This window comes from Miniopterus schreibersii, assembly GCF_964146895.1.
Source record: "Miniopterus schreibersii genome assembly, chromosome: 11".
Lineage (NCBI taxonomy): Eukaryota > Metazoa > Chordata > Mammalia > Chiroptera > Miniopteridae > Miniopterus > Miniopterus schreibersii.
In genome coordinates, this window is record NC_138111.1 from 24,315,832 (window position 1) to 24,832,079 (window position 516,248).

At 46.5% G+C, this 516,248-nt stretch overlaps 5 protein-coding genes across 10 annotated transcripts; 4 read left to right on the top strand and 1 right to left on the bottom strand.

Moving 5' to 3' along the window:
• Window positions 1–5,631: 5,631 nt before the first annotated feature.
• On the bottom strand, window positions 5,632–34,002 carry GALNT12 (polypeptide N-acetylgalactosaminyltransferase 12). 2 transcript variants are annotated; one of them, XM_081150567.1, is made up of 10 exons: window positions 33,580–34,002; window positions 26,729–26,898; window positions 23,899–24,088; window positions 20,505–20,690; window positions 17,724–17,841; window positions 16,198–16,374; window positions 13,969–14,100; window positions 11,750–11,863; window positions 9,749–9,895; window positions 5,632–7,398 (listed from the first exon to the last, which is right to left on the bottom strand). In XM_081150567.1, the coding sequence occupies exons 1-10, from the start codon at window positions 33,951–33,953 to the stop codon at window positions 7,258–7,260; spliced, it is 1,749 nt and encodes a 582-aa protein (XP_081006693.1). In that variant the 5' UTR covers window positions 33,954–34,002; the 3' UTR covers window positions 5,632–7,257. The 2 variants fall into 2 exon arrangements, with proteins under 2 accessions (XP_081006693.1, XP_081006694.1); XM_081150568.1 differs by lacking the exon at window positions 20,505–20,690 and having other exon boundaries at window positions 33,580–33,997.
• Window positions 34,003–47,467: 13,465 nt separating this feature from the next.
• ANKS6 (ankyrin repeat and sterile alpha motif domain containing 6) lies at window positions 47,468–90,596 on the top strand (the record flags this gene model as incomplete). Of its 3 annotated transcripts, XM_081151359.1 has the most annotated exons (16): window positions 47,468–47,817; window positions 54,461–54,963; window positions 58,521–58,565; window positions 59,254–59,458; window positions 60,491–60,597; window positions 61,055–61,203; window positions 62,524–62,722; window positions 63,470–63,519; window positions 66,543–66,746; window positions 67,892–68,045; window positions 69,937–70,106; window positions 76,740–76,923; window positions 78,036–78,103; window positions 80,364–80,480; window positions 85,220–85,316; window positions 89,481–90,596. In XM_081151359.1, coding segments are annotated over 16 exons (2,604 nt in total). In that variant the 3' UTR covers window positions 89,483–90,596. The 3 variants fall into 3 exon arrangements, with proteins under 3 accessions (XP_081007485.1, XP_081007484.1, XP_081007486.1); XM_081151358.1 differs by lacking the exon at window positions 89,481–90,596 and having other exon boundaries at window positions 85,220–87,706; XM_081151360.1 differs by lacking the exons at window positions 80,364–80,480; window positions 85,220–85,316; window positions 89,481–90,596 and adding an exon at window positions 80,134–80,236.
• A 17,929-nt stretch (window positions 90,597–108,525) lies between these two features.
• On the top strand, window positions 108,526–409,035 carry GABBR2 (gamma-aminobutyric acid type B receptor subunit 2; the record flags this gene model as incomplete). The annotated part of the gene is made up of 19 exons (XM_081151173.1): window positions 108,526–108,849; window positions 197,818–197,955; window positions 226,206–226,376; window positions 259,631–259,732; window positions 271,046–271,111; window positions 276,878–277,078; window positions 291,030–291,266; window positions 321,915–321,975; window positions 334,011–334,091; window positions 337,597–337,747; window positions 340,373–340,505; window positions 355,336–355,443; window positions 364,388–364,510; window positions 391,329–391,439; window positions 395,385–395,609; window positions 397,525–397,707; window positions 399,530–399,659; window positions 403,690–403,807; window positions 406,439–409,035. 19 exons carry the CDS (start codon window positions 108,526–108,528, stop codon window positions 406,602–406,604), a joined length of 2,829 nt encoding a protein of 942 aa, XP_081007299.1. The 3' UTR covers window positions 406,605–409,035.
• Window positions 409,036–418,864: 9,829 nt separating this feature from the next.
• Window positions 418,865–462,649, top strand: TBC1D2 (TBC1 domain family member 2). 3 transcript variants are annotated; one of them, XM_081152161.1, is made up of 13 exons: window positions 418,865–419,401; window positions 421,434–421,575; window positions 428,091–428,238; window positions 436,881–437,014; window positions 440,219–440,415; window positions 446,544–446,939; window positions 451,965–452,075; window positions 452,849–453,036; window positions 454,102–454,578; window positions 458,111–458,231; window positions 460,546–460,698; window positions 461,480–461,601; window positions 461,930–462,464. In XM_081152161.1, the coding sequence occupies exons 1-13, from the start codon at window positions 419,027–419,029 to the stop codon at window positions 462,135–462,137; spliced, it is 2,772 nt and encodes a 923-aa protein (XP_081008287.1). In that variant the 5' UTR covers window positions 418,865–419,026; the 3' UTR covers window positions 462,138–462,464. The 3 variants fall into 3 exon arrangements, with proteins under 3 accessions (XP_081008287.1, XP_081008289.1, XP_081008288.1); XM_081152163.1 differs by having other exon boundaries at window positions 460,546–460,731; window positions 461,982–462,458; XM_081152162.1 differs by having other exon boundaries at window positions 418,885–419,401; window positions 460,546–460,731; window positions 461,930–462,649.
• Window positions 462,650–466,888: 4,239 nt separating this feature from the next.
• CORO2A (coronin 2A) lies at window positions 466,889–513,649 on the top strand. The gene is made up of 12 exons (XM_081151536.1): window positions 466,889–466,982; window positions 491,465–491,665; window positions 501,595–501,711; window positions 503,265–503,414; window positions 504,595–504,774; window positions 505,408–505,524; window positions 506,250–506,354; window positions 507,128–507,224; window positions 508,005–508,117; window positions 508,475–508,565; window positions 509,479–509,753; window positions 510,776–513,649. The coding sequence occupies exons 2-12, from the start codon at window positions 491,465–491,467 to the stop codon at window positions 510,905–510,907; spliced, it is 1,578 nt and encodes a 525-aa protein (XP_081007662.1). The 5' UTR covers window positions 466,889–466,982; the 3' UTR covers window positions 510,908–513,649.
• The last annotated feature ends 2,599 nt before the right edge of the window (window positions 513,650–516,248 follow it).

Here is a 516,248-nt window from a genome sequence, read left to right on the forward strand (position 1 = left end):
TCTGGCACATGTATGGGGCCAGTAGCCTTGGCAAGTTATCATGGACTGGTGACAGTAGGCCTTACCTGAAGCTCTCAGGACTGGGAGAACTCACAGGCATCTTCAGGTCCACACCCTGCCCCTTCCAGGCCCACAGAGCTGCTATCGAGCCCTCAGGAAGGAAGCAGAACAATCAGCAGAGAAGCTGAGGGCTTTCTTCCCTTCTCTGGAGCCTCCCAGAGGGCAGCTGCTTCCTTTCTCTCGTTTTAGAACAAGAAGACGCAATTGTGACCAAATTTAGAAAACAACCAAAAATTAAAATAAAATACAACCCATATTTTAAAATCCATTTTGACAGCTCCACCCGCTTTAAGGAATGTCTCTTCTGAGCATCATGGCTGAGGGGCCAGCAGCAGAAGTAGCAGTAAGGCCAGCTGCGATGTCACGGGTTTGGAAGCTGATGGGGGAGGGGGGTTCTCACCAAACACAGCCAGACCTGCCACACCAGCAAAGGGTGGAAGGTGATAATGAGGCCCCAGGGAAGGGCAGGGCCAGGCATGGGGCAGATGAACTCAGATTCGAGGAGACATCTACTTGGTTTCTTGTTTCTGCCAATAGCTGGAGGGGAAGGATGCTTTTGAAAGCCACCTCAGCGACCAACCACCCTGGATGGGCCCCTCCTTAGCACCATGCTACTTTTAGCACATTGTTCCGCTGTGTTCTGTGGGAAACAGAGGGAAACCCTGGGAACCAGACAAACAGTGTCACCCACCTTATATAATAATAGCAACCAGGTACTGGGTGAGTACTATGTGCCAGGATCCGTGCTAGCAGGGACTTTTTTTTTTTTTTTTTTGGTAATAGTGTCAGGAATTCTACATGAGTCATGTTGTCTCAGAGAGATTATCATAAGGGGGGAGGGGGTGTTTTTGTGAGCCAGAGTGAAGGAAAGGAATTTGTTAGGAAGGATGTAAAGTCTTGCTTTGCAAGTATGGCATTCAAGAGGCAGTTCTAGTAAGGCTGTCAGGAAAGCTACTGTGTCCTTTGGCTGCATTAACAGATACAGAGGCTAGATTAAAGGTGACGAACTCACTGGACTCAGTTCCCATCAGCCCAAATGGGACCCATTTTCACTGAGCCTCAGCTTCTTCCCCTATAAACTGGAGCTGGAAAATACTTCTTTCATAATGTTATTGCAAAGATTAAACAAGGTAATGTATAAAAACCTATTAGGTTCAGTGCCAAATAAGTAGTGCGCTCTTAAAAAAAAGCAGTGATCATCACTGCAGTTTAAACTTTGGCTTTTAAAATGGAGTTGAGGTTTCCTCCCAGAGTTGGGAAAAGTCTGGGGATGCCTGTTGTCTTCATGTGTTTGGACCCCTGTTACAGGCAAAGGAAGGAGACTAATTCTTCATTCCCCTAAAGGACAGAACCATGCTCACCCAGCAAAAGCCAACACTGAGCCAATTTCAGGCAAGTAAAAGAAACTGTGATTTAAAAAACTGGAAAGAAATACAGTTGACTCTTAAGCAATATGGGGGTTAGAGGTTCCAACCCCTTCACACCCTGCATAGTCCAAAATTTGTGTTTAACTTCTGACTCCCCAAAGTTAACTACTAATAGCCTACTGTTGACCAAAAGCCTTACTGATAACAATCGATTGACACATATTTTGCATGTTATATACTGCATTCTTACAATAAAGTATGCTAGAGAAGAGAAAATGTTATTAAGAAAATCATAAGGAAAACACATTTACAGTATTGTGTTTATTGAAAAAAATCCACACTATTAGTGGACCTGTGCAGTTCAAACCCATATTGGTCAAAGGCCAACTGTACTTCCAAATGGTGCTATCTTTGGGTATTGAGAACTTAAGTGATTTCTTTATATTCTTGTGTAGGTTCTAAATTTTCAGCTGAGCATATACTTTTGAACAATTAGGAAAATATAAAATGTTAAAGAGAAAAAAAGTCATGTGTCAGGAATGTTGTAGTAGGAATGGGAGATCACCAAATGCGAATCTCATTTTCAAAACTCTAAAAACTGAAATCCATTCCCAACAGAGGTAATGCAGCTGTCCTCTCTTGGACCACCCCTGGCTTCACCCTCCGAGGACAGAGAACAGGCACCTGACAAAGTACCACTGAGTCTGGTTCTGAGAGCACATGGACCAGTTGCTCCAATGGAAGATGTCGCCAAGTGTCTCAGAAGCCCATGAGGCGGGGAGAGAGTTTTTCAGCCCAGCATTAGGGTCAGCCAGGCCTCCCTCTCTGGGCAACTTACCATCAGTTAAGCCTTCCCTCAGCTTTTAATTTAGAAAACAGCCTTGAGTTGGATTTGAAAAGGCAGAAATGAGCAGCCAAGGTAGGTGATGGGACAGACATTAGAACTGGCAGCAGCAGATGTAGGATCTGGTCCCAGCCTCGTCTCCCTGGCTGTGTGACGCTGGGTAAGCCCCTTCCCTCTCTGAGCCTCAGGGTCCCTTTCTGTAGTTTCAAAAGGTTGGGTCGAATGAGTTAGTTCTAAGCTATTCTTCAGCTCAGAATCAGCAGCTGAAAGCCACAGGCCCTTGGCCATACTTTCTCAGTCTCCATGGCCCAGTGAGCCTCAGAAGCCTTTCAACCCCATTGTTCCACCCCTGCCTTTAATGAAGCCACATCTGGAGTGTATCTTCTCTGATCCCTGTTTTGTACAGTTCTTCACAGCTGGGTCCCCATAAATCAATTAGTTCTGCAGACAAGTTCCCAGAATTGTCCAGAATCTTACCCAGAAAAGGCAGTTTTATTTCCCTTCAACTTCTGGTTCCAAAAGGAGTGAGCCGAGCCCAGTCCATTTCAGGACAAACTCCCTGCATCCTCAGAATCCTGTGGCCACCAGGGTTTTGCAGGGCGGCAGAGGCTCATGCTTCTGTGTCCTACCTGTAGGCCCAGAGGATGGACAGGCCTAGGGGTCCCCTTCCCCCACAGAGAAAAGATTGAACTGAAATGACCCTCAAAACTTCTTGTAGTTCTTGCACTCAAAGTTTTCCCAGGGATGAATTAATTCTGAGAGGACAGTTGACAAGTTAACTTGCCTGCAGAGGGAGGGTTGGGGAACCTTCTAGAACTTCCTTTGTTCACTTGTTCTACCCTAGGCAGCACACAGCACAGAATCCAGGACATACCCTTGCTGTTTCTGACAGCTCTTCTGGTCCCCAGGATATCACTGGGATGGAGCAACTCAGACTCTTTGGTCAGTAAATGATCTCTGAGCACCCCTTCTGGCTGGACGGTCTGTGCTCCCAGCTTTGCCCACCTCATCTCATTGAATCCTCACCACCCCTTCACTTAGGTACTAGCATGGCCTCTATTTTACACACAAGAAGTTGTGGCTCAGAGGGGTTAAGTAACTTGCCCAAAGTCACACAGCTAGCCAGTGACCCAAGGGAATTTATATCCAGGGCTGTCCTTCCATAAATCCCAACCTCTTTTAAATCTATCCTGACAAGCCAAATCTAGGTCCTTAATTATTTTCCTACTAACAAGAGTTTGTACTCAGACTCCATTTAGGAGAATTTTTAACAATAATTTTTACCAAATGTACTGAGTTTAAGTTCATGTACTTAGCTCAAAAAGCCTAATAATTCTCAAGATTTAAAACAAAACCAGCATTCTCATGACCCACCCTCACTCGTATCTGGCTCCCAAGAAGCCTCTACTCTCAACATTTCCAGCTAGTTCTTCCAGAATTTGCCTCCGTATTTCAAACAGCATTAGCCCTGCTTCTCATATGTCCGTTTTATACCAATGTTATTGACTTCTTATTATGGAAAATGAAGTTTCTCTTACACTCTTGCTGTATACACACACACACACACACACACACACACACAGCCCCTCCCCACCCCACAGCCTACTAATGTCATTTTACTGCTCTCAGAGCATCTGGGGTAACCTGAGCTAGCCTAGACTCTCTGCAGGGATGGAGAAGAGAGTCTTGACCTTTGGTTAAATGCAGCAGATTTAATGCAAACATCTATCTCATATTCCCTCCCTGAACTCTAGTGAAAACCACATCCCATAAGGATGAAGAACCGAGTGCTGGCTAGTTTGGAGCAGAGAGAACTCAATGCAGAACCTCCCTCGTTGATTCTCTGAGGGGCAGAGAGAACAAACATGCTAGTTGTTCCAGAATTTGCCTCCGTATTTCAAATAGCATTAGCCCTACTTTCTCATGATATTTCAGTTTTAGACCATTATTACTGACTTCCTATTATGGAAAGTGAAGGTTCTCTTATACCATCTCACTCCGAGGTGGCCCAAGGGGGATCCAGAACAATAAGGGAAGCTCTAGGTAGACAGTGTTGAGCTTTGTACAAAGCCATCCAAGAATAGAACAGGACAGGAAGGCCTGGGAAGGGAGGAGCAGCCCCCACTAGCAGTGGACAAGCCAGGGGCAGTCTAGCAAGTATTGGGGACAAGGAGGGTCTCCCGCATGAGGAGAGAGTTGAATACATGACTTCTAAAGTCCCTCAACATTCTGGAACCCAGTAATTTGCTTCCTTTTATAACAGTTGGCAATTAGAATGCAGTGGTGCTTTGCAATCACTCCTGAGTTAATAACTGGAGCTGCCCCCTAGGCACACCCATCAGGCAATTTCTTTTTAGGATGCTGAAATAACCAGCTCAACTTTCTGATGAGCAATCAGTTCCACTGACCCTTGCCTTGCAAAAGAAGGTTCGAGATGATTCACAGAGGAATCATGATGTGGCAGATGGGATAGCACTCAGTCCCAAGGGGCTGAAGCACTCTGAAGACGAGTAAGCCCTGGATGGAGCAACTGCAGTGGATGTGGCCACAGACTGTGAGTTTCCTTGGCTTCGCAGCAAGAATCTCCAAAGGGAAACTGGAGAAATACCCTCTAAGTTATGCCTCCCCCATCCTGCCCCATTTGAAAGAGAAAGAGGGCAGAGTGTGGGCATGGGGAAAACGAAATTGTACCCGAACAACTGCACCTAAAGGAGCAGCTCGGAACCCCCAAGGGCTGTCCCTGTACTGCTCCGGACTTGGCACTTCTGAAAGAAATGTGCTTGCTCAGAGATGTGAATCCGCTGGGACCTCCTGGGCTCTCCAAGCAGGAGAGGCTCATTACTTCTCATACCATAACTGGCAGCGTGGGGTAGCTGGACTAAGAATGAGGGGAGGGGCCAGGGTCAAGATATATGAGCTGGGTGACTTGGGCTGGTCATCTGCCCTCCAGTAAGCTCTGGAATAAGACTATCTGGGTTCACATCCCAGCACTGCCACTAATTAGCTGTGACCCTACCGTCTCTGAGCTTCGGTGTCTTCACCTTTGAGAATAAAGTCACTGCATTTGAGAATTAAATTGGCTTATTTATATGAAGTGCTTAGAGCAGTGCCCAACTCATGGAATGATTAGGATTAGGATTATGGGCAGCTGCAAACAGAACACAGCAATCCTCACCCTGTTGACCTTATAGTATCAAACGACACCCTTGGAAACGAAACTCTAAAGTTGCATATAAGTGTGAGAAATTTGGTGTGTAGCGCATTAAATCTCACAAATGTTAGGAGCCTATAAGAGGCCAGTGTCTCTAACCCCACTTGGTAAGTAAAAATTGTGGTAACAAGCCACGTGGCATAGTCTTTAGAACTTTTTATTAAAAGAGGTAACTAATTTTATTTGATAATTTATTATGATATAACAAAGTCAATTTTTGAAGAGCCCATTTTTAAAAAGAGTACTAATTTAACACTTTAAGAAAAATATCACACCCAGGCCCAATTTAGAACACTGATTACTAAGTGGAATGATAGGTATCATCACAGAACGTGTCCCTAACTTGCTGTGGGATCTCCGGCAAACCCCCTTCCTTACCAGCCTCAGTTCCCTCAGCTACACTGGACACAGGGTGATCTCTGGGGGACTTCCAGGTCTGCTCCCTGTGGACCTGTGATTTGGAGAATCTTTTAGACTAAACAGACTTGGCCTCAACTACAGTATTGTCATGTTTCCCGAGGGGACAACACCATCTGGTGTGTGTGTGAGAGTAAGACGCTAGCAATCAGCCAATTGCAATGCTCTCATCCATTTGTTAAATCACTCACATTGACAAGATCTCAGAAGTGGATCTGGGGTCTTTCACAAACCAGAATTACTGAGAAACTTCCACAGATGCTGCTGCAGCTCAAAATGATTTAAATGAGCAAATATTATTAATGAATAAACTTGAAAGTGGAATTTCATAGAGAACATTAAATTTCTCCCTGACACTAATGTGTAATAAACATTAAAAATGTTATAAATATGCCCAGCCGGGCGTGGCTCAGCAGTTGAGCATCGACCGAGAATCCAGGTGATCGCGGTTCGATTCCCAGTCAGGGCACATGCCTGGGTTGTGGGCTTGATCCCCAATCGGGGGCATGCAGGAGGGAGCCGATCAATGACTCTCTCATCACTGATGTTTCTATCTCTCTCTCTCCCTCTCCTTTCCTCTCTCTGAAATCAATAAAGATATATGAAAAAAATGTTATAAATATGATTTAAAGTCCTAGTGGTAATTGCTAAGGGTAGCCAGCCATAAAGCAGCTAAGCATTGTGGAAGTTCACCCTATGTGGTGGAAGTTTTTATCAAATCATTCCTTTGAGATTTCAGCTTTGGTTAGTCTTCTTTGCCTAACATAAATTTTAACTGGAGGTTTGACTATGGCAGCAACACTTAATCAAATAGCATTCTTTATTAAATAAACCTAAATTATCTCAATGACCTGAAGGAATCAGTGCAATGTTCCCACTGTCCATCTGCCCACAGTGAGAAAACTCTAAACCAACGTTTTAAGTATTATCAATTTATGCAAAGTATGTTGCATGAGTCTAATTTCAACACGTGCAAACATTTTCATACCTGGGAATCCTTTCAAATAACAAAATAAAACATTTACTTTTTTGCTAAGGGGAATAAAAAGGCACGACAGTAGAATATATATCTTGATAGAAAAATATTTAAAAGTTTTTAATTCTCTGACTACCAAGAGTTAACATTTTATGATTACCCATTGAAAATAGGGTATTTGGGAACAATTTTAACATTTTAAAATCAGTACAAAGCTTATTCACATTCTTACCACATTGCTTTCACAAATTGCACAGTGATTTCCTTATAAAAATAGAGCAGCCACGTTTTTGGTGGGTCTGTCACTATACTTAGTGAAGTCTCTGTTGGGCTCAGTCCAGGGGCCCCCGTCCCCCATTGCTGGTCTTGGTGCAGTGACACTTTATGGCAAGCGTTCTTTAAAGAACCATCTCTGATGTTCCGAGTTGGTGCAGTCTCGTAAGAGTGGTACGAAACTGTTGCTGAGATCCTTCCTCTCAGCCTGAACACATTTCTTGGATTGTATGTGAAATAAAGAACCATCCTACAAAAGATAATAGACATTGGATGTTCAAGAGAATTACAAGCAATTCCTCAGAAAGTATCTTTTTCCTTAAAATGTGCTCTTAAGTGCTCAGGGTGACTTTTATCATTTCAGAAATATTTACTGAGCAGTAAGCGTCTGCAAATGCAAAGGCAATCCAGGCCTGTCCGTGCATAGAGAGGGCCAGGCATGTAGAGCCATGTGTCATTCAAGCCTTTCACAGGAGCGTTCACAAGTCCCAGACTCCACTGTCAGGGCCAATGGTGCCACCTGCTGGCTACTTTGAGGATCCGTCAGACCCCATTTTCATCCTTACTGCTTTGCTTTTCCTTCAGGGAAATTAGGACCAAAGATCCTTTATGAATCTCTTCCACTTAGGTCAAGTAACTCCATCCCTGGAGATCTCTTCCTCTTATGTATTTAAATGGAGAGTCTGAAAACTTGGCTTTAGCCTCAGCTCAGCTACAGACCAGCTGAGGGAGGGGGCAAGTCACCAGAGAGGAAGTGGGTTCTACAGACCCTGCCAATTCCCAAACTCCCAAAGACATGATCCTCTTTAATGCCTCCCCCTTCTCTTCTTTTTATAAACTGTTGCTGAGTTAACTCAGCAAATCTCTCCCCCAGTCCTGGAGTTTCTCTTTTCCCCACACCTCTCTGTTGTAAGCTGTAAGCCCCCCCAAGGAACTTAATCATGGCCTAGCGACAAACGGGCAGAAGAGTGACATAAAGGCTGTTTCAGGGCAAAAGCAGCCTTAGAAATAAAATCAGATGCAAAAGAATCTCAAAAATATTAACCCTGAAAACCTTTAAAAGTGCTCATAAGTTGCCTTTAGAATAACATGAAAGTAAACACAAGCCTATCTCGTATGATTATGCTTCACTTTACTGCCCTTTGCAGATAATGCGTTTTTTACAAATTGAAGGTAAGACCCTCCACCAGCAAAAAGATTATAACTTGCTGAGGGCTCAGATGATAGCATCTATTAGCAACAAAGTATTTTTTAATTATGGTATGGAAATGGTTTTTTAGATATATGCTATTGCACACTTAGTAGACTGCAGTACAATGTAAATATAACTTTTATATACACTGGGAAATCAAAAAATTAATGTGACTTGCTTTATTGCAGGACTTGCTTCATTGCAGTGGTCTGGGACAGAGCCCACAATATCTCTGAGATATGCCTGTAATTAAGTAAAGTACCCCTCCCCCCACCCTTCTGAAGAGACTTTTCTTTAAATGGTCACTAAAATTTAAGATAAAATTTTAATAACATTTCAAACCAATTTTATAGTCTCTCTCTCTTGCATTACTATTCTTTGAGAGCTTACAATGGCTTCCAGCTGAAAGACAGGAGAGAAGGGGTAGGGCATCACAGAGGGTCACAGACTTTTGGGGTTTGCAGAAATATTTTCCCTCATTTTTTATATCAGATAGACAATACTATAGTGCCTGGCTTTTCCAAGGAGCCTACAAATTACATTGCTAGTCAACATTTTCTACAGGAAAACATACTCCAACTTCTAATCATACTTGGAATTATCCTATTTATAAGCAGTCTAGAGGACTCTTTCCATTCCTGGGGTCAGCCTGGGAATGACAGCTTCCCATAGGGATCAAACAGAACTAATTTTTTCTTTTGAATTATTTTCTTTGGTTTTATTCCCTCGAGTGCTTTTCTGTGAGTCAAAGGATATGACTGATTTATGAGTCGCATCACGGACTTGCTGCAAATATGGTGGAGCCAGTGCCCTTCATGCCTGAAGTAATAGCCAGTTTCAACTCAAGGACTATTTTGATGGAGAGCCAACTCCCTCAGAGAAATCTTTTCTTGGTTATTATACTGCAAGCAACAACTAATCTCAAAAGAGCTCCCCAGTTTCCAAAGAATATTCCTGGCCATACATCTGATCCTCACTAGAGTTAAGACGAGGCTGCTATGACTACCCCCACTTTAGGGCTGGAAAAAAGGAGGCTTAGAGAAGTGGAGTGACTTATACCTGGGTCTAACCTCCCATCCTTACACTTCAGCAATTTGTTTCACTTGTTTAAACCCCATTTCCTTCTAATGCATCTGCGGCAGGGCCTCTTCCCATTTCTGCCTGCTGCAGCTCAAGGTGGAAGGCGGATGGAAAGACTGAGAGGAGCTAATAGTGAGGGAAGAAGGAAAACGAGGCGGACACTGGGACTCCAGCAGTGCGGCCAAGGGTTCAGGGCTACAGTGACTCTCCTATACACAGTGGCATCCCTGAGACCCTCCAGGACTGCCCCAGAGAGCCTGCTGTACCTCCATGCTCCCCTCTACAGCCCACAGGCAGCAGCAAGGAAGGAATGAGACAGCGCACTCACCTCCTGCAGGATGAACTTCTGGTTCTCTGGGGCCGTTTCCTTGCAGAGATGCATCATGAGAAGATCTGTTCCTTCCTCCACAGCTATGCAGGCCTCTGGCTGGCGGGTGTTATAGCGAATTTCATTCTGGGACGTGTATTCGAAAAACTAAAAACGGAGAAGCCAACAGGCATCAGTTATCCTCTGACGTGGAAAGAGGGAAACTGCTGGATGAGAACTGGGAATCATGAGAGCGTGAGAGTCAGGGTCCCTTGCTCTCCCCTCATTCGCTGACACTAGCGTGTCTGATCAGTCAGCCTCCTGAGTATCTCCCCAGCACTCCAGCACCCTGGGGTGGTGCATAAGAAGTGTGAATGGAGGGGCCCTTTCTCATGTCCCCTTGCTTGCTAGACAGTGAGTGCAGGGCTGGTGCCAGGGCTCCTCACACCCGCTGTGCCTAACCCTGTCCCATGCTGATATGGAACAGCAGGAAAGAAAATGGATTGGTCCCAGTACCAGCAGCTGGGGCTCTGTGGCCTTGACCAGCCATTTCTTCTCCGTTTCCTCAGTCCTTCCATACCCCTCCCTCGGAAATACGACGAGTACAGCAGTGCCTTGGAAACTATAAAGTGCTGTGGACAGCAGACAATATGATTGCTAACGGGAGGACTTGGTTCTTCCACAGCAATGGTTTTCCTCCTCTAGTGTACCTGGGGAAAATACTGAGTCTAGCCCCATCCCAGAGAGGGAATAAGGCTTCCTTCAGTCTGAGGTGGGGCCTAGGAAGCTGCATTTTTATATTTTTAACAAGACATTCAGCCACCCACCCACTCTGCCCCACTCTCTCCCTTCCAGGAGATTCTGACACAGGTGGCTATTCTTAAGGCACGTGGAGCAATGCCTCTCAAAGGAATCTCCCAGAAAGCTGGTTAAAACAAGAGGCTGGGGTCCTAGAGAGACAGGATGGGTCTGTGAATTTGCATTTCTAAGCTCTCGGGTGATACTGCTGGTGCCAGTCAGAGGAGCACCTTTGAGGAACTTTTTTAGGAAGTGTTGGGAGGACCTCAAGAGCTTAAGGTTGTAGGGGTCTGAATTATGAAAGTTTACCGTTGACCATAAGGGGGCTTGATATTCAAATAGAATTGCAGGAACTCCAGGTTGGAAGAAAACCTGAATCCCCACACCTTTTCATCTCGTGTCTGACACTTCTTAGGACAATAAGACTTTGAAGGTCTCCTCCTGCCTCCTCCACTGGCCCGACTCTGATGGGTCCATCTGCTTCCTGAGCTGGGGTCCTGTTCTGGACCTTAGACCCTCCAGGACTTGTTCCCCTGCCCAGCCTGAAGGACACATTAACTCAAACAGATCTGCCCAGGCCCCGAGCTGAGGTGACTGCCGTAAACACTGCTTTGCAGGGTGACCCTCTGCATCAAAACCTGTCTTCCACCTAAGAATTAATTCTAACAAGTCATTCAAAATGCAGATCTGCTCTTTTTTTCCCTTCTTTTTTTTTCTGGACAAAGATGTTAGTGGCAGGGTTATTTACAATTGGAAATTACAATTGCAGGGAATCAGTTACTAAACAGTAATACAGCCAGACAAAGGGATAGCAAGAGGCCCTTAGGAGCGATAGTTTCAAAAGATGTCTAATAATACAAGCATGATGAAGTAAATGGAAATACGGAATGGAAAACAGATAGACATGAAAACAACTATTTAAAACACATATGCAAAGGCCGTGCATGAAAAAAAGATGGGAAGCAAATATGTCTTAATTATAATGGTGGTTACTCTGGGTACTATCATTCACTGTTCGCTTCTACTTTTTACATTTCTCAAATTTCTGTAATAAGCATATATTACTTTGATAATGAAAAAAATAGCAAAATTTTAATTTTTAAAAAACATAGATTTCCCCTCATTTTCCTCTTTAGAGGCCCACAGCAATGACCCCTTGAGCACAGAGCCTCCCTCTGTCCTCCCTCTACCTGAGACTGTCAAGTTACAGAGAAGAGCACACACCTGGTTCTGGCCCATCCCGTGACAGATGTACAGGAGGACCTGGTGTCCTGTGGGGTCATGTTCGCTGGGAGGGTTATAGTCGAAGCAGTAGTCTTCTAGTCCTTTGCTCTGGAGCTAAACAAAACATAAAGGTGGCATTTTGGTGCAGATTTATACAGATTCCACCCAAGGCTCTGAGGGAAGGTAAGCAGAGTGGGAGAAGTAACTGCCTCAAGAACTGGACTCGATGGTAAGAGCCCCTTACATTTCTAGGTTCGGAAGTGCTTTCTCATTCCACACTATAGGCAGGAATCATAACCCCCATTTTGAGATGATAAACCTGAGGATCAGTGACATTAACTTTTTATGGCCTGAAAGCCCATACCTCTTCATTTCTCATTAGTGTAGCCTTATTACTGCACTAGTCCAAAGATAGCTGGGTTGGTGCCTCACAAATATACCAAGGAGCTCCTGCTATTACGCATCAGCAAAGGACACCCCAAGACTCAGCATTCCCCAGATAACAAGTCCATTATTCTGGACTATAGGAACAGCATAATACAAAGAGCCAGTGACTTGCCCAAGGTACCCCAACAAGTAAGTGGAGATACCTGAGTCTTGAATCCAGGACCTCTGACTCCAAGTCCAGTGCTCTCTCTATCACTCAACATTGTCTTACCTAATGTCACCTCTGAGATACCTCTTGGCTCGAAAACCCTTTAATCACTCTAAGAGCAAAAAACCATGGGAGGTTCCATGCTCCCTCTTCCCAGGATCTTCCAGAGGAAAACTCAAGTACTTTCCTGGAGAGTTCAAAGAACCCTCAGTAGCTCCTCCTGAACCCCACTGCTGCCCTGACGCTTGTCCACCCTTGACTAGCCTGATGACAAGACTCAGCCATATAGAAAGAAGAATTCCACAACCCACTAGCTCGTAAAGCACAGCCCACCACGTTCTTGAGATCCCTTTGCATGAAGGAACCTGGGAACAGGACACATCCTGGTGACTCTCCATGAATCCAGGATCAATCTTATCACTAACTGCAGGAGGACCAGGCATGATATGCTCCCTCTACAATATGATATGAATGCAAAGCACACCTGTGAGGTGTCCTTGCCAAAAAGATTGATCTAATTCCAATCACACCTTTAGACCTCATTTCCATTGTAAAGAATATGGGGGAGAGAGGCACAATTTAAAAGTCACTACAAAGAGACAATTAGATAATTCCAAGGGTGATGCACTCTACAGGGCAACTAATACTGTAGCAAAAGAGGGAAATAAAGACGGAAAAGGACTGCCTTAGATTAGAGAGACTTAGGAGAAAGAATGCAGGGACCACACGCAACGTGTAGACCTTGTTTGGATCCCACAGGGAAATCGCCAAATACCCTAAGAGAAATTTGAAAACCTAGAGGAATCTCAATAAGGGCTGGGTATTAAATGACACCCAGAAATTACTGTTCATTTGATTAGGGGTAGTAATGGTCTGTGGTTTTGTAAGATGATGTCCATATTTTGCTGAGATAATGCTGAAGTATACAGGAGTAAAATGACACCATGTTCTTTTTTGAAAAAAGAACGTGAGAGGGTGGAGCAGAGGAGAGGGAAAGCAAGAGAGGCAAAACCTTGATGATTGTAGAATCTTGGGGACAGGGTTCATTATACCATTCTCTCTAAGTTTCTGTACATATGAACGTTTTTATAATGAAAACAAGTTTAATGCATGAATATCCTGCTTGGTATTTATCAAAGACTTCTAGGGGGCACCAGCACTTCTGATCAACACGGTCCAGGAGATGTCCCTTGCTAACTCGGTGCAATTCCTAGCAAAAGCCAAAGGCGCCAGACATTTCAGCTGGCCTCATCCCAGAAACATTTCTTTTAGGTTTTTTGAGATAACAGAAGGGACTCTCCTTTCCCCACCACTGCCTTTGCAGATCCAAGTTCGTAATTAAATGGTCCAGCCATGGAGATGTGATGTTATAAGATGTTAGTGAAAACTAGGACATGGAAACACCAAGTGAGCCTCTGTTTCCTCATCTATAAAATGGGAGGTTTATACTCGCCAATTTCGAGATGGTTCCCAGGACTGACATTCTGGGCCTGAGCCCCAAACACTCACGGGGAGAAGGAAGAACAGTGGATGAAAAGGGAGAGGAGTCTGGGGTTGGGGAGGCCCATGGTCCCCACAAAGGGGCCAAGGGAACTCCCTCCCACCAAGGGGCCGCCTCGCTCACCATCCCGAAGAAGCCAGGCCTGTCCTCAGGAACATGCAGTTCTGGATACACGGTCTCCAGGAACCACTTGAAGTCCTTACACTGAAGCTTAGCACGGAGCTGCTTCCTCTCTGTCACATCCCCAAAGGGCTCCTGAGAAAACAAAACAGTGAGCCGCTGAAGGTCAAGGCACTTCCTATCAAAGCCCCGCTCTCCACTGTTGTTCACTCATTCTATAAGCTTTTATTGAGCACCTAACGTGTGCCAGGCCTGGTGCAGGGCACAGAGTATAAAACACAGGCTCAGACTTAGTGACAGCACTCTAGTATGAGCAACTGTCACACAATTACATTCCCAGGTGCTCCCACTACAGGGTGGTGCAACCAGGTGCACGAGGGAAGGACACAAAGCTCTTGCTGAAGGAATGAGGGAGCCAAATCCTGGGGCTCACTCGACCCCTGGACCCACACATCATGGACGAACACATGATCACAGACTAGCAAAACGTCAGCAGCACAGATATACAACAACATTCTGATTTACTACTGATATTTGACATTCACTTTCAAACACAGGTAAGTATTCTAGATATAATCATGAATGAAAACCTTATGTGCTCAGTCTTTTGAAGTCTAAATATATACTTACGATGGTAAGAGCAAAATGCTGCAATAAATACTAATGGAAGTTTAGTGCTCTGGATAAAACCACTGATTAAGAACTTTCAAATAATTCAATAAAGCAAGCATTAGTTCGCATGCAAATGTGCAGCCACATCAGCAGTACAGAGTACAGAGATATTACTGTCCCTGCAGATATGATGTTGACTATTAAAATTTGATGTTAAATATTTAATAAAATGGTAATGATAAGTAAAAACATTTGAATAGAATTTGATATTTCTGCTTATTTTCCTGAAGTTCATTTTTTGATGAGAGTTGTTGTACCCTCATCTTCAACCAAATGTCCATTTCTAGGCCACTGGACATTTAGACAAAGGTGTATGCATTGCCTCTCTAACATATTATTCTTTGGGAATTCTCAGGGAGAGAGAACTGGGGTTTCCAGACTAGGTGACAGGGGAGAGCAGATGTTTCTGCCCTGTAGCCTCCAGTGAGACAGAGGAAGCAATGACCCTGGAGCCCAGAGGCAGAGAGAAGCCGAGGGAGGTGAGGGGGCGGGTCCACAGGGCTCTGCAGAGCACAGAGAAAGGTCCACTGGAGTGTGCACACCCCAGGCCCAGTTCTGCATGCATCAGCTATGAGACCTGAGGCAAGTTCCTTAGCTCACCCTCTCTCTGAGGTTAGTTTTCTCATCTATAAAATGAAAATTTCAGAGCTAGCCTGAAGGGCTGCTGTAAGGAATCAGGAGAGATTTTCATCAAGAAGCTGGGAAAGAGGTCTCAGAGCAGACCTTCCTGTCCTGCCAAGCAGCTCTCTTAGTTACAGGAATGCAGGTCAGTGGGCGCCTGTCCTGGAGCATGCAGACCTGGCCTGTGCAGGGGCAGTGGACCTATTTGTTAAAATTTGTTTGTAACCCTAAAATCAACACTTGTTCTCACTCTTCCTGTCATTTGAGGACATGTGCAGGATGGCGAAAAATTTGAGTCACCCAATGTGCATATTCTCAGCTGAGGTCCTGTCTCAGCTTTCACACTGTAAACAAGTGTCCTTCTTGTGATCTATTTAGTGTCACATCTTTCAGATTTCTGTGCCTTGTGTTGGGGGTTTCACTGTTTTAAATGGCCCCAAGCACAGTGCTGAAGTGCCGTGTAGGGCTCCTCAGTGCAAGAAGGCTGTGATGTATCCAATGGGGGAATTTTGTGTATTTGATAAGCTCCTTTCGGGCATGAGTAACAGTACTGTTGACTGTGAGTCCAATGTAATGAACCAACAATATATTAAAGAAGGTGTGTTTAAACAGAAACATACATAAAACAAGGTTATGTATTGATCTGCTGACAAAAGTCAACCTCCCAGAGGCTTGCAGGAACCTAACCCTATATTTCCCCTAAGAGGAATGATTCAGTATTCCCAAATTCAGTATTTGCAGTGGCTATATAGAAAATAACTGCAAATAATGAGAATCAACTATAAATTAAAAGTGAAAGAATACAATTTTCCCATACTGTGTCACGAGCACCCAATTTATTTTCTATTTCTGGAACCAAGTCTCCTATGGTACAGAGGCCAGAATTAGCTGCTTTTGTTCAGAGGAGGCTACACTTTGTGTAGGGGGTCAGGAACTCACCAAGCGGGCATGGGGATTGCGATGGTAGTAGAGCTCTTTAAATTCATCCATCCACACTTCAGCTGCACGGATGCTGTTGGCCAGAGCCTCTTTGCGGGAGTAGGGAGCTTGCTTGGGGAAAACGTGGCCCACGTGAGAACATGGGTGTGTCTCCAGGGTCCCGCCACACTGCCAGATCTGTACACAGAGCAGAGGAGAGGCTGGGGTAGGTAAACAGGGAAGGAGGTGCTGGTCCACAATGCCTGCAGCCAGGAGCCCTGGCACAGAAGTCATGTGGAACACTGCCATACCCTCACCCTCCATGGGACAGGAGGCCACACCTCCAGCACACTTACAACACAGAATGCAAGCAGAGCAAGAAAGGAGCCTGGAAGACAAACTAGCCCTGGAACCAAGACCCCAAGTCCATGCACTAAAGTTCATGCACTTGATTCGTGGCAGTACCCATAGCTGACCTTGCTGGAATCCACTTACTCAGTATGTAAAATACAGGCTGATTACCTGATCTCCTAGCCACAGAAGATAGGAAAGCAGCAAGTAAGGAGAGAGGTTTGGAAGGGGGAAAGGAAGAACTTCTAGAGGCAGGCAGAGCAGCCTGATACCTAGGGAAAAGGTAGAAAAACCATTAAAAGTACACTCTATAACTCAACAGTCTGACTCATCCGGGCCATTTCCTACTGGGGCAAATGACCACAGACACTCCACTGTCCACAAGAGGTATGACCAAGGACAGCATCTGGTACTTATGATGGGGGTGTGAGTCCTCAGTGGAAGGCCAAATTCTTGTTTATTAAATAACTAATTTTAAGCAGGAAACCATATAAAATATTATTAAAATTTTATATTTTCTATTGAAAAACACTAATATTGACAAAAAGTTTTGATACTTAAAATGCAAGGCTCAGTTGACTGGAAAACCCACCAAAATGCTCAGGGCTTCTCAAAGGGGTGTCATCCATGAGTCACGTACAGAAGAATTGGAAGGTGGGCTTATTAGAGAAGGCAGGTTCCTAGTTCCCACCGTAAACCCATCAAATCTGACTTTCTGGAGACTGTGCCTGTAAATCTGCCTTTTTAACAAGTTTCCCCAACAATTCTACACGTACCCAAGTTTGAAAGTCCCTGTGCTAACTAAAGAGGCCACTTCATAAGTAGTTATGCAAATCAAGTCTCCAGAAGATGGGATCAGGAGGTAGGGACCTGAATTTTAGTCTAGTCTCTGTAACTCACTCCTTGAGCAAGTCACTTCCCCTCTCTGAGCCTCAGTTTCTCACTGCTATAGTGACAGAAAAGAACTAGGTGACCTGCAGGGCCCTTTCCTGCCCCGAATCTATTTAAAAGTAGGTATTTTTAAAAGCTCAAACAAGAAGACAAGCATGTTTATAAGATGCTCATGCCATTATCGCCTTTTAGGATTGCTGGATAAATTGCCAATACCAGGCTCTCATAAAATCCCATTATTCCCAAAGAGAGAAAGGAAAAAAACCAGGTTAAGAATGAGTCCAAAAAGAAGACTGAATACTCACCCTAAAGGAGAATTCGAGGTTTTCTCCGCCCCAAACTTCCATTCCTGTGTCATAAGACCCCAGATATTCAAAATATTTCTTACTCACAGCAAACAGCCCACCAGCCATTGTTGGAGACCTAGAAGCGTATGAGACCCAAATTGCAATACAAACAGCAGGAAAATATCAGTTAGGTGAACTCTCTTCCCACCACAAGCCCTCGGTCCAATCATCCATCTCTAAAGAGTACCCTGAGCTCACTCTGCCCAGCACTAAGCTAGGCCTTGAGGCAAGTGCACAGAAATCTCGACAGGCAGGTACAGAACTCTGTGTATGATAAATGTGTTGACTAAGGTCACCCTGAGCCTGCGTCAACACAGAAGAGGGCATGGGGGGAGGGGGTCAGTTTCCTGGAAGAGGCACAGAACAAAGGGAGTTAGCCAAGAAAAGAAACAAAACAGTTCTCCAAGAAGACACCAGCAGGAGTAAAGGCCTAAGGTTAAGAGAAACCCTGTAGTTTTAGAAGCATAGACAACCAGGAGAGAACAGGAGATAAGACCAAGTTCCCCCAGAGGCTGTGGCAGCCGTGGTCACCCAGTCATAGCACAGGCACACACAGAGGCCCTCAAGAGGCCAGTGAGTAGAAGATCATAATACGCAATGGGCATCTTAAATCCCCAAGGGCCTGTTCCTCTCCAGCTCTAGTGGTCTCCTGTCCAGGATCCAGACACTGGCTCTGTTTCCTCGGCTGGCCCTGTTTTCTCCCTACCAGGTTCCTCTAGAAGCCAGCAGTGGCTTCAGAAATAGCCCAAGACTTCTATCCTACCACAGCAGAAAGCTGTAAGATCAACACTCCACAGACAAGCAGATAAAAGGAATAAATTCGGAAATGGGGAAATATGTAATACTAAGAAACCAGGTTTAAAGTTTTTAGATCCTCCAGCAGCACATCTGAGCCCTGACAAAGTATCCACTTTCCCTTCCACAAGGAATCTAGGCCAACTGAGAAAAGGACAGCAAGATTCCTTGTGGAAGGGAAGGTTCTAGATTACAAAGCACTTTCACGTGTGTTCATCCTCACAGTCTAGGAAACAGGTAGGGTGGAGATGCTCGTACCTATTTCACAGGTGAGGAAACTGAGGCCCAGAGTATGACAGGAGGGGGAGGATAGCTGGCCACAACATCCCTAACTAAGCATGTGTATGGGGTAATGAGAGTTCATGTCAGCATCACAGGCTGGATATGTGACCCTGTATAAGATCCTTCTTATTCTGTGCCTCAGTTTCCAAATCTGTTCAATGAGAGGTTAGGCAAGATGCTCCCTAAGGGTTCCTCCAGAAGCCTGGGAGTCACCTTTGATTCCTCCGTGCCCCATTCCCATTCAATTTCTCCCAATTCTTCCACCACAACATCTCTGGAGTGCACCATTTCCCCCTATCTTCTCCTGCACCATCTTCTCCTGCCCTGGAAGACCGCAGTGCCTCCCAATGATGTCCCTGCCTGCAGCCCTGCCCCCTCCAGGCCCCTCACCACATGGAATCCAGTACAATCTGTAAAGAATTTAACAGGCAAAGGTCACTTCCAGCTTAAATCCCTTCAGTGGCTTCTACCCTCTCAGGGTAGAGCCCAAACCTTTTCCTTGGCCTTCAAAACTGGGCATGACTTGGCCCCATTGACCTCGCTGGCCCCATCTCTCAATACTGTCTCCATACTCGTTCTACTTCAGACAGCAGTGGGTCATGTCAAGGTCAGAATCAGGTGGAAGGATTCATAAGCCCAAATGCCAAACATGGGTGCCGATCTAAGACACCATTTCTGGCTCAATACCCCAGCAATAAAGCTGAAGTCCGATCTGCCTGACCCTTATATCTGTCTCCTAACTGGTCCTGAGCTTGGAAGGAGAGGAACAAGCCAGTCTATTACTTCCACACCTCAAGAATGAGAACTGAGCCTTCCTTGAGCCCACTCTACTCAGACTCAGGCTAACCCACTGGCCAAAGCTGGCTCCTCCACCCCGAGGTCCACTCGCCTCCCCCGTTCAAAAGGAGCCTGACAGTATGTCCTCAAAATGTTAAATGTGGACTTACCATATAACCCAGTAATTCCACTCCTAGGTATATACCCCAAAGAACTGAAAACAGGGACTCAAACAGATAATAGTACATCAGTGTTCACAGCAGCATTATTTACAATAACCAAATGGTGGAAACAACCCAAGTGTCCGTCAACAAATGAACAGATACAACAAAATGTGAATGTATACACAGTGGAATACTATTCAGCCATGAAAAAGAATACAACTCTAGAGGAACCCTGCAAACATATTAAATAAAAGACGCCAGACACACACACAAAAAACAAATATTGTATGATTCCACTTACATGAGTTATCTAGAACAGGGAAATTCACAGAGACAGAAAGTTAAAGAGAAGTGACCAGGGGTAGAGGAAGGAAAGAAGGGGAGTCATTGCTTAATGGGTATAGAGTTTCTGCACAGGATGATGAAAGAGTTCTGAAAATACAGAGAGGTAATGGTTGCTCAATACTGCGAACGTACTTGATGTCACTGAGTTGTACACTTAAAAATGGTTAAAATGGTAAATTTTACCACGATTTTTAAAATAAATAACACACACACAGCCTGATATAAAATCCATATGTGCAGCAAAGATTTTTTTAAAAAATAGACAAATGCTCTAGAGAAAGGTGGGGGGCCCAACAGCTAACTATCCCTCCCAAGAGCCTTCACTGATGTGTTAGCCAGATGCAAAGAGGCTCGCTCAAAGAAGTCAACCCCTGACCTGATGACATCGACGGGGGACCGCATCCGCATCCTCTCCCTCTCGGGAACCACGTGCCACGTGAACACCAGCCTCCAGTCGAAACCGCCAATCTGGGGTTCGCCAGAGTTCCCCATGTACTCGAAGGTGTTCCAATCGATCACATCAATCACAGGACACACCACTGCCGACTCCTCTTCATGGATCCTGCAAACACCCAGGATACCCCATGTCTCCAATGTGGACTGGTGCAGGAGGACCATTAGGAAATTTGGGAATGAGCTCGCCTCACCCTTCTGCTAGGAAAGAGGAACACCTGTGTGAGGAAGACCTGCTTCTCTTATTCCTGACATGGTCTGTAGCCATGTCAGGCAGCTGACCATCTTGGGGGATTCTTGAGGGAAAGCAAGGAGCAAGGATTCTGACCTTAATATGAAATGTCCCACAGCTTTAATATTCTGATTCTATCTACGGATACTCCAGCTAACCGTGACTCCCTCTATGAAAGTCAAGACGTGTAAAAAATCAAAGGCAACTTTTAAAAGAGAAAGCAGATTTTCAATTTCTCAAGATTGCAAAAGGTTCCTTCATTTAATCACAAAGAATCATAAAAAGTCAAGAAATAATTATCTCCCTGTGCAAAGGTGCCCTCAGACCAAAGGGCCAGCTTTGGAGTTAGAATATAAATTCTAATCCTGCCCCTTATTTGCTGTGTGACATTAGTTGAGTCATCTGACCTCTCAGGCCTATTGCCTTATGGGTAAAACTGGAACAGGGTGGGGCAAAAGTTTACAGTTGTTTGTATGGAAAACACTACAATAATTAATAAATAATAATATAAGAATAAACTGTGTTTTGAGTACTCATGACTGTAAACATGCTTTTGCTCCACCCTGTATATATGCATAGGGTTAGCATGAGGATTCCCTGGGAATGTCTGTAAGAGGGTTGGCAGAGAACCTGGAACTACTGCTATTCTCTTCTTTTAATCTTTATTATTGTGAAATATTACACCTAGTGGGAGACGCTATGATTTTCTGTTGCAGGCATCAGCCTGTGTGTATGCTTTAGCTAGTCTCTCCACAATCATAATTACAAGCCCAACCATCCTTCAGCGTGCTTCCAGACTGTGTTTTTTTTTTTTTTTTGCATTTGACAGCACACCAAGAAAGATGAACTGAGACTGGACTATGTGTGAACACTAGAGTTCTCTGGGTTACATTCTAGGGGCTTTTATCTGGAATTTGACACCTAAAAATCATAAGAGTCACACAAAACAATGGTGAGATCAGCGAAATTTGAGCTATAAGTGTTTTCAGAATAACACCAGTAAGTTAGAGGGGACATTATGAATATGACACTGAGGTAAGAATTATAATTTTAGGGGAAACTGCACTGTTCAGGATAGATTATGTGAGACAGAGAATCAAACTTCTGACTTCACTAAATTCAGGAAGTTGCAGAGTGAATATCTAGCCATGCCCAATTCTTTAAAGAGATTAAGAGCATTATTAAAAAGGGTGAGAGGGACAATGGCAGACCTGCTGGGCAGGTTCAAAGATGCTGCATGGCCCCTAGCAAAAACACCAAGAACTTGTGACTTGTAATCTAGCTGGTTTGAACCATGGGTAGCCTTATTTTTACAAGAAAGGGAAAACTGGGGAGCCAGCACTGGAATAGAGGACTCTGAATCATGGTTTCAGAATGTGCAGGCCAAGCAGCAGCGTGCCCCATGAAGGCACTCCTGGCATCTGGGGCAGAACCATTCTTTGCTGTGCATCCTTGGTCCCTGGCTCACAAAATGCCAGGAGCACTACCCACTGGACATGAACATCTATTTCCAAAAGTCCATGGAAGGATGGGGTTACTGTTCCTGGTTGGGACCACCTCAGTGACAGAGTCCAGTGTGTCTCAACTCTGGTGCAAACCTAAGTTCCTGGGGAGTTTTTGAAACATCTAGAAGCCCAGACCCCACCACCAGATATTCAGATTTCAATAGATCTGATCCCTGCCATAGGCCCAGGGGTTGGCATGTTTAAAAAGTTCCCCACCTGTTTCTAATGGACAACCAGGGTAGAGAATCCCTTTGTCTACAGGTATGGAGCAAGGTATGGAGCAAGGAATGTTTATGGGGAGGGCTACCTCACTTTCTCCAAAGGGTGGGCTGGAGTAGAATTCTAGGTGGCTTCAGACCAGCCTAGAGGTGGCCACCTGAATGCACAGTGTGGGGGGGAGTAAAGGGTGAACCCACTGGTCCAGACTCCAGAGGAAGCACTCAGCTGTCACCATGTTCTACATAATCTCAGACTCCATCACAGGCCTGAGCAACCCTGAGTCCTCAATGCTGGTGAAGCTCATCAGAGTTGAAGAGGAGAAAGAGGCCACCATGGCATCCATAGGGGACAAGAACCCAGGACAGCAGGAAGTAGCAGAGGAGAGGACAGCTTGGTCTCACCCAGGAAGGGAGGCAAGTGGGTCCCAGCTTTTCCAAACAGACCCTGGCAACCAAAGTGCTGGAGGCCGTGGGAAAGCACTTTGCCAACTGCAGAGATCCTGGTGCCCCAGCCTTTGACCGGCTCTATACAGGGGGACCAAACAGAGACACACCCCCAACCCAGACCTGGGTTTGCTGGCCGAGCCCCTGACTGCTATGATGCACAATCAGAACAGAGAGAGAGGGGGAAGAGAGGAGCACAAAAGTCAGGGCCTAGTAACGGTGGTTTTGGGGGAGGGGAAGGTTGGGAGGGTTAGCATAAGAGGCCGCAAGATAGCAGGAAAACTGGCCTTGAAGACAGGGCCGAATTATGACTTTTCATGACTCCATAAAAGTATATATATATTAAAAACTACAGGCCCTGGCCAGGTAGCTCAGTTGGTTAGAGCATCGTCCCAATATGCCAAGGTTGCAGGTTCAATCCCCAGCCAGGGCACATACAAGAATCAAACAATGAATAAATAAATGGGTGGAACAACAAATCCATGCTTTTTCTATCAAATCAATTTTTAAAAATCCTGTATTTTACAACTATATTGGTATAAAGACAAACACAACCTAGGCCAGACTCACTGTCATACAGTCATTATTATGATATTCATTCTACCTGATGGTCATTTTTCTTGGCTGATCATTCTTCCTAAGTTTTCCACAAGAAAAGCGTATAGTAAGTGGCAATAAAGCGAACACTCATACAGGGCCTCCAACATGCTAGCATGCGTTAAGAACTATACATGTATTAAATCATTTAATGGCCTCCAAAGCCCAATGGGGCAGGAACTGTTAACACACCCAGGGACAAAGGACTTGCCCACGGAGCCTCTGAACCCAGGCATCCCATGGCCTCTCACAGGGTAGTGATCAGTCTGTTTTTGCTTCTGTGTAGTGTTGGGACCCTCCCCATGTGGATGGCTCACGCACCTCTGCAGAAGCGGCTCCAGCCACCCTTCGTGGCACTCGCAGTGGCAGTCCAGGAAGGTCAGTACGTCGCCCTTGGCCGCTGAAGCCCCCAGCAGCCGGGCTCGCACCAGACCCTCCCTCTTGTTGGCCCGGATCAGGCGCACCTTGGGCAGCCCCGACAGCTCATTGGCCAGGCGTTCCTTCAGGTGCTCTGGGGAGGCAAGAGGGGCAATGAGGGGCACCACCACATATCCCAAGCCGGGTCCTTCCAGGGCCTCCCTGTCCCAAAAAGAAGACTAAACAGACAGGAGCCTCCTTTGCTCTGCCACCTGGGACATGCTCACCTCACCCAGAACCAAGGCTGGAAGCATCCCGAAAGTCAGGGGAAGCTGGGGGTGGGGGGAGGAATTCCAGAATCACCAAATGCCTGAAATGGGCGATATGGTATTTGGATATATCTCAATAAAATTGTTACACCCACCCCCCACCAAAGTACATTACACCTTGACTTGTGAACATTTAAAAATAAAAAGCACAAGAACTACCCAAACACAATTTTTCTGAAAAATTGTGTTAATGTAAATTTGATAATTTATGTTAATTAACTATGCAATATGTTATAAATTTTTAATTTATATGGAATTATGTTAACGTAATTTTACACTATTATAGTGATGTTAATGTAAATTTTCTCAAGAGCACATTTCAGTTGGCACAGCAATAGTAGTCTAACAATGGCAGCTAGCATGAGAGAATCTACTGTGCTCATTGCTGTCTAAGTGATTTATATATAATTCACATGATTCTTATAACAATCCTATAAGGTAAATACCACTACTACTCCCATTTTATAGATGAGAACACTAAGGCCAGAGAGGCTAAGTAATTTGTCAAGGTCAAGGTCACAGAGCAAGTGAGCTGAGGACCCATGATTTAAACCCAGGGGTCTGCCTCCTTGAGTCCACAGGCTTAGCACTGCCTCCCAGAGCTTTCTTGAGCACCTTCTCATCCTTGTTAAACAAATCCAGAACTTTTCAGGAGAACATCCTATTTTGCAGAAGAGGAAATGAGTCCTTAAAAGATGAAAAGACAAGCCCACAGCTAGGGCTGGCCCCAGGACTCCCACCTCCACACACAGGCTCCAGGACTAGAGGCCCCCATTCACACCCCTAATTGGTCAAGGTGGGGACTGGTGGGCACCCTTTAGGCAAAATAAAAATGAATTTCCCCACATCAACACGGGCTTTGTCTCAAAGTCTTCAATCATCAGGGAAGGGGAACATTTTATAAAACGTTCCTGGTTGCTTCATAAGTTTGTAAAAATATTTCTCTAAATATTCTTGCCACTGGAAACAAAGAAAACGTTCATCAACCTAAATATAACTGCAAGTAAGCTGATGGTGGGAGTAAGATAGATGAGTTCCCAGGCAAAGGTAACTTACTGCGGTGCCCCATGAATGCCCATCAAAGTGCACCTGTGGCCTCCCTGCACTCATTATGGATTTGCTCAGCATTTAACCTTCTGTCTTATAGCCTGAACTGTCTTCCCACGCCCTTGAGGGGCTGACATCCCTTCTTGGAGCTCAGACTGACAGTGCAGAAAGGGAGGGAGGAAGCAGGCAGGACTCTCACCTCCATTACAGGTTGAGCAGGGCATCTCACCTGCTTTATGGGTTACCACCATGGGGACAGAGGGGGAGCCGTGGCCCACAGCACATTTATGAGGGAACTGAGCTGTGCTGGAAGGGGTTCATGCCATGTTCCTGCCTGCCCCAGAATCCCATAAATCCTGTTTAAAGCCCTAAAGATAAGTTTTTAAATATGATATTTGCTTCTGAATGAAGACATTGCTGAAATATTCCCAGCACTTTATAGTTAATATTTCATAAAAATAGAAGTTATCATTTAACAAGTGTTAACACTATGCCAGGTACTGACCTTGCTTTATCTTATTTAATCCAACAACCCTACAAGGTAGGAACTACTATTATTTCATTGCATTTATGTTAATTGTATTAATAGATTATAAAACAGGCTGAAGCCAAGGTTGAAAGTTCCTTGCTCAAGCCTGCATAGCTGTGAAGTGTTGGAATGGATTCAAGCCCAAGTGGTATGACCCAAAGCAGTGTCCACACAGGTTTAAAACAGCCCTGGGAGGAAAGGACAAAAGGAAACGGAGATGAGTGCCTACTACGTGCTGCTGCTACTTGAGGTTCTATCCTGTATGTGTATATGTGTATGTATACATGATCTCATTTATTCCTTACCACAACTCTGAGGTAGGTGTGGATAAACCCATTCACAAGTGAAAAACAGGCTCAGAGAAGATAAGTGGACAGGGATTTGTCTTGCTCCCCACAAAATCCCCAGTGCCTAGAACAGTGCTCAGCACACCAAAGAAACTCACAAACTGTTCACTGAGTAATAAAGGCCCAGCCCCAGCCTGCATGTGAATTGCTGGATCCCAGACCACTGGTCAGGCCTGCAAGGACGCTGACCACCCTCTCAATGGAATACCTCTCCCTGGCTTCAGTTCTTTTGTCTGGGCTGCCCCTTTTGATCTCCTCTCAAACTCAATATATCCACAACCAAACACCATCCCATCCTGAGCACTCAGGCAGAGTGAGTCCCTCTCCTCTGTTTCCAGTAATGCTATGTGGTAGAACCCTCTGTCATTACATCTGTGTCTCTCCACCAGGCTCTGAGCTCTGTAAGAGCAGGAGCAGACACAGGCGGATGCAGGAGGCCCATCCTTACCAGGCCTATTGCACATGTCCCATGTCACACTCTCACCTCCCAGGCACTCCCACAGAAAGCCAGCCTCCCCCAAGAGCCCATGCCAGGGGCTTACCTCTATCACTGTAGTCATCTACAAGGATAACTTCTTCCAGCAGGATGTCTGGGGATGTCTCGAGGACACTGTAAACTGTCCGAAGGAGAGTTGACCAGGCTTCATTATAAAACGCTATGATAACAGATGTCGTTGGCAAATGATCATAATCGTACTTCTTTTCTTTGCACCTGCAAATACAACACAACTTCAGGAATCGAGAACCTACTGTTGACTGTGTGTGTACCTGGCCTAGGCGGATGCTGTAGATGATGAGAAGGGCACAAAGGTCAGGACCAGGTCATGGGACACTGAGGTTTCCTTATCGATCGATCCCTTCCACGGACCATCTACTCTGAGGAAAGCCAGCCACCGAGCAGTGAGGACACTCAAGTAGCCTAAGGAGAGGTCTACAGGGTGGGGGACTGCGGCCTCCCACCTACAGCGAGTGCAAGCTTTCCAGCACGGGGCGTGCCTTCTCCTTTTTCTTACTCTTCACCAAGGATAAGTTTTTGTCAATTTCAGAGAGAGGGGCAGGGAGAGAGAGTGAGGTTTCTGAAACCGAAGTCAGTTCAATTTAAAGAACCGTCCTTTAGTCTGTAATCACATCCCTACTGTCTGGATTAAAATTTATTTCTTTTCATAATAGTAAGTAGAGGGCAGAAAAAGCTCTGCTTGACCAAATAGAGTTGGGACCAAATGTCAGCCCCTCCTCCGTGTTCTCGTTTATGTGTTTCCCCTGGTCTGTGACAACCTAGAGCCCAAGGCCCCTTTTCTCAAATGTCTAGGTGGGTTCTCTATTCGAGTCCCCTTAAATCTCAACAGCACTGTGTACCACTTTGGCAACACATACTCAGAGCTTTTAAATGGCCCTCTTCTCTTTGATCTCATATTACTATATCTAAGAACTTCTCACCTAAGGCAATAATCAAAGATATCCTGAAGGAGGCTTGGGGTAAACATTTTTCTTTGCAATCTTATTTATAATAGCAAAAATCTGTCAACAATTTCAATGTCCAACAAGAAATGATTAAGTAAAGCATAGCATGGCTGCATGAAAAAATGCTACATGGCCAGCCAAAACCACATTTTCAGAGGATATTTAACAATAAAAGACAACGACCACATTATAATGTTAAATCAAAAAAGCAGGGTAAAAACCTATACAGCATAATGCCAGTTCTTTACACAACAATGTGTGTGTGCATGCACTCACACACAAACAATAAACAAGAGAAAGAAATATGCCAAAATGTTAACAATAGTGACCTCTGAGCAGTGGATTATTGCTGATTCTTATTTAATTCTCTGTATTTTTCTGCTTTCTAAAATTGTCCTACAATGAATATGCACCATTTTTATAATCACAAAGAAATATTATTTTTTAAAAGCTGGATATGTCTTTAGCTCCCCATAGCAAATGCCTTCATTGAACAATAATTTAATACTCTGGCCTCTCCTTTTTTTCTTGGCCTTGGAGTTTCTCCTTCTTTTTAAAACATCCCCTATAGGCATTCTCCTTCGGGACTGTTCAATGTATTCCTCTGGAATGTTTTCCCTTTTCCTGCCTGATGAAAAGCTGTGCGTCCTTCAATTAGTTGAGCGCAGCTATGCTTCACTCAGGGTTCCACTTTTGCCTAGGGCACAAAATGAAGTTCAGAGCCAAATTCACTGGTGATCATAGTAAGCCATCCTTTCCTTAACTTTCTGGTATAACCATGTGCTTTGTGAGGGCAGGGGTTGAGCTGTGTTTTTCTCTGGATATTCATCAGGCCTTGTACTGTACCTGAGAACAACAGTAACATGTACTGGGTGCTTACTACATGACAGGCAGCGTGCCACACATTTTACATGCATAATTCCATTTAACCTTCATGATACCCCACTGGGTGGGGACTACTCTAAAGCCTCCTCTGATACAATACACATCTATGTAGTGTACGGATATGAATGAAATGGGTGCAGTAAATGTCTCCGGAACTTTTATCTTTGTATGCAGGTTATCATGTTGAAAATTCCTATCCTTTGTAGAACAGGCCAGGGAGGTCACAACATCCACTGGTGTGTTTTATCTGCCCAGACTCCTTTCTCCTTTCTTCACCAGACTGCACCGAGATTTCTCTTTCAGAAACCATGCCCCCTGGACTCTCGCCTCTGTGTGGTTTGTTCAGGGCAAATGCACACACACACACACATACACATGTGAATACGTATGTGTATATTTACATACCCACAGCCCTCTGGAAGGTCAAATGCCCCAGGCCTGATCAGTCAACATTTTCTGATGACATCAGTTGAATCCCTGAATCCAGGTCCCAAAATAATCTGAACCCAGTTCTCATCCCAGACTTTTCTGCGATAGAAGTCAATATATTTTCTTTTATATTTAAGTCAGTTTCCATTGGGTTTTCCATCACTTTCAACCAAAAGAACCCTGACTAAGAGAGAAAAAGCATAACAAATAGAAAGCATAAATTAAGATGGCACCATTAAATCCTGAAGTCTCAATAAGCACAATAAATATAAATGAACATAACTATCTAGTTAAAGTCAAAGACTGTCAGTCTGGACTTTTAAAAGACTAACACAAAGTCCAACATGCTAGAGACACACCTAAAACATAAGGACACAGCATGAGTGGGAAAGGGTATGATGAAAATACTAACAAAACTAAACATGTTCTAAACTTAAAGAGCTGATTTAAAGAAAGAATGCCACTCTGATGGCCACATGATGAGTCTAATAAGAATAAAATATCTTGCAGTTTACAGCCTTGTTAGAGTCTAATCTCCACACCATGTGTGATATTTTTCCAAAGATAATGTTATCACAACAGCCAAGGAGGCTACCTCTCTGAGAAAAAAGTAATTCTAACCAACTCCCTCCTGCCAGCCCCTGCAAGGCGCACACACTTTTGCTAAATTACCTATTCAGAGCTATGCTGAGATTGCCATCCCAGCACCCAAGTTCTGATCCCTGAACTTACATACATTGGCAGTTATAGCATTAATAAGGCTAAAACCAGAGCAAGCATGTAAGAAATGCAAATACCTGTGTATTATGTGCACTTTCCTACCCAGTGGTTCACGACTCCTCTGCTATGGCAGAGAATGGCTGGTGTTCACATGTGTGGCATTCTCATCCATGTGCCCATGGAAATGCACGGCTACTCCTCCTTTCTTTCCAGCTAAATAAGTCAGAGTGCAAATGAGAATGACATTTTAGTGATTCTCTCAGGCTTCTCTGATGTAGGAAAACTAGAACTTTTTTGCAAATATTGGTAGTGCAAAATTGTTAGCAACCACTTACTTGTGACACACCTTACAAATGACTGTGATGTCATGTCATCACTTGTTTCAACTGCACTTGGTCTGTTTTTAATCCCCACTTTGGCTAATTCTGGTATTTTCCCACACCCTTAAAAGCACTCACCCTTAATCTTCTGAGTGAGAAATCCTCAGGCTCTCAGCCAGTAGCTTTCAACCCTAGTTGACACTGGCCTTAGCCTATGCTCTACCCATAGAAAATCCTATTTAATTGTGCTGGGGAAGGTCTCTGGCATCAATATTTTTAAGTCTCCAAAGGCCACAAACTCAGCTATCCAGCTCCCCACTCTGACCTGCTGCCATCTCAGGGTGACAGTTCCCTCTCCTTGCTAGGCTCAAATGAGATGGTATTTGTTAAAGAGTTTTGCAAACCCTGTACTTACTGTATCACCATCCAAGGATTCCTTGTCATCCTCTGCCTCTTCCTCTTTGATTCAGTGCTATAACTAACAGAAATAAAGCTGTGCTCTCACTCACTGGCATGTAAAGTATTAGACTCAGAAAGGCTGGGGTCTACACTAAATTTTAGGGAATTAGAATCAACACTCTTAAGTTTCTCTATTAGTCTGGCTCTGTCCAAGAGAGCAGACACGGTACCAAGGCTCGCAGATGCCAGGAAGAGCCAAGCCAAACAATCCCTTGGGAGTTCCCAACTCCCTTCCTATGGTAACAGGTTTATCCACTGCAAAGCAAGCCCTCACTTAACATCTATAGGTTCTTTAATTTTAAGCGAAACGAACATATAACGAAACCAATTTTATCATAGGTTAATGGATATAAACAGAAGCTAAATTCCTATGGCATCTCACCAATGTTATAACAAAGCAACTTTGAATGGAAGGATGCTACTCAAGGACCTGCTGTAGTGTAAAGACTTTGGTCAAAAATGTATATGGGCCTATGTACATACCCATATTTGAATATGTTCTCATCCATGTACCCATATGTATATTTTTCAAAATCTATTTCTATACTTGAAAAAGTCTAGAAAGATAACAGCAAAATGTTATCAGTGGTTCTCCCTGGGGTCGTAGGTTTATGGGTGATTATTTTTTTATTTTTTGCTTCTCTGTATGTACTAAAATTTCTAGAGTGAACACGTATTGTTTTTATAATTAAAATAGATAAATAATTGCCTCCACCCCCAAAGGGAGGAGGAAAAAAATAGATCTGGGTTCTAGATCAGCTCTGCCCAGATCTACATGTTACTTTGGCTTTTGCTCTTAGTTAAGACTGGATGCTGCCTCAAGGCCTTCCCTGCTGTGACATTCAAGGATCTTAACCACTCCTCTGCTTATTAATTAGATTTCCAAAGGACCACCCCTCCCATCACAACCTGGAACTCATAATCTGCTATTCCTTCAGGCTAAATCTCAAGAGCCTGATTAGGTCCTCACACCAGTAGGAACTATAATAAAAGTGAGTCTCCATGAAAGGCCCTGACACTACTGGCCACACCAAAGTAATGCCTTAAGTCCTGGCTGGACTGAGCCCAACAAATAAGCATACATTTTTCTCCAGCTAGGCAAGAATAACCCAACAAGCCTTGCTGCAGGAATTAAAGGCAGGAGGCATTGACACTCCTTATCATGCTGGGTTTGGATTAACTTCCCTGGGTCAAGGCCACAGCAGGATCTATAAGTAAATCCTGATAGGACACGAGGCAGCTGCGTCACCATGGAGACAGATACCATAGGCCCATAGGTCATCCACAGTGTTTCAAAGCGATTTCATAACCTGAGACAATAAAGGAGGTTGGAATCCAGAAAAGAAAAAATTTATGACCAATCCCTAGATGACTTTTGGAAGTGACCTCCTGAGTAAATTGTTAGCAACAGGGAAGAGAGGAAAATTAATAAGAATTGAGTATGCAGTGTGTTTCCAGGTGTTACATGCTTTATTAATTCCTAGGTTGGTTATTTCTACTCATCCCCTATTTTTAATTTTTTTTTTTTTTTGGTTAATCCTCACCCCAGGATATATTTTCCATTGATTTCAGAAAGAGTGGGGGGAGGGGGGGGAGAAAGCAGGAGAGAAACATCAATGTAAGAGAGACATATCAACTGGTTGCCTCCTGCACATGCCGCAACCAGGCCAGGTATTGATATTGAACCTTCAACCAAGGTACATGCCCTTAGGAATTGAACTTCATGACCCTCTGATGCAATCAGGGCTACTTATTCCCTATTTTGCAGATAAGGAAACAGGCTGAGAGGCTAGATAGCTTTCGTAAGATCACAGAACTGATGAGCAAAAGAGCAAGAATTTTATCTCACATGGCTGGTTTGAACCCTGGGTCTGACTTGAAAGCTTTCCCTAGACTCACTCAGTGAGCACCCTTGGAGATAAACACGCATTCAGCCATTTGGCTGAAGTGGGGGGAACTACTAGCAATTCCAACAAACTTCTCAAAAAGATTAACAGTGAAAATGCCTTGTGCAAAAGCACAAGGCTAGAGATGAGCAGATCCCAAAAAATTAGGACGTGCAAGTTCATCTAAACTTTGCAGAGGCAGGGCCACCTCATGCAGACATTCATGCTCTCTCTGGCCAAGGATCCAGAGAGCATGTCCCTTAAATCCTGCAATCAGCACAGTGCCAAGGGAACCATGAGAATCACAGTCCCCCCACAAGTAACACCACTTTCTAGGTGTCACGTGTCTCTCAGAGCCTATCTCCATACTTGTAAATTATGAAAGACAAGGATCGGGGAGGGGTAGCAGGTGCCGGATACACACAGCAGGCTGCACAACTAGATCCTCCCAGAGACCCCCTCTATGAGCTCTCTTTTCCTCCAAGTCTTTAAGAAGGGGCTCAAGCAGGAACCTCGAAGATTCCCACCAACGGAGGAAAGGAGAAACAAGGCCAGAAGGGTGGTCCTCCTCCAATAGCAATTAGGCCTTTGACCACACTGCTCCGGGTCTGCGCCACCCACAGGAGTGAAGTGGGCTAGACTACAGCCAGAAGGAAGCCTTCCCACCGGCCACTCCTATTTGCCTTCCTCCGCCTAAGGCTCAGGTGAGAGAGAAGGTGGCTTGCTGCCTCTGACGTGGTCTTCCAGCCACCTTCTACCTCTTCCGTCCAGGGTGCGCACCCCTCTGGTTCATTCATTGGCCCAGGCGCACACAGAAGTGAATGGAAACTGTCTGGAACCCCAGGAGTCCTTGGCTTTGGAGACACCGACAGAGCTGGACTGAGGGTGCTGTGGGACCCAGGAAGGGCACCCAAACGCGGACTCATCTTAAACCTGTCTGCCTAGCCCCGACCACCACTTTCGTGGACCGAATGACAGACCTTCTCAGGGGGAGGGAGCGAAGAGACCACATAGGAACAGATTACTCAATTTCTCACATTTTCCTATTTTCATTTGTTAAAACTTTGTTGTGCGCCTCCCCCCTATGAACCCTTCCACTAACTCCCGAGACTCAGTAAGGCGCGTGATCCCCAGGTGTTCTGAGATCCCACTGCCACCCCGCCACTTCCCAGAGGCGGAAACCGGGGTCCGCGACCCGCGGGCAGGGCTGCTCCGAGCCACCTGCGGACTCACAGCGGGTTCCAGCGCTCCGGCAGGCGGCGGTGCAGCGAGATGCGGTCGCTGAGGTAGCTGTTGATCTGATGCAGCCGCACGCTCTCCTCCTGCAGCCGCAGCTCCTCGCCCTCCAGCTGCAGCTGCACAGCCTCGCCACGCGCGCCCAAAGCGTCCTCCGGCACCGGCGGCCGCTGCAGTACCGGGTCGCGCCGGCCCGAGCGCGGGGTGCGCGGGGGTCCCGGCTCGGCCGCCCTGGCCCCGCGATGCGCCCGCAGCACGGAGCCCAGCCGGACCAGCCCGAGCAGCGCCAGGAGCGCCAGCAGCGCCAGCAGCGCCTCCCGGCCGCGCCTCAGGCCCCGTGGGCAGCGCCGCCGCGCCGCGCGCCCCCACATGCGCCCGCCTCCAGCTGCCAGCGCTCGGCGCGCCCCGAGGCCGCGGCGCAACCTGGGACCCGGATCCCGGAACAGCGGCGCCGCTGGCCCCGCCCCCGCCGGCGGCCCGCCCCACCTGCGCACCTCCCCTTCCCTCCCAGCCCGCCCCCCGCCCGCCAGCCCCGGAGCGCGACCCCCAAACGGAGCGGATGGCTCTTCTGTTGGTTTGTTTGTTTTTGTTTTTGTTCAGAATATTACAGATGTCCCTTTTTCTCCCCAATGACCCGTTCCACCCCGTCCCATTACCCTCCCCAGTCCCTCCCCACACCCTTGTCCGTGTCCTTGGGTTGTGCGTCTATGCTTATAAATTCTTTGGTTACTCTCTCCCCCTCCACCCACCCGCCCTCCTCAGTCTCTCTGAGATTCGTCAGTCTGATCCATGCTTCCATGTGACTGAATCTGTTCTGTTCATCAGTTTATTAAGTTCTTTAGATTCCACATATAAGTGAGATCATGTGATGTTTGTCTTTCTCTGACTGGCTTATTTAACTTGGCATAATCTCAGGTCCATCCATACTGTCCCAAACGGTATGAGATCCTTCTTTACAGCTGCGTAGTATTCCATGTGTGAATGTCCCACAGCTTTTTTATCCACTCCTCTACTGATGGGCACTTGGGCTGTTTCCAGATCTTAGCTATTGTAAATGGTGCTGCTGTGAACATAGGGGTGCATAAGTTCTTTCTGATTAGTGTTTCGGGATTCTTGGGATATATTCCTAGAAGTGGGATCACTGGGTCAAAAGGCAGCTCCATTTTTAATTTTTTGAGGACCCTCCATACTGTTTTCCATAGTGGCTGCACCAGTCTGCATTCCCACCAGCAGTGTACTAGGGTCCCCTTTCCCCACATCCTCGGGATGGCTATTCTTCACGGGGTCTCTGACGTAGGCTTGCTGAGACTTGCACCTTGCTGGTTGGCCTGTGTATATTATTTAAAAGGTAACGGCGTAAAACCTTTAGCTCAATGCCTGGCACATTGCAAGCACTCAATAAATGTGGCTGCAGGGTGCTAAGAATTATACTGCTGTTATCATATCTGACCCTTATACAGTCCAGTAAGAGAGTACTAAGATTATAAGCTCCATGCTATAGATGAGGAGACTGAGGCACAGCAAAGCTAAGTGACACCAGACTGTCCACTGAGGCCCACAGGTCCCACCTAAGACATACTGTTCAGATTCCTTGAATAACAAACCCTTCTCTGGTTCTCTCCTAGTGGGTATAGGTGTTTCTTACCTTCACTTTACAGGTGCTTCCAAGAAGCTGATCAAAGCAATGAACTATCCACTCAGAAAAACACACACATACACACCAATAACATGATTGCACACACTGCAAGGTCATCCATTTATGTTAAATATCTCGGGCCTTGGCTTCAGGTTTCATTTGGGGGCATTGAGGGAATAAGGGAGCCCCTGGAATGGTGGAAATAATTAACTGGTCAAGACTAAAATGAGACATGACGATCTCTCTCAGGTGCAAAATTTAAGAGTGGGCCAAAAAAACTCAGTAATCAAAATAAATAATATTTTTCAAAACCAAAATAAATGCAAAAAAATCCATGGTGAAACAAAATATCAAAATTTTAAATAAAGACAGAATCTGACCCTATGCTTATATGGTTCACCTCATTCATCTCACTTATACCTAATCCAAGCCCTGACTGTATATCTTTATTTTGCTGGGGATCACATGGATATATACATATGTAAAAAATTCATCAAGTTCTTTAAAACACATGAACTTATGAAAGTTATATCTCAATTAAAAAATCAAAAAATCAAAAATAAATAAAAAGACAGAATGAAGAAGAATTTTTTCTTTTTTTAAAGAGAACCACTGGCCTCCAGGACAAGCACTAAAGCCCTCAACTTGACAGGAGAGGACCTCAGAATGTGACTCCAAATTCTGCAGAGCCTATCTCCAGCCATGGGGGGGGAGGGGACTTCACCACTGCAGGTCTTTGCACATGCTGTTCCCTCTGCTAACAATGCCCTTCTCCACCTGGTAAACCCCTATTCATACTTCAAGTCCCTGCCAAAAGCCAATTTCTCTGTGAAACCTTCAGCAATTCCATGGCCTTTTAGGCAAATGTATTTCAAGACTGCATCATCCTGCCCAGCCAGGCATGGATCAGCAGTTGAACGTCTACCTATAATCCAGGGGATCTCAGTTTGGTTCCCAGTCAGGGTATGTGCCTGGGGTTGCGGGCTCAGTCCCCAGTGCAGGGCGTTTGGGAGGCAGCCCATCAATGACTCTCTCATCACTGATGTTTCTGTCTCTCTCTCTTCCTCTCCCTTCCTCTCTCTGAAATCAGTAAAGATATATTAAAAAAAAAAAAAAAAAAGATTGCATCGTCCTTTTGTGTATTAGTCAGGGTTCTACTGGAGAAATAGAACCAGTAAGAGATACATTAAGAGATTTATTGCAAGGAATTGGCTTATACTTCTTGTGGGGGCTGGATAAGCAAACCCAAAATCTGTAAGGCAGCCAACAGGAAGGGCAGGCTGGCACAAACTAAAGTCATAGTTCACAGGCAGAATTTCTTATTTTCTAGGACAACCGCAGTTCTGCTTTTAAGGCTTTTTGACTGATTAAGTCAGGCCCACCTTTACTTAAAGTCAACTGGTTGTAAATGTTTATCACATCCACAAAGTATCTTTATAGCAACATTTAGATTAGTGTTTGAGTGAATAACTTGGGATTAAAGCCTAGCAAGCTGTCACATCAAACTGACCATCTCTGCTAGTTTCCTAGGGTTGTCATAGCAAACTACCACCTATGCTGTGTGGCTGGAAAACAGCATGAATTTATTCCCTCACAGTTCTGAGGCTAGAGGTTCAATATTAATCAGTCCCTTCAGCAAGGCCATATTCTCTCTGAGGACTCCAGGGGACAATGTTCCATACCTTTCTCTTAGTTTCTGAGGTTGCTGGCAGTTCTTAGCATTCCTGGCTTGCAGATGCCTCACTCTGATCTCTGCGTCCGCCATCGTGTGGCATTCTTCTGGTGTGTGTCTGTATCCCTTTCTACTCTTCTTCTAAGAAAACCAGTCATATTGGATTTGGGCCTACTCTAATGACCTTGATTACATCTGTAAAGACCCTATTTCCAAATAAAGTCACATTCATGGGTACCAAGGACTAGTACTTCAACATATCTTTAGCGGGGAGGCACAGTTCAGTCCATAAAACTATCATACAGCATTTGATACATTGGATTGCGTTGAAATCAGCCCTGGTTTTGTAACAACAACAAAAAAAAAGTAAGGGATTTAAGAGTATGAGCTTGGTCACTTTATGTTCTCAGAGCTTGGTACAGTGTCAGACACAGTGAATGGTCAATTAATGGCAGGCTTTGTGTCTCACACTCACTTTTATAGGCATCCGCTTGAACTCACTGGAGAGGTATGTAATAGAGGGCACAACCTCGTTAAGGGCAGAGAGAGGTTACTCCAAAAATGTAACAAACATGAATTCTTCAGGTCTCTTAGCTGGAAGGGCTTCAGTGATCATCTAATCTGTGAGTTTTCAAAGTCTGCTCCCAGAAACTCCAGGAGACCACCCAGGAAAGTAAAAAGGAGGCTTAGTGGGTAGGGCTCCAGTTCTCCCTAAAACCAAAAGCATTGACACATTTATCTGCTTAATACTTTGAACTGTTAAGATTGCAGCACCCTCCTCCCTAATTACCAGAGGAACTAGTAACAAGAACAAAGGAAGTGTGTTGTCCAGGCCCACAGCTAGTCAGTGACAGAACAGGAAATAGAATGGAATACAAAGGTGTGGCAGAAACTGCTGGATGTCTGCAAGTGTCCATTCTCTTCTTCTTACTTAACAGTAGAACCATTATTTTTTCATTTGTTTGTTTTTGTGGGCCCGTGGTCTTCCAGCTAAACATAGATGGCCATGTGACTAAGCGAGCTGTCAATGAGCTGTAAGTGATGGTGTCAGACGGAGCTTCTGAGTAATGTCCTTAAAAGAAGCTTCCTTACCCTTCCTTCTTCCTGCTGGGTGTATTTGGATATGAAGGCTGGAGCTCAAGCAACTACTTTGGGTCATGAGATAAAGGTCATGCACTGAATATGGTGAAACAACATAGCAGAAGGAGCCCAGTTCCCTAACATGGTGGACACCTTCCAGGCTTTATTTCTGTGAGAGAGATAAACTATCTCACTTAAGCCACTATTTCTATGGGCTTTCTGTCCTATGCAGCCAAATTTAATCCTCACTGATACAAAGAATTAATTGCAAGAGAATTCTTCCCAAACCTTCCTCGGATAGTGTGGTGGTTTGAAAACAAGGCTACAAATCCCTTGATAACTCCCTCCCCTGAATCAAGGCAGATTTATAACTGCTTCAACCAATAAAATATGGTGAAAGTGAAGCTCTGTGACTTCTCAGGCTAGATTTAAAAGTCTGTGAAGCTTCCACCTTGTTCAAAGGGTCACTGTTTTTGGAAACCTGAGCTACCAAGGAAGAAACCCTACTATTCTGGTACCATCATGCTGGAGAGGCCACAGGTAGACACCCAGTCAAGAGTGCCAGCTGAGCCCAAACTTCAGCCAGCCCAGCCAGCCCAGGCACCAGACAGGTGAGTGAAGAAGCCACGTTGGAAGTGGCTCCTCCCTATTCATTCAAGTCACCCCAGCCATTCAAGTCATCTCAATGGTGGCTCAGATGTCATCGGAAAGAAAAAAGAGATGATACCCTTTTCAAATTCCTGACCTACAGAATCAATGAACATAATTTGGACACTAGTTAAAGTGGTAAGGACAGATTTTAATCAGGAATATATGATTGCCATAGGAAAGAGTCCAGCATGAGCTGATTCAGCTTTGATTTGTACAGAGGTGACTGGGCCTTTTATCTACCACACAAGTCAACAGTTACTTAGGGTTGGACAGTGTATATGCTGATTAGGCCAGCTGTGTCTGTTGCTGGCAGCAATCAAAGTTAGGCTTCTACCCTCCCACAGCGACTGGAAGACAGAGACCCTTTCCTTCCTGATGATTGTATTTTAAGGTAATGGCTCTCAGGTCCTAGTTGTAGGAGAAACATACACTTCTCGAAGGGACAGAGAAAGGATTCATGATTATAAGCCATGGTTTTATTTAGTTATTTATTTGTTTATAATCTTTACCCGAGGATATACTCTTATTGATTTTTGAGAGAGAGAGAGAGAGAGAAACATCGATTGGTTGCCTCCAATACGCACCCTGACTGGGGATCAAGCCCGCAACCCGGCATGTGCCCTGACTGGGAATCGAACCCCGACTGCCTGGATCCTAGGTCTATGCTCAGCCGCTGAGCCACGCCCAGCCTGGCAGTAAGCACTTTTTAGTAAGCCCTGTAGGAAAGGGTGGCTGGGGCCTGTGGTCAGGTGTTAGCTAGACCTGGGAATTCTTCGGGTAGCTCCCAGCTCCTCAGGCAGGCACCTGAGGGGGGCTAGTGTCATCCTAGAGATGCAGGCTTATGTTAGTGTTTAAGTCTTTGAATGTGAGGGGAGGTGGGAGGATGAGGTCATTTGTGTTGAGAGTCTGGAGTTTTTATCGGCCAAGGTTGAGGCCTAGTTGAGAAGACTCCGAGGAGCCTGGCCAGAGTTTGGTCAAGGGGAGAATCTTTGTCACAAAACAGAGATGGTTGACATCATGGTACTGAGAGAATAATGGAATAGGCAGACATTAAAAAGATACCTTATTAGAGTGTGGTAAGTGTTTTTAAAGAATTATACGGTACTAAAAGAGCTTATAATAATAGAACTTGGTCAGTTAGGGGTGTAGGAAGGTTTCTCTGAGGAAGTAATGTTTACACGAATACCTGAATGTTAAAGTCCTATCAGATTTGAAATTATATTTTAGGTTAATCTGGAACGCCCTCTGCTGGTGCTCAGAGCAGGGTGGAGTGGGGTATAGCTCCTGTAGGATAGAGTGTGTAAGCTGTTTTTGTCAGGTTTTTTTTTAAAGCTTTTTATCAAATATGCTCTATTCTCATGGGGACCAGAGCCAAAAAAGTTAAGAATCACAAATTTGGTCTGATTCTTTCATTTTACAGATGGAGAGTCTGAGTCCCAGAGCAGACAGAGGGTCTCAAACAGGCTGGTGGCTCAGGTAGAAGTAGGATCTAACTTGCCATCCTTATCAATTCACAGCCTCCTGTTACTGAGTCCCCTGGAGGAAAGGGGACTTCTGTGAGCATCTCCCACAGGCTCCAAGAGGGGGATAGGGTTTGGGGTGAACCATGCAAAGCAGCTCCCACTTAGGACAACCTGGTGCTGCTACCAGACTAGTAGGAGGTGACTCCACTGACAGAACACAGTCTGCTAATTGGTGCCAGAAGACAGGAGTGATAGGAAAAACCTGGAGCTGTGCATTTTGGCCTCTGTCCAGACACCAGATGTATTTAAGATCTTCAGTCAGATTAGAAAACAGACAAGGATTACAACTCATAGTGCTTTGGATCAGCTTACCAAATTGGAAGGCTTCCTGATAGAGGTGCTGTTGCAGAGAAAAGAGTGATGGAAGGCCTTACAAGACATGGGCTCAAGTCCCAGGTAATGGATAAAAGTTGTCATTTATTGAGCACCTATATGTGCCATAAACTGCTAGACTTTATTTTTCACCTACCATTTTATTTCACCCTCATGACAACCTTGCAAGGTAGACAGATAAGAAAACAGGCTGAGAGAATGAACTGACTTATCCAAGGTCACACAACATGCAAGTGGCACAGCAAGGATTTGAGTTCAGATCTCCTCACATCTAGTTCAGGATTTTCCACCACACAAGTCTCTCTCTGTCAGGCTGCTGTGACACCGAAAGACAGCTTAGCTTAGTGGGTGGGAGCACAGACTTAGAGCGCACTCGCCTGAGCTTAAACCCCAGTCCCATCACAGACTACTGTGTGGGCTTAGATAACTTACTTACTCTCTTGTGACTCCATTTGCTTATCCGTAAAATGGTGGTGACAGTAATAGTACTTCCTGAGTAGGGTTTTTTGGAGGTTTCAGTGATACTGTCCACATAGAGAGCTTCTCTGGGCACAAAGCAGGATGGGAAGCAGAGGGAAATGGAAGATGTCCAGCACCTTGCTGCTGGAAGTGTGGCCCTGGGACCAGCAGCACTGGCACTGCCTGTGAGCCATCAGAAACAACAGCTTGTTAATAGCGGTAAGACACTAAGAATGGTCCCAGCCCAGGGTGAGCACTGTATAAAAGTTAATGATGACAAGTTGGCATCCACAGAGGACAAATCTAGCTGGAACCTTAATTCTTTTCATACCTCTTCCCAAATTGAGTACCTTGTCCTTTCCTTGGGTTTGTTATTAGTTTGGTGGGATGCTTATTTGTGCTTTGACCACATCATCTCATCTCACCTCATCAGCTGCTTGACAAACAAACAGATTTCTCTAGAAGGCACTTTTGATTTGTTGTGTTAGCTCCCTTCGTGGGGGTCATTACATCCCTTTTAGAGCATAAGATAATATATGGTAGATGAGGTATTTCAAACAGTGGGGAAAGTCTAGATGGCTGATTAAATAAGTGATGGGGGCAACTTGATAACCATTTGGAAAAAATAGAATTAAATCCCAACTTACCACCAAAATAAGTTCCAAATTATCAAAAGATGTCAAAGTAAAAAAATAAAAATAAAAAATCCAGAGATGAAAGTATTAGATGAAAAAACCCAAAGACCATTATAGAAAAGATTAATAAGTTTAATTACTAGATAAATTTTTTAAAATTCTGTAAGGCCCAAAATATTATAAACTCAAAGGACAAAAGACAAATCAGAAAGAGATATTTGTAGATGATATTTACCCAGTATGTAAATTAACGGGAAAAACAACAACAAACAGAAATAAAAATGGCCAGAGGATTTGAATAGACAGTTCCCCCACAAAAGAGATAATAAAATCTCTATTTAAAATGCATGCAAATCAAATTTACTCTGAAAGATTTTTTACCTGTCAGACTGACAAATATTAAAAAGATGATTCATTCCAGTGTTATCAAGGATGTGAATAAACTCTCTCATACACTGTTGGTAGGAACGCAAACTAGTACAACCTTCGGGAAAACAATTAGGCAATATTTATTAGAAATGTTAATATTCACCTCCTTTTGATTCTGCAGTCTCACATCTAGGAATTTATCCAACAGAAATATGTTCACAAGTACTCAAGAGATGAACATACAGGAAGCTTATTGTAGTATTGTTTTTAAAAGTAAAAGGTTGGAAACAACCCAATGTCCATGAATAGGAGATTATAAAATAAAGTATTGCACATCCATGCACTAATATACCACAGTGTTATTAACAAGAATTACACTAATTGTAGATGTTTAACATACAAATGTGCTTAAGATGCATTGTTAAGTTAAGAAAAGCAAGTTGTAGAGCTGTATGGATATAGCATGATCCTATTTTGGTAAAGTATGTTAACATACCCAAAAGAAAAAACTCTGCAGGAATATTCACCAAACCATTAACTGTATGATACTTACTTCTGACATGTGAGATTTGGTAGCCCTTTCGTTTTCATTCAATTTATTAATTTTTTTCAACAAATATTTATTGATCACCTACTACTTGGCAGGCAGTGTGCTAGATTCTGAGGATATGGTGGTAAACACCCAAAGCCATTGATATCAAGGAGCTAGCATTCTATATTTTCACAATACTGGGATTCTTTACAACAAACATTAGTATCCTGTTAGGAAAAAAAGTTAGACATTTAAAAGTAAATAAAGAGATTATTTTATGTCCTAGCAAGCCTTCCTTACCTCCTTTCAAATCCATTGCATCAGTCTCTGGTCTATCTCCCTCCTCTCTCTTTCCAATCTGTTTCCTCTCTTTTCTTACAACTACCCAGACCCTGCCCAATCTTTGGGCCCAACTTACGGCCAAGCTCTCCCATGAAGCCATCAGCGATACCCCCCAAACTGTGGTACCTTCCTTTGAATTGACAACAAAAGTGCACAGATGACCCTGTGCTGCAACAATGTGTGATTCCCTAGAAGCCCGGGGCTGTGACCCTATCACCCAACACACATAATGCCTGGCGTAGAGAAGACACTCAAAATGAATGTTGGTTGAATGGGGATTGTGTTGGTAATTGGAGGCACACTGCTCAGGTCACCTTTCAAGAGAACCTGGTGGTGAGTAAGTTGGCTGAGAGCCTCCAGCGGCCATGCCTTCAGATCCTCTCTGGAACTCTTGCTGAGGCTCTGCTCCCCTTGGTTTCTCCCGGTCAGTGACTGAGCATGGTGGGAGCCCCAGAGCCCAGTCATTTCTGTGTGAAGCAGTATGTCTTAGCAGGCCACTTTTGCTCATAGTTGCCCCATTGGCCTGGCTGCAGGGCAGAGCTGCAGGGCAGTCTAAAGCTCTTCCTGCCCAAGCTCCTCCCTGCCCACTCCTCTTCCCCAGTTGTCAGACCTGCGTCATGGTCTGAAGATTCTCCTTCCCTTTTCCTCCTCCTTCCCCCTTTATCCTACAGAAAGAAACATTTCTCCCAGACAGACACCATCTTGGCATTTGATATTCAGAGGACCCAAACCAACATAGGAATCAATGAAAAAAATACTGGAAGACAGTTCATAAATAATTTATGTACAAAGATGAGCTGGATCCACGCTTCAAAAACTCTGTGCACAGGAATCACCTGGGATCGTGTTGAAATGCAGATTCTGGTTCAGTAGGTCCGGGGTGGACCCCAGATGCTGCGTTTCTAAGAAGCTTCCAGTTGGTGCCAATGCTGCTGGTCCAAGAACCCCACGCAGCAAGATACTAGAATCTTTACTTGCCTGCCACGTCTCTCTCACCGCCCTGCTCTGAACCCTGGGAGGCCCACTGTGAGGACTCCGACAGCAGGCTCTGAACCTCTGGTTAAAAGTTGGGCTTGGCCAATGAGCAAGAGATCAGAGGGCAGGAGGAGGTTGAGGTCAGAGGTTTTTATTCCCATGGGTCTCACTCTGTTGGGTTGCTATGGGTTGGCTGTGTCCCTCTGCCAAAGGTCATAGCTCCTATCAGACAGACCCTCTAGTTTTCTCTCTTGCAGAATTCCAGTAACTGCTCTCTTCTCTCCCCTCTTCTGGCCTGGGGTGGTTAATGGCTCCCTACTGTTGCCAGCCTTGGAGTGTGGCACCAACTCTTGTGGCTCTTAGTAAACCTGGCCCACACTTCTGGAATTAATCCTTCAGTAAATGTTCCTCATTTCCTCAGCCAAGTGTGCCATCTGTCTCCTGCTGGGACCTCGAATGCTACAAGCATTGTTCAACGCAGAATTTTTTATAATAGCAGAAAACTGGAAACAAGCTAATTGTGCCTCATTAAAAATGATTAAATTATAGTACATCTGCTTAATGGTGTTACGTGCAACCATTAAAGAGGATGCAGCAGATCTCTATTCACCTGCGTGGAAAGATGCTCAAACCATTTGCTACATGGAAACAAAGACGACAATAACAAAAAACCCTACAAAATTTAGGACAGAATGCACAGAATGAACCCATTCATTTAAAAAGTAAAATATACATTTGTTAAGGCTTGGATTGCAAGTGACTTACGAAGACCCTGTTCAAAACAAAAAAAAAGAGTGACGGGGTGGAATTTCTGGCTGTCTCTTCCTATCACTTGCCTCTGTTTTCTTGAGTGGTGGCTTCCCTCTGAGGCCGGCTGTCTTCAAGAGGTGGCAGAGCAAGCACCAGCTTGGCCCTTCACCAGCATCCCCCAACATCCCAACAGCTGACAACCTCAGCAGAGAGGGCCTTATTCCCAGTTGCTTTAACAAAAGACCTGGGCTGAAGCAATCAGGATGGGTTGGGACATACGTTAACCACTGAACCACAGGAAATGAGAGTGGGGGAGGGAGGGTCCCCAAAAGAAAGAGGGTGACCCTTCCCAGAGAAAGAGGGGCAAGGCAGGTGTAAGAACAGATGCCCACTTGAGGGAGTATTTGTAGTGGACATTTGTTATCCTTTTTGGCTGCCCAGCCTCTGAACCCCTTTCCTATACTGGAGAGTCTTCTACCTTCTGGGGCACCTATACTGGAGCCTACCTCCCCCTACAGATGCTGAATATGCCAGAAACACATTTCCCAGCCTCCTTTTCTGCCAGGCAAAACATATGACCCAGGCCATTTAGACACTCTGACCTCAGGTCTGACTCTGCGGCTGGTGGCACCAAAAAGGGCCTATACAGATGCCACCCTGATATAGGGTGCAGCTGTGGCATGATTTGGGACATTGTTCCTGGCTGAGAAACCTCCGAGACTGGCTCTCTGGCTCTTGTGGGATTTGTGAGCTATGAAGAAACCTTATATTAAATCTTCTTTCTGCTTAAATTCTCCAGAGAGTTGATTTCTGCTACTTGCAATCAAGCTTCTTGATTGATGCCTATTTGAATATGTGCATTTTTGGAAAGATAAACTAAATGTGAATATTGGCTACCTACGGGGAGTAGAACTGAGAGTGGGGGAGGGGGAAGGGACTTTTGCTTTTGTTTTATGCTCTTTTGTACTGGTGAAATTTATTTTTTTTTACCATGTATATTATTTTTATAACGGGACAACTAGTTAGTAAAAATATAAGGAAAGACACTGAATAAATAGAATAAGACAAGGATACAATTACTCAGGATTTTCATGGAAGCAAAAGTCTTCATTAGACCTTCAAAAGGAAGCCGTTCTCACCTCTACTGTGGTGAATGGATCCAAATCTGGAAAGGAGTGACAGTGCATCACCCCTGACACTGGGCCTAAGTGATTTGCTCTATCCTGTAACTCACCTGCTCAAACACTGTCCATGGCTCTCCATTACTCACAGAACAAATCCCACTGTCTTTAACCTGGCACCGGAGTGTTTTGCAATTTGAGTCTTGTGTACTTTTGAGACTTTTCCTTATCTTTACACTTCACCTAGACCTATTCTTCCAGCCCTACTCGCCCAGATCCTAAGGGCATTTTCATTTTTGATCTGCCAATGCCATGACTCTTATTCCTTCCTCACGTCCTCATTAACTTTTGTTCTGTATTATAACTCTACTTATATGAGACTTAATCATTTAACAGTCAGGTACTGAGCACCTGCTGTACGCCTGGCCTTTTGCTAGGCTTTGGGGCCACAGCTCACAATCTATGGGAATCAATTTCCCCCTATCAGAAGTTAATGTTATCACGATGAGCAGATGGCATCAGCAATTTACAGGCAGGGCTGCTCTTGTTAGAATCTTTCTTTCCCTCTGCCTGGATTGCACTCTCCCCAAATGTCAGCCTAGCTCGATTTCTCAATTCCTTCCTGTCTCTGCAAATGTCACATTCTCAGTGACCCCTTCTTTGCCTTATTATAAAACAACACCTCATCCTCTGTCCTATTGACTTTGATTTGTTATGTTCTACTTATTGTTGAAATAGCGCTCATCACTTGAATCTGTTCCTTGCTTGTTTGTGTACTTACAGCCTCTCTTTCCACTGTCAGGTCCAGGAAGGCAGGGAGTTTATTTTGTTCCCTACACCTTTTCCAACACCTAAACAGTACCTGGCACGCAGTAGGTTCTCAATTAATATTTGTTGGGAATAGAAAGAGAATTGGACTAGATACCAGAAGACCTGGGTTCTAGTCACAGCTCTCCTGCAGGAGAATCATGTGGCCTTTAGCAAGGTACAACCTCTTTAAGCCTCAGCTGCCTCCTCTGTAAATTGGAGGTGATCATCGATCTGGCGGCTGACAGGGCTGCTGTGAGGATCATTCAGTACACAGACCCAGACCATACAGAGCTTCAAACTTTATTGTGCATCAGACTCACCTGGAGGGCTTCTTAAAACACAGTTGCGGGAAGAGAGCTCCACACTCAGTTTCTGGTTCAGCAGATCTGGGGTGAGGTCAGAAAATCTGCATTTGTATAATGTCCCCAGTGGTGCTCATTCTAGAACCACTGAAGAGAAGGGTACAGGCGCGCTTGTAGCCCTAACGGCCCTGCCCAGCCAAGGGCTGGCACCAAGGGCCCCGCGGGACATTCTGTGGGCACAGAGCGGGCCCATCCGCTCTGTAATTCATCAACAGCTGTTTAGGAAGCGCCGCCGGCAGGCCCGCGCGGCCCTGGGCTCGGACCAGGCCTGGCGGCCCCGCGCTCGCAGCGCCGGGGAGGCCGGGCACCCGCTCCGACCCCCGCACGGGGCAGGCGGTGTCCAGGGCCGCGGAGGCCGGGCACCCGCTCCGACCCCCGCACGGGGCAGGCCGTGTCCAGGGCCGCGGGAGGCGCGGAGCGGGAGCGGGGAAGGCGAGGGCGCACCCCGAGCCCAGCCCGGAGCGGCTCGGAGCCTCCCGGAGCGCGGTCAGCCGGCCGCCGCGGCCACGCGACCTCGCCCCGGGCGCGCGCCCGCACACAGTAGGCGCGCAGGCGGGCGAAAGGGGGCGCCCGCGCGCGGCATCCGGGGGCGGAGCCGGGCCGCCGCTGGCCGACGGGCGCGGGCCGGGGCCGCGATGGGCGAAGGCGGGCTGCCCCCGGCCTTCCAGCTGCTGCTGCGCGCCTGCGACCAAGGCGACACGGAGACGGCGCGGCGGCTTCTGGAGCCGGGGGCGGCGGAACCGGCGGAGCGCGGAGCGGAGCCCGAGGCGGGCGCGGAGCCGGCGGGCGCCGAGGCGGCCGGGCCCGGGGCGGCGGCGGCCGGGGCGCCGGTGCCCGTGGACTGCTCGGACGAGGCGGGCAACACGGCGCTGCAGTTCGCCGCGGCCGGGGGCCACGAGCCGCTGGTGCGCTTCCTGCTGCGCCGCGGCGCCTCGGTCAACAGCCGCAACCACCACGGCTGGAGCGCGCTCATGCAGGCGGCCAGGTGAGGGCCGGGGCCGGGGCCGGGGGCCGGGGGCCGGGGTGGCGCCCGCGGGCCGGGCGGCCGGCCGGACCTGCCCCTGCACCCCAGACGCCCGGGAGGGAAGGAGTCAAGGACCCGCTCCAGAGTCGGGATGGTAAACTTTAAGCAGCGTTGGGCTGCGACGGGAAGGGGAAGCGCTTTTTAGTAACATGAAATCAGTCTTAGAAGCACTGGCCTTTCAAAACGGAATCTGGACGCTGCGAGTGGACTCTCGGAGATTCAGGCTTAGAGATATTCATTCATTCCTTCTTGCAGCAAGGGTTTCCTAAGAACCCACCTGCCCGCCCCAGCTTGATGACGGGGACACGGCGGGACCCAGGTAAAGCCCACACTGGGAGCGGCTCACAAGGCAGCGGGCTTGACGGAAAGTTCAGGGAGTCGGGAGCAGCAGACCCAGTCTGGGGAGGTGGGGGGAGGTCTCTGGTAAGGGTGATGTATGTATTCAAGCGAAGCCCCGACGGTGTCTAAGAATTAACCAGGACAGCAGTGAGAGGTGAGAACCGGGTGGTAGGAGACCCAGGCAAACGTTTGGAAGCAAAAGGGAACGTGAAGCATCGGTAGCATCGTTGGAAAGATGTGATGGCTGGGAGGGGGCTGGGAGGAGTGGGAGATGAGCTCTGCTGGAGAGAAGAGGGCAGATGCCAGGTGGCAGGGCTGAGAAACGTTGGCTATCCTAAGGGCACTGGGGAGTAATGGAAGGTTCGAGCGGGTGAGTGACCGAATCAGACTGTTTTGGAAAACCACTTTCAAAGCAGTGTGAGGACAGATTGGAGAGGTGGGCTAGAATTAGAAAGGCTGGTTAGGAGGCAATTGCAGAGGCCTAGGAAGAGGTGATGGTGTCCTAGACAGAGCAGAGAGAACGGTGGGAGAGCAAAGAGATGAGTTTGAGATGTACTCAGGAAGCAGAATAAACAGGACTTGAAACCCTCCTATAAACAGACTCTGGTGTACAGGGAAGTCTCTTACCCCTGTCAGCCATCTATTTAGATCCCACTCACCCCTCAGTTTCTTGCAGAAGTTCCCCAAGGAGGGAATGCAGGTCATTTGTCATTTTGGTGGATATTGCCAAATTGCTTCCCATACAGGTGTATTAGTTTCTTATGGCTGCTGTAACAACTTTCCATAAAGTCAGCAGCTTCTGTCCTCACATCTTCTGACTCCGACTTTTCCGCCCCCCTCTTCCACATTTAAAGGACCCTTGTGATTCCATTGGGCCCACATAGATAATTTAGGATACTCCCCCATATCAAGAACAGCTGATTAGCAACCTTAATGATTAATAATTCTATCTGCAACCTTAATTTCTCCTTTGCCATGAAACCTAACATAGGTTTTGGAGATTAGGGTGTGAACATCTTTGGGAGCCTACTGTTCTGCTGCCCGGAGCAGTCACACCAGTTTACCCTCTCAGCATCCGTGTATATGACAGCTTGTTTTTCTGCAGCCTCGCCAACTTATGTTAGCAAACTTTTGGGTTTTTGTGTCTGATGGGTGAAAAATCTTAGTGTAGCTGTGATTTGCATTTGTTAAATTGTGAGTGAAGTAAAGCATCTTTCCATATGTATGAGCCATTTGTTTTTCTAAAAGGCATTGAAAACAACATTCTTAGTCATAATGCTGGTAATATTTTATTTCTTAAAGTTCTTTTGCAAGTGTTACACAGTTCTAATTAGTGTGTGTTGCTGGAAAAATTTTATTCTGCATTATTTTCAAATATATTGTTTTAAACTGCTGTGTCATAGTCTATCCATGGGACAGTACTGTGGTTTGCTTAACCATTCCCCAGCCCTTGGGCATTTATTTCAGTCAGTCTATAAACACACTTTGGGAACACATCCCAGTTAGGGAATGCATGCCTGTTCCCATGGGCAGTGCACTGTTTTATGTTCTTACCTGCATATTGGGACCCTTTGTCTTAAGACACCTGATTTCTTGCCCAGAGCAGTCTGGGGTGAGCTGAAAGCCTTTGGGGCTATCCACCTTTCTCCTGAGATTCCCTGTTTTAGGCTTTCTTCCAGGCTTTAAAGTACCAGGTAAATCCAGGGTGTGGTACCTGTCTGTGCCGTGGCCAAGTCTGCTCATCTGTCTCTGCCATAACCTCTCTTGAATCCACACCCTCTCTCCTTCCCCTCTGCCTTACTCTGGGCCACACTTTGTAGGGGCCTTCCACTGCTCTCCCTTCCTTCAGGTGTGCCCTTTCTAATCCACCCTCTACAGAGCTTCCAGATCTTTCTGAAATGAATGTTTGGTGTGCCTCTCCTGTAATAGCTCCCCTGGTAAGAGCCTTCAACAGGGCATTTGAGACTCTCACCTTTAGACCCCTCCCCAATTCTCGCTTCTCCTGTCCCCCTGGCTTCCTAAACTAAGCTCAGTTTAGGATCTAAACAAAACTAAACCGAAACTCAGGCCATGATGATTTCATCTAGACTTTCTTTGTGTCTCCCTGTGGTATCTTTTTTTAGGGAGAGGGATGTTAACATTTATCGAGCATTTACTATGTGCCAAGCATATTATGGCCACTTTACAGATGAGAATCTGAGATTACCAAATTTGCTCATGAGCATACAGCTAGTCAGCATATTTGGGAAATCTAACTACAGAGCTCTCACCATAACCACATACAGGAAGCCTCTTCTACCCTAAATGAAGCCCCCCCCCCCCCCCAGCTTAGCTGCTTCTGGGAAGCCTGCTGTGACATATCCCCTGGTATCTGGTCTCTCAGCACCATGAGGGCCCCTTCAGTAGTGCCCGCCTCCCCATGTTATATAGCTGGCCCTCTTCCTCAGTGGCACCTAAACCTGCCATACATCAGAATCACCGAGATGCTTTCCCAAATCAGATTCCTGAGTTCTCTCTTTGGGGATTGTGATTCAGAAGACCTGGTGGGGAGGGAGGGAAGGTCAGGGACTCTGTGTGAGAAGAGGCTCCCCAGCGATTCTGTCACACAACAGGTTTGGGAGCCATCAATGTGTACCTCATCTCTGACCTCCCATCCAGTACAGAGGGGGCCCTTAGTGAGCCCCTGGATGCAGTGCTGAGCGAAATTTGTGATTGCAGTACCTGGCACGCTTCAGGGTGTCTCAAAGACCTCTTTTCGCCAGTTTTCACTATTAACCAACTTCTTCAGGATGGTCAAAGTCATCTGATTAATTTCATCAAATTTCTATTAATCTTGATGGAGCAGGAGACTTGGAAGAATTAACCTAAATTTTGTTAACTGATAATTTAACATTTTTAGAGAACTTTCCTTCTTCTCTACAATGTGGCACTGTTTGCTGGAATTTGTGGTCCAAGTATCCTGATTCTGTCCCTTGCAAATTAAGAGGCTCTAGGTTAGTTACATTCTTCTTTATTCCTTCATATATCTTACTGGTGCTGCTTCGGGAGCATTAGCTATGACAGACTCTCTTATTTACTCCTACCAGACTATGATAGACTATGACAATCCTATGAGAGGATTAGCATTGACCTAGACAGGGCCTGGGTACTTTAAAAGATACTGTCCTTCAGTTGGTGATACGGACCGTCTGGACTCAGGTATCACCTCTGTTCATGTTGGGTTGTGCCCTAGCTTTGTGCTGCCTACTTTGTATGCTGAGGAATAATATGTGTGGGAAACTTTCTGAAGATTATATGGTCTGTCTGTCCCTCAGATCAGGATGGGCAAATGCATGGCCATATGCCAACATGTTCCAGTCTGTGCTCATCCTCCTTGGATCTAGATACACCTTAGAGTACTTCAAGACAGTGCTCCCGGCAGCCACCACTTTTGGTGGAAGAGAGCATCTGTTTATCAGATTTTTATGTTCCAAAGCTCATCATTGGATCAGGCCAGGCTATCAGAGGCCCTGTGCCTCGACTGCAGTTTGGTCTCTTGTGGATGCTTTGATATCAGAAATGGTTTAAGAATGGTTTTTCCCCCCATTCTTAAAATGATAACCTTTACTGAGAACTTACATTGTGTCAAGAACTGTGCTAAGTACTTTAAATGAATTAACTAATTCAACTCACACAAAACCTGTTACCCCCATTTCACAGATGAGGAATTGAGGCTCAGAGAAGTTAAGTAACTTGCTCAAGACCACACAGCTAGTAAGTGGTGGAGTCAGACTCACACCCTGGCAGTTGCTCCCAGCCTCTGCTCTCAGCCATAAAACCTATAATTGACTTTTCTTTTTGGTGTTGGCCACAGAAAGCTACTCACCAAATTTACCTGATGCTAAAGGGATAGGTTGGCTTCTTTCCTTTCCTTTCCTTTTCCTGCCCTTCATTTCTCCTCCTGCCAATGTGGCAGAGCTGGACTCTCTACCCAGTGCTTTGAGTGATGGGAGTATGTGGCAGGTCTTTAAGCACAGGTGTTAACTGCAGAAAATAATTGGTAATCGTAGCAGCTGTTCAGAAAGCTCCAGCTTCCCTATCTTCAGTAATTATCTAGTAGAAATTTAGCATCCACAAAATTATCTCAGCCTTTGTTGACTCCTTTTATGTTTTCAGCTTGATTGAATGACCTCTTGGGCTACCCCATGAGTTCAGAAAGCATTCCAAATGTCAGCATTTCTGCTGAAATTCAGCCCTCTTCCTCTGTGAAAATTTGTTACACCAGAAAAACAGGGTTTGGGACTTCAGGTCTAAGTTCAAGTTTTGACTCTGTCACTTTCAAATTTCTGGATTATTGCTTTCCATTCTAATCTTGATTTCTTCATCTGTGAAATGGGTGGTTTATCTTGGGGTTTATTAAGATCAGATGAGATAAAAATTTGACAGTACCTTGTAATCTGCTGTTAGGAATTATACTAGATTTTATCTCATGCTTGATAACTAAATAGTGTAATCTTTTAAATTCTCTACTGCAATGGAGGATATACCAGTTCTTCAGTCATTTCCATTGCTCGTCTCTGGACCATCCTCTGTGTGATTTTGCCAATCAATCAGTCATTCACTCATTTATTTGACAAAATTTACTGAGCTTCACTGTGGGTCAGCCACCCAGCCCTGTCTTTGAAGAGTCTAATAATTGGTGAGTTTAGATGAGCATGGCTGGAGGGTACCATGTGGGAGTTGGGAGGAGACGAGGTTGACAGTTGGCAGGCCTTTGGGTAGTGGGAAGTAGCCATCAGATTTAGGGTTTGGGAATATCATTTTCGGTTTGGGGACTATCATGGAGGATGGGCAGGAAGGAAGCAGGGAGACAGGTTGGGGTTGCATCTTTCTGCCTTTGAGTTTATTTCAGCCTGACTTGCCCTCTCCCTGCTCTTGCAGAAGAGGACAGGCCCAGTCCCCCTGTAGCTGCAGGAGCCAGTTCACCAAGCTCTTCCCTCCGTGGGCAGCACTCTGTAGGCTGAGGTGACCTGGTGCTGTTATGGTTCATGTCCCAGAAGGTATTTGTAAGTTCAAACCAGAGTTCAGCCTTGGCCCTGCCTCCACGGGGAGGGGGGAGGCCCTGGGTTTAGCTGAGCTACAAAACCCGCTTCCGGAAAGGAGTGCGCAACAGGAGATTCAAAAAGCTGCCTTGTAGATGCAGGCGTTATGCAGGCATTATGGTTTTGTAAAACCTGGCGAAGCCAGCCCCTGTCTCCTTGTCATTCTTTCCTTGTTAGTCCAGGCTTCTTCCAGCTTTGACACACACAGCTCTGAGCCCAGAAAGAGTATGCCGGCCAAAAGTGCTGTAAAACAGAACTTTTCTGCCCTCTGGCGGTAAAGGAAGGGAGAGATTAGAGAGTCGGTGGGTGCTTGTTTGTCTCCCCAATGTCCCAGCAGGGCCTTAGCTCAAGCTTTGCTGAGGGAGTCTGGCCCAAAGCCCAGATTTAAGCCTAGAGCAGTGGACATTCTTGCCAGCAGGTGGCAGCAGGCCTCTGGCGAGACATTAGAGCCTATTTCTGCTGACCACGGCCTTGCCACACCTCTTGGCATGGGCTTTGGTGTGCTCCTCTAGAAGGACCTTCCCTCTGTGTGCATTTTGAGAGGAGGAAGGGTAGACATGAGTCAGACATGGGCCCTGCCCATGGGGAGATCAGCATTGGCAGAGAGACATTACCAGGCTGCAAAACAGAATAAAATGACCTTTCCAAGATGTAGGAGGCAGCATGGTGTAGGGGAAAGAGGGAGGGCAGCAGGATTCAGATAGACCTGGGTTCTGACCCTGATGCAGCTTCTTACCAGCTGGGTAACCTTGCCATGTTGCATCATGTAAAACGATTACAGTGATAATAGCTAACATTTATGTGCTGCTTCCTTTGACCAAGCACTGTTCTAGGTGCTTTAATAATTATACATTTAGGTATGTTAACTCAATCCTTAACATTCCCTTGCAGTTGATAGAATTACATCTCATTTTACAGATGAGGAAATGAAAGCACAAAGAAGTTAAAGTTCTTTCTCAAGGTCATGCAGCTAGTGGATGGCAGAACTGGATTCAAACCTAGCGGGGTAGTTGCCCACCTTTGTGGCAGAGCATATACAGGGCTAGCACCTGAAGTGCCTGGCACCAGAAGAAGTCCTTTTATTATAAGCAGCTCTTAGGATTTAACGACAAACGAGCATTAAGTAAGTGTTTCCTTATCAGTGCTCCATGTTTAGTGTCACTGATTCTCCATCTTCCTGGCAGATTTGGGCACGTGAGCGTGGCACACCTGCTTTTGGATCATGGGGCTGATGTCAATGCCCAGAACCGGCTGGGGGCCAGTGTGCTCACTGTGGCCTCTCGGGGTGGCCACCTGGGTGTGGTGAAGCTGCTCCTGGAAGCTGGTGCCTTCGTGGACCATCACAACCCCTCAGGCGAGCAGCTGGGGGCAGGGGACAGCAGGAATGAGCTGCTGGACATCACAGCCCTGATGGCTGCTATCCAGCACGGACATGAGGCTGTGGTGCGTCTGCTGCTGGAGTGCGGTGCGGACCCCAACTGTGCGGCACGGACGGTGGGCTGGAGTCCGCTGATGCTGGCAGCACTCATTGGAAGGCTTGGGGTAGCCCAGCAGCTGGTGGAGAAGGGGGCCAACCCCGACCACCTCAGCGTGCTGGAGAAGACTGCCTTCGAGGTTGCGCTGGACCGTAAGCACAGGGACCTTGCAGATTACCTGGACCCGCTGACCACCGTCAGGCCCAAGACAGGTCAGGCTGCTTCTCCTCACCCCTGCCTCCCACCTTGGCTTTACAGAGGTCCCCAAATTGTGTTTAAATGGCTCAAACTGAGGATTGCCCAACTGACAGGTATGCAGAAATCAGAGTCCAGCCTGCAGAGTAGTGGGACTTAAGATGTACTGTGTGTAAAATTCAGTTGGGAGTGCCTGTTACATGCAAGGTTCCTGGCCCACCCTCCAGAGAAAGATTTGGTGACTCTGGGAAGAGCCTGGAAACCTGCATAGCAAGGCCCCCTCCTCCCTAACAGGTGATTCTGATGCAGGTGATTCTGGGATCCTTTTAGAACAGGGTCAGCAAACTTTTCTGTAAAGAACCAGATGTCCTAACCACTCAGTTCTGCTAACATGAAAGGTTCCATACATGATATGTAAATAAGGGATGTGGCTATGTTCCAATAAAACTATAATTACAGAAACAGGCAGCAGGTTTGACCCTGCTCTAGAACAATGTGCTTGACCTCATCTGTGATCAGTCTCCAAAGACTAATTCATATAAAATTCAGCCCACTTTTGAGGTTTTCAACACCTAGTAATGTGTCCTGTTTCTTTTTTTCTTTTTTTTTGCCATCTTTCTGGCATTTAAAGAGCTGTCTGAACAATCCTTAGCAAATCTGCCACAGGACACATTACATTTCAAAACTTCTGGTTCATCGTGTGCATTAGGACTGTGAAATGCCATGTCATACACAGCCTCAGTACCCTCTTTCAGTGATGGGTCTGACTTCAGTGAGAGGCAGCCAAGGCTGTAATAGCGGGCTGCAGTGTATAAGCGTCTAGGACTGAAAGATGAAAATCTGAAGAGAAGGTCAACTGAGGGACCTTGGACAGGTTGCCTGAATTCACCAAGCTTCTGTTTTGTCATCCATAAATGGGGGACAGGAGTAGCACAGCCTCACAAGACTGCTATGAGGATTGAGTGAGGTCACCTTGGGCCACAGGGAGTGCTTGAGAGGTATTAGCAGCTGCCATTCCCCCTGTTACTGTTACTTGTGTCATATTTGACAGGCTGGGGTCATGACTGTGAGCACAGACTTCTCTGTCTAGCACACCCGGGTTTGAGGCTAGTTCTTCGCTTTGTGGGTGGGTGGCCTTGGGCATGTTCATTGTCCCTTGAGGACTTCAGTGTCCTCTTTCCTAAAACAGTCATCATAAGTGCACTTACCTTATAAGGTTCTGTGAGCAATAGTAAGATAGTGCCTGTAAAAGGTGTATCCAGCGCCTGGCACATAGCTAGCACTCAGTAAATGGAAGCTATTATAATAGGTTTTAATTGACCATTTGTCCATTTAGTTATTCTACAAATATTTATTGAATGCCTGCAATGTACCAGGCACTGCTCTCAGTACATGAGACATGTCAGTGAGCAAATCAGATCCAGTCCCTGCTCTTGGGAACTTTGGCAATGAACAGGAAATAGCCTATTAAATAAAATAAGAAGGTGTAAGTGTCGTGGAGGGCAAAGTAAAGGGTTTGGAGTGGCAGAGTGGGGGCGATGCAGGGTGGAGGTTAGATGGCCTCCTTGAGGAGGGGAGATTTAAGCTGACTCTCAGGAGCTGGGGAACTGTGCCATGCGGGCTCTCAGGAGTCTTCAGTAGGACAGCAGTAAGGACCAAGGCTGTGTTATTAATAATGGCAGGTTATTAAAGAAATAATAATAACCACTAGCTCCTTTTGTGAGATGCAATGAAATTCACCCTACTTGGGACTTAGGAACTCTTAGGTCTCTCCTTCGAATTAGCTATCGCAGGCTACCTTGGAAGTTATAACTGTCATTGTGACACCCTCTCCACCCCACTGTGGTTGTTTCTTGGGCTGGGGGCAGGGTCCCCAGCGCTGCTCTGATATTGATGCAAAAACTGCACCCCAGAGTAAGGAAGGGACCAGCCCAGGGTTACTTGACATCAGGGCCACCGCTGCCACAGACTCCTGGGGTCAGGCTAGACTGTCAGTGATTCATTTGTACCAGATGGTTGCTTAGCAACCAACACTAAGGCCAGGTGACACACTCTTTTCTGTCAAAGGGTCTTGGCATGAGCGGGTGCCAGCCCACAGCAAATTAGACTCTGAAACACTTAAAGGAATGTGACATATTTATTAAAACTAACATGTAGATTCATTTCATAATAGTATTTTACAGGCAAAATCAGATACTTGGTTCCATGTCTGTACTTCCTTTAACAACCCTGGAGTTAAGTAGTTACCCTTGCTGGGGTGGGGGTGGTCCCTAGTAAAGGTAACAAAAATTGCTCTTTGAATAGGACCTAACCATTTCTGAAGCATTTCCCACCTGTTTTATTGATTCCCGCAATCACCGTGTGGCCCCCACATTAACACGTTATCCCTATTTTAGTGATGAGGAGATAGTTTACTCTAGAAACATGCACTCATTCTGATACACTGACTGGACTCTGTGCCCCCTGGGTCATGCTCTAGCTTCCTTCCAGCTGCTCTGGGGGCTGATCTTCACCAGAGATTCAACCCAGAGCCTCAGGTTTCCTCCTGCCGTTGCTCCATACCTGGTGCTAGTCAAAGGCGGCAGGAAGCCCTGCCTTTTACCACCAGTGAGGGGACCAGTCATGACGATGTCTGCTTTCTGACAGGAGCACGGTCCCCACTAGTCAGGCTTGGAGAAGGTGACAGATGAGCATATGAGGGAGGGGCTGGCATTGGGTGGGTACAGCAAGGCCCAGCTTTGAGGGTAGGTAGGGGTCCTGCACCAGTCAAGGTGTGAGCTGTGTCTGCAGGTCTGGGGCAGGGGCGACTCTCAGAATCATATCCAGATTGCTTCTTATTTGGGAAGGAAACAAAAATTAACATTGGCTCTTCTGGAGGCCATGTCCATAACCCTTCCCTGGGCTTAGCTGTTTAGCATCTCAGGGTCTTCGGCTCTGGGTTACAGCAAGGCCCAGCTTTGAGGGTAGGTAGGGGTCCTGCACCAGTCAAGGTGTGAGCTGTGTCTGCAGGTCTGGGGCAGGGGCGACTCTCAGAATCATATCCAGATTGCTTCTTATTTGGGAAGGAAACAAAAATTAACATTGGCTCTTCTGGAGGCCATGTCCATAACCCTTCCCTGGGCTTAGCTGTTTAGCATCTCAGGGTCTTCGGCTCTGGAATTATCTCATGATTGTCCATTTTGTTTTTAGGAAAAAAGAATCATTGTTTCTTTTTAAAATTTTCATAGGAATTCAGATTTTTCCAAGACTATGTTTTTCTATTATATGTAAGACAGGATATCCCAAAGTTTGGAACGAAAACTTTATGAGTGTGAGATCAGGAAATAGTCCACTGCTCATTCATGTCATTTTGGCCAGACAACCTCCCAACATCTGTCTCTGAAGCATTTTTGGACACTCTTGGATAATAACCCTTCCAGAGGGCTGCTGGATTCATCCGTTACTTAGGTCTCCAATTAGATCGCTTTTGAAAAGTAGATAATTTTAAAAGCTAGGCTGTGTTGTTACACCCTTGTGACTTTCCTGTTATATTAAACCTTTCAGTACTTAACTTTTAAAATCTTTGTTTACCTAGATGAGGAGAAAAGGCGGCCTGATATTTTCCATGCATTGAAAATGGGTAAGTGCTTTAAAAAATCTTTTTGGATATTTAAGTATTCAGTGCCACATTCTCCCAACCTAATATTTGTAGTCCTCGTCAAGGCCACCCAGAGTCTTTGAGAAAGAAACAGGCATTTCGTTGTTCCTTGACTCTGTAGTTTCTCCCAGGAAGGTTCAGACCCTGGAGGCTGATAGTTATTATGTCACTTTCAGATTCCAGCCTGCCCTCCCAGGCTCCTCCTCCACCTCGCCAGACAAACCCTGCGGTTCGGTCCTGGCTTTCCCCTACCTCTGAAATGCCTGGCTGCCCACCTACCCACTTCAGTCTCTTTGTGATGAAAGACTATTTAGCCTGAAATTTCCTCTTCTGATATAGACCCCCACCTCTTGGAAGAACCTCCCTGATTCTCAATCCCTAGCCATACGTGACTTCTCCTGCATGGGCATTGCCCTTTCTCTGTTTCCTTCATCTGTCCTCTTAAGACACCAACACTTCTGTCTTTTAGTAATGCTATTTGTATGGTTGTCTCTGTCCTTTGTAGGCTGAGGGATTCGAGAGTGGGGGGCTACCTCCAACTCATTTTTGAAGCCCCTACAGTGCCCAGCAGCCCAGTGCAGAGGCAGGCTCAGCAAGTGTTTGTTAAATGAACCCACTGGATACATAAGCCTGCGGTGCCAAACTCATGGATCGTTGCTTCTGTTTATAGGAAACTTCCAGCTGGTCAAAGAGATTGCTGACGAAGACCCCAACCACGTGAATCTGGTCAATGGGGACGGGGCAACCCCCCTGATGCTGGCAGCCGTCATGGGACAGCTGCCTCTGGTGCAGCTGCTGGTGGAGAGGCATGCTGAAGTTGACAAGCAGGACAGCGTGCATGGCTGGACAGCCCTCATGCAGGCCACCTACCATGGGTCAGTGCCAGCCCCACTTGCTCAGTGGCAAGGCTGCTAGGATGCTCAGTCTGGGATAGGGTTCCTGATGGGGGTTTCTGGTCCTGAGACCTACAGATAAACCCTAGGGCTGTGAAGAGGTTGAGGCATGCAAAAAAGATTAAAGAAGTGCAGGCTCATTCTTTCTTGCATTTCTGCCCTTCTGTGTCCAGATTTCCTGTGACCTCATCACTGAACTTCACCAGTGGCCATGCAAAACCATGCAGCAGAAATATTTTATGCAGAAAGAGAAGTTTCCGTAGGTTGATTTGAGTAGAGTGGTTGGTTCGTTTAGGGTTTTCATGTTGATATATAGCAGCCTCCTTAAGTTGCCCCTATTGGAAATGAACACTGGCCATTTACACCACTGATTTCTCAGAGGCATCCAATAGTGACACTTGTTCTAACCTCCTTTTGGACAAAGGGCAGCATTGGCTGGTGCTCCGGAATCCCTTCTCACCTGTCATCCTGTTGCACCCTCCTCCTGCCCCCCCAACTTCCTCCTGGGGGAAGCTGACTGAAAGGCAGGGATCTGCACACAGTCTTACAGCTGCAAGTGGTTGATTCCATATTAGGGGCTCCTTCTGTGCCCCATTTCAGGTGATCATAGCATTTTCCTGAGTCATCTCCAAGTTGTTTGTTTTCTTATTTGACAAGCCTCAGACTTCCACCTCAAACACCTTGGCCTGTGGGAGGCTTCGCAGTGCAGGGGTCCTGATCTGGGTGGGGGGAGCGGGCCTACGTGTAGTCTTGGCGGCCAAATGGTTTTGGGGCAGAGCCCTTGGTGTTCATTTTGTCAATGGAAGGAGCACTGAGGCTTTGATTTCCATCACATTCGTGTCTGACCTGCCCAAGGGGTAGGATACGAGGCATGCGAGACTGAGTGCAGCTCTCCACACCCTTCTTACACACTCAGAGATGGGCACGGAGTTAACAGCACGTCTTGTTGCTCAGGAGCAAAGCCATGCTTTCGCTCTCAGTGGGTCTAACTCTGGCTCTTTCTTTCCTCTCTAGGAATAAGGAAATTGTCAAATATCTGCTAAACCAAGGGGCTGATGTCACTCTTCGAGCAAAAAATGGGTACACGGCCTTTGACCTAGTGATGCTGCTGAGTGATCCTGGTGGGTTGTTTCAGGAAAAGGGTTGTGAACCTGCTCACCTTTCTCAGGCTGGGAATCTAGATAATCACTTGTGTTTTAAGCACTTTATTATTCAAGGGGGAAGCCATTCTCAAGCCCCAAGAGCTCACCACATAGCCTTAGGCAAGTTGCTCCTTCCCAGCAAGGGCTGGGCTCGCACCAAGCAGTCCCTGAAGCCTCTCCCAGCACCAGCCTCTGGGAGTCTTGAGGAGGTTAGGCCAGCAAACCTCTGCCTTCCTGAGGGAAGAGAGCTTCTGTTTTTTTCTTTCTGGTTAAGTGGGTTCAGTGCTGCTGGCCTTTTTGCCACCTTGATCCTGGAATAGCACAGACTCTGGAGCTGCAGGGTTGAGTTCTAAGGCTGACGGGGGTCATCTTGGGCGCAGTCCCCATAGCCCAACAGACATCTTTGCAGGTAAAACGCTGCCTTTTGTGCCCATAGACACGGAACTTGTTCGACTGCTGGCATCTGTCTGCATGCAGGTGAATAAAGACAAAGGCCGGCCCAGCCACCCGCCACCCCCACCCTACTCAAAGGTTCGACAGCCCTGGAGCGTCCCAGTGCTGCCTGATGACAAAGGCGGGCTTAAGGTTTGCCTTTTCCTGTCTTAAAGGGCTTCAGAGAGCCAGGTAGATGGAGTGGGGGATGCCTTCCACTTCCTGTTAACCCAGGGCTGGTTTAGGCTGGAGTGGGGGGCATGAGCTGGCAGGTGTGGGAAGTGAGATGGGGATTACAGTAGGGAATGGTGGGGACTGGGGAAAACTGGGGTGATCACAACCACTTACTGGCATAAGTGGCTGCTTTACAAGAATGTGGGTCCATGTTGCCAGATCTCCACCTCCCTTTTTTCCCCCCAGAATAAACTAGAAATCCAGATTTTGATGTGGAAACTCAATTTATAAATGTAGGGAATTTTAAAAATTTCTGCATGATGTAGTACTGAGCTAGCCAAAGTGAACACCTCTGCTCCCACCCAGGCCATCTGTGTACAGCCTCTGGTTTAGTGTGCAGAACATTTGCTGGTTGTGCCATTCTGGGATCTCCCTGCAGTCCGCAGGCCACCATTGGCTTCTTCCTAGAAACACCAAAACCACGCTCCAGTTGCTTATTTCTGACTGAAAGCCTGGTATTTTTCTTTGAATTTCTCATCCTTCCCATCTGCTCTACTTATTTGAAATCAAACTTATCCCCCCTACCCCCACCCCACCCCTACCATTCTGTTTGAGGTTCTCATGCCTCCTCAGACCTGCAGACTTGGCACTCCTTTTGTGTGGTGGTTCACTCAAGGCCCCAGATTCTTCCTCACAGGGCTGCTTGCATAGATCCCTTTGTCCCTGCCCTCGCTGTCATCTCTGTAGGTCACGCACTCTCAGCCTTCCTTTAGGCTGTGCTGGTAACCTCTGAGCTGTCATAGGGGTGTAAGCATAGCCTGAGAGATAGCAAGTGTCCTCTTTCTAGGTGGGGATCCATCATCTACAGTGGCAGATGGCCAGGCCTTAGTATGGACCCCCTGACACCTCTCACATTGTCACTGGGATGGGGGAAGAGGTTATGCCACGATAGATGCTAAGCTGTTTGGTGTTGCCTCTGTGTCCATCTCTCTGTTCTTGACTCGCTATAAGACTTTGAGCAAGGAGCACCCCTATCTTGGTCTCAGTCTGTACAATGAGGAGATTGACTAGATAAAGGGTGGCAATTAGGGTTCACTGCCACCTCCAGCCTGGCTCCTAAGGGCAGGGCCAGGAAGGATTTAGAGAACTAGGGTTTAGTGTGAAAGGATGCTGTCTGTAGTTGATTGGTAATGCCTGCCATGGGCCCAGGAGAGGGGAGGGGAAGCAAGTGTGAAGTAGTTACTATCCCTGGGCTGGGTGTTCTTGGTGCATGACCTCTGCTCTGCATTTGCTTGGCAGTCCTGGTGGAACCGAATGTCCAATCGGTTTCGGAAGCTCAAACTGATGCAGACTCTGCCCCGTGGGCTGTCCAGCAACCAGCCGTTGCCTTTCTGTGATGAGCCAGAGCCAGCACTGGACTCCACAATGCGGCCATCCCCCCAGGACAAGACAGGACGCTCTGGGCTCCCTGATGTGGCCCCCACAATGAAAGACAATGGTAAGAAAAAGCTACAAGTGTGGTAGAATTTCCAGAATGGTCAGACCCAAATCCTCTGCCCTATGTCCTACCTCCTAGGCTGATGTCAAAGGTAAGATGGTGTTGGAATGTGACAGTGGAGCAGAATGACTGGTCTGGCAAAGAAGAGACTTAGGCAGGGACACAAGTGCTGTCAGCATGGTAGAATGGGAAGCTAGTGGCAAGAGCTCTGGTTTCCTGTTCTACATACCCTGCTGAGGGACCTGAGGGCATTGAGGTGATTTTCCCACTTATCAAATGTGATGGTTCTCTGGCACTGGAAGTGTTTTGAAATAGAACAAGTTACTTGTGGGGAGGATAGGTAATGAGCTCCCCTACACTGGAGGTATTCAATAGATTGGATGACTTTGCTAGGGTGCTGAAGGAGATTCCTGCACTGATGGGGAAATTATTTAGATCAGGTCCCTTCTAACAGACTTCCCATACCCAGACTAGCTCCGTTGGCACCACTGTTTGAGACAGACTATTGAACTGGGTGTGCCACTGTCTGACCCAGCACAGTAGTGATTTATGGAAAAGCTGAAAACACACTCTGAGATACATTTTTAATGCTTTCCTTCTATTCAAATATTGAATACCAATTATTATTAAATATTTAATCTCCCAGGAGAGTTGGTTTACCAGGATGAAGGCCAACCTGGTCACTCATTCTCATGCGCAAACTTGATGAAGGGGGGTCATTTCAGGAAACTTGCATTTGTCTCTCAGGTCCCGGGAGCACGAGAGGAGAAAAGGAAGATGTGTTATTGACAACCATGGTGAGTATGGGGCTTTTCTAAAAGCATTTCGGGTCTCTACCAATCATTAGTTGATTGATTTACAAGGAGGGATGTGAACATTTGTTTTTCTTTGTGGTGGTCACAGATGGGGTTGCTGTTACAATGTATAACAGTGGGTACAGCTCTGGCACTGAGGAGTCAGAACAGATGCTAGCCCAAAACCACACAGGTGAGGCTGTGCTGGTGCTTAGTGGCCAGATGTAAGCCTTGATCATATTCTCAGGGACGCAGTCCTGAGGACAGGGCATTGAAGGATAGGAGTTAATGGGCGACATTGAACATTTGGTTGTGGAGAGGCAGGGACAGAGGACTCACAGAGGATTTTTCGGCCTGAGAGAGGCCTCAGTTACCTCATCCAGGGATATATCAGGATCGAGTTCTGCTATAAGTAATAGAAAGTCCCCAAATAACAGTGGCATAAATAAGATAGTTTATTTCTCCCAAGTAAGTGAATTTCAGGACTGGTACAGTGTTGCATGGACTTAGGGACCTAGGTTCCTCTACCTGTTGGTCTCCTAGGCATGGCTTCTGTTACCAAGGTCACCTCTTAGTTAAGGTGGCTTCCAGAGCTCTGGGCATTACTGCCTCATTCCAGCCAGCAGGAAAGAAGAGGTGGCCATGGGTACATGCGAGGTATCTTTCAAGAGTTTTCCTGAAAACTCACACATCACTTCTGCTTACATCAAATTGGTCAGAATTTAGTCACATGGCCACATCACACTGCACAGAAGGTTGGGAAATGAAATCTTTGTTCCTGGTTTTGTGTGCCCAGCTAAATATCAGGGGTATCTACTAAGGAGGGGTGGAAGATGGATACTGGGGGAGAGCTAGCAGTCTCTGACTTAGGAATGCTCTCTCTCACGGTTGTGGTTTTTAAATAAGATCATCCACAGGAAGATCTTAGCATAGTGCCTGGCTCACAATGACCTCTGTTATCTGCTCTGTGACCTTAGACATGTATCGTATCTCTCTGAGCTTCATGTTCCTCTGCTCTGAAATGAGAGCCTCCTGGTTGGGGTGGGCCTCAAGTCCATAAGGCTCTGAGACCCTAATCTGGAGGCTGGCCAGGAGAGGGCAGTGTTGGAGAGGAGAAGGGAGGTGAGGAGCTCCCTTAGAAGTCCTGCGCTGTCAGGACCTGCCCAGCAGTGCTGGGTCTTGACCTGGATCTGTCTGCTATCCACCATGCAATGAGTGTAAATCGGTGTCTCTACACACTGACTGTGGGAGCTTGTACCACCTGAGATTTGATAAACAGCAATAAGAACTTTCATTGGAAGATGCTGTAAAATATAAAGAAGAAAAATAAAATCACCCTTGATTACACATATCTTCATGATTGACATTTTGTGGTATATATTATTTGAGCATTTGTCCTATCATTTTTAGCATCTATGAATATGATAGAATGCTATATATAATAATAGCAGATACTTAGCATAGCATTTACTAAGTACCAGCTGCTATTCACAGCACTGTACATACATTCACTCATTTAACCTCCTGACAACTGTGCAGAGTAGGCACTGTTATCTTCCCCATATTGTGCTGAGCCTGATTTGTTAACAGGTTTTCATTTTTTCTACATCACTGAACACTCACTGTCCGCATCGCATCTAAGGGCTGCGTGACACCACATTCCATCGTGGGAGTGTGCCTGAGTGACAGTGAAGTCTGACCTTTGGACTTTGTGGTTTCTAGTTTTTTGTTGTTTTAACAGTGCTGATGAATATCCTTATGCCTCATTTCCCCCCACTAGCCTGATTACTTCCTCAGGATAAATATCTAGAAATGGAATCCCTGGGTGTGAACATCATTATCTTGCAGAAAATGTGCAACAATTTAGACTCGCACCTGAAGGAGTGAAAATGTCCATCTGTGGTGGGTTTGCGGCTGTGAGTTTCCTTAGTCATCTTCCAGTGCAACCCCCCATTTGCTGGATGAAATTGCTGAGGTCCAGAGGGAGCAGCACTTGTTCACAGACTCTCAGAAAAGCTCCGAACAGCCCTGGTGGGAACCGGGGATGCCCATTCTGCCTTGGAACTCTACTGTCCCTCCTCTTCATGCCCTGTAGGGGGCAGCAGTGTGCCCACCTGCCCCTTGGCAGATGGAAGCTGGCCAGGGAGCCCTGCTGAGTGGGCGTTTGCAGCCATCCTTGTGGAGATGCCCAGCTTGGAGGCAGGTTTAGCTGTGGGATGCCCTTCCCTGCAAAGCACCATCTGGCACGAAGTTCACTGTCTTTCCTTAATTAAAGTTAGTTTGGACTGTGTGAATGCTTTTCCTTGACAGTCCACCAGTCCTCATTGTGTGGATTTTATACTGACCCCAAATCACATTTTCAAAATTTCAAATTCAGTTACAGTTAAAAATGTCAGTAGTGGGAGGTGTGGCTGGAGGGTAGGTGGGTGTGGTGGGATGGGGAAGGGAGTGTTTGCTGGGCTCACAGAGAACTAGCCCATGCCTCCCAGTTCCCTCATCTCCTGCCCCTTTGTCCTGAAACCCCTAGCTGTGATCATACAAGTCTCCTTGCAGTTCTGCATGTGTCCTGCTTCTCTCCACGTCTTTCCACATTCTGTTCCCTCCATCTGCAGTGCCCTTTTCTGCGTCCTCACTGGGCCAGCTTGCATTGGCCTTTAGGCTCAGGTGCCCCTCCTCCAGAATTCCGTCTACCTGCAGCAAGGAGCCTCCCCTTGCTCTCCCAGCTCCCCTGTCCCCCTCACAGCACACTCAGCATCACTTGGCTTCACCTCGGCTCTCCATCCTTCTGTCCTGGTTCTAATCTTGCTGCTGTGGATGGATCCAGGAGAAGCCAGGAGCTAGAGCAGAGCAGATGTGGGTATTGCTCAGTTACTGGGAAGAGAGCTGAGGACACCATTGTGGGTTTTTGGCTTGAGTCAAGGGGTAGACCGTGCAATTCTCTGAGAAGCAGAAAAAACCTGGAGTCTTTCTCTCAGAGCTGAGAGCCATCTCGGGCCGTTGTCTAACCCACAGTCTGTCTTTTTCAGCTTCGAAACGGAGCCCCCTTCACCAGACTCCCAAGTGACAAGCTGAAGGCAGTCATCCCCCCTTTCTTACCCCCTTCCAGTTTTGAGCTGTGGAGCTCGGACCGGTCCCGGACATGTCACAGTGGAAAGGCAGACCCCATGAAGACGGTGCTGCCCCAGAGAGCCAGCAGGGGTCACCCCGTGGGTAGCGGGAGCACAGACACTGTAAGTCGCCCATCTGACGGCTTTGATCCATCACTCACCACTCCTTGAAATCATGATGTGTTGCAAGCATAAGGTCCTCAGACCCACTAATCCAGAGGGGTTAAAGCTTTTTATTTTATTTTTTAAAATCAGTGACACCTTTTGTCTAATGAAATCCTATAAAGAACTTAATATGTTACAGATTACAGTGTCAGAGCAAAGGGAATGAAAGCAGGAGCCCCTCTTCATTGTCCTCTCTCTGGAACCCTGAGGCTCCAAGGAACAGTTTGAAGACCTGAGCTAATTCAACCTTCCCTTTAGTACATGAGGACCCTGGGACCCAGAGAGGGGAAGTAATGTTCTGAAGATCACCCAGGTGGGGTAGGCCTGAGACCAACAACCACATTCTTGGTTTTTAATCAAGTTCCACACTACATTGTTGCTTAGATCCTAGGTCCATGACCAAGAGCAAACACCAGGAGGCAACTGTGTGCACTACTGGTATTTTCTTGTACTCAGAAGGAGTGTGACTTCCATCCTCTGGACCACAGTGATTTTTGTCTTTGTGGCCCTTGGTGTCTCTGTAACATACCGAGGTATCCCTCTTGAGGTAGGAGGTTATCTCCATGTGTGTAGACTATCTACACCGTGGATGCAGTAAATAGGCAAACCAAAGATGAGGATTTTGGACCTGACCTGCTGTTCTATTCTCAGCGATTGAAGAAACTCAAGGCCTCCATCTCTGATATAAAATAGGGCTGACCCCTGTGCTTGCTGCTGCCTCCCTGAGCTTTTGTCATATTAAATCTCTTCAGGGAGCCCAAGAGCCTGGCCCCCGGAGATGCTCAGAATGGGCATGGCAAGTTTGCATTTGGTCCGCCATGTGGGAGGAGTTGAGTAATCCTGAAAGCGGGGTGACCCATGGGTATTGATGTCATGGGGGCTCAGCCTGAGCTAATGATCAGGTTGTTAGCAGCTAGAAGTGAACTCCCGTCCCTTAGGGGCCTCCTACCAGGCTGAGCACGGGTCAGCAAGGATGTACAGGGCACATGCAGACATTGGCTGCCATGGGCCAGCTGAACTCCAGGTCTCTCCCCACAGAGATTCTGGGTGTCCAAAGGAAGTAACAGCAAGCCCTAACCCTAACACCTACCTTATACTTGCAGACTCCTGTCAGGCCGGTTAAATTTCCATCTCTCTCCAGAAGCCCAGCCTCTCCTGCCAACTCTGGAAACTTCAACCACTCGCCTCATTCCTCAGGTGGCTCCAGTGGGGTAGGGGGCATGAGTAGGCACGGCGGGGAGCTGCATAACCGCTCAGGTGGGCACCTGGGCAGCCCGCTCGGGGAGGTGGGAAGATCCCTTGGGGCTGAGGGTGTGAACCACCCCCTGCGCTCACTCTGCAGACAGTCCCAGAAATAACTGCACACTCCTTGTCTTCTTGATGTGGCCAAGGGATTTTTCAGTGAATTCACAATTCTGGGTTTCTTCTCCACGTTTTCTTGGGGGCAGGAATGGAGACAGAGGAAATAAAGCCTATAATGCTTTAATTTCTTGAAAAATTTTACAAGAAATTAGAAAATGCATGATGTTTTCATGGTGTTTAAAATTCTTGAAGATAAAACCTTTTCATTGAACAGATGAGGAAAGTGAAGATCAGAGTGAGCAAGAGGTTTGCTCAGGGATATACAGCAAGTTGGTGATTATTAGGACTCAAACCGGAGTGCCCCGTAGTTATTTTGACCTTACAGCACACTTTCTTATCCTTTCCAAGGATATCCAGGATTAACCAAAGCCAGCTGTGCAGGAAGGGCACTCCTGCTTTATGCCATTACAAGGAATGCATGTGTCATGTAGAAAACCTTTAAGATCAGATAAACTAGAAGATAATGATAATAATAACAATAATAAAAGGTATAATCTCACCCACTAGAGATAATCATTAACACTTTGATATATGTCTTTGCAAAGTACTTCTATGCATATTGTATTTATGAAAGCAGAATAATTTATAGAGCACTTAATATGTGCCAGGCATAGTGTCAAACCCTTTAAATGGATTATCTCTTTCAGTCCCCCAGCAACCTGCTAGGGTATTTGCTCCATTTCACAGATGAGGGAACTGGGCCTCAGGAAAGCTGAATTACACGGCCACGGTCATTCAGCCGTGAAGCGGCAGAGCAGGACTTGAACCCAGGCAGGCTGACTTCAGAGTATAGCCTGCTTTGTAGCCCTTTTCCCCTTTGCACACACCACCGTACTGTGAACGCCTGTTTATGTCCCTGCATCTGTATCTACAGCATCTTTTTAATAACCAAAGAACAGTCCATTCATATGAGGTATCACACTTTTATATAACCAGTTCCCTCTTGTTGAACACTGAGGCTGTTCTGGATTTTTGCGCTTGTAGATAATACCACACTAAGTAATGCCTTCCTGCCTCCACATGTGCATTCTTGGTCAGTGATTTGCTTAACATAAGTTCCCTCAAATCAGGGTGGTGGGGTCAATGGGTTTGCCTGTTTTCAAGGCTTTTGATAGATTTTACCTTCCAGAATGGCTCTATTCATGTAAAATATTTACCACAGTAGCCGGCACATAGTAAATGCCCTGGAAATGGTAGTTATCAGTGTTCTTCTGGTCCTGGGCATTTTCACTTTCCTTTTTCTTTCATAATAGTTCAGGGTTGCCAGTAGATTTGAGGAAACAGACACGGAATGAGGCAATCAGGGTTCAGTCAGGGAAGCTGACATCTCCACGTGTTATGGAATGAGGAAGTTAGAGCTGGGGACGTAAAGGTCAAAGTGAGGAGACAGGTCAAGGGAGGAGCTCTGGTGTGGCTGGACAGGTGGAAGGCGCTGCACAGGGGCTGCAGTGGGAATTCAGGGCAGGGCAGGCAGGCGCATCTGTGCCTGATGGAGGCTGGCTGAGCTGGCCGTGATGCAGGGGAAAAGCGAGGATGAGCTGATCTTGCCAGCACTGCATCTTTCACCGCACTTACTGTGATGCCTTCCTCACATGATGGCCACTGCATCCCAGCCACTTCTGGCTCTCAGGCGAGTCATCACGGGGTCAGCACTGACCCAGAATCACATGGGGTAGGGTTCTGGGAAATGTAGCTCTGGCTCATCCAGGTCAGCACAGGAAGTTCACTGCACCTGTGTTGCAGTCCTCTGGACCCATGGCAGTCATTCCCATTTCTCTTTCCTCAGGAGGCAGCATAGACAGTGTCCTGTCCCAGATCGCTGCCCAGAGGAAAAAAGCAGCTGGACTAACTGAACAGAAGCCCAGCCATCGGTCAAGTCCTGTTGGACCAGCACCTGGGTCCAGCCCTTCTGAGCAACTGGTCTCCCCTGCAGGTGGTGGTGGTCTCAGTGGCAAGGTACTTACGTTGTTTCTGTCTCTTCTGTTACACTCATAGATTCTGTCCTAACATAGCCCACATGCTGGGGAACATGGTTGGTGACACAGTCCTGGAACAGGACTAAAGACAGGCCCCTTACAGCAGCTGCTCCTAGGTTTTCTGAGAAGAGCTGGATCCTGTGGGCACTCACTGAGATCATACCCTGTGCCGTCAGTCCCCTGCACACATGGTCACCTCTCTCCTGATCTCTAGGGCACCAGCAGGTGTCTCTTGCAGCCTCACATTGCACATGTTTGTTCATTGATTAAAGCAAAAGGGTTCAGAGTGTGGATTCAGGAGCATACTGCCAGGGTTCAAATATCAGCCCCACACTTTAGCATTTAGGATGGGGCCTGGCCCGGCCCCTGGTGAACCTGTATGTCTGCTGTATTGACATTTTTAGCACTACCCTATTCGTTCATTGTATGCATTTTTGGAGCTTCTGCTCTGTGCCTGGCACTGCTAACAGTGAAGATCCAGCAGTGAGTTGGGGCTTTGTGACCACTCTCAGGGTATCACTATGACACCAGCAGTCTCACATCAGTGTGGTAGGGGCTGTCCTGGAAAAGGGAGGATGCCCTACTGGGCTTCAGGGCATCAGTGACATCTAAATGGGGACCTGAAAGATGAGGAGTCAGATGGAAGGAGCAGGGTGTGAGACTGTTCCGGGGCGAGGGGATAGCATTCCCAGCACTCCAGAGGCCAGGGTGGCAATGGGAGGGGCTGAAAGAAGGTTGGCTAGCAGGAAAGAGCCAGGGCCTCAACTCCCTGATTTGATACCATTCCTTCAATGATGCAACCCAAAAGCATCACCATACTGTTTGTATCTATGGAGTTTGCAGTGGATGAGAAACCTTAAATGGTTCTCTGGAATGGGAAGGCTTTCATTGTCTTTACAATGCCCCCTCCATCTCCTGAGCCCCTCTTCTTGGGTTGATTAATGGAGGGAGCCCCCAGAGTGTGGGTTCCTAGTCATGAGTGAACTGGCTCCTCCCCCAGGTGGCCCTCTGTGTGCCCCTCCCCTCAGTGGTGCAATGAAGCCCATTTCCTCATCTGAGAGGATCCCAAATCTAGGCACAGCCCCATTCTTTAACATATTTTTTAGATCTTAAGTTTAAAGTTAGATCACCTGAGAGCCACACTCTTGGACCTTTGCCCAGCAGTGCCTCCAGAGATTGATGTTTTAATGGATGAATGAGAAATAGTCTTTATTTCCTGCCCAACCACTGTTGGTTCCACAATTCTTTTTGTTATTCAAAGTCCCTTTTACAATTGGACCTGCATAATTAGGTTCCTTTTACAAAATGGCTCCAGAAAAAGTTTCTCTGTCCCTATGCATTATAAGCATATTTTCCATTATATGGAAAATTACTTGTATAATAGGATCTATGTAATTAAGTTCCTTTTAGAATTTGGCTCTAGGAAAAAAATGTCTACTGATACCCAGATACGTTTTCTTTCCTCAAAGAGTAAGAATTATATACTTACTGTATTACTCTTTTTGTCTTTGCTGCTAGGAAACTCAGAGCTACTCATTAAAGTAAATTTGCTAGCCTGGGCTTTGATATAGTTGTCCTTTGTTGCCTAAAATTTCCTGTTTCTAGTTGATGATCTCATTAGATGTGTTAGATATTATTAACTTCCTTTAATTGCTGTTAGAAGTAGGTAGACATCTAAGTTATAAATTATATTAACTATTATCTCACTTGAACACATCTATCATATATCATCTATCTGCATATGTATTCTGATGAAAGGAAATTGTGTTAAAACATGCAATCAGGAAACAATAAACTGGGGAAATGATCCAGTTCAGTGATCACCTGATGTTCTTAACATAATAATATGCTGTAACCTTCAGGTTTCTGGGTTCCACCTAGCATAACTGAATGAAACTCTCAAGACAGGGTCTGGGGAATCTGTTTTTTCCCCAGAGAGTGTTACAGCCAGCCCAGCTCAGAGCTCTTAGAAACCACTGGCCTAAATCAAAGGACACTAGGAGTGGGCTTTCTGTCAATGGCTCCAGCAGCAAAGTGGAGACATGAAGTGCTTTTCAAAGACTCCCTCAGGAAGAATTAGAAATTAGTATTCACAATATGAGCCTCCTGAATCTGGTTTTTGTACTTTGCTTAAAACAAGCTCTACTGTAATAATGGAATATTCACAAGGCATGGCTTCTAGTTTGTTTGTGAATCAGCATGAAGTGAGCCTTAGGAGGCATAGAATGGGGGGTTCATAGCATTTTTCTATACTTCCCAGATCTCTGAAAGCCTAAAGTCCCACTGTGTATATCAACTTTCTGTTCCTACCTTAAGTCTCAATGGTTTAAAACAAAAAGCATTTCTTTAGCTTATGAATGTGGGTTGACGGTGTACTCTGGACTTAACTAGGCAGTTCTGGTCTGGAGGGATCACTTGCATGTCTGGCTATTGGCTGAATTAACCAGGACAACTGGGCCATGTGTGTCCACAGGCTTGGACATTTCTGGTGGCAATGGCTAAAGCCATGATTTGAAAAACAATCAAGTACACCCTATGCAGGAGAACATAAAGAATTATGTAACAAAGGGTATGGACCCAGGGAGGAGTGGAGATGAGGTCATTAATACAATTAATCTCCTGCACTGAGGACATAGAAATAGTTCAGATATTTCAGAGCACCCCAAATCTTACATTTATCTGCCCTCTTCCCAGTAATATTGCCACAAGTCCAGAGTATCATGCTTCTTTGCTTTTGGCTGGGGTAGATCTGTTTTATAGAGATACTAATTCTTGCTTAATTAGGACCTTTATTATTGAATATCTTTATAGAAAAAGAAGAAGGCAGAATTTATTAATAATATAGACAACTAATTGATACAGTCTTTTAAAAGTTAAGAAAGGGACTTCTTTTTATACTCTGGGATGTAGTTAGTTAGAAGTGGCTTAGAAGGAGAGGTGTGCCCATTTCCAGGCATAAAAATCTTAGTTTCTGCTATTGTACTTTTAAGATGTTCAATTTTTAGCAAAAATCACAAGATATATGAAAAACTACACTCCCAAGAAAAAAAGCAATCAGAAGACTCTCACTTAGCTATAACTCAGGTGTTAGAATTATCTAACAGAATTTTAAAAAAACTATCATTATGTTAAAGGCTCTAATGGAAAATTTGAACAACATGCAAAATCATATGAGTATTTCAGCAGAGAGATGGAAACTATAAGAAAGTCAAGTGGAAATGCTAGAAATCAAAAACATGTAACAGAGATGAGGAATGCCTTTGATGGGCTCCTCAGTAGACTTGACACAGTCAAAGAAAGAATCATTGAACTTGAAGATAGAGCAATAGAAATTACCCAAACTGAAACACAAAAAGAGAAGTTAAGGCAAAAATAAGGACAGCAACAAAAACCCCAGAGCGTCTGAAAGTTGTGGGATAATATCATATGCTCTCACATTTGGGTGATTGGAATCCCTGAAGGAAAAGAGAGAGAGAGAGAATGGCAGGGCAGAAGAAATATTTTTAAATAATCTTTGAGAATTTCCCCAAATTAATGATAGAGACTAAACCACAGATCTAGGAAGTTCAGAAAACACTAAGTGGGATAAATATCAAAATGAATATACCTATCCATCATATAAACTACAGAATAAAGAACTCTCAAAACTCAACAATAAGAAAACAACCAACAAATTAAAAAATGGGCAAAATATCTGAATAGATACTTAATCAAAGATATACAAATGGCGCATAAACATATGAAAAGATGTTGGACATCATTAGGTATTACGGAAATGCAAATTAAAACCACAATGAGATAGAACTATACACCTATTAGAATGGCTAAAATTTAAAAATAAATACTTAAGGATGGAAGTGGGGATGAGAATGTGGAGCTACTGGAACTTTCATTCGGTGCTGGTAGGAATGCAAAATGGTACACCCACCTTGGAAACGTTTGGCAGTTTCTTATAAAACTAAACATATACTTACCGTATGAGCTGGCTATCTTACTCCTAGGTATTTACCCAAGTGAATTTTTAAAAAACTTCTGTTCATACAAAAATCTGTTGTTGAATGTTTGTAGCAGTTTCTCCGTTATCACCTCAAACTGGAAACATCTCATCAACAGGTGGATGGATGTGGTACATCCATGCATGGACTACTTCTCAGCAATGGAAAGGAACACACTATTGATAACATGCAATAGCTTGATTGGATTTTAAAAGGCATTATGTTGGGCCAGACCCAAAAGTCTGCATATTGTATCATTCCATTTATAAGGCATTCTGGAAAAGACAATACTATAGAGATGGAAAATAAATCAGTTATTTTCATGGATTGGGGTGGAGGGAAGGATTGACTAGACAGGGATAGCACAGGGAACCTGGGGGATGATAAAACTGTTCTGTATGGTACTCTGTTGTCAGGTACACAGCTGCATTTATCAAAACCCATAGAATTGTAAACAACAGAGTTATTTCTCCTATATGCAAATTTAAAAACCAAAATCAACCAGGAACCAAAGATGGAAGGTGGACTATGACAGCAGACCTAACTATTACAGATGAGTGACATAGCCACACTGTAGAAGATGGGGAAAACCCATATGTCAAGTGGGTATGGTAAGGCTAAAGTAGAGACAGAAAGAACCATACGCAAGCACTGGAATGTAGGTGAAAAATTGAAAAATTTTTTCTTACAGGAATATAGGTTAAATTCCAAAACCACTTTACATACATATACTTTTTGCATATATATGTGCTTGATGTATATAATAAGGTTAAACAAATAAGTAAATATAATAAGCCCAGTTTTTAACTGTCAGAGAATGAATTAAAGGAGAAATCCTAGAACAAACCCTGTGGATATTGGATTGAAGTCAGAAGTATCAGTATTGAATCATTATGAATGCATGCTTATAAATATAAATACACACATACATACATACACACAGGTTGATAAAGAAATAAATGTGGCTAAGTAGTATACATGGGCTAGTATACTTCATATATTTTCTTGCTCTGTTTACTGAGAGGACCTAGAAGCAGTGACATCCCAGTAGCAATGAGCAGTCTAGTACCCAGATTTTGGTTTCTAAATACCATTCTCCAATAAAAGGGACCAGGGTCTTGGAGAAGTGGTTTATTCCAGTAGTGGGTCAGTGAAAATACAGGATGAGCCTGAAGCTTTTTGTGGTGTCAGAAAGTAAGGAAATGCTTTTAAAAACAAAGAAAGAAATGAAAAAGGTGGGCATGTCAAAAGGACACCTGAAAGGTCTCAGTGACCAAAGCTGGAACAAGTTCAGCAACTATAAATAACGATAGTATTGGATTATGGGCCAAAGAATAAAATAAATGTCCATGAGCTCATATTGATATGAAAAAATAACTGAATAAATGGGGGAGAAGGAACAATTCTTCCTTACAGAAAAATTCCAAGTATGTGGAAGAATAAAGGAAATAGCAAATCGCCATTGGAACACCACATTCGTAATTGCTCCACACAAGATCCACCCTAAAAATGCTAAAATTAGGGGTTAAACTTTAAGGAAAAACAAGATACTTAGCTCAAAATACCTTCCCCCCAAATATTTCTCTCTTATAAAGGGAAAAATAATAACTTCACAATGGAGAAACCTGACAGACATTGCCTTAACTAGGTGATGAAGGTTAACGTCAGTAATAAGATACTGATACTTCGTGTCTCCTTGTATGACGTGCTAAGAATGGCACATTACCTCTGTGGTCGTTCACCCAAAAGCCCATAAGCAAATCTAATTATGAGAAAATATACGAGAAACCCAATTTGAGAGATACTCCATAAATACCTGACCAGGACTCTTCAAAAGTGTCAAGGTCATGAAAGACAAGGCAAAACTGAGGTACTGTCTGTCACACATTGGAGGAGACTAAGATGTGACAAGTCAATGCAATGTGGGGAACCTGGACCAGATCCTGGATCAGAATGAGGGTGCTAGTGGAACAACCCATGAAATCTGAGTCAAGTCTATAGTTTAGCTAACAGTATGTCCCAGTGTTCATTTCTTTGTTTCGATAATTGTACTATGGTTATGTAAGATGTTAACATCAGGGAAAGCTGGCTGAGGGATACATAGGAACTCTCTGTTCTTTGTAATTCTTCTGTAAATCTAAGAATGTTTCCAAATTAAAAAATCTTTTTAAAACTAAGTTATACACACACACACACACACACAGAGAGAGAGAGAGAGAGAGAGAGGACACAATATGTCCTTTGGTGAAAGGTTGGAAGCAACTGGTTTAGATGACAGAACATCAAGAGGAGAAAGGAACTTTGTGTATATATAAGCCACGCTTCCATCTTAGAGCTGGGTTAACTGAGAGGTAAGGGGATTGGCCAAGGACACAATGCTAGTAGGGGCAGAACTAGTCCCCACATTTCCTGACTTTTTCCATCCCACCCGCTGCTCAGCTCCAGGGGAGGATGCTCCTGTAACTCTCTGATGATGCTGTTTCTGCTTTGCACGTGTTTTTAAAGTAGGTCTCATAGTCCTGTTGAGACGTCTTGTGGAGTGTTCTCTGTTAGGTGTCTGTGTGATCGTTCCTACCTTCCGGGCCACAGCCATGTATTTGTCTGATTCTTTTGTGCAGAAACTGGAGACGAGCAAAAGGCCCCCCTCTGGAACCTCCACTACCTCCAAGAGCACCTCCCCCACCCTCACGCCATCCCCTTCACCCAAAGGCCATGCGGCCGAGTCCTCGGTGTCTTCCTCCTCATCGCACCGGCAGTCCAAGAGCAGTGGGGGCTCCAGCAGCGGCACCATCACCGATGAGGGTGAGCCCGTGGCGTCCTGAAACCCCCCCTTTTCTCTTCACTGTGTAACCTGGCAGGTGCCTTTGATTGCTGCAGCCATCCTAGGGCAGGTTTGCTACAAACACCACCACTGGCTCCTCCCCTTCCCTGATTCTACCTTGTATTTTTGACTTTATTGTGCTTAAGTTACGGTCAGCTGCCTCACATAGCTGCTTGGGTTTTTTTTTTTGTGTTTATCTTCACCCAAGGATATTTTTTCCATCGCTTTTCAGAGAGAGTGGAAGAGTGGGGGGAGAGAGAGAAAGAGAGAGAGAGAAACATCGATATGAGAGAGACACATCAATTGGTTGCTCCCTGCAATCATCTGGGGACCCGGGGATCCAGCCTGCAACCGAGGTACGTGCCCTTGGCTAGAATCGAACCCAGGAACCTTTAGTTCACCGGCCGATGCTCTAACCACTGAGCCAAACCAGCTAGGGCTCAATAAATATTTCTGCAAGCCCTCAGATGCTGGTCTTGTTTTCTTTCTCTATTCTCCCTATTTTGATATCTTGATACACAAAATATTCTGTTTTCCTCTGGTCTCTGCCCCTCTGGCTCTGCTGCTCCACTGAGATGTGACCTTCCTTCTGTAAGCCTACAGCCTCTGTACACTTGAGCCAAATCCTGACTCTGGTCTCAACCACACCTGCCTCTTCCCTTACGTTCTTTCTCTGACTAGCTGAACACTTGCTGGCATTAGCATTTACTGCAGGTGCAGAGACCAGCAGTCAAGAAATCATAATTAAAAACTGTTCTCAGACAGAAGGCAGAGTTTTAGGCCCACAGCTAGAATGCCAAGAACTTGGTGGTTGCAGCCGTTAGAGTCAGCCTGGCCATGAACAACTGTCTTCTCTCTTCACAGCCCAATTTGGGGCTTCGTTTGATGCCCAAGGCCTGCCCTGAGGGGAGGAATGTGGCCTCCAGCTTCATACCCAGGCAAGCAGCTTAGATCTGCTTTCTGTCATGGGCTTTCCTATAGAATTTCATTTGAAAAGAGATTACTGCTGCTTTATGAAAGTTTGAAGATCACTCTTTTGATACATTTCATCAAATTCTAAAATGGTGTTTTTCTACATCTTTCCCTCTTGAAGATGAACTGACTGGAATCCTTAAGAAATTGTCACTTGAGAAATACCAGCCCATTTTTGAGGAGCAAGAGGTAAGGATGTTCTTTTTGATTGTCAGTTTAAATCTTGCTGTTAAAAAAAATTGTCTAAATATGTGGGTTTTTATTCTGCCAGCTTAGATTGATCTTTTTCACTAAGACAGCTGAGGACATAGAATTCGTGTGCAGCACATTTAGTTCAGTTTATTACAGTGAAATCCTGGGGACCTTATGGCTTGCTTTGTTGTAATAAAATTTTGTAATTTTGAGCACTGCTCTCTCTCATAAAGTTTGAATCTGTCCTGCATACAGTTATCAAAGGGATTGACTGATAGGCGTTTAGGTTTAAAGTGAGTCAGAAGCAAATCCTGATGAATTGTGCTAAGTGTCTGGATGTAGTCTGTGTTAATCTGAGAGAGTTTCTATTTGCTTGAAAACTCTCACATATTTTAAATATTACTGTACTGCAGCTTGGCAGTTTCTCAAAATGTTAAACATAGGGTTATTGTCTGACCCAGCAATCCCACTCCTAGGTATACACCCAAGGGAAATGAAAACATGTGTCCACTCAAAAACTTGTACACAAACATCCATAGCAGCATTATCATAGTAGCTAAAAAGTGGAAATAGCCCAAATGCACATTAATTGGTGAATGGATAAATAAAATGTGTTAATGCTATACAATGAAATACAACTTGGTCATAAAAAAGGAATGAAGCACTTACTGACACATGCTACAACATGGATGAACCTTGAAAACATGATGCTAAGTGAAAGAAGCCAATCACAAAAGGCTACATGTTGTATGATTCCATTTATGTGAAATGTCTAGAATAGGCAAATCTGTAGAGAGAGAAAGATGAGTGGTTGCCAGGGAATACGGGGAGGAGAGAATGGGCAGTGATTTCTAACGGGGATGAAAATGTTCTAAAATTGAATGTGGTGATGGTTACACAACTCTGTACTAAAAGTCTTTGAATTGTACACTTTAAATGGCAGAATTGTGTCGTAGATGAATTATATCTCAATAAGCTGTTGAAACATTTCCTGTTTTGGTCAAGTAAAATTCCTCTGTGGCCCACAAGCCACCAGAGTGTAATCACTGGTTTAGAGCATTCTGGTGCCCAGTTTAAAACAGGAAACTTGCAAATACAGTAGCAATCATGAGAATCAGTCCTTGTCCCTAATAAGCTCGAGATGCAATTGAGGAGTTTGTATTTTGTCTCAAGAAACAGACTGGGGCGCTGTGGCTTTCTCCCTCAGTTTGCTTTTCTGCCCTATCCAGTCTGTTTTTCCTGCCTCCCTGACTATTTAAATTCGAGCCGTGATTTTTCTCGTCATCAAGAAAATCTTTCCTGTTTGCTGATGGCTGCCTACCTGTTTTATGTATTCCGTGCCTCCTGAGGAGCTGGCCATAGGGACTGGATGTGGGGTCTCTGCCGCAGGTCTGGGATGGTGGGGGAGCAGTGTGTCCTGAGGGGCCAGAGGTCTTTCATTCAGCCCCTCAGCACCTTGTGAGCTGTAAATTCCCAGAGGAGCTAATTGTTGTCAGAGAGATGGGAGATGCCTGCATCTCAGAGAGATCTAGGGAGTGGGTAAGGAAGCAGACCCTTTCCTACTCACTCAAACCTAGTTCAAGATTGTTTTTTAACCCAGGCAATTAAAGTGACTGTTAAAAGAGAGAAGGAAAGATGGGGTGGAAGGTATTTCTCCTGGAGCTGAGGCATAGGGAGGGATGACAGAAATGTTAGGATTTTTCCGGTAAAAACACCAAGGATTATATGGCTTTGAGATGCCTTTACTCTGAGCCCTTCTCCACCTCCGTTCTCCGCGGCCCTTCTTTCTTTATTGCTTCTGCTTGTTTATTTTCTCACTCTGTCTTTCCACAGTCTGCATCTCTCTTGTCCTCTGGGGGTAAACGTGGTGAGTACTTCCATATACCCACATTTTCTGTGCAGTAGCCAATGTTGTTAAAAGTTCCGTAGAACTGGAATTTACTTTCTAACTGCAGGGCTTGGATATTTACCACTCTAGCCACCCAGGTTACTGCCTCGGAGGCTTTTCTTACTTGTTTCATTTTCAGGGTCTTTCCAGAGTACACCTATCCTGAAAATCTCAGGGCTAGAGCTGAGTTACTGCTTACTGATATTTCCAACTAAACTTTCAGCATAAAGTGAGGAATTGGAAATAGTAAGTCATACTTAATTCACTATAATAAGCACTAATAGCTCATACTTATGATATTTCTGTTGTGGTTGGGAAAAGAGGTATGGCACCAAGCAGCTGGCAGCGAATCTGCTTCTTTCTCCCCAGGTGGATATGGAAGCGTTCCTTACCCTTACTGACGGCGACTTAAAGGAGCTGGGTATTAAGACAGATGGATCCAGGCAGCAGATTCTGGCAGCAATTTCTGAACTGAACGCTGGCAAGGTATTGTTCTCAATCTTCTTTATTTTTTTCCTGTTTCAAGCAGCTCAGAGCTTTACTAGGATTCTAGGCCCTCCGTGTTCCCAAGGACCTTCAGGGTCTAATTTTATGTCCTGGAATATTGGGCAGAAACTGGCTCTGCTTGCATGGTTCTCATGACCAGGTGCTCACTGCCTCCCAGTGTGGCCTCTTCCTTTTCCAGATTTCTCTTCCCATAAGGTCGTTTCTCCTGAGATTCAGCTAAAATACTCCCTCTAGTAATTTCAACACACAGGGCTGGGTATTGTCCTCCAGAGCTCAGTGGAAGCAGAGACTTTGGTTAAGACATGCCCTGGGGTTAAGCTGACCTGTGTTTGAATCACAACACCTCTACTTACTCCCTCTGTTACCCTGGGCAAGTCAGATACCTCTCTGAGCCCAGCTTTCCTTGTCTGAAGGGGGAGGGTGGTGACATTGATGCCAGGACTAAAATGCTTAGCAGAGCCCCTGGCATACAGAGACCCATCAGTCACTGTTGGTATTGTTGGCATCCTGTTTTTTTGTCTAATGTTAAATTTCTATCTTATCAGCTTTAAAGCTAAAGATTAGCATTGCCTCCCTCCCACCCAAAGGGACACATGTGCAAAACACAATCAAATAAAAAACATGAAAAGCAGAAATGACAGCTATTGGTGGTTGTCTTAGTTTGGATTGTAAACTACAGAAATTTATTTCTCACAGTATGAGGGCTGGAAGTCCAAGACCAGGGTGCCAGCATGGTGAGCTCTGGTGTTGGCTTCTACCAGCTGCACACTGCCGACTTCTCATGTCCCTCACGTGGAGGAGGGCAGAAACAAGCAAGCTCTCTCCTGTCTCTTCTTATAGGGGCACAGATCCCATCATGGGAGCCATACCCTCATGACCTCATCTAAGCATAATTACCTCCCAAACACCATCACATTGGGGGGTAGGGTTTCAGCATATGAATTTTGGGAGAGGACACAAACATTCAGCCCATGACAGTGGTCTTCCTTGGGGGCACCCACCAGCTGACCAGCTCCCAACCAGGAGACCCAGGTGCTTCTGACATGCCAGGCCCCGGGGACCACTTAATCCCACCCATGTCCTTTTTTCTAAAAAAAAATATCTTTATTGATTTCAGAGAAAGGAAGGGAGAGGGAGAGAGAGAGACAGAAACATCAATGATGAGAGAGTCACCGATCGGCTGCCTCCTGCGCACCCGACACTGGGGATTGAGCCCAAAACCTGGGCATGTGCCCTAACCGGGAATCGAACCTCGATCTCCTGGATCATAGGTGGATGCTCAACCACCAAGCCACGCCAACCAGACCCACCCATGTCTTTACAGGTAGCATCCACCCTGCAAAGTAGGGTGATTCCACACAGAGATAGAAGCAAGGGGAAGGAATAGATCAGAGCTAATTACTGGAGAAAGAAAGGCTCTCTCATTCTAGGGTAAATAGTACCAGACAAAGTTATGGAAGTAAGGACTATGTATCATAGTGCGTTGTAGAGCAAAGGTGTGACTGGGAGAAGCTTAATATTCCAAAAGCAAGTTTACCTTCACTACGCCAGCTTACCATTGCAGCTCCGTCCAGGTTCTTAGAAAGAGCTAAGAAGTCCTCAGGCTGAGGGCGGCTTCCAAGAGCCCTTTGGCTATTCTCGGCTGGACCTACCTGACCCCCTCCTTCAGGGGCTCCTGACTATTTCTTGATTGCTACTGGGCATCAACTTCCACTTCGAATATTTATACTGTCCTTCTGCAACCCAGCCTTGGCCAACAAGAGATTACCCATTATAGCTCAGATGTTCTGGACCCAGACCCTAACCACAGTGTCTTTCTAGCTGTGGTCTACGGCATGCTGGAGGGTTGTGGAACCAATTTAGTGGTTCATAAGCAGCACTACAAACAGAGTAGAGGAGAAAATATCAACATTCTTTGTAGCAGTGGTAAAATTCGTTTCAGTTATATATATATCTACGTGTAACAGGGTTGTGATATAAAATATATTTTTTACACAGTCAAAACTTTTTGAACATTTTAGCCTACATTAAAAAAAAAAGAATATTAACTAAAAACCTGGCTCAGCCATAAAAAAAATCAGCAAAGCACTGTGGGCCCTCATCCTGCAAGCCATGTGATTTCTGCATAAACCCACTCCAGTGTTCAGGTTGTGCCATGTATGTGAGTCTGCTTATTAGTTAGTTTCAAGCAGTTTATATATTGGAGAAGGTTACCCAGAAATGATGAGTTTCACCTTTAGTTGGTCCTAAGCCATTGATTGCTTTTTTTATTCTCACTTTTTGTGATTATCAAAGCAGTGCATATTCATTTTACTAAATTTGCACAGTACCAAAAAGGTGAATTTTTAAAGAAATCATGATCCATCTTCCCAGAGGCCAAGACTGTTCACATTTGTGAAGATCATTTTGCAGTGTTTTGTGCCAAATGTTTTTCTTCATGTGGCTGAGATGCATATTCTTTTTACATCCTACTTTCTTCATTTAACATTGACTATATGCAGTTACCCATGTCATTAAGAATTCTTTTTAATATAATAAATTTGCATGGATGTACTAAAATTTTTTTTAAAAAGTTCCTACTGGTTGGATATGTAGATATCCAGACTTTCTCTAATAGTGTTGCAGTGGGCAACTTTGTGTATAAGACCTTCTAATTATCTGCTCAGAACAGATGTCTAAAAGTGGAATTAGTCAAAGGGTGTAATTCAAAGTATATGGTACCTTTTCTTGAATTACTTTCCAGAAAGAGCCAGTGAACATTACCACCAGCTGTGGGTATGAGAGTTTGGTGTGTTTTTTAATGTTTATTAATTTGATAAGCCAAAAAGTATACCTTGTTTTAATTTGAATTTCCTTAACTACTAGATAGACCAAACACTTTTTTCTACTTTTAATGGCTATTTGCTTTTTTTCTTTTGAGAATTATCAGGTAGGTCCTTTGAAACTCGAGGATTTTGAAGGGTAGTTATCGTCATCAGCTTTAATCAGCTGTGGATGCGGGAGCGATTATGGTTTTAACCACGGCTCCCTCCTAGGGTTAGGGACAGAGTGTGCTGGAACCCTGGCTCACCCTGACCTCATTTCTCAGGCAGTTAAGGCTGAGGTGGTGTTTAATAATGGCATCGCTGTCACCCCTCCTATTTTTTCACCTTCTGCAGTTTGCATAGTGTCACCTCATTCATGATCTCAGGTTGAGCCTCATCACAGCCCAAGCATGCGGCATTATCCCTTTTTACAGGCATGGACACTCAGCAGAAGGGATGCCCCCCACTAGTAGCGACAGAGTGGAGACTCAGGGCCCTCTGACCCCACATCCGTGTCTTTATTCTCTGCCTTGTATTGCGTTGATGGGATCCTGATGGCATTTTCCCAGCTTATTTAAAATGACCTGAAAGAACCAACTGAGGGCTCTCACTGCCCTCTCAGGTGTCTGGGGGGCCACATCAGTGCTGGAAAGCTCCACCTGGGAACCTGGAGAGGGACCCCCTCTGAGTGTGGGGAGCTCATGAAATGAGAGAAAGTTTGAAGTCTGGGCTTACTCAATGAACTTTTTATTCTTAGCAGAGAACAGTCTGCCAGAGATTATTCATTTTTTTTTAATTTGCTTTACATTTCAGCTACATTTATTTGTTTTTGGTTTTTTTTAAATATATCTTTATTGATTTCAGAGAGAGGAAAGGAGAGGGAGAGAGAGAGATAGAAACACCCATGATGAGTCACTGATCGGCTGCCTCCTGCACGCCCCCTACTGGGGACTGAGCCCTCAACCCGGGCATGTGCCCTGACCGGGAATCGAACCCTGATCGCCTGGATCCTAGGTCGACTTTCAACCGCTGAGCCACGCCCGGTCGGGCTACTTGTTAGTTGTAAAAATTGTTTAAGCTGTGCTGCTGCCTTCTGAGGACAAGAACTCTAGGCCTCTTGCTGTTTATGCAGGATCAGGCACCAGCAGCAACCATTTAAGGTACTCTAATTATCCCCATTTTATGAATGAGGAAACCAAGGCCCGGAGAGACAGAGTGCTTTGCTCAGAGTCCCACAGCTAGTAAATGGAGAGATGGGATTTGAACCCAAGCCGTTTGATTCCAGTCTCTAGGCTTAACCTCTGTGTATCCCTGCCTCTCAGTCAGGAAATCAGTGAAGATGTTCTCTAGGTTTAAAGAAATATTCACCACCACCCGCTTTTCTGTCTCAGAACGTGCGTGCAAGGGGACAGGAGGGGGAGATCTTGCAGGGATGGGATGACAAGTGAATCACTGTGAATAGCAATCTGACATCTTCTGGGCAAGGAGTAAGGCTGTTCAAACTCTCACACTGGAGCAGCAAGAAGTCTGGCTCCCACTGAATTCCCTAGAAATCGGAGGGCTGGAGGGATGCACAGAGCAAAGCAGGGGAGAAGGCCTCCCTTCCACGCCGTGTGACCCCGGGGCGAGGCAGTCCTGCTTCCTGGGCTGTGCTGTCCATCCGCATCCGGGGGATTGGACCCCTGTATCTCGGGGCCTTTCCAGCCTTTGGCATGCTGTGATCGTAGGTGCTGGGGGAGAGTCTGACTCAGAGTGTTTTTATTAAACTTGGTACTCTGTCAATTAGGTAATTTATTTCCCCCAGGACGCCCATGGGTTCTTCAAGTATGAGTTGAGCATTAACAACACTGTCAATTGAATTAACGGTTAAAAGATTTAACAAGACTTTCTGTCTGTTTTCAATTTCCTCCACAGGGACGTGAAAGACAGATTTTACAGGAAACCATTCACAACTTCCACTCTTCCTTTGAGAGCAGTGCCAGCAACACCAGGGCCCCTGGAAATAATCCCTGTACGTGATCCTCCTTCCTGTGGTCACCAGCGTGAGCTTTCTGAATCTCAGTGCAGCCTCCACACAGCCAGTGCGCCAACCACCTTCAGCTCCCCCCATTCCCTGAAACGCACGGTGCCTTGTCACACTGCTGTGCCTTAGTCACATTGTCCCCTCTGCCCGGATCACCCATTTCCCTTCCCTGCTGTGGTAGTTGGTGATGCTTGTTGCTGTAACAAACTCCGAGCACATGAGAGACTTATTCCCATGTAAAGTGCAGTACGGCTGCCTCTGCTTGGCAGGCAGTTTCATACAGTGATTCGGGGGCCTGGCTCCTTTCGCCTGTGGCTGTGCCATTCCCAGGGGCCTCAGAGTCTTCGCTTCTGGCTGGCAGCACGGGAAAGGGATGGTGAAGGTGAAGAAGGCGCAGCCTTTCTTACTGCCTTGCTTTTAACTGCTCACAGTCCATTGGTCCCTCCAGCTCCCATTCACCAGTAGTCACCAGTGGTCACCAGTAGTCATGTGACCATACCTGCATGCAAAGGACACTGGGAAATGTAGTCCTTGTTCAGGTAGTGGTTTCACAGCAACAGCTCTATCCTTAGATGGGGAAGTGCATGTTCTTGGCAGAAGATTAGCTTTTTCTGCTACATCTTCCCTTAAAACTTCTAACTTGTCCCTCACAGTCTGAGTCACCTATCAAATGAAGCCCATTCTAATCCCTCTAGCCACCAGGGATCCCTTACTGCTGTGTACATAACTCTGCTCCAGCCCTTCACTGCACCTACTGCATACAGCATGCAACAGGATGTGTATGTTGAATGCAGTTCTTTATTGCAAAGGCAGCCTTTTATGTAGGCAAAAGGAGGAGGCTCATTGTATGATCTTGTGAGAGCCTTTCTCCTTTCTGGCCTTCAGTTTCCTTATCTGTGGTCAGGCGAGATTATGTTCGGATACTCCATCCACACTACTCACCCCAGGTCACTGTAGGGCTTTCTGCACTTCAGATGGGAGCAGAAGACCCTAACATATACATTGTGGAAGGACTTTGGTGCCTCCATCTTCTAGGCAAAGAAGTGGAGAATTTGGAATCTTTTCTAGACTGTTAATGTTATGTTCCTCAGAAGGGAATTGGCTCATGTAGTTTTCTACCATGTTATATTTTATTAGAAGGGCTCTGATTTTTAAATCCAGTAGCTTTCTGGAGTGTTTTCAAGTGAGTAATTCATTCAGCCAACACTTGCAGCATTTCTGTCATTTGCTGGGTGCTGGGGATACAGAGACGAACCAAAACCAGTCCCCACCCTTGAGGACCTCAACAGTCAAGAGATGTGAATGGATGATCCAACCTTAAGGGGCAGCACAGTGGGGTGGAAAGAGCTTGTGCTCTAGACTAAGCTCTGAGCTCACATCCAGCCTTGTGGGTAGCCAGCTATGTAGCCAGGGATGTGTTCCTTAGCTTCTTAATCGGAGCTTAGAGGCAGAGTGCATAAAGTACTTGGTTGAGGGATGTACGCAATAGATGGCAGCCTTCACAGAATTCTGATCTTTACCATGAGCGCCGAGGCCACATGCTGGCTCCTTGGGAGGTCCCTCATCTCTCCCTGCCCTGGCCACGAATGCCCATTTCTGCCCCACTGGCTTTCAGAGGCGGCCGTTACCGCATTGCTCAGGGCCTGGTCATGCTCTCCCTCTGCCTGTCAGTCCGCTGGGTGCTGTTCCTCCTTTGTTCTTCCATCGTCCCACCTGCTGGAGCAACTTTCCACATGGCTGGAGAGAAAGGGTTTCATTTTAGCCATCAGTGACAGACGTCTTTATAATTGTTCCTCAAGTGCCAGCCTTCTTTAAGGAGACACAGTCATTGGGCACCTGTGTGTGCAGCAGCTTGACCTCAGTGTCACTCGTCCTCACTGTCACCTTGGAAGCTGGCATAGTTTAACCCCATTCTGCACAGTGGGGAAATAGGCATGGAGAAGTGAAGCTGCATGCCTGTCACACACCCAGAAGGAGCAGACTGGCTTAGAACTGAACTGGTGGGCTTCCGAGCCTGTGCTTTCTCCATTGACTCCCACAGGCTCCTGGTGCTCTAGGCACAGGGATTCTTGCTGACTTAATGTACTCACATCTTCAGGTTATATGGACAGGCCTATGGCTGTTTGCCCGTGAAATTTATGGCCTCTAAGTTATGTGCCTTGAGGTTCTGTGCCAGCTTTTCGCTGTTTTACTGTCCTTTTCATAAGCCCGTTATTTGTGCAACTTCTGCTCAGGTAAGTTTGATTGAACTCCCACAATACACAAGAGCTATGCTGGGCATCAGCTTCCCACAAATGCAGACCTCCACAATCTCGTCTGCTGGTGAAGGTCATCTTGCAAGGGAAACACTGTGGAGGGGAACAGCCTCCTGGGGGAAGGTACATGTGGGGTGAGACCCCAGACAGCAGGGTTGATTATTTCCATTTTGCAGATGGGAAAACTGAGGCTCAGAATGGATGCTTCTCTTGTCTTTTTCACTGGACTCAAGTGGTTCTAAGGCTTTTTCTCCCAGGAAGTTTCAGTGTTGGTTGGTGAGAGATCCCTGGCACCCTTTCTGAGCCATGACCCCCTTTCTAACCACCCTTCTCACCCCATGTGTCCCTTCCCCCAGGAGGCTGTTCCCCTTCAAAGTGTTTCTCTTGCTTGATGACCTTCACCAGCATTTCCCCAAGTGTGTTTCCTGGAAGACTAGTTTCATAGGATGTTAATAGGGCTTTTCATAAAGAAAAACAGAGTGGTGTATATGTGAAAGTGGGGTGAGGCTCTGTGATCAGACACTGGGTTGCAACCCAATTACATGATGATCTTTGTTGTAGGACATCCCAGAACTTTGAGAACACCTGTGTTTGTCTTGAAGGGGGCCAGGTAGTTTGTACCGTTTCCCACACATGTGATCATAGAATGCTCCTTCATGGTGCTCTTGCAAGACGGGTGCCTTGAACGCAGGCAGGGAGACCCTGCTTTGACTGGGACAGTGGCAACCGTGAAACCCCACAGCCCCTAGGAACAGGCTGAGGGGGCATTCAAGGGCTTCAGTTGTCTTTGGTAATGGCCTCTTCTCTCCCCCAGTGGCTCTCTGCAGGGAGACTGTCCCCAGCTTTGAGATGGCTGGGGCCCTGCTGAGAGGGCTTTCCATCCTGTAGGGGAGAGGGCACTGTTTCCTAGTAGCTGTACAGTGTCCTGCCTGATGTGTGCGGGGTGTCCAGTCCCTGCCTCCCGATGGCCAGGGGAAGGCTCCCACCACCTTGGTTTAATGCAGACCATTATATGGAGGCTGGCTCGTTGTGTAAGGAAAATGTGTACTTTTTCATTCAGTAAACATTGACTGAGCATCTACCCTGTGCCCGCCCCATGCTGGTGTTTTGAATCCAGAGATGAAAAACCCATTTCTGCCCTCAGGGAACCCACAGTATCTTAGAGGAGACAGCCCATCAATAAAACATTGCAGTGCTGTGTGTGGAGTCTTGTCATAAAGGAGTGTTCTAGGTCCACAGCTTGGACGATATCAGTGATGGCTCAGGTTCGGCAGGACAGGAATGACCAAAGCTGGAGCCAGTCTGAAAGAGGGAGACTATACAGTGGGGAAGAGAAAGGACACCCCAGATGTGGGGACAGTGTGTTTGAAGGTAGGCAGCATATTGTATTTGTGGGTTAAACATTGTCAAGAGGTAAGTTAGATACCTGTTTTTCCTATTTCTGATTCTTCAAAATGCATAGAAGCCATTTGTAACCTTGGGAAGAGCACGATTCCAGAACCTAGCACAGGGGGCTTTGGCTCAGCCACTTTTTATTGGGTAACATCAGGCATGTTTCTTTCACCCCTGAAGCCTCAGTTTCTTTTTATCTTGGGGATAGCGCTCCCCAGGTACCGAGTATCAGATGAAGGTGAGAAAGCCCTTTTACACTGTGTGGAGTTTGCAGATATGAGAAATCTCCACAATGGTTGCCTATTTGAAATCCCCTCTCCCCTCTCCCTCCTGCCTGGCTGTAGCGATGGCCAAATGGGTGAGGCCAGAAGAAGCTGCCTCTAGTCAGAGGTAGCAGCAGCTTCGGTGGCTCTGCTAGCAAAGGAGCCCTGAGGTTGCCAGAGTTGGCGGTGGATCCCTGCCCTCCTTCTGTACCTGACTCTGGGTGTGTCACTGGGATTCCCAGAAAGGTGGACAGAAAGAAGCCGGAAGGCTTTTCCAGCCAGTCTCAGGAGCTGGTCCAGGAGACAGGAAGCAGGAAAGCCTTCCAGTTTGCTCTTGCCTTAGAGCTGCCCAAGACACCGCCACGCAGACCTGGACAAGGCTCGACAGCTGTGACGTCCACACTGACCTGTGCTGCCAAGAAGGCACCTCCTGCAGACAGGGACCCATCCTGGAAAGATTCCACAGCCCAGACTGAAGATGTGCAGCACCATCCATGCCTGTCTATCCTAGTCCATTTCGTGCAAGACAATCGCGTCTTATTAACCAATAGATCCTGTTAAACATGAAAAGTGAATGCTGATGATTTCCCTGATAAGGCCAATACCAAATTCTCCAGGACCAGCCACAAAGCAGATAATGAATGTACTTCCTGGGGAGGTGGGTAGTGAGTCATCCCCCCTGGGGTGGAGGTTCTTGAATTCTGGATGGGTTGCCAGGTTCCCCGATGGCCTAAGGGGGTCTTTTCTTCCATCACGTGCAGCCTAAGGGGATTAGCCCTGCCTTAAATTTCAGCCTTTTGGCTGAGAAGCCAATCTGTGGACAGTGAGTCACCTAAGCTCAGGGATGACAGAAGGGAAATAAACACAGTCACCAATAGTGAGAGAGCAAAAAGCCCAGTTGATTTCAACTTCCAAAGCAGAGACTACGTCTCCCTACCACCCAGGGCGCTCTCCTGGGGGTCTTCCCTGGTGGGGTGAACCAACTCCCATCAGTGTAATATCCCTCCCAGGTTCCCAGTTCCTGTTAGAGCCACCTCCTTAGGGCTCACAGACACAGGGCATGGCTGTACTCTTCAGGGAGACCTGTCCCTGCCCTTCAGGTGCCTGGGGTACCATTTGAACTTGCCCTAAGGCCTCAGCAGGGCCACTGGGTCCTTTGGTAAGACCAGGATGCCGTTTTGTTTCAGCTCTGCAGAGAGGATTCCATGTTTCTTAGCACCACACTTTACTATTATCTTATTGTTATTTCCATAGAGGGAATTGATTTCTTTGAAGGGGTTTCCCCCCAAAATGTATACTAAATAATGGTGAATTTGTCTTCTCACTTTGATTTTGCTCATGAAGGTATAACATGCTTAGATTTCTTCCAGTGATAATTGTTACAGAGCAAGCACCTGTGTTGTGCCAGGTGCTTCTATAAGTGGCCTTGCTTCCTTCAAAACAACCCTGTGAGGCCTTAAAATTCCCTTTCTACCAATTTGATGACTGTGACCCAGATGTTAACGAACCTCACCAGAGTCACCCAATTAACAAGGGACAGTTTGAATGCAGGTCTCACCTCTCACTCTCATGGAGAACACATTTTTCTCCATGCTATCTTGCTGCTGCTCACTACACAGAGAAATGTGCAATTGGTATAAGCTCAGCAAATCACGGCAAAAAAACCCAAAACCTTGTTTAGTCTGTACGGCTTGTTTACAAAATTTTTATGGGGGGTGGGGAGGCACTTATACTACAGATCGCTTGGAGATTCTCTCATTTCTTCAAAAAATTTTTACAAGTCAGGGGAATGCCTCATCACCTCTCTTGGAATCAGGATTTCACACTGGTGTGCTCAGCCCTATAGAGCATTCAGGAAACAAAGGTGGGGTGGGTCCCAGTCCTGAAGAAGGTGAACGATGCCAAGTCTTTGGGGCCCCAGAGGGTGGAGCAGAGATACTGAGACCCTGGAAGGAGGATCAGCTTTCCAGGAGGAAGAACATTCCAGGGACCAAGGTTACCTAGAAGGGGGGGGGGCATCCCCCAGATAAGCCCCCAGAGGCTGGTGACGCCCAGGGCAGCTGGAGAGGGGGATTCAGACTTTGGATGAGGATTGGGCCAGGCGAGTGCTTCCCAAACGATCCAGCGTCGGAGGCGATAGAAGAGCAAGTACAAGGCAATGAGCTTACCTAACAATATATTTTACGGGGTTGAACTTGATGGTGACAAAAGTCCCTGCTCCTTTTGGGGGAGGGGGCGGTGACGATGGTAATTTTAGTTTTACTGATGTGTGAAATCCAGGAGTCTGAGAAACTGTTCGAAGTCACTTCTGAGATCCCTTTTAGTCCAGCGAGTCCAGGAGCACCTATGAAAAGAAGGGGGAGCAGTTCCTCAAGTTAAAACAATTACGTAGGACCCAGCAATCTCCTAGACAGACATCCAAAAGAATTAAAAATAGGTATTCAAACAACTTGGACTGAAGCATTCAGAGCAGCACTCCTGGCAGCGCCACCGGGTAACCACCCGGCGACCTCAGCGGCCAGGCGATAAACGCGGTGCCCGCCCAGTGTGACGTCACAGCCGCGGGCGGACTTGGACGGCTGCGACGTGAAGGCGCCGGCGCGGGCCAGCGCGCGGTGTGCGGCTCCGCCGTGTGAGGGAGCAGCGCGGGCAGGGACGGGGTGCAGCGCCGGGATGCGCAGCCCGCTGCCCAGCGGGCGGGTTTCCTTTCGGGGAGGTGGAAAGGCTCGCGAGCCAGAGGACGGTGGGGCTGCGCAACGCCGCGAACGCACGAACGGCACCGAGTTGTGCACTTGACAGGGGTTGAAACGGCGCGTTTCGCTCTAGATTATACTTCTAAAGGAGGAAGAGGCGTCTCCAGCCCTGCCCAGGCGCCCGCCCGTTCCTCTTCGGGGCCTTGCCCTCAGTGAGACACGTATCTGTCCTCTCCGCTGCCTCCCGCGCACGTGCACGCGCGCCTTGGCGCCCCTCGCCACGGGAGTCTAGGCTGACCGAGGCTTTCAGGGCAGGGCTCCAGGTTCCCGCCCAGAAAACCCTTCGTGAGCTCGCGGGGCTGCCTTGTCCCTGGCTCCGTGAGGGCGAACCAGGCGGAAGGCGGGAACTGCCCCTGGGGCAGCCGGAAGCCTTCAGGCCTCGCCATCTTGCCGCTCCTCCGGCTCTCACTTCCTGTGTCCACGGCCCCGCCATCTTTCCGCTCCTCAGTCTCACTTCCTGTGTCCACGGCCCCGCCATCTTGCCGCTCCTCAGTCTCACTTCCTGTGTCCACGGTCCCGCCATCTTGCCGCTCCTCTGGCTCTCACTTTGTGTGTCCACGGCCTCGCCATCTTGCCGTTCCCGCTCCTCAGTCTCACTTCCTGTGTCCACGGCCCCGCCATCTTGCCGTTCCCGCTCCTCAGTCTCACTTCCTGTGTCCACGGCCTCGCCATCTTGCCGTTCCTCCGGCTCTCAATTCCTGTGCCCACGGCCCCGCCATCTTGCCGCTCCTCAGACTCACTGTGTGTGTCCACGGCCCCGCCATGTTGTTGCTGCTCATTCTCACTTCCTGTCTCCAGAGGCCTCGCAGTTTTTCCACTTCACTTGCTTGAGGCTATTTCAGCAAAACAATTGTCTCCACTTTCATCACAGTAAAAAACTCCCTTTGAGTTGCAGGTGAGCGTTTTCAGAAGCGCTTCCGTGCGGACACCTGCTGCCCGCACTTCAGCTGTTGATGTTTGAGGGGTCCCAGCCCCATGGACTCCCACTTAACCCGCCTCCGCCACCAGCCTCCCCCTGCTCAGTTCCACTGTCCCCATCTCTGCCACAGGGGTCCACCCAGAGACCTGTGTCTAAACCACGTGCTGCAGGCCAATCTCCACAGTCTGTTCCTGGGAACCCAGCCTGTGAACAGGGGCTTTATAAATGATCAAGCTGCGCGTGTATGGAGGGGAATCCAGCCATAAAGAAGGATCTAGAGCTGGAGGCTGCACACCAATGTTGCAGCTTCTGTGGATTAGCTTCGCTGGCGAGGAGGCCTCAGAGCAAACCGCTTTTGCTAACTCCTCACTCGGGACACGGGTCGAGATCATGAGTCACGTGGACCCCTCTGAGGGAATGCCGACTGGGCCCTCTGGAGCCACAGACGTGCGGGAGGCTGCGTGGCGGGGACAGCTTTCTCAGGTAAGGGAACTCTCTTTTCCCCTTGCGAGAACGAGGGGTTGACCCCCTCATTCAATAGATGCTGATGGAGCACCATCGTAGGCACTGGGGATGCACCAGGGAACAAAACAAGCCCCCGCCTTCTTGGAGCTATGACCCACTGGGGCGATGGCAATCCCTCCCACAGGGTAGTGTGAGCGTTAATTGAGCACGCAAGGCAAGTGCTCAGCACGGTGCTTGACACCGAGTGGGTGCTCATGGGGCACAGCTGCTTTTAATAGCTCACTTTCCCTCTCCATTCCTGGGGGTCAGGGCCATTAGCTCTTTGTCAACAGCTGCAGTGAAGGGAACCTTGTGCTCTGCCAGGTGCAAATCTGCACAGCTGCATTAACGAACCTGAGCTGGTAGCAATCAGGAGCTAGGTTATAGACAGGCAACCAGGGCAGGGATGACCAGCCAAATGAATCGCAAGAATGAACGGGAAATATTTATTTATTGCATAGCAATGCACTTACACATAATTCCGTTTACAACCCGCAGTTATATAAAGGAAGAACAGAGAGCAGAGAAAGAATTGGGCAAAAGAAGCACAAGGTGCAGACTGTGTTCTTTAGACCCATGTGCCAGCCCTGTTTTGATCCACTTTCTATCATGCGCTTGGACATAGATCACTTAGCATTCCTGGGTCACATGGACTTTTTTAATTTAAAAAGTTTGTTTTTATTTTTAAGGAATTGTAGAAGTCATTATCAGAGAGTATATTTTGATGTAATATGTTGATGTTTTTACATCCTCTGTTGAGAGCCCCAATATTAGGTTATCTTGCACCAGAGCTCTGTGGGGGTTCCAGGAAGCCCAGAGCCTGGGGCAGGGAGGCCTAAGGGGCCCTTCTCCTGACAGAAATTTCCCACTTGGAAAAACCCTTCAAATAGGTCCCTGTTGACACTCTCAGTGAGCTTCCCAAACTTCTTGAGCTTTTGACTGAGCTTGTAATTGGAGGCCTGTGGGCATGGCACTCTTCATGATTGATCATTGATAGCGCTTGAATGGTGCTTTCCTAGCTACAGCCTTGGTCCTCGGAGTGTGGTCCACGGACCAGCAGCTTTGGCATCCCCTGGATGCCATGTGTAAGAAATGCACACATGCCCACATTCCTGAGCCAGAATCTGCATCTTTCCCACGGGATGTGTGTGCACAGTGCATTGTGAGTGAGGGTGCTGTCCTAGGATATTCCGTGCATTCATCTCATCACTCATAACAACCATCTGAGCATCATGATGCTGTCACCTAGAAGGAGAAACAGGCTGCAACAAACCAAATGGCCCACCCAAGCTCACAGGATGGTTAAAGTAGAACTGAGATTTGCTGAGGCAAGTCATTTCTTCCTTCAAATCCATTGCGCACTGTGGTTTTACACGTATACTAACTTAATTCTTTTGTCCACCTGGAGGTACCATTATTACTATCCATTTGACAGATGAGGAAGGTGAGGCACAGAGAAGTTAAGTAACTTGCCTTTTGATGTCACACCATGATTTGGACCCAATACATGTGTAGAATTGATCACTTAGGAATTGTTAGCAAATAGATGGTCTGCAGAGCAGGGCATTCATAATGATCCTAGCATAGTGGACCCCGCATGTGGTCCAACATCGTAAAACCTGGGTTTGGGTCCTGCTGACAGCACTGAAGGCTAAGAAGGCAGATCACCTCACCTCTGAGGCTTTGGTTTTCCCATCTGAAAAATGAGGGAATAGCAGATGCTATCTGGCAAGGCTGTGGTGAGGAGTAAATGAGGTAATAAATACTGGAATGTTATAAACTGTAAAGTGCTGTGCACATGCTAGTGGGTTTATTCTCCAGGGACCTTGGCACAATGATAGAAGAGGAAGAAGCTCAGAGAACAGGGAAGTTGCAGTAGGTGGAACTTTGGGGTTGTCATGGGAACCAAAGCTCTGAGGCTAATCAAGGCAGGAAATACCATCTGGTTTTAAACATCAAAAAGCTTCAACTCACACTGGACTTATTTCTGTAAACAGCAGAATTCACATCATCTTGTAGCAGCAATGTCAGCCCAGAGCAATCTGGAGATTGTCTTTCCCTTGATTTCCCTGGTCAAATCTGGACAAAGTACCTTAGGCACTCTGTGACCACCAGCTGTCACTTCCAGAGAAATGTGGTCAAGTCACTTAGTAAATCTGAGTTTAAATGGAAAGAAAACACGGCCGAGAGGCATCCTTTCACCCCCTCCCTGGATTGCAAGCACAGAAGGATGGCTGGAGGTGGTGTCCAGGGGCAGTTTGAGGGAGGCCTGGGACCCCAGTCAGAACTGACACAGGAATGGCATTTAGAGAGCATCTTACTGTCTTTCCTCCAAATTATGGGTGATAAAACAGGCCCAGAATGGGACAGTGCCTGCTTAAGGTCACACAGCAAATCAGTGACAAAATTGAAACTTGTACCTAAGTCTCCCAACTTTGAAGTCACTGTTTCGATGCTTTACCAATCACATCTTCCTTTGATATTTGTTCCAGCACCGTAGTGTTGCTCCCCGGGAAACATTAGGCTTGGGATTTCTGTGGCTCCCCAGGCCTCTGTGAGATGAGAAGCAGAATGTTTCTGGATTCCTGCACCTCACAGGAATTTGACACAGGAAGCCATCATTTCGTTGTTGTTTCCATGGGAGAAACAAGATTTCTGTAAACTATATGAGCCCAAATGAATCAAGGTGAAATTGTTAAAACAAAGGCTATGCCTTTTGAGTTTTCAAAATCTGGAGGAATATCCAGGTTTCATTATAGCCCCCAAACCAATAGAGGTCTCCTGGGGATGAGGACTTTCATCAGGGGGGCTGCTAGAAATCATTTGAGCAGGGAGCACCACTGGGATTGTAGGACTAGAGTGGCTGCCCTGTACTGTGCAGCTTGGCTTGCCCTCTAAATCTGTTTTCCCATGTGTACCGTAACACAGGTTTCGTGTGACCTTCCAGCTGTGACATTCTGTGACTTGATGCCCATTTTCTGACAGAGGAAAGGAGATCCATTGCTCCTAGAGTCACCCTCGTGCCTTGTTCATCACTGACACCTACCTGAGTTGAGAAGCATCAGAACTGGCTCTTTAGCTCCTTGCTGGCTGTGTCCAGGGAGTTTCTTGTGAGTAGGGCTTAGAGGGAAACAGTTTCTATTCAGTTCCAAGGGAAGGGGGCATTTGAGACCATTGTCCCCAGTCACAGCTTGAGGACCCTTAGCCTAAGCTGGCAGGTGGCACCCAAAAGTAGCAATGACAGAGCTCACGTCCATTGTGTGTTTACTCCAACTCACCCACTACACCCTCGGACACCCAGACTCTGCCCTCAGGCTCCTTGATCCTGTTTCCACCTTCTGGGTTGTAGGCAGCTTCATTCTCTGGGAGTGGAGTGGGGGCAGTGGAGAGCTGGAAAAATTTCCTGGCCCCACAGAAGGGAAGCCTCGCTCCTGGGGAGTGATCCTGGCTGTTTCTGGGTCCTGTTGTGTTGATGGGGGCTCTCACTCACCTTCCGTCCCTTAGGGTAGGCAGGGTCCTCCCATCCCTTTTCCATTTGCTCAGAGCTGTAGAACCACTTCATTGCTATCTCAAGGGAGCCCTCAAGTCTCAGCAGCCAGGTCTGGGGATCCCTGGGGCAGCCAGGGCTATAAGAGCGTCTAAGCTGTGGAGAGGGAAGACCTGGACAGCACCATTGGCAATTTGTTTCCAACCTGGTTCCCAGGGCAGGAAAATGAGATTGTGGGCCCTTCACATTTCCCAGGAGTTAGTGTTTCAGTTTGAAAGAACTTGAGAAATACCTAATAGAAGAGCTAAAGTTCCCATACCAAATAACTCCATGTTTCCAGTCTAACTAAAGGCAGGGGTATAGCAATCCTGGCTGTTTAAGCCTGGGAACTGACTTAATCTTTCTGTCTTCCCATTTGTAAAATGGGGATAAAAAATTTCTCTTCCTGTAGTGGTTGTGAGAGTTAAATGAGAAAAAGTAACCTTAGAGCCTAGGACACAGTAGGTGCTTAAAAATCTGTTAAAGTTGCAAAGCACTTTCATTTATATTCTCCAGTTGAAGTGTCTTAGGAAAGGTGTGCATAGTAAATCTGCTTTTACAGGGGAGGGCAAAACTGCAGCTCAAAGAAGTGTGGTGACTTATGAAAAACCACAAGTCATCTGCATGTTAGTCTGGGGTCTAACATCTGAATCCAAAGCTCTTTCTGTTTCTCTACAACCACAAAATATATCACTTTCTGAACCCTTCAAAGAACTTATGGGAATGAAAGTGAACTTGACACATGTATGTTTCTTTGAGACATGACACCTGAGGAAAGTGAGAGCTGAGAAATTCCAATTTTCAACTTTTTATTCACTTCCTTTTCTTGCAGTTTCCTTGAAGGGACCTGGTTTGGAAACCAGTTTTGTTACATGCATCTTTCCTTCAGGTTCTGCCTTGCTACTTCCAATTGTGGTATCATTTGTGAAGACAATGTCTAGTATGTTCTCTGGGAAGTTAACATCTCAGAAAACAAAGCCTTCTTTAGTAGTGAATATTCAGCTAGGGGAATAGAGCAGAGACCATCTCCCTAAAACAATAATTTGAAATTGGGTCACAGAAAATCTTGAGACAAGACCAAGTTTCTTCCTCTCTTTCTACAGTTAAAGGTTTACAGAAATGGAATACAGGAAACCAAGGGGACATGAGCTGCCCGAGGTCACAGAGCTAGTAAGTAGGGACAGACTTTTTAATAAGAATACAAAAAGCAGAGTCCTAAGGCTAATAGTAAAAATAATTTATTTGTCTACAGGAAAGTTAAAGATTTCTTTTTAAATTAAGGTCATAATGTTAACAGATAGGGAGAAAATATTTGCAGTATCTAAATCTTACAAGGGATTTATAAGGGACTAATTGATAGATATACAAGAAATATTTGCAAACCAAGAAGAGGCAGTTTCAGAAAGGCAGAAACTTGGCTGGTTGACAAGTATATGAAGAAATGCTCAGCAGCCTCATCAGTAATTGAGAGGAATGCAAATTACAACAACAAGATTCAACTTTATGCCCATCAATAAAAAATTAGAAAGTTGGATAATGCTAAGTGTTGGCAACATGTGGGCTATGTTAAACTGGCATAGCCATCCAGAAAGCAGTCTGGCAGTTTTTAGTGATGTTGGGTATGTGCCTGCTGAGGTGCCAACTGCAGGTTTGTGTGCTGAGATCCTTTTCTCGCCTCTCTCCTCCTCCGCTCTGTATCATGGGGATCTGGTACCTGCAGGTTGTATTTTCCAAGTTTCTTACCTGATCTCCATAGAGAGGCACTAACAGGAAGTTGGAGGGTGAAAGGAAGGGGGAAGCCAGGGTATTTATTTTCCTCCCTCTCAGCCTCAGATAGCATCTCTGAGCAGCAGCTGCACCTCCTCCAGGGGCTCAGCTCTGGCTGGATAAGTCAATTATGATTTCAGTTTTACCAGGTAATCCCTTTTCTCTCACTAGGGAAGGTTGAAGTTTACCTTTGTTGCTAATTTCTCACTGCCTCACCGTCACCAAGTAGCTTGTAAGCCCTTTCATTCCCTAAGTAACAGTTCTCTGCATTCAAGACCCTCTGTTAAATACTCAAGCAGTTTCTGTTTCCTGGTCAGACTGATTCACGTTGCTGTGATCCATCAGTCCCAATCCTAGATGTATACTGTAGAGTGACTTACTTGGAGATGGCTCAGGAGGGCTGTACAAGGACATCTAGGGAGTGTTGTTGAAGTGGAGGGAGCATGCACACCCATTGCCAGAAGAACAGATATTTTACAAGAATGGATAATATATGACATGTATCAGGTACATTGGAGGAGTGACCATGTTGGAGGTTGAGGGAGGAATGGGGCTTAGGGATGAAGGGAAAAAATATAGAGAGGAGCAGGGACTGGCCCAAGGTCACACCATAGTAAAACTTGTCCAGAGCCATGGTGTCCAGACCCCTACTTGAGGACTTTTCTTTCTTCTCCACTAAGCTCTCACTCTGTGTTAGGCACTGTGCTGGCTCTGGGGACACAGCCCCTGCCCTCAAGGAGCTCCATGGGGGGGGGGCAGACACAGAGTCAAATAGCCCTGATGTGTGGTGTGGTAGTTTGTGGCACTGGTGGCCCCACTGAACTATGACTCCTGGTATCCATGACACTTTGATCTCTCCCCTTGCATTTAGGCTTACTCTGTGACTTGCTTTCCAAATGAACATGATGAATGTGAGACTGTGCCAGTTTTAGGCCTAAATCTTAAGGCCTGGGCTTTTGCTTTTGCCTCTTGGAGACTTGAGCTGCAACTTAAAATCTCTTCAACCCTGCTGCAGAGAATACATGGAGAGACCACATTAAGAGGCCACATGGAAAGGGAGCAACTCCAAGACTAACTAGAGACATAGAGAATCCTAAATGTCCCAGCCAACTTGCCAACTGAATGTCGCCACATGAGTGATCACCAGCAAGACCAGCAGAACTGCCCAGCTGAGCCCAGTGAGGATGAGAGTGATAAGCAAACAGATCAGCTGCAGTTTTGAGCCACAGAACCTTAGAGTGGTTTGTTAAGTCAGGTAAATAGATTACCAAAACGTGGTATCAAGTGAAGAGTGAAATAAAATGGAGAAGGACAGTACACGGAGGGCCAGGAGGAGCGAGACTGGATCTGACTCTGAGGATCTGAGAGCTGACCAGAGAATAGGAGGCATGATGAAAGGGGCAGAAGACAAGTCTTGGGCACCACGAATGTGTTTCAACAAATGTCTCTCTGAGGACCTACTATGTGCCAGGACCCGGATGGAGGCTGAAGAGGAGACAGAAGGATAGGCACGGCCTGTGGAGAGACAGCCCTGAGCATCACAGTAATAGTGTGAGGTTGGAGGTACTGGGTGGGCAGAGCATTCAGAAGACAGAGTAGTCTCCTTGGAGGGACAACCAGGGAAGCCTTCACAGAGAAGGTGAATTTTATTTGGTCCCTGAAAACTGGGTGTAGTTTAGAGTTGGAGGGAAAAGCTCTCCAGGTGGAGGGTTTCTTGTGTACATAGGCACAAAGTTGGGGTGTTTGGGCTGTTAGGGAGCCTGAAGTGGCCAGTATGAAAGTGGATCAGATCACCAACAATGAGAGATGGTAGTCCTACTCTCTGTCTTAGTAAATCCCCACACACATATGTGCACAGATATTTTAAAATTAAAGCAAGCCCTAGTAACACTCTGGCTATGTGAGTTAGGGAGAAAATGAACCCAAAGTGAGTGAGATTTCTTCCAAAGTCATTCACGTTATCATCATGGATTGAGAGACAAATAAATGACTAAAAATAGACACAGACCATTAATTTTTCATTGATCATAATATCATTTTCATGAACATTAAAAATGTAGACTTTTGGCAAGAAATACTTTTTACCAAAAGAGAGAGAAGAGGTATTTGGAAGGGTGTGGCATCCCTTTTTATTTTCCTTTGATTTTCTGCCAATCATTTAGGGAGGGTGGGCCACTTAGGTACCATAGTAAGGGGTAACAGGGTATAGGGTAATAGGGTAGAAGGCCCTGGAGGTTTTCATATCCAGGTTAGAATCCCAGCTCTGCTCCTTTCTAGTTTAAAGTGCTAAGCCCAGGGTCAGGCACATGGTAAATGCTCAACACATTTTTAAAAATTAAAATTGCTCACAATCAACATTCACTCCATTTTAAAAAGAGGAAACTGAAGCCAAGGGGCTTCCCAAGTGCACCCCACCACCCTTCTTTACCCCTAGAGGTTGTGCTGTCACATGCCTGAGGTGCTGAGGTCAGGAAGATTGAATTCCAGGCCCTATGACTCCTTTCTGGATTGCCCCTTGAGGACCTTCAGAGTGCCCCCCTTTGAGACTCATACCCAGCATAAGATGATATCTGGAGAAGAACATGCAAGCCACAGGGGACCTTGCCAAGAGTAACAGCAAGAAACAACACGAGGCATTTGGTACTCATATTAACAAAGGGGACAAAACAATATTAGGAGCTAGAAAATCAGTAATTCACTTAACCTGGAAGCTGTGATGTGATGGAAAAGACAGGTTGGCCCCTTAGGTCCAGATATATAGCCCCAAGTTTGTCACTTTCCCTGTGCTGTCTTGGGCAAATCATTCAACCTGTGTAAGTCCTCATTTTCTCTTCTGTAAAATGGGCATAAGAACACTTCACAGAATAATTAATGAGATAATATCTGCAAAGGGCATTTACACACTAGGTTATAGTGAATAGATATGCAGGGGTACAACCCCTGAAGCTATGTCTGCTCCTTCCTCTGCAGAGGGGTCTGTTGCTCCTCAGATTTAATTAAGGGTCCCTAACTTCCTCCAAATAAGTTTGTTTTTTAAGATATAAATGTTTTATTTGGTTTCTATTATAAGATTAAATCTAATATTGAAAAAATCAGAGCATAGATAAAAAGAAAATTGAAAAAGAAAAGCAATAGTAAACAATAGAAACCAAAATGTAGGTTTTTAAAAAATCTTTTTGTTGTTTTGTTGTTGGGCTTTTTTAATGAACTGAATAATCTTCTGGCTAAAATTCTCAAAATGAAAATATAAGAGGCAGAAAAATAAAACCAAAAGCAGTAAGAAAACAGAGCAAAATAATAGAAGAAATATATTCTTTTAAATAATAGGAATGCATGTTCATGGAAAAAAATTCAAACATAACAGAAGGATATAAGATAAAAAATAAATCTGTTTTCACCCCCTCTATTTCCTCTCACCCCTGGTCTTATTAGCCAGAATTCACTGCTCCTGACATCAAGAAAGTTTTTATTTGCTGTTTTCACATTGTGAGTGATTGCATCCGCTGTCTTTTAAAGGAGATGATGGAATTTAGAAAATTCCCAGAGGCATCTAATTTGCTAAAAGATAATGAACATTGTATAAAAGAATTAAGTGCTTTCCTAGATCCTGACAAAATAAAGATATCAATCAAAGAAACTCCCCAAAGAATGACCAGATGGCTGTGCAGTTGAACTTTATCATGCCTGGCAGTCTCCATGCCCTTGAAATACCCAGGAAAACCAGCCAGTGGAAAGCAACACCTGATACCTATAGTGAATTCTTCAGCAAACTGACCTAAAACTGGAGAAAATCCTGGAAAATTGTTACCTTGTTCAGGATCCCTATTGAACACAGGAGCAAACATCCATCCAAACTAATCCTTTAAACATAGACACAGATCCATCCAAAGTCAGGGGGTTCTATGCCCACCTGTATGGGGGTAGTGCAATATCAGGAAAAGACTATCGTTAATCACATAAAGTGGGTAATTCAAAAGCATTTGACAATATATGTTGTATTTCCCAATTTTAGAAGCATGAAAAGCTGGAAGAACATGCTGGATTTTACTAAAATCACTTATGAAATTTGAATGGCTGGAATATTAAGAAATTGGCAAAGAGCAACTAAAATATCATTAAAGTCAGATGCCAACCTCAGTGTCTTTTGTTATATAATATAGAGCTGAGTTGAAGGGCAGAGGGAATACTGATTTCATTAGAAAAAAGCAAATGAAAAGACACTGTTATTCAAAGTGGGAGGCTTAGAACAAGATTGGCTGGTTAGGATGTACTTCTTCCTGTCACAGTGTGCTCCTGAAAACCAGGCCATAAATCAGACCCTTGAAAAGCAACCACAGGGAAAGGAGACCTTTGTGGCTGACTCCACACCTCCCCCCACTGTCACCTGGTGCTTGCTACCTCTTGAGGAAAGAGTAATCCTCTTCCCCTTGTGAGGAGCCTCATGGAGAGCCACACCGAGAGACCTTTCCAGTGCCACCTCCTCTCCCCACGGTAGAAACGTGCAGATGTCCCGGTAATAACGCATACCTATTTATTCAACAAACACACAGTGCGTGCTTATGGTCTCACACATGGACAGGGACCCAGAGATAACAAACTAACCATACATTGCAGTGTAATTCAGAGTTCTAGAATGTGCTGAGATAATGAAATACTGTTATCAAATCTAAGACACCATTATTTTGTGTATTACCAAGAAAGAAAAAAATATTGCCAATTATAAGATGCCATCAGTGGCAAGGGTGCATCCAGATTTCAGAGAGGAATAAAAATATGTCTTAGAATTGGTGAAATGTGGTAATTAACTTTTAAAGAAGTGATAAGTGATGTCTCTCAGCATGAGCCAAGCTTTATTATGGGAGCTGAGAGAGAAGGTAACAGTTATTTCTTCTGGAGTGACTAGAGGAGGTATCACATGGGGAAGTGACATTTGATCTGGGTCTTGAAGGATTTTGCCAGTGGGAGAAAGAGTGGGAGTAACATTCCAGTTTCAAGGAATAGCACCAGCAAAGGTATGGAAGCAGAAAAGGGTAGGTTTGTTTATGGACCAGCTAATATATTCTAAGTAGTTAGAACACAGAAGGTGTGGGGAGGGAGAAGAGCTTGCTGCTGAATCTGGAAACATTGAAGCCAGATTGTAAATAGTTTGTAGTCCCAGTTTTGGGAGTTTTCCATGGATAACAGGGAGCCATAGAATGTTTTGAGTAGGGAACGACTTGATTAGAGCTAAGCTCTGGAAAGGTTAGTCTGGCAGAGTAGATGAAGCGTAGATTGGAGAAGAGAATAGAGGCAGGGATACGAGTTAAGACTAACAGCCAGGTTGGGTGTGGGTGGAGAGAAAACCAAGTAGTTTTACCTCTTTCTTGCATAGACCCTCAGCAGCATTCTTTACTTCTTTAGGACTATTTCCTCCCCAGTCACATTCGGGCATCTTCAAGGAGAGGCATGTGGAGTAGAGGCACATGCAGGAGTTTGGGGTCAGACAGGCTGGGTTTGGGCCCCGCTATTGTCTCTGCCGAGTGTCATTAGGCACATTATTTCATCCATCTGGACCTCAGTCTCATAAGCTGGGTATCATTAGGCACATCATTTAATCCATCTGGACCTTAGTCTCATAATTTGCAAAACTGGGATTCTAACACCTATTTTTCAGGTAGTCATGAAGATTAAGATGATGCATACCAAAGTGTCTGGCACAGAGGAAGTAGGTGTTTAATAAGTGGTAGCTATTATTATTACTTGAACTATGTCACCAGACCACATTTGATGTCTGAAACTCAATTTTACGGTTTAAAAAACATGCCCTGTGAAAAGGGAAAAGCAACTTAGATTCATTCAACTAATCTTTTTTGGAGCCATCATTCATAACTTATCCATTAAAAAAAAGAAATGAAAACAAACAATGTACTTTAAAAAATCCAGCTGAGCCACTTGGTTGAAAGAAACATTTCAATGTAAACATGAATGAAAAATACATGGGAGATGTTTGCAAAGATGGCTTGTGATTTATTTTTTTAATAAATGGGAGTTAGAAGAGAGGCAGCCATGGGTGACAGGTCAGACTGGGAACAGGTGTTGGAAATTGAACCTAGTCCTGAGAGGAGGCAGCTTTGGGAAGGCAGATCTGAACAGCTGGCATGGGTGGCAAGGGGTTTCCAGCCCAATACGGAAGAACAGACAGCAGGGGTGGCCTGTTTAGCCTCCCACTGTTGGGATCCTGCTCAAAGAGATTGAATTCCTTGTTACAGGCAGTCAGTGGATCATGGTGCCCCCAAATCTCCAGAAACAGAAGAGGCATTATCTCTCAGCCCCATCTCTGAACTGTGGTTTGGAGACTGCCTTCTGGTTCTTATGTGTAGGGAGAAGACATGGGAGAAAGGATTGCTAAGGAGGTAGGGTTTTGGAAGAAGATGAGAATTGAAGCCATACAGACCTGGGGTGATATAACTTTCTAGGGGTGCACCCTGACCATGTTGCTTTCTAAAGCCCTTACTATATCTTGTGCAAAGTAGATGAACTCTTAAGGATCAGTATTTACCACAGCCCTGGGACTTGGCATCTGCCAGTACATTTTATTCCGACTACTATGATGAAGAAAAATATTACCCAAGCCACTTCTCACCACCTCCTCTGCCTGCACCTGGTTCTTGGCTTATTGTAATGACCTCCTAATCTGTTTCCCTGCTTCTGCCCTCCCCCCATACCAGTGATTCTTCACTTGGCAGTCAGAGCGATCCTGTTAAAATATATTAGATCATGTCATGTACCCTCCAGTAGTTCTTAATTCATGTATAATCCAAAGACTTCACAATGCCTAGGGTCCTACCTGATCCCCTCTGCCTTTGACCTTGGGTACTATTGCTTTTCCCCTTGTTCACTCCATCCAGCTGGTTTCCTGACTGTTCCTTGAACATGCCAGGCACAGTCCTGTCTTGGAGCACCTACCCTTGCTGTTCCTTTATCTGGAGCATCATTTGCACGTTTTGCTTGCTTACCTTCTTTTGGCCTTTGCTGAAAAGTCACCTCAGTTGTGTCCTTCTGCAACCTCCTCATTTCAAGTTGTAGCCCCACCCTGTCAGTCTCAATCCTCTTTCTTGCTTTATTGTTGTTCAAAGCACTTTTCATAAACTGACATACCAAAATATCTTATTTTGTTTATTGTCTCTCTCCCACTAGAATGTGAATTTTGTGAGAACAGGATTTTAGTTGTCTTGTTTATTACTGTATCCTCAGCTCCTATAACACTGCCCAGCACATAGTAGACACTGCCAAACATTGGTTGCAGGAATGAATGACTATCATAAAGCAAAAGACTGGACTTTAGTTCTAGAGGAACATGGACTTGAGGCTAGTGACTGAGGCAGGAACTCAGAACTCGGAAGCATGCCAAGGATCCAGTTACTCAAATTGGAACACAGGCCAGGGTAGGATCTGGGATGCCCAGACATCAGAAGTGGGGCATGAGTGGGGCAGGTTGGCCTGAAGCCAGGCTGGTGAGAGTGAGTCTGGCTCCTTGGGTCAGGGCTGGTCTCAGGCCATGTGTCTTGGGGCCAGGACACCCCCATAAGTGGAAACAAAGGGCATGAAAGGCAGGTTGTCTGGCAGGGCCTTCAACCACTTAGTAAATATCAAGCAAAGCTATCCCAGCTTTCAATTTATTCCCAGATGGAGGTATTAACGGATACTCCATATTGGCACAGCTTCCAAGGAAAACACAAATGACTAAGAGAAAAAAGAAGAAAAAAGTGAAAATGCTCATTCAGAAACTTGAGCTGAGGGTTGAGGAATGGCAGATGCCAGAAGCCTATGACTAGAGGATATCTGTGATGTCACGTGAGACACCAACTGTGTGAGCATCTGGGGATTACGCTGTCCTCTGGACCATTTTTTCGGTGGAGATGCTCAGGTGAGCTCTGCCCAGACAAACCTTCCAGCTTGGGTAGAAGAAAACGCTCTACTTAGCCAGTGAGGTGGTGTCTGCAGAAGCAGAGAAAGAAGAATTAGGGCGGGGAGAATTTGGCCAGGTTTCCCCACAGCTGTCCAAGGCACTCACTAGGAGTTGGGCTCAGCCTCCCTTCTCCTTCATGCTTCCTGAGAACCTAGCCTGTGATTCAGGGCTGCCTCTGCCCGCCTCATTCCAGAAGAGCAAGTTTGTGGACATAGTCTGTTCCAACTCCTTCAGCACATGCCTGAGGGAAATGAGGTCCAGAACAATCCAGAGTCAGGGCAGTGTCCCCCCTGACTGCTGGGGAAGCTGTTTCCTGTCCTTTTTCCCACTGCACTGTGTAGAGAGCTCCTGTTGGCTCTGGGTTCCAGTCCTCCCTAGGTAGCTCTGCGTACTTTGACAAACTCTGGAACCTCAGTGTATCCACCTGTAAAGTGGGAATGATAAACACAATACTTAATTCAGAGGGCTGTTGTGAGGGTTACACTGTAAGGCATATAGTAAGTGTCCTGTGAAGGTTAAATACCCAACCTTGTTACAAGGTCGTCAGTTTCACACCCACATTTGGTTCAGGATGAAGGATGTTTTCTGATTTGATGACCTACTGTGTCCCCCTGATTAATCACCCCTTGGGATTTTACATTTTAATGATCACGATTTCTGTTCTTCAAGTATGGGGAGACACAGGGACCAAGGCCCTAGGTCAGATCACAGGACAGCTTTGCTTAAGGTTAGCCAGTGCAGCCAGTGCGACCTGGCCGAGAGAGGACTAAGTCTGGCAGAGCTCAGACCCGGGACTAGCTGTGGCCTAAGGACAGTGCTCCAAGCCCGGGAGAATTTTAGGGCGGAGCCCTTCGGGAGTGGGGACTGGGGGAGGGCAAATGCCTGGAGGGGGCAGTAGCACACGCAAGGTGAGGACTCCAGTCTTGCCTGGGTTTGGCAAAGGGCGGCTTTTCTGTCTGGCGGGGAAGTGGGGGGCCCTCATCCAAGGCCCCAAGGGCCGGTCAGACGCCCGAGCACCAAGGAGGTGTTCCAGCACCAGCAGCGTTTTAGGCTGCCCCTTCGGGCTGGGTCAGTCCCCTTCCCCCCCGCCATCCCCGGGCACCCGCGCAGAGCAGGAGAACATCGGCTGCAGGTGCCTCTAAAACGCCTCCGTGGCGCACTAGCTGCCCAGACCTTCCCAGCCAGACCTCCGAGAAGCGGTCCCAAACCATCGTGCAGGTGCTGCAGGAAGCGCTCGGGAAAGCGGCAGCGGGCAGTCCTCGTTTCCCGATCTCTGTCCTCGGGCGCTGAGGTCCCCCGCGGGCAGCGGCAACCCGGGCGGCGGAGGGTCGGGCGCGTGTGTGCGTGTGCTGGGCAGGCGGCCCTCCCCGCGGCCGCCGCAGCGCCAGCACCTCCCCCTCCCCTGGCGCTCACGGCCCGTCCCCGTCCCCGGAGGCGGCCTTAGCCGCCTCTGAGCAGCCTCGCCTTCGCCTCCCGCGTTTCCTGCCGCCCGCCCTCCCCCGGCCGGGCACCTGGAGCTGCTGCCGAGCGGCTCCCGGCGGGAGAGCGGCTCAGAGCGCGCACGGGGGCGGGCGGAGGCGGCCGGTTCGGGGCGGCCGTGCGGGAGAGGCGCGCGCTGAGACGCCGGCCCCCCTCTCCGCGTTTGCTTGCTTGCTCCCCGCCTCCCGCACTCTGCTCGCTCCCACCCCTTCCCAGCGTGATTGATCCGTCACGGGCGCCGCCGCGGCCGTTCTGAGCCGAGCCGGAGCCCTAGCCTGAGCGGGGGCCGGCGCCATTGCGCGGGCGCCGCGGGGAGAGCTTGGCGCGGGGCGGCGGGCCGGGCCAGGCCATGCGGGCCGAGTGAGCCGGCGCCCGCAGCCCGCGGCGCGGCATGGCTTCCCCGCGGAGCTTCGGACAGCCCGGGCCGCCGCCGCCGCCGCCACCGCCGCCGCCCGCGCGCCTGCTGCTGCTCCTGCTGCTGCCGCTGCTGCTCCCGCTGGCGCCCGGGGCCTGGGGCTGGGCGCGGGGCGCCCCCCGGCCGCCGCCCAGCAGCCCGCCGCTCTCCATCATGGGCCTCATGCCTCTCACCAAGGAGGTGGCCAAGGGCAGCATCGGGCGCGGCGTACTTCCCGCGGTGGAATTGGCCATCGAGCAGATCCGAAATGAGTCGCTCCTGCGCCCCTACTTCCTCGACCTGCGGCTCTACGACACTGAGGTGAGTGTCCGGCTGCCCGCGCCGTCGGGGCTGTAGTGGGCAGTGGTGGTAGGGGGGTGTTGGACAGAGGCAAGCTTCAGTCCTTGGGCATAGACCTGATTGACCCGTCCGTGCCCGCCGAGAGCATCTCGAGCTGGTGCTCAGTGCTCATCCCCGGGGTCCCACCGGGCTTGGCAGGCACAGCTGCTACCAAGATTTGCTGAGCATCTCATTCCTCTGGGATTGTATGTGTGTATGTGTGTGTGTGAGGTGTAGGATAGAACACTAGGGTCTCCTTTAACTAGATAAGGAGTGGAGAAGATGGGAACTGGACTCCCCAAAAGGCCTGCATTGGTGGTTCTTGCCCAGGTCCCGCTGGTGGGCTGTGGAGTGCCGGGTGGGAGGAACTGGCGCATTGACAGCAAACTGGGCCACCTGGGGCTGGAGAGGCCACGGGCCTCCTCGCTGTCCCCCAGGAGAGCTGAGCCGCGCTCTGAGGTCCGGAGGACTCCGGGACCCGAGGGGCCAGCGCGCGCAGCAGGGCTGGGCGCATGGTGCGCGCCGGCCTCTTGGGTCCGCACCCCCGGAGCAGGTGTGGGGCCGCCGTTTCTGCAGCATTGCCGCGGGATATGGACCGCGCTGCCTGTGGCCGGAGCAGTTTTATGAGACCCCCTCGGGTTACTTGTTCAGACAGTGCTCTGCGCAGGTCTTACCCCGGATGCGCGGGGTGTCCAGCTGCGCTGCTGCTGTTGGCCCGGCTGCTACAGGCGCAGCCTCTCCCTGCGCAGACTTAAAGCACGGGCTTGGAGCAGCGGTCTTGCCCTCCCGGCCTCCTTCTCCCAGGGGAGCCAAAGAGCCTAGAGCTTCTCAAGCCCCTTCCTCACGCCCTCGGCATGGGTTCTGACCGAAGCCCCAGCGCGGACTTTCACTGCAGCTCGGGGTCTGAGTGAAGTGCGTAGAGGGGGCTTGGAGGAGCGATCGCCTGCAGCGCGAGGTCGGGTTTGCGAGTTTTTCGGACTAAGGAAGCCCCAACGCTCCGGCCGCAGAGTCTGAGATGCGGCCTGAAGGGGGCAGTGATTTCCTGTGCAGTATGTTCGGTTGGCGCCTCTTCCACCGCGCCAAGCCTGGCAGAGGCGCTGAGCTTGACCCCGGCTTCCCGGGGCTCTCCGGGCGCTTCTGCTAGAGCCCAGGTGCAGACCCCGTTGGAGAGGAGGGTCGCGAAGCTGCGCTGATCGTACAGCATGGGCTCTGCTTCCTTTTCTCTCTCTCACCCCCCCTTTTTTTTTGGTCCCTGGAGAAAGAGCAGAAATCTGAATTGCATCTTTTTCCCCTCCATCCCCCCTTCACGGATGAACCAGCCTGCTCTGCGCTGTAAATAAAAGGTGAATGAACTGGTGACAGTGGTGATGAGAAGGCTGCTGCAAGCCTAGAGGCTTCCTCTGCCCCAGGAGGGTGCAAACTGGTGGGCTGTGCAGAGCTAACCTGGGTGTGGAGTCATTTTTAAATGACATTCCCATCGCCCTCATTTTTGTCCGACGCTTCAAGTTATCTGGGGTACTTGCCCTGGACACATAAATGGAAGGACGATGCAATTACACCTAGGCATGCCTTCTCTGCACTGTTTCTTGGTAGGTTCCATACATATTCTTTTGGAAGGGACACGGGAGAACCGGTTCTTTGGAGACAAAAACATTTGTAGACAGGGCAGCCCTGCTTGCATCATCACCAAATATTGTCAGCTGCATAATGTTTTCATCATCAGTTTATCTCTTCAGAAAGCTTCCCTGAAAGAGATTCCTACTAGCTTGTTTGTGGCAGTGAAGGGATGGGTGCTTGGTTTCAGGGTGTGGGTTGAAGCTTTTAATTTTATTTTTCAAGTGTGTCTTGATGACTTTCCGAGTGAGAGGGCCCAGAGTCAAGAGGATGAGGCAGTCAGAAGGCTCTTCAGTCTGTGGGAATATGTAGGAAGCATTGGGAAGGAGGACAGAGGGTAATATCAGCCTCATGCAAACAGGATGTATCTCTAGCTCTGTGAATGGGCACAGCATGGGCTTTGGGGTGGGTTGGACCTGGGTTCTAGTCAGAAACAGATTATGTCCCCCCTGGGTGACCTTGAGCGAGGTATTTACTCTCTCTAAGCCTAGATTTCTACATATGAAAAAGTGGGACTATTATATATACTCTGCAGGGTGGTGATGTGACGCTTAAGAGAGGTAACCGGCCAGAGTGGAAAATGCCTTGAGCTGGTAGGCTCAGCGGCCAGTGCTCTGTCTGGCATGCTGTAAACACTAAATAAATGTTTCCAGTCTCCCTTCTCTCATTTTCCTCTGGCGAGGATTTACAAGTAAGACGTTGAGTCTTTAGGTGTGATAAAATGGTTACAGCTAAAGATTAAGACTGCTTATTTGTTTTTCTTGCTTTTGAAATCTCAAGAAGAGTCAGTGAAATTATCACCGGAAAAAAAGAATTCTGGCTTACAATCAAATAATTATGTTATCTCCTGCCATGAGGTGTCACATTTGGGAGAATAGAATGCCCAGGTGATATAATACCTAATTTTTTTAAGTGGCCCATCTTTAGAGTAGAGTTACTTTCTCTCTGAGTCAAAGTGAAGGAAGGATCAGTCTGGGTAATTGCAGCAAAATTTACAGTCATCTGAAGGGTGTTTGGGGCCTGTAATAGAGTGTCTGGGGCCTGTTTTATTCAGGTGGGCTCTCTTTGTGGATTGTGTGTACTCCCTAATCACTTGCTGGCTGTGTCACTTGTTGTCTGTAGACTTGAACACAGATGGATGTGGTGAACTGATTTTGGCTGGCTTTGCTGACATTTGCTGTCAGTCAATGGCCAGAGACTGTGGGCAGCCAGGATGGACCTTTGTCCACAGAGCCTTCAAAGAGATGGAGATTTAGCAAGGAATGGGTTAATCTGGTCATTGGGACAGCTTGTCTCAATAAAGAGCCTCCTGCATGAATTTATCCATGGTTGACCCTCTACTGTAATTAGAACAGTGACAGAACTTTTAAAGCCCTATTCAGTGACAGGTGTTTGTAAAAATGAAACATCCCAACAGAGCATCTGCTAGTCAGGACCTCTTTTTTCTGGTGTACCTCAGATCACTTTAGCAAATACTTCCTTATGTATCCCAAGGAAGATTTGAATATATAAAAATATAAGCAAGACAACTAAAAATACAGTTAAAAGGCAGCATCAGAAATCCTTTAGAAGCATGGTAATTGCTGTACCAAGAAACCTGGGCTAGGATGCTTATTGCATTTTTGAGTATTAAATTTTAACTCTGAGCTTCCTGGCAGTCAAGGTAAAAGTAAACATGGTGGATTACATTTCTTACATGTTTGTTTAAAAGATTCTGAGGGACAATGTCTTTTAATTTTTTTAAGTTTTGCAGGAGATTCAGAAATGTTCTTCATGTGGTTGCTTCTCGTTCTTTGGTAGCCACATTCATCAAATAAATAACCAAGAGCATGAAGAAAAATAATAATTTCCCGTAACTCCTTCACAAAGATAATGACATCTAGTAATTAGCATTATTCCCTTCCAGTTGCTGGTATTTACTATTTTATGTTCTTGTGCCTTTTTGTATTTTGTTTCATTCAGTTAATATATCATGGGTATTTCTTCATGTCCTCAAATCATCTTTTTAAAAATGATTTTTTAATAGCTGTATACTATTCTATCATATGGGTGCACAAGTATTAAATCATTCCCTTCTTACTGGATTTATGTTTTCCCACTTGTTCCTATTGTAAATTATTCTGCAATAAACTTAGACAAAGTTCAGGAGCCAAAGGCGCACATTCCACGTGTGCACCTCTACAGAAGTCTACCCAGATGCAAGGAGCCAGCTTAGAAAACCCAGAGAAAACCTAGTGATTGGTGATCACGTCCTTTCCTTGGGTGGCTTTGCCAACTATCTATTCTCTCATTCATTGTGCTTTAGAAAGGACCCAAACAACTGTTGGATGGAGGCCCAACTTTTCAGGGGGGTCTGAGTACAGCTCAGCAGGCATTAATTGAATACCTACTGCAGTTGCTGGTGCTACAGAAAGGAGTAAAACCCAGCCTTAGGCTCAAGAGGGGAGCTGTTGTGTAGGGAAGAACAGAGCAAGCATATATTTGTAATTTCCAATACAGGATAGTGATTGTGGTGATGGTTGTACAGTTTTGTGAATATACTAAATAAAACAATGAATGTTATGGCATAAAAATTATAGTTCAATAGAGCTGTTGTTAGAAATAAAAAGATAGAAAATGACCTCTTCTGTATTGGGCTCACACCTTACAACTCCGCTGCCTATCATGGTACTGGGCCCTTAGTAGGTGTATTGCTTAGGACTCTTCTTGCAAGTGACACAAACCCAACTTTAATTGGTTAGATGACTGAAAAATCCTGGAATAGGCTGTGTTCAGGCATGGCTGAATCCAGGGACTCCAATGATATCTTAAAAATATATCTCTCTATCTCTTAGCTGTGATTTCCTCTGTATTTGGCTTCGCTCTAGGGCAGGCTCTCCCCATGTGGTGGCACAGATGGCTCTTAGCAGCTGCAAGTTTACACATTCCCAGTTTAGAAACTTCAGTAAGAAGAGTGTTTCTCTCCCAACTGTTTCAGCAAAACTCTCAAGATCAGCTCTCATTGGCTTGAATTGGGTCATATGTCCACCCCGGAACCAATCACATGACACTGATGGGCCTGGGTCATCCACCAGGCTTTCATGGAGGTGAAACTGGCAGTTAATAGTAAACATGTTCAGGTGTTAGATCATACAGTCTAGAGATATATGATGGGCTTTAACTTAATGTTTCAGTTATCTTGGTTGTCATGTAGCTTATGGTCAAAGATTAAGAAAATATGTTAGTGACTTACAGCCAAAGATTTAAGTATGGTAGTCATGTCCTAGAGGCCTGCGTATAAAGTAAGTTCTAGGAAAAATGTTTAAAAGTACACTTTGCTTGAGATAATAGAAAAACATAACTAGTTAAACACAAGACAATGATAGCTTAAATCAGTAACTTTCAACTGGTGTGCTGCGGCATACTGGTGTGCTGCAAGAATTTGTAAAACATGCAATATCTGACTATTTAGTCAGAGGCACTGACCTCTTTTCCCTTAGCCTGTCAAATAAAAAAATAATAACAGCCAACCCAATAGCTGTTCAGTGTGAATGAATCAAAATTATACCTGTTTTTTTTGTCAGATTGGCAAAAATATATTTTTTGGTGTGCCACCGAATTTTAGTAATTAGCTTATGTGTGCTAGAAGATGAAAAAGGTTGAAAATCGCTGGCTTAAACAATAATAGTTACAAAACATTTAGTTTCTGCCTTTTGTTTTAAAGATAACATCACTGGTGTACAATCATGAAATATCTTGCAGAATCTTGATTCTTCAAGGCAGTTAGATCACCCAGCCACAGTGATGGAGGCACCAGACAAGGTGACATTAGGAACTGAATTAATCAGACTAAAGAAGACCACTGAAGCTTACGCCAGTCAGCTTTGCTCATGACCCCTTAACCCCTAACCCTCAATCTTTGCCTTTAAAAACCCTTGAATAAAAACAATTGGGGAGTTCAGATTTTGAATACTAGGCTTGCTGTTCTCCTGTCTTGATGCCCTGCCAATATACTGCCTTAATTTCTCCACTGCAAAACTCAGTGTCCAGTGTTTGGCTCTGCTGTGTGTCAAGTGGGCAGACCCTCTCCAGTTGGTAACAGGGAAAAGGAGGTAAGGTCAACCCCACCCCACTATATGAATATAGAGTGGAGAAGAGGTGATTCCTCGAAGGACATCTGAAGCTGTTCAAGGGGTGTGGATGCCAGGTGGGTCTGATCAGATATCCACAAAGGCAGATGCTTGGGAAATGCTGAAATCAAGAATGAAACAATAGATGCCTGGGCATTCAGAGAAAGGGAAGAGCATGTCTAGGTCAAGAGCCTCCTGGGTGAGAAGTAAAGTTAGGCCTGGAAGATGAATGTAATGTTGATACAGAAAGGTAGGAGCTCAGGGAATTGGAGATGGGATCTCAGGAAGGATCCCCAAAATCACAGGATAGCTGCAACAGAGTGTGAGGTGTGTTTGGGGAGCACTGACTTGTTATATTTTTATCTGAGTGCAGGATTTGTGGAGGGAAAGGTAGCCTGTTGGTGGGTATGGAAGGCCTTGAATGCCATGTGAGGAAGGTTGGACTTTATTCTAGAACTGTGAGGATCCATGGGAGGTTTTTGAACTTCAATGTGACATGATCAGGGCTGGTAGAAATGTAGAGGCCGGATAGTAGACAGATGAGCCTGGAGACCAAGAATCCAGGAAGCTATTATAGTAGTTGAAGGGAAAGATGCTGAGGCTTGAACTGAGGTGGAGAGGCAGTGAGGGGATGTAGAGGAGATTGGGTAGCACTGACAGGGCAGGAGGGGCAACAGAGAGGGAACCATGGGGGTGGGGGGTATCTGGCAAGCAAGACAGTCCTTGCAATCAGTGCACTTCAGGGGAATGAGGAGAGAGCATTCTGGGCACAGAATGGCCAACTCCCACTCCAGAACCTTCAGCTCCCCTAGCTCCTGGTGCCTGTTGCATGAACTCCTTGTGTCTCTGTTGGGTACCACTTACCTGCTTGGCCACCTTGGGCAAGCCACTTGGCCTCCCTTTCTTCATTTATAAAATGGATCTAATCTACTAACTTGTAAGGTGGGTGGGGAACAAATGAGACCATCCAAGTAAGTCATCAAATCAATGTCTGGTACACTGTGAGTGCTTGGTAAACCTTCACTGCTATATTGTCACCATTGTCGTTATTCCTGTACTACATGGGGTTAATTATGGTGACCTCACAGGGCTGTAATAAGGAATAAATATAATGGATGTAGCATTTCAAGACACGATGTAAATGCAACTCGGTGCTGCTTTCTGTAATCTTGTTTTTCCATCACTGGTTGTCGAGAAGTGTGTTGGAAAAAAAGCTGAGCATGAGATCTTTATTAATGTGTATCTCCCAGAACATCTTCCACTCTGCCATATAGCACAGCCATATTTGTTTCTTTCCCCCCCTTGGAGTGTAGCTCGGTGAGGGCAGGGCCAGTCCCTAGTGTCTTACATGCAGTCGGCATCAGTGAATGTTTGCTAAACTGAACTATAAGTGAATAAATTAGAATCTGCTTCTGAATTATCACCCCATAAAATAAATGGTTTTCTCAGATCTCTTCCCCAGGGTCTTCACCCTCCTCACCCCCATCACCACAGGACTTAGGTGACCCCATATATCAGGGTTAACTTGACTGTCAAAACTGTAGTTACCTTCTGTATATTCCCATCAGCACCAACCCCTGAGTTTCCTTAGTATGAGGGCAATGTCCTTGGTTGTGCCAGTCCCCAACCAGTTCCTGAGACCTAGAGAGGCACCCATGGAGATGGTGGGTGGAACTAACACACTAGGGCCTGTTTAACACTTGGCATTGGCCTAAGAGTTCTGGCTTTCTAACTATCTTTAAGGGGGTCTTCTTCATGTGTTTGGCCTACCCCATTGTGAGCATAGACATACATCTAAAATCTCAGCAGGGAAATGAACACGCTGGAATTGTAAGTAGCGGTGCAAATAGAGGTGCTAAACAAATCATAAACAGGCTATATGCTTTTGTTAGAGTGGACTAGGCTATGCTGCATTAACAAACAAATCCTGAAAGCACTGCTGCCTAACACAGTAAAATTTATATAGTCAGAGGTCCTTCTGGGTGGCTCTCCTTGAAGTGGGAACACAGGAATCCAGGCTGTTTTGTTTTGTGACTCTCCCACCTGTGGCTTCAAGAAGATGGGGGTATGGAGGAATCCATGGGGAAGGCACGTAGGATTTATAACCATCCTTTTTTGGCCGTGACATTTTATTTCTACATTTATTTCGTTGACCAGAAGTAGTCACTGGTCAACCTAACTTCAAAGGGGAGGTTGTGACATGTAGAAGAGCATGTGGATGCAATGGGCACTTGGCAGTTCGGTCCTTTAGGAAGCAGGAGAGTTGGGTGGGAAGAGCTCTCAGAAAGTTGTGGCCAGCCCAGTGGGGAGCACTGGAGCAAAGATTGCCCATTAGATGGTTCCCATATTGTACCAAAAGAGCCAGGCTCTAGAATTCCTGCTCAGTTCCATCATTGGCTGTGGGCTGCCTGGGGAGATTTTATCCTTAGCTTAAATGCTGTAGCAGATCTTGAAGCTACAGCTGAAGGCTGTTAGCTGACTGCACTCTTGTAGGTTCTCTCTTCAAAGAAAGCCTGAGTGGCCCATCCAGATGGCTGCCACAGAGACTACCTGTTTCTGCTCCAACACCCTAATGCTTCATGCTCTGATTGAAAGAACTTTCTGCCAGGCCATGTACTGGGTTCTGGGGTGGATGACACACAGATCCCACCCTTGAGGAGCTCACTGTCTAAAAGGCGGCCATGACGTAAAGCATTACACATAGTATGGTCCAGCCATGGAAGGGGGCAGCAGGGGATGGTGGGAATGCATCCCCCTTCTGGAGGTCACTGCTTGGTCATTCTCCATGTTGTTAGGGAATGAAATGTAAACGACTTTTTATTTTTATTTTTAATATATCTTTATTGATTTCAGAGAGATGAAAGGAGGGGGAGAGAGAGAGATAGAAACATCAATGATGAGAGAGTCATTGATCGAGCCCACAACCTGGGCACGTGCCCTGACCGGGAATCGAACCCCGATTGCCTGGATCCCAAGTCGACGCTCAACCGCTGAGCCACGCCCAGCCGGGCAATAAACGACTTCTTATTGCCTACTTTTCTGGTTATTTATTTTGGTTCTGGGAAGGTGAGGAAATGGAATGGCATAGTTTGCCCAATGAGCATCTGCATTCATCTGCTCATTTATTCTTATTCTCTCTGCCTATGTAATGATGCGCAGTGAGGCTGGTAAGATACCTTTCTCTGCGTACCTTTCTAGGAACAAGCAGGTGTGCTAGGCTGAAACGTGGGAGTGTGAGCCCCATATGGGGTCGGCGGTCTGGGTTCTGGTGCTAGGTTAGTTGCTGAGACCACAGGGAATTCTTTGCTCCCTCCTGTGAATTGCAGCGTGAATTGAGAATCTCTGCTCTGTTGTAAGCACTGAGAGGGCAGGCACTGGGCTCCCTTGTGGCCCCCTCGGCACTATCTCAAGGCCAAGCACAGAGCAGGAGCTCAATAAATATTTATTGAACAAAAAAATAGATCTAAAAGCCTGGAACTTAGCTCTTAGATTCTAAGAGGATTTATGGGCGTAGTTAATGGGTGTCATTTTAACAAACTGAGGAAGTACTTTGTATGCCACGCCACGTGGGGTGAGCTTCCTCCTTGCTCTTTATTTGTTCGTTGGTGTTTTGGGGGAGGTGCCCTGTAGTTGTGGAGTGCAAAAGGGAAAGGGCACTTGTTGGATGTTCCAATAGAAGATTATGTGTAAAGCTGATGTGATGTGAGTCTCCTCTCCCCTGACAAATGCACACAGCATCCTCCAAGACACATGAAAACTGAAGAAAGAAATGCTTTTCAGCATCTGAGAACAATCATGGTTTTAGGAGATCTGTTTATTGGAAAACACTTTAACCAGCAGTTTGTGGACATAGGAATCAGATTCTGACATTCCTCTTCCACCTCCAGGGAGTGTGAGAGCCAACAGGCTGGTTCAGCTCTGATCTTCTGGTCCTAGTAGAAATGATAGGAATAAAGCCAAGTCATCAGCCGTGGTGAGACAGTCATTCTAGAGACAGGTCTGGGCATAGGGAATAAAGAGGCCTTGGCATCCCGTGAACAGCAAAATTTATTCCATTCCCTGCTCTGGGGCTGGAAGCTTCTGCTCTTTATCCTTCCATGGTCAGGACTTACTTACGGACTGGGTAAGCTCAGTCTGGATACAACCTTCCCATTCTGGTTTTAGTTTGGACCCCATATCTGAGAGATAACCGAGTTTATTAGAATCATGTACAAAGTAAGAGTAAATTGGTTAAGAGCTGCAGTTTGAGGGTCTGAGAATTCTTGCTTGAGTAAAGGGCAACATTGTGACACTTGTTGGGGCTGATTGGGGCATTCTTTTGCCAATTTTCTACTTTTCCAGTTTTTTTGTGTATGTGTGTTTTTTTTTAACTGTCTACATTGCTGGAAGGATAAAGTGTCATTGTCATCTAGAAAATTAGTGGTAGATCCAAAGTACTGAGTAAATGGATTCATCTGTCTTCATCAGTGCCCACGTTCCACAGCTGCTGGCTGGAGCAGACCCCTTCTCCTGCCATTTGGCAAGGACATCATCAGTCACTGTTCTGTTAAAATCTAGCCAAGGAGGGACTTTGCGGAATGATATATTATTGCTGCTCTCATGGTGCAGGGTCAGGAGGTGGAAGAGAGAAAATGATATTTTTGTACTCTGCTCATGATCCACTTGACTTTGTTCAGAGGGAACTGATTTTGAAAGCAACAGTCATCCTTATAATACTCACTATATTATCTAAATCGATCTAAATCACTTTGTTTCTAGGACTGCCCATTCATTGAAGCTTTTCTGAGAATGCCCAGAATTCTTTCAGGAATTCTGGCAGACGGGACCTGGAAGTGCACTCCAGGACAGGTGATCAGAGCCATGCTAATGCTCCCACCCAGCCCAGCTCAGAGTGCCTTGACTCTGATGGAAGGAGAATTGGCTCACCCGTCACCCCACAAAGCATCCTCTGGGGCCCAACTGACCCTGCCGAGCTCCTTGCTGGACTCGGGGAGTTCTAGAAATATTGGGAAGCCCTTGGAGAACTTCTAATCTTGTTATAAACAAAGGAAAAGGGAAGGGAAACATTTAGTTGCAAATATATAGGAGAAGGAAAATAGAATATAACAACAGCACGCCACCCTTATCCTGTGCTTAGCATGTGTCCATTCTTATGTCAAGTGCTTTGCATCATCACTCGTTGAATCCTCACAACAGCCTGATGGAGTAGGTACTGTGATTGTCTGCATTTTACAGTTGAGGCTTAGAGAGGTTAAGTGACTTATTTAACATCACCACCAACCAAGTAGTAAGCTGGAATTTTAAACTGGATGGCCAGACTTTGATCTCTACAGCTCAAGCACTAAGTGAAATAGCATCTTCATATAGTTGTCTTGCTCCCATGAAAGAAACTGGCAAGTTTTGTCAGAAGCTGATGCTTTTATTTTTATTTTTGGTGAATTTCATCTAACTGCTTGCCTCTCTTTCTAATTCAGCCCCGTCTTCACCCATTTCCCTGTCCGCCCACTCAGTCACACACAGGCAGCGCTGTACTGTCTCGTCACTTTAGCGTGTCTGTCTACACACCTGGCTCACACAGAGCCGCTCGCTGCCCTCCTTGTACCTGCAGAACTTGTCACCTCCTATAGTGTTTTCTTGGAGTGTTAGTGTTTATGTCTGTGTGTATCTCTCCTGTTAGACTTGGATCATCTCCAGGGCAGCAGTGGTGCTTCCTTTATACATGTAGCTCGTACTTGCTAAGCACCTACTTGGTGCCAGGCCTGGGGGCTGGTTAGGGAGCATGTAGAGATGAGCCCAGAACAGCTGTGCTCTCAAAGGCACATGGGGAGGTTACCCAGGATCGTTACCATGCAGCATGAGAAGTGTGAAGGTGCAGCTTGGAGCAGGTGCAGGGGCTGTCCCCAAGGTACAAAGGACAGTTCGGAACATTAACCCAGTACTCTGGTTAGGTGGCTTCCCTGCCTTATACCCTGCAGGGACTCACCATTCTGGGAATGGAAGCAAAACTGTTCCCGGTGACCTTGGAGGCCCTGCAGAGTCTTCCTTGCCCACTTCCCAGCTTCAGTTCTGAGTCTTCTTTCTCCCTCTGGGCTCAGACAGATGGTCCTTTTAGTTTCTTGGGTGACTGTGCTCCCCCCAACCCTGCACAGGGCCTTTGCACAAACTGTTCCCACTGCCCAGAATGCTTTTGCCATCTCTCTTCATTTTTAGATACCAGCTCAAGTGTGCTTTCTCTAACCTCCCTGATTAGGAAAAATCCCATCATGATTTCTCTAAGAACCATGAACCTTTCCTTTCTGGTGCTTATCACAGTTACAATTTTACATTGTTCGATTGTTTGGTCAGTGTTGTATTCCTCTGTTCCCCAGGGGACTGTGAACTCTGTGAGTACAAGAATAGCTCTGTGTTGGCTCACCATAGTGCCCAGGACAGTTTCTAACACACAGTAGGTGCTCAATAAATATTGTGGAATGACAATGGATGAATGCTGAGGGATTTGAGAGGCTGACCTGGATGTCAGGGAGCCAGCTGGGCACTGTGGAAAGAGAATCACATTTGGAACCAGACGACTTGTGTGTGTGTGCTGGCACTGTTCACCCACCAAGCGTCAGTGTCCTCATCTGTGAAATGGGGATGCTACTTTCTTAGAGGGTTATTTTGAAGGTTGAGATAGAACATGTACTTGAAGTATTGAGCATAGAGAGCCACAGTGAGTAGGCACCCACTACATTTTGCTGTTATCTTATTATAATGTATATGAAAATGTAAAATGCTATGTAGTCACATAAAAACTGGATCTTATTTAAGTGGGGGCTATGTGTTTGAGGCTGACAGGTGTGTGATCTGTGTCTGAGCTTGATTGAAGGGGTTTTTTAAGTTAAGTGGTTGTTTCTAAACCTCATCTATTTCCGGAAGAATCTGAGGTGCACTGAGAGCTCAGTGGTGAATCTCCCTTGGGCCTCACGGCTAGACTCTTATCCCATTGAGGTCCTTATAGCTCTGTGTTGTCACTGCTGGCTATTGTTCACCACTAGGCTGACATGAAGTGCACAGGACAGAGCCTGCAGGCACTCAGTAAGGTCTGTGAGTGAATGAAGGCCCCTGGCACATTGCAAGTGTTAACAAATGAGTGGCGCTAAACTAAACATAAAATATAACAATTTTGGATAAAATCACGACTGAACCTCTAAATGGAGCAGAGGGAGAAGACATTATCAGGCATCTGTGAGAAACAATTGCTCCAGTCGAACACTGGATTTGAAGGCAAGAGAGAGACATCCTGGCGTTCCAAGTGATGAGCTCACTGTGAGTAAAAAAGCAGAGACTACTAAGTCTAAGTCAGCAGACTCTTAAGCCCAGTGTCTTCGGCACTAATCACAGTGCCAGTTATACTCCAGCCTAGCCAGGTGGGGGCTGTGGTCCTGTACTCTTGACTGGGTTCACAGGGATCCAGCCAGAAGCTGGGAGTTATCCATCATGTCTGTTCCCAAAAGCCTTTCCATTAAGCCCCAGAGAGGGTGGAATGGTTATAGATGGCGAGGTATGTATTTAGATGCTATCAGCTTCATGGATGATAAAGTGCTTCCTATTTCATCCTTCTAGACACCTCAGGAAGGACTGCCAGAGGTGGCCATCTGCAGGAAGGAGGCAGGTGCTCAGAGCAGCTGGAAGTTTGGACCAGTATTCATACTGCAGGCCACCCTTTAGCTGGCCACATGGGAGGGGCGACCTCATGCTAGACTTTGAGTTCTATTCAAGAACAAGCATGGAGCATCTGCTTCATGCCAGGCTGTGGGCATTTGAATATGACTCGGACATGACCCCTGCCCTTCGGGGGTTCACAGGACAGTGTTGGCAACTCACAGGAAAGCAAATGACCCTAGCAGAGTGCCTAAGAGGGAGCACTGACTTGAGCAGGACTGCCTGGCAACCACTGTGTTAATTTTGGGCAAGCCACTTTCCCATGCCTCAGTGTTCTCGTCTGTACAGTGGAGTGATGATCATAGGATAATTATAAAAATCAGTTAAAATTTCCTGAAGACTTCATCCACTTCCCAATACTTAGCAAATGCCATTAAAGTGTTTGTCAAATAAAATTAATGGTAAGAGGCCAATTTAAATATACTCTTAAGGGAGGCACAAGTAGCGGCTATAGGAGCATAAAGGGGAGGTGCTGACTTCTCGCTGGGTGCAACTGGGGAGGGCTTTGCCAAGCAGGTGACCTTCTAGCTGGCCTTGAAGGACAAAGGTGGAAGATGTGGGAGGACCCTGTAGGAGGCGGGAACTACACTAGCAAAAGTTGGGAGGTGGGACTTTGAGGGGATAATGTTGAGCCATTTAGGTGAGCACATAGGTGACCGAGTGCAAGAGACACATTGTGGAGAAAGAGCTGAAAGATCTGGGAAAAACATCGTTGGGCCTGCAGTGTCTGAAAGCATATTTTAAAAATCAATCAGTGCTCTCTGAGGGCCTCCTGCAAGGTCCTAACTTCTAGGACTTGCTGTCAGCAACGAGGCTTCCTGTTGCTAAAGCTGGAGGAAACACCCCAGTTCACTTGGGAGCTGGACAAGATCATTTCCAGGGACATCACAAAGACTAGAGCACAAGGGAAGAAGGTAGATTAGGCAGATATGGAGTGAAGTCTTGGCATTGTCACTTCCTGGGGTGTAACTTTGGGCAAGCCCCTAACCCACTGAGCCTGTTTATTCATCTGCACAACTGGGGTGTGGGCATCTGCCTGGCAGGGTGGCTGGGAGACCAGAATGAGAGCGCTTATCCCAGAAAGCCCCAGCTGGAGCTGTGCACACCATGGATGCCCGAGAGCATTTAACAGGAGTATGACCCAGCCTTGTGTGGCACAACTTAGGTTCAGGAGTAGGTTTGCCATGAGACCATTCTAATTTTAACAATTGAAAAATGACTCAGGTTCTGAAGAGGGCCCGGGAGTGATTTCAAAGCTTACTCCAAGTTGGGTCTGTAAGTGGACATAATAGGTGCAATCAGCTTTACGTTTCTCTTAGTGGCTTTCTTGATGAAGGGAAGCAAAGAGCAGCAGTGATTCATGCTGGAATAACTGCTGTAGACCCTCAGCAGCCAGAAGCCAGGTTGGCAGGTCCGGCCATGGGGTCTAAGGGCAGAGGACTGGCACTGATGTCCCCAGGCCTAACTGTCGGCCAGTCTTGCAGCAGAGGTTTCCCTTTTTGGCATGGGGTGAGCCACAGACTGTGCTAGTCCTGGGGGTCCTGTCTCTGAGTGTGGCAAGGTATCTGGCAAGGATTAGGCACACTCTGTATCCCCTGAGACAGAAAAGCTCCTGGGAACCGTTGTCATTTGGATTCCTGTGATTGAGCGGACCAGCTTGAGAGGATCAGACTCTTGCTGCCCAGCTGGGACGCTGAATGGCTTTCCTTTTGAGACCTGCCAGATTCCAGCCCTTTCCCAGCCTGCCACAGCCCACTTCTCTGGGCAGTGACAGAGCCATTCCTAAAACCCATTTGGATGGAAGAGATTTTGAGCAGAGCAATGCAGTGGTTTTCTCACACCCACTGATAAAGAAGGTGATGTATAAAGTCTGAGTTGGATTTTGACTGAAATGGATCTGTTCTGGGTGTTTAAAGAAAGAGAGTTGTCATGGCTTATGGATGCTGAAAGGAAGGAAAAGGGTGTGTTAAGAATACAGGCGTGGATCTTAGAAGGCTCCACCCCAGGGTCTTTCTATGGGAATTGGGTTCTCTGAGCCTCAGTTTCTTTATCTGTAAAGTGGGTAAGGAGCACCTGTTCCGACTCCCCATCCCCCAGGTGATTTTATGCTTAAATCAGATAATGGTGTTGGAAAGCCCTTGATAAAAGTCAAGATAGGAATATCTGAGATTGTTAAGTGTTTCTGTGAGAGAGCTGTACCGTGGCACTTGTCTGAATGCGGGAAAAGGAAATCATGAAAGCTACCGGAAAAGCAGTGTTGTGAAAACAATGGGGACTGAAGTAGGTTTCATTTAGATTTTAAAGAGAAATAGGGCATTAGATGTAAAGATTGAACTATCTATTCTTGTTTTTAAGTCAGAATTTACTTTTCAGGGCAGAAAATGGGCAGTTGGATTCTTTCATTCTATGTAAGTTAGAAGTCAGGAGGTCAGAGGGGATTTAAGGCCACCAGAATAAACAAATAAATATATCCTGAAAAGATTTTCTTATATGGTTTGGATGTGTATAAGGAGCCAGTTTCAAAGCTTTCAGATCTTTGTATGGTATAAATAATCATAATTGACATAATAGTGTTAGGAAGGACACAGCAGGGCCACAAGCCCCTACATCTGGAATAGAGAATATTTTAACGGATGATACTGGTCCGTCTGTTGGCTGTAGCAGTTTGCTTTCTCCAGTCCAGCTCTTCCTGTTTGGAGCTGTATAAGGTCCTCTAGAAACATGGGATGTGAGAATCCTGCTTTATTGTCTAGGTGCCCTGGGAGCAGGCAGGAACTTGCCTAGTCAGACAGCATGACCCACCATCAGCACCATCAGCATCTTCAGAGCAAACACATCCCATGGGCTTAGCCTCTGTTCTGTGTACTTTATGGTAGTAAGTCATCTACTTCTCATCAAGGCCCTATGAGGTAAGCATTTTGTTGTTCCTATTTTTCAAATGAAAAAACTGAAGCACAGAGAGGTTCAATAACCTGAATATGGCTAGTTACATGGCTAGTAATTGACTTATTCAAACCTAGGCAGTCTAATTCTAGGGCTCACATCCCTAAACATTATGCACCACTGTCTTTGTGTCTGACTTCTGAAGGGACCACAAAAGATTAAGTAGTCCAGTTACCAGCCTTCCCATAGATAAACTTATAATTATCCCCATTTTACAGATGAGAAAGCTGAGGCCCCATGTTATAGATTGAATGTTTGTGTCCCCCACAGTATTCATATGTTAAGTTCTGGCTCCCAGTATGTGGGGCCTTTGAGAGGTGAGGTGATTGGGAGCCTTTGGGAGACTCTGCCCTCATGACTGGGATGAGTGCCTTTATAAAAGGGACCCCAAAGAGCTCACTTGCCTCTGTGTCACCACGTGAGGTTATAGCAAAAGACGACTGTCTATGAGCCAGGAAGCAGACCCTCATCAGACAGTGAACCTACTGGTGCCTTCATCTTAGACTTTCCAGCCTCCAGAACTGTGAGAAACTTCTGTTGTTTATAAGCCACTCAATCTATAGCAGACCAAATGGATTAAGCTACCCAGAGAATAAGGGAATCTTGACTTGCTAAGCCCCACAGTGCGACTGCAGGAGAGCCAGAACTAGAACCCAGGTCTCCATTGTCATAGTGACCTCCTCCAGAAGGTTTTGCCCTGCCTTTTGTGTGTCTCTCCTCTCTCCCAGGGAGTGAGAACAATACCAACACCTGGCCCAGACTGAGTTCTTCTTTCTCATCCCCATGATGCTTGGCCCTCTCCCCTTCCAGAGCCAGCATGCCTTCTTCTTGTTGCCAGGCTTACCCAAGTGCTCTTCCTCAGAGGGCTGCACGAGTGTTCCAGGCAGGTTGGGAGGAACCGTCACCAGCTGTGATTCCAATGTGGATGCTTAGAGGGTGGTCTGAATGATTAGGAAAGGAAGTAGTGATCTCTGGGGGTCACTCTGATTTCTACAGTAACGTGACCTGCTGGACTGATCTTGCCTGCTCTGTTGAGAAAGTCACTAGACTGGCTAGGTCAAGGGAGCTGGGAACTTGGCAGATGTGAACTCCCTGAAGGTATTGGACAAAATCTTTTGTAACTTTCCAACCAGGTAGGGAAGATAGTCCATTTAGGTGTACCTGTTATTTGAATCTCAAACCCAAAATGTGTTCATCTGCAAATAATCTGTGGTGGTTGTCAAAAAGGATTTTCTTCTTTGCCTGGGCCTTTAAATTTGTAAAGTAAATATCTTTAAAAGAAGGTATGCATTCTTTCTTTAATCTGTGATTTGAATAAGGCCATAGAAGTCATACTGGTCAAATTTTGCTGATGATGTCAAGCTGGAGGACTAGCAAATATTTTAGATAGCAGAGTCAGAAAACAGATTTCCTCATGTTACATTCACCCCATTGCTCCAGGATTCCAAGATACTGTATTCAGAAAACCAGCTGCTTAAGGACAAGACAAAGTTGATGAGGTATAAAGGGAGTTGGTGTGAAAAAAGACTGAGGCCCTACTAGACCTTGACTCATTATGATCTCTGGAGGGAGGGAGCACCTGGGGTCTGCTGCTCAGCGCATGTGCTGATGTAAATTCAGGTAGGCTGGTGTCCCTGGTTCACTGAGAATGGGCGCTCTTTCAGGGCATGTACTGGGAAAGACAGTGCCAGTGATACTATCTAAGATGTCCATAGACTAGAGAAAACCTCCTATTGGTGACTCTGGCCTTGTCCTAAGTTATCCTCCTCCTTTCCTTTTATAGATGCTTATTAAGTAAGACCGTTGTGTGCCGGGCACTGCAATGGGCCCTGGTGGGCAGTTCCAAACATGGTCCCTGTCTTCATGGAGCTGATGATCCAGTGTCTTTCTGCAACATGTGTGTAGTTGGTGCTAGGGGTCTATGGGATGGGGACATCAGGCTGGTTTTGGGTAAAATCCAGGCATCCTAAAGTAGGTAGCCATGTGGCCAAGAACTGGCAAACACATAGGTGAGACCAAATGGAGGAGCCAGAAGTGGGAGGGAGGGTCGTTCTGTGGAACAGTGCATTCTGCTTTGGGTGAAGCAGTTTGGGGAGGGGTTGGTGATGCAGCAGCCGGCCTTGAGGAAAGCACAAAATTTCATCCTTAGGGCAGGGAACTCAGGCAGAGGCCATTGCATGGGCAAAATACAGATCTACAAGGAGAGCAGCTTTGGACTGGGGTAAAGTTTACCACAGACGTTGTTCTCACTCTGTTTTTGGAAAATGTTATTGTAGAGTATGGCAAAATATATTTAGTTTTGATCTTTGGGGATAGGTCCATTATTTTGGAATCATAAGCTTCCTTTTTCAGAATGAGGACAGATTTACTGAGGATCGATAGATATCATTGAGTACCATGAGCAATTACTGTTAGGGGACTTCAGTCAATATCATGCCAATAGAGTCCGTCTCCACTGTTGGACTTTTTCCAGCTGGGAAGGGAATGCACACTTAGAAGACCATTTGTACCTTTGGAAAAACCATCTTAATGACAAACTTTTATATTTGGAGAGTTTGTGTTAAAAGAAGAAAAGATAACTTGTAGTGTTTTTAGCTTATTATGGACATAATTTATGTTTATGGTAGAAGCATTGAAAAATGCAAATAAAAAGAAGAAAATGAAAATCACTCATAACCCCACTATCTAACATAATCATTGTTGAAAGTGTGTCATGTATCATCACACTTTTTAAGAAATAAAATTCACATTATCTGCTGCTTGTTACTTGTTTTTTCTTTAACTCTATATCATGAAGAGCGCTCCTGGCCATTTCAAAACCTCTACTCCCTGTTTTTAAGTGGCTTCCCAATAGTCTACTAGGTCATAGTTAATTTGGATAATCTTCTGTTATTGAACATGTGGGTTGTTTCCAGTTTTTGTGATTCTAAACAATGCTGTAGCATACAGCACTGAAACAAAATATGTGTGCTTCTCTGATCCAGAGGGTATGTTAAATTTTAGTATTTTAACACTTAGCTCTCTCTGCCATTTCTGAAGAGCTTTCTCTGGACCAGAATCAGGTGCTTTTATATGCATCATCTTATTTAGCTTTCAAAACATAGATAGAAACTATTATTATTCCTCTTTTGAGATAAAACATCTGAGACTGAGAGAGTTTTAGAAACTTGCCCAAGACCTCAGAGCTAGGACATACAAGGGATGAAGCCCATTTAGCCACCTGCCAGGCACCACACTAAAATTCTCAGATAGCAATGGCAGGTGGGGTGGGGGTCCTGGATTACATAACTGGGAGTTATTACTAAATAAAAACAAAAGCTCTGCCAGTTGGGCAGTTGATAAGCTTTTATTTTGCACTTCTTTGTTTATCAGAAAGGTTGAATGTATTTCAGTACTTAATGAGCCCTCTGTTTTAGTGAATTGACTTGTCATATCTGTTGCTTATTTTAATTAAAATACATAGCTCTTTCCTACTGATTTGTGAAACTGCTTTTTTTATATTAAAATTCTTCCCCCTTCCATGCATGTGGCACATATTTTTTTTCTAGTTTTCTCTCTTGCTTTTTAATATGTTTATTTATTAACATAGGGGTTTTTCAAATTTCACATAGATTTATATCTTATGGTTTCTGCTTGTGGTGTCATACTCCATGGCTTTATAAATAACCCACTTAAGTTTTCTTTTGGTTATAATAATGGTTAATTTTAAAATATTTAACTCTTTAATACATTTAGAACTTATTTTTTTATGATGTGAACCTCTAGTATATTTTTCCAAATGGTCAAACCACTGTCCCAATATCTTTTGTTGAATAACTTATTTCTCCACTTACTGGAAATAGTTGCTCTATTTCTGAATTTTCTGTTCTGTCCCATAGGTATGTCTGATGCTTTCTGGGTCAGTGCCCCACTATTTAAATCACCTTAGCTTTATATTATACGTTAATATCCCATAAGACAAGTCTCCATAATAGTACTTCTCTTTTCAAGGATTTTCTTAACTACCCTTACTTGTTTATCCTTATGCTGGAAACTTAGAATCATTTTGTTGAGTTCTAAAAATAATAATAAAAAGTTGATATTTTGGTTGTAACTTGGTGAACTTAGAGATTGATTTGGGGAGAATAAAAATTTTTTACAGTATTAAGTCTTCACATTCAGGAACAGGGCACATCTTTTCTTTTATTCTTACCTGTCATATATCCCTCTGGAAAAACTAATAGTTATTTACTCATCCAATAAATATTTCTTGAGCAGTTCCAGACATTGTAGCCCTTGTCATATAAATCTTACTTGTTTCACTAAGTTAATTACTCAGTGTTTTATATCTTTTTTACTATTGTGAGTGTTATGCTGTTACTTTATAGTAGTTCCCCTACATTACTGTATTTTTAAATTAATTATTGCTGGTATGTAGAAAACTTTGATTTGTGAATATTACTTTCATCGCCAGCCACTTAATTGAATATTCTCTTTGGTTCTAATAGTTTCCTATGGGTTTCCTTGGGTTTTCCAGGTAGACAGTCATATCATTTGCAAGTAACAATACTTGTGCCTCTTCCCAATATTTTTACCTTGCTTTTTTGTTCACGGATTGAATTGTAAACTTTGAGAACAGAACTGGGTAGAAGTCATGAGCATATTCTTGGTCGATGGACTGACTATTTTACTATTTTACTGTTTTGCTATTGCTGGGCATGCTGGTTGTTGTCTATGACAGACTTTGTGTCCTGGAGGTACCTTCTCTCTCACTTACTAAGAGGGTTTTGTTTTATTATTTTAGATCAGAAATGAGTGCTGAATTTAAGTGCGTTTTCAGCATCTCCTGTATGAACAGTTTGCATTTCAAAGAGTCAATTCAGCAGGCTGGAGGATGACTTCATTTCTGCAGCTGGACTGTAAACCCTTAGAGCTGGACTGTAAACCCTTAGAGGGTGGGGACTGCCATCAAGGTCATCCACACTCATTCCTCCCCAGCAAAACTGAGACCCTATGGAGAAACAAAACTAATCCTAGTGCTCCCTCAGTAGGTGCTTGGTCAACATGTGTGTTGGAGCCAATGAATGCATATTTAGTCATGGGCATGAATTTTAGGAGGATGCTAAAGATTGCTCAAGATTTGGAGGTGGGATGGCAGGGGAGCCACACCTCCCCACGTGCACTAATTAGGAGGCCATCAATATAAGGAGGCATTTCATCCAATTTTCCAGATGAGGTTAGTATCATGTTTGCCTCATGGAGGAACTGAATTACAATGCCATAGACATTTAAATTGTGGGCCATAAAGTGCTTGTCAAGTACTAATTGCAGCCTTCCTGAGCTCTGGTATTACCAACCTCATGATTATGCAAACTGCTGGGATGGCAGGCAGGCTTTCCATTCCAGCAAAGCACCTCCAAATAAAGGTGCTGCTGGGATTGGGCAAATTTTGTCTGGGGAATTAGACCTGCTTTCCAAATGAATAAGTGGTTAGGGTGCCGGGTGATGAGCTGGACAGTGGTTGGTAGTGCCCCTAGGACAGTACCAGTTGATTTGGCTGACACCAAGTTGTTCTAAAACTATTTGGTTGAAAACAGTATGATCAGGTGAAAATTAGGTCCAAAGTGATGAGTTGGCAAAAAATGAATGGTCCTTAATACTGAATTTTCACGTAGTGGTAATTTTGGTACACTGTTTATTCAGCAAATATTAACCATCTGCCATGGGCCAGGTATTGTTGTAGGCAGCGGAATATGTTAATGAACAAAACAAAGATCCTCTGCAGACAGCTGGCATGCTAGTGAAGGAGACGGACGAACAATGCATATACAAACATCTTAGCTAGCTGGCCATAAACCATGTCAGGTGGTCATGATACTAGAAAAAGAAGTGAAGCAGAGTAAGGGGATGAGTGATAATGATTTAGGAGCTCTGGTGTCTAGTGAAGTCCTCCGAAGTAGCATATGAGCAGAGACTGAATAGAGGAAGAAAGAGAGCCTATGATGTGAAATCCCGGCAGGTGGAAGAGCAGCTGTGGGGACCCTGAGGCAGCTTGCTTATCGAATTTGAGACCAGCCAGAAGGCTTTTGGGGCTGGAGCAGAGTGATGGAGTGCTACGGATGTCCAGGGGGAAGGGCTAGATCCCCATAGGTTTTATGGCCATGGTACATTCGAGGATTTTGAACTGAGATTTGACTTGTCCTTTAGGGCCATTTTCCAAACTCTGTCTTTAGGCATTTTGGGTTCATTTCTCAAAATTTTTTTGGCAGAGCAGGCATAATTGGCTGAAAACAACAGAGACATAAAAAGAGAAAAAGTAGCCAATAACCACCACAAAAACCAGAGAAGAATTCTGAGAAGTCTGAGAAGTTGGCAACTGCTTGAATATATATATAAGATGTTGTAAACCTGTTTCAGATGCTCTCAGATTATTATTATGGGAAAAGTCAGTGAGTAGGATTCTTCATTTTTGACCAGATTATTATCTGGATCAAGCTTTTATCTGTCCTGGCGCTGGCCAGTATGCAGTTAGCTAGACACCACCCTTTCGTCAGGAGCCTGCGTCCGGCATACATGTGGCTTAGACACATCTTGAAATGAGAAGAACCACTGAAGATGGCAGGACTTGGGCAATGGTAGTACACTTGGGCTTCAGATAGTGCAATAATCCTCTTGGCCATGCGCAACAATTGTTTCATCTTCAGTGTTACTGTTGTTTTATAGGACTGTAAGGAAGGACAGGTTGGATTGAGGGCTTATGTTGAGTGCATGACCATCTGAGGTCCTGGGTCCCAGTGTGGAATTTTTCCCTTTGCTCTATAGGCGTCTCCTGTGTTCCTAAGCACCTTTCCCATCTTTGTTCCTAATAGTGTGATGACCTGTTTCTGGACTGTAAAGCCTCAGGATCCCCCCAGACACTTTGTGAGCTCTAGAAGGCAGGGCGGCTCGGCCAGCTCAGTCTGAGGCCTAGCTCAGGGCCCCACCAGGTGTGAGGGTGTAGCGGTTTGGCTGTTTTGTGCTGCACCGCTGCCTGGTCGCCTCTCTTCTCATCTCGTCTGCCATCTCTTCTCTTTCATCCGTCAGGAGCAATGAGCCTGTACTTAGGGTGAGTGATGTGCCAGGGGCTGTCTCCTGCTCTAGGCTGGACTCCCTGGTACGGATCTTCTTTTGCTCATTTCTGCTTCTTGCCAGCCCCCCAGCCCCATCCTGCTAGCCCAGTTACCCGCTGTCAGGGCCCTTTGACCAGGAGCCCATACTTACAGCAGAAAGGTAAATGCAGGGTGTGTGAAGGATCCTGTGATACCTCCATGTTACCGTGGCTTTCGTGGCTTTCACGAGTGGGTGAGCTCTTCCTCTCAGAGAGAACATCAAGGAAATCCTTGTCATTTGTGTTGATTGTTGATGGATTTAATCAGTTCGTAAAATCAGGTGACATCACTGAATCTGGACTTGGGAATCATGTGGAGGGTTAGCTCTGCTTTCATCAGATGCAAATCATTAGGCTTCTTGTGTGTTCCAGGCACTGTCCGGGACACCAGAGGGGTCTGCTAAGCAGAGTTTATAAAGCTTTCCTTTTCCCTCCCTGGAGGATGATGGAGACCAAAATGACCAAATGGCATGAACTATGCAAGGCCGCAGGCAGGGCCCACAGCCCCCGGAGGAGGAGGGTCTGACTGTTAAGCAAAGTTTATAAACCTTTGCTCTTTCCTGGGAGGATTGATGTAGGGTGAGTGGATGTTATTTGCAATGACTTGTGGGCCCCAAACGAGGCTTTGTCCTTACAAAAACCATTACCATTTATCTCCTCCTCAGCAGGGCTCCTTGTGACCTTCAGAGATAGCAGCTGAAGAATTAGCAGTGAGTGTAGGTCACACAGGGGCTTGTTCTCTGAGTAGTGCTTTATAGCAAAACCAAAGTGATACCGGTGATGACGCAAGGCTTCTATGTACAGTTATGCCTCCTTTATTCAGGATTTCAGGACAGGAATTGCACCAACACAGTTATTTTGGGGGAACTAAGGTTTTCACATTTAAACATCAGAAACTGTTTTCTTTTTAAATATTTCTTTTTAAATATTGGCCATTTTGTGTTTCTAAAATATTTTTATTTCTTTTTTTACCATAACATGTTTCATATGTATGTTCATTGTAGAAAAACACATAAGAAAATACTTATAAGCAATAACAACTTTCTCCCCTAATCTGTTCCTCTCAGAGATAAATACTATTAACATTTCACCTTCTGAGACGTGGGGCTTTTAATTTTCAATCTTTTATTGATGATTCAAGATCTTCATTTCAGTCCTCATTAGCTGTCATCTTCTTCACTTTGGGAAGTTAGGTAACCATCTAACTATGCCCCTGAACTATGATTCTTGAGTATAAAAAGGGCTTGTTATCTATTTTGTTATGTTTTTTCATTCTCTTGATGCCTGCTAACAATTTCTGCTGCTCTGTGTAAACCTTCTTTATATTCCCTTTGCCTCTCTCTCTTCATTTACCGTGTCTTCTTGATTCGAAGAGGCAGATCTTGCCTCGACATTTTAATCCCCTCGATATTTCTGAAACTGGGATGTGTCTCTCCAGCAGGCAAAGGAATAGCTCTGATGAAGATTATCATCGTCTGTGTGTAGTTAGAGTTTCATCTATTTTCCACCTCAGTTGCTATGGTCACTTGTTTCATTAGAGACCTTTCACTCACTTGATTTTTAACTTGCATTTGGATTCTACATTATTGCTTATCATGTGTTCTAAAAGATTACAATATAATGAAGTAATAAAATTATTGTGAATGCAGAAGATTGCCTGTCACCTGCCAGGTGAGATGATTAAAGGCAGCAGAAGTTGCCCAATCTCTCAGAATAGATCATAAAGTTTTCAGATTTAAGGGAGGTAGATGTGACCAACTTTTGTATAATGGAGGAATAACAGGTGCCTAAAATTGTGAAAAGGTTAGGACTGATTTTCAAACAAAACTGTTTAGTTTCCATCAGGAGAAGAAAAAAAAAAGAAAAGAAAACTGCAAGTTAACCAAATAAGTAATTCAGATGAAAGTCCTTTATCCTTTGGATTGAATAAGAATTATTCTGTCAGTTTGAAGATGCTAAAGGGGTCAAGGTCATGAAGTTTGGGTCATGAACAGCAAGGTGTCAGCGTTATGCTATCCATGTCTGGCAAAGGCAAGCACTGAATTAATTGGAAGAACCTTGAGAATCTGAATCTGAAATTGGCTTAGATTAAAAGTTAGAGTATGATATTGAAGATGAAAGTGTTTTAGATAAACCTATGTAAAAAAAATTCTGTAACCTGACTTAAAAAGGAAGGAAACATGTCACATGCTACAACATGGATGGACCTTGAGGACATTATGTTAAGATGAAATAAGACAACCACAAAAAGACAAATACTGTATGAGGTATCTAGAGTAGTCAGATTCATAAAGACTAAGTAGAATGGCAGTTGCCAGGGGCTTGGGAGAGAGGAAATGGGAGGTTATTGTTTAATGGGTACAGAGTTTTAGTTTTGCAAGATGAAAAAGTTCTGAGATTGGTTGTACAACATGTGAAAATACTTAACATTGCTGAACTATGCACTTAAAAATGGTTAAGATGGGAAATTTTATGTTATATGAATTTTACCACAATGTAAAAAAATATTTCTGTGTTCTCTTGGTCAGGGCATCACCCACTATCCAGCCAGTTCTGTGAACTGGTAACCTTTGACCCCTCCCTTGTGCTCGCCATCTAATGATCTCCAGCCCTTATAGATTTTATCTCCTATTTAGCCAACTCTCATCTTCTTGCCATCTCTTCCATCACAGCCCAGGCTACTATTTCAGCTTTCCCAGACTACTGTGATGGCCTCTTAACCATAGTCTCACGGCTTTCTTTCTGTCCTCAGATACTTTTTCCAGAGTAAAGATTCAAAAGTCTGACTGTATCAGACCCTCAGTTAGAAGTCTTCAGTGATGAGGGAAATGCAAATCAAAACCATAATGAGATGCCTTTTCACACCCACTAGGATGGCTAGAATCAACAAGTTAGATAATAACAAGTGTTAGTGAGGTGTGGAGAAATTGAAACCCTCATATACTGCTGATGGGAATGCAAAATGGTGCAGCCACTTTGGAAGCAGTCTGGCAGTTCCTTAAATTATTAAATATAGAGTTACCATGTGATCAGCAATGCCACTCCTAGATATTTTCCCAAGAGAAGTCAAAACTTATCTATACAAAAACTTGTACAAAATGATTATAGCAGCATTATTGAAAATAGTCACTAAGGTGGAAAGAACCCAAATATCCGTCAACTGATGAATGTTGGTAATCAAAATGTGGTATATCCATAAAATCAAATATTATTTGGCCATTAAAAGGGACATACTGATATATGCTACAATATAGGTAAACCTTGAAAATATTGTGATAAGTGAAAGAAGAAGCCAGTTGCAAAAGACCACATTATATGATTCCATTCATATGAAATGTGCAGAATAGGCAAATCTATAGACAGAAAATAGATTAGTGGTTGCTTAGAGCTGAAGAAGTAGTGGGTGATTTCTAAAGAATATGGGGTTTCTTTTTGAGGTGATGAAAATTTTCTAAAATTGATTATGCTAATGGTTGTACATATGTGTGAATATACTAAAAACCATTAAGTTGCATACTTTAAATGGGTGAACTGTATAGTAGATGAATTATATCTCAACAAAGCTGTTTTTTGTTAAAGCCTTAAGTGACCTCCTTATGTTCTCAGGAAACAGTCCAAAATTGGCCCTTGGGGTCTTGCCTTGCCTGGCCTGGGCCTTCTTCCCTGTCCCATCTCAGCTGGGGGCTGCACACCCAGCAAACTGCCCTTGCCTGGAATACAACCCACACCCCTCCCGGTCACTTACTCAGTTCTCCTAGGTGAGTTTTCCTAGTTCTAGCTAGTTGAAATCCCAGATCAAACATAACCTCCTTGAGGAGACCTTTCCTGATGCCTTGTATAGAGTCCCCATGATATACACTTACTGTGTCCTGCATGTCTGGGCTTCATTGATTGTGTGTGCCAGCCTCCCACCCCAGTCTGTTCTGTATGTTCTGTGTCCTCAGGTCCTATCAATCATGCTCCACAAGTATTTGTGGAATGATGAATTAATAACATCTTAGGTATTAAGATCTATGGTTTTAATGTTCTGTCTTATTCCTAAAATGACTCAAGACAGCCTAAAACAAGACAAAGCAAAATTGCAGCTAATAAAATGACTTAATTAAACTATTAATTAAAAATATTAATTTTAAATTAATTAAAAATGAATAAATAAAAAATTAATTAAAATAGTATGTTCTATAACCAAAAAGAGATAGACTGATCAGTGGAACAGAAAATCCAGAAGTGTGCCCAAATAAATACAATTATTTCATATACAGTAAATGTTGTATGTAAAATAATTGAGGAAAGCTGAGTTATTCAAAGGGTGTTGAGAATGACTGGTTAATCGCATTTAAAAAGTTAAAATGTTAAAACAACCTAATTAAAAAATGGGCAAACACAAAGGAAAAGACTTAAATTTGAATACAAAATTTAAAAATATCTGAAAATCAGGACCATCAATATATTAAGTTGGGCGCCCAGGAAAAAGACTCGGAGATGAAGTGCCTGTAGAAGGTTTACTGGGGAGCGCTCCGGGGAGAGCCAGGTGACACTGAGAGGACAGCAGAAGGGGGCAGAGGGAGAGGCAGCAGCACTTCTGCCTCAGTGCCTCGGTGATCCCGTGGGGGCGCGGGGACTGGAATGGCCCTGCAGGGCGCTCCCAGACTGAGGCAGTGGGCCTTCGTCCTTGTTTCCCTGCATCGCCAGTCCCTGGGCATGGGCTGCTCCCTGGGATGAGGCAGTTCCCTGAGGCTGAGGGCAGGTTCCAGTAATGGACTCAGTTATTTATGGCAGCAGATATTCCCAGCGCTTGGGGGACAGGCATATGGACCCAGCATAGGGGAGCCCCATAGGATCCACTACAGCCATCAGCAACAGCCAGGACAAATATTTATAACATAGCCATCTCAAGTCAGATTCCCAGAAACACTGACTCTGAGCAGAGATCTGCACACAGGAAGTTTACATGCAGGGCTGTTCTCTGGAACACACCTGGGAGGGAATGAGGAAGACAGGATGGGGTAGGTGGAGAAGGTGAACTTGTAGGCAGTTGCAGCAGAGGCCTCTGCTGATCCCACAGGGAGCTCTGAAGCTAGGGCAGCCCTCAGATGTGAATCAAGGCAAGGATACAGGGTCTTTATATCCCTGAGTGGAACGGTTACTGGATATCAGCTGTTTCTATGGAAGGGTTGTAAACTTGGGTAAGCTAGGTTACTGTGGCCAAGGGCAGTTACTGAAGAGGGTGCAGTTGTGAGGTGAGCAGCTAGCCCTTCCCATACTAGGGGGAACAGTGTCTGGGTCCTGAAGGGGAGGATCTGGACAGTGCACCACAGCATCCAGCCCATTCACTTGTATTCACTTTCTTTGATTAGTAAGTTCATCCCACCTGGAGCATCTTCTCCAAAAATCTGTGGTCTCTTTTCCTAGGAAATTGCCAGGAGGAAGTTAGGGGGACATACTTCAGACCCCAACACTAGGACTGATTTGGGGGGACACCTGATGCTCATCCTCTTTCTCTTGTTCTGTCCTGGTTCCCCCATCATCTCTGTTGATCTAGGTGGTTTACTAGGTAAGGTGACTCTAAGGGCTCTCGACCCCCGGACACCATGTTCTCAGGCCATGAGCACTGCACTGTCCATTTACTGTCAAAATTGGGCAAAGGACCACTGAAAGGTATCAGTGGATCACTAGGGACATCACCACTGGTGGATCTATGGACCTAATAGACTCATTATGACCTCGACCTGGGTCAGAACTCCTTTTATTGGCTATCCCCCATATAATTCCATTCTAACAGGGGGACCCAATGATCCTTTGGGTCCCCAGATATCAGTATCAACTCAGACCCTGTGTTTAATGATTTTCAAAATGTGTGGGTCTTTCTCTTTCCTAAGTTTATGGTAACCAGAATAAATTCTGAAGGTCCCTCTGGGAAAGACTGAGGGAGTTGTTAGTATATATACTTGTTAGTATATATACTGTGGTGTTAGAGGGTCATTCTGCTTGGCAATCTCTAGCCTCTCCTTCAGATAGAGGTTTTCTAGTCTGAAAATGTCTCAGGTCCATACACTGGGTAAAGGATAAGGATTTGTTTAGTGGGACAGCTACTTATAGCCTCCTGATCTTCCATTTTTGATGTTTTATATTTTGGTTGCATAAATTAAGTGGTACTGTTGTTGGCTGCTAACTTATCTTTCCCCTAGAAACACTGTTCTGTTAACCATCTTCCCAGATCTTTGTGGAGCAGGTCTCTCAGACTGCCCCTCTGACCTTGTCCCTTATTGCTTCTAACAGTTGAGTGCTATAACTGGCCTCTGATTAGTTGGGATCCTGTCATCCCCATTGCTGTCAGGGAGTCCAGTCTATAACAGCATTTTCTGCCATCAGCTCTGGCCTACAGAGGAGAGCCACCACTGACCATCTCACCAATGCTGATCCCTCTGCCAGCCCCACCCCCACCCCAGTTTCCTGGCTTTGGTAGTATATTGGCTCTAGTATGCTCACTTCTCTAAATTCTTTGATCCCTCCTGCTACAGTCTTCATGAGAGTTCTAGCATTTCTGCTTCACTTAGTGTGGGCTAGGAATGCAGGTAGCCTCTAAAAGCTGAAAAAGGTAAGGAAATAGACGCTCCCCTCAGAGCCTCCATAAGGAACCAGCCCTGCTGACACCTTGACTTTAGCCCTGTAAGATTTTAGACTTCTCTGTCCAGGACTATAAGAAAATATATTTGCATTGTTTTAAGCCACAAAGTTTGTGGTGATTTGTTACAGCAGCAATAGGAAACTAATTCAGACCTGAACAGGAAATTCACCAAAGAATAAATACAATGCAAATTCAGTAAAAATATATACCCTAGTTACAAATATATATACTGGCTATCAAAAAATCCAGATTAAAGCAATAATATGCCACTTTAACCTATCATATTGGTAAAGATAATAAATGGTAATTCCCGTTGTTGTTGAGGATTAAATATGTATTCTCATACTGTTGGTAAAGTGTTGTGTAAATTGGTATAGATTTTCTGGAAGGTTATCTGAGAATATTTATAAAATAACTTCACAATATGTGTCTTATTTGATTTAGAAGTTCCATTTCTAGGAGTTTATCCTAAGGTAATGGTTGGAGTATAATCTATGATAGTGGAAAATGGAAAACTCCTAATATTCAAGGGGAGAGGATTGGTTGAATAAATATTGATATATCTAGACAGCATTTTCTGTATCCAGTCTTGACATAAAAAAATATTAATGACCTACTGTTAAGTGAAAAAGGCAGGTCATGAAATATTATGTATGATATAATACAGATTTCATTAAAATATACTTAAAGGATATGCACCATAATTTTAATAGTGGTTATTTCTGGTAAGTTATAGTTTAATTAAATTTTTAATTTATATCAGAAGTCAGCAAACTACAGCACCTGTATTCTTTTGCTAAAGCCCATAAGCTGAGAATTATTTTTACATTTTTTAAAGGATTGTTTACCAAAAAATGTGATAGAGACCATATGGTCTGCAAATACCAAAATATTTACTATCTGGGCCTTTACAGAAAAAGTTTGTTGACACCTGATTTATAGCTTCTAATTTTCTGTGAAATGTTAAAAATGTAAAACAAAAAAGATTTGTAAAAATGTCCATAGAGTAGTGGTTTAAAGTAAACAGATCACTGGTGCATTTTAAAAAATGAAGAAATGAACAAAGTGAATAGAGAGAAATGTTTGCAAAGGTCTTGCACAGTTGCTGAAAGTGAATAAAAATTCTGCTCTGTGCTTCATAAAGCAAGAATATATACATGATCCATAATATCAAAATACCCCAGCTGCTCAAGAAAAGTATAATAGTTTTTCTTGTCTGCGATAATACCACCTCCGAAGCTTTATAAAGCAAATTTTTGGTGTGATCAGATTTGCCCAGAGGGAGAATAAATTGACTTTGAATATATGGAAGAACAATTCTCATGAAGGAAATTATTAAATTTCAAGACGTGACATCCCCTATGGTACACAAAGCCCTTGTCTCCCTTCTTTGTGTTTCCTTTTGGTTTCAGATAAGCGTCTTATGGATGAGTGAGTTGGGGACCCGTAACTGTATAAGTGGCTTGTGATCACTATCAGCCACAGCTGTTACCTCCTAACATTCGTTAGTTCACTTGTTGCCCCTCCACCCATCCCCAAGCCAGATTTTTTTCCCTTCTGCGTGACTTGAACAGAGTGCTCTCTGCACACATAGCCCTGAAGGATACTGTCACTGGTTCCTTGGAAGAGCCATTTTTTAGGATGCCACATTCAAGAAAAAATGGCTCATTGAGAAACAGGTGCTGCTTCTGCCTTTGGAGGATTGAGAGTGATGGACTGGAACAAGCATTTGTCTATAAGTGGAGGGGCTGCTGTAAGGCTGGACCTAGTGACACCATTTAATGGGAGAAAGGTAGCCCATTTTACTTGTGTTAGCTACTTCATTCCAGCATTCATTCATTCAACAATGAGGTGTAAGGCAGTGGTTGTCTCCCCAGGCTGTGCCTGTAGAGCTCCCGGGAGCTTTGCAAATAAATAGCAATGCCTAGACTCCACCCAGACTTGCTGAGTCATAGTCTTCTGGAGGTGGGGCCCCAAGCATATGTATTTCTAAGTATCTCTCTTGGAGATTCTGATGTTCATCTCCAGTAGAAGAACCACTGGTGGTAGACCTTGGGTTTGGTGTTTGAGTCCTGGTTTCCTTCCTTATTCGTTACTTGACCATGGGTGAATGACTTAACCTCTCCAAGTCTCAGATTTTTCATCTGTAAAATGAGTTAAAAGAAATATATGTAAAGTACCTAGTATGGTGCTTAGCACATAGTCAGTGCTTGGTAATGGCTGTTGTGATTATCATGGTCAGAATTATCATTATCGTTGAGTTGGCTGATTTGGCCCTCACCCTGGATCCTTGTTCTAATAACTGAACATCAGTCTTTTTTATGGCCATGTCTTCTTCATATTTTTCCCCCTAAAATTGGGTCTCTTCTTTATAGCTGAATCCCTGGCCTGGAGCCTCAAGCCTTGAGAAGTTGCAAACTCAAGAGCATACAGGGGCCAACAAGCACTGGGCAGATAATATAAACTGATGAAGAGAGCAGGGGTAAGAGAAATTGACAAAGACACACTTTGTGAATTACACCTGTCAGAATAGTTTTTAATTCTGTTCAGAAATACGCTCTCTCTATTTCTCTTGGAAACATACTGTCTTCTTGGTTTATGTTTTGTTTTCCCACTTTTAATAGAGCCATGGGTACAGAGAAATATTTTTTCACCATAGAAAACAACATTGAAAGTGCAGTGATAAATGTCAGCTGACACTGTTGGATAAAGATGGAGAGTCATGGGGATATGGTGGATAGGAGAGCCCTGCCCATCTGAAGGGCAGTGGCTGCTCAGCTTCAGCTGATGGTTACTGTGGGAATGTGGCCCAGTTTGGCCAAATCTACTGATGTTTCAAGAAGCCAGAAATTTGGATTTTTAAAATGTTAGCTCAGTTTTAAAAATAGCACTGTGTGGAGCAAATAAAACATTTTAAAGTTGAATATGGCCCAAGAGCAGTCAGTTTGTAACCTCTGATTCAGAATCAAAGAACAGCTTGCTCTTGCCAATACCCCCTACCCACCTACCTGCTAACAGAGCTCTCGACGTTGATCGATCTTGTGTGGATCTCCCTGCAGTTCATATGTCTGTAATCACTTCCCATTGCTCTGCCCCCCTACTAGGACACCCTCATTCCTAAATGCATTCAGGAAATGTGTGTCTCCTCTGATAGGTTTTGTTAAGAATGGATGAAATGAGTTAAGGCATTACTGGTAATTGGCTCACTGTTCTTTGGCAATAGAAAAATATTCCTTTGCCAATAATTTGTCTCAACACTTTTCAGGCAAAGTCACATATGGGATAATTATTTTTAGATCAGAAATAATTTGGGTGTTATAATGTCAGTGTACCTAAACCTGGTAAGATTATAGGAAAGTTTTAAAATGAGTTTTGAAACTAGTGACATGTAAATTAAATGTTGAAGTACTTGCCCACTTATTACTCAAAAACTTAGCTTGACTGCTTTTATCTTCTTTTTGTAATAAGACAGCAACATGGGCCTGGGCTTAGCCCAGCAATGAAGCCTCTCAGATGTGACTGTGGCACCTTGGCCTTCCTCCCTCGTCCTACATTTCCTTCAGGGTTTCCTTTTCTACTACATGGCATCCATTTGTTCCTGCAACCTGGAGACTAGGGTTCATCCTCCACACCTTTTCTTCTTCCCTATCATATGCATCCTAAATGCTATCTCCTAGATTCAGTTACTTCTCATCTCTGCCACTACCCTGCTCCAGGCCACCATCATCAGCTTTTTGGTAATTGCATTGGCTTTCTGTCTCCTTGTATCTGCTTCGATGCCTTTAGTGCACATCCGCTTTGTGCACTCAGATAAGATTTTCAGAACTGAAATCTTATATATCACCCCCTAGCTTAGGACCCTCCTGGTGGCTCACAATGCCCTTAGAATAAAGACCAATATCCTTGACATCACTCTTAAGCATGGACTGACCCCTGCATACATCACCATTCTTATCTCTTACTTCAGTCCCCTTGCTCTCTGGGCTCCAGCCTCTGCACTTTGTTTCATGTCTTCATACATGCTGTATAGTTCTCTCTTCATGGACCACTCCCCACTGCCCACTGCCCTGTGTCTAGTGAACCCAAACACACCCTTCAGAACTCAGCTCTGACCCCATTTCCTCAAGGAGTCTCCCTTGTCCCTTCAGATCAGGCCCTCCTCTTCTTGTTCTATGTTCTCTAATGTCTTGTGCCTTCCATAGCACTCATCAGCTGATAATTATATGTATATTTGTGTAACTCTAAGACTAATATCTGTTTTCACCACTATTATGTAAGCTCCATATTAGCACACTATTGAGTCCCTGCTATCTGGCACATAGAAAGCACTCAATAAATATTTGTTGAGCGAATGAATAATGGTGAAGAGAATACTTCTTCCCATGATGACCCCTCAAAGGAACTCACGTGTGAGACAGATACTTAAACAGACAACTGTGCTGGGGGTGGAAAAGGCTGTGATGGAGTTGTGCACCAGATGCAGAGGGGCCCAGAACAAGGGCATCTAAACAGTGCTCAGCTCTGTTTCCATGGTGCCTGGAAGAGTGGGCACCAACTGATATTCATGAGCACCCCTACTAGGGCTCCACAGGTCTGCATTCCTCAGTGACTGTAGCTCTGTGTCTGTAAACATTTTGTGTGGGCATGTAAAAGGGATAGTTATGGCTGTAATTGAAAGACTACTGCATTTAGAGTCTGAAAACCAGATTATACATCTCAGGACAGCCACTGATGAGCATTGTGACCTTGGGCAAGTGTCTTAATCTCTGAGCTCCAGTTTCCTCATGGGTGACATGGGAATATGGAGCACATGTGGAGAGTTTGGACAGTACCTGCATACCACATGCATCCAATAATGTTAGAACTGAGTTTCTCTGCAGTGAAAGGAGGGTACTGTGTGTGGATCCTCCCCCCTTCTGCTTAGAAAAATGGATAGTTTAGCTGTGTATGATGCCTAAGACTAGTATCTTCCATAGCCTTAGCCCAGCTATTGAGACAAGGAGAGATTTGAGGTGCGTGCACACGTGTGTGTGTGTGTGTGTGTGTGTGTGTGTGTGTGTGTACGCATGCCTGTACACTGAAAACCTCTGGGGAGTCCTTTTAGGCGTGGAAGGGAGAGATTGTGCTGACAGCCACATCCCAGTGGCTTTTGCATTCATACCCAGAAAGAGAAGTTAGAAGTTTCTCCTTTTAGAGTTATGATAGAAAGAGGGGGAGACAGTTGAAAATACCTAATCTACCTAGGAACCTCAGAAGTTGCATTTCTTTGAATCTTGTTTTAGTTTACTTGGTCTTTTCAACTAATGTTTACTCTGCATTCTATTTGTGTCATGTTTATGCCAATGTTAGTTTTATTTCAGCCATTTATTTTTTTAAAAAATAGATCCCATTTTGTAGGTAAACAAGGCTGACTGATTAGAGAAAAGGATCCCGCTGTCTCTGAGGCTGTATTAGAAACCCTGGCTGCACTTCAGAACAGCTAAGGAGTTAAAAAACAACACATGGCTGGGGCCAGCCCAGACCAATTAGGTCAGCATCTCTGGAGGTGTGGCCTTGATGTTGGTGTTTTTCAGATTTCCCCTGGGGATTTAGATGTGCAACCAGGGTTGAGAACTACTGCTTCCCTTCTGGGAACCAAGATAAAAGCCTGGTGGCTGTTCACATCTCAAGCCACCTGGTGGCCCCCTGGTAAGCCACCTGGTGACAACTCTTCTAACCTGCTGTGCCCCAGAGAGGACCAACAACCTCAAAATGTAAACCTGGGAAAGGAGAGTGAGAATTCCCACTCACCTAGAAAACACGGGAGCAAAGGCTTTAGCCTAAGGGAGACTGATAGGAAGTGGGTTCCAAGGTCCCTTTGAAGGAGAGCAGAGAAGAGGAGGGTGCATGAAAAGGCAAGACTTTCTCTTTGGGACATCAGAAAGGAGGTTGCTTGGAAAAGAGGACAACTCTGTAACCACAGATCCAGGTTTATGTCCTGATTCTGCTGCTTGCTGCATAAGTTGCTAAACTCTCGGGGGTTCAGGTCCTCACCTATAAAATGAGGTTAATTCTGCTGAAAAGGGCTCTACAGCTTTGAGGTTGTTGACTTCTTTAACACCTGGAGTGAGCAATAGGAAGAGCCTGTGTTGGCAGAGGCAGAATCATAGGGAAGATCCATGGCTTTCCATATCCCTTAGGTCTCGGGGACTGGAATTAACTGAAATTAAGCAGATGGAACTAAAGAGTAGTCATTGAACAGCAGTGTTGTGCCAGGAACCTTTCTGGACCATTGAGAACAGAGATAATACACATAATGTGACAATAGCTCATTCTCTAAAATAATAAACTATTTGGCTTTATTTTATGATGGAAACTTACAAACACCTACAGTAGCGGAATAGTATAAGGAACCTCACGTACCATCACCCAACTTCAACAATTATCACCTTGTGGCCAGTCTGGTTTTCTGGTTATCCCTGTCCACTTCTTCCCCTCCCTGATTGTATCGAAGCTAATCTCACATATTAAACCATTTCATTTGTAAATATTTTTGTCTGTATCTGTAAAAAATAAGGACTCTTAAAAACCATTATCACACATTAAAAATCAACATTAATTATTTAATATTATAAAATATCCAATCAGGGTTTAAATTTCTAATTGTTTCATAAATATCATACATTTTTTAGTTTATTTTGAATCAGGTCCATACCTTGTGATTGGTTGATATATCTCTTAATCATCTTTTAAAAAAATTGTGGTAAAATATATATAACATTAAATTTATCATTTTAGCCGTTTTAAGTGTATAGTTCAGAGGCATTAAGTATGTTCACATTGTTGTGCTACTGTCACCACCATCCATCTCTAGAACTTTTCCATCTTCCCAAACTGAACCTCTGTACCCAGTAAACAGTAACTCCCCATGCAACCACCTTTCTGATTTCTGTCTCTATGAGTGTGGCTACTCTAGATACCTTATATAAGTGGAATCACACACTATTTGCCTTTTTGTTTCTGCCTTCTTTTGCTTATCCATGTTGTAGCATGTGTCAGAATTTCATTTCTTTTTAAGACTGAATAATATTCCATTGTATTTTTATACCACATTTTGTTTATTCATGGACGTTTGGGTTGCTTATAAACAGCTTTTGGCTGTTGTGAATAATACTGCTATGAACATGGGTGTATAAATATCTCTTAAGCATCTTTTAATTGATAGGGTCCCCCTTCATTTCCCTTTTTTTCTATTTTCTTTTGGTCCTTACAATTTGCTGATGAAACTGGGTCATTCGTCCTGCAGTGTTCCCCACTATCTGGGATTTTGCTGATGACCTCATTAACTTTTGGGCTGGCGAAGGTATTTTAAAATTTGTTAATTATATTGTACTTATTCTATGTCAGGCACAATTCTAAGAACTTAAAAAATGTAAACTGAGTTAACCCTATGTGGTAAGTACTATTCTTTTAACCTCCATTTTAAAGATAGAGAAATAGGTTAAATAGAGGTTAAATGACTCACCCTCAGTCACCCAGTTAAGTGATGGACAGGATTCTGTCCCAGGCAGTCTGGTTAGATTATGCTGTACTGCTACTCAAGCTTGAGGGTTAGTTAGTTAAAAGGAGGGCATGATTTTGATTCCTGGGGAGACAGGACCTAAACACGGGAAAACTAAGATACACACAGAATGAAAAAATGAGATGGAATTCAAGTCAACAGAGGGAGTGTTACAAGACCACACCTGATTATTTTTCAAATGATCAAGATATACTGTAAATGTCAGGAGAGGGAAATGGAAGGAGAAACCTCGTCATAGCTCTCATGAAGTCAGTGTAAATCCAGACCTATGAATCACCTTGGGGTATTTTGTTAGCATAGCTGTGAATGCTTATTGTTGGAGAAAATATCCAAAATAGGCGGTCATGGTAGTTAGCAGAAATAAAGCAAGCTAAATGGCCTCATCTGTCTTTCTGATAGCCCCTGGATGCTCCCTTTACAAAGAGCTTCATATGTTTTTGTGGTTGTAAAGTTTATACTTATTTTGAAAACAACATAATGCTATTTTGGAAAGTGGAGTAGAAAATCTATTAATCCCGCCGCTCCATAGGTCTATTTTTCCTGTAGACATAACTATATACATATTTTTTAGTTGTTGCAGTGCTTTAAAACTGAGTCTTATTTATAAGTAACTGAAATCTTAGTCTCTGGGCTTGTGAATTGAGAAGAAAGCATTTTCCTTCTTTTGCCACTGTTTGTATCCACTGCTTCATTTAATTTGGGGTAAAAGGAAAACTGAGGCAATGCTGAGGTTCTTCTGTAGCTGTGGGATTCCTAGGAAGGGCCGTGAGTGAACTGAGGTGGAGGCAGTGGGGTGTGGTAGAAAAGGCACTGCCCAGGGGTCTGGAGAGCCATCCTCCTCCTGCCCTGCCCCAAATTCTCAGTGGGATCTTGTAAGGTACTACCTTTCTTGGGCCTTACTTTGTCAAATTGGGTGACCCCTAGGCCTTTCCAGCTTTGACATTCTAGGATGCTTGGATGCTAATAACATCACTTTTTTCTTTTTTTTTTTAAACAAAGAAGAAAGCTACATTTGTCTCTGAGCTGTGAAGGAAGCTTTAAGGTTATATTTTTGGGAAAGAAAAAAAAAAAGGAGCACATCTTTTGTAGGAAAAAAATTGGTCAACTTGAGTCTTCCTGACTGGAAAGTTAAATCAGCTAGATTTAAATCAAATCCACCCAGCCCTGCCCTGTCATCACTGAGAGATGAATCAGGAGAAATCTACTTTTGAAGCTGACCTGGATTCCAAGACATCTATCACTTTTTAATGGATCTTTAGGATGTGGACTTTCCTTTGGGCTCTGTGTTTTCTGTGGATGCATGTGGATAAAGGAAAATGATAGCCAGCACGACCCATTTAAAAAGAGTCATATTTAGTAAAGTAGAAAATAACTTGGACACCTAGGAATTGGGGAATTGATACCAGGTATCAATTCTGAAGGGATCATCCAAAATGTGGAATATCAACCTGGAAGCAATGTAAAGATAGTCTAGTCCAGCTGGCTACATGCTGGACTGGCTGCATCTGAGTGCCCTGGGGGGAAGGGGCTTGTCTTACTAAAATTTCAGGTTTCCAGACCCTACTTTCTAGAAGTAGGTGGGGTGAAGACTGGGAACCTAGATACTGAAAAACTCCCCCATTCATCATGATGTTAATTAAGCTGGGTTTTGTAACCCTTGATCTAGTCCAAACCCATCTCTTTACAAAGGAGGAAACTGAGACCCAGAAAGGGGGTAGGGGAGGAGCTTTCTGGTGGTAGAACTGGGCCTGGAGAGATGCTCTTAAGTACCATTATCTTACCCCCTTAATATGGCAGATATTAAGGTGATATTGAAAAGTGGAGATGCATTTTTAAAGTACTTTCAAATGGTAGACATGTATTTTGCATGATTATAAACATGTAAATAAGGATACAGTGGAGAAGAGGGCTTATGAAATAGTCCTCTATTTGGGTACCATGACTATTGGCTGTTTTCTCTCCTGTTATTGCGAACTTGCTTAGAGAAAAAAAGAAACATTAAAAAATAATTAACATTTCAATTGACAATATAAGAATGATATTTATTCTTACATAAGAGAAGTCACACTTGAATAACGGATCTCCTTCTCAGTGACTAACCCCTATACCTGGCCAGCATCCAAGGTAATGAGGCCAAATATTTGAGCATTATTTGGGTAAAAACTTTTACATTTATTTAACATATGAACAAAAGATAGGATTGGAGACCTTATTACCCTCTTGCATTTCTTCTCAATGTAATTAACCTAGTTCTCCCTTCTGTTAGTGGAGTGAAGAAGGGAAAGTAGGTGGCCTATTCATAAAACTGGCACATCCAGCACACTGGGCATTGAGTAGGGTAGGGCACAATTTTATTACGCTCCTGCCAGGTAACAGGCACAGGGCCAAGTGTGGATTTTATGTAGTCTCCCAGACCCCTGTTATTTATAGATGAGGAACCTAAGAGTCACAGGGCTTACAGCATTTGCCAGAATCCTGAGCTAGTACGGGGTAGAGCTGAGATCAAACTTGGGGCCATCTGTTTCCAAAGCTTACTACACCTCTGTGCTGGGCTTTTCTGGAGGAGAATGGTTGAGCAGAAAGGAAGAGTTGGACAAAGGCTATAGCAGGCCTGAGATGATGCTAGTCTGACATTATCAGATAAACATAAAATAACCTAGTCAAGTGCTAGAAGGCAGGGATTCACAGTAGGCAGCAACCAGCCCCTACTTGGCATTCCTAATGATGGGGAGCTCAGTCCCTTAGATAAAGCCTTCTGTTAGATGTGAGCTCCATAGGAGAGGGATGTCTGATTCTTCTAGCATTCCCAGCACTTTGCCTGTGTTCAGTGCATTTAGAAGCATCCCTATTACATGAAGGGTATTATTCCTTATATTGCAATAAAATGTTCTCCCTGCTCTTTCTACTCATTGTGCTTTTCCCCTTCTGGGACAGCTAATGGGTGGTCCCTGGACGGGAAGTCAGGAGACCTAATTCCTAGTCCTCAAGGTGACACAACCATCCTGAGCCTCAGTTTCCCTGTAAGTAAACAATGTTACTGATATTACTGATGGCCTGTCTCTGATGCCCATGAGTCTGGGACAGTCCTCTTGGAGATATTCCTTTGAGAATCCTGCCAGCCTTGGGACCCTGTGCCAGCCAGTGTGGGATGACTCACTTTAAGATACACTGTAATACCTGAGAGATCATATCATGTCACATAAAAGTAGAGGTCTGAGAAGAATGGCACTAAAGACCAGTTGAGCCATGACTTTCTATAAGGTTCTTTCAGATAATTAGCTTTAGGGCTTTTGAGGATGTGTCAGGCCTCCAAGACCATCCACACGTTCAACAATTCATCCAGGAGGACTCAGAACTCAGCATAGAGTCGTTCTCAAAGCTATGCTTCATTACAGTGAAAAGACAAAAAGAAAAATCAGCAAAGGGAAGAGGCACATGGGGTACAGTCCAGAGGAAAGTCGGCACATGCTTCCAAAAGCCTCTCCCAGTGGAACCACACAGGACACGCTTAATTCTCCAGCCATAGTGACAACACATGTGAAATGTCTGCCATGGAAGCTCCTTGCCCAGGGTTTTTACTAGGGGCTGGTCATCTAGACACCGTCTACCTAGCATATACCAAAATTGCTAAATTCTCAGAAGAGTTTATATGTTTAGTATGAGCCATATTGTTTGCACAGTGTAGGCATATTGAGCCCCTCTTATCGGGGAATGGTGGGAGCCCTCCTGAAATCCGAGCTTCTGGACTCCAGCCAATGGCCAACCTCATGAGCAGGCCTTTCTAAGAATAAGTCTCAGGCCTGCTCCATTCACCCTTCTCTGCACAGAGGAAATGTTGCACAGTGGTCCTCAGCAGGGGACCTGAAGCCAGACTGCCTGGGTTCACATCCTGGCCTGCCATTTGTTGTGTAGGTAGTCTTGGGCCAGTCATTAAACCTTTCTGAGCCTGTGCTTCCTCGTCTATAAGATGACAATAGTATCCACCCCATAGAGTTAGTGTAGGAATTAAATGAGGTAGTCTATGTAAAGCACTTGAATGGCGCCTGGCACATAGGAAGTACTAAGTAGCCCCAGCTTAGCTGCTATTATTATCACTATTGTTGTAATTTAAGGTTCCATGATGCTAAATATATGTGCTTGGTTGCAGTAAAGGAGCTTCCCAAAGGAACTGTACTCATGTTAACTAGAAATATCCTGTCCATGCTGCGCCTGGTTCAAGGCAGGGCTGGGAAATGTGGCTTTTACATGCACAGGGACATTCAGAGCCTTAGGGTGGGGTGGGGACTCAGTTCCTGCTGATCTCCTGAGCATTGGAGAATTTACACTGGAGAAGAACCTCCTGAGGATGGTTGATGGTGGAGGGAAAGGCTGAAGGCTCAGGGTAGCCCTCCAGCAGTCCGACAGCGTGATGGAATAAACTAGACTATCTTCTAGCTTCTTCCCTGTGCCGTGGGAAGAGCACCAACCAGCTTCTAGTCCCAGTGATGTCATCAGCCTGCTGAGTGACCTCAGGCCAGCCCCCACCACTTCTCAGGGCTGGACAAGATGTTCTTGAGTCAGCCAGCTCTGACAAACTGTGTTTCTGGGGGCCTCACTGGAGCTGAATCTGGGTTAATATGCTGGCAAGTTCTGCGGTCCTTGTGTTAGAACCCAGGACTCCTTTTAGACTGACCCAGGTGACCCACACACGCTTCAGTTCCTGGCCTCCTTTTCCACAGTTTCATCCTTTCTGCTCTTTGCTGCCCACACTCTGTGTCCATAACCATCCATTACCTCTGCTTTGGAGGGTCAGTTTTGACCCTGTGTCTATGTCTGCCTGTAGCCAGGAACTGTAATGCCCTGAGAAATGTGTTCAGGTGGCATCCTCACCCCTGTTCCCTCTCTAGACCCCTTCTCTTCCTCACTGAATGCCAGCAGTGTAGAGGTACAGATGGGTGATGTGCTCTGTCCTCCAGGGAATTGACGGGGGACATAAGGCAGGCTGCATTGGATGGGATTTGGGGTTGCCAGTGACAGAAACTCAGTTCAAGCTGACTTCGGGGAAAGAAGGAATCGATTGGGTGGGACTGGAATCACTCAGAGGCTTTGAGGAAGGCCGGCTCCAGGGGCTCAGACAATGCAGGCACAGGACTTGGTCCCCTGCCCCCTTCCCTTTTTGATTCTGTGTTGGCTACATTCTCTTAAAGCTTCTCTCTTCTTGGTGGGAAGATGGCATCCAGCAGCAAAAAAGTGATTCTCTTGCTAATGGGAGACAGAAGTCCCCAGATTGCGCCTAAGTGGACTGCTTGGATTCAATGTCCATCTCTTCCCCTGTCACTGTGGCCACACAGAGGAACACACTAGCTCACATGGGCTGAGGGTGGAGGTGGGTGTTCCCCAAGGAAACTAGGGCCTCTCTCCAGGAGGAAGGATGCACTGGTATTGAGCTGATTTGGCCCTTCCCCTTAAGGAGCTCACAGCCTTGTTGTAGGAAGCAGATACAGAAATATAAAAAGGGCTCCTACTAAAAGGCAGAATGGTCTTTGCTCTATTAAAATCTTTATATCATTGAATTTTAGGAACAAAGATAGAGGAAGGAATGTCCACCACACAACTGGAATATGACAATATGATGACCCTGGGTGTGAGTGAGATAGAGTGTGTGTGTGTGTGTATGTGTGTGTGTAGGATGGGCAGCTCAGAAGGTCAGTTTTCATGTAAGAAATGACCTTTGTCTGTCACTGCTGCTGTCCACCCATAGCCTTTGGGCACTCACTGCCCTCCAGGCTTCCCTGACAACTTCCATCTGCCAGGATCTTGCAACACTGACTGGCAGAAGTTGGTGGGGAACATCCCAGCCCCCGCCCCCCCACCCGAGTCCCCAGCAGATTGAGTCCAGTTGCCCACAGCGGCAGCCTGCTCCACAGAGCACCCTGCATGGTTCCAGTTCCTTTTCTGTTTCCTTTTTCATTTCTTACTGTTACCTTCAGAGTCACTTCCCAAACAAATTTCTCATCCCAGGGTCTGCTTCTGGGGAACCAGCTAAGACAGCCTGGATGAGTGGGTAAGATGTGGATGGATGGAAGTAGTTGGCTGGAGGGGAGGAGGAAACCCAGAAGGAAGGACTCGTGTGAGATGCGTGGAGTTGGTACAGGGAGCACAGAACATGGAAGAGAAGCAGTGAGTTCAGTTTGGCTCAAGCAGCTCTTTTCAAATCTTTTTTACTGTGATTCATGGTAAGATGTGTATTTTACAGTGTGATACGGTACATTCACACCCACACACACTTATATATACACACAATTCTAAAACAGAATTTTCATGAAATGGAAACTTCCTATGCAGTCTGGTATTTCATATTCTGTTCTATTTTATTAAAAATTCCTTGTCAGGACCCGCTCAATTAATTTGATGCCCTACTTATAGGGTGGGATCTGCAGTTAAAAAACACTGGGCTAGAGGGAAGGGTGAAGGAGTCAGAGTATCAAGTGATGAGGGAAAAACTTAGACCAGCCCTCAGAGGAGCTCGACTATTAGGCTGAAATATTTGCCCTTGATTCGGGAGCCATGGAGAGCCATTACAGGCTTTGGAGTAGGGGTGTGGTAAGTTCTTAGCCGTGCTGTAGGAAGATTGCTATGACAGTGTGGGGATGCACTGGAAGAGGCAAGGAGACTGGTGAGAAGCCTGTTGTCATGGTCCAGCTTCGAAGCTATGGGGTCTGCATTAGGGCTGGGGCAGGAGGTTGGAGAGGCGGGAGCAGATGGTGGAGGCAGTGGGCCTTGGTGGCTAATTGGACGTGAAGATTGAGAAAGAAGAGAAAGAGGCTTTCGAGGTGCCAGCTAGCTCACTGGGGGGAGGGTGGGGCCATCACCTTCCTTGATTCCTGAGAACTACTTATCAGGGCATGAAACTTTCATTAATATTACTCCGGTCTGAGAGTCTGGAAATGTCATAAAGAACTTGTTGAGTGGTCAAGCAGCTTGTACTTAATGTGCCCAGGAAGCAGAACTGTTCCCAGGGCTGCCGTAAGTGGGAAGTAGCCGTGCAGGAGGAGGCTTGCTTCTTGATGGATTTCATTCTTCCCACGCCTCACAGAGCCCCTTCTCTCCCCTTGAGTGAGGCCATCGGTGTCCCCTCAGCCCATCAACCTACTTACTGCACGATTAACACCTAGTCAGGCTGAGGGGCTGTGGGATAGTGTTGTGTTCCTTCTCACCTTTCATTCACAAAACACTTACCTGGCCAAGGGCCCACCAGACTCTGAGGATGCTAATTTGATCCCTCCCTGTAAGGGGCTCAGGTGTTGGAAGAAGCAGGCACAGAAACGCATATAGAAACATATAAAAGCAGCTCCAACTAAAATGAAGGTAGAATGGAGTCTCTATTAAGATTGTTGCAGTGATTTTCAGGAGAAAAGATAGAGGAAGGAAAGAACTAATGTTTTGAGCACCAACAATGTGTCAAGTGCTTATTAGTTGCTTTATTTACATTGGATTATTTAAGCCTTACAAGAACTCAGTTGATATTTTATGGATTCATAGACAACCCTCTCATCAAAATTACCTGTGTGCTCTGTGTGTGTGGTATATATGTGCCATGGTGTGAGTGTGTGGTATGTAGAATGTGTGTGTGTGGAGTGTGGTATGTAGAGAGTGTGTGTGTGTGTGTGGTGTGAGTGTGGTATGTAGAGAGTGTATGTGTGTGTGGTATGAGTGTGTGACGTGAATGTGTGGTATGTAGAGTGTGGTGTGAGTGTGGCATGTGTGTGTGTGGTGTGAGTGCGTGGTATGTATGTGTGTGTGGTGTGAATGTGTGGTATGTAGAATGAGTGGTGTGAATGCGTGGTATGTATGTGTGTGTGCTGTGTGTGGTATGTAGAGTGTGTGTGTGTGTGGTGTGAGTGTGTGGTATGTAGTATGTGTGGTGAGAGTGTGTGGTATGTAGAGTCTGTGTGTGTGTGGTGTGAGTGTGTGGTATGTAGAGTGTGTGCATGGTGTGAGTGTGTGGTATGTATGTGTGTGTTACAACACAAATCCTTAGGTCCCATCCCAGACTTACTGATACAGATTCTGTGTTTGTGTGGGGTTAGAGGAATCTGCATTTTGATGAGGCCTTCAGGTTATTCGTATGTGTGGTAAGATATGAGAATCACCAAGGAGGTAGGCCTTATTATCCCCATTTTGAAACTGAGGCTCCAAAAGTGAGGCTCAGTCAAGTTCAGTCGTTAGCAGGTTACTCCAAATCCCATGTGTCAGACTTACTGATCTGCTAGTGGTTCCCCCAGGCACCCTGCCCTATCTCATGATCTCTGAGCCTCTGCATTGTGGTTTCTCTCACCTCCCATAGCCTGCATATCATCCATTCTCCCATTCTGCTCAGATGGAACCTCCCCCAGGAAGTCTTCTAGGATGTCTTCCTGCCTTCCCTGTTCTCTAGTGGGTTGGACTTCTCCCTGCTCTGAGCTCCCAAAGCATAGCTTGCCCAAGTCTAGGATAATCCTTGTCTGTTCATGACACCCATCCCCCAAAGAGAGCATCTCTCACACTCCCTGTATACCAATCTCTGGAACATGGTAGGACTGTTCTGTTAGTGGTCCCTCAGCATCACTCAAGGAGTGATAGATAATGACTGGCAACAAGCAGGGCATCGAGACAGTTTTGTGAAGGAGGGGGTACTTGAGCTGAGCCTTGCAGGGTGAGGAGAAAATGAGGGTAACCTATCTCTTTATGCAGGGGGCAGGATTACTCAGTATTGGGTAGTTAGCAACTGTGCGTAGACAGCAGGGCAAGCTGCATAGTGTCCCTGACTAATAGTGTCTGTGACTATCCCTAGGCTTGCATGAGGTTGGGAGATTAAATTCATTCTAGTGCGCACCACTCAGGCACCCACTGGGTCCTGGAGGTACAGCAGATCCAAAGGTGAACAGGGCCCTGGTCCTGCTGTTAACAGAAGGACTTCTAGCTGTTTTGAGGAAATTACTGTCAAATTGTTTAAATGCTTTGTATATTCTTGGTTAAATTTTCAAAAGTTCAAAACTTTAGAAATTATTTAAGTAAAATGGAAGTCTAGAATGTTGAAATCGGTGGAATTTAGCCAAGAATCCATTTTTAATGCACATGAGGGGACGACCAAGGAAAAGAGGTAAGATTTGAGGGAGCTTGGAGCCAGCTGCAGGTGATGGGCCTGGCCTGACTGCCATCGCAGTGCATCTTTTTCTGGCAGGCAGGGAGGAACTGCATGATGGGAAATGCTGGATTTTCTCCATGACTGGATAGGGCAGGTCCCAGAACAGCAGGACTCTTCTGTAGGCAAGGCTGTTTTGAACAGGACCACGAGGACCCTCAGAGGGAGCAGCTGGCAAGAGAGATGCTGACAGTGTAAGTGGGCAGCTGGATCTCTGGGAATGGACTTTCTGGTGGGCGAGGGGCAAGTGTGAGGCTCTCTAAAGCAGAGTGTGGGAACAGGGTTTTCTTGAACCGTCATAAATGGGTCTTGTGTTTCAAAAGTGTTTTCTCTGTATATGCATGTGTGAGACGAATGGTGGATGATTGATAAGAGACTGAAATTTATGCCAGATTAATTAAGTTATTTTATAGGAAAAGTGTGTCACTGCAAGGTGTGCTGTATCTCCTCTCCTTGGGAGAGGACGAAGGGGGACAGTGCTGGGTCCCTAAAGCCCATTCCAGGGCAATGTCAGTCCCATCACACGTAGGGCAGCTGCCATCTTGGGTGTGATGGTACAGGTAAATCCAAATGTGTAAGGCGGTGACAGGTGTCAGCACACAGGATGGTTAAATTTGCATGAATATGGCCTGTTTCTGTCCTGATTTCTGGGTGTCTAGGAGTGAGAGGTCTTGCCAGAGGAGGACACTGCTTTGAGGCATAGTAGGCACAGGGCTCCAAGCCACCTCTATCACGGTATCTTAGGCAGAGCAACCACTCCTGTTAGTGCCCATGGGCCATCATGGACTCTTCTGGAAGAAGGAAAGGAAGAACAGGGTAAGGGGTGCATAGGAACCAGCATTGGATAGGGAATGGGGCCCTGGCTTCCAGTCCCATTTCTGCCTGGCCTCTCTGTTCCCTTGGGCAAGTCACTTCCCCTCTTTAGGCCTCACTCTCCCCTACTTTAACCCGGAGTGTTTGAACTAGATTATCTCCAGGTATGCTCACAGCTCAGGCATTTTGAGTCTGTGATTAGAACTGAACTATAAGCATTTCTCATTAATCTAGAACACCTTTATAACTGTAGAGTTATTTTGTGTTTTGTCCTGGGTATTTCTTTCCAGGCCTTTTCATCTCTCTGCTCCCATTTTGTAATCTTATTTTTAGCTCCTCATTTTCCTCTCTACCCTTCTTCATAAAGGATTTTGGAGACAGACAGACCTGGGTTTGAATCCAGGTGCCACCACTTTTTTCTTCATGACCCAGGAAAGTCTGAAAGCCTCCATTTACTCATCTGTCAAAACAGGAATGGTAATAATATCTATTCTCTGGTAAGTTATTAAATGAGATATTCATGTACACTATCCAGTGTATCATCTGGCATAGAGTAAGTGTATTAGATTTCTATGGCAACTGTCATAAATCACCCGAAATTTAGTGGCTTAAAACAACACAGATTTATTATCTTACAATTCTAGAGGTCAGAAGTCCAATGTGGGTTTCAGTGGGATAAAATCAAGCTGTCAGCAGGGCTGTGTTCCTTCTGGAGGCTCTAGGAGTGAGTCTGTTTTCTTGCCTTGTAGAAGCTGCCTACAGTCCTTGGTTCATGGTTCCCTTCCGTCTCCAAAGGCAGTAATGACCAGTTCAGTCTTTTTCACAGGGCGTCGCATCACTCTGACACTCTTCCACTTTTAAGGGCCTTTGTGATTACATTGAGTCAACCCTGATATCTAGGATAATCTCATGATTTTCAGGTCAACTGATTAGCAACCTTAATTTCATTTGTAACCTGACTCCCCTTTACCATGTAACCTAATATACTGTATTCACAAGTTCTGGGGATGAGGGGTGTGTGTGTGTGTGTGTGTGTGTGTGTGTGTGTGTGCACATTATTTCTGCTAACCACAGGAAGCATTTAATAAAAAATAATTTTTATTGACATCATTACTCTCACCTTTCCCATAGGAAGAAGGGAACATAAGTGTGCTGTAAAAGTTCTCAAAGTAGTCAAATGGGTCTTAGCTTTTGATATTCAGTATTTGTAGGCTCAGCAAGTCATTACTGTGTGTGGATTTTGCCATCCTACCTATAACAGAAAGATTGGACTTACCCAAGTCAGTGCAAAGGCCGGAAGGTTGGAGCATTTCACACAAAAGGAAATTTTCATTTTAGGGTTAGATGTTTTTAATGGTCACAGCTCTTCAAAGTTGGGATAGGTCACCCTCGAAGGGAAGGAGTGCCCTGTTCTTGGAGTTGCGTAAGCAGAGTGCAAGTGAGCTAGATCATTGTTTCCAAATGTCCCTCACCACCAGAACTGCTGAACCAGTGGAGCACCTGGGACTCTGTATTTATGGCCAACTCTGAGCTAGGTGTTTGAAGGAGATATTTTAGCACCTGTTGGCAGATTGGCCCAAAGGATCTTCCACTCCTGAGATGCTTTGCTCCTGAAATTCTTTTTTTGCTTTCAAAATTCTTTTTGCTTTTCAAAAACAAAATGAAATGTCTGTTTAAATCCCTGAAGCTCCTTTGTGAGGGAATGATTTCTCTGCAACGGTGTGCTTCAATTTTTTGCGAGATCTTGGGGCCAGACCCTGTGCTTACCCTGAAATGACCAGAGGGCCTCTGTTTGCAAGTTACAGGCAACTCTGAGGTTCAGGAAGAAAGCTGGCCAGCCCCACAAGTCATTGCTTTGCCCACAGAGGTAATTTCTGATAAATCTTGGCCTTTCGTTTTCGCTAAGTACCTTGATGGGGAGTTGAAATTGGTTCTTTTTCCCCAGTGCATCTTTTCATATGAACTTAAATTGCCGGTATTTCTGGCATAACCTAATATGTTGTCATGCCACCTGCACCGTTTTTCATAATGAAGGAAGGTGGGAAGCCCTTTCTCAGTGAGGTTTGCCACCTCCTGCCTTGGAGTCATTGCTGGAGCATATTTGTGATGCAGAAAGCCAGCTCAATTCTGACACACAGAATTGGAATGGGGGCACACGATGGGGTGTGGAAGGGAATTAGGGTGCTGGGGCACAGTGTGGCAAGTCTGGGGTCTGCATGTTAAGCACACTGCACAGGTGATTTCTAATGCACATGAAAGTTTAACATAAATGCACCTAAAATTCCTGTCTTAGCTAAAGAGAGGAAACCACCCAGTCTAAGAAAACTATCTTTTATTTCATCTTCTACTCTCATCTCCTCTTGCAAATACACACATACCCCCTCTGTCTCAGCCACACTAGACTTGTTGTCATTCTGTAAACATGGCCTGAAGGTTCACATTGTCTTGCTTTGTTTAGGCAGTTCCTCTGCTTCTGTTCCTTTTATTTTGATTGTCATGTCTGACTTAAAAGCCAGCCTGTAGGCACCTCCTTTTGGAAGCCTGCCCTGATTCTACCACAGGAGGCAGTCACACCTCTTGTATCTGTGTGTGCCTTTCCATTTGTCTAAGCTAGAGTATGACAGTTAATTGATTTAGACTGAGAGTTCTAGGTAGTATTTCTGGCTCTGTCTCCCACATTGTTGTTCTGAGAGTAACTTGCTGGCAGTTACTCTCATTCTCTCCTTCCACAGCCTCCCTGCCCTCACCTCAACCTCCTTATCCCCCTCAACTCCAGGCTTTGGCACTTGGGGGGTCCATCTCTAGATATATGTGGAATGAAGGGACCACTCTTCCGGTTCTCACTCCTAAACTTGGCCTGGTGTGCCCTCCCAGACACAGTGGCTGTCCCAATATGCCCTAGAAGCTCTGGGCGTGCCAGCTCTGTGAATCCCTGATGAAAATAGAGACAGAGCAGTATGCTAATCAGGGAAAGATGGTCTTTATGGAGTATAGCTGATATGATAATTTGCATATTCTGGTTCATTGTTGTATTTCTAGTAAGTTACATTATTCCTTAAAGGAACTGGGGCTGAGTAGCCTGCAGAAAAGAGATTTAGTAGATGTGTCTCAGAAGCAGGCTGGATCCCAGAGAACAAAGCTAGGCTGGAAGCTGGGGAAATCACAGGGAGGCAGATATTTTAGGTTGATGTAAGGAAGGGCTTTGACTCTCAGAGCTGCCAGAAACAAAGAGACTTCCTCTTGAGGTAGTAAGTTCCTCATTACTGGAGTTATTCAAGCAGAAGGTGAATGAATTCTTGCCCAGAAGTTTAATAGGGATGAGAGACATGCCTCTTGTGCTTTTCAGTCCCAAGAGTCACTGATTATCTGGTTAGGATTTTCTCCCTCCAACTCTTTGAGGTCTGTATTTTCGATGGGCACAGAATTATTAGTTTATTATTATTATTATTTTACTAATTTACTATTTTATTTTACTAATACTGTAATAGTTTATTAGCCTTTTAGCTTCCTAGGACCGCCATAACAAATAATCATAGAGTCGCTTTAAAAAACAGAAATTTATTTTCTCACAGTTATGGGGTCTAGAGGCCAAAATTAAGGTATCAGCAGGGCCATGTTCTCTCTGAAGGCCATACAGGGGCGTCCTTCCCTTGCATCATCTGCCACATTCTGGTGGTTCCTGGCTTGTGGCTGCATCACTCCAGTCTCTGCCTCTGTCTTCACATGGCTTTCTTCTCTGTGTGTCTCTTTGTGTCTTCTCAGAAGGATGCCAGTTATTGGATTTAGGGTCCACTCTATATCCAGGATTATGTCACCTCAAGATCCTTAACTAATTACATCTGCAAAGAATCTATCTCCAAATAAGGTCACGTTCTGAGGTTCTACGTGGATATGAATTTTGGAGGGACATTGCTCAACATGCTAAAAATAGGTACAAAACATTCCACCAGGGCCATGTGCCCCTTGGGAAGTTCCATGTTCTTGTTGGGTAGCTCTCCCATGTGTATAGATTGAAGTAGTGGGATTGATGGCTCTACCCAGGGCCCAACACGGGAGGACCCAGTGGGAGGTGAGCTGATACTTTTTGCCCTGACCCACATCCCCTGGGCACCCCTTAGGTCAGCTACAGTCTTGTGCACACTAACAGGGGTCCCCCCTCATGGCCCTAAAGCACTTCTCTGGGTCCTTGTCTCCAGGCCACAGGGCCCCATATGGCAGCTATGAAAATGCACCTCTGCCATCCCCATGATTGACAAGTGTAACTGACCACAGCTGTAGCTGAGGCCTTCTGACATCTATCACCACTTGCAATGCTTCCTGTGGAATGTTCCCAGCCAGTACTGAGCTGAGCAGGGACACTCAGGCAGGCCCATTCCTGGGAGACACAGGACAGCTCTGATGGGTGCTTTGGTCTTGAGAACTTGCCATTGGCCTTGCTGAGCACCTCTAGAAGTGCACTGCAGTCTAAGGCTTTTACACTGACCACCCTACCTGCTTGTCCTCTGTCCTGCACTCAGTGTCAGACCTACATTGCAGTCTCATGCTCTCCCTGCCTCACCAAATGCTAGCCCATTTTCTCTCAGAGGTGCTTCCCCTGTTATCCCTTGCACATCTAATCCTGTCCGGGCACCTGCTTCTCAGAGGAGCTGGAGCAGCACAGGATAGATGCCTTAGCTTCCCTCCTTCAGAGGTACGCTTCTGAGAAACATTCTAGTGGTTCCTCAGTCACCCAGAGCAGTGACCAGCTCAACAGCCTAACCTGTTCCCATTTGTTTTTCTGCCCATCCCACCCTCCTTGCTTGCTCGCTCGATCATCCCTCTGCCCTCAAGCCAGCTTTGCTCTTAGAGAAACCCACACAGTCGCAAGATGGTACATATTATTAGGAAGCCTAGACTTCCCACAAGTCATGCTGTTTTTAAAATATGGACTTGCGCCCGGCCGGGCATGGCTCAGCGGTTGAGCGTCGACTTAGGATCCAGGCGATCGGGGTTCGATTCCCGGTCAGGGCACATGCCCGGGTTGTGGGCTCGATCAGAGACTCTCTCATCACTGATGTTTCTGTCTCTCTCTCTCCCTCCCCTTTCCTCTCTCTGAAATCAATAAAGATATATTTAAAAATAAAATAATAAAATAAAATATGGACTTGTACAAGTTTAGATCTGGACACAGCCTCCTTGCACAGGTGGGACAGTACCGGCTCTGAGGAGACTCAGCCCCTGTCCTAGACATTTTTATTTTACAGGGAAAGGTTGGGGGGGTACATGTCCTTCTATATTCCAGGTTTCTTTTGTTTTGCAGGATTCTAAATTCCCCTCGTTTCTTTTCCTCTTCACTATGTGGCTTCTGAAGGTGCTTCTCTTTTCCATGAACCCTCTTCTCTGCCTCACCCAAGCATCACCTAAGACTGTCTTCCTGCACCATCTTCTTATAAATCCATTCCCTGTAGTGAGTGAGTGGATCCTCACTATTTGTTTCTAGTGCTTTCTTACTTAGGGTGCACTTTTTTTTTTTGCTAGGGTGGTTTTAGATTAGCTTTACACATGCCACTGACTCCTCTCCTCTACACACTTTCCCCAAACTGCTCTTATTCTTGGCATTTGCTCTCATTGAAACTTAAAAAGTTTGTTTTTCTACTTCCAAATAATTTGAGGTTTGGGAGGTCTCTGTCTTCTAGTTGTATTGAAAGTGTGCATTTATTTTTTCTTCTCATTCTTTATCATTTCTTGGAGGTGATATTGGGAGTTTTAGTCTTAAATGGCTGCCATTACCTTGACCACCTGGAATCCCCCTTGCCCCTGACATTTTTGCTGCCTTTTTCATAGCACTTCTCATCTCAGACTGAGTTCCTCTGACAGTTCCTCTGGAGCTGGCTCGTACTGGCTCAAGGGGAGCTGATGTTAAATTCTCAGGGATCTTTCAAGCTGGCTGACTTCACGTTGGTAGCTGGAAATTGACAATGATAGGAGAATTTACACCATGGAAATTGGCCAACGCTACAAGGGAGGGCCTTCTCCCAGCCCGTGGTGTTTATGAAAGATTTACCAATACACCACTAGCTATTTACAGTCATGTTCTCCAATAGCCTGTGCACTTCTTGAGGCTCTCCACACTACACTGCATCACTTAGCACATAGAAGGTCTCAGTGAATGTTGAATGAATGAATGATATCTACTGAGTATTTCTGTTACTTATTGCTCTGTGACAAACCATTCCAAACTTAGTGGTGAAACAACTGCCATTTTATTATGCTCAAGAACTCTGTGGGTCAGGAAATTAGGCCAGAGCAGAGATGGCTTGTACTGCACTATGATTTGGGAACACTTGATGGCCTGGGTTGACTCAAAGGCTGAGCTTAGCTGAGACCATTGACCAGAGGACTGACACACATCCTTTCTATGTGGTCTTGCTTCTTATAGCATGTGGCCATGTTTTGAGAGGGATCATCCTGAAATCCCAAAGAGAATCCCGGTAATAGCTGTATGGTCTTTATCACTTAGTCCTAGGGGTCACATAGCATAACTCCCACCATGCTCTGTTCATCAGAGCAGTCACAAGTCTGCTCATATCCAAGAAGAGGGGACGGACTCCGCTTCTAAGGGAGATATATCTAAGAGTTTTGGGTCCATGTTTTAAAACTACCACAATGAATAAGACAAGCTACATTTATTGAGCACCTAGTATGTGCCAAGATGATTTATATATATTATCTCTAGTTCTTCAAAACTGCTTTGAAGGTAGATATTGTTCTTATTTCCATTTTTTAGAGGAAACAGGTTCAAAGAGGTTAAGAAGCTTACCTAAAGTCACACAGCCATAAATCACTGTGACCTTTCCACCAGGATTTACTTCATTCTTTTATGGAGTGTGCTGTGACTTTTGTTAGGCTGGGGGAGACAAGGCTAAATAAGACTCAGCCTTGTTTCAGAGAACATAAAACAAATTCTGGCATACATGCATCCTTAGGCACCTTAGCATCCAGCCAACCATGGTTGGGTGTAAGCAGTCGCTTCACTGTACCTAAAAGTCAGTCAAGGCCATGTGTACTGAGAGTGCTGAGTAATTGCTCTTGTCCAGGCTAATTCAGCTTCATAACCTCAGGTCTGAAGTCAGCACTTTAAATTAGCTGTAAAATTTCAATCCAGTAGCTAAACTGCCTAAATTATCAAGTTTGCTCATTGCTATTTGAATGCATGCATAATTAATTTTTTCTAAAGCGGCTGAAATCAGATCTTTTTCTTGAGCTAAATTCAGATATCACAGGGAAATTTTTGGTTTTATGATGTAACCCAAAACAGCACACAAGTTTAAAGAATTCTTAGTGGAGATCTATATTTGGGAGGTAGATAAATTAGAGGGCCCAATTCTTTTAAAATTGAAATTGCATTCTTACTAATTGAGAAATATGAATCATAATATTGCCATAACTGTTATAATCAGGATCAATAGCTAACATTTACTAAAATCTTTTAGAATGTAAGCTCCATGAGAGCCGGGGGTATCTGTCTATTCTATTACCTATTTTGTCCTCAGAGTGTAGAATAAATGGTTGCTGGCACATAGTAGACACTTAGTAAATATTAGTTGAATGTTAGCTAATGTGATGATAACAGCACCCCTATAAGATGGAAACTTTTATTATTCTCATTTTAGAAATGAGAAGACTGAGGCTTACTTAGTAAGGTAAGTTTTTTTCCTAGGGTCACATAGCCAGGAAGTGTGAGAGTCAAGGTTTGAATCCAGATTTTTGGACTCCTTGCTCTGTGTCATATTGGGGTTCTGTCCAAGGAACTTTTCATAGTTCATTGGCCCAAACTTTCCCAGCACTTTTCTTTGGGGAAGTTCTTGACTTCCCCCTGCACCCATTGTGATCAAGGAAAATGGACTGAACCACACAATTGGTTTAGATAAATTGCCAGGTTCCCTCACAGTGTGGCTGCTACACTGTGAGAGGGGGGTGAGCCCAGATGAAAATTGGGGCCTCTCAGGGGAGAGGAAGATGAATGCTACATAGGAGACCACCAAAGTCCACTATATCCAGTTTTTAAAATCAGTGGACAGAGGATGTTGAAGCTATTAGATGTATGAGGAAATGGGTGGCCAACCCTTTCAGGTTTGGTTTATATCATCTAGTCTTGAGGGAAATAAAATTGCTTGTAATTTAAGGAGCCCCCATCAGTAAATGTGCTTGCTCAGCTTAGTGATTAGAATCAGCTTAGGTATAAATAAAAGCAAGAAGAAATTTTAGGCTCATCATCTGATCACTTCTAGTTTTTTCTATAAAAATGATTCTTTATTAAAATAATATTATAAACATGAATAATCTCAATTTTCTCTCTATAAATAAAGGCACAATTTTGGAGCACATTTGAGAATATATAAATATCAAGTATAAATGAATTGCCTTGTATATTGAACCTCAACTCAGTCCCTGTTTAGATGAACTCTTGTGTTCAGTACCAGATGTGTATGGGAGTTATTTCTTTCCTTACCCAGAGTAGTTTCTTAGGATCTGAAGCCTTGGGGATCTTACCCTTGGTTCTGACTTAGACTCATTTTCAAATTTGCCAAAAGATATGTTGAAATCTTAACCCCAAGTATCTGTGAATGTGACCTTATTTGGAAATAGGGTAATTTCAGATATAATCAGTTAAGGTGAAGCCAGACTGGAGTAGTATGTTCCCTTAGTCCAATATAACTGGTATCCTTAAAAGAAGAGAAAAAGAGACACACAGAGAGACAGAGACTTCCAAAGGGAGACAGGGATGGCATGTGACTACAGTGAGGTATCCACAGGACAAGGAATGCCAAGGATTGCCAGCTGTCACCAGAAGCTAAGAAAAGGGCATAGGACAGATTCTCCCTGGAGCCTTCTGAAAGAACCTGGCCCTATTGATACCTTCCTTGATTTCAGACTTCTAGCCTCCAGAACTGTGAGGGAATAAATTTATCTTGTCTTAAGTTCCTCGATTATAGTGATCTGTTACAGCAGCCCTGGGAAACTATTACAGCATGTTCGAGGAACAGTGAAAAGGCTAGCATGGCTGAAGAGTAAAGGAGGTGATGTTAGGGAGTATCTAACCAGGGGCAGGTCATGTGGGTTTGGGGACTTTGACTCCAAAAAAGAAGTGGAACCAGGGGAAGTTTTGGGGCCGAGGAGTGCCATGGTCTGATGTATGGTCTGACTCTGAGCATCTTTGTTTCTCTAGCAAGTTGCCCAGACAGTGGCATATAGCTGGCACCCAATAGACATTAATTCCTTCCTTCCATTCACAGGTGGGGGTTCTGGTTTGGTGGTTTCAAAATGTATGTGGTATAGATGGGAGAAGGAAGAGTGACTTGGTTCTGGGACATAGAGGATGCTCTCATAATTGTAATATTTAGATTGATAAAAGAAAACATTTTTTACTTGGGATGTCTGCAGGCATTTTTTAATGGCAAGACAGTTTTTGTCTTAAAACCTATAGTCAGTTGTTTTGTATTTTCATTTTAAAATTGTGCATTTTTAATGAAAGCCCATAAGGTATTGATTTTCAGATTCTTGATGTGGCTGATGTATCCTATAGATAAGCCTCTATTCCTTCTCCATGAGGCTTTCAGCACCGGATATCTGTAGGCACATTATTATGGGGAAGCATTGATTTTTGCCTAGCATAATATGTCTATTCTTTGAGGAAATGAAAATCATGACAAATGAAAAGCCATTTTTCAAAGTGACTTTGATTCTTGTAGTTTATGATTCAAAAATGAGGCCTGGGAGAAGGGACCCTAATTTTCTGTGCTATATATTTGGCTTCACATGTAAAATACCGCATTTCTAGTGAAGCTAGCCCTTAGTGGGCCCACAGAATCTTACTATAACAATGGTGGTTTTCATTCTCTAAAGTGTTCTGTAGTCCACAGCGCTTCTCTGCTTTACACTTCAGAGCACCAGCTGCCTGCTGAGGCAGAGGGTTCATGTTCCATCTCATAGATGGGGAGACAGAGGCTCAGAGAAGCAGAGCCTCTTTCCTGTGGTCACACAGTAGGATGCAAGGTGTGTCCAGATATGCCTGGATGTCCAGTGTACTGAAATAACACAGATGAGCATTCTCAAGGCAGAAATGGATGGAAAGTCGCATGATGCTGATGCTATGGTAACAGAACAAGAGCTCAGAACTGTGGGGCAGAATGAGGGGATGGTCCCTCTGGGTCCTGGTTCTCTTTGTAACCAGCTGGATAACCTCAGTTAACCTGCTAAACCTCTCTGAGCCTCTCTAAACTAGGGGAAATTGTCCCCATGCTGCCACCTCCCCAGACTGCATTCCACAGGAGATACTAGAGAACATGCTTCATAAATTGTGAAGGGCTCTTCATAAGCCAAAGGTAATTGCTGTGAAGATAAGAGCTTTGATTGTAAAGTCCATAACTTCTGGAACATTAATGACTGTAATAGCTTTTTTTTCTTCTTCTTCTTCTTCTTCTACTGAGCCATTACTGAGCGCCTGCTGCTGTGCCTAGTGCTTCACATAAATTATGATGTTTAGTTCTGATTATGACTGTATGAGGTAGGCACTAATGTTTCACACCCATTTTGCAGACGAGGACATGTGAGATAATTTGAGGGTAATCCTGAGGATCACACTACCAGTAAAGCAGAATTCAGATTGTGCTCTGCATGACTTCAAAAGCTGGTGAGCCTCAACTCTCTGCATTGGAGTGATAATGGGGTCCTGACATGGGCTGGTACAAGCCCATGATTACAGATGATGGAAATATCTGTAGGCAGGGAGCATCAGGCCTGAGGTCACCCAGTGCCAGTGGCTCGGAGAGGATTTCAACCCAGTTCTGAGAGTTCCATCTTGGCTTTTCTGTTACCAAATTATTATCTCCTCTTTTGTCCCTGCTTTCCCTGGAGAAAGTCTTTTTTTCCATACCATATAAAAGTCACAGGATAGATTGGCAAAGACAAACTGACAATTTCTGAAATGTAATGTGTGAATTAAAGAAAACCATAAAAGACATTTTTGGGACAATTAGGAAGTTTGAAAACGAATTTTATCTTAAATAATATTATTTAATGAATATTACTTTTCAAACTGTATAGTGGGAATGCTGTTAGGTGGAGTATCCTTATTTTTAAAAGATACATCCCAAAGTATTAGGGCTGATATGGTCTTAGGTTTGCAACCTACACTCAAGTAATTCATGGGCAGAGAGAGAGAGAGAGAGAGAAGGGGGAAGAGAGTGAGGGGGAGAGAGGGAGAAGAAAAGAGGGAGGTGCAAATATGGAAAAATATTAATGATTGGCGAACAGATGAAAGGTATATGGGTGTTAATTTTACTGTTCTTTCAACTTTGCTATAGATTTGAAAAATTTTAAATAAAATGTAACAGTGGAGGGAAAATGAATCACGGGGTTGGAAGAAGATTGCCATTTACTGCCCACCTTTTGTGGGCCAGGCTCCAGGCCAGGCACTGGCTTGAGCTATCTGTTTCTCACAGCTTCTCTATAAGTTAGGTGTTCTCATTATTTGCAAATAACCCAATAAAGGTCAGAGGGTAAGTAGCCTGTGCAAGGTCATGCAGCAGGTGAATGGGGAATTGCAGGTCTACTTGAAGCTTTCTAAGCTTTCGGCTAGACCACAAATGAAAACTCCTTTCTCCCCCACCCATTGACTCTTTCTCTCCAAGCGTTTTCATGAAGGGCAAGCATATAATAGGACTTACTTTTGATGTCCAAACAGGAACCTTAAAGACTCGGTAAAAAATATACCCTACACAGTTTATCTAGGCCCTCAGTCAGAACCAAGAAAAACAGGAACTTCAAGTATCAAAGAGCTTCATTCGCTGACCAGAGTCCACACAGGAAAGAGAGTTCTGGAAAAATAAATGTTGACATTCGACACCAGAGGAGCACCAATTTTAAAAGGCGCTTTCAACCAAAATTGACTTCACAAAAATCAATATTGAAAAATCAGACTTGGATTCCTATGAAATATCAGTCTCTAGATGTTTATTGACTTGGGTAAATGTTGGCATTTTACAGCTCAGAATTAAAATAATAGAACTTTAGAGCTAGACAAGACCTCTGAGATCATCCCGTTACCTGCTAATATCTCTTTCTGGACTCTGGTTAGCTGGGCATTATTTTTATTACATTTAATTATCCCTCTTAAGCTATATTTATGTAATTTTACAAATCTCCCTCAAATCTTAGTCCCATGGGCACAAATTGTAATATGTATTTTATTTTCAAAAAGTAGAGCCAGGCTAGGCTTAAATTAGAGGAGGAAACTCGCTTGATCAGGAGAGTGACTGGTCCGAGGTCGGAGCTCTGGGCCGGGGGCTGGGGTTGAAAGCCTGGGGCACTCACCACCGCCCATGCATCCTCCTCTGTCCCTTTCTCTTCTGGATCCCATCAGTCATGTTGGGTGTAAATGAAGGAGGAGTGGTTGACCACAGCTTGTTCACCAGAAAGTGGTGGTTAGGTGGGAGCCTTGTTAATTGGATGTCAAGTGAGGAAAGAGAAAGAGAGGAGGGGGGGGGGATTCTTTTTCTTTGGATGGAAGCATCTTTCGTCATGGTTTTAGGATAAGACTCAGAACAGGCCTTTAAATTAGAGATACTATTGTTTCATCCTAACGTACTTTTATCTGCTTAATTAAATACCGCACACAAACCCCCAACTATTATAATCAGACAATCCCCACAAAGTCAAGATTACAAAGAGCACACAAGATTGGTAATTATGCTGAGTCTCGCTCCCGTTCTGAGGGCCCCTATTATTGAGCCATTTAGTGGGATCTTGCGTTCATGAGGTCTGAGACTAGAGAGCTGGGGTCACAGGATCTGTTCACCCTGAAGCCCGACCGCTATGGGGGACATGGGTCTCTGATGTGAATAAAAGACACATTTCTTACTAATGGCAAGAATTAGAATAATGGCTACTTTTTTGAGCACTATTTATGTACCAGGCACTGGGATAACATTTTTACGTACATTTTTCTTTCTGTTGTCACAGACAACCTGATGGGATGGGTGTCATCTCATTATATAGCTGAGAAACCAAGGCTGGTAAGGGGACATGCACAGGATCATACAGCCTGCAGGTAGTGGAGCCAAACTGGACACGGGTCTGTCTGGCTATACGTCTAGGTCTCCATGGCGATTATGGCCTCAGTTGCTCTTCAGCTTCACCCTCCCTTCCATGTCTCTCACATTTGCTGGCTTACGGTTTGCCAAGTGTGTTTGGCCTTTAATGCCTCCCTGCTCTTGCCAGCTCTGCTTCTTCAGCCTGGACTCCTAACCAGCCCTTCACCCAGCAGCCCACTCAGGGACGACCCGTGAATGACATAACTCCCATGTTGAGCCTATCCCCGCTATGACTTTAGCACTTGATTTTCTGAAACAAATGATCTAGGTCTTCCATATTCACCAGAGGAGAGGTAAGGATTTCGAGGTAATCCAATCAGAGAATCAAGGCCAAAGAAATCCATTTAGAACCCAAGTTATCTGATTGTCCAGATAATCCAGAAAATCCTATCTTCCTTGTCAGTCCTACTGAAGCATGGTATGTTTGTGTGGGCCCCAGCAGTGTCTAATGCACAGGCTTTCATAATGAGCCCAACAAGCACAAGAATATAACTGGGAGACCAGAAATCTTAGAGGTCCTTAGGGCCCCAAAGCAAGTAGTGTCCCTAGCTCTCCTCAAGTGGTATTTGTACCCCCTCCTACAGACATCCTTCTCACACTGCTTTTTATTTTTATGACCCCCACCTCCTTCAGGGTGCAGCCTGGGTCTTGCTTACCTTGGTACCTACCCCGTCTCCCCGGGGTCCAACCCAGAGCTGTGGCCCTATGTGTGTTTAGTTTTTGGCATAGCTTAGTATTCAGATACACACACATCTGACAGAAACTTGCAACCATCCGTTGTAAAGAGGATTTATTGTGGGGAGTTAGGATGTGGTTTAAATGCAGTGTGGCACCTCATGATGACTCTCGGTCTCACGCCTTCAGAATGTAAATGGAGAGTGGCTGTGAACTGACGTGTGGTACCTGGACATGAAATGTGGGCATTTAAAGTGAAACATGCTGTCAAAGCTCAGCATTTTAAGAGTGGTGAAATTTAAAAATGCCTAAATCAGAAATTTTAGTCTAAAAAGTTAGAAACTATATTCCTACATCAATAACTCACTTTTCAGGGGGCATGGATCCAGCCACCTTGCTTATCCGAACCCAGCCAGGACTCTCCAGGTCTCTGAGCAGCTGGAAAAGAAGACTTTCATTGGGACTCATTTGGTTTATGAATGGGAGCTCTGCTTAGGGTTTACTCTGTGCTTCACTGTACTTGTTTTGTACATTGTTCTCACTGACAGTCTTATATTTGGTGTCCAGTCCACAGCAAGTCAACCAATTAGATGTGGATGTTGGGTTGATGGAGGCAGGGAACTACCAGCAAAAAATGACAGCTTACCATCTGACTCAGAGGGTGAGAGAGGAAAAAAATGTCAGATGAGCATTTGGGAAAATTAAGTCATAGAGCAGAATAAACACCCCACACCCCGTGCCTTCTGGAGCTTCAGGTCCTCCTGACAGGTCCATGGCTTGATTTCATAATCATCTGTTGAATTTGGTAAGTCAGTTAACCTCTTTAGGCCTCTCAGTTTCCTCATCTATAAAGTGGAAATAGTAATTCATTGGGTTTCTGCATGTCAGGAACTGTTCTTAGTCCTTTATGTGTGTCAATATATTTAATTCCCACAACTTATTAGGAAGTATGCACCGTTTTTTGGCACTAAGCAACTGAAGCACAAAACAGAATTAAACCCACCCAAGGCCACAGAGCTCATAAATGGCAGAACCAGGATTTCAAAGCCAGGCGGCCAGGCTCTGGAGTCAGTTCCTGACTACAGCTGTTATTCTGGAAGCAATAATTACCCCTTCCTCACAGAACTGCTTCTAAATCAAATGTGTGAAGACGCCTTGCACAGTTGCGGGCAGACACCAAGTGGTCTGAGTGGGGGCTGTGTACAGCTCTGTTTGTCTAGGAGAACAGGGAGTCCACAGTGATTATTCCTGGAGGGTGAAATTGGAGGGATGGAAAGCACGGAGGAGCTTGCTTTTCCTACTTGATATGTTATTGTATTGTTGGAATTTTCTACAAGCATGTGTTGTTACCTCAGCTATTTTTAAAAAGGTTCTTGGTGGGATAGAGAAAGAATTGTAAACAATAAGAACATGTCTAAAACCTGCAGACATGTGTAAATATGTATTGCATTTTAAAAATGAGTCTATCAGAAATATTTGAAAGTTTTGGCATTTCAAGATATACACTTGAGTTATCTAAAAATTCACTCCTGTGGAACAGTCGATGCTGTCTTCGTGGTTCCACTGTGGATGTTGCCAGCTGCTGCACTGAGATGGGCTTGTAGTCTTCCTGTGTTTCCCCAGTAATTCTCTTACCAGGAGTGACTCTCCATGCCTCTGAGGGCTGTAACTGTCATCCGGTTCATCTGCATGGACATGAATGGTGCGCTGTAGTGTGTCCACACCTGCTTGGGGCTGGCGATTCAGAGGTGAATCCAACAGCATCTCTGCCACAGGATCCATCACATGAGGGAGACAAAGCTGGCCCAGCCAGCAAAGGACTGAACTGAGAAGCCAAGTGATTCATTCTGTGGAAGGGTCAGGGAAGCGGGGTATCAGTTGAGCCTAGAAGAAGGAGAAGAATTTAGATAGGGCTGCAAGTTAGAGAACTGTTCTGGGCTGAGAGAACAACATATGCAAAGGCAGAGAGGAGGCTGATTTACCCAGAAAGTCTTTTTCTGGGCAGTGAAATCACTGAGACCTGTATTAAAAAGAGCCAGCTCTGATGAATTGAGTTTATAGTCTCAATTTTTGGTCACGTTCTCTAATAGGGCTGAACTTAATGTCTTTCCTTCCTCCCTCCCTTCTTTTCTTTTCTTTTCTTTTCTTTTCTTTTCTTTTCTTTTCTTTTCTTTTCTTTTCTTTTCTTTTCTTTTCTTTTCTTTTCTTTTCTTTTCTTTTCTTTCTTTTCCTGTTTTTAGGGTACCAAGGATTGTTTTGAACAGGTATAGGAGACATACAGACATGGAAATAAATGACCGTCATGGTGGAAGGAGGTTATACTCACAGTCCTGTGGAAGCAGGATGCGCAGCACGCCGTGCAGAGCCACATGGGGGTGATCAGGAAGCAGAGGGAGTAGGGAAAACGTGGGCATGAGCCTTTCTGTGTTTCCACGGGAAGGAATAGGCTAGGCATGGTAAATAATTTAGGATTAGCTAATTTGAGTAACTTTAGCAGGTCTGGGGCTTAGGGGCTGGCCCTAGGTGTCTGGTGCCTAGCCCTGGGGTAATTAGGGCAGGTGGATAGTGGTCCAGAGTATGAGAGCCCAAGGAAGTGGTTGGGGGTATGGGCTCTGGATTGGTTTCCCTGTAAAAGACTTACTGGGTAGTTTGTTTGCTATCTCTCAGAACTGGCTAACCCTGGGAGGGGCAATGCTTTCAGAGTCAGCAAGGTCCCAGATGCCAAAGCTTCAGAATACAGAAAATAAAAGGCATGGTTAATCCTCCTTCCTCTGTCTCCTCCTCCTTTCCTTCCGTTCACCTTTAAAACATGTCACAAAATATTTCAAACATACAGTAAGAAAATACAATATAGCTTATACCTACAGCTCAGATTTGAAAAATGTGAATATTTTCCCTCCAGATCTCATTTTTCAAAGAACTAAAGCATTACAAATGCAGCTAAAGCCACCTCTTTACCCTTCCCCAAACCCATTTCCCTCTCTTCTTCCTTCCACGGAAATAACAACTGTATGGAAGTTAGTTTTTTTTTCTCCCATCTCTGTTTTCACACTTTACTACAGATGTCCATGTCCACAAACAATATATAGTATTTCAAAGCTTTATATAAACATCATACTGTATATAACATTCCTCATCTCATTTTGTTATACTCATTTTAGTTTGTTTTTTAATAGGTGGCTTTAATTGGTTTATATTTGTTGTGATTACAGACATATTTTAACCATCTTATTTTGGGTGTTCCTTCTGTCACCCCCCCCCCTTTTTTTCTCTGCTGGCGTAATACCCTTAACGTTTTAGCATACATTCTAAATTATATTCCTTTTTCCTCCTAAAATCTAAGATATTCCATATCTTTCTATTTTACTGAATCTGACAATAATTGTAACAGTGTCAAGCAAACCATTAAATATCTGCTCTGTATTTTTTGTTTCGTAGAATTTTGGTTCCACTAATTAAACAGAATTTATAGTTATTATTTTTGGTTTTTAGTTAGTAATTAAATTTGCCAGCAAGTCTTACCAATGTTCTTGCTCACCATTGTTTTATAGCATCTCATTCCCTTTTCTGGGTTTAATTCTTAAGTTGTATTCAGTGCATATGGTGGGGGTCACGGGTGGTCAACTTTCTTAATATTTGGATGTCTTAAAATGTCTCTTTTTCTCTCACTCTTGAGTAATAGTTTAGCAGAGTATAGAATTCCAGGCAAATAGTTATTTGCCTTCAGAACTTTGTCTTTTGGATCTCTTGTTGTTGATGAAACATCTGCTGTCTATCTGGTTACTGACTCATTATAAACTGTCTTTTTCTGTTAGTTCTTGAGGCCTGTGTCTGGAACCAGCTTACTGTCATTTCTATTGTATTCTACTGGCTAAATCAAGTCAGAAGGCCAGCCCAGATTCAAGAGGTGGGAAAGTAGATTCCACCTTTTATTGGGGGAGCAAGCTGCAAAGTCATATTACAAAGGCTGTGAGTGCAGAAAAGGCTGAATAATTAGGGCCATTTTTGCATTCAATCCGTCACTCTGTTTTGCTTCGTTGTCTTGCCACCCTGAGCGTGCAGCTTTGTGCGGTCTACAGTGCCAGGCAGCAGTTGGTAGAACTTTGTTCCAGCTTTTCTCATGAGTAGTGGAGGCTATTTGCTACCTGCTTTGCTTCCAATAGTGAATTTGGCTCTGGTTCCCCTTTGCACTAAATATGGCTCTGCCCCGGAGTTTTCTTCATCTCCACTTGCCATGTTGTGTGTTTGTTTTTTTCTTGAGAATTTTATCGTATTTTTAAAGTTATGTTATATCTTTAAATTTTCTATTTTTGTATTTTAGCTTTATCATTGCTATGTGTTTGACACAGTGAGGAGGAGGGGACCTCAAAATGTGAATTTCATTTGCAGTACTACCTTGGCTGGGATTTCTGTTTACTGTCTTTGTAAAACTGTGCTTGTCACATTCTTCAGAATAGAGATGAGGTGGTGACAGCTATATTAGAGTGTACAGAATTGTGACAGAACAATAGCTCAGACTATCAGGGTTAGAAGAGCCTTCCAGGGCTTTAATCCTCTCAATACCTATCCTACAAGTGGACATTTAAAGCCTGGTCATCTCCAGGTTTGGCTGGCCTGTCACCGCTTCATCCCCTTTCTGAATAGCCCTGGTTTTTAAAAAGTTGTTCTTTCAGCTGATAAATGCCACCTTATAGTTTCTCTGCCCCTTCATCCACCCCATTCTGGTTCTGGTTTTTCCTTCTGGAATGAAAGAAATCACATCTGTACTCTCTGCTTTTGAGAATCCACCAGAGTGTGGGGGCCACAATTGGGCCCCATGTGAGCTCTTCTCCAGGCTCATCAGCTTCAGGTTCAAAAGCCTGAATGGGTGGATTGAGCACCAACCCTGTAACCAGTTAGCTATAGATCCTCAGGAAAATTACTCTCTCTGAGCTTTTGTTTCCCATTTGTAAAGTGGGTATGATCATGTTTGTCCTGGTGTTACAAATGACTGTGAAAGTAAAAGGGAAATTGTGACACATCTTTGTAAACTAGAAAGGCCATTATATCAGGAATCTTATCACTAGTATTATTACAACTGTAATTGTTGTCAATACTAATATCCAGTTAGCAGTCAATAAATGCATATTTAAGGAACAACATTCCAGTGAGTGGTTCCAAACCATGAAGGTATTGCCAAGTGTAGGGCAATCAACAAGCAATTTCTGAGGGCTTGTCCTGGGCCCAGCCTTATGCACATTGCAGATGGAATAGCGAAGCTTGAAAAACATGGTCTTCTGGAACAAAAGGAAACACGAGGACCTAAAAGGTGGGTGGCTGGTAGCCATTGCAGCAAGGGTAAGGGGAATGTTGGACTATAGACCAAGACTCTGACAACTTTGGAGAGTCTGCAGGCTTTGGGATCTCATAGACCTCGCTGATGTCCTGTCCTGAAGAAATAGTCACTCACTAAAGTAAAAATAAATGTATGTGTATGTGGGAGGGGGTGCTGGAGGGAGGTTGTTGAGTAAAACTCCTTGGCAGAAAAATGAGTTGGCGTCTCAAACTTCAGCGTGCATCTGGATCATCAAGGATGCTAATTAAAAATAGACCAGCCCTAGAGATTTCTGTTTGGTGGTCGGGAATAGAGCTTGGGAAGTGGCATTTTAATGAGCCCCCGAGGTGGTTCTGACACCGAAGTCTTTGAAAAACACTACCCTGTGCCTGGGCGGGCCTCCATGTCCCAGCTTCCAGTTGGCAAAACCCAGCCAAATAGAGCTCCTTAAAAATGCACTGAACGCAATGGGTAAGCACAAATCTGAATCAGAGGTGATATTTTCAAACAGAATGACACATATTTTTATATGTGTCGGTGAGAAGGTTCTTGGGACTTAGTGAACCAGAGTTGAGCCTGTTGTTCCACGATGCTCTAATTATGGTTCCTAAAGCTCTCGGTGGGAAGTAAAAACCTGAATATTCCTTCTGAAGATCTTGTATGCTACCCTGGAAGGTCTGTTTCACAAAATTAATCAGCTTTGGGCCAGTTTCTTACCCTGAACCATTTGGGGTTTCTGAGCTGCAGTTAAAGAAAGCATGGATAGGGGAAATAATTTCTTCTGGTCTTTGTTCCCAGTGCATTGGCTTAGCTTCACCGATGTGCCCAGCACAGGGCTGAGGTGCAAAAATCGCAAACATTATCTTTTCCCTTGAGGGAAGACAAAAAAAGCAAACACAGCTGGCATATGAAAAAGAGGGAAAGACTGTAGTTGGAGAGCTCAGCGGGGGTGCTTGAACGAATAATACCAACCAGGGGAAGCCGGATGAAAAATCAATTACAACATTTCCAGTAGTAAACTACTCCCTAAAAAGTAATTACAAATATTAAATTCCTCCTCTCTCCAGCAGGAATGGACATTGGCTATTGTAGAAAAGTTGTTCCAGACCAAATTCTTTGCTGCAGAAAGTCCACTCGGATCTTGGTTGTAGCAGGCAAGGAGGAAGTTGCTGGAAGATTATTTACAGCCATTGGGGGTCTTGATAATCTCCCTGAAACAGTGAATGCCTTGGCAAATGAAATGAAGTGCGCTGTATGAGACAGGCCAGAGAGATCGGGGGTATTTATTTACAGGAAGCCCATTCTTTCTTAGCGTATACTTATTAGCATTTTTATTAGCAACAACAATAATGATAATTCTAGCAGCAGTCCCTTGCATTTGCTCAGTCCCGGAGTTTCCAGAGCCTGCATCATCCAGTGTCTCAGCTGTCCCTCCCTGCAGCTCTAGGGCAGGTAGAAAAGGAGTCACTGCACTTTATAGGACAGGATGCTGAGTCCCAGAGAGGCCACCCAGCTTCACCCAAGACCCTGCCTGCTCTGACTGGGATCCTGGACTCTCCACTACAGACTGTGGCCCCCACTTTGTTGATCCAGTGGCTGTTTGGGGGTGTTTAAGGAAGGTAGAAACTGTGGCAAGTGCAGGGTAATTTGTTAAGAAAGAAACCAAGCATCTCTATGAGAGATTCAGTTCCCTTTCCTCCTTGTTTCCCCTTTCCCATTGAGTTAATTAACAACGGTGAATTGTTCCCAAGTGCTTGGGCAGGTTTATTTGTATTTTAATATTATTGTAAGGAATGTTTCCTGAGTGATATGAGAAAAAGCAGCTGTTTAAGTAAAGTCTTCTCTAACCAGCTCAGCAGCCTAGCCAGGGGCCTTGCCTAGAGCTGGATCGTTGTACGATAGGGCATTACCAAAAATCACATTCCCAGGCAGCCAGGGGGCAGAGAGGCCCTGTCACCCATTGTCCTGGACAGCCACGCCTGCATGGTTTCCCTCCATGACCATGCTGACAGTCTCACCCCTGGGGGCTCCCAGTCTCCCATGGGACGTGTAGCCCAGGAAATGCTCACAGTGACCAGCCCTGGGCCCATACTGGCCCTGTAGAGCTTTTACAGACCATGGCGACATGAGGAAAATAAGGATGTTTTCCCCTGAGCTAAGGTTGTTTGTTTTAAAGAGCATACTTTGCATTGAGGCAGTGCTCTTCCTTCTCTCCTCCTCTCCCTCCTTCTTCTTCTTAAAAGGACATGTTATCATGTCCTTTTAAAAATTAAATTGTTTGTTAGAAGATGTTAGGATTTGTTTGTTCATTCTGTTTTGTTATTGAATGTCCTTGAAAAAATAAAATTGGACAACCTACAATGGCATTCTGATTTTTTGTTGTTGTTTTGTTTTTTGGAATTGGTGTGTTTTATGGTAGCCAGGAGTCTGGGCACTCACTGCCATTACTGGCGATGTTCCAGAGTGTGTGTGTGGTCTGTGGACACAGGGAAGAAGTGGTCAGTCCTGTTTCCTGGCATCAGGGAAGATTTGGGACAGAAAGGGACATCTGAGCTGAGCCTTGGAAGGCAAGGAGAGAGGAGGGTGCTCACCAGGGCCTGGGCATTCCGAGAAGAGGGGCTGATGAGCAAGGGCAGGCTGAGTGAGATGCTCTGGTCTCCTGGCTGCCACTCTTCTGTTGAGCTACAGAGCCCTCAAACAAAATTTTTAGGTGCCCAATGTGCAAAATCTGCAGAAGGGAACCCTCCTGGTTAAATGGTGGTGGGAGACTAAAGCCTGGCCAGTGGGATCCGCCATGTCAGTGCTTTGAGGGGCCTCCTGAGGAACTGAGTTGGAAATCCCTATGGGGTCCTCACCCTCAAGGCCCCACCCAGGATGAGACACCGTCTCACCACTGATCCAACAACTGAGGGCGCTGTCTTATCTCATGCTTAGTTTGGCAAAGTGATCCAGGGCTCTAGTTCAGAGCCAGGCCCCAAAGAGATGGTCCAGGCATGGTTCTTGTCCTCAGGTATGGCTCACTCCCAGGGGCAGGTGAGCCAGCCATGGCAACAGTGACTGGTTAGTAAAAGACAGAGTGGAACCCATATAGAGGATGTGTGTGTGTGTGTGTGTGTGTGTGTGTGCGTGTGTTCGCGTGCGTGTGAGAAACTCCTGTCCACCCCACAAGGCCTGTGGTGGGCTCTGAGGCTGAGGAGGATCCTGATGCCCTCTCACAGATTAATTGCATTCAAGATCACTGGATGAGCTTTTAGGTCCACATATCCACCAGCCATGTGGAAAAACATTCAAGGCGCTTGAGTATCAGCTGTGTCCACCCCACTGGCTGGGCCCCACCATCACAGCCGAAAATGAAAGTCCACCTCCCCTCCCCGAGGTAGATCTATTACATAGAGACCGATGATGCACAAGTTTGGGGATTTTTTTTCTTTTTCCACATGTGAAGTTTTAGTTTTCCAGTAAACAGTAGTTAAAACTGACATACACAAAGAGACAACAATGCCATGTTTTAATTTATTTATTTCAGCTGACTGCATCTGCCAGCCTCCACGTAAACTTCCTTTGTTATCTTCTATTATGAACCAGTACATCGCCCCTTGTAATTTTACATCCATTCTGTTTCTAGAGAATGTAGAGAATTCAGTGTGGGTGTGGTGTCAGGATGGACTATTGCATATACTTTGTGCCTATAAAATAGGTGATGCATTTCCTGAGCTGTGGAAAATTAAGACAGTCCTGTCTTCCTTCCAGTTCAAAAGCCTCCTCCTCTAAGAAGCCACTTCTAGTGTCTTTAGTTCTGGTCAGTCACCTCCCCTGACTACCCAAGAAACCCTTAAGCAAGGTGGACAGATGATGTAATGAAAAGTGCTTAGTTCAGTGCTTGGCTCTTAGATCTATTTCTGAATGAGCATCCTTTCCTAATCTCCCTCTCATGTGCCTTTCCCCTCTCCTTGCATGGTTTCATTCTTCCTTACTTCTCTGAGCATATTGCTGTGAGTTTCTTTGTCTGTGCCATCAGCCCAGGTGACTCAGGGAAGTGCTGCCACTTCATCCTTGGTGCCCTGAGACCTCATGAGGTCAGGGGTAAGTGCATTGATAGGCTGGCTCCAAACCCAGCTCTTCTTCTGCTGTGTGTCCTTGACTTCGTTATTTAAAACTCTCTGAGCCCGTTTCCAAATCTGTAAGTGGGGATGCCATGAACATTCAGGTACTTGAAATGATGTTTATAAAGAGTTGAGGATTTGCTGGGCATATGAGGAGCCTCAAGAGCTGAGAGCTATTATTATGATTTCCATTGTTGTTATTGCTACCCTAGTGGGCATTCAGTCCATGTGTCTTGTCCCTGAGGTGTTGTTTGTGGTCGAAAAGTTGCTGGTTTAAAAATAAAATTCTGTGTGCTCTCTTGTTATGCAGAAGAAGCCAGCACATTCTGTCATCTTTTTTAGAGCAACAAGAATGGAATCTTGGTGGGTGAGGGAATCCTGGGCTGGTAGGGATGGGGATGGGGTCTGTGTAGTCACAGTAAGCCACCCCACTTGGATTTCCCAATAGTAGAATGCAGCATTCAGCTCAGAGTACCTCTGTGAGCCCTTCCTGACCTGCCTATTCCCAAAGTATGAGTATCTGGGAACTAAGCACGGCAGAGGGATGGGCCCTCATCAGCTCCTGGCTGGGGAAGGCAAGTCAGACCCTGGTTTCCTGGAAAGCCCTCCTTCTGTGCTTCCTTAAGCCTCACATTTGGGCTTTGGGGAGTGGAGCTGCCAGTTCCCCTGTTCCCAATCAGGGAAGCCTGCTGTGATGTCCTGTCTGCTGCTCTTTGGGGAAAGGGTCTTGACCAAATCTGTGAAGATGCCCCTCCATCCAAGGAGGCGGCTAGTAGAGGATGTGCCTGGCAGAACACAAGTGCAAGGATGGAGACTGGGTGCAGGGTCGGGGAGCCTGGTTGTCATGTCAACAGATTGGCCCTAAATATAGAGGGGCTGGTCCCCATATGGTGCCTGTCGTGACCACAGCACCTGCTCCTTCCATAGCAGGGCTGAGGCTGGACCAGGCTTGGAGAGGAGTGAGAGTGGGGGGACTTGTGAGAATTTCCCCCCATGTGGCACTGTCCTGGGGTCTCCACTGCTGTCTGATGTGCAGCCTGAGAAGGGAACTTATAAGCCAGTGCCCACCCCCACGGCTGCTGGACTCCTTTTATTTCCCTAGTGAAGGTGGGGGCGGGGGGTTAGCAAACATTCCCAGATCTTCTCACGCATGCAGGGACAGTAGGGTTCTTGAGGAGGGTAAGCTCAATATCTAACCTTTATCAGATGCTCACTAGGTGCCTGGTGCTCTTCCTAGAGCTTTGAAAATTCATTTAACCCTCACAACAGCTATATGCAGTAGACACTATTATGCCCATTTATGGAGGAGGAAGCAGACACAGAGAGGCTAAAGAATTGGCCCAAGGTCAATCAGCTATTAAGTGGGAGACTTGAACCCAGGCACCTGGCTCCAAGGTCAGACCCTTGGAACTATGCTACAGGGGTACAAGATAAAGCCCTGTTCTTAGAAAGCCACACTCCAGGGCCTGCCCTTGGTCAGTCCACCCCAGAGGGTGCTGGGTTAGCCAAAAGAAAGGACATCTCACTGAGCTAAGGCTTCTAGTAGGAAGCAAGATGCCCTGGGCTTGGCCAGGCACAGAGGGTGTAGATGTCGCTGTCATGGCAGAATCCACATGCGGTCTAAGGAGTTCGGGGCCTGTTGCTAGTTGAGGGGAGCATGGGATCTGGGGCAGAAAGGTCTGCCTCAGCTCACTCAGTGACTTGCTCTGTGCCCTGGGCTACTTCCTTCTCTTCTTTCCACTCCAGTTTCCTCATGAGCAGCGAGCAGAGGGGAACTAGGCCTGGAGGCCTTCAGCCTCCTGACTGCACTGTCTGCCCTCCAGTTAGGAGGCTAATTTGTGCTTCTGTATATTCATTATTTAGTTCCATTTTGATTTCTCTTTAGTTTCTTTATAAAGTGTTGTTGAAAAACTTTCCTGGCCTGGCAAAAAACAAAAGTACAGGTTCTCTCTCCTTACCAAGGCTCAAAGTGTAGGGAAGATGGATTTCTCTCCTATTTTATAGGTTAGGAAATTGAGGCCCAGGAAGGCCATGAAACCTATCCTGGGCAAGATATTATTACCTTCCTGCTTGTTTTTTGTTTTTGTTTTCATATTGTGGTAAATATACATAACATCAAATTGACCACTTTAGCCATTTTTAAGTGTATAGTTTAATAGCATTTAATACATAGACATTGTTGTGAAAACACTGCCATCCATCCATCTCGAGAAGTTTTTCACCTTCCCAAGCTGAAACTCTGCGCCCATTAAAAATAACTATGCCACCTGCCCCTGGAAACCACTATTCTACTTTCTGCCTCTGTGAATTTGACCACTCTAGGTACCTCACTTAAGTGAATCATGCAGTATTTGTCCTTTTTTGTCTGCCTTATTTCACTTCCTGCTTGTTTTTTTCTTCTTCTTAATTTTGAGAAAAAGTGCATTCAAATAATTTTTCAAGGCTCAGGAAGGATCTGTTAAACCTAAAAAGAAAACAAAGTAATAATTTCACAGCAAGGTAGATACTCAGGGAAAAAATAATCATAATATTTTTCTGCATGAAAATTAATAGACCCTGAAAAAGCCTCCTATTCTGTTTGCAGGATTTATGAAGGTAATTTTTCTTTGCCCTCCACCTGGGAAAGGGCCTAGGAGTCTGTGACAGGTGTTTATGGAGCAGAGTCTTGGGGAGGAGGTGGTGTAGAGGACACAGGCACCTTACTTGTACGCTGTGTCTGAGCAGGGGTTCCCTCATGCTTAGTTAGGCCTTCTCAGCATTACCTCGCTGTTTTACAAAGAAGGGAGGTACAGGGATGTGAGTCCCCCACCAGGGTTGGCATGGGCTGCCCTCGAGGGTCTGCATCTCCCCTGACCTTCCAAAGGCTGCTGCTCTTAGAGCTTTGCCAGCCTCATGGTCAAGGGCTCCTGCAAAGGGGTTTTCCTGGAATGGATCATACCCCTAAATGCACTTGGTCCCAGACTGCCCCCAGAAGCTCCACAGGAGCCTCCCCTGGGCCCCACCCCTGAAATGCATCCTCCCCTGGAGCTTCCCCCACCCTCAACCAGCACTTCCTACCAAGGTCCTCAAAAAAAATTCCTTCTTCTGGAGCCTCCTGCTCCCCTCCTAGCACTCGGTCCTATCTGTTTTATGGATTGTCTCTAGCTAGGCTTCAAGCTGAAAGCCCTCTGGCCCATTTTCCAGGCAGGGGAAGCTTCACATCCTTCAGAGTTCAAGGGCAGCCCTAGGCACTGCGATCTGGGTGGTCAGTGCCATGATGGGCTTGGGGACCACCTTACAAGATCTCAGCTGTAGAATGTGGATGGGGGGACAGGCAAGAATTGGGACCTGGGGATACAAACCTGGAAAGGCATGTTAGTACTTCAGACTTGGAGGAGCTGGGGTATGGGAATAGGGTGTTGAGATGGGGACACAGGTAGGCCTAAGGCAGCTAGGACCCCCGAAGTCAGCTTCAAAGTGAGGTCAGTTCTGTGCCTGTGGGGTCACGTGGCCATGGGGATGGGAACTGAGGAAGCAGGCCCATAGGGTTGGGGTGCGGGGAAATCACCTTCTGAAAGGGCCTCTGAAGACAGGTGTTGGCAGCAGCTCGGCTGCGGAGAGTGGGAGGATTTGTGACAGGACTGAGGAATTGGAAGGTCCCCTGAGTAGAATTCCCTAGTCATGGTGATGTGTGACAGCTGCCCACCCCTCATCCATTAGTCAGGGCAGTGACCACTGTGTCCCCAGCTGGAGGACAAGAAAGGCACATAATTAACTCCAGCTGAGCCTCTGCTGAGGGAGGGCGGGCCATCTGAGCAATGAGTGTGGTTTCAGCCATGGCAGTGATGATCTTGGTCTGCAGTCACCCTTCATCTCCAAGCAGGTGCCCAGTGAGTGAGCGCAGGCAGGATCTGTGTCAGCCTACAGACCTCTGGGGGAGCCAGGGAGGCAGCTCTGGCCCGTGTCCCAGGAAGGGCGGCCAGGTTCAGGGATGTGACTCCCTAGGGAAAGTCAGTGGAGTGGGCAGCCAGCCAGTGCCTCTTGGCAGTATCCCCAGGACCCCAAGGCCCCTCCTGACTTCTCTACCTCAGTTTCTGGTGGCCCAGGACTCACAGGGCCCCTAGAGAAAGCTAGGACTCCCATTTCCCTCTGCAGTTTCCCTTCCTCTTATTCCAAATCTGACTGATTCTCTCTGCCCCTCTTTCTGCCCTGCCTTTGGCTCCTTCTGTCTCCTGCCTGGACCCTTGTGCTGATCTCATCACCCATCCCCTTGCCAGCCTCTCTTCCCTCCAATAACATTCTTCAAGTGGTGGCCAGTGTTGTCCATCTCAACCTGATGGTGTCATCACTATCTCAGCTCTGATTTGTCATTAACAAATTTAAGCCCTTTAAAAAATTCCTCAGGGTTTATTATCATTTCTGTTGTAATGATGACAAAGTTGTGGAAATAGTGGTGATGGTTACACAACATTATGAGTGCACTTAATGCCACTGACTTGTACATGGTAAAATGGTTAAAAAACAACCAAACCAAAACAAAAATATCCGAGGGCCCCAGAATAAGGTGTAACCCTTTATACTGGTGCTCAGAGCCCACCAAAGGCTGCCCCCAGCTCCCTTTCCAGCCCCACCTCTCATTTCTCCCATCCACCCATTGGGTGCTCCACCTCAGAAAACCACTTGCTATTCCCAAGACTTACCCCTGCTTTTCCTGTCTCCTTTTCTCTCCTTGTAGAATTTCAGGATTAGAGTCTGTTCCTTTACTCAGTGAAATAATCCTTTCAGCATCGTCCTGCAGGCTTCTGCCCAAATACCTTCAGTGACAGGTGGCCCACTGTGTTACAAGGTGTTTCACCCATCTCTAGACAGCTTGGATTGTAAAAGACAGAGCTAAGGCTTGGAATGTGATAGCCTGGGTGTGAGTCCTGGCTTCTTACTAGTTATGTGACCTTGAGCTTGTCAGTTAAGCTCCCTGAGCTTATATTTCCTCCTCTGTTAAATGAGGAATAATAATAGTATCCATCTCATAGGATCATTGTGAATAATACATTTTGACTAGTAAATGAGATAATGCATGTAAAGAATCTAGCATAGTGCCTGGCATGTAGGTCAGTGCTAAAGAAACATAGCTGATACGTGTAAATTGAACTAAAATCTGGCCTGGAACATACACCAAACCACAGACTGTTAGGGCAGGAAGGGATCTGAGAGATCGACTGTGGCAGTCATTTGTAGGTTCCCTGACACCTAGTTCCCCTCTCCTGCTAGCCAGGTTGCACCTTGGGTCCCTGGTACTTCGGTGGGGCCAAATCTGGACAGTGAGTTCCATTAAATTTCTGGTTGAAACTCTCCAGATGTTTTCCTTCTCCTTTGGCAACCGGCAGCATTCTAGATGACAGTTGTTCCATCAGCTTGGGCCCCTGAGTGACTGCGATGTGTCAAGCCCCTCTTGCTGAGAGAAAAGTCAATTTCTTCCGCAGTGTTCCATTGAGATTTTTTTCCTGCACTAGAACCTAGCCTCTTCTGACTGATAAACCCACAAACTGAACTGTCTTATTTTATAAATGAAGCCCAGGTGAGGAGGAGGTCACAGGACCAGACCTGAGGCCCTTGTTCAGGGCCTATTCTACGCCTAACATAGCTGGCTTTATTATCACTTTGGTATTGGTCTTCCCCATCACTGAGTTTTTATTAAGAAAGCCACTGAGGTGACCCATTTTCTGGGTCCCATTGGCATTATGGGCTGGTCATACCCAAGCCTTAGAGCCTCTTAGTTAATTAGGGCCCCTGAGTGGTGAACTCCACTGTGGACACGTCCTTCCCAGGGTGCTGGGCCAGGTTGTCCATCCAGCCTCACGCCTGGATCATTGCCCTCACCTCTCATCTGGCCGCCTTCTCCATTAGGCCTCCTCTACTACATCAGCTGCCAGAGGCATCTGTAAAGCACAGCTTTCCTCTTGGCACTCCCCTGATCAGCCTTGTGGTGACTCCTGCTGCCTAAAGGAAGGAAACCACTCCTGCCCTGTGTGCAAGTCTCCCCAGGGTGCTGCTCAGGCCTTTCTGACCCCACTGCTTCTTTCTCCAGCCAGGTCTCTTCTCTACCCTGTGCTCCTGCCACAGAAGCAGACATTTCATTTCTCCTGTATGTCCTACACTCTTCACCTCTGAGCCCTTGCTTGTGTTGGCATCTCGGCCTGGTGTGCCCTCCTGTCACTTCGGTCTCTTCCTCATTTCAAGGCTCATCTAGAATGTCACCTCCTCTAGGAAGTCTTGGCAAAATGGCTCAGTGTGAATTGAACATTCCTTCCTTTTTGCATGACTTATATCTCCATGATAGTTCCCACTTTTTTTTTTTTAATATGTCTTTATTGATTTCAGAGAGAGAGTAAGGGAGAGGGGGAGAGAGGGAAACATCAATGATGAGAGAGTCATTGATCATCTGCCTCGTGCACACCCCCCACTGGGGATTGAGCCCACAGCCTGGGCATGTGCCCTGACCGGGAATTGAACCACGATCTCCTGGATCCTAGGTTGATGCTCAACTGCTGAGTCACGCCCAGCCAGGCAATAGTTCCCACTTGTATCCTGCCTTGTGTTATGCTTTTTCTCTTAATCTTCTCTCCCCCAGTGAAATGAGAGCTCCCTGATGTCTAAGACCATATCATATGTAACCTTCCCTGTATCCCCAGCACCTACCCCAGGATCTAGCTTTTAATCACCCTCCTGTGAGTGCTAATGGAACAAATAAGTGTTTTATAACTCCTGATCCAAACCGCGGCTACACTTCCTACTGCATTTTGCTAAATGGTTTCTGTGTCTTTCGTCTCCTAGATGGTAAGTTCCCTGAGGGCAGGAACCACATCTCACCCATCTCATACCCCCATACCTGGCCCAGCCCTTAGCAATGCTGAACCACTGTGCCCCTCAGAATCACATGGCAGGGGCATATGTAGAGTGGAAAGGAGTGGAGATGGCTCCGTGGCACACGCCACAGTGCCGGCCCTCCTCAGCAGGTGACCCTGGCCCTCATGTCCAGGGAAAGGGCCAAAAACTTAGAATATTTGTGCAAAACTATGGAAAGGAGCACCCCTACCACTACCACAGGCAGCATGCATATGCTTTGCATTTGTGACCCTGACTTTTTAAAATGTCACACCTGCATGTGCGGGAGTACTTATGACAGTTAATTAGGAAACGCAGTTTGTATCTACCAGTCTCTGAAAAACATTTTGTAAATTGGGTAATTGGCTTTACCGGTGCAGAGGAGAGATGTGTGGTACAGCTCCATCATCCTCAAATAACAATCTGCAGCCAGCCAAGAATTCAGTGACTGCTTAGGGAGAACACAGAAATGCCAGTTTTACTCAGTATCCAGGATGGACAGTCTGGCTCTCTGGAGACTTTTAGAAGCAGATGGTCTGTCCATCACCCTGGGGAAAGGGTGTAAAAAACTCAAGATGGCTGTAGTTAACAAGCTCTTTGGGACCAAAATACAGATATGACTACTTTTATTTCCGGCTGTATCCACCAGCAGGGATGGTATCCACCAGGCAGCAGTAATTTGTCCAGCCAGCATGTATTGAACACTTGTCTGGAGCCAAGCCCTTTGCTGAACATAGGGGGACAGGAGGGACAGAGGGGACTAAGCCAAGTGCAGCAAATCTAAGTATATCTGGTTATGTCCCTTAAATTTTGGTTTAATGTCAGTGTGTTGAATGATAGGGGGACATTTTTTACATATATAGCATACTTGCCCATAACATTTTTTGTCTCACTTTAAAACTCTTTTCACCTTTCTCTAATGGTTTCCGAGGTGTTTTGATTTCTTATATTTCAAAATTTTTACAGCAGGTAATTAAGAATGTTTATTACTCAATGCAGTCTAATTGCAGTAACAAACACCTTGTATTCCAGTGGTTTAATATACTTAGTCTTTTTCCTTGCTCATGTCATATTCAAGTGCAGATGGGGGAGTGTTGGTTGGGTCCTCTGGGAAGCAGATGCCCGGACAGAGTCAGAGGTTCCCTGGGAGGATTGTCTGTGAAGGAAAAGGAGGAGAGAGAGCAGAGAAAGGCAGAGCAGGTCTTCAGACTGTGAGGTGACACCTGTGAAAGGGGAGGGGCAGGCAGGAGATGTGGATAGGAAAAGACTTAGGCGGTGCAGCTCTGAGAAAGTTTCAGCCAGACTAAAGGGCTCAAAGATTGCCCATGCTTGAGTCTTGTACTGGCCAGAAATGGTGAGCACCTGTGCCACCACCATGCTCAGTCAGGGGTTGGGGTTGCCTGAGAAGAGGGGGGCATATCCCGAAGGCACTGTTCAGGAAGGCTCTCATATAGTGAGGCTGCCCTCCTTGTGACAGTTTCTCTTGAAGCGGTGGTGGCCCTCCCTGATGGCCACAGGGATTTGAGGTTGGGGGAGATCCACCACTTCTAGGTTCTGGAGTCTTCTTCACTCATACAATGGAGGGAAAAGAGAGCACTGAGTGCCCATGGATGGTTTTATAAGTCAGTTCTGGCCATAGTGCACATCACCTTTGCTCATATTCCATTGCTCAGAACTCAGTGGTCACATCTAGTTGCAAGGGAGGCCGGGGGATGTAGTCTCTCTGTTGGCCCAGGGAGAAGAGTACAACACAGATATCATAGAGCATGGATCCTGGAGCCAAACTCTCTGCACCTGAATCCATATTGAGCCCCTGACTCAAATTACTCACCTCTCTAACCCTCAGTTTCTTCATCTGTTAAAATATAGAAAATAGGGTGCCTGGCCGGGCATGGCTCAGTGGTTGAGCATCGACCTAGGATCCAGGAGATCGTGGGTTGCGGGCTCGATCCCCAGTCAGGGGCGTGCAGGAGGCAGCCAGTCACTGACAACTCTCTCATCATTGATGTTTCTATCTCTCTCTCTCCTTCTGCCTTCCTTTCTCTGAAATCAATAGAGATATATTTAGATAGATGATAGATAGATAGATAGATAGATAGATAGATAGATAGATAGATAGATAGATAGATAGATAGATGATAGATAGATAATAGGGTTGTGAGGATTGGGTTAATATACATAAAGAAATTAGAATAGTGCCTGGCGCAAATAAATGCTATTTAGGGGCTTAGTGTGTTGTTATTATTACTCTTCTTGTTTCCAAATTTAATTTGTCAGTAAATATTTCTTGAGTATCTACTTTGTTCAAGGAATTTGTATATGCCATAGGGACCTGTTTCTCCTCTAGCACTTAGTAGATGCCCAGAAGATGTTTGAATGAATTAATCTCAATGGAGAAACAATATAGTGTGTGTTTAATCCAGTTGGCTGGTGTGCTGGGCTAATTTTTAAGATGATTTAACAATAATAAATATAAGGTCCTGCTCTTCTGCTCAGAAAGTCAACCACAGAAAGAGAGAGATAAATGGTTGAGAAAAGCCTACCAGTTTAAAAATGACTTTCTGTTTTTATAAAAGGAATATGTGCTTTAAAACTTTTCAAGTAAAATAAATAGGTACAAAGAAGAGAATGAAAAAAAATCACTCAAATCTCACCATCTCTAACATTAGATGACTCTTATTCCGGATATCTTTCCATGCATGTAAGTAGAGAGATGGACAGAAATAATTTGATAAAATGAGGCTATTACTACATGCTAATTAAAATTAATGTTATATTTTATTTATTTGAATGTAACAGGAAAATAAAGAAAAGTAAAGCAGAAGGAATTGCTCAACATTAAGCAATTTTGCCTTCACTACAGAAAATATTTATTTCTAAAATATCTAAGGGTAATAAAAGATTATGAAAAGCAGTGAGGTTAGAGTCCTGGCTTTTAAACTCCAGTTTTCAATTTTAGATGGTATCGATTAAAGTCCTTCTGTGGAAGAAGAGGAAATTAGCAATTTTACAACTCCTTCCCCCTCCTCTGCCTCCTGAATTTTATGTTACATTATCATCACATTGCCGGTTGTTTCATATTAAATGGGTCCAGTGCTCACAATCACTCCTTTTTATCACAGGCCCTCCATTCCTGAGATCTGCATTTTGATTCATCTTTTGGTTGGCTGAATTTTATCCCCAAGTAGTTTCTTCTTCTCCTTTTCTTAATTCCCGAGAAAGGTTCATAGGTGTTTTGTTACCCAGATTTTATGAGCTGATTTAGTAGTGTTTACTAACAGTAAGCTCTGTGTGAAGTATTGCTGAATAGAAGGACTGCAGTCTGAGGCTACATTAATAGAAGTCTATGCCCAGAATGCAGGAGGTGATCATTTCATTCACTTTAGCACTGTGGCTAGGTGTGCTCCAAACAAACCAATAAGGAAAAGACAAACAACCCAATAGAAAAATGGGCAAAGTCACCAGGTCAAAAGAGTAAACACAAATGGCCTATAAACATGTGAACAGATGGCTCATCCTCCTTAATAATCACAATGTACAAATTGAAGTTACATATCAAATACCCACAAGATTGGCCAAAATTAAAGTTATAAGGATGTGCAGTAATGGGATTGCTCAAACACTGCTGGTGGGAGTATAAATGACTAAAACCACTTTGAGAAAGTGTGGGAAATCCTGTGATTCAACAATTCCATTTCGAGGTTTATACCCTAGAGAAGCTCTGCAGTGTGTGCTGGGAGACGTGGATGGAAATGTTTACCCGTCTGGCTTACAGCAGCAACCAAACAAAGCACAGGAAGCTATCCAAGTGTCCTTCAACAGGGGAATGAACAACAACAGCAACAAAACCGTGGCATATTTATATGATGGAATACTACACAGCTATGAAAACGAAGAACTGCAGCTATATTCAGCAACAAAAATATCACAAACATAATGTGAAGCCATAGAGACAAGTTTTGGGCAAAGCATACAGCATGAAGCATGATTCCACTTATATATGCATTTAAAAACAAGTACAATTAAATGATATAGTGTTTAGGAAACATAATAAAGCAATAAAGAGAAGCAACAGTCTAGGGGTTCCCTCTGGGTGAAGGAGGGATAGGTACAGGGTGGGCACAGATGGACTGCAACATAAGATGGGTGTTGAGTATCCTGTATGTTTATATTACTATTTTTTATACCTTATATAAGTTACATGTAAATGGTAGATTTTTTTCTATGAGGGAAATATTATATAACAATACATTCTTATTTAAAATAAAACAACTCTTTGAAGTGACACTGCCTGGATTGAATCCTTACATCTGTGTGACCTTGGGCAAGTTATTTAACTTCTCTGAACCTGTTTCCTTATCTCTAAAATGGAAATCATAATAGTGCCTACCCTGTGATAATGTGAGGCATGAATAGGATAATTTATGTGAAGTTCTGTGTACCATGACTAACATATAGTGAGTGCACAACACATGTTAATGTTCCTTTTCTGTGCCGGCAGATAGGGGTATTTGGGGGTATGTCCTAGAAATATCTGTCTTTGGAGCCTTTCCAGAGAATAGCGCACAGATGAGAAGGGTGTGAAGCCATATTGTATGGGTATGTTTAGAAAGAAGAGCTCCCCTTAGCTTGGTGAACTGATCATCAGGCAAACAAGACACCTCTTGGAGTCAGGCTGGCTGAGTTGAGGTATCTGAAGGGCTGTCATGGGAATAAAGGATGGTAAGTGTTCTATGAGGTTCTAGAACAGGCATGAGCAAACTGGCCCGTGGCCCAAATCTGGCTGCTGCCTGTTTTTGTAAATAAAATTCTATTGGAATGCAGCCACACTCGTTTGTGTATTGTCTATGGCTGCCTTTGTGCTACAGAAGGTTGAGAGGTTGCAAGGCCCACAAAGCCTGAAATATTTACTGTCTGGCCCGTTATGGGAAAAGTTTGCTCACCTCTTAGCTAAGAATTAGAACAGGGGATGCAAAAGGAAGGGTGATTTCAAGACCAACACAAGAGCTCTCTGAGAAGCTGAGCTGGCCAAGGATGAACTGATGAAGAAGTGAGACCCCTGCCACCCGAGGGATATAAGCAAATACTGACTGCTCCTGGAGTGTGATGCACAGAGGGGACTTGTATCAGGGGCAGGTTGGACACGTTGGCTTTCAAATTCTCCTTCAGTTCTGAAATTCTGCATGGAGTAATTCCCAGTTTCAAATGGGTTGTTATTAACTCTGACATTTTCTTGGCATTTTTACATCTTAACTCTTAGCAACATTTTCTTTGAAATTTTCAAGTAAAAAAAGTCTTCTCATCTTTAAAAATGAGATTTAAATGAAAATAGATTATATTCTGTAGTCCCAATTTTTCATTTAAAAATTGATTTTCATGGCTTTTAGATCTATTCCCATTGATAGGTGCTGAATTTTAAGAGCCAAATGTACCAGTTGTGATTTCTCTGTGACAAGTCCATCCTTCTAGGGAAGGGGAAACCACTGGAAATGAGAAGTGGAAAGGAGTTTGAAGGTAGTGACCATGAGCTACTGTAGATGTGGAGTCAATGAAAGGCCAAGGGGAAAAATACTGGCAAGAGGAAGGGAAGGAGGGGAGGCAACAGTTACTCAGGACCTACCGTGTGCCAGAGTCCATGTCCAAGTGGCATTAAACTGTGAACTATTGCATAAGAATATAAACTGCTGGAATTACCTTGCCAACTGCTAGTTGGTTATGGCCATGCCATCTGTCAGAATTCTTCTAGAGATATTCTGAGAACATGATAAAGCCCATAGCTTTCTTCCAGGACACAAGAACCCCCTTATAGGGGCTCTGAGAGCAATTTATCAAAAGCCAAATCGCTCCAAGGCAACTTGACATAAATAATTTCTCAGAATGATGGTTTTGCCCAGTGAGTTCGCTAAGAGCTGTCTGACAGACACCTTAAATGGGGGTTAGAAATGCTTCTGCATTTCTCTGGCTCAGGCAGTGGTTGGTCCATAAGAGGACGATAATAAACAGGCATTAGGGGGCATCTCCAAGTGCAGCATTTAGGAAGGACTGAAACATAAAATAGAGGGGAGATTGCCTTTCACCTGAGCTGAAAGGACAAATCCTTGTGAAATGGCCATGTGAAGTGTCTATAAGGAATCCCTCGGGAAGCTCCAGCTTAGAGGAATTCCCCAGTGATTTGGTGAATTGACCATCAGGCAAACTGATGTGTAGTGGATTAGCTTTCAGTGAATGGTGGCCTGTCATGTGTGTGCTCAAGTGACTCGCTCAACTAGACTCACCTGCAGGATAGTCATCTGCCCTTCTTTAGGCCAAAGATAAAAATCATACACAGGCAAGAACCTTCGGGGTCATCTCCTTTGTGGTTTTCATTTTTTGCTAGCAATAAAATCCTGTTTTCAAATAAAGTATTCTGTGTAAGCTTGATGCTGTATGAAGAATAGATACAAGGAGAGCTGCTGGCTGAAGGAGCCCATTTCACTGGCCCTAAAACATCTCTGCTGGGTCCTGCCTGGGCAGCATTTTGAAAACCCCCAAGCTGGTCCAGCCACAAAGAATCAACTTTGGCCAGGGAAGTCCAGCTAGTTGGGACACTAATCATGTCAGGTAAGAAGATACAGTATTAGAAATGAGGGTGAGGGAGGTAGCACTGAAGATGGAACAGATCCGTCTCCGTGATTTTTATTTTATTATTCACAGCAGAAGTGCTCTTTGGGGGAGCCAAGGAAGCCTGCTTGGCGCTGAGTAGGTTGTTTTTCCTGCCTCAGGTCAAGTGTGATAAGGAGGCGGCCTGGGCTTGCAGCATTACCCTGGGGAGAATGGTCCTTTCTAGAACGCTGCTAGCTCTAACCTTCCCTTTGCCCATTGAGCTGCATTCTCTAGATTATTGAGAAAGCTCTCCACTGGAAATCCCCAAATCACTCCTCTAATCTTGAAAGGACAGTGGACAAGTCCCTTCACACTGAGAACAAATCTTCAGCATCTGCATCTGAAAGAGAGGGTGCAGGGCTGGCTGGATTAGCAACGCCCACACATGTTTGGATTTCACGGAGCAGCAAAGGCTAAAGGAACAGGGTGGGGGAATGGTCGTCATGGAGCAGAAACTTACATAGGGTGGAAAACTTTTCATTTTGCCACATTAGTACATTAAAAACAAAATCTTCTTACTATCTTTAATTTATAATAGAAAAACATTTCAACACCACACAAACCATGAAGGATCTTATCTATACATTAAAGAGAGCTCTTTATATGGACTACATTGAACTTGAAGGAAGAGATTATTATTTTACTTGCTGTATTAGTTGCCTATGGCTGATGTAACAGATTACCACAGATCTAGTGGTTTAAACCACAACTGCGTATTGTCTCACAGGCCACTGGCCAGAAGTTCAGGCCTGTGTGACCCTGCTGGGTCCTCTGCTCCAGGAACAAGGCCAAAATCAAGGTTGGCTGAGCTGGGTCCTTAGCCAGAGGCGCTACTCATTTAGTTTGTTGGCAGAATTCAGTTGCTTGCAATTGTAGGACGGAGGTTCCCATTTCCTTGCCATGTATCCCCCTTCATCTTCAAGCCAACAAAGGCACATCAAATTGATCTCATGCTTTGAATGTCTGGTTTCCCCTTTGCTACCAGCCAGACAAGATCTCTGCTTTTCAGGGCTTGTGGGATTACATTGGGCCACCTGCATAATACCTTCAGGTCAGCTGATTTGTAACCTTAATTACATCTGCAAAGCCCCTTTTGCCATGTAACATCACGAATTCATGAGAGTAAGACCAAGGGGCAAAGTACATGGGGGCCAGAATTCTGCCTTCTATGCCCAGCCTGGTGAAAACTGAGTCTGATAAACATTTTTGAACATTGGAAGATTCTTCCAGCTCTTATACTGGTTGTCAAGTATTGTCAGGTTTTTGGGTTGACATATTTGGAAGTTGTATATTTGTGAGAAGCCAGGATATTGTTGTTAAAACAGAATCTTGCACAGACTAGGTACTGGGGAAATGTTTCCTGAGCAAACAAGTATTAATTAGTTTATTGTTGCTAATATTATTTTAATGAAACTTTGATTATAAATCGTGTGGTACTATGTTATCATCGTCATTAGCTACAGATTAGAAAACAAGCTAAAATCATTACCAGAATGTATTAAAACGGGAAATGATTCAGTAAATCATGATAGAAACAATTAAAACATGAACTGCTCTGTTCTGTCTGCTTGTGCTTCACTGAGGGTAGGAAGTGTTGCTTTCAGTCAAGGAACAGGGACCATTAATAGAGGGCCCAAGAAGCAGTAACTTAATCTTTCTTCCTCCATCCCTTGCCATGTTTCTCTTCTCTTTCTCTCTTTCTTGACAAAAAATAACTTGGCCAATTTAGGAATTAAATAAAAAATTTTTAATGGAATTCTTCCCTGACTCTGTAGGCTGCAATCCAAACTCCCGAGCCTGGCATTCAGAGCCTTCAGTAGCCTTAGCCCGGGTCACTTCGCCCTCAACACTCAGTCTCAAGTGCTCTGCCCCCAGAGCCCCTCCTGGTTACCCCTGTGGTGCCCATAGCCTGGATCTGCCTGACCCCAGCACTGAGCACTGTCTACCGTGTGACATGGCCACCCACGCCCCTGTCTCACTGCCTGTATCAGACAGTGAGCTCCCCGAGACCAGGAACTATGTTGGACTCATTTTTCTCTCCCTTTTAGCACCCACTGTGAGCCACAGTCTCAAGTCTCTCAGATAAACAAGGAAGGAGCAACAGATACTAACCCACTCTGGTCTCACATTATGGTCACTTACGGGACAGGAGGGGGAACAGGAAGAAAGAGGACAGAGAATGGAGAGGAAGACAAATCAGGAGAGAGACATGGAAGTAGAAGGAGGGAAGAAAGTAGATACAGGGAGACCATCGCAGGGCTCCTGGCATTCAGCTGATTCTTACTGAGCCCTGACAAGGCCCCTGTCCAAGGTCTGGGGAGACAGCAGTGAAAATAATAATAAACATTGTTGCCCTCAGGGGCCTTACATTCCAGTCGAGAGGTCAGCCAATACAGGAAGACCAAGACATAGAAAAGATGATTTCAGATAATTTTAGGAACTAAAATAGGGTGGCCTGTTAGTGAGTGGCTGGGAGTAGGGACCATTTGGGGAAGGGAGGATAGTAACGACTTCACTGAGAAGGGAACAGCTGTGTTGAGACCTGAGTGATGATAAGTTGTGAGCCATGTTGAGAACCAAATGAATATTATTCCTGGAGCAAACAGTAAGTGCAAAGGCCCAGGGGCAGGAAGTAAATTGCTTTCAATTTCAGGGAACAAAAAGGCTGGCGAGGCTGTACTGGGTGAGCAAGGGGGAGAGTGGAGGGAAGTCAGGTGAGAGTGAGAGATAGGGCTGGATCTTGTGGCTTCTTATATCCATTATGATAAGGAAGGTTAAGAATATCATAGCAAAACTTGTAAATAATGCAAAGTAGTTATTATGTAGACGACCTAATAGAACATTTTCCAACAGCCCTGCCTAAGGGTCATCTGACTGGGGGAATTTAAAACTCAGATATCTTATAATTCTCTAAAACAGGTAGACTGTGCTAGTTTTCAATTTTTTTCTATCCCCAAAGGTAATAGTTTTATTGCCCTGTAGGACATGAACCAGTTCTGTATCTAATTTCTTATTTTTCCATTCACTATAAAAATCTGTCTCTTAAGTTTTCTTTTGAATCCACTTTGTCATCCTGCAGGTACAGTTACTCATAAGTTAAATAAAACGGTGACATGTACCCACTATTGATTTTCATGAGAATGTTTTTAACCTTTTGAGACTCATATTCTGATAAGAGTTTGGGTTTTAAGTGCACAGAAAGCAGAAGAGTAAGGAAGACTAATTTATGTTTTATAGACGCCCCTCAAACTGCTAGGTGGTGAATGGGCTTCACTGGGCCCCAGGGGAAGCCAGACACTCAGGAGCCAAAGAGGTGGAGGTGCTGAGGCGGGAAGTGAGCCGTACTGGCTCCTAACATTTGCGGCCGTTGGCCCTCTTTCATTTCCGTGGTCGATCTCCAGGCTCTGCTGTAGTGGTCAGTTTTCTTTCTCGTGTGTGAGCTCCTTGGCAGGGGCTGTGTCTGACTTTTGTTTCCTGAACCTCCAGCTGGGCCGAACACAATGCTGCGCTTGGCAGGTGTTTGCTGGATGAATTCTTCTCTTTAGATTTATCTCCTTCTCTCTTTCCTCCTCCCCCTCCTCCTTTTTTTATTGTGATGAAATATACATAACATAAAATATACCAGCTTAGCCAGTTTTAGGTGCACATACAGTTCGGTGGCATTAAGGGCATTCACATTGTTGTGTTACCATCACCACCATCCATCTGCAGAATGTTTCCATCACCCAGAATGAAACTGTACCCAGTAAACACCAGCTCGCCCTCCCCTCTCTCCCAGCCCCTGACAGCCACCGTTCTACTTTCTGTCTTTGTGAATTTGACTACTCTGCGTACCTCGTGTAAGTGGAATCACACAGGATTTGTCCCTTTGTACCTCGCTTCTTTCATTTAGTGTAATGTCTTCAAGGGTCGTCCATGTTGTAACATATATCTGAATATCCGAATTGCCTTACTTTTTAAGGCCAAATAATAGTTCATTATATGTATATACTACAGTTTGTTTACCTGCTCATGTGTTGATAGAGATTTCAGCTGTTTCCACCTTTTGACTACTGTGAATAATGCTGCTGTGAACACGGGTGTACAAATACCTGTTAGCGTTCTTGCTTTCAATTTTTTTGGGATATATACGTAGAGGTGGAATTCCGGATTATATAGTAATTCTGTTTAACTTTTTTAGGAACTGCCATACTGTTTTCTGCAGCAACTGCCCCGTTTTACATTCCCACCAGCAGTGCACGAAGGTTCTAATTTCTCCACATCCTCGCCAATATTTGTCATTTTCTGCTTTTTTGATAATAACAATCCTAAATATAAATGACTATGGAAGGTGGAGACTGTGAAGCATTTGGGAGCCAGGCTGGGGGGGTGCCAAGATCATACTTCATGGAGCTCACAGCATGGGCTCAAGGCTGGCTTAAAGAGAGGCCCCACCAATGAGAGAACTAAAACTCAGAAGGTTTCCCATGAGGCAGATTTGTTTGTGTGAATCTACTATTGGGCTCTTGCCCCTGGGGAAAGCTGTTTCTAATTTGGGCTTCTCTTTCTGTGTGTTGCTCCCCAGTGTGATAATGCGAAAGGATTGAAAGCCTTCTACGATGCAATAAAATATGGGCCAAACCACTTGATGGTGTTTGGAGGCGTCTGTCCATCTGTTACATCCATCATCGCAGAGTCCCTCCAAGGCTGGAATCTGGTGCAGGTAAGGTTCAAGCTACCTTTGGTTGGGGGACTGTTTTGATTGGCCACCAATCTTTTGCAGGAATGGTTCCTTGCCCAACATGGTTTTTAAGTTGCATGGTTTAGGCCCTGACCCATCCTTTCCTGGTGATTGCACAGCCTCCCACTGCTCCCACCTCCTTGGCCTGACCTTCTGCCCATCCTGACATGGCAACCATAGTGGGTCTCTAAAGGATAGCTCTAATACCACCTGTTTGAAATCTGTCAGTGACTCTCTAGCCTGACTCTCAGGGCCATCAGCATCCAGCCAGTCTGCTTGTCCAGTGTGATCTCCTGTCCCTCCCACATATTCCATGCCTCAGTCCCTCCAGACAACCCACCTTTCCCCAGGCGTACCCTGGACCTTTAGGCGTCAGAGCCCTACTCTCTCTTTTCCCGTAACCAGATGGTCCTTTATCAAACCTCCCTCCCCAACTGAAATTCTCTTATCTACTAAGACTGCCTTTCTCCTCTGTTAAGCCTTTCCTGGGGCTTCCGGCCAATTATTTACTCTTTACACTGGCAAATGTTATGCACTGTTTTAAGTTCCACCAGTGAGTGTGTGGTCTGTTGTAGGCGAAACTCACTGGTGCTAGCTGTTATTTGGAATGCAAGAGAGAAGAGTGTAGAAATATGTGACCACCTGGGATGAGTGGTTGCCCATGTACATGTTTTACTTCTTTGCTTCATCCATTCATCCATCATCCATCCATCCATCCATCTGTTCATCCATCCATCATCTATTACTCCATCATCCATTACTCCATCATCTATCCATCCATCTGACAAATGTAATGGGCAACTTATTGTATGCCTAGAATTTTGGGACACTGGGGGTATAGTGCTAAGCAGGACAGATATTGTCTCTATCCTTTTGGAGCCTACATTCTAAGAGGGAGGCAATAAATAAATAAACAAGTAATAATACTAAGAGCTAACCCTTGTATAATATGCATATTATGTTTACTACATACCAGACACTGTTCTGAGCACTTATATGCATTAACTCATTTAATCCTTATAACTGTTCCATGCTGTAGGTACTATTATTATCCCCACTTTATAGACAAGGAAACTGAAGTACACAAAAACTAAGTAATTTGTCTGAAAACCCACAGCTCATAAGTAATAGAGCCATGAGTTAAACTTAGGCACTCTGGCCCTCGAGGTAAGACTATGGTAAGGAAACTGGGCTAAGACAGAAATAAACAGTGAGGGGATAAATAGGACTGCCTTGTGGCAGTCAGGGAAGTCTTCATGGAGCAGGTGATATTTGACCTGAGACCTGAAGGATGAGAAGGAACTGGTTGAGTGAAGAGCATCCATGGTTATGGGTGGAATAGCCAGCGCAGACCACCTGTGATGGGGAGGAACCTGGTGTGTTCAAGGAACAGAAAAGAGGGCAGTGGGGCTGGAGCATGGTGGGTGGGTTGTCAGGGTGGTGAGAGTGAAAATTAAGAGGCAGGCAGGAGGATCTGATTTCGCTCTGCTTGCTTGAATTAACTGAAGACCTCTCTGAATCTGGCCCTGGGTTGCTGGGGGTAGAGGGGAGGTGGGAGCCAGCCATGGCAGAGGAATGATGAGGCAAGATGAGGCCCCAGGGAAGGGCACCCACTCAGCCCAGGGACAAGCAAGGTTTCTGAGGAAAGGGATGCTGAGCTGGCTGTGAAGGAGGAGAGGGTGTTGGACAGCTGGAGACATTGAGGAAAGTGCTGCTGGCAGAGGAAACTGGGTGTGCAAAAGCGGGAGGTGGGAGTGTGTGGGCTTGGACAGCATGAGTCATGTGCTGTGGCTGGAGCAGGCCACACTGAATGTGGGCTGATGCAGCAGGAGATGAGGCCCGAAAAGCAGCTCTGCATGTGACGGTGCAAACCTAACCAGGTAACTGGAGCCAGCATAGTTCACTGTGCCCTAAGAGCCTGGCTTCTGGCCCTGTGGTACCTATAAGCAGCCATGAGACCCTGGTCAAGTCATTTCCCTTCCTCTCTACTTGAGCTTCCTTTTCTGAATGCCGAGGAGTTCCCTCCACACGCTGCTCATCACTCTGAGCTACCATTCTGAGCCTCAGTCCCTCATCTGCAAAGTCAGGGTAGTAAGAGAACTGATCTCATAGGGCTGCTGTATGGGTTAAATGGTTAATGAGTAATTACAAGTGTGTCTGACACATCATAAGCATTACATGTTCCTAGTTTCATTGTTGTTGTCACCCCTGCCCCATCTTCTGCTCCTCCCCAGGTTGAAAACCCCAATTCTTAGCACTCCTGGCCTTTCCTGCAGCAATGTTCCCACCACCTGAGTTATCCTTTCTCCTCATGTCCAATATGTTAGTCCTACCTATTCTTAGAGGCCCAGCTTAAAATGCTGCCTCTTCCAGGAAGTCTTTCCTCACTGCACTATCTAAAGTAGCCTTTCTAGAAATTTTTTTTCTCACTTCCCGGTTTACTTCTAGTGAGCATGTACAGCACCCTCGCCCCATCCCCAATGCTCCTCTGCCTGTCCCTCTTTTAGGGCTCTGCAGATGTGAGGATATGTTTAGCTGGGCTTTGAGCTCCTTGAGGACGGAACCAGGGCCTGAGTTACTCCTGTTTCTCCTGGTGCCTAACACTTCACAGACCTTATTAGATGCCTGCTGAATGATAAGAGGGTGGAAGGAAGGAGGAAGGGATGGCGGGGCAAAGGATCAGCAAGTAGACATTTTCCCCAGATGAGAGATAAAGCTGTCTGGGAAATCCTCACCCAGAGAGGAATCTAGGGAGGTTACTGGCCCTCTCACAGCCTCACTGGGATGATTTGAAATTCTCCAAGGAGCCACTGTTGGAAACTCCTGGCTTACCAGCCAGAGCTATCTGACCTCAGAATGAACAGGACAGCCTCCAGCCTAGAGGAGTTGACCAGATAGGGAACCGGGATATGAGATGGGGATTGTCTTAGTTATTTATTGCTGACACCCCAAAATTTAGTGGTTAAAACAGCAATAATCATTTATTATTTCTGTGGGTCAGGAATTCAGACCCACAGAATGACTTGTGTCTGCTCCATGATGCTACAGGTTTAGTTGGAAGATTTGAAGGCTGGGAGCTGGCATCATCTGAAGGTTTGGCTGGGGCCTGAGGATCTGCTCCTACTGTGGCTCCTCCACATTGGCTGACAAGTTGGTGCCTCTCCATGTGGGTCTCTCCATAGGGCTGCTTGAATGGCTTCCCCCAAAATGAGTTCAAGGCAGAGGTGGCAGAGTCTTTTAGTACCTAGCTTTAGAAGTCGATGTTATCATTTCTGTCATATTCTATTGATTATACAAATTAACGCGCATTTAGTGTGTGTGGGGTGGTGGTGAAGATCACTAGGGACCATCTTGGAGGCTAGCTACCACTAACATCTGAGAGCAAGGCAGGAGCTCAGATTGCCCAGCAAGGGAGACTTGATGCTGATTCCCCTTTCTGCTTTGCAGAACTCCTGTTTATCCTTCAAAATCCTAGATAGATACCCCCTCCTCTGTGATGCCTTCCCTGATCCCTTTCCTTCTGTGCCTCCCATCCCTAGCCCCCAAAGTGAATTAATTGTTTTTCCCTAAAGAGTGCCTTTTCAATAGACGCCATCTCCCCCAAGGGGGTGTAAATTGGTTCTTGTGGGGAGTAGGCAAAAATATCTTTATATGTATAAAGCACAGGACATACATATAGTACATAAACAGGTATATAATCTATCTGTGGTATTAAAATTTCAAGAGTGGGAAAGGATTAGGAAAAATCAGTCTTCTGGAAGAGTGAGTGAAAAGAAGACTGAGAAACATGGTTCTACATTGCATACGGTATTTACATTTTGTGGAAAACAGTGTATTCTATATCCAGTCTTCCCTACTAGACTGTAAGCTTCTTGGGGGCAGGGGCTCCCATTTTCTTCATCTCCCAGTTGTCAGTGCCTAGCACAGGGCCTGGCACACAGGAGATACTCACTGAGTACTGGACTGAACTGAGCGCTGGGAAGAGGCTGGGATCCTGAACCCTCCACTGCAGTTTCTCACAATGCAGACTTGATCATGGGGAGGTGGAGGACTTGGGAGAAAATATAGGTTCTCAGCCACCTCAACAGAATCCCTCTGCATTGTTGACAGGCTCCTGGATTCTCATGCACAAGCCACCACTACCCTAGGCATCTGCTGACAGACATTGGGGCAGATCAAGGATTATGCATGGGTGGGGACACTGAGGGCCTAGGAACTGGACAGTGCCCAGCAGTTTGAGAGCAGAATCTCAGGATGAGCCCCCTGGGCAAGGGGGATGCAGGAACAAAGATCTGGATCCTGATGGGGAGTAGCCCTGCAGCCTGATTTCTGTCTCCCCCCATTCTCGGGGAACACAGCCCCATTTGTTATGGGCTAAATGCTGGGGACCCTCCCCCCCACTTCTAGGAGGCTGAGTTTGCTTACAGAGATGGTGGAGGGCTGGGTGAGTGGATCTGCTGTCATTCATGGGATTTGATGAATCCCTTAACTTATTCAAAACTGAGCTCTGAAACAGAGTTTCGCAAATGGGAAAATGCATGTAATTTGTGTAATTGAAAAGTAGCTCTGACTTCCCTTTGGGGGAGATGGCCTGGAATACGTAATCGGTTGTTTCAGTTTCCTGGTGCTACAAAAATAGGGATGTGCGACAGGGGTGAAATACACCCTGGTACTGAAATTGGTTAAATTTAACTTGCTTTTGCCGGGCTTCTTGATTCATGGATGCTGCGTCAAGAAGCTAATATTGTTTAAGTCGTGATGTGAGTCCCTTAGCCACTGGGAGTGTCAGCTCCTCCAGCTAGATTCGAGGACCTTCATAGAGGCCAGGGTCTGACCTACAGGCTCTGTTCCTCTCCCATCTGTCAGACTCTGCCCAAGGTGGGGGCTCAGACCTGGGTTTCCCATTGGGAATGACACACAGGGCATAGCCTGGGAGTCATCTGGGAAGGGCTGGGGTGTAGCCATTAGATACAGCATGTTCAGAGACCAGAGAACACATGATGCTGGGGAGGAGGGGGGAGTCTTGGCCTCCAGAGCTGGATGGCCCTTTGAGAGATTTTGCTGCTTCCCTGTGATGTAGATGGGGACAAGTAGGAGCAACAGGTGAAGTTTGGGGGGAGCAGGGTTTGTGCTCGTGGCTGGAGGCATCCAGCATGGCACAGGCTGCCTGGCTGTGAAGCAGTAAGTTCTCTGTTTCCCAAGATTCCCCAAGCATTTCACTCTCTTCCAGATGTGTTGTTGGGGAGATTTAATACATAGAGTAGGCATAGACCAGGATGGTGGCTCTCAAACTATATTGTAAGAGTCACTTATAGGGTCTGGGGATGTGCTCCTGTTATGCACATTCTTGGTTCTGCTCTGAGCCGGTCCAGGTGAGGGGGTTCATCAAATCCCTCAAGGACTGGATATCCCACTCCTTACCCCTGCTGCTGTGTCCATACCAGCAGCTCAGGTGATTAGATGCAATTGGTTTCTGGATACTTGATAAGCCAGGTCATCTCTAAGGCCAGTTCATCTAGAGTCTAGACATTGGGATTTAACAAGTGCTCCTGGTCCAGAGAACTTCAATTCATGCTGCCCTTGTGGAGGAGATAGCAGGGGATGCCGTTGGGGCAAATAGTCTAGCGCTGCCAGGATGAAGCCCACAGTCTGTGGTGTGGCAAGAAGGTGCTCCATTACCTTGCCATTCTCCCCACCCTCTTCTTGCTCCTACATGCATGCAGCCAGCCTACTACAGGCTACTTCCTCTGCCCCTGGCCTCTTCACCTGGCAAGATCATGCGTATCCTTCCTGGTGCAGCTTGCCTGCCCTTCCTCTGTGAAGCTCCCCACCCCTTCCCCTGTGCTCCATTACCCACACACCCCTGTTGTGGTGTTTACTGCCCTGGGCCTGCATGCACCCTGGCCTGGAGCTGGCTAAGGTCAGGGGCTGACCTCATTCACCCCTGACCCTGGGCTTGGTGCGGGCTAGGCTCAGATGCTGAGTGGCACCCAGGCAATGTTTGCCGACAGAGCTCTAGATTCCTGCCTTCAAGGCCTCAGGCTCGTCCCTAATCATGAGGGCAGATCATAGAGCCTGCCAGACCTGGAAGGACCCAGTGGCTCTGCAGCTGCAGCCCCTTGTTAAAGAAAAGCGAAAGGCCTGAAATGGTCTCTACCTCACCTCAGCTCTCACCTCCTATCTCTGGACCTGATACTTTTTAACTGATATGTTTCCTTTGAAAAATTTTTCAGACCCCCTCAGAATCCTGTCCTCAGAGATCTGAAAGTGGCTTGCTTCAGACCCTGCTTTGAATTTTTTGGATCAGTTCCGCAGACCTCCCACCAGACTAGTCTGTCCTTCTTGGGGAAAGGCAGGAGGATTGGGAGCTGAGTGGGGAAGATGGAGGCAGGGCAGCTGGAACAAGAGCGGGAGACAGAGCCCAGCAAAGGTATAAGAGATGTGGCAAGAGGGGCTTTGACCTTAGAGACCAGGAAAAACTTCTTTCTTGGGAGTGAAACGGTGGCCTCCTCAGCTCACAGACAGAAATAGTCTAGCTGATGAAAATAAAGTCAGATTCCTGAAGGGATAAGCGGCTGCTCGCAGGAAAACGCAAACAGTATTTCGTCAAGAACCACATCCCGCAGAGCCTGTCCTTTAAAAGGCAGCCGCAGCAGATTAGTATGAAATTGTAGATGCATTTCTCCTGGCACAGTCCCAAGAGTCCCCTCGGCAGCCCACCCGCCTGCTGCCTGCCTTGGCCCTCCCTCGAGGACCTTCCTGGAAGGGAGCATTTCAGTTTGTGGGATGGGGCTGTATCCTTGGAGAAGCTCATGGGCGGGGGGGGGGGAGGAAAGGAGGGCGTGCAGGAGGAGAACGTTGACTGCGTTTGTAGACATGTTGGCAACTGTGTCCCAGCACATTTGGGACTTGATTTCTGAAAACCCTAAATCATGCTTGGTTTTAACACTTAAAAAAAACAAATCAGTGAAAACCCCCAAATCGGGCCCTTTGCTATTTACAGAATTCCAGCATCACTTAAACTGTTGGTCAATGCCGTTTGCATCATAGGAACAGAAATTTTGTCATCTGACTTAATTTTCCCAAGTGATCATCTTATTAAAGCTATAGGTTGCCTGAAAAATCAAAAGATTGTTTCTTACATAGCTGTGGGTTGTGGAATTTGAGGTAGATTCATAGAAAGGCAAAGCTGGTAAGGGACTCAGTAATCACTGTTCAGTCTCCCCATTATACAGACTGGGAAACAGAGGCCTAAAGTGGGTAGGACTTGCCCAAGTTCTCACAGTAACAGCAGAGCTGGGTCCCATGGCTTGCCCTCCAGTGCTTTGTAATATATACCATTGTCTTAGTCATCTTTCTCAGCCTCACTTTTCTCTCCTGGAAAGTGGGAATAGCAAGCTAGCCCTCCGTGTTTCTTACAATTGTGAGAATCAGCAAAGGCTTTTCTTTTTCTTAAGTAAAAGTACTCCTATAGACTATAAAACAATAGCTGCTGTTACAATGATAAGGTTTCCTCCGCTCGGATCAGACCTTTGATTACAGCGATGGGTGTTTAAAAATCACCCCTTGCTTTGCATCAGCAACAAAAGTTGTTTACTCTAGCACTGCAGACCCTGAAACTAAGGCGCAGGGCAGGATGCAGGCTCTTTAGCAAGACACTTAAAATACACACAGGGTCTGCCTCTCAGAGGCAGCAAGTCAAATCCCAGGGATGTAAAGTATAGCAGAGGGAATATAGCCAATAATACAATGATTTTGTATGGTGACAGGTGGATACTGGACTTTTCGTGGTGATCACTTTATAAGGCATATAAATGTCAAATCACTATGTTGTACACCTGATTAAAAGGAGCTTTACATTCCGGAATGAAAATAAAAATTCCAGCAGGCCAGCGCATGTGATGCCACGCCCTTGCTGTGGAGCAGGTGATAGGGACTGTGGACTGATTGCAAACCATTTAGGAATGGCGGTGTGATTAGGCACCATTGGAAACTTTGCTGTGGCTCCTAAGAAAGAGAATGGAGGCCAATAATCCAGGGCGGGTCAGAGCCATTTCTTGGCGCTGGTCTCCAGAGGGGCCATTTAGCACATTAATAATCTATGAGATGCTTCCACCTTCTAGATTCATAGAAGAAAAAGGGTGGGGGAGGAGGAGAAGTGATATTAAGGGCATGCTCTGTGGGCCAAGTGGAGGGGGCAGGAGAGACCCCAAGGACCAGTCGCTATGGATGGGCCTTCCTGGCCATGTCATTGGATGCCTGGGGCAGTAAAGCCTGGTTTTGAGAGCAGGTGGAATGTCATGTGTGAGGTGAGGAGAGGTTGATAGCTTTTAGTTTAGACACAAATGGGTAGGAGGAAGTATGAGCTCTCAGAAGTGATGCCAGCAGTAGCTGTTGATCTTCTGTGGGGAAGGACAGGCATTCTGTTCTCACTCATTCATTCATTCACTGACTCGTGCTTATATTTATTTATTCATTCCCTCACTCAACAAGTGTTGTGCCTGCTGTATACTCTCACAGGCTTTTCCCAACTAGTGTGAATTCCAGTGCCCAGCGCTGCCACCTTAGGACAGGTGGATGTGGCAGAGAGGCAATTTGGTGCAGTAGTCAGAACAGGGGCCTAGAATCCAGAAATTTTGGGTAATTGTTCCTTCTCTGTCTCTTACTGATAGAACAGGCTTGGACAAATTGGCAACCTCCTGCAGCCTCACTAAACTCATCTGCAAAATGGGCTAGCTAAATCTGCTTCTTCTGGGGCCAATGAGAGGATGAGACAGGACAGGAAAAGTGGAGCAAGTGGAAGCACCATGCAGACTGTAAGACCCTAGAGATATAAGGGTAATATTATTACTACTGATGTTTTGCCATCTGAGACACCATTTTTCTCCAGATTCAAAGTTGTATGGATGAAATGAACTATCACAGACCATGAAGGTGATTCAGAACAGTAAAATTAAAACAGAGAACTTGCAGGAAAGGCAAAATAAGCCCATGGTAGCTGTAAGAGGTGCACATACTCTTTTTTAGTTGAGTGTTCACAGAAGCAGAGGCAAAGAATGGCATGATGCTGTCGAGAGCATGGCCATTCCCAGTCTATTCCTGCCAATGACTCCAACTCATATCTTTCCTGTCCAGCTGGTTAAAGATTCAATTCAAGGTTCTGACCACCCCCACCCATTATTGATTCCAGACCATGGTATCTAAAGTAATACCAGTTCCCAGCATGTAACTCCAACAGCCTCATTGTTATGTATCTTTCACCACCTCAGCCCCTTCTAGATATGTAAAGGGTGTAAATAATTCATTCTAAATAAATAAATCACTCACACTATTCACAATAGAGTGATGCTGCTAGTAAGCAGCATGAGACTGCAGATTACATTGAGCCTATAATTATAAGCTGAGTCCAGAAGGAGCTGGAGAGGGAGTTAGAAGAGTAATTCCCTCCAGGAGGACAAGTGTGTAAAATGGGTATAATAACCAACCACATAGGGTTGTTGTGAGGGGTAGAAGTAATTAATAACTGTGGAGCAGGAAGTGTGGACAAGAAAGTCTCAGGCAAATGGGGACGAGTTGGTTGCCCTCACCAGCCTGTGATCTGCATCTAGGAGCCTGGGCCACTGTGCCCTTGTTAGCACTCCAGGTGATTCTGCTGTACAGAGGTGGGCGGGAACCTCTGCCTTAGCTGATGAGCTGCCCTCAGGTAAAGATTGGGGGCTCAGGGTGGGGATGCTAAGAGGGGATTCAGGCATCAGGTGAGGGATTGTACTAGGCAACATTTCCCAAATGGATCTGATGGTAGGATTCATCAGGTGGGCCACAGTGGGGGCAGGCTATTGGTTTACTGGTTAAAAATCAGGTTCCCAGGTCCACTGATCAGCATCTCCAGGGGAGAAGCCTGGGAAGCTGATTTTTAACAAGTGCCCTGGATAGTCCTTATCATCAGGGACATTTGGGAAACACCAGTCTAGAGATCCTCTAAAGCTGTGGGGTCCATGGACTAGCAGCAGCACCTGGGAGCATGTTAGAAATGCACATGGCTAGGCCCCACCCCAGACCTACTGACCCTGAATCTGAATTTTAACAGGATCCTAGGTGATTCTTGGCCTAACTGCAAGGCTGTTCCCACTATTCTACATGGAACTGCATGCCTAAGTGGTAAGTGGCTTAGGAATAGAAAGGGAACCGGAACCAGGCCTCAGATCATGAGCTTCTAAAGGAGGTAGTTCTCAGCTCTGCTGTCTCTTTCTCTCCACCAGATGGGGAAACTGAGGCACAGAGCTGTTGACTGTCTTGCCAAGGGATTGCCAGGACTAAGTGGCTCCAGGGTCCCTGCTGGCAACCACTAGGCAGGTGCACTGCCTCTCCCACAATCTCATTTAATCCTCAGGGCAATATCATGGGAAAGGGAGAGCAAGCATCAGGCCTGTTTTCAGAATGAGGAAAACAAGATGCAGAGAGCAGAGACTTGCTTCACTGCCTGCTGGGAGCACACCTCAGGGCATAGGAGTGTGTTCTCCAGAGGCCATGGAGGGAGGTTCCCTCCATGGTCTCTGGGGTCCCTCCCCAGCCCACCTCTGCAAGGAACTTCATCCCTGTCAGCAGATGACAACTCAGGCTGGCATGAACTTCTCAGTGCAGGCCTGTGTTGTCCTTGTAAATCATTCATTATACACACACACCACTTTTAAACCTATTACTCATCCAGTTACTTGTTATGTATAAAAAATAAATGGTTCTTTTGAATTCAGAAAATAGATGGACTGGTTGTTGGTGAAAATCAATAATTATGCTAAGTATTTCAAGCATATAGGACTTAAGCGTTTTACTCTGGGAGGTTTTATAATGAATGGGTTGATTTTTTTTTAAATAGATCATAGCCTAATTTTGTTTTGAATTATACAGAAGGTTTTCACTTTGAGTCTGTTTACTAAGAAGATTAAATAATTTATTATTTCTATGATGAAGAGATAGAGCCTTATAAAGCAGAAAGTGTTCAACTTGAGAAAAACAATCCTAGGTTAGACAACTGTTTAGATTATGCCCAAATGCCAATATAAGCATAACTTTCTCAAATTTCCCCCAAGTTCCCACCCAAGCTGTTCCATAGCACTGTCCCAGTTACTTCTAAGATGGTGCATTGGCTTTGTGTGTGCCAGGGACTGGCTCCCTTCTCGTCTTCTGTGTCTTCTGAAACTAGACCCATTGCTAGAGTAATGGGTGCAGACACTTGGCACAGCAAGGCATCTGTGGCCCCATCCAGCAGCCCAGGCTAGCAAAAAGGGATCTGTCCTCAATTCTCAGCTTAAGCATCTCTTTTCTGGGAAGCCTTTCCAGCCAGATTACTGCCTCCAGGAGACACATCTGCCTTGAAGCATCATCACAGGTTCAATTCCCATTCTGTGCCGGGCTTGTCTGGTGACTGTGGCTTCCTCTGTGAGGGCGGGGCCGAATCTCCATTGTTGGCAGTTGGAACCCCAGAATCCAGGCCTGGAATTCAAGAGAGCCTCCAGGAATCTTCATTTTTGTTTTGTTTTGGGGTCCTCCCTTTCTCAGTCTCTCCCTTTGTAAGTAGCATTACGAATTCATGGATCTTTAAAAATATATTAAATAGATGGTATTTCAATCAGTTGCAGACGTTATGTTTTAATGCAGACTGGTTTTGCTGCTCTCCTTATGTTTCTACCTTTCTTCCAGATTTTCTTCCAGTTTTTAAAAATTTCGAACCTGCAAAAAAGTTAAAAGAAAGCACAATGAACACATATTCCCTTTACCTAGATTCACCAGTTGTTTACATTTTGCCATGTTTGTTTTCTTCTCTCTCTTGCCCCCTACCCACCTCTCCACCTGATTTTTTGTTGAAGCCCTTGATAATAATTTGCAGACATAATGACACTTCATCCCTTAATATGTCAGCATGACTCTCCTAAGAACAATTATATTCTCTTATATCACAAGAATATAATTATCACATCTAAAAAATTAATAGTGAAACAGTAACATTACCTAATATGTGGCCCATATTCAAATTTTCCCAATTGTCCCAGAATGTCCTTTTGCCACTTATTTGTGGCATGGGTGGGTAGGAAGGGATCAAGGATCGAAACCAGGAGCATTCATTGTATTTACTGTCATGTGCTCAGTCTCCTTTAATCTAGAATGTTCCTTTTTTTTTTTTTTGCTTTCAGGACATTGATCTTTTTTAAAAGCCCAAGCCAGTTGTAAATAAAATGTCCCACAAATCCCAAATCTGGACTTGATTTTTTTCTTCATAATTAGATTCAGGTTAAACAGTTTAAGCAAGAATGCTACCCTTTTTATCCCACATTTTCCCTGGTGCATCACGTCAGGAGGCCTACATTTGACTATTACTGATGATGCTAAATTTGATCTGGTGGCTAAGGTGGTCTGCTAGGTTTATTGTGAAGATACCTTTCCCTCTCAGTAATTATTAGCTAATCTTTGGGGGGTGAGACCATGTGAGTATCTTGTTTCCCCATAATCTTTTACCCAGTGGTTTTAGCATCAATTGATGGTCCTTGCCTGAGTCACTGTTAATTACTTTGGAGTTGCAAATGGTCATTTCTAATTCTGGTCTTCCTTCTACATTAAAGCTGGCATTCTTCTCTACAAAAGAGTGTCCCTTTTTTTAACACTTTCTTTCTATCCTCCTGCCCCTTTGTCTCCCTTCTTCCCCTCTCTGCCTTTAGTTAGTTTGAGCACTTAATATTTTACCTGCCATGGACTTGATCGGCCATTTCTCCAGTGATCCCTGATTCTTTCTGGTGGGGAATCATATTTAGAAACTAAGATCTGGGTGCTGGTTATGCTCATTGCTACTGGGGCTCACTGCTTCTAGATTTTTTTCAGTGGACTGAGCTAGAAAATATAATATTTAATGTTTTAAACAAAAATGTTTAAACTTTAATCTCACCATGAGGGACAATCAGACAAATATAGGACATTCCACAAGTCACCCAGCCTGGATTCTTCAAAGAAGTTAATGTTGTGGAAAACAATAAAAACAACAGAAAGGTAAGGGACTGTTCTTAGATGAAAAGAGACTAAAAAAATACCAACCAAATGCAAGGCATGAATATTGATTGGATCCTGAATTTTAAAAATGTAAAGGGCATTTTTGGGAAATTGAAGAAATCTGAATGTGGACTGTACAGTAATTCAGCTGATACTGAATTACTGTTCATTTTCATAATGTGATAACAAAGAATGTAATGGTATAGGAAAATGTCATTCTTAGGAGCTTCATCCTGAACTATTTAGGAGTAAAGTATTAAAACATCTATAAGTTAATTTCAAATGCTTTAAAACCAAAACATTATGTGTGTGTGCATGAATGTATGTGTGTATATATGTGAACATATATACATTAAAGGTATATGTGTATTTAGAGAGAGAGCCAGAGAAGAAAGTAGATGTGGAAAATGGTGAGTGGTGAAAGGTATATGGTATTCATGTACTGTTCTTTCAACTTTTTTGTAGGTTTTTCACAATTAAAAAACTGTGAATGTGTGTGTGTGCGCATGCACGTGTATGTTGGGAGGGAGGACTATATCCCTCTTTAATTGGGCAGTAAAGATGTGTCCAAAAATCCCTTTGCAAATTTTTCTGTGTGGCTATATTAGCAACTCCATATAGTCTTAAGTGCCTTCATTGTCATTTGTTTTAAGTTTTTGGGATTGATTTTTCTTATTAATTTTATTTTAAATATATATACAACTTTTATATGATTCTATAGTCAAAGCTATACGACAAGTAGAAAATTCTTGGCTCTGATTCAGCTTGCCTCTGTTCTGTCCCAAGCCACTCCTATATAGATAACCATTTTTATTAGTTTTTTATTTGTCCTTCCAGCGTTTCTTATTGCAGATATGTACTAGTGTGTGTGTGTGTGTGTGTGTATGTATGTCTTTCCTCTTCTTCCTTCTTACACAAAAGGGAGCATACTATATATGCTATGCTGCACCTTGTTTTTTCACTTACTTTTCCCAGAACTCACTGTCTTATTATATGGCATTCCTTATTCTTTTTATGGCTGCATAGCACTTCTTTTTGTGGACATACAGCCAGTCCCCTACTGATGGACATTTGGGTTGTTTCCAAACTGTTGGAATCACCTTGGCTATGTGTCATATTTATGCCAGGGTAAATTGGGGATGAATTCCTAGAAGTAGGATTTCTAGGTCAAGAGGAAACTCATCTAATTTTTCTAGAAAATAAATCTTCATTGAATGAATGAGAAAACTAATGAATGAACTTGATTAAGAAGAGCCAAAAGTAAAAGGCTAATATCCAAGTGGAGACATAAACAATTAGGCTAAATGTCTTTGTGAAAGAGGTTGGTTTAAAACCCTTTTGGTGGTGATGTCTCTAGTCCAGCAATTTTTCTTTTATCACCTAAATAAAGAATTTTTCCTTTGTTTGTAAATTAAGCATAGAATTACAAAATCGTGAAGTTTTAGAGCTGAAATAAAGTGCTACTTAGTGCAATCTCCTACTTTTACCAGGAAGGGACCTACAAAAAGAGGAGGGGACCAATAGAGAGATGAAGAAGAAAACCCAAATTTAGTTCAGTCCCACCCGATTCAATAACAGTAAGTGAAATATCTGCTTCATAATTAAAGCATAGTTGTTTTTCATTTCTACCAAGAGTCAAATATAGAACGGTACTACTGAAAGCTCCTGAGATATTACAGAAAGAGCGCAGTGGTTCAGACCCCTGAGTGCTTTCTGTCACAGTGACATCTTTTTCAACAGAACTCTCTGTAAATGATTTTGTTTCACATTTTTGGTGGTGTTCTGGGCCATTCAAATGTAGTCATGATGATGAATTGGATCAGGTGGAGAGTTTGACTGGCTGTGTGCATTCTGGCCGCTGATGTGGGTGTTCACGTTTGCTGAGGGTCGTCTGAAATTACATAATCATGGAACTGGGAGCGTTCTGTTTTCATCTCAGGCAGGCAGCATGGGGCAGCAAATGAGTTTAGTCCAGCCCAGCTGTGGACTTGGGCTGCGAGCCTGGGCAAGTCCCTTGTCCTCAGAGTGTAAAATGAAGAGTTGGGCAAGCCCAGGATGGTAGATAAATGAATGATGTTGGTGCCATTACTTCCCCTTCCTGTGCTAATTGCAGACATAACTAATTGATCACCACATGCTCTCCACTGACTTAACCCGCTTCTCTCAGCAGCCACTGTCAGCCCCTGTTGACAGTGTCACATTGGCTCAAGTGTATTTACCATCTCTGACTTGAATGGTTACTTAGCGTTCCCAGATAGTATACAGGATGCCCAGCTAAATTTGAATTTCAGATAAATATAAAACAATTTTTTAGTACAAAAACATCCCAAATATTGCTTAACATGGCAACCCCCTTACTTAGGCCATTTCTATTTCTACAGTTATTTCTTTTTTTCTATGTAATGAATTTCTTTTATTTGAGAGATCTACCCTCTTTTTGGTACTTCTGATAGTGCCCATTCTCCAGTGCCCATATGAAAGTCTAGCTTATTCTAGATTGTTCAAATTCATATTAGGACTTAATTTAATGGAAAGTGATAGAGATTGAATAGGTTTTATTTCTGAGGACCTATATTTTTGTAAGACTCCTTACTGTACCTGCAGTTCTGTTTCCCAGACCTCATCATTTGCGTGTCACTTTCTTAATTTTGCCAAACCCATATACCACTTGTATTATTAACTTATTTAATATTTTCTTTTAAGTTGACTTATCCTTTTATTTAGATACTGTGAATGGGAAACTAGTGTCACTTGCTAAGAATATAGTATAAAAGTAAATAAAGAGAAAACATTCCTGTTAAGATATAAAATACTGATCTGGGCTCACTTAAAAATCATTGGATGTGCCACCAACAGTGCCCATAAGACACAATACTGACTAATGCAATCTCCCTGCCCATTTGGGAATCCCCTTCATGACCCTGCTAGATAGACGATTCATGAGCTTCTCCTTGCATACCTCCAGTTATGGGGAACTCAGTACTTTGCAAGGTTTTGATTCATTTTTGAACACCTTATTATTAAATATTTCTGCTTTACGTTGATCTATATCAGCCTCCCAGAAACAGTCAGACATTGACCCTAGTTTTCCCTCTGGGACCCCGCACAATAAGTTTGCTTCATTTGCATTCATTCATGCATTCATTTGTTCAACAAATATTTGATTGCTTCTTTGTGACAGTTTAAGTGCTTATTACCTTGCAGTCTTATTGAGGGAAGTAAGGATGCAATTGTAATACAGTGTGGTAAGGCCTGGATGGAGGTGGGGAGTGTTTAGGAAGGTTTCTTCATAGGCAAACGAGAGAGAGCCACGTATGTTTTGGGAAATACAAGGCTGGAGTGAGAGGGTGAGAAAAGAGCCTGGAGTGGTAGAAAAGGTGGGGTTGAGCAGACCACTTGAGCCTCCTAACCCTCACAGTCCATTAGCACAAAGGCTGACTTCCTATAATATAGTTTCATGTACAAGTTCTCTCTCTCTCTTTTTTTAAAGGGCCCTGGAGAGTTAGGAAAGGACTTATTCTCTCCATTTCACAAGTAAGGAAACTGAAGCTCAATAAATTGCTGGTAGACTTGCAGCTGATACATAAAGGGACTGGGCCATTGTGTTCCATAGCCGCATATCCATTTTCATTTCCTTGTGCCCCTAGCCCAGTCCCACTGGTTTAGGATGACTTCCTCTGCCTCACTGAAGAAAACTTCACATTCTTGGGAAGCATCTTTGAATCTTTTATCTTGATCCAACTTAACTTTCTCAGGGCTAGCCAGGAAACAAACCTCAGAGATCTATTGCCCAGCGATCTGCTGCTCCCTTGTTTATGGAAGGTGTTGGCTCACAAGGGTACACTGAACCTAAGATGACCCCTTCTTTTGGAGCTCTGATGTCCCTGAGATTCAGCCTCCTCACAGCAAGGGGAAGAAATAGTGCTAAGAGAACTGAGGGACAGCAGGGACAGCTCCCTGGAGGAGGTGGCTGTGAGCAGGCTTGGACGGATGAGTAGGAGCTGGCCCTGAAGAGAGGGGAAGACCCCGCAAATAAATATGCGGTGTCCTCTTTCATCGAGCTGGGCCCCAGCACGTTTCCCCATGGATGTTATTTCAACCTATCAACTAATTAAAGGTGCTAAATTGACATGAGGAGACATGATTTTTGCAGTGTGGTAATTAAAAGGCAGTTGGCTTCACAGCTGTGATCACATGCGAGCTCTTCTTACCCCTAAAGACATCAGCTGAAAGCAAAGTGCAAAGGAACTGAGGAAACCAAAGAGGTTTCTAATGTAATTTGTTAATTTCCTGCATTTGTCACCTGCACAGCTGTGAGGGGGAAAATGGAATATTTTACCAGAAGTTTAAGAGAAAATTAAAGACATACATTCTAATTGTACACAGTTAGACAAGCAATATAATCATTATTTTTTTTAAATTAACAAACCATTTCAAAATCACTAGATTCAAATTTAGAAGGCCTAATTTAGAATTATGTCTCTGCCTGGGGGCAGCCATATCTCTACGAGCAAACCCTTTCATTCACTGAGGCGTCTCATCTGTAAAATGGGTATACTCCTCCACTCCTCCTTATAAGGGAAAGGGCCTTATAAGTTAAAAGTCCTTTCATAATTGTAAGAAATCCCATCTATCTAATCTTATAACTTCTAAGTCTGGGAGTTGAGATCTTACATTAGCAATCACTAATTGGTTGCTAATTACTGCTATTTCTGACCTCACAATCACCCTGAGATGGGTGTGTCACTATAGTTTACAGAGGAGAAAGATCCCAAAAGGTGAAGCAGTGTTCCCAGAGTTGCCTAGCTGGCATTCAGACCCAGCTTGTCCAAACTGAAACCCCAAATGCCTATGGACCAAACTGCTCTCTCAGCACTGACTTGTTTTTGCTGTTTCTCTATTTCACTCCCATTTTTTATTGTAAAAAAGAAAAAGAAAGGATTTGAGGAAGTAATATTTGTTTTCCAACCTTCTTTACATGAAATAATGATAGAAATTCTAAAGAGGGAAGTGAAGAAGGAAGCAAAAATCACAGGATGCCACATAACAAAAAAAATTGTATCTTAGAGACCAAAGAATTAAATTATTTTACAATTTACTATTTACAAATAAATAAAAGCCATTTCTTAAGCTAAGTGATAGGCAGTTAGATATTGGTTTTATTACTCCTTTAACTGAACATCCATATTTTATACACTTATATATGTAGTTTGTATTTTATAATAGAAGTTTGAAAAGAAAAATGTGAAGAATTTTCTCTTAAATAAAAAAAAACAAATATACCTATGAGTTTTGTTTCATATAACTGAATTGGATCATTTTGGGGAATCAAAAGCTTAATAAGCCATGGATGCAGTATGATTGTTTTTCTTTTAAGCAAATTTCATTTTTCCTTCTCCCTCCTTTTAAATGCCCGGTAGCTTTCTTAGGTTGTACCCAACTGCCTTCCTAAGCATCAGCCTTGCATATTTGAGAGAGAACTGCATGTCCAGAACAAAAGTCCCAAGTTCAAGCCCTAACCTTGCCACTTGCTAACAAGTGACTTTGAGTAAGTCACTTAACCTCTCTGAGCTTCAGTTTCCTCATCTATTAAATGAGGGTAATAAAGTCTAGTCTACCTATATCATGGGTTGTTATGAAGATGAAAAGTTAGACTAAAGAAGTAAATGTGTTTTGGAAATTGTTATCACAGAGAAGCAGCATAGAAGTCTATGGAATAAGTGAAGGCTTGTGAAGTTAGTCTCCATGCTCTGCCAGTTGCTTGCTGTGTGACCAAATGCAAATGACTTAACCTCTCTGAGCCTCAGTCTCCTTGTCTGAAAAATGCAGATCATAATAGTATCTACCTCATATGGTGGTTTTGCACATTAAATGAGAAAGCTAACGCCAAGCCCTTTGTGCAATGCTTGCCCCGCTGCAGGCGCTCATTCTGCAACAACTTCAAGGAGTCAGAATATCAGAGCTCAGATCCCAGCTTTGTCCCTTATTAGCTGCAGGGCCTCAGGCAAGTCACTGTACCTGCCCAGGCCTCAGTTTCTTCGACAGAAGACAAAGATGATAATGCTTCCCCTACCTCCCTCACAAATGGTTATGCGTTCCCAATAAGAATTTGGCCGTGAGAGTGGGTGGTAAAAGCTGAACTGCTGTGGGCCTCTGAGTGATTAAACACTAAACCTCAGCAAGAGGAAGGAGAGATGTGTTCCCCAAGTGGTTCCAGCTCGACTCTCTCTTACTAAAGAGGTTTCAAGCTTTAGAGCAAGTCTGCACGATGCCCAAACAGGCCTTTTGTGGGAGTAGGGCCCTCAAGAACTCTCACGAATGCCAGGCATTCATTCTCCTTCATTAACTTGGGAGGTGCTTTGCAGCTGCTCCACATCACATTAATCTCACGGGCATCTATGTTGGGGCATTTTGTGTCCAAACAGTGTTTCTCCAAGGCTTGGGCGCAGTGGTGACCTGGCACAGATCTGAAGTGGACCCGAGTTCCCAGTGCACACAGCCCTGTGCTTTTATACACATCCTGGCACTGGCCATAAACAGGGTTTTGTCAGAAGCTTCCTGAGAAAGTTGTGTTCCATTCATCTTGGTTGAAAGGAACCCTAGATGACAAATACCTCCCTCATTTAATTACAGAAACAGTCAGCAAACCCCATGGAAAAAGATTAAACCGAGCAGAGAAAAGAGCAAGCCTCAATCATTTCTCCCCTCTCCCATCTGGCCCGAGTTTCTCACCTAGGATTTAGCAAGTAGGGCTGCTCTTGGCCATACTTGCCACTGAAAAATGGTTTATTTCTGCAGAAAATTTAAACTCAGAGGCCCCAAACCAGGTGAAGAATGAACTGCATTTAAACAACAATTCATCAGTGGCTGGAAAGTTAATCAAGATTCTGAATTTGGGAGGTGTATATACAATTTTTATTCAGGTTTATATCTGCAAAGAGGAGTGAGACACAACAGCAATTATCTGAATAAAATCAGATTAAATGAACACACACCCACACAAAACTAACTCCTTAATCATATTCCTCAGTTGTTGGAGAGAGAAGCATAGAATTTTGTGGCTGCAAGGAACCTTTGAAATCTTTGGTCGAATCCATCATTTTCAGAGATGAGAAAAATAGACCCCTACAGAGGGAAGATGATTTGCCCAGTTCTCACAGTCATAGAGATGCAGTTAAGCCTGGTTTCCCAGCTCCCTGAAGTGGCCTTGTAGTTGCCTCCGCTCCCCACTTCTCTCTGCCCGTGGGCGCTTCATGTTTAACGTGCAGACCCTAAATCCTCAGAAAACGTTTTGTGGCAGGCTCGAGCTTCCCACCCAGAGACAGAGGCTGATGGCTCTCTTCCCATCCCACCTGCTGGTTAAGAGTGTGTCCCCCAGAATCTCCAGAACCAACTGTGCCTGCCATGGAACCTTGCCACGTTGGAGAGACTCTGGAAGTGGTGCAATAAGCCAACTCTTCCCTGTGTCACCGGGTCTCAGCAGGAGGAGCAAGACCTGGATCATCGCCTTAGCTCATCTGGGACGACAGCCCAGAGCTGGTTGAAGAAAGAGAAGTAGGTATGAAGTCAAAGGGCCAGTTCCACGTTTCCCACACTGACCTTGCACAGCTATGTCACCTCTCTGGCCGTGGTCTCTTCAGCTGTAAAATGGATGGTAGTTCCTACCTCAGAGACCCAAGGAGCTCTAAGACTCACTGACATTCCAGAAGTTTGGAAGCTTCACTAATTATAAAGTAGATGGAGCCGGATTGAGAAAGTCCTACCAAACTTTGCCTCCTGGCATTCTGAACCTTGCCTCATAAATAACAGTTGTCCTAAAAATGATAGACAGACTTTTACTTCTTTCCCCCTGCAATCTGTGATAGAGACCCAGGACTTTTACCACCAGAAAACTGGACAACTATGCCTCTACTCACAGTTGCTGATCCTGGAGGCAACCAACATGCTTTTTCTCTTCATTTGCATCTATCTTTCTAAATTTAGACAGAGCTATAAACTCCTAGGGGGAAAAACTGGATAGGAAGAGAACAGGAGGGCACTAGGAGTGCATTGTATCCCAGGAAGCAGAAACCTCCCAAGTAAAGTTTTATGGGCAAGAAAGAAAAACCCTGCAACAGTGTATGATTTGATTTGCTGTGTTGATCCAGAGTACCAGGAAATCAGGCACTGAGGGAAAGACATTACCTCAGTATGTAGAACAGCATAAAATGAGAGCCTCCTGGACACCAGAATCTGTGCTCAGATACTTAGTCTACAGTTGTCTGAGAAGCATACTCACAGTTTAATAAACAGAAAACAGGGCCAGCGGCAATCCACAGAATATGTCTTTTGATAAGCCACGTCTGGAAAGACCTGCTTGCTTTTGAGGATGAATACATTGAAAACACCTAACATTCAGCCTTTGAAAAAGTGCTGCAAAAATAATCAAAGGCACACAGTACCCAGAAGAAGCATAAGAAGAGTCTTCCTCTGAAAATGACCTGTCATGGGATAAAGAAGAAGAGTTTAGGAAGATGTTTGGTATCCTCAATCATATGCAGAAAAAACATGGTCTCCATGAAGTAGCCTGAGATAAAAGGATGGAGTGAAAAGGGATATGATCATAAAAAATTACTGGGAAACCAAAAATGTCAGTAACACAATAAAAATATGTTAGAGACAATAAAGCTTAAAACTGAGGCTGTTGAAAAGCAAATCAGTAAGCCTGCAGAACAAAGAACCTGAATGGCTAACATGTTTATGTACAGCTACTTCACTACATTGCAGTCAAAGGGCTGCAAAGTCGAATGCTAATGAAGTGCCACGTTATTCCTAAAAGATTAGCAAAGGTTAGAAAGTAAGGTAGTACCAAATATTGGCTAGGATGTGATGAGATGAAAACCCCTGTGCCCTGCTACTGGGAATGTAAATGGTATAGCTATTTCACCAGAAGTTAGTGAAACTGAATATGCACATACCCTGTAATAAAAGAGAGAATAAAATAAGATGCTCTTCCAGAATGCAGAGGACAAAGAACAAGAGATGAAATCATGGAAGAAAATATGATGGATATGGATTTGGAGAATGAAGACAACACAGATAATGAGGTGTTCTGGAGGATAGAAAAGAATATGAATATAATGTAAATATATATAATAGTATACTATTATATATTCTATTTAATATATGTTTATATAGTACATATTACATGTAGTATATAGTATATATGTGTGTATATTTTATGAGTTGAAAGACTTGGGTATATAGATTGAAGGACTCCCTGAGTCCCAGATAAGATCAAGAATGCCACAGCAAGATCTATCTTGGCAAATTTTAAGAATAAAGAAAAAAAAATTTCCAGCATTCGGGCAGAGAAAACCAGATACCTACAAATGAACAACAATCAAACTAGCCCCGGTTTCTCCTTTGCATCACTTTGTAATTTCAAAGGGGAAAAGCAGTAGCCCAAGAATTTTATACCCAGCTAAATCCTATCATGTGTCAAGGCAACAGAGGCTCATTCTCAGCAAGTTTTCAATCCCATATTGTTCTTCAGAATATTAGGTGGTACTCCAGAAGGTTGAAACAAGAAGCAAGATTAATATATCCAGAATGGAGAAGAGTATATATATTTAGTCTGAATATCAAAAGGGACAAAGGAAACAAAAAGGAAGCATTAAAAAGAATAAGAGTGCTAACAAGATGATAAATGCAAAACCAAGAATTTATTATGGTAATAAGCATATGTATTTAAAATTGATTCATGTACTCCTTTCAAGAAACATACTTAAATACAGTATTAATAGAATACAAATAGAAGGAGGACCAGCACTATGGCAGGCAAATGCAGGCAAAAATAAAGTAACAGTGTCAATATTAATATCAAGCAAGATATAAAACAAAATAATAAAATGACCAACTATTTTACCTTGAAAAATATTTTAATCCGCAATTTATTCAATGATTATCTGTTAAGTGCTTGGTATTTGTACTAGCAAGGGTATACATTGCTGAAAAATAACAGTGTAATTGTGATAAACATTTATGCTCAAAGCAACATAAAATCAAAGGATGTAAAACAAAAAACGTTGAATTACCAGTGGGGCAAAAGTAGGTATACAGTTGTGAGTATGCAAAACATAGTTTATTTTTGTATTATTAATTAATTATTGTATTATTTTCCATATGAGCAACTGTAAACCTACTTTTGCCCTACTCTCTACATGAAGAAATTGTCAGAGACAATGGAGAAAAATTTAACAAACCTTTCAGTCTTTGATAGGTCAAGTAAATAAAAATACAAAGCATGTGATGATTATAATGGTTAGTTTGATTATATTGCTTATGCATAAGCAGTCTGATAATTTTATAGTTTACAACTAGAGACTCCATCTGCTTTTCCAGCCGCCATAGTACTTTTACAAAAATTGATTGTATAATAGGCCAGAAAGAAAATCTCAATAAACTCCAAAAGCAGATGCTGTACATGCCAAATTCTCAAAACAATGCAATAAAACTAGAAATAACAAAACTATAAAATAAATTTAAAAGTACTCTCTGAAATAAATCCTTGGTTTAGGGATTAACTCAAAGCTTCAATCATCGTGTGTTTGGAAATGAATTTGGTTGTGTGAAATAAGGCAGGAGAGCCCAGAAAGGTTGGGTCTTTTGAGGTAGGGCCCTAATGCAACAGGCCTTGGGTTTCAAGATGCTGAGTGACTGCGCTGGGGAGGAAGGCCTGGCGAGCACAAAGGAGGCGGGTGGCAGCCATCAAGAAGAGAAAGAGCACTGGTGTTAGATTCCTTTAGACCTGCATTTTTTTTTTTTTTAAATATATCTTTATTGATTTCAGAGAGAGGAAAGGAGAGGGGGAGAGAGAGATAGAAACATCAATGATGAGAGAGTCATTGATCCAGCCCACAACCCGGGCATGTGCCCTGACCGGGAATCGAACCCCTATCGCCTGGATCCTAAGTTGATGCTCAACCGCTGAGCCACGCCCGGCCGGGCTAGACCTGGATTTGAGTCCTGCTTCTTTCTCTCTTATTGGCCATTATTGATATCTTATTGGCCACTGTCAGTATATCAATATCTCCCCATTTCTGGGTCTCAGCCTGCTTATTCAAAACTAAAGGTTGACCTATCAGAATGGCTATCATCAATAAATCAAAAACAAGTGTTGGTGAGGATGTGAAGGGAACCTTTGTGCACTGTTGGTGGGAATGCAGATTGGTGTAGCCACTATGGAAAATGTATGTAGTTTACTCAAAAAATTAAAAATGGATCTGCCTTATGACCCAGGGATTCCACTTCTGGGTGTATAGCCAAAGAAACCGAAAACACTAACTCGAAAAAATATATGCACCCCTCTGTTCACTGAAGTGTTATTTACAGCAACCCAGGTGCCTGTCAATAGACTAGTGGATAAAAAAGCTGTGGTACATGTATACAAGGGACTGCTACTTGTCCATAAAAATGATTGAAATCTTACCATTTGTGACAGCGTGGATGGACCTAGAGGGTATTATGCTCAGTGAAATAAGTCAGAGAAAGACAAATACCATATTTCACTTACATGTGGAACCTAAAGGACAAAATTAATGAACAAACAAAATAGGAACAGACTCAGAGACACAGAGAGTGGACTGGTGGTTGCCAGAGGGGAGGGAGGTTGGGGGACTGGGTGAAAGAGGTGACAGGATAAGAAGTACAAATTGGTAGTTACGAAATGGTCACAGGGATGTAAGTAAAGATTGGGGAATATAGTCAATAATGTTGCAATAACTATGTATGGCACCAGTTGGGGGACACTGTGTAAAGTATATGATCGTCTAACCACTAAGCTGTACACCTGAAACCAATGCAAAATAAAATTGAAAGAATAAACCTAAGGGCATTGATTTGTATCAGTGGTTCTCAACCCTCCCTTGGCATCACAATCACCTGGGAAATTTTAAAATAATACTAATTCCTGGCCTCTGTGCCCAGAGATTCTGATTCAGTTGGTTTGGAGTGGGACCAAGTCATTAATATTTCTAAAAATCTCCCCAGGTGATTCCAATGTGCAGCTATGGTAGAGAACCCCTGAGCTAGATGATTTTGCAGGTTCCTCCAGTTCTGCAGTTCAGCAGTGCAAGTAGGCACCTGCAATCTTTGCTCATGGAAGGAAGTTTTAGGGAGTGAAAGCCAGAGGAACAGTGATGCCAAGCTATCTAATCAAAGTGTGCATTATCTCAAATGGTGCAGAAAATGTCAGTGCCAGTTAATATTTTGCACCCAACATGATTTAGACCCGGGGCATATATTGTACTTCAAGCCCATTGTAAACACAATGGACCATTTATTCACTGAACAGTAACCACTGTAATTACCTACAGGGCAAACATATGAGGTTGTTCAAGCAACAATTAATTGTGGACCTGGAACTAATGGGACAATAATGGTAAAGTATCAACCAGAGTGTGATTCAGAAATCACATCAGAAAACCAACATTTTCCAAATTGTATTAGAAAAACATTTTGGGGGATGTGATGGCACATATACTATTGCAGGCCCTGAAATAGTTGCTCCTGATTTTTCTAATAGCTCCTTCTTATACTGGTAACTGTGGGAGGCTTGAAGTGTTGTTTTAATACTGAGAAAAGAATCATGAATACTGGGTTTTAGGGGACTGCAGAGCTTGTTTTTGTTGAGCTAACTATGCGACCTAAATATCACCTGCAAGCTAGAGTGCTGATCTTGTTTGGGTTGTAGGATCCTTTTTGTGAATCTGGTGGAAGCCATGGATCCTCTTTTCAGAAAAATGTGTCTATGTGCACAATGCACCCACACAAGGTTTTTCATACAGTTTTGGGGGAGCTCAGAGACACCTTGAAGCTCCGCTGTGTTCTCTCTAGGTCATGGTTCAGCTTCTGTTTGTATACCTCGAGACACAGGGATCTCACTACTTTTAACAGCAGGCCTTTCACTGCTAGACAACTCTGCATGCAAGTGTTCCTCAATATGTCCAGCTGAGATTTTCCTCTTTGTATGTTCTTCCCATTGGTCCTTACTGTATCCAGAATTTTTTTTAACAGCCATTCTATCCTTGACCTTTATCAGCCTTGGGATGATGTTCCTGTCTCTCCAAGGATCTTAAAAGTTGGATCCTGTAGGGGCTCTTTAGTTCCAGGTGATAGCAGATGATCTGTTTGGTGTGCGTTCAGCTCCAACAGATGGGATCTGTTTAGGCTGCTGAGTGGATGTATGAGATCCAGGGATCCTGGGTAGTGTCTGCCCTCTGAGCCAGACCAGGAAGAGGGACAAGATTTCCACTGTCCCACTCTGCCAGAGTCTTGGGGAGAAAAGGAATGCTTCCTCAGGTGACAAGAGCATCTTCAGCCGGGGCCTGGGGGTGCCAGGATGTTATTTCCTTGGATGATGAAGTTGGACTCTGAAGAGTATTAGATCTGGAGCTGCTGCTGGGACAAGCAAGAGTTTGGGAAGAAAGCCAGTGGCAGCAAAGAGTGAGCTTGCTTCAGCCGTGCCCTTTTTTGGATCAAAGATTTAAGTGAAACAAAAGAAGAAAGGAAGAAAAGGAGGGAGGGAGGGAGGAAGGGAGGGATGACAGACTAGAAGAAACCATGACAGAATTTTTATAATCTCGGAGTGGGAAATGCGACACCAAATCTGAAGACAAAATTTAGAAGTGGATAAATTCAACCACATTAAAAAAACAACCCTGTAAGGCAAAAGACACTATAAGAAATATCAAAAGAAAAGGTATACAAACTGGGGGAGAAACTAGTAACTTATATCACAAAGGGTTAATTTCCTTTATATAAAAGATCGTTTCTACCAACTGATAAGAAAAACGAGTCAAATTGGAAAACAGGCAAAGGATATGAAGTTTCCAGAAAGAACCTGCAAATTGCTCTCAAACATAGGAAGAGATACTCACCCTCACTAATAATAAGATAAATGGAAATTAGAGCTACCAGATACCATTCTCTCACCATCACACTGCAAAGATAAAAAATTTGATAGGCACCTTCTGTGAATTAGGCTGAGGGAAGGGAGATCAGAGATCAGAGGAAGTGTTACGGAAGAGGTGACATTTAAGCTGGGCCTTGTAGGACAGATCATTAAAATCCAATTTAGCAACTTACTGGCACTTGAAAGAAAAAGAAGAAATAATAAAGGGAAAGAGGGCAGATTTGACTACTGAGTGTAAATTAAAATACACACACAAAATGGGAAAGCAAACAAACTGGGATATTACAGCAACTGTAACAGCCTGAGTTTGAATGCTATACATATAAAAGTCTTCATTAAACTCAATAAGAAAAGCATTAGACTACCACTCAAAAAAAGAAACAAAAGACACGAAAAAGCAAATTCCTAAAATAGGATATACTACTAGTTAACGACCACATGGAAAAAGATTAAACATTATGCATAACCAATTACTGCAATGTGATTCTAGTCTTTCAGTATAAATCATTATAAAATTAGAATGTTTTTATTTCCTCTGTTGACAAGAATGGTGAGATTGGCTCTCTAATTATACCTGGGTAGTGGGTATATAAATTGATACAATCCTTTATGACAATAAGGATAAAGTATCCTTTATCTGGGAAATTTTATATGCAGACTTTATCCTATAGAAATAGTCTGAAATTTAGGGGAAAAAAATGCTGTGCACTAGGATGATTGCAGAATAATATGACAATAATGACAAATTAGAAACAATCTAAATGCCTCAAATTAGAGATGATTCAGTAAATTATGGTACTTTCATATACTGAAATATTATGTAGCTATGAAAATGTTTACAAGGAGTTTTGAACAGGATGGCTGAATACTTGTAGGATAATGTTTAGTATGTGTGTGGGGGAACAGTTAAATTATGTATGTGGAATGATCTCAAGAATCTTTTTTTTAAAAATTACTGTGCATGGAAAAAGGACCAGAAGGCAATAGACTACAACATTAATGATGGTTCTTTGGCAAGGAGTAAATTATTGGCCCATTTTTTCCTTCTTTCTCCTTATTTTGCATTTTTAAAATCTTCTCTTCCATTATAATGTATTACTTTTACAATAAAAAGGTTTTAAAATGTCTTGCCCTGTGTGTTTGTTCCCAAGTCAGAACTAAAGGTCCTTTCTGTTCCGAAAGATCCTAGGCTCAGAGCAGTGAGGCCCACCAGTAAAAGTGTTCCCTCTTTTGTGTTTTTCAGCTTTCCTTTGCGGCGACCACACCTGTCCTAGCTGATAAGAAAAAATACCCTTATTTCTTCCGGACTGTCCCATCAGACAATGCGGTGAATCCAGCCATCCTGAAGCTGCTGAAGTACTTCCATTGGAAGCGAGTGGGCACACTAACCCAAGATGTGCAGAGGTTCTCTGAGGTATGCTTTGCTGAGGGGGGACATGCTCTCACCTCTGTTAGCTCCTGTCATCTCTGGGCAAGTGTTCCAGGCAAGGGCATTTTGTCTGAATCAGGAATGGGCACATCACAGGACTTTTAAGCACACTTTTATTAGCAGGACCAAAGGTGTTTTACCATTGACAAAACAGAGCTGGTGGCCAGGGAATTTGATTGTGCGTGGGACAGGTGAAAACCTCCATCCTAGATAGCTCAGCAGGGAACCCTTCCCTTTCATTGTGACTTTGGCTAACTTGTGTGGCGTATTCCCTCATCGCTCCTATAGGTTTATTGTCCTTCTTACTGATGCTGCAGTGACCATCTAAAATCATGATGTGCCACCAACACCACTTCTCCTGTGAGGCAAGTTTTGGGGAGGAGCTGGCTTGGAGCAAAGACTTTAGTGTCACCTGGTCAAGTGGGTGGGTTTTTTGTTTGTTTGTTTTAATGGTTTACAAACACATTATACGTGGTGATTTTTTAAATTTTGGTTTGTTTTTTGCTTTTAAGAAATAAAAAACAAAACAAAAAAGAACCCCAGAATACATATAGTAAAAAAAATAAAAGGTTGCCAATTCCCACATTCTCTCCCAGTTGAACCCCTCTCTCAGTTCAGTGTTCATTCTGCCCAGAACTTTTTCAATATATTTGTGTAAACCCAATGACTTTCTACTGTAAATTTTGCTTTTTTCACTTTACAACAGATCTGAGAAGTCTAGATTGACCTTAGTCTTATTAATGGGCCGTGGTGTTCTGCCAGATGGGTAGATGGTAATTTATTGAACCAGACCCCTATGGATGTTTACAGCTTTTTAACAGCACAGCCAACACCTTCCCACCTAGTAGATTTCTAGAAGTAGAATTACTAGGTCATTTAAAATAATGAAAAAAGTTGATTTCCAGAAAGGCTGTTATAATTTCTAGTCCCACCAATGCATTTGAAAATTCCTATTTTCCTGCATCCTTACAAAGAGTGGATATTATCAAATGTTTAAAAAGTTTCCCACTCAGATGAGTGCAAAATTGCCTCTTGTCTTTCTTCCCATTCTCCTTATAGCTCCTACTTTCCTTTCACCTTCTACATGTGTTCTTGATATTTGGAGCCTCCCAACAAGGCGAGACATTCCAGGTGTGTTTAGCTGCCCAAGAGAAAAACACTGAGCCTTGTGGGGAGGAAATGTGTGAGACAGATGTCCATGCAGACCTCAGCAGGAAGAATTGAAAAGTTCCCACCCCTTCCTGCAGGGAGTGGTGTGGCAAGGAGGTGGGGGACAGAGAGACCCAATTTCCACTCCAACCCTGCACTTACCTTTCTTTTTTTTCTTTTTTTAAAATTTCTTTTATTGTTGAGAGTGTTACAGATGTCCCCCATTTCCCCCCCACCTCCACCTATCTCCCACCCCATCCCAGGCCTTCATCTGTCTATTGTCTGTGTCCATGGGCTATAACTAATTTGTGCTTCTAAATCCCTTCACCTTTTTCACCCCTCCCCCTCCCACCTCTGCATTTACCTTTCTGAGACTCTGCCCATCTCCCCCATGGGAAGGAGAGGCCACTCGGTGCATTGACCTTGGAGAGCTTCAATTTCCTCCCCGATCCCTTCAGTATTCTTGCCAAAATCAGATGAGTCATGGACTTGAAAGAACTTTGTAAACTGTAAAGTTCATGCATAGAGAGGGATGTTTTGGGAGGTGCTTGAAAAGCAGAAGTGTTTGGCCCCACCATCTGTGGTCATCCAAACAAGGCAAGCTTTTCCCAGGCAAGACTGGCCCTCATCTTCCCACCTCTCCGTTTCTCAGTCCTTAGGGAGAGGCACAAAGGGTACTTGACCTCCAGTGGGAGTGATTTCATTGCCAAACACTGAAGAGGCTTTTGCTGGAAGATTGCCCTTTACGGCACTGACAAAGGTTCTGAAATGAGTATGAAACTGGTTGATGGGGAGAGCCAGTCTGTTGCCCCATTAACATGGGACTCTGCAGCAATTTGGAGGGACCTGCTTTTTTCCAACAGTCTTTGGTTGTCAGAACCTGAGGAGCTCTTAGAGACACCTCCCTAAGCCCCTCATTATATAAAAGGAGAAACTGAGACCCAGATAGGGGATGGGAAAAGTTCAGGGTTTCAAAGCATCTCTGAAGTCATGAAAGATTGTTCACAGAAAAGTCAGGACTGAATCCTGGGGTGCAGATTCCCAGTCTAGACTTACCATTGCTCCTTCTTTCCATGCATAACTTCCAGCAGTCATGTGGGAACTACATGTGACCTGGGAGATTTGAAAAACCTGAAAGCCTTGGTCTAAAGAGGTTAAATTTTCAGTCCAGACTTGGTGGAGTGTTTTATGGATTCCCCAGCACTCTCACAGCCAACCGCCCTATAGGGAGGGGTTATGGTTCCCATCTGACAGATGAGGGAACTAAGGCCTGCAGAGGGAGGTTGGTTCTTGCCCTGGGGCACATGCTGGTAAAGAGCCCAGAGGAGGCTGGAAGCCCGACCCTCTGGACTGTTGGTCAGTGTTTTCTCCATTATACCGTCTCCACCCACTGGGGACAGGTATTAACAGTTTGGTAGCACATCTCATCCCTGCACAGCTGTGTGAGGGCCCTCAGCCGAGTTTCAGGGCATCTCAGAGGGAAACCTCCTTTCTGAAGACAGGAAGTTGCTTGGTGGTATTGCTGGCAAGAACCCCTTTTGATTTAAATCTCTCCGCCCAGCTGACTCCTCTCTGTGCCCAAGGGCTTTGGCATCCCTCTCCTGATGTCTGGGCTGCATTGCTGGAGTGCAGGCCCTGGAAACTTGCCAGGGGCTAACAGCTTTTTGTGAGTACAGAGGAAACTGGATTCCTTTTATGAAACTGGTCAATCAGCAGCATCGAGCACTTCTGTTCCGGACTGGTACACTGGAAGGAATGTCAAATGAAAGCAATCCTGAAGTTGGAGGGAGCTGGAGGCGGGGGTGGGGGGTGGGGGGGGTGGACACCTTAATTTCAAGGAGCTCACTACTTTGGGACTGAAAAGCGGGGAGAGCTGAGGGCCATCCCACCTTGGAACCAGATGTTCCTTTCAGCCCAAGATCACTAAGATTTAAGGACACTGAGTGGTGACCCAGAAGTAGCTCAGGTCTTGGGTCAGATATGCCAATCTCTAGGCCCAGCTTTGCCAAGCAATGGCTGTGTGACCCAGACGATTCACTTCACCTAGTTGACTCAGACATATCAGATCTAAAGCTGCTGCTAGAACCAACACCAGTGGCTGACAAGATTGAGCTTGCTTCAGCCCTGCCCTCTCTGGATCAAAGATTTAAATGATATGAGAGAAGAAGGAAGGACTTGGTACCAGATGGGCTGATCTCTAAGCCCAGCTCTGCCAAGCAGTGACTGTGACGCCAGATAATTCAGTTCACCTGAATGAGATCCCAGTTTCCCTCCTGTAAATAAGGAGATTTATTCCCACCTCACAGACACTGGGAGGTGAGAGGGTTAGATGAGAAAACATAAATGAAAGACTTATACATACTTGGTGCTATTAAATGGGCATTCTCTATGCCACTAATTCATGAGACAAACTCTAGGAATGCATATCCATTCACTCAAAAAATAATAATGTGGTCTGTGAGGTGCCAAGGCCCTGAGCTGTCAAGGGCCAGAGAAGAATGAAGTGGCCTTGGAGTCAGTAGCTATCAGGCCTCCTTCCTTGGGAATCTCAACTCTAGCTGCTCATTAGAATCACCAGGGCAGTTTTTTTTAATACCAAACAAAACTTAAATTTCATAAGTTGGGTTTTTCCCTTTTTCTTTTCTATCCACTTTTAACAGCTTAATTGGGATAATTTATATGGCATCCCATTCATTCCATTGTTAGTATACAGTTCAGTTATTTTTAGAAAATTTAATATTGTTGTTCAGCCATCATCACAATCCAGTCTTAGGACTCACCTATCACTCTAAAGTTTCTCTTGCCTATTTTCTCATCAGTCGTATCCCCAGCCCCAGGTTCATTTGCTTGCTCTATAGTTTTGTCTTTTCCGAAAATTTCATATTTTCATATAATTCTATAAATAGAATTATATAACATGTACTTCTTTGTGCTTGACTTCTTTTTAGCACAGTGTTCTCGAGCTTTATCCATGTGCATGTATCAGAAGTTTGTTTCTTTATACAGCTGAGTAGTATTCCCCTGTATGGATAGGGTACATTTTTTTAAACACCAGGGGAGCTTTACAAATCCTGGTGCCCAGGCCACCCCCCAGAACAATTACATTAGATGACCCCAGGATTAGAACCCTTTCAGGCTTTCCAGGTGTTCATTGTGCCACCATTCACAACTGGCTTAGGATTTCAGGGTGGAAATGATGCCCTCTTGTGGTGGGAGCCCTTGTGCTCAGAGTAGCCCAGTCTGCTTGGCCGCATGACTGCCTTCAGCAGGCATGGTGACTGTGGAGCAGGATGGAAAAGGTGGAGAATAGCCTTGACCCAGCACTGGGACCCTGCCAGGTAGAAGACAGAGTGGGAGTGAGAGGTAAAATTGAGGGTACTGCTGAGCAGGTGGTCCATGGGACCCAAGATGGAGGGGGTCAGGCAGGCAGATGGCCTGTGGGCTCATCTCTGGAAGTCTCTTAGAAGCTTGATGACGTGGGGGTGGAGAGAGTGGAAGGATGGGAAGCTGTGGTCAGAGCTAGAGGAGGGATGTAGGGATTAAGGAGTCAGGCTCTGTGTGTGTGTGAATAGCTAAAGCAGAGTGGCCGTAGAGATTACCAGAATGAGGGGCAGAGAGGTCAGAGGCCAGAATGCCGAGTGACACCCACATGGGCACTGCAGGCACAGGATGGAGGCAGGGTTTGGGGTGGTGATGAAAGGCAGTGAGCAGCAGCGCCTGGGACAACCAACAGAGAGTAACGGGTATTTTGCCCCCCCCCCCCCAGTTCCAGGTCCTGTCTTCACCAGGTTATTCTTCTTCACCAGGTTATTCCTCACCAGGTTATTCTTCTGGTTTCCAGTTCTCTGATGCAGTTAATGAACTGTGTACCTTGGGACAAACCATTCAGTCTCTCTGGGACTCAGTTTCCCCCCTGTAAATTAAGGGAGGCAGGCAGTTGACTCTAAGGTCATTCCTAGCTTAAAGAATTTGTGATGAGGGCTTAGAGAGATCTGGTCAGTGACCGTGGTCCTGCCATTCCCAGGGGTGTGGCCATGAGAATTATTTACCTCTTTGGACCTCCATTTCTTCGTCTTGAAAATGAAGATAATAATACTAACTCTTAGGGTTGTCATGAGGATTAAGTGAGCTCAGAAACTGAATGTGCTAAGAGAAATGCCTGGTTAGTAATAAGCACCATGCAAGGGGTAGCTGTTATGTTTATCATCATCTAGAATCTGGTTCCTTAGCCCATGGCTGCCCCCCATTCAGGAGCCCAGCGGCATGGCTGGGTTTTGTGCCTGCCACAAGTATCACTCTTCTCCCTCCCCACCCTCCAAGCAGGCTCGAGACTCCCTGCCCAGTCGCTCATCCTCAGTGATCTCAGGCTTCTGGGGCTGACCTTTCCATACCAGAGACCTCCCCAAGTGTCGGGACCCACTGAGGCCCTTGATCTGTCCAAGACCAAAAGAGCACCATCTACAAGAGCTTCCCCTTCAAAGCACCTGCCCTTTCAGCCTTCCCCAGCCCTTCCTGGCCCTTTGAAATCTTCCCCGATGGCCAAGTCACCATCTGCCCCACCAAAGGGGTCTCTCTGGTCACTTCCTCTAAAGTTACCGCTTATTACTATGGAGCGGTAGCCTGGGGGTGGGGGATCTTGTACTTGCGTCTAATCCAGGAGCCAGCCTTATCAGAGTCACCAGCCTTCCTGCTGCTCTGAGCAGGATTGCGCTCCTCAGCGTGGCTGGAGAGACCCTTCATGGTCCCCTGAGGCCTCCTACTCTGTCTTGCCTTCAGTCACTTTCCCCTTTGTTTCAGCACACCTCCATGCTGGCCCCTCTCTGTGGGAGCATCCTCCCCAACCCGGCTCAGGTGTGCCGGCTGTGTTCCTCCCTATACCAGTTCCTTGCACAGTGCAGTGTAATACACCATCTGCTTTCTCATCGGTCACCCACCACCACGGGCTGACCTCTCTGTCCCCTCACCCTGCGTGCTCCCTGGGCATGTGTGTGTTCAGTAAGGAATATCTGTCCATTAGACCAAGTTCTTAGGGGCAAACACAGTGATTTGCCCTCTGTTGCCTTAGTCAGTCTGCACCTGGGGGCGGGATGGGGGTGCTGAGAAATCCCAGCCCCTGTGCTAAGTCACTGGGGAACCAACGGACAAAGGGAGGGTTGGCCAAGTCAGTAAGTCACACTCCCAAGAACTCAGCTCAGTCTATGCTGCTGTTTCTTAACTGGGTCTTTTTTGGATGTGACATTGTTTAATGGTGGGCACTCTTCTTGAGATCTCAATGGAAAGTTTATTGGAACCAGCAGTCACCAGAAACCTGTCACGTGGTTGCTTCTGGGTGGTGTTGGTGTTGGGCATTGGGAATATACACACTAGTTTGTATCTGAGTAATTTTCCTTGGCTTTGTCGTCCTGGGAGGTTCATTCTGAGTTGTCAACACTTTAGAATCCTCCCTTTGCAGGATCAGGTAATCCCATTCTCTAGAGCGGTGGTTCTCAAAGTATGGTCCCTGGACCGGCAGTATCAGTGTTGTTGTTACCTGGGAACTTGATAGAGAAGCAAATTTGAGGACTCTAACCCCAGACCCCGTGAATCAGAGCCTCTGATGCATTTGAGAACCCCTGTATTGGAGGAGTGGGTGGCCTTCAGCTGAGGCCACTATGCTCCTAAGCCCGCTTTATCTGAGAAAGGAGCCAGGCTCTCTGGAGGGATTGAGCTACCTCTGGTGTCCTTGGCTTCCCTCCAGGCTGCAGGATCACCTGTGCAGCCCACATATCCAAAGATCCTCTAAACATTAGGAGGCAAGAGAGGACTCCTGACTGATCAGATCTTAATCCTAAAGATCCCAGTGTCCCATTCGTGCCCCAAATTTTTTTCTGAAGAACTTGCTAATGCTTTTAGGTGACTCAGCTGTCTGCCCCCAGGCAAGAAACACCCTTTCCTTCTTGGCCTCTTGCCTTCAGCTGTGGGAGAGGCTTGGCCTGGGGGCCAGCCAGCAGGGACTGCTTCATATATATCTATCCTGCCCACACCAAGGCTCTGTCTGTGGCAGCCTCTTTGGCATTGGTGGGGTGGGAGTGGGGCTCCTATTTCCCAGGGTGGTATGTATACATGACATTATTTGTGTACAATTTTAATAGTTATGTATTTATGTTGTTATATACCAGGAGAAAAGATTACTTGCCCATCAAAACTGCAGTTAATGGATGTTATTATTTAGGATGGAACCCTCATTTGAAAAGTGAGACTGTTTAAGCTAGCAAGCACATTGTTGGGGTGCTTATGCAGTGAAATTGCCTCTAATGGGATGTAAGAGAGACTACAGTTTGGGGATCACTGGGATGGATGAAGTACACAGGGCTGCCTGTTCATTTAAGGGATGGACGTAGGTGAGGGGTGGACGGTAGTACTGGCAATAGGTTTTTTCCCTGAAGATAGTCCAATGAAGATATTCAAGGGAGAGACTGAAGGTCAAGGTCAAGAATGGACCCATAGGCCTTCAGCCTTCTGAGGCCCAGGCTCCATGGGGCTGACTCTGGGGTCCATATGAGTACCCCCAGGGAGAGTGTAGCAGGTGCCCTGCCCTACCCATCCCTTCAGAGTGGGAAGATCCCACCTGGGTGAGAAGCACCACCCATCAGGGTCTGCAGTTTCCAGTGCTCCTGCTATCTTGGTGGCATATCTTAGAACACATCCAAGACTTTTTGTCCAGTGGTGGCTCCAGAGGCTAAGCCTTTGAACAAAAAGCAGGCCTCTGAACTGGATGCCTTGTTCTGGCTCAGAGCTTCTGCCCCCAGGGAGAAATGGCCCATTATGTTCCTCCTCCCTCCTCTCCAAACAGGTCGGAGATGACTGCCCCATCCAAAGTGAGGGAGGAAGACCCTAGGGCTTAGTGGATGCTTTCTCCCTAACCCTCCGAACCAGGTCCTCAGAACCCAGCACTCTCCCACCACACACTTAGCAATTCATACCAAGGAGCTGTCCTGACCCTGCTCACAGCAGATGGGGTGCTGGACTGTGGGTCTGTGGCACCAGCACCAGGGCTCATGCAGGACTGGGTGAGTGCCACTCTCAGCTCCCCAGGGCTATGAGATAAGATAAATACACCCAGGCCAATGGGCCCTGGAACATGGGGTGAGTGAGGGCCCAGAAGGCGATCCCGGAGGCCTCAGGGAAGGGGGGGCAGTCCAGGGAATCCATAGTGATCTCAAAGCCCTCACCAGGGACATGTCAGGCCTTCTGCATGGCCCTGGGCCTGGTTCCCAGAGCATGACTCTAACCCCGGGAAGCGCTATTGCACCAGGTAGGGAAATGTAATTATGACATCATCTACTGCCATTTTTGGGATGCCTACTTGTGCAGGTGATAACATTCAGTCACCCAGCATGGTACCGTCGCTGTTTTATAGAGCACTCTCTCAGGAAGGATTAAGTCACCTTGCCAAGGTCTCACAGCCAGGAGGTGGCAGGTGTGGATGTGAGCCCAGGTTTGTGCCTGCCCTTGTGGAGAGGAGGCTGCAGGTCTGAACCAGTATCCCCACCCCCCGACACCACTCCCCACCACGGAAACGAGGAGGTGGATGTACAGACCAACCAACCCATGTCTCAAGGGGACCTTCTCACAGTCCCCTGGAATTTTCACCATGGGATTCTGCATTTAATTTTTACTTTTGTTATTTTTCCAGACCTTGAATCTCGGAGACCTGCACTGTCCCTCCACACCTGCTCCTACCACACTTCCCAGGATATTTGGCTAACGGGACAGTGCATCTTGTAGTGTGTAGGTCCACAGAGCTATTCTGGTCGATTTCTGGCTGCAGTTTTGCCCAAGGCCCATCTGTCAGGTTTGGGTAATGCCAGGCAACATGAGCAAAGGAGTGGAGCTGGAAGGTGTGTGGAGCCTTTAAGAACCAGCAAATAGTGTGTTGGGACTGGATAGCTCAGTGTGCAGGGTGAGAAGTGGGAGAATGGACTGGGAGGAAGGAAGAATGGTGAAGGCCCTGCATGCCTCTGTGTTTGGACTTTACCTATCAGCAGTGGGGAGCAACAGGAGGTTTTTAAATAGGGGGCGAGAGATGGTAGCAATCCTGAGGGCAGAGTGGGACGAGCAGCCTAGAGTCTGGGAAACCAGCCAGGAGGTTACTGCAGTACTTCAAAAGAAAAATAAAACTAGTTACTCTCTTACATAAAATATTTCAAATTCTCTCTGTTTTTATTTTTGCTTCTTTATTTTAAAATACTAATTATTGTTTTCTAACCATAATATTGATATGTACTCAATGCAGAAAACTTGGAAGACATAGAGGAGCACAAAGGAAAATGAAAATTTGGCCATAAACATACCCGCTGAAAGGTCATTGTTAACATCTACAGGCATATGTTTCGACTGTTTCTTCAGTGCATATAAGTGAACATGTATAAACAAAGAGCATAAGAATGGCTTCTTTAATTTAGCAATTGAGTGGGAATGTTTTCTCAGGCCAGCAGATACTCTCCACCACTGTAACTCATCGTGGCCTGTCCACTGTGGGCCTGGTGACCCCCATGAACAGCCCCCACCTGTGTCACAGCGCCCTCTGATGTGTTTTGGGCTATGTTTTCCTCCAGTTTTATTTATCCTACAATCTGTGCCCTTTTTTCCTATATTCCAATACTTCTACAAATATTCTGCTCATTGATGGTCTCTTAATTGTTTTCCAGAACCATTAGAAATTTTTTTTCCTTAAAAAAATCTTTGCCATTTTGAGGAATAGTACAGGAGGTAGATGTATGTTCTCTGTTGCTGTTTTTTCCAATAGCTGTTGAAAATATTCTACCCTATGGTCGTGCCATAATTACTCAAGAAGCTCCATTACATGAAGATAGTTGCCAATTTTTCTGATTACAAAACAACAATGCAATAAACTCATCCTTGTATTTTTATATGAACATCTCTGATTATTTTCAGAGAATAAATTCCTAGAAATAGTGTATGCACACTTTAGAACCTTTTGTACATGTTGCCAAATTGTCCTCCAGAAAGATCATACCAATTTAGAATTTCATAATGTATATGAGAGCACTCATTGCCAACATTGCATATTATTCTTTTTTGAACCTTGGCAATTGCTATTTTAATTTGCATTTCTTTGATTACTACTAAGATTGAATTTCTTTTTTACTAGGAATCTTTTTCATTTCTGTCTCCTTTTGTAAATTGGCTGTTCATGTTATTGGCACATTTTCCTATTGGAGTGTTCTTTTTCTTACTGATTTATAAGAGTTCTTTATAAAATAAGGATATTAACCCTTCATCACATTTGTTACAGATATATCCCCATGTTTCATGTGACATTCAGTTTTTCTTTTTATGTTATTTGGTAATATTGAAAATTTTAATATTTTATATAGTCAAATTTATCAAGGCCATTTTTTCACTTTTAATTCTATGCTTGGCATGCTGTTCCTATCCCAAGAATTTCTGTAAATATTCACGTACATTTTCTTCCAGTTCTTTTATTCATTTTTAAATTTATCTGGCATTTCAACATTTGGCCTCAAATTTCAAACTTTTGTTTCTCCTGCCCCCACAGTCACTCAATAATTCTTCCAGCATTTAATTAATATATATTTTCCTGTTTCACTTAAAATACCTATGCTAAATTTTATCTTTAGAAAATAATATACTACATTTTTAAATAATATTGTAGACCAGTTATGTATAATAGAAATATAATGCAAGCCACATGTGATTTTAAACTTTATAGTAGCCACATTTAAAAAACTGAAAAGATACAGGTAAAATTAATTTTAATGTTATTTTATTTAATGCAATATATCCAAAATACTATCATTCAGCATGTGAAACTAACCATTTCAAATGCTCAGTAACCATATGTGGCTAGTGACCATTCTGTTGGATAGTGTGGCTGTATACTTGTCCTGAGTTTTTAAATTTTGTTCCATTGATCTGTCTGTTCTGGAATTGGCATCCTGGTGTTCTGAATATTATTCCGTGAAGTTGTGAGTCAGGCACAGGTTGGTGTGGTAGACCCCTTCTCAGTTATTCTGGGATTCAAGGTGACCATCTTCAGCATGTGGCTTTAAAGTTCCTCTGTGGGCTGGAAGGGAAACACCCACGGAGGGGTATCACGTGGAGGGTGACTGTGGACTAGGCTGGAAGTGATCACATTACTCACATTCCATCAGCTGTGAATAATAAGCAGCCCTCCCTTCATTATCACACTTGCCTTTATTTTCACCAATTTAATTTTTTTAAGATTCCAAAAGAATGTGGTAGGTGTTTTTATTTGAATTTCAGTAACTCCAGAATTAATTTGGGGGACATATGACAACTTTATAATACCAAGTCTATCCATTTATGAGCATAGAACATCTCTATTCAAAATTTCTCATTGGGTCCTCAGTAAAGTTTTGTCATTTTCTTCATACAGATCCTTTCCATTTCATGTTGGGTTTATTTTAAAGTATTTTTATTGCCTTAGGGAATGGGATCTATTTTCCTTGACATTTTAAAGGTGGTTATTGCTAGAATATAGGAAAGCTATTGATCAGCGTATATACATCTTATGACTGACCATTTTCAATTCTAATTACTTCTGTTAGTTTTTCCTCTCTTAATTCCCTTGGGCTTTCTAGGTAGACAACAAAACCAATGGAGCAAGAATAAATGTGCTTTGTTTTGCAGCATTATAGCATCTTTATCTAAATGATTTCTTATGAGGCAGCACTGCATAGTGCAGAACAGAATGACTGCTTAGGTTCTCATTCCAGCTCAGCTGCTTATCAGCTGGGTGGCCTTGGGCAAATTATTTAACTTTTCTGTGTCCCTGATAATGGGAACATACTCATCTTACCTCAGGTGTTGTGAGTATTAAAATGGTTAGTATATATAAAGCACTCAGGACTTAGAACTGTGCCCAAAGAAACACCCAATATATATTAGCAATTATTATTGTTATTATTGCCTCATTCATTAAACCTCTTGGAGTTATATTTGAAAATACTGATAACAATGAATATTCTTGACTTGTTCTTGACTTTAATGAGAATGTTGTTTGTAAGGTATGATGTCTGTTGGGAGAATAGATATTCTTCTTCATGTTAAGAAACGTTATATTTATTCTGTGTTTGAACCAGATACATATGCTAAAATATCAGATGTCTTTTTAGAATCTATATCAACAGCTATGTGATTTTTTCTTTGCTCTATTAGTGTGACAAATTATAGTCATCAATTTCCTCATAGTCATTCTATAATACATAATATATTCACTCATTTAAAACATACTTACTGAGTGTCCAGCATGTGTGGGCCACTGTTCTAGGTACTGTGGACACATTAGTGAATGAAACAAAGTCCCTGTCCTCCAGGAGCTTGCATTCTAGTGTGGGGGGAGAGATGATGAAGAGCACTCAGCAGATAAATGTATAATACGTCAGAGGATGAGGAGGGCTGGGAGGAAAGTGACATCGGGTAAGGGGAATAGGATGTGCCATGAGGGGTGGGGCAAGGTCAAGGAGAGATTCAAAGACAAGGTGGCATTTGAGCAGACACCTGAAGGCAGTGAGGGGCAAGTCATAGGATATCTGGGAGAAGAGGAGAGGGTTCCAGAAAGAACAGCATGTGCAAAGGTTCTGATGTGGGAGTGGTTCTGGTGGTGCTGGGGCCCCTGAGGGAGATCATTACGGCCGGAACAGAGTGTGTGAGGAAGTGGGTCAGTTGTTGGGGGTGGACATTTCTGGCTCTTACGAGGCATTTGTGAGCACTTTGGATTATACTTTGAGTCATTTGAGAAACTATCGGGGAGTATCATTTTTTGTTTTTGTTGAGAAAAATTCACATAATATGAAATCCACCACTTTAACCATTTTAAAGTATACAATGAAATGGGTTTTGGTATGTACATAATGATATGTAATTCCAGAACATTTTCACCTCCCCAGAAGGAAATCCCTTATCCATTAGCAGTCACTCATTTCCCCATCCCCCACCCCTGACAACCACAAATCTTTTTCTGTCTATGGATTTGCCTATAAAAGACATTTTCATTTAAATGGAATCATAGAGGTGTGAGGTAGGGGAAATGGGTGAAAGTGGTGAAAAGGTATGAACTTCCACTTACAAGATGTGTAAGTTCTAGTTTACTTGTATATATATTCTTTGGAGAAATGCCTATTCAGTTCCTTTGTACAATTTTTAATTGGGTTGTTTTTTTGCTGTTGGGTTATAAGAGTTCTCAATATATTCTGTATACTAGATGCTTATCAGATACATGACTTGCAAGCATTTTCTCTCATTTTGTGGGTTGTCTTTGCACTTTCATAATGGTGTCCTTTGCACAAAAGTTTTTAATTTTGGTTAAGTCCAATTTATCTGTTCATTTTGTTGTTGTTGTTGTTTGTGCTTTTGGTGTCATATTTAAGAAACCATTGTCTAATCTAAGGTCATGAAGACTTAAGCCTGTTTCCTTCTAGGAGTTTTATAGTTTTAGCTCTTATGTTTAGATCTTTGTCCATTTTTATTTGATTTTTGTACATGGTGTAAGGTAAGGGTCCAGCTTCATTTTTTTGTATGAGGTTATTCAGTTGTCCTAGCATCGTTTGTTTAAAAGACTGTTCCTCAGTTAAATGGTCTTGGCATCTTTGCTGAAAATCAGTTGACCATAGTAGTATGAATTTATTTCTGGACCAGTAGAGAATTTTTAAAAGGAAGGAGGATTTGATCTGTCTTACATTTTAAAAGGGCCCGAGTGGAAGGTGGTAACTTGGACTAAATAATTAAAACCAATTAGTTTCTTGATCTGTTTTTACAATAGAGCTGACAAAGTAGATTTCTTGATGGACTGTATGTGTGGAGTGAAAAAGAATGAGGCATCAAGGATGGTACCGAAGGCTTCAGCCTGAGCACCTGGAAGGAATAAGTTACTATTTATTAACTTGAAGAAGAAGGCAGAGGAGCAAGTTTTAGAGAGGGAAGTTAACAGACTATTTAGATACGCCTACTGGAAATCCAGATAGAGATGTTGACTGTGCTCCTGAATAAATGGACCTGGAATTCACCTTTACATTGAGCCATACTAGCATTCTTAAATTTAAACCTATCTTTGTTATGCTGCACTATTCTTTTAATCAATTTAATTACCTAAGATTACCCCCCCCCCCCCCCCCCCGTAAGTACATGTAAGAGGAGCTTATATTTTACTCTGATTGTGCCATCCTTAATCAGGTTTAGTTTTCAGAGTTATTCTAGATTTACAATGTAAATCAAAAAGCTTTCTATCTTTGCAGTTGCCTTTGGAACAGTTTATAGAATATACAAATTAGCTTCTCATTGAAAATAAAAAATGAGTCTGTGAAACCATCAGGGTTTTATGTCCCTCACCCCACCCTTTTTACAAATTCTTTGTGACTTCTTCCATGCGTCTTGATCACTTTAGATTTATACTTTTTGTGTAGATTTTATAAACTTATAGTTTCCAGAGAATAGTTCATTTCCTTGAGATTTAAAATGTATTACCATATATTTGAGTGAAATTTTAAAATTTCTGTCTTTTGTTATATGCTCTTTCTCATTACAGATATGTCCCCCCACATTTTTTCTTGATTACACTAGCTAGTTTGCTTCTTTATTGATGTAACTGGTATTAACATCTTAAATCTAGCATGCAAAAAATGATCACATTTCCTTTTTTATCAAGTTAAATTAAATCTGAATCAAACATTCCACCTGCCACACTTACTTGCGTTAGCATCTCCCTCTCTAAGTGTCACCTTCCTCCAAAATAGCCAACACCAATGGTGGCCTTTCCCTCACCACATGGGAGAGCCTGCGTTCTTTGGCCCTTGCTGCCTACTGCCACTGGTGGTGCTGTTAACACTGGTGGGACTGGTTACCACCGCTGATCCAGGTCCTTGGACACATTTCCTGACATCCTTAAGCTCCTCAGCAGATTCCCAGATGGCAGCCTTCTTCGAATAGCATTTTTGCTTCCATATGGAGCTACTCCCAAGATGAAGGAACACTGTCTGGAGTGATTTGGCCATTTTTCACCCATGGATCTAGAACCTCTGTTGGCTTTTTCTTTTCACTTATTCAAACCCCCAAGAGTCTGAGAGGGTTTCTTTTAGAACCCTACCCCTAAATGGTCCTACTCTATTTTGCCGCAGAGTAAAGCTCATCCTTAAAGCAGACACCTTGGTGGTTTGGAGGGCGGGGGGCTTCACTTACCTTTCCTTTAAATATTACTCCCCCTACCAGAGATAGACAAGTTTTCCAGATATTTATCCTGCTAAAAAAAAAATAGCAAAAATCACAAGTTAAATTTTCAGTGAAATATTGTTGTCTTTGTGTGTGTGTGTGTGTCACTCAGAGAACCAGCACTTGGATTTTTATTGACTCTGCTCTATTACCTACTTTCTAATTTATTTACTTCTGATTTTCTTTTTTAATACCTTCATTCTTTAGTTTTGTTTGTTTTGCCATTCTTTTTCTAACCTCTTGATTTGCCTACTTACTTTTATTCTTTTTTGTTGCTATCAAGTGTATTTAAGCCAGTAAATTTGTGTTTGATTACTGCTTTGACCAAATTCTGTAATTTTAACTAAATAATATGGCATCCTCATTTAATAAGGCTATTGTATAACTGCATTTTCAATTTAAAATACTAGGCTTTTACTTTTCTAAATACCAATACAAAAATGCAAAATCTATTGTTAGCTACAGAAATTAGCATTTATTTACTACCCATCTCTCATCACCTCTAACTTTGTATTATTATCATTTGAGTTTTTATTTAACTTTATTCTTTACATTGTGAATATTTTTCAATTGTTATTTGAGTTACTGATTTTATTTTAAAACTGTATCGTAATTATGATTTGAAGATTCAGATTAAAATTTCTAGGACTTCTATTTCTGTTGGCATATCTTTCATGAATTGTGCCTTTTGCTTTATCTCTTCACAGCATAAGTACATCTTTGAGTAATATTTTTCAGGAAGAGTATATGGGTTTTATATCTACCATGCTGTTACATAGATCACAGCTTTTCTCTATTGCTTCTCCTATGAAGTGTAGCTTTCTGTGGTCATAATAGTCTTTTTCAAACCTCTTTAGACATTACATCAATGTTGTAATGAAATCTGATACAATCTGATTTGATTCCTTTGTAGATAAGCTTTTTTTTTTTTTCTCCCATGTGCTGGATGCTTGTAGGATTCTTTCTTAAGCCTTGGAATTAAAAAAGAAAATACAGCACCTGTTGGATGTTTATCTATTTTGTCTAAAATCTGATTACCATTTTTATTTGAAGAACTGGGTGGTCTGAATACAGTTTTCTTCTATTATATCTTTAATTATTACTCTTTTGTTCTGATATCTTTTTAGAAATACCAGTACATTTGACCCTTAAACAACATGGGTTTGAACTGCATTGGTTCACTTGTACATGGATAGTTTTCAATAAATATTTTATCTTCCTTATGATTTCTTAATGACATTTTCTTTTCTCTAGCTTATTTACTGTGAGATTACAATATATAATACACAAAACATAAAAGTATGTGTTAATTGACTATTTATGTTATCAGTAAGGCTTCCGTTCAATAGTGGGCTATTAGTAAAGTTTTGGGGGGAGTGAAACATTACATGCAGATTTTCAACTGAGCAGAGGGTCGGGGCCCCAACCCCACATTGTTCAAGGGTCAGCTGAAGTTCACAGTGAGTCTCTGTGGTTTATTCTCCATATTATTACTTTCTCTCTGTTCATTTTTACATTAGTTCTCACTCTCCATTCCGAGAGAATATCTCAGCGTTCCTTCATAACATCCATCGGCTTTCCACAATTCAATTCTGCTCTTTAATGTTTCTAATGCTTTTTTAAAGTCTCATAACATTATTCATTTCCTGTCATTATCATCTTAACTCTGCCAGCTTCTTTTAGTTTCAGTATCTTTTATTGCATATTGAATTTCTTAACATCTTAGAGACCAGGTTTTCTTTAATCTCCTCCAAGTACAAAACAGACACAACAATTGACTTCTCATTCCTATCGCAGATCTTTTCAGAGGTGATGCTCTTCTGCATGCATTTCTTGTTTGACTCCTTTATGTTTCAGAAAAATCTCATAGGTTTCATGTACCTTTTAAGTCTTCCTTGACCTGGTATTTGCTTATAGCATGGGTCAGTTATCCTGGGCCCCCCTCATTGTTTTATCTCAATGCTGTTAGATTCTTTACCTCAGATATTAACTTGGAAAACTGGATGATGAAATTTCACATTACTAGTCAGGGACAAGCAAGCCCAAGGCATTGGTGTGGCAGGGATTTCTTCTCTAGTTTGTTGGCACAGCTGCTCCAGATGTGCACTGTTCCTCCTGGCCTTTCCTTTGTTCTCCTGCCTGCTGTGGCTTGGAGCTGCCCCGGCCTGTTCTGGGAAAGTGGGCTTGGATAGGCTTTGCTTGTCCTTGGGTCTAATGGCCCAGCACTCAAGAATGCTGTTGGGCTGCACATGAAAGTTGGGCTCCCCACAATGGGCTCTGCACCCCATCTATGGCCCAGCCTCTCCTCCAGCATTCACTGCATCTGAGGCTGTGAGGTTGGTCCTGTGAGCACATCCGCCCTCCCCACAGCACCACACTGCTTTCCCAGGAAGCAGAGCTGTGAGTCAGGCTTCAATCTGGTTTCACTGGCACTGTACCTAGCAGAAATTCCTCAAAGTTGGTGGCATATTGATGGCACTCTTTCCTATGTTCCCATGCTGAAGCAGACTCCCCCTATTTTTATACTGCCTTGGTCCATGCTGTCACTTTCAGAAGGAGGTAGCTTAGGTGGGAGTTGGACATCTGTGCTCAACTTAACCATCTTCCCCAAAAGTTTCAGAGTTAACATTGTTACCCATACTTTGCACTTGAGTGTACAGAGATATGACAATTTCTGAGCATTTCCTTTTCTGTGGCCCCTTTTTATATTCCTTGTACGTCACGTGTAACCCTTATCATATCTGGTTTTATACTTTTTTTCCTAGGCACTGTTTCTCTCCCATTCAAATTTCAGTCTAGCATCCTGTTGAATAGATGGGTAATGCTCCCTGCAAACATGGTGGTACCAGGCTTGGGGCAGTGAGTGCCATCCCTTGCCAGGGGCTCATCATCTGGTGTTGTAAGCCACATCCTGGCTTTCAGCAATATTAATGGACTTTCCCCACATCCTCCTTTCTTTGCCAGAGTTATGACCTTTGGAAAGTAGAAACAGAGAAGAAACTGTCCCCCTGCCTCCAAGTCCCCAGTCTCCTTCCAAAGCCTTGAGTTTCACTAGAGAGCCATTTCGGATTTCTCCTGGCACACCCAGGCTCTCCCGCGTGAATCAGCAGACGTGGGCAGCAGGCTGTGGGGAGGGGTGCAGAGGCCCCCTATCACTGCTTGGCTGCCTGCCCCAGGAAGACAGCACGTCACAAAATTTGCCATATCAAGTCTGCGAACAGCTGCCTGCCTGCCCTCTGTGGGGAGTCACCAAGCACCACACATCTGCTGCTTCCGGGGATGGTGAAGATTCCTCCCACCACGGGGCTGTGAATTCCCTTCGGGGGTTTCATGGGTGTGGAATAACATTCTTCTGCAGAAAGCCCAAAGCAACCTGCCTTCGTGAGAAGACACACCTATTAGAGTTTAGTTCCAGTGGCACCACCCGCACTTGCCTCCCTACTGCCAGCCTCACGTCATGTTTTCTCCACTTCCCCTCCTTGACTGTGCTGCCTCTGATGATAAACCCTGCCATATATTGAACTTCAGCCATGGTTGACCCTGGGCATGTATTCACTTATTTTATTCTAACAACCTCAAGATAAGTTGTGGCTCTGCCCCGTTTAAAGGTGCAAAAGGCACTCAGAGAGTTGCCTTGCTCCCCTGGGTGGCCCAGCCAATGGGGGCATAGCCAGCATTCCAGTCTAGAACCACCGACTCCAGTTTGTCCTCTTGCCTCTCTCCCACTGCTGGCCTAGAAGGGAAATAGAAACACAGGCTCTTTATTGTGGGTTTAGAGCAGGACCCATGGGCCAAATCTAGCCTCCTGTTTTTGTAAATAAAGTTTTGTTGGAACACAGCCACAGCCATTCATTTGCACATTGTCTGTGGCTGCTTTTGCGATGTAAAGGCAGAGTCTAATGATTGTGACAGAGACTGTATGGCCTGTAAAACCTAAAATATTTATTATTTGGCCCTTTACAGAGACTGACCCCTAGTTTATAGCATGGGCTGTGGAAAACAATAGACCTGAAGTTAAACCCCCAGCTCACTTGTTTCCTAGCTGTGTGACCTTGGGAAACTAACTCAACATCTCTGAATCTCATTTTACTTACCCATGAACTGGTCATAATGATATCTTTTGAGTTTTACCAAAGGTCAAGAGGAGTGAGATGAATGTGTGAGGGGCTTCCATATAAAGGGTGCTCAGTAAACGTGAGTTGTCATTGTTACCTTTCTCACTACCATGGATGTGCAGCCTTCTCCACTTTTGCTCTGTGGCTTCCTTTCTGGAACATTCCATCATTTTTGTCTAAGAACCCTTCATCTTTTCTGACACTCTCTGATACAGGTGAAGCATAGCTGCTTCTCAAGCCTCCTCAGAATGCTGGGCAGCAAGTGTAAGTGATGCTCACCTCAGGCAAATGAATGGGATGTCTGAGGTCTCATTCATTCATTTAGCCAGTGTTGGCTGAACTGGATTCCATTCCATTTTGCTGGAATATGACAGGGACTCAGACAGGGCCTCAGGGCCTCTGGGAGCTCAGGCAGGGGCAGATGGACAGGTTAATAAACCATGACAATAACCACAACCCCAGTACCTCCAGATTCTGATCCTCTTTGGAAAATTCCCCTTGTACTCTGCAGAGTACCTGTTCCCTGGAACCTCTGGATACTGCTCTAAGGAAGATACATTATAAAAACTGCTTAGCTTAGCACAGCTTCAAGCCCTATCCTGTCCTGTCGGCCTACTTAGCACTTTGATGCAGTGTCCACCCCAGGACGTGGCCAGCTCACCTGACCCGCCAGCTCCCTCCCAGGACACACACTCAGCACCTCTACAGGCTGGCTCCACAGGCTTCAGGCCAGGGTAAGGGCAGACTGTCTTTTCTGACCTTGGAGGAGCTATTGACAGCTTAGCTCCTCTCCATCAGTCCATGAGGCCTTGATATTCTCCCCTAGCCACCTGCACTAGGGACAAGGAAACCTCATGCTATGTGCTGTTGTAGGGATGTGGATGACCCAAGGCACTTCCCAGTTCCTCCAGAACAGGGCCAAGAAAGGGGGGTCCTGGGAAGGAGGAGCAGAGAATGCAGGCATCCAGAGGGGTGAGCACAGCTCATAGGAAAATCCAGAGGGCCTTCATGGAGATGGGGTTGTTTGCAGTGAGGCTTACACATGAGCATGACTTGAAGACAGGAGAGCATGGGTCAGGAACTTGAAGTGATTAGTTTTTCTGTGGTTGGTGGTAAAAATCAATTATAAAGGTATATGATAAACTGTGAGCTGAAAAAATTGGGATATAAAATTGTATACACTTTGATGACTTCTGCCTAAAAGACGTATACCTGTTGTATCAATTAAGGTCCTGGCAGGAAACAGATGGCATATCCAGAGAGTTGAAGTGAAGAAAGTTTACTGTAGAGGAAGTATTTTGGGCAAGACCAGGGGTGCCAACCAGGGCTAATGCTGATCAGCTTCTCTGTGCCAGGCGCTGTGCTGGTGCTAGAACATTGAGGACCCAGGTTGGACACTGCCTTCAAGCAGCTCCTATCTTGTTTTGAAGGGATTTAGGAAAAGGTCCTAGAAGGGCTGCAGCTGGTGGCTTTGGGTGGGGGGTCGCTGTTCTGTTGCTGTGAAAGGCACAGCTTTGGGTAGCATCAGTCTGCGAGGCAGGAAACTGGGTTTGACTCCAGCTGTGCCCCTAGTCAGCTGTGTGATTTGGGGTAAGTCTCTACTCTTCTTGGGGCGTCAGTTTCCCCTGCTGTTTAATGAGGGCTGGTGGGTTGGTGTGTAATAGCCTGGGCCTGATGCTCTGAGCTCAGCTTCTCTCTCAGATATGTGCAGAATGGGCCTGAGAGTGGCAGTGCCAACTTTGGCCATTGAACAGAGGGTGCCTTTTGCAGTGACCTCAGGGCCAGGCAGTGAAGTGCATCTCAGGCGTCTGCCCACTTCCTCCTTTTGTCACCTGATCTTAAGCCTGCCCCATCATGTGCCCAGCTCTGCCCTCTTCTATATCCCAAATGCCCTGATTGCTCTATGTCCTGAATCGGTACCCAGAGCCTCAACACATTCCTGACCCTTCAGGCCTCCCAGTCTGGGGGAGGGGAGCACTCAAGTAAACAAGCCCTTTTTGTGTCTATCATTGCAGGAACCTACCCTGGGGTCAAGGCTAGTACTGCCCCCAACCCCCTCCTGTCTTCACCCTCTGCCCAACCCTCCTAGATTCCGGAGGCAGAGAAACACAAGTTTGAATCTCAGCCCTCCGGCTTATCAATGGTAAGACCTTGGGCAAGTCACTTAACCTTTTAGGTCCCTCATCTGTAAAATGGGGGTCGCATTGGCATCTGCTTCATAAGATTGTTGAGAGAATTCAGTGTACTCCAGATTGATCCTGCCATGTCCCCTACGTCCTGCTTGTTCCCTGGGGGCTTGGAGTAAGGGTTGGGAGGAGGCGGTTGAGGAATAGTGGAGGAGGGGAAGAGAGGCTGGCTCTGGGGAGCAGTTTGTACCTATGCCTTCACTTCCTCTGTCCACCCAAACCCAAATCTGCAGTCCTGGAGGAAGAAGGGAGTCAGTGAAGGCAAAGAAGGAGGGCTTTAAGTGCTAGGGCTGTAGGACGTCAGGCAGAACTCCAGCACAGAGGACAGAGAATCGCTTTGGAATGTAGAACTGGATAGGAAGCTGTACCCATAAAGCGCAGTGATGTCCCAGGGTCTCTGAGGAATCCTTTAACTACACCATGAAATGAGAGGTGGACACTTGGATCCAGCTGTTTCTCCAGCTTATGGAGCTGCCTGGAGCTGTCCTGATTCTGCAGATGTGAGAACACCTGGGTGGGCCTCAGCGTCTGTGCCCTCATATCCTGGGAACAGGTTCGAGAATCTGAGCCCTCCCTCAGCTCCAGCAGTCTCTTCTGCCTCTTTGTCTCATGCTTGAATCCCTTCTGTAGCAACTGTGCCTCTGCCTGCACACCGGCAGTGATGAGCCTTTCCATCCATGGATTCCTCTCTTCTTGGAAAGGCCTGTCTCTGAGGCAGTCGGAATTGACTTCCTGGTGGCTCCCCCCACTAGTCCTAGCCCTTTCCTTGAGGCCCAAGTGCCAAGCTGGTGGCCTAGTCTTGGTGACAGCTCCTCTGGAAATGCAGGGGGGGTGTCTCCACAAACCTGGACTTCCCTCAGTTGTTCCTCCGGTGACAAAGAGCAGGGATGGGGCTCTGAAAGCTGGGGAGCAATTTCGCATTCCGCTCCCTTTACTGCTCTCAGGTGTGATTTCTCTAATAGCCCTCCTCTGTTTTGGTGTCAGAGATGCACTTTGCATCTCGTTGATTTCCTATAGAGGTTTATATTCATCATCTTAACTGGATAATATCCCTGTTTTATTAATATCCAAATATTTCTGTAAATATTGGCTTGGTCCCATGAGTCTGCTTCAATTAAAGCAATAGGCACTTTGTCACAGGAAAGCAATGAGGTTCTGATAGCTAATTTAATTCCCTCACAGCTCAGTGTAACCTGACTTCACTCCCTGCCTGCAGAGTGATCTTGAAAAATGTGTGGCAAAGGGAAGACTGCTAGCTGGGGGGCGCAAAGGGAGGTTTTGTGCATTTTCCAAGAAGGGGGTCTGGCCTTGGTCCCATCTCCTCAGGAAAGCCCTGTGCTGGGCTCTGGGGGTCCTAGATGGAGGATGTGCGGACTCTCAGGACAGTCTGGTTAGCCAGCGAGAGTGGCCTTGAGCACAGGTTGTGCAGTTGAGAGGTGGGTCACTGCTCTTGGCCTTATTCTCATCTTCAAAGCCAGCAGTGTGGTTTTTTCAAACAAGTCTCCCTCCATCCCTGCTGCTTTGGTCAAATCTCGCACTGACTCTCCTGCCTCCTTCTTTCCCCTATAAAGACCCCTGTGGTTACACTGGGCCTCCTAGATCATCCAAAATGGTCTTCCCATCTCAAGATACTTCACTTAATCCATCTACAAATTCCCCTTGGCCCTGTAAGTTAACACATCTCAGGGATGAGGGCATGGACTTTTTTTTCGGGAGGGGGAATATTATTCTCTTTATCACACTTAAGATTCTTTGGAACTGCTAAAACTGGAAGACTGGCTGATGGGAAGAGGGATTTGTCAGCCAGGGGCCCTAGCTCCCTTGAGTCACCTGGCCCTCCCTGACGCAGATGGCTCCAGTATGTTCCTGCCCTACAGTGCGGTTCTGGGAGATGGTCCCTGAGGAGCAAGTGGTGGGCCAGAGAAAAGGCTGTCCCTGCAGGCTCTCCCCTCTCCCCTCGGAGGACTGCTGTAATGGGGTAATGGCAGTGAGGGCTGTGAGGGAAGACGGAGATGTCTTGGGTGGGTCCTGGGTGTGGGAGCCTGTCTGTTGCTGGCCATCTCTACCTGTCAGGGTCCCTCTTCCAATCCTGTGGACTGGCCAGAGGTCCACCAGCAGGTAGGAGCTGTCATAAGGGCTTGATGTGAGTGGCTGTACAGGGCTCAGGTCACAGGTCCTCATATCCCTATGCCAGGTAAGAGGGGCAGGGAAATGTCCTCAGGGAACTCCACCCGCCCTCAGGCCTCATGGATCCCTACAGGGATGCACGCAGAGCACTTGTATCAGTGGGCTGTGTCTTCAGGCCAAGGCATACAGCCCAGTCCCTGGGCATCTGCCTCATTCCTACAAGACCAGCTCAAGACTCAACATGAACTCTTCCGGGCTCAGAATATTTACCCCACTGCATCTCAGCCTGGATGGATGCTGTGCATCCTCAGTGTGCCTTTGTTCATTCTCTTCTTCATCTCAGTTTAGAATACCCACTGCATTCCAGGAACAATGCCAGATCCTGGAAATCCAACAAAACCCTTCCCTCAAGGGTCTGCTCTGTATGTTGAGGAATGGATGTAATAGCCCCAGTACTCATGGTCGGCTCTGTGAACCAGATCAAAGTTGCGATCTGGACTCCTGAGCTGTCCACTGAAGCCCATGAGGCTGGCAGGCCTCCACCCAGACTCCCATATCTCATGACACTGCCGCTCTGGTCCTCCACGTGTTTTCCTGCTTTTGGAAACTCTCGCGAAGTCAGAAAACCAGTCAGTTAGAGGGAAGCCAGGGTGCCCTTCAGGAGGCCTCACCTATGATGTGAGGTGTGGACAGGACAGGAAGCCAGGCTTCTCTGAGGGCTCCTGGTTTGGACCAGCAAGCAGCCAGGTCTCAGGAGGCCTCAAGTGTATTCATTTCCTGGGGCTTCCGTAATAAATCACCACAAACTGGGTGGCGTAAAGCAACAGAAATTCATTTTCTTACAGTTCTGGGGGCCAGAGTTCTGAAATCAACATGTTAGTGGGCCATACTCCCTCTGAAGGCTCTAGGGGAGAATCTTCCCAGGCCTCCTACAGCTTCTGGTAGCTCCAGGTGTTCCTTGGCTTATAGCCACATCACTCCAATCTCTACTCTGTCTTCATATGGCCTTTTCCCTCATGGCTCTGTGTCCCAAATCTCCCTCTTCATTTCTCTTGTAAGTATACTTATTATTGGATTTAGGGCCCACCCAGGTCATCCAGGATGATCTCATCTTGAGATCCTTAAATTAATAACATCTGCAAAAAAACGTTTTCCAAATAAGGTCACTTTCACAGATTCTGATGGTTAGGGCTTCAATATACCTTTTGAGGGGTCACAATTCAACGTGCTGGCTTTGTACTGTGAACATGCAAGTGTCACGCTCATATGTGTGGTCTTCACATGGACACAGATGCATATATACCCAGGTACTACTGCCCATGTGCAAGTACCACATATGTGCAATAGATCTAATACATGTTAACTTATGTACTTATCTTTTTTTAAAAAATACATTAAACTTTGATTATAGGTTATTAAGAGCTCAGTTATTTGTAGAAATCTGAAAATGAGATGGCTCCATTGAACTAAAAGGAACAGTTTCTTCAATGAAAGTTCATCAGGTTTGGAAAGGTGGAAATATAAACACACAGATATTTCTACAGGATTTTAAACCCATGCTCCAAGTCTTTGAAAAATCTCAGAGCTGCAGAGGTTTGCTTTAGCACTATAAAATTAGAAAAAGCGAAGAATGAGGGCAGGTGGAATTTTGAAACACTTGTTCTCTTGGAACCACAAGCATTGATGGTGAAAGAATCTCCTCTCAAGCATCCTGACCTATTTGTACCCCTCTGATGACAGGAAGCTCACTATCTACCAAAGCAGCCTTCTCCATCTTTAGAAAGTCCTTTTAGGCTTTGGGCCAAACTCTGCTTTCCTGAATCATCTACCTGTTGTTCCCCCCTCTACCACAGGGGTGCCCAGAATCAGATGCCTTCTCTCCCATATGACAGCCCTTCTGTGTTTGAAGTCGGCCATCATTTCCTGCCTTGGTCTACTCTTCTCCAGGCTAATTTTTCAATTAGCTTATATTAATGGCAGCTTCTGAGGAATTCCAGCCCCAGTAAAAGTGACCTGAATTATTCAAAGATTTGAGTGTTTCAAATGCCTGTTTATCCTCATTAGCATTTAACGACAGTGGTGCCCTCTGCCTCTAATGAGCCACATTTTAACATGTTCCATATTTTAATGGGTTTTACTTGAATGAACTGTTTAATCAAGCAAAGACACATTTCATGAATGAATAGAAGTAAATCTGTAATTATATGCTTTAGTCAGGTAAGAGGAGTGACATTTCAGTACAATCCAGGGCTATATATAGTGAGCACATTTGAATGACAAAGTAGGTTACCTCCACTTCCATAGGAGACCTGGGAATTCGCTTTGCTCTCAAGTTCATTTCCGTAACCTAATTAGAATTTTAAGAGTTGTGAAGTGCATGTGGTGCAGACCCCGTTCTCCCCATCTCTTCCTGGATCTTTGCCTTTCTGGATGATTCCTGAGCTGGGGCAGTGGCCTCACTAGGGAGGGCGTCTGGGGAGCTGCTGGCCACAGAAGCCAGGTGTCCTGGGGTCCCTGATACTGCCCACGGCCTCCACTGTACATTTTACTTGCTCTGTCAGAGCCTTCCCACCTGGGACATGCGGCAGGAACCTGGTAACTTGTAGCTGTAATAATACTCTGCCTCTCTCCTCTCCCTTTCTCATTTTCTCTCTCATGCCCTTCTCCCTCCTTTCCTTCTGCCCATTCTCCCTTCTAACATGGTCAGGCACTGCTTGTGGTGCTGGGGGTCAGGAGCAGAGGATGGATCGATCGGGGATTAAAGATGAGGCATAACTATTGGATGGGGCAGCAGAGGGCAGGGCAGGAGTTCATGCTGTTAAAGGCAGATGGTGCCCTGGACCTGGAGAAGGTGAGGGTAGGTGATGGGGCTTTCAGGCAAGCTTGCAGCCCAGCTGTGAGCCTGGCAGTTCTGTTGCTTTTACCCCTAAAATTTGTGGTTCCCAACTTTAGCTGCACATTGGAATCGCCCAGCTGAGTGGCTCCTACATTCCTGATCCATGGAAATTGTGAAGACAAATTTTTCTTGTTTTAAGCCACTAAATTTTGGGTAATTTCTTGCACAGTAATTGATGACTTATACAGATTATTAGTTGCCCCAGATGTATTTTCAGGCGGGCCACTTCTTGCCACCTCCACCACTGTCTCCTTATTCAGCCTCCAGAATCTCGCACCTGGATGATTCTGTTGCCCCCTCGCTGGCCTTCCTGTTCCCCTCATGCCCTTGGCCTCTCATTGGTCCCACAACAGCCTAAGTCGTTTTAAAACACATTTCTAATCATGCCATCCCTTCTCTGAAACTTTGTAACTGCTTCCCACTGTGCTTAAGCTCAAGACCAGAGTCTCTTATGTGAATTATGAGGCCCTCATGGTCTGCCCCTGCCTCCTCCTCTTTCTCATTTCATGCCAACAACCTTCCCTCTGCCTGGCCCACGCTCTGCTCTAGCCCAGCCCAGCTCTTCTTCTAGTTTCCCCACTAGCTCCCTCCCACCAGGACCTTTATACACGCTGCTTCTCAACCTGGAATCCTTCTTCCTACCTACCCCCTGGCCTGGATCTGGCCTCTCCATGACAGCTTCTCCCAGAAGCATGTGCCTGAACTTGAGTGCCCTTCCTTGTCTTGGTGGGTTCCGGGGTGATCATCTGATTAATGTCTCTTACTTCCACTATATAGAGACCCAGGATAGTAAATGGTTTTGCTCATCAATCAGAGCCCCATTACCACCTCACATGGTGCCTGGAACAGAAGAGATGTCAATATCTTGAATGAATGAATGAGTGAGAGAGAGAGAGAGAGGTGGGCAAGAACAAACAAGGGCCCCATTCTGGAACGACAAGGCACTAGATAGCTGCCCAGAAAGGGACTCAAGCCTAGTGGCCAGGCAGTGACTGGGCATGAGATGGAATTCTAGTCCTGGGAATGAAGCAGGAGCCCAGACTGAGGGCCTGGGGTCTGAGAAGGCCCCTTGATAGGCTGACATGGGGTGAACCCCCAGGGCCCTGACCTCGGGCTTCTTATGTCATTTTTCTGGAGGACAAGGGGTGTCCAGGACTAAGGTAGGAGATCTGTAGAGGCAGAGAGTTCATTGGTCCTACCTGTGGGCGGCAGAAAGTTGCAGGGAACAGGAGCCTAGTAGGACATGCAGATACAGTCCTGGGACCCTGAAGCAGGGAAGGGGTAGGTGGAGAGAACAGACTGACCCACAGGGCATTTATTCAGAGTGAGGCACATAATACAGTTATTTCATAACCCCAGTCACTGGATGATTTCCAGAGAGTGGGCATGCCCAGCATCATCTGGGCAGCTGATGTGTGATCAGTGGAGAGGTGCAAGCTTCACAGCTGGGAGGGGACCTTGCAGGTGGGTTGGCACTGTGGCCTGCTTAGAGCCGGTAACAGGCCTCTCCGATGGAGCAGGGTGGACCACATTACACTAAAAATAGGTCGTATGAACTGAGTTATGCTAAGCCAGAAAATTCTTCTGAATCTGCCCTTTTCCCAGTTTCATTACTTCCCCTCTTTTCCTCTCATCTCCTTTCCTCCTCCAACCTGTCCCCTTCTCCCCCTGCATCTCACAGGAATGGTGAAAACCAGCTGTGTGTGCCCGCTGCCTAGTGTGTGGGTGGAAGTTGTCCGCTCAGTCTGTTGGAGGCCCGAGACCACTGTGATGGCTTTATTGAAGTGACAAGCCCCATGGCCCAGTGAGCCAACTGGGTGGGCAGTTGTGTGCTGACCCACAGGCCCAGCTGTTCAGATGGCTGATCGGACCTGATGATATTTTCGCCCTGCTCACTCTGAGTGGGACTGTCCCCATGGTCTGGGCTTTCCCACAAAGCCATTGATTCTTCCTGGTTCTTGACTTCTGTTAAAATGTTGAATTTCCCTAGAATTTGAAGACTGAGTTCAACTGTTAAAATCCTTGAAGTTGGATCTTTGACTCCCAAGACTGCAGGGGAGGGCTGAGGAGTAATTGGTGTCACTCCGTGTGAACTTTATACTCCCCAACCCCCCATGTCCTGAAGGGCCCTTGGTTCCTGTCCTAGCCACACGTCTCTCCTCTGAGCCTGAGCCACTTTGTCACTGTCCCTGATAAACGCAACCAGAACTGAACTCAGCATTCCAGGTCTGGTCCATTTTTAATTTTTTGAGGATCCTCCATACTGCTTTCCACAGTGGCCATGCCAGTCTGCATTCCCACCATCAGTGCACAGCGGTTCCCTTTTCCCCACATCCTCATCAACACTTATTTTGATTTATTGATGGTGGCCATTCTGACAGGTGTGAAGTGATATCTCATTGCGGTTTTAATTTGCATTTCCCTGATGATTAGTGACGTTGAGCATCTTTTCATATGTCTGCTGGCCATCTGTATGCCCTCTTTAGAGAAGCTATACTATAGTTCTTGAGGGAAAAAAGTCAACAGCTTTTGCCTCCAAGCCCATCCCAAATTATTTATTCCTGGGGCTCTGGCCCACCTGTTCTTTTGTGTGGTGCCAGGTGACTTTGGCTCCTTATGGATTTGCTCCAGTGGCGGGGCCCAGAGTCACTGCTCTGAAAACAAGGGGAGTTCTTCCTTAGGCAACCTCAGCCCTGTGAGCTGGCCCCAGCGCCCTCACTTTTAAGGACTCAACACCTCTCTATCCCCCTTCTATTATCCCTGGGGCCCCAGCTTGTGCCTTCCCTGCAGCACTGGCCATTCTGGCCCTCCCTTCCAGCTGATGGGGCAGCCTTCTTCTCTCTCCCCTCCCTGCCCACCAGTGCCCATCTCTCCTCCCCCCTCCCTTGGTGGCCAGGGCCTTTCAGCAAATCAGATTTTTGGTGGCTCTCTCCCTGGGCCCAGTATGCAGATTAGGCTCCCAGTGGGATCCTGGCAATACCTGAGTGTGTGTGTGTGTGTGTGTGTGTTATTTTCTTGGGAATGAAGGGTTACTCCCTTCCCAGAACATGGTTCTGCTTTTATAATGGAAGTGAATAAGAAAATAGGATTTGCTTTGCAGAAATGCAGTTTATAACAAACTGCCAAAAGACAGTGACTCTGTTAAACAAGACATACCTGCAGTTCCAGAAGGAAAAAAATGGCGATTTTTCAAATTTGCTTAGTAAGTCTTTGCCCAGTGAACTGAATGATCCTTCTATCCACATGTGAGGGTGTGGATAGTTTTTCTTGTGAGGAAGACCATTACATTATTTCTTTTCCATGCTTTGGTTAGTTTAAAATACCATTTATTACTGGTTTCCTCCATTTGCTTTCCCTTAAAAAGTCCATTAGAATAAATACTTGAGCTTAGCACAGACTTCTTGGTGCTGAAATTATGGGCAGTGAGTGCCTGATTGCACCAACCATCTGTTCTGACCTGTCCTGGCTCATCAGGCCTCAGAAACCCTCCACATCTGATAGGATCCAGAAGAGCTAGCCTGGGAGCTTGCAGAGAGCACTGGGGTTGGAGTCACAACTCAGTTTCCTCATTTGTGAAATTAGGGGCAGAATGAGATGACCTCTAGGGTGTTTTGGTTCTGACCACTAAAAAATATTTTATCTGCCATAATTGTATACAGCTTTCAAGCACACACTTATACAAAGAGAGATGCCCCAAGCCATTGACTACCTTGATGCTTTGCCTTAAGCCTGGAAATGATCATTCCAGCTTTTAGCAGTGTAAGAACTTTAGAGTTTACAAAACCATTCTACACCCTCAGCATTTTTACTAGGCCCTGAAACAACCCTGTGAGCTACACACTATATTGCCCCCATTTTAGAGGTGAAAAGACTCGAGAGCTGGAGTAGTTTCTCTAAATTTGGGTAGCATGCAAGTGGAAAGCTGGGCCTGACTGTACAGGCCCAGCAGTGTGTACGTCAAGCTGCACTGCCTTCCAGCAGGGGCGCCTTTGCATATTTTCTGTGTTTAAGCATTGCTGCTGTTGCACAACACCCTCATGACACACAGAACAGATAATGGGACACCCTGCATCCAGAAAGAAATTGAAGCAGCAGAAATAAACGGGAATGGCAAAGTCAAATTTTTTTCATATAACTAGTTCCCACTCTTCCATCAAATGGAGGTAAAAACTAAGGATGGACAAGCTTCACCCTGACTGTGGCAGTTTCATTCTCAGTACAAAACATTTATCACAAAGTACTTCAGGCATTCAGAAAAGCACCGATTAACTACCCTCCCATGGGCTTGCTACCCAGAATTTTACATTTCCCCCTGATGTGTCATATTTCTTTTAAAGAAATACAGCAGTTCCCATTGAAGTCCCTTTGTTCCCCTTCTATAGTGGTGGCTTCCCGTGACCATCCTGTGATACTGAGGGCCAAATTATTCAAAACATTTTCATATATACATTGGAAGAATCTACCAGTTTTTAAAACAAGAAGTGCATTTTTTATTGTAGTAAAATATACATAACATAAAATTTACCATTTTAAGTATGCAGTTCAGTGGTGTTAAGTACATTCACAATGTTGTGCAACCAGTACCACCAGCTGCTTCCAGAGCTTTTTCATCCCAAACAGAAACTACACCCATTAAACAATTACCCTGCAATCCTTCCTCCCCCAGCCCTTAAGAGCCACTGTTCTACCTTCTGTCTCTATGAATTTCACTCCTCTAGGTACCTCATATAAATGGAATAATACTCGTCTTCATGTGCCTGGCTTATTTCATTTCGCATAATATCTTCAGAGTTCATCCATGTTGTAGCATGTGTCAGAATTTCACTCCTTTATTAGGCTGAATAATATTCCATTGTATGTGTATGTACAACATTTTGTTTTTCCATTCATCCCTCGATGGACATTTGGGTTGCTTCCACCTTTTGGGTATTGTGAATAGTGCTGCTGTGAACATGGGCATACAGATATCTCTTTGAGTCCCTGCTTTTATTTCTTTGGGGCCTATACCCAGAAATGGAATTGCTGGATCATATAGTAATTATAGGTTTAATTTTTGAGGAATGACCATGCTGTTTTCTACAGCAGCTGCACCATTTTACATTCCCACCAACACTGCACAAGGGTTTCCATTTCTCTACATCCACACCAATGCTTTCTGTTTTTTAATAATTACCATCTTAATGGGTATGAACAAGAAATGTTTTTAAGGATCACCTTCTCTTAAAGAGGAAGAAACTGAAGACTTGAGAGGGAGAGGCTCACACAGAGAGGCCGAGGCCATAAGCAAGTCAGTGACAGAGCAGGACCTGGACCCTGGGTGCCACACCCTTAACCTGTTTTTTTTCTACTAAAACACACAATCCAGTTTCCATTGCTTTATTTTTTGTTGTTGTTGTTCCTCCTTACCCAAGGATATTTTTTCCATTGTTTTTTTTTAGAGAGAGTGGAAGGGAAAGGGAGAGACAGAGAGAGAGAAACATCGATGTGAAAGAGACACATCGATTGGTTGCCTCCCGCACTCACCTCAACTGGGGCCAGGGATGAAACCTACAACCAAGGCACGTGGCCTTGACCGGAATCGAACCTGAGACCTTGGTCGGCAGCCGACACTCTGACCACTGAGCAACCCGGCTAGGGCAGGTTTCTATTGCTTTATGTCAGGGGCCACATCCACAGCCATGGGCCAGATACAGACTGCAGATTTATTTGACTTGGTTCTAACTTTGTTTTTTGTTTTTTAAATTCAAAATAGTATCAATATTTTAAAATCTGGGGATCTTATATTTTAAAATCTAGATTTCTGATTTCTCACCACAGAATCAGAAGATCTGGTGACTCTGGACTATGTTCTGACATGGCATGATTGGAGCTGCCACCTTAGATAGGGCATGTGGTTGCCAGTTTGCCACAGTCCCTACCACTCTGTAGTATCTTTCCTGGGTGGTCCTGGTGAGCACTGGAGGCCGCAGCCCTCTGCTTTTCAAGCACACAGGTGTTAGCCATTCTTTTTGTCAGCAGACGTGTTGTTATGATAACATTACAGGCTGGTTCCATACACCCCTGCTCTTTCCTCCATTCTGCATTGTCCATTTGAATATCTTGGCTATTCACCCTATAAGTGAAGTAAGATTATAAATAATTAATACAAAACATAAATACTGTTAAGATATATTTGAATACTCTGATTTGGAGACAGTGTGGCCCTGTGGAAAAACACCAACCTGAAAGTCCAGAGACTTGGATGCTCATCTTAATTCTTCCAGGGAATTCCTGGGCAACTTGAGTAAGCCCCTTCCCTGTCTGGCCTCCTTGTGCTCACGTGCCAGCTGTGGGGTAGGGCTGGGGGACCTCCAAGGCCCCACAGGGTGCTCCAGTTTATAATGAAGGTAAACGCCACTCTTATGTTGATGGAGAAAATCACCTCACCCATTGGAACCACTTCCCGAGGACGACCTCTCTGATCCAGCCTTCCTGTGACCACCAGCACACCCAGCCTCTACTTTTTCTTTGTGACAGGTGAGGAATGACCTGACCGGGGTTCTGTATGGTGAGGACATCGAGATTTCAGACACTGAGAGCTTCTCCAATGATCCCTGCACCAGTGTCAAGAAGCTTAAGGTAGGTGCAGCTGGCCACGGCCTGAAGGACAGACTGATACCATGCTCCTGGGGTTCCCAAATTCCCTGACTCTGAAGGAGCCTTGAGTTCAGGCTGTTTTGTTTCATCCTTGGCCCCTCAGACATGAGGAGAAGCTCCCAGGAGCTGGCTTTCCTTGGCTTTCCCTTTGCTTGTTGTCCAGCACTGGCCAGAGGTCTGAGTGCCAGCTGCATGGCCATGAGAGCTTACTTGGTGACTCTGTGTCTGTCAACACAGCTGAGAGGCAAGCAGGGCACAAGTTAGCATCATCTCCAGTGTGAGGAGCTCTCTTGCCCAGACCACAGCAAGGAAGTATATTGTTAGGACTGAAAGCTCAGGCCCCTGACTCTCTCCAGTGACACTCACTCCTGGAACAGAAAAGGTCAACTAGAAGTTTGCCCAGTTGTAAGTGAGTGGTCTCTAACTATCATTTGTCCATTCATTCCGCAAACTCTCTCAAATACCTTGTTTGTGCTAGACCCTCTCCTGGGCTCACAGTTACCATCACACTTGGAATCAGCAGGAATTTCAGGAGGCTAGCATATCAGGTGGGGTCAGGGGAAAGATGCTGAGGCTAGAAGCAGTTTGGAGCCAGTTTCTCTGAGCCTTGAATGCCTAGCAAAGAAGTTTGGTCTTTTATCTTGAGGGCAGTGGGAGTTGCTAGGGGTTTCCAAGCAGGTACAAACATGCTTAGAACTGTCACCTTCCTCTTTTACTCTCTTCCCCTCCTTCATGCCCATATTGAAAGTCATTGTCATGGAGACTCCAGATTCCAACTGCTGACATGTTCTTTCTCTTTTGGGTGGGTCCCAGGCTGCGCTAGTCAAAGCAGGTGGAAGTTTAGAGCTCTCATCTTCCAAAGCCCTCAGTTCACAGATAGCGAACAGAGGCCCAAAAGTGAGGAGCAAGGGAAGCAGAGGACAGTTGTTTGTCCCTGCTTGGAGGCAGTCATTGCACCTGTGTGCGACATTTCAGCCCTGGGAGCCTCTGCAGATAGGGAAACAGTAGCTAGGGAGTGCCTGCTGGCAGCTCAGTGGTTGGGACTGGATCTGCCCAAGCTCTTCCCCAGCAGGCTGTATGGTCTGAGGGCTGAGCTGGGCTGTGTGGGGCCTGGAGTACCCAGAGGGGTGGAGTGCCTGCTCTGCAGGGAGCGAGTACCTGGGGTAGGGTGGGGGGTGGAGGGTGCTGAACTGACAGTCTCCTGCCACACACAGTGTCTCCCCAGGGTGGGCACTTGAAATAGCTCCCTGCGCCTCAGAGGCCCTGCCAAGTTCTGCAGGCTTTAAAGTTTAAAGAGCCTTTGTGTGTGGAGCAGAAGCACTAGTTAAAAGTCTACAGGAAATTGCGATGGAACTGGGTGCTCTGCTCATCAACCAACTATCTCCAACAGAGGCAGGAGTGATGTTGACAATGATGAAATAGCAGCTGACCTTTCCAGCACACTAGCCGAGGGCCAGGTCCTCATGCACAGCCCTTGATCTCTACTCCCTCGTTTAGTCCACCCCAGAACCTTGGACAGAGGAAATTTTGTACCCCCATTTCACAAATGGGAACTTGAGGCCCAAAGAGGTTAAGGAACTCAAACCAAGTCACCCAGGTAGAAAGAGGTGAGTTGGAATTCAAACCTGGATATGGGCAACACCAGGGCCCAGCTTTCCCCTCCACCCACCCAGCTGCGCTTTTGAGAAATGACTCCAGTGTCCTGTAAGCCTGGGAGAGCAGAGCCAAAGCAGCATGCTCAGTCTATGGGCAAAGGACACTCTGCGTGGAGCACTCTTCCCCTAGAACCTGCATGGCCCCTTCTCACCCCTTCTTCTCTTTGCTGAACAGTCCCCTTTTCCCAGACTGTTCCCTTCTCCAGTTGCTTCATTTAAAATTTAAACCTCTGCCCCTCTCACACCCATTCACCCCCCCACTCCCACCGCACCCCCCACCACTGTCTGCTAATTTCTTTCTCCGTTTCACTGATGGCCATCTGTATTAATTTCCTGGGGCTGCCTTAACAAAATACCACGAACTGGGTGGCTTAAAACAACGAAAATTTATTCTCTCACATTCCAGAGGCTGAAAGTCCAAGGTCAAGGTCGTGTTCTCTAAAAGGCTCTGGGGTTCTCCTATGCCTTTCTCTGAGGTTCTGGTGTCACTGGAAATCTTTGGTGTTCCTTGTCTTATAATCTCTGCCTTAAATGGCATTTCCCCCTTCTTCACATCATCTTTGTATTAGAACACTAGTCATGTTGGATTAAGAGCCTGCCCTACTCTAGTATTATCTCATTTTAGCTAATCATATCTGCAGTGACCCTGTTTTGAATTGAGGTCACATTCTGAGGTATTAGGGGGTTAGGATTTCAACATTTCTTTGGGGGACACAGTTCAACCATTAACAGCATCTGTCTCCTCCCACTAGGATGTAAGCTGTAGGAGACAGCAGTTTCTGTCTGTGTGGTCACTATTTTATTCCCTCATCACTGAGAACCAAGTCTAATTTTCTCAGTAAATTTGTTGAGTGTGTATAAGCAAAATACCAAGCCTGGATTGACAAAGCCAACAGGACACAAGGGTAAAATACTCAAGAACAAAGAAATGTAACTTCTGGAAAGCTCTGAGAAAAGGCAAACCTCTGGTTCACTGTGGGGGAAGATAGAGAAGGGAATGCAGAGAACAAGGAAGAAAACTAAAGAGCAAATTATAGAATTAAAATCTTCATTGGAAATAGTAGAGAGCAGAGTTAATGGCAAGGAAAATAAAAATCAATAATATGGAGGACAAACTGGAGATTCAGAGGAAATGGCCAAAAACATCAATCTAATGAGAGGAAAGATAATAGTTATGGATGCTGGAGAAGGGAGAGCCTAAGGGAAAATCAGGACAAAAGAAACAAAACCAAAATAAAAAAATAGGCACCCCAGCATCAGCAAGCACACCTGGCACCCAGATCTTGGTTTCTAATACCATTCTCAAGGAAGAGTAACCAAGGTTCCTTGGAGAAATGGCTGATTCTAGGACTGATTCAGGAACTAGATCCTGGGATGTCTTGTAGTGCCAGAAAATAAGGAGTGCTCCAAACACCACCACACACAGAGGAGTAGAGCAGCCAACTGAAGAGCCTCCCAGTGGCCACAGCTGGGACATTAGAGCAATAAAATAAAAGTAGTGTTGAATTATAACCCAAAGTATAAAATAAATATCCATGAGTCTATATTGATATGAATGATTGAATAAGTAAATGAGATGGAATAGACAAATCTCCTATGCCGAAGAATTCCAAATAATTTATGTAGATATTTCAACTCAAAGAGGTAGAGCAGAACTACCCCCGTGGTAAGTGACTTCCTTTCAAAGAGTACAGTATGAAGGGGTGTGAGGTGTGGGGAGAAAAACTCCACAGTAGAAAACCTGACAAACACTACCTCAGACAGGTGGTCAAGGTCAACATCAGCCTTGGTAAGTCCTATTGATAGAATTTACCATTTAAATGATGTGATGAAAGGGCATTTTACCTCTATGGTCTTCCTCCCCCAAATCCATAACCCCAGTCTAACCATGAGAAAAACATCAGGCAAATTCTATTTGAAGGCTGTTCTACAAAGTACCTCGCCAATACTCCTCAACACTGTCTAGGTCTTTAAAAATAAGGAATGTCTATGTCAAAAGGAACCTATGGAGACATGATGACTAAATGTTCTGTGATATCCTGGGTGAGATTCGGGAGTAGAAAAAGTGCATTAGAGAAGAGAATTAAGGGGTTCTGAATACAGTATGGGCTTTAGCTAATAATAATGAGTCAATATTGGCGCCTTAATTGTAACAAATATACCATACTAACATACGATGTTAAAAATAGGGGAAACTGTGTAAGGGACATATGGGAACTTTCTATACTATCTCTGTGGTTTTTCTGTAAATCTAAAACTGTTCTCAAATAAGAAATTTATTTTTAAAAAATTGGAGACAAACTTAAATGAGCTTAAGAGACCTACTAGATTGGAGCCAACAAAATTGCCGATCTTCCATCATGATGGAACTGCAAAATCAACAGTTCACAAGGGAATGTGCAGACTAGCTGGCCTTTCCACTTTCCAGCAGAAGTGGTGAAAAGAGAGTCATATATAGACGCGTTTTGGCAAAAGTGTTGAAATACAAACATAAAGGGGAAAACCTACAAGTATCTAGGCCAGAAAAAAGCATATTTTCCAGAAAGGTGCAAAATCCAGGCCACCTTGACTCCTCTGCAGCGTTCAGTCCCAGAAACAATGGACCACGGGGAGACATGCTCAGATTCGTGAGGCTCAGGTGATGCATATGCCAGGTGCCCTTCTAGAACTTGGTCCTTGCAGTCCTATGTCAGCCTTCTAGAACCAGGGCAAACTTCATAGCTGAGGTCATGACAGACACGGCTCAGCAGGAACCACCATAACCCATGGAAAGAAAGCTAAGTTTAAGTAATTGTTATAAAAGTGTATACAGATGCAAAAATTCATCTTGAAAGCAAACATACATGTACATATAATGCAAAAATAGATACCGTAATAACAGTAATTGAATGTAAAAGTCTAAAGTCCATTAACAGAGCCAAAGAAGTGGATGAGTTAAAAAAAAAAAAAGGATGCTAAACTCCTAGTCTTACATAGGAGAAGGACTCCAAAAGACCATTTTGCTCATGAGTTTCATAATTAGAGAAATATAAGCTAAAGAAGGCTTACAATAACTTAGTGGTAAATATACTATAATGCAAAAGAAGTTTCTGAAACATGGCAAATAAAAGCAAAGAAAATCTAGTCCATGTATCAAAAAACAGAAAGCAAATGTGAAAACCAGAAAACTGACCAAATATCATCAGCGTGACCATAAATTCAAATAGTTCAAACTCCCTATGAAAAGGCAAAGACTTTCCGATTGTGCTTTGAAGAGTAACTAGCTTTTTACAACAGAGTGACACAGAAAGGTCAAAGGTCAAAGGTTGGGCAAAGGTACAGTATACCAAGCAAACCAAAATGAAACAAGAATCCCAGTGTTCATATTAGAGCAAACAGAATTCAAGGTTCAGGTGTTAGGGAGAGTCATTTTCTATAAATAAGGGTACTATTCACCACGAGAAGAACACACTCACGGACCATTATTGCTCCAAACTGCATCTCACTGAAGTATGTAAAGAAAAGCCCATTAAAAAATACAAAGGGGAATTGACAAAAATACAAAACTATTGGAGCCATAACATGTCTCTCTCCTTCTTGGATAGATCACCCAAGCTAAGATAAGCAAGAACATAGAGGAACTGAATAATGAAATTAATCAGGCTGATTTAGCAGCTGTGAATCTAAAGAAAGCCAGGAAACAAAACCATTTCTGTGTGATGAAGACCCCAGGCGGTTAAGCTCATTCTGGGCCTGTTCCAAACGGGGGCCTTTAGCATTAATGTTGCCAGACCTGACTGGAAGGCCACCCTGTGAAAGGGCTGCCCCTGGGTATTTCCATGGTGTGGCACTGGGCCCTGTGGGGGAGTGTGTCAGGCTTCTGTTCAGTTCAGTTTTGCTTTATCCATCTTCCCCTGAGCAGCCCCAACCCATCATTCAGGATTCAGATTACAGGAGAATGTCCCTATTTTATGAATCAGCTGATTAGCAACTTTAATTCCATCTGCAGTGTTAATTCCCCCTTGCCATGTCACATGGCATTTTCATAGGTTCTGGGAATTAGGACGTGGATGTCTTGGGAGCCCATTATTCTACCTGTCACTAGAAGACCACAAAGAAAGGCCTGAGGTAGCCTGTTCCCCGCTTTGCTCCATGGGAGAGGCCTCGTGGGAATTTCATCCCAATCCTGGAGGCCAGGAACCCAGCCTGACTGCCTGAAACTGCGGCTCATACAAGCACCCCAAGGGGACACAAAACTAGAGTAAATATTGTACATCTTCCCAGCAGGCCAGTTTTGCTCAGAGATATGGAAAGAAAAGGCTTTATTTTTGTCTTAAGATAAACATAGATATGTTATTAGAATGCTAACTATACATGAATTTTTAAGATAAAGAAACTTTAAAGAATTGCCATGCTTTGCCAGTGGGCTGCCATAGACTATTCTCTTTCCACTCTCTCCCTTAAGAGTATATGTCTGCTGCTTCTCTGCCTTTAAGGACATTTTTGGTGAGGGGGAAAAAAAAGTCTAAGAAAGACTAATTTTAGCTAAACAAAAGAGCATGCCCATTCTGGGTGTGGAATCAGTCTGTCAGAGCCAGTAGGGACTTGGGAAAACATCTAGGCTGATTTGGGGGCTTACCCCAGGTCTCATAGTCAGAGAGACCCCTTCCCCAGTGTCCACTGCCCCAGGTCAGGCCACCCCCAGCCTACATCATGGCCAGCCTATAATAGCTCAGCTGCCCTGGGTTCATAACTCCTCATCTCTTTCTACAGCATGCAACACGGTTTGATTGGATTTTTCAGCAGCCCAGTGGGGTAGATTGAGTGGATCTTTGGGGCTGGGGCTCTGAAAACAAGGAAGCTATTAAACATGGGTTGAGAGAGAAGCACAGGCGGCCAACTCACCTGGGGTCGAGACCTGCACTACCACTTTCTACCTGTGTATGTCTAGAAAGAGCCTGAGATTCTTGTGAAAATGATTTACTAAGAGTGCGCTCCGGAGAAGGGGAGAGAAGCAGGATGAGGCTAGAGGGGTGCTAGGCCAGAATGCTGTCTTGATGGAGACGGGTTAGTCTGGCCCTACAGGGTCTCTGGAGCATAGCCTGCACCACAGGGCTGTTATCACCTTTCAGCAAAGGGGCTGGAGTTTTCTACAGGTGTGCTTCGTGTCAGTCACTGGCTGCTGTGGAGCTTGGGGCCTGGCATAGCCTCCTGGGGCCAGGAAGCCCCCCTTAGCTGAGAAGGGAATGAGCTCTTAGCAGCAGCCCACCCTCACCGTAGCTGGGATGGGTGTGCCAGCACCAAGGAGGGAATCCAGCAGGACCAATGGTGTCTACTGCACCTGGGAAAGTCTAGATTTGGGGGGAGGGGCGGGGGGGAGGCTCAGTTTGTTCATGAAACTTTCCAGAGTGGGCATAATAATAACACCTACCTCCTAGACTGAGACTGATGTGCTGCTTAGCACAAGTGCTAGACGGAGCTCAGGAGTTGTCATTTATTTTCTTTGCTAGATCCCCTGCAGACGGGTATTTTTGAATTGGGTCATCCTTCTTAAGTGTCACTTTTGTGTATATGTGTGTGATTTTAGCTCCCTTTAAGGATCTCAGAGACAAAGGGGTTCTAGACCACAGATGATACTGGGCTAGGAATGAGGAAAGAAAATCCATCCTGAGTTTTGGCCTCACATCCTCTCCCCCAGGGCCTCCCAAGCCATGGCCATTTCCTTCCATTTTTGCCCCTTCCCTATGGGTGTTGCTTCTTGAGAGCATGAACATAGGTCTCCATTATGGTCAGCAACCTTAGATCCAGCCATCTGAGAAGAAGTTGTCATTTGTCCAATATTAGGTCATCTACCTGCACTCAGGTGACCCCCTGCAGAGCTAAGAGTTCATGGAAGGGCTGGGACCTCTGTCATGTTCTGGGTTCTCTGTAATGTCACAGCTCTGCTCTGTCACTCTTATCCTCAGGGGCATTTATGGCTTTCCTTCTCTATGTTCCCCTCCCCAAAACTCCTTAAACTATCCCCACGCCCTTTCAACCATGGGGAAAGTGCTTATACCCCTGGCAGGGAGGCGGGGTGCTCGGCCAGAAGCAGAGGCCACTGCCAATGAAAAATTTCTCTTTCCACTCTCTGGACTTTCAGGAAAATATACTAGTTATGCAACATTTAAAAGTGTGATTCTGGGACTTTTGTGAGAATGTACTACCCATGTTAAAAACTTATAAGATCCCCAACATCCAAAACCTTTACCCCATCCCTGAATCTTCCAATAAATTGCTGCTCCAGAAAGAAAAACCAGGTATATCATGCTTTTCATACTCACAGGACCACTCCTCGTGTCCTGGGGATGCACATACCCTACTTTGAGAAGCACCCCATACTCCCTATATGGCTCTCCAGGCCCCCGCTAAGGGTCCCAGTCCAGTTGCATCTCCCCTTGTCCTCTCCCCAACCCTGGGATCCCAGGTCCCAGCTGCACTGGGTACCGGCTTGTCCTGTTTCTTCCCAGACTTTGCAGCACCTTGTTCTCTCTTACTCACCATCTAGAGTTAGAATGGGTATGAATACCTCCCTATATCAGGCACAGCCTGTCTCTGGATAGGATCTTCCCTTAGGGCACTCTGAAGGTCAGGGAGCACCAAGGCAAGAGCACTGGTTTTAGGGTGCTGTGCAGTCTTGGAGGAAGCCCTTTGTCTCTCTGGGAAGAGATTAACTAAGATCACTAATCCCTTGGGCCCCATCCAATCCTAACAGCCTAGGAACAGAGACCAAGCAATCCATGAAACTTGGTTGTCAAGACAACGGAAACACTAAATGATCCACAAATGGCAGAGCTGGTTATTTATCTGTCAGCGGGTGGTCAAGTGGTCAGCCATGAAGCTATGGGTCCCTTGGTCTGTTCAAGAAATGGACATGGTGAACCCAGTCAGTGCCTACGTCCTGGACTAACAGGATATTAGTGCAGTGATGATACCAGCTGCTAAATAACCAGTATGGGCCAGGCTTTGTGCTTGGTGCTTCACATAGTGTTCATTCACTTCATCAAGCATGCAGTGCCTATTTATTGATATGTGTGCTATGCCCTGTGCTGGGAGTTAGGGACCCAGAGATGAGTGAAGTTACCCTCAGTCCAGTGGGGAAGATACAGAAGTAAGTGGTCTTGTGCCATGATAGAGTGCTCTGAGCCCACGGAGGAATAAATGGCCACCAAGACTGATGGGACAGAGATGGCCTCTCAGAGTAGGGGTGCCTGAGCTAAGGCATGAAAGGTGAGTAACAACTATCCAGGCCAAATGAGTGGGGTGGGAGGGAAGGACATTCTGGATGGATGAGCTTGCAGAAAGAAAAAGGGGATAGAATGAGAAAATGAATGAATGAACGAGGAGCAGACTGTGGAGTAGTGAGAAGTGAGGACTAGTGAGAAATGTGATTGAGAAGCGTGCAGGAGTCATTTGGTAAAGAATCTTGAATGCTCTACTGAAGAGCTAAGAGACTGATCTGCAAAGCTTAGGGAGCCATGAATGGATTTTACATGATTACATTTGAACCTTGGAATGATCCCTTCATTTGTTCTTTGGAGACTAGGGTGGATAGGGCAGGCCTAAAGGCAAGGATCTGGGTGGGAGGCTGCTGTGGTTCACCGAGTAGGGAATGATGGTGCCTAACCCGGGCCCTGGGGCTGGAGGGACAGGGATGATTTGGGAGCTAGGAGCAGACAGACCCAATCACCTAAGATAACTGCCAAGTTTCCCACCTGGCAGAGTGGGACGTTGGTCACACCAGTCTCAGTCTCAGAGATGGAGGAGGAAGAGGCTTGTAAGGAAAAATGATGAGCTCAGCTTGGGACCTGTTGAGATTGAGGTGCCTGGGAGAACCAGGAGTGAGCACCACAGAAGCCAGTAGGTGGGTTTCATAGCGTAATCCTACAGCCACCTGCAAGGTAGGCAGCATTATCTGTCTTTCAGAGATAAGGAAATTGAGGCTTCAGGAGAATAAGACCCAGGGTCTTGTAACTGGTCAGTGGTAGAGCTGGGATTTGAACCAAGGTCTCCCTAACTGCAAAATCCAATAAGCTGTTTCTACTATATCATGTTTAGCAACACATGGTTTGGCACAAAGTAGATGTTCCTTAAATGTTTGCTGGATGGATGGATGAAAACTGTTAGCAGCAAGAAATGCTAGAAGATTTCAACAAACAAGCAGAAAGACCCTGGAGTGTGCCTGGGAGCATGTCCATAGAACGGAAGCAGCTTAGAACTTTTTATAGCATTGCAGACATGGTAATGACAAAGGCTGGCCTTCCTTCAACTGCTCTGTTAATGATCTTTTAAAGTCCTTTCAGAGCAAGTTTTTTTTTCTTCTTCTTTCCATTCTTGCTTGCAAACGAAGGATGATTTTAGAATCCAAGCCTTTTTTATTTTGCTAAAGTACATGATGAGTAAAATGGCCTCCCAGTCAGCACTTTCCAATTTTGAAAGATGCTAAAAACTGATACTTAAAAGCATGCTTCACTTTATGCATCAAAGAGCCTTGAGGCCTGTTGGAGAGGACGGGATGAACGGTGGGAAGGTAGCACCACCTGCAAGGCTGAGCCTCACAGCAGAAGGCAGGAAGGGACGGTGGGGAGCAGGCATGCAGGCCGGCACCCAGCTGGCCTCCTGCTGGCTGCCCAGAACACCCTCCAGCCTGTTCTCTATGGGGCAGAGCCCAGCCTGGCCTCTCACCCGCTGGGCAGTAACCAGGGCCCCTTACCCTGACCTGGGAAGGAGCCTCAGACAGACGTGGAGTAAATGTTGAATTAATAAATGAGTCCCAGGAGCTGTTAGACAACTTATACCTATTAAACACATCGAGATAATAAAGTAATAAATAACCTTTTATAGAGCTTTCGAATATAGATTTTCCTTTGAAATGAAAATGGGCCAGGGAAGGTTATAAAATACTAATACTAGCTAGTACTTGTTGGACAGTTACTATGCTCCAGGAACCATGTTAAATGCTTTATGAGGGTTACCTCACTTGGTGCCCCCAGCAACCCTGTAAGGTAGGTACCCGCAGTTTGCAGATCAGGAAACTGAGGCTATGTTGGAACAAAGGAGGCCACCCTTGAAGCTTGTTGGTAGAGCTGATATATGAACTCAAAGAGACTCTGAAACTTAATTGGGAAGTTTTGTGGATTCCAGGAAGGTAGAAAAGTCTAGAATAAGGGGTAGGGACCGGCGTCTGCTGGGTCTCATGTCTCATATCTGTAGACACCTTCCTGGGAATCTAGGAAGCTCCCTTCTCCCCTCTGGCCTCAGTTTCTCTACATATAGAGTGAGGAAGATTAGACATTGTCTCTGTGCAGGGTTTGGAAGAGAGAAGGGGAGAGGCCAAGGCCCCTTAGAGCTGTCAGCTTTAGCCTCCAGCCTGTGCAGACTTATCCCACTGTTTGCCCATGAGAGCACTGACAGCAAGAGCCAAGGGAAAGCTGGCTCCAGAGAAGGCTGGAGACTCTGGGCTGGGCTGGCCTGGGGATGAGGTATTTGCCTGCCTGCCCTGCTCAGGCAGAGCACGTGGCTGGGAGCCTAGGATATACGAACATTCTCTCCCCGTGGCCTTGAGCACTCTAGAGTGTGCCATCGTCCGTTCACCTTTACATACATGTCCTTCTATCCACAGGGCAATGACGTGAGGATCATCCTGGGCCAGTTTGACCAGCATATGGCAGCAAAAGTGTTCTGTTGTGTAAGTACAACTTTAATCATGTCATTTGATTCTTTGGGGAAGTTCATGAAACTTTTTCTTGGACTAATTCTCACTGCCTAGTGAATGAGATCCTATGACTGCAATCTGGAAGCAAAAGTATTATTCTCACTGCTCTTTCTTGTTTTCATGGAGCTAAAACCCCAGGGCTCAGAACAGTGCAGTCGTAGGAGGAACCAGGGACCGTAACTGACCAAATCTACTGCCTAACCTGTTGTCTAAGAACTGTCTGCTAATTCTAAGTCCTCTCGACTCAGCCATGTTCAGTGGAGGCCTGCGATCTGCACTGTGCAGAGGGAGATACCAGACACAGGGGCAAGACATGCGCCTCCGGCCCCTCCCTGCCCTGTAAGCAGGGCTCAGAGTCTTAGCTTTAGAACAAATTGTCAACTATTCAGTGTCTGCCCCTGAATCCTTTACAATTGTCTGGTGCGTGACAGGTGACAAAGTAATTTTCTATACCTTATCTCATTTAATCTTTCCAATAACCATGTGAAGCAACTATCATTATCTCACTTTACAGATAAGGAAATAGAGGCCCAGAGAGCTGAAGGGGCTTTATAACCCTCAGCCAGTTGATGGCAGAGCGAGGTTCATTCCTGTTCAGCTGATTCCCCATCTGATTCTCGTTTTTCCATATGAGGTTCTAACCTAAGTATATATAGGAGTTCTAACACAGGAACTAAGTCTTTCCATATCGATGCCCTGGCTCCCCCTCGTCTGCCCTGGGTCAGGAGAAAGGTCAGCAGAACGAGGACCCACTAGTTATGTGAGTCGTCATCTGCCCAAAACGTTCTTCCTCTTAGACCGAGGTTATTTTGGGAGTAGTCTCTAGTGATGGCCACAGGCCTCTGTTCTCTTTGAACTTTTGTCAGTAACTTGGACAAAATTATAAAAAGCAGGCTGGTAGAAATTTTAGAAGTTGTGATATATGTTGGATGACAGAGTCGGGTGCAAAGAGCCCTAACAGGCTGGAACATTTGATTAAATCCAAGAACGTTAAATCTAATAGTCTTAATAGAAGGTTATATTAGAACACATAATTCCGCCTAAGTCAGAGGTGGTAGAGGCATAACTGAGGAGTACTGTGTGATGAGAGCAAAAAAGACACTGGGGTCTTGGTTGACTTCAAAGTTACTATAGTCACCAGTGTGAGTACAGCTGCCAGGGAGCTGAGATGACTTCAGGCTGCATGTCCACACACAGGGTGGGTGGTCCCTTTGCTCTGTGCTGGACAAACTCTGCCTAGGATGTCCAGCTAATCACCTGGTGCCCTCTTTCAGAAGAGATGCAGGAACTGAAAAGAGACTGGGAGTGAGGAGAAAGCAGTTGCCAGAAGCTACAGTTGCACAGGAATATTTCATCCTAAAAACCCAGGAGGAAAGAGAAAACTGCCTGATCATCTCTTGATTTACCAGGGAGGAGGGAGCAACCAGGAGGCTGACATTTCAGAAGATCCAGAGTGGAGCTGAGAGCTCAGGAGTCTGTCTGCTTGGGCTTGAACCCTTGCTCTGCTGCTTAATTACTGAATTTGGGCCTGTTGTTATCACTTTCTGAGCCTCTGTTTTCTTATATATAAAGTGGGAATAATAATAATACCTATCTTGTGAAGATTAAATGAGCAAAAACACTTTGCACAGCGCCTGGTATATATAGGGAGCCCTCAGGAAATGTCAGGGATCTTTTTTTTTGTCATGGAAGGTCTCAGGTATCTAAAGGACCACCAGTGGGCTGGCAGAGTTTACTAACTAATGGACTTAATAAGGTTGTATTAAGCATCCTGTGTATCAATTAAGGGCTACAAGCGGTCATTTCATATGAAAATCTAAGGGGAACATGAGAAAAAATTTTAAAACAGCAAATTGATTTAATACATTTTACTTCAAAACTCATAAAACCGTATACATTACCATGTAAGGTCCAGAAATGACCCATTTTGAAAAGGAAAATAATTGGAGGATGTGATCTCTTTTAGGGAAAAAGCTGCCCCCCATATTCCCAGGCCTTGCAAACAGCTGGCACATGGTGGGTAATAACTCCAAGAAATATAAGTTAATAAAAGTAATCCATACAGATACCACACTGGGCACTGGCCACTTCCACAGACAAACCTCGTGTCTGATTTATGCCAAATGCAAGCTGGGGCATGGCTGCGATTTCACTGTGTGCCATGCACTGGGATTATTTTCTGAGTAGCATTTCCAGCCGTGGCTTCTGCTTCAGAACAGATGGTGTGGCTGTCTTCCTTTTGACCCAAAGCCTCAGGCTGCCTGCCTCCCACATGGCATGGGACACCACCCTACCTGCTCACCCACTTTTCTCTTTCCTCTTACTGGATTTTTAGTACTTTGAAGTGGGCCTTCCCTTAGAGTCTTTGCTGGCCACTTTGTTCATGCAGGAGTTTCTCAGAGGCCTGGGTTGGGTGTTTATTCCATGTGTCAAACCCTCAGATGGATCTGCCCTCCAGGACCTTCAGTCTTACCTGGTTAGGAAGGAGTTTTTCTGACAAGTCTGGAAGGTCCTGAAGGGAGTCTGCTCGGTGATGGAGGGGCAAGAGGGAGGGGTGCTGCTCAGAACAGAGACCCAAGGAGAGAGACTTCCTGCTCATGTTGGGGTCAACGCACACACCAGTGGAAACATCGTGTCCCTGCCATCCAAATGTCGCAGTGCAAACTTTGCAGCATGTTGCTGTGTTCTTGAGATTGGAACTGCCACCCAGTGGGCGAGCAGACTCCAGCAAATGCAAGGCCTATTTATAGCCCTGTGGCAAAATGTTCGTTTTGGCTCCAGCGCAGTCCAAGCATGGCATGTTGCTTTTGTCTTTTCCTCCCTCCTCGGTGGTCTGGTCTCAATTCTCCAGCACTCTGACATGGGTTCTGGTTTTAGTTCCGCCAGCTGTGTAACCTCTGGCAGGTTCTTTACATCTCTGGTCCCTGCCTGCCACACCTCTACAGTGGAAGCAGTGGTCCCTGTTCCGTCAGCCTCAAGGGGTTGTCTAGAGGCTTAAGTAAGGCCACCGGAGGGAGACCATTTTCCCAAATGTTAAGTGCTCTACTGATGTGAGGGTTTCTCATTGTACTTTAGTGAACTATAATATTACAGGGAAATGTCCTTCTTACATGGGGAGGGAGGAGGCAAAAAGAAAATTAATAAAAGAGGAAATGGGATTTTTAAAATTTTTCTCATCGTGGTTCCCTGTCTACAGCTAATAGAAATTGAAGCAGTTCATGGCACTAAAGAAGGTGAGGTTAGGACCCCGCCACCATGTGGCAGGGCCCATTTGGTGGTAACAAGTCCTGAGACCACGTTTCTACCAGAGGCAGAGAAAATGGAAAACAAGGTGACCAGGTAAACTGGAAATGTGTTCATTCAGTCACTCCACAGCCATTTGTTGGGTGACCTCTGTACACCAGGCACTGTGCTAAAAGTACTGAGGACCCTGGAGGAGCAGACACCACCCTCCAGGAACTCGCTATCTGGCACAGGAGACAGCCAAGCATAGCAGCAGCTACTGAGAGCTCACGTGCCCAACAACCTCAGCTCTTTTGAACCTGGGAGTACGGGAATGGAGTCCCACAGGCTTCTCCGCAGTTGCTTTAGACAGTGGATGATATATTTAAGTCCAGTCTACCTCCCTTTTAGACCCTCACTCAAAACCTGTTTATGTTTGCTCTATACATATGATTCACAGTCCCCGCTTTCCAAGCCCATAGCAGTCTAAAAGCAGCAAATTCTGAGTGAGGAGAGGGACTTGATAGCAGTGAAGTGACTGCCTACATCTGACAGCTAGAAAGGAGACAAAGCCATAAAAAGTGGATCCCAAACTCCAAGTGATACTGTCCAGGGCCATTTGGTATTTGGACCAGTCTTCTTTACCCCCAAGAGTATCACGTGCGTGGCTCATAATAACGACTGATGTTCACAATGAAACTCCGAGTTACCAAAAAGAGAAAGGAACAAGAAGGAGCAGCTAAAACGTCCCTGCGTGTAGCGTTGGGCAGACCTGCTACACATATGATCTCATTTAATTCTTACTCCAACCCAGTGTAAGGGGCTTTGCTTTCCACATGCTGTAGATGAGAAAGGTGAGGCCCAAGGTGTCATGTGCTAGTTACCCAGCTGCTGTGGGGCAGAGAGTCTAGTGCTGCTTGACTGTAAGCTTTTTTTCCCCCAGGTGAGGAGACAGTTTTTTATCTTCATAAAATTGACTAATGTTCTAAACAAAGCGTGTTGTCACTCAAATGGACTAAGCGTGTGTTTTCTGGAAAATTCACTCACAAGGAACAACTTCTAATGGGAAGGTAGTAGGTCAAAGAGCTATCACTGCAGATCCCTGCTAGGCCCCTGACTCCGGCTCAGCGCTGCCTCCCCTCTCAGCTATCACATGGTCTCTGTCCTCAGAGAGGGATGAAAATCTGCCTTGGTGTCTTACTAGCAGACCTCCTCATGTCCCCACTCTCTATTGACTCTTATTTAATGTACATTTCTAATAAGTGGGGCTATCTTCTTGCCTCAACCCATTAAGATTGAGAAAGCTTCCAGAAAGTTTTGTTTTGTTTTGCTAAGAATAGAGGGGAATTTCAAAAAATGAACTTTGAATCTACTTAGAAACTTCATTCTGGGCCAACTTTTGATGGCACATGACATGCCTACATAGTGGAATTTTCTGGGTGCATCTAAGCTATCAAAAAGCATTCTTTTCTTGATATAATATCATCACAATAAGTACCAAAGCCAAATAGAGGTCCAATAGAACAGTCTGATGATTTTCTTTTAATGGAAGGAAGGCAGTGTGGTTTTGCAGCATGATAGTCAGCAGACCTAGGTTCCGGACTGACTTTTCTCCCTGGCTGTGTGACCTTGGAAAGTGACTTTCAGTCTCTGATTTTTTGTTTCCTCGTTTCTAAAATGAGGATAATAAATTCTGCCCTAACTGCCTCAAAGGATGAGCATGAATGACAAATAAGATAAATGTAAAGCATTCAAATGTAAGGGACTTTTTTTAAGATTGGATTTATGCACACCAAGCTTTGGGTAAAGATTCAGAGAGACTGCTCAGTTTGCCAAGAGGCATCTTATATAAATTGCATACTTAGATTAAATTTTCTTGGCCTCTTGCAAAATTGCTTCCCCTGGATTGTATTTTAAGATTACGATCTCAGCTTTTAGTGAAGATCTATACAAAAATAGCCTTATGAAATCTGTTTATTGTAGGAATACCGTTGATACCATGCTCGCTAACATGAAGCATTTTTTTTAGGGTTAAAGCCTAGAAAACATTTTGTTTCCCTGAAGAACTGGTCTGTTTTCTCCTTATTGATAATGAGGGCTAGGCAAATGATCTTGTTGCCCTTTTCTCTTGGGCTGTCAGGAAGTTCCTGGTGAAATATTCAACTTATTATGTATAGTGTTGGAAACTTTGTTTGACTTGTCTATGTTCTGTTCCCTTTACCTCCTGTAAACATACTATAATTTATATTTTTTCAGGTCCTTATGTTTTAATTTTATTATTCTATTATACATGTTATCCACAAACTACCTGGGATCCCTTGAGAGATAACAAGGAGGAGACCAAGCAAGTAATAGAAAAATTATATTAAAAATTTAATAAATTCTCTGCTAAGAGGAAGCCTGAGTCCCCCCTCCCTCCGCCACACACAACATACATATACAGCTCTCTCATAGGGCACAAAGTCTTGAACAAATGTTTAATTCTTGGTACCTTCCTGGTTATCCCATCTGTTGCAGGCATATGAGGAGAACATGTATGGTAGCAAATACCAGTGGATTATCCCGGGCTGGTATGAGCCTTTCTGGTGGGAGCAGGTGCATAAAGAAGCCAACTCATCACGTTGTCTCCGGAAGAATCTGCTTGCTGCCATGGAGGGCTATATCGGCGTGGACTTTGAACCCCTGAGCTCTAAGCAGATCAAAACCATCTCAGGAAAGGTCAGTGCCTTGGTCTGTGTCCTTTTATCACGTTGTCTGATTATGTTGGCAAAAAGTGCCCTTTGCTCTGTATCTTTGAGCAAACTACTTGACCTCTCTGAGCTTCACTTATCTATTAAATGGGAATAGCCAGCCATCCACTGCGTGCCCCTCTAGGAAACTGTGGACGTCAAATGGGGTAAGGGTATTTCGTAAGCTCATAACACAGTGTACATGTAAAGGGTGGAGTTGTGACTTTTGCTGTACCAACGACAAGTTTTGCCTCTGAGATTCTGCTATGGTTTTATCCTGTGCCCCTCAGACTGGGAATATTGTTTCTCAGTCACACTGATGCTCTTGTTAACTCAAAGAAGAAAGACTCAAGTAGACTTGGGGAAACATGTGCTGTAGGCCAGCCAGCCTGGTTTGAATCCCAATTTTGGCACTTAGCAGCTGTGACCTTGAGCTTGAGTTCTCCGAGCCACTGTTCCCTCTTCTGTATAATAGTGGTAAAAGGAGGACTTTTACCTCCTCTGGGGTTACAAGGAGGACTGATAGCAGATTGTGCAAGGTGGCTGACATGGTGCCTGGTACCTTGGTACTGTCACAACTGGGAGGAGAACCTAGGCAAGGTGTTCCTTGGGGCCTCCGGATGTTCATTAGGGATTCCGAACCCCTGCCCTGATTGTCCAGTAGGGCTGTGAGGGAACCAGGCAATATGGCACATGTAAAAGTATTTCAGAAGTACATACACTGTTCTCTAGCAGTGTGAGTGAGTGTTATCAAGAATCAGGTGATGACAGCCCTGGTGAAGATGGTTACATGGCTCAGTTTTTACTGCTAGCCAAAGTTCAGTACATCAGTGCACATAATTCTTTTCTGTCTTCTCAGAGCGTAGATCATTAAATTCTATATCAACTCGAGTTCTTACAGACCCAGTTTCATTTGAAGAATAAACTTCATGTAAAGTAAAATATGTATGTATTATTTTTATCCATTATTTAATCTCAATTGGAGCCAACTCTACAAGAATGGTTTATTGATTTGTCAAATAAATGGCAAATCATTAGGACACATTTTGTAAACAACTCTTTAGATCATGCTGGCACCTGAGAGATCCTAGAAAAACACTCTGGTTAGGAAAGGTTGAAAGAAATATTTTTACACCAAAATCAATGAATATATAAAAAGGTTTTGAGATGTTGAATAATGAGTAGAAACAACTCATTATATTTCAGCAAGTGTTATTATTAAAAGTGTCAAAGTTTGCAGTTTATTAAAAGATACTTGATCCAGGAATACCCTATACTTTAATCTAAAAATAGTATAAAATTTGAGGAACATACAAAAACTTAGGGAAAAAATTCTATACAGGCAGAGAGTACAATAAATAAACTGAGAGACTTAAGGAAGACCAAAGACGTAAATGATTAGACATGAGATCTGTGAAGTAAGTGGGGGTGAGGGCCATAAGATGCCATGGGAAGGGCCTCAACCATCATCCTCAGAAGCGTGGATGTGACCCCAGGCAGGCAAGCACAGATGTGAGCCATGCACAGGAATGCATTCGGGGAAGATCATTTTTTGTAGGGTTCCTTGGAGCAAATATTTTTACTTTATAACAAATTATTTCCCAGGTCACCAACTTTCCTTTTTGATTTTTAATTTTTTTTATTTGGGGCTGGTGAGGAGGTTGAACTTAACCCTGTATTGCTATGCCTGTGAAGGGACACCTTGGGGCTATTCCTGGGTCTGTTCATTTCATCTCACGGAGTGACAACTGACTCCGGGCCTCCCAGGGTGGAGCAGTACTGTGGGAGCAAAGGCAGGCTCTCAGCTTGAGGCAGCTTCCAACATTCCAGGAGACCCAGCCCCTGTCCCCAAAGTCTTTGAGGCAAGAGGCAGCCTTTCTTACATTATACTGAGGTTACACGGTGATTGAAGTTACACAGGGACACCTGCAGCCTTTTGCCTCTTAGAATCAGAGGCCTTAGGGCTCTCCTAGAGATCATGTAGACCAGCCTCTCATCAGATTCTCAGATCCTTCCAGTACCAAAGGACTCACTATTTCTCCCTTAATGTCCCCAACTGGTCCATGTGGGCTCACACAGGTCCTTTTGGCAGTGACCACATCCCTGGAAGCATCTCTAGTCCAAACTAAATAGCATGTCCCTCCAGTTAGAACTCAGATTCCATGTGTGGGACTAAGGGCAAAATCTAAGGGAATGCCAAAAACCTCAGTAATCAAGGTAAAAGATATTTTAATGCAATATTTTTTAAAATTCAAAGTTAATGCAAAACTCCATGATGAACAAAATATCAAAATTTTAATCAAAGACAAGATCCTCAGGACTGGGTTTAGGGTGAGCTAAGTGATTTGAGTCACATGGTTGTAGGATTAGATCTTGTCTTTATTTAAAATTTTAATATTTTGTTCATCATAGACTTTTTGCATTAGTTTTGATTTGTTAAAATATTATTTATCTTGATTACTGAGGGTTTTGGCTCCCTCTTAAATTCTGCACCAGAAGGGAGCTCCTCGCTCGCCGACCCCCTGATCCTGGCCCTGAACAAGTTGTATGTGTCAAGCCCCTTTCTGAGCTCATCTGTCCTTTATACTTGCTCTTATTGAATGCTCTCTCCCCAGGTGTAGGGCCCAGAGTTAACAAAGCATTCCTATTTGTGGTCTGACCATAAGCCAACTTCCCCAACCAGCCTTCAAAAGTCTACGGTCAAAGGAAGTTCTAGAGAGTTGAGAAATGTTTCTTGAATTTGAATTTGCATCTTTCATGACTGCTGGGGATGGTGGTCAGCATGGCTCAGGCTGCTGGGTTGATGCCTGTATTTTGGGGTCCATCAGTGTCCAGGAAGACAAGCAAACATGTGTAGAACCATCCCAAGTCAACAGGTTCTTGCCATCCTCGCTATTTACATATTGGGAAGCTAAGGGGCAGAAGGGACATCCCCAAGATCCCTGTAGTGGGTTGAATAGTGACCCCTGGAAAGATATATCTACATTCTAACCCTTAGAACCTGTGAACGTGACCTTATTTGGGGGAAAAAAAGGTCTTTGAAGATTTAATTAACAATCATGAGATGAAATTATCCATGATTACCTGGGTAGGCCCTAAATCCGATAACAAGTGTCCTCCTACGAGGAAGACAGAGGGAGATTTGCCACAGGGAGAAGGTTACGTGAAGTTGGAGGCAGAGACTGAAGTGAAGCATCTGCAAGATGAAGAGTGCCAAGGATTGCTGGCAGGCACCAGAGCCAGGGGAGGCACGAATGGATTCTCCCCCAGAGCTGCCAGAGGAAACCAACCCCAGCACCACCTTAGTTTCAGACTTCTGGTCTCCAGAACTGTGAGAAAATAAATTTCTGTTGTTTTAAACCACCCGGTTTGTGGAAATTTATTATGGCCGCCCGAGGAAATGGATATCGTTTTCCAGAAGGCCAGGGAGAGATCCAGGACTTGCAGCCAGGACTGCCAGTTTTCCACGCCGTGCACCTTCCTATCTACCATGCTATCCCTCTAGACTTGTGACACACTTAGGAACAGAATGCAACCAAATTGGCCCTTTATGTGACATCCCAGCAGGCCCATGTTAGTAAGTGACCTAGCAGAAGATCAGGAGATCTGGCACAAATCCTGGCATTCCCACCAATTAAACCACCACCTCTCTCTCTCCCCGGGTCTCAATAGCTTCAACTGAAAATGAGATTGGACCTCATAACTGCTGGTGTCCTTTCCAAGCTAAGTTCTCTGACTATGTAAATGTGGTATGAGGTAATTACAGCAAGCTGTGTGACACGATTATAATAATGTTAAACCCTGGAATCCCCAGGATAAAGGTGACTCCTGAGAAAATCACAGAATCAGGTGGAATAGTTTTCCCTCTTGGAATGCGTTCCCCGAGATTCCTTCTTCCATTCGCCTGTCTCCAGCATCAGGCTCTCCCCAGCTCTCTCATTGACACCCAGGAGATTTCTGGTGGGAGGAACAACAAAGGTCATGGTCTCCCTCCAGAGCACATTCATCAGTCCCTTCCTATTGATTTTCCAATGATGGAGCAAGTGCAGACCTTCTGGTTTCCCCAAGCTCATTTAGAGCTCAGTCTTCTAGAAACTTCTTGACAATGGCCTCTGATCACTTGCTTTGGCTCTAATGTCTGGCTTTTTCACCTCATTGAGGTTCCCATCACCACTCTACTCCCTCAAAGTGACCCTGTTGACATTGATGCTTTACAATGTCAGCTTTCACTTTTCAGAGTCCTGTTAGGTTTGTTTCCATGGTTAGCATTTGCAATTTTGGCTGACTTTTTCTGGGGATGGCTCAGCCTTGCTCTTAAGGACATCTTCTCATTATAGTTCCCAGCTAAGACACAGAGCTGGGCCAGGCACCAGATGGAGATGTTCACAGAACCTTGGGCTCAATGGGGACTCCAGAGACGGCCCCAACACTCTATCAAAGGCATAGGCTCATTCTCTTGAAGAGTTTTATAATGTTTTCTGGCAAGAAGCTTCTGCGACCACCTGCAGTTGTTTAATCAACAGAACTGGAGGAAACACAAATCTAGTGGGTCCTCAGCTTAGAGCCAATGACCCATGGAACGCTGCACCCATCTCATTGTCACTGCCATGGGAGCATGTGACAAAGAACATGGAGCTTTTAGAGATGAGATAATACAGAAGAAAGTATCTTACAAAGTTCCAGACACAAAATAGGTGCCCAACAAATTGTAGTTCTTTTCCTTCTTCAGCACAGAAGCCTCAGGGGTAGGAAAAAGGAGAAGTGAGATGGATGATGAGTCCGTAACTCAAAGTTATGTGAGGTGAGAAACAACCGAAGGAATTGGGGTTACTTTTGATTTTTCAAAAGAATTGTTTTTATTTAAATAGAATAACCATGTACCCACCACCCAGGTCAAGAAAATGAAAATTACTAGCATTCTAAAAGCCATCTTTATGCCCTGCCCCATTCAATACCTACAGGCCTTGCCTCTATCATACGACATTATGTTAGTAAGGTTAATTTATGTTGTTCCATGTAGACATTTGTTTATTTTCACTGTTATATAGTATTCTACTGTTTGACTACACATGATTTATTTAAGGGGGCATTTGGTTATTTAGTTTTTGGCTATTATGTACAGTGTTGCTTACAACTCTAGGTAAAGACTTGAAATCCCTTTTCTATAGTAAGTGTTTTGGTCTGTCCAGTTACTTTTTTAGTATCTTCAGATTTAGGGTGGATTCATCTTGCTGGTACTTATTCTACTTCACCCTTAAATGGCTCTTATCTTCTGTTTTCCTCACAGTTTTTTCAGTCTTACATTTGCCACAAGCCTTGCACCACGGCACGAGTAGGGCAAAAGCCTAAGTGATTTCAGTGCTGGAATTTGTTAATTTTTCTCTTTACTCACAGTGACTTTGCAGTTTTGGTATTCCCCATCTTCAGTCATTGGTGAGGGTATGATCTTGTGTAGAATTTTTGCAGTTATAAAGCCAATTAGTATAGTTTGGGGAGGTTAATTAATACATAGCTTGCATTGTCCTCAGCTGCCGAGAAGTCCTCTAAATGGTATTTTTTAATGAACAGAAATTCTTTATTTTAACAAAGCCTACCCCAAGGTCATGAATATATTTTCCTCTCTTGTCATTTAGAAGTGTTATTGTTTTACTTTTCACATTTAGATCTACAGTCAGGCTGGAGTTGATTTTGTGGATGGTGTGAGGTAAGGATCAAGACACCTTTTCTTCCTTTTTTTTGCATACGGATAGCTAATTAATCCATTATCACTTATTGAAAAGTCCATAATTTCCCGCACTGTGCTGCCGTATTACCTTTATCATAAATCAAATGAGTGCAGATAACTTTTTCTCCATTTATTTATTTATTTATTTATTTATTTATTTATTTATGATTTTTAAATATATCTTTATTGATTTCAGAGAGAGGAAAGGAGAGGGAGAGAGAGAGATAGAAACATCAATGATGAGAGAGTCATTGATCGAGCCTGCAACCCGGGCCCTGACCGGAAATCGAACCCCGATCTCCTGGATCCTAGGTTGACGCTCAACCGCTGAGCCACGCCCGGCCGGGCTCTCCTTCTAAACTTTCATTTCTCTTCCATTTGTCTGTTTTTTCACCAAAACACCTTTGCTTTAATTACTATAGCTTTGTGATAAGTCTTGATGACAAGTAATAAGGATTCCCTCCTTTCATAGTTGTTCTTAGCTATTTTTGTCTCTTTGAATTTTTGTATGCAGTTCTAAATCAGGTTATCAGCTTATACTCACATACACACAAACCTGATCTGGTTTTTGTTGGAATTTTATTGAATCTGTAGATCAATTTAGGGAAAACTGATACCTTAATATTTATAGTCTTCCAATTCATGAATTTTGTATACCCTGCATTTACTTAGATCTTCTTTAGTTTCTCTCAAATATGTTTAATAATTTTCTCTGTAGAATTCTTGTACATATTTTGCTTGATTTATTTGTAGGTACTTGATATATTTTGGTGAATATATGTTCAAATGACTATTAGGCGTATACTTAGGGGTGAAATATCTGAGTCTTAAGATCTGCATATGTTCAGCTTTAGTAGATCCTGCCAAACAGATTTCTAAAGTGGTTGCACCAATTTACACACCCACCAGCACTGATTGAGAGTTCCAGTTGGTTCACATGCTCACCAACATTTGGTATTATCAGCTTTTTAATTTTAGCCAGTCTAGTAAGTGTGTAGTGGTATCTCATTTTAGGTTAAACTTATTTCCCTGATAACTGATGAAGTTGGACATCTTTTCATATCTTTATTGGCCATTTTGACTCTATTTGGAGTCTCTCCCTATTTCTTATTGATTTGTAAAAATCCTTTTTATAGTCTGGATATGAATTTTTGGAAGGCTATATGTATTATTTATATCTTCTCCCATTCTGTATTTTATCTTTCCACTCTTTTAATGTTGTATTTTGAACAGAAATTCTTAATTTTAATGTCACCCAGTTTATTAGTCTGCTTTATGATAGTATATTTGTGTCCTGTTTAAGCATCTTTGCCCACCCAAACTCATGGAGATATTTTCCTATCTTTTTTTTTAGAAGTGTGTTCACCTTCCATTTTGAGAGATCTATGAACTAGGTGTAGAATTCTAGATGATCTATTATTTTCTCTCAGCACTTTAGGATGTCATTTCATTGTCTTCTGGCTTCCATTGTTTCTATTAAATCAGCTGTCAGGCTTATTATTGCTCTTTTGAAGGTAATGCAACTCTTTTTCCTTCTGCCTACTATTAAGATTTTTGGTTTTGCTTTGGTCTTCAGCAGTTTTACAATGCTTTGCTGAGGTGAGGGGTTTTGTGTGTGTTTATTTTGATTGGAGTTCCCAAAACTTTATAGAACTTCATGAATCTGTGGGTTGATGTGTGTTGGGGAAATATCTCTTTAAATATTGCTTCTGCCTAGTCTCTCTTTCCTCACATTTCAGGATACCAATTATACACATGCTATACATTTTTAGCTTGTTCCATACATTGCTTATGTTCATTTCTTATTTTCCATTCTTTTCCCTTTCTGTGCTTTAGTCTGAATATTTACTACTAAACTTTTTTCCAGTTCACTAGCCTATTTTCTGCTATGTCTAATATGCTGCTTTATCCATTTATTGCATTCTTAAATTCAGTTATTATATTTGTGACTTTTAGAATTTCCTTTTTTTTCTTTCTTAGCTCCCAGTTTCTCTGGTGATATTCTCTATCTTTTAATTTATTTTTTGAACATATAAATCTTGCTATTTTAAAGTCCATGTCTAATAACTTCAAGATTTGGATCACCTGTGGGTTTGTTTCTATATCCTACTTTTTTCTTCTTTTCCAAATTACTTAACTTACTTCTTTTCTTTTTTCTTATGTGGTCCTATCTCCTAGTATACATGATAAATTTGATTAGTTGACTTGGATATGAACATCTGTAGAGACTACATATGGTGTTATCTTTCTCCAGAAAAGATTTCTTTCTCTTCAAGCAGGCACCAAGGATAGAGGCTGATCACTTTAATCCAATCAGGAATTGAGGTGATTCAGGCTTGATTTTAGTTTTTGTAAGGCCTGCTCTATTTTTGTCTGCCCTCATTTCTGATATTTGTATTTCAGGGTTCTCCCCTGAAATCCTGGGGTGTTTTACTGCCCCTGGATTCCAACTTTTGCCTTCCTGATACTATGAAACTCCAAACACTTCTGCTTCTTTGCTTAGCCCCTCAGCACCACTTTTTGCTTGGCTTCTCAGTCTCTTGCTTTATGTAGCCTCTTGCTTTATGCAGTTATTACCAAATGTTTCAAGTGCAAATGCCAGTCTGAATACTGGGCTCACTTTTTTGTGTTTCCTTTTTCTGAGACCTTGGCACTATAAGCCTTGCTGCTCTGATATTCATAAACTACAGTTTTTTTGTTTTCCCTTCCCTGTGGAACTGCTAAAACTCTGAGCCAATGCTTTCTGTTTCTGCAACTGGCCTTACAAATGATCAGGTGCTTCAAGGAAAAACAGCAAAAAATTTTGGACTCTTCTCAAAGCATTTCTCCTCTCTTCAGAATCTTGGCTCCTCAAGTCCTGGATGTCCTGGTTGCTTTCTGATGCCTTTGAATAACTCTTTTTATATTTTATTCTGCTTTTCTGAACTTTCTTCGTAACAGCTTTGGTCTGACATAAGCTATTTCATCATAGTCAGGGTAGACGTCTGAACTGAGACTGTTTCACTTAAAAGGAGAAGAGTCCATTGGGGATGGGGTAAGCAAGAGGGAGCAGGTGTTTATTGTGGCTTCACAGAGGGATGTAGCGTGCTGAATGTAAGTTACAGGGAGATAGGTGAAAACTGTGCAGCTGGAAGGGCAGTCCCATAGGCATCAGGCATTCTTTCAGTGGAAGGCTCTGCCTGAGAGAGAGTGAGCGTCCCACACTGGAGGGTCTCAGGAGGAGCGCAACAAACACCTGGGAGTTACTACTGAAGAGATCCAATAATCAGTTTATGGGAGGGGCTTAATCAACAGTGACTGATTTGTGTATTTTTGAAATCTTAGAAGATTTTTAAAAATACGAATGTCTAAGTTATCTCACAGACACGCAGAAACAAAATGCAGAGCCCTGGCATCTGCTTTATTATCAAGCTCCCAGGTGATGCACAAGCTGGAGCACAGGAACCAGTAGACTAAGTATCTCCAAGTGTACCTTCCAAATGAGACTGTGTGGTTCCAACATCTTATAAGGAATTCTAGGGAGAAACTGCCAGTCTTACAGCTGGAGGGGGTGGGGGCCAAGGGGTGGCAGTTGGAGATGTGTCTTTGTCCTCTGTTCAGTCCATGAGGCCCCCTCCCCTGAAAGCGAGACTCCACTGGGTTCCATTGGGATGACAGACCCATAAGGCTTAGTCACACTGTGGGGTCAGCAAGCCTGTGTGGGCTAGCTCGGGAACCTAACCACTATTTATAACAGAGTTTCTGTGGGAAAATATGTCCCAAGTTCCATCAACTGCCTTTCAAAAATATGCTGGAGCACAACCTGTCAGTAATTGGGAAAATCTATACAAAGTTATTTTCTCAGAAGCTTTTAGCATCTCATACCCTTGACCTCAGATAATGAGTAATTAACCAGCTTCCAGTGTCTGCTTTACAAGGGAAATGCTTCTGCCCTGAATAATCCGAGGCCTGCTGCAAGAGCCACTGTTACTGTTTCTCAGGCAGTTGTTTCTTCCTGCTGTCATTGTTTTGCCCAAGGGAGATTGGTGCTGGCTTCACCTGGGAAGTGATGAATGGCCCGAGATATAAGGTGGTAGCAAAAACTTCAACTTGGTGCTTGCAAAGACAGGGAGAATGAGGTCACCTTTCAGAGTTCAGCTACACCTATGTCCCATTGCAAGGACTCCGCCCACAGAAATGAGGTAAACAGCCAGGTTTCCAGTGTTCCCTACCCTCCTTCTGCCCTTGTCCTTGGGATGGAGAACAGTTTTTGAGATAGAAAAGATAGGGATTTATAAATACACATGTAAAAAGGATCTATGGGGACTTGCATTGGCCCTGGTTAATTGAATAAACAATATGATCTTGATCCCCCTAGTATCCCCACAAAAAATAACCCCAATAAACTATATCAAGGAAATTTTAAAATGGTACTCATTTCCCTCCTGATGAGACCGCACTCAGGTCTCATCCTGACTTTAAGAAGGTCACAGAAACATTGCAGGGTGCCCCAGTGACATGTTCTGAGTAGGAAAGAAGTCCAGAGATGTCATCTGAAAGCAGTTATTAGGTTGAACAAACAGGACCCAAAGACAGACACCAGCAGCCCTCGGATGCCTCTGCGCACATCAGAAAAAGCTCATAGAAGCAAAGTCGAGGAGGAGAAAAGTCAAAGGGATCTCATTTATTTTATGCCCACAGCAATTAATTACAGAACTACACATTCAAGTCATTTTAATACTTTTAAAACAGCCAGTAGCTGAATTAACTAGAAATCAACCCATATTGCATTTAAACATCAAAGAAATATGTAGCCAAATAGTAAAAGATGGAAAAATAACAAGAATGCATTAAAACAAAACATTAAAGGTGTGACCACTGCCACAGCAATATGGTATTAAAAGGACATGCACCTAGGAAATAAAAATTGTCCATCAAAATTTGAAAGGAACTCGTTCTTAATTGTTAATCAGAGATATGCAAATTAAAATTAAAAGGAGATATACTTTTTTCTTAACCTAACAAACTGACAATGATTTTTAAAATTAAAATATCTGTTGTTGTCAAAGATACAGGTAAATGGGTGCTTTCATACACAGTGGAATTTTAACTTTTCATATTTGAGTAGAATAATTTAGCCCTATCTATATATGCATGAATAATGTTTAAGTTTCATATCCCCTTTCCCTCAGCAATTATATCTTTGAGAATTTATTTTGGGAAAAAAAATTGTCAGTATGTGTTTAGGAAACTTAAATACAAAGATGCTTTTGCCTAAATGCCCAATAATTGGATATTGTTAAGGAAGTATAGGTAGGCTGTCCACACACTAGAGGATGCTGGCCCGTCAGCATGGGCTCTGGCACCGTCTCGGGGTCTGCCAGGCATCCGGGGCAAGCAGCTGTGCTGAATGCCAGCTTGAAGAACCCACGCTCATGTCACGAACCTTTCTTCTTAATAACGGGCTGGCATTTGTGGGCGCCTACCATGCCCTGGACACTGTACCATGCACTTTGCATCCTTCATCTCACTGAACCCTCGTGGCCACCCAACAAGGGAGGACATGCAGACCTGGGGGAGATGGGACCCACCCAGTCACAGTCAGCAAACCACAGAGCTGCTGCTGGATGGCAGGTCGGCCTGCTTCCACATCCTGTGTCCTTGTCACACTGCCAGACTCTTGCCTCTACTCCTGAGAGGTCACTGCTAGATCACTCAGTCCAACCTCCTCATTTTTCGGATGGAGAAACAGACTTAGAAAGGGTCTCTGTAGGTTTTTGTTTGGGGTTCTGGTGATACCTCAGTGATCAAAACAGCATTCCTGACCCCATGGAGCTTAAATCAAGTTGTGGGGAGGGGGGTTGGAACAAGAAACAATAAATCTCAGGACGTAAAGAGTACAATAAAGAAGATAAAAACCAGTGGATAGAGAACGCCTGGGGTGAGGGGATTTTAGAAAGGGCAGATCAGGAAAGCTGTCCCTGAGAAGTGACAAGTGTTGACATTGGGATGCCAAGAATTTCATGGGGAAGAAGCTTTCCAGCAGAGGAAACGGCTAGTGCAGAAGCCCTGAGGTGCAAACAAACTTGACGTGATCGAAGGACCCAAAAAGGTTTGAGGCTGGGAGAGCCTCCTAATGGACTGGTTCTTGCGCCCCGAGGAGTGAGAGGGTGAAGGATGATGGCAGAAAGCCGCCGGGGATGTGGCGGGGGGGCATGATTAACAGTGAGAAGGGGCTGAGCCGGGCTGGAGACGGTGCTGCCTCCTTGAAGAGAGTTTCTGCTGTGCATTCTGAGTGATGAACAGAATGTGATGGCTGGACACGATGCATTTCTGAGGAAAACTGTAAACAGGGATGAAACCTGAGCCATCCAACAGGAGCCGAAACAAAAAAGAAGGAGGTGGTTCCGTTGCTGGGACACCAGCATCCACATTTGTTCCAGCAGAATTCCTCATCTGCACGGTCCACAGTGCCAGGGTCTTGCCCATCCCCAGGCACCTGCGTGAGTGACCCCACTCTGTTAACCCCTTGTGCCACGGGCAAGAGACTTGGGTTCCAGCCATGGGATGATCCAACCTTTAATGGCTCAGCTTCACCACCCTCCTATGCACTAGACCTGGCCCCAAACAACTTGCGGTGGTTTTCAAAGAGCAATTATGCCCTCAAAAGTAAAAAATGAGAGAAGTAACAGAGTTGAAATTAGACCAGTCTGGCTACACATGTGCGCACACATGCTTACACACAAAACATAAGCTGTATGACCTTGGGTAAATCTCTGGACCTCTCTGTGCCTCAGTGGTGGGGCATATATGAACACACCTAAGGGCCCTTCCCAGTATAAACTGACAGTGAATCAATGGTTTCTATGTGTGATTTGTCCCCAAGGATGGTTTTTCCAAAGACTAAGCCATGGGCTCTGATGACGTTTCTGGTAGAGGGGTTCAGAAGTGGTTTGAGAAAAGGCCATGGAGAGGCTGAGGGTAATGGGTTCCCTGGGACAGCACTCATTTGGATGTGTACGCCTCAGAGACTAGAGTCAAAAGGCACTTTCAGTACTTTGTGACCACAATCAGAATATTAATATCACCAAAGAAATTTTTTTATGAAATTCAGTTCAAGGGGAGAAAAGAATTCTGTTTTTTTAAAAAATATGTTTTTATTGACTTTAGAGGGAGAGAAAGAGATAGAAACATCAATGAGAGAGAAACATCAATCATCGATCAGCTGCCTCCTGCACACCCCCTACTGGGGATCAAGCCCACGATCCAGGCATGTGCCCTGACCTGGAATCGAAGATGTTGCTCAATCCACTGAGCCACACTAGCTGAGCAAGATGTTTTTTTAAATGCCGTGTCATTAACAGACCTTGCTATACTATGGAAGAGGAAAGAGGAATGGTGTGATGTAGGGCCAGAACAGCCCTTACACCTGGGCACCTGGGCCCCTGGGCCCCATGCTCTAAGAGAGCCCCACTCAGGCCTTATGGAGCTCAAAGCCCACAAAGCCACAAGGATGTGCCCAGCCAGAGCCTGTACCTCCCTCCTTCTTAGACCACTCCCCAAATTCCCTCCCCAAATGGCTGGATCTGCTTCTGGTCCCTGGGGAGCCCCTTGCCTGGGTCAGCCCTCTTAAGGGTCAACCGTACCTCTGGGGTGGTCAAGGGGCTACTGATGCTAGAAGGAGGAGGTGTGGACTGAGTTTGTCTAGGCTTGGACCACAGAGCACGGCCAGCTTTCCCCGTGCTGCCACATCCAGCCTGATCCCTGAGGAGCCCTAGAATTCTGAATTCACACTTGGCCTTCCAGATCATTAGGAAGGTACATTTATTATGATAGGGAATAAAAAAGATTTTGTTGAACAATTTTTGTTAACATCTAGAATTTACATATTTAGACATAAGGCTGTGGACCTCCACTGGTACTCTAGCCCCAGGCCCTGCAAATATAATGGAGGAGCCCTGGTTAGGATTCATGATTCCTTCACCCTAACCTCCCAAATACCAGGGTTTAAATCTCAGCCCTGCCACTCACTAGCTCTGTGGTGCTAGTCAGGTCAACTTCTCTGAATCAGTTTCCTCACCTGTAAAATGGGGGTGATTATAGTACCTACCATTCAAGGTTTTGGTGAGGATTAAATGAGATAATGCCTGGAGGTTTGGAGAGTCTCAGCGCTCGACACTGTGTGCCTGATGTGCCTGCCGGTTGTAACTTGGTGTCCCCCACCCTTGTTTTCCAGACACCACAGCAGTATGAGAGAGAGTACAACAACAAGCGGTCAGGCGTGGGGCCCAGCAAGTTCCACGGGTATGCTTACGATGGCATCTGGGTCATCGCCAAGACGCTGCAGAGGGCCATGGAGACACTGCACGCCAGCAGCCGGCACCAGCGGATCCAGGACTTCAACTACACAGACCACACGCTGGGCAGGATCATCCTTAACGCCATGAATGAGACCAATTTCTTCGGGGTCACGGTCAGTCCTGAGCCCCTGGGCTCTGCTTTTTTTATGCCCCTTGGAGACGTAAAAGGCCAGGAGGGCTGTGTCACACACCCTCTGGCTCCGGATCCCTTCTCTCAGATCGTTGAAATAACTTCTGTGAGCCATAGGATTTCAGGGCTGCTAAAACGGGAGGTGCAGTGATGCTCTCTGACACGTTGGGAAAATGCTTCTCTGTAACTCATGGATTAGAAAGGCCATTATCAGCTGACTGCACACAAAGCAGGTGGAATTCACTGGGTGGTGGGGTGGGGTAGGTAGCAGAAGCTCTAGACCCAAAGTTAGATTCAAATCCTGGACCTTTACTTTCAAGTTACCTTCTTTAAACAGAGTTTTCATTCCCAAAATGGAAATAATACCTACCCTGTTAAGTGTTATAAAGATTAGCCATTACAGAGTAAAAACTGCTAATATTTGTTGAGCAAGCAACTTGCTCTGAGCCTCAAGTTTTTCATCTGGGAAATGGAGATAAGGATATATGTCTTGCACAGAAGTTAGGAAAATTTGCAATGATAATAATGGCTAATATTTCTTGAATGCTGATTATGTGCCAGATACTGTACTAATAAGCACTTTATGTAGATTAGACTCAATAATGTATGCCCAGTGCTAGGCACATAGTAGGCACTCAATAAATGCTAGCAATTGTTATTGTTAATAATGGCCTCATTGCATCCCTGTGCCATCCATAGGAAGTAGGTCTGTTATTATCCCCATTACAGGTGAGGAGCCTGGAGCTCAGAGCATTTAAGCACTAAATCTAATCAGAGGTAGAGCTGGAATTTGAATTGGGTCTGGCTCTTAATTGTTGTATTACACTACTTTTTTTTTGTTTTTAAAATATATCTTTATTGATTTCAGAGAGAGGAAAGGCGAGGGAGAGAGAGAAATAGAAACATCAATGATGAGAGAGTCATTGATCAAGCCCGCAACCGGGCATGTGCCCTGACCGGGAATTGAACCCCAATCGCCTGGATCCTAGGTTGATGCTCAAGCGCTGAGCCACGCCCGGCCGGGCACACTACCTTCTTATAATGGACCTAAGTGATAGTTATTTCTGTCTCATGATGATGTGTTTGCCATTGACTCTGCTCCCAGAAAATATGAAACATTTGTCTAAAGAATAGGCTGAAATGGCTAAAGTGCTGTCCTGAGTTTTAAAGAGTCATTTATAGAATCAGTCTCTCTTGGCATATTAAGAGGAGTAGATAAGATGGGTTGATTAGTGCATTTCTTAAAAATTCGTATTCCTTCGTGCATGCACTCAGGCTTGCACTGTTGGTCTGGTGGGCCAGGCACTGAGCACCTGTGCAGGTGCTGGGGGTGTAGACAATGGTGTGGACACGACGGTGAGTAAGAGGGTCCAGATGCAGGGTCCAGGCCTGAACACAAATGACAAGAGGTGCTTAGCACCACAGGAGAAACTGTGTGAGCCCAGAAGGGTTTCTGTGACCTTTTGAGAAAAAGTCAGGGAAGTCCTTTGGGAAGAGGCAGCATGTGGGCTGTGCCTTAGACATGCAGAGAGGGGCTGGCAGTCTGGTCAGGTGGAGCACCTGCGTGTGTGCAGGGAGAATTGGAAAGGGGCATGACAAGGCTGGGGAGGTATATTGGAGCCCATTTCTGAGGGAACTGGCCTTTCTCTCAAAAGTCAGAGGTTCTCCAAGTGTACCCGGGACCAGCAGCACCAGTGTGCCTTGGGAGCTGGTTAGAAATGCCAATTCTCCAGCCCCACCCCAGCCCCACTGAATCAGAATCTGCAGGGCGGGGCCCAGTGGCTGTGGTTAACAAATCCTCCAGGTGACTGTAATGCACACCGGAGCTTGAGAACCAGCAAAGTGGGTGTTTATAGCACAGTCTGCATTCAGACTGCAAGGTTTAACAGCTTTCCTCAGAAGAGTGGTTTAAAAAAAATTATTTTTTTTATCCTCAGAACCTCTTGTTATAAAATCTCACATGGTACCTGGTATATCATACAGATGAAAGAGGAGCTTCTCAGTTGAACAGAGGAGGAGTCCGGAGCCCTGTCTGTTCACCCCCTCTTCCCACAGCCCCCTCCTCATCCCACCCAATAGCCCAGAGATCCCTCCCTCCAAAAGGCTCCACAGAGCACCCAGGACCTCTGAGAGCCTTTCTCTTCATGGTGCAAACCCAGACTGAGACTTAGAGAGGGATGGGGTCCCCCAGGGGCCCACCGGTAACACTGTAGCAGAGCTGTCTCAAAACATGGGCACACTTCTTTTCACTCATCGCTTATTTAATAGAATGAATTTGTAGTACCTCAAGTTGAAATGACTGGATAGAGAGCTACAGAATCTAGGAAACATTTTGCTGTCTCTCATAATCCTAGAACTCGGCATTTTGCCTGAGGTGTCTTAGTGGGAGATAATTTATAACTACTTCTAAGTGCTCCCTTTCATCTAAGCCAAATAATTCATAATCCCTACTTGATGAACAATTAGATAAGACTGCCTGAACTGCCTTACAGGGCTTGAAGATGAGTTTCTTTTTAATGGGAAATTCCTTGACACACATTTATGCCTGCTCCGACTTGTGACTCATAACTCAGCGAGCGTCAGAACTGAAAGCGGCCTCATAGATCCTCACACTCAGCCGCCTGGGACTGTAGGTGAGCATCCGGGTTCAGGCAGGGAGCTTTCAGAGTCACGCAGAAAGACTGACGCAGCGAGGCCGGGAGCCCAGATCGCTCCTGCCCCCACGCTCGGTGCCGTCTCCTCCTCTTCGTGCAAGTCCCCCTTCAGTTGGGAAAGAGATTGCAATAGAGAAGCAGTTCTCCACTCCCCCACCCCCACCCCCCATTTCTCCTGTCCTCTTTGTCACATATTAATATGTGCTTGTCACTGGGTTGTAGACAGTTTTCATTAAAATTGTCCCCTGATCAGAGAAAAAAAAGGACGTCTTCTGACAAAATAAAAAGTGTCTCTGTGATCCAAGGAGACCACAGAAGGCCAAGTTCAGTCATAAATAAAGAATTAGAAAGGAAAGGAACAGGGGAAGTAGAAATAAATGGAAGCATTTCCTATTTGCTGAAGGGCTTTCATTATACAGCACACACAGTATCCATTTTTCCCCTCTCAGGCAGACACTTTATCCTGGGTCACCCTCATTCAGCATGTTTACTATACAGAAAATCGTTTAAACACATTAAATTAATTATATCTGTGACTCAATTTCAATTGATTCAGTATGCACACTCTGGGCTGGGAGCTGGGCCTGTGGCTCCTGGTGGGCATGTGGAAGAAGAGAGTTTTGCCATGCAGCCCACACTGGGAATCTGGCTTATCTTGGGGCCCAGCTCTGCTTTATCTTCCTAAGAAGTTCTTCTCCCAGCTACTCTTCTCAGGGAACAACCAGAAATGGGATTCTGTCGCTCCACCTGCACCCCGATGGCCTGGGGATCCTACCCACCTTGGATTCCCTAAGGGCATGGTTCCAGGAACACATTTACTACCAGAGGTACCCTAAATTCACCAACAGAAGGATATATAACCCTTCAAAAACATGCCTGGGAACATGTGCTAAGCATCTAGGTGAAAAATCAAAGTCTTACTTTTCTTTGGGTGATTATTTTTAAATTCTTCTCAGTTTCCAGTCTCTTAATAAAAGAGTGATGTCCTAGATCTCAAAGTGGACAAATCATTTGGGTATGTCAGACTAAGATACAGTGGCCTCACCAGCAGTATACCCCCTTTGGTAAATGTTCCTTCTAATTTGTCTTTTAAAATGGCACTATATTTAGTCTGTGGTGCCTATGACAAAGGCTAAATTAATAAAATCTCTGTACCCTGTTGTGAAAATGTAATATGCATAATATTTTTCCTAGAAAGTTACTGAGGGTGTGTACACCAGGTTTGGGTGGGGCAATGAGGCTTCAAAGAGCATGTGGCCATAGAAAGATTGAAAGAAGCTCCTGGGGAATATTTCTGATTGTGAGGCGAGGGCCCATTTTTACTAAGCTGGTTCCTGTGATTGCTGCCTCATTCCCTGTGGCGGCCTAATGTAGAAGTAATCACAGCTGCAAAACGGGTGACCTGGAAGTTCCTCTAAGGCATAGATCCGTTCTTCACCCTCTGCCCAGCCTCTCTTGGTCAGCTGTGGGTCTGGACATCTCAATTTAACATCTGTCTGGAGAGGCCAGCAGCCTTAGTTTCAGGCATGTCCCTCTGATGGCTGTTATCTTCTAATTGATCTCACCAGGAAGGTGATAAAGAACAGCAGATGACGATTTGCAGAGTTTATTGATCCGTTTGTTGCCGACGAACAAGAATCCAGCCCTTGCCAGTGTGTCCCTTAATCTTCAAGTTTTTATGCAAGATTTTAAAATAATTAAAAATAATTATCTCTACTAAGGCTCAATATTGCTGCTCTCCACCCATGTCAACGTTTTCCCTGAAAAAACAGACATCATAAATTCAGTTTGGTTGGAATCCAGTTACTACTCCAGGTACCAGGAAATCGCACTGTGGGCTGAAACCCGCTGTTACCTTGCCCTGCTGTGACCCTGGAGCTGAAGTTGTGCAGTTGACTTTTTATCCAAACACACACATGTTAAATGTCATCTTGTTAGAGTTGGCCCATCTCTCTTGTCTGTCTAATCTTTTGGGGGTTCTGGTTTTATTCCCCAGTAACAAAAGCTAACCGTTAGCCTTCCCACCAGCCACCTATTTATGACTTACATTTCATCTCACCATCTAGCTTATAGATTTGTTTTTTTAGGTTGAATTTGAGTGAAATAAGAAACAGAGCACTAGGAGCTCCACCAGAAGTGGAGAAAGTCTTCCAGTCCAGGATTTGATCCCTTTGGGGACTGTCCAGTCTACCATCATGACTCCAGCCCCCGGGCTTTCATGATCCCTCCTATTTCTCAATTTTGTACTCAAGGCGATCGCTAGAGAACTTGTCAGACACTTGTCCAAGTGTGACGTGTCTACTGTGTGACCTAGAAATTGGGGTTGTCCAGAGGCCTCATGCTAGCTCCCGATGTCACTCAAGGTTTCCTATTTATTCTAAGGACTTCTTTCATGAGCCTTTCTTGGCTGTTGACGGATTAACAGCAAACCCTTCCAGAACTTCTTCTATACTCCACTTGTTCTCACCCATCCAGCAGCAGATGCTGTTAGAACCCCAGCCAGATCTCCTGTGATCCACTTTAGGGGTCTGGTCAGGTTTGCCCATTCCCCCAAAGGCTTTCAGGTTAGGTTTGCCCATCCCCTCTGCTAATGGCTCACCCCGTGAGCTCCCAGCCTGGAGGTGCCTGGGACTGACACCCAGCCCAGCCAGCAGCAGTGACCAGCCAGTGTGGTGGTACACTGCCAGTGCCCTTCACCCTCCACAGCTCCCCACAGGGTTGGGCTGAGGCTAGGCTCCCCTGCAACCACATCCAAGCTTGGCCTCTTCCCTTTTCCTCTCTTCCTACAGGTTTCTCCTAAGAACACATCCTTCATAAATCACTTGCATATGACTCCCTGTCCTAGAATCTGCTTCTGGGGGACCAAATCTAAGACACCAATGTGTCTTGGTGGGCGATTTAAGCATTTTCAAGAGGGTAACTTAATTCTTATCTATGTATAACTTTAGCACCAAACTGCCCCATCTCCTCTCCCACACCAGGTTTCAGTCTCTTCTCCCTCACACTCCATTGCACTTTGCTTGTCACAGTCAGCCTGTGCGAGAGCCAGATTTGTCTCCTCCAGCGAAATAGCAGCTCTCGGATTTGCAGGGACCACGTCTCATCCCTCTGGTCCCCACAGTACTTCTCCTAGCACTTTACACCTGCCAGAAGCTCGGTAAACACTGGTAACCTTGAGTAAACTTCGTTGGATTGAATCCACATGTGATTGAGAAATTCAGTCCCATTCTACTCGGCTGCCTCCCAGGCTTCTATAAACTAAAAAGCCTTTTTTAACCCAATAAATAATCAGAACTGACAACAGAATTATTAACAGGAATCTGTTCTTGAATCTGCTAATAGTGATTCCCATGTTCTTGCTGTGATAGCTGGCATCACTATTTCACCCTAGTTGTGGAAATCTCCCTGCTGTGTGTGTGTGTGTGTGTGTGTGTGTTTTGGGATGGGGAGGAGGGACTGTCACTGCTTCCTTCCCAAGGCAGGAGAGAAACCTATCCTTTACTCTTCTCTTCCATCAGCATCTCTCTGGGGCTCAAGTCCCAGGGTCTGAGGGGAAGGGACAGTTGCTGACAGGGTTGCTGATGGGCCCTCTGTGACTTGAGGCTGTCAGGAGCCTTCCCTAGAGGTAGTTGCTAGTAATAAACAACAACTCTAATAATAATAGTCCTTGATGTGTGGCTGTCCTGTGCACAGAGTGCATTTATATTCTCTGTCTCCTTTGTTCCTTGACACAATTATATTTATTAATGCAATGCTAATAACAGCTACCAATTACTGAGCTCCTACTGCATCCCAGGCAGCATCCTAAGCACTGTGCACACATTATTAAATATAATGCTCAAGCCCGGCTGGGTGTGGCTCAGCGGTTGAGCATCGACCTAGGATCCAGGAGATCGGGGTTCGATTCCCGGTCAGGGCACATGCCTGGGTTGCGGGCTGAAGCCAATCAATGACTCTCTCATCTCCCCCTCCTTTCCTCTCTCTGAAATCAATAAAGATATGTTTAAAAAAATAAATAAATAAAATAAGTAAATACAATGCTCAAAACAGCTGCAAGGTGAGGGATGTATAATTCCAAGTACCTGGAACACTCCTCCCAGTGAGCTGCAGCTGGTTCTCACCTATGTCACATCTCTGTCCACATGTCACCTCCGTGAGGCCATCCCTGACACCCTATTTAAAATTGCACCACCCACTGCCTTCATTCTTCACAGCTGTTACCCCATCGGATGTGAGGCACGTTTTACTTATTCATTTTCTTGTTCTCTGCTGTATCCCTGAGACTTAGAACCAGATGCCTGGGACAGAGTAGGAATGAAAAATTTAGATAATTAATGACCATGTCGGAGATATGAAAGGAACAGACTAAGCAAAGATAAATGATTTACCCAACATCCTACAGGTGTCGAGTGACAGAGTTTATTCAGAACTGCCCAGTCTGGCTGACTCAGAAGCCCATGTTCTTAACCATTCAGGTATAACCATTACTCCAGCCAGCATCCCCAGTACCTTCCTATAAGCCAGATCTGGGCCAGGCAGGAGTAAGACGTACAGTTTGCCCCCAAGGGCAATTTGCCGAGCAAACAACCATGTGGGGTGCATGGGAGGGAGGGCAAAAACCACTCTCCCCACGTTGGAAGAGTTCGATGTTGTGGCCTCCCGTCTACAGTGGGCTATTGTGTGTTCATCTGCCCTGCCCACTGCACTGTGAGCCCCTTGCTGGGGGCCTTTTATTCTCTCCATACCCCTGGTGCCTTGTATAATACTGGCTTTTAGTCCACAGTATCCATGTTTGTTGATTGAATAAATTAGGACCTTATAGCTCAGTGAGGCTATGAAGTAGCCACTCTGCGGTCCCAGGGTGCATTGGTGGTGAGCCTCATTCAGAGCTGCATCCTCGGTCTTCTGATTCTAAATGCAGGTGTCTCCAAACCTTGTGTTCTGGGCGCTGCTTGGCTGCCCCCCCCCCCATTTATTTAAACACAATTACAAATGACTGCAGACAACATACAGCACAGGAAAGAAACCTACTCCTTCTGCTGTCAGATAAATTTGAAAGATCAAAATAATGTGGTTTAGTAATTTGTTTGAATTGATGCCTAGCCTTCCAAAGCTTGCAAGTTTGACTTCCTCAAGTCAGGGGGAAAATAGCTGTTTCTGTATGAAAAGCAGTGCGGGGGCGTGTATCATCTTATGAGAGCTTCAACAGCAGCCCTATGTACAGACTCTGTCCGGGTCCCTGCAAGAAACAGACAAAGGAAGGAGCCAGCAACATGGTAATCAGAGTGACAGTTACTGACATGACAGTAGAAATGGCTATAGTTTTGAATGCTCACTATAGCTGGGTACTATGTTAAGCCCTTAAATGCACTATGCCACTTAATCCTCATGATAACCCCTGTTATGGGTTGAATAGCGTCTCCCTACAAATCCATATTTGAACTTCTAACCCAGAGTACCTCAGAATATGACCCTATTTGGAAATATGGTTGCTGCAGATGTAATCAGTTAAGATGAGGTCCTGCTGCATTGGGGTGATTCAATATAACGAGTGTCCTTATAAAAAGGGGAAATTTTTTGGAGACAGACACAAACAGGGAGAATGCCAAGTGAAGATGAAGGCAGATGTGAGGTGCTGCTTCTATAAGCCAAAGAGTGCCAGCAATTGCCAGCAAACTACCAAAAGCTGGGAGAGGGGCACGGAACCGTTCCTCCCTCACAGCCCTCAGAAGGAACCAACCCTGCTGACACCTTGATCTTGGACTTGGAAAAACAATTTTGAAGAGCTCCATAATACATCCCATGCATTTCTCTTTGCATGAGTCCAGAATACACCCTACGTGTGTGTCAAGGTGTGTTAGCCTGTGAGCTTGCTAAGCTGGAGGGAAGTCTTCTTCGATTGGGGAGGACAGCTGACATAAATTTTGGCTGACAAGACACATGGCTTTGAACACTGATGGATGCCAGCTCTGCCTGTGCGTGCTCATGCAGAGGTTACTCTCACACACTCGGATGTGACCTTCTGTGCCTGCCTGGCTCATAGCCAGCCCTGCGTGGGGGGAAAGGGGTGGTGGTAAAGAAAGCTGGGAAGATCCATTTTTTCAAGGATTTACAACCTCTCCCTGCTTTCTTATTTTTGAATGGAATTCAAGCATCCTAGAATTCTTGCTTAAACCAGTAATTGGTAAGGCAGAAAAGAGACTGGAGGGGTGTGCCCACCTTTGTCTTCCTAAGACGCAATAGTGTGAAGTGCTTAGGGGCACAGGCTCTGGGGACAGACTTCCTAGGTTCATATCTTGGCTCCACTTACTAATCAGGTAAACTTGGGCAAGAACTTAACTCTGCACCTCAGTTTCCTCATCTGTAAAATGGGGACAATGTCTTAGATGGGGCTCCTTGTAAAGACTTGGAGATAGAGCGTTGTGTGTGGAAGGTTTGTGGGAAAATGAGCTCAGGAAATACAATGTAAGGAAGAGAGGGCTGCAGGGCTGGGGAGAGCAAGAAACTGATCTGAAATGTGGTTGTAGTTACAACTACAGCTGATCCTAGGGGAGCTCTGGAGCCAGGATGGCTCTCAGAGTTGTACAGATTGAGGCGCTGGGCCTGGGCCTTTGTATCTTTTCATCAGCCAGTCACAGGCCATGACTGGGCCCTGGGAAGGGTATATTCTCGGGCGAGGCTATTCTCCATGGTGGAGGGTAATTCTCAGTAAGGGACCCTGCTGGGACCCTCAGTAGCCATTATTCCCAGCACCTGGGGGGGGGGGGGTGTTTTTGCCATTAAGAGGGAACCTGAGCAGGGCCCCTCAGTATCCCATGTGGATAACAGCAAGGCCTGTCTTAAAGGGTTGTGATGATGAAAGGCTTGTAGGGTGGCTGGGATATGGGAAGTGCTAAATTACTGTGAGGATGACACGGAAGGATGATGCATTTGGATACCAGGTGCACACAGACCTGTCAAACACCAGGACTTAATTTTCCAGGAGACACTGGGGTTGATAGGTCCCCATGCACTGCTTCAGTTGTCGTTCTTGCAGCTCCTGCCTTCCTTAGTAATTCACAGCCTCACATTCATAAGCACACAGGTGCACTCACGTGCACTCACGCATGCACATCCGCACACCCCTAAAATGTAATTGATGTGTATTTGTACCCACCGTGTGGAGAGCTACTCATCAGTCTGTTCCACTGCTACTCAGACTTGTTTTTCAAGAGATTTTACATGTAAGTCCAGTGTCATCGTCCCTCATTTAACATGTTCATTAACATTAAAATTACATTTAAAATTACTTTTGTTTTTTCAAATTTGCTCCTTGAAAGATTTTGAAAGATTTTGTTAAACTCTCTTATTTAAAACTTAAAACAAGCAAGTTTCTGCTGTAACAGATGAAGTAAAGCCTTAATGGGGGAACCTGGCCCAAGCCCTCAGGTCAGGCTCGAGGATAGCGGAGGTGGTGGCAGGTCCCCTGGTGGGTCTCAGAGGCAGGAGAGGGAATGGTCTTAGCTGGTATTCAGACCTACACTCTTTTTTTATTGTTGGCTGTATTACAGATGTCCCCATTTCCCCCCCCTTTGCCCCCTCCAGCCACCCCCACCCCACCCCAGGCCTTCCCCACACTATTGTCTGTATGCACGGGCTGTGCATATATGCATATAAGTTCTTTGGTTAATCTCTTCCTGTCCCCCTCAGCCCCCTCCCCTCTGAGACCTGTCAGTCTGTTCCATGTATCTATGCCTCTGGACCTATTTTGTTCGCCAGGTTTTTTTGTTTATTAGATTCCACATAAAAGTGAGTGAGATCATGTGATGTTTGCCTTCCTCTGACTGGCTTATTTCGCTTAGCATAATAATCTCCAGCAGATCTATACTCTTTAATAGTTGTGTTTTATTTTAATGTGTACTACAAAAATATAACTAGCACTTAAGGTAGCGAGATAAGGTTTCTTTTTCAGTCTTCTTTTTTAGAGAGGCAGATATTTAGTAAAGAAAAGCACAGATGGTCTGTGGATGCTGCAAAAATCTTGAAGGTGGTATATGTGTGATGGAGGTTTTGGAAACTGTGACCTCCTTATTGCTTTTTCTTTGCTTTATCTTGAAAGACACTATGGTTGTCCTCTGAAACGGCTAAGAAATGAATCATAAAAGAGTGGGAAGAGAATGAGAGAGAAGGAGAGGAATCAACCGGCAGCAAAATATTGGTTTTCTTGGCCAGCTTGTATAGTTACCAAAGCAACAAACAGTACTGTACTTGTGCACACGAGATTTTTTGTGGTAAGGTTAATAGCCTTTTTATTGAATGCCCTTTCACCACATCCATGTGTTTTTAATAATAAAATATGGCATTAGGCCAAGAAGTGGGTGTCCATCAAACAGACAAGAGCAGAGCTGCTTTGGGTGAAGCTGCCTGTGGTGGCCTTCGAAACATGGCCATCAAACCCGAGCAACCACAATGTGGAAGTCCTTGCATTAGTTTCTCTTGGGCAATTATTTGATTCTCAAGTAGTTGGCCAGTTTTACACAGATACTTCTACTACCAGCTTCTTAAGAGTGGAGTCTGAGATTCACCTCTTTCTGTTTTCACTTGCTAGATCGTGGTCCTCCTATATTTGAGTTTCAACTTATGGTAACCATAAGTGCCTCTGATAAACAAATATATCAGAGATATTTTTTATGACCACTGTAGTCTCCAACCTTTTCAATATCTCCTCAGCACTTTCACATGTAGATATACAGGAAAGACTGATTAGCTGGTTGAATGGATAACAGGATGGACAGAGGGGTGGCGGGTGAGTAGATAGTTGGATGACTGAATGGGGGATGGATATGCGGTGAGTGAATGGACATAGATGAGTGGATGATGGGGGTTGAGGTAGGTAGATAGATGAATGGATGAGTATGTGGGTGGATTAATAGATAGCTATGTGGGTAGGTGGATGGATAGATTGATAGATGGGTAGATGGTAGGTTGGTTGATGGGCAGCTGGGGAGTTAGACAAAGATGAATGAGTGGACGAATTGGTGGGTGGACATGTGGGTGAGGAGTGAGTGAGTGAGTGAACTGCAGGCCTAGAAGACGTAATTGTAATTCACGTGGGTATGCTTTATTCCAATCAAAGCACATTTTTCCAGAGGATCTTCAGAGGTGATGGCCCTGATGCCGTGGCTCCTTTTCTATACAAGTCCTGATCTCTAGAAAGTGTTGGCCACGTTTTCTGACGTGGGACCCATCTTTGTCATCTGACGTATAGAAACACGTTTTGTCGCATGCCTTTGTTCTTCACTCACGCTTCACCCTTTCAGGGATTCAGCCTCATTAAAATCTGTCCCCTACCCGGTTACTGTTTGAGGAAGTTCCTCATTAGGGCATTTTTGCTGTGAAACGTATCACACCAACCCATGTGAGCGCCAACCTGAATACTAAAGACTGTTATTAGCAGATTTAGCCTAGAGATGTTTCAGAGTTGTCAGTTCCAATGTTCATAGGATTATATTTTCAAACATCATCACACGTCCTCTATGACAGACTTGATTACTGTGATGAACTAGTTTTCTTCCTTTGAGAGATGTTCCAGTTGCAGAAATGATTCTGAAATCATTTGAGAAAAATTCTGGGCAAAACTAAAGTGACAGTTTCATTTGGGTGGCTTGTTTAGCTTGCTGCGAGAGAGAGGCAGCTCAGTGTGGCAGAAAGAGCACTGGACATGGAGTCCACAGATCTGGGTTTTCATTCTGCCCCCTACATCTGAGCAATGGTGACCTCGGAGAAGTCTCTAATCTTTGCATTCTCTTCTGCAAAGTGAGACATTGACCAAGGGCCTCCTGCTGGGTTGCTCTCTAAATGAAAAAAGAAGGTGCAGTACAAACTGTAAAGTGATGTGTATGATTGAGGAGAGATCCCTGGTGGAAGAAGAAAGCTATAGCTCATCTATATCATGCATTTTATGGGTGTTTTTGTTTGTTTGTTTTCATTGTTTTGTTTTTTGTGCGTTTTTTTGTTTATACAACAAAAGGAATCAGGTGTACAGTGAAGAAATTAGCTATATGTTCAAGAACCAATCAAACACCCTGGCCCATGGAATTTTATTATCAGTGATGGGAACACAGTGTAAAAACCTGGCCCAAATGAGAGAAGTGGCTGTTTCTCTTTGCTCATTCATTTTCTTCTACAAATATGTGCTACCACCTGTAGTATGAGAAGCCTGGGGAGGGGAATGCTATGGACATAGCATTGAGATAGCTGTGTCCCAGATAGTTCCCAGAAGGAAACAGACAATAAATAGATAACCACCTGAATAGCTATTTAGATTGTAATTGTGAAAAGTGCTCTGAAAGCTACAGCGTGTGTTGAGGGTATATAATATGGAGGCCTAACCAGGCCGGGGATCAGAAAGGACTTCCCTGAGGAGGCTGAGATGGAAGAATGAACAGGAACTAGTAGGCAAAAAGGATAGAAGGGCATCCCTGGGAAAGGGAGGAGCAGATGCCAAGGCCCTGGAATAAGAAGAAGTGTGGCACCTCTGAGAAAGCAAAATAAAGCCAGTGTGGCTGGAGCAGAGAGAGAGGATGGGGTGAGCCTGGGAAGAGGGGCAGGGGTGTCAGTGGAGGCCAGATCAGGTAGCACCTGTTATCCTAAAACCAGTGGGACCCCATGGAAAGATGCTAGCAAAGGAGCAGACTGATGGCTGTTTTTAAGCATTTTTCCCCGGTTGCAATGGAAGAGAACAGATTAGAAGGAAGCAAGGGCAACAGCAGGAGGTTGGTACCAACCACAGCAGTGAGTGTGCAGAGAGAGGAGCAGGAGGATTCAAGGCACATTGCCAGAGAAAAATCATAAGGCCTGGTTTTTGACCAGTTACGATAGAAAGGGGGGTGATCAAGGATATACTTCTAATGCAGTTACTTCCCATTTTGAACTGAATGTTTCTCAAGTTATGTACACTGTGAACATTATTACAGTAAATTAAAGAAATGCATCTATAGACTTTATGGGATTCCGTACAATTTAACATCTGGATAATCTAAAATGTTGCCTGGTGGCCCAGGGAAAACTGGATGGTACAGTCAATCTTCCTAATCCTGCAGAAAAATACTCCACATATGCAGAGGCAAAGATTGGGTCCAGAAAGATGTTTGCCAAATGCTTATTATAAGCAGGAAATACGTGTGTGCAGCACATATCTGATTTGAGCCTTCAGGCATTTACAGTCCATGGGGAGGCAGACTTGATGTATGGCCAGACCCTCTCCAGCCTGTCTAAAAATAAGGTTATAACATTAAGGAAACCTCCTGATGTCTTGCCCCCTACCTGCAGAACAGCATGGCCTCAAGTCCCATCCCACCTCCCACAGTTCTCTTAGTCTTTCCTCTGGAAGGCAGCTCAGAGTCCTCACAAATGGTCCTTGTTTGGCCAAGTGCCATGGGCTCTTGGCGACATCCAGTGCCCACAGGCCACTTGTGGAGGCTTCTCACCACCCTGTTGCCAGATCTTTGTTCCCCAGTGACCCACAATGTATGGGTTCCCCACAGGGCTGCTCTAGTCTCAGTCCTCACTGGGGAGGAAGGCCGCCTGCTCCTCACTGTGTCACACTTGCTTAGCTGGGCCCAGTGCTGTGTTGGAACTGACTTACAGATGACTCTGTACTTGTCTTTCCAACTCCCTGTTCTGTGACAGCACGTTAGCAGTTTGAAATTGGTCGTGATGGGAGTACTTATACCACAGCAATCGGCAAACACTGCAAGTCAGGGCTTCCTCCTTCTCCCGCTAAGAGAGCTTGTTGTTAAGCGTTTCCCAGCACACCACTGATGGGCTCAGAGTTTAACTGCTGTGCCCTGAGCCTCACAGGATTCCCCTTTGAATATAGCCCCTTTAGCTTCCACCTAGCCCCTCCCTCCATAGAGTTCAGACCCAGTCTCTGGGGTCAGACTTGGTGACTGTCACCACTTGTCTTCTTAGCCCCCACCCTCCACATAAACACATCCTGGTACCAACACATTCAACATCTCATGTTCTCGGGGCTGTAGCCCTAACAATCATCAGACAGGGGTAGGCTCTGAGTCCTAGTGTAGGCACAACTGGCACGCCTGTAATGACATAGCTGTGTGTTGGATAGGACTTTGGAGAGACGTCCGAGAAGGAATGTTTCCAGATTCTAAAGAGTCACAGCAGAGAGAATCACTTCCTGCTGGAGACAGGATGAGACCATTAGGAGGGGCATTCATTCTTTCATGACTGACTTCACAGTCATGCCAGGCCCTGTGCTCATAAGAAAACAGGAGGGAGTCCGATGCATCTACATCTGTACTGCTCAGTGTGGTCACCCCAGCCCCATTCAAGAGCACTTCAAATATGGCAGGTCCATAAGTGTAAGTTATACACCTGATTTCAAAGACTTAGTACCAAAAAAAAATGTAAAATAAGTCATTCATAACTTTTGTGTTGACTACAATCGAAATAATAGCTATTTGAGATATATTGAGCTAAATAAAATTTATCATTAACATTAATTTACCTGTTTCTTTTTACTTTTTTAATATGGTGACTGAATTATCTTAACTGACCTATGTTGCTCGTGTTCTGTTAGTCAGTGGTTTAAACTTTGAAGAAGCTCCCAGGCCAGGAGCATAGACTTTTAGTCTAGACAACTTGGCTAGACCTCAAAGGTCAGGTAGGGTTTAGAAACTCAGAAATGAAGAGCAGGGAGGAGGATGTTTTCTAGAAATAAGCACTCAGACTTTTTCATGCCCTATGGCATAAATATTACATCCCATCCCCTTGGATTTAAAAAAAAACTGGACTTCTAGGAAGTTTTCTTCAGGAAGCAATTGTAATATGATTAAGGACATGGCCAGTTAAAGAGTTCATGCCGCCCGCCCGGCCAGGCGTGGCTCAGCAATTGAGCATCAACCTAGGATCCAGGCGATTGGGGTTCGATTCCTGGTCAGGGCACATGCTCAGGTTGCAGGCTCGATCCCCAGTCGGGGGTGTGCAGGAGGCAGCTGATCAGTGACTCTCATCATTGATGTTTCCGTCTCTCTCTCCTTTCCTCTCTCTGAAATCAATAAAGATATATTTAAAAAAAAAAAAAAAAAGTTCATGCCACCATGGTCTGTCATGGTGGGGCAGAGGAAAAACTGGGAATAACTTACATGTCCAGTACCTGGGCTTAGCTAAATAAATTTTGATGGACCTATACAGTGAAATTGTTGGCAGCCAATAAAAAATAGTTGTTATAGAATAATATTTAATGGCATAGAAGATTGTTTATAATACATCATTTAGTGAAAAAAAGGGTAGGTTACAGAGGCTTGTATGGTACATTCCCACTTTTGATTAAAATTTAAAACTATGTAGACTAGAAGAATGCATTCTAAAATGTTAACAGTGGTTGTCTCTGGACAGAATTCTTTCTCATTGCTTATCTCTCCTTTCCAAATGTTCAATGATGAATATGTGTTATTTAGGTCTCAGTTAAAAAACAAAATAAAACAGAAGACTTAAAAATATATTAACTTCAAAAGACCTGGATCTTAATCCAGTCTTGGTGCTTACTAACCAAGAGACTTTAGCTGATAATCCTTTGGCCTTAGTTTCCCCATCTGTACAATAGGATATATTAATACTTTCTTCATATGATTGTCACGAGGATTAACTGACACTTGTCTGTCTGGCACAGTTCCTGGCACATGTGGGCTCTCCCTTTCTGTCTCATTCTTAGATGGACCCTGATTCTCATTTAGAAATGAATGGGCAGGGAAGGGAGACAAGGTTGAAGTAGGTGCCTTTATGTGGGCCTCAGTTTCCAATCTTCTTTCTCCTAATGGCAAAGTTCTACTGATTGGGTCACCACTGGTTGGAGTCCAGTTGACTGAGGGCATAGTATGTAATTTAATCTTGAATATGTAGGATGATGCTGTTGCCTAAGGTTTAAGGCCTTAAGGTGCATTGGATTAATTACTATTGTGATTGATCAGCTCTAGACTGTGACTCTAGTAGATGCTTGGTGTAATTGTATGAAGCATTCAGGGATTTTGTGTGTATATATATATGTATATATATTTACAGATCCACAGTATATAATAAAACAGTGACCTAGATTCTCTCTCAAGCATACAGGATCTTTAGTAAGCCATATGTGGAGATAGTTAATCCCCATAACCACTGTCAATTCCCTTTCAGGAAGTTGGCAGGGCCCCGGCAGTGCATGTGGGCTCTGCAATGCTCTCTGCAGTATACCAAAAAAAATTCCCTGTTCATCTTCAAATCTAGTTATTCTATCAGCTAGCTTATGAAGAGCTGCCTCAGTAATCCATGTTTAATGGCCTGAGCCACCGGACAGCTATCTTCAGAATTAAAGTCTTGTGAACAGAGTATTCTGGGCTCCTAAACTCCAGTGTAAGGGAAACCTGTCCTCTTTCCCTCACCCACCCCCACTGCAATGGAGTTTGGAGCAGATGTTCATCTTGGCATCTTCTCCTTGGGCACATGCTTCTCATCCCAACTTTTATGAGCAGTAGCAGCCGTAACAGGCAGTCAGTGGACCCCCCTTTGGACAGTCAGTGGACCTCAGCTGGGGCTGAGCTTTGTGTAGTCAGAGAAACGACTCAGATGTCTGAGGCCTCCCAAGAGAAAGAGAAAAGGTTTCCAAGATGGGAACCAACACTAATGAAGCTCATTGGGTCCTGAATTTCCTGGGAGCAAGCCCTGACTGTGAGGGAGATGTCATTAGACCAGTTTATAGAAGAGGAAACCAAAGCTCAAGAAGCTGAGTAACCTGCCCAAGTTCATAAGGGGGGAAGAGCGAACTGTCCCCAAGTTCTCAAGGCGGGACATGTTGAGGTCCAGGTTTCAGACCTCTAATGCCCATGTTCTTTTTACACTTCTGCCCACATCCCCACCTCTCTCCACGGAATCCTTTGGAATCTAACTTTGCACTGGCACACCAATGAGAAAAAGGCTGAGAGTGGGGCCTGGTGGAGCTCTGTGTTGGTTTTTCTCTCTCCTCACTGTCCTCCCACAGACCCATTATCTGCCTTTATCTGTGCCCTGAGAGGCTGCTCCTATATCTGACATCACTTGGGATCCATTGTCTTCAGGCTCCTGGTTGTATTTGGCCAGTGGGGAGTCTAGGCAGGAGATTGGAGGCCAAGAGGAGAGAGGCCGGTCACAGTGCAGCCCCGGCCCTGTTTCGGTGCTCCATCTCCTGAAATAGCTGTGCCCCTCCCTCCATGGCTGTCTTCTCCTTTGTGTCTCCCACTCTTATGAAGCTCTGAGGACACTATTTCTTCCTTTGCTCCTTTGCTCTGAGGTATGTAACAGCTCCTGCCACTGCTGATCCCTGGGCACATCACCTTCCCTTATTTGCTCTTATTCTGACCCCACTCTGTAAGTAGTTCTTAAGAATGTCTCTTTCTTTGAACATTGAGGGTGAATTCTGTTTCCTCCAGTGACCCTGTATTCATTTTTTATTACTTCACAACAAATTATCCCAAAGCATAGTATCTTAAAGCGACAATAAATTTTTATTATCTCATATACTTTCTGTGGGTTAGGAATTGAGGAGTGACTTAGCTGGAAGGTTCTGGCCTGAGGGTCTCTCATATACAGGCAGGCAAGATACCAATGGGACTGCAGTCTCCTGAAGCTTACTGGGGCTGGAGATTTGCTTCCAAGTTGGCTTGCCTGGCTGGCAAGTTGATGCTGGCTACTGGCAGAAAGACTCAGTTCTCACCACGTGGACCTCTCCATAGGGCTGCTTGGGTGTCTTCGTGACATGGTGGCTGGCTTCCACCAGCACTATTGATCCAAAGGAAAGCAAGGCTGAAGCTCCAGTGTCTCTGAGTGATCTAGTCTTAGAAATCGCACTCTGCCATGTCTGTGATATCCCACTATTTACACAGCCCAGCCCTATTCAGCATGGGAGAGGACTCTCCAAGGGTGTGATTACCAGTAGGTGAGAATCACTGGGGCCATCTTAGAGTGTGGCTGTCACAGACCCTGACTAACATAATCTCTAAATTAAAATCAGGATTCTGGTTTTATTATCATCCACATGGGGGATCAGTTGCTGAGCAAGAAAAATAAGTGTCCACTATAAAGTAGACAGCTATAAACAAGGTACAAATCCTATAAATATAAGGAATTATGACTTGAATTCACCAGCAAGACCCATCACTTGAACAAGGGTCTTAGAAGGGTGACTGTGGATGGGAGTGAGGACCCCTTGAAGCCCAGGCCAGTGATGGGCTGGGAGAAGAGAGACCCTATCTTACCCAAAGGGGCTCCTGTGTCTATCTCCCTAACTTCGGCTAGTCCCACACCAGCCCTGAAAACAGTTTAAGACGCCCACTCTGTTTGCTTCTACTTGATCGCTGGCATTTCACAGCCTTCACTCTGGTTTCTGCAGCTAGAATCAGCCTGAGACAACCAGTCAGGCTATTAACACGGCAGCCCTTCTCTCCCTTCTGTTTTCTCCTCTGCTAACTCTTGTCTCTTTCCTTCCTAGGAGAATTAATGGAAGATTTTTTAGTTGATGGAAGATTTTTAGGTTTAGCCCAAGTGAATATTCCCAAACCGCCTGTGAGCCATCTGGGTTTCTAGTGGGGGAGCGGAGCCAAAAGGGAGAATGGGTTTTCAATCAGCCTTGCCAGGGACACCTGCCTGCCACCCTGTCCGCTGTTTCCAAGGTGGGAGATGGGAATGGTGAGTCATCAGGACTCAGAGCTGAGGGTCGTTAGGGCTGGGAGGAGCCTGGGAGACTGTCACACATCAGCACTCCTGCCCTTGCCCTGCCACATGCATATGCAATCGTGTGCACACACACCGGCAGATACAAACTCACCCACAAACCACTTTACAGATGGAGAAACCAAGACACAGTCAAGATCTGGAGAGCCTCCCGCCCAACCCTAGCATCTGTGTGTAACCTGATGCCAGCCACTGGGAGCTCGGGAAGGTTGTCAGGAAGCTCTGTTTCTCAGGTCCTCAGTTCTAGGTTGCCCATACAAGCCTCAGGATTCCTTCCCATTCCCAGGGACTCCCACTCTCATGGTCCTGCTTCTGCTGAATTCGTTCAGGATTTGGACCATCATGAAATCTCTTGTTTTCCTTAGCTCTGGGTCACATTGATTACGACAACCATGTAAAAAAACAACAAAAAGACTTCCCCTTTTATGAGGACTTGTGAGGGATTCCACTGAAGGTTTGGGGGACAGGCAGAGGGAAATCTGTACCAGAGAATGTCATTTGAATAACTTCAAGTTGGGCATTACTTACTCCTGATCAAGTTCATCCTTGGCCACCAAGCCCTCTTAAGGGGGTCAGTTCTCCTGTGGTCTCTCCCCACCTCTCACTCCTCCTTCTCTACAGGGAGAAAAAAAACACACCTCCCTCCTATTTTCTCCTCTTACTGCCTTGGCTCCTGCCTGCTCAGGTGTACACAGAGGGTCTTAACTTCCATCCAGGAGACTAGTCAAGGTTCCTTCCTACACAAGATCGTTCTTGGCCTGGCTTTCAGAGAGCATAAACTTAATCTCCTGACACACTAGCAGAGACTGCAACCAAAAAGCTAGGGGATCCCAGGCTCAAACCACAGAGGTCCACCTCCCAACACAGCACCCCTTCTGAGTACCCCTGTGAGTACCCAACTTGGCAATTTCCCCTTTAATATTTCTCTATGCCTTTCTCTGTTTCTGCCTGGCCACTCTGCAGCTGAGCCGCCTGGCCTCACACCTGGACCACTGATTGCTGTACCAGCGGCCTCCTTTGAGCCCTGCCCGCTCCCCTCCCCCCGCTCAATCTGCAGCCCACCCCAGCTTAAAGGGAAGATTCCAGCAGATTGCAAATTGCATATCTCAGACTTTTAGCTGGACTGGTCAGCAATTTGGTTTTCCTGGTGGAGACTAATCTATTTAACAAAAATAGAACATAAAGTAAAGCAAAATTAAATATTTCTAATCATGGGGATGCTTGCATCTGCAAAAGACCAGGAAAGAAAGGAGGTTGGAGGTAGGGGCAGAAAGCCTGGAGGGGGCCTCTTGATGTATAGCTTTAGAGGTACAAGGCTCTCTTGGCTCAGCCACCCACTCAGGAACCTGGGCAAGGACCCCACTCACTGGTCCAGCCAGCTCCCTTTTGCTGACTGTGCAGGTGAGGAATGGCACCACCATCCATCCATCTGCCCAAGCTGGAAAGCCATTCTCCGCTGCTCCACCTTCCTCAGCCCTCACCTTTGGGCTGTTTCTAAGCCCTGTCAGTTTTACCTTCTTCCTATGTTTTGAATCATGGATTCTTCTCCATCCATGTCACCCCCATCTCTCCCTTGGATTCCACAACAGCTTCTAGTTGGCTTCCTTGCCCTTGTACCCATCCATTTTCCATGCACCAGGCAAAGTAGCTTTTATTGTTTTTTAGCTTTATTGAAATATACAAATAGAAATTGTATATATTTAGGGTATACAACTTTGATGATTTGATATGTGCATACATTGTGAAATGATCACCACAATCAAGCTAATTAATACTCCCATTACCTCACAATTTACCATTTTCTTTCTTTCACTTTATTTATTTATTTATATTTTAGGTGAGTACATTTAGCATCTATCCTCTTAGCAAGTTTCAGCTATACAGTGCAGTATTGTTAACTGTAGTCACTATGATGTACATACATTACATCCCCAGAACTTACACATCCTGCATAAGTGGAAGTTTATACCCTTTGGCCAATATCTTCCCATTTCACTCCCACCACCCCAGCCCTGGCAACCACCATTTACTCTCTGCATCTCTGTTTAACTATTGTATAGTTCACATATAAGTGATACCATATAGTATTTGCCTTTCTGCCTCTGGCTAATCTCACTTAGCGTAATGTCCTCCAAGTCCATCCATGTTGTCACAAATGGCAGGATTTCCTTCATTTGAAAGAGCACATTGGACTTGTTACCTCCTGATTTACTACCCTTCTGTGGCCCCCATTTGGATTATAATGTCCAAAGCCCTGTCTGATGTGTCTCCTGCCTTCTTTGCTTCCACCAGCCCCCTGCCCCTTGCGTACCTCCCACCAGCAACCTTACCCTCCCTTCTGGTTCTCCACAGAGCCATCTTGCCTCCAAGCCTTTGCATGTGCTGTTCCCTCTGCCTAGAACATTTCTTCTCCCATCCCCTTTGCCTGGTTAACTCACACTGATCCTTCCTTGTCCCCTCCGAGCCATTTCCTCATGAGAGAGGTGCCCTTCCCCTGTGCTCCCATGACCCTCTGTAACCACCCCCTCCTATCAGTTATCACACTGCCTTGTAATTGTTTTATTTTTAACCTGTTACCTGCATTAGAATGGGAACTCCTAGAAGACAAGGACTTTGGCTTAGTCATTGCAACTCCCCAGGGTCTGGCATAAGCACAACATGTCCCAGGGAAGCTCTCAGCAAATACACTATGTTACACTGCTCACCTCTCAGTCCTTCTCACACCATGCCGCTAACTGAGCATCTGCTCTTGCCTATTGCCCTTTCTCTCTCCCTCTTCTTCTCCTCCATAGCTCTTCCTGAAGGATACTGCTCCACTGTCCTCCCAGAACTAGGGAACCCACTTCATTCAACTGAACTCAATGCAGTTTAACAAATGGTCTGCACTCCTGCTCCTTCCCAGGCCTTAAAGAGGAAAGAGCTCTTTCTTGCCCTAGAGGGTTGCGGGGGGCTCCATTCCAGCAGGAGGCAATTACAATGTGCAGTTCAGGATGAAGGAAGAAGACATAGGCACCCCCTGAGGTGAGGGCAGGGCAGGTACATGCTAGCACCCATCAAGGACGTGAGTGAGGAAGGCCATTTTAATTAGGGCCTGACATGTGGGGCTTGTGCTTGGAAGACCAAGTCCTGTAGGGACACATGGTAGGTAGAGAGGATGGGAGTCCAGTCAGAAAAACAGAAACCTAACTAGGAATTTCAATCAGTGGGGATTTAATATGGGAATTGTTTAATAGGTGTTGGAAGGAGAAAGAAGTATAAAGGGAACGCTGAGGCAGCAGAGATACCAGCTGCTGAAAGAAATAGTTACAAGCCCTAGGACTAGAAGAATGAGAGGAAGCAATGAGCCTTTCAGAAGCAAGGCGCTCAGAGGAGAAGGCCCACCCAGCTAGTATTCAGATACCTGAGGAAGGGCACTGACTGGGGTGTGGCAGGACTGGCACTAGAAGTATGGAAAGAAGCTGGAGGCAGGACCCTGAGAGGAGCAGGAAAACAGGGGCACCCGAGTCCTTCTTTCCTCCTGCATCCCACTCCTTCAGAGTCTCCTATTGGCAGAAGCTAATGGGGAGGGAGTCTGGGAGATGGGACTCTCAGAGTCCCAGCCCCAGCATCCCAGAGCAGACTGGAGAAGGCCATTTGGGGTGCTGAGACAATAGGTAGACAACCAGAACAAGCCCCTTCTCTCCAGCTGTTCCCACTCTGATTTGAAGCCCCCACTTCTGAGAAGAATAAAACTATGCATTCCCCTTCCTATTTCCAATATGGAAGCCAGAAAGGACTGGCTTAGTTACTTGGAGAGCTAGAGCCACGTCCTACATGCTCCTGAGAGCCAACTCAGTTGTTAAATGAACAGGAATTACAGATCCAGTTGTTAAATGGCTGATAGCTTGAAATCTGCCTTGGTGGGAGTATTTACACCAAGGAAATTGACAAACATTACAAATCAGAAATTCCCCTTTTTCCCCCCAAAAAAGCCAGTAGTTACACTTTGGCCAACACATCCCTGACTGGCTACTTTTCCTCCTCTGCCGCCTCTGCCCTTCCCCTTCCCCTCCCCGAGGCTACTTGGGACTGGTTCTTGCAAAGGGGAGCAAGATAGTATGTGTTAGAAGCATGAGCTTGAAGTCAGACAGATTTGGGGTGAGTCCCAGCTCTGCTGCCTCCTAGTTACGCAACCCTAGGCAAATGCCTTAACCTCCCAGACCCTCTATTTCTTCCTCTATAAAATGTAGATGATTATAATACATAGTTCATCACACTGGGGTTGTTGTTGAGAATTTACTAATAAAGAAGAACCCCAGAAAAAAAAATCTTAGATAACATACACAAATGTTTCAGCAGAAATTAAAAATCATGTAAAGAATGTTCTGCAGAGCAAAACCTGAGAACAGAGATGAGAAAGGAATTGCCCCAGGTTCTTCTCCTAGAAAATGGTAGATCGCAGCCCGAACCTACATCCTCAGGCCCCTTTTTCATTGCTCTTTCCATTCTGAGGGGGAAGTGTGCTTATGTTTGCACAGAGCTCTGGCTCTTATTCAGGAAAACTTGAAGCTGTCAATGAAAATTAATCTATTCCAAGAGAGAGTATTATTTTCTTGGTGATGATGTTGCTATTTTTGCCTGTATAAATGTGCCTTCTTATAACATCCTTTCCAAAAAAGTTTTTAATAAAGTTTTCCTGTTATTAAAATAATACGTGCTCATTATAGGATATTGAAAAGTGAAAAGAAGAAAACGCCATAGTCACACAACCCAGGACCTACTTAGTGTTAACATTTCGACTTCATGGGAATGATTTTTACATAATTATGAACATACTGTATATACAATTTTTATCCTGACTTTTTTACGTGCATTATGGTATTAATTAGGATAAATAACGCTAGCTTCTGTAACAGATATCTCAGCATCTCAGTGAATTAGCTCAGCAAAAATTTATTTCTCTTTTGTGCAAAGTCCCAAGTCGTCATTTCTGATTGGTGGAGAGCCTTTCCACATGGTTCGTAGACCCAGGCTCGCTGTCTCGTATCCCCACTGTTCCTTAGGCCTCTGAGCTCTCTGATAGATTCTGTAAATCTAGTTAGCAGCAAATGGGGGACATGAGGGAGTATGAAGAGTCTTGTGGGAGGTTTTCATGGGACAGACCTGAAATACCATATGCCACTTCTACCCACATTTCATTGGCTAGAACTCTCATGTGGAAGCCAGAAAATGCAGACTAACCGTGTTCCCAGGAAGAAAAGGAAATGGATTTGGTGAACAGCTAGCCAGCATCTGGCACAATCACATCATCACTTTTTCAAATCTTTTATAATTTTTATAATATAAAGTTCAGGTCTGTGTAATTTAGATCAAGTCACCCTTAATTTAAAACCTTTCAGTGGCTCGCTCCCTTTACATTCAAAATTAAGCCCGGCATCCTTGATACAGCCCATAAGGCTCTGCATGACCTTGCACCTGTCCACCTTGACAGTCACATTTCGTACTCATTTCCTCCTCAATTACCACTTTTAGCTCCACAGTCATCGCTTCAGCTCCTCCAATTTCCCAATCTCTTTCCTGCCTCAGGACCTTTATACTTGTAATTCCCTCTTCCCAGGATGCTCTCACCCCTCTCTTAACTAATCCTTCAGGTCTCGGTGCAAATGCCACCTCCTCAGAAAAGCCCTCTTGACCCCACCAGTCTAACTTGGGGTCTTGTTATAGTTCTCTCTTATCACCCTATTTTTTCCTTTATATCACTTGTTATAGTTTGTAATTTTTATCTATTGGTTCATTTGTTACTTAATGTCTATATCTCCCATCAGACTGCAAGCTCCATGCAGTCTAGAACCATATTGATTTTGCCCACTCTTTATCTGGAGCCTACCTGGCACATGCCCAGCACATGTTGGATGCTCAACAGTGCTGGTTATGCATGTGTCATAATATTTCATCACTGTTTACTTCACTATTGCCCTATTTCTTGGGCATTTCCTTCATTTCTGATATTTTACTATTCTAAACAAGCCCGACTCTTGTATTATTACTGAAAGAAAAAAGAGGAAGTTGTTCCCGCCACTCTTGGGCCATCCATCCAGCCATTTCCTCTTGGTCCCCACTCCTCTCCACTGCACCCATGCTGATCAGCAGAAGGGTGGCAGTTGGGCAGACCACACTTCCCATCCTGCCCCTTCTCTTAATTCCCTGCAAACCCACTGCTCAAGATTCACTGGGTAGATCAAACTTTTCTCAAAGCTTGGGCCTATCAAAAGAACTTTCTGTGTATGAAAATATTTTAAATAGTATACAAAATATGACTTGTACCTATAGCCCAAGAGGACATGCAGGGAAAAGAATATTTTTCACCTTTGCAGAATATGTGCATGGATGTACCCAATTGTTTGGTATTTCTCTTTTAAGTCCTGTCATCCCTTGGGAAAGAGAGGGCAGCTTCTTCAGGCCCACATGATGAGGATCTCTACCCTTTATGGAAAATATGACCAGTATTCTAGCCCCAATGTTTTCTCAAAGTCCTCGTTTATTCATTTGAGACCAGTCTGGTTCTAGGTAGAGGGCTGGCAGAAGAATGGGCCAAGGTGGACTCGGATCATCCACACAGATAGCGATGTGCTTCCCCATCTGGCGAACCAACAAGGATCCCCCAATGCCCTTCCATTTCCTTAGATATTTTGCTGCCTGAGTGGCATGTCAGGGAGTATCTTGTTTCCCCATTGCATAAATCAAATGCTCAGATGAGCATGCATGCTCACACCTCCTAAAGACAAACACGACTGCCCAGAGATAGAGTGCATTTTGGGTCATGTTAAGGAATGAGATCCTTCCCTAAACAAATGCATGGTGATCTGCAGAGACTGTGTACCCCAGCGCCCAGGGCTCTGCCCTCTGCTGTGAAATTGAAAGAGACCAGCATGGGGCTTGACCCATACAATTCACAAACTGTCATTGGAGTGAAATGTACTCATGCTTAGGTGAAGCATTAAAGATGAACAGTGGAAACAATTTTTCTAAGAGGAACCTGCTGAATCCTACAGGCTCCTGGAATCCTTGGAGTACATTTTACTCTCCACTGATTTTTCTGAGGATTCTGAACGGACATCGGGTAGAGTTTTGCTAACTCAAATTACCTGGAGGAATTATGAGAGTTACCCTTTATTGTGCACCAACCCTGAATTATGCCCTTTTCATAACTGTCTACTTTAATTCTCACAAACAATCCTGAAGAGCAAGTATTATTCTTACTAGTTTTCAAATAGGGGAATTGATGCTCAGAAACACTCAATGACTGTCCAAGGTCACACTGATGCCAATATTTACTCTTGTCTGGCAAATGCTGCAACTTAGTTTTTTTCCACATTACCTTCTGCATTCTGAAGATTTTCTCTGAAAAAGAAATTGTAGCTTTATGGCTCCCACTTCAACCTGAACTGTTAGTTTGGATCGACTTTTATGAAACAGACTGCTTTCCCTGACATTAGCAACATCATTTTCAAGAAAACAAAAATCCTTATAAATTATCCACCTGGGGTTTTACCTCCATTACTTTATTTTCATTCTGAATGAGCTCCGTGGTCATTCTTATAAGCTCCTCGGAAGTTAGAATTCATGATCAATCAGCATGCAGTCAAGAAAATAGAAACCACGTAAGGCATTTTGTAGGGAGATTTAATACAGGGGACTGGTTACAGCTTTGTTGGAAGAGATGGAGGAGCAAAACCAGAGATGAGCATTCACAGAAACGGCCAAGCTTCTTGGGCTGCAAGAACAAAAGTGGCATGGTGTTGCCACCGCCTCCGCAGTGCCTAAAGTGGGTTCTGTTTTCTTGACTGCTCACTGATTGCTAGTGGATCCCAACTTCCGAGGAGTTTACAGCAATGGCCACAGCTATGATTTGGAATGCAAATAAAATAATGGGGACCCAAGTACACTAGTCTATGAGGTTCCTGCAACTACCCTGTCTGCTGTTCTGGGGACCCCCCCCCCCACTGGCCACTGAGCAGGTAGCCAGGAGCGCCCCCACCATGTCAGTGCAGGGCTGCGGGGCCTACAGATGCCTGCGATGACTCAGAGCTCCTGCTGCTGCAACCAAAGCAGGAAAGAAAAAAAAAATAGACTTTCCCTTATGCATACTTTCTAATCTCCCATGAATGCTACTCATTAGCAGAACCTAATGGGAACCAGCTGGCAGGGGATTCTGGGAAACGTGGTTTCCGGGGTTTGGGCCCCTGCAACACAGAGGAGGACACAGAGTGATACGAATTGTGAGCCAGCAGATACCAGCCACCACCCCGTCCAGTTACCAGACTCCATTGCTTTGCATTAACTTAATGCATCGCATGAATTGATCTCGAGTGGATGTGATGATCCTCAGTACAGCCCTGGGATCTCACATGGCAGAAGCTTAAGGAGAGTCACGGCATTTATATATATACATGGAGACCATGTGTGTGGGGAGGAGAGAAAAAAAATCCCTGCTCAGGCTGGGGTTTAAGAAGCCAAAGCCTGCCCAGCTGGCCCGGCTGAACTGCCCAGCACGTGAAGCTGGAGCCGTCTAGTTGCTGCGTGGGCGTCTCTCAGAATCCTTTGCCTCTGTTCCCAGAGCCTCATCACTCAGCTTCCTTCAGGTTGCAAGAAAGACAGAGTCCCAGTGACCTTTGATGGAAAATGTCTTAGGTTGGGTTACCCAGGAAACAGATTCTGAGACAAAGACTAGCCTACAGGAAGTTTATCAGGGAGTGTTCTCAGAAACAGCCTGGGAGGGAGGTGAAGCAGGATCGGCAGAGGGACAAGGTGAAATGTGATGCAGCTGCAGTCGCAGCCTCAGCACCCCATGGGGACCTCTGGAGCCCAGAGTCCTTCACAGTTCTGAGTTGAGCTGTGGGGGCCAGAACCATGTCCCTTCACGTTGGCCACTGATGCAGCTAGCCCCCAGGAAGGAGCATAACCTTACTTGGCATGGCTCCCTTTGGGTGCAGGGCAACTCAGCGGCGGCCAGGATGTCAGCAACTGGGAACATGAGTGCCTCCCTCCATCCTGATGGGGGCATCCGGACAGCACACCAGGGCATCCATGGCTCAGTATGAGAGGAGTAGAGTGAGAGTCCACTGCTGCTCAGGCCACAGTGCTCACCACACAGTGTGGTTCGAGCACTCGGTCACCCGGCGCTGTTGTGTCTGAGAGATGAGGACACCTTGGATAAAGGCCCAACAGTTGACCCTTTTGCGAACTGAAATCACGCATTGTGGAAAATCTCTTCCCAAGGATTGGAAAGCTCCCTGATGCTTAAAAAATCTTTTTCATTTCAGCTCTCTTTGAGTAAACATTTTTAAATAAAAATCACTACGGCCATTTACTGAGAGCCTGTTGCAGGCGAGGTGTTATGATAGGTCTAAACTCAGACGCTGGCTTCCTTCCACTGCATCACCCGAGAAATTAAGGAACTGGGAGGAGCTACTGTTGGTAAAAAAGGATTACTGTTAGTAAAATAAAGTATGACAGGTCTTACTTCAAAGATGGACTAATTAGTTCTGTTTAAAAAGTAGAAGGGGAAAAAACAACAACAGTAAAGGTAGATTCTTTCTCACCCCAAGATTCTTTCTCACCCCCATGCCATGTTCCACTCCTTTCCATCTAAGCTTTGAATACTGTTCCATCTGCTTTTTAGTTTAACTAATAAGGATTCCGCAGACTTTGTCCACATTTTATATCTAGAAGCCTTTGGAATTCTTCAAAGCTTGGCAGGAGGTGGGTGAAATAGTTAGATCACCTTTGTCAAAGAAATGTCCTCCTTGCGGACCACGTCTGCTTCTTTCCCGCCCATGCAAAGTGGTTCATTTGCATAAAAGTGATCCTTTTGGAAGATGTTCTGTGTTTTCCAATCATCCCTAGAAGTAAAATCACAGCTCCTGTCTCACCTTAAGACTGAAGTGTTTTCACACACCAGAGAATTGCTTACCGGCACCTAAATATAGAATTCAGTGGGCATTGGTTTCAGACTGATACTACTCACAGCTGTCTTCAGGATTTCCAAAAGGTGTCAAAGTGGCCTTAGAAGGTGTTTCTTGTTCTGAGAACAGGCTGAGTGATTCTCTCTTTGTGCCAAAAACTACAGGGCCTCAGACTTTGGGTTTCCACCAAGCGAAGATACTTTCTGTCACTTTCAGCTGATAATTGAGCAGGATCTGAACTTGTCTGTGCTATTACCTGATGATGTAAGAGTGTAGCTCTTACATCAGAGTAAAGCAATATACCTTTAAGACATTTCTTTTCCTGATTTCTCATTAGTTGAAAGATAGGAAGGAATTTATTTCTGGATCAGAAACAACATGCTATAGTGAAATAGCATGGACATTAAAATAGAACTCGGATTTGAACTCCAGCAGCCTTCATAAAGGGCATAACCTCCCTCGATCAGTTTCTTGATTTGCAAAATCAGGAGAATCCCCCTTTCCACTCAAGCTTGTCATAAGATTCGTTGATATAATGTGTATCAATTTCCCTTGCATGGTTGCAGAATTTTAGGTGGACCATAAATTGGCAAGGAGAGACCACAGTCCTTCTTCATGTTCCCAGTTTGTTTAGCCCAGGATGTGGAACCCTTGTATCAGTCAGCAGAGCAGATGCGAAGATGCCATTCACTGTCTTTAGCCCCTGGGGTCCCTAACGAGAGGTGCTCAGCTGCCTGTGACACTAGTCATGTCTCTGGCATGTCCATAGCTCTGTTATAATTGGGGCTAATGTCACCACTCAGGAAGAACTTATAAAAACATTCTCTGTCCGTAATACAAAATGCTAACTGACCTCCAACTCTCTTCTGGTCCTCAAGCCAAGTAGCCTTGGCAAAGCCACACATCTTTATGGGTCACAGGAGCAGTCAGGGCCAGGCTCCATGGGCCTCACCTCTGCCTCTGTCTTTCCAGCACCGTGGAAGACCTTGTCCCAGGATAACACAGGACATGTGGATGTTTAATAAATAGCTGTGATGATAATGATGATGCATATCTCGGCTTTAATTCACATGTGTTAGTTCCATTATTGATTTTGTGCTCCTAACCAGATAAAGTCACAGCCAGTTTAAAAACAATTAGTTTAATTTTGCATCTGTGGTCTAGCAGGAGTCTGGTTTTTCTGTAATATTAATAATTGCAGTGTACAGTTAATGACTTTCAGTTGAGATCAGTAGCATCTGAGCTAATATGGCATTTCTCTTTTGTTCTTGTTTGTTCTGTTGTTTTTAGGGTCAAGTTGTGTTCCGGAACGGGGAGAGAATGGGGACCATTAAATTTACTCAATTTCAAGGTAGGCTTTTTGATGCTCCTTCTTTCTAGTTGATGAATTCTGTGTTCAGGGATGTTGTTTTGTGCAATAAAATACATCAAAACAAATGAAAGCATAATGTTCCAGATAAGAGAAATCAAAGTCAATAGAAAACACTTCACTGTGAAAACATTAGTTTCAACTTATTTAGAATATTTCTCCTCTACTGTATTACTTCTCAGGCCAATTCAGTCTTCCCATATGACTCTGAGAAACTCATGAAAGTTGGGGGGCGGGGTAGGTCAGTCCCAATATTCTGAGAAAACTTGCCTTGTTAGTTTTTTATTATAGAAATTTTCAGACTCTGAAGTTGAAAGAATAGCATAGTAAACCCATCACCCAGCCTCAACCATTATCAACATTTTGCCAGTCTTGCTTTATCTTGACTCACCCTATCACCCCTCTGTTTTCACTGTAATGTTTTAAAGCAGTTCCCAGACATTATCTCATTTCAATCTATAAATACTGCAGTATGCATTTCTACTAGATAATGACTTTTGAAAACATAACAATACTATTATCACACCTAAAGCATTTAACAACAATTGTTAATATCCTTTCATTCCCAGTCTATGTTGATTCTCGGATTATCTCAAAAATACCTCTACAGTTGGTTTGTTGGAGAATCCGCACAAGGTCCACTCTTTACATCTTGTTAATGTGTCTCTGTAGTTTCTTTTAATCTATAATCACCCCAAACACATTCTTCACAGGCCATTTGGGTTTTTTTTAGAACCAGGTCGTTTGTTGGACTTTTCTGCTGTCAGAGTTGAAAGGGGCCTCAGAAATCATCCAGACCAAGTTTCTCATGTGATAAGAGGAAACTGGGCCCAGAGGGGCCAACTTGTCAGAGCCCACAGGGCATCCGTGAAGAGTAGGGCTGGGCATTCCTCAAGGCAGACACCTCAGTTCAGCTCAATACAGTCATTAGCAGGGTTGTTAGTCAAAAGCACTAGACAGATCATTCATCAAGGCAGTGTTTTTCAGCATCTGGATGTTTCTGGAAGCCGTGCCTTCTGTGTCAACTCACTTTGAGCGGATCCCAAAGTCATCCAGGGGAAAGCAAGAAATGAAATTGAGTCACTCAGATTCATTCAGACAAATCCCCACCAGATTCAGATCAATCAGGAGAGGTGTCCTTGGGTACTATCGCTCTGTAACGCAATCTTGTAGATTTACCCATTTGTCTTCCCGTGGCAGGTAATTGAAACGCATGTCAGCTCTCTGGAGTGCACAAAAGATGTAATTTTAGGCAAACGTAATTATTTTCCCATTTGTTAAGTCTTACTTCTTCATTGGTTGAACGAAGTAAGCATCTTGGCAAAGATACTTACTTTTTTTTCCTTGAGTGATTGCAACTAAATTCTCTTGTCACATTTCCAGTTCTCAAATTATATCATTCTAGGAGAATATTTTGTAAAATATTGATCGGCCAATCACAGCTACAAGTGCGTGCCAATTTTATTGCCTTTTTTTCCCAATGTTAGGATTAGACACCAACTCCAATGACTGGTTTTAGGCATTTATAAGGAAAGCAGTGTAGCAAATGGTAGTTGAGGTGGGTTTGACCACCTGAGTTCAGGTTGCTGTAGAACATCAGGCAAGTGACTTCACCTCTCTGAGCACTGATGTCCTCATCTGTCAAATAAAAATATAAACCTGCCTATATTCTTAGGATGTGAGAAGAACTAGATGAGATAATACAGAGAAATATGTGCACATGTTTCTTGCTCAGCAAGTAGTAGCAATTATGACTAGCACTTTGTCAAAAATTATGACACTTTTCAGGAGCAAATCCAGATTTCCTTGGTGTGTTGAAACCCCAGTGATGCCTTTTTGTCTGCCCACCCCTGTAGCTGCTACCCACATGTAACGATATGTAGGATGTCAGAAGGGACAGGATCTTAGAGATGATCTTGTCTCCCTACTTCATGGTATAAATGGGGAAACTGAGGCCCAGGGAAGAGAGATGTTTCCCTCCGGGGCACACAGCTGATTAGTGGCAGTGCCAGCCACTGTGTGCTCACATGCACACCTATGCCTGAATGTTCTCCTTTCGCCACACTTGTGTTCAGTTTTTACTGACTATCAGAGCTGGGCCCGGCAGATACCCCTGCTTGCACATTTTTAAAACAGACATTGATCCTGTTGACAGAGGGATGCTGCTCTGGGCATGTTCACATCAGCACAATAGTTGAGTTACCCAAATTCATAGGGTCTCAGAACATAGGGTCTCTCAGACAGGAGAACAGACTTGCTTGGAGTGGGCCCTGACTCACTGTGAGACAGTGATTTCATTCCTTCTCTTCTCCGGGCTCATGCTTCCCCTCCAAGAGGGGCTGGTCCAGGCTCTATCATCTGGCACCTTTCAGGAATTTACCCAGAGGATAAGCCTCCCCGCTTAAGGGGAGGCTACCAGCTCCTAAATTACCTCATGCCATTGACCTTGCATGGGTCACTATTATTTTCTGCCATGCCCATCACACCCTCTCTTCCCGTCCTCTCTTCCTTGCCTCCTGCCCCCTTGTTTAGAGGGGACAGTGGATAGCAGGGCCATGACAGAGCTGACTCGCAAGCAGCCAGCCCCAGCAGTGGGGTCTCCTTTTGCAAAATCTGCTCCTGGGCAAGTCACTTCATTTCCCTAAGCCTCAGTCTTCTCCTCTGGACAATGGGATGGTATTAGTGCCAGCCCTGCCTGCCTCCTGGGGCTGGGTTAAGGGCCACATGAGATTTTCCTCTATAATCTCTAGTTCTGGGAAGCTAGTTACATTACTAGCGTACTGCCTGGCTCCTGCTGGCTCTTGGTAAATGCTTACTGGATTAGTTAGTGATACAGCTTTTGGAAACTTAAGAACATCTTTATTTACTCATAGTTTCCCATGACTTAAGTCAAGACAGAAAGCCTGGTAAACAGCAGTTAGCCTTGACAACAAAAATGTGAACCGAAGCAAATTCATGATGGGAGCCATTGTATTCCAGGCTGGAGAAACTATCTTTTTGCAAACTTACGAGTGCCGGATAAAGAGAACTATTCTAAAATAATGTGCCAGGGTTAACCCCATGGTCCCTGTTGAAACTGAGGCATTTTGAATCCAGAGGGGGTTTCAGAGCCTTCAGAATGATCTTCCTCATCCCCCATTCCCCTCCATTTACTCCATTTCCAAGGGTTCCCAGAGCCATTGCCTCTCATCAGGATAGTCCTGGAGGGTAGGTGTGGTAGATGCCATCCAGTGGCCCACCCATAGCTCTGAGCATCCTTGGTTCCAGAATAAGCATCTTCTTAAGAGCACATGCAGCTCTCACCCTGTGCAAGGAGCAGGTCAGATGTCCAGGGAATTAACGCTTCCAGGGGCAGCCCTGAACCAGGGATGGATGAGAGATGGAGGACAGATCCCCCAGTGTCCTTTCCCCTTGGGTGGAAACTCCCAAGAACTTCAAGGTATGTTTTAGTCTGTCCCCAGATGTCAGCTGAGGACACTCTCAATGGGATTGTCCCTCAGTTGCCTTTCCAGAAACCTGCTCATAATGCACCTTGTGCTGGCTCCCCTCCCTTCGCTGCCTCACCTCCCTGAACCCTTCGCTGTGTCCTAGGATTACCTTCCAAATAAATTACGCGCATTCTTACCCTGGTCTCAGGCACTATCCTGAGGGCGCTCCCCATCACCATAGGCAAGGCTGGTATTATCCTCGCGGCCACACACCAGGGTGTGGTGGGGCTAGCCTGAGCCTTTCAGCTCCAGGTTCCGAGCACCTCCCTCGCGCCGTCGCTGCCTTCCACTAAACCATGTTAGATGAGATGAATGCTGGAGAATTGGCTTTTTTTTTTTTCCTCATGAGAAGGAAGAATTCATGTTACTGCCAAAGTCTAAACATGGCTCAGAATTTGCAGCAGGGAAGGAAGCTGAGTGAAGCCATGATTAGAGCCTTGTTTATGCTGTTCTTCGTGAAGTCTCAGCATCTGCACCCTCACTCACCGTCCCTGCCTTCATTAGGCCTGTTTGTGAGAATCTCGGTGACTGATGATGTGCTTGAATTTCATACTATTTCTGTGTCGCATAAAAGACTCGGAATTTGGCGTTTTATATTTCAGCACCTGATTTGAAGGGTTGGGGTCCTCCATCGCTCTAACAACATAATTGTCGTTCAGAACCTACCTAGTGAAATGCAGGCTTGTCCTCCCCATTTGCAGACATTAATTACCGTTTGGTCTTCGGGTAACAGATACGGTTCTATTCAGTGCAAATTTCCTGAGCATCTGCCAGGCACTTTTACCACATCTTCTAGGGGAAGCCAAGTTGAATAAGAAATGGTCCACGCCCCCCCCCCCCCCCGGGGCTTCATAATCTCTCTGGCTGAGTGCCACTGCCTATGAAAGCAGGAAGATAATTTCCCAGAACCTGCTAGAAAACTTTCAGAGCAAGTTTGACCCCAGTTTGAGACTCTTAAGGCTGGTTTTTAGTATCGTTGTCCTCTGTCGAGGCATGTGTTGTAGCTTTCTGTACCAAGCCATGGTTCTGGAAAGGCTAGTTTGTCAACTGCCACTTGACTTGATACAATTAAGAGTGGAGACATAGTCCATCAAACTGCAGGATACACAGGCAGGGATGTGGGTCAGCAGGAATGGAAAAGCACATGTGAATGTGGTTTCTTTCAGGCTGAAAGCCTGACCCTGACACCACCGAGGCCTCGTGATCCAGGGTTTACCTTTCAGAAAGCCCAAAGAAGTGGTTTGGATGTCAGAATTATTTAGCAGGCCTTGTGTTTCATGAGCCTTAGACTCTCCATGTTGAAGGGAGCACCAACTCTCCTTTATAGAATTAGCTCTGCTTGAATGCCTCCAGTGATGAAGAACTCATCTCCTATCGTGTGGAAAGTATGTGAGCTTGGAAGCAGGCATGTCTGATTGTTAATAGCTAGGCACTGTGCCTTAATTTCTCTGAGCTATCATTTCAGCTTTTATTTAAAAATAGTAAAATAAAAGGTGATCATTTTCCTTGCCTTAAGAGGGATGGTGAAAATTCAATGTCATGAGGGTATGAATGTTCTTGGCTTAGTGACTGTTATAGAGAAGGGCCATGGCAACTGTTGCCTTCCTTCTCCTCTCCTGGGCACTCTTGAAAATGACCCCAGATTTACCCCTTTCCAGAATTTCTTGAGAAAAGTGCAATCTTGGTTCCTTAGGACATACTTCCCACTTTATCACTGGTACGTGAAAAACCCTTGTTTGTTTGTTTATACTCTTATTTCCCTCATTTATTTTCATACTTCATTCCTACTCCCCCCAATGAAAGGCAGATGTTCTAAGTGTTTAATGCATGTGTTGTGTTTGTATCTGTTCTTGCAAAATGTAGTATATTCATGTGTTTTGTGTATGTATTTTGAATTTATGGCAATGCAACTGGATTACATGCCTTTCCTGATTCTTTTTCTTTTCCACTCAGCACTTTGTTTTCTAAGATGCCTCCATGCTCCTGTGTATACACCTAGCCCATGGCTTTCACTGCTCACCCCATGGGGCACCCCCACCCTGTACCCATCCACTCTCCCAGTGACATAGACATCCAGGTCACCTCAACTTTCTGCTCTACAAATAATGAGGGTGTGTGTGCATGTCCACTTATGAACCCAACTGGGCATTTTTAGGACAAATGATGTCCAAAACTGTTGGGTCAGAAGGTGTGTGAACAGTGAATATGCCTAAAATCTGCCAGATGGCTCTTTTAGTGAGTCACCATGCCCATCTCCACTCCCACTGGCATGATGATTATTGTCTCCCTACCTCCCACCAACACTTGGTGTTCTCAGATCTCTCATTTTTTGCCAATCTAAAGGTATAAAATAATATCATATTGTGGTTTTAAATATTATTTCTTTGCTTACTAATGAGTTTGGGCATTTCTTTCTGTGCTTGTTAGACATTTGTTAATTGTCCTGATCTTTTGACTACTTTTCTTTTGAGGGCACTGTATTTTTCTTGTTGATTTACAAGAGTCCCTTATATAATCTAGATATCAATCCCTTGTTGGCTTTAGGCTTTGTAAACATCATCTCCCGTTTGTTCACTTATCTATAAATTTTAAGTCCTTGTTGAACAGAAATTCTCAATTTTGATATGGTTAAATTCTTTTGTTTTTTTTGGTCCTATGGCTTGGGCTTTTGAAGTTGGTTAACAATCATTTCCTTGCACCTGCACGCCAGATGCTGGCTGGGCACAGGGGTTGCTAAGATAGGTAAGATGCAGCCCTTTGCCTCAGGGAGCCCTTGGCCCAGTAGGGAGAAGACACAGGACCCCACCTGGGTGTGATACCTGAGAGCATTTAGAGGAGGGACACTTGGCTTCACCTAGCAGATTCTCAGAAGGCTACCTGAGAGAGGCGGCACCTGAGGTGAATTCTGAAAGACCAGTGAGAGCCAAGAAGAACAGAAAAAGGGTGTTCTAAGTGCAAATAACTGTTGTATTTGTATGCATCCTATATCCCCTCTGGTATTTAACTTTTGCCCCTGGGCCAGTTTGAGTGAGTCAATGGACAGATATGCCCTTGGCAGGGTCATTATACTCCCAAGGCATTTGGCCAGTGTCCACTTGCCCTGTTAAAAATCTCATAACAGAGGTCAATGAAGTTAAGTTGTTAAAATTGTGGCAGCGGCATGTTGTTTGTGAAGACAGAGATGAGTGTGTGAGGATCCCGGCCACCGGAGCTGCTTCCATCTGCTCCCACCCCAGTGAGAGGAGCAGCCCTGTAGGTATCATCCACAGTGACCAGACTGGGGGTGGGGTGGGGTGGGGTGGGCCTCCTAAGGAATTGCTGATCACCCTGGAGAAGGGCAGAGTCAAGGCCTGGAGTCACCATATTCTCATCTCTGAGGAACTGCCAGGAGCAGGAGCTGATGTGATATGCGGTGTGAGGGGAAGCCTCGGGGAACAGCTTTCAGCTGAAAATGAGGAAGCCCCTTCAGAGCAGTTGCAGAATCATCAAACAAGAGCTGGAAGTTACTGAGATCTCCCCAAGCAGCCCACTCGCTTTAGCAAGACCCAGGCATTTAGGATTTTCTTAGGAGGGGCGGGTGTCCTAGAATGGAGTAATTTTATAGCATCTTTGATTGTCATTGAGCCAAGGTCATCTTTTGTTTTAAACCTCAGAGTTATACATTGAGTCTGTATGTTTGCAACAGCAATTAAACTTTAAGGACACATACACCTTCCTCACTTCAGATCTTGAGCCAATGGACATTTAGGGGTGAGGAGAGTAGACCCTCTGGAGCAGGATGTGGGGATCCAGCTAAATCGGAAAGCTGGCAGCCCTCCAACTGGTTCTCCCGCCGGGGTTGGTTGCCATACAGGCAGGAACAGAATCACTCTGTGACTGAAGCTATTTTCCAGCCATCTCGTAGATGTTCTCAGGCCCACGGCCAGTGAATATTTTCAGACTGGACTTTTTTGGGGGACAGTCTAATTTTTACCAGCAGGACCTATCATCCAATTCCAAAATTTGAAATAAAGAATGCACTTTATAAAAGAGAACACTCCTTTTATTCCCCTACAACAAGGAACCAGCACTCTTCTGCAGGAAAGGGAGCTCTTTGTTTCACAGTATTTTTAGCCTCTGAGAACAGTGTCAGCTTGAAGGCCCCTCAGTGTAATCCAGTGGTTCCCAACTCTAGCTATGCATCAGGATCCACTTAGGGGACTTTTAAAAATACTGCTATCCAGGATCCATCCCCAGCTGCTCTAATATAATAGGCCCATGCTGGGACCAGTCATCTATATTTTCTAGAAGTTCCCCAGGTGACCCTAGTGCCTGGCCAGGGCTAAGAACCACTGGAACCCCTGCAGAGCAATTTGCAGATGGAGAAGCTGAGGCCCAGAGGAAGGGAATGCTCTGCCTAGGGTCACACAGTGAGTCAGTGGCAACCTGCACAGAGCTTGTGGGACAGGGTGGTCAGCCCGTACAGACCCAGTGCTGCAACCCCTCTCCCTCTGCTCAATACCCCACCTCCCAGCCCTCAGTGGATCTTTCTGTCTGTCCACAAACCCCCTGGTCCACAGTCTTCAAGGCCAGCCTGTATCTGAATGAGTGGTTAGCATTGTTTGCACAGTGGAGTTACCAAGAGTTGAAAGTGATGGGTGCCTATCATAGCCGCCACCACCTGGGCCGTGGTGAATGGAAGAACACGGCGGGCACCATCCTTCCACCTTAAGACCCCAGAAGGGCCCTGGGCAGGGTGCTGGGCACAGGCCTCTATGCTGCCCAGGACATTAGAAGCAAGACTTCAGGTTCCACTCAGGAACCAACTGGCCAGCAGGAATCACAAGGCCTGGCCACACCTGGGGCACTGCTCCAGCATAAAGGGCTGTCACCGAGTGCCCCGAGCTCACAGCAAATGGGGTGCTGGGAGAGGAGGAGCAGTACTCTGGGAAGGCTTCCTGGAAGAGGTGCATAAAGTTTGGACATGTTGGTTTGGTAGAGGGAGGGGAAAGCCCCTTTCCAAGCAGAAGGACCATTGTGGGGAACCAAGGGCAGTTAAAAAACAGCGGGTATTTAGGGACCTAGCAAATGGCTCAGTTACTTTTATCAAGACTCAAGTAACTACAATTTATTGAACACTTACTGTGAAGTAGGCCCCAAGCCAGAAATTGCCTAACTCTCTAACTCTCATAGCCACTCTGAAAGTTCCCATTTTACAGTTATAGCCACCTGCTCACAGGGTGCAAGCTGGAAGGGAAATGCTGTCCGCAGATGGGAAAAATTTTTATCTCCCTGTAGGGCTGGGTGAGGCTACGGGCAGTAAACTACAAGGCCAGAGATTATGAAGTTTTCTTCATCTTTATATCTCCAGCCTCCAGCACAGATGCCCAAGGCCCCCTTGGTCGAGCATAAGGAAATACCCTAATTTTCCACCGCCTGCGCTGTGTTTTTGAGGGGTTCTTTATTATGAAAAACCTCAGGCTGCTACTGGTATGCAATAGGCACTCAATAAATGTGGGCTGAATGATGGAAGCCCATCTCAGTATGGGTGGTGAAGGTGCTCTGCATTCAGAACTGGGGACCCAAGTTCAGGCGTGCACTTAACCTCTTCGAGGCTCCTCCCTCATCTATACATGGGTGAGTTATGTCCAACTCATGGTTTGCTGTGAACATTAAATGCAAGAAGGTGTGAAGTGCCGGTGAGCCTCCAGGCACTGCCCCCAGGGAGAGATTATGGTGATTACGGTCACAGTGGGAAGCTGAGTGTTATTTTGGTGCCAGGGGAAGTACAGCAGGGCCTGAGTCAGAGGGGTGGGCTGTGGCTGGGGGCCCTGAGGGGGGCAGCCACACTGCTTCCCGGCTCCTGATGATTTATTCCGATCAGCCTGCATATTTCATGCGCTGCCTCCCCACGCCAAATAAATAAATCAGGGCCTCCTTTTCTGAGGGGCAGGAGCTGATTGGGGCTGAGACTTCTAAAGGCCTGAGGAAGGATGCTGGAGCTCCCAGCAGAGTCTGCTAATGCGACATTTAGGAGCCGGGTGATCCAGGTACACGACAGCCGCCTGCACAGTGTGACACCTTCCAAATGGTGAGGAGACCTTTGCGGGGAGAAGGAAGTGTCTTTTACAGGCCTATTTTCCACCCCACTGTCAAAGAAACACAGGCAGAAGTGTGGCCGGCCTATGGAATTCCCTGTTCCATTTCCTGAATGTTTTTAAGGGACCAGCAGTGCACCTACATTCATGCAAAGAAATTCACTTGGGGCCAGGGCCACGGCAGGCAGATTCTGGGTGCACACTTGGAATTCCTGCTACCACATTGCTTTTTAACCTCTGGGCATTTTGAGGACCAGGGTCTACAGCTCTGGGGACCCTCCTGCCCAGCAGGTGAGCAAGCATTCCTCTCTGCAGGAGGCAAGGTGGCCCATGGAGTGGTCAGCTCTGCATGGAGCTGTCACCTCTCAGGCAGCCCAGTGTGAGGGAAGAGCATGGGCTGTGGGAATAGGTTTGAAACTGGACTCTGCTCATGGTATCAGTGGGACCCTGGGCAAAGCTACAACCTGCCCATGCCTCGGTTTCCTCATCTATACAGTGGAACTGAAACCATATACTCCACTCAACTGTGAGAACTGAAAAAATGGCACATGAAATTCCCAGCATAGATCCAGGCACACTGTGGGGCTTGGTTAATCTCAGCCCCTCCCTGCCCACTCTCCAACTCTGCTCTGCCCTGGGGCTCCTTTCTCTACTCCCACACTCATTCCCGTTGGTACTCTGCCTCTAACCCCACCTTTCCCTGCACTTGTTTTATCTGTGGTCACCAATGTCCCCCGCACACCAAATCTGCTGACCCCCTACTCAAGGGGCTTGTTGTCCCAGCCTCTCGGTGGCATGTGACATTGCTGGCCAGCTCCATGGTGAAATTGTCACTTTCCTTGGCTTCTAAAATGCCCACTCTTTCCTGGCATCCTGCTCCTGGCATCCTGGCCACTCCTTCCCAGTCTCCTTGCAGTGTCCTTGCTCTGCCTGCCCCCAGAGGTTGGCGTTCTCCAGGATTCTGCCCCTGGCCCTCTTCACTTCTCATTCAGCACTGTCCCTCAGGGTGTCCTCCCTGCCCGCTGCTCCAGTCCCAGCTTACATGCTGATGGCTCCAACTCCCTCTCCCCAGCCCTGACCTCTCCCCCAGCTCCAGAGCGAAGGACATCTTTACCCTGACAGGCACCTCAGGCTGAGCACATTGAACGGGGAATTTATCATCTTTTCCCCTTCTTTGATCCCCTCCTGGGTTCCCCACTCAGGAAGTGGCACCTGAGCCCCCCAGTCAGTTCCTTCACTTCCCTGTTCCCCATCTTCCCCACCCATTGATCACCCAGTTGTCCAGATTTTACCTGGAAAAAAAGAAACTTTGTCAAATCTAATTACGACTCTCCATTCCCCCTGCCACCACCGTAGTCCAGTTGTCATTATCATTATCCCTGGCAATGACTAAAACAATGACCTAGAGCATCGATTTTCAACCTTTTCATCCCTTGGTGCATAAACTAATTACTAAAATTCTGTGGCACACCAAAAATATATATTTTTTGCCAATCTGACAAAAAATAGGTATAATTTTGATTCATTCACACCTGACGGCTATTGTTGTGTTGGCTGTTGTCATTTTTTTATTTGACTATCTAAGGGAAAAGAGGTCAGTGCCCTTGACTAAATAGTGAGCTATTGCATGTCTTAAAAACTCTTGCAGCGCACCAGTTGAAAATCACCGACCTAAACCCCCCAACAGAATATTATCTAAGATGAAGTAAATTCAAATGTATCAGTTAGGTCTGAAAAGATACCTGAACAAGTGCATGTGAAGGAAACTCTGTACTAAATGTGACACAGTAGAGCAGTGTGTCCTCCAAAAGATTCTAATTCCACCTCAGAATGCATCAATGGAAATATAATGTGCAGAGTGAAGGAGGGGATGGTCCCCTCTATTTGCTGCTGACCAGATCATGCCTAAAGTACATTGGTCAGTCCTTGGGTCTGCACTCTATCAGACGGACAGTGACATTGTGGAGTGTGGTCCATGGAGGGGCCTGGGTGGAGTGGGGAGTAGAAATGATGTTTAGTAAGGTGGGATGGGGGATAGTGTCAGGGGATGATCTCTCTTTGTCTTCAATCTCCAGGACTGCCTGGGGCAGAGGGAGCAGAGGTCGTCTGTGTGGTCAGAGAGGGCAAAGTCAGATGACATGGGGAAGTTACAGAGAGACCATTTAGCTCAGTGACCAGGAAGGACTTGGTAATAGGCAGAAAACCCAGTTACAGGGGAGTAGGCTCCCCTTCTACACATGTACAGCAAAGGATAAATGACAAGTTGAGGAGACAGTGTGAGAGTGTTTGTTCCAGTCTAGATCAGGTTGGAAGTTTTGTGATTCTACCTGGGGAAAGGAAAAGCCTGCAAGACTATAGCCAGGGCCTGTGGGGAGAGCAAGAGCTGGGAGAGGGGCACCCGGACACAAGCACAGGACTCAGATCTAACCAACCACTCTCTTGCTCCCCACAGACAGCAGGGAGGTGAAGGTGGGAGAATACAATGCTGTGGCTGACACACTGGAGATCATCAATGACACCATTAGGTTCCAAGGTAAGGCAAGAGGGCTTCTTGGAGGAGGGAGCCTGCTCATTTTCTCCGAAACCTGGATATTATCTGAGGATCCGGGACAAGCTCAGAGTCCTTGGCTTTGTGGGGAAGAGGAAACATCCTCTCCTCTCAACACATGCACTCACTCACTGAGCACAAGGTCCTCATCACTCATGTGGGAGCTGGATTCCAGCTCCTGGGATGGGTCACTGGAATCTGTATGAGTGCTGGCTTTTTAACCAAGGCATCTGTGTTTAAACCAGAGGATGGCCAGGAGTAATTCTTTTTCAGTGTGGCCCAGCTAAATCTAACTCTCTTTTCCTCTGGGAAAGGACTTGGTTGGGTTGATAATAAGGCCTCTCCACATGCTGCTCTTCCTGGAAAACCATTCCCTCTTTTTTTCTACTGGAGAACTCCTCAGCTTCTAGAACCAGATCACATAACACCTATTCTGTGCAGCCTTCCCCGATTGCCTCCAACTGGGCTAATGGCTCCCTTCTCTTGGCTTTCACAGTTTTTTGTCTCTGCCTTTACCATGGCCACTATCACTTTGTATTGAAATTTCTAGATTGTTGGACCATGAGCTCCCTGACTGGATCCTATTTGGTTTTAATTACTGGCACCAGCCAAGGTGTGGCACATAACACACCTTGAGAGTCGGTGATTATGTTATGAAAAAATGGATACATGATTGAGCAAGTGAGTGGATGAGTCAGTGGATGAATAAATGAATGAACAGGTGGACATATGAGTCGCTGAAGTAGTGGTTGGATGGATGAATGAGTGAATGGATAGGTGGGTAGGTGGATGGATGGATGGATGGATGGATGGATGGATGGATGGATGGATGGATGGATGGGTCGGTGGGCGAGTGGGTGGGTGGATGGGCTTAACTAGTCTTAACCCCCTCAAGTCCATTTTGCCCTTAACAGCCAAAGTGCCCTTGCCATCATGTCTTGCTAAAGATGTCCCACCTCTGCTCAAAGCACTTCACAGTCCCTATTCCTCACAGCAAGGGGCCTCACTCCCTGGTATGGCCCCCAAGGCCTCCATGAAGCAACCCCTCCTCATTTCTCTGCCTTCTCTTTTCAGATCTCCCCAACCAAACTGCTTACAGTTCCTCAAATATGCCAAACACCACCATGCCTTTGTCTCTGCCAGGTTCTCTGCCCAGAATGCCCTTTCCCCTTGCCTTCCTGGTGAACAGCCAATTATCTTCCTTTCTGTAGCCTTTCTTGATTGCATCAGGCAGAACTATACTCTGCTTCCTGCTTCCTGCTAGGGTCTCCCTGTGCCTGTTATTATCAACCACCTAGACACTGCCATTGGAGGCAGTTTACATAGTCTTAGAGTACAGGCTTCAGGGTTAGGCAGATCTGGGTTCAAATCCTGCCAACTTCATCATTTACTAGCTATAAAAGCCACTCACCACCTAGAAAACTGTTGCCGACCCCCCTCCACTCACCAAAATAGGAATAATCTTTTCTACTCAGGAGATTGTTAAGTGGATCAAATGAGAAAATCTCCGTAAAGTGCTTAGCACATGATGTACACTCAATAAATGTTATTGCTTATCGCCTTTTCCTTCTTAAATGGCTAATGCGTAAGTTCCTTTAGGATAGGGACTTTGTCTTGTTTATCTTTGAATCACTGGTACCCAGCACTGGGCCTGATAGCTGGAAGGTGATTATTGATGATGCTGACCGTCATTAATGATGATGAAGGAAGGAATAGTGATGGATGAAGGAATGGTGAAAAGTGGATGAATAATAAATGCATAGACCAGTTGAGGAGCAAGAAAGAAAACTCAGGGCTGCTGCTGTTAGAAACACTTCTGACAGGTCATTACCATTTGGCTTCCGTAATGTCTTAGTTAGGATGCACTGTGGGGAGGCACCATTTGGGGGGAAGGGAGGGTGGAGTAAGGAGGAGGAGCTGTTGTCAATTTTCTGAAGTTATTTCTATAGCACTAGTGGTGATAGTCATCATATAACATTTGATCCAAACCTCACCCCCTTTCTCAGTGCCCAGAGAGAGGCTTGTTTCCAGCCAGGAACTCATGGGCGCCTCCAGGATGGCGCTTGTGTTTGGGAGCCAGAAGTCACTTGAGCCAGCCTAATGCTGTCCAGGCTACAGGTGGGGAGTGGGGGAGGAAGTTTCCAGATACTGAGCTTTCACTGGAAGCAAGAAATGGTGTTACCTCTGTCACCTTGTGGCTGCTTTTGCCCTGACTTTTAGTCCTTGAAGCCACTCATAAAAATCTCTTTACTTGGAATTGCTTAACACTTTGCATTAACCATGCCAGCAGGTCCCTAGCTGCTTTCTAACCTGGCAGCTTCCCTAGACTTTTTAGATGGTTCAAAAGCCTCTTATCCGCTGAATGTTTCCAAACACATTTGAACTTGCTAGCAGAGTGTTTGAAACACAGATGTTTGGGGGAGCTCTCAACCCCTGCAGCAACATCTGCCCATCCTCTGCTTGTCTCCTGGGAAGGGAGGCATAAGAGAGGCTGGCACCCATGTACAGCCGTGTGGTGGGGGGTTCATCACAACCCCTAGTGGGTCTCCCCAGGCTCTGCCACTCCCAGGCACCTGGCTGATTCCACACATTCCTACTGGAGGGAAAAGCCCAACTTTTCACAGTTCTACAGCAGAAACCTGACCTGAAACAGCGGCTGAGAAAGAGGATTGGCAAGAAGTGGGTTGGGGGTTGGGGTGTCCCTGCATTTGTCCTCCCAAGCCACCCTGTACCTGGTAAAACTAAAACAGGACAATTGCGCCAGCTTCTATAAAGATGAGTCGTCTGCGTCCCTCGGGGCTCCCAGGTTCCCCGTGCCCTTGAAGAATGGGCAGGAGCAGTTCCGCCGGCACAGAGACCCGGAGTCCCACAGCTTCCACCCAGTCCTGGCACAGCAGGGAGGGGAAGGCATGCAGGCAGCATCTGCCTCCCACGGTTAGCGCGTCCTATGAAAATGGAAAACCAGAAAGAGCTTTTGTAACATAATGACCTTGAGTCAGAAAATCCACAGCCAGAGCACATACACATCTCCAAGGAACTGACAGGCAAGGCGCCCGCCCTGTTGGGGGATGGACATTGTCATGTGTTGGCACAGAGTCCTTGAAAGCCAAAGCCAAGTTTCTCACCCCCAGTGACACCCAATGGTTCCATTCACAGTACCCAGCCCTGCATTTTCTGAGCTGCTGTTACCTTTGGGGATAAATGGCAACGGTTTTTCAACAGGGTAATTAGACCAAATCAAATTCTAGTCTTCTAATGGCTATTAAATGCATCACAAATTCCTTATTGATTCTTTTTAGAGAGGGGAAATAAGTCCTGGCTAAGGCTCCCTGCTGGGCAGGCTGGCCAACCACCAGAGCCCACACACCCGGTAGACGTATCCCGCATAGAGTTTGTGCACGGATGGCAGATGTCAGGGACATCCAGGCAGAGGTGCTCTCAGGCACTTACTGCACTAGGCTCAGCTGATATCTTTTCCTTGGCCTTCTAGGATCCGAACCTCCCAAAGACAAGACCATCATCCTGGAGCAGCTCCGGAAGATCTCCCTACCTCTCTACAGCATCCTCTCTGCCCTCACTATCCTGGGGATGATCATGGCCAGCGCTTTTCTCTTTTTCAACATCAAGAACCGGAATCAGAAGTAAGTCTCTGATGCCCTCCTCTTGGATCATGCTTTCTGAATTGACAAACCTCATGGACAAAGTGTAGGAGCATCACATGACGGATTCTGCAGGGCCACAGAAGATTTTAGGGCAGTTTCCTAGAGTGTGCCGCTCAGTCACCAGGATGTTATTAGATGTTTTATAAGCATGTGTGCACACTCACACGCATGCACATACACACACGCACACAGAGGCAGGGCTCTCGTTACACAGGAGCCTCTGGTCAGATAAGTGTAGGGCAGGTGGGGTTAAATGAAACTGAAGGATCTAAGTCCATAGGCCTTCTCAGAGCTTTGTCTATGCTCGTATACTTTCTGGTGGTTCAGGAGGAGAAATCTAGAGGACAGCATTCCCCAGTGTCTTTGCCCCACCCCCAGCATCTTGGGGAAGCACTGCCAGTGGGATTCACTGAGTTCAAGGCTGGGCATTTGCCATTGGGTTCAGCGCATTGCAGTCCAGGAGGCCCCTCCTCGGATTACAGATGAGAGCAGTGATGGGCCACTGTCCAAGGCCACGCTGCTGCATGTGGCAGCATCCATCCCCTTGGTTTCAGGTCTTGCTTGATTTCTGTTTCCTCACACATGCCCTTCATTCTCCAGAGGAGAGCAGCTCACCTTCTGAGTTATTCTGCTCAGTTGGGGGTAGAAAAGGCCACCACCCCAGGTGGTGGTGTTTACCAAGCATATGCAGCTTCTTTGGTTTCCAGTTCCCTACCTTGTCGTGGTAGAGGCGGAGCAGGGACTCAGAGCAGGACCTTCTCAGTCACAGGCCCAGTGCCCACCCATGGGCAGCACGGCTCTGCCATCATGCCCAGAAGCCACACTGCATGACCTCCAGGGCTGCCAAGAACAAGCCAGATTCCAGAACAGTTGTTTTTCTTCTCTGTGTTTGCAAAGGAGAAGCCTCCAAGCTGTTGTTTTGGGGGGGGAGGGGTAGCAACTGCTCAGGCCAAATCTATTTCCTGAAGAACAAAAAAGAGTTTTATTTGCCTGTTTTATTTTCTTTATCACCAATAACACATACCCTGCCACACAAAAAATTAAAGCAACTTTTGTCTACTCCATACACACCTTAAATGATTAGCATTTGGCACAAGGCTTGGGCACATAGATCTTAATTAACATTAGATTCCCTTCCTACAAGCTTCAAGAATTCCCATCATAGTGGTAAGTTGCCCCTAAAATGAGACTAAACTCCTTTAATTCCTTAACTACACCATCTTGGCCTCCTGGGGAATATTATCATTACTCTTTCCAATAGGCTGCCATCCATGTGAATTTTTTGACTGGCTTTGCAGATTTAAAAATCTACAGAGATAGGAAAATTTATGTCACTACAGTTCCAAATCTTCCTCACTTCTGTCTTCCCAAATGCTACCTATTCGTTAAGGTCCCTTCCTCCAGGAAACCTGCCCAACTCCTGGCCTCTCCCCTCCCTAGCTCCCTGTAATAATAAGAATGAAGTTGCCATAGCAGTTCATGGTTTGCAAAAGGACCTCCTGGAACCCAGTCTCATCTCAGCTTCACATATGCCCTAGGCAGTGTGATCTGTGCTTTTTCAGGTGAGGAAATTCAGCCAGCTAATTGCCTTGCCAATGGTGCACCTCTGTGGGTGGCAAGGACCACACGCTGGACCCATTGCTCGCACCTTGAAAGATCGTGTAAATGGTCCACAATTTACAGCAAGCTTTTTCTCTCTCTACCTTGATACCCCATAACATTTTTTAAATGTGGAAGAATTAATAGACATACATAATGCAAAGGAAAATGTTCAGGGAACAATTGACCATACAGTCTGTAAAAGAAAACCTGGAACATGGGGCACCTGAAAACCCAAGACGTTCTGAGTGGATCATGCCGGGGGATCGAGGCACCTCTGAGGGTGAACTGCAGCTGGTTGTTGCTGGGCAGCTGGGAGTCACAGCAGGTTCCTGAAGGGCGTGAGAGAGAAGATTGTAAAGTTTGAGGGTACAAAACTGCCCCCGGCAGCAGCCTGATGCAGACGGGTAGGGGGTAGGGACAAGGACTCTGTGGTCCACCTCCATTACCTGATGATCAGGGGAGATGCTCCTACCCACGTGTGTGGGCCTCTTTGTGCACAGGACAGTGTGAGCTTCAGGCAGCCAAAGTAGATGCTCACTCACCACTGGTGACCACAATTCCTGAGCAAACCTGAATTCTCACATGTAGACCTCCTAGACCTGGTCCACTCAACACGGGGGGATTGTGGTAGGGCCATCTTCCCCCTCACTGTGGATGGTTGCTGAATGGAAATGTAGAATTCTCTTTCCAGCCTGAGCTACAAGCTATCCCCTAGAGAAGTGGTAGGTGAAGTTGACCAAGGAGGCAGAAAAATCAACTAGAAGTTGATAGCTGTCCAAGGTCCTTTAGTGATGGGGAAACAGCCCCTAATAAGCGGCACAGTCTTGGGGAGGGGGCGGTGGAGGAGACCAGGGCTTACATGTTTCTCTCTCCCTCTAGCCTTCACAGCAGTATACACAGTCAAAGTGTTTGTTGAAGGAATATATACACAGTCAAAGTGTTTGTTGAAGGAATAACTCCATTACCAGTTCTGTTAACTGTAGTATCTCCTTGTCTTGTCAGGCTGATAAAGATGTCGAGTCCATACATGAACAACCTCATCATCCTGGGAGGAATGCTCTCCTATGCATCCATCTTTCTCTTTGGCCTTGACGGATCCTTTGTCTCTGAAAAGACCTTCGAAACACTTTGCACTGTAAGTCATTCTGCTTGTTCCAATGGAACGTGATCTAAGGTTTTCTTGGTGACCTCAACCATCAAAAACACACATGCAAACCCAGAAATGCATGAAAATACAGGAACAGGCAGAAGACAGCCCATTCAGCTGTTCACACAATTCAACAGGGAAGTAGGTTGTTGCTTTCAGACCAGATTAGACTTAAGTATTGCCTGTAAAATTAAGATAACGGACTTGACAGGCCACCGCTAGAAGATAGCCCGCTGAGGAATGACTGGATAACCTAGAAAAGCGAGTGAGCCCTGGCGGTTTGGCTCAGTGGTTAGAGCGTCAGCCCATGGACTGAGGGGTCTCGGGTTTGATTCCCTGTCAAGGGCACAAAACTTGGTTGCAGGCTCGATCCCGGCGCCAGTCTGGGCACGTGCAGGAAGCAGCCAGTAGATGTGTCTCTCTCACATCAATGTTTCTCTTTCTGTTTCTTCTCTTCCCTTCCACTCTCTAAAAATTCAATGGAAAAAAATACCCTCCCGTGAGGATTAAAACAAAAAACAAAGAAAAGAAAAGCAAGGGAGAAAAATTATCACCCAGGAAAGCATCCATACCTGGGCTCAGGGTCAGGGCCATTTAAGAAGAAACAAGTCCGCCCATTTACCCCAATAACGATCACAGAATACAAGGAGAGACGTCTGTATGGGTAACACTGAGTGAGACAGCAGAGAGCTAGTGGCTAGTCTCTACTTTAGTGTTTCTCAGCCATTGTTTCCTCTTGCCCGCCCTAAGGAGCCATTTTAGACATTTCCCCTAATCGTCCCCTCATGAAAATTTAATACCAAAGACATATGTACCATATGTATATCTTTAGTTTCTACATAAAAGAGTAATATTTTTTGCCTAGCTGGAGTGGCTTCGTTGGTTGCGCCCCGTCCCGTGCACCAAAAGGCTGCTAGTTTGAGCCCAGTCAGGGCACATACCTGGGCTGTGGGTTTGATCCCCAGTGGGGGATTGTACGGAAGGCATTGATAGATGCTTCTCCCTCACGTCGATCTCTCTCTTTCTCGCTCCTTCCTCTCTCTAAGCCTGTCCTCAAGTGAATATAAAAAAAAAAGTAGTATTTTTTCACATTCAAAACCCAGTGTTGGCCCCCTTGGGAACTATATCACCGCCTATGAAAATGCATATACTTAAGGAAGCCAAACAGTGTAACTTATCTACTATATTTTAGAAATATCATTTTGAAAATTAATTAACATGTTTTAAATTGTTGTTGCCTTGTAGTTGTTGTTATTATTTTAAGGAGTTTATACATTTGCAGATGGCAATTGTGTAACACTGACTCTCGTTGGAAAGTATCACCAGCTTACTTTTTAAGATGAGGATGACCAGTTGAGATTTGTTTTTGGACTTTGACTACTGTGATCTCTCCAAAACTGGGTTAGCCATTTGGGCCTCTCTCTGTTGTTCCAAATGCAATAAGTCATCTAATTGTCTTCCTGGAAGATCAGAGCTAGAAGGGATGGTCAAAGGATTGCTGTTGATGAAATTAATCCAGAAGCAGCTTTTTTGTTGTTGGGAACAAGATAGGCCCCTTTTTGTGAAGCAGACTCTTTTAGATTGTAGTTGCTGCTCTAAAGTCTCAGTGTCGCCCACTGCTGGGCAACGATGGATTGAAAGTTGGCAGGGAGGGGAGAGCAAGCAGAGGACCCCTCATACTTGCTGCAGGTCGCCACTACCACCTTTGGGCTTTCTGGGCTGCATCGGATATGTATGCCCTGAGACAGCAGGTGGAAAGGAGGGAAGCCCCTGGGATCTTACGTTGTACATGATGATGCTCCCCTGATTCCTGCAGATTTTTAGATTGGACTGACTCTCAGCAGAGTCAAGAAGTTGTTAATGTTACCAGTAACTTCAGTGTGAATTCTTTAGCAATTAAGATGGAACCTTTCAAACACGGTTCCATTTGAGAAGTGGGTGGTCATGTCCCCAGTACCCCAGTCAGTGGGGTACTCAGGCATCCATCCTTTCTGAGTGGACATGGAGGGCAGTCAAACCCCAAGTCCTGCAGGGCTCACTCAGTTCAAGCTTCCTATTCCAAGTTTTTTATTCCAAGCCCAGCAAGCCCCTTCTACTTTACTCCGCCTTTCTGGTAGTTAAGAAGGTGAATTCAGGAGTCACAGGTCCCCCATGTTCTTGACATCGGGGTGCCTAGAGTCAGCTTCCGAAGAAGCTGAGCTGCTCAGAGGTCTGTGTGGCTATGAACTAGTGATTTTTCCCCCTCAGGAGGGTGACCCTGTGGCCCAGGATGGTGACTTCAGTAGTAGGAGGTCTTTTAGGGAAGGTGTAAAGCCCATGAAGTCTCCTACATTTCTGCATGATTGTTGTGCCCTGGGGTGCCTTGCAGTTTCCTAGGTGCCATGTGTGTCTAAGGGCAGCTTTCCTGGGCACCAGTGAGGCCTGAGCAAGGGGCTGCTCCTGAGGCACCCTGAAGAAGCTAAGTGAGAAGAACAAGGATTTCCTCTTTCCTCTGTGTTTGGGGACACCCTCCCCAAGCTTGAGGAGACCATAATGAAAGTGCTACCAGGGGCTAGTTTGGTGCCTTCTAATTTACACAGTGCTCTGATCCCTCTGTGCATCTCCGAGAGCTGGGGGACCCACCTCAGTCTCCCAGCTGAGAATAAGGGCAGCAGAGCTCTGCCCTGTTCCTCCCAGCCCCTGTGCCTGGCTCCCTATCATTCACTGCCTGCCAGCTGGGAACACATTCACTGGCCTGAGTGTGAGTGTTTGGTGCAGAGACTTGAAGCCCGGCCCTTGGAGAGCCTCTCCCTCCTGGAAAGGAGCTCCTGACATCCCTCCCTGCTCACAAGCACAGGCGCTTCCCAGGGTTTGACCCAAATCCCTCAAACACTGGGTGCAGGCTAGGGAACAAAAAAGGGACATCCCCCACACCTGGGTTTTTTCTCTTAATGAAGCCTGACATTCTATTCTGGGAGTCGCGCTCATTTGTGCAAGGGAAGGTTGTCCTGGGAAGCCTGGCAAGGCGGTATGAATAAACCATAAAGTGCTTCACAAATCAGCATTAGCTCCGCACACGAGGGCTCCGGGAGGACGGCAGGGCCGGCTCTCACCACCCCTGAGGATTCATTCATCTGCAGTCAGGGCTGCTTCAGAGGCTCTGCAGAGGGGAGCCACATTCATGACTGTGGGGAAAAGGCATCGATTAATGACTCTGGATTGAATTGGGTCAGCACAGATGTGTGCATGAGTCGTTTCTTTAATTCCCAGTATTGCCCAGGAAGGGGAACAGAAAGCTCTTGAGTTTAGAGCCCAAACATCAGGACCCAATGGGTGCAATTTGGGCTGTGCTCCACCTGCTATTCCAGGGGTTGGCTCCTTTATTTCACTTGCTGCCTTGGTCTCTGTTCTCTCCAGGCCCCGAAGGCTGCCCCAGTGAACTCCCACCAAGGGGGAGAAAGAGGTAGACGCAGGGCCACCTGGTGCAGGGAGCACAGATTGCAAACAACAGCCCTGTGTCACTCCCGCCTCCTGCACGGATTAGCTCTAACCATGGCAAGCGATGAGGCATCTCTGCACCTCAGTGTTGTTATCTGTAAAATGAGTGTGAGAACACAGGATCGTCTCATGGTTAAAATGAGCTGATTCAGACAAGCTACGTAAACATGGGGTGACTGAGGGAGTGGGGAGGGGGAGGGGAAGAGGGGTGGGCATCTTTCTCCCCATCACAGTACAATTCCTGGAGCCCCACTTTGTGCTCTGTGGGAAATCTTATAGGACAAGGACCACGAAGCCAGCTCCAGATGTGGAGCAGTGTAAGACCGTTCAGCCTGTCCTGCTGCTGCATGCATGCCACCTTTTTTGTTGTTAGCGTTCAGTATAGAAACTAAATACAAAGATAAACCATGAACATCACCTCAGGAGGAAACCTATGGCAGTCACAAGTCGATGCCCCTCTAGAGGCTGTGCCTCTGCTCGGAAGGGCCATTGTAACTTGGACAGGGGGTGGGTGATGTGTGAGCGTGCAAGCTGCACACGCACACACAGCTGCTGCTGGGGAAGCAGTTAGACTTCGTTCCCATCCCCCGCTCCTTCTGACCCTTTCCGGAATCTTCCCAGCCTGGTTTCAGCAAGTCTTGGAAATAGCTCCAGCTACACGGTGCTGTCTCCCTGGACACTGTGTGGGTAGTGGAATCACCATAGCAACGTGGCCCCTGTGGGCACGGAGCTGCCTGTGAGGACAGTGCTGGGTGTGAGCCAGAGTCTGGGTGCCAGGGGGGTGAGAAGGCCCCATCCAGCTTACACACTGACCTGGCTCAGGAATCCCAGCTTCTGGCAGCCCAGCGAGGGAGCAAGGTGGGCAGAGAAGGGGAAAGACACCTTCCCTCCTTTTAGAATCATAGGCAGAAACCCCAGCATGAGCGTGGAGGGTGAGGAGGGGCTGCAGTGAGGATGCGGAGACTCAGGTGGGCCTTGGGCTCCAGCAAGCACAGGTCTCAGCAGCTTCAGGCACTCTCAGAACATTCCTGGTGGTGGTGCCATGTTAATGCCCCAAGCCTGTGACCTCATGGAATTCAATATTCTTTACCAAGGCCAGCTTGCCGCCAGGCGCAGCCTTTCCTTCAAATCCCCACAGCTGCCTGACAAGGCCAGGTTCACTGTCCCGTTTATAGGAGAGAAAACCAGAACTCTGTCACCCATGGCCAAGTGGCAGGATTGAAGCTTGGAACTAGCTCTGTGGAACTACAAAGACATCTGAGATGTTACATTCATCTTTTTTAAAGAAATATATATATATATATTTTTTTTTTAAATTGGTTTAACCAGGAGAAACAGATCGGCTAAATTCTTAGGGTTGTGGTCAACATATATCCCAACCAAAACTTTTGTCCATTCAGATTTTTAAAAATTGAGGTATACCTAATTCATATACCATAAAAATTTACCCTTTTAAGGTGCACAATTCAGGGGTTTTAGTGTATTTATTGATTCATTTTTTGTTGCATCCCCAAAGTATATCATAGTGGCTCGCACATAAGAGAGTTGCAGTCGGACTGCTTGTGATCAAATCCCAACTGCACTACTTCCCAGCTGTGTGTTGAAGTTACTTAACGTCTCTGGACCTTAGTTTACTCCTCTCTAAAGGGGGGTGATAATAGGGTTGTGAGGGTTAAATGAGATAGTGTATGGAAAGCACTTAGTGTCTGCCACATAGTAAGAGTCAGTAAATGCTAGCCATTGTCACATACATGGAAGGAAGGAAGGAAGGAAGGAAGGAAGGAAGGAAGGAAGGAAGGAAGGAAGGAAGGAAGGAAGGAAGGAAGGAAGGAAGGAAGGAAGGAAGGAAGGAAGGAAGGAAGGAGTGAATGATGGGACTATGTCTGGGTAATTATGTTCACCTCTGGCCATCGCTAAGAGAAACACTGAGAAAGCAGAGTAAATTTGGGATGAAGAAGAAGCTGGACAGTGGGGTTGGTGCTGGTCGACTGGGTGTAGGTACAGCCATGGAGACTTCTGGCCTCAGGTGGCCTTCTCTGCTAGGATGGTCAGGGACAGACTCAGGACCTGCCTAAGTCACAGCCACGCTGCCCTGCCTCTGCTGCCTTGAGTGCTGAAAGGGGCCTCAGGACAGGCTGTGAGGGAGGTAAGAGTGACACAGAGGGACCTCTGAGTGCACTCAGACAGTTCCCCAGGCATTGGACTCTGGCGTAAGAGCTAGGGGAAGCCAGGCCAGCCCAGGGCTGCTCTAGAGGCAGCTCAGAGAGGAGCATGGCTCAGCTGTAGATCTCCCAGCTGCCTCCTCTGGTTGACACTCCTGACTTATTTATTTTGTTACTTTTTATTAAAGTAAAGATATATACACGTAAGTTATAGCTTAATGAGTTTTCACAAACTCAACTCAACTGTGAATCCAGACCAACTGTGAATCATGAACAGACCATTACTAGCTCCCAAAAGTCCTTCCTGTCCCTTCCAGTGACTGTCCTTACACCCCTAAAGGGAGACCAGCCCACCTTTTACCTGCACAGATAGTGTTTCTCAGTGTGCACATGCATCTCCTGGGTATCTCAGTGCGTGTACGTTCTGGCTCCGTCGATCTGGGGTGGGCCTGAGAGGCCACATCTCTAACAAGCTCCCAGGTGATCCTGAGGCTGCATCCACAGACCACAGAGTAGCAAGGTCTAGGCTAGAACCTGTGCTTTATCCCTGTGTTTGTCTCTTGGAGACTGTCATGTAAGAGAAATGAAAGCACCAAAACTTTGTCCCGTGAGGAGCAACTAGGGGAAGAGAGGGGTTCCTGGGCCTCCGCCTGGAATCTTGGGATACAGGGCTGTCCCCTCACCAGAGGTAGGGTTAGATTCTGGGTCCTGAGCATGCCCTCAGCCTTCCACCTGCTCATGAGAGATGAATGAATGGGCTCAGGTGGGTAGCAGCTGGGAAGGCATGGGGCAGCAGGGGCTCAGGCACTGGGCCCTCCAGAGGATGCTCGGATTGTCTAACTCACAAGGTAAAGGCTCTCTGGGAATCCCAATTGGTTTCCAAGTAAATTCAAGCCTAGTAGGAATTCATGATGTTTTCAGTTAAAAGGCCATAAGTATCTGCGATATTTTTTCCCTTGGGGATTTTTTGGGGGGGCGTTGAAAAATAACCTAATACAATCATGTGGTGTGGGGCTGTTTCAGCATGTGATACCATGCTTTTGTGGCTGGCTGTGGTAAAGTGCTTTGTGATTTCAGAAGGTGGTCGGAAGGCTGAGCCAGGAGAGGCCCACACAGTTTGATGAGGGTCTTGCCTGATAGGTTCAGACCAACTGAGGGACGCAGCCCCAGGGATTGGCTCTGACAGTGCCTGCTTGGACCAACTGGAGTGCCGGACAGGCTGCAGCTCCCTTCTTGACAGCTGTGGCCTCCCCCCCCCACCTCTTCTGTCCCTAGCCATCCGCAGCCTTCCGTTGTGAAGGGCTCCCTCGGCCCTCTGGCTTCCAAAGGAGGGCACCAGGGGTTCCCCAGACTCTCCAGCCAATGGACGGATGATGTCCACCTATCCCGCACACCTTCAGTTAAGCCACTCCTGGCCCCTGTCTTACAATTCATTCATTTATATGATAACATTTCCAAGGCACCACTGTAGCCAGGGCCTGCAGGCACAGAGCTGGACCGTGTAGATCGCAGCCCCCCGAGAGCTGGCAGCGTAGACAGGAAGCTGTAGGTCAACAAGTAACTCCCATTCATTATGTTGCATGCCCTGATAGAGACAGGCCTAGGGGAGGGAGGGAGTCCAAAGTACAGGGACACATTGGGGAACTTAAAATAGGGGACACCTCAGAAGGAGCTACAGTCGTTTCTGGAAGTCCTAAAAGATGCCTCTTACTTGCCCACAAATTTCACAGCAACTGCTGCAGTCACCATGGTACACCCACCCTCTCCTTCCTCTCTTGCCCTGGCACCCACTCATCCACGTCTTTAGTCCAGAGAACTGCCTGGAGACACATGTCAGCCCCTCCCCAGCACAGCCCACACCTGCTGCCACCGCCCATGTTGAGAATGTCACACTTCCAGAAAACTCCCCAGCCTCCAGTGGGCAAGACACCTGCTGGGGTCATGAGGGGAAGAAGAAAGGCCTCTCCTCTCACTCTGTGTTGTTCTGTCACCTGAGCCAAGGCCATTGAGTGCAGCTGTGCGTTTTGTGCACTGCACAAGAGTGTTGGCAGCAGGGGTGCTGGGAGCTGAATTTCAGCCTGTGACCTGATATGTTCTTTGGCTGGGAAGGCCTGAAAGAGAGGGTTCTTTCCAAAAGCGTCCCAAGGGAGTGCCTCTCAGACATTCCTCCTCCCAAAAGGGTGGCCTTTCTTTGATAGGCCCCAAAGTTCCTAAGATGCCCCATTGGCCCTGACTGGGGTCCCAGAACACCCCTGTTTGTGCCTGGAATATCCTATGGCTCCCTGAATTGCTAAAGGGCATTTTCTGTGCAGATCTTACTTAAAGGACCCTGGGCAAGACAGAGCCCCTAAAGCTATTTATAGAGTGTGTTCTTCAGAGATTTACTGCGTTGGGGCACATGCCAAATCTCTCCACCACCACCTGCCCCAGGAAGACAAGGCAGGCCCTGGAGACCCCAGGCTGAAGCCAGGTCTTTCAGCTCCAGGGTACGTGCCTTCCCCTTGTGTATAAGGGAGGTCGGGGGCTTGCTTTTGGACAGTCTGGGTCTTCCTTGCCCTCTCACTAGTGATTGCCTGGGGCGAGCAGTCAGAATGAAACAAAAGACCCTTTTCAGAACCTTGGAAAGCAGGAAAGCTTCTTGCCCCCCAGCATCCTGCCAGCCACTAAGTCTTCATCCCCCACTGTCTGACTTCCCAGCCTGGGGCCTGCAGGAGGCCCAGAGCATAGCAGCCCCAGTGGTCTGTCAGAACAGACCTACTGGAGTGGCTGTGTGTCCATTTTCCTGCTTATCCCCAAAAGAGCAGTGAAAGCCCTTCTCTCTGCCAGGCAGCCCTTCCCAAAATCAATTGAACAAGCAGCTGAGCTGAACTGTTCTGGGCATAGATTTTTCCTTCCATTTGGAGATTTGCTCTAATTGTTTTTGTTTTTCTTTTTCCTTTTTCATAGTTGAGACTGAGATGGCATTGCCTGCGACAAGTTCTTCACCCCCACCCCATGGATGTTTGTGTTCGAGGCAGTGTGCAGAGGGGCCCAAGTGCTTTATGGGCGAGGAAAGAAAAGGAACGATGTTAACATCAGAAGAGGAAATATGTTTAAGACTTTGGGAGAAAAAAAGTAGCTGTTTGTTTTGTGCAGATGAATCAGGAGAGACTTGTAGCAGAGGCAACATATTGGAAACAGAATCATTAGGGCCCTTAGAATCTTCTGCTTTATTTGGAATCATAGAGCTACACATAAAGGAGACACCTGGGACTTCACCAAATAAAACCTCCCTCAGTGCAGGAAATGCCCCTTTAGCACCCCGATAGGGGGTCCTCCAAGCTCTGCTTAAATATGTGGAGTGACAGGGAGCTCAATACCTCACAGATAACATGTTTCATTTGGGTGGAAGGGACCACTGAGGCCATGAACTCAGCTTCTTTTGCTATTTAATGCTCCAGTTCCCTCTGTGGTCTTCCTGCATGTGCTTGCTCATCTCAACTTGCATATTTCTGGTGACAAAGAGTTCATTTCTTCTTTATCTGGGCCACCCAGCCTGATCACCCCTCAGTGCTGGCTCTAAAGATCTGAAGGTGGGCAAAGCAGGCTCTGCCTGCCAGTAGCACTGTCTCCTGGGAGTGGCAGACAGGTGATCATGTAGATGTCGTCTAAGCATGACCAGCACAGCAGAAACGTGTGAGGGTAGGAGTCACAAGGAGGCAGCCATAACCTCCCTAACATCTGGGACGGCTTCTCACAGGAGGTGGCCCATGATTTAGATTTTAGAGGACAAATGAGAACATGTGAAGGAGATAAAAAGAGGAATGGCATTCTGGGTGGAAGAAATAGCTGATGCCAGGCCCAGCAGCATGAGCCTGTGAGGTGTGTGGGGAATACTTTTGCTGCGCAGAATTGCTGGGGTGTGAAGTGCCGTGTGGGGAACGGCAGGAGGTATCAGGTGATGGGGGCTGCACCCTGCTAAGAATATGGAGTTTAACCTGAAGGCTTTCTGGGCAGTGAAGGGCTTAATCCTGGAGAGACCTGCTTAGATTTCCATTGGATAGATGAGCAGGAGGTGAGGCAAAGGCGGGAGACCGCTAGCTGTAGGCTCCTGCGTGGTCCAGTGAGTGGTGGTAAGGAACACAAGAGCAAAAATCAGACATTGATGACGATGCGCCTTCTTTCATCTAACCCTTGCAACCACTCTATGAAGTCAGAGACTTACTGTTAGCCCCACTCCACAGATGAGGAAATGGAGGCTCCAGGAGGTTACAGGACCTGCCCAGGTTCACACAGATAGCAAGTGATAAAGCCAGGACTTGAACCCATGTCAGTCTGTCTCCAGAGCCCTGCTCATGATGACTAATGTGGATAGCGCCGTGGGAACAGAGAGGAGAGGTACTAACAAGAGACGGGAGAGTAAGGTGGCAAAGCCCCAGCAGAAGACAGAGGCCACCCGCTGCTTCACACAAAGAGAGATGTGGGTGGGGTTAAGGAAGCAAAGGGGTGTGGAGGCCCCCAGAGACCAGCAACTGCGGGAAGACTCACCACTCCTGGGTCTGAAAGGGTAAAGAGAGGACTGGAGCCATGTGAGGAGCCAGCTACGGCCAGAGAAACGGCAGGAACGCAGTGGCAGGAGCACCTTCCAGTCCCCCCATGGGGCCTTCCAGATCCAGCCAGAACCAGAGGGCAGGGGGCCCAGGAGTGGCTGACATGGGGCCCTACCCCTGAGAGCACAGAGGACAAAGGACAGGCCTGGGGTGGGGGAGAAGGAGATGGGCTTGGGCATTGGCTAGGAGAGTGAGTCAGAGGATTCCCGGGGGACTTCCAGGTCCCTAACGTGGGTCCCTAACAGGTGCCCAGTGGCGCCCCTCCCTGAGCTGGGAAGAAGTGGAGCTGCTCAGGGGAAGCTGATGGGCTCAGCTTTGGCTGTGGAGTGTGAAGGTTTTATGGGACACCTACGTGTCACCTAAATCTCCAGTGACGGGCATATGCAGGTCTGGAGCTCAGAAGAAAGATAGGAACTGGGAAAGAGATAAGGGAGTTGTCAGCACAAAAGAAATGGTTGAAGCCTGAAAATGGGAGGTGATAACCCAGGGAGAGCCCTTAAATCGACAGGATTGAGCCCTAGAGTCCACTTCTATCTTCAAGAGATGGCGGAGGAGTGGAGAGGGAAATAACACATCCCTTTTGCAGAGCCCTAACCCGGTGCTGACCCTGAGCAGCGCCAGTCTTGGGTGGGCGGCTCTGTGGGGGTCCCACTGACCTGCTTTCAGTCTTTCCTCTGGCGTGGTTTCCTCACTGTCCGAAGAGCTGTCTCCAAATGGGTCATGACCCCACTGGGATCATCTTGTGGAAGAATATATTACAGCTTTTATTTACTTTTTATGTAGAAAAAATGAAAGCAATTAAGCTTTACTGATATTTAACACTTGGACTCACCCTGGGGCCCGGGCTGGTGGTCTTTATGCAGGAACCCTCCCGGGAGCGGAGTGTTGGTCAATCCGTTACATCAGAGAGTGATGGGGCGTTGCGTTGAGACTCCCCAAGACTATCCCGGCTCCATAATTCACAGGGAGGATTCAGCGTTAGTTGTACTCATAGCCATGATTTATTACATTGAAAGAATATAAAGAAAAATCAGCAAAGGGAAGAGGTTCAGGGGGCGAAGACCAGGGAAAACCAGGTGCAAGCTTCCAAGAGCCTCTCCCGGTGGAGTCCCACAGGATGTTCTTAATTCTCCAGCAACGAATTGTGACAACACGTGCGAAATGCTGTCTACCAGGGAAGCTTGCTACACATTCAGCGCCCCTCAGGGTTATCGGGGGTGGGTCACAGGCCCCCTCTGCCTAGCACAGACCAAAATTCCAGACCCCCAGAAGGAAAGCAGGTGTGTAATATTAACCATGCTGTTTGCACAAACAGTTCGGGCACAGGGTCACCCATGGAGGGAATGATGGGAACCCCCCCAGTCTAGGTTCCCAGACAGTAGCTTCAGGGCTAACCTTGCCAGCAGGCCCATCTGAAAACAGTCTACTATGCCTGCAACTCTTTCTGCCCAGGAAATCCTTCAGCCGTTCTTTGCTTTCAGTATGTGGCAAGACACTCCAGATGCCAGGTTCAATTTATATTATTGAGTTTTAGCTAACCTAAGTCATTTATATCATTGAGTCATAATGAATTTAGCCCTCACAAAATAGACAAGTGGCCTGAAAATGACTACTTAAAAAAAAAAAGTCAAAGCAAATATAGTAATGCTAAGCACATTGGAATGACACTTCTACCCAAAATAAGAGATCTTTGTCAGCCGCGTGATGAGGTAAAAATGATACTATTTCACCCTTTACCATCCTTTTAAAATTTCCATGCTCTGTGTATGTTCCTGTTGAAAATTGTTTTCTGGTAGGAGAACATGGTCAACGTGCATGAAAGCCATTGGTCTTAACAGTCGTGGCAGCCCATTCACTTGGACAGTGTGCTGAGATCACCCAGGAGAGTGTCCCCAGGCCGTCAGCCACCCCCGTGTGTCCTGTCCCTTTGGCAGCTGACTCCTGAGCGTGGATGAACCTGGTTTGGGTTAAGGAGACTCCGTGTGAGGAGGAGGGAGCGTGGCGTGGGGGAGACAGGGCTGGACTGGGACAAGGCGCCGAGTGCCAGGCTCAGCCCTGGCCGGAGCCGTGTGACATTGTTGAGAAAAACATCCTAAATGCTGAGCCTCAGCTGCTTCACCTGCAAAGTGGTTTTCTCACTCAGTGATGGCTCCAAAAACATCACCCTGGTTTTTGTTGTTTTGTTTGTTTGTTTTTAATCATATGTACCTTCGCCTCTGGCCTAATAATACAATCTCCGACTTATACTGGTTTGGACTTAGGGGTTTTCAACTTTACGATGGTATAAAAGTGATCCACATTCAATAGAGACCTACTCCAAATTTTGGATTTCATCTTTTTCTGGGCTGAGGATATGTGGTACAATATCTCTCATGATGCTGGGCAGCAGCAGCAAGATAATTTTACCCAACCATAGGCTAATGGAAGTGTTCTGAGCACATTTAAGGTAGGTAAGCTAAACTGTGATGTTCAGTAGATTAGGTGTATTAAATGTATTTTCAGCTTATGATATTTTCAACTTACAATGGGTTTATTGGGACATAACCCCATTGCATAAGTGGAGGAGCACCTATACTTACTGAATGAACATAAGAAGGAATGAACAAATGAATGAATGAGATGATCCATAAGGTCCTGTGCAACCCTAACAGACTAGGAATGTATGAGCTGGTCATTGAATGAACTCAGGCCTAAATTTGCAATAATTGGCTCCTTCCAATGTTGCAGCTATTGTAAACAGTTTACTTTTCTTGCATACTCGTATTATAATGTGGGTAATAGTGGCCATCCTATGCCCTCTCTAAAGGACTGTGATTCATTCTTGCCTGTCTGATTTCTCCTTGTTTTTAAAATTGAAAAAAAAGGGCTAAGTGCTCACCTATACATTGTCAGCATCCACGCCTCACAGGTCCATGTTTCTGAAAAATAACTGTAATGCTGTCATCCTTTCTGGATTAGAGGGGTCAGCCTGCGGTCTACCCAGCCAGTTCCTGTTTTCACAAATAAAGTAGGAAGAGGACATGCTTTGTCTCTGAAAAGCTGGAGCGCCAAATTTCTGGAAAGGCAGAGTGAAGGGACTCGGAAGGAACATTTCATGTGCTGACAGCAAACCTGCTGCATCCAACTCCACTGGACACCAAGGGCCTGCCCTGTCTGCTCCAACCCAGCTGCCTTTCTCTCTTACCACATCCACCTTCTTGCTGTGCTCAGCTGAGGGACGTGGGGACTTCTGAGAGGAGATTTAGCTCAACAGAGCTGAGGAAAGGCAGAGGAAAAACCAAAGCCTGGAACAAGAGTTCACAGAGCACATGGCTTTTTTGTCCCAGTGAGCAGGAGGCCCCAGTGGCACATAGCCCAGGGCTGGGCCATGATGTGGGGCCCAGCCTGGAGCTAGGCGATTGTCCTGGCTATTGGAGGGTGTCCAGTCCAGCTGGTGAGGGTGAAGTCTGGAGAGGTGGGGCCTGGCCATGATGACAGTGCAGGCAGGGAATGGGCATCCAGGAGGCTCCCAAACCTAACAGATGGTGACTGGCCTTTCCCAGCCTTCAGGGATCCAGGCTGTTGGTGCCTATCAAAGCTGGCAGTTCCCATCAGCCACCAGCCCAGGGCTGGGGATCAGGGCACATCTTTGGCCTGGGGAATAAGCAGCAGCCAGACAGGGCCTTAGTCCTGAGCAGAGACCTGTGGGGCCAGGCTGTCCTAGCACTGAGTAACCAGACTCCTGAGGCTGCACAGTGCAGTAGGAGCCAAGCGGCCTAACCATGGCAGGGGGGCAGGGGAGGGCGCATTGCTGAGCAGCAGAATCTGGGTAGCATCAGCTCCTTTCTTTCTCCAAATGCCTGAGGAAATAGGCCCTGGTGGGGAGTGGGAAGGGCAAAACGCTTTTCCTCTGGCCTTCCTCCCTAACTGAGCAGCCCCTCATGATGGCTGGAACTGGTCTGGTGCAGCTGCCAATCAGGTGTACCCCCCAGGACCAGCTCTGGCCAAGTCCTGCCCTGCTCTGCCAGAGTGGCAGGTTTGCTGAGCACTGGAGAAGACCCATAAGCAGGCTCGTCCACTTGTCCAGTCTCAGCCCCTGTGGCTTACTGACTTCCTCTATCCCTTGCCCAAAGCACGGGACCCATAGAAGAGGTTCCTGGGACCGCCTGGTCTCCTGCAGACTCAGGTGAAAAGACAGAGAAGTCAGCGATTATGTTCCCCTCTGCAGGTCTCTCCCCACATGGAAGGCACTCAAGGAAGGAATGAAAGAGGGAAAGTCAGAGGGCTGTTCTGTTGCTCTCACTGATCCCTTAGTAGTCCTGGAGCCCTCCATGCCTCTCTCTATGGCTGGCTTCCTTGGGGGACCAACGAAGGCAGGATTTGAATCTCAAATGCCCTCTGTGCCCAGGGCCCTGGGTCTTGGCAAGTGGCTGATAGAACTAAATGTCTATCAAATTGGAAGGTGACTGAAAGACTGTGGATACTAGTAAAACTCTGTGATATGTAGAGCATCTGTCCCCATCATCTAGAGTTCTGTTGGGAAACTCACAACATTGAGGAGGCTGGCCCACCTAGGAGATGCTAATGCATGTGTTTTCTCATGGCCTCTAGGTCAGGACCTGGATTCTCACCGTGGGCTACACAACCGCCTTCGGGGCAATGTTTGCAAAGACATGGAGGGTCCACGCCATCTTCAAAAATGTAAAGATGAAGAAGAAGGTAATCACTCCTGCTTCAGGGTGCCTGCAGTGTCCTCTTAGCATTTATTTAACAGATATTTATTAAGCACCTACTATGTGCCAGGCACTGGGCTGTTTGCTGGGGATTCAAGATAAACACAATCCCTGCCCCGCCCCGCCCCACCCCCTCTACACCTCAGTAACCTGGGGAAATCGGTTAACAAAGGGTTTCCCATGCACGGTGATAAGGCCTCTGTGGGGATATATGGAGGTGCTGGGGTGTGAGCACTCAGGGAAGGCTTCATGTAGGAAGTGTCACTTTGCTGAGTCCAGAGGGTGAGTGGGGATTAGCCAGGCAGAGGCTGGGGAGTTTTCGAGCCTTGTAGAAAGAACCATGTGCAGAGGCCAGGGGAGAGAAGGGGTATGTTCTTATTGCTGAAAGAGGCTCAGTGTAGCTGGGCCACAGGGTTCATGGGGATGGTGCACGAGGAGGCTCCAGGGGAAGGCAGGAGTCATGGTAAGGAATCTGAACTTTTAACTTTTGGGCACTGGGAGCCCTTGAAAGCAGGGAGTGACACAGGGCAGGGACCTGATTTAATCATTCCATGTTCAAAGAGGCTCGTGGAAGACAGGAGTTCTGTCTGCATGTGGGTGGAAAGCATTTGTCACCAATGTGGTTGAGTGTAACCAGCATGCTGACTAAGTTTGACTCTTAGGATGTCAGAGAAAAACTTTCTCCATCACTGTCCTTTTCACTCTTTCAGTGGTGGTGTTCTTCCCTCGTTCCTAGATGAAATTTGGGGCAAGTCTCATGACTTTTGAAGGTCCTCTGGTCAGCAGCTAATATGTGGAGTCCATCATAATATCCAAAACTTCAAACTGCATTCAAAGGCACAGCTTCTCCCTCCCCCAGCTCAGGCCTGTGGCACGCCTGCCACCTACCCTGGAAGAGGGGGTGCAAGTGGGCTGTTTCTCTCTTTTGCCAGCCTGAGTTTGTTCCCCATCATCCCATTCCCAATGTTTCTGAACCCTCCAGAGTTGGAGCTTGGGGTAGTGGAAGGGGCAGGAATGACCTTACTTGCCAGTAGCTGACATCAGGCTTGCTGGGCCTGGCAGGGGTTAAGCAGGCCCTTTAGACTCACCTGGGTGTCTTCATGGGTTTTTCAAAGCCCCCATTACTTTCTCTTCAGCAGTGTCCTTGACATGGGTGAGCTACTGTGCCACTTGGCCATTTGTGGCTTCTTCCTCTGCCCGAGCATCTGCAGTTCCCCCACTCCTGTGCTCAGCTCACCCTCCAGCTTGTCTTGCTCAGGGCCACACAGCCCCCCCTTGCCCTATGGGCCACTTCTGCTGTGCAGGAGGCACTCATGCATCCTTCACTTCTACAATCTTAAGGATTTGGGGTTGATCCCGCTATAGCAGCCGCCCCTTTTTTTTGCCCCCTCCCCCACCTCAAGGGCTCCTGGCCAGCCTGTCACCCCCTCATAGGCTTCTCAGACAATAGTCAGGCATCCGTTCATTGGGTCCCCTAGGCTGCAGGGACCCCTGTCAACCAAGCCCCCGAGTGTTCTCCTTAAAGCTTCTCTCTTGATTTGAGGTTAAGGAGGAACCTTCCCCCCACCCCCATCCTCTCATCTTGAGGGCGGGGTCTCGTAACCTCATGACACCTCTTTCCAAAAACCCTCTTTTTTTCTTTTTATCAAATACTACACTTTTTTATTAATTTATTGATTTGAGAGAGAGAGAAAAAAAGACATTGTTTTGTTGTTTGACTTACTTATGTATTCATTGGTTGATTCTTGTATGTGCCCTGACCGGGGTCAAACCTGCAGCCTTGGCGTATCAGGACGATGCTCCAGCCCACTGAGCAACCAGGCCAGGGTCCAAAAATCCTCTTCTTGATTCAACCTCCCCAAACCCCCCCTCCCACACATACATTTACTTTTTAAACCCCTGATGTGGGTATAACCTGTTTACAGACATCTCCTCTGCAGACCCTGCATTGTGGTCTCATCCCACTTTGGAGCGTGGTACCTGTTGTTCCGACTCTTCACCCCAAACTTGCATGTGCCATCCGGTTAACGAGTTATGAGCCCCATCCCTGTGGCAGACAGCAGGTGTGCCCAAGACCGTGAGGGGCCAGCAGGCGGAGCAGGAGAGCAGGCATCTACTCCCTGCTTCCCCTCTGACCTGCCATGGGAGTTCCCGCAAACCTCTTTACCTTTCAGGGCCTCTGTTTCCCTATCTATAAAGTGGGGACATATTGAAATGGTGGTGTTTCCTGCGCTGATTCTGCCTGGCGCCCAGCGGCACCTCTCGCTCCTCATCTTCACCACCTGCCTCTTCCACTGCAAGGGCTGCTTTAGGAGCTGCTCCCCAGAGTGGAGGGGGGCATATCCGCCCTTCTCTGCCCCCTGCACCACACTAGGCTGCCTTGAGAAAACTGCAGGCTGCATTTAGAGAGAGGAAAGGGCCCCGCTTGGCCACCCGCTCCCCATGCTCACTTGTAGGGCCCCTTCCCTCACTGGGCCTCAGCAGCACTGGTGACAGCTTCCTTCTGTCTGCAAGATGAGAAGCCTGGTGGGCCACCCTTCCCAGCCCTGGCTGCACGGTGCAGTCAAGTGGAAACTGTTGAAAACTACAAGAGGTAAACCAGCCCAGACCAGCTGAAACCAAACTCTGAGGCTGGGGCTGAGCATCAGGAGTTTTTGGACTTTCCCAGGTGGTACCAACAGCCAGGTGGGAGAGCTCTGGTCCAGATCATGGCAACACAGTGAGGTCTGGACCAGCCGCAGCAGCAGCAGTGGCACCATCTAGGAGCTTGTTAGAAATGCAGATCCTCAGCTCCCACTCTCTACCCCACCACAGCCCTAAGAATCCTGGTTGGAGCCCAGGAAAATGTTTCTCACCAGCCCTTCCCTGCGATGCTGACGCAGCCAAAGTTTGAGAGGCACCAAGGGACTTCTGGGCCCTCCTGCTCCGCGGCTCTGGTTAGAGAGAGGCGCTGCCACTATGACAGCTCCATCCTGGCTTTGAAGAGTCGCAGTGTCGATTCCTCTGTGCCAATATGTGATTCATCCATATTGTGATCTGTAATAAAGAACCAGCCTTTATGTTCCATTACTCATATGATCAGTGAGCAAGAACACTGATTGTCTGGTAACAATTGACAAAACATGTCAAGGAGACTGTAGGAGTTCAGTTGTCTGAAAGCTCCCCAGAAGAGGAACTGTGATGTGGCCACACCCTGCTGCACCCCTGGGAGGCTGAGCAACTGAGAGCGCAGGCTGGTGGTGGGCCCAGGCGTCCAGGGAAGGGTCTTATCTGAGAAATTGCCAAAGGCTCTCAGTACAGATTTGGTGACCAGTTTTGTCTGTTGTGAAAACGATTAAGGCCAGATGAACACACCATTCCAGCATGAGAAACCTTTTGCTCTAGGCTTTCTAGTTATTTCAGGGGCAAGTTTGCATTTATCAACCAAATTAGAGGAGGTTAAAGGTATAGAAGAGAAATGTATCTTATACACATATCAGAACCTCAGGCCTGGGAATCAGATTGTTTTGAAAGGGTTGTGGTAGTTGCAGGGCAAGACTGGGATTGGATTATCCGTGATTTTCTTTTATATAGCCAAGATTGGTTTTTATTGTTTTATTTTATTGGGTTTTTTCATTTCTATTTTTAATTTTTTAAAAATATGTTTTTATTGATTTCAGAGAGAGGAAGTGAGAGAGAGAGAAACGTCAACGATCGGAGTCGTTGATTGGCTGCCTCCCACAGGTCCCCCACTGGGATCATACCATGACCTCCTGGTTCATAGGTTGATGCCCAACCACCGAGCCACACTGGCTGGGCTGGGTTTTTTGTTTTGTTTTGTTTTGTTTAAATATATCTTTATTGATTTCAGAGAGAGGAAAGGAGAGGGAGAGAGAGAGATTCATCATTGATCCACTGCCTCCTGCACGCCCCCGACTGGGGATCGAGCCCACAACCCGGGCATGTGCCCTGACCGGGAATCGAACCTCGATCGCCTGCATCCTAGGTCGACGCTCAGCCGCTGAGACACGCCTGGCTGGGCTGGTTTTTTTAAGTTTAGACTTTTTTATTGAAGTGGACCCCTTAATTTTTTTACTGACACACGCACTGGATGCATAAGCCCGTGAGTGCAATCACGCGTTCTTCTCATATGGTCTTTTTACCCTTTTCTTCCTTCCCTGGCCCCCTTCCTCTTCCCTCCACCCGCCATGGCCTTCCCTCCCCAAATGCACATACACAAGCTCCACCCATATGGGCACATCTTTAAAGACATTAAAGGAAAAGAAGCCTGTTCACACATGGTAACTTGATGATCCCAAATTCAGTATTTTGATAGCATATTACCCTTTTTTCTAAGGGCCAATCACAAGATCTTGGATTGAGAAGCCTCACTGCCATCTTTATTCTGCCTCTTACTAGGACCGAATTGAAACATTGAGTTGAGAGCAGTAACTCAGAGATGGGACCTTCTCCTGTGGGGCAGATGGGTTTTTCTGAGGACAGAGGAAGCTCACTACAAATATGATTTGATTCTGTTGCAGACAGTAACAACAATGGGAAGTGACATTTAATAATAATATCTGACATCTGTTGAACAGTAATTGTAAGCCAGGCTCTGGTAATCTAATGTGGTTTGTGAAGTTATCGCCCCCATTTTGTAGATGAGGAAACTGGCTCATTTCCAAAGCCTGACACTTGACCAGTGTTTGTGACTGAATGGGTTTAAACTACATTTCATTTATTAATTGCAGAAAAACTTATTGAGTGCCTACTCTGAGTGAGGTTCTATTTTAGGCACGGGATATGGACAGAACATAAATATCCTGCCCTGATATTTGGAGTATGCATGATAGTGAGGGAGACTAATTGTGAATAATTAAATAAATACCCATGCATATACACAACACAAGATCAAGGAGAGGTGATTTAAAATAGCCTTTTTAAAAGAGATCTAAAACTTAAATTAAAATATAGCACTGACCTGACTGTACAAATTCTGGGCTCCAAAGAATCCTCACATTAGGCAAGGCCAGCTCTCAAGTTTCACCTCACCTTCTCTGACTTCCTTATTTTTCAGCTTTCTCTTCAAAACTCCTCTGTGCTACATCACTGCACATTGATGCCATCACACTTTATTCTCTCTCTGAGGCTAGGAGGTTACTAGTGCTCCATCCTCACTGAGTGAGAGTTGAGGCAAAGGCACCCAGGAATGAGTAAGCACCGGGTTCTGGAATCAGATCTGAGTTTGCATCTTACGACTAGTTATATAATCTTGGGTGCCCAAAGGAAATTAAATACATCCTTGCCTCTTATTCTCAGAATCTTCCTACCATGGATCCATCAGTGTGATAATTCGTCCTGGATCTAGTAGAGCTGAGGTGCAGTATCACATTTTGCCCCTAGATGTCACTGTCAGGCGCATAAACAGAATCTCTAATTGTCAAAACCCAAGTAATGGTAAACAAATAGCTACCATTTGTTGAGCATCTTCTCTGTGCCAGACACTGTAGCTAGGTGCTCTCCATATTTCTTATTTTACTCTTATATGAACTCTGCAGCTTAGGGCTCAGTGGTCCCAGTTTTAGAGGTGGAAATGAGCCTCACGATGTGCAGCGTGCCCAAGATCACATTTGTCAAGAGCTGGGATTAGAATGAGGTCTTCTAAATCCAAAACCCATGCTCTTCCCTTGACACCATACTTAGAGATGATACATGAGCCTCCCTGCTCCCTGTGTCCCCCTGCTCCTTGCCATTTTATAAATGAGAAATGCAGAATGAGAGAGGAAGTGATTTGCCCAGGATCACACAGGTAGCAAGAGATACAGCGAGGACTCCAGCCAGGTCCACATAATCCCAAATTCTGTCTTTCCACTGTCTTTCCAAAGCCTCAGATTTAAGGCTTTCTAATTTTAGTAAAGCCTTAAAATTAGAAAGACTTTACTATCACATTTACCAAAGGTAAGTTCTGGTGCCCATCTTTTAAGGCCAGCTGTGCCACATGGGTGCCTTCCCATTCAGGCAGCAGCAGAAGAGGGGCTGCACCCACTCAGAAGGGAGATCTCTTCCCCTTTCAGGTGGCTCCCTGAGTGTGGCCCACCCCGTGTTTCTCAGCTCCTTCCCTTCAATGTGCCACTTCTTGTCCAATGTAGACTGTTCAATCCCAACAGACCCAAGGTTTTGTGTGCTGGAGTGTAAGGTGTTCCACACTCCTGCACCTCATGAGCTCTCGGGAGGGAACCAGGAAAAATTGGCACTGCTGAGCAAGTTCAAGGTCACTGTCTCCTGGAAGTAAGACTATGGGAAGAGCAGTCGCCTTTAGTCACATGGGAAAGCTGTGGCAGCGACAACAGGGTCTGGAGGTGCTGGCACTTACCGGTGGGGGAAGTGTGGGGAGGGGGAAAGGGCTGAGAGGCTGAAACTGGCTGGACAGGAGGATGCCCAGTGTTTGTGGCTCCGGCATCCTCCTGTCCATCCTGGTAGTCACTGCTCTGCATCCAGCCTCCCCCTTGCTCACCAGGACAACTGCCGTAGCTTCTAACTAGTCTCCTACCACAGGTTCCCGCCTCGGGTCCACCCCTCAGTGCTGCAGATTGCTCCCATCACACCAATGCTGAAAGATGCTCAGACCTCCAGCGGATCCTCCTGAGGTCCCATTATGTCACAGAAGCTGTCCCCCTCCAGCTAGCTCTGTCTCCCACCACCCCCAACCCACCCCACTCACACCCAGCCACACACAAAGCCTCTCACAGAAACTACAGGGGTTTCAGACAAAAGAACCAGCACCTACAAAGGCCTGAGGGTGAAAAACACAACTCCGTCACACAGTAGGGAGGGGTCAAGCATCAGTGCAGTGCAGGTGTTTGGAGAGTGTTCGGACAAAGCTTGGGAAAGGCTTGAATGCCAAGCAGAAGAGCTCGGCTGGATTTGTCTGTGGGTGATGGGGAGTCACAGGAGACTGGACCGGGGGTGACATGATGTAGTCCCTCCCTCACTGCCACCCAGGAAGCTCTCCCAGCTCCGTGATGTTGCAATGCTGCCTCCTCTCCCTTCTGCCCAGCCCCCAGTGGCCTCCAGCTCCTCCCGTGAAGCCACTTCCTCTCTTCCAGCACCGTCTTGTAATCATCCGTGACAGGTCTGTCTCCCGTGCCGACCCTGGAGGGCAGCGCCAGGGTCTGTCCCCCTCTGTGTTGCCAGTGCCCAGCACGGGGCCTGGCACCGAGTGAGTGCTCGGGCATGTTTTCTTAGAGCATCACCATCGGCCAGTGCGTACTGAGTGCTTTTTCTGTGCCGGCCTCAGACAGGTGTTAAGAATAGGGCCATTAGCAAAAACCAAGCGGCACGGAGCTCACAGTGTAGCAGGGTGGCAGACATGAGTCAGATTATCACGGATACAGTATGAAGTGGCTACTCATAGGGACTTCAGGGTAGGAGGGTGCCAGCAGAAAGGTTGGGGAAAGACCTTCCAGGGGTCAGGCGCAGCGTGGGCAAATGCCTGGGGGCTCAAACCGCACTGGGTGAGCATCACCCTGCCAGCCTGTCCTCGGAGTCCCAAGCCCCTCGGGCATTTCTTTCTTTTTCCCCAACTTCTCAAGGCTGGCATGGTGTTGCTTAGCTCCCCAGAGGACAAAGATTAGCTGGGTTTATGCAAAAGCATCAGCCATTCACTAGATGCTTCTGGAAAATCTTAAGGAGAAGGCTTTGCCAACCAAGGCTCGCCCCCAGGTAAAGTGGTTTTGGTGGATTGGATCTCTTCAGCAATAACTCAGAGATACTTTCTTCCTGTTTCTTTTCGTGGCTCAGCTGCAGAGAGGCCCCTTGAGTTTCTATTTCTCCTTTAAAAATGGCTTTAATCATTAAAAGCCAGACCTGGTGATATTTCTTAAGCTTCTGCCTCAGCTTTGTTTCTTTTTCTATAATCTTTTCTAGAACTGCTTCATCACATTAGCTTTTATTGGGGGTGGGGGATGGCACATAAACATGCAGTGAGTGAAACACAAGTTAGCTTTGGCACTGACAGCGTTTGTCCCCAGGCCAGTCCCTGTCAAACGGACAAAAAGTGGGGTGGGAATTTCAGTGTAATAAAGATACCACAGGCTGCAAAGACGGATGGAAGTTATATTTCTTCTTTTTATATTCCTTCATCTCAGTTCAATCCATCAAACTCCCTACTGCGTGCCAAGCCCTGCTAGGTACTGAGGGTGCACAAATAAATGTTTACTGTGGAGGGCAGACGTGTATACAACCTAATATAATGTCGGGTTGGTGCTGTAAATATTGTAGGGTATGGACTCTGGAGATAAAAGGAACATGGTTCAAATCTGGGCTTCACCTCTTAGTAGAGTATTAAACTGCGCAAGTTCTTTAACCCTGCACTAGCCTCAGTTTCTTCATCCATAAAATGGGAAAGATAATATGTGTCTTTATATATGAGGTAACGTATGTAAAGCAGTCAACCTAGAGGTGGGCACGGAGTAAGTGCTCATTAAATGCTAGCTATTCTTCCTTTTGTTCTTACTACTATTACTACTCCTGATAAGTATGTGAACAGTGCTGTAGATTAATTAGCTCTGCTGTGGGAGTGAGAGGGGACTTCATAGAGGAAGGGATAATGAATCTGAGTCTTTAAGAATTATTAGGAGTTTGCCAGACCAAAAGAAAAGTGTTTCAGACAAAAGAACCAGCCCCTAAAAAGGAGTGGGAGGTGAAAATCACAGCAGGGCCACAGACTAGGAGTTGCCAGGCTTAACGAAGTGCCACGTGTGTAAGGAGCAACCAGGCCAAGCTTAGGAAAGACCTTGAATGTCAAGCAGAGGAGCTTGGCTGATTTGTCCTATAGATGATGGAGACTCAGGAGATTCTCAAACTGAAGGTGCCTCCGCTGGCCTGGCCCCTCAGCTTGTACCTGGGAAGCTGTCTCTCACAACCATGTATTCTGCTCTTGCCCTCTGCAGATAATCAAGGACCAGAAACTGCTTGTGATCGTCGGGGGCATGCTGCTGATTGACCTGTGCATCCTGATTTGCTGGCAGGCTGTGGACCCCCTGAGAAGGACGGTGGAGAGATACAGCATGGAGGTAAGTGCCGGGCACCAACAGGAGGGAGGCCTGCGGGGTGCTGCTCCCAGACACATGGGCTGCCCAAGGTGCACTTCCTGAGAAGAAATCAAGGTGGTTGTGGGGAAATCACCACAGGTCCACATGGGCCCACATTCTCTATCAGGAACACCTCATTATTTCTGTTTCCTTGCATTTGAGACACACATTATTTCAGGAAGGCCAGGTATAAGGTCGTCACCCCTGGGGGAGGAAATGGTGAAAGAACTTGTCTAGGTATATTGATATATGCAGAATTTAGCAGAAATGTTGGGCCACTTAAATGAGTATATTTTCTGCACATTGTAGAAATCTCTGTTTATATAATCTGTCTGTCCAGAAACTACATTGCATTGTTATTTTCTTCTTTAAAATAAGTTCCCTAACGAGTGCTACTAGGGATTAAGCAGGCTGAGAGCTCCTTTGAGTTATTGTATGATTTTCAAAGTGATAATAGATTTCTTTTTACACATTTGATATCAGAAATTTGTTGTTAAAATACAGAACCTTACATAAAAGTGCTGTTAAACATATATTGGAATAGTCTTGCATTCGGCCTTGCCCTTCACTCAGTGGACTTCCTAGGATGCTCCAGATTAGCGAAGTTCAAGATTAGGGAGGTGTGTTTTTGTTGATTTTCTTTGAGAAACAGTTAAAGACGCACTTGTTGGAGTGAGCTGGCTGCTTGGGTTGTGCTGTATGCTACGATTTCCCTATGGCGTAGCAAATTCTGTTGAGAAAACTGGAATTTTCTCCAGTTCTCCCTCTGCATGGTTAGGGAAATCTTTTTGTGGCTTTCAGTGTGAATTCTTAAACTAACCTGGAAATGGTCGTTCTATGCATTGGGGACAGAAGTGTTTATCCTTCTGAAGAAGGTTTTCTAGCAAATAAGGTACCCAGCCCCGTTTGTCTGGAGACAGACAGGGTTTACTCAGCCCAGTGAGAAATTCTGCAGTCGGAGCGGTGGTGAGGATGCCGTCCTGACGGCGTGGATTTAGGAGGGAGATTTAGGGCTGTGCAGCTCTGTCTCCTCGCCTTAGGCGTACACCCTGGGAGGAAACAGACCCAGACAGACCCAGCACTGACCGTGCCATGGATCGGGGGGCAGGAGCTCAGCTGAGGTCATATGGGTAGACAGGCTGTTTCCAGAAGGGAGGTGATTTCTGGTCACCATTCATCTGAACAGGTGGCAAAGGAGCAGTCCTGCCCCCCAATCACCCTGAGGGAATTCCTCACCCACCACCAGGATTTGGAAATGAAGACAGAATGTCTGCACCAGGAAGAGCTGCCATGGGTTACCTGGGCCCCGGGCTAGTGCGGTGATGATAGTCACCACGGTGATGCTAATAGGGGTGTGATGATGATGACAATGATAGCTAACTGTGTGTTAACTCATTGTGTCCTCAGTAACTGTGGAATAGTTGTAATCCCATTCAAATGATGAGGAAACGGAAACCCAGCGAGGTTATATAACTTACCCAAGCTTACCCAGCAGTTTAGTGGCAACACCGCTGACTGCCCTCTCACCCCCTACCCTGCCCATGCCTTTCAACACGTCATAGCGCTTTGCAGTTTTTAGGGCTATTCATAGGCCTTTGGTCCTTGGCCACATCTGTGAAGCTGGTGGAGCAGGGAAGTGTCTCCACATTATACAGATGAGGACTGGAATTGCAGTCACGGCTGACTGAGGGCCCCGGATGTAGAGAGGGAAGGGAGGCTAAACAGAGCCCGTGGGAAGACCTGGAGCAGGGCAGATGGACAGAAACCGGACCCAGCTGGCTTGATGCTGAGCCCAAGGGCAGGTGAGGACACGGACGCTGTGGCTCCACTCAAGGTTAAGGTTGGGGCCGAGTACTCACTAGGGGTTCCCCAGGCTCCAGCTGTTGGTGGGGAGAGGATGTATATGGAGTCAGCTTGAGTCAGCAGCCTCCAGAAATGGATCTAGGAAGCCTGTCCCCCTGGACCTTTTAAAGGAGATCAGCCTTGTGCAGTCTGATCCCTATAAGTGATGGTTTGCTATCACCCATTGTATCTTTCTTCCGTCCTTTCTGTAATAAGTACTGCTGCTCTGGAGCTCTGTGCATAGAACGCTAGCCCTTGCCATGCCTTCCAGGGCAATGGTTCTCAAACTGAGGAGCTGCGGGCTGCCACAGAAATGCTTCTCTGTGGAGGTGAGAAAACTGAGTCTGAGATGGTGGAGGCTCCTGCCCGGGGCATCCAGACCTTCCCTGGTGGGGCTGGAGGAGAGCCTGCTCTGGCTCTCAACCCACATGCTCTGTCTCTGTATTTCCCTCCAGGTATCTACTGAGATTTCTCTCTGAACCTTTTCTGGTCTGTTCCTCTTTTTCTCTTATTTTAGGGTTGCCCTGTCACTCTGTTGCCATGGTAGCAGAACCCTTTGATTTGTCGACCCACAGGCCTGTCGGTTTATTGTTGGTTTATTGTCTTTTTTCCACCAAACAGCACTAAGCTGTCAGTTGTTTTCTGTCAGACACAGTGTGATGGTTGAATGGCGTACCCAGGGGATGAGGTGTCCTAAATTCTCTTCCAGGGACTGTTTTTTCTAGGACCCCCAGCAAGAGAGAAAGTCTACTCTTGGAGGAGAGGTGATCAGAGATTTTTGTGTTCTGTTCTCTCTTCCTCTCACCTGCCTCAGATGCCTTAGATTGCTCTGGATACTCTGAACATGTCTGGATTCCATTCACAGCCCTTGCTCTGTGTTTCATTTTTAAGCCAATGTTCATGCTTCCCCCCTTCTGGAACCTTCTCTGACAAGTAAATGGACTTCAGTACCAGGCCCCTGTGTTACCTCTATGTGGATGTGTCCCTGAGTTCCTTGAATCTATCAGATTTACAAGCCTGCCCTTCCCTACTCCCTTCCCTAGCATCCTGAACATTCCTCTGTGGGGACACTTAGCATGCTGTTCATCTGTGTTGAATGCACCCCTTGCCCACCTCACCCACTCCCAGTGGACTGCCAGCTTCTCCAGGACAGGGTGATGGCTGAGCAATAGCCCTCACTGCCCAGCCCAGCACTCCCACATGCATCTTCCATCTTCCACTAGGGAGATAGAGGTGAGCGCTGCAGCCATGGCCTTTGATTTCATGGCACCCACAGTTTAGTGGAGGCTGATAGACATGCAGATAAATAAGCATAATTATTTTAGATCACATAGATTTTGATAAATAAACAGGATGAAGGGTTTGAGAATAACAGGAAGGATAAATGGAGGTGGTCGCCCAGTGAGAGTAATGCAAGTGTCCAGGGGATGAAAATCGGATTCTGAAGTCCCACTGGAGGCATCCCAGTGCCACATCCTCACTCACTGTCATATAATAAATATTTACATAGCTTCTGTCATGTGCCAGGTATATTTCCTCTCAGACTATATCTTGTCTTTTTATTCTCTCAACATTGTCTTTTGCAGAGCATAATTTTTTTATTTTTAATAAAGTCCAACTTCTCAACTATTTCTTTCATGCATCATGCTTTTGGTGCTGCATCTAAAAATTCATTGCCAAACCCAAGGTCACCTAGATTTTCTCTTATTAGCTTCTAGAAGTTTTATAGTTTTTCATTTTACATTTAGGTCTCTAATTCATTTTGAGGTAATTTTTTGAAAGATGCAAGGTCAGTGTCTAGATTCATTTTTATGCACATAAATGCCTAGTTGCTTGAGCACTATTTGTCGAAAATAGTCTTTCTCCATCGGATTGCCTTTGCATCTTTGTCATAAGTCAATTGACTAATATTTGTGTGGGTCTCTTTCTGGGCTCTTTATTCTGTTTCATTGACCTATTTGTCTGTTCTTTCACTAATACCACACTGTCTTGATTATTATGGTTTTATAGTAAGTCTTAAATAGTATCAGAGTTCTCTGACTTTGTTCTTCAATATTGTGTTCGCTATTCTAGGTCTTTTGCCCCTCCATCTAAACTTTAGAATCAATGTGTTGATATCCACAAAGTGACTTGCTTTTGATTGGGATTGCATCGAATCTCAATAGACCAAGCTGGGAAGAACAGACATCTTAACAGTATTGAGTCTTCCTATCCATGAACATGGATACCCTTCCATTTATATAGATCTACTTTGATTTCTTTCATCAGAGTTTTATAGATTTCCTCATATAGATCTTATACCTATTATCTGTTTTGTTAGATTTATACCTAAGTAATTTTGGTTTTGGTGCTAACATAAATAGTATTGTGTTTTTAAGTTCAAATTCCAATTGCTCGTTTCTGGTATATAGCAAAGCAGTTGACTTTTGTATATTAAGCTAGTGTTCTACAACCTTGTTGTAATTGCTTATTAGTTCCAGGAAGGTTTTTTGTTGATTCCTTGGGACTTTCTACAGAGACAGTCATGTCATCTGCAAACAATTTTATTTTTTCCTTCCCAATCTGTATACCTTTTATTTCCTATCTTGTCTTATTTTTGTATTAGCTAGGACTCCCAGTACAATGTTGAATAGAAGTGGTGAGAGAGGGCATCCTTGCCTTGTTCCCAATTTTAGGGAAGGCATCTAATTTCTCACTATTAAGCATGAAGTTAGGGTATCTTTTTTTTTGCTTAAAGATTTTATATATATAAAAATTAGCTCTGCTGGCTAAAGCCAAGGGTGCCTTTGGGGAGGTGACAGGAAGGGCAAATGATGATGCAGGCAAAGCTGGGTTGTTAGGCACCTTGTGTGATAAGCAGAGAAGTTAAACCTTCAAAATTAAAGACAATTAATCAGGAAGGAGACATGATCAAATTTGCCCTGCCTGCAGGGTGAGAACAAATGGGAGGGTGAGGCTAGAGGCCCAAGATGGCTCAGAGATGCTTTTTGCTATAATCCAGGCAGGAGCTGATGGCAACTTAAAGCAGGACAGTTGCAACAGGAACAAAGAAAAGTAAGTGGATTTGAGAGATGTTAAGTAAGGGTTGGTGATTGATTAACTCCAAGGGGTGGGGACAGGGAGGCAGCAAGGACAATGCCCAGATCTCTGGCTGGTTGGTGGATGGTGGATCTCTTCACGGAGGCAGGGTACAGCATGAGGAAATGGGTTTGGGAGGGAACATGAGGGGTTCATTTCTGAGCAAAAGGGTTTGGATGATTGGATGCAGGGTCCTAGGGCACAAGGGAGCAGTTTGCCCAGTAGATAGAGACTTGGTGGGAGAGTCAGCACATTGAGGGTGGTTGCTGAAGGAATGAGTGTGGTCACCCAGAGAGTGGTACAGTAAGAAGTGAAGATGTTATCACTAGAGCCCCAGGAACCGCTAAACAGTGATTGGAACAGGAGGAGAACCAGGGAAGGGGACTTTAAAGTGGTAGTCACCAAGGAAGGGGGTAGCCAGGAGAGAGAGCCATCCATGGGCAGAGGCACAGGAGAGAATGTGTCCATGCATGGGGGAAATTTGAAGAAGGAATGAGAAGTTTCCAGAGACAAATGCCCCTAGACCAATGCGAGGACTGACAGATGCCCCGCCCTTGACTCGGCCCCATGCTCACACTCGATGCTCCTCCACTGCATCTCAGCCTTTCCTTCCTCTGCTTTACAGAGTCTGATGGGAATATTAGCTGTTTCTGCACTTCAGATATAGCAGGTGTGGATAAACCTGTCAAGTATGTTATAAAGGTTTTAAAATGTAATTTGTATTGTTGGCAAAAAAGAATTTTTTTTCCCATTTTTGATCACCTACTTTACTAGTGGCGATGGTGAGTAGGTGTTGGACATACAGGTCTGGAGTTCAGGGAGAGGTGTGGGCTGGAGATGGGAACTTGGATGCAGTGAACATAGAGATGATATTGAAAACCTTGGATGAAGCACAGGGAGGGGGGTGCAGTGAAACCGATGGAGGAGAGAGAAGGGCCAGGGACCACCAACCACACACTCCAGTGTTTGGAGATCAGGAGAGAAACAGCAAAGAAGACCTGTAGGGAGAGCCACAGAGACAAGAAGAAAATCAGATGAGTTTGGTTTCTACGAAACCAAATGAAGAAAGTTTCTAGGAGAAAGTTTTGATGAAGTATATCAAATGCTGTTTTTAGATCAAGTAAGGTGAAAACCAAGAATTGACCCTGTGTATGTGTGTGTATACACACCCATCTGGGACTTTTTTTCTTTTAAGGAAAATAATTTGAGCTAATTTCCCCAAAAGTAAAAGCAGTGCATACTGATGGTATGAAAACAGCCTTCCTTCTATACCAAGCCACCACCTGCGCTCCACTTGGTCATTCTGAAATGGTTTGGAAGCAGAGTCAAAATGGCAGACAGCACTCAAGGTCACTGAGCACCCAGGAGAGCTACAGGGGAGCCACTGAGGCAGCACGCTGAGGCCACCTGCACTCCCTGAGGCCTTCCCCATCTGCTTCCCGGGCAGGCTGCAAAAGAGATGGAATTAGGTGCTGTGCAGTCACCCATGGGAGCCATGTGTATGGTATTCACATACAGAAATGGCAGAATGCTGTTTCCGCAGGCTACCAAGCGGCCTCCATCAAGAATTCCTTGCCTGCTGGGTGCTGGGCCTTCCTGGCTCTTTGGGCAGTGGTCAAGAATTCCTTGCCTGCTGGGGCTTCCTGGCTATTTGGGCAGTGGTCAAGAATTCCTTGCCCGCTGGGTGCTGGGCCTTCCTGGCTATTTGGGCAGTGGTCGAGTTCAGGGAGTCTGGGACAGAGGAGTATTTCAAACTGCCCTCCATTCCACACTTTTACCGTCCTTTTTTGTGGAAGCAAATGGAGGATTTGGAAGTCATGGACTACACTTGGCTTTGAAACTGGTGGCTTATTCCACTTGTTTCTATGGAAACAGATATTGGGAGAGACAGATACATAGAGTTTTAAATAAGTTTAACTCTTATCTTCTACCTCCCTCTACAGTTGCTCTAAAAAGTCCTAAAGCAGACACTTTCTGGAAACATCAGGTATCTTCACAAGCTTGTCCAAGCCCCATCTTGCTTTATTCATTTTGAAATAAAGAGACATCAGAATGGCCTGGGTGAGCCAAGTGCTGAGGAGCAGGATCCACTCTGCTCTGTGGGCTGCTCACTGGCAGCCTGGTGGCCCAAGGCTTGGATGCTAAAGGTCATTCCAAATGATAGGTCATCGCTGCCAGCCTTGCATAGTGGGACAGGTCTTTGTCATTCATAGTCATCCACAGGGTCCTGGGTGGCCAAGCTGGGGGCCCAGCCAGAGGCAGACCAAGTTCCAGGCAGGGTAATGAGGACCTCTGGTGGGTCTGTTAGCCAAAGGCCACCCCGGTTAGCCCAGCTCCTCTCAGGAAAGGGCTGCACCATCTAAACTCGGATATCATTCTCCTGTTGAAAACCCTCCCCGTCTGCCCTGGCCGGGTGGCTCAGATGGTTGGAGCATCATCGGTGCACCAAAAGGTTGCGGTTTCACTTCCCAGTCAGGGCACATACCTAGATTGCGGGTTCAATCCCCGGGTCAGGGCCCGTGCGGGAGGCAGCGATCGATGTTTCTCTCTCTCTCCCTTCTTCCCTCTGACATCAATAAAAAGCATATCCTCGGGTGAGGGTTAAATAGAAAATAAATTCTCCCCATCTAGAGGAGGAAGCCCACACTCAGCAGGTCGGGAGGCCCTCGAGGACCTGGCCCCGTTTCCCTCCCGGCCTCATCTCGGCCCCCTTCCTCACTCGCGTGCTCAGCTACCCTGAGCTGTTGTTACTTCACAGCATCACGCTCTCCCTGACTCCATGCCTTCGTGCGTGCTGTCCTCTCCGCCCCAAACACCCTCCTCCCCACCCCAGTGTGCCATCTTCATGTAGAAAATCCCTACGTGCCCTTCAACAGGCAGTTTAGGAGCGTCTTCTCCAGGAGCCTTTGGACCAACAGGCTGCCTTGGATGCCTCTGCCTAGACCCCCACCTCACCCTGTTTGCCCCTCATCTGGCCACACCACTGGTATCTGTCTGTGCACCTGGCCCCCCAGTCCATGACCTCCTCAGAGGCCAAGGCCATCTGTGTGTCCCCAGCACCCAGTGGCAGGGCCTGGCTCAGAGTACGTGCTCGGTAAATATTTATTGAATAAATTGTTCCCTCCACCTGGAACTCTCTCCCCATGCCACCATATGTCCAACTTCAACCCATCTGTCTGGGCCCATTAAGCCAGATTCTCTAAGAAATGTCTTTGCCGAGTTGCCATTTAATTTAATATTACACCCTCACCTTTTATCAAGGGCCCACTTATGGGGCTAAAGCTGCCAGTTGAAGAATGATTCAGCATCTTCTATAAAGAACTGTTGTTCTGACTTAGTGCCCCTGAGATAAAGGACCACAGGATAGATCCCAGCGGAATTCAGCACCAGGAAACGGGCTGTGCTCTCCCCATGAACTTGTGTCTACATCCTTCCTTCAATCAGGCAATCATAACTAAATAAGCCACTCTTTTCTTTTTAACCTTGGCTGCCAGAAAGTTGGAGCCAAATTCAACACTCTGGGCAATGACCATCTTATCTCAGGTTCCTAAGGATTATCTCTTCTACTGATCATTTGTGTTTATTTTTCTAACCGTCCTGTGTGTTTGGGCTTTTACTGTGTGCTGCCTCAGGCCCTTTGGGAGAGGCAGCAAGATGTAAATTCCAGATTAAGTTATTAAAATGAGAATGCTAGGTGCGATTTAATTGGAATGCTATGCCAGAGAGACATTTTAAGGATGTCCACGGACATCGGCCTTCTGGCACAGGTCCTGGCTCAGCCCAGGCTGTAGTCAGCATTGTGGACCATGTGTGGACAGAAGGGCTCCACCAGCCACAGCTGTGCTTCTGGAGCATCTCGTGTTAGAGGCATCTTAGGTACGCAAGTGATTGAGTTTTATTTCATGTTCCTTGTTGGCGTCCCTTGTCCCTTCCAGACTCACTTGGGCTCCAGAGGCCCCTCAGGACACAAAACAAAAGACAAAGCAGCACCATGGGCACCAAGAGACAGCCCTGAGGTGAGAAACTCTGGTCTCTGCCTGTCTGGTGCTCTCCAGGGGATGGGCTGTTTACTAGAAATTCTCAAGTCCATGGAGCTGTCTGCAATCCTGGCATCTTCTGACCACTATGTGTCTTGGTAAAGCCATTCCAGTTCTTGAGCAAAGACAGCCTTTACATTTTGATGATTTTTCCACACATTCAGTTTGAAGAAATTTGTTATAGCAACCCTAGGAAACTAATACAGTGAGTGACTTTGCTTCTGAGGGCCACAGTTTCTTTATCCATAATATGGGTCTGGACATTAATAATACCCACCTCCTAGGGCTTTGGGAAGGATTAGAAGGGATCGTGCCTGTGCCTAGTGTGTCAAGGGTGCTCAATGAATGTTAGCTATTATAGGAAGCATCATTTATTATCTGGCCCTTGGCCGCCCTGCTTCTGAGCCGTCTCATCTTGTCCCTCATCTTGCTGTGTTCCTGTATCTGACTCCTTGTCACTGGGCCCCCTGAGACCAGACAATCATGGTCCTGGCTCAGGAATCTCAAAGGAATAGAATCCGACTCCCAGACACAAGCTGCAGACCCCCTCCTCTGAGCTATTATCACCAGAGCTGCCAGAGCGAGACTGTGAACATCCACCCATGTGTTTTAATATTTCACCCAAGAAGTCATTTACATGAGTCAGACACAGAAGGCTCAGAGAATTAAATCGAGAAGGGTAACTCCAGGCTGGAGTGAGTTCTGCCAACGGGTATGGAGGATTTTCCTGCGTCCGCTCATCTCTTTCTTTCTTATCTGCGTCTTACAGCAGACAGAAAGCCAACTGACGAGAGACTGCATGTTCGTACCAATTATTAAAAATATATGGCAGGCTTCTGGAAATGCATTCCCATGCCAAGGAAATGGAATGCATTCACCAACCAGGCTCCGGCACTGTGAGCTTTGGAAGAATGATGGGTGGCCATAAACACTGCGATCTAAGGTTTTGATCCATGTTCTGCCACTTCCTAGCTGTGTGACCTTGGGTGAGTGACTCACCCTCTCTGAGCCCCAGTGCCCATAAGGAAAAATCCATTCCTCCCTCACAGGCTTACCGTGAGCAATAACTGGGATAACATGTTCAAGTACCTAGCACTAAACCTGATACACAGGACTTCCTAATGATGGCTTCTGTTCCCACTTCCCGGCTCAGAACTTCCTGACTCCTTAAGGAAATTAACAAAAGTACCTTCCAGCCCCCCAGGGAGGTCTTCAGGAGCAGTGCTACGTGTGGGGTAGATCTACATCTTCCAGGGCACTTCCACCGACTCCACTTATTTAATCCTCACAGTTACCATGAGCAGTGAGTTCTGTTCCCATTTTGCAGGTAAGCACCTGGAGGTGCAGGGAGTCAAGGGATGGGCCCTGGACCACACCGGTAGCCTGAGCCCAGGGACAGGGCCATGATGTCCTGTTGGTGAGATAGGCAGAGGCCTAAGGCCCAGGGCTCACAGCAAGTGGATGTGTTGATGAGGGAGGCATGGTAGCCCCATGACTCTGCAGCTTCCACCCTGAGAGCCAAGGAGGGGGAGGAAGAGAAGGAGCCTCCAAGGAGGGTCATTTTTACTCTCTTAACAGTCACTTGTCTGTGTAACTCAAGGTTGACTCAGAATTTCAGAGCTCGGGGTGAATTAAGAAATCACCCAAATAAACCCCTCATTTCTCTGATGGGGAAACTGAGGCACAGACTCAACCAAAATCCCAGAGCCCAAAATCCCAGAGCCCGAGACAGTTGATGAGCTGCCGTCTTTCACCTTCCTCAAATGTCTGTTCCACCTTCCTGCCCTTCCTCAAAATGCCCCAGGAGCCAGGCACAGAGAAACGACATGAGGGGACAGAGTTTGGTCTGCCTTTCTTCACGAAGACTTTGAAATTTTTTCTGAACTTATATGTTATCGGGGAGCTTTTTCTGGGGTGGATTGCCATGGGGGAATAATAGTATTAACAGCCAGGTCCTGGTCTAGGGGCTTTTATACATTCAATCCTCAAAACTATGAAGAGGTGCTATGTCTAGGTCCCTTTTACAGATGGCAACAATGAGGTTAAATAGTTGCAGCAGGTCCCATCATTTGTGAATGAGAGTTGGGACTAGAACTCAGGCAACCTGACCCCAAGGCTGGCATCTTTAGCAAACTTGCCTTAGACCACACCGCCTGATATGGGCCCCCTGTCCTGGCCTAAGCACCTCCCCACAGTCTCAGCGCCTGGTGGGCTGGCTGATTGCTTGAGCCGATTATTTTGCCAGGGAGAAGGTCGACAGCAAGTTCTGGGCCCCAGCCTCACTGGTATTTTTGCAGTAAGTCAAGGCCTATTTATTACTCATAGAATATTTTGGGGTCTGTGAAAAAAAAGAAATGCAAAATTTCATTTCACTTCCCTGCTACACTGCTAATTTTTTTTTTTTTTTAAATAACCCTCTCTTATCAGCCTCCTGGCAGCTTTTGAGTTTCCTGTGCATGTTAATTACTTTATTAATTACGTTGATATCTTTGGTTCTGCCCAGCATATCTTGGTGCTTTTTGTTTCCAATGTGCACCCATTCTGCCTTGTTCATTGGCATATGCATGCCCAGTTTCCGTTTCTAAAAGGGATTCTTTGAGCCTCGGTAAGCACATGGCTTTCAATTAGTCATGCAATCCTCATTCCCATTTTCATCTCAGCCACGCCACTAATAGAGTGTTTTTAACATTCTCCCAAATAGAGGCGCATTGTGTGAAGTTTCTGATATTGTTCCTCAACCCTGTTTTCTCTCCAGGCTACAGCTCAGAGAACCCCACAACCCAGGACTGAGTGACTTGAGGAATAGGAAGATGGGAGGGGGAGGGAATTGAACCCTTGGGTAGACAGAGATAGGGCTTTGTGATATGAGCCTGGAAGGTGGCCTGGGACCACATCCAGGGAGGGCTTGAATGTTAAACTGAGAATTTCAGACTTTATCCTAAAAGCCAACATCCTCCTAAAGTATATGATATAGAATATTAATCCCATTAGCTATCCCAAAATAAAAGGGAATGGGGAGATTTCATGTTCCAAAAGTTTAAGAAGTCCCAGAAACTATACATCTGCCTCTTGGGCTTTAGCAAGTTAAAGGCTCTGAAAAGTCCTGCAATTTAATATTTTAACTAAAAATTTTAATTAGCATTTCCCAAACTTCTTTGGCCATGGAACCCTTTCTCATGATGCATGTTTACATTGACATATTCTGACGACTCTAATTGAGGAAGTGTTGCTGGAGGCTGATGAGGAGCCTTGGTGGGCTTTGAGAAGGAGGGAGCATGCTTAGACTCTGTTTTAGAAAGGCGGCTCTGGCAGGCTATCCAAATGGGGGAGACCAGAGGCAGGCAGAGAAATGAGGCAGGGCCTGAACAGTTCAAGCAAAACGAAATAAGGATCTGAACCAAAATTCCAAATGTTTCAATGTTTTCTTTCCATTTTTTTCAAGATGCATTGTTGTCTTAAAATTGGAAAATCAGTGTTGCTATAATAAATCAGAGCACAAGGATTTTTCTCAGGCATAAAATCTGAATGAGAAAAGCAATCTGCAATCTTCCATCTTCAGAGGAAGCGTTTAGCCCAACAGGGTGTTGGAACACAATAGCCATCTGTCTCTGCAAATCGCCAGAGTTCTTCAAGGCTTTCCAATCAGACAGACGCAGAGTCGGGTCCTAGGTCCACACCTTAGTGGCTCTGTGACCCTGAGCAAGTGGCTTCACTTCTCTGTCTTCATTTTCCCATACAGTAAAGAGAAGGAATAATCCTGTTCTCACAGCTTCAAGAGTTGCATGAGGTGACATGTGCAAAGTCCTCAGCATTGAAACAAATGTAATTGCCCTTCTATATTAGGATAGGCTGGGCCAAGCTGCGGTAATAACCCCAAAATCTCAGCAGCAAAATGCATCAAAGGTCTATTTCTCTTTCAAAGTTTGCTTGTAAATCTAGGTGGCCTCCAGGGGAACCATCTTCCTTGAGTCAGCTTAGTGATCTGGGCCCAAACATGAAGCAGCACACAGATCTCGTGACAGCTCTTCTAGGCTTCAGCCCACAAGGGTCAAATGTCACTTCCTCCCATAGCCCATCGGCCAGAATTAGTCATGTGACCCCCTAACTGAAAAGAAGCTGAGAACTGTGGGTGAGCAGATGGGATAACAGAGGAGTGCCAGCCTCTGCCACTCCTTCATTCCCTTTGGTCAGCCCACCAAACCTCTCTGAGCTTCAGTTTCCTCATCTGTAAAACAGGGCTGATACTTCTGTACTACCTTGCATGGGATTGTTGCGGGGCCACACTTGATTACGTATGTGGAAAATGCTAAGTTAATGTTAGAGGTGATTATATGCTTACTTTTTGCTGTGCCAAAGCCATCTCACATCTTTGGTTCATAGGAAAAACATACAACTTCAATTGTCTTTAAATCTGCATTCCTGTTCTTATCCCTGTCTTATCTCTGGATTGGCCACTGCCCCCCTCTAATTTGGGTCTTTTTAATTTTTTTGGTAGGATCATTAAGGCCACTTACCAGTAGCCTTTGGTAGCCTATTTTTGGAATTGCATACTTGGTGGCACAACCTGAATGGAAAAGGAGACCCTGAGGTGTCGTGAGGGATGACAGGGCCACCAGTGCATTTCTCCTGGGCAGCAGAGAGGACTGTCAGGAGTTCTGCATCATAGGATATGTGGTTCCTTAGGTCCCTATGGAACACCAGACGCCCGTGGGCGTGTGTGTGTGTGTGTGTGTGTGTGTGTGTGTGTCCCAAGCACCAGTAGTCCCTTAAACGTGGACAATGAAAATGTGGACTGCCAAGTTCCATGGTGTAATTTGGCTGCCAACTAACCAGTGCAAGCTCAGGGGACAGCCCCAGGTGCATAGGGCTCTAGGCACAGGGTGGGGACACCCCTCTTGCCCTACTCAGATCTCCTTATATTTTCATATGGGCCCCAGACCCTGTGGAGATAGTGACAAGAGGAAGTGTGGCCAGGATGGGGAAAGAATAAGAAACTGTGCCATGTAGGAAGGATTGGTGTCAACCCAGCAAAGGGAGGGCTCAAAGGGGCACTATCACTGTCTCTAAGCCTCAGACGGGCTGTCCTGGGGCCGAGGGAGAAGGCACGACCTGCAGGCCCCGGAAGACAAAAAGCCAGGACCCGTGGGGAAAGTTCTGGTGATACAGATTTCAGCTTAGAATGAGGAAAAATGTTCACATTGTAGTCTGACCTACCCCAAAATGAACTGGGCTTCCTTAAGAGGTAGTGAGTGTCTCATCACCAGAGGTGTGCAAAGAAAGGCTGGACGAACCCTTGACAGGGACTGCACACTAAAGAAGGGAAGTGAAAGAAGACACTTGAGTGACTCTCTTCAAGCCCCAAAGTTCTGTGATTGCACAAAATAGAACAATTGAATAGTGTGACCTCAGGAAACATTATATATATTTATATTTATGTTTATATTTATATTATTTATTTGTTGATGGCTGTGTGTGGGAGGAGTTGGGAACAGCTTTGAAGTTACAATGAGTTGGAGCATCGCGCTCACGCTGGAAACTGCCTCCTTGGTGCAGAGGAGAAAGCGCCGGCAGGGCACAAGGAAACCGGCCGAGGCGAGCCTGCGGCAGCGAGGGGCCTGGGGCGGCCCGGGGCTCCGCGCACAGCCAGCAGTGGCAGCGGCGCCGCTGGCAACCCCCTATTTTGGAACAGTCTTGGCAGCGCTGCGCCTGGGGACCCCCAACCCGCGTGCGTCCCGGCATGGCAGCAGGCGGATGAGCTGGGTGCTTTGTTCTGCGCGTCGCCGGGGCGTGTGTGTCTGGGCAGGGCAGTCTTTTGTCTTCCCGGCTCTCGCTCGACGCTCAGAACAACCCTCGAGCAGGTGACTCCAGCATTTCTCAGAGGAGAACCCGGGCTGACAATGAGCATGTGCCGGGCCTGGGTCAGAGCCCGGTCCGGAGGCAGGGTAGGTGGCTGTCCATTACAGCGGGGCACTGCGGGGTCGCCCTGCCGCCTTCTAGCCGAGGGCAGACTGAAGTCTGAGCCGCAGCGGGGAACACGAGAGGGAGCACTTGAGGCTCGTCCTGGCAGCCAGCTTCCTTTCTCCTTGCTGAGCTGGGACTCCCAGAATTAGCCGGAGTTGCAGGGAGGAGTGTGAACAACAGAAAGGGCCCTGGGCAGGCAGTCAGGACACTGGGCTCAAGTGCCAGGTCCTCAGGTTTCTTGCTGTGACCTTGGGCGAGTTACAGCCTATTCCTGGGCTCAGTGTCCTCTATGCGAAATGGGAACGAGACCGATGGCCCTGCTCCACTTTACCCAGGCTTGTCAGGCAGCTCTAATGACATTGAAAACCTTTAGATTGAGCGCACGTACACAGCAGTGGTGGACTGTAGTAGCTCTGTCCAGGATCCCACAGGCTCCAGCTTCCTAACTTAGAGCATCTTCGCACCCTATTCCTGTCACCTTCCATTTCACACCAAACTGGGCTTAGTCTTGACAGCAGGGAGTCGCCGAGAACCACCCGCCAGGCCGTCACTGAGTGAGCAGCAGACCCTGTGAGGGGTTGAGAGACACTGTGGGCAAAGCCAGGCCAGGGCTGAGAAGGGCCAGCTCAGCTGCCTTGGGGTCTAGGCTGGGGGGTCCAAGGCTGGGTAGTTCTGGATTTGTGTGTAAAGCCAAGGTTTGGGGAGTTAGGCAGACATGGGTTTGACTCCCAGGTCTGTATCAGAGCTCACTCCTGTGGCGATTACTTGGATGAAATGGGACAGTGTGTATGATGCTCTTAGCCCAGAATCTGGTACACGGGGAGCGGTCAGTAAACGTGGGTGGGGGCAGGAGACAGAGGAAGTACAATTGGTGGAAGGGATGGTGGGGTTGCCGAGAGGGGAGGGGCAAATGCTGAACACGGAGATCTCCAGCAGGAGGCAGTGGCCCTCCCCAGAGAGAGGCAGGAAGCCCGGGGGCCACAGGGGGCAGGGTTGGAGGACCTGGGGAGATTTCAGAGATGGAAGAATGGGTGCAGTGTACACAGTGGTGTAAGAGGGGGCATCCCAGGACCAGGACATAGCACAGCAAAGGACCGGGAGTGGACGATGTGGGGCCTGGCCACGGATGAGGTTGGCGATGGGAGTCGAGGGCGGATTGTAGTATGTGGGGTCCAGTTGGAGAGCGACCAAATGACTGTTCCTTCATTATGCTCTGGTTTTTGTTCATTGTCAGGGCTTAATTAACAACATCTCAGAATCTTACTGTATTGTATTGGCATCTGTAGGACACAAGTTTCCCTTCTCTTCATTCCCTTGTGTCTCCCTTTGCTCTCCTTTCATTGTTCTGTTTATCCCCTGCCCACCTGGGTGAGCGCCCCAGAGCCTCCTCCTACCCCCCCAGGCCCTGCATGGGACCCCCGCCTCTGCCTGCAGCCCACACACCAAGCTGTGTGGGGTCAGGCCTGTCCAGGTCTGCAGGAAGAAAGTGTGGTTCTGCTCTCGGGGTGGAGGTGGTCTAGCCACAGTCAGTAGTTCCCGCGTGTGCCCTGGGAAACACGGGCCTGCAGATTTCTGCCCGGCCAGGTTGGGGCTTGAGGAATCCAGGCATCCTGGTCCTGGTGAAAACCAGACTCCAGGAGCAGAGCCTGGGAGACACGTGCTTCCACCTGGTACCACCCATGGATTCACTGAATGTTGGCAGAGGGGAAAGGGCTTGCTTGCTCGAGATTGACCACCAAACCTTTCCACTCAATAATGCTGCTTCTGCAAAAGTCAGGTGACCATGTGAAAAGTTAACCTGTATTTCTGTGCATCCCAATGTCATCTGGGGTCTCTTTGGGTCTTGAGATCCAGAAAGAATTGCCTCACACCCCTGAGGTGGGGAGGCCCAGAACATCCTGAGCCTGCTGGAGAATTTGCCTTCCCCAGCCTTTCCCATAGCCAGTTCCTGGTTCACAGACACTTTTCTCTTCCACCCACATCACCCAGGGCAAGTCTCAAGCCCTCGGCCGGGTTCGCCAGCAAGCATCCCCTCTTGCTATCCAGCATTTCCTGAATTTTAGTAGAATTTTAGAAGGCACAGAGTCTGAGGGGAAGGACCACGTGGCCCAGCCAGCTTCCCTCCTTCTCCTTGCCTCTCTTTTCTCTCTCCTCTTGATGCTCTTTTCCTGCCTCCCTTTCCTGGTTCCCACAGAGGTTTGGGCCCCCTCGGAACACTGGGTGCCCATGGCAATGCCCTCCAGAATGAGCACTTTCCTCCGAAGTTGTGGCTCTCCCTGGGGGGACTCTCATCGAACTGCATCTCCTCCAACACAGAGTGCAACGGGGCGCCTTCCTCACGCACATTAGCTGCTCTCAGTCACCACTTAGTCTCTCCCCAGTTCTTTACCAGCTTAACAAGAACAGCTGTCACGCTTACTTCAAAAATGTCCTTAAAATTAAAAGCTTTTCCAGGCATTCACTTGACTCTGGAACAAGGACTGGAGACGTGCTGGACTGGCAGCCCAGAATCGGGACAGTGGCAGACCGCCCAGCTCATGAGCAGGCCCAGTGTCTCATTTCCAAAAGGAGCCAGAAATCTGGGTGTTCAGGTGAAACCACCTGAGTTTTAAGTACTGACCAAAACACCCAGGAAGCAGCGGTGCCATTGCCCCATTCACAGTGTGCCTCGTGGAAGTCCCCCATGACCCAGCCTCTCCTGGCTTTGGATTCAGCTGCCATACTTGTGAGCTCTTCCTGCTCCAGGTTTGCCCCAGAGGCTCACCCCAGAGGCTCCTGACACAGGCCCAAGGAGAACAGGGGCACCCCTGAAGGCCCACCTCCACAGGCAGGGGAACAGAGCAGGTCACAGGGAAGGGAATGACAAAATTGAGATGCACCCCTACCTGCTTTGCAGGAAAGAGGTCTGACTTGGCTTTGCCTCTGACTTGCTGTGTCACCTTAAGCAAGTCTCTTGTCCTCTCTGAGCCTGTTTCCTCACATGTAACATGGGTATAAAATCTCTGGCTCCTTCACCAGTCTGCCCTGAGGTCAAAATCAAAGAGAGATCCTAGTATGAGGATTTATGAGCTGCAAAGTGCTAGGAATGTTAGGACCTATTACTGCACTTGACAGCCCTTAACTTCCCAAGGGAATCCCCACCCCAGCTCTGACCCTTATACAACCACAGAAATTCCTGCAAGATTCCAAGGTCAAATTTAGGATGCCTCTCTGAACAGGACCAGGCAGGGATCTGCTGGCCCACTGGTTCTAATGCTGAGCACGGGTTCCTTGCCCTTCTCAGCCAGGGCCCAGCCACCTCTCCCACCTCATGTTTCCTCCGTAAAGCAGACATCAGGCGAGCAGCTTTGGGCCCCATACTGCTACTCTGGAAGCCGCCCCAGGAGCACCTAAGCAAGGTGCACAGCACCAGCAGACTGGTAAGTCCAGAAGTCAGAGGGCACCATCCTCCAGCTCCAGGGGGCTGATGTGGCAGTGCCCAGCATAAGTCCTGATAAATGTTGGTTGGCGAGCAGCCCACAAGGCTGGCCCCTCTTGTGCCAACCAGCAGCATAGTGCAGGGCACAGGGCATGGAACAAGTCAGGACACCTACATCTAGTCTCCACTCTGTCACCCTCTTGCTAGAGTCCTTTTCTGGGCCTGTTTCTCCACCTGTAAAAAGAGGAATTGGACTAGTGCATAATCGTCTCAGTGTTTGGAAATGGGGAATCAGGGGAGGGAGATATGAACTGTCACAGTGATCAGAGGACATTCCTGGCATTTAGTGCCCAAGTGCCAGGGATTCTGAGTGCCCTGCACTGGATAGGCAAGTTCTTCACAACAGAAAACCTTGCCCCCTCCAAAGAAAACTGCTGGAAGTGCCCCCATTGAGAAACCCTGGTGGATGATCTCACAGGTCTCTTCCAGACCTGGGATTCTGAAAACATTCGCTCAAACTTATAATCAAACATTCTAAAAAAAAAAGATTCTTACCTTGAAACGACAGCTTCTAGCTTTGCTGCCTTAGAGATGTGGGGCTGCTGCTGTTGAGATAAGCAGCCCAGCCCCGGAGGGATCTGGAAGATTCCTCCAGGCTCCAGCGCTCTGTGACTCTGCAGAGGGAGATAATGATGACAGGTTACACACAAGGAGCGGGCTTTCCACTGTCTGAAGCCTGCTAAACACCCTGGTTACCTCCTTTGATTGTCTTGCCAACGCTGGGAGGTTGCAGATGAGGAAATCATGGCTCAGAAAGGCTTAGAGATGTGTTCAAAGTCATACAGCTGGACTTGGGATCTGAACCAAGTGCCCTTTTCCCTCCCTGCCCAGGCTTTCTTGATGGGACACCCCCCTCCAGTCTCCCCCCAAAGAGGCTGTGACTCACCTGCCTTCCCAGGAAAAGGAAAGCATCTCTAGACTCTGACATGCAGCCCAAAGGTTAGACACCCTCCCCTCCCTGACCATCACATCTATATACGCACACTCACCTACTAATTTTACCATCTATTTCAAAAGTTAAATTTGAAATTTTTTAAAAAGCAGGAATGTACCAGGGAGCAAGTCCTGAGAGCAGCTTCTGGGAACTGGTCAGAAGGTGAAAGGCACTCCCTCCTTCAGAGAGGCACTGTCCAGGTGGGGTTTGAGAGCCTGAGCCACCCACGCAGTGACAGCATGAAAGACCAAGAGACCCACGGCCACAGGGGAAGCCTGGGGCACCCTTCATGCCCTCCACCCAGACTCCTTGCCCTCCCTGCCTGGCCCCACACAGGACACACAGAAGCACTGTATTGCGGGGTCTGGTCCAGGGTCGAAACACACAGACAAGCAGTGTCAGGTCTGACCTTGTGCTAAGCTGTCACTCTGTGTCAGAGGTGTGCGAGTGACAAAGGAACCTTCACTCTTAACCAAAGATCTGCTATGTGAGGACCAAATGTCACCCTGTTGTTTAAGATCCTCTAAGGCCTTGCTGCCCAAAGGGCAGTCCCTGGCCCAGCAGCATTGTGTCACCTGGGAGCATGTTGGGAGCATGTGGGAACTGCAGCAGCCAGACCTGCTGGCCTGATCCGCCTGTTAACAAGCTCCCTAGGTGGTTTGTGTGCTGGCCCCACTTATTACACTCCAGCCACACTGGCCTCCTTTTGGTTCCTAAAATATGCCAATGTCTTTGCCATTTCAGGTCCTTCCCACCTGCTGTTTCCTCTCCTAGGAGTGGTCTCCCCCTAGATTCTCACATGGCTGGTTTCTCATCATTCAGACCTCAGACTAAATGTCACCACTGCATAAGAACCTTCCCAGACTCTGATCTGCAAGAGGTCCCCCTGCTAGCACCCCTCAAAGTGCCCTGTACCTCTTTTCAGGAACACGCCATACTCTTAGCTGTACCGTGCCGTTTGTCAGTCTTCTGTGCCCTCCGCTAGAATGCACGCCCCGGGAAGGCAAGCGTCCTACCCGCCTATACACCTGGACCCCAGCATGGAGCACAGTGCACAGCGCACAGTAGGCACGTGAGAAATATTGAGTTTTTCCCAAATCGGTCAGTGTAAAACAATACAGTCATCTCTCCATTATTCAGGCTCACATTAATTATACTGTAAATTAACCCATGGGCTTACTCTGCAAATGAGTAACTGGAGTCTTAAAAAGATGGGACTTGCCCAAGGTCACCCAGCAAGTCCATAGCAGGACCAAGGCCTCTGACCTTTCAGGACTCAATGCCTCAACTCATACCTAGACGCCCTCCTGGCCCATCCATTTATGCAGCCTGACAAAGCAGGATGTTTGCAGGGGCCGCTGACCTACATTGTGAATAATTGCATTATGCAGAGAGACTCTCAGGCCAGCTGCTCTCCTTTCAGTGCACAGATGGGGAGACTTTCCCCCTGCAGCTTCTGCATGCCTCCCGCTGAGCAGCGGCTGGACCTGGAGTCAGGTGTGAGCACTTTGCAGCCTCCGGCCATCACAGACAGGCGTGGCCTCGCTGCTGGACACTGTGCCCTGTCGGGCAGGAAGAGAGCTTTACCGGCTCGCATTCAGCTTGCAGCACCAAAGCACAGCCTTCACAGCGCTCCAGGGGCTTCCGGGGAGGCCTCTATTGAGTGTTCAGCAATTAAGTCATTTCTCCCACCAGCAGCACCTCGCAGTTTATAGAGCAGGTCTGTACCCACTGTCCCTGGAATTTTACAGGACGCTTTAAGAAAGACAGGGGAGGCTGGGAAGAGCACATGCGAGGGAAGAAAGAATACTGGTTTGGGAGTCAGACAGACCTGGGTTTGAATTTCCCCTCTGACACTTTCTGGCTGGAGATTCTGGGCAAGTTACTTAACCTCTCCATGCCTCAGTTGCCTCGTCTGTAAATGAGTACAACACCTTGTTGAATTCTTATGAGGCTCTGACAAGATAGTTGTATAGAGCTCTCACAGCTTAGCAACTAGATGTCGTCACGCATGACAAGTGGCTCTTGCTGTTCTTGAGGCGGCTCTTACTGGTGAGGTCCACCCACTCTCCCTCTGAGGCTGCCTCTCATGGAATCATCCTGACCTTACTAGAATGGAAGACCCATGAGGACAGGGCTCTTGTCAGGCCTGGTCATTGCTGCATTCCCCATGCCTAGAATGATACCTGGCAAATGGTAGTGCCTGATAGTTATGTATTAAATGAATGAGTGAGTGAATGAATGAGTGAGTGAATGATTACTTAGGTAATTACCCAAGTGAGCAGCAAAGAAGGAAGAAAACTAAAGAAGAGAAAAAAACAAGTTGACAGTTCTTATAGCCAGTATCCAGGGCCAGGGAGACATTCTTAGGCCAGTGGAGAAGCTGTAGTCCACAGCTGTGCAGGGAAGTGGCCTGAGTCGTGGCTCAGACCCTGATGTGAGGGCCCAGCTTGGCATCTGTAGGGGTCAGTGCCCTGTGCTCACTGGCCCTGTGCTGCGTGGCTGGCCCACAGTAGGAGCAGGGTGAATGGGGTAGGCAGGTACAGCCTGGGCCCTCCAGCTCCTCCATAGTAGCCCCCAATCCCTATCCCCATCCCCATCCACACTGTCCTGGAAGGGGGGTGGGGTCCTCCATGGTGCCTGGTAATCTGGCCTTGTTAAGGCCAGTGGGTGCTGAGGGCTTCATCACTTACAGCCCCACCCCACAGAAGTAGCTCTGTGTCCCCAGTGGAGGAGGATCCACAGCCACTGGGCACGACTCTGCACAGTTCTTTGGTGTCCTCTAGTGGCGCTTTGGTGCACGACAGTGACTCCAAGTAAGTGCTCAGGTGGTGGCCGTGCTCCCAGCCCTCCCCTTGCATGGCCAGGCACATCTCTCTGAACTCTTGTCTCAGGCCTGGCCAGGATGGCTAAGACAAGAAGAGGCGTGGCTCTTACAGTTTGCTTTGAGATTCAGTGCAAGGGTCTTTTGAATATTCAAATTCTCCATCCCCCAGCCTGAACCTGAACCTGAACCTCATCACTCCTAAAACCACCTCCAACCCCTGCCATTCTGATCTGTGTCCAGTGTGCACAGACCTGTGTGAGGGTGACGTTCACTACCAGGAGATTGCTGTGCTTGTTCCTGGATCAGAGCCTGTGTCCTGGGGAGATGGTGTAGAAGCCTCTCTGCCTGCCCTTGGGACCACTGACTTCTCTGAAATCTCCGCAAGCCCTTGGTTTTCCACTGTCCTCCCAGTTCTGCAGCCAAGGCTGTGCTTAAGCTTGGTGGGAGACTAAAGACCACATTAAGAATTAGGGTTTCAGGATTCAAAGAGATCAGAGCAGACCAAGATGGGGATTGGGGTGGGGAGGGTGTTTACTAACAAGGGAGAGGTAACCAGGCTGGAATGTCAGCTGCAGAAGGGAGAAGACAGAGCTGGAAGCAATTGGATGAAACTTACCTGATGGGGCCTTAGTCAACCCTAAGGAATATCTGAGTCACCAGTGGAAGGTAAGGACATGTAGGTGGACTCACTTTTACCAGGTTGAGCTCGATCCTAGGCCCACAGATCAATGTTAAACTCGAGCAGGTTAAAGGACCAGGATGACATGTGGGAGGAGGTGGTGTGTACCTTAAGTGTGGCTCTTCCCCTCCCCCTCCTGAAGAAGGGTGTGCAGACTAAACAAGAGAGCTTGAGATTGTTCTGGGGAGCCCAGGGGGAAAGACCAGTGGGTGGAGGTACAGGAGGAGAAGGTTCTGGTTCAATAAAAGAATTGTGTAACCATCTCTCCAAGAGTGGAGGGAGGGGTCTGTCACGGGGGCATGTAAGCCAGACAACCATCGTCAGCTTTCTGTGAACAGAGTTATCATTACATTGAACAAAGTGTATGACAGAATCAGTCCTCTACACATAGAATCTAAGAGTCTATCATAATTAGTGCCTTTCATTGTAGAACAACAGACACCGTCATCATTAATGGGTTTGCTATTCATGCATGACCGTGATGGGCCTGTGCTACTGCAACATTACAGAAACCCAAGTTCTGCCACAAAGTCACTGGTGACCTTGGGACCAAGTCCTTTGTCAGTCTCCTCATTTAAACAATGAAAGGACATCAGGAAACTCCCATCACCCCTAGTAGAATCCAGTCCAGCTCCTGGTCTGGCGGCAGTGGAGGGGAAATCTCTGGCCTTGTCCACTCTGACTATGGTTCCTGGAGATCACCTTCCCTGAGGTGTCTCTCACTAGGACCCACTGCCACCACCGCAGAGGCTTCAGGAACCTCCTCTCCCCTATGGCACTCCAGCCCATGTGTGGGCTCCGTGACCATAGAGGCTGAGCTAAGGCTTTCTGTGGCTTGAGACAACGAAAGGGAAATCAAGCCTTAGAGAGCGTGCAGCTGGGTGATCTGGTTCCAAGAGGCCTGAGCCCACAGGCCCACCACTCCTAGCACTCCTGCTTCCATGTGGGAGCACCATCTTTCCCCAACTCTTAGGTGCCCAGGCCATTGCTGCCTCAAAGGCCAGGCCTAGAGAACAGGGCCAAGAGAAGCAGGGTTTCCATCCTCTCCCTGCCTCGGGCCTGCCTTCTGCCTTACCGGTGTGCCCCTTCTTCCTAGTGACTGACCCTGGGAATGCCTACCCCTTACCCTCTGGCATATGACTTTACCCTGGGCCTCAGTAGGACAACATCTTGAACACGGCTCTTTGATGAGATCCCCTCAGTGGTATCTGTTCTAAAGACAAACAGATGTGCAAAGAAATCTTCAATTTTACTTAATAAATTTCTTGGTAGTGTATGGATGTAGCAATTCTGAAACTATTTTGTGTTTATTTGTACGATTAAGCAAATGAGAATATTTTGATGTTATTGGAAACCAGTGTTCTCACTGTAGAAGAAGAAAGATGCAAATATGGAATTTCTGTTCCATATTTGCAGCAAGAATTCTGTGGTGTTAGAACAGATAGATGATAGGTAGGTAGATAGATGATTATGATGATAGATAGATAGACAGATAGATATAGATAGATGATAGATAGATGATAGATAGATAGATAGATAGATAGATAGATAGATAGATAGATAGATGATAGATAGATAGATAGATAGATAGATAGATAGATAGATAGAAGATGATAGATAGATAGATGATAGATAGATAGATAGATAGATAGATAGATAGATGATAGATAGATAGATAGATAGATAGATAGATAGATAGATAGATAGATAGATGATAGATAGGAGATGATAGATAGATAGATAGATAGATAGATAGATAGATAGATAGATAGATGATAGATAGATAGATAGATAGATAGATAGATAGATAGATAGATAGATAGATAGATGATAGATAGGAGATGATAGATAGATAGATAGATGATAGATAGATAGATAGATAGATAGATAGATAGATAGATAGATAGATAGATGATAGATGATAGATAGATAGATAGATGATAGATAGATAGATAGATAGATAGATAGATAGATAGATAGATAATGATGAATGAATACATACATACATACATATATATATACACAGACCCATAAGTAATGATACCTCAGAAACAGTGAGCACATCTAACCCCCAGACACTGGTTTCTAAATACCAATCTCTGCTAAAAAGAACCAAGACTCCTCGGGAAGATAGCTGATTCTAAGGCTGGGGCAAGGAAAGTGTAAGGAGAGCGTGGAACATCTTGTGCCAAGAAGTAGGAAAGTGCTCAAAAAATTATGGGGACACATTGAAAAACACAGAAGTTAGCATGCAGGGGGTTTCCATTAGCGAAATCTGGAAAAAATTTGAGCATCAAAATGAAAAATCATATTACTGGATTATAAGACACTGAATTAAAAAGAAACCTACAAGTCCATACTGATACACATTTCTTAAAATGAGCTGAAAGGAAAGATCTTGTTTACAGTAGAATGCCAGGTATTTAAATGGAACCATGGTGTTAGAAAATTACCATTCGCAACCACCAAAATAATGACTCAGGTAAGAATCATCAGTGGATGCTGAAACCACTGAGTTAATGTTCATGGGGGAACAGGATACTCACACAGGTTCAAAGTATCTCCCACAGATTACTTATTAATTATGAGAGAGAAATGGTACCTTTGAAGCTGAGAGTTCTGGCAGACATCACCTCAACCAAATGATCACAATTAACATCAATAATGGGACAAGATGCCATCAAGTTCCCCAGAAGTGAAGCATCGAGGAAGCTGAAACATCACTTCCCTCAGATTCCTGCCAAGAAAGTGTAACCCAAATCTAATCACCAAAACGCATTCAGACAAATCCAAATCAAAGTACAGTCTACAAAATAACTGAACTGGAAACTTCAGAAATATCAGTTACATGAAAAGCCAAAGTTGGCTGAGGTACTGTTTGAGATGAAAGGAGACTAAAGGTTTGACAAGTGAGCGCAGTACATCATCCCAGATTGGATCCTCAGTTGCCTTAAAGGACATTAGGCCAACTGGTGAAATTTGAAAATGGATGGTATGTTAGATAATATACTGTATCAGTGTTAAATTTCCTGAATTTGGTTAAGTGTGTGTGGTTATGTAAGAGAATCTCCTCGTTCTTAGGAAATACATGCTAGGTACTTAGGGGTGAAAGGTCAGGATGTCTGCAACTAACTCTCAGTGATTCGGGGGAAATACAGGGTGGTGCAAAAGTAGGTTTACAGTTGTGAGTATATGAAACAGAATTTATTCTTGTATTATGATTTATTAATTACTGCATTGTTTTCCATATGAATAACTATAAGCCTCCTTTGGCCCTACCCTGTATGTATACAGTATATATTTTTGCATTCCCTGGGTGTCTTTTTCTCTTGCCACCTCCTACCTGATTCTCCCCCAGTTTCCCAGTTCTGTTCCTGAGCTTGGGTAGGATCCTCTCGACCACCTCTTGTCCAGTCAACTCTGATTCCAGATGGGTCACGTGGTACATAACATTGCTACCACCACAGCTCCCTTAATGGGGTGGGCAAGAGGATCTCCTTAGAAGGGCTTGGCAGGCCCCATAATTGGCCCAGCCAGTAGATTTGCATCTTTAGCTCCCCAAGTTAATTCCAAAGATACCTAAAGGCCTCCTGACTTAATGTTGTGCTTCATTCTCATCCTCACTTTTTCAACAAATATTACAGATGCCTGCTCTGGGCCAGGTCTTTGCTAGGTTCTAGGGGCACAGAAGTGACCCAGTCCCTACCCTCCAGAGCTCTGACTCAAGATGGGAGGGCATAAAGATCATATATAACTTTAGTGCAGGCTGGATCACAACCAACAACAGAGGCAGTCAACACTCGCTGAGGAACACAGAGGTGGGGAAAGAGGCGGGGACCAAAAAGCCTCCTGGGCCGTGACACATGCAGTGGCTTATAGGAGGGAAACGGGCAGTCAGATGGGGACCCAGTTGCTGGAATAGTGCCCAGTGCCATCCCTGGGTTTCTGTCTTTCCTTTGCACAGCCGGACCCAGCAGGACGGGACATCTCCATCCGCCCTCTCTTGGAGCACTGTGAGAACACCCACATGACCATCTGGCTCGGCATCGTCTATGCCTACAAGGGGCTTCTCATGGTAGGTGTGGAGCAGGAGGCCGAGTGCAGGGAACCGCTTCCCTGTCACACTTTCTCTCCTGGGGGCAGCCATCAACGTAGAAATCAAAGAGCCCCCAGGACTAAGCACTTACTCTGTGCCAGCCCTGTGTCTGCCATGTTAGGGTATTTCCGTAACAACCCTATGAGATAGTACAAATAATGTCCCCGTCCCACTGATGAATACACTGAGGCTCTGTTTGCCCAAGGTCACTCAGCCAGGAAGTGGCAGAGTCACACGGAACCTGCGAGCTCGCCTCTGCAGCTGCCGCTGAGCACGCCTGGAGCCGCCCTGTGTTGACGTCTAGCACGTCCCAGCCCCAGCTTCACCGGGTCCTCCAGATCCGTGGGAGGCCCGTGGACCATCCGATTTCATAGACTAGGAAAGTAAGGTTGAGAGAGATTAAGCGGTTTGCAGAGGCCATCTGGTGGCCGCCAGCCCCGGAACCCAGCACTCTTTCCATTCGGCTCATCACCATCCATTAAAATCAAAGGTGAGGGTTAAAAAGAAAGGAAAGGTCACACCGAACCCTCCTCACACGGCTGTGGAGTGTCCAAGCCCAGCAGGGCTTGGCAGGCGCCCCCCCCCCCCCCGCCTGACCCTACACCACCCCTCCCCCGCCTGACCCTACTCCCCCCCCCGCCTGACCCTACACCCCCCCCCCGCCTGACCCTACACACACACCCCCTGACCCTACACCCCCCCCCGCCTGACCCTACACCCCCCCCTGACCCTACACCCCCCCCCGCCTGACCCTACACCCCCCCCCGCCTGACCCTACTACCCCCCCCACCCCCACCCCACCTCGGGCCTCCGCTCCCAGTCCCCGAGTGGCGGGGAGCTGCCACTGCGCCCTGCTCAGATCTCACCGCAGAAGCCTCCACTTAGAAGTGCAAAATGCAGCCCTCTCCAAAAGTCAGATAAACTGGGGTTCCTTACCCTTCTCAAATGCTTCCTCGCCTGCTGCTGCTCCCCAAAACTGTTAGCAGTTGATCCTGAGTCCTTCAAGGGGCCACACCAGAAGAACAGGTGTTAGGGGACCCCAGGCAAAGATTGTCCCCACTTCATACTAGTTGAGACCCTCTTGTGTTTCCATAGAGGTCCTTTGAGAACTACTGGGCTGCCATCTGAGTCCCACAAGGTAATGACCTGGAGGTGTCTACAGGAGGTGCCCAGAATGGAAATGGGACCTTGAAGACTGGCCTAAGGTCCTAGGCTTAGAGAAAGACACACTCGGGGGACATGGTCACCAAAGCTGCCAGAGACAGGTGGCACAGACCTGAGGGCAGAGCCATCATCAGTGGGCAGAGGTGCCAGAAGGCAGCTCTGGTCCCTGTAAGGAAGGACTTTGTATAACAGAGCAGTGTTCACAGATGTGATGGAGCCCCGTGAGAAGGAATGAGCTCCCTGTCACAGGAAGTGTGCAACATCCATGACTTGAGTTTCCCCAGCCCTCACTGAATAAAGAAAATGAAACTAGACTCTTTCCAGGATGCCATGTTCTTGATCCTGACTCTGTGAAATTAGATTATGTGAATCAGATTGACCCTAAACTGGATTTATCTGTAGTGTTTTGGCCATTGATTATCTTCCCCACCTACTTCCAAAAGTAGTTGGAGATGACTGTATCTCTTCCAGGAAAGCTAATACTTTCTATCAGATCATGTCAATAAAACTGTATTTGACAGCACAAATGCTTAACTGTTTCCAGTGTATGAAAAGGAATGGCCACAGCCCTCCTGGGCTCTCGGGTTCATAACTGAAAGCCCCTCTCTAGCCCCTCCTGCTCTGGAACCTCAGAATCTTGGGGCTGGAAAGAGCATGCACAGCCCTGTCGGCCCACTCTGCTGTCAGATGTTTCAGCATCCTCAAACCCCACAGACCCCCAAGAGCATCCCCAACAACTGTTCTTTCACTCACTGCTTCCATACCTCCAGTGATGGGGAACTCACCCCCTTAAAAGCAGCCTGTACCATCCATGGATGGCATATTAGTTTCCTGTGGCTTCCATAACAAATTACAACAAACTGATGGCTTAAAACAACAGAAATGTGTTCTCTCACAGTTCTGGAGTCCAAAAGTCTAAAATCAAGGCAGGGTCAGACCCCCTGTTAGAGAACAGGAGTCCTGACACCCATCTAGCCCTGACACTCACTGCTATGGGACCCAGACAGGTCACTTGGCCTTGCCCAGCCTCTGCTTCTTCCCCTATGAGATGTGGGCAGCCACACCCAGTGCCCTTGTGGGATTGAAGGAGGCTGAATTCTAGGGAACCAACACAAAGCAGGCTTTCACAGCTGTTGGTTTCCTTCTCTGGGCTTCTGATTCCTCATTTTAAATGGAATGTTTTAAAAATAAATCAGTCTGTGAGATAACACATTAAGAAAAGGAGAGGAAAACAACCATGATTGTATAGAATAATACCAATTACAAAATGCCTTTTTAATTCTGTACAGGACATTTCCAGTTATAAAATGCTTTTACATCCATCCTTTCATTTCATGTGGAAAGACCCTGTGAGAAAAGTATTATTCCCATTTCACAGATAGTGAAACTCAGGCCTGAGAAGTGACTTGCCCAGAGTCACACAGCCAGTGGGTAGCAGAGCAGATTCCAGATTCTCCGGCCTTGTGCCAGCCACCCTTCTACCACATAGCATTGTACTGCCAAAGTAACCTCAACCTTAAAACAGGCCCTCACTGTGATGTGGCACATGCCCGAGCTGCAGTGATGAGATCACAGGGAAGAGGGGCCTTCGTGGGAAGGCCTCCTGGAGGTGCTGGACTTCCTCCCACTCACATCACCATTTCTGCCCTGCGTTTATCTGTACTCCCTTCTGCAGCCTGCCCTCCCTTTAGACCACCTGTGAAGATAAATTCAACACCCTGCTTCAGATTACATTTGAGTTTTACCCTGCTCAATTCTGTTGGGAGATACTGGTTAAGAGTAGAGCTGCAAGTGACCAAAAAAACCCCCAAAACCCCCAGAATAATAGTGATTAAAGATATAGTTAATTTCCCTCTCAAGCAATCTAGGAGAGGTTGGGGGGCTCCCAGCATCTGAGCTCCTTGCATCTTGTGGCTCCCCCATCTCCATGCTGCTTCCACATTGTAGTATAAGATGATTTAATGGTCTAAAATGGCTGTTCAAGCTCCACCCATCACATTCCACTCCATTTATTAGGAAGGACAAAAGAAACATCTTTCTCTTGTCTGACTTGTACACACTACATGGCATTGTCCAGAACCTTGCCATGTAGAGACTAGGAACTATAGTCTCTATTCTTGGGTGGCTATTGCATTGTGGGGTGACAGAAGTCCCAGACCCAGGGGCTCCTCCTGGTATAATGGGAAAGAGACTAGACTGAACTTCTAGAGACACAGTCCCACTTTTGCCACCATATTGCTATGTGGCCTTGGGCAAGCCCCTTCCTTTCTCTGGGCCTCAGTGTTCTCTATAGAACAGGGGTGGGGAGCCTTTTTTCTGCCAAGGGCCATTTGGGTATTTATAACATCCATTCACGGGCCATACAAAATTATCAGCTTTAAAATTCGCTATGAAAAAAGCTTCTAGATTTATTGAATTTTGAGTCCCGCCTGCATTTGCCTTGGCAGGGCCAGATGTTCCCCACGCCTGCTATAGAATGAAGGGAGGTGGTCGAGGTCATGTCTGAAGTTCCTTCCCACTGCGGCCTCCTGTGGGTCTGTGCATGAACCAGGGGTGAGGGTGAAGGAGAACCAGCCAGCTGTGACACTCCCAGTGTGCACCCCAGACTCAACCCAGGGCCCTGAGTGGAGCCAGCAAAGCCCGGCCTCCCTCCCTGCAGCCCCCACTTCCAGAGTAACCCTCAGCCCAGTTGCTTTTCGGAGCAGCGAGCGCGTGCCGCTACTTGGTAATGACCACCTTCCCTTCTGTTCACCGTTTCAGCTGTTCGGTTGTTTCCTAGCTTGGGAGACCCGCAATGTCAGCATCCCCGCGCTCAATGACAGCAAGTACATCGGGATGAGCGTCTACAACGTGGGGATCATGTGCATCATCGGGGCCGCCGTCTCCTTCCTGACCCGGGACCAGCCCAACGTGCAGTTCTGCATCGTGGCGCTGGTCATCATCTTCTGCAGCACCATCACCCTCTGCCTGGTGTTCGTGCCCAAGGTACCGGCGGTGGCCGACAGCCACCCTCGCCGCCCTGGCCGCGGCCTCTGGCTCTGTCACGCGGGGATTTCCCAGCTCCCTTCACTTCCTAAGTTGTGCACATCTTTTTTTTTTTTTTTTTTTTTCACAATGAACACAACTCACATCCCAGAAAGTTTGGAAAGCACAGAAGAGTAAAACCAGATTATCCAGAAACTTCATTTAGTCCCACTATCCAAAATAATCAGTTAATGGGTTTTTTTTGTTTGCTTTTTTACTGTTAATATTTTTGATATGTTTCTCCCAGTGTTTTTTAATAGTTAGGCAGTGATGCTTTTTCAGATATGGCTATAATTATAGCACGTACATCGCTTTGCAGTTTGCCTTTCACTTAATTTTTTGTCCTTTGTATTTCCCATGTTTATAACCATCATTGAGGGAAAGTTCTCTACTTTCTTGTCCACTTGATCTCTTATTGTGACATTGCAGTTGTTTCCAGGCTTTTTATATTATAAATAACTTTTCTACATAACACATTTTCCTTATATCCAATTATTCCCTTAAGATAGAGTGGCAGAAGTAGTATTAGTGGGTCAAAAAGAATAACCGTTTTTAACAGCCAGTTAACATTTTTCATTCATCCTGTGAGGTGCTTTTCCAATATTATCCTGCCCAGCAGGCAGGCGAACAAGAGGCCTTGCCCTCTTAGGAGCCCCTGCAGTAGCTGGTCTGTATACAGAGGGAAGCCTGACCTCTGGTGGGTCCCAGGAAACAGAGAGAGTAGGGAAGGAGTTGTTGGCCCAAGTGAGGCAGTGTCTGCCTAGGAGGAGAGATCACACAGGGTCTCTCCCTCCCCTAGAGGCTGCCCAAGGCACCTGCATCCTCCCAGGCAGTGTCAGCTCTGCCCTTAGTGCCTCTGGCGAATATTCCTTCCCTCTCTAGTTGTAAACACCTGCCCAGGCTCCAGCCAACACCACAACTCCTCTGCCTGGACTCTGATGTTCTCTCCATCCTATAAAGGATGCCAGATGGTTCTGAGCTCAGCTCTGATTGTGTCACTCTGCTGTGTCACCCTCAGTAGGTCGCATCGCCCTTCTGGCTCCAGGATCAAGCCTGTGACATTGGGCTGCCTTTCAGGATCCTTCAGTCTCCTCCAGTCTCCCCAGAAATCCCTATCCACCATCCAAACTGCCCTTCTCCATAAGCGCCCTGAGCCCCAGGCCTCCCCCTGTGATGGCATACGCCATTACCTCCCCCTGGGATTCCCTTATCCTCTGCTTCCTTCCAGGCCTTTCTCAGAACTCAGCCCCTTGCCTCTGACCCATGAGGTCCTGGTGGTCAGGAGTCATGGCTCGCTCAGCCCCCGCTCTCCAGTCCTGAGCCCAGAGCCCACCTCAAATAAGAGATGTTTCTCCACTAAATGAATAAGATCAGGGTCAAGTGGCAACCTTTTCTCATATAAAAATGTCTTTGAAAATGACAGAGCCAGTCACTAATCTGCCCCCAACACCCATCGATGGTTCTGACAAGAAGCCTTCACTTTCCTCCATCCCACTGTCTTCACAACTGTCACCTTCAGGTTTGTTCTCCATACGGTGCAAGGCCTGAGGCACAGCGAGGCTCAGCTGGAGCCAGGCCTTCAGGGCCCTAGGGGGCTCTGCCGAATGATTAGGATGCGGTGGAATGTGGGTCAGGAGACCAGACTCTGCTGACAAGGAAGGAAACTGAGGCTCAGTGAGGGGAAGGGCCTGCCCCAGGTCACACAGGAGCAAATGCCAAAGAGAGTCCTGGGCCCAGGGCTCTGGACTCCCAGCTATGTCCTTTCTGTGGCCCCCTGTTGCTTCCAGAGCAGGACCTGCAGGGAAAGCTGGATGGAGGGGAGGAGAGGAGGGAGGACCCCAAGGTTCTCTTTTCAAACCCACATATGTCCTTTCAGCTTATCACTCTGAGAACAAACCCAGATGCAGCAACTCAGAACAGACGTTTCCAGTTCACTCAGAATCAGAAGAAAGAAGATTCTAAAACATCCACCTCTGTCACCAGCGTGAACCAAGCAAGCACATCCCGCCTGGAGGGCCTGCAGTCTGAAAACCACCGCCTGCGAATGAAGATCACAGAGGTACCTCCCACAGCACTGCCAGCCAGGGCCCCTCCTCCCACTGGAGTCCCTGTGCCCGTGAGGTACTCTCAGAGCTGCCATTCCCACCACGTCTCCTCCAGGACATCACGGCTGTGCCTCCCCATCTGCTGTCCTGACGGCTTCAAGAACCGGGGTGGCTGTGAACCAGACAGAGGCCATTTGATCAGAATGGGCCACTCCCCAAGGCATTGCTTTCCTCGGCAGTGCAGTTAAAGCCAGGTGGAAGGCACACCCTGGGCTGTCTCAGGAAGGAAAGAGAAGGGAAGTCCATGCAGGGGATTGCCTTTTAAGCAAGTGATACAAAATTGTACACATTTTGGGTTTGCTCCAGTTACATTGACAAGAACCTACATATCACACTTAGCCACAGGGAGGCTGGGGAATGTACTCTGTAGCTAAGAGTCCCAAGGAAGAAGTGAGACGGAGGGTTGCCTGAATAGATATAGGATGCCCAGTTATATTTTAATTTCAGACAAACAACCAATCATATTTTTAGTATAAGTGTGTCCCATATAATATTTGGGATATACTTATTCTAAAAAATGATTCCTTATTATCTGAAATGCACATGTGACAGATTCTGTATTTTCAGTTGCTAATCTGGCAGGCCCTACTGTGGGGGCTCACAGCAGGGCCACAAGATCCTCTACACAGTTGTCGGTGCATCGAAAGCTGGCTTTTAGGACGTGCCGCCGTCCACTAGCCACCGGAGCAGAGGAGGAAAGGTTTCTGACTTCCACTTGCACACTCCAGCAGTGAAGAGTTCACTCACATTAGGAAACCCAAAACCCAAGCCACCGTCAAAACCCCAACATGTTGGGCGGTTTTTCCTGGATTTGAACCATAATCTGGCTCCCTGGTGCTTCCACCCTTTGATCCCAGCCTTGCCATTTGAGTCACACAGAAAGAGGTATCTCTCTCCTCCTCCACATGAAAACTTATTAAACAATTTATAGCTGTGCTCTGGACATTGGAACAGCACTTTACAGTTGGTGTGGTCCCCTCCCTTATATTGTAATAGGATGCCCACTACCCTTCCCAACTACTGTCCATTCCCAACACACGCATTCCCTAGGCTTCGCAGGAACTGAGCTGCCCAGAGCCAGCATCTGATTCTTATATAACCTGAGGGCGACTGGGATCTATCCTGCTTAACTCCTCTGAAGGCATCCCTGCTGACCTGAGTCTCCATGACAGTGTGAGGCTCAGAGCTGACCAGTCCTGCAGATCTGTTTCCACCCTCCCACACCAAGGGTTCTACTAGTATCAATAATAATTATAGTAATAGTATTATAGTAGTAGATTTCTCTTAGTATGTGTCAAGGGCTGGGCTAAACTTTTATCGTATTATCTCATTTAATCTTCACAAGAACCCTGCGAGGTGTGTACTATTATTACCCCATTCTACAGATGAAGGAACTGAGACTCAGTTCTCACCAGCCAGCACACAGCCAGTAAGGAGCAGCCCTGGGTCTGCCCCTAGGCTTGTCCAGCTTCAGAGCCTGCGTAGCAAAACTCTCCCCCTCTCCCCAGGCTGCTCCATCAGGCACAAGCCTGCACTGGACACATCACTGCAAAGCCCAGGCCCCTCCCATGACAGCTTCTCCTGGAACAAGAGCTGGCAGGGACCTTCTGTGTCTCTTCCCCAACATGCAGCAGCCCCTCTGGCTCTCAGTGCCCTCCCAAAGCCAGCCCGAGGCCTGGCCCTGAGAGCTACTTTTTGGCTCTCGAGGCCTGGCTGCCAGGACTAGGGCAGGGACTAGGCCAGAGCTTTGACTCAGCTGGAGCCTTTGTTTTCTAGCTTGATAAAGACTTGGAAGAGGTCACCATGCAGCTGCAGGACACACCAGAAAAGACCACCTACATTAAACAGAACCATTACCAAGAGCTCAATGACATCCTCAACCTGGGGAACTTCACTGAGAGCACAGGTAAGAGGAGGTGGAGCCCCCGGAAACGTGGGGATATGGGTATCAGACACAGCCATCAACCTCCTATTTTACAGATGAAGAAACTGAGGTCAGGGAGGGATGGGCTGGTCTGAAGTCACACAGGCAGAGCTGGGGCACCTGGAGCCCACATCTCCAGCCACAGTTCAGTGTCCATCTGGAGCTCATTCTGCTGGAGCTGGGGCTTCTGCTTCTCAGACCCTTGGGCTCCAGTTGCTCCTGTACACACATGGCCACATTCCCAGTGTTCTGATGGGGGCACATTGTTCTTAGCAAATAGATCACCTGTGCTTCTCCCAACGTTCTTTAGTTTCCAGCGCACCACGTCAATGTACAGGAAAGGAGTGCTCAGTAGGATGTGACAGGACACTCACTCTCCCCACCACCTGCGAAATGCAAGCTGAAACGAGCGTTCTCCTGCAATGTTTGGAAGCCAGCCTGGCACTCTCCAAATGTTAGATGTGAAACCTTTTCAACCCAGCAATTCCACTAGCGGGAGCCTGCCTTGGAAGCACTCCCATGCATGCGAAGATGTAGACACATGCTGTTCACCACGTTATTTTTAGGGGAGAAAAGCTGGAATTAACTTAAATGGCCATTATTTGGGGTAGTTTCGTTAATTATGGTACAACCAAACAAGGTGCATTATACAGCTATTAAAAAGTGAGGTAGGCCCTGGCCGGCTTGGCTTAGTGGTTAGGGCATTAGCCCGAGGACTGAAGGGCTCTGGGTTCAGTTCTGGCCACGGCACGTACCTTGGTTTCAGGCTCAATCGATGTGTCTCTCTCACATCAGTGTTTCCCGCCCCCCACTCTCTCTGAAAAGCAATGCAAAAAATATACTCATGTGAGGATTAAAAAAAAAAAGTGAGATGGATTTATTTGTGCAGATATGGTAAGATCTCCAAGTGAAAAGCAAGGTGAAGACCAGCATTATATATAAATGCATTTTTGTGTATGTGTGTAAGTGTATTTTTAAAAAGGTTTGCGAGAACAGACACCAAATAGTTAACAGAATCCACCTATGTGGAAGGGTGGGTAAGAAGGGAATCTTATACATTTCATTTTATGTATTTCTATATTGTTTGCATTTTGTCATTAGCATATGTTCATTTTTGTTATAAAATTAATTTTTAAGTCAATGAAAAATCTTGTTTCTTTTATTCTTATTACATAAGTAATAAGTATTCTTATAAAATTAACATAATTATAATTAACTTTATTATATATAATATAATTTAAAAGCAATATTATAAACTTATTGTATATTGATTGTTAAAATTTTTTAAATTGAGGTAATAAGGAAATTGAAAGAATTAAAATTATTCTTAGTAATTTTAGTATCTGGAAAAGGTGAGCATTTCACATTAGTGGGGAAATGAATCATTCAGTAAATTTCATTGAGATAAAAATAATGTTAGAGCCTTACCTCACACTTTACACAAAAATCCAAGTGGGTAAAGATTTAAATATAAAAGATGAAACCATGAATATACTAGAAGAAAGCATGTAAGTATTTATTTTATAATCTCAGAGGAAGGACTTTTTAAATTTGATGTAAAACACAGAAACCACAAAAGAAAAGTTCAACATTCAACTACAAAAGGAAAAAAAATTTATTTTAATCCTCACCTGAGGATATGTTTTTATTGATTTTACAGAGGAAGGGAGAGAGAAACATCAATCAGTTGCCTCCCATACATGCCCTGACCACACCCCGACCAAAGATCAAACCCATAACCTAGGTATGTGCCCAGCCAGGAATCGAACCCGCAACCTTTTGGTGTACAGGATGAAGCTCCAACTGCCTGAACCACTCGAACAGGGACAAAAGAAAATTTTTTAACAGTGCAAAAGCCATCATAAGTACAGTCAAAAAATTAAGCAACAAAGTAAGCCAAAATATAACTCAGTTAACAAACATTTCCTTGTATATAAGGAGAAATTATATGTAATTGCATATAAAGTGCATGTAATTATATGGAAATTAATAAGAAAAAGACCAACAACCCAAAGGAAAAATGGGCAAGAGCGTTCTTATAAAAGGAAATACAGGTGGTTCTTAGGCTTATGAAAAGATGCTCAGTGTTGCTCCGTATCCAAGGAGGGCAAATTAAATCTGTAGTGACATACCATTTTCACCTGTAAGACCCGCAGAGTTCAGAAATCAAAGAGCTGCTGAGAATGAGAGGAATCAGGTGGGGAAATGGGCATTCTCAAGCATTGCTGGTTGAAATAGAAGTTGTCCTGACCCTGCAGTTCCACTTTTGGAATTTACCCAAAGGATATACAGGTGACTGTCATTATTCATGGTACCTATGGTTTATAAAGTCATTGTGAAATGAGAATTCGTGAGTCCTGAACCACTGCTCTTAAGGGAAATACAGGGTTAGGTTCCCGCAAGCCTCTTAAAGGTTGACATTTTTGTCAACAGATCAATACAGAACTTTGTTTTAGGTGTGTTTCTGTTTAAAGTCACCTTATTTAATGTACGTTATTGATTCATTTACATTGAACTCACAGCCAGTAGCACTGTGTCACTTACGCCTGATTGAACACACATATTTTCTCCAGGCACATCACAGCTTAGGACCATTAGACAGCCCTTCAGCATACAGTTGGGGACCATTTTAAACAGTGAAATCACCAACACAAAGCACAAAAATGTGACAAAAGTGGCCCTAAATAGACCACAAAAAGAATACTTATTAATAGCATGAGAGCTGAAGCAAGTACACAGTGTCGACCTCAGCTGGGAATGTGCATGTTGGGCAACTCAAAGTTTTCCATACTTTGTGTCAGCAAATGACCACAAAAACATCAGGAGTATTGAGTTAGGGGTTACAAGTAAATTTTAGTGAATAGGAGTTTACAAATACAGAATCCATGAATAAGGAGAATTGTCTGTACTCACATGAGTACAGAATGACATACATAAAGTTGCCCACTGCAGGGGGGAAAAACGCTGATGCCACTCTCCAAATGAATCCAAATCTCTTAGCAGGGGGGCAGGTTTTTATATTTTATATTTCTTTAAATCTCCCCAAGAGTGGTCTGAAGCACAAAGAGGGTTGAGAGCACCTACATCGTCGTGTTCTGTGGCTACACAGTGTTTCTTTGAATGGAGGCCCCATGCATACATATTAGTATGTAACTAATCCATTATTGCTGGACAAATTAGGATTAGTTCCAAGTTTTCAATATTGTAAACAATACTGATTTGAACATCTTGCATGCATCTTTACACAGATCCTTAATTATTTCTTAGGATTCCTGGAAGGGGAAATTCTGAGTGAAAAGATATATGCACTTTCTATAGTGTTTGATGCTTATTGACTGTGCCCCTCCCACTCCCCAGAAAGATTGTGTCAATTTAAACTCCCACCAGAAGATTACTATTATCCTTTTCCATTCCTGGAATACACATCTTGGAGTTTTTCTCTGTCATTACATCCCTATGCACCAGTGAAAAGGGTCTTCAGATTAGAACCTCTAATGTCTAAGTTATGTCACCTACACCGGTTGACCTGATTCCCCTCTGTTCTTGGAGAAAAGCAGGGCACAGGGCGCACCATACACATCGCCAGCACGCACTTCTGTCCCTGGGCGGGGGCTTCTTGGCTCCCTGCCTTGGTCCTGGGAGAGCTGCTGAAGAGAGGGATGCTGGGCTCTTTTGCATCCTCTCTCCTAGGGCAGCATCCTAAAAAGACTGCGTTGTCAATTTTTTGTTGTTGTTAATCTTTACCTGAAGATATTTTTCCATTGATTTTTTAGAGAGTGGAAGGGGACAGGAAGGGAGGGAAGGAGGAAGAGAGAGAGAGAGAAACATCAATGTGAGAGAGACATATTGATTGGTTGCCTCCCACATGTGCCCCAACTGGGGCCAGGATGGAACCTGCAACCCTTTGGTGCACGGGCCAATGCTCTAACCACTGAGAAACACTGGCCAGGGCTGCACTGGCGACTTTTAAAAATCAATACAATGTGTTGTGATATTGTTGTTTTGCATTCAGATGGGGGAAAGGCCATTTTAAAAAATCACCTCGATCAAAATCCCCAGCTGCAGTGGAACACAACTGAGCCCTCAAGAACATGCAAAGATCCTATAGAAGATATAAACTCTCCAGAACAGTAAGTACCTTCTCCATGAGAATTGCTGCCAGAGTACCTGACCCCTGCAGAACAGTTTACAGTTTACCATGCACCATGTTTGCACGTGCGTTATTTTATTTGAACTCCACAGCAACCCCATGGTGCAGGTCAGATGACAATGCTCATTGTACAGATGATAAAACTAACTTTCAGAAAAGGGTGGTGACTCGTCAAAGCTCATCCAGTTGCTAAGTGCAAGAGGTGGGATTTGAATTGGGGTCTGTCTCATATCAAATCCCATGTTCTTCACTTAGCACACTGCCTTTGTTATGTATAAAATGTAATCTTGCTAAGTGCATTTATTTAACAATGATTTACTGAGACCTACTATGTGTCGGACACAGCAGCTCCCTTCATGGAGCTACCCATCTATCTGGTAAGTCAATAACTTAATTAAAAAAGCAAAACCTAGTATGTTAAACGATAGATGCCTTGGAGAGAAAAAGCAGAGGAAGGGGGTAGGAGTATAATTTTAAATAGGGTGGTCAGAGAAGACTCAGTGAGAAGATAACAGCTAAGCAAAGACCTGGACATCTCAGTTTGCTTTGTTCCCACTGGTAGTTTTTAGTTCTTTCCAGCTCACAGCAGATCGGAAGCAGAGATTAGAAATGTCAGCCCTGCAAGTTAGCTCCTGAGAAGTGACAAGTGGTGAGGAACCAGCAAAAACAGCTGAATCACCAACTGCCACGTTATTTGAGGCCATTCAGTGTAAGAGCTAATAGCCTCTCAGCCCAGTTAGCTCCAGGGCTCCCTGGCTCCCAGTCAGAACAATTACTGATGGTTACATGGCATATGTCAGTGGTTTACCTATCAGTTCCCTACAATAGAGTGTCAGCACCTTGAGGGTAAGATATGGGTCCTTCACATGTCCCTTGGACTGAACACAGGTTCAAGGGCCGAATAGGTTTTTGGCAAGTGTCTGTTGAATGAATGAAAATGCAAACAGGATCCCACCAGACAGCAGAGTGCCCACCTTGCCCAGGTAGATGGCTGGTAGATGGCCCTGCGAGGAATGCTCAGACAGGGCACCTTTTCCTAGGTCAGAGTTTATTCTTCAGCTCCCTTTTCCTGGATTCTTTGCCAACACCATCTTTCCTTAAGGAATTGATCATAGTTGACATTACAAAGGTTCGACTTTAATTTCAAAATGAGATCTCCAGCACCCTTATCTCATGAGCACCTGTGAAGTATCTCTTGGGAGAATCCCTTCTGGCCAGCAGGTCCTTAGGGAGTGGGGGCAGCCAGCCCTGCATCTGTCCCCATCCATCTCAGATCCCACCAAAGCCCTACTTACCAGGGCACAGTCTTTTGGGATGAGGCAGCCCCTGTGAACTGATTGGCCTCCCCCACAAAGCTCCGTGTTTAACAGAAGCAGGAGTCCCACCCTACTTGGTTTCAGCTTTGTTTCCATGAGCAAGTTACGTAAACTCATCTTTATGATGGGAATACTGCCTTTGCTACTGGGCTTTGCGAAGATCTGGGGTTTCATCCCCCCTGCATGGCCAGGCACTGGGGACAGAGAAGGCCTGAGAATATAGGGAATGCAACTTCCCAGCTGCCGTGAGAAGGGCACCAAGCGCAGCTGAGCAGAGCAGGGTGGTGGCCTGCGCACATTGCCCCAAAGCAGCCTTTCCAACAACTAAGGTGACTTCCTGACCTGCCGGTCAGGTGAAGGCTGATGAGAAGGCAAGCGTGGAGGCGTGGCAGTCGAAGGGAGTCAGAAGGCAGCTCCCTTTCCACTCTGCTCCTCCATCAGTCACGCAACCCTCCCCCGGCTTTGGTTTTTCTGGCTGCATCTCGGAAATTTACCAAGGGCTCTGGGGGCTCAGGCGAGGAGTGGACTCACGCTCTGGGGGAGTTAGCACAAAGAAGAGGACGTTTGAACTGGATCTTGAAGGAAAAGCAGTTCATCAGACCGGGAAGTAGAACAAGGTTCTGCAGGCCGGGGAAACAGCGTGTGCAAAGGCATGGAGAGTGGCCAGGAGCTGGGTTTTAGGGGAAACTAGCTGCCAGAGGGTAGGGTTTACAGAGGGGGCAGAGAGGATTCAACTGGAGAATCTGGGAAAGGACAGATCTTAAAGAGCCCTGAGTGTCCCATCTCAGTGTTGAAAACGCAATGCTAGTCACCAAAGAAGCCAAAAGTCCAGGACAGAACCTGTTGGAACTGGCCCAGCAAGGACTGAGGTCCTGGGCGAGGCAGGGAGGCAGAGCCAGTGGGGAAGGAGGATCAGCTGGGAAGCCCTTCAGGATGGACCCAAAGCCAAGTCCATGTGGCGGCTTGCAAGAGCAGAGAATGAGAAGTGTCTGTGTCTGCAGCAAGCCCTGTGGGCAGGGCAAAGCCTTGCTCCTAGGAACCGCCGAAGCTCAGGAAGCGTCCTCCTTGTTCATTGCCTCCCCGGTCGTTCCGGGCGGTACTTGGCACAGGTAGGCCTGCATTAAGTACCTGCTGGGTGGGCGAGTGGTTAGATGGTAGGGTGGGCGGATCTTGAATTCAGAGGAAACTGCTCCTACCGTCAGCCTCCTAGCCAAAGCAAGGCCAAGGAACTTTCCCAGGGGAAGCCAGGCAGCCTTCGTTAACACCCCTCCCTCTCTCTTTCTCTCCTGCCCCAGCATCCAGCGCCGGCTGTCCCTCCAGCTCCCCATTCTCCACCACGCCTACCTCCCGTCCATCGGAGGCGTGGATGCCAGCTGCGTCAGCCCCTGTGTCAGCCCCACCGCCAGCCCCCGCCACAGACATGTGCCACCCTCCTTCCGAGTTATGGTCTCGGGCCTGTAAAGGTGGTAGGCCTGGGGCCGGGGCCTCCCCCATGACAGAACCACACAGAGCAGAGGCGTCTGCTACAGGAACTGTCGGGTCTGGCTGCAGAGAAGCTGGGCGCCATGCTGGCCTTGCGCAACTGCTTGGATGGCACTCAGGTGGACAGGACGGGGCGCACTTGGCACCTCACCTCGCGCCCTATTTGTGAAGTTTTTATTCTTTCACAAAGAAGAGGAATGGAAATGACTTCTTCCTTAATGTCTGCAAACAGGAGGAACTGGGATATTTGAAACTGGAAAAAAAAAAAACCTAGACAAGGAAAGAGTCACTAGAACTCCAGCTGGAAGTCACTGCACAGCCTTGGGAAGAGAAAGGGCTGCTGGAGAAACGGCCTCTGCCTCTGCACACGCGTCACTGGCTGTGCCCCCAGGCCGGCCCTTCTTACCTCTGGGGAAGGAGGTGGGCAGGGCAGCCAGGCCCCCAGCTGCCAGTCCAGCCACCCCTAGCCTTCCTGGAACAAGGAGCCTGCAGGAAGGGCAGCCAGGCACAGCTCTGAGGCAGGTGGCCGAGGGCTGGGGTGCGGGAGCAGGCTGGCTCGCATGCCTCCCGGTGGGACCTTACTGTCTGATAAATGCCACACATTAACACAATAACACCCGTTCTGGACCGCGGGGATTTAGGGCACGTTACTGCAGACACACACTGCAGCATTCACCGACGGTCGGTCATGCACCCACCACATTGGCCATGTCCTTGTGTTTGTATCAGGTGTTCCCGGTAATAAGTGGGGGCCACCTGAGCTAATCATGGAATGTCTGCTCCCAGCATACACAAAAAAGAAAGATTGTGCACTTTAACCTCTCTCATCAGGGCCCAAGGGCTTGCTGGGTTATTGTTTTTCCCCCACTGACTTTGTTTCTGACCAAAGTGAATCATGGGCATTCTTCTAGAAGACATCCCTGTACTTGTAGGGGAAGGGGTTGCTAGCTAAGGGCTTCTCTCAGCTTCTAGAAGGCAGCCTTTAGTCCAGACAAGCTGGTGAGCTGCGCCCATGGGGGTCACAGGGGTGATCAGTCAGCACACTGATTCTCATTCATAAGATCACTCTTCCCTTGTTGAACCCCAAAGAGCACCGGCCTGAGAGTAAGACACACCGGGTTCAAGTCCTCACTCCACTGCTGACTCCCTCCATGACCTTGGGCAAGTCACTAGTGTCTCTCTGAGCCTCAGTCTCCCCCCTCTAACAAGTTGGGGTTGAAATAACACCCATCCTGCCTACCTCGCAGGGTCACTCTAAGGATCAAAACTTGATCTCGTGCAGGAAAGCTTCATACCAAACAGTGAAGCGGCCCTGACCCATGAGGTATCAGGATGACCATGACCTTCAGCCCTCACAACAGCCAGGGGAGTGGCCCAGAGAAGTTCCCAGCACAGCCCTCTACCGGGATCAGCCGGTGAAAGAGAAGCTCCCTATGACTTTTGTGACATTCCTAGACAGGTTCATTCTTTGCTAAAGAAAGGCCTGAATGACAACGTCCAGGACATCTGCACAACTGAGCAGTCGCTCACTCCCTAAAGAAACCTAATGGCAGCTTCCACAGGCAGGCAATAATCTCCTCCCAGGCCACCGAAGTCAGGAATATGCTGCTGTCACCACCAGGCTTTGACAAAAGGGCCCACAGGAACCTTAGCATCGCCCACATTTCAAATACCCTATTTCACATAGCATAGCTTTCCTCTCCCCTCCCCCAAAGAGAGGTTATGGAGGTACTGTAGCTTTTAGGGGGGGAAAAATGTTAACACATCACAGGTCAAGTTGAAGTCATTGTCTGTTTAGGCACTAACAATCGGTGTTGTCACTCACTGTGTATTACCAGTATTTCCTTGCTTTCTTGATTTCACCAAAACCAGATTTAATTTAAAGGGCCACATTAATTTTTCAAAGAGAAAGAGACAATTCATTGTACATAATGTATACACACACAAAAAAATACTCGTAGAAATATTATTCCAGCATAGCAGGAAAAAAAGAAACAAAAGTATTGGACAGTCGGAGGTGAGTGTGTGCATCTGTAACCCATTGTGACTCCTGAACGTGCAGTCTTCTAGGTTAACCCACAAAGTACATTCTCTGTCTTAATGATACTGTAGGTTCACCCATTTTTTAAAATTTCCCTGCAAATAACAAGACCCACAGAAGTGACTCTAGCTATTTAACGGTCTGTTCTTTTATACGCAGCAAACACACCGCACATTTCCGAAAAGGCTTCCGCCTGAAGGTGTTTTCCAATGATGTTAGTGCACAAACGCTTTAAATTAGACTGGAACTGCCAGAATCAAATGTAAATGAGGAATTTCTCGTACCCCAATTGCATGGTATCAATTTTTAATAAATTGTTGCAAATTTGTTTTTATGAATAAAAGGGGGAAAACTGTCGTCTTTAATGCCTACTCTTAAGCGCAGAATGCAGGTCATTTCAGGCCATATTCCTCTGCTCAGAAACTCAAGGGACAGTTCTGGGTGCCTGCTCAGCACTGTCCCTTCCTTCAGAAGTTGCCCTCTCTGCCTTCCGCTGATAGTATCAGAGCAGCCCTGTTACCATGTGACCCAGCTTTGGCCACAGGTGAGGATCCAAAGTGGGAACCTGACCTGAGCTGGGCCAGCAAGTCCCTTCCCCAGGATTCCTCCATGTAGGGAAATATAGTCGGCCACAGAAGAGAAAAATGGAAAGCAGGGTCAAGAGATGGGTTCTGATGGCGTGTGAGTCCCTGAACAGCTTTTCCTAAAGGCCACCAGCACCCTGAGCCTTCCCATGCTGGGAAGCGCAGGCCTTCCTTGGAACCTCCGTTCCTCCAATAAATTGCCCTTTTTGTCAGGGTTGGTCCAAGTTCAGTTTCCATCACTTGCAGTCAAAAGGTTCCTGACTAATCCAGCAGCCTCACTGCCCCCATAGCCCTGACACCCCTCCAGGCCATGACAGCCTGTGAGATTTGGCCTCGCTCCTCTCCAGCCTCATTGCCCACCTGCTCCTGGGGCTATAGACTGTTAGCGCTTCCTCCACCCTGCTGGGCTCTAGCCTGCAGCTCCATCTCAAGTCCTCCCCTTCTTCAAGGTCCCATGCAAAACCTAGAGCTCCCGACATGAAATCCTCTCTTCCTATTTTTGTGCTGAGGACGCTGTCCCTCTGTCACAGCACTGGGTACATGTTCACTCTGGCCTTCCTCTCCACCCCCGACCACCAGTTCCCTGAAGATGGGGGTCACATCCACTTCCTCGATGTCCCCCCCAGCACCGGGCCCTCCCATTAGCTCAGGACAGGCTCCGGGGAGGCTTCAGCAGAATTGAACACTTTGGCTGAGTTGTGTCCATAGCGGTTGCTGGGTCTGGAAGACTGAGCAAGGGCAGAGTGGCCAAAGCAGGCTGAGGAGGCCTCAGAAGCACTGGCATTGGACTCACAGACCACTGGAAGGCTGGTCCCAGGCTGGAGTTTTCTAGTGCCCGGGATCCTCAGTGGTGAGCCTGCCAAGGAGCACGTCTCCGGAATTCTGGCCCCGAGAGAGCCCTGCTCCTTGCCACCTTTTATACAGCCCTCCAATGTGATGTAGGCTGTTCAAGGATGGGAAATGGGTCCAACGTGGAGGAGGAATACCAGGGTCACCTAATGAGTCATGGCAAAGGCAGGAACAGAACCAGAATTCTGACTGGTCTTTCTCTACCTGACCCAGATTCACAGAAATTAAGAGTTAAGAAGGACCTTAAAGGGAGCGATTAAAGAGAAAATTAGTCCCTCCCCTACCTCCACCCAACACTTGAAACCCCTGGGAAGTACCCCAGGCTCACTCAGTCATGCCCGGTCTGACCTTGGGTGGCCCAGGGCAGGTTCTGCCTGGAGATGACAATTCACTGCCTGATTCTTCCAGGTTTCGCTTCCAGGAGCCCTAAGCACCCCCATGGGGCCCACTGAGTCCCTGCCCTTTGTCAGGGCCTCTGTTGGGCACCAGGGGAACATCAGTGAAGAGGACACCGGTCTCAAGAAGCTCATGGACTAATGGGAGACAGGTACATAAAGAAGAAATGACAGTGGCATGTGATAAGCAACTGGCTCAGAATGGGGAGCCAGAGAATGTTGCTGGGGGATGTGACCTCCATACAGGCTGGCGTCATGGGCATGTGACCTGTGTAATTGCTTACAGGAGTTCCACACTGGACTTAATGCTCTGCTGTTGCTATTTTGAAGTTCCTAATAACTTTTGAATAAGGAACCCAATCTTGTCATTTTGTACTAAGACCTACAAATTAGGTAACCAGTCCTGTACCTAGACCTGAAGATGAGACGAGCTAGCCAGCAAAAGAGGGAAGGAGGAGGAAGGCATTGGGAGGGAACTGGCAGGCCAGCTCCTGCAGGATGTGTGTACCTGCCGAGGCTGCTGTAGCCACTCCCAAAAACAATTGGGCTGTCGCATGTTAATCATTTACACCAGGATCCGCATGGCCTCAGATCCCTGAATGATCAGACAGCACACATCCTGTCTGTGTGTGATGACACGGCTTATATCTCAAACTCTTCAGGCCTGGGTGCTATGTGGCTTATCTGGCTGTGTGGCTTTGGATGACTCACTCAACCTCTCTGAGCTTCTTGGCCCCATATCTGTATATGGATAGGATACCTCATCCAGGGGCTCATGTAGGTGAAAGTGCTTTGTAAGCACTGAGCTGATATTCCCAGACAAGCAGACTGTACAGTGAACAGCTCCAGTAAGTGCAGTGGGGCAGCCAGCAGTCTCTAACCTCCCGACAACAGAATGCATCTTAGGCAGGAAGCTGTCAGGGAAAATGTCTTGACACGCTCTGTGGGGGGAAAGGTGAGATTCTGAAGACAAGGCTAAAAAGAGCCAGGGCAACAGTTGTGTTAGAAGACTAGAAATTTGGGTGTGGGAGAGAGAAAGGTGAGAGAGGAGGGAAGCTATGTTCAAGTAACCTGGCAGCGTGGCCAAAAGTCTTTTAAGAACAGAGGGGTCAAAAATTTAGCTTTAAGTCATGTGTGTTGCTGTGAAATAAACCTTCCCCTCTCCTCCACCCGCCTCCTGCAGAATGTCCCTGAAAACCTTCAGTAACGTTTACTGCACGAGCAAAAGTCTTGTGGATTTGGGTGGAAATGAAAGAAAATGACAAATATTCTTTGGGGTTTGGTGGAGGTCAAAGTGGGGATGAAAGAAGAAGATGCGAAGGGAAAATGTGCTCCCTGCACAGGCAGGAACGTGGAGCTGCAGGTGACCATGAACACATGAGCTCCGGGAATTCACAAAGCCGTGGAAAGGCAGTGGGATGGGAAGTCTGGATTATCTCCTCTAGATCTCACTGGGCATCAGCACACCTGATGAAATCTAGGTTATATAAGTAACAGGAAACATTTTATCCCGTGGAGCCATATATCTCAAAGATCCTGAATGCAAAGGTAGAGATACTAGAAAGCAAACCAGTAACACCACAGTCACATATATCACAAAGTCCATGCTCACAGCTTTGGAGTAGAGTGAAATTGGAGGAGCTGCCTGCCTGCAGGCCCTGGTGGTGCTGAAGAGCTATTGGCTTGGCTGTCTTTGCTCTCAAGGTCACGGCTGCTCTCTTGCTCTGGTCCACCAGCCTGTTACTGGAGAGCTCTGGCGCACATGGGGAGTTAGGGCTCTGAGCCAAGAGGAAATACATTTGATTTGTCTCCATCTGAATTCCAAGGCAGAAGACCCAGGGCAGTGTTCAAACTTGGAAACTGTAGGGACACCTTTTAAGACATGGTGTTGACTTAAATTGTTTTTATAAAGAAAATTACCTAAACATGTTCAAACTAGATATAAACACATGCTTATATCCTTCATATAAAAGTCAAACAAATTTATAAATTAAATGCAAACAAAATTACAAAACCAATAAAAAATATATTAACAATACTGATTTAATGGGACAAATGAGCTTCTGCTGAAAAATAAATTGCAGCTCACCATGTGAGCACAGCACCAACTGCTCCCAGGCACGTTCCTTTGAATTCAGCCTGCCTGGTGTGATGACTCAATTATCACACTGCTTTTCTTTATTTAAACTACTGTGACAACTCCATTTATTCAGCAGGCCATGATGTCACTTGGCCTTCACTCAGCTCTAACACATCACTTCTCTATTCAATCCACCTTTGCTTTTTTCTCGTGAGCCGTTGACAGTCATGGGGCCACCCAGATAATACACACAAATCAAATAGCGATTTAGTGCCGATGCTCATTAAACGCTAGGCTAAGTGCTTTGCAGGTATAATCCATTTAGATCTCGGGGACCCTATAGTAGGAACAATTATTGCCTCCCTTTTGCAACTAAAGACACTCTGGCACAGACGGTGAGTGCTGTGCTGGGTCACACAGCTGGAATGCAGAGAGGGAGTTTGAACATGGGCAGTCTGATGCTAGAGCACACCCTCTCACCACTTCCTTAAGCTGCCTCATCAGAAGTAACTGGATTCAAATGACCCAGAATATGCCTATTTAATTTATCTTAGATTATCCTTACATGAAAACACAATTTTTTTTTAATGTGTAGATTTCCACACCTCTGAGATTCATCTGTGGCATTGCCTAAGGCTGTAAACCCCAGTCTGGGCGCCTCTGGCCCAGGCAATGTGAGAGGGGAAGCCCTTACTGCACTGAAGCCCAGGCAAGCCAGCAGCATGGAAGAAGCAGAAACAGAACTGCCCGAGTTGCTCACTGACCACATCCCCAGTCCTCCACCCCTGAGCGCTGCATCCGGAGCCCTCAGGCCTCCAAGAGCTGGCAGAAGGAGTCTGCCAGCATCCCAGGGCAGAGGAAGCAAGACAAAAGGTACTCACCCTTCTGGGGAAAATGCCAGCCCTGGATATGATACTCGCTGCTTAGGAATGACCAGGCTGGCAAAAACTGGAAAATACCCAAATGCTATCAACAGTAGAACAGAAAAAAATATGATGTAGTATATTCACTGAGTGGAATATTATGCAGCAGTGAGAATGGAGGGGGAAACTACAACTACATGCGACAACATGAATGAATCTAAAAAACATGTAGCCTGGCCGGGCTGGCTCAGCAGTTGAGCATCGACCCAGGATCCAGGCGATTGGGGTTCGATTCCCAGTCAGGGCACATGCCCGGGTTGCGGGCTCGATCCCCAGTCAGGGGCATGCAGGAGGCAGGCGATCAATGACTCTCTCATCATTGATGTTTCTATCTCTCTCTCCCTCTCCTTTCCTCTCTATGAAATCAATAAACATATATTAAAAAAAAAAAAGTTTAAAAAACATGTAGAGTGAAAGAAGCCAGACATAAAAAGAGAATGTGCTGTAAGATTCTATTAATAAAAAGTTCAAAAACAAGCAAAACTAATCTATTAGACATCAGAATAGTGGTTACCCTTGGTGGGGAAGATGGAGTGAGGAGGGCTGGTAATGTTCTGGTTCTTGATCTGAGCACTGGTTACAGGCCTGTGTTCACATCATAAACATTATTTGAGCTCTACACTTATGATGTGTGATTATATTTGTATAGCATACACATATACATATAATCACACATATATGTATATTTTATATAGTACATATGTACACATATAAAATATAAATATGTATTTTATATATTCATATTTATATAAAATCATACATATAAGAAATCACACATCATTAGTATATACCTCAATAAAATATGCCTCTTCCTGGGCAGTAAAAAAAATTAGAGTCTATGAAGATTCTGCAGCATAAAGACAAACAGCACACAACAAGCTAAGACTGAACATACTTGGGAAAAGATTTCCTGCAGGAAACAGAAGTAAATGCCAAATCTCATCTGCTCTAGTCTCGAGAAAAATTAGTAAAACCTGGCTTCTATGAGACAAGAGATTATATAGATAAATTGATGAGACAATGGGCTGAAAAGAAAAGGTAGGGAAGGAAGGAAAAGGGAGGGAGGGGAAATTCTAGGGTCAAGAAAGTGTCAGAAACCCCCAAATTTAACTCCTTCCCTCACCCAGTTTCTTGCTTCAGTAAGTTCCCCAACCCAATCCCCGATACCCATCCCCACCAAGGGTGACCACACACCAAGCACATGTTTTACAATGTTTAATTATAGAATCTTGAATAAAAATAAGAGTTTGGACAATGACATGGATCAAATGAATGTTGGGCAGTCCCTATCAGCTCAAAGAACCTATGATTCCTAGGACTCATACTAATTCTAGCAGTTAACACTTACTTAATGCTTTCTATGGTCCAGACACTGTGTAAGCACTTTATGTGGTTTATCTCACATAACCATGTAATAACACTGCCAGGTAGGTACTGTGATTATCCTCAGATGAAGAAACTCGGGCACAGAGAGGCTAAGTAACGTGCCCAAAGTCATACATCTAGTGATACGGAGTGTTAAAGGTACCACCAAGATTTGATACTTGATTTCCCTTGAGAATTTCCTCTCCCCACCCATTAAGTGATGTTGCTACATTTCTTATCAAGCATACCAAGAACATAAAACATAGAAGTCTAGATTTTTAATTTTTCTGGTTTATAAATTTGTGGAGATTAAACTAAAAATGCTCCCCATGTTATTTGATTCTTCAAAATAAAAAAATAACTTTAAAAGCAAGTTTCCCTGGAACTAAAGTTTCTTTGGTTTACATTCAGAATTTGAAATGCAACATAAAATTGAACAGTGTTCAATGCCTGCACTGTCAGGTCATTTCAAGATTCTATAACTAAATGCTGTAAGACATGTGCTTGATGTGTGGAATTGAATTTCCATTATGTTCGTTCATGCAAAATTTGACTGATGGAGTGAACATTTGTTACAATAATCCTGAGAGGTAGATGGGGAACCAGTTTTGACCTTGAAGATCATGTTATATTGCACAACTAAACACTGTCTTTGTTTGCCTAATTTAGAATTCTATAGGAAAACTGCCAATGAGAACCCTGTTTGTAAATGACTTGTGTTTAAATGAACCTAATTCCTTTAAACATCATGTATTTAAAAATCGTATGTGTCAAATAAACATGAATCCTTGAGTTTATTATCAGTTGAAAATGATATTACTCAAAAAATAGGTACATTTGAAAGTATATGATGTTTTGTTGACCAGAAAGCCTAAAATTTTTTAAATATATTTTTTCTTTTTTCTTTTTTTAATATATCTTTATCGATTTCAGAGAGAGGAAAGGAGAGGGAGAGAGATAGATGTATCAGTGATGAGAGAGTCATTGATCGGCTGCCTCCTGCACGCCCCGACTGGGGATCGAGCCCCCAACCCGGGCATGTGCCCTGACCGGGAATCGAACCCCGATCGCCTGGATCCTGGGTCGACGCTCAACCGCTGAGCCACGCCCGGCCGGGCTAAACATATTTTCAATAAGACTGTACTCTTAATAAGAGAACTGAAATTATCCCATAGTAAAAGAAGGAAAAAATTTGACATGGAAGACAGCTCCAAATAACTTCAAGTATAATGTTCATTATTGCGTGTAATAAGCCCTTATTGAACACAAAGAAACACATGATTTTGTTGAAAGTTCCTTTCTCATGCCTTCACTAAATAAGTTGATTGAAGGCATATGTAAAATGTTTTTAAGGATGTCACATTAACCTGCCTGTTTGGGCCATGTTGTGGGAGGAGGGTTATTCTTTGGTGCCTCTTTTAAGCCCTTTGACAAAAGAGCTTGGGAACACCTAACGCAGACAAGGGCAGTACACCACAGAGGCCGCAAGGTGTCACATTTGGACAGCCTCTTGCTTTGCAGCTAACAACATCCTCCAAGGAGGAGGGGAGAGTGGGAAGGGATGTTGACTGTATTTTGATGTAATTACCAGAAGTGTGTCCATTAGGATATACAGCAATTAATGCATCCAAATCAGCAGGAGTTTCCCTCTGATGTCCCTAACCCTAAAACTCATCTTTTTTCCTCTTCATTTTCTTTTTCCCTAGAGCAACCCTGAGCACATCGGTGTTCCTGCAGATTAGGGATACCAACTTGAAAATCTTCCTTCATTGCCTTTTGGCCTTCACCTTCAGTGGGATGTTCTGGCTAGAATTATAACCCCTATATTACAGATGAGGTATCCAAAGCCCAGAAAGGCTGTAATCCGCGAGTGAATTCCAGTGGCCACGTTTCCTGCCACCCACCTCCCCAACTGGAGACTTTAATCCCGTCCCTCCCCACATCCCTCAAAGTGGAGATTGTCGGGAGTTTGACTTTTGATTTTTTGGAAATTTATGTAAAATATGTTATATGAAACTGTTTAATATGAATTTGAATTTATGTTTATAAAATAAGGCTTCTGGGAATTTTCATGGGTGCTCTAAGCCACTCTGGGCTGTGTATCCTGATGGGTTTCCAAGGAAGTTCACTCTGTTTAGTGTATTTGTTTGCTAGGAGTACAGATTGGGTGGCTTCAACAACAGAAATTCATTTACTCAATTCTGGAGGCTAGAAATCCAAGATTAAGGAAGGTGTCCGCTGGGCTTGGGTTCTTCTGAGGCCTCTCCCCTTGGTTTGTAAATGGCCCTCTTCTCCCTGTGTCTTCATATGCTCTTCCCTCTGTGTCTCCTCTTCTTAAAAGGACACCCCTGGGATTGGAATAGACCCACCCTAATGACCTTATTTTAACTTAATTACCTCTTTTTAGACTCTGTCTCCAAATAGTCACATTCTGAGGTACTGGGGATTAGGGCTTTAATATATGAATTTAGGGGGGAAACAATCCAACCTGTACCAGGGAGGAAAAGCTGAGAAACCTGCATTACCCCTCCCAGCTCCTTACCGTGAGAATGAGTGTTTATGTCTGTCCTTACTCTACAACGCCGGAGAACTGGCTGCTATGTATTTCTCTAAAGAGGCGCCTTAATCATTTTTAAAAATATGTATCTCTCTTTATTGACTTCAGAGAGAGGAAGGGAGAGGGGGAGAGAAAGCCAGAAACGCCAGTGATGAGTCGTCACTGATCGCCCGCCTCCTGCGCGCCCCCCGGGATCCCGCAGCCAGCGCTTCCCGGGCGCTTCCCGGGCGCTTCCCGGGGTCCGCCGGGGCCTCCGCGACCCTCGGCCGCCGGCCCGCGCTTCCCGAGTCCGTCTGTCTGTGCCTCCTGCTTCTGTGGGAGTGGAATTTTTAAGAGAAAGGTTTATGACCCCCATTCTCGATGGAAGGCCTTACACTCAGCTTTGGAGCAATTTACTAACAGGACAGATGTGTACTCACAAGTATATTTAAAACAACGATTTACACTCGAGGAAACGCTGCCAATATTACACATCATCTTTCCAACCTTACCTTCACACACGTTCTTTTTAGCCAGATACCAAGTTTTGTGAAAATAGTTTTGCGGCCTACTTTTTCATCCTAATATTTTCCGTGTCATTCCATATCCTTCTGCAAAAAGTACCTAATTAGTTCCTTACCCGATTTCAGATTTTTGGTCATTGATATTCCCTCCAGCTTTTCGAGGAAGTAATGCTGTAAGGATCGCATTTGTCAGCGAAAGGGAGAGACGGCGCTAAGAACGCTAGAGGCTAGAGGCGGCAGAGGAGGGTCCCACGCCCAAAGGGAGGACGCCCCCCGACCCCCGACGGGAGGCAGGGCGAGGGCAAGGGCGAGGGGAGGAGGAGGAGGAAGCCGAGCGAGTCCGGGCCGCGGTGCATTGACTACGTATTTCCTACAAAGTTTACGGAGCCCGCCCCCGCCCGAGAGGGGCGCTGGGTTCCTGCCGCTGCCCGATATCAAGCAACCGGCGCCGGAAGGTGGCGAGCGGCCGCAGGGACGGAGGGGGAGGCCGCCGCAGTCGGCTGAGAGCCACCCGGGCGCAGAAGTAAAACGCCTGAGACCCGGCGAGCGGGGAGACCCCAAGAGTCGCGCGCGCCACCGAGCGCAGCGTCTCCCTCAGCCAATGGCCGCGCGGTGCGCCGTCCCCCGGAAACGCGCGCGGCACCTGGGGAGAAAAGGCAGCGGCCCAGACCGCATGAGAAGGAACTATCCTTCTACATCACTACGCGAGTTATCAGGGCAGCATACTCAAAGGCAGGCGTCCCTTCCCGCTTCTCTCCCGCCGGTTAACCTAGCTCATGGACACCACGCCAACCAAGCCAGGCAGCTGCCCTCAGTAAAGATGGCTGACAGGCGCGGCCGGAAGCCGGAAGTAGGGGGCCTATAAGGAGCAGGCAGGGGGCGGGCTGTGGGCGTGGTTTGCGCCCCGGGGCTGGGAGGGGTGTGGCCGGCCGCCCCACTGGGTTTTCGGTTTGTGGGGCGTACTCACCGCCGCCAGCCGCATCCTTCCTAAAGGCCGGTCCCCGCTGGCCCCGCCCCCGCGCGGAGGTCTCCCTTTTCCTAGGTTCCCCCCTGAGCTTTCGAGATTGGAGCCGAGTTGGGTTGCCGGCCGCCTCACCCTCCGCCATGGAGGGCACCCGAGAGAAACTCCCGGAGGCGAGCACCCCTGCCCCCGGGTCCCGAGAGCCTGCCGGCTCGGCCGGGGGCCCCGAGGTGCTGCCGCCCGAGGAGTCAGAGGGCTGCGAACGGTCCCTGGAAACGGCCCCCAGGAAACTCTGTGGGTACTTAAGTAAGTTTGGCGGCAAGGGGCCCATCCGGGGCTGGAAATCTCGCTGGTTCTTCTACGACGAGAGGAAGTGCCACCTGTATTATTCGCGGACCGCGCAGGATGCCAATCCCTTGGACAGCATCGACCTCTCCAGTGCGGTCTTTGACTGCAAGGCGGACGCCGAGGAGGGGACTTTCGAAATCAAGACTCCCAGCCGGATTATTACCCTGAAGGTAAATGGAGCCGTTTTCCCCTTTTAAGGGATGAGTTCCTAGGGCATGGCCGGGCGTCGCGGGTGGTCACCGGCCGAGTGCCCAGTGAACCGCGGGTGCCCAGGCTGTTGTGCTTTCGGAAGCACATTCACACCCATGTCCTCACTGGCTTCCCACAGCAAAGGCAGGAGTGTTGGAAACTGAGTCAGAGAGATGAAGTGACTGTCCCGAGGTCAGGTATCCAGAGAGTGGTGTATGTGGTCCACACTTGGAATCTCATAGTCTTTCTTCCTCTCGGTACTGTGTCAAAACTTTTACTTTGGGGTGTGCCTGACAATGCAGTTACCTTAACTTTCTTACTTGGGGCAGAAGTATAGTCAAGATAGGAGCTTTGCAATCCTCTCTCAAGGCCTAGATTCTGAATCACTTTTCTTGATGTTGTGGCCAAGAGGAGTGAATGCTGAGAAACATTTCGTTTCACAGATCAGCCTAGATTGTTCATCAGGGCATATCTAAACCTGTTTTCCCTGTCAGTAGGTTTTGTTTAATCTTCATGTTTGACTAAGAAAGCCTGAAACAGTGGAAAGGCCATGTGCTTTGAAATCAGACAGGATTAGATTCAAATTCTACATCAGCTACTTTCTAGCTGTGTGACCCTGGGTAGTTTGTGAGATTTAAAACAAGATACGTAAGCCTCTGAAACAGCAAAGGCACCTACAAATTGTGGAATTACTCCCAGCACCTAGAATACAGCCTTGGTACCTGGTGGGTGCTTAGTAAATGTTTGTTGAATGAACACATGGTGATGGGACCAAGATCAGAATGTTCATGCCAAGAGAAGGTGCTCCAGAATTTAATTGGAAAGACAGATCTGAGCTGAGTTTAAGGATTCACACTCATCAGAGAAGAATGTGTCAGGAGACAGCCTTCCCCACCCCGCCCCCCCTTCACACCCCTCCACCCTTACCTCCAGCCAATTGAACATCTATTGAGACCCCTGAATGCAGCCCACAGCTTCAGCTCCCCTTCACTGTCTAGGCATGGCTAGTGACCAGGGTGGGGGAATCAGCTGAAATAATAGAAACCAGAAATTCCAGGCTAGGGGAGGCAGGCAATTCAGAGGTTATGTGGTTTATGGGCCATGTGACTCCTTCCACAGATTGAATGCTGTCTATAGGGTCTCCAACACTTGTCTTTTACTATTCCATTCACGTGTGTATGTGCCTGGCTGTGCTAGGCACTGGCCTGTGGAGCCAAATTACACCTACCCCCTGGTATTCAAACAGCTTTAGGTCTGGGGAGAGAGACTGACAGTGAGATTGGCAGGATCTGGTGACATAATGGATGTGAGAATAGGTGTTTGGGATGTGAGAATAGGTGTTTGGACCATCCAGTGGTGGATGGGCCAGCATCAGCCATGAACTGGTTGGGGGTGCCTGGAGAGTGCCACTTTGTTGTAGTGTGCATATGGCTTTCCAGTTCCCAGTCATATGCATGATTTCAGCACATCCCCCAAACAAAAGGGAGTCTCCATTCCACAAAAAGTCAGTTAAGACATTGAGATTTCATACAGGGAGATAGACATAGCGATTGTACCACAGCCCCATCCAGGGAGATAGTAATGGTACCAGGGCCCCACCCAGGTCAGAATTTCAAAGCTCTTACTCTCTCTCTTAGCACCTCCAAATTCCTTTACCCAGTGAGCACATTTTGAGCTCCTACTGTATGTCAGGTACTATGCTGGGTACTTTACCTTCCTTATCTCATTTCATCCTCATAACAACCACCCTATGAAATGAGTGTTATCATCACCATAGTACAGATACGGAAACTGAGGCCCAGATAGGTTAAGGAACCTCTAAGTGGGAGACCACAGCCTGATTATCTTCTATGGCCAAGAAGCATGTGGTGTTTTCCAGGTGGGCACCCAGCCACAGTGAAATTTCTTTCTGGGAAAGACAGAGTTACCAACCCTCTCTTGCCTTCCCACATCCCACACCCAGTGCCACCCTGTGGGCGCAGGGCCTTGCCAACTAACCCTTGTGCTTCTCAGGCTGCCACCAAGCAAGTGATGCTGTACTGGCTGCAGCAGCTGCAGATGAAGCGCTGGGAGTTCCACAACAGCCCGCCTGCACCTCCTGCCGCCCCTGACGCTGCTCTGGCTGAGAATGAGCCTGCCCTGCGCCTTGAACTAGGTACCCAACGGGCTCACCTCCTGTGCACACCCAGGGCTCTTGGTGACAAAGCCTATACCCTCCCGTTAGGAGTGCGTGGGAGCAGCCCTCTGCTAAAGAAGCAGAGAGCCAGGGATGTGACTCAGGATCAGTTAGGGCTACAGTATAGCTTCAAGGGCAAGAACACAGGCTCTGAGGGCAGGCTACCTGGGTCCAAATCCTAATCTTGTGTGGTCTTAGGCAAGTTGCTTACCCTTTCTGATCTTCAGTTTCCTTCCCTGTAAAATGAGGTTGATAAAAAAAATTATACCTACTTCTTAGGGTTATGTTGAGGATTAAATGGATCCATACACCTTAAGTGGTTGGAGTGATATCTGCACATTGTCAGAGCTCAATAAATGTCAGCTACTATTATGATGATGATTATGGGAATGTCTTAAGAAATGAAACTTTCACAGACTTGCTGTGAGGTAGGTTAATGAGAAAATGCAGTTATTGTTGCTGCTTCTTTACACAAATGCTTTTGTGCTATGAGCTGGGTAGACCAGTGATATTATCCCTGGTGTTCTCATAAGCCAGAATCCCTCACCCCCACATGGCCCACAAATGAAGGTTCTTGATCCCCAATCCTAGGACATCCTGGCAGGGAGGAGTCCTGGAGCTCTCACCCTCCCAACCCCACCCCCAGCCCCCATGCTGAAGCCAGGAATATGATTGGCAGATTTTAGAATCAGCACAGACCACCCACAGCTGCCCTGGCAAGAGCGCAGAGAAGGAGGTCCCAGCACAGATCTACAGCGTGTCTAAGGTGCCTCATCACCAGTTAACAGGGAAGCCAAATGGATGAGGGCAGGACTGTGGTCAAATACATCCCAGACCTCCACACCCGGCTGTTTTACGTGTCCCAAACTGAGCTCATCTGCCCTGGGCCCTTCTCCCCGTTTTCCTTCCCTCATTGAGTCTTCCCATTTACCCAGTTGCTCCAATAATCAGGAGCCTCCCAGTCTCTTCCTGGATGTCAGCTAGCCAGGCCAGTCAGTCACCAGTGCTGGCCATGTCTCCCTGTGGCCCCCCTTCACTGACGTCGCCTTAGGTCATGCCTCAGCTTTTTAGAGAGAGTGGAAGGGAAGGAGAGAGAGAGAAACATCGATGTGAGAGAGACACAGCGATTGGTTGTCTCCCACATGCGTCCCAGCTGGGGCCAGGGATGGAGCCTGCAACCAAGGTACGTGCTCTTGGCCAGAATCAAACCCAGGACCCTTCAGTCCGTAGACCGATGTACTAACCACTGAGCCAAACTGGCTAGGGCCATGCCTCAGCTGTTAGCTAGAAAATCATAGCAGCCTCCTCTCTGATGTCCCCATGTCTCAGCCTGCCACTCCGACCATCCTCACTGCAGCCAGTGAGCTTTCTAAAATGAAAGCCTGAGCCCCCACTTCCCTTTCCTGGCTCACCATGTCCCAGGCCCAGTCCCAGCTTCTTAGCACCATACTCACTCCTTCCTGGTCTCAGCTCTGCCTGCCTCATGCTTTACCTTTCAGCAGCACCAGAGGCACCTCTGCTCTCTTCTTGGCCTGGCAAATGCCTGCTTATTCTAGATGGCCACACTTTAGTGTCACCTCCCACTCTTGCCAACCTCCTCTTGGAAGCCTGCTGGGACTTTGTCAGCTGGGCTCTATATAGAGTCCTTAACACTTTCAGACGATTTTGAGACCTGTCACATTGTGTTCTAATTAAAGTGTCCTTCTCAATCTCTGCCTCTTTGCCCTAAAGGGTGGGGGCTGTGTCTTTGTCACCTGTGTCCCCAGTACCTGGTGCCCTGCCTGAGACAGAGGATATTTGTTGAGTGAGTGTCTGAGTAAATACATTGAATTTTATAATTAAATGAGAAGAATGTAAAGCCTTTAGCATAATGCCAGGCACATAGTTAGTGCTCCATACATGGCAATTTTCCTAATGATATTATTATATGTGTACGTGTACACTATTACTATTATAACTATGTCTTTTTTTTTTTCCTCACCTAAGGATTTTTTTCCCATTGCTTCTCAGAGAGAGTGGAGGGGGGAGAGAGAGAGAATCATTGATGTGAGAGAAACACATCAATTGGTTGCCTCCTGCACGTGCCCCGACTGGGGCGGGGGATCTAGCCTACAACCGAGGTACGTGCCCTTGGCAGGAATTAAACCTGGGACCCTTCAGTCCACAGGCTAATGCTCTAACCACCAATCCAAATTAGCTAGGGGTGATAATTGCCTCTTTTTATTGCTAATAATCATCAGTAATTTCTTCTGAGAACATTCTGGGTGTTTTATGCTTGTAAGGGCTTTCTTTGGGGAAGGGTGTATTTATTTTTGCTTCTATACTTTTGCTCCACCCTCACTCCCCACCTCCCAGGGAGCGAAACAACCCTGGCTGTGCTGAAAACTACAGCCTGAGTTAACACAAATCCCTATCAGCCTCAGACCAGAAACATCGAGAGGCCCTCCCTGACTTGAAATGGGAAGAACCGGTTATCAAAAGAGTAGCTGTGGGATCCTGCTAGTTCACCTCCTGTGCCGAACCCTTTCCAACTTTTTGAATTCTGTGGCTTTGGTTCAGCACACTCTGCGGGCCTCTTCTGGGCCTGCTGTGGGCATGGAGACACGGGAGTGGTTGTCGTGACCAGGGCACCAGTCTCCCAAGGAGGACACTGGGGAGATGCAGGAAACAGGCATGTGTGCTTCTGCTCTGAAGCCTTTCCCATCCTGCAGCAAGCCCTCACCCTTCCGGACCCAGTGCCCCTGTGAAACCTTCCCAGCTGACCCAGAAAGACATTGCTGGAGTCTTGAGCAAGCTGGCAGGGCGTGGATTGGCAGGCTGCCCCAACCTCTCCAGTCTCTGCCCTTTCTGGGAAGAAGCAGGAGCCTGCTACCAGGGCAGTGAAACCTACTGACTCATGTCTGACTGAGTCACAGATATTGTCTTGTCCAGTGTCAGGATTGCCTTTGAGCAGCGGCAAGGCATGTTCTCTACAGCTTTTAAGCATTCACACCTTAATTTTATATTTTACCTAAACGTTGGTTTCCACAAAGCCAAGAAGGATCAAGGGGAAGCCAACAGATTGATAATGACATATTGCCAAAGTGGAACACATCTTACAAAGCACTTTTATAAATGTTTATCATCATGAAAATATGCACACCACTTACACTGCTGTAACTCTTAACATGCATCCTCTATCTAGTCATCACAACAGTTTTATGAGATAGTTACTGTTACTCCCATTTTACAGAAGAGGAAACTGAGAGTCCAAGAGGCCACGGGACCTGTCCAAGGTCATACAGTAAGAAAATGTCAGTGCTGAAATTTGAACCCTAGTCTGCAGACTCATACCCCCCATCCTCAAGCTGAGGAGGCAACTGGCCATGTGTTCAGGCCCCTCCAGGAAACCAGTGACCTGCTGGCCAAAGCCCTTTTTGTTAGGCGATGACTTCTTCCTACTGGTGATAGGACAGCCTCTACGGTTCAGTCAAAATGAGAATTATAGGTAAATGCTGCTGAAAACTCTTCAGGTGGCCAACCTCACTCGGTACTTCTCCAGGCTGGAGAGAGGCCCAGAGGCCCCAGACCAGAGTCTTGGATCAGTCCTGTTTCCTGCAGGAAGTGCTAACCTTCACTGTGGCATCACCATCATGTGCCTCTTATCCTTTGGAAACTCCTTGCCCCTTCCTGGCCACCCCTCCCTTCTTGGAACTGTGCTTGTCAAGTAGGCTACTGTAATAAGGAAATGTAAGGAACTATGTTGAATCCATGGCTCTGCTAGCAGCTGTGGGAGCTTAGCCACAAAATTCACCCTCTCTGAACTGCTGTTTCCTCATTGGTGAAACCAACCAGTGGAGACATTTACCCCCAGGACATAGTTCTGTGTGACCTCAGTAGATCTAGAGCCACAAGTGGAAGTTAAAGGAAAACAGATATTGGCAGTTAGGGAAGAACTTGCCAAGACATTAAAACCTTAGACAGATAGTAAATTTTTTGTTTGTTAAAGTATTGATAAACAAGGAAACCTTAATTATTTTGAATCAGCCCAAATTCTGCATCAAAGACTACTTTGAAAATTGTGCTTCCGTAGTATGGGGATTTATGGTTTTCTAAACATTTTCATATATGTACTTTAATTCTGAAGAATACAGTGCAGAGTGGCCTTCCAGTTTTAAAAATATGGGACCTGAAGCCAAAAGAGAAAAAGTGATCAGCCCAGTCACAGTGCCCTCCCAGGAGAAACGTGGCTTAACCTCAGGTCTTCCAATTCCACAGCTGTAGCCCTTTCTAGCCAAGCAGGTTTCTTCAGGCTCCTGCTGAAACCTCCAGGGGGCTCTGCCATTCTAGCCGGATGAGACCCCTTCTTAGCCACCCCCATCCCGTTGTCCTTATTGGCTCCTTCTTCTGAATATTTCTGGGTCCCTTCTGGCATCCTCAACTCTGGCTCTGGAAACCCTTGCTACTACCTGTACTTCCACAGCTGGATCCTCCCTCACTACTTCTGCAGGTCCAAATCACCTCCAGCCCTCCAGGCCCAGCTCCAGTGCCCTTCCTCTAGGAAGTCTTCCTGACTTGAATTGGAAGAAATCTGTCTCCACCTCCCAGAACTCCCCGCACTTTGGCCTGCCCTCCAGCTTCCCACCCAATGTTCTTAAATTGTGCATGTTTTTCCTGCTTCTGAAGCTGGGAGCTTCCTATGCCTTTGAATGTCTCACTTTCTCCAGCCCCACCTGGAAACCTCAGGGTAGACGCCCAAACTTCTGAGAAAATAAATTGAAGGGAGGAACTCAAAAGAATGAGTGGGTATGGCCAAGTACTAGGCAGCGTGACGGATCTGAAGGAGCCTCCTAGGGATTAACAAATGTGTTATTTGCCAAGTTTGATTGCAAAGTTTATTTTCGAGTAGATTGAACAACTCTCCCTGGCATGTTCTTGCAGATGCAGTGCAAGAGTAAATTCCTCTACCCCTGCATTTTCACCCTCTCAGTAAGAGGGCTCCAAGTGAAAGGTGTCTGCTGCCCTGCGGGTCTCAGGGCTGCCTGGTCAAGATCATACCATCCTCTAAGTGGCCTTCGCTCTCTTCCACTTTTTGTAACACTCAAAACTAACTTCTGAATATTTCGCCTCCTCTCTTTTATACTCAAATAATATTAAGGAAGGTTTCATTAGCCTTGAAACCTTCCTTAATATTAAACCTTTAAAGTACTCACTGTATAAGAATCACTGTTTAAGCAAAACATTTGAAAAACACAGAAAAGTAGCCATAAGCCTATCACCCAGAGACAACCAGTGTTAACATTATGCTATGACTTTCTGCCTGCTTTTTATTTAAATGTATTTCTGATCAGATAACAATGCAAAACGCTTTACTTTGCTTTTTGGTATTCAGCATTGTGGCCCTAAAATATCCCTGTAGTGTAAAATCTCTTTATTAACATTTACTTTTGATGAATATATATTATTTTTCTGTTTATAAAAGTAGCCCATGTTTACTATAGAAAATTGGGGTGGGGGGGAGTAAACTATAATGAGTAGTCTGCTCATTTTTAATCCCATCATGCAGTTCTGACCGCCATTAAGACTTCAAAGTATTTCTTTGGGACTTTTCCTATACAATTAAAAAAAATTTTTTTAATTTATCTTTATTGTTGAAAGCATTACAGATGTCCCCTTTTCTCCCCCCCCCCCCCATTGATCCCTTCCGCCCTGCTCCTGCCCCCTCCCCAGGCCTTCCCTGCACTATTGTCTATGTTCACGGGCAATGCATATATGCTTGTAAGTTCATTGGTTAATCTCTTCTTGCCCCCCACCCCCCTTCCCTCTGAAATACGTCATCAATCTGTTGCATACTTCATTGTCTCTGGATCTTTTTTGTTCGTCAGTTTATTTTGTTCATTAGATTCCACTTATAAGTGAGATCATGTGACACTTGTCTTTCTCTGACTGGCTTATTTCACTTAGCATAATGTTCTCCAGGTCCCTCCATGCTGTCTCAAAGGATAAAAGACCCTATACAATTTTTTATCTGGCTTTTTCAACCTAATACTAGGTCCTGTGTTCTTAAGCATTCTTCCTTAGCATCGTTTTAAATTGCTGAGTAAAACACCATTGTCCCAAGGCATCATGATGTATTTAACTTTTCCCTAGATCTTGACATTATTATCAGTTTGAGTCTAAACAGTGCTGGGATGAGCCTCTTGGCTCATAAAGCTGTCTGCATTTCAAACAATTTCTTTAGGGTGGATTCTCAGATGTAGAAATATTTGCAGTTCGGCATATTTTTAATGGGTTACTAGGATGGCTGTTTCAGCAAAATGCATTATTTACTGGTTGCAGAACATTCGGTGTACCACCTGCTTCATGGCTGCTGTTAACCCACAAGGAAGACTTGCTAAGGCAGCTCACCGACTCCCACCTGCTCCCAGTCAGAGCTGAGCCCATAGTACCCACCTGTCTGGTCTTTCCAAGTATAGTGACCCGGGTGGGTGATTTCCCTTTTCTTTGTTCCCCAGAGCAAGAGGAAGCAGAGCTGGAGGAGTTCCTGTGCCCTGTGAAAACGCCCACTGGACTTGTGGGTGTGGCAGCTGCCTTGCAGCCAGCCCCTGCCATGTCCTTGGCCCTTCAGAATATTTCCCTCAAGCACCTGGGAACTGAAATACAGTAAGTGCTAGTGGGGCTAGGGGCTGGCCAAGCTGCAGGCAGCCCCTTCTTCAGTCAGAGCCTAACTGTGATCTGGGGTGATTCCCAGCAGGGTGGTGGGCCTGGGGCAAGGGCTAGGGGCTTTATTTTCAATTCACGCCATTACTTTAAAATATTACATTTATTGTTCTGATTTTGAAAGTATCACATGTTCTTTGTAGGAAATTAGAAACATCTTGAAAGGTATAAATTTAACATTATCCATAATCCTATCACCCAGACAAGCATTCTTAGCATTTGGTGTGTCTCTTTCCTCCTCATTTTCTGTACACACATGCATAATTGAGATCATGCCGAATGTAATATGGTGATAGCTTTATAAGTATCTACATGTGTCAAACGCATCAAATAATTCACGTTTAATGTGTAATTTATTGTATGTCCATATTTTAGCTACTTCTTTATTTAACAGTGGATTATATATACAATTTCCCATTGGCATGCTTTGTTTTAAGTAGTTTATAAGGAGATAGCAATATGGCCTGGGCTTTGGAGTCAAGCTGCCTGCATTTATATCCTGGCTCCACCAGTGATGGGTTCTGGTATCCTGGGCAAGTTGTTTGATTTCTCTGTGCTGCACTTAAATTGTTAGTAAATATACAATTCAGCAGTGCCATGTAAGATTAGTGCAGGAGTTAAATGGTTAATGCATGTAAACTTAATAAACTTAATAAACACAGGGTGGGGCAAAAGTAGGTTTGCATGGAAAATAATACAATAATTTATAAATAATAATACAGAAATAAACTCTTTCATGTACTCACAACTGTAAACCTACTTTTACCCCACCCTATATTATCCATGCTACTATTGTTGCTCTTAACTGAAGGAGTGGACGCTTTGGGGAATGGAAACTATATCCAATTCTGATCCTGTTTGGGTGCATATTTTCTGTGAGGAGTTCAGACAGACTGGACCTCTTAGAAAGCAGACTAGAATGTTCCCTGGACTTGGATAGAGACTGAGGCACAGCATTTCCCTCTGTCAGCTTCAGTGTTTAAATTTGCTTGGGTAACTAGAAGGGTAGTGATGCTGTTCCCAGGACAGAAGCAGGTTTTAGGGAAAAGACAATGAGTGTTCTTTAGGGCCTGGAGATAGACTAACCAACAGGCACTGCCTAGAGGAACCTGGAACTCAGGAGAGAGAGCTGAGCTAGAGAGAGACTTAGGGAGTATGGGGTAAGGTTGAGCCCCCGAGCCCCTCAGTGTGATGGACAAAGAGGGTGTGCTGCTGGGGAGCTTCTCTCAGTAGGAGCTGGAGAGAATTGGGAGGTTTGAGGGGGCCTGAGAAGTTCAGCCATCCAACCAGTACATGCTGTACCCAGAGTGGTCTCACCAAGATTAAGTCAGGTCTGTGCCTGGTGAAGGCCACAAACAACAGAAGTGGAACAGAGAGCATGCAGAGACCAAGAAAGGAAGTAAGTTTCTGGGGATTCATCGGTTACCTCCCTCCTGACACTTGCAGTAACCCACAGAAAATGCAAGGGATCATTGCAAGTGTCCTGGGGATAGCCTAGTGAGATCAGAGTTGCCCTCGTCTCCTGCACTCCTTTGTCCTGGCTGGTCTCAGAGCTGGCAGTTGAATCTGCCATGAGCCCAGGTCATAGTCTGGGGAAGGGAGTAAGGGAACTTCCAGAGCACCATGCTGGGTACTTTATACTCTCATTGACTTGTCTGGACAGCCCTGTGAAGTGGTATCATAACAGTTAAGTTATCAGGCTATAGAGTCAGACATCCAGGTCTGATGCTCAGCCCCACCACTTACCACCTCTGTGGCTTTGGTTACTTAGCCTTTCTGAACCTCAGTTCTCCTTTCTGTACAATGGAGGTGATAACAGTACTTACTCCACTGGGCTGTTGTGAGGATTAAATGCGCTGAATGCATGGGTGTGAGGATTAAATGAGTTCTACTGCTAGTGTTCAGCTTAGAGCCTGGTCCGTGAAGGGCCACATTGTTTGTTGTGAATATGTTCATCATCGCCACTGCAGATGAGGGGACCCAGGCTCAGAGAGGATAAATGGCTTGCCCAAGGTTTTCTTTCCAGAACAAGCCTCTATGATCATTACCTTTATGCTAGCCAGGCCTTTCAGACCTGGAGCTAAACCTACACGGAAAATGATCTATGAACTGCTCCAACTCAAGTAATAAATTTATGAAATGGAGATGCTTCCTCCAAGCACAATAGTTTGGCTGGATAGTGGCCACCTGTGTCTGTAGTTAGTGAGCTCCCCATCCCCAGAGGAGATGTGGGCTAGAGCTTAGAAGCTTTACTGCCCTGAGGTTTCTATGCCTCTCACATCCCAGGGCTGACTATTTGTGAACTCCTAGACATGTTGGGGAAGCTGCATTTCCTGGGCAAAGGGAAGTGTGGGCAGCAATGGTGGTGACCCCAGCCAGCCAGTTCCTCTCGCTATAGGGATGTGTCCAAGTCAAGTGGCTTGTGGTTTGTGAGATACATTATAATGGGGCTCAGTACAGGACCCAGCACAAAGTAATACTCAGTAAATAGTGGCCCTAATGGCCTCATCTTTCTTAGTTTTTAGTATGACTACTACCCTTTATTTTTACATGGGGAAAATAAGAACTGGGAAGGGCAAGTGACTAGCCCAAGGAGTTGAGCTCCTTAAAATAGGACCTTAGTAATAACAGAGTAAAAGGAGTCAGAGACCAAATTTCAAAGTCAGGTATTGGGAGTACTGACTTCTAATTTCTTCTCTGTTCTTAATTTAACTGATTAGTTTCTCCATTAAAGTAAAATCTCATTTTTATTTTGGACCCAACTATACCAAGAAACTGGATTTTCTTTTAAAGATAAGTTTCAGATTAAATATTCTTTGAAAAAAATCAACAAACTTGACAAACCTTTAGCTAGACAGACCAAGAAAAGGCATAAATAATAGTCAGTTACTAACATCAAGAACAAAAGAGGGGACAATACTACCAACCTTACAGAAATAATAGGATTATAAAGGAATACTATGAACAATTATATGCCAACAAATTAGATAACTTCAATGAAATAGACAAATTCCTAGAAAGACACAAATTACTAACACTGACTCAAGGAGAAATAAAAAATCTAAATAGACCTGTAACATGTAAAGAGATTGAATTAGTAATCAAAAAACTACCAACAAAAGTAAACAAAAACACCTAGGACCAAATAACTTCACTGGTGAATTCTACCAAACATTTAAAAAATAATTTATACCAATTCTTTACAAACTCTTCCCCCACATAAAAGAAGAGGGGGGAACACTTCCCAGTACATTCTATAACGTCAGTGTTACCCTGATACCAAAACCAAACAAAGATATTACAACAACAAATAGGGAGGAGAAACAAGATGGGGGCGTAGGTAATAGCTGCACCCGCCGCCTGCCGAAACCACATCAAAATTACAACTAAAATACAGAACCACTCAGAGCCTCCTGAAATCTGGCTGAACAGAAGCCCCACAACCAGGGAGCTGAAGAAGCACTGAGAGCGGTAGGAGGGGCGGAGACACAGGGACACGGGTGGATCGGGGCTGAAATCATGGAGACACGGCCGCAGGCCCACACCCGGTGCCGCGGTTGAAACCTGGGAGGGAATCTCGGCGGCGGAGGTTTCCCGGAGGAGGGAGGGTTCCCATCCCCACAGCAGGCCCTCAGCCCAGGGCTCCAGGCCGGGAAGAGACGTCCCCACAACTTCAGGCTGTGAAACCAGCGGGGACTGTCCCTGAGGGTCGAGGAGGCTGCGGGAGCCCCAGCAGCTCCTCTTAAGGGCCCGCGCACGGACTCACTCGGACGCTCCCTCGGAGCCCAGCACCGGGCAGCAGCCTGAAAGGACCTGGGACACTCGGGGAGGAACTAACCTGCCTGAGATCCGGGCGAGAGGTGGAGGGGCGGCTTCCTCCCAGGAAGAAGAGCCGGCAGAGACGATGGCTCCTGTGGCGAGTCCACCCCGCACGCAGCCGGCAGGCAGGTGCCATATTTGAATAGCCAGCACCTGACTCCCACCTTTGGCCCCGCCCCGTGATTCCCGGAGGCCCTGCCCCTCCCCACCTGCAGCTCATCCAGGCCATTTCCAGTGGCTTTTCTGTGCAAGTGGCCTCTCGAGCCTCATGCTTAGGACTTTCCTAAAATCTCTCAAACAAGCAACAGCGTGCCCCATACAGCTTGATAAGTGGCCCCAGGCCTGGCACTAGCAGCAGCCTGCATTGGCTCATAGCTTGGCCTCTCCTGGACACCTCCAAGCCCAGCACAAGTAGCAGCCAACTATGGTTTGCTGTGTAGCTCATGCTGGGTGGCCCTGGGCAAGGCACTGGCACAGGCTGACTTTGCACCTCCCGGGAGGCCCCAGAGACAGCGCACCTGGTGGTCAGACTCGACGACACTGGATTACAACCCTAGCACGTCCACGAGTGACACACTCAAGGGGCGCACTTGGTGAACACCAAAGCTCCACTGAAGTAAATCCTGATCCATAAGACTGTCTCCAGCACAGCAGCTCTTTGGCTGTAGTTGCATCTGGTCCTCACAGCCGATTGGCCTGGGGGTCAGTTCCTCCCAGGGATGCCAACAGCAACCAAGGCTCAACTACAACAGGACAGTGCACACAGCCCACATGGGAGCACCTAGAAGGCCCAGCTCAGGTGACTGGGGAGGCTGAGCCACTGGACTCTACAGGACACCTACTACACAAAGCCACTCTACCAATTCCAGGAGACATAGCAGCTCTACCTAATACATAGAAACAAACACCTGGAAGCAGCCAAAATGTGGAGGCAAAGAAACATGTCACAAAGGAAAGAACAGAAGAAATCTCTAGAAAAGGAACTAAATGAAATAGATGCAAGCAAACTAACAGAGAGTTCAGAATAATGGTTATAAGGATGTTTAAGCAGACTGTTAGGGAAATAACTGAGAAAACCAATAACATAATAAATTACCAATTTGAAATGAAGGCTACACGAACTGAAATGAAGAATAATTTACATGGAATCAACAGTAGAGTAGAGGACACTGAGACTCAAATCAGCAATTTGGAACATGAGGAAACAAAAAACACCCAACCAGAAGAGCAAAAAGAAAAAAGAATCCAGAAATATGAAGATAGTATAAGGAGCCTCTGGGACAACTTCAAGAGGCCCAACATTCATATTATTGGGGTGCCAGAAGGGGAAGAAAGAGACTAAGGAATTGAAAACCTATTTGAAAAAATAATTACAGAAAACTTCCCCTGCCTGGGGAAAGAAATAGACTTACAAGTACAGGAAGCACAGAGGGTCCCAAAAAAGAGGAACCCAAATAGGCCCACAGCAAGACACATCATAATTAAATGCCAAAGGTTAAAGACAAAGAGAGAATCTTAAAAGCAGCAAGAGAAAAGCAGTTAGTTACCTACAAGGGGCACCCATACGACTGTCAGCTGATTTCTCAACAGAAACTTTGCAGGGTAGAAGGGAGTGGCAAGAAATATTCAAAGTGATGAAAAACATGGAACTACAACCAAGATTGCTCTACCCAGCAAAGCTATCATTTAGAATTGAAGGTCAGATAAAGAGCTTCTCAGACAAGGAAAAGCTAAAGGAGTTCATCACCACCAGCCCAGCACTACAGGAAATGTTGAAGGGTCTTCTTTAAGAAGAAGCTAATGAACAAAAGAATCTGACGAACTAAATAGATCCAGAGACATTGACGCATGCAACAGACGATCATATTTCAGAGGAAAGAGGGAAGGGGGGTGGAGGGTGGGAAGAGATTAACCAAAGAAGTTATATGCATAACCCATGGACACAGTTAATAATGGGATGAAGGCCTGGGAAGGGGGTGGGAGGGAAGTGGAGAGGATCAATGGGGGGGGGGGGGAATGGGATACCTGTAATACTCTCAACAATAAAGATAAATTTAAAAAGTAAAAAAAAAAAAAAGATATTACAAATTACTTTGGAATACCCAGAGCCTTCACCTATAATTTTTTTGTGTTAATTTTGCCAGCAGGCATGTTTTTTCTAACTCACCTCTTCACAGAGGATATGGATTTTTCAGAGTTCCATCTTTATGTAAAATTTCATTTTCAACCCTACACTTTGTGTGGGTCCAAACCTTGTTTTCTTTCCCTTGCAACCAAGGCTCTAGGTTTTTGATATCAACAGGTGATTCCTGATCACAAGAAAAAAAATTGTAACTATGTGCAGTGATGGATGTTAACTAGATTTATTGTGATCATTTCACAGTGTATACATCTATTAAATAAATATGTTGTATACCTGAAACAAATGTTATCATAACTCATTAAAAAAAAAAAAAAAAGTTGATCCCTGAACAGATTTATATCCTAGTCAACTCTCACAACAATAATGCTGCAAACACACACTTCAGAATTCAGTGCCGTATAATAAGCATTTATTTCGCACCCATCTGAGTTCAGCTGATACGGGCTAAGTGCACCGGGTCATGACTCTAAGCTACTGCTAAGACCTAGTTCTTCTCCACGTATTTCTCATCTTCGTGGACCAGCAGCTACCTGAGGCAGGCTTCTCAAGAGTGCCAGCCCCGCCAGCGAGCATAGCTTAAGCCTGTGTTTACATTACATCTGCTAACATCCCTTTGGTCAAAGGAAGTCACATGGCCATGCCCAAAGTCGAGAGGAGGAGGGGAAGGCACTCTGTTCCCATGGAGGGGGGAGACGGAGTGAACACTAGCATACCTTGTTTTGTTACACTTCTCACACAGATATTGCATTTTTTACCAGTTAAAGTTTTGTGGTAACCTACAAGTCTATCAGCACCAATTTTTCATCAGGCTCTGCATTTTTTAGCAGTAAGGTTTTGGGGATTTTTTTAAATCCTCACCCAAGGATATTTTTCTGTTGCTTTTCAGAGAGAGTGGAAGGGAGAGAGAGAGAGAAACATCGATGTGAGAGAGGCACATCGATTGGTTGCCTCCTACACGCTCCTCAACCGGGCCGGGATCTAGCCTTAAACCCAGGTATGTGCCCTTGACCGAAATCAAACCCAAGACCCTTCAGTAGCTTGCTCTAACCACTGAGCAAGCTGGCTAGGGCAGCCATAAGGTTTTGTGTTTTTTTTTTAAATATGTCTTTATTGATTTCAGAGAGAGGAAGGGAGAGGGAGAAAGAGAGAAACATCAGTGATGAGAGTCATTGATTGGCTGCCTCCTGCATGCCCCTCACTGGGGATCGAGCCCACAACTGTCATGTGCCCTTTTTCATGTTTAGTACCTACAGATTTCCTTTCCTGGGAATTCAAAAAAATGTTTTTGAAATATGTTCTGTATTTATCTAGCATCTAGGTGTTTTGGAATAAGGGTTTTTCAGAGTAGTTTGTCCCCCATATTGTTAAAAGTCTGCATAGCACATCGGGATGATCTAGCAGAGCCAGTATTCTGCTCAGATATACAGATTTTCACCACCTCTTTTTTGACCACCCTCTTGCTGCCCTTAAATAAATGACCTCCTAGTGCAGCGTTTTCTAATTGTTGACATGACCACAGTGGGAAATAGCTCAGTACACACACAGATATTTTAAAAAATATTAACCCTCTCTAAGTGGGGTACAGTGTCATGTTTTCCATCTTGTTTTTTAAGTGCTGGTCATGATACTAAACTGATTTTACAATCTGCCAGTTATAAACTTGCAGTTGGAAAAACACTGACCTACTGAACTCCTTTAATCATTTTCTCTTCCTTGTTACTGATTTTAGAATATGTCTACATTTATATCTTTGCGAAGAAAAAATAAACTCAATTGAACTGTCTTTTCATCTGATTCATTATGAATTTGTCTGTGGTCCCTGGTCCTGGGCCAGCCTTTGGTGCTGCCTAGCTCCTTCCTGCAAACTAAACGTGTATTGAGCTTGCACTCTGGGCACATGCAACTCAGCACCAGGTGCCAGCGAGCATGCAGGTGAGCTGGTGCCCAGTTTGTGAAGAAAAGACATTATCATCATTCAGCCTAGGCAAGTACTTAGTCACAGCGTGGCCCATTCATGAAGCGCTGTAAGCTTCTTGGAGGCTGTGAGATGACCAGTGAAGGCTTCAGAGAGAACAGATGAGAGCAGGAAAAGACAGCAAGAGGAGAAGGGTGCCAGGAGATGTTCGGAACCCTTCTCAGCAAAAGTAGGGAGCCACTGATGATTTTTGAGCCAGGTAGTTACAAGACCAGATGAAGGGTTTAGGAAAGTTAGTTTGGCAAATCCATTTGACATTCATTCAACACATACATAGTGAGGGCCTTCTAAATTTCAGGCCGTGTTCCAGGCATTCTAAGTACTTTGGTGAACAAAACAGACAAATATCCCTGCCCTCACGGAGCTTATACTCCAGCCTTGGGGTTGGGGCAGGGGAGTCGATCTTACATTGTTTATAAGCAATATTGTGGAAGGCAGTAATTGATGAAATAATGGAAATTAGAGGGGTGAGAGGGTAAGGGAGTGGCTGGGGTGGGGTGCATCACTCACACAGGGTGCCTGGGGTTTAGCAGACTGACCGGGCTATGCCTGGGGGTAGGGATGCAGCCTGTGCTCTAGCAGTAACAGCAGGGAGGGGAGGGCAGAGTGGCAGGGCTGTCAGCCTCATGCTCCTCTGTTTTCCTTCAGAAACACAATGTTCAACATCCGGGGCAACAGGCAGGCCCAAGGAACAGGCCAGGGACCTCCAGGGGAAGATTCTCCACCAAGCAGGGAGCCTCAGGGGGAGGAGCAGCCCCCACCCCCTGACCCCAGCACCCCAGGTAAGCCTCTGCCCAGGTCTGAGCTGCCTTCAGAGACCAAGTGAGTGCCCCTCTCCTCCCCAGAAACCGGCATTTGTGCTTCTGTGTCTCAACCATGGAGATCTCTGGGGCGATCCTTTAGCGTTTATGGATCTAGTAGCAATGATATATTATTGTTGTAGTAAACTGTATATAACATGCAACCTAACCAGTTTTAGGGGTAAAGCTCAGCGACATTAAGCACACTTACACTGTTGTCCAACCAGCACCACCATCCAACTCCGGAACTCTTTTCACCTCCCCAACTGAAACTCTTAGCCATGATTCTTGGAGTAATAAAAGAAAACTTCACTTTCTTACTTTTTTTTTTAATATAAAGAAAGAATATAAAAATACTTTTCTGGAGTGACTGAAATCAGTCGGCTCTGCCTGAAGAAGCAGAGCAGATGACCTTTAGGTATCCTTCCTGGCTGTGGCACAGCACTTTGTTATTTCTTTCACAAAATGTGAGTGACCCACACCATTGGGGGATGGGGAGTTGGCTTCTTTGAAAATGGCATTGGCGCCCTTAGAACATATTTTAAGTTAGAAACATTTGGGAGAAAACTGGCTGAGGCAGCACTATGGATTCTTCTCATGACAGACAGGACCCCTGGGCCATGTAGAAGTGACTCTAGAAAAAGCACCCCTTTGGAGCAGTGTCTGGGGAGACCCTGCAGATCAGAAGAACAGTCCAAGAGAAGATCAGGACTGTGTCGAATCAATAATAATGACACTAGCACTTATATATAGCAGTTACTTTGTGCTAGGGCTACTCTGAGCATTTTGGGAGTGGTGGGGGCTAACAGTTGTATTAATATGTAATTCACATTCCATACAATTCACCCATTTGAAGTACACAGTTCAGTGGCTTTCAGAATATTCACAGAGCTATGCAACCATCACCATAATCAATTCCAGAACATTTGTAATACCCCCCAAAAAAGAAACCCTACCTCCCTCAGCCATCAGTCCCAATCTCCACCTTCCTCCACCTCTAGGCAACCACTAATCTACTTTCTGTCTCTACAGCTCTGCCCACTCTGGATAGTGTATACAAATGGAATCATAGCCATGGTCCCTTCGGACTGGCTTCTTGCTCTTAGAACCTTTCCAGGATTCTACCATGTGCACTAAGCACTTTACCTGCAGTAGCCTGTGTAATCCTTACAGCAACCTGAGCAGCAGATACTGTTGCTATTCTTATTTAGTAATTGAGGATAGAAAATTCTTATTTAGTAAATGAGGAACTGAGGATAGAAAAGTGGAGTGACTGGCTCACGGCCACACAGTGAGTGACAGGACCAGGATTCAGGCCCAGTCCTCTGGCCCTGTACTGCAGCCTGAGGCCTCATTTTCTAAATCAGTGATTTTTAAAATGATGTCTTTATTGCCATGAAACCTTGATGCCATAAACAAAATCTAATATCCAAAGTGGATAAAAGCTGAGTTGAGTCAGGGGTGGGAGTCTGGGCTCCCCTTGGTGCCCCATCCTCTGCCCCTCCCAGGCAGCCGTGAGGCACCCCCATGAGATCGTAGGGCACTGCCTGAGCAGCTGTCTTAGGCCGCGTTTCCCCCGACTGTAAAGCGAGCACAATGACCCCTGCGCTGCCTGCGTGCAGGGCTGGTGGGCAGCAGTGTTTCAGAGGCCAGCAGGGCTGCAGGGCCGAGCTGCCGGGAAGCGAGCCGCATGGCATTCCTCGGAGCCCTGCAGCTGCTCCATCCTCGGCTCAACCAGGTTTCTCTTAAATCTGAAACAAGACTGTTCTATTCTCACACCCAACAACTTCAAGGAGGTTCTGGTTCCTGTCACCTACTAGAGCAGCTCTTTATCTGTTCAAGCCTGTTTGGCTGGCCCTCAGCCTGGGCCCCAGAAGAAAGATGCGAAGTCATTCGGTTCGTTCTCCAAGCCCTACCTGTCCCCTCCCCTGGGATCCCACTCCACATGCTTATTTTTAACACCTTAGTCTCAAAAGAATTGGGGATAGCTTATTAAAATATATATCTGGGGAAAGTAAATGAGTAATTAGGGTTAGAAAATTTAGATAAGATTCTTCAGAGTAGCCAAGGGTGGGCAACAAATGTGGCTCTAAGTGTCTCAGCAGCCATGGCAAAGAAGGAGATACAAGTGATTAGATTATTCCCAGTGTCCATGAGACTAAACACATAGTTTCTGGAAGAAGAAAAGCCTTTTCTGGCACTGAAGGCTGAGGAGAAATTCTGTTGAGGCCTGATAACAGGCATGATGTGTCTGTGCCCTGTAAACAAGATTCTCAAGGTCCCTTCACCATATAATCAGGCCCTGGTTGCAGATTGATGGCGGAGCCCTAAAGCAGAGGTGAGGATGGCAGGACAAGGCAGCCTGAGTGAATGGATTTGATTTAAGAATAAAATTTAGCACTGGTCGGCAAAGGTTTTCAGGAAAGAGCCAGATTGTAAATATCTGAGGCCTTATGAGCCATGTAGTCTCTGTTGCAAGTACTTAGTTCTGCCCCTGTGGAGTGAAACCAGCACAGACAGTGCACAAAGGAAAGGGTGTGGCTGTGTTCCAATAAAACTTGATTTACAAAAGCAGTCTGTGGGCTAGATTTGGCCTGTGGGCCATGGGTTGCTGACCTGGGCTCTATTGAAAATAAAAGGACTGTGCAGCCTCGAGGCAGCCAACTATGGGAAATATGTCTCCTAACTTAGCTGGTAGTAAGGATCAAATAATTTGAGCTACTGTCCAGGGCAAGAATGCAGAGTACAGATGTTCCATGTTCCTATCAAGAGGCAGGTCTGTGTACTTTGAAAATTGCTCAGAGGGTAGAGGTAGGACCCTGACATAAGAAACAAGACATTCCTTCAGGACTTGTGACTGAGGGGAAGACCACCTGGCAAACAGCCTGTGCATTGGGGATCTGAGAGTAGGGGACAGGCAGTTTCGAGGATGGGCTGAATGACCTGGCCAGCACAGTGTAAATGATGTTTATTTAGTCCAGCCCTGCACAGCTGCATCAGTATCACCTAGAGATGTTTTAGAAATGCAAATTCTCAAGCCCTGCCCAGGCCTATTGAATGAAGAGCTCTGGGTATAGGGTCCCACAGTCTGCATTTTACCAAGCTTTTCAGGTACTTTTGCAGCATGCTCATTTGAGAACTGTCAATGCCCCTGGTCATAACCTCTGTGTTTCTCCTCTTGGTCAGGGAAAGATCCAGCAGATTCTCAGAAGCCTGCCCCCAAGTCCTCTCTGACTGCCAATCTCATTCAGAGAGCCAAGCGCCAGAACAACACCTTCCCTCTCTTTGCTGAAGTGCTCCCATGGAACCAAACTGCCCAGGAGAAAACCTTGGCCTTGGAGCAGCAGGTTCTGATGCTTACCAAGGAGTTACAGTCTCAGAAGGTGAGCTCTGGCCCTAGGCTCCATTGGACCCCTCTGGGTATAGGCCAAACTGTGGGTGGTTGAATGTGCTGTGCTGTTGATTACTCAGGGACACGCTGTCACTCAAACTAGGTGACGGAAAGCCACCAAGGGCAGGGTCTCTGGAGACCTACTTTAATAATTGCCTCTCACACCCCTCCTGAAGGACTGTACATGGTCTGACCCCACACCCGAAAAGGGAGAGTGTTTGGAAGAGGGTGATCTGGATGGAGGGCCCTGGGAGGGGCCACCAAAGGAACCAGGGGACCTTTGACCTGGCAGCTGGTAACTTGGTGCACATCTCTGAAGGACTCACAAGACAGAGAAAGCAGACAGTTCTTTAGGCCCTGGGGCTGAGTCAGGCCCAGCAGGTAACAATAACTGGGAGGAAGATTTAGGCTTAATAGAGAAGTTAATTATAGCAGTTAAAAAAAAAAAAAGGCACGTCATTGTCGAAAACAGATCACACGCATACACAGACATGAAAATCATTAAAAAGTCCACAACCCAGAGGGTAGATCGCGTTCACATCCAGGGCAACCTGGTGAACAATGAGGGTCACGTGGCAGGGAGGCGAGGGCGGCTGCAGCACCAGGCTCTCTAGCTGGAGCAGTTGCCTGTGCAGCTTAAGTCCCAAACCCGAACCTAAACAGGAAAAGAAATCTGAAATGTAAACACCACTTCTCCTTTCACCATATCTTACCCTTCTTTCTAGGATATATGGGCAGCCTCCCTTGACTTGGCCTGTCCTTCTAAGGCATTATGAATTGTCAAATGAAGCAAAGAGGCCCTGGGAGACTGAGGTTTCATTTAGGTTTGTCCCTGAGATCTCTGTGACCCTGGAGGATGCACCATTTTTCAATAAATGAAGGCAAGGTCTTGGAGATTAGTAAGGACTGCCCAGTTTGTGGACAACTCCCCTACAGTCAGAGTGAAAATGTCTGGAGGAAGTTGCTCAAATATTAAAGAATCTGGACTTTGTTACTGGTTCACTTTCCAGCAAATCCCAGTCCTGTCCTTGAGCAGATGGTGGGAGGAGAGCAAGTCTTGTGGTTTAGCTTTTGACCCCTAACATGAGTGGATTTACATGCTATCTGACTCATCTCACAAATGCACTTTGGTCTAGTGGGTAATTCAGATCACAGGTCTTTTAAATAAGATAGTATAGACTCTAGCTCTGGCCCTGAGCAGGTCTCTCAACCTCTACAGCCTCAGTTTCCTCATCTGTAAGTGGAGTTATAACCGTGTTTCCTGGAGAAGCCCATGTCCAGATTCATAAAGCCTGGTGCCTGGCCCCCAGCAGTTTGCCCAGCAGATTCAGACTTTGATTGTCTTAGCTATTGCTAGCATTTCCTGCCCTTTTTGTTGATTCCTTCCTGCCTTAAAAGGAATGACACACACCCCTGAGGTGCTCTGAGAAGAACCCTCCTGCAGTGTTCTGGGAATCAGACCTGAGCCTGTGAGGGCCTCCAGGAAATGTGCTTGTGGGGCATAGCAGTGATGGACAGAGTGCAGGCCTTCATTCCACACTAGGAAGGGGGAGCCCTGCCCTACCAACTCTGGAGTTTCACCTCCAGCCCAGACACCAAAACCAAAGAGAGGAAGGACAAAAAGAGACCAACTCTTGGCCCAGAGGGGGCAGAGGAGGCTGGCACAACCTTGGGATACCGAGCCCTAGGCATTCAGAAATGCTGGTCGGAGAGCACCTCTCCATCTGACCCTCTGAGTCCAGTTCCTCAGCTGGGGAAACAGTCCCCTGGACTTCAGGGCCCACATCTACCAGATGCCCCTCCTGTGGCTTTTCAGTGGGGAAGGACCGTCTTTCCACCTGAGGCCACAGGAGGACATGGGAGCTGGGGTCTTTTTCTGGTTCAGACAGCCAGGTGACCATTGCCAATAATGTTAGTGATTCTTTAAGAATTAATATCTGGCCCAGCCTGGCATGGCTCAGTGGTTGAGCATCGACCTAGAGATGGCGGTTTGATTTCCCAGTCAGGGCACATGCCTGGGTTGCGGGCTCGATCCCCAGTCGGGTGCATGCAGGAGGCTGCCGATCAATGATGACTCTCTCATCATTGATGTTTCTGTCTCTCTCTCTCCCCCTCTCCCTTCCTCTCTCTGAAATCAATAAAAATATATTTTTTAAAAAATTTATATCTCAAACTCTGTTGGATACTACAGAGGGCCCTGGTCTTTTTCTCCAGGTTCAAGGGCTGTCATCACAGGTTGCCTCCTCCATGGTCCCATAGTACAGCCCATTATCAGATACAACTGCACTTCAGAAAAAATGGCATGAACTCTCTGTGCCTCCCTGTGTCATATTAAACCACAGGGCGACTCTGAGACCCATTAAGTCATTATCTATCCCAGACTCCTGCAGTGTTGGCCCCATAAGAGATTTGGACTGCAGGAGATAGTACCAGATGGCTGCTTGGCCAGGTGACTCAGGCTTTCCGAGGTGACAGAATTGTACCCAGCCTGAAGGCCGTCTGCTCTGGCAGATGGAAGGCTGTTGTTTGTGGTGATGTTCACCATCTGTTGGCTGCTGGGAATGAGGGATTCCTCCTGGGCCCTGCCTGGGGCCCTCTGGGGCCAACTTAGCTCACTCAGGATGACTTGGTGAAGGCATGTAATTTGTTTAGGAAACTCAGTGGGGGCAAAGAGCAGCCAATTTTTCCCCTAGAACCCTAGCCAGAGTTGAGAGTACACTCCCCCTGCACAGGGTGCAGACTTCAGAGTGCATTCCACATGATGTGGACAAAAGCAGCTTCAAAGTGGATGTATCAGAAGCTTCCATTTTTTAAATATTTCTATATGGTGTGTATGTGCATTTTTGTGACTGGAGTATTTCACTTAACATTGTCCTCAAGATTCATCTGTGTATAGTAGGTGGGAGGACTTCCTTTATTTTTAAGGCTGAATAATATTCCTCTGTGTGTGTGCTCATGTCCCACATTTTACTTGTTTACCCTCCTCCACTTCCTGCAACATGGGTTATTTCCGTTTTTAAAGAAATGGAAAGAAGCATCTCAATGCAGAATCCATTAACTGCATCATGGAGAAGTGAGGGGTCCTGGATTAGGAGTTGGGGGCACTCTATCATGGTGTGTTTTTCCACTCATGGGGATCTGCCAGGTCCCTTTAGTCCTCTCCCTTCTCCTTTCTTGGGCTTCGGTCCCCCATGTGACAACAAGGTGGCTGGGCCAGGTCTCCCAGGGCCTTCCAGGTTTTCTGAATCTTTCATCCATTCCCATTCCATCTTATACTTTCCATGCAGGTTTTTTCTCCCCACCTCCCTCCCGCTGTGGTGCAGGGATTCTAGGATGGGAGGAAAGCCTCCTGGGCTGGTGTCTTGGTCTTGGATTTTGAGAGCCAGATGTAGGGAAGGGGAGACAGCTGGATGTAATCAAATGGGCTTCAGAGTTGACTCTCCCAAAGTTTGGGGAAAATACCCACCTGATTCTGAGCCTCAGACAAGTTCAAACAGTGGTGTCTGTTGGTATTTCACCAGTCAGTTGCCCGGGTGATCTCCACATCTCAGCTGAACCAGAAAATGGCCTGGGCTTCTCTGTTATCCCAGAGCCACAGGAATGTTAATCTCTCTCAGCAGGGCCCTGAGAAGAGATTTCTTCATTCCAGACATTCCGGTTTGGTTTGCAACCACCCTCCCCCACTTCCTGCAGCACCCAAGCTTCTTACCTGCTCTTTCATTCCACTGGGGCTTTGCCTGAGCTGTTGGTTCAGTTGTCTTGAAACCTTCCCAGTTCTTCAGGGATCCCTTTAAACTGATCTGCCTTTCTCTAGAAGGTGCTGATCTCCCACCACCATCACCACCACCCTGGACAGAACTCATTGCTCTCTGCTCTGGGCCCCCACAAACACCTTGTTTCCCGCTGTCGCAGGAAATCGCTCTATTACAGTGGTTCACCATCGCTTCCACCAGCCTTCCAGGATTTGGAAGGTGGGAATATGACCAGTCCCCCTCAGGGCCCCAGCAGTTGGCCCAAGGCTTGGCAGTGAGTGGGTGCTTGATAAAGGTTGGATGGAAGAGAGAAGCAAAGAAGGGACAGTCACTAGTACCAAAGATTGAGAAGATGCACACCAATTTGGTCTTGTTATTAACTTCTCATATAAAGTCATGATTTGGGGCAGTTCTCTAAAATAGAATTGTTCTTAGCGAATAATCCTATCCAGCTGATCCATTTATTTAACTGCTTTGGCTTGATAATGTTATCTGTGGGAGCTCTCCATGTCCCCACCTATTGCTGGTGGAAGTGGGCTTCTTGCAACATCACAAGAAAAGAAACTTTCTGAGACTCACACAGGAGAATGAGTGGCATTTATTTACGTGGAATTAAACCTCTGAGTTTCCAAGGTCCCCTCTCCCTCCATTGTGCCATGGAAGAAGTGTAGCTGTGTCTTCAGCAGAGCTAGGATTAAAGCCGTTGCCCAGAGTTTCCATTCCATATTTGTATAGCCCAACCCAGCATCAGGCTAGCTTGCTTGTGTTCCCAGCTGCAGTCCGTCAGTCCATTGTGTGTGGTCCACATGCCCATGACCATGCGGCTCCTAGGAACACAGGGAATGCAAAGAAGCAGGAGCAAAACCAGAGGAACAGGAGAGCCAAGAGAACATTTCTCTGTCTGGGGATTTTAACCTTCTAAGATTTTGTGCACTTGCGGTGGCCCCACCCCCTTTGGCCAATAATTTCTGTTCCAGGTTAAACTGACAGGCTTCTTCCATGTGACACCCTAACTGTCATCCACATCCCCTTTGTTGGACCCCCCATGGTTCCCTGGGAAGTGTAAAATTGCAGCTTCCTGGTGAAGCTGCCCAGATAGCCATGCTTATACTATCTGGCCTTTCCTATTATTAATAACTAGCTAATTACAGTGGTACCAGATACTGTTAATGTGTCTCTAGGAAACTCTGTTTTTCCAGATGAGGCTAGCATGGAACACAGCGTTATCCTAAAGACCCTCCCTACAAGGTTCATGTGGGGCTGGCAGCTAGGCTGCCTGGCTTCTGATAATCTGACCCTGGCCCAGAATGAATCTGCACCCTTGCTTTGGGGCAAGACAGATCTTGGGGAGGGTGAAGGCTCCAAGTCATGGGGAGCCAAGCAGACCTTGAGTTTCCATGTGAATCACATGCTCCTCCAAGGAGTAAATTGAGGTCTGTTGCTCTCTAGCACTTCCTTGCACCAGCCTTGCAGGCATCGCTTGGTGGGCTAAAGGGGCTGGGCACAAACAGATTGATGAGGCACTCTGTGTGGCCAGCCCCACATGAACCTTGTAGGGAGGGTCTTCAGGATTGTCAATGTGTTTCCTCTCTTTTGCTGTCTCAGCTTGATTGGTAGTACCTGCTTGGGTGCTATATTAGGAAGAATTCTGAGGCCTCAACTAGGTTAGCAGGAAGGAGTATTGAGGTTAATTAGTAATGCCTGCCACAGGAGGGAAGAGCCATGCCTGTGTGCCACTACACCGCTACTGTCAATACTGACCCAGCATTGGCTTTGGATTCTGGATGATTTGGGCTTAAATTCTACTCTACTCTGCTGGGCCTCTGAAATAGACAGGTATTACTCAGGACACGAGCTCAGCTGCTGTAACAAAAAAGCCTCAAAATACTATGGCCTGAAACAATTTGGAAGTTTACTTCTCTTCCACATTCTAATGGAAGAGTCCAGAGGTAAGTGAGCAGTTTTGAGCTGGTGGGGCAGCTCTGCGATCCTCAACATGCAACTTCTGCTGTGAGTCCAACATGGCTGCTGTAGTTCTTGCCTTTTCCTGGCTAGAAGGAAGGGGAACTGGACCAGGGGAGCATGTGTGTAGTGGTTTCAAAGGTATGACCCAGAGCTGTCCACACCCGGTATAGGTAGGATTGTCACTTGGTCACACCCAGCTGTAAGCTTAGCTAGGAAATGCAGTCTTGAGTTGGAGAACCATCTGTCAAGTTATAACTCTTGAACAGAAAAAGAGAAAATGGGGGCTGAGATGAGATGACCTAGAGGATGATGCTGGCCACCTCTCAGGGCTGTTTGGAGAACTGGTGAGAGCACATGCCTTGCCTTTTGCGAGTTCTTAAGACGTTTCCGTTTCCCCGCCCAGGAGCTGGTGAGGATCCTGCACAAGGCACTGGAGGCTGCCCAGCAGGAGAAGAGGGCGACCAGCATGTACCTGGCAGCAGCCGAGGACAAGGACCGGCTGGAGCTGGTGCGGCACAAAGTGCGGCAGATCGTGGAGCTGGGCAAGCGGGTGGAGGCCCTGGAACAGGAGCGGGAGAGTCTAGCGCAGACGGCGAGCCTGCGGGAGCAGCACGTGCAGGAGCTGCAGCAGCACGTGCAGCTGCTCATGGACAAGAACCAGGCCAAACAGCAGGTCATCTGCAAGCTGTCTGAGAAGGTCACCCAGGACTTCATTCATCCCCCTAACCAGCCCCTCGTGCCCTCAGATTCTGCCGACAGGAACTTCCTGAGCCAACAGGAGAAGATGGAGCACCTGAAGGTAGGCGCCACTCCCTCCAGGCCCTGGGCTCTTGGGGAAGGCACTACCCTCCACCTTAAGGGTTTTCTAGACACAGCAGGGGTAACCCTTAATACCGGAATGTTCATATTTGAAATAGACGTTGGTGGAAATATTGCTACACACTTCCTCACTTTCTTAACCAGAAGGCCCAATGCAATTTGATCTTCTCATGGTGTCCTAGGCTGAAAATGGAAGGTATCTCTAGCTTAACAACTTAGAAGGAGCCCAAGATGGGTCAGAACCCCTGAGGACTAGACCAGCTGCACGCCTGGGGCCTGGCTTGGTTGGGTTACTTATGTGTCACACTGATAACCTTGGGAGCCCCCTGGTCCACGCTGGCCCTCCCCCAGCAGTCCTGCACACAGTACAGGGACCTGTAGCTGGCTGTGAGCTGCTCGTAATGATGACACGAATCGCTGCTCCTATCCTAAGTGCTCTACCTGCATCGTTTCATGTAATCCTTGCACCAGCTGTGAGGCAGTCACTTGTGTGCTCCTTGTGCTGAGGAGGCGGGGGAACTGGAATTACCTTGGAGCAACATCTCTGACTAATCCATCTACTCTGCTGCCTTCCATCTTCTTTGCCTCTTCTAGCTCCTGTCGCCATCCCCGCCTCCCCGTCACCCAGGCTGTAGCTCTCACCTGGGAAAGGCTGCCCCATCTCACAGGGATTCGTGGTAGCACAGAAGGCAGGAACTTTACTTTAGGTGTGATGCCTGCCATGGGCTGCAGCATCCTCTCTAGAGGGTGGTGACAAGAGCTGTTGGAACACCTAGAGGCTCGAGGCTGGGGATAGGTGATTATAGTCCCCCAGTCCCTAAAGGCAGCCAGATAACCAGCCAGTCATGCCCAAACCCTGCCACTTGCAGCCAGATACGTATGCATATGTATCACCATGGGGACTCCCATGCTGCTGTACCAAAGAAGGACTGTGGCGGTGGGGGAGGGAAACCTGGAAGCTTTTGAGGCCTGGGAGCAGTGTTTACAGTGGTATAGTTGTCAGGAGGCTAAAGGAAGATAACAGAAACCCAGGTTCCTCTCCCCTCTTTCAGCATGAAAACCACATAACCAGTCTCCGAGTCTTCCTTAAAACAGATTTTTTTGAGTTCACAATAAAAACAAAATCCCTTCAAGTACAGACGTAGCTAGGTTGTTAGAAAACTCTCCGTGCTTCACACAGCAGTGGAAATGGCTTCCAGCAGATCGCTTCCCTGCCCAGCTCGCCCAGCCTGCTGGGATCCCCTGCTGAAGACCCAGGAAAGCAGCCCAGGGGTCGGAGAAATAGGCTCTCTGGATACCTCCCAACTGCCCCAGAGGGCTGGCTGGAAGCCTGGACTACCCTAGGAGACTAAGCATGCCCCTGAATTTGCATGTGCAGGAATTTAATTTATCAGCGAGCCCAGAGATGAGGAGACCCTGGTTATGATTCACGTCAACCAAACTTGTATATGTAGCCGATCCTCAGAGGCCCAGCATCCTGTGCTAGAAATAGTTGCGTGACTAGAGTTCCTTAGTCCAAGCCATTTTCCTGCTTGCCCTGTGATTGAGAACAGCCACCTTTAAGGAAATGCCCCCTTATTGTTGAAGTTGTCAATTTGAGGGTAGAATCACCGACCTTGAATATCAGAACTGGAAAGACTCAAAGATCTAGTCTGCCCCCACCCCATTTTCTGGCAGGGACAGCCGAGCCCTGGAGAGATGAAGGGACTGGTCCCACGGCACAAGCAGCGGAGTCACAGCTATACCCCAGGTCCCCCCACAACCAATCTACTGCCTTCCCCAAGGAAGTTTCCCAGGTTCCTGATCCCTATGAAGGTAGGCAGGCTCGTTGCTCCTAACTGTCCCCTTTCTCCCACTTGTTTCCCTCCTTTGCTTCACTGGTGACTGTCATATGACTTTTTTCTCTGAGATCTCTCTTTTTCCTCCCTACAGTTCTGAGCCAGGAAGAACACTCAAGGTAGGGCGATGAGCTGAATGAGAAGGTGCTGCCCAGACACCACCCCACCCCACACCCACAGTTGTTCCAGGGGTGCTCAGCCCTGCCCTCCCTCTCTACCCTATGCCGCATGTCCAAAGCTGGGATGAGGAAAGGGGGATGGGAGCAGGAGATAGGGCCAGGTGGTGGTGCAGGGCATGCTCCAGCAGCAGACTCCGATGTCCTTTCATCTGGAAGTAGTTTTCGGTTCCTATGGTGGACCAAACACACCTCGGTGTCCCCTGCCTCCCTCTGTGCCATCTGCGCGACTGAGATCTTACCTTCTCTGTGCTTGTTTCCTTATCTGTGAAAGGGGAATGATAGTACTTCAAACTTAGCCCACAGTGCTGTGGTCAGGCTGAAATCACGTGCAATAGGGGAAATGGGCCTGGCACATAGTAGGAACTCTGGCAACTGGCAGCTCTTCTCCCTTGCCTGGAGGCTTGTTCGTGTTCCAGGCACTTGGGAAGAATCCACAGTAACGGCATCTTCTTTCGAGGGGAGGGCAGCGCATTGGGTGAGAGTAGCCCTCGGAGAAGTGAGAACTCTGTGAGGGAGATGACACGCATACTGCGCTTGCCGCACGCCAGCCTCTAGTCTAAGCCTTTTGCACATATTAACTGATTCCACCCCCGACCCCCGAGGTGGTGCTGTTATTATCCCCGTTTCCCAGGTGAGGGCATGAGGCATAGAAAGGGTGAGTAACTTGTCCCGGGGCTCAGTGGTGAGGCAGGATTTTTATCTTGGCAGCATGCCCTGGAGTCCGTGTCCTGACCACCAGGCAGCGCTGGACTCGAGCAGCACATGCGTCATCGACGTGTTATAACGCCGGTTAGGAGAAATCAGACAACCCTGCGTGCCTTCAGCCCGAAGGCTACCAAGGACAGCCTTGAAGGGTGGGACTAGACTTGACGTCCAGGTGAATTCTAGTGGGGGGAGCTTAGAGAGTGCGCAGTAGATGCAGTGGTTTAGGACTTGACTTTAAAATCAGACAGACCTGGGTTCAGTCACACCTTGCCTTGTACCAGCTCTGTGACTTCCGGCAACTTACTCCACCTTTCAGAGCCCCAGAGATCTCATCTGTGTTATTTTCCGAGCTGCTGGGGGTGATGGCGCAGGTAGCCTGCACAGGCTCCGTGTTCATGAGTCTCTAAATCTCCAGACACTGAAGTGTAAGACTGTCATGGGAGCGGGAAGCAGTCCTGGAAAATCCTGATGCTCACAGGAGGTTGACCCTCCTGCTGCTAATAGGAAGATCCGCACAGATCTCACTGCCCCCTGCCACACAAGGCTGAGGAAGTGGGCGTCATGAAGGGGAAGCAGGCAGACACTTGCCTAGAGAGCAGCCAATGCCACCGGCAGCTTTTCCAAGAGAAAGAGCCTAGATTTTGATCTAGGGCAGGGACACAGCTGGAGGGTAAGAGGAAATCCAGGCTGGGGAGTTGGATCTGCCTGGGTCCTGGCCAGGAGGAGAGAGCAGAGAGCAAGTTTAGCTCCAGTACAGCCTTGCAGCCCAGGCACAGTGAGGGAAATGAAAGCAGGGGGCAGGGGGTTGGGGGCATCACAAAACCCAACAGAGTGCTGAGAGGCCACTTTGTGAAGTCTGCCAGGACATTTGTTTCCAGCTCAGGAGCCCTGGGATCATGTGACCCTCCCACTGTGTCAACTATCTAGGCAGAAGACAGCAGACCCTGCACACGAATTGGAGCTTCTGGGCTGGGAGGGTTCCTGGCCAGAATGAAAACCCACCCAGGAAGGGTCAGGACCGTCTATGAGCTGTGCACAGTTGTCTCTTTCCTGATAATGAAACACCACAGGCTAGGCATGATGTTCTTAGTTTCCAGATAAGTCAGAACCCATCCAAAGTCACCCCTGCAATAGTGTCTCATATTCACCTACAGCCCAGTACATGTTCTTGAGTGGGAGAGAAAGGGGTTGAGTTTCAGCTAGTAAATGCCCTGGAATTGCTAGGTGTAGCTGTGAGTGTGTGTTGTCCATTGCTTCTGCAGTGTCCATCCAAGTAGAATAAAGACTGAGAGCCATTGCTGTGGCTACTCCTTTTTGAGGCTCAGGCTCCTAGCCTCAGAACTCTAGTGCTGGGCCAGCTTCTCCTTGCACACCCCAGTAGCTGCATCTTACTCTCTCCACTGGACAACTTGCAAAAGGAACACTAGGCTCAGAGAGGTGCATCACAGCATGATTCATAATCAAAAACAGACTGAACACCCAGGGCTGAAGTAAGAAGACAACAAGAGAGGGACTATAACTAAGTCAAGGTAAATTCACCCAATAGAACAGTCATCTGGCATTAAAAATTACCCTGGAGAAGTTTCTGTAGCAACATAGAAAAATATTTACAAAGTGACACTAAGAAAGAAAAATTTTCAGCCCGGCTGGTGTGGCTCAGTGGTTGAGTGTCGACCCATGAACCAAGAAGTCACTGATTTGATTACCAGTCAGGGCACATGCTTGGGTTTCAGGCTTGATCCCCAGTAGGGAGTGTGCAGGAGGCAGCCAATTGATGAAGTTTCTTTCATCGATGTTTGTATCTCTCTCTCTCTCTAAAATCAATAAAAACATTAAAAAAATTTTTTTCACCCAAAATTGTTTAATATGATTTGCAAATATATGACAAAATGTATTTATTTTATAAACAAACATTACTTGAGTGTTGTGTTTTAGTCCCTGTACTTAGTGTTGTAACACATTACCTCACTTAGTCTCCTTGCTGCCCAGTGGGTAGTTGGTATTTGTTCCTTTTACAGATAAGGAAACAGAGCAGTTCGGTGAGGTCTCCCGGCAAGGAAGTCGGAGCTAGGACTCGAACTCCAGGCTTAGTGCTCTCTTCACCATTTAATTCTAGGATCAAGATTAGAGAAGGGGGCTATCAGTAATATTATTTTTGTTTCAGACTTTCTTTTTAGTTTGCATTATTGGAAATTTCTAAAGAAGTGTTGGCAGCTCATTTGAGGATGAGACTAGGGAGATGTTTATAGTGCAAGCCCTTAGCTGCTTTGCTCTCTTCTCCAGGATGACATGGAAGCATACCAGACCCAGAACCGCTTTCTCAATTCTGAGATCCACCAGGTCACAAAGATCTGGAGAAAGATGGCTGAGAAGGAGAGAACCCTCCTGATGAAGGTGAGAGGTGGGACTCGTTTTCTGGTCTCTTCCCACCACTCTTTCAGTCTCCTCACCATCTCACCCCTGTCTCACTCTCTCCTCATTACCTGCCCCCTCTCCCTCTGGACTGTGCTCTGATTGCTGCTTCTCTGATCACAAAGGAAAAGACAGGCAAAGGAAGGGTGTGCAGTGTGTCTCCCATGAGCTGGAAGAGAGGTAATGTGTTGGAGGAACAGAAAGAACCCACATGGTGGCAGCAGAAGGCACAAGGGCAGTGTCCAGAGCTCCATGTCCATCCCCCGGGCACTGCTCAGTGATATCACCTACAGAGAACTTGCTCTAGGCCAAGTGCCCCAGGAAGGGCTTTGCACATGTCAGCTCTTCTAAGCCTCACCAGAATCCTGAAGCAGACTCTGTATCATCCCCATTGTTCAGATGAAGCTAAGGCACAGAGAAGTTAGGTAATTTGCCATCAGTCACCCAGCCAGAAGTGGCAGGATAGGACTGCAGGCCTGTGCTGTCTCTGCCCACCCCACCCCTCTTCCTTCTGAATCCAGCTCGAGCCCTGGGCCTGGTTCTCTCTTGCCTGGAGCCCTTTCTGCCTTGTTATAAACCGTTGGATTCGGGGCCCATCTCCTTTCCCTATATGAAGGGCTGGGGGTGCGGAAGGGGTGGTGTTGAGAGCTGGGAGAAGGGCGTGCTACCTAAAGCTGTTCAGGCCTCAGGCCTCTGGGGCAATCAAGTCTAACCAAATGGCCTGACCAGCCCCCACCCCCGCCCCACCCCCACAGTGTGCCTACCTCCAAGCCAAGAACTGCCAGATTGAGAGTAAGTACCTGGCAGGGCTGCGGAGGCTGCAGGAGGCCCTAGGGAACCAGGCCAGCGAGTGCTCCGAGCTGCTCAGGCAACTCATCCAGGAGGCGCTGCAGTGGGAAGCCAGCGAGGCCTCTGCTGACGGTGTTGAGCTGAACCCCATCAGGTGAGCCCAGTGGCGGCCAGGGCAGGGCTGGCTCTGCGTGCCCTAGGAGTCCCAGCTGCCCCCTGACTGTGTGTGAGCACCACACATTTCTTACTTCCTCGTATCTTCAGATAAACGAGCATGTGGTTGAGATAAGCCCCATTTTAGAGCTGAGGCAGTGCAGGCTCAGAGCAGGCAGCCCCTTGCCCAAGGCCACACAGCACGTTAGTGCAGCTGACCTGAGTCCGCCTCCAAAGCTCTGTTTTTTCCACTGCCCCAGGCTGCCTCCCAGAGGTTTGTCATAAAGGGAGGAGAGAAGACAAGCCACCTGCCTCCCCTGAGCACAATGGATAAGAACAGTTAAATATGACAGAAGGGGCTGTGGCTGGGGTCAGAGGCCCTTGAAAGCTGGGTGACTGAGTGGCTGGAGCCCAGGTTTTGAAGCCAGACTTGGGTCTCTCACTGTGTAACCTTAGACATGTCACTTTGTCTCTCAGAGCTTCATATGCATCCTCCATAGATGTGTGTAAGACCCCTGCTTCACAAGAGTACTAGGATTCAATGAGACAGCACATGCAGAGCACACACAGGGGCAAATAAGTGTTGAATAAATGAAAGGCCACCTGGAATGGATCCCCAGCTCTCCCAGCTCTGTGTGTCAGTGGTGCTGTCTGTGCCCCATCCTTTGGGGCTTACTGGCTGTGGAAGTGGGGTTCTATATGGACAGTGCAAAACTCCTTGGGCCTAAGACAACCTGGAGTAATAAGAGGATCCTTTATATTTGCACAGAATGAATGAGTAAATGTCACTTCAGCACTTACTATGTGCCAGGCACTGTCTAGGCCCCCAGCAGTTTACAACAGAGGATCTCAGTGGGTCTTTATGAGGCAGAACAGGAGTTTCTCTACCCATTGTACAGATGAGCAAACTGAAGTTCAGAGAACTGAATGACCTTTCAGAGCTGCGTGGCTAACCCAAGGTGAAGCCAAGGCAGGAGCCTTGCCCAGGGTGCACCCCACCCCCCAATTACCCCTGATCTGGGGTGGGGCTCTGCAAGGTGTTGCTAACATGGGCTTTTGCTGGCAGCGAATATGATGAGTATGGCTTCCTGACGGTCCCCAACTATGAGGTGGAAGACCTGCAGCTGCTGGCCAAGATCCAGGCACTGGAGGTGCGCTCCCATCACCTGCTGGCCCACGAGGTTATGGAGCGACCACTGCGAGAGCGCTGGGCTGCGCTGGGTGAGCTTGCACCCTCCATCGAGCTCAAGCAGCTGCTGCGGATGGGCGTGTCCCAAGAGCATCGGCCTCGTGTCTGGAGATGGCTGGTCCACCGCCGCGTCCAGCACCTGCAGGCCCCTGGCCGCTACCAGGAGCTGCTGAGCCGGAGCCAGACCTGCAAGCACCCTGCTGCCCGCCAGATCGAGCTGGACCTGAACCGTACGTTCACCAACAACAAACACTTCACCTGTCCCACCTCCAGCATCCCTGACAAGCTCCGCCGGGTGCTGTTGGCCTTCTCCTGGCAGAACCCCTCCATCGGCTACTGCCAGGGCCTGAACAGGTGAGCACCATAGCCCCGGTGAGGACACAGCCTTTATCCTTCAGAGCAGCCCTCTGTCTCTTTGGAGCCTCCTTCCAGAACCCGTAGAGGTGAGCCACAGAGGCTTGATATGATCCCCACTGAACAGATGGGGACAAGCAGGTGAAAGTACATGTTCAAGACAGAGGGTTCAGAGCTCAGGGTTCCTCATACCATGCTCTCTCCTTTGGTTTATGCTTAGGAAGTGCCACTCCCGTAGAAAGCATGGTGAATGGTCCCCTGGGGTTGTGTCATGCACAGCCCAGCTCACAAATTGTGGAACTGCCTGGGTCAGGGATCATTTGCTTTAAATGAAACCCACTCAGCAGAGCCGAAGGAAAAGAGAATTTATAAATGTTACAGGGGAACCTGTAACACAAGCCAGGAAAAGAAAATAAAGCTAGAGACCACATGGTCATTGGAAGCCGGGGGCACCATTCCCTCCCTATTCCATGGGGACAAGTTCCCTGCAGTTGTGCAGCTCTGAGATAGTACTGCTCTGGGCCCTCTGTGGGGATGCATGGTCTCGTTCCACATTTCTGCTTTCTTCTCTCTCAGTAACCAGACTCTGTCCATCATTCCTTGGACATTTAGGGCCCGTGGAGGCTGTCAGAATGGAGACCTCAGCCCATGAGTCTAGAGCCTTTTAGCAGGTCTTCCCTTTTGTCGATACCCTCATGTCCCGGGTCTAAATTCCCAAAAGAAGAAATCTCATTGGCCCAGCGTGGATTAATTTCTCCTTCTAGTCCAACAGCAGGGAACAGGGGATAGGGATGGGATAACCTGGTAGGGCTGCCCTCTCCAGTACTGTAGGGGACTCTCATGGTTGCCTCCAGTTATCTCAGTAGAAGTTGCACAATCTCCTATTTCCCAAAGCAAGTTTTGGACTTAGTTTAAACATACATATGCTCAAGCAAAATTTACATAAGCCACTCTGCTCTTTTTTCAGATAGGTGGTGTGTGACATTTATTCAACACAGAATAAACATTCAGACTGTCCCTACTCAAATGGGAATGGTTCCCAAGGGTAGATATTTTTGATACTTTATTTTCAGTGTAAGTTGGGTGAAATTGAGCATATATGTGTATAATTACTGGGAATTCTGAGTTCAACCCCAGAACAGTTCATCTGTGCTGAAGAGGCGGGGGAAATTCCTATAGCATAGGAGGTCTTAAGATAAGCCTTACAGAAGAAAAGAAGCTTCTCCCTGTGTGGAAAGAGGCAGGGGTACATAGGAACAACTGAGACCAAGAAGGGGGATGACACCCACAGGCTATTTCTTTTACTTCTTTCTCTGAATGCTATTTTTTTTTTTTTTTACTGATTATTGGTATTTAGAAAAATAGTCATGGTACTGCTTTAAATAGAAAGTTATTTGTGATAGAACCTGTTCAGATGTAGAGGGTACTGTTAATCTTTCAAAGGCCCTTAAACCCAAGCCTGCAGGCCCCTTCACTTGTTGAGTGCCACCATCTAGTGGCTTCCATGGGAACTGCATTTGTCATGTGGAGAACAGACCCTGCTTATATGCAACAAATCCTGCCTGTTTAGAGGGTGATAGATGTCATGATTATGATTTAGTGCTAATTTAAAGCAAACAACTTAAAGCCATTTCCCTTTAAAATATAAGCGAAGTGCTTTAAAATTTGTTTTTCCCACCATTACCACACTCCCTTCTTTGTAGACCCACTGGGCTCTAAATGCCTTAAGTAGGAGTCTGTCTGCAGCCCTGAGCAGTTCGTAGGCCCTAGTTGGTACCAACAGCCTCTCATCACTGACCTTTTAAGCCAATGCTGGCAGCATGCTCCTGGACTGAGCACATCCTGAGGCTCCCGTAGAATGGGGAGAGGTGGAGAGAACACCGGAGTGGACTTTGGGAGCCCTGGGTTCTATTTCCACTCTGCTGCCAACTGACTGTGTGGCCTTGAGCAGGTCATTTTTGCTTTCTGGGCCTCAGTCCTACCATCTCTACAATGAATTTATCTAGACCAGTAGGATGCAGCTGCCTAGAGCTTTGTCTTGTGAGTTTCTGAGGCAGTTTCCAGACGCAGTGGGAAAGAGTGCCATGATCAGTTAGTTATGTCAGCCCTGGGCATAGTCAAAGAGAGTGGTGGCCAGTGTATCATACATTTGCTATCCCTGAACTAAATGACGTCTGAGCCCCACCCACCCCCACCACCCTTCCCCAGCTCTAAGAGGGCAGAGCTTTCTGTTTCCCAGGAGACCTGTGACTGTTTGTTCATCCACTCAGCTCAGACTTATGAGGGTCTGTACAAATATTTTGCCAGAATGAAGAGAAATTCCTCCTCAACCTACTGAGGAGATAAAAAGGATTTTTTTTCTTTTGAGACTTGACCCTGTTTCTTTAAAACATGAACGTGAGAAGAGGTTGGAGGTCATGAATCCAATCCAGTAAAAGCCCAGGGAAGCATCAACGTCGGGACCATGAAATGTGCTCTGTGTGCCCATTGAGACTGTGAGCCTTCCCAGTGCTGTAAACTGGGGTCTCTCTAAGGGTGACCAGTAGGTGCACTCTACAGAAGGGGCCCGCTGCCCATAGGACAGCCTTGGTTAGAAGGTCACATGAGGCTTTTCACTGCAGGATTTCTGAGGCTTTGCTAAGATACTGTGTATCACAGCCTGCGAGAGGGAACTAGAGTATACAGCATTCCCTACACATCTTTGGATACGCGGCCTTGTGTTCACCCAGCATCATGACAGACAAGGACATATTGGAAAATGTGTTCTTGGGTTGGCCCCAGAAGAGACCCATCAGAAAAGATAGGAGAAGTAGAGAAAATAGTACTTCTTCCAGGCAGACTTCCCTGCCCAGCAATGGGGGGGTTTCTTCCTTACCCATTATCTCAGAGCCCCATGATAACTTCAGGGGAGAGTGAAGCAAAGGAGAAAAAGAACTCCATGTATTGAGCACCTGGTATATGCCAGGTAGTGAGCAAAGCACTGTGGGGTCTATCTTCTCCCTCCAGATGCCTCACAGCCCTGGGAGGGAGGTAGTATTAGTTCCCACTGTACAGGTGGAAGGCTCAGAGAGGTTAGCACACTTGCAACAGTCTCAAAGCCTGTGGATGTGAACATGAGGATAGCTAACATTTATAAAGCACTCACCACATGTCAGGCACTGTGCCAGACATTTAACATGTGTTAACTATTTATCCTCATGACAGGCCTGTTATTATTAGGAAGATGCTGAGGCTCAGAGAGGTTAGGTGACTTGCCTAGGGTCACGCAGCAAGGAAATGGCAGGATCAGGATTCACACCCAGGCAATGGAACTTCAAAGCTCCTGCTCCAAGATGATCCGCCTTGCTCTGGAAATCCCCTATGTAGTTCTCCCAAAAGCATGTTTATCTCACCCCAGCTGCCAAGGACACCAGCCTGATCAGGGAGTCGGGTGGGGCAGGACTCCCCCCTGGGCCCAGGGAGCCATCTCTGTCATGAGCTGCCTGGCTGTGACTTCTGAAGGTCACTCCAGGCCTCCTCCTCTCCCACACAGGCTGGCAGCCATCGCTCTGCTGGTCCTGGGTGAAGAGGAGAGTGCCTTCTGGTGCCTGGTGGCTATTGTGGAGACCATCATGCCAGCCGATTACTATAGCAAGACACTGACAGCGTCCCAGGTAATAAGCAGGGCAGGGAGGGGACTTAGGGGTTATGCAGGTCAGCCCCAGTTGTTCCTACAAGCTGGTGAGCCTCAGAAAAGTCAGAAATCTCTCGGGCCTCCATTTATCCCTCTGTACAATGGGCCAGTAGCAACTCAATGGGACTGCTAGGAAGTGAGTGTCCCAGTGGTGACATTATGTCATTAGTAACAGGTTTCCTGGGGAGGGGAGGAGAAGAAAATCTAGTGATACTTGCTATTTGCCAGGAAAGAATTTCAAAATAGAGGTCAGGTGGGGGGAGATGAGACTGGGAGGGTGGAGGGGTGGCGACTCTTCACACACGCTCGTCCTTCCTACTGAGAAGCACAGCTGCCTCCATCAGCTCATGACCTCAACTGCCCACTGAGCACAGACCAGGCCTGGAGTCCAGCGAACTAAGTCAAAGCCAGCCCCTCCAGTACTCAGCCGTGTGGCCTTGGCAAGTGACATCCCCTCTCTGACCCCAGGCTTGTCCGCTTTTGAGTGGGAGGAACACTACTTCCTGGGTTTGTTGAGAGGCATAAATGAAAAACCATTTCAAATGCCCCATCTCCACTCTCCTACATTTCCCACCTCCCCTGCCTCACCCCTTGTCCTGTTCTTGCTGCATCAGTGCCATGTGCTTTACGGAGAGAGGCCTCCCAGAGGGAACTTTCTCACTTTCCAACCCCAAACCTGCCAAGCCATTATCTGCCCACCCATTCTTTTCTGCTTTCTTACTACGATCACCCAACACCTTTCCTCCTTCTGGGACATCCACTTAGGTGGGAATCTTGGGAGAGAGTGGGTGCTCAGGTATGGAGTGGAAAGGTTGGGCTGGAGATCAAGCCGTAGGTGTCATCAGGAAATAAGTGGTGAATCGGTAAGGATGTGTTTGGCTTCATGGAGGGAAGAGCCTCGACTAACAGTGGCTTAAATGGGGGATTCTCAGGTAATGACACAGCCAAAGGCTCCTCCTCGCCCTCTGCTCTGCCATCCTGGCATGCGGCCTTCCTCCTCCTGCCCATCATGTGGTCCCAGGACGGCTGCATCACCTCTGGCTCTGTAGCCACGGCCTAGGCTGGAAGCAGCAGAGGGTGGAAGGCAGGAGCTGGCTCCCTTTCCAACAGCTTTCCCCACCCCAGCAATTCCTGCTCACTCCTCCTGGGCAGAACTGTATCACATGGCACCTCTAGTTGCAAGGCAGGCTGGGAAATGTTCCATATTTTATTTTCATGTTTTAACATCTCTGAAGTTGAGGTGTGTTGTACAACCAGTGTGTTATGATGGGTTGCTATTTTTTGTTTTCATTTTTTAGTATAGAAAATTTCAAATTTCCAAAAAAATTGAGAAAGCAGTATATGAACCTCCACGTACCCATCACCAGTTTCAGTAATTATCAATGCTGGGAGGCCAGTGCTATTTCACCTAAACCTCCACCCACTCTTCTGCCTTTGATGATCTTGAAGTAAATCTCAGACATATCATCAGTTCATCCATAAGTCCTTCAGAAGGTTTAGTGGCATCTTAAACTGAATGAATTACCCTAAGTTTCAAGATGGACACTAGGCCTCCACATGGACCTGTGGTTCTGGGAGAGCAAGGAAAGGGAGAGTGTAGCCACGCCGACAGCTAACGCCTGGAAGAGCACTTAATTGGAAGGGGGCTGAGAAACCAGCAGTTACAGGAAAACAAGAGCAACAGGAGACTCAGATGGGCCTGTCTTGGAGATGGGGGGCCAACCACAAAAGCACCATGTCTTAGAGCCAGGAAAGGAGCTACTGCTGGGAGTTATCACCAGGTCAAGCAAAACAAGGATGGAGGCATGACAGTGACCACACGGAGAGGTCACTGGCAACCATCGCCCAGCAGCATCCCCCTTTGGGAGGATTCCTTGGTGTTCAGGTAGCAGGACAGTGTGACTCCCCCTGACACCTGCCCCCAGGACCTCCCCCGAGATGTGCACAGAGCATCTTGTGCGTCAGGCCCAAAATGTGTGTAGAGAAGCAGCTGTGGTGTCAGCTGGCACAAGCCTGAGCTCCTGATTGGCTTGAGGTTCAGAGGGGCAAAGGGGCCAGAACTCCACTGGCCATGACCTTAGCAGCCGACAGAGACCTCTGTTAAAGCCTGTGTGCCAGCCCGCGTACAGCGGGGTGAAGTGCCTTCTCGCAGCCAGGCTGGCCTGTGCCCCCGGGCAGGGCAAGGCCCAAGCTGAGGCTCCAGCGCTGTGTGTGGCTGGGAGTGAAGGGGCAGACGGGGAGGGAGGCAGCCCCTCCCCGGGGCAGCAGCTGAGGGGCCCTCTCGCCGCCTCCAGGTGGACCAGCGGGTGCTCCAGGACCTCCTCTCAGAGAAGCTGCCCAGGCTGATGGCCCACCTGGGGCAGCGCCACGTGGACCTCTCCTTCATCACCTTCAACTGGTTCCTCGTGGTCTTTGCCGACAGTCTCATCAGCAATATCCTCCTCCAGGTCTGGGACGCCTTCCTATATGAGGGCACGAAGGTAGGGCGCTGCCGGGGGTTGAGCAGGAGGGTCCTGGGCAAGACCCTTCATCCTCTTGGTCTCAATTCTGCCCCTGGAAAGTGGGAGGACAGTGACACCTGTCAGGGCTGTTGAGGACACCTGCTAGGAGCGTCGCTTTGGAAACTAAAGTGCTTTGCACACATGAAAGAAAGTGATTCTGCCCCCTGGAGAGGAAGCAGGAGCACAACCTTGGGGGGCACATCCCTATTCCATCAGTTGCCACTCCAGTCCCCCGGGTCCCTCCTTCTCTTCCTCCTGTTTGGACCGAGCCCTGGATTGGGAGGTTGGCACAGGGTCTGGTGCCAGCTCTGGCCCTCACCCTGCTAGAAGACCCTGGGCAGGCCTTCCCCTGTCTTGCATTTCCACGCGGTGGTTGACAGCATACTGCACTGCATGGTCCACAGAGAGCCCTCGGATTTGTTACTTTATCAGTTCCTGCTAGCGCCCCATGTAGAGACAGCGTTTACCCCTATTAGGTCCACCCAGGGTCCCAGAACAAGTCAGGGTAGAGCTGGGACTCAGCCCATTCCCCAGATTCCAAGCTGTGCTCCCCCTGGGGTTTCCAGTCACCCGTCCCCTGTGACCTCCCTGCACATGTCACCTCCAAGCTTTCAACTTCTAGAGCCTGTCCAGGGACTCCCACTGCCTGGTGTGTGGGTTCTCCTCCCTCTGGGGATTACCTGCCCTGGCACCCCATGCCCCATCTGAGCCCCCACCTTGCCCCCAGGTGGTGTTCCGCTATGCCCTGGCCATTTTCAAGTACAATGAGGAGGAGATCCTGAGGCTGCAGGACCACCTGGAGATCTACCAGTACCTGCGCTTCTTCACCAAGACCATTTGCAACAGCCGGTGAGAACCCACCCCTGCTCTCTCCACCACTCCCACCACCCACATTGGCTCAGATGTCACCTCCTCCAGGAAGCCTTCCCTGACCAACCTTTCCTTAGTGGGTTAGAGCTCCCACAGTTAGCACTAAGCCTCCTCCTGCCTCAGTACATATGACTTTGAACGGAAATTTTCTTCTTCACCGTTTCCTCTCTGGAAGGTGAGCTCCCCGAGGCAGGGGCCAGGAGCCTTAGCCATATGGGCAGAATGAATGCAGGCCTGCCTGGGAAAGCATGGTGAGCGCAGGCACCGTGGGACAGTGTGCTCTGGGCTGACTGTGCTCTTCCCCCAGGAAGCTGATGAACATCGCCTTCAACGACATGAACCCCTTTCCTATGAAACAGCTGCAGCAGCTGCGGACAGTCCACCGGGAGCGGCTGGAGGCTGAGCTGCAGGAGCTGGAGCAATTCAAGGCCCAGTACTTGGAGACCCAGGCATCCCTGGACACAGTGGTGCCTGAGGGTTGTGCCAGCGAAGACGAGGGGGATGGGGAGGCCTGATGTGGCCATCTGCACTCCCCAGAGCCCTTTCCATCCTCAACTGGCAGGCCCATAGGAGCACGGCCATGAAGCAGTGGTCCAGCCCCCTGAACCCCATCACATTTGATGCTGGGCAAGTTCCTTCTTGGCTCTGGCCTCCAGTCTCCCCATCAGAACGTTGTCTGCTGGTTGAGTTATCTCATGAGCACATACCCAGGGATCTGGCCCTCTCTCACTTCCTCCTCAGAGCACTTTAGCACACAGACAAGAGTGCTGTCTTTATAGGGAATCGTAAATGTTCTCTAAGTTCATCTGTATAAGATAGTGTAAATATAAGAAGTAGTTCACAAGCTTTGGAACTTACGTGATTCTCAGTAACCACCTGTCCCTGGGTGAGCCCACCACAAGGGCCTTCCCAGCCTAGGACATCCTGGCTGCTGTTTCTGTGGGTTCCCCAAGGAGCTGGGACCCTGTGCGTTTAGGGCTCTGTCTTTCTGAACAAGAGTGCCTCCCACTGTCGAGGCCTGTTTACTGAGCCTGGCACCTATGCTCTTCTTTCTGTTCACAGCCCATTGCGGGGTGGGGGGTCCCAAGGGAAACCCCTGCCCACCACCAAGAGGAACCTGGGTATGTCAGTTGGGCACAGAGCCCTGGGTCAGTTGTCCAGCCTGATCTCCCACCATCAGCTTCGTAGGCCAGGTCAAGAAGAGTCACCTCTTCTCTGAAAAAAAAACAGGTGGTTGGAGGGTGAGGAAGAGGCAGTGAGAGGGACAGCCGTGGCCTCTCCCCAAGTCAGGGCTGTCAGGAACTCAGCTTCACTTCTGGGCTTTTCCAGGCCCTTCCTCAGCAAACAGAATCTTCCACTATCCCCTCAAGGCAGGGAGTCAAGGCCACACAGTGACTGTGGCAGCTCATTTCTCAGCAAAACCCATGTCTGTGTCAGTGTAGCCTTGAGCTCGGTGGTCTTCAGCGTGAAGGACTCGGGGTGCCGAGTCCTAGCTCTGATCTGAGGCTCCTGTCCAGAGCTGGGGAATAAGATCATGCCCATAATGGGTACCAGAGACAGGCCCTCTGTCACCCACAGGTGTGAACTTGGTTGGCATACCAGGCACCCAGTCCTGCCCCTTCCCCCCCACCCCGGCTGCACCCCTGCACAGCCCTGGGGAGGGGACACTCGGGGTTCTTTTCCTCCCACATTCACAGGGGCTGCGGGTGGCCCAAGGACACCAGGTTTCCTGTGGGTTCCCCACATTGGGGCTTGGTGGCCTTTCTCAATCTTACTACGCTTTCCTCTATGACAGTATCTGTGAAGCATTATGGTGGTGTGAGGTTGGACTGGGGGTCCTGGCTGTACCCCCAACAGGCTGGGTGCTGTAACTCTGAGGGCAGTTACTGGGGAGACAAGGAGATGATGCTGATGCCTGACAGTCAAGTGCAACAGGCAGTGAGTGGCCTTTTCATGAAGAAATTGTCACCAGGAGGGCTCAGGCCTGCAGAAGGCCCAAGGTTCCAGGAGAGATGGGGCCCAGCTGGTCCCTCAGACTCCAGCCTGGAACATCAGATTCCCTCCTCAGCAAACAGTAAACAATTCCAGATCAGCGGCACCCTCCTCTCCCGCCTTCCCTCCTTCCCTACTCCCCTTTCCCTCCCTCATCTTCCCTCCCTTCCTCCTCTCCTCTTTTCTTCCCCTCTCCTCCACCTTCTCCTCCCCCATTTCTTATCCCCCCCCCCAGGCAGAGGAGAAGCTCTGCCCAGAGCTGGGTGCCTACTCCCTCCCCTCCCCCACTGGGGAAAGGTTGAGGCTTTGCCGTTGACCCAGCACTGTGTAACCTGCCTGGTCCCTACATGGCTACTCCATAGAATCTTCTAAGCAGCTTTTTAAAAATACTGGTGCTGGCCCTGGCCTTGTCGCTCAGTGGTTAGAGCGTTGGCCTGCGCACTGAACGGTCGCAAGTTCAAGTCCCCATTAAGGGCACATCCCTGGGTTGCACATTTGATCCTGGCCCCTGTTGGGGGAAGGTGCAGGAAGCAACCAACCTTTGTGTCTCTCACATAGATGTTTCTCTCTCTACCCCTCCCTCCCTCTCACTCTAAAAATCAATGGAAAAAATATCCTTGGGTGAGGTCTAACAACGACGAAATACTACCCTGCTCAGAGTCCGTTGTGGGCCTGGGCATCGTGATACACAGAAGTTTGGGGACCACAGAGCAATGAGGACTGACTGGTGGGGCCTCCTCCAGACCTGAAGAGGGGAGCTAGAGCTGGAGCCAGGCATGAGAACTGCCTGTCTAGAGAATAGCCCACCACAGCCAAGCTCAATTTACAGATGAGGAGACAGAGGCTCAGAGAGGTTAACCTGCCCAAAGTCCCACAGCCACTGAGAGTTTAAGGCATGCTCAAGCCTAGAGGCCCTAAGTGCAAAACCAGGTATGGCTCCTCCCAGCTCACCTCCCCTGTGTGGAACCGAGAACACCTCCCCCACAGACCCAGGAGAAAGGGCAGGTCTGGCCCAAGGCCTCCTGAGTGGTGTAGGGCCTGTGGGAATAGCCCAGGCAAAGAAAAATGGGAGGAAGAAACATCCACCTGATGGGCAGACTGCAGCAGGGACAGGCGGGGATGCAGTCGCACTCCTGAAGTCTGGGGTTGCTGCTGCTGCTCCTAGAGAGACTGCCCACCCTCCCTCCGCTCTTCCTGAAGGGCGCTTGGGGCCTACCCCTGGTGTCAGGTTCCTGGCCCTGCACCACAGCTGTCGCCCCCATCCCCAGGGGCCGCTGCCTTCCAGGGCTGGAGGATCTGATCCCTCACAGCCCCCACCTTCCTACCCCAGGGGATGGGACCGCTTGCTCAAAGCACCCCTCTCCAGACATAAGACCCCCAGCAAGCTGAGGTCCACACCCCATTCTACAGGGGAGGAGGAGTTACCCAGGGACCCTCCCTGGGCCAAAATCCCTAAGAATAAAGGGAGTCCTCAAAGGAGGAGAAGGGTCTCGAGGGCACTTTGGGAGCACCCCTGTCCCCGCCACAGACCACGTGGGTTCAGGGTTACTCTCCACATTCAGAACCTCATCTCCCAGGAGCTCCTGCCCACTATTTCTCAGCTTAATCCCCCATGGGCACAGGACCATATGGTACAGAAAGCTCCATGTTGGGCAGGTAAATGGAAAACTTGCCCCCCCCCCACCACCACCACCACACACACACTGATATTCTGGTCCCTTACATGGCAGATTAAACAAAGCAGGCCATGCTGACACCTAGGGAAAAAAGGTGTTGGTTTCCTGGCCCATCCCAATCAGCACTATGGCCCAGTAGGAGGTACTGACAGATGGGAGCATGCAAGGGGGTGGGAGGGATGCACCAGAGATACTGTCTAAGCCCCAGGTGAGTTAAGACACTCAGGTGCCTTAGCCTTCAAAAGGTTATGGTGCTACCCCACCCTCCCACCCCTGCGTGTAATTAAAAATAAAGGCAATATTGAACCATAAATATAAGGAACTCCCACGACATTCTGATTTTCCATGTGCTTTTTTGGAACATCAAATATCTAACTGCCGTGCTGATACCAGAAGTGTGCATTCAGCTGGCCTACTGAGCAGGCCCGTTCTGACAGTCCTGGGTCCGGCCACAGAGCTGGGGCTTTGCAGGCCAGACCGAGGGGCTGGGCTTTGGGTGGTAGGCAGAGAGCCCATGGGCTCTGGGCAGGGAAGTGCCCAGTGAACACTGAGTTACAGGCTTTGGCCCTAGCTGTTCTTTCTTAGGAGATAATCAAGAGCCCCCAAGCACTTAACAACTCTAAGCCTTCCTTCTTATCTGTAAAGGAGTTATCAGGATTAAATGAAACGTGTAAATTAGGATATAGCAATCGCTTTTAATCACCCAACAAATGCTGAGTGCCTACGATGTTGCAGGCACTGTTCTAAGTCCTGGAGATACAACAGTGAACAAAACAAAGAGCTTTTCTCAAGAGAGGTGGAGGGGCTATCATCTTGGGCTTCAGAGCCAAGCTGTCTAGTGTTGAACTGTTAGCTGTGTGTTCTTAAGCAAGGTGTTTAACCTCTCCGTGCCTCAGCTTCCTCATGTGTACAATAAGTGAGTAATAGTGTAACCTCATAGGCCTGTGGCGGTTGAGGGAAGTAATTAATGCATTCAAGGTGCGAAGAACAGTGCCTGGCTCAGTAAGTGTGGGGTGGTGGTATTCAAAGCGGGCCCCCATCTCCTCGGGATTGCCCAGGGTACTCAGGCCCCCAGCCTGCCAGGCTGCGCAGCAGCGCCCTCTCCCGGCCACCGGGAGAAGGAGGGCGTCCTCCCCACGCTCCTGCGCTCCCAGCGCCGTCGCTCCCGGGCCGCGTTTACTCCGCGCTTCGCCAGCGGCGGGCTCTGCGCGCGCACTTGACCGGGAGCGTGAATGAGATCGTCTCGTCTAATTCTCACATAGTTCTCGGTGGCAGATACCAAGGGGAGACGGAGGCTCCGGAGGTCGCGTCCCTTGTCTCGTGCGGCACAGCGAGGGACCGGCGGGACCTCCAGCCGGGCGGGTCCGACTGTCCCCAGCCTCAGCCTGGTCACCTGGGGCCGCCCCAATCCCTGCGGCGCTCCCGCGCCGGGTGTGCGCGCGTTCTGGGCGCGGGTGCCCGCCCCGAGACCAGCCCTTGGGGGCCCGGAGCGCGGTTGGGGGGTGGGGAAGGAGGGGTGGCCCCCGCGGGGTGCGCGGGCGGGGCTTGTGCCTGCTCCGGCCCCGCCCACCGGCCCCGCCCGCCGGGCTGGCGGGGGAGGAGGCGGCGGCTCCGGGCGCGGGGACTCGGCGGGCGGCGAGGAGCTCGGAGCCGGATCCCGACACCAGCGCCACCTGCGCGGCCGTCACCAAGGTAGGGCGGCCCCGCGCCCCGGCCATGCCTTCCTGGCTGCGTGCGGTGCGGGCGCTGCGTCTCCGGCGGCAGCGCCCCGGGAGGGATGCTGGGCAGGGCGCGTCGGGGACCCGGCGGGGCGCGGGGACTTGGCTTCAAGCCCCTCCGCGTGACCTTGCACAAAGCGCTGCTCCTCTCCAGGCCTCAGTTTCCCCATCGGGATAGCGGGAGCAGTGGTGGCCCCTTCCTCGCTGGGCCGTGAGGAGGGGCCGCCCCAGGTCTAGGCTCCCGACGGCTGGGGCCCGGATGGCACTGTTCGCACCGCCCACCCCGCCCTCCCGCAGCGAGGGCAGCTCACCCTGGGTGTGGCCAGCCGGCCCCGACAGGCCCCCTTGTGGCTTGAGTGCCCCGCGGGACCCGTGTTGGGACTTTTCACCATGGTATAAAAAACAGGAGGAGGGGACACCCCCAGGTCCCTATGGATCCGGCCTGGGCATGCAAGGCGGGGTGGTCAGGGACTGCACGCCGAGCCTGCTTCAAGGTCTGGGGCTAGGGGATTCCTGGGGTGAAGGCGGTGGGGTCCTTGGCTGCAGGCTTGCCTGGACAAGGCCCACGCACGCACCTGGCTTTAGGGAACGGTATGGCAAGTCCCTTAAATATGCTCAGGTGCTGGCACCAGCCCTGTGTGATAGGACTGGCTCAGGAGCATGCGTGGACCCCAGAGGCTCGACTGTGCTAAGAGAGCTGTGGGTGGGTGAGGGGTGGGTCTGGGACAGAGCACATATTTGCAGAACTGTGGCTGAATGCTCTCTGAGTAAAGACCTCTGGCATCTGGCCCAGCCCCACTGTAAGATTTCCTCTGGAAGGTCTTGCTGTCCATTGCACACCCCTTCTGATGTGGATCTCACTAGCTGTAAACATCTGGAATCTGGTGTTCCTGCTCTGGGCACTTAGACAACATCAGATCCCCCCCATCTCCCCCACCCCGGGGCAATCATCTGTCCCATAAATCTCACCTTCAAGCTGAACAGCCCCAGGCCCAGCACTATTTCTCCAGCTGGAGCCAAAGGTAGCAAAGGCAGGACCAGGGACCTGAAGTGTCTGCCCCCTGGTGGGCAGTAATCAGAGCCCACCTGCATTAGGACCAGAATGTGTCCCTGAACTTCCGGTGCACCTTTGGGTTAGCAGTTGCCTTAGAGGTCTGGAGTGAGAGGGGGAACCAGAGGAGCCCTGCTCCAGGCCTGGGCCTCTTCCCCATCTTCTGTTGGCCTGCCCTGATTGAGGCAGCATTTTCTGAGAATCAAGTCTGGGCCTTCTGGTTTCTTGTCCCCCTCATGACCTGCCCCTCTCCCAGGAGCTTTCTTACAGGGGAAAGAAAGTAGGGGCCGCCTGTGCAGGTAGTGAGCTCTGTGTCATCAGAGGTGTGCCAGCAGAGGCTGGATGAGCCCTTCCTGCTCAGGGTGAGCTACCTTTGACCTCAAGTCTGTGATTCTAAGGGCTGAAGTAAGGTGACCATGGCCTTACTTTCTGGCCATGGTAGAGAAGCAAAGAACTTGGAGCCAGACCACAAACGAGTGTTATTAGCCTCTCGTAAAAGCAGATTAAGTATATGTGCTGTGACTCCCACGTAGCTCTGATGCACAGGCTTAAGTGCTGCATATCTAAAATCTGGGCCCCGTTTTCCTGCTCGGCTAGTCCAAACTATTTCAGCCTGGTTTAGGAACAAGGCAGATTCTGGTTATTAAAAAGTCATCCCATGCTAATAATTTAAAAATGCACCATGAAATTACAAATGTCCAAGCTGAAAGGGATCTTAAGAAATCATCTCATCCAACCCCCTCATTTTTGAGATAGGAATCCTTGTCTCCAAAGGGGATATGACTTGTCTAAGGTCACAAAGCAAACCAACATCTAAGCCCAGGGATCCTGATTCCAAGACCAGAGAGAGAGAGTCTAAAAACACATATCATATAGTAAATGAAAGCAGTTTGTATTTATTCCTATAAAATTAGCAAAAATAAATATGAAAGGATAAACCTCTTTGCTGACAATGCTGTAGGAATTCTCTGGTGGATTTAATTTTGTAGGACAATCTGACAGCTCGTTACAAAAGTCCATGAAAATAATCTTAATTGCCCTTTGCTCCCAGCTTTCTACTTTGAGGACTTTCCCATACGGAAGTAACTACAGAGAGAAAGAGAAAGAGAGAGAGAGATGACTATAATGGCCAGCGTAGAAGCAGTGTGGTCCAGAGGACAGGCCACAAGACTAAAATCAGCAGACATAGATTCCAGGATGAACTCTTCCTCTACCCCACTGGAACCTTAGGCCAAACCCTTCCCCTTTCTGCACCTTACTTTCAGCATCTGTGAAATGAGGTAGATTCCATGATTGCTGAATTTTTTTTCAGCTCTGATAACCCATGTTCTAGACTTAAATCTCTTTTAACTGAAACCTTTATTGGAAAGAGCAGTGAACAGATAACCTAAGAACATTCCAGTCTCCCTCCACCATCATCAAAGGAATCTCCTTAGAGGCAGGCAGCTGGCCTTTTTCCCTGGGAAGAAACTTCGTTCAGCCTTAGAGCTTGGTTATTTCCAAATGGCCAGAACCTGGGTTATTTTAGAGCATAGTATGTTTTTGTTTTTGTGTTCTTTACCAGATATCAGGGGACAGATTTTTCAGGAGGACCAAGAAATAATTCAGCAAGATCTTCTGCTTATTATTTTAAGTCTACAATCTGTGTGTTGCCTCCTTCAGACAGATAGGAGGTGCTTTGCAATCACACCTAGTACGAAGGGCCAGGAGTAGGTGAATTCATTTCTGTTGACAAACATTTATTGGGCACTTCCTGTGTGCTAGACTTTGAGGTGCCTCCAGGGGCCTGCAGGCTGCCATGGGAAACATAGTAGGTTAAACCATGTGAAATGGCCAATATCTAGTTGCTTTTGACTTACAAGCAATGGCCATTTTATTTGGTTCAGCCTAAATGGAAAAAGATATCATTAAAAAGCAGAGTGCTTACCACCCACCTGATTCTGTCCTAAGCACTTTACATTGTTCATTTAGTCATTCAACCATTCATTTATTAGGCACCTACATTGTGCTAAATATTTTCTGTGGGGGGGAGATGTCTTGACAATAAAAAATAAAATAGGCCAAAAAATTTTTTGTAAAGGAACTTACAATTTAATAGGAAAAAAATAAGTAAAATAGATGGTGATAACTGAGATGGAGCAAATTAACATAGGAGGATGTTCGTGGTGTGTAAGGGGGAATGGAAGGGAGGGTGTTGTAGTTTTAAATAGGGTATGGGGGGGAATCACTGAGAAGGTGACTTTTGGACAAAAGAGGTGAAGGAGTGAGCTGGGCTGATTTGTGGGGAAAGAGCCATTCCAGAATGGTAGAAGGGTGGAAGGAACGGCCAGTGCAAAAGCCCTGAGATAGGACCATCCCTGGCAAGTTCAAGGAAGAGCAGGCTAGCACCGTGACGATGGGAGAGGGCAGAGGAGGCAGGTGAGAGCGGCCACGAGTCAGACTGTGTACCCCACCCAGACACCACAGAATCCTATAAGTCTGTGAGGGAGATACTATTTTCATTCCTCTTTTTTTGTTGTTTATTTTTGTTTAAAATATTACAGATGTTTTATTCCTCTTTTTCAGTTAAGAATACAAAGGTACAGAGAAGTTAAATAACTTGCTGAAACAGTGTCTCTTGTAGGAGCGAGGGCTTTTTGTCCAGGGCACTGGGGAGCCATGGAAGGCTCTTGAACAGGGCAGGGCCGTGGCCAGATTTTACTGTTAGTGCAATTCCTCTGGGGTTGCACAGATAGAAGATTGTGGAAGTAGTCCAGGCCTAGGGTGATGAATTTGGCAGCAGGCAGTGAATATGGGGGCAGTGGACAGGGGAGCTTGGTGCTGGGGGTGAGGCGACAGGAGAGGAAGCCAGGCTGGTGTTGGGCTTGTTTAGCAAACAATAGCCTTTCGAATGCTCCAGATACCATCTAAGATTTTATATACATTAACCCATTCAATCCTCAAAGCAATCTATAGGATACATACTATTAATTCATTATTCTTCCCCTTTTTAAATAGGTATATTATATTATAGGTAAATTGTATCTCAATAAAGTTAATTTACAAAGAAAGTATATTTGTTTTTTCTATTATACTCGATATTATAAATACTTGATAATGGAGAATTTAGAAAAAGAGGGGGAAACAGACAGAAAATAAATTACCCACATCTTCTCTTTTCATCTCAGATACTCAATATAAATATTTTGGTGTATTTACTTTCAGTCTTTTTCCTACTCTTATCCCCATTTTATAGATGAGGACACTGAGGCCCAGAGAGGTTAGGCACCTTACCCAGGACCATACATTTGAACCATGTCATCTGGCTTCAGAGTCCGGGGTCTTAATCACTATGCTATGCTGCCTGCAGGCAAACCCTGCAATGTCAGAGGTGGTGGGTCCCATTGAGACAACCCCCTCCAACCCCCCACTCCCACCGTCCACTCACCCCGCCTCTGGCATCATTTCACAGAGAGGGAAGGTGAAGCCCAGTGAAAGGCAGCGCCTTGCTCAGCATCTTACAGCCAGCTGGGAGCAGATATGTAAGGCCTTATTCTAACAAGGAGAAATAGGGAGCTGAGAACTTGTGCAGGGTTGATGTGACAGCTGCTCCCAGCCTGGCCTTGAGCCCAGAGCTTGCAGAGAGCTGGCAGGTGGTGTGACCCTGCCCACAGGGGGTACTTGAGGACCGCCAGGGCCAGCCTGTGTTCCCTGGGCCCCAGTCTCATCCTCCAGCCAGCCCTGGGGGGAGGTGGCCGGGTGATGGGGAGGGAGAGTTTGGGCCCTTGCCAAGCCAAGCCTGCAGACCTCCTGGCAGGAGCTACCTCTTGTACTCTGTGCATTTGTTTCTGGTTCTTGTGCCCACACGCTCCTGGGGCTGCCTGCTGCCAGGGATGCAGCCCTGGTGTCCAGGCCCGGCTCAGCCACTGAGGGAGCCTTGGGCTGGGGTCCTTCCTTGCCCACCTGCAAAGTGGCATCATAATGGTGCCTGCCGCAGGATGAGGTGAGATGTAGACAGAAAGTGCTGGCACAGGGCGTGGCACGTGGAAGTGCTCAGCGGATGGCCAGCTACTGTTGCTATTGCTAAGGCTGCCCCAGGGTGGTGGATCAGGCTGGGGGACTGAGCCTACCCTCGCCAGGCCCCTCCCACAACACCCCCTTCACACCTGGCTGAACCAGGTAAGGCCCAGCCAGTGCAAGAGGAGCCCGAAATGACCCTCCGGCAGTGGCTTGGAGTCCGAGATTGCAGACAGCAGGGACGCAGTGGGGCAAAAGAAGCCACACCTCTGAGAAGGGAGCCCTGACCTGGCCACTGGCGTGCTCCGTAGGCAAGTCCTGTCCCTTTATGCCCCTTGTTCTCATACGTAACGTGGGGAGATTATTTCCTGCCTTAATAATCATAATGATCTTCATCCTAGCAGCCATCTATTGAAATTTTTCTATGCTTGGGGAGCGTGGATGGGGAGATAAGCCAGACCCATCATTACCTTCAAGGGAGCACAGCTTGGGGTGGGGTGGGGGTTGGGAAGGCTCCTTGGAAGAGGTGATGCCGGAGCCAGGTTGTTAGTGCAATTTTGGAGTCGGCCAGACTCTGAAAGGGAGGAAACAGGGAGGTCATTTGATAAATCACCCCACCTCTCTGAGCCTCAGTCTTTTCATCTGTAAAATGAAGATAATAGCTATCTGCTTTGCCTAATATATAGGGTTGTTGTGAGGCTCAAAATTGCCTGAAGAGCACGGAAATGCTTTACAAGCTGTAAACGCCAGACACCTGTTCATTGTTGTTTATTGTGATGTCTGGAGCCCCTGGGGGTTAGGGAAACACCCAGCCAGCCTCTGGGTCTGGGAGAATATGGGTCTGTTTTGAAAGGCCTACAATCAAATCCAGCAGGGACAGACAGCCGCCACTCACCTCACACCCCTTGATTTAAGAGCTCAGGAGGACTTCTGTGCAGGGTGTGGCTCTGCTTAGTGGGGCCCTGAAGGCAGCCGTGCCCTGATCACAGCCCCATCCTGAGGAAGCGGGGACAAATGCCCCCAGAAACCTTTCAGGCCATAAGCACTGCAGCCTGGGCATGCCTCGGGGACCTGCCAGGTGAAGGGATGGAGGATGGGGAGCACCATGAGGTCACTGAGAGGAAACAGACGTGTAGAGAGAGGCCTGCAGCGTCTTGATAACTAGAAAATCAAAGAAGAGAGCATGTGGCACGAGCCAGTTTGGGTTAGAATATGGGAAAAGAACATATCTACATACATGTAAATAATACAGAAATATCCAGACACACATCAAGCTGCTTATCACTAGATGGCAGAATTTTATTGTCTTTTGTCTTTATTTTGAAATTTCTGTGTGCGATAGACATTTTATTTCTATAAAAATGTGGCTGTACTTGATATACAGTAAATGGAGGTGATAATCTGGCCAGTCGGCATCACCAGCTGCAGGGTTTAAGGAGGCTCCCCCGCACTAGGGTGCAGTGAGGTCTGGGTGGCATCTCAGTGCTTCCTTCCAGAACAGTTGAGAGCAGAGCCTGGGGTCGCTTAATAAATGGGTCGCACTGGAGGAGAGGTCTCTGGGTGGGTCTCAGGTCTCTCCTCTTGGGACAAAGACTGGGGATTTTAGGTGGCTACAGACACAGTTAGCATTGTGACCAGACTGCCCCCAAAGCCAGGGAGTGCAGGCTATGTCACCAGGAGCATAGAGTCAGAGCCAGAAAGGGGAGGGTCCTGCTGGAGGTCTCGCCGACCCCCCCTCCCCCAGTGGGACTAGGACAGCGGGACAGATTCAGAGGCCATCGCGCTGGGAAAGGGCCTGTGCCTTCAAGTTCCCTGATGCGTTAGGGTTCCGTGTCATACCAGACCTCAGCAGGCCCTTGTCCCTCAACAATGTGTGTTCGTGGTCTCTGGACCCTGGGCTCCCACAGACCTTCCTGCCTCTTTGCGAAGGATGTAAAGAAACTAAGCCACTGCTGAATTTCATTGCATGCAGGGCACCATCTAGTGGGAGAGATGCTATTGTTTTATAATCCATTAGGAAAGAAAAAATGGCAGACAAACTCTGACTATGAGTTGCATTTCAGTTTTAGAAATGTTAAAAGGTTAAAAACTGTCTTGAAATCAATTAGACATGACACGCAGCAGGCCCAACCCTAGACTAGACCCTTAATGTACTTTTATTCATTTAATCCTTACAGCAACCTCCGGCTAGATGTTCTTCTCTTATTTGTACAGATGAGGAAATAGGGGCCCAGAGAGGTTAAGTGATTTTTGCTGGGTCACACAGCCAGCAGGAGGTAAAGCTGGGATTTTAACCCTGCTCTGACTAGATTCCACCACTTTGTCCGCACCCGACCCCACAAAGAAAAGGCTCCTGAGCTCTGGCCCTGGGGAAGAAGAGAGTATTCACAATGTGGAGTAAACCGTCTGCCAGTTCAGAGGTGCCCCAGGGGGCCGGTCATGCAGTGCCCAGTGCTGTGAGTAATGGGGCAGGCAGGCCTGGCAGAGGGCTGGGGGGCGATGGGTAGGAAGGAGCCTCGAGAGCTTGCCGGCCGGGGCCTTTGCCTCGTCCTTGCTGTGACCATCACCGGAGCGAGGCCCAGCCACAGACCTGCCCCACACAGACATTCCTGAATCTCACCCAGACTAGCCCATTCATTTAGTCCTTAAAGTTTATTTTTTTAATCCTCTCCCGAAGATATGTTTTTACTGATTATCAGGGGGAGAGAGAGAGAGAGAAACATTGAAGTGAGAGAAACATCGGTTGGTGGCTTCCCATACACGCCCTGACCAGGGATCGAACCCGCAGCCTAGGTATATGCCCTGATGGGGAACTGAACCGTCAACTTTTTGATGTATGGGACGACACTTCAACCGACTGAGCCACCCGGCCAGGGCTTCAAGTTATTTTTCATTTAATTTTTCAATGAGACCTTTGTTCGTGTATCAATCACTCTCTGCCTGTGAAGCGAGGCTCAGTGCTAGAGATACAGAGCAGAGCAAAACAGGCACAGGCGCTGCCTTCGTTGGCTCACAGACAAAGGAGATATGGGCAGTGATCTGGAGTCCGGCAAAACCTGGAGGAGGCGCCTGGATGAATAGAGAAGGTGTGACAGCGTGCAGAGTAATGTACCTAGTCCAGGGTCACTGCAGAAGGCTGTCTGAGGCAAGGATTTTTGAGCTGACATCTGAAAAGTGAGTAGGGAATAGCCAGGTGAGGGTGGGGAGGGGAGCACCTGGACAAGAGAAGCAGACTGTGCGGAGCCCCTGAGGCCGCAGGCAATGGGCCTTTGAAGAATTAAAAGCACTGAGTGTTGCTCTGATCCCTGGCAAGGTGAAGCTGGAAGGAGGAATGGGCCATGGGTTATATTTTCCTGGAGAGGGGTCTGTGGTCCAGGGCTCTCTCCTTGGGTCTGAACCTGTTTTTATTGATCCATCAGGGGTACTGACAAAGGGCTGGTCACATCTGGCAAAAGCTGGAGGTGGGGAGGGTATGGTCAGCCAGGGGTGCTTGAATTAGTGACTTTGGAAGCAGGTGGAACATTCTTGCATGATAACAGGGTGCAGGGTGTGGCCAAGAGAAGGGATGGCAGTCACAAGGGAAGGAAGCTGAGATGAAGATGAGATGGTCCTTGTGCACAGGGACACAGACTGGTGAGGCCGTGGGACTTGTCTGAGGTCACACAGCTAGGAAGTGGCTCTCCTGGTGGGGTTTTCTGTGCTGTGAGCTCCAGATTTCAGAGCATGATTCCTTTCTTGAACCTTCCTCTGGAGACGAGAACATAATGTTGCTGAGTCTACACCCAGGTTGGGAGTCAGGAGGCCAGGGAAGGGAGTTTTGGCTAGCGGGGCGACAGACAGGGATGCATGCAGGAAGACTTCCTGGAAGAGGGAGCAGCTTAGCTGACTTAAAGGAGCTGGACATACAGAGTGGTGGGAGGGAGTTATTGGCAAAGGACTCACACAAGCAGCTGGTGACAGGAAGCATGTGAGCCTATTTGGGATGCAACACACATACAGTTGGGTTTGGCTCAGTCTAAGGGGAATAGAATCAGGTACTGGCCAGATACCAGCAGCAGGGAGGCGGGAGCAGCCCACCCTGGCAGGGAAGTGTTTTATCACTGACATTGTTTAGAATTGTGGGCCTGTCATGATGATAAAAAGTCAGATTTTTAGTCGATTTTATTATTTTTAAGCTCTCTAGGAAATACACCCCCTTATTGCCTGCACCTAGGCTGACTGTTCCCCTCCATACTGCCCTTGCCCCTCCCCGACTTCCCCTTCCCAACAGTGGGGAATAGAGCCATAGAGACAGGAGCAGGAATTCAGGTCTGTGCCTCAGAAGGCCCAGGACCCATGTCCAAAGCTGCTCATGCCCATGCCAGGCCTGGGCTGGAACACCCTGGGACCACTGGGCTGCAGGGACTCCAGGTGTTCTTGGTGGTCAAAAGCAGAATCCTCGGGCATCCCAGATCTCTCCCCCAAAACATAACCTGCCAGAGTGTATGCGCAGCAATAACGGCCCTCAGGTTACTTTCCAGCTCACAGCTGTCCATGGGACTCCATGGGCACTCAAACAACAGCCTGAGAGCTGGATTTGATTAGACCCATTTCACAGGTAAGGAAGACGAGGTTTTAGAGTGAAGCCTCTGATGGCCCCATGTTCCCCATTCTGATAGCACTTGTAACCTTTGCTGGGATGCACATCTCCCTGCCACCCACAGCAACCCTCAGAGCCGATAAGTGATCTCACAGCCACTGGGAGGCAGCCCCATGGGCTGAGCCATGCAGGGACCTGCCTCCAGCATAGTAAGGGGGCCAGTAAGGGGCTGGATTGTGGCCAGGACACGGAGGCAGCCGGTTTTACCATCAAGAACTAGAGATTTGCGTTCTCTCTGGGCTCTGCCACTGACTAGCAGGTGACCTTGGACAAGTTACATCCCATCCCAGGTCCTTGTTTCCTCATCTGCAAAGTGAGGAGGTTAGACGAGATGATCTCTGCCATCCATTGAAGCCTGAAAATCCCCTCTGAGGGTCTCTCCATCTTCTGTTCTGGTGGCCTCCAAAGTGAGGTATGTAAGACACTCTTTGGGGTGCAAGAAAGAATTATCTAAAAAAGAAAGTAATTTTTAAAAGCTTGGGTCCCCGCCCCCAGCCGGTTTGGCTCAGTGGTTAGAATGTTGGCCTGTGGACTGAAGGGTCCCGGGTTTGATTTCGGCCAAGGGCATGTACCTTGGTTGCAGGCTTGATCCCAGCCCTGGTCAGGGCGTTTGCTGGAGGCAACCAATCAATGTGTCTCTCTCACATCAATGTTTCTCTCTCTCTCTCTCTCCCACACACACACTCTCTCTCTCTGAAAAAGCAATGGAAAAAATATCCTTGGGTGACGACTGAAAAAAAAAAGCTTGGGTCCCACTGCTCCAACTTCCTATTCTTTCTCTGTGGCCGCCACGCTGACACACCACCACGCTGGTGATCACACCTTGTTCGAGTGGAGTGTGATGTGTCCATTTTCCTACCCATTCCCAGGGCAGAGACCCCAGGGCTCCCTCTGGGCCCACAGCACAGGGGTCTGTCTCCAGCTGGAGACTTGGAAAATGTGGGTTGAGTTGATGTGCCCCAATTTACCCTTCCACCGTGGGGGCTGCTGGGGCTCTGCTGGCCTTTCTAGCACCACAGACTTGGGATCTGCCCTCTCTCCTGGCCCCAAGGAGCCCCATCTTTTCCATCCTAAGAAAGACAGCCCCCTTTCAAAGACCTGAGACCCAGAAGGGCCCAGCGAGGATGAATGACCTCCGGCCTCACAATTAGAAGACCTTTCTTCCCCAGCCATCCTTGGAATTCGTCCCTCTGAGAATGGCAACACAGATAAGGAATGAAAAGTTTGGTATGGTATCCAGGCACAGGATCAAAGGAAACTTTGTTCCCTCTCTTAGAAGACTGTCCCGGGCTGGGGGGCTGGAAACCTGGATTCCATTCCTGGTTCTGCCCTGTTTGGGTGGCCTGGGGCATACTGACTCAGTTTTCCCTCCTGCACCCCATGATCTCTTTGGGGTCTGGCCAGTGCTACTATTCTGAGATGTGAAGTCTGGGATCTTTTGGAGGAACTGCTCTAGTGAGTGATTCTCAGGCTGCATCTGGAGGGTCTGAGGATGGTCTGGGTGCGAGACAGGGACAGCTTGGAGCACTCTGGGGCGGTAACCCAAATGGGGAGGCAATGGGAAACTGAGTCATGCAAGAAACTCCCTAACCCGGAATGAAGCCATCCCAGGGGCACGTGGTCAGGGGCCTCAGATGTCTGAAGGGCAACGGATGTGGTTGGTGTGCTGTGGGGAGAAATTGTAGATTTCCGCTCAGTAGAAGGAGGAAGTCTAACGGTTGAGCTCTTCTGCCCCCGGAAGGGGTGAGCTTCCCATCACTAGAACAGTACAAGCCAAGACCCTGACTTTCCTGGTGGAATGGTGTGGAAAGGAGGGCAGAGAGCTGGGTTGGGTCCCTGACCCTGGGCAACCCTGGGATATTGTATCTGTTTCTTGCCCCCAGATATAATAAGATCATTTGAGAGTGGGTCTGGCTAAGAATTAGATTAGCTAAGAATTAGAGCTTTAGATTCTCAACCAGCACTAAGGGGGTAAGGGAGGGGCCCAAGGCTTTTTGTTTCCATCCAGTTAAGGGGAGTTTGGTGCCCCCAGCACAGATGGTTCCCCCATCCCTGAATCTTTAGGTCGTTAGGTATCACCACTTTGAGTAAAAAGAAAGGAACTCTGTGCTTCTGATTTAAATTGTAAGCTCTATTCAGAGTTCTTATTCATTTTGCTAAAAGTTCATTTCAATCCACTGATGGGTAAATAGCTTAGAAAAGTGCCTGCTCAGAGTGAATGATCAATAGAAGTTACTATTATTTATTTTGAATTTATCTTACGTGTACCATGTGCCAGGCAGTGTTCTAAGTGCTTGTCAGATATAACTCATTTGCTATTACCATCCCATTTTACAGATGAGAAAACCTGAGGCCTGGAGAAGTTGAGTAAACTGTCCAAGGTCATATGGCTGGTGTGTGGTGGGGCAGATGTTTGAGCCCAGCAGGCAGGGCCCTGACCATGGCTGTAGCCACTGCCATGCTACTTCTCGATGTGGTCATATCATGTAATAAAGAAACAAAACACCTTTGCCTCCATTCTCCCTTCTGAGCCTCCCAAAGCCTCAGGAGGGTAGCAGACAAGGATGTACAGTCCCATTTTATGGATGGGGCACTGGGGTCCAGAGAGGGACAGTGACTTGAACAGGGTCACACAGGGAATAAGGGCCCCTGGTATCAGAATATCTGTGTACTTTCCGTTCACAGAGCAGGGCTCCCAGCTGAAGGCCGGTAGGAGGACGTGCTGGTCATTGAGGGCACTGCTTCCTCAAGGGGCCCTTCCTTCAGCGGGGGAGCGGAGCCCGCTCCACAGAAGGACAGCAAGCCAGAGGGAAATCGATAGGAGCTGTCCCTCTGTCTGGGAGCAGGTCACCCAGGTCGTCCTGAAGGCCCCCGGGGCAGTGGTGAGGATCCTCACCCCACGGGACCCCCTGCTGGAGACCTAGGCAGAGAAGGCCCTGGTGTCCAGAGAGAAAGGGTGAGCAGTTGGGGGAAGTCCATCTGCCCCCATGTACGGGGGTCCTGGAACCAATTCCCCGTGGACATTGAGGGATGACTGCAGTGTTGAGGGAGTCAAATGTTACTTGAGGATTTCCGAATGTGCGGGCGTGTCAGCGCCCTTAACCCCTGCGTTGTTCAGAGTCAACTACAGTTCTGTGACCTGAGGTACATTCACACTGTCAGGCAGCCGTCACCACCATGATTTTTAAATTCTGACTTCACAGCAGCCTACTCTGTTCTTTAACGGTTTTGCTTATGTGTACTGATGAAGGGTGTGCGCAGTTCAGGCTAAAATAAAAAGACATCACATGCTTGACGAAAGACCTCACCCCGGGCTCTGCTCTATGGCACTTTAAATGAATAAACTCGTTGAATCCTTACAAATCCCCTTTAAGTTAGGTTCTGTTATTGACCCCAGTTTACAGATGAGAAGACTGAGGCACAGAGAGGTTTAGTATCTTTCCCCAATCCCTCGATGACTCTTGTCTGGGCCCACTAGTCACGCACCCTGTGTGCCAAGGCTAAATGCTCTGGTCAGTCTTCACCCCATCTCACAGCAACCCGGCCAAAGGCAGGTGCTGTGCGGTACTGAGACCCAGAGAAGGTGAGTCTGGGTTTGTAGCCGGGTCTCTGATTCTGAAGCCAGAGCCGACCACCTGCCCTGGATGCCTGCTGTCCAGACGGTGAAACTGTCATGGGAACACCTACCCAGTTGTTGAGTGCTGGCCTGAGCCTGTGTTTATATCTTAAGAAGAATATTTGAGAGATGGGAAGCCCCCAGAGATCACAGCTCCAAGTGGCTCGAGCTAGGAAGTGGCCATGTGCTCAGGGAGCCTTTGAAGAGCGGGTTCCTACTGCCTTCTAGCTGCATAACCTCAGAAGCGTGACTCCATTGCTCTGAGCTGAGCACACTTTGCTGCATTCATAAAATGGGGATGATTCTCCCCACCCTGAGGTGGATGTGAGGAATAAACTGAACTGTGAATGGGAAGGACTCTAAATCATGGAGCGGATATAGAGCAGGGTTTCTCACAGAGTGGTCCCTGGACCAGCTGCACCATCACCTGGAACTCGCTAGAAATGCAGATTCTCAGGCTTCCCCCCAGACTTGCTGAATCAGAGGCTCTAGGAGGGGCCCAGCAATCTGGGTATTCATCAGCCTTCTGGGTGACTCTGATGGGCTCTCAAGTTTCACACCCACTGCTGTGTGCAAAATGGAAAGGAAAGGCCCTGGACGGGTCGCTAAGTGGTTAGGGCTTTGTCTCGCTACTCCACGGTTGCAGGTTTGATCTTGGATCAGGGCATATGTAAGAAGCAACCTATGAATGCATACATAAGTGGAACAACACATTTCTCTCTTTCTCCTCCCCTCCCCTCTTCAAGACCCCCTCTCTAAAATCAATAAATTTTTAAAAAGAAAAAAATGTAAAAGAGATACTGTCACCAATCCTAGCAGAGAGTCATTCTTGGGGCGGAAGTGCCCCTTCAGCCTGGAGCCTTGACATCTGGCCTCTGCTCTTCATCCTCAGCTGGGCCTCCTGCTCCCGTTGGCCAGGAGGCCGATCTGAATAAACTATTTGAGTAGAGCCCCAAGAGGCTGGAAGTGGGGAGAAGGTGGCCTCACCATCATCTCCTGGCAGCTGTTACAGATGCTAGCTGGGGAACTGATTAAGGCTGAGCAGTGGCGCTTTTCTCCGTGTTAATGTGCAGGTGATGGAGAGGCAGGAAGGAATTCCCCATCACCCTCCTAAGTGTGCCGCTGAACTAGGAAACTGAGCATTGGGCCACCCAGGCGCGTGTAGGAGCAGCAGGCCTCAGTCACATCTGGGGACTCTTACCACAGGGAATGGGTTGAAGGATGAAAGAAAACTGTTTTCTGATTTTAAAGCCCCAACTGCTGGCATGTGGCCTGTAGGCCAGGCCTCCTGACTCGGTTGCTCTAAGAGCTAAGATCTGTAGAGGCAGATCAGGCCTCAATTCCTGGCCACCAAGTCTGCCAGCTCTGCATACTCCTCCCTAATCAATAACGCTCTTCCTCCTGATTCCAAACAAGGAAGGGCTCAATCTTCCTCCCCCTCCTCACCATGCTCTGCTGCCCTCCAGCCTATTGAAGCCGGCCATGAAACAAAATCCACTATTTCTTCCTTAGACACAAGCCCAAAGTTAAGAAAGAAAAGGCAGGGTGGGGCAAAAGTAGATTTACAATTGTGAGTATGCAAAACATAGAGTTTATTCTTGTATTGTTATTAATTATGGTATTATTTTTCCATACAAACAACTGTAAACCTACCTTTGCCCCACCCTGTACTTTCCCAGGGCAAACTTTCTAACTACCTAGTTGCAGAGGCTAAATCCACTTCAGCTCTGACCAGGTCGCACCACTGGTTACAAACTTGGGCGCCTCCCGTAGTTTCAAGTGCCAGTTCTATAGCCTGCATTCGGAGCCCTTGCCCGGCCACCTCTCCAGCTGCGGCGTCATTGCTTCCTGCATTTGGCCAGATCCCAGCCAAACCAGACCCTTGTGATTTCCTGGATGTGCCTTTCGCTTCCCCACCCCGCACCACATGCCCCTCTCTTCACCTTAGCACCCCGCCCTGAGCCTCGGTGTTGCCGGGCGTGGCTGAGTGAGCACTGTGCCTTCCACCTGGAGTGACTTCCCTTCACTCTGTAAGGTTTAGCTCAAAAATCTGCCCTGCAGCCCTCACTAACTCCCCAGATTTCCATCTCCCTGCCACAGCCTGTTTAGCCTGTTTGCCCTGAATTGAGCTTGCTGGCTATACCTTGGCCTCTCCCATCAATCTGAGCTCCTGAGGGCCAGCAGCCCCTGTCAGGGTCACCCGCTCTTCCCCACAGTGCCCAGGACAGGACAGGCTCTGGGAGACCCCAGTGATGCTGGTGAAACTCACTCAGGGCCCCAGGGCCCTTGCCTCAGGGCAGGGTGTGTGCTGATTCATGGGTCCGAGGCAGGGACCCGCTGACAACAGAGTGCAGGCCCTGGCCAGACGCCCATCACAGGAGGTGGCCATAGAGCTTCAGCCCTGTCTCCTGCTCACTGGGACCCTGAGCAAGGCCTCTCCGTCTCTGGACCTCAGTATCTCTATCTGTCCAAAGACAGATCCAGAAACTCTGCCAAGGAATGGGCTGTGAGCAGGAAGTGGAGCCTCCAAGTTTTCTGTCTCCTGGAGGTGTCTTCAGAAAGTCCCATGACTTATCTCTCGAAACTGCCAGATAAGGAGATTGTGGGGCAATAAATCTGCATGGAGTTTTGGTCAGGGCCTGAGGTGGGGGAACAAACCGGAAGAAGCCCTGTTCTGTGTCTCCAGAGGGTGAAGGCAGGCAGGGCACCAGCCCTCTGAGGACTGGGGCAGCTGCCAGGCAGACAGCCCTCACGGGTCCCAGGGTTTGGCGTGTCTGGACCACAGAGCCCTCAGCTGATCATCCTAACAGGTGGGCGGGGCAGAGGCATTGCCAGTCTATGGGTGGAAAGTCAAAACCTGAGATGGAACAAGATTTGCCCAAGGTCATGGAGCAAATGGGTGTCAGAATTAAGATTCCTCAACCTGGCCAGCACACCTGCTATGAAAGGACAGGTCCTCATGCCCAGAGTAGGGGTCAGGAGGACTGGTGGTGCTGGTGAAATCTCAATACAGGAGCCAGGTCCATCTCCCCCTCAGTGCCTGCCTATGGGATCTGGTCTGTGGGTGGGCAAAGCAAAAGAGAGGGCCATTTGAGTCTGGATGGATGGATGGATGGATGGATGGATGGATGGATGGATGGATGGACGGACGGATAGACAGGTGAAGGAAGGCAGAAACAGCAGAACAGGAGGGAGGGGAGAGAGCGTCCATCAGCTGAGCTCCTACTTAGCACCAGACATGTGCGAGGCATTTTACATCCATTATCTCATGTAAACTCTGGAAGGACCCTCTAAGTTAACTATTAGGATACTTTTTTACAGGTGAGGATGCTGAGGCCCAGAGACAAATGGTATCTAGGATTTGAACCTGGTACTTCCTCTCCCCCTGCCCTGGGCTACCTCATAGGCAGAGAGATTGATCAATCCTGGGAGCCAGGAAGTCCCCTGGAGGTGGTTCTATTTGAACTGGGCCCAAGAAGGTGTTGTGAGAGGAGGGGGCATCCAAGGAGCTCAGCTAAGTGCCCGTGGACTCATGTGGGCTGGTAGGTTCGAGGCAGAGAGAAGGGGCATGAGCAAAGATGGGGTGTATGGGAAAACATGACACTTCCAGGGGAGAGCAGATAAATCCCTTTGGCTCAAGGGGCAGGTCTGTGGAGATGAGAAGTCCATGGGGAGAGTGTGGGGGCCTCACAACCTAAGTCCAACTGAGGACTTTATCCTGAGGACAAAGGGGTTCATAAGGGAAAATGACAGGGTCAAGGTGGGGGCAGGATAGGAACCTGGGGGTGGGGATGAGAGGCAACAGAGTCACCAGGAGAAAGGCTCCCAGGCCTGGCACAGCTTGAGGGAGGGGTAGAGAGCAGGTGGGGACCCTGGGGTGGGGGAGGTGGGGCCATCTTAGGAGGTGCCCTGCCCCTGAGGACCCAGGGACCTGGCTCTGGGCAGCGTCAGATGTCAGGAGGAGGTACTCCCTCAGGCCTAATCTCATCAAGAGGAGGGAGGCATTTTCTTGGCTCGCTCCCTGACTCCATCTGTGTTTCCTGTGGCCTGTGGCAGGGCATCTGTGCTGGACCAGAAGGACCGGAGGGCTGGAGGAGGGGGATACTGAGAGGGCGGAGGCAGGAGGATACTGAGGCAGAGAGAGCCTGGAGACAGGACTGTTTTCTACTTGGTGGCTGCAGGGGGCCTCTGCCTCCAGTGCTGATAGGGCTGGGGCATTCGAGGTGGGGCCATGCCACTGCGCCTTCCCCCCTCTAAGAGCCCTATTCCCTGAGCACAGGGCTGAGCATAGCTGCTGGCCTCCACTTGAAGGGCCCTGCCAGAAAGATGCACAAATACACACTCCTCAGGCTCTTCCTGATCAGCAGGGATTGTTAACTTTCACTTTGCTTGTCTGTTCCCTCCATCAGTGTGGTAAGCACCAGGGTCAGGCCTTGGTGCCTAGCAGGCCACTTTGCACTTTCTGGTTTGGAATTTTTACTCAGATCCCCTAAATGTTGGGCTCTCAGCACATACCTGTCATGCAGTAAATCAAATCCTGTAAACACTGGGACCACAACAGTCTTGACAGCGAACATTTGTTGAACGCTAAGCATTCACCCAGCATTGCTCCTTGTGCTGTGTGGATTGTCTCATTTAATCGTCAGGAGAGCCCTGTGAGAAAGTGTAGACCTGGAACTAAATAGATTGGCTTTGAATTCCAGCTCAGCTGCCCATTAGCTGTGTGATTTGGGGGAAGTTACTTAACCTCTCTGTGCCCCAGTTTCCATATATTTGTAAAAATGAGGGGATAGTATTTATGGAATTGCTGTAAGGGTTGAGTTAGTACATGGAACATACTTCACACATAGTAAGCAAGGTAAGTGTTAGCTATTTTTTTGTTTTGTTACAGTGCCTAATTTTACTGGTGAGGAAACAGACACATCAAGTAACTTGCCCACAGTCACACAGGTGTGATGGGCATGTTCTATAATCACACCATTCAGCCAGATACCCAAATAGCCACGTGGCTACGGAGCACTTGAAATGTTGCCAGTGCGGCTGAAGAGCTGATTTTACATTCCACTGCATTTTAACTTGAATTTAGAAACCGTGTGTGGCGGGAGGCTCCGTGTTGGACAAAGCTGGTGCCTGGGTCCCCCACCCAGTGATGTGACGTAAACGAGTCTAATGTGCACTCACAGTTGCAAACCTCTGCAGGGTCATGGCCTCTCGTCTTTTCCTGCTCTTGGTCATTTCCCTGAGAAACGTAAACGTGTGGAAAGCAGTGACTAAATCATTTGTCTCTGGTCCCCCTGCCCTGCCCCTGCCCCCACCACAGGGCCTAGCACAGAATAAGCTTGAAGCTAATGGTGGGTGAAGGTTGGTGATTGAATTAAGTCATATTCACCTCTCTTTACAAACCTTCTTGGGCTTTCCTGCTTTGAAATGGTCTGTTCTCTGGTCAGAGTGTTGGGATCTTTCAGAAGTCAGTTGTAAAGTCTCCTTCATGGGCAGGTTGTCAGAGCCAGGGTTACTGGTCACTGAAGGAGACTCATTGCATGTGAATCGTAAAGGTTTTCTGGACGCCTCTGTGGTAGGGGGGAGGGGGAGCAACTTGTCCTGGTTTGTCTGGGACTTTCCTGACTTTAGCACTGAAAGTCCCCCATCCTGGAATCCCCCGTCCCCATCCGGGGCAAACCAGGAAAGTGGGCCACCTCCCTCCACGGACAGGACAAGGCCTCTGCTTGCTTTGAAGGAGGGACAAAAACTACGCCTGAGGGATGAGACCCTCATTACTCAGACCCTTCTGCTGGCCTGGGGAAGGAAAGCAGTAAAGTCACCTTGTGCCAAGAAGTGGCAGCTACCAGGGCCTGGCCTCAGAAACGACTGGACAAGTCTCACAGGGTTTCTTCTTTCTGCCTTGAAAGAAGGAAGGGCTCCGTGGGTCAAGCTGAGCCTTTCGTTGACAGCAGGGGAGCTTTGGCCTCACTCCTGGGCCTTGGTTTCCTGATCCAGAATCCCGCCCCCTCTTGGGAGGATCAGAGGCCCTGATAAGGGTTCAGGATAAATTGGAGAGGAGCTTTCCTAGGCAAATTTGGTGCCAAGGCTAGGATCAGCATAAATTCTATGATGGATGATAGTCGGTCAAGGATTGGAATCAAGGTGAGGGATCTGCCCATAACTAGGTGTTTATTGTGTTAATTATTGAACTTTGTAGATCACCTTCAAATAGAGTGTTCTGTACTCTTACAGAAATATTATTTTTTAAAACTAGGAAACTTGTGGTTCTAATCTCCCCCTGTTAACTGCATATGACATAAGCGCGGTGGTTTGGACTCACAAGGCACTTATGGGGCTAGCTCACTGACCACAAGGTCAGGCTTTAAGAGAAAAAATAAACTAAAACTCCAAATATTAGATGTGGAACCACAAACTTTAAAAGGGACAATGGTAGCCGGCAGCACCAGACATCTACCCATCCTGGAGTCTCCAAGACCAAATCAGGTAATTTCATTCTTTCCCTGAGGCCAGGAACAGTGCAATTAATGAATAATCTATTATGCTGGTTTGTACCATACCCAGTTTGGGTTTCATTTGAGCCACCCTGCAGCTAACCCTTGTCCTGTTATGATTAAGGGCTGGGCTGGGAATACAGGCCTTTGAGGGCAGGCAGGAAATTCTCTGTGTCTGTCTCTCTGTCTCTGTCTCTCTCACCTGTCAGAGAGGAGCATGTGGCGGGAAGAGAGGCCTCTGGAGAGGATTTGGCTTCTGCTTCCCACCTGTATTGTTCCTACTGATATGATCGTGGTCAAGTCTCTTCCCCTGCATCAAATAGAGACACCAATCCCCAGGAGAGTTGTAAGGGATGGGACAGGCAGCCAGTTATTCCACTGTCAGGCATTAAGAAACCAACTGAATGGGATGTTAACCCAGAGATGACTAAATCCTCTGCGGGGGGCGGGGGGGTGGGATTCACAGCCTACAGAGCCTAATCCTTTGGCATCAGGGCCACTAAGCATGCATGGGACAGAATTTATGCCACCCCTGCTTTGTGCCAAGCCTTAGAAGGCCTGCTGTGGCATTGATGTGGACCCATCCAGATGGGACCGGGCAAGATAGGACCGGTGGCATGGGATAAACCTGGCCCGGATCAGGCATTCTGGGCCAGCCCTTGGGCGAAGCCTTGAAGTACTGAGGGCCCACTACGGTCTGCGTTTCCAGCAAGTACCTGCTTGTGGGGAAAATAAAACTCTTCTCTGAATTGCTGAGTCCTTAAACATACACATGCATGCACAGACACACATGCTTGTACAGATGCAATTAAACATCCAAACAGATGCACACACGCATATAGGAGTGAATACATGGGTACTGCACCTGGTAGATGCAGTGGTCATGCACAGACTTGCACACACAGTCACACACAGTCACACAGATTTCACCTGCACACTCCCATATCGTGGGCACAGGGAGAGGCAGCCCGCCTGGCTTGGTGCTGCTCCACCCCCCTCTTCTATAAGTCTCCCTCTGTGGCAATAGGTCTGGAAGAACCTTGGCAGTAAAGATAAGGTGGTGGGATGGGTGGGGTGGGGAAAGGAATCTGGGGTCAGGGAGGCAGAAGGTCACTGACGTTCAGGCTGCTCCAAGGCCAGTCATTACTTCCACAGAGGTGACTGAGCTCAGGTAGAGTTGTTTCCCAGGCCTCTTGAGGCCCCCTGACCCTGACTGTGACCCTGGGCAGAGAGCCGTCCCTCAGGTGTGGGGCCAAGCCCCAGTCTGTGGAGGGAGAGCACTGGGAGTGGCCGGAGGGGCTGGGACTGCTGATGATCAGCAGATCATGTTGATTTCAGCAGCCATGACCCACCCTCCTTACCCCACAGCCCACTACGGGCACTCCACCAAGGCTGGTTGGCCCCCCTCCTCAGTATTTCACTAACGTGGCCTCTCCTCTCCATCCCCTCTGCCCTATTTCAGCCCAGGTGACCATCACCTCTCAGCTGGTCTGTGCTTTCCTCCTTTCAGTCATCAGAGGAATCCACCTGAAAGTGAAATCTGGTCTTCTCACTCTCCTGAGTTAAACCCTGCAATAGCTCCCCATTGCCCTCAGTCCAGGTTCTTTAACGTGGCCCACTACCACTGGCTGGGCCTGCATGGGGCAGTGTGAGAGTCAGGATGGATAGGCTGTGCTCCGATAACCCCACTATCTCAGTGGTCCGCTCTGTCAGTTTATTTCTCTGTCGTGCTATATGTCCAACATGAGTCAGGTGGGGGGATGCTGGGTTCCATACAGTTCCTTGGGGGACCCAGGATGATGGAAACTGTACCGTCTAGAACATGTGGCCTCGTCTCTTGTGCTAAGGACAAGAGTTCTGGATGGTCACAGGCAGGTCTTCTGTGCTTCTGCCTGGAAGTGGCACATGTCTCTTCTGCCCATGGCTAGATGAGGGCTGCTTAACTGCAAGGAGGCTGGGATGTGTGGTGAGTGATGGGCTGTCTGGTGAACATCGCTATTGGCTATGGGGAGGTCCTCCCCACCCCCTACTGCTGCTCAGAGAGAGGTGGGGTGGGGGACCTGGAGCAGAGCCTGCTGACTTCTCCCTACTTTCTCACCCCCATCCCAGGCCTAAGGCAGCTTCTCAGCTGCCATCTAATTGACAAGGCCCTGGGAAGGCCTTTGTCCCTGCTGTTCCTTTCTAAGAGGACTCCCAGGGCCCATTTCTCCCAGGACCCAGCGCAGAAAAAAGCTGTGCTGCTCTTTAGTGGGTGGTGGTTTTTATCTTACAGACACTGACTAAATCCCATTCTGATTCTGCTTCCCTTATCGAATTGACTGCTAGGAAGCTCCGACACAAATCTGAGGTCCACCGCTTGTGTGGAGGACCTGGCAGCACACATTCAGGACCTTACCTCCCCCTGCATTTCAGATGATCTCTTTTTGTTCCTGCGTTTTCCCTGTCTCCCCATTTCCTCACCATGGCTTTTCCATTTCCTTCTATCTTGTGCTCTCTCTATTTCTGTAAGGCTTCCTTCATCCTTTCTGAGATCAGATGGGCATTAATTAGTCAGACCTTGCATTCTGTGCTGCTGCTTGTAGCTCTGGCAAATGCAGCCAGGATTTTGGGCAAAGTTCCCGAAAGGAGAGTGGAAATGTCTGAGTTTCACAGGACAGACCTGCCCCCGTGAGGCAGATGGGCTACCTGGAAGGGCTTGGATCCTGGGTCTGGCCCTTGATCACCATGACCTCCTGAGATCAACAGTCTAATCGTGTGCCTTTGAACTGAGCACACAAGAAGAGCTTTAAGGGTCAGCTGCCCAGGCTGAGCAAATGCCTTCTTTGTCCTGACCCCTTGGGTATCCAGCCAAACTTGTCTTCCCCTGGGAAGGTCCTGAGGCCTGCGGTAGGCAATGCACTGTGCTGGGCTTTTTGTTGAGGAACCCTTAGCCTGGTAGAGAGCATGAGACCTGACACCACACTCCCAATCAGGGCAGACAGTGTCAGGGACCTAAGGGCAGAGGAGAGACAGCTGTGGGGAGTAAAGGGGAGCGCAGGAGAGCAAGGTCTCTGGTACTCGGGGCATCAAGGAAGACTCTGGGGGCTGGGAGCTGGGGAATGGGAGGATGTGGACTTGTGGACACGGGTACAGGCAATAGGTGGCTGGGAAGGGCAAGCCAAGCAGAGGGAAAGGCAAGGGCAAAGGCCCCAGAGGACTGGGAATGCAAGAGCAGACTCAAGGGAAGCTGGATGGTGTTCTTTATCTGGAACGTACCTTTCAGAAGGTGAGCAAGGAAAAGTGAATCTTGGAATTCACTTGGGGACACAACCAGAAGGCCTTGAATGACAGACTGAGTTTGACCTTGAACCTGTAGGGCAGCAATGAATGGGGAGCAATGAAGGGTGCTGTAAGGTGGGGGCTGGGGTGGTAAGGGGTACAACCAGGGTTGGTATCCAGAGGATCCCTCTGCTACATGGGGAGCATAGATGGGCGGGTCCAGTGGCATCAGTGAGATTGGGGGCAAGGATTTGACCTGAGCGGCAGCAAGGCTGAAGGAAGGCCACACAGCATTATGCATTTGGCCACTCACGAGGCCTGGACCCTCTTACAAACCATTCCTGATCTGGCCCTGCTCACCTCTGGCTGGTATTCTCTTTACTCACATTGCCCAGTTTATGTTTATATGTGTGTGTGTGTGTATGTTTTTGTTTTAACATCTCCTATTAATCTTACCAAATTGCATGTAGTTCCCCAAACTTTCCATATTTTCTTCTATCTCGCGGCCTTTGCTCAAGTTGTTCCATCTGCCTGTGACACCTCCCACCAGCTCTCTCTTGTCCTGCCAACATGGCTAACTCCTCGCCCTTCAAGTCACAGCTCACGTGTCACTTCCTCTGGTAAGCCCTCCCTGACTGTCAAGTACAAGCCTCCATTATTACCTAAAGCACCCTGGGTCTCAGTGGCCCAGACTTCCCCAGTGGCTTCACTCACAGCTCCTGAAAGGCTGGGCTTGGGCTTACCCAGTGCCTGGCACAGGATCTAGTCACACAGTGGTGCTCAGTAAATATTGAATAAATAAATACAAGGCTGGGTGAGAAGCCAGGACAGCCCGAGATGCCTGGAAGATAATAGTGGTCGTAATTATTATTGTTGATCAAGGTATCTAAATGTATCATCTAATTTAACCCTCATGACAAGTCCATGAGAAGGATGCCTTCGTTGTCCCCGTTTTACAGATGAGAAAACAGAGGCTTCAGAAGCTGAGTCACTTGCCTGCCCAGCTGGCGAGAGGCAGAGCTGGAATTGGAGCGCAGGCTGGCTGGCTCCAGAGGGCACAGTGTTACCCACTTGGCTGGGCTGGGAGGGGGCGGGGTGGCGGGCCTGTCTGGTGACATGGTGGATTGGGAATGTGGTGAGGTCTCTCTATGGTTTTTCTGCTTTTCTGTGTTCACACTTGAAGGGATGAAAGCAAACAGGTTAACAATAATTATCATCACCTCGCCACATCTCACCAGGTCCGTGGAAGCAGCACCAATTATAGCCTGTTCACTGGTTGGCCTTCATAGCACGTCCCTGTCCTGGTTATAGCCTCTCATATATTCTCAAGGTGAGATCGCCGTGTGCCCCGCTATCAAGGCAGTGAGCCTCAGACTCCTTTTGTCCCATTTGTCCCCTGCAGATGTCATGGCACCCCCAGTACCGGAGCTCCAAGTTCCGCCACGTCTTTGGCAAGCCAGCCAGCAAGGAGAACTGCTACGACTCAGTGCCTATCACCCACAGCGTCCACGACAATCACTTCTGTGCCGTGAACCCCCACTTCATTGCGGTCGTGACCGAGTGTGCTGGTGGGGGGGCCTTCCTCGTCATCCCCCTGCACCAGGTAAGGATGCCTGGTGAGCCCCAGGCTGAAACAGCTCTTTGGAGGCAGCTCAGGACAGAGGGCAGGTAGAATGAGCCTGGCTTTCTGCTACAATGCATGGGTTTAAGTCCTAGACCTGCTTATTACCAGCCATGTGACCTTCAATAAGTCATTTCACTTCTGTGAGCCTTGGTTTCCTCACTAGAAAAAATATACCTCTCCTGGGATTTCAACAGTTGCCTAATGATTCCTGGGGCTTCCCCTCCAACCTGCTGCAAAATAATTCACTCCTGAATAAAATATAACTTTTAATGCATTGCCAGGTTGACAAGACATCCAGGAAATCTCCAACGCCACTTACCCTCCCCACAAAAGGAAACAAACCTTAAGCTAAAATCTAAGATAGGAGAGAAAAGCAGTAAGTGAACAGAAAGAACTGGCTTTTTTTAAGGGTAGATGTTGACAGTAGAGGTCAGATCATATGCATTTGCTGATATTTCACAGTTTTTGACCCTCCAAATGGTAGTTTCATATAGGTTAATCTAATAGATCTTTTCAGGAGCCTGAGTCTCTGCCTTAAGGGAGACCCTCCAAAGGGTCTAGACTGATATTGGGTTGGTAGTGCCTCAGGTTCTCAGCAAAAGCAGAGACAAAGTCTCTAGAGGAAAACATTTCCAGTATGGACAGGAGTCCCACAGATTAAGATCAAAAATTAATAATGTGAGATCACCCAGCATGTAAGCCGCCATAAGTCAAAAACAACAGACTTAAACCCCAGAGGACTTCAGAAGTTAAAAATAACAGCTGCAAATTGGAACCTCATTAACCAGGTTTTCTGATCCCAATGCCATTAATTTAGAAATCAATAACAAAAAGATAAATTCTAAATTCCCATTCATTTGGAAATTTAAAGACACATTTCTAAACAACTTACAGGTCAAAGAAGAGATAAAAATGAATATTTAAAACTACTTGGAACTGAGTGATAAGAAAATATATCACAAAACTTAAGGGATGCAGGGAAAGTGGTGCTTCAAGGGAAATGTATTGTTATATTTTATGCTTATATTAGAAAATTAGTGACTAAACCTTCAACCTGAGAAGTTAGAAAAAGAACAACAGAGTAAACCCAAAGAAAGTTTGAGAAAGGAGATAGTAAAGAGCAGAAATCAGTGAAAGAGAATACAACATACAGTAGAGAGGGTCAAAGGAGCCAAAAGTTGCTTCCTAAAAAGACTGATGGACAAACCTTTGGACAGATGGTCAAGAATAAAAGAGAGAAGGTGCAAATAACATCAGGAACAAAAGGCAGTACAACAGCAGAGCAAGACACTAACATGAGCAATTTTATGACAATATATTTGAAAATGTTAACAATATGGACACATTCCTATAAAAAGTATATAACTTGTTAGTACTAATTCAAATAGAAATAGAAAGCCTGAATAGTCCTGAAATTATTTTTTAAGTTGTGTGATTAAAAGGATACGTTGACCAAGTAGGATTATTCCAGAAATGAAGGATGGTCTAATATTAATGAATCTAAGAATGTAGATCATTATATTAACAAATGAAAGGAGAAAAACCATATGGTCGTCATAAATGCAGAAAAAATATTTGATAAAGTGCAATACTTATTCATGATAAAAATTCTTTGCAAGCCCTGGCTGGTATTGCTCAGTGGTTAGAGTGTCAGCCTGCACACTGAATGGCTGCAGGTTCGATTCCCAGTCAAGGGCACGTACCTGGGTTGCAGGTTTGATCCCCTCCCTGGCAGGGCACATGTGGGAAGCAACCAATTGATGTGACTCTCTCACATAGATATCTCTCTCTCTCTCTCTCTCTCTTTCTCCCTTCCCTCCCTTCCAGTCTCTAAAAATCAATGAAAAAATTTCCTTGGGTGAGGATTAACCAAAAAAAATACTCTTTCCAAACTAGGAAAAGGGAATTTTACTAATATATAGGAAACAATTTTTAAAACCATTTATTTTGAAAGAATCCTAACCTATAGAAAAGTTGCCAAAATAGTTGAATTAACAGATTATCCTTCATCTAGATTGACCAATTGTTAACATTCTGCCAGATTTATTTTTTATGTCCTTTATATTTGTCTCTCCGTATGTGTTTGTATAGAAATTTTGTTTCTGGTTCAGATTCCAACTCAGGATCATGCATTGTATTTAATTGTCATACTTCCTAGTCTGCTTTATTTCACAATATTGACATTTTTAAGCAGTAAAGGCCAACTGTTTTGTAGAAAATTCCTAAATTGTCCAATTGTTTTCTCATGATTACATTCATGTTATGCATTTTTGGCAAGAATATTAAACAAGTGATATTGTATCCTCAGTTCATCACATCACATGACACACATTGTCAGTTTGTCCCATTATTGGTGATATTTCATATCTTTGTTAATATGGTACAAGCATCATTTGTATAGAAAAAATGTTAAAAACATCCCTTTATATTATCAATAAAATAAGAGGCTCAGGACTGCACAGTAAGACCAGAAAAATAAGTTAAAGATACAAGGATTGAAAAAGAAGTAAAACCACTATTATTTACAGATAAGACTGACTACATAGAAACACAGAAGAACACACAGTTAAATTATTAGAAAAATAATATGAGTATTTGGAAGGTGGTTGGGTAAAAAATAATAAAAAAATGAATTGTATATTTACATACCAAGAATGCTTAGAAAATGTAAACATATGCAATAGAAAAAGGAGAGTGAATTCCTGGGCATAAACAAAGCAAAACTTAGAAGGGGAAGATTACAGAGCATTTCTGACAGACCAATATTAATGACCCAAGCAAATGGAAATATGTACCATGTTCATGAATAGCCACTTTTTCTCTCTCCCCCAAATTTCCACACCATTCTCCTTTTAAGGATATATACCATAGCCTGTTTGTGTTTTTTCCTTACGACATCATGCCCTGAATACTTTGAATTAGAGTCATTTGTGTTCTGCTAGTACTTCCTATACTTGAAATAGGAGGGGATAAAGAGCCAGTACTTTGTTTATCCATATATCACATTGTGGGCACACAGTTGGTGCTCATAAATTTTTATTGATTGAACACATTACCCAATCATTGTTCATTCAAATAAATAGGGAGGGCATAATTGGCAAAGGGAATGGCACGAGCAAAGGCACGGAGGTGAGACTGTGTGTGGACTCTTCAGGGAACAATGCAGAGAACTGTCTGGCCAGAACAAATGAACAGTCCGTTTAGGGGAGGAAATACCCTGGGGAAGTGAATTGGGGCCAGGGTGAGATGTGTGAAGTATATGCCAGAGAAATGAAATTTTTCAAGCTGGGAAGGGACAAGTGTACAATGGGATTTATGGAAAGACTTGAAGGTCAGAGCTAGAAGGACCCCTAGAGATGGCCTGTTTGGTTACTTATTTCTTCCAAGTTCTGGATGCTTTTAAAAGATTCTGTCCAACAAACAAACTGCATTCTTAATTAATTACATATTAATGCATTTTCCTGATTTTTATTACTCAGAGTTTTCCAGAACTGTCGTGGTTTCTAACTTGTATGAATTATTCAGTATGCATAGATACTAACAACAGATATTAAGAAAATAAAATGGTTTGATGTGATGGAATGTGATCTGGGTGGGGAGAAGGCACCTAGGTTAGACAGGAAGATCAGAGAAGGCCTTTCTGGAGAGTTGACATTTGGACAGAGAGCCACTAGAAGCTCTAGAAGCGGAGTGTTCAGGTAGACTGAATAGCAAGTACAAAGGCCCTGAGGTGGGAATGGGTTTGGAGTTTGAGGAACAAATTGGTGCATTGTCACATGGGCAGGAGCAGTGGGAGGTGGTCAGAGAAGGGAGCAGGGCTGAGGCTGTGAAGGCTCTGTCAGCCAGGGCAGGAGTCCAGCTCTATGCTGTATCCAGTGGGAAAGCCACTCTGGAGAGTTGAAATCTGTTGTCCTGTGCAGCGTGATCTTGGGTAAAATGTGCAATTAATTCCCTTTTGGCTTTTTGAAATAGTGTCATAAATAGCTTGAGGACACATGTTAATTGCTGCTGTCACAGACTCCTAGGAGTCCAGGCAGAACAGGAGCTGGAAGCTACTAGTCAGAGCTCATACCTGAGTGTCACAACGCAGATTCTGATTCAGTGGATCCAAGGTGGGGCCAGAGAGTCTGCATTCCAACAAGCTCCAGAGCAGCCAGATGAAATCCAGGATGCCAGTTAAATCCGAACCTCAGATGAGCGCCAAATAACTTTTTCTTGCTTATTTTTTCTTTTTAATTAAACTTTTTGTTTTGAGATTGTTGTAGATTCACATGCATTTGTAAGAAATAACAGATTCTGTGTACCCTTCACCCAGTTTCCCCCAAAAGTAACACCTTGTGAGACTAGAGTCCAGTATCACAACCAGGATATTGACATCAGTACAGTCAAGATACAGAATGTTGCCGGCATCACCAGGATCTCCCGTGTTGCCTTTCTATAGCCACAGCCACTCCCTCACTCACTCTCACTCTCACTCTCATTTTAAGCCTTGACAACCAGTCCTCTGTTCTCCATTTCTATACTCTTGCCATTTTAAGAATGTCATATGAATGGAACCATACAGTATGTAATCTTTTGGGCTTGACTTTTTACACTCAGCATAAAAGATCCATCCAAGTTGCTACGTGTTATCAGTGGCTCTTTCTTTTTAATTGTTGAGTAATATTCCTTCTGAGGTGTGAATGCACAGTTTGTTTAACCTTTCATCCGTTGCAGGCCATCTGGATGGCTTCCAGTTTGGGGCTGTTATTAATAAAGCTGCTATATACATTCACCAGGTTTTTGTGTGAGCGTAAGTCAGTCTCCATGTCTGTGGGATAAATGCCCAGGAGTGCAGTGACAAGGTCGTCAAACGTGTAGTTTTATAAGAAACTGCCAAGCTATTTTCACACAGAATTTCTCAGGATAGGTAAAATAGCGTATAGGACATACTTATGCTAAAAATAATATTTGTTGTTTATCTGAAATTCAAATATCCCTGGGCTCCTGTATTTTTATTTGCTAATTCTGGCATCTCTTCTGGCACCCAGGAGGTGCCAATGCTGCTGGTTTGCAAACTACATTTCAGTAGCTAGACTGTAATCTAGTTCTTTTTTATAATTATGAAAAAATTTCAAACACAAAAGTAGATTTAAAACAATATAATGTTCTACACCCAGATTCTAGAATTTTCAAGACTGCCACTCTTGCTTCATCACCCCCCCCCCCCCCCGGAAGTATTTTAAAGCAAACCCTGGACATTTTGTCATTTTATGCCCACAAACCAGTATCCAATTCCAAAACCTAAGTACATTTTCTGCCTTGACCACAGTGCCAGCATCACGGCACAGACGCTGGCTCCTGGGTCACCTGATTTCCACTTCCTGTGAAGCGCCTCATAAATGCCCAGTTGTGTTTGAATCAGGGTCGAGAAGGCCCCCGCATTGCATTTGTTTGATATTTTCTTAAGTAACCACATCCCATGTGACAGCAGAAACCAGAGGCCAAGAGAGGGAAAGGACACAGGTGCTGGTCCCTTCCCGCAGCACTTGGCTCTGGGCAGACAGGGCAGTGCTTACAGATGCCATTAGGCTATTTTGTAGGGGATATTGCCCCATTGTACAGATGAGGATGCTGAGGCTCAGGGAGACGGATTCCCCGAGGACCCTGAACAGGAAGGGCGAGGACCCGAATGTGGCTCAGACATTGGCTCCTTGTGGGTTACCAGGGAGTGTGTGGCATCCTGGCAGAGAAGCATCAGTGGAGTGCTGAGTGGAGGAAGGGAGGGACTGCGGGCCAAAGGAAGAAAGCAGCAAGCCAGCTAATTATTTAATGGAGTGTCTGAGCTGGAAGGCCCTGGCCTCACCATTGTGTCCCGGAAGTTTTCCTCAAAAGGGCTGGGCTGCCCCTGGCGGTGTCAGGTGTCCCGAAGGGAGTGACTGCAATCAGGGCCCTTCCTTTTGCAAGCTGTGACCCTGGCTGAGCCCATTAGAGGGAGGTGCCTGCAGCCTTGGCGACAGAGTGCGGTGCTGGGGGAATAGGGCACAGCAGGAAGGTCTGGGGACAGGCCTGCCCTGAGCCTGGGGACATGCCAAGTTGGGCTCCTGACCCTGGGGCCCGGCTTGCAGCAGACGCACCTCTTGAAGGGTAGAAGAGTGGACTTTGCTGTGAGGTGTGGAGGACGGGGAGGAATGAAGGCGAGGGCGGGCACTGGGCGCTGGCACATTGCTGGGAGTAGACCAGCCAGAGGGGGGCCAGGGGCCTGGGGTTGAATGGACACCAGGCTTCAGGTGCCTGGGAGAAGGGGAAGGGGGCACTTCACTGCTGCGCTCTTGGAGGCCAGAAGGACCCTTCTCAAGCCTGTGTCTCACCATGTCGCTCCCCTGCTCAGATGCCTCCCAGGACTCCCCACTGCCTGCAGATAAAGCCCTGCCTTCCTCATCCAAGCTGTCCATCACCTGTCCCAGCCGACATTTGAATCTCAGAGCCTTCCATCCACAGCACCTACCTGTTCCCTCTGTACTCTGGCTTCCTGTCTAGAAATGCAAAGTGTGGGCTAGTCCATGTTTTGTTTTTTGTTTGTGTTTTTTTGTTGTTGTTAAATTTTTTTAGTCTCTTTCAGTTCTATGGATCTGTTTAGTCTATAAAAGAATTTGCTCAAGGAACGGGTCCTCTGCCTTCAAATTTCCCAGGAGCTGGCCTGGGAAGGGGTGGAGAGGGCGTCTATGGGGTCCCAAAGGACAGAACTAGGACCAGAAGCAGAAAGTGAGAGGAATGGGAGGGGCCATAAGGAGGCCACACCAGGCTCGAAGTAAGAAATGTTTTCTCACAGTAAATACAATCTGAAAGTGGAATAAACCACTTGGGTAGGAAGTGAGCTCCCCATCTCTGGAGGTGATCAAGCGGGGTTACCAGACAACTTCTGTGGTTCACCACTTCCAACCCTGGGTATGGGATTCTACCATAAACTATCTTCATACTCATCTGTGTACACCTAAGGGGAGGGCTGGTGAATGATGCTCTGCCCTGAATCCTTATAGGAACAGGATTTGCATTTTAGCAACAAGTGTGTTCCCAGGATTAGGGAACATTCCTATCATCCTTCCCTCTGCTCAACTCTCTCCTCTGGGCAGCCCCAAGTCTTACCCCCTCTAATCAGGACATAACTCATCTGTCCACATGTGCATCTCTTCATAGGGCCCAGCCTTGAGCCCTGTGCAGGGTGACTGTCTCCACTCCCATAGCCTAACTCTTGTCTGGCCTCTCTCCCCATTTTTCAGTCTGCCTTCACTGCTGTCTGCTTCAGGATCCTTCCCACTTAAAACCTACCTATGGCCCTGCATTTTTTATTTGAAATACCTGTCCTCCACCCTAGCCTGGTCAAAGTCTCCCTCTCTTTAAGGCCCAATTCAAAGGCCTCCTTCTTCTCCAGGAAGCCTTCTATGATTGATCACCTGGCTCTGCCTTTTGGGTCCTACAGTCCTGTCCACTCTGTCTGCCCAGAACAGCCTGGCAGAGATTTGGAAGTGGTGTTTCTCCAAGCTGAGCAGCTGCTCCTGCACCCAAAGCAGGTTCTCCATGGTCTGTAAGGAGAGCAGGCATATGTCCCCTGATTTAGAGCTTGTGTCCCTCATAAATCAGAGGCTTGTTCCTGGCTAACTGCTGGCCTCAGGAACAGAAGGGCGGAAGTGGCCTCCTGATTATAAATGTTCTTGCCCTGACAGGGCTATTAGCAGCTCAGTCAATAGCCCGTCAGACTGGCTAATGTCTGTTAATGTGGGTCCTCAGCACAAAACCCTTTCAGGCACAGAGCCTGCCGGCCTCAGGGGAGGGTCAAGCTGTCCGGAGCTGGGCCCCTGCTCTGAGAGGCCTGGGAGGAGCACTGGCCCGAGCTCAGCTCTGAGGAGCTGCCTGTCTGGGCCATGCCTGACCCTGAAGCACCTCCTGAGCCTGACCTGGGAGCTGTGGGCCTGAATGGGGCTCCTGGGCAGTTTGCCTCCTGTCATCCAAGGCCGGCCTACAATCAGCTCTTCCGAGGCACTCTCAGGGCAGAAATTAGGGCATGGCCTTGGGCCAGAGTGTAGAGATAATGGCCCTGAGAGCAACTGGGCCCTGAGAGACCATAGCCCAAGACCCAACACTGCCCATGCCCTTTGACCCAAGAATGATCCAAGAGAAGGGAAAGGCTGTGTGCAGGAAGTGGGGCCCGACACTGACTCAGAGGGCCGGAGTTCCCTCAGCGCAATAAAGACGCCTCAGACTCCCGCTTGGCCTCCAGAGCCCTGGGCACGACCCTGTATTCACGACGCTGGGCTGGGCGAGTCCCTCCTCCAGCCTGGGGCAGGGACAGAGTGCAGGGATCCACCAGTGACGCCTGCCACCAGTGCAGGTACCAGAGCTGTGCTGGGCTTTCACCACTCCTGGTCTCTCAGAGCCCTTCAAGTTCTGTAATTTTATAACAAATTTGGGGCTAATCCTGGAAAGACCTGTTTTTTCTGAAAGTCTGGAGTTTTGTCTTAAGTACTTTTTATTGCGAAATTTATAGTTTTTATAGAAAGTTTTGGGGGGGAAATTTAAAGACATAGAAGATGATTAAAAAACCCCTGTTTATCCCACCATCTAGAGATAAACATTAATAACATTTTGGTGTATTTCTGTCCAGTTTTTTCCCTCAGTTTTGATATACACGTGTACGTGCACACACAAACGTAGACATATATTAATAGCTGCTCTTATTTAAGCACTTAAACTCTATAGGACGTCACCATTCAGCTTGTCAAGCACAATATCTCACTTCGCCCCCATATAGTCCTGCAAGGAAGAGATGATTAGTCACATTTTATAGATGGGAAAAAGGCAAAATTTGAACCAACATAATCAGCTTTCAGGTGTTGAAAGCCCACCTGATGTCGCATGCAGAAGGCCTGGAGCCTGGCGAGGGGCGCATGGCTGGCCACGGTCCCGTGGGTTTTAGTATATCTCATGGTTGTGGAGCCATCACCACTGTCTTGATTTCAAAGTGACTTCATCACCCCAAAAAGAGACCCGTTCCCATCAGCAGTCACTCCCCATCGGCCCCTCCCCCAAGCCACTCATCTGCTCTCAGTCTTTATGGCTTTACCTGCTCTGAATTTTTCACAGGCTTTAGTCAAGGTTTTGAACACCAGGCACCAGGGGATGCGTCGGTTTGCTCGAGCAATGAAACCACATCTGGTGTATCATCCACGTGGAATCATACAGTATTTGTGTCTTTTGATGTCAGACTAATTCCACGTAGCATGTTGTCCAGGTTCGTCCGTGTTGTAGCGGCATCGATACTTCGTCCTTCTTTTGGACAACAGAATAACATCCCGTTGCGTGCCTATACTACATTTTGTGTATCCATTCATCTGTTGATGGACATTTGGGCTGTTTCTGCCTTTTGGGGATTTTTATGCTGCTGTGAACATTGATATACAAGTTTTTTGTAGACCTATTTTTCACTTCTCTTGGAGATATCCTTAGAAGTGAAATTACAAGGTCCTATGGTAACTACGTTTAACCTTTTGAGGCTCTGCCAGACTTTTTCTCAAAGGGGCTGCGCCATTTTTTGCCTCCCCACCAGCAGTGTATGAAAGGAAAATGTCCTTTTATTAAACACCTACTCTGTGCTAGGCACTGAGCTAGACCCCTTCCATACCTTGTCTGCTATGATCCTCATACCTACCCTGTGAATGCCTGTCATTGCCTTTATTTTACTGAGGCTCAGAGCAGTGATGGGACTCTCCCAGGATCACACAGGGAACAGAGGCAAGTCCTAGATTCACACCCAGTTCTGCCCCTTATGTTTCCTGTCTACTCAGTGATTGCTGACTGACTGAGTGACTGTCAGAGGCTAAAGTAGAATTAGTCCACTCTTCTCCCCAACCCTCCTGGGCCTTGTTTTGCAGACGGGAAAGTTGGACCCCCACTACCCGAAGGTCTGCGGGCACAGAGGGAACGTCTTAGATATTAAGTGGAACCCTTTCGATGACTTTGAGATTGCCTCTGCTTCGGAAGATGCCACGGTGAGTACCAGCACGTACGGCTGGCTGTTCTCTTGACCAAAAGGAGTGGGATTGGGCCAGAGGGAGGTGGAACAGTGTCTGTACTCGGCTCTGATGCTCCTGACCCCTTCATCCTTCATGAGGTAAGGTTGCTGTGGGGAGGGCGTAATGTAGATTCTGGCTTCTGTGGAACTTGGGGCACGACCCTTCCTCTCTATGGGCCTCAGTTCCCCCACCTATAAAATGGGCATAATAGCTCCCAACTGCCTAGTGAAGATCCAGTGAGATTCATATTCCAGTGGGAAAGCCCATCTTTTGGGGAGACTATAAAATGCTATGAGGGGCATTCTTATTGTGGCCAGAAAATATTGTGCCACTTGATCTCATAGACAGTAGGGAAGTAAATTTTAAAAGGATAAGAGTGGGAGCCATAGATGAGTATGGACACCAAAACCATCCTAGAGGCTTCAGGCCCACCAATTTAAGCACCTCTTCTGTTCCAGGGAGCTAATCCCTGCTCCCACAATGCTCATTGTTATTTATAATTTTTATTCTAGGCCACTTTTAAAATGTAGTGGGTATGACTTTTTTAAAGAAGACCCAAATATGATCAGGTGATTCAAATAAGCATAAAATTCATAGTTACCATTTATCGTGAGCCCACTGGCTCTCATTACACATGTCATGTCACTCAGTCTTCCCTTCCCTGCAACCTCACAAGGCAGGACACTTTTCTGATGTAGAAGTCGAGGATCTGAGAGGTACGGCTATTTGCCCAACGTCACACAGTTTGTAGAGGCAGAACCAGACTTCAAACTGAGGTCTTATTTCAGAGCCCAGTCTATTTCCACTGAGCTATGCCAGTTCCCTAAAGCGCAGCAGCCACAGATGCAGGAAGTTAGGAAATAATACTAGAAACGTTGGCAATGGAAGGTTGCAGCTACTGAGCCCGAGGTTGAGCTCAGAACTGCCTGGCAGCCAAGGCAAAAAGGAAAATAGAATGTATTGCAGAACCCTTACTGTCTGGTCAGAGGAAGCACACCAATTCATCAGGACAAGCAGGCAGAAAATTCTAAGAGGACTTGTGCCAGTTTCCATAGAGGGGATGCTGAGGAACATAAAAGAAGCCCCTCCAAAAGGGCCTGCCCTGTCCTGCTCCAGAGATTGTGTTGGCTGGCTCCCTAGTGCCTTGAGGATTCAGCACAAACCCTTCCTCCTGCCATTCAAGGCTCCACCCAGGGCCTTTTGGACAAGGGGCAGGGGGAGGCCATTGTACTTTGGAGGATGTTCTATGCTGGGAGGCAGATTTGCTCTGATACCCAGCCTGGGAGTCAGGCTTGTGGCCCACCTACCACATACTGCCTCCGGTTATTAGGATGGCAGAGATTACCGGGGGGCACATTGGAAGGTACCAAGGGGCAGACTGAGAGGCCTGGACTCATCTCTGGTCAGTACCAGTCCCTGCTTGGGCTGGAGGACCTTGGCAAAGCCGCTGTCCCTCTGAGGCTCCCACTTGCCCCTCTACTGAGTAAGAGGTGGACACAGAGAGAACTCCCCGTCCCTTCTGCTGACAGATTAAGATCTGGGGCATCCCCAAGCAACTGCTGTCAAGGAACCTCACGGCCTACAGGAAGGAGCTGGTGGGCCACTCCCGCCGAGTGGGCCTGGTGGAGTGGCACCCCACGGCCGCCAACATCCTCTTCAGCGCGGGCTACGACTACAAGGTGGGTCTGTGTATTAACTCCCGGGGCTGCCCTAACAAAGGACCAAGCTGAGTGGCTTAAGACGACAGAAATTTATTCTCGCATGGTTCTGAAGACGAAATCCTAAATCAAGGTGTTAGGAGAGCCATGCTTCCCTTAAAGATTCTAGGGAAGAATCCTGTGATTCTTCCAGCTTCTAGTGGCTCCAGGCATCCTTGGCTTGTGGCTGCATTGCTCTAATCTGCTTTCGTTGTCACATGGCCTTCTTTTCTGTGTGTCCTCTCCTCTTATAAGGACACCACTCATTGGATGTAGGGCCCACTCAAATCCAGTATGACCTCATTGTAACTAATTTCATAAGCAAAGCCCCTATGTCTAAATAAGGTCACATTCTGAAGTTCCAGGTGGACATGAGTTTGGGGAGGATACTATTCAATCCATTAGTCTGCCTGGAGGGGCTGGGCTGGGCCCCGTGGATTGGGGAAATCTATGGCATGGGAGACTGATACTCTGTTCTCGCTCACCTCTGATTGCAGTGTGAGCTGGGAAAGTCCCTGGTCTTGTCTGGGCTTCCGTTTCTCAATCTGTACACAGATGGGGTTGGTGTGACCATAGCTATGGCTTTTAAACTCTTCCCTTCACAACTCTATAGGGCTTTACCGAGGCAACTCAGGGGCCTCCGTGATGGATAAAACGGGAGTGGTAGGGAGGGCCTCTTCCCCCTTCCGATCAGAAGTGCTCTTTATCTGTCTACGTGTGTCTGCAGGGCTACTGCTTGGGGTTCTGCAGGTTGTGTACAAGACTCCAGGGGGCGCTGTTCACATCGTGGATTATGGGAATGTGGATTGCCCTGGAGCTGTGCAGTGCAGCCTGCACAACTAAACATGGCAATCCTGTTTATCTGTGAGAGGTGGAAACTCCTGTTTAAAACCCAGGATCCTTCCAGCATGGATGTTTTGTTGCTCCAAGGCAGATGGTGTTTTTTTCACTGCTAGACAGTCTGACTCCCAGCTTCCCCCTCCTACCACGTGGCAATTTCTGCTGGCAGATCCATCTTCCCACCTGAGGCCTCTTGGCCAGACTGCCATCTGTGGCTTCCCTCCCGGGGATACCGTGTTTCACTACAGCCTGTCCAGCGTGTGACTGTGGGGGCCAGGGGAGGGGCAGCCACTGTGCTCAGAGCCGACTCTCTGCCATGCAGGTGATGGTCTGGAACCTGGATACAAAGGAATCTGTAATCATGAGCCCGGTGAAAACAATTGACTGTCACCCAGACGTGATCCTCTCCATGTCCTTCAACACCAACGGCAGCCTGCTTGCCACCACCTGTAAAGACCGCAAGATTCGGGTTCTTGACCCCCGAGCAGGGACTGTCCTCCAGGTCAGTGCAAGGCTGGAGTCTGGCTTGGGGTCAGAGGATCAAGGAGTGGAGTAGAGGCGGAGGCTTCTGAGAACAGGGCAATAATATTGTTCATTACAGTAACCTACATTCTGGGCAAGCTTTCACACATGTTGTCCCCATTTTTCAGATGATAAAACTGAGGCTGCAGAGAGGCCAAGCAACATACCCACATTGAAAACTGGGATTTGAACCTGGTCTAATGCCAAAGTTTGTCAGTGTGCATCAGCTCTGTCAGGGGCATGACATGGGGTTGGAGACCTCGGGGTATCACTGTTGATCTACTATGTGACCTTAGGCAAGCATTTTCAGGTGGCCAAGCCTCTGTTTCCTCATCTGCAACAATGGGCTATTGTATTAGTTTTCCCTCTCAGAAGATTAAATGAGATAACCCGGGTGACAGTGCCCGCACAGCCCCATGCCTTGCATATAGTGAGTGCTCAATAATCTTTCAACAAGAGCATGGGACTGGGCAAAAGTTTGCCTCTTGTAGCTCAGAAAAATAACTCTGGAAGGATTCTCGAGGCAGAGTTGTGGTGAGAAAGGAAGGCATTCCAGGTGGAGCAGCAGCGTGAGCAAAGGCAAGGGAGTCCCTGACCGCACGTGTCCCTCCAGGAAGCCAGCTACAAGGGGCACCGGGCCAACAAAGTGTTGTTTCTGGGGAACATGAAGAAGCTGCTGTCCACCGGCACGTCCCGATGGAACAACCGGCAGATGGCCCTGTGGGACCAGGTAAGTCTACCATGCACCCCTCACTGTCACTCCTTAGCTGAGTTCTGGCTTCATTCATTCATTCATTCATTCATTCATTCATTCCCTCATTCATTGATTGAATTTATTGATGAATAACAGGAAGATGCTAATAGCCTGATGGCATGAGCCCAGACCTTGTACATCTTGTCATTCAAAGAGGGAGACTGGTCAGGATGGGGGAGAGGGGGGGACACGTGGCTGTGTGTGGGATCAGGACTGGGTGGAAGGGAGGAGAGCGCCTTCTGGGCAGAAGGAATAGCTGGAGCGAGGGCTTTTGATGAAGTACTGAGCCATGTGGGCAGGAGCAGCTGCATGTCCGAGGCAGGGGTGTGGTGAGGTGGGGGCCAGGCCAAGCAGTATTGATTCGAAGGAGCACTTGGCTGGACTTTCAAAGACTGGACAGATCACTTACTTCTCTCTGAATCTCCTTCTTCATCTATTAGAATAAATAACAGACAGCAGAGGGCTGGAGTGAGATCAGGTGTGTGGGATGTGATTTGTTAAGGGCAAAATGTTGGCAAAATACAAGGTGGTGTGCGCTCTCTCATACACACACACACACACTAAGTCTCTTGCTCTCTCTCTCACGTGGCTGCTCACATACATGCACCCAGAGCCCCATGGCAGGAATTCTTAGCTCAGAGAGCACCGCTGAGGGCCCCATGCGTGACCTGCAGGCCGTCCTGGTCTCCCTTCCCTTGCAGGACAACCTTTCCGAGCCTCTCTCAGAGGAAGACCTGGACGGCTCCTCAGGTGTGCTGTTTCCCTTCTATGACGCAGACACCAACATGCTCTACGTGGTGGGAAAGGTCAGTCTGGCACGACAGGAAGGTGGCCTCATGGAATCCTGAGGCAGGAGGCAGAACTACCCTAAGCCTAGCCCCACTGATGGCCAGACAGCAGCCTGGGGCCCCTGGGTGCAAGGCAGGGGCAGGGACAGGCAAGAGCCACTGGACACTCTCCCCCTGTGGAGAGCCCAGCCCCTTTCTCCCACCTTCCTGGCTCCCAGAGCACCTGGGCCCAGGGCTTTAGCTAGACACCCTGAGCTGGCCCCCTTCCCCAACTCTGGGTCCAGATGAGAAAGGACCAGTTGGTGTGTCTCATCAGAGGCACCTTCAAATTTGGGGCAGAGCAGGTCTTCATTGAGTAGGGCTATCATCTGTATTTGGCGGCCCTGATCCCTACCCACCCATGTCAATAGCAGCATCCCCCCACCCTGGCCCCACCCAGTCATTATGACAGTGACAACCAGAAATGCCCCTCGAGGTAAGCCCCACTGGCTGGTCTCAGGACATGCCTCTCTGACCTTTGTGTGCAACTCTTGGATGGGAGTGGGGTTCCAGCCTGTGCCTCCAGAACTTCTGCCTTGGAGGCACCTGGGTGGGCTTTGGATCATGGTTGGGGGGACTGAGTGTTAAAAAGAGGACCATCCTACTGCCTTGGTGACAGTTTCCTGGTATTCCTGGTGTGAGGTGGTTTTACCAACTCTCCCTACTATGAAGACGAGGTTTCTGCTCATGGCAGTGAGAGCCAGGTGGGGGCTGATGGGAACCGGCTCTAAACATACCCTCCTCTTCCTCAGGGAGACGGGAACATCCGTTACTATGAGGTGAGCGCCGAAAAACCTCACCTGAACTACCTGACGGAATACCGCTCCTATTACCCACAGAAGGGGATCGGTGAGTGTGGGGCACTGAAGCCACTTGGGACCTGAGGAGACAGGGATGAGTCAGATTCAGGCTCCACACTGGAGGGGCCCACATTCAGGGGGGAAGATGGTGGGTAAACAGTCTGACTCAATGGGAACTCTAGTTAGGTGTGCAGGAGGTTCTCTGGGAGGCTTCCTGAAGGAGGCAACATTTGAGGAATGGAAAGAGGAGGCAGAGCACAGCATGGGGAGAGAATGAAGGTGTTCTAGGCCAAGATTAAACAGGTACACAGCACGGAGATGGGAGAGACTGACCTAAGAGAGCCCCTACTTTTTCAGTGTGTTTGGGGATAAAAAGACAACAGGATTCAGCTATATGTTGTCTATAAGAAACCCACTTAAATATAAAGACACAGCTAGATTACAAATAAAGGAATGGAGAAAGACATACCATGCTAACAGTAAGCAAAAGAAAGCTGGACACGTTCTATTAAGAGTACCTGGGTCACCCTGTGGGGATGGCGAGGGAGGGCCTGGAACAGAGCACACTTCCTACAAAAGCCGAGCTAAAATCATGTAAATCCTTGAAGGTGAGGACAAGTTCTGATTATTTCAGCCCCATTTCCCCAGCACAGGGCCTGGCCCAGTGGAGATGTTTGCTCATGAACTGTTTGTTGAGGGGAAGAATGGTGAGAGGAGGGTGGTCTCTGTTCACATCCAGGTGTGCAGCCTGGCTTTGCAACTTACACTGGGTCCCTGTGACCCCAGCCCAGCTGGAACTGCTTGGCCCTTGTCATCCATCTTCCCGCAGGTTTCATGCCAAAGAGAGGTCTTGACGTGTCCACCTGTGAGATCTTCCGCTTTTACAAACTGATCACAACCAAAAGCCTCATTGAGCCTGTGTCTATGATTGTACCCCGGCGGGTAAGAGTGGTGGGGGTATCTGCAAAGGAGGTGGGGAACCCTTTCTGGAGAAGACTAACCCTGGAGCCAGGAGCTCATGCCCCTGAGGTAGCAACAGGGAGGCTATGGCCACTTCCCTCAAGGGTCAGGCCTTCCCCGTGGTCAGTGAGGGATCACTGGGAGCTAGGAATCCTAACTCTTGCCTCACCTCTGCTCTTGAGCTGCTGTGTGACCTTGGGCATGACCCTTTGCTCTCCGGACCTTGTTTTTCTCAATTCACAGGGGTTGGGAAGGGCCTGGACCCCCAGCTCTCTAAGGGCCCTCTGTGGGCAGCCTGCCCTACCACCCCCGCTCTCACTGTCCTGACTTCTCCTGCAGTCGGAATCCTACCAGGAGGACATCTACCCACCCACGGCAGGGGCCCAGCCCTCTATGACAGCCAGGGAGTGGCTCGGTGGGATGAATAAAGGTGAGGAAGGCAGAGAAGAGGCCTCGGGCGAACGTGGGGGGAAATGGCGTGTCCTATGGCCCAGAGAGCTGAGAGGGGTTTGAACTGTATGTGTATTCTCCTGAAACCCCAGCACTGGTCCTTGACAGTCAGTCCCCAGTGGCTGAGATGGTCACACCTATGTGTCCCAGGAAGGCAGGGACTTATCCCAAGTGGCTCAGAACACTCCCTCCCAGTCAAGGGATTTTGCTCCATGGAAAACTACTAAGCTCTGGGCTGTGCAGAGTGACTGGATAGTCTCAGCCGGACCTTGTGCCCATCCACCCCCACCCCCACCTCCACAATTACTCAGGAGACCCTCTAGGCAGCAGCCCCCACCCCAGGCCCTTGTGCCCTGACTCACCCTTCCTGCCCTGTCAACATGAGGGCCAGCCCAGGGAAGGCTGTGGGTGCTCCCCACCCCCACGCCAGCTGCTGCCTCTGTGACTGGGATCTCCCTTCCCTTCTACACCCCAAGCCCCTCTTTCTATAGCCCTTAGACAGTCTCACTCTCCTCTGGGCCTCAGTTTCCTCATCATTCTCCCTGATGCTTGCCTCCCCTGCTTCCCAGGAGTGTAGGGAGAATTCATAAGCTGGTAGATGTCAGTGTGGGTGGGACTGTCCCTACAAAGCAAGGGCCAGGCTTCACGTGAGGAGCTCCAGGGCATGCACCATGCTGCTCCGGTAAGCTGGGCTTCCTCAGAGCCACCTGCATGGGACCCTGGTTCGCACTCTGAGTGCCCTGGTCCACAGGTTCGTGCCTGTCTGCCTGTGGCCGAATCCCCCACCCTTTTTGTGTGCATCTGTGTGTCTGCTGCCTGCCTGCGCCAGTGCCCCCCATGCCCATGTGCTAACGGGCCCTCAGTCCTCACACAGCCTTTTGCTTCCTTCCCAGGGCCTGTCCTGGTGTCCCTTAGGCCCGGCTCCGATATCCTGAGCCCTCGGCCTCTGCCCCCAGAAAGACCTCTCTCCAGCCCCACGGCCCCCACCGCGCCCCACCTCGCGGACCAGACAGAAGCGCTGGTTGCCGAAGACGGCCGGAGGCCCTTCCCCCTGCGCGAGGAGAAGGCGCCAAGGTGGGCGGCGGAGCACAGGCTGGAGGAGAAGAAAGCCTGGCTCACGAACGGCTTTGACATCTTCGAGTGCCCCCCACCAAAGACTGAGAACGAGGTGGGAATGGGGGGTGCGCCTGCCCTGGCGCGGGGGGCAGAGGAACGAGGGGTGAGCAGAACGACCAGCTGTGTGGCCCGGCCGAGCTACTTAACTCACTTCGTTAATTCATTCAGCAAACGGGCGACGAGCGCTGTCGGTCCGCCCAGATGGGGGCCTTGCGGACAGAGGGTGGAGGACCAGCTGTAAAATGAAGAGGGTGTGACTTGCTGCGTATTAAAGCCCCTTCCGGTTCTGACCCTGTAGGATTTTTGTGCTTTCAGAGCCAGCATTCGCTCAGTGCCTGCTGTGTGCCAGGTCCCGTGGAGGGCACTCTGATATACTGTAGGTGTGAATTCTCCCAACAGCCCTGGGAGTCAGTAGGTAGCGGCTAAAAAGTCAAGGCCTGGCGTCTCTTGGAGGGCTTCTAATCCTAGCTCTACTGAGCGCTACCTGTAGGGTACTGGCCCCAGGGGCCAAGTCTCTTTGCTTCAGTTTCCATAGTGGTAACGTGGGGGCACTAATACCGTGACCCTCACAGGGCTTTGTGAGCATCCCGGAGAACAGGGAAGACCCTTACTTAGGGGGAGCACCCAACACCTGTACCGTTCTGTACAGTGGCAGCAGTTGTGATGATACTAAAGTTAGTTTTCTGACCCTCATTTCCTGGAGGAGGAAATTAAAGCTCAGAGAAGGTAAGTAACTTGCCTGAAGCCACACAGTTTAGTGGTGGTAAAAACTCCAATTTCCAGACATCAGGGCCAAATATCCTTTCTTCCATCCCATGGGAGAATCTAAGGAGGCAAAAAACTGTCTGAAATATCAAGTCTTTTTGAATTTCATTTATTAGGTGAAGGAAACAAGGTTTTTGTAAAAGATTTATGCAATGGCTGCCCCCTTAGGCCTCAGTCACATTAGTTTAATCACCTCCACCTTTCTGAGTCCAAAAGGGACGATGGTTTTTATGCTTTCTGCTGTTGTCCTGCCTCCCTCAAATCCCAGGATACCTACATGACCTTTTCCTCTATTCCGTGCTCTCCCAGCTGCTACAGATGTTCTATCGGCAACAGGAGGAGATCAGAAGACTCCGGGAGCTGGTGACCCAGCGCGAGGTCCAGGCCAAACAGTTGGAACTGGAGATCAAAAACTTGCGGATGAGCTCAGAATGGTTTTGAGCAGAGGTCTCTGCCCTCCTTGCCCTCAGGGACACCACTTGGCTCCATGGGGAGGTCCAGAACCAAACCACGAGTCCCCCAAGAACAACCACTATTTCTATATTTTTTACCAGAAAATGAAACTCGATCGCCGAAAGATTCCAGTGGGACGTGGTGCCGTTTTTCTATTTGCCTTCTTGAAACATCAGTGTCTGAATTGACTCTTTTTACATGATACCTTGCCTTCTGTTTGATTCTGTTTGTAAGGGTCCATGATAAGCTATAACTTCCCAAGGGAAAGAACATTGTAGAAAGTTAGAGCTAAAAGGACCTAGAAGGTGAACCTGCCTGTGATTTTCAAACTGTGGTCTATAGAATGGGGCAGGCTAACCAGGAGGGCTGAACCCTTCTTCCCCCCTTTCCAACCTGACAGCTCTCCTTTCTGTTTTATATATTGGCTTATATGGAATACATAATTCTGCTACTCAAAAAAACTAGAAGTTTGAAAACCAGTAATTGGCCCAATTTCCTCATTTTTCAGGTGGAGAAATTGAGAGGCCCAAAGAGAGGCAAGTGATGCAGGTCCCCAGAGTGTTCTCAGCAGGGGTGGGCTGAGCTTCTGGTCTCCTGGGTCTGTCTGTCTGCTGTTTTTGGTCTGATACAGTTCTCGGCCCACAGAGGAGGGATCCGTTCGTTCTGGCCTTGCTGTGCTTCCTGACTTGCAGTGACCTCAAGCCTTTCCCTCTCTGGTCTCAGTTTCTCCATCTGAACAAGGGGACCCCTGGAATCTGCCACCCAAGACAAAATGTTGGCCTTGACCTAAGGAAACTACCTGTAGGAGGATGATCTGGGTTTGCTGTGGAAACTCACAAGACATTGGCGCAAGGGCAGAGGGAATTTAACTTCAGGGAAAGAAGTCAGGGTTCAGCCCAATTCTAGAATATAGATAGGAGGGCAAAACTATCCTCGCTCCAGCCAGAATCCACCGGATGTGGGTAGACACTTCCTTATGTGGGACACAGACATCAAGTTGTCATCCACGGCCACCGACAGCTACCAAAGCCCTAGGGTCACAGAGTCTGCCTCTGCCAGGCAGACAAAGGCAGATGTCAGTCCACCGTAACAGAAGAGGCTCCAGGAGGTGGAGGTGGCAGTTTGCCCGCAGAACCCCCTGGCCACCCAGCCGTGAGAGCTTCTGGAGGAGGATTTTACTAGGCAAGAAAGCAAGACCACATGGCCCTAACGTTCCCTTCCAGCCTGAGCATTTTCTGTGTCCCTCTTTTGTGACTCTGTGGTCTGAGCCCTTCTCTGAGATTCTTTCTTTCTCAGTTCAATACAGTGGCCCACCTAGAGACGGCGAATGTTGGAAGTTAAAAGTACCTCCTTACCGAGGAGGTGCAGACAATGAGATTTACTCTTTGCACTGGGTAATCCTGGAGCTAGGATGGGGACTGCAGGAGGCCACCAGGCCTGGTGGGTTTCAACCCAGGCTGTACCTTAGAATCCGCTTGGGAGCACTCAGAAAATACAGATGGCCAGCCCCAACTCAGAACCAATCAAAGCTGAATCAGCAGAGTAGGACCTGGCCTTGTGTATGCTTTTATAAGCTCCCAGGTGATTCTGCAGTACATTGAGGGTGGAGACCCACCGGGCTAGTGCATCTGTACCTATCTACAGTAAAGATGAGGACAGGGAGCGCCAGACAGGAGCTGGGACCCCAACCTTGTCCTCTAAGTCTTGGCCAGAGGCTAAAATCAGGAAGCATTGCTCTGAGCCCTCTGCCAGGTCTCTGCCCACTCCCACATCCCCCCACCCCAGTTCCCACAGGATGGGGGCTCTGTGCTCCTGATTGCCCCCTCCCTTAGCCATGGCTGGTCCCCCTGTCTGCTTGCACATTCCAGACACCCCAGTTGCTTGTCTTGTCCTCCATTTACTCAGTCACTGGGGCCTGCCAAGCTTGCCAAAGACCAAATCCCAGGTGTTGTCAGGGAAGCAGAATTCTACTAGATGGGGTCATCTCTCCTCCCTCATTTGTGGCCAGCACTTCACAGTTTACAAAGCCCTCCCACCTCCACTCACTGACACATTCTACTCTAACATGGGTCAGGCAGGCATGATTATCCCCATGTTCAGGAGGGAAGATCAGCCTTAGAGGAAAAGAAACTTTTGCCTATAGGCACTGGCTACAAAGCAGTGGAGGTGGGGCTGAGTCTGGGGAGCTTCCTGAAGGCCGCCTCAGCGAACTCTCCCTACCCCAAGGGACCCAGACCTCAAGCTTAGAAACAATACGAAGGCATCATGAACAAACTTTTTTTTTTTTTTTACATTTAGAGTAAATTATTTAAATTATTTCACAGCAGGGGAGTGGGATAGGTAATTTTTATCAGATATTTTTTTAAGCCATTTTAAATAATTACTTTTTTGTTTATATTCTTGACTGATGAAGTGGGACTTGCCCAGAACTCGCAGGGCGAGGCCCTCATGCCCAGGGCAAGCAGAATGAGCACCCATTTCTTTACTCCATGCCCTGGGAGTCCCCCTGACTGCTGACTCAGGAACTTTCCGAGAATGAAGACAGCACTGGGAGATGAGCTTTAGGGTGTCTTCACCTTAGCGCCACAGTAACTGTTCTTCCTGGAACAAAACTTGAGTATCATAGAGGGAAGCAGGAAGTCAGAAATTGATCTATGCTTTTCATATGAAACCGTGCCTGAAACTGTTTGATTGTTTTAATGTTGTGTCTGAAATTCCTTGTACCTTTGTAAAATAAAATTAAATAAATAAATAAATAAAAATGAAAATAAATAGATGTGGAATCGTGCTAGGAAAGACTATAACAATAATAAACAGCATCTGCCTACAGATTTTAATACATGGAACTTTCCTTTTCTTGCTTTGTTCCACAAACAACAGTTAATTACCTACTTTTCCAGGCTGGGAAACAGGTAAGACAGAATTTGTCCCTGCCCTCTGAAATTTTAAGTCATGGTTGGAGAGAAGGGGAGGGCCAAGATAGCGGAAATATCGGCTGCTTTGGGAGAATAAGCAAAGAAGGTTTCCTGGAGGAGGTGATATTTAGGCAGAAACCTGAAGGGTACATAGGAGTAGGGCAACAGGCATTTGGGGAAAATGTGTTTGAAACAGAAAACTGCCTATTCCTTGGCCTGGAAACAAACCAAGATTAGAGCACAGACAGGGCAGAGATTAAGGGTGTTAAAAGCCAAGGGCCTCACCCTGGCTGGTGTGGTTCAGTGGTTAGAGTGTCGGCCGGTGCACCGAACGGTCTCAGGTTCAATTCCCAATCAAGAGCAGGTAACTGGGTTGCAGGTTCAGTCCCCCCTGGTCAGGGCATGTGCAGCAGGCAACCAATCAATGTGTCTTTCTCACATCAATGTTTCTTCCTCTCTCTCTCTCCCCTCCCTTCCTCCCTTCCACTCTTTCTAAAAATCAATGGAGCCCTATCCAGTTTGGCTCAGTGGTTAGAGTGTCGGCCCGTGGACTGGAGGGTCTCAGGTTCCATTCCAGCCAAGGACACATACCTCAGTTGCAGGCTTGATCTCCAGCCCAGGTCAGCGCATGCAGGAGGCAACCAATCGATGTGTCTCTCTCACATCAATGTTTCTTTCTCTTTTGCTCTCTATCTTCTACTCTCTCTGGAAAGCAATGGAAAAAATATCCTCTGGTGAGGATTAAAAAAAAAAAAAAAAAATCAATGGAAAAAGTATCCTTCGGTAAGAATTAACCAAAAAAAAAAAAATGCCAAGGGCCTTATAGGTAGCAGCTGGAACTAACCCCCTCCCAACTTTATTGAGGTATGAATAATTGTATGTATTTAGGTTGTATGTGATTTTTTAAGTTTCACAATGTGATGATTTAATATACGCATACACTGCAAAATGATCATCACAATCAAGTTAACTGACACACCCATCACCTCACAAAGTTACCATTTGTGTGCATGTGTGTGTGGTGAGAACCCTTGAGATCTACTCTCAACACATTTCACCCTGGCCCAGGAGTTCAGTTGGTTAGAGCATCATCCCAATAAACTAAGCTTGCAGGTTCGACCCCCTGTCAGGATACATACAAGAATCAACCAATGAATGCATAAATTAGTGGAACAACAAAATTAATGTTTCTCAATGTTTCTCTTCTTCCCCTTCCTCCTCTCTATAAAAATCAATTAAATTTTTTTTTATTATACAATACAGTGTTATTAACTATAGTCACCATATTGTATATTAAATTCCCAGAATTTATGCATCTTATAATGAGTTGGTACCCTTCTCCCCACCCCCGGAAACCATGTTTCTACTCTATTGCTATGAGTTTGACTTTAAAAAAAATTTTTTTTTAGATTCCACATATAAGTGATACTGTATAGGTTTATCTTTCTCTGTCTGGCTTATTTCACTTGGAATAATGTCTTCCAGGCTCATCAATGTACAAATGGCAGGCTTTCTTTTCTTAGGTCTGAGTAACATTTCACTGTATATGCTTATACCATATCTTCTTTATCCACTCATCCATTGAAAGACAATTAAGTTGTTTGTATTTCTTGACTATTGTGAATACTGCTATAATGAACACGAGGGTGCAGCTATATCTTGGAGATACTGACTTCATTCTTTGAATGAACACCCAGAAGTGGGATTGCTGGATCATATGGTAGTTCTATTTTTAATTTTTGGAGGAACTGCCACACTGTTTTCCATAATGGCTGTACCAATTTACATTCGGTTGAGGCTGAGACTTGAACCTGGGGGCAATTGGAGTTTCCAGGGTGTTTCTTGTGGGAATGGTTATTTCTCCTGGGGAAAGGGCGAGGGAGAATCAAGGGAAAGTGAAAAGTGTAGGTAAATGCATACCACTCTGGAAGGTCAGTCAACTTGGTCCCATCCAGAGGACTGCATTTTTCTAAGCACGACTGGATTAGCCTAACCAAGGGGTGAGGAGAGCCCACCTCCTTCCAGTTAGCCCATTAGGAGTGTGAAAATAAAGGGAACCCTCATTTAAAATGGAGTGGGGAGCCCAGAAGGGGGAGCCCTCAGGCTCTACCACTCTAAGTCCCAGAAGGGGGAGCCCTCAGGCTCTACCACTCTAAGTCCAAGGAGAAGAATGGTCAGTGCAAGTGGGCACTACCTTACTGCTCCGGGGAAGGCAGGCTTCCTTCTTGCCAATGAGAAACTGTCACCACCCTCCACTCTCACTTTCCTTCAATGGACTTTCCTTCAAAATGACCCCACCCAACTTCCTCCTTTTTCTTTACAAAGTAACATTCCTCTCCTTTGCTCCTTGGACTTGCCTATGGTTTTTGCTATAGCTTACGTGTCCCGAATTGCAATTCCTCTGCTATGCCCAA

Excerpts from the sequence above, each read along its gene's own strand:
- GALNT12 (XM_081150567.1), bottom strand. The coding sequence starts at position 33,953 with ATGTGGGGGCGCGCGGCGCGGCGGCGCTGCCCACGGGGCCTGAGGCGC. Across the intron at positions 24,089-26,728 it reads AGATGACTACAGTGATAGAG|AGCACCTGAAGGAACGCCTG; the intron begins GTAAGCCCCTGG and ends TTGCCTCCCCAG. Across the intron at positions 7,399-9,748 it reads AGAAGTTCATCCTGCAGGAG|GATGGTTCTTTATTTCACAT; the intron begins GTGAGTGCGCTG and ends TATCTTTTGTAG.
- TBC1D2 (XM_081152163.1), top strand. The coding sequence starts at position 419,027 with ATGGAGGGCACCCGAGAGAAACTCCCGGAGGCGAGCACCCCTGCCCCC. Across the intron at positions 437,015-440,218 it reads CCCTGACCCCAGCACCCCAG|GGAAAGATCCAGCAGATTCT; the intron begins GTAAGCCTCTGC and ends CCTCTTGGTCAG. Across the intron at positions 461,602-461,981 it reads AAGACCATTTGCAACAGCCG|CTGCAGCAGCTGCGGACAGT; the intron begins GTGAGAACCCAC and ends CCTATGAAACAG.
- CORO2A (XM_081151536.1), top strand. The coding sequence starts at position 491,465 with ATGTCATGGCACCCCCAGTACCGGAGCTCCAAGTTCCGCCACGTCTTT. Across the intron at positions 491,666-501,594 it reads TCGTCATCCCCCTGCACCAG|ACGGGAAAGTTGGACCCCCA; the intron begins GTAAGGATGCCT and ends CTTGTTTTGCAG. Across the intron at positions 507,225-508,004 it reads TTACCCACAGAAGGGGATCG|GTTTCATGCCAAAGAGAGGT; the intron begins GTGAGTGTGGGG and ends ATCTTCCCGCAG.